The 576716-nt window shown below is 40.1% G+C and overlaps 4 protein-coding genes and 1 long non-coding RNA gene across 6 annotated transcripts; 2 read left to right on the top strand and 3 right to left on the bottom strand.

Annotated features, from left to right (window-relative positions):
* Positions 1 to 59806: 59806 nt before the first annotated feature.
* Positions 59807 to 84313, top strand: LOC126101000 (zinc transporter ZIP9). Its single transcript, XM_049911667.1, has 7 exons — positions 59807 to 60198; positions 60278 to 60389; positions 60523 to 60669; positions 60752 to 60823; positions 61361 to 61446; positions 78996 to 79130; positions 81328 to 84313. Exons 1-7 carry the CDS (start codon positions 60103 to 60105, stop codon positions 81559 to 81561), a joined length of 882 nt encoding a protein of 293 aa, XP_049767624.1. The 5' UTR covers positions 59807 to 60102; the 3' UTR covers positions 81562 to 84313.
* A 50414-nt stretch (positions 84314 to 134727) lies between these two features.
* Positions 134728 to 383520, bottom strand: LOC126100999 (peregrin). Of its 2 annotated transcripts, none has more exons than XM_049911665.1 (21): positions 383127 to 383520; positions 382821 to 383038; positions 367147 to 367280; positions 362107 to 362284; positions 351458 to 351595; positions 347661 to 347849; positions 346583 to 346781; positions 329682 to 329952; positions 315378 to 315561; positions 284427 to 284545; positions 277023 to 277203; positions 275613 to 275906; positions 272152 to 272305; positions 250786 to 251046; positions 238418 to 238483; positions 209794 to 210015; positions 198942 to 199113; positions 185375 to 185712; positions 174166 to 174554; positions 168118 to 168260; positions 134728 to 136420 (listed from the first exon to the last, which is right to left on the bottom strand). In XM_049911665.1, exons 1-21 carry the CDS (start codon positions 383305 to 383307, stop codon positions 136225 to 136227), a joined length of 4227 nt encoding a protein of 1408 aa, XP_049767622.1. In that variant the 5' UTR covers positions 383308 to 383520; the 3' UTR covers positions 134728 to 136224. The 2 variants fall into 2 exon arrangements, with proteins under 2 accessions (XP_049767622.1, XP_049767623.1); XM_049911666.1 differs by having other exon boundaries at positions 315390 to 315561.
* Positions 383521 to 473473: 89953 nt separating this feature from the next.
* On the bottom strand, positions 473474 to 478503 carry LOC126100370 (macrophage migration inhibitory factor homolog). Its single transcript, XM_049910978.1, has 3 exons — positions 478294 to 478503; positions 477984 to 478156; positions 473474 to 473777 (listed from the first exon to the last, which is right to left on the bottom strand). The coding sequence occupies exons 1-3, from the start codon at positions 478399 to 478401 to the stop codon at positions 473693 to 473695; spliced, it is 366 nt and encodes a 121-aa protein (XP_049766935.1). The 5' UTR covers positions 478402 to 478503; the 3' UTR covers positions 473474 to 473692.
* Positions 478504 to 502908: 24405 nt separating this feature from the next.
* Positions 502909 to 503618, top strand: LOC126100401 (uncharacterized). Its single transcript, XR_007522169.1, has 3 exons — positions 502909 to 502993; positions 503147 to 503257; positions 503417 to 503618. It is a non-coding gene; the product is annotated as an uncharacterized LOC126100401 (long non-coding RNA).
* Positions 503619 to 526591: 22973 nt separating this feature from the next.
* LOC126100185 (serine/threonine-protein phosphatase alpha-2 isoform) lies at positions 526592 to 576492 on the bottom strand. The gene is made up of 7 exons (XM_049910744.1): positions 576296 to 576492; positions 549208 to 549339; positions 548798 to 549028; positions 537112 to 537326; positions 536830 to 536943; positions 536605 to 536748; positions 526592 to 528179 (listed from the first exon to the last, which is right to left on the bottom strand). The coding sequence occupies exons 1-7, from the start codon at positions 576348 to 576350 to the stop codon at positions 528084 to 528086; spliced, it is 987 nt and encodes a 328-aa protein (XP_049766701.1). The 5' UTR covers positions 576351 to 576492; the 3' UTR covers positions 526592 to 528083.
* Positions 576493 to 576716: the final 224 nt, after the last annotated feature.

Below are 576716 nucleotides of genomic sequence, written 5' to 3'. Positions count from 1 at the left end.
TATCAGTCCATCATTCTTTCTTAATATATGCCCAACCCAATTCTTTTTCTTCTCTTTATTACATAATGTACACAGTGTTCACATATTTCAAACATACTTTTGGTTTTAATCAATTCCTGTGGTACAATGTCATTGTATCATTTGTCACAGTTCATTATTATTGTACTTACAAAAAGCAATCTTTTTGAACATGCATCTCACTCGCCAGTGCTATGAAAGCGAAATCCTTGATACAAATAGACATGTGCAGGGCTGCAGTGTTTGAGGTTTGAACTTAACAGTGTGATCCTAATATAGTGCTAACATTGAGAACAGAACAGAATGCAACATTAGCTCGCTTGTACATCTCTCACACAATAATTGTCAAATAGATGATTAGAAAAGTGTGTGCATTACATCCTCAAAACAACTAGCATGACTTGGCCCTTGTAGCATGGACACCTGTCATGCAGAAATACAGAACTCAATTCATTATACTGGGCTGCAAATGTCCCACATCACAGTACATAAATGATAGACAGAGACACCAAATATGTCCACAGGTTTTCTAAATAATTTCTGATGAATGCGGGTATGATTCCTTCAATAAGTCTTTTGCTGGTCAGAGTTCTGTATGGTTCATAGAGAGATCTGTTGCTAAGATTTACACTATATTCCACATGCAAGCTTGCAACTGCCAGCAGATCAAGCATGTACACAAATCAGTTATACAACAGTTTTCTGCTGTCATATCTGCCATCATATATTTACACACAACTCCCACAAATTACAGCAGTAGAACTGACATCTAATAGTGCTCCACATGCACTGAGATCAGAAGAATTTGAAGGCTAAGACATCAATGTGACTGCTCTTCAAACCTCTGTATCATTACTGAGTCCTATATGATTTATGTGGAAAGCACTATAGAAGTTCTTAGAGAGGTATGGTATATGTGGCTCTCAGTTGGTAGATTACTAGTTGTTGTTGTAATAGTAAAATCATTCCCTACAATCAAACAATGGGTTCCAAGGTGAATACAGAAAGGTAATAGCAATAGATTCATTGTATGTGTTGCAACTGGTTACCAACAAGCTGTAGTAGCAGACTCATATCCATAGACTCTAAACTGACTGTATCACAGTGACCACACACTCTTTTAATTGGTGACAGTATGACTCTTTAATTAACACTGATTTTCCAATTCAGTTCATTTCAATTTAGTTCATTCCCAGCTAGCTGTACCACAATGCCCAGACTAATGATGGGTGGTAGTATTAGTCTTTAACAAGTATTAATTTTTGCATGCCTTAGTGAGATGGAAGTTTGATATCAATGCAGACCCAACGTTGAACTTCGATATTACTTCCTATAAACATAAAATGATCTAATGTCCAGGCTAACACTGCATTTTAAGTGACATTTAGGTGAGTCCTCACATAAACTGTAAGTGTTCGATGTTATACATAAGACATCTAACATTTCCAGCTGAGCAATCTCAAGATGTGAACGACATGTCAAACATGTTCATAATCAACAGGTAGGGTTGTGGACCCTCTAATGCAAAATTACACACACTTTCATAGGATTTGTAAATAATTTTCTGATGAATGCCTGTACAGTTCCTCCAACAAGAGCACAGTAGGTCTCAGAAGATGTGTTGTGAAATGACTGTGCAATGCTGTACTGAGCAAACTCTGCTAGGCTGTAGTCCATTGAAATAAGTTTGACTGTAGAAAATTAGTGCCAACAGTTGCCAGATTTAGAATTATCGAAGGTTGTGAGGAATTTGATTTTATGAAAGCTAATCTGAAACATTTTGGACTTTAAGAATTCCATAAAAGTGGGCATATGAAGGCCTCCACACTGTAACAAATTACCTCAAAACTATAAATAATTACCCCAAAACTGTAAACAGGATGACTGATCTTAGGACAGTATGCTGGGTGAGGAATCCAAGGTAGTGGTCCTGACAATACTGGCACAGTCTGCAAGGTTCTAAATTTAAAATTCAAAGTGGAGACTCAGGATGATGAAATCAGAATCTAAGATTGTGATTCAAGGGCCATGAGATATAAGTGTAGCCTGAAGCATTATCTCAATCCAAGATAGTTGTTCCAATTTCCATGGCGTTGCAGTCATCAACCCCCCCCCCCCCCTCCCCCACCAGTCATCCTCAGCACCCATGCATCAGGTGAACTAGGCAGGCATCTTCAGCACACACTACTGAAAGGTTGATCATCATGAAATACCATCAGAGTTCTGACGTCTCCAGACAGAAATTACCAACTCGCACAGTTGATTGCAAGTATTAAACCGTGCTTATCTCTAAATGTTTTTATTATTATTATAATATTATTCATTGTGTGTTTGTGTTTTCATGGTTTTTGTTTATTACTTCTTCAACACAACAGCTCCCTGACATAGCTGATGCAGTGCCTGATAACCTGAGCAGCAGCCAAAACCAATCCAGCATGCAGACAGATGCCATGTAGCACCATCTGATATATCAGAGCAGGTCACATAATTGTTTCCCCAACTTTGAGTTTCAAGTATATCCAAAATATACACAAAGTATCATGCTACTAGCATTGCATACGGCATCTAATGCATTGGAGCAGAAATCACGTCAGCGCACAGAACTGTTTCCAGATTTTGAGTTACCATTATCACCAGTGTCTGCGCCACTCGTCAAGCTGCTATCATAGTATAGTGCAACTCTGGAAGTTGTGTTATTCTTTGCAACATACATGCTGAATGCAAGTAACTGTAAATGCATTGTTGTATGCATGTCTAGCATAGTGGTAATGTCTGAAAATCCACAATCTATGAGGTGCATTCAAGTTCTAAGGTCTCCGATTTTTTTCTAACTAACTACTCACCCAAAATCGATGAAACTGGCGTTACTTCTCGACGTAATCGCCCTGCAGACATACACATTTTTCACAATGCTGACGCCATGATTCCATGGCAGCGCGAAGGCTTCTTTAGGAGTCTGTTTTGACCACTGGAAAATTGCTGAGGCAATAGCAGTGCGGCTGGTGAATGTGCGGCCACGGAGAGCGTCTTTCATTGTTGGAAAAAGCCAAAAGTCACTAGGAGCCAGGTCAGGTGAGTAGGGAGCATGAGGAATCACTTCAAAGTTGTTATCACAAAGAAACTGTTGCGTAATGTTAGCTCGATGTGCGGGTGCATTGTCTTGGTGAAACAGCACACGCGCAGCCCTTCCCGGACGTTTTTGTTGCAGTGCAGGAAGGAATTTGTTCTTCAAAACATTTTCGTAGGATGCACCTGTTACCGTAGTGCCCTTTGGAACGCAATGGGTAAGGATTACGCCCTCGCTGTCCCAGAACATGGACACCATCACTTTTTCAGCACTGGTGGTTACCCGAAATTTTTTTGGTGGCGGTGAATCTGTGTGCTTCCATTGAGCTGACTGGCGCTTTGTTTCTGGATTGAAAAATGGCATCCATGTCTCATCCATTGTCACAACTGATGAAAAGAAAGTCCCATTCATGCTGTCGTTGCGCGTCAACATTGCTTGGCAACATGCCACACGGGCAGCCATGTGGTCATCCGTCAGCATTCGTGGCACCCACCTGGATGACACTTTTCGCATTTTCAGGTCGTCATGCAGGATTGTGTGCACAGAACCCACAGAAATGCCAACTCTGGAGGCAATCTGTTCAACAGTCATTCAGCGATCCCCCAAAACAATTCTCTCCACTTTCTCGATCATGTCGTCAGACCGGCTTGTACGAGCCCAAGGTTGTTTCGGTTTGTTGTCACACGATGTTCTGCCTTCATTAAACTGTCGCACCCACGAACGCACTTTCGACACATCCATAACTCCATCACCACATGTCTCCTTCAACTGTCGATGAATTTCAATTGGTTTCACACCACACGAATTCAGAAAAGGAATGATTGCACGCTGTTCAAGTAAGGAAAACGTCGCCATTTTAAGTATTTAAAACAGTTCTCATTCTCGCCGCTGGCGGTAAAATTCCATCTGCCATACGATGCTGCCATCTCTGGGATGTGTTGACAATGAACGCGGCCTCATTTTAAAACAATGCACATGTTTCTATCTCTTTCCAGTCAAAAAAAAAAAAAAAAAAAAAAAAAAAAAAAAAAAAAAAAACGGAGTCCTTAGAACTTGAATGCACCTCGTAGTTACATGAAAGTAGTGCTTTGTGACTATGAATTATATCAGTTATGTCGACTGCAAAATTCAACAGTCATATTATTCTCATTCAATGTGTGTTGGGAACTATACAATAATAGTGAAAATACACAATAATGTGATATCACACAGTGCACTCACTTTCAGAAGACTACATTCTGAAATTTGATGGGTCAGAGCTAAGCCATCCAGTGTGCTGTTTATGGGCCACTGGGTGGTGGGAGTGTGTGTATGGATGTTTTGGATATGTATGGCATGTTCTTACAAAACCTACCTGTCAGAACATGTCAGAGGAGGTCTTTGCTACTGATTTTGATGTATGTTGTGCATCAGTTCGCAGTTAGTATGGTGCATCGGCATCATCACTACTTGACATTGCTAGAGAATTACAAGCATATTTGAACTTGTTTGTATGCCCTACAAAGATAGTTCAATTTAAAAAAGTGAAAATAAATGATTTTTTTATTTCATCAAAAACTGTATGGATATAGCGTTGTAGGGTTGCCGAATCCAATGATGCACGCTACACCATGTGTAATAAACACTATTTTTATTTCTTGTTAGCACACATATACAGTTGTTTACATTCTGAATTCTCGGTACACGTCCGTACACTTTCACGCGCGACCACAGACTGGTTCAAAGAGCTTGCCAAAAACAAAGATATTACCCGCGACTTGGTCGATAGTCGCCACATTAGCCCCCCCCCCTAGAGTGTGGAGCACAAACATAAATATTGGGGCATACATGTAAAGGGAACACCCAGGGGGGAGGGAGAGGGTGTTTAATCAGAAACCATACCTTACATTACATTGCATTAGTAATTGAAGTCTTCGAGCCAGCGAGGGGGGCGGATGGTCCTGCCTGACCGGGTGAATCCTCGTACAGCAGTTGAGGGATCTGGGGAGGGGATGGTGGGTTGTGAGGGGCCAGGATAGCGGATCTGAATGCCTGTGGCGGTACGTAGGACTTTGACCGTTGATGGGTCAGTACCAACAGGCAAGGGGACAGACTGGAGGAGATGAATGTGAGTTAAGTTGTCACTGGGGAAGCTGGCTTGTTCGTAGAAGATGTACACATTACCCGGCTGCATAACAAAAAACACATTAGAGCTGCAAATAAGATCTGTGTTGACATTCACTACCACTTCCTTATACGGGTTGACAGAATCTCCACACGAGTCGTCATCGGTGACATCACACGCTCTGAAGCTGGTCCCTGATACATCACTGAATCCTAACAGGGGAGAGGCGAGGGGCTGCCTGTAGGAGGGTAAGTCATCACACGCATCACTCTGCATAGGAATGTCACACGCACCTGTAGCACTGTCACACGACTGGGAGTGGGGAACGTCACACGTGTGGGAATGGGCGTCGCTCATCCATGGACTGTCGGTAGATGCCTCATGCGAGGTGGGTGCAGCAGGGGATGGGGTCTGACTGGGTGGGGTATCGGGCAGTTCTCCCAGAGTCCATGCAGATTTGAGGCGGCAGACGGATACCGTTTGAGGCGTGCTGTTAATGAGCACTTCGAACGTGTTGGTACGCCGTGATGTGACTCTGTGCGGGCCCGTATATGGAGGTCTGAGTGCCGGTCGGATGGTGTCATCACGCACCATGACATGAGTGCACGACGCCAAGTCCTTATGCAGAAATACGGGAGGGGGCGTGTGTGGTCGAGGAGGCGGCACGCGGATGTTAGCAATTAGCTCCTTGACCTGCCCGACGAATGTCGAGTCGCAGATTTGATCTGGAGGAAGTGAAGGCTCGACTAACTCTGCTGGGAGTGTGAGGGGTTCTCCATACAGTACCTCTGCCAGGGATGCGCCAAGGTCCTCTTTGTACGCGGCCCGAACGCCTAACATTACCCATGGTAAGGCATCGGCCCACTCACCTCCGTGGCACATCAGGGAAGCTTTAAGCGTTCGGTGCCAGCGTTCCACAAGCCCATTGCTCTGGGGGTGGTATGCTGTAGTCCTAAATCGTTTCACCCCACACAGTTCACAAAGCTGTCGGAAGAGGGCAGACTCGAACTGGCGGTCCTGGTCGGTGGTGACAGAGACTGGGCAGCCGAAGCGCGAGATCCACATTAACAGCAGGGCTCGGCCACTGCATCGGCTGTGATAGTAGTGAGAGGAATTACCTCTACCCAGCGGGTAAACCTGTCAATTGCGGACAGTATGTAACGGAAGGGGCCTGAGGGGGGTAAGGGCCCGACGATATCGATGTGTATGTGCTGGAATCTTCTTTTTGCCACATCGAACGTACCCATGGGGGGCTGTGCATGACGTCCTACTTTTGTGCGCTGACAAGCCACACATGCTCGTGCCCAACTGCGACACTGTTTTATCACCCCGGGCCAAACAAAACGTTCAGATACCAGACGTGCGGAGGCGCGAATGCCAGGGTGTGCCAAGTCGTGGATACTATTAAATATGTCCCGGCGGAGAGGTGCAGGAATCACCGGGCGTATGCGTCCTGTTGAAATGTCACACCAGATGGGTGATGAAAACCCAGGAAGTGTCCGTAACTCTAGTTTGAGTCCTGTTTTGATATCGGAACGCAATGCTGCGAGTTCAGTATCCTCTGTCTGCAATTTAGGGAGCTCACTGAGGTCCAGTTGTGAAGATAAAACCGACACCTGAGACAGAAAATCAGCGACGACATTGTCTGTGCCTCTGACGTAACGTATGTCATTCATAAACTGACATATAAGGTCCATATGCCTAAAACGTCTTGGGGATGAGTCCTTGCCTGGGTTACGGAAAGCGTAAACCAATGGCTTGTGGTCGGTAAATACCACGAGATGGCGACCTTCGATATCGTCTTGGAAATATTTGATAGCAGCGTAAATAGCAAACAGTTCCCGGTCGAAGGTCGACCATTTACGTTGGGAAGCGGTCAGTTTGTGGGAGAAAAATCTGAGCGGCTGTACAACAGAACCCACGGATTGCTGAAGTACTGCCCCCACTGCTGTATCACTTGCGTCTGTAGTAAGCGAGATGGGAGCATCAGGAATGGGGTGAGCAAGCGTAACAGCTGTCTGTAAGGCTGACTTTAGATTATCAAATGCGCGACGCATATCTGGAGTCCACGTGACCGCCCGAGACCCTGATGTGTTTTTTCCTGCGAGGGCATCCGTCAGTGGGGCTTGTATGTCGGCGGCGCGGGGAATATGTTTACGGTAGTAATTTACCGTTCCAAGGAAGCGGCGGAGGCCCTGAAAATCTTTGGGCAAAGGCACCGTACTAATGGCCTCCACCCGTTCAGTTAGGGGGCGGATGCCGTCGCCAGAAACTCTGTGGCCCAGAAAAGTGACACTGGTGCGGCGGAGTTGTGACTTAGTATTGTTCACTGCAATACCGTTTGCTTTTAATAGTTGGAACACTGTATTTAAATGTTGTTCATGTTCCTCGAGGGAGGAAGAAAAAATTAACAAGTCGTCCAGGTACGCATATGCAAAGTCCAGTTTTCCAACCAGCGAGTCGATGAACCGTTGCCACGTCTGTGCAGCATTTTTAAGGCCGAATGGCATAAACAAATACTCGAACAACCCGAACGGGGTGATGATAGCGGTCTTTTCAACATCCTCAGGTGCCATTGGCAGTTGGTGGTACGCCTTATGACAATCGACTACACTGAAAATTTGTGCCCCATGCAGCTGGGAAGCAAAGTCTTGAATATTTGGGACGGGATAATTATCTAAAATTGTTCTGGCGTTAAGCGCCCGATAGTCACCACAGAGGCGGAAAGTGTCATCTTTCTTGGGCACCAAATGAATGGGTGACGACCAACAACTAGAAGAAGGGCGGATAGTCTTATTATCTAAAAGTTCCTGAACAATAGCTTTAGCGTGTTTAAGTTTTTCCGGATTTAAACGCCTAGCCTTTGCACGTACCGGTGGGCCTTCTGTGGTATTTATTCTGTGGACAGTACCGTTATTGATCGCGAACACCGATGGGGATGCTGGACCAGCACCCGTTGCACTGTGACTAACCTGTAATGTACACGTGTGTGTGTCCAAGGCCGGCAGTTCAGCAGCAGTGGCGGTGATCCACTGGTAGTCCTTGTCGAAGAGCTCGGTGGGGTACCTGGTAGCGTCGCGGGTACAGCTTCCGTCCGGCAGTAGAAATGTCACGCGGCGTCGGCTGCAGGTGCGAGGAAGTGGTGCGGGGGTTGGGGGCGTGGCCGTGTGCGACAGCTGGGCGGTCTGCTTACGTGCGTCCGTGAGCTTGGCTTGCACGGCGGCGATGCGTAAGCGGAGGGCCCCATTGCTGTCCCGAAGGTCGTCGTTGTGTGATCTAAGAGAAAGCACTGCAACAGCAGTTTCTGCTAGCTCACACAGCAGAATGGCGCTTTCGGATGAGAGGGGTAAGATATCTGAACCGGTGGTACGGTCTCCCGAGTTAAAGGTTAGTGTACCTCGTTGTAGGTTGGGTGACAGTGCGTGGGCTAAGAGAAAATCTACCCCAAGCACGGGTTCATCCACATCCGCGATAACGAAAGTCCACTGTAAGGGCGTATTAATGCCCTGCAGTTTAAGGCTTAAATTCGTTATTCCATGAGAGCGGATCAGGGAATTATTGGCGGCTCAAAGCGGGGGGCAAGGCTGAAGCTCGAATTTAATACCTGCGGACAAAGGTATCACACTAACCTCGGCCCCCGTGTCGACTAGAAATGAAAGGCAAGACACTGCATCTTTCACGTACAAGCGTCCTGGCGTGTGAGGAGAAGAAGTATTTAGTGATAGGCGTCTGTGCAATGCAACGCGGCCCGTAGCGCCTGAATTGGGTCGCGTTATTAGTTTGGGAACGCGCATGGAGAACGACATTTCTTAGCCGCGTCGCCAAAGCGGGAGTGGAAATAACACCAAGCGGGGCGGCGCGTGGCATCGCCCGTCGCGCTGGTTGAGGTCGAAGCGGCAGTGGAGAGGGACTTGTTTGTAGTTCCCTCCGATGGCGACGCTGCAGTAGTGCTGGTAGGAGAGGAGTTACTGCAGCGGTTGCCAGGCGGCGTTGGCTCCGCGCGCATGCGTGGAGCGAGTCGTGCGCACTCTGTACTGCAGGATAGGAACTGCCGCGCAGGTGTGCCAACCCCTGAGGCCTGAGGGCACCCTGGGGGGGTATGGGGGGGGGGGCAGAATGTTGTAAACCTGGTCTGCGATCTTCAGTTTGGCATCTAGTGGGGCCGAAGTTACATGTAGAAGGTGAAGTTGAACTTGCGGGGGAAGTTTCAGCAACCAGATGGTCCAAAGTGTAATGTCCGGCATGTGATGCGTGTCAATCATAGCGCGGAGATGACGCCAGTGTTGCGACGGGGACCTGGATCCCAGCGATTCCTGACTGATGAGGCGGATAGCTTCCTCTGTCGATGTGGATAGTCGCTCGAGGATGGTGCGTCGAGCGAACGCATATTTGTCCGTAGCGGGGGCCGAAGCCACAATGTCGCAGATCAGATCCAGTTCGTCATGGAGGTGACACAGTAAGCATAGGAACTTCGAATTGTCGTCGGCGACGCCGTGTAGCTGCAGGACGTGGTCGACCAAGGCAAACCATGTGCGTGGGTGATCCTTGCGAAGGGGTGGTAGCTTCGGCCAACGGGTGGGAAAGTCTTGACATAAATGTTTATCAGAAACTGTCTCTCCCTGTCCATAGTTCTGCAACGTAATTGTCTCGGGTGCAGTAGCGGTGCACCAGCTTCCGCCACTGGCACGCGGCACGGTAGGCGCGGCTGGCTCGACCTTGGTCGAGAAATCAACGAATCGAGCGGTCAACGGAGTAACGCCGACAGGCGTAGAGTGGACCGGCGTGGTAGAATCGACCGTAGTCGACCAATGTGCGGCGAACGACGGAATACAGTTTCCGGGCCCCTCCCCTACAGGTGCATTAAAATAGTTAAAATCACCTAATGTTTGTGGAACACACGCGGCAGGAACGGCGTGTGCCGTCGGAAACACTCGTAAAGCGGACGCTGGTGGTGTAGGGGGGGTTGGTGCAAAATCCGGAGTTCCGGCAGAAATATGAACTCTCCTGTCTTGAGCGTCCGGCTCGATTTGTACAGTCACTGATTCAGGTGGAAAATTCACACTTGCACTTGGGAAACCTGTAAACATAGTCACTGGGGTTTGAGCACATTGTGTCGGCTGTTGAGCACTCGGAACACGTGGCTGTGGAATTGTATAAACACTGTCCTGTTGAGTACAGCTAGTCGATGTGTTCGGAAACTGCGTAGAACTATTGTGGACGCCCGGTGGATAATTGTAAAACCATGCCGAAGCGTCCGTTGGAACACTTAGTTGGCACGTGTTCGGTGTAGCAGGCGGCAAGCGATCCATTGTGTACTGCTCGACGGTATAAGATTTCGTTGTAGCACTCGCGAACAAAATTCGGGGTCACCAGTATGGATATAGCGTTGTAGGGTTGCCGAATCCAATGACGCACGCTGCACCATGTGTAATAAACACTATTTTTATTTCTCGTAAGCACACATATACAGTTGTTTACATTCTGAATTCTCGGTACACGTCCGTACACTTTCACGCGCGACCACAGACTGGTTCAAAGAGCTTGCCAAAAACAAAGATATTACCCGCGACTTGGTCGATAGTCGCCACAACTGCAAACATGTTGAATAAACTATGCAGTTAAGAGTACTGAAGTACAGATTACAACTAGAATGATTTACACGTTCAGTAATCTAGATAAAGTCACAGTCCAAATATATTTATCAGGTAGGAACTGGAAACATTTTCCTGCAGAAATGAAGATTTAACAGAATTGCAGCTAAAGCTAATAGAACAGTTCTTGATTTGAGAGCCACTACTTCACAGTCCATTTATGGGTATATCCAAGAGACTTAGCACCCTTTTACACGAGATGAAGTACAATGGCTCATCTGTTCCAATGTCAACAAGTGAGAGAGAGAGAGAGAGAGAGAGAGAGAGAGAGAGAGAGAGAGAGAGAGAGAGACTTAACAGTTGTTGCAAAAAATACCCTATATTACAGTAGAGGTGTAGCAGAATCCTCCATGTTACATCAGAAATTGCAACTAAACATATCTCAGTATACATAAACGTTATATGCATGATCCATTCATACTATGTGACCACAACCAATATTCAACATCAACGTGCAATAACAACTGACAGACTGCAGATGGCAGCACAAACAGTGGAGAGTATACAAAGTGTGCCAGGAGGATACAGGAAATAGTGCAGTCCTTGCCATAAAGAGGAAACAGATCAATTTAACTGATATCTAAATGGGCACAATCATTAACTATTGAGTCAAGGGTGGAAGCATTTTTGAAATGGCTAAGTTTGTAAACTGTGTGCATGATGCCACGGTTAAAATATACAGTGCATGGCAAAATGGTGCTATCCAAAACCAGCACTAAGGTAACTGTAGTACATCCCAGGCCATAGATAACAGGGCAAATGATGGCTGCAGAGATGTGTATGGACAAATTGACATGCAGACAGTGAGCAGCTGACTGCCCAAATGAACCGAGGGACTACCAACAGTGTTTCTTCAACAACCATTCAGCGAACACTGCTGTGTGTGGGCTTGTGCAGCAGGTGCCTAGTTCGTGTATGCCTGCTAGCTGCTGTTCATTGGTGTTGAAGACAGAAATCTGTATACCAGTACTACAACAGGACATCCACTAGGTGATGATCAGTGGCCTTTTCAGATGAACACATTTTGTGCTCCATCAGTCACATAGCTGTTGCCATGTGCGGCATGAAACTTATGAAAGCAAGCACCCTGCAATAATCGTGAGGAGATCCAGGCTGGAATAGGGAGTTTTATGGTCTGGGGAATGTTTTGCAGCATTCCCTGGATGATTATTTTGGAACACACACTGGATCCACTTAAGTTTGCGTCTACCCTTGGGATTTGTCAACCCTTACATGCAGTTTGTTTTTCATCGGTATGATGGCATCTACCAGCAGGACAAAGCAATGTGTCACACAGCTCACAATGTACGTATCTGGTTCAAAGAGCACCAGCATAAGTTTACCATACTCCCCAGATTAAAACCCAATTGAGAATCTGCGGAACAACCTCAGTCAGACCATTTGTACCACAGATCCTCAACCGAGAAACTTAGCACCATTGGTAATGCCACTGGAGTTGGCATGGCTTCACATCCCTGTTAGTGCCTTCCAGAACCTCACTGACTCACTTTCTGCGTGTCTCACCCTGCAGAAGGTCGTTATTCAAACTTTTGACAGGTGGGCACATTAATGTGACTGGACAGTCAAAACTGACAACCTTAGATATCCACTGCATAAATGGTGTACAGGCATATGACCTAGAGAGTCAAAGTTGTTGCTGTGTTGACAGGACTTAGCACATTTTCTATGAGATGAAACTTAACAATTCTGCTGTTGCAATGTCAGAGAGACTTAACAGTTCATATATTTTCAGTTGTTGTCACTATGTTATAGAGTAACTTACCAGTTCATGGATTTTCAGTAGTTGCTGGATGTTTCAGGTCTTTGTTACAAGAGACAAAATGTGTGTGAAATGTGGCTACTCAAAAATTAAAATATGTGCAAATGAGAAACACGCAAAATGTCTTTGGGGGGATCCTTACAGACTGGATGGTATGGCGTGATACCCAGAAGGTTACTAAATTCATCAAGAGGCCTACTGTTTGCATCTGTGGAATGAATGTACTTCTACAACAATCACTAGCACTCTATCAAGTGAGCCACATTGACTATGCATCTTTAAGAACTTCTGTAGCTCTTTTTCCCTCATAAGCACTATTATAATTGACTGTGATATAAGACTTGGTCATTGTGTAGTGGTCTGCATTGATGTCTTAGCCTTCAAATTCATCTGATCTGAGATCATCTGGAACATTATTGGATGTCAGTTTTATAACCATAATTCATGGGTGTTGTGTGTAAACCTCAGGAAGAAACCACTGTAGAACAGATTTGTCAATGTCGATGGTAGTCAACCTGGCCCGTACTGCCCACTAGTTGGCCTTAGAGCTTTCATGGTGAGCAGTAGGCAATATGGGTTTTAAAAACATTTCCGTTGGGTTTTCATAAAATTTTGACATCAAGTATTTGGTAAGTAATTACTATTATATGATTTAATTTGCAGTAACTTTGCTTAAAAAACTTTGTAAATGAAGTTACTTTCCTTCTTTATAAATCACCATTACTGAGAAAGCATTAGGTGTTTGGAAAATTTTACTGCTAACAGAGATGCAAAAGTGGGTGATATGTAAAAAAGTTTGACTAGACTGGACTAGACAATTGATCTGCCGGCAATTGTAAGCTTACATGTGGAATGTAGTGTAAATGAAACCTCAGGCCTCTCTATCATGGCTATCTGCAGCACCAGCATGTTGCTGAAGGAATCATACCTGCATTCATTAGAAATGAATTAGAAATTATGTGGAAACATTTGATGTCTATGTCTGTTGTTGATGTATACTGAGTTAGTTTATGGGTATAATGCACACATTTCTCTAACCATCTGCTTCACAATTATTGTGGGAGAGAGACTGTTTGTGATGTCAGTACAACATCAGCAGCTTGCTTTTAAGTTTAAGCCTCAAATACTGCAGCCCTGCACATGTCTATTTCTATCAAGAAATTCGCTCTCATTGTATAGTGGTCTGGTTGCCGAGATCGTGCCGAGTGGGAGCATAGTGAAGAGGATCTGTTTGCACTTGAGAGCACCAAGATAACATTGTTCACAGCGATATGTTTATTAATCTGAAACACAGAATTGTCTTTCCATGATACTGGCAGCAGAGTGCACACTATGTCAGCAGTAGCAGGCAGATATCTGCAAGGCAGTACTGTTACGTGGAGGATGGTTTGGGTGACAACTGTGAGACCATGCCCAGCCTGTGCCCCCAGGACTCATAGATGGCATGGAAGATAGTGACAGACAGCAGCTCTGTGAGCTGATCTCTGAATGATTCTCATTGACAGTGAAGATGTATTCTCAGGTGACTCTACCTCCGTCCCGAGCAGGAGTACTCATTCTCATGTAGAGTTCAACCCATTGCCTCCAGTTATAGGACAGACACCAGCAGCTTTAGTGTCAGCTGCAGGAATGGGGTAAGCAGCTATAGTGGCTCCCCCTGATGATGGCGGATGGCAAAGAGCTTCTTGGCCCCACTAGTCAGTCTTCCAGTATGCCAGTAGGTTGTGGCAGTCTCTGCACCCCATCAGTGATGACCTGAAAGTTAGCACTGCAGAGGATGGTGGCAGAGCCTCTGCAGCAAGACCTGTAACTTCATAGAAGATTATAGATGATTGGGCCCAAAAGATAAGCTGACAGCCTGCTCTGAATCACAAGACTTCTGCAACTGACATTGTTGATTAACAAAGGCATTGCATGTATGCTGGCTATTTCCATGTGCTGTGCTTGGAGGGAGCAGCAATGGCATAACGTGTACTAGTTTTCTCCAGTGGTTAGCTCTCTTAGTGGCTTCAGGTTTTCACAATTTCAGCTTTCACCCTGTAAAGCTGCATCAGCGGCTGAGTATCAGGTGATTGTAATTCAAGTGCAGCTACTCATGGAGGTCCAGTGTGAGTTGTAATTATTGTATGGCAGCGAAACGTGGGAGATAAGCTAATGTGTTAATGCAGAATTGATTTAGGCTGGAAAAAAATGATAGCAGTTTTGGCCACCAGGTGCACATCTGTCACTATATACCAACTCGTTGGCATCTCCAGTGCTCATATAAAACAAATTGTGAAAATGGTGGTTAATAGCAAAATCGAGATTATGACTGCCTCATGCTTGACCTATTCTGCCCACACCTGGCTCCTAACCCATTACATACAGAAGCATTTCTGTACATCTTTCCTGCATCACACTCGCACATTCATCCATGTTGGTGCATGATTTTTGCGCAAAAAACAGAATCACTATGCTGCCTCATTCTCCGTGCTCTCCAGATCTGACCCCTGCATACTGTTTTTCATTTCCTAAGTTGAAAACCCCATTGAAAGGGCAAATATTTGCAACAATAGATGAGATGAATGAAAATTCACAGACAGCAATTTGAGTGATCCAGTAAGAGGTGTACCAAGACTGGTCCCAGCATCTGGAGTGGTGTATCAATTGTGGAGGAGAGTATTTCGAAGGAGACCGTGCACAATAAGTACAATGTAAGTGTAGAAAAATTTTGTGAACAAAGTTCTGCAATTTTTTGAACAGACCTCATATAGCATTGTCCCCAGAACCAATTTGGACCCAAGTGGAAAGCTTACATTAGAGGCCCAGACAATTATGTGATAATTTTGAACTCGGAATTCTGGGACTCTATCATTGGGAGGAGAATATGTCAGTCATTCGCTACACAAGAAATGCAACTACTAGGGCAGCAGAGTATGTGTAGTATTGACATGTCATTTTCAGAATATCAGTTCCATTAATTAAACAGAGAGTAGCAATTCTCTCTGCAGGCTAGAGAAAGAAAATGTTGATACAGTTTCATTGCAGAAGTGTCCATGGAAATGCTACAGAATGAGTCTCACTGTAGTTGGAGCCATGAACATAAGCGGTCGAGTTTAGTTTAGTTCAGTGTGCCTACATAACGCGTGCTCTGACAGTCTATGAATTGAGCCGTGTTCTGAGCACTGTGCTATGAATTTCGTAACCCCTGAGAACATTAAATGTATTCGTAGTGAGTTATTTAGTGAATTTTTATTCCATGCGTTGCGAGCTGTCATCGTCGATGGTGGTAGCAAGTGATAACTTCTTCATAAGCAAGTGAAAGACATAATTTGTAGGATACATGCTTTCTTCAAGAGCAGAGCATGTCTATGTGCACACTGGAACTGGAACTTGGAACCAGCACAAGTGCAACCTCCATCTGTCCCTTCACTTGTGTGAACTGCCATCGTTCATAATAATAGTGCCCTATAGCACTAGGAACAATAACACTAACTGAAACTGAAAGTGAATTGTAACAAAATTTTAGATTCTGATTGGACTGCTGATTCTATTGAAACATGATTTATAAACTGAAGCAGTAACGGCTAATTCACAATCGAAATAATAGAATGTAATGTTATATCAAAATATTTTGCAATGCATTTCGAGTGGCAGAATTCACACAGGTTGTAAAGGGCATGGAATGGAAGAAAATGGAACATGATGTTAGCATCAAGGTCTTCAGGAAGAAAGTTAAGTTCTGATGTTGAAACTGGTTGAGCAAACTGTATCAGGTCTGTTAACATTGGAATTTAATGTATTTCCTTCATTATCACCAATGTTTTAATAGCAGAGTTCGTGCTTTTCCATCTTCTTAATCTAAATTTTATTTTTTTGCTTTGGTTTCATGACAAATTGCAAATGTTCCATGAAGACTTGGATATTTTTTTCCATTGAACGTTTTTCATTCAATGCTAGATATCCGAAACTGAAAAATGATTCAATTTTACAATACAGGCCAATTAATTCTGGCCATCACGTCATATCACAGTATGTCAAAATATTCCACAACGCATTCCTCAATCATGTTACTTCATGGCATGGCATTCTCATGGTTTCTCGGGGACAAAGTTTTGATGGGTAACATCATCAGCCATTGTTGATCACATGATCCCCAAACTCATTTCTTCTTGATACCCAGCCATGCTTCTGTCCTCCATACTTTGCTTTGTCATGCTTTCATTAGGTCATGGTTTCCATAGTTGATATCAGTTGTTATTCTGTGTCTGAGGACAGCCGTGAGATCTGAGGTCACGTGACTGGAATTGACTTGATGCGATGTGACGTGACAGTGTGCCTACACCCTGCCGTGATGATACTGTAATGTGATGGTGCTGTGATGGCCAGTGTGAATTGACCTTAACTGGGCAGAGCTGATGCCTACACTGTGCATAAATAAGAACAGAAATTAATGAAGCAGTTTTCCTTAAATAACCTTTTATTAAGTGAAACAGTTCTATTGATTGAGAAAGATACAGTTGTTTATTATGTTACTTGCTAAGAACAATGGGCAAGGTAAACAAAGATAAACAGCCTTCATGTATTCCCTTAGAAATATTGTTTGATGTGCTAGTGTGTATATATTTTTTCCAGAAAATAAATACTGTTGTCTTGAAATGTCGTTTCACTTCTTAGCAATTTACCATACAAAACTGTTAAGGCATTCATGGTCACTTCTTGACAAACTGCCTGTTGGCTTCTGTCTCAGGTCCTCCAGCCAACATTTATTTGATGATTTTTCTGATATTTTGCCCACAAGTGGCTGGTATTGTCAAAGTTTCACTCTCCATTGCTGGTGGTGGGCTGGAGTCGAACTCGTGGCCTCACATTATATGTACCTGGCAAGCCAACGCCCAAGGCTTTTCCGTGGGCATTTCCAGAGTGATTCTCCTCTTGCTATCTGCAACAGTCATTCGCTGCAGCACAAGAATGTGAGATCCATTCACTTTGAAGCTTCCTTCTTTCTTGTAGAAACTATTCTCATGTTTGTGTATTTCTATAGTTTCTCTGAATAAGTGGGTGTGATAGCATATCTACAGCCAGAACTTCCATGTAAGCCAATTTTACTATGTTTCTTTGTTAACCAAGGTACCACTCAGTGACTCTCAGGAGCACATTAGTTCCATTTTCCCACAAGACACCACCAGGCTCTTTTGTGCATGCCTCACCATGAGCTATTTCACGTGGAATGGCAACTTGTACCAACAGCTGGAAGGTATTGCCATGGGTAGTCCTCTTAGTCCAGTGATGGGCAACTTCTTCATGGAACATTTTGAAGCTCAGGCACTGGACTTGGCATCTTGCAAACATACGTCAATGATATCTAAACTGTGTGGAGCCATGGTAAGGAACAGCTTGGTAACTTCTTAATACACTTGAACAGCCTCCATGCCAACAGAAAATTTATCATGGAAGTAGAAAAGGACTAACAGGTACCCTTTATAGATGTACTGGTCACAGGGGATGGTGAAAACCTGGGACACAGCATGTATCGAAAACCAACACACATGGACCGATACCTGCGCAAACTGTCAAATCATCACCCAACCCAGAAAAGAGGCATAATGAATATTAGCAAGATGAATATGTGTGCCACAGCACCTCAGATGCAAGATGCAACATCTGCAAAGTGTTCTGAGGAGAAATAAGTACTCCACCGGTTATATGAGAAGTATAACAGAGTTAAACACTCAGTGAAGTGAAACAACGGAAAAAGAAATGTCAGGTACAGCTTTTCTGCCTCACATTCCCAAAGTGGCAAACAGAATTGGCTGTATATTTCACAAACACAATGAAGATCAAAGAGTCTCTCATATCGGCAAAGTAGAAAAGGGACCCACTTGCAATGTCAGGAATTTACCGCATACCATGCACATGCAGAAAAGTTTATGTTGGAATGACTCGACACTCAATCAACACCGGAATCACAGAACAGAAGTGACAGTACAGGGTGGGGCATGTGGAGAAATCAACGATGGCAGAGTACACGCTGTGTGAGGCCAACCACATAGTAAAATTCGCCAACGTGGAAGGTTTAGCTGTTCAGAGAAGCTATAGAAATAAACAATCATGGGAATAGTTTCAACAAGAAAGAAGAAAGCTTCAAGGTGAACATATTCTAGATTTCTATGCTGCAACAAATGAACATTCCAGGTTGTTGTTGTTTGTTGTGTTCTTAAGCCCTGAGACTGGTTTGATGCAGCTCTCCATGCTACTCTATCCTGTGCAAGCTTCTTCATCTCCCAGTACTCATTGTGTTGTGGTTGGCAGGAGAGCCAACACCGTGTTACTAGAGGAGGCCGAAATGCACGCGTTTGAGCTCACGCAGGCTGGCGTGAGGTCTGAAACAGGACAAGGAAATTAGAATTTAGAAAAATGGACGTAGCTGGTGGAATACTTAACTTTAATCCATTAATGATGAACGTCACTCTTGACGGTACATGATTCACAATATCAATACTAACTGAATATGGCGCCTTGCTAGGTCGTAGCAAATGACGTAGCTGAAGGCTACGCTGAACTATCATCTCGGCAAATGAGAGCGTATTTTGTCAGTGAACCATCGCAAGCAAAGTCGGTTGTACAACTGGGGCGAGTGCTAGGAAGTCTCTCTAGACCTGCCGTGTGGCGGCGCTCGGTCTGCAATCACTGATAGTGGTGACACACGGGTCCGACATATACTAACGGACCGCGGCTGATTTAAAGGCTACCACCTAGCAAGTGTGGTGTCTGGCAACCTACATCCTTCTGAATCTGCTTAGTGTATTCATCTCTTGGTCTCCCTCTATGATTTTTACCCTCCACGCTGCCCTCCAATGCTAAATTTGTGATCCCTTGATGCCTCAGAACATGTCCTACCAACCGGTCCCTTCTTCTTGTCAAGTTGTCCCACAAACACCTCCCCATTCCGTTCAATACCTCCTCATTAGTTATGTGATATACCCATCTAATCTTCAGCATTTTTCTGTAGCACCACATTTTGAAATCTTCTATTCTCTTCTTGTCTAAACTATTTATCGTCCATGTTTCACTTCCATACATGGCTATACTCCATACAAATACTTTCAGAAACGACTTCCTGAAACTTAAATCAATACTCAATGTTAACAAATTTCTCTTCTTCAGAAACCATTTCCTTGCCATTCCCAGTCTACATTTTATATCCTCTCTACTTTGACCATCATCAGTTATTTTGCTCCCCAAATAGCAAAACTCCTTTATTACTTTAAGTGTCTCATTTCCTAATCTAATTCCCTCAGCATCACCTGACTTAATTCGACTACATTCCATTATCCTCATTTTGCATTTGTTGATGTTCATCTTATATCCTCCTTTTAAGACACTGTCCATTCCGTTCAACTGCTCTTCCAAGTCATTTGCTCTCTCTGACAGAAATACAATGTCATCGACGTACCTAAAAGTTTTTATTTCTTCTCCATGGATTTTAATACCTACTCCGAATTTTTCTTTTGTTTCCTTTACTGCTTGCTCTGTATACAGATTGAATAACATCGGGGAGAGGCTACAACCCTGTCTCACGCCCTTCCCAACTGCTGCTTCCCATTCATGCCCCTCGACTCTTATAACTGCCATCTGGTTTCTGTACAAATTGTAAATAGCTTTTTGCACCCTGTATTTTACCCCTGCCATGTTTAGAATTTGAAAGAGAATATTCCAGTCAACATTGTTAAAAGCTTTATCTAAGACTACAAATGCTAGAAACATAAGTTTGCCTTTCCTTAATCTATTTTCTAAGATAAGTCGTAGGGTCAGTATTGCCTCACGTGCTCCAACATTTCTACGGAAACCAAACTGATCTTCCCCGAGGTAGGATTCTACCAGTTTTTCCATTCGTTTCACATCTGTCAGCACCTGCTTTCTTTGGGATTGGAATTATTATATTTTTCTTGAAGTCTGAGGATATTTCGCCTGTCTCATACATCTTGCTCACCAGATGGTAGAGTTTTGTCAGGACTGGCTCTCCCAAGGCCGTCAGTAGTTCCAATGGAATGTTGTCTACTCCTGGGGCCTTGTTTCAACTCAGGTCTTTCAGTGCTCTGTCAAACTCTTCACGCAGTATCGTATATCCCATTTCATCTTCATCTACATCCTCTTCAATTTCCATAATATTGTCCTCAAGTACATCGCCTAGGCCCTCTATATTCTCCTTCCACCTTTCTGCTTTCCCTTCTTTGCTTAGAACCGCGTTTCCATCTGAGCTCTTGATATTCATACAAGTAGTTCTCTTTTCTCCAAAGGTCTCTTTAATTTTCCTGTAGGCAGTATCTATCTATCTTACCCCTAGTGAGATAAGCCTCTACATCCTTACATTTGTCCTCTAGTCATCCCTGCTTAGCCATGTTGAACTTCCTGTTGATCTCATTTTTGAGGCATTTGCATTCCTTTTTGCCTGCTTCATTTACTGTGTTTTTATATTTTCTCCTTTCATCAATGAAATTCAATATTTGTTCTGTTATCCAAGGATTTCTACTAGCTCTCGTCTTTTTACCTACTTGACCCTCTGCTGCCTTCACTACTTCATCCCTCAGAGCTACCCATTCTTCTTCTACTGTATTTCTTTCCCCCATTCCTGTCAATTGTTCCCTTATGCTCTCCCTGAAACTCTGTACAACCTCTGGTTTAGTCAGTTTATCCAGGTCCCATCTCCTTAAATTTCCACCTTTTTGCAGTTTCTTCAGTTTTAATCTACAGTGCATAACCAATAGATTGTGGTCAGAGTCCACATCTGCCCCTGGAAATGTCTTACAATTTATGTTAAGTTATGCTTCCTCTTTCATTTCTCACCCCCAATCCGTATTCACCCACTATGTTTCCTTCTCTCCCTTTTCCTACTCTCGAATTCCAGTCACCCGTGACTATTAAATTTTCATCTCCCTTCACTACCTGAATATTTTCTTTTATCTCATCATACATTTCAACAATTTCTTCATCATCTGCAGAGCTAGTTGGCATATAAACTTGTACTACTGTAGTAGGCATGGGCTTCGTGTCTATCTTGGCCACAATAATGCGTTCACTATGCTGTTTGTAGTAGCTTACCTGCACTCCTATTTTTTTATTCATTATTAAACCTACTCCTGCATTACCCCTATTTGATTTTGTATTTATAACCCTGCATTCATCTGACCAAAAGTCGTGTTCCTCCTGCCACTGAACTTCACTAATTCCCACTATATCTAACTTTAACCTATCCATTACCCTTTTTAAATTTTCTAACCTACCTGCCCGATTAAGGGATCTGACAATCCACACTCCGATCCGTAGAACGCCAGTTTTCTTTCTCCTAATAACGACATCCTCTTGAGTAGTCCCCACCTGGAGATCCGAATGGGGGACTATTTTACCTCCGGAATATTTTACCCAAGAGGACGCCATCATCATTCAACCATACAGTAAAGCTGCATGCCCTTGGGAAAAATTACGGCTGTAGTTTCCCCTTGCTTTCAGCCGTTCACAGTACCAGCACAGCAAAGCTGTTTTGGTTAGTGTTACAAGGCCAGATCAGTCAATCATCCAGACTGTTGACCCTGCAACTACTGAAAAGGCTGCTGCCCCTCTTCAGGAACCACACGTTTGTCTGGCCTCTCAACAGATACCCCTCCATTGTGGTTGTACCTACGGTGCGGCCATCTGTATCGCTGATGCACGCAAACCTCCCCACCACCAACGGCAAGGTCCATGGTTCCTGGAATGGTGGGGGGTGGGGGGGGGGGGGGGGGGTGTAGCAAGAGGAATATTCCACCGAAAATGACCACAGAAAATTCCTTGGACATTGGCACACCAGGCACATAAAATGTGAGGTCACGAGCCATCCAGCTCTTGTTGAAACTATTCTAGTCCACCACCAGCAATGGTGGGTGAAGCTTTGACAATGACAGCCACTCATTCTGGTGAATTGTCAGAAAAATCATCAAACAAACATTGGATAAATAGTGTAAGACATAAGCTGATGGGCAGTTTGTCAGAAAGTGGCCACGCAACCCTTATCAATTTTGTTCAATAGCTCTAGTTGGAGGATGGGAGGAGATTTTCAGATTGTACTGACACCCCACCCCCCCAATGAACCATGGACCTTGCCGTTGGTGGGGAGGCTTGCACGGCTCAGTGATACAGATAGCCATACCATAGGTCAAACCACAACAGAGGGGTATCTGTTGACAGGTGAGACAAACATGTGGTTCCGATTGACTGATCTGGCCTTGTAACATTAACCAAAATGGCCTTGCTGTGCTGGTAGTGTGAACGGCTGAAAGCAAGGGGAAACTACAGCTGTAATTTTTCACAAGGGCATATAGCCTTCCTGTATGGTTAAATGATGATAGCGTCCTTCTGGGGAAAACATTCAGGAAGTAAAATAGTCCCCCATTTTGACCTCCGGGCGGGCACTACTCAGGTGGACACCATTATCAGGAGGAAGAAAACTGGCATTCTACGGATCGGGGCATGGAACATCAGAACCCTTAATTGGGTAGGTAGGCTAGAAAATTTAAAAAGTGAAATGGATACGTTAGAGTTAGATATAGTGGGAATTAGTGAAGTTCGGTGGCAGGAGGAACAAGACTTCTGGTCGGGTGTATACAGGGTTACAAATTATACAAAATCAAATAGGGATAATGCAGGAATAGGTTTAGTAATGAATAAAAAAAATAGGAGTGTGGGTAAGCTACTACAAACAGTGTAGGAATGAATTATTGTCGCCAAGATAGACACACAGGCCACACCTACCACAGTAGTACAAGTTTAAATGCCAACTAGCTCCACAGATGATGAAGAGATTGAAAAAAGGTATGATGAGATAAAAGAAATTATTCAGATCGTGAAAGGAGACGAAAATTTAATAGTCATAGGGGACTGGAATTCGGTAGTAGGAAAAGGAACAGAAGGAAAAGAAGTAGGTCAATAAGGAATGGAGGTAAGGAATGAAAGAGGAAGTCGCCTGGTAGAATTTTGCACAGAGCATAACTTAATCATAGCTAACACCTGGTTTAAGAATCAGGAAAGAAGGTTGTATATGGGGAAGAGGCCTGGAGACACAAGAAGGTTTATATATTGGTAAGACAGAGACTTAAGAAACAGGTTTTAAATTGTAAGACATTTCCGGGGGTAGATGTGGACTCTGACCTTAATCTAATGATTATGAACTGTGAATTAAAACTGAAGAAACTGCAAAAAGGTGGGAATTTAAGGAGATGGGATCTGGATAAACTGAAAGAACCCAACGTTGGAGAGAGTTTCAGAGAGAGCATTAGGGAACAATTGTCAAGAATGGGAGAAAGAAATACAGTAGAAGAAGAATGGGTAGCTTTGAAAGATGAAATAGTAAAGGCAACAAAGGATCATGTAGATAAAAAGACGAGGGCTAGTAGAATTCCTTGGGTAATGGAAGAAATAATTAATTTAATTGATGAAAGAAGAAAATATAAAAATGCACTAAAGAAAGGAGGCAAAAAGGAATATAAACATCTGAAAAATGAGATTGACAGGAAGAGAAAAATGGCTAAGCAGGGATGGCTAGAGGACAAATGTAATGATGTAGAGGCAAATATCGATAGGGGTAAGATAGATACTGCCTACAGGAAAATTAAAGAGACTTTTGGAGAAAAGAGAACTACTTGTATGAATATCAAGAGCTCAGATGGAGAACCAGAGTTAAGCAAAGAAGGGAAAGCAGAAAGGTGGGAGTATATAGAGAGTCTATACAATGGTGATGTACTTGAAGGCAATATTATGGAAATGGAACAGGATGTAGATGAAGATGAAATGGGAGATATCACACTGTGTGAAGAGTTAGACAGAGCACTGATAGACCTAGGCAAGATTCGATTAGAGCTACTGATAGCCTTGGGAGAGCCAGCCCTGACAAAACTCTACCATCCGGTGAGCAAGATGTATGAGACAGGCGAAATACCCTCAGACTTCAAGAAGAATATAATAATTCCAATCCCGAATAAAACAGGTGTTGACAGATGTGAAAATTACCAAACTATCAGTTTAATAAGTCACAGCTGCAAGATACTAACACAAATTCTTTACAGGCGAATGGAAAAACTGGTAGAAGCCGACCTCAGGGAGAATCAGTTTGGATTCCATAGAAATGTTGGAAAACATGAGGAAATACTGCCCCTATGACTTATTTTAGGAGGTAGATTAAGGAAAGGCAAACCCACATTTCTAGCATTTGTAGACTTAGAGAAGGCTTTTGATAATGTTGATTGGAATAGTCTCTTTCAAATTCCGAAGGTAGCAGGGACCAAATGCAGGGAGCAAAAGGATATTTACAATTTGTACAGAAACCAGATGGCAGTTATAAGAGTCAAGGGGCATGAAAGGGAGACAGTGATTGGGAAGGGAGTGAGACAGGGTTGTTGCCTATCCCTGATGTTATTCAGTCTGTATATTGAGCAAGCAGTAAAGGAAACAAAAGAAAAAGAAGCAAAACGAGGTTAATGGAATGCAGTCTAATTAAATCAGGTGATGCAGACGGAATTAGATTAGGAAATGAGACACTTAAAGTAGTAGATGACTTTTGCTATTTTGGGAGCAAAATAATTGATGATGGTCAAAGTAGAGAGGATATAAAATGTAGACTGGCAATGGCAAGAAATGCATTTCTGAAGAAGAGATATTTGCTAACATCGAGTATAGATTTAAGTGTCAGGAAGTCTTTTCTGAAAGTATTTGTATGGAGTGTAACCATTTATGAAAGTGCAACATGGACAATAACTAGTTTGTAGAAGAAGAGAATAGAGGCTTTTGAAGTGTGGTGCTACAGAAGAATGCTGAAGATTAGATGGGTAGATCAGGTAACTAATGAGGAGGTACTGAATATAATCAGGGAGAAGAGGAATCTGTGGCACAATTTCACTAGAAGAAGGGATTAGTTGGTAGGTCACTTTCTGAGGCATCAAGGGATCATTAATTTAGTACTGGAGGGCAGCGTGGAGGGTAAACATCATAGAGGGATACCAAGAGATGTATACACTAAGGAGATTCAGAAGGATGTAGGTTGCAATAGTTACTTGGTAATGAAGAAGCATGTGCAGGATAGAGTAGCATGGAGAGCTGCATCAAACTAGTCTCTGGACTGAAGACCACAATATCAACGCTGACACATTCAACAATGATTGAAGAAGAAAGTGTGACTGATTTCCTCTCTTGCCGTTTTGTCGTGGTGCTGGGATGGTGGAGCTACACTGAAGTTCTTGAAATGTAAGTGCCTGTTCACCACAACACAAACACATCATATCTATGACAGCATGGGATGAGCTTTTCTTTGTGAATGAATTCATGCAACACGGGGATACTTGGCAAGAAAGGATGAGGAAAAATCATCAAACAAATGTCAGCCAAAGACCTGAGACAAAAGCCAATAGGCATTTTGTTACCATACAAAATTGATCAAGAGCATCTATTACAAAATTTTCTTTGGCCATTAATAAAATTTATCATCACTAGTTCCCTAATTCTGATAATATACTTCAAATTCTTCTATCACAGATGGTGTCTCATTACCCTACTTTCACTGTTAAGTACTTAGCTTTCTTTCCGTTTACATCTTGTCTGATTCGGCCTTAATACCAGCTTCTATTATATCAAAAGAGAAAACCTGAGATATAATTTAGTGGTTTCCTGAAGCTAATTGGAATTTTGACTAACGAATTTTGGTTTTGTCAAGGTTATACTCACTAACAAATCCAAAAACAGTGATTTTTGACAAATCTAGTCAATATACATTGCTGTTGAAAAAATAAACATGACAGCAACAATACAGCATATCACACATTTTTATGCCATAGCAGTTGACTTGGCAGGAGTTACATTTAGGTCATCATCAGGTGCTTTCAAAAATTTCCTTACAACAAACTGATCGCTTAGCAGGAAAAAGTGAAAATACAACCATAATTATTTAAGTTCCCTCACTGAAATTAAGGGGAAACAATGTTCCAAACTAAAATAGGTAAAACTAATAGCGCCCCTGCCCACAATTCTTTAACGAATCAAACTCCCACATATAAAAAGCTTTGTCTTAATAAAAAGTTAGTTTCTCCTTTTTCAATCACCTTAGTGATTGTTACATCATTCTTCCTGAACTATAAGTCACACAATGATATAATTTTGCAGGTAGGCTACATTTGATGGCATATGTGTATACTGTCTGCAAAGTATGTTGTGAATAGAGTTACTAGTAATCAAGACATAAATTAAAACATCATGCTTGATGCCAATGTTTTACTGCACGAACAGTGAAATTGTAGGAAGTTATGAACTCTCTTCTTTGATTATTTTGTTGGTAGTGTCAGAGAGAAAAAAATATTGAAAAATTTAGAAATTACACTGATCAGCGAGAACATTATGACCACTGACCTGCTATCGATATAAATCCACCTAAGCGATAGCGGCGACACCAGTTGAGGAAAGAATGCTAGTCAGACACACACATGGCACATGTGGTATCAGTGAGCATGCTCTCTGTGTGAAGAATGGGGAAGACAAGTGATTTATCTAAGTTTTAACAATGGCAGACTGTGAGGGCCCAGAGGCTTGACATGACTTTTTTACTGTTCAACGAGTACTGTGGTGAGTGTCTTTAACATGTGGCGAAACCAAGGTGAAACCACATTCAGATGGCATCAAGTTGGGCGGCTACCCCTCATTAAAGATGTCACATGTCGTAGGCTGGACAGACTGGTAAAATAGGACGGGCAGCAAACTGTGGCAGAACTAACATCAGACTGTAATGATAGATGGATTACAAATGTATCTGAACACACTGCTAACTATGAGCCTCTGCAGCCAATGAACCTTGCATGTGCTAATGTTAATACCATGACATAAGCAACTAGGACTGAAATGGGTATGTGACCATTGGCACTGGACATTGGCAGAGCGTTGCATGGTCTGTTAAATCCTGCCATCTTTTTCATCATGCCGATGGGAGGGTGTTAATCTGTTGTCTTCCAGAGGAACAGCTCCTTCTTATCTGTACTGCGGGACAGAGAAAAGCTGATGGTGGCTCCATTGTGGTCTGGGTAACATTCATGTTGGCATCCATGGATACAGTGGAGCTCATGCAAGGCACCATGATGGGCAAGAAATATTGTACACTAGTTGCAGACCATGTACATCCCTTCATGACAATCATGTTTTCCAACAGCAGTGGGATTTTTCAACAAGATAATGCACCATGTCACAAGGCCAGGAGTGTGATGGAGTGGTTTGAGGAACACAGTGGTGAGTTCCAGTTAAAGGGCTAGCGCCCCAGTTCACCAGATATGAACCTGATCGACCACATCTGGGATGTGATTGAACATGGCATCAGAGCTCATCGTCCCTCCCCAGAATTTACGTGAATTTGGTGACTTGATGTGCTTATGTGGTGCCTGCTCCATTCAGCAACCGACCAATATCTTATTGTTTCCATGCCACAACACTTTGACACTGTTATCCGTGCCAAAAATGGTCATACCAGCTATTAGGTAGGTGGTCATAATGTTCTGGCCGATCAGTGTATGTGTACAGTTTGTTGGAATTAGCTTATTATTCATTTTTTCAATACTTCAGTATTCAGTATTCAGTTTATTCACCATTGACCACTTACAGCGGAATAGGTCTGAACATTAAATATACAATTAACAATAACTTTACAGTAAAGTTTTTTACAATTTAATTCCTTTTCTCTTAGGAGTATCCTTATATACTAATGTCAATGCTTATTTCAAAATATTCTGTTATCTTATAAAATGGGTGTTTGAGAAGCCAGTCATAAACCTTACGTTTGAAAATATTATTGGTCAGTGACCGAGCAGATGCTGGAAGTTTATTGAAGAGTTTTAAACTCATTATTTTGTGTGAGTTTGTAGTCTTTGTGAGTCTGTGTCTTGGTATGTCAAAGTCCAGTTTGCCTCTGGTGTTGTGGGGATGTATGTTCTCTCTGGTCTCGAACTCATTTAAGTTGCTTTTGACATAAAGCAGTGCTGTGTAGATGTATAGATTCACCACAGTTAATATCATGTGCTTGATAAAGAGGGGACGGCAGTGTTCCTTGGGCTTAGCTTTGCTTATTATTCTGATTACTTTTTTTTGAATTTTCAGAATTTCACTGACAAAGCAAGAATGTCCCCATAACAATATGCCGTAGGAAATGTGTGACTGAAAGAGGCCAAAATATACCACCTTTAGATACTCATCAGTGACTACATCTGTCAGTCTCCAGATGAGATAACACACTCGTGCTATTCTTTTGCAGATATGGCTAATGTGTTCCCCCCAGTTTAATTTTGAGTCAATGTGGAATCCTAACAATTTTATTGATTTGCTTTCAACAGCTGTAGTTAAACCCAGAATTAGTTCTTGTGTTTTGTCAGGATTACACAGGAGCTCATTAGAAGAAAACCAATCCATTACTAGTTCTAGTTTTTCCTGTGTTGCCTGATGCAGTTCTGTTGTGTCATGGTGTGTATTGAGCAACGTTGTATCATCTGCATAACAGACAACTGAATTTGCTCCTACATGGTAAGGCAAGTCATTAATTGCAATGATAAACAGAAAAGGACCTAGGACCGAGCCCTGAGGCACTCCAGTCCGAACTTCCTTCAGTGAGGAGCATCTATTTTTAATTGATACATACTGTCTCCTGTTACTTAAGTATGATTCGATTACATCCAAAGATGGTTTGTGTATGCCATAAAATTCCAGTTTTGCAAGTAGGGTGTTAGATGGTATGCAGTCGAAGGCTTTGCTAAGATCGCACAGTACGACTGATACTAGATCCTTATTTTCGAATGCTGTTAACACCTGGTTAACAACTTCAGTGACAGCAGTAGTGGTGTTTTTACCATGCTGATATGCAAACTGTCTGTTGGAGAGGAGATCATGCTTATCAAAATAGTTATTTAGTTGACTGTACATTACATATTCAAAAACTTTAGAGAAAATTGGGACAACAGAAACTGGTCGATCGTTTTGGGGCAGATGCTTATCTCCCTTTTTAAAGACTGGTATTACTTTAGCAGTTTTGAGTGCATCTGGGAAAACTCCAGATTCTAAACACATATTAAAAATGAAAGAAAGAGGTTGACAGATAAGGTGTATTATTTTTTTCATTACATAGTTAGAAAACCAATAACAGTCCATACTTTTGGAGTTGGTGAACCTTGCCACAGCTTTTACAATATCCTCTGGGGTGACAACCTTCCAGTGGAAAGTATACATACTATGGGGCACAGCACTAAGATGATCTAGTGCACAAGTGCCATTTTGCTTGATTTTGTTTTTCTGCTCACTCACTGAGGTTAGGAAGTAATTATTTACTTCTTCTGGGACCAGCATTGCATCTTGTGTATGGGTTTGTGAATTATATTGGTTGATGATATCCCATGCTGCTTTACATTTGTTGGGAGCACTTTCGATGTAATGTTCACATGCTTGTTTTTTGGCCAAGGACAGTTTATCTTTGTAGATTTTTTTACATTTTAGATAAGCTCTGTAAGAAGTATTATCTAGCTCAGGTCCTTGTTTACAAGAATTTTTATATATTCTGTACAGTCTGAGCGTCTCCTCCCTAGTGAGAGCTAGCTCATCTGTATACCATTTTAGCTGTTTGTTTTTCTGTTTATGCTTAGGGCTACTTTTGACTAATGGTGAGCAGGAGTACCATAACTCTATGAGTATTTCCAGGAATTTGTTAAACACCATTTCACCAGCACCCTTTCCAGGTTGTGTGTTGTATACGAAGTCCCAGTTAACATAAGATATTCTGTCAATCAATAAATTAATATATTCATCTTTCTGCCCTCTTACCCATGTGACATTAGACTTGATTCTTACTGATTTAGGCAACTGATCACAGGAGAATGTCAAAATCAATGGTTCATGATCAGCTAGGGCTCCACTGGCAAGTCTGACGTCGTACATATCTCTAGAAAAATTTACTATAATATTATCTAAGCACGCCTTATCCCGTGTTGGTGTGTAATTTGTACATTGTAAATTTAGTGATCTTAAGATATTAAAAAACGTTCTAGTAACATGTTCATCACTGTTGGCCATTTCAATGTTGAAATCGCCACAGATAATTAGTTTTATGTTAGATTTTAGTATTTTCCTCATAAGCAGCTCAAATCTTTCGAAAAATGTGTTTACATCTCCTCTTGGTGATCTATATAAGCTAACAATTATAGTATTCTCTACGTTTAGTTTTATACAGCTAAATTCTCCATCTAGTTCTGCACAGTAAGAGCTAACATCTATTTTAGTAAACATTATACTATCTTTAACAAATATTAGGGTACCTCCATTCTTTCTTTCACTTCTACACATAATGTCTCCAACAGCATACCCCTGAGGAACAAAATATTGTACTTGATCGCATGTCAGCCAATGTTCTGAGATACAAACAACATCAACGTTTTCAATACTGCAAAAATGTTCTAATTGTAATACTTTGTTCCTAATGCAGCGAATGTTCGTTTGCATCACAGTAACAGATTTATCTTTATTGTTTATTGACTGAGAACACTCTCTCATTCGAATGTCGCTTTTAGCACCTAGTTCAAGTACAGGAGGTTTATTACCCGCCGATTCAGAGACTTTTATACTAAAAAATGACGTACATTCCAGGTATTACTCAAACCGCTACTTTCGTAGATCGTTTTATTCCGTGTGAGTCTTTCTTTAATTATTTCATTGACACGTTCGCACACAAACTTTTTCCCTTCATAATTTAGGTGGTGCCCGTGTCTGGTGTGAAGGTTACGCTTAAGTTTACTTATATCGACCACAGCACAATTTGCGTATTCAGAGCACAGTTTCTTTATTTTAATATTCGTTCTTCGAATTTCTTTATTAACGCACGAACTATAGATTAGATCGTGCCTATGAGGCACTGTAGCAACAACTGTATTCCTTGATTTATTTTGTTCTAGAAAGTTCTGAAGCACTTTTACGCAGACATCTGCTTCATTTTTCGCAACATCATTCGATCCCGTTATGCATACGACAAAGTCATTTTCTTGCGTGGATTTTGTTTGAATGCAAGCGTCTAAAACGTGTTTAGTTCCCGCTCCAGGTTTAACAACACTGGTCACTGCTAAGTCTCGATTTATTTCTCGAAACATACTTGATAAATTCCTGCCATGGCTATCTGTTAGAAAAAGCACACTGTTCCTTTTACCTGTTGTTTCCCGTTTATCAACATTTTTCCCAGAGTGACCATTTGTTTTCAGCGCATTGTCTTTTGAATGGTCTGGATAATTTACACTGTCTCTAACACCGTCACTGGACTGCAGAACACCGTATTTGTTTTTATCCGTAAATGTAACTGCTGTTGCAAAGTTCGTTTTTATTTTTCCAGCTAAAGTTCTACCTTTGTGTCTCACTTCTGTCCACTCGGACGATTTGTGCCTTTCGTCAGGTGCCACTTCGGATGATTTGTTCTTCGACCGTAGTTCCCGATTTTCATTCTTGAGTGTGGTGATTTCGCTTCTTAAAGTGTTGACTAAGAATTGTAGACCTGAAACTCGTTCTCTTAAATTTGTTATTTCGACGTTACAATTCTCGCACACTGCCTTTTTTAGTACATAACTGTAACTTTTACTCGTCTTAGGGTTACACACTTCTACACTCGCGGCCATATGCCACTGTATTAATTTAGTTGGTTATATTTGTGCCATGAGTTTTGCTCCCTCAAGACTGCACACAGTTTCTAACTGTAATACTTGTTAAACCTTTAAGATAAGATTATACCTCCCAATGAGTAGATTACAACAAAATTTTCAATTTATCAGTGCAGTCAATAATTACATAAAATACTGAAAACCAAATTTTGTTTGCTCCCGGAAGTCATTAGATAGGCAACCAGTAAACGGTATCATGTGACCATTTTAGCCATTTAATAATATAGACATGCATCTGTAGCTCACAACTCCTGATAAATTGTGTGTGACATTCATAAACTTCCACATATAATCAAACAGATGACTTTATTCACATACACCACATGACAAAAAAGTGAAGCACTCAGGAAACATGGTCAGATGTCAATGAAACTTTGTACACGTACATACCATTAGCATGTGTGTAGGTGATTAGATCTTTAATCCTCTGCGACAGGTAGGACAACCATCAAGAGTGCTTTAGTATAGTTACCAGGCTTGGTAGGATGTGTAAGCTATGTTGAGAGTGTCAGACATTGAGTGATAAACTTGTGTGAAACAGTGATATCAGTGACTGACAAAGTTTGAAACAGACCTCGTTCAGGGTCTCCAATTTATGACAGAACACAGGAATAGCTCGGAGTGCAGTTCACTGCTGAAGACTGATGCAGGGGCTGCAGAAGAAAGTCACAGTGAGGTCACAATAATCTCTTCGTTACTCTTTATTTATAATCATGGGATTCGGAAACTGCAAGTGACAATGGCAAATGAAGTGAATACTCCATCCTCCAGTATGATAGCCTCTGGCTGGTGACTGTTTCATATAACTGCCCCAGCTGTTCGATGATGATGAGCTGGTTCAGTCAGATTTAAATGCTTCACTTCTCTGCTGCTGTGGTATATATGTATGTCACACCAAACAAACTCAAATAGAGGTAATGATTGGCTGTTGTAACCAGCAGTGGATCAGACTATAGTAATTCCTGAAGACTGGCCTGGCAATGGGATGCATGGACTCATGATATGAGTGGTCACTTCTGCTGCTCACACATTTATATGACCAGTGCAAGTTGACTCTGGCTGTGGTCTGATTTCCATCCTGGGCTCAATCTTTGGCTCCTTGTACTGCAGTAATTTATCCCAATCCAATCTGTCTCACCTGAGAAAAAATCTACTCTTGGATTTCATGTTTCAAAATTTTTCTGTGACATAGGCACCAGTTTATTTACAAGTATTTTTAACATTGCCTATGACGTCATTTTGTCCCTTTTCACTATTTACACTTCTTTTGACATTGCTAGCAGTTGGCTCATTCACAGAGTATTTGTTCACAATTAATTCTGTCCTTATCCGACTATGTCTCGTTGGTGAGCAGCTCTTGGCTTCACTACATGGGAGGGAGCAGATATAAGGATGCATTCCTAACACTATGATCTGACTTTGTCCCCATATCATCTTCTACAAGTTTACTCTAATACTTACTACATACTGTTAATGACTAACAAGAGGAACACATGTACTGTGGGCTAAATCCTGCCTCACTCTATGGGGAACAGAACTGACTTATGCAAACAGAGTCATATGTGCAATCATACTGTTTGACAATAGTGGCCTACATGAACCCTGCAGTTTGCGCACTGTTCTTCTGTTGTATATTCTTATACCTTAGTGATTCAAAAAAGTTTATTTACAACAGTAATCTCAATTTAGTCACATTTTCAGAATGATGTGTCTGGCTAATCTATACAAAATCCTATAACCTATTACTCTTTTCACTCTTTATTAATTTCTTTCACTCTGAGAGATTTATCCAGTGATAACACTGACCTATGTACTATTTACAATTTGTACAGAAACCAGATGGCAGTTATAAGAGTTGAGGGGCATGAAAGGGAAGCAGTGGTTGGGAAGGGGGTAAGGCAGGGTTGTAGCCTCTCCCCGATGTTATTCAATCTGTATATTGAGCAAGCAGTAAAGGAAACAAAAGAAAAATTTGGAGTAGGTATTAAAATCCATGGAGAAGAAATAAAAACTTTGAGGTTCGCCGATGACATTGTAATTCTGTCAGAGACAGCAAAGGACTTGGAAGAGCTGTTGAACATAATGGCTGGAGTCTTGAAGGAAGGATATAAGATGAACATTAACAAAAGCAAAACGAGGATAATGGAATGTAGTCGAATTAAGTCGGGCGATGTTGAGGGTATTAGATTAGGAAATGAGACACTGAAAGTAGTAAAGGAGGTTTGCTATTTGGGGAGCAAAATAACTGATGATGGTCGAAGTAGAGAGGATATAAAATGCAGACTGGCAATGGCAAGGAAAGCGTTTCTGAAGAAGAGAAATTTGTTAACATCGAGTATAGATTTAAGTGTCAGGAAGTCATTTCTGAAAGTATTTGTATGGAGTGTAGCCATGTATGGAAGTGAAACATGGACGATAAATAGTTTGGACAAGAAGCGAATAGAAGGTTTTGAAATGTGGTGCTACAGAAGAATGCTGAAGATTAGAAGGGTAGATCACGTAACTAATGAGGAAGTATTGAATAGGATTGGGGAGAAGAGAAGTTTGTGGCACAACTTGACCAGAAGAAGGGATCGGTTGGTAGGACATGTTCTAAGGCATCAAGGGATCACCAATTTAGTGTTGGAGGTCAGCGTGGAGGGTAAAAATCGTAGGGGGAGACCAAGAGATGAATACACTAAGCAGATTCAAAAGGATGTAGGTTGCAGTAGGTACTGGGAGATAAAGAAGCTTGCACAGGATAGAGTAGCATGGAGAGCTGCATCAAACCAGTCTCAGGACTGAAGGCCACAACAACAACAACAACAACACTGACCTAGCTACAGTCACTATACCAGCCTAACCTGTGCTGTAATCCTACCATTTTCCCAGCTACAGGTACTATACCAGCCTCACCTGTACTGTCGTTAAGTCTCTCCTGACAACAGGTACTGTATCAGCCCCACTTGTGTTGCATATTAAAAAAGAGTTCCTTTACTTCCATATATCTTGCAAGAGCTGATAGGCTTAACTGTTATGTCACTTCTTTCACTTTGTCTGCTATTGTTGGTGGATCCACCACTATCATAAACATTGCTTCTCAAGAGACCTTGAAACATCTAATGTCCATCTCACATCCATATGGTATATCAGTGCTTTTGTGGTTTTGAGACTATGCTGCATGATGTGAAGACATTAAATTCTAACCAAGCAGTACCATTGTGCTTTTTCTAATTTATTAGCATTGTATCATGACTTAAATCTGTTGTAATGAAGTAACTAGTATCTTTTTAACTATTTTCCCTGGGAGTCACAATTTCCCAGATTATCACTCCCAGTATTTTTACTTTGTGATGGCCTTAAATCCAACAAGATGCTTATCTTTAATCATTAATATGCATGTTACTCCTATCATTTTTAGCCATCCTAAAGCATCTAATCTATGCAATTCTCGTGCATCCTGAAAACCTTATGTATATTATGGTCCATCTTTAAGAAATTACAGAAGTTTTCTGGGTACACAAATTTCACACATCTGAGCTAGACACACTCTCAGCACTGACTTGTATAATTCCCTTTCCATCAACATGTCAACAGATATGGGATGTGTGATCAACTTAAGAAGTAGAGTGCTCAGGTAAACTGCCCCATGTACCAGTTACAGGACTTATTGGTCCATCCCTTGGTCCCATACCGAACACTATAATGGTATCTAACCCTGACATTATGGGAAAAGGAAGGAAAGGTCAAATCCAAGGATACAAGGAAATCCATGAGTAAAACTTAAAGTTCAGGTTGTTACTTACATATCTTGCTGTCCCAGATGAATCTTCAGCACTCTGTCTTCCATCCATCCACTCCCCTTTTCCCTTCAGGCTGCTTGCTATGGAACCATGGACCTAGCTCCTTTCTTCTGGTTGTCTATCTCCATTTTTACCAGTCCTTTTGCCACCAGTCATAACAGGATGTGGATATTGATAGGTGTGGATGGCAGTTCTCTGCCAAAATGAATGCAGATGCAACAGAAGAAGGTACTGGCGAGGTTATAATAATAACTTTATTATTGTCTGTTTACAATTGTGGGACATGGAAACTGCAAGTGACGATGGCAAACAAAGTGAATACTCTGTCATCCAGTATGATGTTCCCTGTCTGCTGACTGTGTGCCCCATTGCTGCTGCTACATTACAAGAAGTGAATATTCTGCAGTGAAATATGGACTGTCTGGCACTCATAGATGCATACAATACAATGCTCCAGAGTGTAGAAGTCCTCCGTTGGCACCTCTCCAGAAATGTGCATGACTGGGCCCTTGCATCCGGGTGCTCAGATGACAGGCAGGGGTACAAGGCCTAGTAGCAGTATATACGGTTGCGTCGCTTGCACGTCGCTGTCCGACAGTGAATGGGCATCACATAACTGCCCCATTTTTGATGACGACAAGCTGGTTTGGTCTGGTTTAAATGCTGCTGCTCTCAGCTGATTTTGAAGTAATAGTTGAGTATATATGTCACATTAAATGATCTGGAACAGAGGCAATGACAAGCTGTCATAACTGATAGCAGTTTGGGCTGTGGTACTTCCTGAATGCTGGCCAGATAACAGTACATCTACATCTGCATCTATACTCTGCAAATCACATTTAAGTGCCTGGCAGAGGGTTCATCGAACCACCTTCACAATTCTCTATTATTCCAATCTTGTCTAGGGCGCGGAAAGAATGAACACCTATATCTTTCCCTTATTTTATCGTGGTGATCGTTCCGCCCTATGTAGGTCACTGTGAACAAAATATTTTTTGCATTCGGAGGAGAAAGTTGGTGATTGGAATTTCATGAGAAGATTCCATCGCAATGAGAAACGCCTTTGTTTTAATGATGTCGAGCCCAAATCATGTATCATTTCTGTGTCACTCTCTCCCATATTTCGTGATAATACAAAACGTGTTGCCTTTCTTTGAACATTTTCGATGTACTCCATCAGTCCTACCTGGTAAGGATCCCACACCATGCAGCAGTATTCTAAAAGAGGACGGACATGTGGAGTGTAGGCAGTCTCCTTAGTAGGTCTGTTACATTTTCTAAGTGTCCTGCCAATAAAACATTTTGTGTACCAAGGAGGATCAGCTCCGTTGTTTGTTAGCTTATTTAGTATAAACCTCTCAATTGCTGCCGATACTATTTCTTTGAATTTAAGCCACATGTGATCTACACTTATTAATTTGGAATGAGTGGAGATTGTCTCTCAGTAAAGCGTCAAGTGAATTTTTATCTGCTTTTTTGAATAGGTATATTTTTCGCTTATTTTTTGAGGATTTGGGGATTGCAATATTCAATCTCGCTATGACAACCCTGTGTTCACTAATCCCTATATCGGTTTCAATGCTGGTTATTAACTCAGGATTATTTGTTGCTAAGAAGTCAAGTGTGTTTTCACAACCATTTACTATTTGCGTGGGGTCATGAACTAATTGCTCAAAATAATTTTTAGAGAATGTATTTAGCACAATTTTGGATGATATTTTATGCATACCTCCAGAATTAAACATGTATTTTCGCCAACATATTGAGGGTAAATTAAAGTCACCACCAACTATTATCGTATGAGTCAGGTAAGTGTTTGAAATCAAACTCAAGTTTTCTTTGAACCTTTCAGCATCTGTATCATCTGAACTGTGAGGTCGGTAAAAGGATCCAATTATTATTTTATTCCGGTTGCCAACAATGCCCTCTGCCCATACTAACTCACAGGAAGTATCTACTTCAATTTTGCGACAAGTTAAACTACTTCTAACAGCAACAAACACACCACCACCAACTGTGTTCAGCCCATCTTTTTGGAACACCATTAGGTTCTTTGCAAAAATGTTGGCTGAGCTTATACCCGGCTTTAGCCAGCTTTCAGTGCCTATAACGATTCGAGCATCAGTGCTTTCTGTTAGCGCTTGAAGCTCTGGTACTTTCCCAACACAGCTATGACAATTTACAACTGTTATACTAATGGCCTCTGCATCAATATTCTTCCTGTGTTCAGCTGTACCCTTTGTGACTGAAGCCCATCTTGTGTTTTCCCAAGACCCTGTAACCTAAAAAACCACCTAGTCCACGCCACACAGCCCCTGCTACCTGTGTAGCCGCCTCCTGCATGTATTGGACACCTGACCTATTCAGTGGAACGCGAAACCCAACCACCCTTTGGCGCAAGTCGACGAATCTGCAGCCTACACGGTTGCAGAACCGCCTGAGCCCCTGATTCAGACCCTCCACTCGGCTCTGTACCAGAGGTCCGCAATCGGTCCTGTCGACTATGCTGCAAATGGTCAGCTCTGCTTTCATCTTGCAAGCAAGACTGGCAGCCTTTACCACTTCTGTTAGCTGCTCGAAACCAGAGAGAATCTCTTCGGATCCAAAGCGACACACATCATTGGTACTGACATGAGCAACCACCTGCAGTTGGCTGCACGCTGTGCTCTTCATGGCATCCGGAATGACTCCACCCAGTATGCACATGGAGTGCACATTGGTTTTCTTACCCTCCTTGTTAGCCAAGTCCCTAAGGGACCCCATAACGCACCTAACGTTGGAGCTCCCAACTACCAATAGTCCCACCCTGCACAGATCTTGCAGGTTGAGTGGTTTCCTCTGAAACAGGACAGGCAACAGCATCCAGCTCAGTGACAGTACATGTAGTATGATCATGCACGTCAATGGCCAGTGCCAGCTGACAATGGCTATTGCTGTATTACCATTCTGGGCTCCATCTTCAGCTCCAAGTACTGCAATAATTTAGATAATTACAATTTTGCTGACAGGTAGAATGGTGCAATAGCCAGGTCTGTGGGGCATTTGGATGTGACAGTAACCCTGTGTTCAACTGCTTGGGAATGTAAGAGAAGGCATACTCATTGTCAAGGATCTGGTCAACCATGTCTGACCCCCACAATGGAGGACCGCCATTCTGCACTTCAAGCACACCACAAACTCTTGGTCTGGCACCCAGTTTTAATCTGCCAGGAAGTTTCATGCCTGTGCTTGCTATCCAAAAACAAGAAATGGACTGCTTGCAACATTCAGTGTCATTCTGCACTACTGGTTGGAGACTAGCAGCAGACAGACTTAGGAAATTATGTCCCATATATAGGCTACCATTACATCAAACACAAACAGTTGCACCGCGCAGGGTAGCCGCGTGATCTGAGCGCCTCGTCACAGTGTAGTGTTTCGAGAATTTCTGCATAAATTCTAGAACCACTCGACCTTCTACCATCTCAAACCCACAACATTTTAAATATAAGTGTGAGAGAGCCTATTTACTGTGCATCACCTGTCTGTATGTGCAGGTTTGAAGTTTATTGTGTGACGACTATAGACATGTCGGTGGAATGGCACCGACAAGTGTTTGCCAGTCGTGCCGTGGAAGCCGTAGCGAAAGAACAAGGAATGTTCATGTATTATGTGCTGTTTTATAACTTTGACTACTGTAGTGAAAAAGAAAAAGAAGGACCGTTGAAATATTGTTAATTACTCTTCATTTTGGACATGGAGAGGATAAGACTTGTATTGAAATTCATAATAAGAAGAGGAATGGTTATTAAACCAACTCTCTCATAAATTTTATTTAATTGATTTCTGGCAGTCATTTGTCTATATTATGCAGAAAATTCTGTTTGGTTTCGAGACAAATACATTGTTAATCGACGAGTACGGTGACACTAAAGTTTGTATATGTTATCATCACATTACGAACATAAGAAAATATTATTTTTCTGACTCGTACATTGCAAAGCATTAGAAAGTGGCGACCTGTGTGAAAGGATCGAAGAAAACAGGAATTTTGAGACAAAATCGAGATAAGAAGATATTAGACGTTGCCATAGCAACCGACCATAACAAGACGAGAGAACCATTACAAAAAACTGGACTAAGCCTAAAAATTCAAATGGTGAAAATTAAAAAATGCAAAAAATGGGAAGACGTAAGAAAGTCATAATCTTAAAAGAACAGAGAGAAGACCTCGATGTATTAGACTAAGAAGAGATATGCGGAGAACAATTCGACTGAGAAGACCTGGTGTGGGGAGTATACAGCTCTCACACGTCGTGGGTACGCATACGCAGAAAACAACATCCGACACCGCCGGCACCAGTCGCTGTTCATCGGTGCTGACCTGCTCCCACATCCACTCACCAACGTCAATGCGGAAATCTACATTCGATGCCACTGGCACCAGTTGCTGCTCACCGTGCTGATTCCACATCCGCTCACCGAAGCAGCCTAAACTCTATGCTGGGTGAGCGTAAAACAGTACTTTATTGTTTGAGCGTAAAGTTGGATAAACTGTTGAGTGAAGTGTACTTGTGTAGTTGTTACACTTAGAATGAAGTTTTTAAATGTTTACTAGATCTACAACGCATAAGAATGTGGATAACGTGAAACAAGTAGAAGAAAGTCAGCAACCAGCTATGGCTATGAGAATCAGGATAAAAATACCATACTGGACTGAGTTAGTAAATTTAATTAAAGACCAGAGTCTTAAATTAGACTCAATAAATGCTCAGTTAAATTCTAAACTGGGAGTCCAGAGTTTACAATTAAATGAAACTTTAATTTCTAGATTAAATGCTCAGAATGAAACTCTAAGGTAAGAAATAGGTTTGGTACATTCTAGTTTAAATGCTCAGAGTGAAGTTCTAAATGACCAGAGTGAAACCTCGAATTGTCAAGTAACAAATGTAGGTTAACTAAAGACTGAATTTCACACACTAAATAGTAAAGTTAGATTTAAAGAAAGAGTTAATGAGTTCTTTGAAGATTCATGTAAACCAGCTGTTCACTGACCTTAGCAACAAGCAGAATTATACTTTCCAAGATTAAGCAAACAGGTTAGAATTTGATATTGAAGAAAAATGTAATACGGTAGGAACCGAAATCAATGAAAAATTAGGTTTGTATGGAAATGTATGTAATGTTAAGTTCAATGCTGTAAAGCAGAGATACATACTGTAAGAGAAAGCATTCATAAGCAAGAGAAGTTAATACCAATTATCCAGCCGCAAAATACGGGCGTGAATACACGAGTACACACTGTAGAAAGAAATTTCAGGGAGAAACTAGCGAACTCCGACATTATAAATAGTTGGGAGGAACAGGTGGAAGAACTTATAGATCAAAAGGTTTCTGAGAAAGTAACATCCGGGAACATATCACCTATTTTATCTTCTGAACTTAGTGATACCAAGAGAGGTATGGATGACCTATGGAGAAAATTCGAACTTATCCAAGATAAAGTAGACAAGAGAGTCACTCGTCCTAATGTGGTGTTACCTAGTGAAGTGGTGATTGCTTTGCAGTGGGAAAAATGTCCAAAGAAATGTAAAGAGAAGTATTGGTCTGCAATTGCTCAAGTGAAGTCAATATCAGTTCAATGGGACCTGGGCGGAGTCATCTCTCCCCCAGGGACGTTAACATTCTGAGTTAACGGACGGAGTGATGACCGTCGGATCCCAAGCTGTTTTCAGTGTTTCTTCCATAATAGTTTTCCTGCACTGAATGCCCTTCAAATATTAAACTATTCTGTCATCTATTTCTGAATTCATAAACTATCCTATAATCTGATTACCTACGAAATTGGATATGACCATAACCTAAGGACTGGATTAAGTGTATCACAGATAAAGGTGATCTCTAGACGAAATAAACTGAATGGACTATTATATTTGTGGAAAACATGATAATATGTGGCTAATTTAAATAATTATTGTAGGCTACTATAGTGGTTAGACTTTCTGTTTTGCATAGAATATTTTATAGATTTTAAGATTTGATGTAGATGGGAGGGTTTGTATCAATTTTGAAAGGGGTGGGTATTGCAGATAAAAGCGTGATTTACACCAACACATAAATCATGACTAACACAAAATGCACATCACATGATACGTTTCAAACAACCCTCGCAACCAGCCGGAGCGGCCGTGCAGTTCTAGGCGCTACAGTCTGGAACCGCGAGATCGTTACGGTCGCAGGTTCGAATCCTGCTTCGGGCATGGATGTGTGTGATGTCCTTAGGTTAGTTAGGTTTAAGTAGTTCTAAGTTCTAGGGGACTGATGACCTCAGAAGTTGAGTCCCATAGTGCTCAGAGCCATTTGAACCAACCCTCGCAAATAAGTGTGCCTTATTCTTCACCATTTGCCGTTTCAATAAGGTTGCTAAGATTTCATTTGGGAACCTCAAGAGTGAAGGTGGGAATGTCCGTTCTGTAAGAGACAATTTAACACCAACCTCCTCCGGCTTCTCACTCAAGCATTGGCGGCCACATACACACAAACATTAAAATTACCGATTAGAAACCTGATGCAACGTGAGAACTGCCAGATGTGGTAAGGGGAAAGAAATGGGTACATCGGGAAATATGCACACGAAGTTTCTTTATTATGACAGTTCTACATCCCCTATATATATGAACTATGATGATTGTCCTACCCCATGAACCATGGACCTTGCCGTTGGTGGGGAGGCTTGCGTGCCTCAGCAATACAGATGGCCGTAGGTGCAACCACAACGGAGGGGTATCTGTTGAGAGGCCAGACAAACGTGTGGTTCCTGAAGAGGGGCAGCAGCCTTTTCAGTAGTTGCAGGGTCAACAGTCTGGATGATTGACTGATCTAGCCTTGTAACACTAACCGAAACGGCCTTGCTGTGCTGGTACTGCGTACGGCTGAAAGCAAGGGGGAAACTACAGCCGTAATTTTTCCCGAGGGCATGCAGCTTTACTGTATGGTTAAATGATGATGGCATCCTCTTGGGTAAAATATTCCGGAGGTAAAATAGTCCCCCAATCGGATCTCCAGGCGGGGACTACTCAAGACGATGTCGTTATCACAAGAAAGAAAACTGGCGTTCTACGGATCGGAGCGTGGAATGTCAGATCCCTTAATCAGGCAGGTAGGTTAGAAAATTTAAAAAGGGAAATGGATAGGTTAAAGTTAGATATAGTGGGAATTGGTGAAGTTCGGTGGCAGGAGGAACAAGATTTCTGGTCAGTGACTACAGGGTTATAAACACAAAATCAAATAGGGGTAATGCAGGAGTAGGTTTGATAATGAATAGGAAAATAGGAATGCAGGTAAGCTACTACAAACAGCATAGTGATTGCATTATTGTGGCCAAGATAGATACAAAGCCCACCCCTACCACAGTAGTACAAGTTTATATGCCAACCAGTGCTGCAGATGACGAAGAAATTGAAGAAATGTATGACGAAATAAAAGAAATTATTCAGATAGTGAAGGGAGACGAAAATTTAATAGTCATGGGTGACTGGAATTCATCAGTAGGAAAAGGGAGAGAAGGAAATGTAGTAGGTGAATATGGATTGGGGCTAAGAAATGAAAGAGGAAGCCGCCTGGTAGAATTTTGCACAGAGCACAACTTAATCATAGCTAACACTTGGTTCAAGAATCATAAAAGAAGGTTGTATACATGGAAGAACCCTGGAGATACTAAAAGGTTTCAGATAGATTATATAATGGTAAGACAAGAGATTTAGGAACCAGGTTTTAAATTGTAAGACATTTCCAGCGGCAGATGTGGACTCTGGCCACAATCTATTGGTTATGAACTGTAGATTAAAACTGAAGAAACTACAAAAAGGTGGTAATTTAAGGAGAGGGACCTTGATAAACTGACTAAACCAGAGGTCGTACAGAGTTTCAGGAAGAGCATAAGGGAACAATTGACAAAAATGGGGGAAAGAAATAAAGTAGAAGAAGAATGGGTAGCTTCGAGGGATGAAGCAATGAAGGCAGCAGAGGATCGTGTGGGTATAAAGATGAGGGCTAGTAGAAATCCTTGGGTAACAGAAGAAATATTGAATTTCATTGATGAAAGGAGAAAATATAAAAATGCAGTGAATGAAGCAGGCAAAAAGGAATACAAGCGTCTCAAAAATGAGATCGACAGGAAGTGCAAAATGGCTAAGCAGGGATGGCTAGAGGACAAATGTGTGGATATAGAGGCTTATCTCACTAGGGGGAAGATAGATACTGCCTACAGGAGAAATTAAAGAAACCTTTGGAGAAAAGAGAGCCACTTGTATGAATATCAAGAGCTCAGATGGAAACCCAGTTCTAAGCAAAGAAGGGAAAGCAGAAAGGTGGAAGGAGTATATAGAGGGTCTATACAAGGGCGATGTACTTGAGGACAATATTATGTAAATGGAAGAGGATGTAGATGAAGATGAAATGGCAGATCCGATACTGCGTGAAGAGTTTGACAGAGCACTGAAAGACCTGAGTCGAAACAAGGCCCCGGGAGTAGACAACATTCCATTAGAACTACTGACAGCCTTGGGAGAGCCAGTCCTGACAAAACTCTACCATCTGGTGAGCAAGATGTATGAGACAGGCGAAATACCCTCAGACTTCAAGAAGAATATAATAATTCCAATCCCAAAGAAAGCAGGTATTTACAGATGTGAAAATTACCGAACAATCAGTTTAATAAGTCACGGCTGCAAAATACTAACGCGAATTCTTTACAGACGAATGGAAAAACTAGTAGAAGCCAACCTCGGGGAAGATCAGTTTGGATTCTGTAGAAGTATCAGAACACGTGAGGCAATACTGACCCTACGACTTATCTTAAAAGCTAGATTAAGGAAAGGCAAACCTATGTTTCTAGCATTTGTAGACCTAGATAAAGCTTTTGACAATGTTGACTGGAATACTCTCTTTCAAATTCTGAAGGTGGCAGGGGTAAAATACAGGGAGCGAAAAGCTATTTACAATTTGTACAGAAACCAGATGGCAGTTATAAGTCGAGGGATATCAGAGGGAAGCAGTGGTTGGGAAGGGCGTGAGACAGGGGTGTAGCCTCTCCCTAATTTTATTCAATCTCTATATTGAGCAAGCAGTGAAGGAAACAAAAGAAAAATTTGGAGTAGGTATTAAAATCCATGGAGAAGAAATAAAAACTTTGAGGTTCGCTGATGACATTGTAATTCTGTCAGAGACAGCAAAGGACTTGGAAGAGCAGTTGAACGGAATGGATAGTGTCTTGAAAGGAGGATATAAGATGAACATCAACTAAAGCAAAATGAGGATAATGGAATGTAGTTGAATTAAGTCAGGTGATGCTGAGGGAATTAGATTAGGAAATGAGACACTTAAAGTAGTAAAGGAGTTTTGCTATTTGGGGGGCAAAATAACTGATGATGGTCAAAGTAGAGAGGATATAAAATGTAGACTGGCAATGGCAATGAAAGCATTTCTGAAGAAGAGAAATTTGTTGACATCGAGACTGGAATAGAAGGGAGAACCGATAGAGGTACTCAGGGTACCCTCCGCCACACATCGTCAGGTGGCTTGCAGAGTATGGATGTAGATGTATAGATTTAAGTGTCAGGAAGTCATTTCTGAAAGTATTTGTATGGAGTGTAGCCATGCATGGAAGTGAAACATGGACGATAAATAGTTTAGACAAGAAGAGAATAGAAGCTTTCGAAATGTGGTGCTAAAGATGAATGCTGAAGATTAGATGGGTAGATCACATAACTAATGAGGAAGTATTGAATAGGATTGGGGAGAAGAGAAGTTTGTGGCACAACTTGACTAGAAGAAGGGCTCGGTTGGTAGGACATGTTCTGAGGCATCAAGGGATCATCAATTTAGTATTGGAGGGCAACATGGAGAGTAAAAATCGTAGAGGTAGACCAAGAGATGAATACACCAAGCAGATTCAGAAGGATGTAGGTTGCAGTAGGTACTGGGAGATGAAGGAGCTTGCACAGGATATAGTAGCATGGAGAGTTGCATGAAACCAGTCTCAGGACTGAAGACCACAACAACAACAACATGATGATTGTACAATTAATGTACATAAGAAGGATGCATGAGTAATGAAAGCGACCGTAAGCCAAAGAGGAGTTAATTGTGATAGTCATTAAGGAATGTCAGTCAAACAAATATTCTGATGAATTGTAGGATAGTGGGACTCATATAGCCTAAGTAAACATATTATCTACTGAATACTACATCCAGACATGGTATCTATTACAGGTACAGAAGTTTATGAGTAGAGGAGGACTCTAGCGAGTGGATGATGTATTAAAAAAATGAATGTGAATTGTAGATAATAGAGGGAAACATTCCACGTGGGAAAAATATATCTAAAAAGAAAGATGATGAAACTTACCAAACAAAAGCGCTGGCAGGTCGATAGACACACAAACAAACACAAACATACACACAAAATTCTAGCTTTCGCAACCAATGGTTGCCTCGTCAGGAAAGAGGGAAGGAGAAGGAAAGACAAAAGAATATGGGTTTTAAGGGAGAGGGTAAGGAGTCATTCCAATCCCGGGAGCGGAAAGACTTACCTTAGGGGGAAAAAAGGACAGGTATACACTCGCACACACACACATATCCATCCACACATACACAGACACAAGCAGACATTTGTAAAGGCAAAGAGTTTGGGCAGAGATGTCAGTCGGGGCGGATGTACAGAGGCAAAGATGAAGTTGAAAGACAGGTGAGGTATGAGCCAGGACTGACTGACAGAATCTGATCCGGGACTGGATCAGATTCTGAATGTGGCTCTCCAGCAGGGATACGACTTCCTCAAATCCTGCCCTGAAATGAGATCCATCCTTCATGAAATCCTCCCCACTCCACCAAGAGTGTCTTTCCGCCGTCCACCTAACCTTCGCAACCTCTTAGTTCATCCCTATGAAATCCCCAAACCACCTTCCCTACCCTCTGGCTCCTACCCCTGTAACCGCCCCCGGTGTAAAACCTGTCCCATGCACCCTCCCACCACCACCTATTCCAGTCCTGTAACCCGGAAGGTGTACACAATCAAAGGCAGAGCCACGTGTGAAAGCACCCACGTGATTTACCAACTGACCTGCCTACACTGTGAAGCGTTCTATGTGGGAATGACCAGCAACAAACTGTCCATTCGCATGAATGGACACAGGCAGACAGTGTTTGTTGGTAATGAGGATCACCCTGTGGCTAAACATGCCTTGGTGCACAGCCAGCACATCTTGGCACAGTGTTACACCGTCCGGGTTATCTGGATACTTCCCACTAACACCAACCTGTCAGAACTCCGGAGATGGGAACTTGCCCTTCAGCATATCCTTTCTTCTCGCTATCCGCCAGGCCTCAATCTCCGCTAATTTCTAATTTCAATTTGCCGCGGCTCATACCTCACCTGTCTTTCAACTTCATCTTTGCCTCTGTACATCCGCCCCGACTGACATCTCTGCCCAAACTCTTTGCCTTTACAAATGTCTGCTTGTGTCTGTGTATGTGTGGATGGATATGTGTGTGTGTGCGAGTGTATACCTGTCCTTTTTTCCCCCTAAGGTAAGTCTTTCCGCTCCCGGGATTGGAATGACTCCTTACCCTCTCCCTTAAAACCCATATCCTTTTGTCTTTCCTTCTCCTTCCCTCTTTCCTGACGAGGCAACCATTGGTTGCGAAAGCTAGAATTTTGTGTGTATGTTTGTGTTTGTTTGTGTGTCTATCGACCTGCCAGCACTTTTGTTTGGTAAGTTTCATCATCTTTCTTTTTAGATATAATGTGAATTGTAGAATAGATTTGTAGCTTTACCAGTAAATACTTAATTATAGTATACATAGGAATGTATACTGGGGGTAATGAACCATGAGGCCTACTCAGATAGGATAAGGGTGGTATACCCAGCATTTACTGAATATATAGGGATATTGCATAAAGGGGCATACCTGCCAGAATGGAAAGAGGAGGACACCCATATGGTCAACCCACAAGTAAGGTATAGGTCCTGATCCTATCAGAAGGGACAGTATCGTGACAGAAGTCACATGTTTTATAGGATTATTCTGGTAAGTTTGAATTCTATGTAACACTAGATTTATTATGTTTCATGTCAGTTTACAAGGGTCAAAAAGAACACTTTCATTTGCCTAGAGTTCCTCCAGACTACAGACTACAATAAATAATGAGAATGTTACATACTAAAGTAGTAGTACAAAGAATTAGAATAAAGTATTCAAGTGTAATGAGCACCTGAAGTTTGCGATTGGGGTTAAAGAAAGAGTCCTCAAAATCCGTAAGTAATAATAATGAGGACTGAAATTATAAATTAATGCTTATGTTTTAAAAAAAACATAGAGTAAGGAGTCAGTAGAAAGACAACAAGCGGAAGCTTGCTCTATAGAGTACAAAGATTTATGGGTGAAAAAAAAAGTATATAAACCCATAAATAAATGTCGTGTGACTAGGACCTCCCGTTGGGTAGACCGTTCGCCGGGTGAAAGTCTTTCGATTTGATGCCATTTCGGTGACTTGTGCGTCGATATAATCCTATGTAATAAATGAATACTTTTAAAATGTGAATTGTTATTATGTACAATATTAATGTACGTAATGATTATGTATAAAATATCGTGTGTTCGATCTGAGGAGGGGGATATATAGTGTTTCGACGAAGTATTGTTAATTAATGTTTGTTTTGGACATGGAGAGGATACGACGTGTATGGAAATTCATATTGGGAAAGGGCAAGGTTATCAAGCCAACCTTACCTTATATGTAAATCTACTTTGTTTCTAACATTTGGAGAAGTTAAGAGACTTCCTTGATAGTATTTGTTTATGTGGTGACTGAAATTTGTAAAAAGTTTGATGTTCAAATATACGTCGTTAAGTGAAGCAAAAGAAACGGCATACACCTGCTTATTTTTATAAGTAGAAAGAGTCTTGAGAAATTACTGTTCCTAGCAAATATATTTCGGAGAAGAAGAGAAAAGGAGGTTGGAGCAGCAAGCTAACCAGCAAGGAAAGTTGGCTGACAATTCCAAGTAAGTCGTATTGTTAAAGAAGTGGGAGTTTACACACATACTTCACCACTTTAAGTCATCCAAAGCATTAGAATGGTCTGCATGCCCCCCACCCCCGTTGGAGGTTCAAGTCCTCCCTCAGGCATGGGTGTGTGTGTTGTCCTTAGCGTAAGTTAGCTAAGTTAGATTACATAGTGCGTTAGCTTAGGGACCGATGACCTCAGCAGTTTGGTCCCATAAGACCTTACCACAAACAGCTGCATTTGGAGTGATACTGTGATGGGGAAGCATGGACACTGATGAACGGCATTGCATTGTGATCAGCTGTGAATCACATCTATGCACTACCACAGATCACCATTGTCGGCAAATATAGTGGTGGCTTGAGGAGAAAATCCGTTCTTCCAATATTTTGGAGAAGCACAGTGGTGTCACTTTTGATGTTGTGGGGTGAGGAGCTACCATGTATGGCTGCAGGACAAGACCGGTAGTGATTGAGGGAACTCTGATGGCACAACATTATGTCACAGGTATACTGCATTCTCATGTGTTATCTCCCAGGCAACAGTATTGTTGTACCCTTTTCCATAGCGACAATACACAGGACATGTGTCTCCATGAAATGTGTGCGTGATGTTGAGGCTCTTCCATAGTCAGCAAGATTCCCAGATCTGTCCCCAGTAGACACATACGGGACCAGTTCAGATGTTAACTCCATTCCAATACCAGAATCCAGGATATCAAGGACCAGTTGTGTCAGTTATGGCTCAGATTGCCTCTGGAGATGATACAACAGCTTTATGAAACCCTTCCCAACTGAATCAATGCATGCCCCCAGGCCTGAGGGGTGCAAGTTCATAGTGATAAGTGGGCTCATACTGCCAAGCTCTTTGAAAATATGACCTGTTTTTGTATCCACTGAAAACAACAAACACCCTCTGCAGTGTATGCCAGGCTGGCCCCAGCATAAATGGCTGTTACTGACGTGGACTCCAGGCCAGGTTAAGCCCACACTTTACTTCTGGAAATCACTTGTAAATAGAGGATTCCACAGTGCTGTTTTACTACAAGTCTCCCACAGCTGCCACAGCATAAGGTACCACGAGCTGCACCAATATGCAGTGCTATCAATGTGAACTGCTGTTATCTATGAAGCAAGGCCCACACCTAATTAGGGCAGTGCCACAAATATGATAATGTCAATAGAGCAATGCCTGGTTTGCCACATCATTATCAATGACATTTTAAAGTTGTGACTTTATCGCAACAGCCGCATTAGCCCACCTCAGCCATCTATTACCGTCACTTGACCCCCCGGCAGCTGCATTTCAGAACAACTCACGGCCTCCTAGCTAAGGGAGACTGTGAATGTCTTCTGTCTTATTATGTTTTCTCAAGTGGGTCAACGAACATGTGAAAGAATAATTTACTGAGGAGTAGTCTACTGTTGAAGCGCTTATTTTATAATTCTACATAGCGAATACACAGTACTTTCAGATTATGCTAATGTCACTCCCCTTTTTGTATGTGTATTAGAAAAAAATGCATGTTAAAAAATAAAACAAACTGATTGAAATAAAACATTTATTTTGTTCATCAGAGGTAGAACAAATAACCACATGGGGTCTCGGTCAGACAACAAATGATGTTGGGGTAACAACCATGTACTTATCATAGTTCAGGAGATAGACGTCATTAACACTGAAATGCGTGAAATAATACTGCATCGCGCAAGAAGTTTTAACCCTAAATTGCATGAATTTTTATTTTAGTACAAAAAATATATATATTGTAGAAAATGTTCTCCAATGAAGGGGAAAAATACTGAAAAAATCATATAACTCATTTAACAATGTGAAAGTCATTATTTATTACTTGTTGCCATTTGGCAACATCATGCGTTTAGATGTAACACACTCTCCAGTTGCCAAAACTGTTACAACAGCAAATCAAACAGGAAAATTAAGTAATAAATACATTTTATGGAACAAAGATTTTATGAGATATTTGAGTTAGAATTTAAATTTCATATTATTGATCTCAGTGGAATTTAAAGCAGGAGAGTGCTGTGAAATAAATCTGAAAACTTTAAAATCACAGTACATGATATTTAGTGAAACAGTTACCTTTCTTGTTAAGACACAGCTCCGCATTACATTTTTCGCATTTAATAATGGTATAAACTTCGCAATTTTCATTTTTGCACCTTCGTTTTTTATCTAAATAAACAGGCCAGTGTCCGACCTGATCGAATCTGACATTTTTAGTTGGATGGTGTGAAGCTGTCTTCTTTTTCTTTGCTGGTTGTTTCTCTATAAAACTTGGCCTTCCTCTCTTTGTTGTAGAACTGAAACCAATTTTGAGCAAAGTTTCAGCCAGTTCAATCCTAAAATTTGCTAACTGGAGCTCCTCAGCTTGAGACACTGGGTTGCGGATGCTGTTAACTCTGTGGTACAAAATCCAGCTGTTGATTGTGGCTACATCAACAAGATGGTAAAATACTCGAAAGTACCACTTCTTACTCCGCATTATGATTCTGTACCTGCCAGTGAGACTGTCTAGAAGATCCACTCCCCCCATATGCTTGTTATAAGTTTGCACAATTTTTGGGCAAGATACAAAAATATGATTCTTCTTCCTACTTCTATCGTATGTCTTTACATTGCTTACAGGGTCACTTCCTACAAACATGGATAACAACATGACTGTCTTGTTGTACTTCCAGAGTACATTTGAGATCTCTGTTCCTTCATAATTTCCAATAAACTCCAGTAGTTTATCCCTTTCCTCTGGGACTTGTCGTCTGAGAGTTTCTTATTGTGAAATCTACTTCTTCTAACAGCTCCTAGAGATAAAATGCCTCTTCCCTTCAAATAACGCATTTGTGGTATTGATGTGTAATAGTTATCAAAGTAAATTTTCTCATTTACATTCTGTGGTACATTCCTGCATAATCTAACAACCACATTTCTGCTGGCACCAAGATCCGGCTCTGCATCAATCTTGTCCCATTCATGTTCGGGTCCTGTATACATCTCCATTTTGTAAACATACCCAGATACACCACACAGTAAAAACAGTTTATAGCCATATTTATATCTGGAATGTACATTTTGAGACGGTGCCTGGCTTTGGTAGCACACATCTGTTCATCTACAGTTAATGACTCCTCCATTGGAACTGAACCAAATTTTTCATTCAGGTGCTTATAAATAGGTCTTAGCTTTCTGAGCTTGTCTTCTCCATTAGTATTTGCTAAATTGTCTTGAAAGTGTAAGAAGCGCCTCACTTGCTCAAATTTATTGACAGTAATATTGTCCTGTACAACTGATGGGCCACAATGTTATTCCAATACATCCTCACATTCTTCAGTGTTACAACAGAAGAGAGGATACAATCACCTAAAAACTTTTGAATGTCTTCTACGGTAACATTGCTGGGCTTACACAAATTCATCTGGGTACTATAAAGCGTAGATCCGTGTCAAATCAACTCCAAAATATTTTCATTGAAAAAAATACGAAAAGAAGTCATATGAAGTTTCCTTTGCTAATAGCTCATCTGGTAAAGCTTCCTTTCCAAGAAAAGGTTGCTCTACATACTTCATCTCTCCTTTCTTCCACAAGATATCTCGTATTTTCTTTATCTGTGATGTATTGTTCTTACCTTGCGCAGATATTGCAGCAGAACCGCCTCTGGTACTTGTAGTTCCTACTGCAACTACCGAGGTGTCTGCATTGATTGACTGCCCAGCACAATCACAATCATTTAAACTCACATTGGATTCAATAAGATTAACAGTTGCACTGTGTGATTTCACGGATTTATTGCTGGTGTCACATATTTTATCTTCATCACCATCTTCACTTTCATTCGGAACTGGTATTGAAAACCAAATTTCTTCTGTCAACTCTTTTAATCGTCCATCGTCATCCACAAATTAACTTTTTCAAGATTCATGATACCTAATTTTATAAAAGAAAGAGCATCAATTCACTGAAACTGCAGAAATTTCGTCAGCGCTGCGTGCAAGCTTCTAAGCAAGTACGCGACAATCCTATGACTGAATGAATAGTGTTGCCGTTACACAGAAACTTACTTTTAAGTAAAAAATTAGTGTTTAACATGTTTTCTACTCCTATTAGATCTCTGTAACATGACAAATTATTTTTTACTTGACTGAAGTTGTGTCAGTTTATAATTACATTACATCACTTAATGCTCAACAGTGAGTAATATTCACTGTAGCGCTCTTTGTTGCATTTCTCCTCAATTCAATACTGTGATGCCTTCTGTGGAGGAAAAGATCAACTAAATCCTTAGAATATCCTCTGATGTGTACATGCATGGTGTTGCCATCTGGCAACAAGAAGTACGAAAAAAAAAAAAAAAAAAAAAAAAAAAAAAAAAAAAAAAAAAATTTAACCACTAAGGCACTCTTACAGGCAAATGACCTATGACCTGCCTTTTCCCCAGATTTTACGCCTGTAGACTTTTTTCTGTGGCGAAAGCTAAAAGACACTGTCTACAAGGACATCTCAACTACACATCTGATGATATGCAACATAATGTATTACTGCAGCTTGCTCCGACAACTCCGCTGAAATGTTAGCATATGTGCATCACTCGTTTCACACCAGACTGGAAGTGTTTATTCCTGCTACCAGTGGTCATTTTGAAGACAACTTGTGATGGTCAGTTGTCTCATTATTGGTCAGCATCCAAATAACTATTGTATGCATTTGTGTTCTTTAGTGTGTGCTACCACAGGTATTGTACAAGAGTCGGTGTTTAAATTTTTCAAAGTACTATATCTCGTAAACAACTCACACTAGAATCCTGCCACAAACACCACTGACATTCTAATTTACCCTAATTTTAGTTTGTTAATGTCGATAGGCGTTATCCCATTTAAAAAGTGTATGTTTGTATGAAAAATACACTTTATAAGTATTATTACAATCTGTTTATTGACTAAAAATATGAGCCCATGACTACCAATCCATTCTGTGAAAACTACACACCACTAGCACTTTCCATTTCCACAATATTTGCAGTCCAAGTTTTAGAAGATTCACGATGTATACATTGTCCGACGAAACAATGAACCACCCAGGAGGAGGGGGCAAGGAGGGGAGAGGGCTGGAATGAAACAAATATTGACTGTTAAGAGATGGTTTTATGTCCATTGCCAAGTGGTGCAACCAGGCAGAATTGAAATGCACAAGTAGAACTAATAACAGTTTGTTTCAAAAATGGCTCTAAACATTGTTGGACTTGAGGTCATTTATTTATATACTTGTTCCATAGATCTGTACACGTGAGCAAGTCACTCAGATGTGGAACGTGTCAATGTACATAATAAAATACATAGAATAAAGACATTGTTATAGTATTAATAACAGTGCACAAAAGTCATACTTATTAGCTTACAAACTAGTCAACATAAATGTGAAGGTAGCAGTTTCATATTTAGGGCATTATTGCATCTATTTTAACCTTGAACAGTAATCACAACTTCCCACTTTGGGTTTAAAAGTGACCCAAAAATGGAAATGAGAAAAACAGGAATTTTTACATTAGGGCATTATTACATTAGTTTAACAGTAAACAGTGTCAAAAAATTTAACAACATCTTTCCAATCTGGGTTTTACTTATTTCTCTGAAAGAATTCCTCTAGTGAATAAAGTGAGGTCTCAAGTAAATAATTTTTCAAGCTACGTTTAAATACTGATGTACTACTCCTTATACTTTTGATGCTGTTGGGTAGGGAATTAAAAATTTTCGTTCCAGCGTACTTTACCCCTTTCTGAATAAGTGTCAAGTTCTTTAACTCACAGTGGAAATCCTCTTTTCTTCTGGTGTTATGTTCATGATGTAGGCAATTCGTTTCATACAGAGTGGGGTTATTTATTATGAAGCACATCAGTGAATATATGTACTGAGATGTTGCTGTCAGTATTTCAAGTCGTTTAAAAAGATTTCGACATGAGGTTCGTGGGGGTACACCACAAATGATTCTTATTGCTCTTTTTTGTGCTGTGAGGATTTTCTTTGCGGCAGGTGTATTGCCCCAGAAGATGATGCCATAACACATGACTGAATGAAAATAGCCAAAGTAAGCTGACTTTGAGATGGTACTGTCATTGAAGCGCGACAAAATTCGTAAAGCAAATGTTGCCGACGTCAGCCGTTTCAGTGTTTGTAGAACGCTATGTTCCCAGTTCAGCTTACTGCCCACGTATATGCTTAGGAATTTGATAAGTACACTTGCTTTATCATCTGATCATTCTGTGTGATAACTATTTCTTTTGGGTTTTTGTGGGTTGTCTGGAACTGGATAAAGTTGGTTTTTTTCAGGTTTATTGAAAGGGAGTTAATACTAAACCAATCCAGAACTTCTTTAAGGATATCATTGACCTCGGATTCTAAGTCAGTAGTTGACACATTATCCACCACAATGCTTGTATCATCAGCGAACATTGTAAATTTACACTTCTTATTGATGGATAAAGGCAGGTCATTAACATATATGAGGAACAGCAAGGGTCCAAGCACTGATCCCTGTGGCACTCCATGCTGCACAATTCCCCACTCAGAGTCCACTATATATTGTGATACACTATCTGAAACATCTAGAATAATCTTCTGCTTCCTATTTTCGAGGTACGATTTTAACCAGTTCCCTACAGGTCCTGTAATTCCATAATGACAGGCCTTCTTGAAGAGTATCTGGCGATCTACACAGTCGAACGCCTTTGATAGGTCGCATAAGACACCAATTGGCAGCCTCTTGCTGTTTATAGACTCTAGAACATCATTTGTGAATGAGAAAATTGTGTTATCTATTGAAACTCCCTTTTGAAAACCAAACTGCTGATTGTTAATGATGTTCAGGTCACCAAGGTGTGCCACAATCCTGTTGTACAGAGCTTTTTCTAGGACTTTTGAAAATGTTGTTAATAGAGAGATAGGGCGATAGTTTGACACATTTGTAGCATCCCCTGCTTTGTACAGGTGCCTCACAACAGAGTATTTCATTCTGTCTGGAAACACTCCTTGTTGCATGGATGTGTTGCAGATGTGTGAGAAAACTTTGGTCACTTCACTACAGCAAGCCTTCAACAGCTTGCTTGAAATATCGTCGATACCAGCAGAATGTTTATTTTTCAAAGACTGTATGATTTTTTTGATTTCATTGGCAGTAATGGGAAGCACGCTTATTTGACTGAAAGGTTCTGGAAAATTATTTTTCATTATACAGGCAGCTTTATCTACATAACCATGGCAACCTATCTGTGTTGGGACAGTTAAAAAATGTTGGTTAAAGATTTCAGCAATTTCCTCACTATTAGTTATCTCCGAGTTGTCAACAGTTAAAACAATATTTTTGTCTTTGGTGTAGTTTACAGTTCCTGTTTCTCTCTTTATCACATTCCAGATTGTTTTAATTTTATTTTCAGAATTAGTAATTTCAGATGCTATACACATACTTTTAGAGTTTTTAATTACTTTGGCAAGAATTTTACAGTAGAGTTTATAATGTTTTAGCTGAGCAGGGTTGTTAGAAGTCTTTGATGCTATGTAGAGTTGTCTTTTTCTCTGACAGGAAGCTATGATGCCCTTAGTGAGCCATGGTTTTTTTGCAGACCTAGCAGGTTGGACTCTGTATGACTTTTTTGGAAATACACTTTCAGAGATACCTGCTATCTCATTTGTGAATAAATTGTATTTTGAATTAGCAGTTTTTGCTAGATAAACAGGTGTCCAGTCAGTATGCTGAAGACATGATCTGAATGTTTGAATAGCTTCCTCACTTATTTTCCTTACTGTTTTCCATCTAAGTGAGGTGTCACTCAGAGGAATTCCCAAGCTGTTGAAAGTAACTCGTTGTCCGTCATGGTCAGACAGACCATTTATAACCATTTCAATATTAATATGGTTGACTTTATTCTGATCAACAAAAACGTTATCAATGAGAGTACTGGAAGAGGTTGTGGTTCTGGTGGGCGAGCTAACCACGGGAACAAGGTTGTACGTGCACATGAGATTTTCAAACTCCACCTTGCAGGGAGAATTAACCACGAAATCTATGTTAAAATCCCCAACAACTACCATGCCCCTATTTTTTCTACTTATATACAACAAAAGAGTATCTAATTGTTTAACAAACACTTTAAAATTTCCAGATGGTGCCCTGTAAACTGCCACAACTGTTAATCTGGAGACAGTGTCTGGCACCTCTATAGCACATACTTCAAAATGTAGCTCAAAGCAGAATCTTTGTACATCTATTGCCGTGAACAAGACATTGTTTTTTACATATACAGCTACTCCTCCTTTGTCCATTTCCTGCAATAAGACGTTGCCAAAACATAGTTGGGAATAGGGACCACTTCAATATCAGCAGTGATGTGGTGTTCTGTTAGACACAGAATGTGGGCACTGTTTATACCTTTTGTGTCTTCTATATTTGCTGTGAACTGATCCAGCTTGCAGTATAGGCCTCTTATGTTCTGATGAAACACTGTTAACTTTCGTTTGTTATTAATTGTATTGCTGTTTGAGTGAACTTTCGTTTGTGTATTAATTACTTGTTGCTGGACCAAATCCTGCTAGAGTTGGCCCAGCTCACTAGTTTCCCTCGTTAGTTAGGGCTATGACTGGTCTGCTTTCATGATCGTTACTGTTTAGGCCTATTATTTCATGAAAAGCTTTTCCAATGTCTGCTGCTAGTTTATTTTTGCCAAACTGATTTAGATGTAGTCCATGCTTTGTGAAGCAGTGTGTCTCATACCTGTCTGTATCCAGTAATGTCACATTCGTAAACTTAGTGCAAAAGTGTTTCAGTTTACTATTCGTTAGGCGAATTTCTCTGTTCACACAAGACCAGTCTGCCAGGTCATATCCCGTGGGCACAGTTGTTAGTATTATAAGCCGACGGGTTGTATCCCCTGCTGCACTAGACCCTTATGTTTGTATGCTGTAATAACTGCAGCAATACGGGTAGCTTTTTAATGAAAGTGCTGGCCTCGTTGCAATAAACATCGTTTGCTCCTGCGATTATCGCAACAGTCTTTTTCCGTGAATTTAGCACATTCTGTGTGTATGTCTTCTACCACATTCACGAATTTTGCTACTGATTTAACAATTGCTGATATACACGAACCATCTTGAGCAGAGTTCGACATGCATGTCGAAATATTGCGAGCATCACTGTCTCCAAATATTTTTACGTTATTTTTTCGTTGTGTTTGTTTACGTACGCGATCGGAATTTTTTTTTTACGCAACCACGCGTGTTTTGTGTACACGTGTTGCCGTCTACAATTTTAGACGCACTGTTTTTGTTATTTGAATTATCACTGTTTATCAAACACTGAACTTTGTCCACTGTTGAGGCTTCTTTATTCACTTGTGGGTTTCCTTTCTTGTATATAAATGTGGCGTCGTCGACGGTTGCGTTTTCACGACGTACATAACACTGATCTACACACACTGACGAAGCACTACTGTTTTGTAGAGCTGTATATCGGTCTTGGAGGACAGCGTATTTCACTTCTAGCACTTCAATATCGGTTTGTAGCATTCTGATTATTTCGTCCTTATTTTTGATAATGTTTGAAAATTAACTATCACACGCGGCTGCTATGCACGGCTCACAGGTCCACAAATAGTCATCAGTTACGAGTTTTAAGTTGATCTTACAGCAATTATCATAAAACCAGTACTTGCAGGTTCTACACTGAATTCCTTTACGAACTTTTCTGATACACAATTTACGATTTCTATTACTTTTATCTTCATAACTGGGAGCTGAACCTACACGTACTTTCTCTATCGGCGCCATCTTGTACCGTAGATTTAGAACTACTTAAACGTAACTAACATAAGGACATCACACACATCCATGACCGAGGCAGGTTTCGAACCTGCGATCTTAAGCAGCAGCGCTTTTCCAGACTGAAGTGCGTAGACCCGCTCGGCCAAAACGGTCGGCAACTGTTTATTTATTATCCATGAACAGAGTGCAATACAGGTTCTGGAGAGGAATGTCCACACTACTTAATTGCAACTGAACTATCAATTCCTAAAATTGCTTTGAATGGTCCACCGATAACAAGTTCTATGAAAGCTGTAATGGGCAATGAACAGACAGACGCTAAGAATGAGCAGTGACTCGATTCCACAAGGTTGTAGCTCATGGGTGGTCAACCAGTGAGCATCAAGTCGCCGTGGAAGAGTAGTGACATGCTCCCAGGAGCCTATGAGCTCGTGGGAAAATCAAGATACAAGTCCAACGAAGTGGTGCCCTAGCGAGCAGCTAACAGAAGTCCAGTGTTGTACCGTGCTAACGGCAAGGGCGAGATGACTTCCTATTTGCCTATGTGTCCATCTCCACTTGTCAGACTGTCATGCGGATGGACGGGTAGCAATTCCCGGTACTACGTTGGATTTTCCCTTGTTGAGATAATTCGAATGACGAATGGAATGCATTCAGCATCGTGAAACTATTTAGACGCTACTTGAATGATAACTGTGAGGTAGCCACTCGAAGGTCTCGAAAGTTTTGACAGATTACTAGGTGGCGAATCGGCATCGATCACATGGTGGGATTGATTACAGAGTTATTTCTTCTTTGGTATCGACGTGAGAAAAGGAACCAGCAGCACATTGCTATGTAAACCCATTCATCGTGTCCACGATTTTTAAGTTAAGTTAACCGATGATATTTTTTATTTATTTGATCTTCAACGTTACCATGCAACACTGATAGTTAAACTTGTGGCTGTAAAGCAGTGATTTTCATACTGCTGTCAAACGTCGCCGGTGAATACATGTGATAAGAACGTCTTTGGTACAGAGTGTTTTGTAAATACAGCTATGTTGGCAAAATATTGCTTGTAAAGAACGCGTGGCGCTTGTGTACAGCACCAGCTGGCAAGACTATTTATCCAAAATGAACGAAACACTAATGTTAATCTTACTTGCGCTGCTGATGTTAGTTGGTAGTTACATCGCGGGGTCAATACCATTAATAATGCCGATGTCGGAAGTAAGGCAAAAATTTGGCACTGAGATAAGCCTTGCTGTCAGTTTTTGCTATATGCCTGTGAACAAATGTATTTTTCCAGGAAAAACTACAGATTGTTTCCGTACTCGGCGCAGGTTTGCTTGTTGGAACTGCGTTAGCTGTCATCATTCCGGAAGGAGTAAGATCTCTCGACTCTGCGGCCACAATTCACAGTAAGATAACCAGGTTTAAACCCTTTACTGGGGTATTTGAGTCTTTTTCACGTAAGGTACATGCATGTTTTACTGTATCGAAGAGGTTTAAGAAGTGTCTACATTATTAAAGAGTTTTGCTTTGTAATTTCAGCCGCTCAAACCAGCAAAGATAGTTCAGGTATACACGTCGAACATGCAGTAAATCCTACCGATATTCACTCACTAATTGCGGTTTCACTTGTTCTGGGATTTGTGTTCATGCTGTTAGTGGATCAGTGCTCTTCATCCAGGAGTAGAGGTAATGTGTATAACGAAAACATTGGCTACCTCAGTGTTTTGTGACTTTGTCGAGCTTAATGTTTCGTTCTGTAATTCCATAGATCTTGAGAGTGGACTAAAATCTGCAGAGAAAAACATCACAGCAACGCTAGGACTCGTGGTACATGCAGCAGGTATGGGTTATTTATTTTCTTTCTAGCAATTTATTTGCAAGTACATTATTAGATCTACAATGAATGACCGGTCAGCATTATGTTCGTTGTTGATTTGCCTTTCCATTTCATTGTTAGAGATTAAGAACCATACAGTTTTTACAAATACTGCCTTATACGTTATATGTCAATAAACGCAATTTGATTGGGATAGTGCTACTGCTGCACTAACTTTATTAAATAACAGGGTCCTTTTATTAGTAGTTAGCTTATAGTAATAAATCAGCATGTATTGGTTGTAGTAGACAGAATACAGACGCTTTGTGAACCACTATACCCTCTGCCATGCACCTTACGGGTGCTTTGCAGAGTATAGATGTAGACAAGGTTACTGTTCACTGCTATAAAAAGAATGTTTATCAGTCATTCTAGTACAGACTGTGTTGAAGAATTCATTGTTAGCCTACACTTTGATAATTTATGTGTGTGTATAAATAGTGGCCAGTGACTACTAGTATTGTCATCTTTTTTAATTGTAAACTTGTTTCTTCTGTACAGCTGATGGTATTGCACTTGGTGCTGCTGCAACAACTGCACATGCTGATGTTGAAATGATAGTATTTTTGGCAATAATGTTACACAAGGTAAGGAAAAAGAGGTCCATGTAACTGAGTAACATTAACATTTGGATGAAAAAATTAAAACATAACACTGACTGAAATAAAATTTTATTAATGTGTTCTCACTTTCTGTATTAGATGTTGTGATAACAGAGGATCATTTGTTTGTGATATGTTAATTTCTTGTGGCTGTATGGATTTCATACAAATTGCTGCGTGTAAGGTGCATATTTAAATGGCATGATTGGAAGTTTACTGTAAATTTTCAGGTTCTACATCTACATAGATATTCCGCAAGCCACTGTACGGTGCATGGTGGGGGGCACCATGTACCACTACTAGTCATTCCCTCCCCTGTTCCAGTCGCAAATAGAGTGAGGGAAAAACGACTGTCTGAATGCCTCTGTATGAACCCCAATTTATCGTATCTTATCTGACGGTCCTTAAAACCAACGTATGTTGGCAGCAGTAGAAGCATTCGACATTCAGCTTCAGGTGCCAGTTCTCTAAATTTTTTTGATAGTGTTCCTTGAAAAGAAAATCACCATCCCTCCAGGGATTCTCATTTGAGTTTCTGAAGTTCTCCGTAACACTTATGTGGTGTTTGAACTTACTGGTATCAAATCTAGCAGCCTGCCTCTGAACTATGTTGATGTACTTCAATCCAACTTGGTAAGGATCCCAAACACTCATGCAGTACTCAAGAATGGGTTGCACCAACACCCTATAAGTGGTCTCCTTTACATGTGAACCATACTTTCCTAAAATTCTCCCAGTAAACTGAAGTTGACCATTCACCCTCCTTACCACAGTTCTCACATGTTCGTTCCACCTTCTATTGCTTTACAATGTTATGCCCAGATATTTAAATGACTTCACTGTGTCAAGCAGGCCCTACTAGTACTAAATCCAAACATTACAGGTTTGTTCTTCCTAACCATCCACATTAACTGTAATAAACATAATTAACTGCAGCTAACATGTTGATATTGTTCAGTGAAACTGATATATATTTTTTAGGATTCATACTTCAGTCAGTAACATGAAATGCTTATAGGATCCGTTTGTTGTCCATCTGTTTTGTCGGTCTATGAAAACCCATTGTTCTCAGGAATGGGTAGAGGTATCAAGTTGAAATTTATCACATTCTAGAACCTACAGTGCCTTGAAACTGAAAAATTTGACCCAAAACACCCCAGATAGAGTCTCACAGACCACTAGCATTTATGTTACTCTGTTGCTAATGCATAGGATGGGGGTAGGAAATTACAGAATTACCTAGTTGTTGTTTCCTGAAGGTGCAGTGATTTCCTTTGTCAGTAGCCACTTTAGTGTGACACGAACCCATACTATTACTGCTTCTTTCATGCTCGCAGTCTCTGAGACCACACCTGGGACTTTGCAGTTTGGATTCAATAACCAAGTATTCATCTGCTGTTCACGTTACGCACCCTGACTTTGAGGGTACCATTTTAAAATGGTTTGAGGAAAGTTAAGGAAGTGATGGGGTCGACAGAAGCGTCCAATCCCACGCGTCAGCTTTGACCCGTGACGTAAGGGTGTTGTCGTGTGTGACGTCATGACGGCATGGAGTTTGGTTTGTGAGTGTGGCGTGTTTGTAGTTGTCGTCGTGTTGTGGTTGGTTGTGCTCTCTGGTGGTATGTTCAGGGTTTTCGTTTGTGTGGTGTATTGGGCACAGTTTGCTTTTGCTCATTATCCAGAACTGTTTGAGTGTCGGCTGTGTTTGTAGTGGAATTCGTTTCAGTGAGTTAACGATTTTGTGTGAAGGTTAATTTAGTGTCGTTCGCTGTACATCATATGGTAATTTTAATAAAATTAATCGGTTGTTGTTTTTGTTCAGGAATGGATATGATGGATAAAATTAACAGTGCGCAGGTCAAGGGAAGTGCTCAATCCCAATGTGTGGCTGTGTATTTTGGTATTGGTATCAAGAGATGTTTTTGAGCTATATAGGCCAAGGGAAGTGTTTGATCCTAATTTATGGGATCGGGAGCTGCTGTTGAGCTATATAGGTCAAGGGATGTGTCCAATTCCAGATGATACAGTGTTTAGTGGTATTTGGGGAGTTTTGTGATGGTTTTTTCGTTGTTTTGTGTGGTTTTGTATGGGGGTGGGTGTCTAAATTTGTTTATATTTCCTTTGCCCCCCACCCAAAAACACCCCATTTCCCGCACTTGTCCCGTTAGTGTCATTAGGCTTTTTGTGGAAAGTGTGTTTGTTTGTTTTTTGATGTATTTTCGTCCTCATAATGTGTACGTAACGACTTTATATGCGCCATATTGGAATCGTGGTTTATGGTCGTTTCCGCCATATTTGTGACATCATGGGTCAAAGCAGATGGGCGGGATCGGACACTTCCGTATTTACAAGTGATGCTGGATTAGATAGTGTCAACAACATTTAAAGTGAATGTAATTCAGAATAGGAACAGTGTGAAAGTGAAGACCAATTTGTTTTGTCACCTGTGGAATCTTCGAATGAAACAAGTGAGAATTGTAGAGAATGAACCTTTAGCTACAGGTTCTGCTAGAAATATATTTGATTGAAACAAATATTGCTGATTGTTGAAAACTCTTCCAATGATGGCCAATGACATTATTTTTCTGCGTGTTGGACATAAGTGGGCTGAATGAGTTTGCCCTTCACAGTTCGTGCAAAGATGACACTGAAGTGAGCTGTTTTATTTTTTTGAAGAATCTTGCAAACTCGTTGGTGACACAACAGATAGAGAGCGAGTCAACAACTATCACGCAGCCTGTGAGCTTCATGTATCAATTCACTGTGTTTGTTGTATGTAGCGACCCTTTTTTCTATCCCAACTTCCATATCTCGCTTGAAAATAGGATTGTTAATTTATCTGTACATTGACTGGTATTGAGGGGTTTTGTTTTATCCCGGCTAGTTCTTAAATTAACCCCAGTGAGTCACTACATGTATAGTCTTCACAGTTTTGAAGGAAAAAACTATAAGTAAATTAATACTAGTGTTTTCAATAGATTCTCGTTCACTTGTTTCAGTTACTAGTCTGCAGTTTATTCGTGGTGAAAATCACGTAACCTAATTATTTATGAACCTAAATCGAAGTAAAGTTCAAGACGAATAGTCAGTTTCAAATTAACACGTTATTTTATTTAACAATAATTATTAATAAATCAGTTCATTCACACAATCGCATTCAAAGGGGTTTTTTGAATAAGTATCTATTCTGAAATCCCATCAATGTCGGAGATACTAAACAGTGTTCTGTCACGTTCGATAAAAAGATTGTTCCTGTTTAATATCCATAAATTGTCCCGAACTATGATTACTAGTTGCGTGAAGTAAAGCTTTTCCACTATCACAATACAAAGTCCGAATCTGTCCAAAAATCGTTAATTCCGTAAAATATTTAAATCTTCACACAAAGTGACGTTAAAGTCAGAGAGATTATTGATCACCTCCCCGTTCCTCTAATATGACAAAAGTTCTAATTCTGATGTGAAATTAATGCTTCCCAAAAAACAATCTCATCGTGATTTATTCTTGCGCCCTGGTTTAATAAAGCTCCTATTGTTGCTTCCTAAAGCTGTACGTCCTAATTGACATCGAACAGGCTAGAGGATAGAGACTGGAGTATAATAATTGCGTTGTATGTCTATTTACACTTTAGTAAACGCTATCTTTGGTGTTCAAGACCTACGTCCTGTGACTATAATATTGATTTTCTCATATATAAGAATAACTAATAATTGAACCATTTCTATCGTTTCCCCCCCTCCCATGCTTCCAAAATTTATGATTAAAATTCTTTTCTTTTTCTATTATTTTTCTACTATAGATTTACCTCTATTTGTCTCTTATTTCTATTTCATAATTACTACTTGTGGAGGGGCTTGGGACATTTTCTGAATTTATATTTCGAGGGCATGGGAGCAGAAGTCATTGTGCAATGATTGGAAAAGCACAAAACATGCTCCACCTGTTACACAAAAAAGAAGAGAAAGATGTCATATATTTTTCAGTTTTGCAAGAAGCCAATCTAGCTTCATTTCTCTACAAAAATTTCCAACAGGTGCTAAGAAAACCTCTGAGAAGAAAACTAAAAAGCTGAAAATTAATCATGTTTGAGTTTTCACAGCATTAACATTATCATGCAATATTATGTTCATTTTGTGCAGTTTTTTGTTTAAATGTTTATTTTTTTTAAATAAACTTAAAAATTTGTTTGAATTTTTTTTTTTTTTTTTTTTTTTTTTTTTTTTTTTGTAGTATTAATGTAACCTTTTACATAAAAAACTGAACTGTTTTGCTGAAACTGCCGAATGCAATTTTTATGGCTACTTTAACATGGTATTCTGTCAGACCGCACCTAGACAGTGTGTGACTTTAAAAAAAATGACAGGAAGCTGAAGGTTAACCATCTAACTTGGTGTAATCAAAAGTTATAGCTATTAATGTCCCTCCTTCTAACAGCCGTGTACCGCAAGTCTCTAGAGGAACGGAAGGTTCCAAATGATTGGAAAAGAGCACAGGTAGCCCCAGTCTTCAAGAAGGGTCGTCGAGCAGATGCGCAAAACTATAGACCTATATCTCTGACGTCGATCTGTTGTAGAATTTTAGAACATGTTTTTTGCTCGAGTATCATGTCGTTTTTGGAAACCCAGAATCTACTCTGTAGGAATCAACATGGATTCCAGAAACAGCGATCATGTGAGACCCAACTCGCTTTATTTGTTCATGAGACCCAGAAAATATTAGATACAGGCTCCCAGGTAGATGCTATTTTCCTTGACTTCCGGAAGGCGTTCGATACAGTTCCGCACTGTCGCTTGATAAACAAAGTAAGAGCCTACAGAATATCAGACCAGCTGTGTGGCTGGATTGAAGAGTTTTAGCAAACAGAACACAGCATTTTGTTATCAATGGAGAGACGTCTACAGACGTTAAAGTAACATCTGGCGTACCACAGGGGAGTGTTACGGGACCATTGCTTTTCACAATATATATAAATGACCTAGTAGATAGTGTCGGAAGTTCCATGCGGCTTTTCGTGGATGATGCTGTAGTGTACAGAGAAGTTGCAGCATTAGAAAATTGTAGTGAAATGCAGGAAGATCTGCAGCGGATAGGCACTTGGTGCAGGGAGTGGCAACTGACCCTTAACACAGACAAATGTAATGTATTGTGAATACATAGAAAGAAGGATCCTTTATTGTATGATTACGTGATAGTGGAACAAACACTGGTAGCAGTTACTTCTGTAAAATATCTGGGAGTATGCGTGCAGAACGATTTGAAGTGGAATGATCATATAAAATTAATTGTTGGTAAGGCGGGTACCAGGTTGAGATTCATTGGGAGAGTCCTTAGAAAATGTAGTCCATCAACAAAGGAGGTGGCTTACAAAACGCTCGTTCGACCTATACTTGAGTATTGCTAATCAGTGTGGGATCTGTACCAGATCGGGTTGATGGAGGAGATAGAGAAGATCCAAAGAAGAGCGGCGCGTTTCGTCACAGGGTTATTTGATAACCGTGATAGCGTTACGGAGATGTTTAGCAAACTCAAGTGGCAGATTCTGCAAGAGAGGCGCTCTGCATCGCGGTGTAGCTTGCTCGCCAGGTTTCGAGAGGGTGCGTTTCTGGATGAGGTATCGAATGTATTGCTTCCCCCTACTTATACCTCCCGAGGAGATCACGAATGTAAAATTAGAGAGATTCGAGCGCGCATGGAGGCTTTCAGACAGTCGTTCTTCCCGCAAACCATACGGACTGGAACAGGAAAAAGGGATAATGACAGTGGCACGTAAAGTGCCCTCCGCCACACACCGTTGGGTGGCTTGCGGAGTATAAATGTAGAATGTAGATGTAGATATTTTGATATTCCGAAACTCACTTGTCAGAAGATGTAGGGTATTTCCCATTGATCTTGAATCATGAAATTTGGCAAGAAGGGAGGTTTTTCTGCAAAAGAAAAGGAAGAAATCCAAAAACTGTTAATTTCTAATTAATCACGTGAAAAATATTATTTTGCCGTTATACACTTTCATTGCGTTCGTAATATGCCAAAAGTCTCGGGCACCTTGATCTGTTTTTTCTGTAATAGGTATAGTTATTCAGAAGGAAAGATTGTGTATACAGTTTACAAATATTTGTACTAGTTGGTTGAGTTACGATAAAATTAAGCCCCCTGCCACTGTGAAAACGATGCCTCAGTTATCTAGCAGTGTGAAAACGTCCCCTCAGCCATTTAGCAGGGGTACATGTATGGGTCTGACTACTGCACTGACAGTAATTGATCCAAGTTTGCACATACATTGTTTGAGATGAGATTCTGATATCCCATTAAATATCCATTGGAGTGTACCACATAACAATTCGACATTTGCATGACAACAAAAGCCCTTTGGCTGGCTGTACTAGTTTCTTCTTTGGAGACTTCCATTGAATCGTACTAGTAATCGCAACAGGCTGAGGGCAGATGAAGTGAACGCATCTCCGATTGCCAGTTAGCATAGCATGTTAATATAACTCCAAAATTAATAAAGTAAATGAAAAATTACGCTTGATAATGTTAAATTATGTAAAAAGTTTATAATTTTGGAATTCCCAGGATTGACATCTTGTCAGTATTGAGACTGATAACACAAAAATTGTCAATATACTCAATTCCCGAGATGAATGACCTATATGTATATGAAGTTAATTATATTTGTTTGGAACCCCCAGTGTGCGAATCCTATAATCTTACTACACTTATCGGGACTGTTTAAATTATATGTACATTATAAAATTTATATTAAAAAATATAAATTTATACAAACATTTTGATGGTAGGAAAAGGAAGAGAAGGAAAAATTGTAGGTGAATATGGACTAGGGGAAAGGAATGAAAGAGGAAACCACATGGTAGAATTTTTCACAGAGCGTAATTCAACCATTGCTAACACTTGGTTTAAGCATCATAAAAGGAGATTGTATACATGGAAGAGACCTGGAGACATCATAATGTTTCAGATTGATTATGTAGTTATAAGACATAGATTTAGGAACAAGATTTTAAGTTGTAAGACATTTCCATGGGGAAATGTGGACTCTTGACCACAATGTTGAGGGTTGTTAGATGAAATCATCTAGGTGTACAGTGGCTTACTGATGTACAGTAATTTTCAGTGGTTGAGCCGCAGCAATGTAGTTCAAAGATTTGTGGATTGTTTGAATAAAATCAGGCTGTTTTTACAAAATGAGCAATATTCACAGTTAATAGGTGTTACATGGCTTACAAAATTGACATTTCAACACTTCAGTGATATGAACATAAAGCTTCAGGGCACAAACAAAACAGTTATTGTTACAGTAGATCTTATTTGCGCTTTTATGGCTAACCTGCAAGTTTTTAATATCAATATTGTTTTAAAAAATGACAAGTATTTCCCAAATTTGAAAAAAGTTACCAGTAATTTGGATTTACATGGGAAGTTAGACCAAGAAAATGTCACTGAGGAATTTTCTTCGCTAATATGTACCTCTGTCGAAGAATTTTTCATTCAGATTTTCTCAGTTCAAAGAGCTGTCAGAAACACTAAAATTTATTGTATATCCAGATGTGACTTCAGTGGATAAACTGAATTGTCTAAATTTGATTGGTTGGAAACTGAATAAATTGAAATGCGGCCGATTGTTTTCCATTCTAGTTTAGCATGGACTCAAAACTTTGTTGAAACAAACCCCTCTCTTATTCACCAATGCACCCAAACTGTCTCTCATTCTCTCGCTATCTGCGTAAATACTAACGTACTCCTATCTTCAGCATCTTGTCCTGATCCTTTTTTCTCCTCTTTCTGAACCATCATGCACCCACCCCTCCATATAGCAAACCCTATGTTTTTTAATTTGTTGGTAGTGGCAGGAAAATTCAACAGGTGCTCATTATAACCTAAAAAAAAATTTTAAAACCACTTGTAACACTCCCAGCCTCCAAACTAGGTAGACCATATTCAGAGGGTACCACAGAAAGACAACGGTAGTGTCTAAAACGTGAATTCTGAGGATTACTCGGTTAATTAACAACTGAGGCACTGCAAAACAACTTATTGTTTTTATTATTTGCCTTTTGTCACGCAATTCCACATCATGTGCCACTGAGTGCAACATAACTTGTCTACAAATATTCACAGAGAGCATGCTAGAGAGGGGGATACAAACATTAAAAGCAAATGTGTATCGGATCAAGATAACTGTCCTTGAAAGTTCAAAAGGAGAACCCAAATAGAAGAGACATTGCCATGCAGAAACAGTTGCTACCCGTATTGTCGTTGTAATGGTTTTCAGTCTGAAGACTGGTTTGATGCCTCTCCATGCGCTACTCCATGTTGTGCTAGCCTCTTTGCCTCAGAATAATTACTGCAACCTACATTCTTTCGAATCTGTTTAATGTATTTATCTCTTGGTCTCTCTCTACAACTTTTGTGCCTCACACTTCACTCCAAAACTAAGTTGGTGATTCCTTGACACCTCAGAACATGGCCTTTTTAACTGATCCCTATTTTAATTCAAGTTGTGGCACAGAATTCTTTTCTCTCCAGTTCTTTTCATTGCCTCCTCATTGGTTACATGATCTTCCCATCTAATCTTCAGCATTCCTTCTGTAGCACTACATTTGAAAAGCTTGTATTCTATTTGTGTCTGAACTGTTACTTGTCCACATTTCATTTCCATACAAGGGAACACTACAGACAAAAACTTGCAGAAAAGACTTCCTAATACTTAAACCTGTATTTGATGTTAACAAATTTCTCTACTTCAGAAAAATATTTCTTGCAATTGCCAGTCTACATTTTATACCCTCTTTATTTTGGCCATCCAGCTATAGTACTACCCAAATAGCAGAATCCACTGGCTACTTTCAGTGTCTCATTTCTTAATGTAATTCCTTCAGCATCGCCTGATTTAATTCAACTATTTTCTGTTACCCTTATTTGCTTTTGTTGATGTTTATCTTATATTCTCCTTTCAAGACACAGGCCATTCCATTCGACTGTTCTTCCAGCTCCTTTGCTGCCTCTGGTAGAAGTACAATTTCATCGGCAAACATCCAACTTTTTATTTCTTTTTCCTAAACTTTAATTCCTACTCCATATTTTTCTTTGGCTTCCTGTGGTGCTTGCTCATTGTGCAGACTGAATAACAACAAGCATAGGCTACAACATTTCCTCACTCCCATCTCAACCACTGCTTAAGTTAAATGCCCCTCAATCATTATAATTGCCATCAGGTTTCTGTGCAAGTAATATATAATCTTTTGCTTCCTATATTTTACTCCTACTATCTCAGATTTTCAAAGAGTGTTTCTAGTCAACATTGTCAAAAGCTTCTCCAAATCTACAAAAGGTGTAAACATAGGCTTGCTGCCTTTCCCAAAACTATCTTCTAAGATAAGTATTGCCTTGCATGTTCCTTCATTTTTCAGAACCAAACTTATTTTCTCTATGGTTGGCTTCTGTCAGTTTTCCCATTCTTCTGTAAATAATTTGTGTTAGTATTTTGCAACCATGTCTTATTACACTGATAGTTCTGTAATAGTGACACCTGTCAGCACCTACTTTCTTTGGAATTGCAATTATTATGTTCGTCTCGAAGCGTGAAGGCATTTCGCCTGTCACATGCACCTTGCATACCAAGTGGAATAGTTTTGTTGTGGCTGTCTCTCCCAAGGATATCAGTAGTTCTGAGGAAATGTCGTCTACTCTGGGAGCCCTGTTTTAACTTAGGTCTTTCAGTGATCTGTCAAATTCTTCGTGCAGCATCGTATCTCATATTTCATTTTCATCTATGTCCTCTTCTCTTTTTTCAGTATTGTCTTCAAGGTCATTTCCCCTCTAAACATTCTATTCTATATATTTTTCTTTCCTTCTATATATATTTGCACTCTATATGTATTTATTCCACCTTTCGGCTTTGCCATCTTTTTTTAGCACTGGTCTTCCATCTGAGCTCTTGATTTTCATACGGCTGTATTTTGACACAGCTACAATTACTTTCTACATTGTTGATGCAAATGAATGTGATCCCCTGATCTATATTACAATTATGATGATGTCTTACACATTGCAAAATTTCAGCTGGGACACTAGTCCTGCTTATCAGTGAGGTCCTGGGGAAGCTTTCTCATTAGGAACTATTGGTAAAAAAACACCCATGTCACTTCATTTACACTTCTCACTAGTTGTTCCCTTTCATATTCTAATGGCACTTGTTATGTCATCTTCCATCTAGTAAATGAGGTTTTACACCTGGTCTGGAACAGCTGGAGTGCAGCTACTGCTGTGGGTTTCATCATGACCAGAAATAAGAAATGTCACTCTGAAAATCCTTGTCAGCGTTCACATAGTGGTATTCTGCCACCCACACAACCCTCATTGCAACTGCATATCATCTTGTGTCACTCCTCCTTCCAACCGTTGGCACATGTGTTACATCTGTGTGAAAAACACGGGTGAAGCACCTGTCCCATATGTCCAGCAAGAATGTCCTCTCCCAGTCCTATCTCAGGCACACCGTACCACATCTGAAACGAGCTTAGGCATGTGCTGCTTCTGCTGCAACTTTTGCACAGCTTTTTGTATAATCATGTAGATGAAAGATCACTGTTCTGTTAACTTTTGCCAAGAGTAAGTTTGAACATGCTTCTGCACTCAACATGGTTGGTTTCAATGGCTGCTTCACAAATATTGTCATCTGGACACCCCTCCCCCCCCCCCCCCCCCCCAAAAAAAAGAAGAAAAAATATCAGCTTCTTTGAATGGCATGTGGGTTAGCAGTCCCTTTTAACACATTCTTCAGCCTCCACATTCCCACTGATGTCTGTTTCCACTAGTTTTGATCCTTTACTGGTTTTTCCTGTTTCTATACCTTTCCCTCATCCATCTCTTCCCCAGTAACTTTACAACACCTCACAACTTTGTTCTGATCCCCCTCACTTTAAGTTTATTCGTTGATCTCTGAATGTTCCTCCTTGTTGTTCTCCTAACAGTCTCCCATGCTTTTTCCCACCCCGTTCTCTCTTTCTCAGTTCCAACCCTAACTTCTTTTTTAATGTCAACTCCTATTTCACCATGTGCAACACACTACTGCCTCTGCTTCTCCCGAACACTCTCTAATGCCCTATTCATATCCTCTTCCCTTGTTGCTCGTCCCTCTTACACCCGTTGCTGCCACCCCTCTCAATTATATCATCTGCTGTACAAGAGTCCACCCCTCGCCTCAATTGGGTCATATCACCAGGATGATGTGTCGCATATTTATAATCTGAACTGCTGCTATTCCTTCTTTATGTGGCAGTCAGTGGTGCAGTGCCTCCAATATGTGATGGGAAATTATATTTACTCATTCCATTATATTCTGTTCTGGATAATAGGTAAATGGTCCTCAATGCATTTGCTTCATTTAATCACAATCAGGAATTCAGCATTTTGTTGAAAATTTCATCTGCAACAAACTACCAATATGTTTGAACTTAAGAAACGTTGCCTAACATCTTGCAGTTGAATTTCCTTGATTGCTGTAACAAATCACAACCTTGGGAAGTTAATGCTCATTGTTACCATAATATAAAGGACATCTGTGTCCTGAAACACAGACACTCTTATGATTTCAGTGACTATATGTATCGTAAGGTAATAAATATCATGCACCATAGGAAACAGGGCAGCTTGGAGGTCCCTTTAGAACCAGGCACACTGCACAAAGCAACTGACCATCATCTTGGTATCTGGTGTCAGCTGAAGTTGCTGTAATGAGTTCTGAAGTAAAGGAAATGCTGAGTCCCAGACAGGCACAAAAAAACACTGCTATACGTACATGTATGGAAACTTCTTGTTGAAAATTATGAATTACAGTAGAGTGTCGATTATCTGAATGTCAGTCAACCGAATGACCACTTAACCGAACTGTGTACTCGCTCGCACCTGTTACTCTCCCACCCTACCGTCCATCATCCCCCTCTCTCCCAAACCAAGTTTCCCACAATAGTCGGCGCACTGGGCCACCGCTGGCGGAACATTGCTTCTAATGGGGCCTTCACAAGGCGCTGCTGACCGGCCAAGTCGCCAGTCGCTGTGTATCAACAATCAGCACACTTCTGTGGGCTTGGCACTGGCAGTAGAAGTAGCGGCAGTATCAAAGCTGTTCACAGCAACAGCTGCGCCAGCTTAGAGTTGAGGCGTGCCACTCCGCGCAGTTTGAAGGATTGCACGCCCCCAAGAAGAGCTGCTCACGGTGCAGCCACCTTCTGTTCTCTGTTACGACCACTTGTGTGCTGCTGCGTGAAGAAGTGAACTGGACGATACAAAATGCTTAAATGTAAACGTGCTGTCCTTTCTATGAGGGACAAGTACGAGATTATTAAAAGGTTAGAAGAAGGTGAATCTGCAACCACTTCATCCAATGAGTACAAGGTGGGGAAGTCGACAATTACGGATATAAAAAAACAAAAGGCGAGCATAGCAAATTTTATAGCTATGCTTGATTCTACTGATGGATCAACAAGCCGTGAAACTATGAAGCTCACCACTAACACAGATCTAGATGATGCTGTTTACAAGTGGTTTACACAAAAGACATCGGAAGGAGAACCTATCTCAGGTCCCATTCTGTGTGAGATGGCAATGTAGTTCAACGAAAAAGTTGGAGGGCCTTCAAACTTTAAAGCGAGCATGGGCTGGTTAAAACACTTCAAGTCTAGACACGGCATTCGTGAGCTTACAATACAGGGAGAAAAACTGTCGGCTGATTCTTTCAAAGTCAAACTAAGGAACGTATTAAGCGAAGAAGATTCTGCTCTCGAAAACGTTTACAATGCTGATGAAACTGGACTTAACTTGAAAGCTTTACTGAGAAAAACTCTTGTTTCACATCATGAATTAGCAGCACCTGGTCCTAAAACAAGCAAGGACCGTATTACAGCTTTGGCTTGTTCTAATGCTACTGGAAGTCACCGACTGCCTATGTTCGTCATTGGTAAAAGTAAAAAACCGCGTTGTTTCAAGCACGTTAATATCTCAGCCTTGCCTGTTGTGTACACCTCACAAAAGAGTGCCTGGATGGATAGTACGATTTTTATGAAGTGGTTTCTGGACGTTTTTGTACCCTCTGTAAAAGCTCATCAGCTAAAGAATGGGAAGAGGGAGAAAATACTACTTCTCCTTGACAATTCACCAACTCATCCATCATGTGATATTTTAAACGAAAAAGACGAGTTCATAAAGGTAATATTTCTTCCACCTAACGTAACCTCCTTATTACAGCCATGGATCAAGGCATTATTGAGACTTTCAAACGATATTACAGGAAAGAATTGTTGCGTAGGTTATTGTTAGAAAGAGAAGAGGATGGAGAAGAAAGTCTCTTAAGAAATCATAAGAATATTGACTTGAAAGACGCGTCCTACATGATCAGCGCAGCATGGAATAGTGTAAAGGAAGAGAATTTGAAGAAAGCCTGGAATAAAATTTTGGACACAGAAGAAAATTCACAAGGTATGATTGAAAATGACGAACAGAATGATATGTCCGAAATTCTTGGTATGCTGAAAGAAATAGATTGCCACGAATGGGATGAAGACGACGTTCATGAATGGATGAATATCGATGATGCAGATCCAGGACACCAAATCGTGCAGGACAGGGAGATTGTAAACGTCGTCACTGATAAAGATGACGCCGCCAGCATCTCATCAATCAGTGCTCCAGAAAGTGAAGATGAAAGTATACCAACAGCTTCTGAGGCGTTCACTTGTTTAGATACTGCCTTGCGATGGTTTGTAGCCCAAGATGAAAGTGACCAGTTTCAGATATCTGTAATGAAAAAAGTACGTGACTTAGCTGCTTGTAAGCGTGTAGGCTTGCTTAGACAGACCAAAATAAAAGATTTTATTAACATTAATTTTGTATACTGTGTGTATTGTTCATGCAAAATGCGTATGTAATTTGTATATATTTTTCTTTAATAAACTGTGCCACATACTATATATTCCTACTGAAGTTGCCTTTGTATGTTACTTTGTAATACTAAAAGAGATGCCTGTTTCTATGAGTAAATTTACTGTACAGTACTTCTTTTTGGCAAATAAACATGTACAGATCGATTATCCAAACAAACTAGTTTTCCAAACACCCATGTCCCCCAATTACTTTGGATAATCGACGCTCTACTGTATTTTTAAATGCAGGAGACTACTCACTGAAAGACAGAAGTGCTGTGTCCACACAGACAAAAGGTATGGAATGCATTTTATTTTTCTAGCAGTAGGAAAAACATGTGTGCGCACACACGCGCGCACACACACACACACACACACGCGCGCGCAGATGCCTGGCGCCCTACATTGTGTTCAGTAGACTGGCAGCTCTTTACTGGTCCACAGTAAGTGTACTGAGCTGAGGTGGGGATGCGGGGTGGGGTCATGTGAGGTGAGGGATGGCGAGAGGCGGGAGGCAGGGGGGGGGATTGGGGGGAAGCGTCACAGCTTGTGGGGTGGGGAGGCATCTGTGAGCTTGCTAGGGGTGCAGATAGAAGGGGTTGATGTGAGGACACAAACTGGATCAGGGGATGATGTGTACACACACACACACACACACACACACACACACACACACACACACACACACACACACACACCCTCTCGGTCGGGTGGAGGGTGGGTGGGCAGCGGGTTAGGCCAGGAAGGTTATGAGGACGATAGATGTGCTGTAAGGATAGCTCCCAACTGTGCATCTCAAAAAAGCTGATGGTGATGGGGGGTGGATCCAGATGGCATCTGGATCCTCCCCACTACCACCACCTTTTCTGAGCTGCACAGATCAGAGCTATCCTTACATCATATCCTTTATTCCTCGCCTAAACCTAAGGTAACTCCCCTCCCCTCCCCCCCGCCCTCACCGCCAGATACTTTTTCATGCCGTAGTCTATGAAATCGTGTGCCTAACTGTCTGCCACTTGCCCCCTCTACCTGCACACCTAGCTAGCCCTCAGGCAGTTCCCTACTCTCCCATGAGCTGTTAGGCGTTTCTTCCCAACCCCTTCCCCACCTCCCCCCTTCTCCCCACCCCACACCCCCACCTAATCCTAGTACATTCACCATGGGCTGGTAAAGATCTGCCAGTTGACTGAGCACAATGTAGGGACTCAAGGGTGTGTGTGTGTGTGTGTGTGTGTGTGTGTGTGTGTGTGTGTGTGTGTTTTCCTACTGCTAGAAAAAGAAAGTGCATTCCGAAAGCTAGTCAAGTGGCGTACCTTTCGTTTGTGTGCCTATTGATGACACAGTGCTTCCACCTTTTGGTGAGTCATCTCCTTTATTTCTAAATAATTCGTAGACCACAAAACATTTAAGTTTTTGGTCTAAAAGCCTTCTTCTTAAGTAGGAAACACACAGACATGCATGCAAGCACAACTCAAGCACACATGACTAGTTTCTGGCCACTGGCCGGACTGTGAACTACTACACCTGATGGGAGAAGCAATCCATGGGTGTCGGTGGCAAGGAGAGGGTTGGGGCAGGGAGGGGGCGGGGGATAACAGGGTAGAGGGGGGAAAGGTGTGGTGCTGCTTATGGGAGCATGCAAGGATGTGGTGGAATTAGGGCAGGGCTGCTAGGTGCAGTCAGGAGGGTTTTGGGGGGTGGGGGTGGAAAAGGAGAGAGAGAGGAGGAGAAAAAGACTAGTAGGTGTGTTGGTGGAACAGAAGGCTGTGTAGTGCTGGAATGTGGGCAGGGAAGGGGAGAGGTGGGCGAAAGTCAGGGACAAATATAAAGGTTGAGGCCGGGGGGGGGGGGGGGTGTTGTTTACGGGATTGTACCCACCTACACACTTCAGAAAAACTGGTGGTGGTAGGAAGGATTCAGATGGTGCAGGCTGAGAAGCAGTCATGGAAGTCAAGCACATTGCTTTGGGTAGCATGTTCAGCAACTGGTTGGTCCAGTTGTTTCTTGGCCACGGTTTATCGGTGGCCATTCGTGCAGACACACCGCTTGTTGGTTGTCGTGCCCACATAGAATGCAGTACATTGATTGCACCTTGGTTTGTGGATCACATAATTGCTTTGATTGATGGGATAGGAGATGCATTGACTGGACTGGAGCAAGTGGTGGTGGGGAGATACATAGGACAGGTCTTGAAGAGATGTCTTCTGCAGACCTATGAGTCATGAGGCAACAGGTTGGGAGCAGGGGTGGAGTAGGTATGGACAAGAAGGTTTTGTGGTGCGTGGAATACCAACAGAGAATGTGATTTAGATGCTCCAGACCTGAGTGGTACTAAGTCTCGAGGGAGTGCTGCTCTGTGTTGGATGGTGGGGATGTGGGAGATGGTAGGTGACTGGAGAGACAAGGCATGGGAAATCTATATGTGTATGAGGTTGGGAGGGTAATTTCAATCTGTGAAGACCTCAGTGAGACCCTAGGCATATTCAGAGAGGGACTGCTCATTGCTACAGATGCGACTGATGTGGGTGGCCAGGCTGTATTGAAGGAACTTCATGGTATCGAATGGGTGGGAGGAAGTGGAGGTATTGCTGGTGGCTGGTAGATTTGATATGGGCAGAGGTACTGGTAAACATAGAGGAAGATGGCTTGCAGGCTTGAGGAAGACCAGGTGAAGCTAATGTGGGAAAAAGAGTTGAGGTTCTGGAAAAATGTGCATAGGGTGTCCACACCATCAGACAAGATCACACCGTCAATGAATCTGAAGCAGGTCGTGGTTCCACCCTGGATTTTCCATTGTTTGATTCAACCGTGAGATTATTTTTCATTGGTAATCTGTTGTGCCAGTGTTATTGTTTGTCGTATAGCTGAAGATTGGATAACAGTGAAGAGTATTGAAGTGGCTGTTGGTGGTTATAAAAGTGGGCAGCCACATGAAACAGCAATGAAATGTTACAGAAGATTGGCGAAATCGGTGTTTCATCATATTCATATGCTGAACAACTTTCCACAGTTTGCTTTGAATAATTTGTGCATCCGGAATAAACAATTAGGGCTCATGGTTCTGTATTTGTTGGGTTCCAAAATTCCCAGCCTAGAAGAGATTTTTATGCATAGGGAATATGTCATCTCTTGAGAGATTTGAGAAATGATGTATATGAATCGTGATTATCTAGAAAAGTAATACAAACATGTAGTTTCCAGACTTTTTAAATAAATTTACTTAAACTATTCCAGTATTGCATTCATACACATTATATTAATTATGCATTAAGCTGAATGAATTAGGAGTAAAATGTGATGTGAAAGTTTCCCAAACAATTGCTGATATTTGTGACTGGTGGTTTCAACTGTGGACGTATTAGCATTGCGGATATTGAAAAGTAGTAGTCTTTGATAATACTGTTTACTGACATCAGTAAATTTACCTCACCTAATAACTTGCAGAACCAGCTTTACTTAACAAAACATAAGATGATTGTGAATGATCAAATAATTTACAAACTTTTTCATATTTTTACTGATTTGTAACCAAATTTTGTGTTAAATAACTTCTGTGTTAATTTGAGTTAATCATGAGAAACTGCTTGTTGTTTTCAGGCACCAGCAGCATTTGGTCTTGTTACTTTCCTCATGCATGAAGGCTTGGAAAGGAATAGAATTCGGAAGCATCTCATTGTTTTCTCTTTGTCAGCACCAGTCCTAGCAATGGTTACTTATTTTGGAATTGGCCAGGTATTCAAGTTTTTCTTCAATTTATAATTTGAAATTAATCTCAGGGTGTATACATAACTCTTTCATTGGTCATTGGGTTTATAAATATTGTATGATGATAATTATAGAAAATATCTCTTACATTTAACACAAGTTAATTTCGTCAAATTCAAGAGGGCATTGATAGAGATAGTATTTGTTTTGTTGCATTGTAAAAATTGAATTTTGGATATTATGTGGTACTGGTGTTCAGAATTTTAACACCAAGTTTCTAGAAGGTACATGTATCAAGGCCAACAGAAGAAGGAAAGAGAAAAAAAAAATGTTTTTATGTACAGTTTGAAGAATAGCTCCCAGCCTCCCCCCTCCCCCCCCCCCCTCTCTCTCTCTCTCTTTCTCTATCACACACACACACACACACACACACACACACACACACACACACACACAGAGAGAGAGAGAGAGAGAGAGAGAGAGAGAGAGAGAGAGAGAGAGAGAGAGAGAGAGACTCTCTTTAAAGAAACAACCATGAGTTTTTATAATAATGCACTCCTGTAAGCAAAACATTATTTTTCCAGGTACAGTGAGAATGTAGAAGGTAAGAAAGCATGAAAGGAAGAGAAGAGCAAAAGTTGGGAGTAAAAGACAGTGGTTGTGTACACATTGCTAGTAGGTGATCCTCAGGAATCACTGATGTTAATAATGATCAAAAATATCAGTGAATAGAGTTCACAGTTGATAAAGAACAGTGACATTTCCATGTCTTTCTTCTGCATCTCTCATTGCATTGGTGTAGCCATGAGAGATTACGGGCAAGGAGACTACTGGCAATTGATCTAGTGCAGCACCAAGTGCACAATAGTTGTTCATTACTTTTTTCTGAGTGATTAATTAATTGTGAAATTTCTGCTGTGTTGAAGCTATGATCAGTTCTGAATTGTGGTGGTGTTAGTCCACACTTTATAGAATGACGAAGTGCAGACTTTTCAGCTGTATAGGGATATTCCATGTATCTTGTTGTACTCTTTCTGAAGTGGAATTAGGTTTAAATTTTAAGTATATTTCAGTTCTGTTAGAGATTACTGTTTCATAACGTCTGATTTGAGCTTTATATGAACTGTGTGCTATTGTCCTTATACTGTGTTGTCATGATATAGTCACCACCATCTCCATCACCTCTTTGTAGTCTGCTTCCCAAAATGCAAACTTTAGTGACAGACTCTAGTACACAGGTTGTGGGTGATGTGTATGAGCATGTTGTGGAGGATAAAAAATTAGAAATGATATATATTTTCATATCATGAAAGTTCTGCCATAATTTTTTCTTGGGTGGTGTGTATGAGCACATTGCAGAGGATAAAAAAAAATAGAAATGATATATAATATTTTTTTAACATAGAAATTCAGCCATCCTTTTTTTGTTGAGATATTGACACTTAATGCTCTCACTTTCATAATCTATTTGTAATTTAGTACTTTGAATATTCATGACTTGTTTTACAGGGGATCTGCTCTATTTCCTGCCCATTTTTGTTTTTCATGGCTGTCAGAATTTATTGAATGGTTTTTTCCCCTCTTATAATGAACTAAACACACGACTCTCCTATCCACTTCAAATATTTTTTGAGACCAGTCACTAGTGTGCTGAATATTTTAAAAGCCAGCCAGAACTTTGTCCCGACTTCATTACACAGTAATTATTGCCCAGTCTCTTACCAATTAATTCCCCGTGTCCTTTGTTTCTTCCTTCCAGCATCTGGGTGTACTCTCCCTCCATTGTAATTGTTGTAATGAGGGAGTTTATAAATATCCCGATCAAACTATAAATCGACACTTATGCATCTGGTAGTATGCTCTATTTGTTCTGTTTTAGTGTACAATAAGTATGGTAAGTATATCCTTGTATCCTAAACCATATAAGTGTGTAATAGTATGTACTGATTTTGTTGCCTATACTTCCTGAAGAAATCTATCATGCTTACGTAGCAAATTGGCCCACCACTTAAATAAAAGTTACATATGTCCAAGCACCTAGCTCGTACTTCCTCTGGAGCTAGAAGTACAGCTCTTGCACTGTAACCACTGATTCATCCGTGGATAAGCATTTCATTTGTCTACACTATTATTTAATGTAGCTCAGTGTTTTATTTTCTCTGTAGCTGTCAGAAAATTAACTTGGACCACACATTGTCTTATGTCATTTGGAAATTGTTTGCAGGAAGGGAAAGAAACACTGTCATCTGTAAATGCGACGGGTTTGGCAATGTTGTTCAGTGCAGGCACTTTCCTCTATGTGGCAACAGTTCATGTCCTGCCTGAACTGATGGTGAGGAGTAGAGCGGCTGAGGGAGGTGTAGTAGAACAACATAAAGGTCTCAGGACAATGGAACTGTTGGCACTGGTGGTCGGAGCTCTCCTGCCACTCTTTCTCACTCTCAGTCATCATCATTAATTACTCTGCATAAATTTCTACAAGTCATTTCAGATGGCCTGCCAGCAGCAGGAGAAGAACAGAGTGTGTGATTTGTCACTCGATGTTGTTAGGCACTGCCTTGGTAGCTGGTGCCGAAGTGAACGTTTTCATTGCCACGTTAAAATAAATTATACCACATAATGACGGTTGCTGTTGTGCCTGTGGTGGGGCACAACATGAACTTTTTATGTACCTGCATAAGTGTGAATTTGGACTGTATGCCATACAGTTGAAAAGTGGGTACGGGGCCTAAGCAAGAAGATGATGAATTGAAATGAATGTTTGCAAAATAAGTAATTTTATTTCTGATTATTCCCTTTTCATGTGTACAGCAAAGCACAGTTAATAAGCAAAAAAGTCTTTTTAAATATGTGTCTCAAACTAAAGAGATAACACTGTTGTAGACTAAAAGCTGCATGTTATTGAGCCACCAGATGAAGTTTTCTATTTGTAATGATCTTCGTTACTCAAAATGTTATTTAAAGATTGAGACAAAACTGGTGTTTAAGTTCATGGGTATTTTGTTAGTTTGATTCATAGTTGGGATTTCATTAGAAAATTTCAGGTTCTGGGAAAATTTAATTAAACCTAGTGCAAACAGTGATTCCAGCTGATTAGTCTGAAGTAAAAAAAAAAAATCGTTCTGTTTCATATTTTATGATTGTTGCTAAATCCAGTTGGTTGTCAGTGACTTTCTTTCAGTTTTTTTCCCAGAATTTTGTTAGCATTAATGTACATTTTTATGTGGGGAATACCTTCATTGTTGCATGTGCAATTACACCTGTATCATTGGAAGTCTGGCAACAATCTTGGCACATTGCTGAGTCTTAGTGTGTGAAACATTCCTGTTAAAGCTTTTGGTTGCTTTTCACTTTATTGTTCCTGGGTGATGTATCTTGTTTCATTTCTACAATCAGCCAATGTGTATATTTTGTGGACATACTCACCTTTGAGATGAAGTTCTCGTGTGTGTGTGTGTGTGTGTGTGTGTGTGTGTGTGTGTGTGTTTTATACTATACGCAGTTAAATGTATTCTTTGTGCTTGCCCACTTTATTTTAAAGGTGAACTGTGTTCTGCTTTTTTGGCAATTGGTTTTTACAGCCCTGGTCTCCCATTACTGTGATAATTATGTAATTTTGTGATTTATTTGATATATTTACAATTTTAGTTTTCATATTATTGTGGTTACTATATTTTTGAAAATAGCCAATATCTTTTTTCCAATTTGTCATACTTGGCACAACCACCATCTGCCTTTCAATGTTATGTTGTAATGAGCAGCAAGTGTACATAGTATTGTGAAAATACTGTGCTGTACGTGGCTGTAAGATAAATTCTTACTGCATTTATTTCTCTCAAAAAATGATTTTTAATTTGTTTTCTCTTAATGGAAAACTGATTAGCTTTGGATACATTCTGTCTTTCTCAAGGCCAAATACATATGACTGAATTAAAACACATCAGCAGTCATGAAGTTCTGTTTATGTTGTAATTTTTTTCTCCCAGGTATGCAGTATTGTAAGACAAAATATCGCAAATTTCTGAAGATTATTTAATGATGAACAAACAACATAGTTTTTTATTTTGTAATGAAATCAGTTTGTGAAGTAGTATCTTTGTGTGTTTTGCAGGAACATTAAGTTTATTACAATAATGTACATGTCTTAAATTTGAGTAAGAGGTGGCACATCTCGTGTGACCCTGGCACTATCAGTGCAAATACTGTTCAACATTGGTTGTCATTTTGTGAAAAGTATTGAGTGCACATGCAGTGTGACATGCGCACAAATCAGCACAGCTATCCTTAAAACATACCACAGTTTATATGAATGGTTGTTGGTTTGTAAGACACAGGGTGAACAGTAGTGAACTGTCCAGTATTTTTTTCATTTCAACTGTGTGTGTGTGTGTGTGTGTGTGTGTGTGTGTGTGTGTGTGTGTGTGTGTGTGTGTGTAAAACATGTCATTATGTTATTGTATATTTCGAGTTTTAAGTGGAATGATACAAAAATCTGCAATCACTATTATGAAAGGGGGCTATACTGATGTATATAAGGGTGCCAGCTCTGAACTTTGCTTATACTGTGTTTTTGTGTCAGTCCTTTGTCACAGTTGTGTACTGAAAAAAAATGTATGTTAGAGCAATTTTAAATGGTTTTTAAATACATCTGTGTTCCATTGTGAGTATTTGACAGGTTGCCATGTGTTTATATTCTTTCTTTAAAACTTTGTTAGTTGGTATAATTTGGCATATCAATAATTTAATTTATTGATTATTTTTCTGTTGTACTGTCATGAATATAAAATGATGAAAATTCCTTCATTGCTTGATATGGTGTAACATATTTCATTCTCTTAGAAATATCTCTTGCTTAATGTTACTCATTTATTTAGGGATATTTCTGAATGTTATTGGTCCTTTTTGCCATAATCAATGGTAAATAGGTACTAAAGATGTCAAAAATACCAACAGTAGGGGTAACTGCTGTACTAAACAATGTTTCAGTATCTGACTTTTAGTATTGTTCAGCTGAGTGTGTTTTCATGCTTCAAGACAGAAAAGAGAATTACATAAAGTTATTAGTTTGGTGTGTTAGTCGTCACTGAATCTGATGAGTAAGTGTGTTAGATTACCTTCTGCAGCTGTTCCCATATGGTATTTGTGGAATCCTTTCAGTTTCTTTGCTGATATATGTTGAAATTTATTAAATATTACATTTTATTTATTTACACATTATGCAGAATTTGTTATTGCAAAATATGCTGTACATAGAAACTGAAGTTTCTTAAATTTGTACCTTGTGTCTCTGTAATGTACAGAGAGATTAACTTTTACAGAAGTATGTAAATATACAGGGTAATTTATAAAGAAATAACTTTTATTATCAATTTACCAGTGATGAATTTAACTTTTGTCTGTCGCTGGTCTCCTCAACACTTAAAATAAATAGTACATGTGTTTTAGTAAGCACAAGGATTAGTCTTTAAACATTTTGTCTTAAAATGCCAGTAATGTGGTAAGTTTCACAGGTGTATGTAAGATACTTTGCTTCTTATTTTGTTTTTAACATCCTTCACTCCCCACCCTATCTTTAGGTGGCCGTTAAACATTTTATCGTTCCATACAGTAACATAAAATTGCTGATTCTGTGTCTCAGTTTCCTGATTCCTCATTTGTTTTCATACAAACAAGAGATTTCTGATATCTTTTTTGAACTGCCTTCTTCCTCTGAACTGCAACTGCTTTCCTGCTGTTATTATCTACTTTTCACACAAGCACTTTCAGTGGTGTTACTGTTTGGCTCCAGGAAAAAGACTCTGAGAAAAGTCTCTCTTGAGACGTGGTATTTATTTTTAGCACCTTTGCTCTCTGAAGTGAGTATGTTTTCAGTTATTAATTTCATAGCAGTATACCAAAAATAAGTTATTATTCAACAATGTAGGAAAAGATAGATTGCTACTAACCATAAAGATGATGCATTAAGTTGCAGACAGGTACAATTACAAGGCACTTACGCATAAGCTTTCAGCCACAGCCTTCATCAGAAAAAGAAACAGAAACACACACCATTCATTCACACAAGGAAGCTCATCTCATGCACAAAACTGCCAGCTCCAGCAGCTTGGACCAGAATGCAGCTGTAACATGAACTGTAAGCAGCAATGTGGAGGTTGTAGGGAGGGTGAAGGAGTAGCAGTGTTACGGGGGTGGTGGTGGGGGTAGCAAAGAGTAGTGCTGTTTGGTCGGGTGTGCAGGGAATAGACTGCCAACAGGTGCAACATCAGGAAGTTGTGGGGCAGGGAGGTGGAGAAAACTGAGCGGAAAAGGAGAGGAACAAGTGCATTGGCAGAGGACAGCAAAGGAGTGTGGGAGACGAGAATGGGGCGGAGGTGATAGGACAGAGGTGGTGGAGAGTGTGGGTACAGCATGTTACCATATGTTTAGGCCGGGATAATTACAGGAGCAGAGAATATGTTGTAAGGATAATTCCAATCTGTGCAGTTCAAGAAACCTGGTGGTGGAAGGGAGGATCCAGATGGCTCGGTTAGTAAAGCAACCATTGAAATCAAGCATATTATGTTCAGCTGCATGTTGTGCCACAAAGTGGTCTACTTTGGTCTAGTTTGGCTGTGGCCTCTCATCCTGGTGGACAGCCGGTTGTTAATCATACCAATATTAAAAGCTGTGCAATGATTGCAGCAGGATGTTACATGACATGGCTGCTCTCAATCCCTGCAATGGAAACACTTTGCCACCAATCCCTCAAGCCAAAGCCAACCTAATTCCAACATTTACCCTGCCTCTTCCAGTTATACTACCATCCAATCATGATCATTTTCCCTCCCACGTAACCACCCACTGGCCATCTTCCATGAATTCTTTACCTTCTATTGGCCTCACCACACTTCCTCACACACCAACCTTTCAGCAGAGGAAAGAATAGCCATACACAACCTTAAATTAAATTCTGACCTAACCATCTCAGCTGCAGACAAAAGTCCCGCCTCTGTTGTTGTGAATTGGAGTGACTACCTGATGGAAGGCCTCTGCCAATTACTGACTACTCCACCTATAAACTCTGCTAGAGGTACATCATCCCCAGAAGTCCAACACAACCTCCAATCCCTGCTTAAGGCCTTCCTAGATCATCTTCTCTGAATCCATTACCCTGCTCACCCCCAATACATCCTGCACACCCTCCTTGTATATGCACCCCAAAATCTACAAGCCAACAATGCTTGATACTCCATTGTGGGTGATGGTTGTGCTCCCACTCAAAGAATTTTGGCTCTCATTACCAACACCTCCAACCCCCACCCCCAGTCCTCCTAGCATGCCCCCCCCCCCCCCTCCTCCCAAGAACCAGCCACAAAAAGAGTGCCCCCTTCTTCACTCACTACTGCCCCAGCATGGAACATCTGAATCATATCTGTCGCCAGAGCTTTGATTACCCATCATAATACCCTGAAATGGACGTCCTACTCGAGATACTTTCCAACCCTCCTAAAGTGGTGTTCCGTTGCCCACACACTTCCACTTCCTAGTCCATCCCTACGCCACTCCCAACCCCATGCCACAATGAACATATCCCTGTGGAAGAGGTGCAAGACCTGCCAAATCCGTGTACCCAACTTTTCTTGTTCCAGTCCTGTTACAGGTTTATTCTACTGCATCAGGGGTCAGTCCACCTGTGAAACCACCCATGTCATATACAGTTGTGTGGCAATCATTGCATAGCTTTTTATATTTATATGACTACCAAACAACTGTCCAACAGGGTGAATGACCAGTGCCAAAATGTGTAAAGAACAAAGTAGACCAACCTGTGGCACAACATGCCGGCTGAACATAACATGCTTGATTTCAGTGGCTGAATCACACAACCTGAGCCATCTAGATCCTCCTGTCCACCACCAGCTTTCCTGAACTATGCAAATGAGTTATCCTCACCACACATTCTCCACTTCCATAGTTATCCCAGCCTCAATCTACAGTAACATACTGTTGTCACACCCTCCACCCAACAGCTTCCTTCACGACTTTTGTCCTATCACCTCCTCCACATTCTCGTCTCTCACACTCCTCATTTGCTGCCCTCTGCCAATGCAACTGCCCATTTTACCTGCTCCTCTCCTTTTGTTGCTCCATTTTCCCCACCTCCTTACCCTCACCCGTTGCCAGTCTAATTCCTGCTCACTCTGCCAGAGAGCGCTTCTCTCCCCCCACCCATACACTACCATGGCTGACCTTACCCCATCCCCTCCAGACTGCTGCTTCCATTCCATGTGACAATTACATTCTGGTCCAAGCTCCCAGAGTTGGTGGTCGTGTGTGAGACGAGCTTGCTTGTGTGAATGAGTGGTGTGTATTTCTCTTTCTTTTTCTTATGAAGCTCGTGGCCAAAAGCTTATGTGCAAGTGTCTTTTAATTGTGCCTGTCTGCCGCTTAACGAGTCATCTTTATGGTAAGTAGCAATCTATCTTTTATTACAGTGTTGATATTCCAACCTGGGGCAGCTATTATTCTTTATCACATATTGTGTGCATAGAGTAGGAATGTTATGGAGTGGAGCATTCAGATGCACAGAACAGAATTTTTGTCATTGATACACATTGCCTCCAGTGTCGTGATGCAATATGGCATAAGGTTTGACCTTAAGCACTCTACAGATTTTTAAAGTGTCTGCATGATTACTGCATATAGATCCCATTCAAAGTACTGTGGATTTTGCTCATTCATTTCATAGGCATCTTAACAATTTTCATTGGATATCTGGAAAGAACTTTATAAGTAAAGTTTTGAACAGATAAACGCAAAAGCATTTTTCTTATTTGTGGCAAGTGTCACAGCTCTGATATAATGCATATTATTGCTTTGTGTTTTTCCATTATTTCTTACTGACTTATCTTTTTGATTTTTCTCTCTGTAATAATGAAGCCCACGGTAATATTTTACATTTTGCCATAAATATTTGGTACATTTTACATATGAACATCAGCAATCAACATACATGAATAGCTACAGTAAAACTCTAGCAATATGTCTGTAGTATTCATAAAATAAAATGAAACAAAAAAGCATTAGTTCAAGGTTCCTTGTCTTACATTAAGATTGTTCATATCTGTCTTTAATTGCACCCACTGTCCACAACCAAGCACATGACCATGTCTTCATTAGCTGTCTGCACCAGGAGGGCACTCTTGGTGTGTGGTTGCTGATTGTGGTGGGACACTTAAAGACAAAAATGGACAGTTTTAAAATAAGATGAGGACCCATAGCCCAGCATATTTTTATTTTATTTGGGTTCATTCACAGCACTTTTTACAAGGTGAAGTGGTTGACATTACAGGTGATGTTTTTTTCCAATCCAGCAGATTCTTCCTTAGTATTTCAATGATATGGAAAGGACCAGATGGGAAAACTAGCATCAGGAGTGTATCAGCCCTCATGTGTTGCAAGTACATCATCGTGAAACATTGTTTCACAAGCTTATGAATATTCTACCAACTAATTTATAGCACATCCTATAAGAAACACTTTATCGTAATATTCCCTGGCCTACATAACACGACCTAGATCTGACAAGAAAAAAAAAGAAAAACACACACACAGAGGGGAGATGCTTGAGTCGCAGTTAGGCACAACAAAAAAACTCTCACAATTACAGCTTTCGGCCATTAAGGTTCAAAAATGGTTCAAATGGCTCTGAGCACTATGAGGTTGTCACCCCCCTAGAACTTACAAGTATTTAAACCTAACTAACCTAATGACATCACACACATCCATGCCCGAGGCAGCAACCGAACCTGCGACCGTAGCGGTTCCAGAATAGCGCCTAGAACCGCTCGGCCACCCCGGCTGGCGGCCGTTAAGGCCTTCATCAACCGTAGACACACACACACACACACACCCACGCACGCGCGCGAGTGCCGTCTCAGACAGAAAAAAATTGATGTCACATAATTAGTCAAGGGGTGTTGGCTTTGTTAATCCAACATTTTACTTGTGTGGTTTCATTGATCAGTCACTTTCTTTTCATTTTAATTCCAGACACAGTCTTCCCTCTACTCTTAAATTTTGCTTTTAACAGTTTGCATCAGCACCACTTCAATAATTCAGGCAGGCTGTGTGTGCGTAACCACATATTGTTTAAATGTTAGTACTTACTGCATTTCATATTCTTCCTCTTAGTGAGGGTCTATGAAATATTTGTTAACCGGCCTCCTGATAAAGCACCAGTGTGCACCATTTCTTCACATTGGTAAGTACATAATATTATTTTAACTTTCATTGTGTAACTCTGCTCAGTGTGCAAATAGAAGTTTACTTTTCATCATTACTCATGTGGTGGCACCTCTAATCAACCACTACTGCTTGCTGAATTCTCCTAAACAGAGCAGCACATCCTATAGCTGGAATACTTACAAACTAATAAGTAAAGTATCACTTTAAAAAATTTGAATTGCCTAAACGCTTCATGCGCACAATTGTACAACCAAGCCACATACAATGAGTTTTAAAGCCTTTGCATCAAAGTCTAAGGGTTGATAAATAATGCCATGGGATTCATAGAGACGTAAAATTTGTTGTCTCTTTCCGACTACACTAGATGTCGCTTAACACCCTGTATACAGGATCAAGCGAAATTCGCACATTCGGGCTTTGCAGCACAACTCCTCACATTCCAGCTATAAAAGAATGTCTCACAAAATTTCATCCGGCGAGTACTGGCAGAAAAAGGATATTAAAGAGTGGCAATCTAGCAACATTGTAACCACATTATGGTAACTACTTCTGTCAGCATATATTAGTTGCACTGTACTGTTAGTGCAGTGGATAGAGTTTTGGGTTAGCGTGCAGGAGGCCAATGGATTGATCTTGGGTTGAGGCAGATGTTTTTTATTTGGTAAATGTAGTCCAGGTGGTACGGTATCTGGCATCTTAATCATCAACAGCAACTCTACAAAACATTTGCACTTACATACTACAATCGTAGAAATGGAAGACTGGTCAGCTTTGAAAGAAGCCCTTCCCATGTCCCCCCCATCCCTGCAGCTCCGGGTATAAGAATAAGCCCGAGGTATTCCTGCCTGTCTTAAGAGGCGACTAAAAGGAGTCTCATGTGTTTCGGCCTTTATGTGATGGTCCCCTGTAGCGTTTGACCTCCATCCTTCAAAATTTTTCCAAAGAGCGAGCCAATTGAGGAAGAGTGCCTTACATGGTGCATCGTGTCCATTGTGCCTTGAGATTTGTAGCCCGCTTTCTTGTCACATTGCAGTCCTGCTCATCCTCCATCTCTTGCGTCAGGACACCTTCCTGGGTGCGTTTTACACCATGCACTATGCAGTGTCGCTTTCTGCGCTGATGATGACCATGGTCTTGTTTGCATCTGATATCCAGCACGGTAGCCAGTCCATTGTCGTGGGGCCGCCATGTACCCTGTTGGTTGTAGGCCCCTGACAACACAGGGATTGCTCTACTGATGCCTGCGCTGTTAACTCCCCACGTATGCCAAGGAGTAGATGCCTGTCACCCTGGGGCATCGGGACTCCTGGCAATGGCCATCCTGCCAGGTGGCCTTTGCTGCGGCTGGGTGGTGCCCCTGCGGAGGGCCCCTGGTTGGAGTGGGTGGCATTGGGGTGGATAACGCGCGATGAAGCGTACCACGTCGTCACTTGCTGGTGATCAAACACCAGCAGTCTCTAAGCATTCTAAGTCTCAGTACAATGCAAGGAAGTATGACCCTAAATCATTCCACTCCCTGGGAGGAACACCAGGCTAAGGATGGCAGTGAACCTTATTCACCCTGGTACCTCATATGTACGAAAACTGATGGGAACTCCTTTGTTTCAATGAAGCCACAGTTTTTTTGTAGAGCATTTAGAGGACAAGTTTGGGGAGGTGGAGGGCTTGTCCAAAATGTGCTCTGGGTCAATCTTGATAAAAACAGCTTCCTCTGTCCAGTCATGGGCTTTACACACTTGTAACAAGTTCGGGAATGTTTCTGTTACCATCACGCCACATAAAAGCTTAAATATGGTCCAGGGTCAACTGCAGAGAGTATCATTCACCTTGCTTGCCAGACTGCAGAATTTTACAGAAAGAGAGGAAACTCATGGAATACAAGACCCTGGACCAACTGACCTACACTGAGGCTAAGAGAAAATATGAGCACCTACATTCTGTGCGTATGACCTCCTCATATGCCGCCGCTACAAGTATCATTCACCTTGCTTGCCAGACTGCAGAATTTTACAGAAAGAGAGGAAACTCATGGAATACAAGACCCTGGACCAACTGACCTACACTGAGGCTAAGAGAAAATATGAGCACCTACATTCTGTGCGTATGACCTCCTCATATGCCGCCGCTACAAGAACAGTTGTGGCCCCATCAGTTCCGCGAATTCCAGTCGGCTCTCGGAATCAGAAGGCTACACCTGCTCCCTTGATGGTGTGGGGCAATTCCCCTCCTGTTGCTCCCACACCACCTATATCGGGAGCACTGTCCCCTCCCCCAACCATCGGGGACACCAGTCCCCACTTCCCAGCCGGAGAAGTGGCTTCTTCGGCTCCTTGCCAGGAAGGGATGCCTTGGGTCACTCCCTTCCCAGGTTTCTGCTAGTGGGAAAGATGACGCCCTCCAGTGGCAGACATGCCCAAAAGCAGATGGTCGTAGGGCTTCACGATCCTCCTCATTCCTGGAGACTGAATCAGTGAAGCCCTCTCAGCGAGAGAAACCCAAGGAAAAGTCCAAAAAGAAGACCCCTAAGGCTAAGGAAATTGCGGTGGCACCCACACCACCGCTACCTACAAGCTCTACGTCTGGGGATGAGGTGGAGATTCTGGCGTCTGCTGAGGGCCTAGATCTCGCCGGACCCTCAGACAAAATGGATATAGACTGCTCAGGCAAAAGGTTGGTGGCAGCAGGTGACCCTGAGGCGTAAACTGCCTCACTGAATGTTCCATGCCTTCCCAGTCTCATGAGGTCATCCTCCAGTGGAATTGTGGCAGTTTTTTCCACCATCTGGCTGACCTATGGCAACTGCTATGCTTTACACCTGCTTTCTGCATTGCCCTCGGAAACCTGGTTCCCGACAATGCAGACCCCTTCCTTCCACCGCTATAAGGGATATTACAGGAACTGTAGCGACTATAATCAAGTGTCAGGTGGAGTTTGCATTTATGTCCTAAACTCAATCTATAGTGAACCTGTGCCCCCTCTTAAAGCTATGGCTGTCGGAATAAGGACAACGCAGAAAATAACTGTCTGCAATGTATATCTTCCTCCAGATGGTGCAGTACCCCTTCATGTATTAGCTGCACTGATCAATCAACTCCCTAAACCTTTCCTCCTTTTGGGAGACTTTAATGCCTGTAATCCCTTGTGGGGTGGCACTGCGCTTACTGGCCAAGGCAGAGATGTTGAAACTTTACTGTCTCGGTTTGACCTCTGCCTCTTAAATACTGGGGCTGCCACACATTTCAGTGTGGCTCCTGGTAGCTACTCAGCCATTGATTTATCCATTTGCAGCCCAGGTCTTCTCCCACCTATCCACTGGAGAGCACGTGACGACCAGTTTGGTAGTGACCACTTCCCCATCTTCCTGTCACTGTCCCGGCGTCAGGCCCATGGACGCTTGCCCAGATGGGCTTTAAATAAGGCAGACTGGGAAACTTTCACCTCTGCAGTCACTGTTGACTCTCCCCCACACGGTAACATCGATGTGATGGTTGAGGAAGTGACTACAATAATTGTTTCTGCGGCGGAAAACGTGATCCCTCTCTCTTTAGTGTGCCCCCCAGCGAAAGGCGGTCCCATGGTAGTCGCTGAGGCAATTAAGTAGCGTCTGCAAACTCTACAGTGGCACCCTTTCCTGGAGCACCTCATAGCCTTTAAGTGGCTCTGTGCCCGTGTTCTCTAGCTTCTCAAAAGACGGAAGCAGGAGTGTTGGGAGAGATACGTCTTGACCATTGGATGCCATAAGTCAGTTTCCCAAGTCTGGACAAGTTCAGACGTCTTTTTGGGTACCAGACCCCAACAGGTGTCCCTGGCATTAACATCAATGGCGTGTTATCTATCGATGAAAATGTGACTGCTGAGCACTATGCTCGAGTCTCTGCGTTGGAGAACTCCCCAGTCTTTCACACCCTCAACCGGTGGATGGAAAGGAAAATCCTCTCATTTGCCACATGCCACAGTGAACCCTATAACGCCCCATTTACAGAGTGGGAGCTCCTCAGTGCCCTAGCACATTGCCCTGACACAGCTCCTGGGCCAGAATCGGATCCACGGTCAGATGATGAAACATCTCTCATCTGACTACAAGCGATATCTCCTTGTCTCTTCAACCGGATCTGGTGTGATGGCGCAATGGTGGGGCAGTATCATCATTCCGGTGCTTAAACTCACTAAAAACCTGCTTGACGTGGATAGCTGTCGGCCCATCAGCCTCGCCAACATTCTTTTTAAGCTGCTGGAACATACGGTGTGTCGGCTGTTGGGCTGGGTCCTGGAGACACGTGGCCTACTGGCTCCATGTCAGGGTGGCTTCTGCCAGGGTTGCTCTACCACTGATAATCTCGTGTCCCTCGAGTCTGCCATCCAAACAGCCTATTCCAAACGACAACACCTGGTTGCCGTCTTTTTTGATTTACGAAAAGCATATCACAACACCTGGCAACATCATATCCTTGCCACATTATATGAGTGGAGTTTCCAAGGCCTGCTCCCAATTTTTATGCAAAATTTCCTGTCGCTTTGTAGTTGCCGTGTCCAAGTTGGTGCTTCCCATAGTTCGCCCCATATCCAGGAGAATAGGGTCCCGCAAGGCTCCGTATTGAGTGTATCTCTATTTTTAGTGGCCATTAATAGTATAGCAGCAGCTGTAGGGCTGTCGGTCTCCCCTTCTCTGTATGCGGATGACTTGTGCATTTCATATTGTTCCTCAGTACTGGTGTCACTGAGCAGCACTTACAGCGAGCCATTCACAAGGCGCGGTCATGGGCTCTAGCCCATGGATTTCAATTTTCAGCTGCGAAGTTGTGTGTCATGCACTTCTGTTGGCATTGTACCATTCATCTGGATCTTGAACTTTATCTTCATGACAATGCACTCACTGTGGAGATGTATCGATTCTTAGGACGCCCGATTGACTTGGCTACCTCACCTTTGTCAGCTTAAGTGCTGGTGGCACGTCAATGCACTCCGCTGCCTGAACAACACCAACAGGGGTGCAGATCACTCTATGCTGCTGCAGCTCTATGGAGTCTTTGCTCATTCCCGCCTTGACTATGGGAGTCTGGTTTATGGTTCGGCAGCACCCTCAGCATTGCATTTACTCAACCCAGTGCACCACTGTGGTTCGCCTAGCAACAGGAGCTTTTAGGACAGTCCTGTGACCATCGCCCTGGTGGAGGCCGGAGGAGGAGGAGATTACTGTTTAACGTCTCGTCGACAACGAGGTCATTAGAGACGAAACACAAGCTCAGATTAGGGAAGGATGGGGAAGGAGATCGGCCGTGCCCTTTCTAAGGAACCATCCCGGCATTTTCCTGAAGCGATTTAGGGAAATCACGGAAAACCTAAATCAGGATTGCCGGATGCAGGATTGAACCGTCGTCCTCCCGAATGTGAGCCCAGTGTGCTAACCACTGCGCCACCTCGCTCGGTGGAGGCCGGAGTCCTTCCATTGCAGGTTAAGCATGTGCAATTGCTATCCAGTTACGTTGCACATGTTTGTAGTTTTCCTGCTCATCCGAATTACCATCTCCTTTTCCCGTCCACAGCGGTTCATCTCCCGCATCGGCGGCCCAGGTCAGGGCTCCCAATTGCAGTTTGTGTGCGATCCCTTCTCTCCGAACTGGAGTCCTTGCCTTTACCATCTATACTTAAGGTTCATTCATGAACACCTCCATGGTGTACACCTAGCGCGCTGCTTCCCCTGGACCTTTCACATGGCCCTAAGGATTCAGTTAACCCTGCGACTCTCCTCTGTCACTTCCTGCCGATTCTCGACATGTACCAGGGCCATGAAGTAGTTTACATTGATGGCTCCACGGCTGATGGTCATGCTGGCTTTGCCTATGTTCATGGAGAATATATTGAACAGCACTCCTTGCCAGATGACTGCAATGTTTTCATTGCAGAGCTGGCGACCATATCTCGTGCTCTTGAGCACATCTGCTCTTGCCCAGGCGAATCATTTCTCCTGTGTACTCACTTCTTGAGCAGCCTACAAGCTATCGACCAGTGCTACGCTCGTCATCCTTTGGTAGCGACCATCCAGGAGTCCATCTATGCCCTGGAACGGTCCAGTTGTTCAGTGGTGTTTGTCTGGACCCCAGGTCATGTCGGTATCCGAAGCAACGAACTTGCCGACAGGCTGGCCAAACAGGCTACACAGAAACGGCTTATGGAGATCAGTTTCTCTGAAACTGTCCTGTGTTCAGTATTACACCGCAAGGTTTTGCCGCTTTTGGAGACGGAATGGTATAATCTCAGTACATACAACAAGCAGCGTGATATTAAGGAAACTATGAATGTATGGAAGACCTATGTGCGCGCCTCTCATAGGGACTCTGTGGTTCTCTGTCGGTAGGGTGCTGGGAAGGTTAAAAGTCCGCCGCAGAGCTCGAAGTGGGCAGTCCAGCAAGAGATGGACGACTGTCTCCATGAGCCACAGCGACACCAAGATGGGTCCTCGTGACAGAGGAGGTAACCATGCGTCAGCCATCTATGGCCAATCATACATGGCTGACGCATGGTTACCTCCTCTGTCACGAGGACCCATGTTGGTGTCGCTGTGGCTCACAGAGACAATCGTCCATCTCTTGCTGGACTGCCCTCTCCGAGCTCTGCAGCGGACTTTTAACCTTCCCAGCACCTTACCTTTGGTGTTGAGTGACAATGCCTCAACAGCATCTTTAGTTTTACATTTTAGTTGTGAGGGTGAGTTTTATTGTTTGCTCTAAGTTTTTGCTCATGTCCTTTGTCCTTGTGTGTCCTCCACCCTAGTGCTTTCAGGGTGGGGGTTTTAATGTGTTGCAGGGTGACGGGCTTTTCCTTTTTATTCTCATGGTCAGCCAACCATGGTAACCTGCTTTCTTGTTTTAACCTCTACTGTTTCTTGTGTCTTTGTGATTTTCTTGTCCCCTTTTGTCCACTGATGTGTTTGTTGTCCTTCAGTCATTGTTGTGGTTTTTCCTTTCATTCTGTTTTGTGTTTTCTCACTGTCTTATTCTCACCCTTGTGCCATTGTTTCCTTGAAAGCTTGGCGGTGACAACCACCAAGTCTGTGTCTGGGGGCACAGTGGAGAGCACTATGAAGAGCAGTATATGGTGTCCCATCACACATCCCACCAGCCTGTGTGGGGAGCACTATCCTGTAGTGCCCATTACGTGTTGGTGTTCCTAATGGCGTACATGACAGCCACACTGGTATGGATGAGGTCCTGCAAGTGGTTTGTAAAAGCCCACTCCCATGCCTATGTCAACACAGCAACTCTCACCCTCATACTGCTGCCACCTTTTGAGCATGCCTTCCAGCATTGGATACTTGGCTATGGCCAGGTGCACTGCCAAATCTCTCTCTGATTGAGAGTATGTGGGATGTCATCGAGTCCATCAGGATACCACCTCCACACACCAGTCTGTAGTATCTGTGGGCTCAGTGCAGATGGCATGGGATGAAGTATCTCAGGACTACATCCAAGACCTGTACAACTTTGTGCTACATGTCTTGACAATACATATTGACAGTCCTTCCAATTTGAAAGTGTAACCATTTCATGTGTGGTACAATCTACCTGCCAGCCGACAATGATTGCAATCTGCCTTGCCCTTCTGGGTATGGCCATTTTTATGGCAATGAGTGTAGTTTGGTGCTGTTAGTCCCAGTGATAGTGGTGTACAGATAGAAATAATTCTTCCATGCTGTCCAGTTATTTTGAGCAGGGATTGTTGAGAAATACTTGAAATAGTTAAAATTGAACTAAGCTCCTGGGACCAATGGAATCCCTATCAGATTCTATACTGAACTTGCAGCTGAGTTAGCCCCTCTTCTAACTATAATCTTATCATAGATCCTTCAAATAAAAAGCCATGCTCCATAGTTGGAAGGAAGCACAGGTCACACACATTTACAAGAGGGGTAGTAGAGATGATCCACAAAACTACCATCCAGTATCCTTGACATCAATTTGTCATAGAATCTTAGAATATATTCTGAGCTCAAACATAATGAGGTATCTCCAACAGAATCACCTCCTCCATGCCAATCAGCATGGATTCCAAAATCATTGATAATGCGAAACCCAACTCGCACTTTTCTCCCATGACATACTGAAAGCTCTGGATCGAGAGAGTGAGGTAGATGTAATGTTTCTTGATTTTCAAAAATCATTTGACTCATGAGCACATTCACATTTGTTGTCAAAAGTATGGTCATATGAGGTATCAAGCAAAATTTTTGGCTAGATTGAGTAATTTTTGCAAGGGAGGGTGCAGCATGTTATCTTGGGTGGAAAGTCTTTTGTCAGATGTAGAAGGAGCTTCTTGTTTGCATCAGGGAAGTGCGTTGGGACCCTTGCTGTTTATGTTGTACATTAATGACCTTGCAGATGATATTAATAGTACCTTCAGACTTTTTGCAGAAGAAGCGGCATAAATATTCATTCAGATATTGATAAGATTACAAAGTGGTGCGAAGATTGATAATTTGCTTTAAATGTTCAAAAATGTAAAATTGTGCAGTTTAAAAAATGAAATACATATTGTCCTATGACTATAATATCAATGAGTCACAGTTGGAATCGACCAACTCCTACAAATACTTGGGTGTAACTACAAATACTTGGGTGTAACACTTTGTAGGGATATGAAGTGGAATCATCACAGGGGCTCAGTCATGGGTAAAGCAGGTGGTAGACTTTGGTTTATGCAGGCAGTCTACAAAGGAGATTTCTTACAAAGCACTCTAGGATATTGCTCAAGTGTGTGGGACCCGTTCCAAATAGGACTAACAGAGGTTATTGAATGTGTATGAAGGAGGACAGCATGAATGGTCACAGGTTTGTTTGACCCATGGGAGAGTGTCACAGAGATGCTGAAGTGGCAGGCTCTTGAAGATAGACATAAACTGTTCTGAGAAAGCTACTTACAATATTTCAAGAACAGGCTTTAAATGATGGTTCTAGGAATATACAATAATTCACTACTTATCGCTCCCAAGGGATCATGAGGACAAGATTAGAGTTGAGACATTTAAATAGTTGTCCTTCCTGCACTTGAGGCATGAATGGAATGGGAAAAAAACCCTAATAACTGGTACAATGGGATGCACCCTCTACCACACATTTCACAGTGGTTTGAAGAGTATTGATATACACTCCTGGAAATTGAAATAAGAACACCGTGAATTCATTGTCCCAGGAAGGGGAAACTTTATTGACACATTCCTGGGGTCAGATACATCACATGATCACACTGACAGAACCACAGGCACATAGACACAGGCAACAGAGCATGCACAATGTTGGCACTAGTATAGTGTATATCCACCTTTCGCAGCAATGCAGGCTGCTATTCTCCCATGGAGACGATCGTAGAGATGCTGGATGTAGTCCTGTGGAACGGCTTGCCATGCCATTTCCACCTGGCGCCTCAGTTGGACCAGCGTTCGTGCTGGACGTGCAGACCGCGTGAGACGACGCTTCATCCAGTCCCAAACATGCTCAATGGGGGACAGATCCGGAGATCTTGCTGGCCATGGTAGTTGACTTACACCTTCTAGAGCACATTGGGTGGCACGGGATACATGCGGACGTTCATTGTCCTGTTGGAACAGCAAGTTCCCTTGCCGGTCTAGGAATGGTAGAACGATGGGTTCGATGACGGTTTGGATGTACCGTGCACTATTCAGTGTCCCCTCGACGATCACCAGTGGTGTACGGCCAGTGTAGGAGATCGCTCCCCACACCATGATGCCGGGTGTTGGCCCTGTGTGTCTCGGTCGTATGCAGTCCTGATTGTGGCGCTCACCTGCACGGCGCCAAACACGCATACGACCATCATTGGCACCAAGGCAGAAGCGACTCTCATCGCTGAAGACGACACGTCTCCATTCGTCCCTCCATTCACGCCTGTCGCGACACCACTGGAGGCGGGCTGCACGATATTGGGGCGTGAGCGGAAGACGGCCTAATGGTGTGCGGGACCGTAGCCCAGCTTCATGGAGACGGTTGCGAATGGTCCTCGCCGATACCCCAGGAGCAACAGTGTCCCTAATTTGCTGGGAAGTGGCGGTGCGGTCCCCTACGGCACTGCGTAGGATCCTACGGTCTTGGCGTGCATCCGTGCGTCGCTGCGGTCCGGTCCCAGGTCGATGGGCACGTGCACCTTCCGCCGACCACTGGCGACAGCATCGATGTACTGTGGAGACCTCACGCCCCACGTGTTGAGCAATTCGGCGGTACGTCCACCCGGCCTCCCGCATGCCCACTATACGCCCTCGCTCAAAGTCCGTCAACTGCACATATGGTTCACGTCCACGCTGTCGCGGCATGCTACCAGTGTTAAAGACTGCGATGGAGCTCTATATGCCACTGGCTGACACTGACGGCGGCGGTGCACAAATGCTGCGCAGCTAGCGCCATTCGACGGCCAACACCGCGGTTCCTGGTGTGTCCGCTGTGCCGTGCGTGTGATCATTGCTTGTACAGCCCTCTCGCAGTGTCCGGAGCAAGTATGGTGGGTCTGACACACCGGTGTCAATGTGTTCTTTTTTCCATTTCCAGGAGTGTAGATAAATTGGTTCAGGGAAGCAAGAAGGTGGTGCTTAAGTGTGTATGATTTCACAATCAACATCTTCATACATTTGTGGTGTCATGCACTGAAACCTTAATGCTGGTGGAAGAGCATGTGTGTGTATGTAGTTCCTGGGGGAATTTGCTCACTTCACTGTATAATTCTTCTTCTCACCAGCACTTTCTTCCTCCCCTTTGGTGTGCTGTCGGCACCAGTGGGAGAGCTTCTGGGGCATCACTCAATATGTACCACGGAGCATGTAGTGAGAATGTGTAGTTTTACATTAAATGGATATATCATTTTAACTACCCTGATATTGCATGGAAACTTGATTGATTAGCAGGAATGTAGGGATGAGTTAGAACTACCCATTGACTGATTTGGAATTTTGGTACAGTGGATTTTCTTTGTTGCACCCATTCTAGAACTTAAGCACTCACCTTCTGAACATGGTATCACACTACTTTTAACCTTTTTGCGAGCTCATGTATATTTGAAACATCATCTCCGGGAATGGATTATTTAACTTAAAAGGTGAAATCATTTTTTGCCCATAGACTACTTCATATTACAAGAGTCAAATGCTCTCAGGTATCTTAGTGTTGTATGTCGTATGGTAATGAGGTTTCACAACGATTAAGGTGATCATTCACTGAATGATTTAGCATCTTGCTTATGCATTTGTACATCTACTCCATTCTTTCACTGGTTTGTGGATGTCATGCCAAATATGCAGGAGCCAATGCAACCATTGAGCACCAACATAAAATTGGTGCTGTGATTTATTAGTAAGAAACTCCAAATGTTCTGAATTTCAATAGCCAGTTGACAATCATAGTGTGTGACAGTTTCACCTTACAGGTTAGGAATGGCAATCATTGTCAAGACATAGCGATTCCTGACTGGTGTTTGCCTGAAGGGTCTGAGAATATCAATGCTAATCATTCGGAAAGATTGACTAGCCTTTGGTGACCTTTGCCAGTTCTGCCCTTTGCACACAAGGTACACAGTTCTTCACGTATTGCTCTACATTTCGCTTGTAGATATGTTGCCAATAATTTTTAACAACCTTTCATACTGTAGCACACAGTCCTCCATGCCTTGCCAAGAAAGATTCGTGGGCTGCCCCCACACTATAAGTGACTCCCTGTTAGACTGAACTGGATAGCAACACTAAAAGTGTCAGCTATGATAAGACTCTTGTGCTGTTGCTGTCCAGTTCTGTCTAACAAAAGAGCCACTTATAGTGTTCCTGCTATTTAAATTAATTGTTAATAGTGACAGCAGATTTTTTTTCCCCCAACATGAAAGAGAAAAGTTTGTAGAAACAGTGCAGGGATGCCAACAATAATCGACTTCTTCAATATATGCTGTCATCTGCATCTGATTGGCTCAGACTGAATACATGTAACATCTTCTGAAAATTCTCAGTAGTATTAAAAGCTTCTCTTCAAATAAAGACATAAGCTGATACTTTACCAGATGATCACTCTCCACCTCCAGTCAAAATACTCCACAAACTCTCCTGAGTGTGAAGTTGATAAAAATATAAGTAAATCACTCATAATTTTCCTGTGAAATATTTAATTAGACAGGAAAACAATATTTCCAACTTTCTATTAACTTCAACATTTATTAAAATTGACAAAACTCCTGAACATCTCAACTATATTACATCAAATAAAATAAAAACCATTTTTGTTAACAGATGAATCCCAGATAACAGCTTTTCAATTCACAGAATCTCTCACGGCAGTGCTTCTGCACTTCTCCATGAAGCAATGGCCATTGGCACAGCACATAATAAACCTTTCTTGTTTTTCGTATGGAATGTAAAAAAGAATCCCAAAAGATATGTTTGCCTCTCTCTAACTAATATTCTGTGTAGGAAGGAATACTACTCTCTCCTACCAAAAATTATGAAAAATGCTGTTTTGTGTCCTCATGTGTCTTCTTTCATATAATGTTTTTTGTATCTTGGCTGCTATGTATGACTTTAACTTCCAAATTGTTGGGTTTGCTGTCTTGATTTTTATACTTAAGCTCTTTTGGATGGCTCTGGACTAAAACCTGATCTATCCTAAATATTCTCTCTCCTTCATAGAATATTTTTCTCCACTCTTTTCCTGCTTTCATCAACCTACCACTTACATGCAATCCATTATCCTCTGCAACTGCCTTCTCCTTCTGTGGCCACTCACAGAATTTTAGCGCGATCTAACCTTCAACTCATCGAATATACTTAAGTATTATAATTTTAACAAATAATGCACATTTCACATCTTCAATGTGTAATAAGGCATGCCTCTAGAGCCATAGAATGAGAGTAAATAATTAAATTACAACAAAGAATTGTCTCCTCTCATGATTTTCTGTCAAATAATCCAGCTAGGGCTGCCTTAGTCTGCAGTTCTGAAATGAAAATAGCTCAATTTTCAATGACATTATTTACTACACATTGCAGAGTGATAAATGTATGATATAACTGGTAAAAGGTTTGTATGAATGTTATTGGCATTAAATGCAGATGTGGATGTTAGAAATGTCATGTTGATAGGAGGAGGAAAGGAAGGAAATTTCCCACATCTTGAGTGACGAAATGAACATATCCCTTTCCTCATTCAAGGTGTATATCTTCCTTCATCGTTTGGTGTCTGTGTTCTTCTTTTCTTGGGTTCTAACATTTCTAATCTTGTCTTTCCTTTCTTACTTACTCACCAGGAGTACCATTCTAACCTCTCTTTTTCCACATTCAGTAGTTTGGCAAAGACTATATGATAGCTGACAGTACTTCTGGTGTCACTGATAGTTTCTACAGAGGTAGAATACTGCAAATTTTGAGGCTTACTGCAAAGTTACTAACAGAGAAACAAGAGTCTGAGTGTTCAGCTGTGCATAATATGAGCAGTAACGATTAAACAATTATAGTACATGAAGCTAAAAAGTTACTAGTTACTCAAAAATGTAACTTCTTCTGTTTGGGTGTGAGGGCCAAAAAGGAATAAAGCTATCATGAAATATGTGCTATTCTATGGAATAAAATATCAGTAGTGTAACATGATATAGAATAATGATTTTGCCCTTTCACACATTGTGGATGTATATTTTGTAAGTATGCCTTAGTGTATTTTATGAGGGAACTGAACTGTATATTTAATTTACTAAAGGAGTAAAACTGGTGAGGATTTGTACACTTTTCTGCTGGATGGTAGTAATAATAATTAGTTTGGGTTTTTTGCAGCGGGATTGTACCTGTCCTATTTTGATACAGATGGGCGTTATACATTTTCTACATGTACATTTACATCTTCACTTATATACATACTTCGCAAGCCACCATATGGTGCATGGCGGAAGGTACCCTGTACCACTACATCTACAACTATATCGTACCCCACAAGCTACCTAATAGTGTGTGTAGGAGGGTACTTTTTGTACCACTAACTGAGCCCTCCAACACTATTCCACTTGTGAACAGCACATGGTAAGAATGATTATCAGTAAGCCTCTGTACTAGCTCTCATTTCCTTTCCTTTTCTGTTCCACTCGCAAATAGAGTGAGAAGGAAACAACTGTCTACATGCCTCCATAAAAACCCCTATTACTTTAATCATATCTTCATGGTCCTTACTCGAAATGTGTGTTGGCAGCAGTAGAGTTGCTCTGCAGTCTGCCTCAAATGTCTCTAAATTTTCCCAATAGTGCTCTTCAAAAAGAATGTCACCTTCCCTCTAGTAATTCTCCTTTACGTTCCTGAAGTCTCTGTAATAGTTGTGCGTTGTTCGAATCTACCAGTAATGAATCTAGCAGCCCGCCTCTTGAACTACTTCATTGTCTTCCTTTAATCCAATCTGGTGTGGATCCCAAACTCAAACAGTGCTCAACAATGGGTTGGGTTAAAATTCTCCCAATAAACAAAGCCCTTTCCTGTTACAGTCCTTAATTGCTCATTCCATTTCATATTGTTTTGAATTGTTATGCCTAGATATTTGATCAATGTGGCTGTGTACTTGAACATTATGAGCTAGCTGCCATTCATCATGTCAACTAGAAATTTTGCCCAAGTCATCGTGTATCCTCCTACAGTCACTCAATGACAACATCTCCCGCACACTGCAGCATCATCAGCAAAGAGCCAGAGACTGCTGCTTGCCTTGTCCACCAGATCATTTACATTTATAGAAAAAAAAGTAGCGGTCATATTACACTGCCCTGGGGCACTCCTGATGACACCCTTGTCTCTAATGAACACTCGCCGTCAAGGACAACATACAGGGTTCTGTTTTATTAAGGGAGGTTAGCTTAACTTAGTACAAGCAATCAAGCTCATCTCTTACCTACATTCAACTAGTGATCAAGCTGGTGATTATACATCCACATGGCAAATTAGTCAAGCTCCTATCCTCATTTAAGTCTCTCACCATGACATCAGTCACGTAAGGAAAAGGTAGAAATTCGAACTAGCATTTCGCAGTTACAGATGAAACTTTCCACTTTGCCAGAGCAGCTAAATTCTGAATACTGAAACAGTGTGACTGAGTTCAAAATGAAGTGATGAAGAAATTTGGAGGTGTTGGCAAAGATCTGAAACAGTTAAAAGAATCAATGGAGCAGGAATTTAACACAATACATGACCAAATCTCAGGCACACAAGTAGGGTTGAGAATGTTGCAACTAAGCAAAGATTTGGATGTAGCCACTATTTCAGGCTCTGCCCTTACTAGTTTGGAGGTGTGAGTAGTTGGCTTAGTTGATTATAAAGTACAAGAAAGGAATGAATCATCTGTAGATACACCTCATTATAATGCAGAAACAGACAGAACATAGTGAACTACAGAAGATTTGGGATGAATTAACTAAGGCTAAGAAATCTATGGAAAAGATATATAATCTGTAATGGATGGGTGCCAGGAGGTGTCGTATTAAAACTCGGCGAGAACTTTCCAAACGATTTATTTTTTTCCACTACAGTGCTCCGTTCACCTCAGTCTGCATCACAGGGTCCCGCAATGCTGAGGAAGCACCCCTGCGGCCTGTGCAATGCAATGCTGTGTCGTGCGTGCCTTAGTTGGCCTGCTGAATTCCGATGATGTCAGGATGGCTGCGCCAGCAGCCGACGCAGTGCTGCTCGGTGTGAGCTGCAGGCGGCCAGCTGTATCCTCCTCCTCGCCGGCAAGGCTGAGATCGCGGCAATGAACTAGCGCTGCTATTTTCAGCATCCAAATCTGCGGCCCTCGCCTCAGGAACCCTCCGGCGTGTGTCGGGAGCCGAGACGACTGCCCGTGGTAGCGAGCCGAAGAGTGGCCCATCACTGGCTGGCTGTGGACCCTGCGTCGATCTCAGGGCGTCGAACCAACGACCCACTGTGGACTGGGACGCTGTTGCCCCATCAGTTGCTGCTTGTAGCCCGGTGGTGTGATACGCCCCGTTGTCCAGGAGAGCTGACACACTTGAATGCCCCGACACACTTGAATGCTCCATGTTGGTCTAGTGCTCCTAAGCACGACACGAGGAGAAAAACAAAAAAAAGTTATTAATGGATGACCACTTCGCTGAACGCTCGTTCAATCCCTTACCTATACCCTCGGTCTCCAATCTACTGGGACTTGGACCACTCCCGGATCCCTCTGGGAACTGGCTTTCTACCTGATCAGAAAGAAAACAACACATAATAAAGTTACGGCTGTGACGACACTTGGCACAGAGGTGCTCAAAATGATCGTTATTTGCCGTTGCCTTTACCTATACTTAGCAACATGTTGAGACAGCTGTTCGGGTGATATATGCTCCTCTTGCTCTAAAATGAACTGGTTTACGAATCTCAACAGACCTGGCTCCAGAGTTTGATTTGACAAGGTCAGATTTTGCCTTGGCAATAACTCTAAATTGGTTCCTGGCCAGTACAGTTGTGGCTGCGTAACATTCAATTGCGTGACTCCTGAAATTGACACTGGCAGATGATGGAAGGTTGGTACTATTATGTTACACTTAGTTCCATTGATTAAAATTCTGCTTCCTTCGAGCTCTACACATTTTGCTTCCGTAAACACTCCTTGCTCAAAACAACTTGCTACTGCTACCAAATTCTCGTAGGTGGAGAAGATCCAATGCATCCCGACCTGTTGCAAGCCCAATTTTGGCTCTATGATGTCCCTTGGACAGTCTATTCCTTTCCCCCAAGCTAAAAATAACTGCACTTCCTTTCCCCCAAGCTAAAAATAACTGCACCGTGCACATGTCCCATATTTGTAGCTTCATGGATCTCCTCCAACATTCACTATTTTTTATCTAAACCCAATACCGATTGTGTGACTACTTTCATCCTTAAATTTACATTACATGAACTGGTGCAATAAACACGACTTTCCTGACCCAGCACTGTCGATAAATAAAAAGTTAAAAAAGAAATCGTACTACTCTGACATCGTTCAACACACATTTATCACGGCTTTGCTGCAAAATTTACCCCGACGCATTTATTTCTCCAGAACTGCGTTTGATTTCTCCTCCAACAACACTTCACATACGTCAGATACTACACTTTCCTTTTCAGTGACCCGAGGACACGGATCACCATCACCCTTTCTCCCTCTTCAAAAGGACTGCTGTCCCTAGCAGGCTCACACTACTCGAAAACACATATAAAATACAATGCCTACTTACTCTACACCAACCCAATGATACATGACACGGAAAAAAAAAAAAACTACAAGTACTATACTACTTTCTAGATTGCAAAGCATATGGTACTTCATGTTGTGCTCTATCTTCCTGGTTTTCTCTGTGCTTAGCACCTCTCTTCACTCTCTCTTTCTTCCTCTTTCCTTCCTGTGACACGCCTGGAATCACATCCAGGCAACCCTTAAATGGCTGTAACCGTCCAATGTGTACTATCGTTGTTCTAGTTGGCAGCTGAAGCTTGACATTAATGGGAGATGTGATTTCAACAACTTGATATGGCTCTTGATACCTCGTGAGGAACTTCTTCGTTTTCCCTTTTTGCATGTAGGGGCTGGACAGCATTACCCATTGCCCCATTCTATACTGCGGTAAACTTCCTTTCCGCTTTACTGTGTCTTCCTGCCTTTCCAAAGCCTTCGTATTCGCCTTTTGTACCCATTTCCAAACATCCTGAATTGTTCTTGCGAACTGACATACCGATTCACCAGTCCTTCCGTAGCTTCACTAAATCAAACGGTGACGACATTTTTCGCCTGTATACTACCTCATATGAAGACAAACCAGTATTTGTATGGACTTTTGCATTGTACGTGCATACAATATGTCTCAAATACTTGTCCCATTGATGTTGATGAGAATCCACATAAAAACTCAGCATCTTACCGATTGTTCTGTGTACCCGTTCTGTCCTTCTGTTGGCCTGTGGATGCAATGTGCTTGTCCTCAACTTCTTTAAGTTCAACAATTTATACAGCTCCTTCATTAAATCTGACATGAAGTTGGTCCCTTGGTCAGTAATTGTTGTCTCCGGTACACCAAACTTGAAAATCCAGCTACTAACACTTGCGCGACCATTGCTGCCTGTTGATATGGCATAGCCACCATCTCCACATACCTTGAAATATGGTCTATTATTGTCAGGATAAATCTGTTGTCCGATGGTGTTCGCCTAAAAGGTACTAAGACATCAATCCCCAGCAAAGAGAATGGACATGTTGCTTCCAGTAATTGTTGTAGCTGTATCTGTTTCTGGCTCAAATCTGCTCTCTGTGCACATGGTAAACAATCCTTGACATACTGATCCACATCTACTTTCCTACCTCTCCACGAATACCTCTCTGCCACTCTCCTATTTGTCGCTCTACACCCTCCATGACCAGATAACACATGATCATGTGCTTCCTTTAAAGCCTCATCCCTCAACTTCGCTGGCACTACTATCCTTGACCCTAACTTCGTTTCCCTGCACAGAAGACCATTGTACACATTAAACTGCGGCTGTGTGCGATACAGTTTACAATTATTGTCAGTGTCCTGTAATTTTGCCATACTGCTAGGTCATAACCTGTGACTTCTACTTTTGCCACCTTCCTACTTAGTGCATCCGCATTACCGTGCTTCTTCCGAGGCTTGTGTACCACTAGTCGAATTTTCTAAGCCTCACAGCCCATCTAGCGAGTCTAGTGGACGGATTCTTCAACCCCAACAACCACTTTGCAGCATGATCTGTCACTATCCGAAATCTTCTCCCACATAAATAACATTTAAAATATGTGATTCTATAGATTACGCTAAGCATCTCCCTCTATATTGCTGTGTAATTCTTCTCTGCTGCATTCAACTGCCTAGACGCATAGGCTACAGGATGTTCTTTCCCATCAATTTCCTTAATAAGAATACACCCTAATGCTTGATTCAATGCATCACATGCTAGTATACATTCCTTTTGAAAATCTGGAAACACAAGAACCAGACTTGATATTAATACTTCTTTCTGTTTGTCAAACGCTTTCTGACACTCTTCTGTCCACTCAAATTTCACACCCTTCCATAACAATCGCATCAACGGCTGTGCTAAATCTGCAAAACTCTTCACGAACTTTCGATAGTAATTGCAAATTCCGATGAATGACTGCACTTTCTTGACTGTTTTCGGTTCCCGAAAATCCCTTACAGCCTGTACCAACCTCGGATCTGTTCGCACTCCATCCTTACTGATAATATTACCCAAACATTTTACTTCTTCTAATGCAAAATTAAACTTCTCCAGGCTCAATGTCAAACGAACCGCTCTTAACCTCATAAAGACTTCCCTTAACCATTGTCTATGTTGCTCCATGCTACTTGAAAACACTATAATGTCATCCAAATAGCCAAGACACTGCTGTGGTTTCAAACCCCTCAAGACACTGTCTAGCAACCTCTGAAACTTTGCCGAAGCGTTTTTCAAACCGAATGGCATTCTGATGTACTGGTAATGGCCTCCAGGAGTAGAGAACACAGTTTTTGGATGATCCTCTGGAGCCACCTCTAACTGATGATAACCACTTGTCAAATCCATCATAGAAAAGTACTGGCACTGTCCTGAGAGATCCAAAGTCTCCAATATGAATGGAATGAGGTATGCGCCCGTTACTGTCTTATTATTGAGGTACTGGTAGACACAACAGAACCTGTGTTTTCTAGTTCCATCCGTAAATTTTTTAGGCACGACGACAGTGCCCGCTCCCCAACAATTATTACTATGTTCTATAATACCGTCCGTAAGCTGCTGAGCAATGAAATCCTCCACATTCAGCTGCAAATACCTCGGTATTCTGTGTGGTTTAGGGTAAACAGGTGCTTCATTCCCTGTTGGTATTAGTTCAGCAACTAATGGAGTTGGGTGTAACAGCCCTTGTGGAAAAAACAAATCCTTAAATTCCCACAATAATTCTTCGATATGCTCTCTTTCACCTCCTTTCAAATGCTTAATTTTGTCACGCAATGCAGTTCTATCGGCAGTTAGTGATGATTGCTTCGCCTACCTCTTGAACACCAGTCTTCGTCATTTGGCACATCCAGTGTCTACAGAACTAAAATTATCCATGTTCACTACTACTCGCCTGTCATTCCCCTCCTGTACGCATACAACACTACATTTCACAAAACAACCCAGTGGACCAAAACTTTATTATCCTTCAATGGTGCAATAACATACTGTACCCACAGTAGATTCGACTCCACACTTACCCAAAGCGACTTCCTGGTGCCACTAGCCACACACTCATGTGAATTAAGCCTTAATGCTAATGTATGCGGTTCAATTGGTGTGTTCATGCTCCTCCCATCAGCTCTGCATTGGCAACAGTTTCACCTAGCGGAAAAAACATTCCACCAAGTTCCACAGTTCGTTGTCCAAGGTCAATTTTGTCATGATGTTGCTGCAAGAATCTACTCCTTGGATCATGTGGTAGCCCTAGCTTAACCATGGTACTACCTCCATGCATGCATTAAATCAGACTTTCTCTATTCGAAAGTCAACTGTCACTGACCCCAAAGGCGTGACCTCCTTATCCCCCCACTCCGTGCAACCTATAACGTGGTGGGTCTAACTTCCTTCGTCCCATTATATTCTTAGTAGCCACTGACAATTGTGCCCCTGTGTCCAACAAAATCTTAAACTTTTTAGTTCCTACATATCATACCACTGTACATTCCACCTTTGCATACATCTTCGTAGCATTGAAATTAAATGGGAGCTCCCTTAGGTGGGTCTTGGGCCCCCTCTGTCATTTAACGACTGTCCACCTCTCCTATCTCCACTTCCCCATCTTCCATGCTGCTGATTTCCACCCCTTCCTCTACTCTTTGGTGACTGGGTACATTGCCTCTGCACATGTCCCTCATACGACCATACTTAAAACATTTCACACCCACCGTAAACACTGTTTGCCTCTCGCGTGCCCCTGTCGCCACGTCTATTTCCTCACATTCAATTGCCAGCTGAATGGCTGAATACAAATCCTTCAGAGTTCCTTCACGTACTTTCCGTGACATATGCGCTGGTAACCTTCTCCAAAATACATCCTTTGCTCGGCCTCCTGCAACAGAACACTATTCGCTTCATTGCTCTGCCCCAACTCGTAAGTATACTCATTAATTTCCCGCTATTCTGTTTCTTATACCTTTGTGAAAGCCCTTACTTTAATTGCTGAAACTGTCCTGCCTTCCTTGACTTAATTCCTTTGGCCCCTATGGGGGCATAGGGCATCCAGGAGAACTCGCCATCCGTCTCTTTCTTTGGCCATTTGCCTCAATTCTGCCCAGGTCTTGCCAACTCTTTTTGCTTCCCCTTCCACTGTCCTCTTCCATGTGCCCCTTGGTCTTCTTCTCTTCCTTGTTCCCTGGGGATTCCATTCCAATGTTTTTTTCTTGATGGCTCCATCTGGTTTTGTCAAGGTACGCCCCAACCAACCCCACTTTCTCTCTCGTATCTGGTCTTCTATAGGTATCTGGTTTGTTATTCGCCAGAGCTCCTCATTCCATATTTTTTCTGGCCACCAGATATTCATGATGTGTCAGAGACATCTATTTATGAAGCTTTGTAACTGGGATGTTGTCTTTTTTATCCATTTTCCAGCTTTCACTGGTGTACAGCACAGCCTTCACATTTGTATTAAAAATACAGATTTTTGTTTTGTACATGATACTTCTATTTTTCCATATTGGATGCAATTGTATGAAGGCAGCATTTGTCTTTTTAATGCAGTTTTTCACGTCACCTCTGGCTCCACCATCTTCCGTCACTATACTACCCAGATACAGGAATGAGTTGACAGTCTCCACCTGCTGCTCACCTATTAACAGTGGCACCTCCATGTTCCCTGAGTTTTCTCTCATTTCCTTTGTTTTGCCTGTATTTATCTTGAGGCCAGCAGTCTCTGCTTCTTCTTTCAGCAAGTTTAATTTAGCTTGCATATCAGCCAGCCTTTGAGCTAATAAAACTATGTCGTCTGCAAAATCCAAATCCTCCAGATGTTCATGGATACCCCACTGGATTTCTCATCTCCTGCCTGCTGTGACTCTTCTCATAACAGAGTCTAGAACAAGTAGAAAAAGTGTTGGTGATAAAATGAAACTCCAGTTGTTACTTTTATGGGCTCTGTCATATTTCCCTTGTGGAGTACACAACATTTGTAGCCATCATATAGATCTTTTATGATGTTTAAGATATTCTGTGGTATGCCATACTTCCACAACACCTGCCAGAGCACTTTATGTTTCACGGAATCGAAGGCCTTTTGAAAATCAATGAATGCCAGGTACATGGTTGCTTGGAATTCTTTGCTTTGCTCTAAAATGATCCTAAGAGTGTTAATAAGATCAACACAACTGTGTTGTGGCCTAAAACTGGCCTGTTCTTTACGCAGTTGCTTTTCAAGGGATTCTTTAACTCTGTTTAAAATAATTCTTGAGAGGATCTTACTGGGCACTGACAACAATGTAACACCACGCCAGTTGTTGCAGTCTGACAAATTTCCCTTTTTTGGGAGCTTTACCACCAAACCATTTTTCCACTCCTTTGGAGATTTCTCTTCAAGTCAAATATGCTTCAGCAAAGGATGGAGCATTTTAACAGTACTTTCAATATCGGATTTTAAGAGCTCCAGTGCTATGTTGTCTAGGCCTGGAGCCTTTGTTTTTTTTTTTTAGTGTTTTCAAGGCAATCCTAATTTCGTCCATTGTGGGGCACTGAAAATTTATATCTTGATCTTCTTCGACTTCCTCTGGAACATCTCTTACCTGTTGCTCTTGGTTGTCTTCACAATTTAATAGTTCCCTGAAGTGCTCCTCCCATCTCTGTAGCTGTGCCTGTTGAGTTGTAAGCATCACCCCATCCTTGTTCTTAACTGGTCCTTCATGACTGAAGTTTTTAATTGACAACCGTTTGGTAATATCGTAGAGCTCTTTCATATTTCCTCGTCTTGCTGCCTCTTCTGCTAATTTTGCTTGCTCATCTATCCATTTCCTTTTATCTCGACGTAGCCATATTTTCACTTTTTTGTTCACCTCCATGTATTCTTTATGCGCTTCGCTCTTCTGCGCTCGTCTTACAAAAATTTAACTTAAGTTTTAGTTCTTTCCTGTGTCTGATTTCATTCCATGTAGCATCAGAGATCCATTCCTTTCTTTGATGTGCCTTAAATCCTAAGATTTTTTCTCCCACATTTAAATAACTGTCTTTGATTTTTTGCCAACATGTTTCAATTCCCTCTTCCATAAAGTTTTCTTCAGAGAGGACCTGGAATCTGTTTTGTAGTTCAAGGGCAAATGTTTCTTTGATTTGTTGGTCTTTTAGCCTTGCCACATCTATTTTCTTGCACCTGTGATTGAGCTTGGTTCTATTTGCCACTATCTTCAGTCTGAATTCCGCCACAACTAGGTGGTGGTCACTTCCAACGTCTGCTCCTCTTCTATTTCTGACATCTAACAGAGAGTGTCAGAACTTGCGGCTTATGACTATGTCGTCTATTTGATTTTCGGTAATGTGCTATGGAGAAACCCATGTTATCTTATCCTGCCTTTCTTAAGGCCTTAGAACACCTTACATATGTTTTTGCTTTACCCGTTAATGTAATCTTAGCTATATGTAACAACTGCTCATCAGACCAACCATTCATCAACGCTGAAGTCTCCAAGTCCCCCACAAATGCACGCATATGCTCAGACTGTTTTGCCAGAAAACAGAATAATCAATCTTGTGGCAGCTGGATCAATCTCCTGCACCCTAGGCAACAATGACTGATCAAATATGGTTTCCTGCTCACTTCTAGATGTTTGTGCAATTGTGCTATTTTTTCCAACAAAATCTGCACCGCTTCTGGTTCTGACGCACCTTGCGTCCTTGACTCTGCCACTGTGTTGCTTTCATTCCCAGATAGTCCCGAAACAAAACGATTAAGTACAAGAATAATCTGACTTCCTACAGCTCCCGTATCATCATACTCAGTATCACCATAAACCAATACAAAAATAGTGCTCGAATGTCATACTGGACAGACGACGTCCACTATTCTGACACCAAATGTAATGGGTGGGTGCCAGGAGGTGCCGTATTAAAACTCTGTGAGAAATTTCCAAATGATTTATTTGTTTCCAGTACAGTGCTCTGTTCACCTCGGTCTGCGTCACATCACATTCATAGTTACAAGACCTTCAAAACTCGGCGAGAACTTTCCAAATGATTTATTTGTTTCCACTACAGTGCTCCGTTCTCCTTGGTATGTGTCACATCACTTTCATAGTTACAAGACCAGTTTCCTCATCAAACACCTTTAGCATTCATAAACCACCACTGGACCAAAGGATTTACATATTTTGAACAATTTTTTGACAGGCATTCCATAATCAGTTACCTATCGTCCCAAACCTAGAGAATAGCACACAAAACTCAGAAACTTGAGTCTTTATTAAGTCATCTGTCAAACAGATTAACAAACTAAGGCAGATTCACCTACCGGAGGAACCGCGAAACTAACAGCACCAACTGTCAAGCTACACCTCTTTCCCCAGAACGATTATTTCCACACTATCATTTAATTATCCACAGCGATAATGACCCTAGTTATGTATCCTCCTTTTTCTCTAATGTATAGGTCATCTTTTCCTCTAGGTTCACCTATCCTTATCCTTTTCCTAGGTCCACATATGCTTTACATCACTCAGTATATACAGGCTAGTGTGGAATATCCTGTTAAAAGAATTTACAAATCTAGCTGCTCCTTTTATTCGTATGTATTGAGGTAGCCTGCTCCTACCATAATCTGTATTCATACCCAGCTTTTAATGTCTTCTGTGCTGTATTTATCTTACTTCTCTGTATGTGCTCACTTACCACTGTAACTCTGAATGCCCTCTTATATAGTGCAGAAATCATACTTGGGTGCTAGCCCATCATCTTACACTTCATGGCTGAAGGTATATTCTCCTTGATTCTACATGTCAAAAGCGATGGAGATAACATCCAGCTCCAGTTAGTAAAAGAAATAACTCATCTAGGTTCTGCAGTCTATTTGCTGGCTACAGTTTGTTTTTATTGTTTTCCACCTACTGATGTATAACTTTGTTGGTTGTAAAGGGGTGTTTTTTATGACACACTGCTTCTGATTGCATCTGTAGTACAGAGACCTTTTTCTTTTCCACTCAAAAGGGTGTACCAAGAAAACAGCCTCCGAATGTGGAATACCTATGATTTTGTATGGAAAAAGGAAAAACTTGCTATTTCTTTAATTGTGATCTGGTACAAAAGGCTCACTAGTACCCAAATTAAGGATGCTTGCATTTAAATTATGTTTTTGCACTTGACATTATCTGTGAGTGTGTCCACTTAAATTCCTCTCTATCTTTCCTTGTGAATCACTAGTTTATACCTGTTCAATTTCAGGCGAAGAAAAAAGTTTTAACAGTGGTTCTCATATTAACTTTTGATTCAACACATCTACTAAGGAAAGTTCATTTGACAAGTGAGGTAATTCATTAAGGGTAACTTGAATCTCCAGAATCATCTGTACCCAGGCCGTGTGTTTCTTGAACAATACGTATGACACAATCTTCATACCTCTTTGTCTAGGCTTCTGACTCTTTCACTGAACAGTACACTAAACATTTCCATAAAGTAGCATGCTTGAAATTACTCACACGCTACTAATAATCCTGACTGCTTACACAGATAATAAATTGCATAAAAGTTTAACCCTGTGGTGCATCAATTTCAATGCTGTGGACAACTTTTAATGGTCAATTCTCTGGCGTTTTCAGTCAGTCATGAGGCTGAAAATGCATGCAGGACACAACACCAGTAGGGAGTGCCTACTGCAGTGAACTGCGTGCATTTGCAGCCTCAGGACTTATTGAAAATGCCAAAGAAACAACCATTAACAGCTGTCCACTGTAGTGGACACTATGCGCCAGAGGGTTAAGTGAAACACTTTTACAGAATAATGCTCCATTCAAATACATATTTCTACTCAAATACTTCTCACAATAACAATAAAAACCACAATATACTTTAGATACGCCCATTCATATCCTGCTTCCACTGACACATTGTGCTCAAGGCTTAAATCTTCAAAAGCATACTCATTACAGATTAAGTACCTTTCAATGGTAGGTTTCTGAGTTGGAATACTTTAGTACACTCCCAAGATACATAAATGTTTGCTTAAAATATATTTCATAGGAATTTATTACTTCAGAAACTTCCCATCATTAAGCTACCAAACAGCCACCTCCTGTTCGTTGCTCAGCCTCTCTATCTGTGACAAGGTATCAACGCATAGATTTGTAGCGGCACCACAGTTTAGGAAAGGGAAAGTTAGTTTTTTGTGATATTCAGAGCACGAGTTACAGCCTGGTGCAGGCCGGATTGCAGTAAAGTTACGCCTACCAGCAATAGCGAAGGCAAATAGAGGCCACAGGGGCGTAAAACTGCCGGAGAGGGTGCACACAGAAGTTTCCTTGGCGCAAGTCACAGACAGAAGAGGGCCACTGGCCAACCTAAGTGTTATGCATACATTACATGAAGCGGCACACCTGGTAAAACAGAGGCGCACAGCCGAGTATAAATAGGTGCCGTTTCTAATGAGATTCATTCAAGTGTGGCATCTCTCCTGGATGGCGGAGAGTGTCGCACCACTGGCTACACATAGAACAGATGGGGCACCAGCATTCCATTCCACGGCGGGTCACTGGTTTGACCCTCTGAGGCTAACGCGGGGCATTCAAGTGTGGTAGGATGGTGGGCCGTATCACACCACCAGGCTAAATGCAGCAACTGATGGGGTGACAGCGTCCCAGTCCACTGTGAGTCATTGGTTCGACCCTCTGAAGCCGACACGAGGTCTGCAGCCAACCAGCGGTGGGTCACTCTTCGGCTCGCTACCGTGGGCAGTCGTCTTGGCTCCCAACACACGCTGGAGACTTCCCGAGACAAGGGCCGCAGATTCGGACACCGGATAGCACGCGCTTGTTCGTCGCCACATTCTCAGCCACGCTGGCGAGGAGAAGGATGCAACTGGCCGCCCGTGGCTCACACTGAGCAGCGTTGAGTCGCCTGCTGGTGCAGCCATCCTGACTGACATCATCGGAACTCAGCGGGCCGTGTGCTATTCTCTAGGTTTGGGAAGATAGGTAACTGATTATGGAATGCCTGTCAAAAAATGTTCAAAAATGTGTTTGATGAGGAAACTGGTCTTGTAACTATGAATGTGATGATCCCTGTAACAATTACACAGTATATCTCTGTGAGTTTTGTAGACTCTCAAATGCTCCTGCTAGAGGGATCTCAATTTATTGAAATTTTTATTGGATATGATGGTTTAGCAGAAGTCCAGTGATTTCCAAAAATTTTATGGGCATAGCTACAAAAGGCTGAGTTCAGGAACCAATGTATTTGATTGGATGAAATAGGGACGTTTAGACTAAATAGCCAGTGGACTGTATGTTTTGGTAATGAGTAGTTCACGTGGGAAAACAAAGAAATATTGTAAATCTGCTTTTATGATCCATATGGATGATATGATTTGTCATCCAAGGTCCCATATACATAGTAAAAGAATGTTACCTGGTCGAAATGGTAAGGAACTTAACCAAAGTGAAGTTGAGGCAAATACATGCCTACAACTTATGGTTTACAATTCGTTGTGGAGCATTCCAATAAAAAACACGAATAAATATATTTATTACACATGAGATACAAGTACAACTGTGACTATACATCAAAGAGAAACATGATATTAATGCTGGTAGTGAGAAGGTTAAAACTAGATTTGAACTTTGAATACTTACTGTTAGATGTCCTCACTACTGTCAAACATTAACCAATAGGCTAAGGGGAGGAATACATTCTGTAATATATCACTTTGGTGACGTAATATGGTGCACAAGCATTTTTCAAACTGACCAATGATGATCTGTGCTATGAAAAGTTTATTTGCATAATGAATTAAGTAATCTACTGGATATATGTTTTATTTACGTACATGTATCCTGAAATAGATGGAAGAAGTGTATTTGCAAGCCAGCATGATAAATAGTGTACCACGTTCACGGTATCTGTTGGTTGGGCAGTATATTCCATGTCATTGGGTGCTGCTTTGGAGACTTGGTATGAGCCAGAGAGGAAGAGTGACTGTGACAATGGCTGTGATGTCATGGGCACAACAGAAAACTTGTTACAAATTCACTCAGTTGTAATCTGCTAATAAGAGACTGTGTGTAGACATAGTCCCTCTCAATGTAACTGTGATATGACCCGCTTTTATATTGCATGGGTATTGAAAACAAGAGTTAAATATCTGATATGCTATTTAAAAGAAGCATTGTATTTATTTTGAAATTGGATGTTGGACTTTTACCCTTAACTTTCAGCAGTAGCTGCAGCACATCAAAGAACAAAGTTCTATCAGAAGAGATGAGAGAATGTGTTGAAATAATGTGAGGAAGATTGAATAGTACAGTCTGAGCTCTTGATCAAGCTTTACTTCGCCACCCGATATCATGGTAAAGAACCAGTGGAATGTTGTGAGAGACTCTGCCAGGTGTCAAATTTGTTCAACTACAAACTCTGCCACAGTGGTCCCATTCCAGATATCTGATGGACTGTCCTGAAGATTTTGTTGGATGACATGCCATTTTTGGTGATTGTGGGACTGTCTGTACACATGCCAGGTGTCCTTGTGTGTTTTTACCTGGTGAGTTTGTCTTTGGTTATGCTCTTTTCACAACTCAGGTCATGGTTTCACTCATAAATTTGTACAGAGGGAACTTGCTTTCCCCCCAGACATCTGATGATGTTCATGTGAGAGTGAAACATGTCACAAATAAATTAAATAAAAGACCACTTGGCAACTGAGACTGCCTATTCTTTCTTGAACAGTTTAAGAGATTGCTGTACCATTAGCTGAAAGATGGAGAGATGTGATTTTGATAAACCCAACGGGATCTCCAGTCCCTAATCAAATCCTTAGGCTCAATCTCACCCCACACTCCTACCTTCTACATTCTTTCTCAAAGCCATAAACTCAACCACCCAAGGTTTCTGATTATGGTTGGGTACTTTGCCACTACCTGCTGTAGTGAAACAACAGTTTTGACTATTAGTCTTAACCTCTCCTATATAAAACACACCATCCGTTTCCTCCACCAACTCTCCACAATTCCAGTTCCTTTACCGTATGGCACCCTGCTCATCACTGTTGATGCCATCTGGCTCTACACTGACATTCCCAATCTCATAGCCTTACTACTATAGAACACTAACTTTTCCATTGCTGGACTGATCACTAACCTATCATCCCCTTCCTGCTAACCATGACCAAATATAGTCTCATCCACAATGACTTCACATTTGAAGGCATCACCTAAAAACAAATCCATGGTACAGCAATGAGCATCTGCATGGTACCATCCTATGCCAACCAGTTCATGGGCCACCTGTAGGAATCATTCCTAACCACCCAGAATCTCAAACCTCTCACCGGGTTCAGATTTATTGATGACATATTCGTTATCTGGACCAAGGGTGAGCACATCCTGTCTACATTTCTTCAGAGCCTCATGACTTTCTCCACCATTCACTTTGCCTGATCCTACTCAACCCAACAAGCCATATTGCTCAATGTTGAGCTCCACCTCAACAATGGCTACGTCAGTACCTCTGCCCATATGAAACCTACCAACCAACAGTACCTCCACTTTAGCATGTGTCACCCATGACATACCAAGATGTCCCTTCTGTATCATCTAGCCATTGGTGGTCATCACATCTGAAATGACAAATAGTCCCTGTCTAAATATACCAAGGATCTCTGAAGCCTACATAGATCAAAATTACCCTCTCAACCTTGTACAGAAAGAGATCTGCCACCCGGCCACAAAGGAGCACTACTGTCATGACTCAGTACCAACCAGGACTGAGCAAATGAATCACATTCTCCGCCAGGGTTCCAAATACCTCTTATCATGCCCTGAAATGTGCAATATTCTACCCATTATCCTTCACACCCCTCCCACAATGGCATTCCACCAACCATCAAACCTACGCAACACTTGCTCATCCCTACTCCACAGCTGAACCCAACCCCAAGCCTCACAGTTCATATCCCCACACTAGCCCTAGATACAAGACTTGTCCCATACATCCTCCCGCCACTGCCTACTTCAGACCAGTCATGGCATCTCCTATCCTATCAAAGGTAGGACTACCTATGAAAGAAGGATGTAATCTACAAACCAAGCTGCAGCCATGGTGCTTCTTTCTATGTGGGCATGACAGCTACCAAGCTGCCTGTCTGCATAAATGACAACTGACGAACTGTGGTCAAGAGAGAGCTGGACCACCCATTTGCAGAACATGTTGCCGAACACAATGCTTCAAAGTCTGTGCCATCTGATCCTACCTACCAACACTAACTTTTCTGGATTATGCAGGTATTAACTCTCCCTGCAGCATATCCTATGTCCTCCCCCCCCCCCCCCCCAACCTTCGCTATTTCTCTGCCCTCACTGTCCTCAACCTACCCTGCTCCTATTCCAGCAATTAGCAACTTTCTATTCCGCCGGTGTGCCTACTAATCTTTTTCCTTTTCTCTACTTTTCCAACCTCCTGACTGCACATAGCAGTCCTCCCCTATCCTCTCCATGCTCCCACAAGCAGCACTACACCTTCTCCATCCTTGCGCCTCCTCCTTACCATACCACCTATGCCAGATTGCTGCTCCCGTCAGGCGCAGTTGCTATCCACAGTCCGGCCACATTGGTTAGACACAGTGGTCATGTGTGTGCGATTTCTGTTCCTGAAGAAAGCCTTTTGTCAGAAAGTGTAAATGTATAGCAGTCTCTTCATTGTGCCTCTCTGCGACTTCTCTATGTCATGAGTAACATCCTATCCTTTTCACAATATTATTGAGTCTAAACTATAATGTTTATGCCGTCTGAGGAAATTTTTTATGAGGACAATGCACGAATGTGGATCTGAATAGCGTTGCAAGAAACAGACAGTTCGAATTCGTAGTTAAATAGTCTAAGTACACAGGTTGCAAATACATAATTGGAATTCAGTCAACAGACTGACAGTCTAAGAATACAAGCTGTAGATACAAAAACAGAAGTGAATCAACAGTTTGCTAAATTACGCGCATTGATAGATAATATGCATATTTGTGAATCAAGGGAGAAAAATGCTCAAACGACACAGGATATATTAATGTTAAGCAGACAGATAGCGAATTTAAAATTACACATGAAAGATGAAATTGACAAAAACAAACAATGTTATAACAAGGAAAGAGGTTATTGATCAAACTTATTTACTTAATAAAGATAGTCGCCCAAGGAGTATCTTCAGATGGTAGAGGGGAGTCGGAATAACAGAATGTGAAATTTACAACCATATTTATTCATATCGAAGAGGGGGACAAAAAATTAAAAATTTAAAATCTAAGGTGCAAGAAAAACGCTACACATTGCCTTACAGACCAGTATGAGCAAAGTGTGTTCATACTGTGGGGAAGAACATGAGTTAGAAAACGCCTGTTTGTATGCAAGAGGTGTGCAAATGGGACTCTTGAGTTTTCAATACAGAAAATGAGCCATGGAATAGGGAGCCACTGGAACATGAAACAAATAAAATGGTTCACGCTGTTTCCATCATATAAGTGAGAATAAACCACACTCACTGAGTGAAAGATGGGAAAGGTTTAGTTTTCAAATGTAATGATATAGTAAGTTGTTTCTCAAGTTTTAAGCCAGAAGATAAGTGACACCCAATTATATTTTTGAGAACCTTTGAGTGAGCTTCATCTTTTACTTGGGATAATAAAAAAGAAGGTTCAGTTTGTGACAGGACATTTACAGGCAGAAGTCACAAAATGAGCTGTCCTTCACAAACAGGACTTCAAAAACAGCAAATTTCTCACAGAAAGAGAAACATTGGTCAGAAGACGAACAACAGAAGTTAATTTTAGAATTACTAGATTCTGGCCCTTATACTAAAAGATGGGAAGGATTTAAAAAATAGTGTTTGTCGCACTTGAATCGAAGTAAATTTGTATGCGAACCTATAAGTGAAAATCACCTTATGAGAGTACATGTTAGAATTCCCACGTATGTAGAGAAAAAAATATTAGAAGGGAGTGGTCAATGGCTAGTGCTATACTCAACTACTTGGAGCAAATACATATCTTGAATAAAGTCTAGGAAGATGACACATTTAGGAACGATATGGAAGAGTATGGCAAGGAAAATATTTTAGAAAATAGGAGGAATAATGATAAGAACAATCAATATTATCACATTATGAACCCTGATATCTCAGCAAAAGGAGCTAACAGGAATGGTTGGAAAATGCATAAGATATATGGGAACTACATCATAATGGAAAATCCACATCCCATTGGGGAAGTGATACTGAGAATTTGGAAAACTATTTACATCCTGAGGTAATACCCAAACAGATAATAACAAATGCTGTATAGTTATAAATTTTGTGGGATACGATGATAGGAGAAGCTTACAGGAAAGACTTGTTAACTGAAGACAATGAAACCTATAATCCAAGGAAATATTTATGACCCATGGGTGAACATTATTCTAGATTGTATTTTTGCCAAAGAACTTTCCAGAAATAGAATCAAGAATGGCTGCTAACATGAGTAACTCTGCAGTAGATATCCTCAGAGTAGTGCAGCAACTTATATCACTTAATACAAGTAAGTATTCCAGTCCAGATCATATACCAATTAGGCTCCTTTCAGATTATGCTGATGCAATGACTCTGTACTTAACAATCATATGTAACCGCTCGCTCGACAAAAGACCCATACCCAAAGACTGGAAGGTTCCACAGGTCACACAATTATTCAAGAAAAGCAATAGGAGAAACCACTAAATTGCAGGCCCACATAATTAATGTTTACATGTAGCAGGAGTTTGGAACACAGATTGTGTTTGAACATTACGAAACAACTTGAAGAGAACGGTCTATTGATACATAGTCAAAACGGATTTAGAAAACATCGTTCTTGTGGAACACTACTAGCTTTTTACTCACACAAAGTGCTGAGTGCTGTCTTACAAAGAATTTCAAATTAGTTGCATATTTTTAGATTTCCAAAAGGCTTTTGACACCACACCTACAAGCAACTTGTAATCAAACTGCATGCTTATGGAATATCATCTCAGTTATAAAACGGGACTTGTGATTTCCTGTCAGAGAGGTCACAATTCAGGTTAACTGATGGAAAGCACAGAGTAAAACAAAAGTGATTTCTGGTGTTCCTTATCTTTATAAAAGATTTAGGAGACAATTTGAGCAGCCATCTTAGGCTGTTTGCAGATTATACTGTCATTTACCATCTAGGAAAATCATCAAAATATCAGAACCAGTTGCAAAACGATTTACAAATGACGTCTGTATGGTGTGGAAACTGGCTACTGACCCTAAGTAATTAAAAGTGAGTGGTCATGCACATGAGTGCTAAAAGTAATCTGTTAAATTTCACTTACATGATAAATCAATCAAATCTAAAGGCTGTAAGTTCACCTATGAATTACGATTATGAACAACTGAAGTTGGAAAGAACACACAGAAAATGTTGTGGGGAAGAAGAACCAAAGACTGGATTTTATTGGCAGAAAACTTAGAAGATGCAACAGATCTACTAAAGAGACTACCTACACTAAGCTTGTTCGTCCTCTTTTGGAGTACTGCTGCGTGGTGTGGGATCCTTACCAGATAGGGTTGATGGAGTACATCGAGAGAGTTCAAAAAAGGGCAGCACGCTTTGTCTTATAGCAAAATAGGGGAGCGAGTGTTGCAGACATGATACAGGGTTTGGGATGGACATAATTAAAATGAAGGCATTTCTCAATGTGGCTGGACCTTCTCACATAATTTCAAACACTAACTTTCTTCTCTGAATGTGAAAATATTTTTCTGACACTGACCTACACAGGGAGAAACAATCATCATAATAAAATAAAGGAAATCAGTGCTCCAATGGAAAGATATAAGTGTTTGTTTTTTCTGCATACTGTTCAAGAGTGGAATAACAGAGAATTATGGTGAAGGTGGTTTGACGAATCCTCTGTCAGGCACTTAAGTGTAATTTGCAGAGTAAATGTGTAGATGTAGATAGAGATGTACCAAATTTAAATCTTTCTGTATTACTGGGTATTGACTGACTTCCAAAATGAAAAGCTGTGTTCGATTTCAGTAACCTTTCTGTGAGCCTACAAAATTAGGACAAAGATATGATTGTTTCATTTGCGGATTCAGAAGATGTGACACAGGTTACACTACATACTCAAGTTCAAGGGTCTGTTTCTATGACCTTGTTTTTGAAACCAGAAATTAATAGGTCATTTCAATACTATCAAGCAGGAGATAGAAAACAAATATAATGAGGGTAGTCCATTAAATGAGGTGGACAGGAAATTATTAAAATAATTGTTATTATAATGTAGCACCATATTTTCTGAACCTAGAGTTATCGAGGGATATGAGTGTAAATTAAAAGTAAAGAACATTTCTTTAAACTTCTAGTGTCACAAGAAGCAGCTGTGAGTACTCATAGTATGGATCTTAGGAAGGCTACTGGCAAGTTCCTTTGTATGCCGATCTACAGAAATGGAATTAAATACATTAAAGAACGCTGCGGCATAGGGAGTAATTCTGAATTTAACTCACGACTACTTTGTGTGTTGGCAAGTGCTTAAAGGATTGCTGTCTGATAACAGCAGTAGATTTTTAAGTAAGCGGTTCAAACAGGTGTTACATTATTATGATATTAAACACATACTGCTATCCAAACATCGTTCCCGCTTCATATGGGGAGAGAGTGAACATCTATTAAAAATAATATAATAGGAAAAAAAACACTTACTCACCAAGTGGCAGCAGGAGAAAACACACAAAGGTATGGAAATGTGCAAGCTTTTGGATAAAATGACTCCTTCTTCTGCTGCAAGCGTTGAATGAGAAGAAAGAGAGATGAAGGAAAAGTACTGGCAAACATTTAGGAAATGGAGAGGGTGTCCTGTACCTACCTATCAGTTACATATGTCCTCCTAGAATAACACACAATTTTTTGAGTCAATTTGTTTGCTATTATCTTCTGGATACTACAGTCGTTTATAACTTTATCCTGTACGGTTGGTCCTGCTATTTAGTCCCAGTTAGTAATCTTCTTCACCATGCTTGTGTCTTCTTCCCTGAAGATTCCATGCATTAGCTGGAAAAAGAGCTCATTTCTCTCCTCAGAAAACGTAAGGCACTCATAACCAGAGTTCCGTAAGTTCAAGGATATATTATCAAACTAACCGTTAATACAATATACTTTTCAATGAGCACCAGGCTCCACCTCCTCTCTGGTCTGTATATACTAGCGTAAGTAAAATACATTAAATTTTATTCCTTGATAGGCCGCCATAACAGCTACCATCAGCAGCTGCATGGAATAACACGCCCACCACAGCAAGTGATGACATGCATTCACCACTCATGCCCCTGGGAGTTGTAACTCATGGTTCTGCATAAACTGAAGCCTAGTGACAGTGTTTTGCTCCACTGTAGCTCATTTATTTTAAAATAATAGTTTTTCTATCTATATTCACATAAATATCGTCCATTTCTCAAAGAGCCTAAGAATGTATAGATCAATGAAAATGATGAGATGAGATGAGATGGTTTACTACCAGCAAGATGGCACATCACCTCATTTCCTCATGGAAGTTCTACATTTCCTCAATAATAGCTTCCCAGGGTGTTGATTAGCCATGAAGGGCCAACTGCATAGCCACCTCGTTCCCCAGACTTGATACCAGTGGGTTTATTTCTCAAGCATTTCATTAAAAACTGTGTGTATTATGCTTATCCATTATGGATTTTTTTTTTTTTTTTTTTGTTGCAGTTGTGTATAATTTATTTACTGTGTGTATGTTCCTCCCCCACCAAACAATTCATCTGATCTGAAAAATTGAATCTACACAGCTGTTACACAAGTTATGCCCAATTTTCTATAACGAGTGTGGGAAGAAATTTATTACCAGTGAGATGTTTGTTACATCACAAATGTTAGTCATGCTGAACTAGAATGACACTTACCACTTTTATGTGAAACTTGAAATTCCTTGCTACAAAATAACAAATCTACTGATTCTGTGAGTTAGACCAAAAAACTTCTATATCATTCCAAAGTTGTAAGATCCTTTTTGATACACCCTGTACAATTAATTGTGTTGGGGACCACGGGCATCTGGCCACAGTGATCAATTGGAGGTAGTGTTAGCCATCATTACGCTCAGCAATGAAGCAAATCCATGATTAAGTATTATTCAGATGCTTCTGTACTAGGAGCTACTAGGGGAAGGTACTCTGAGCCTGGCTGTACAACATGTGCTTGTCTTAATCTAGTATGTTGCATCGTACAAACATTATAGATCATGCAAATTCAGAGAGAATAGTTTTTATAGGGCACTAGTACATTCAGAACGTTGGTTGTACGTTGTTACCCACTGACCACGTACATAATTAGTTATTACTTTTAAAAGGTGGAGTCTAAATATCATTGGCATCATGTACACCTATAACAAGGATATTTAGAAGTATACACCGTGTTAAAATTATTATTCAAATGGTGATTTTATATCTATTCCCCTCATGGGGAACATGAAGTTATGCATGAAGCATTGTTAAAGAAGTGCTTTGCTTTGGTGGTGTATAATACACGGTGTATCTAACAGAATCATCCGATTTGGCACATCTATATTTTTGAAACTAATAAATATATACAATGAATTGTGTTTTTTGATGAACGAGAAACTCAAAGTTTTTTCATACCTTTTCATAGGTGTTCAGTATGCCTCTTTGAGACGCAATGGTGTACATCAATGTGGTATTTAAATTGTTCCCATACTGCAGCGAACATGTCTTAAGTTACAGCTTGCATAGCTGCTGTTATGTAATGTCTCACTTCATTCACTGTTGTGGGTAATGGAGGCATATAAACATAGTCTTTTACAAACCCACAGAAGAAATAACGACATACAGTCAGGTCGTGTAATCTTGGAGGCCAGTACTGTAATGCTGAAACATTTGGTCCAGTGCAACTGATCCATCGTTTAGTAATCCTTTGATTTAAAAATTCCCGAAGTTCCAAATGCCAGTGTGCTACCTAGCGGGAACCATGTAAAACTTGAGAGTTTGCTCTTTCCAACGCATATATATCAAATAACGTAATATATTTAAAAAGAAAGATGATGAGACTTACCAAACAAAAGCGCTGGCAGGTCGATAGACACACAAACAAACACAAACATACACACAAAATTCTAGCTTTCGCAACCAACGGTTGCCTCGTCAGGAAAGAGGGAAGGAGAAGGAAAATGTCTGCTTGTGTCTGTGTATATGCGGATGGATATGTGTGTGTGTGCGAGTGTATACCTGTCCTTTTTTCCCCCTAAGGTAAGTCTTTCCGCTCCCGGGATTGGAATGACTCCTTACCCTCTCCCTTAAAACCCATATCCTTTTGTCTTTCCTTCTCCTTCCCTCTTTCCTGACGAGGCAACCGTTGGTTGCGAAAGCTAGAATTTTGTGTGTATGTTTGTGTTTGTTTGTGTGTCTATCGACCTGCCAGCGCTTTTGTTTGGTATGTCTCATCATCTTTCTTTTTAAATATATTTTTCCCACGTGGAATGTTTCCCTCTATTATATTCATATCATTAATTTAAATAACGTAATAGTTATGATTTTTAAAAAATTGGATGATTATTTTTGATACACCCTGTATATGCCATTTATCTAAGGCTTGAGAAAATAAATAGTTACATAACCCATAACCATTACTAGCATATGACCACTAGCTTAACATAAGCTATCATTAAGTTATACAAGCACATGAAAATAATTCCCTGACAGTATGTAAATAAGTGTATAAATGCAAGTAATAAAAATCTCACCCAGAAGTTGTTTTATTGGTTCTGGTCAACAGAACTATATATGAACATTCTGCCTAATAGGGATACAGTATTAAAATTTCACCAAGTGGCATACCAAGAATTAATATTGTGAGACTGTTATTTGTGATGTTTGTCTAACAAGAATAAATTGGGCATAGGCTAGGCTTGTAATCATGAACGATTTCACCTTGATGTTGAGACGTGTACTATTACAATTATATGTCACAGACTTATTTTGCCCAGTAGGCATAAATAATACATGTGAGAATATAAGAATTTTTATTGTGTACTCAACTTAGAAGACATGAAATAATGAGACAATGTTATACTGTAGGTGAATTGGCACAAAAGCCTAATATTACAAATTCTGTGCTCCGTAATAGAATTAACATCCACTCAAGGTTATAAAATTTGTTAATGGTTGAAGTAGATAAAAATCAAACAATGGAAAATCCAGGACGGAATGTAACGATACTATGAGAAGGAAAGTTGCTACTCACCATATAGCAGAGATGCTGAGCTGCAGATAGATACAACAAAAAGATTTTCACACTTAAAGCTTTCGGCCAATGGCATTTGTCAACAATACACACGCATACACACTCACACAAAACGCAGCTCATACACATGACTGTAATCTCAGGCAATTGAAATCACACTGCGAGCAGCAGTGCCAGTGCATGATGGGAGTGGCGATTGGGTGGGGGAGAAGGAGGAGGCTGGGGCAGGAAGGGGGGTGGGACACTATGGTGGGAACGTCGGACGGTGAAGTGCTGCAGGTAGGGTGGTGGCAGGGGAGAGGTGGAGGGGGGGAGAAGTAGCGGAAAAGGAAAGAAATAGAGAGAAATAAATAAAATAAAATAAATACATAAAAAAAACTGGGTGTGGTGGTGGAATGATGGCTGTGTAGTGCTGGAATGGGGACAAGGAAGGGGCTGTATGAGTGAGGACAGCGACTAATGGACTAATGAAGGTTGAGGCCAGGAGGGTTACACGAACGTAGGATGTATTGCAGGGAAAGTTCCCACCTGCATAATTCAGAAAAGCTGGTGTTGGTGGGAAGGAGCCACATGGCACAGGCTGTGAAGCAGTCATTGCAATGAAGGATATCATGTTTGACTGCGTGTTCAGCAACAGGGTGGTCCACTTGTTTCTTGGCCACTGTTTGTTGGTGGCCATTCATGTGGACAGACAGCTTGTTGGATGTCATGCCTACATAGAATGGTGCTTAATTTGTAGACCACGTGACTGGTTTCAGAGGTAGCCCTGTCAGTGATGGGATAGGTGATGTTAGTGACCGGACTGGAGTTGGTGGTGGTGGTGGGAGGATGTATGGGACAGGTCTTGCATCTAGGTCTATTACACGGATATGAGCCATGATGCAAGGTGTTGGGGGCAGGGGTTGTTTTAGAGATGGAAGAGGAAACTGTGTAGGTTCGGTGGGCGGCTGAATACCACTGTGGGAGGGGTAGGAAGGATAGTGGGCAGGACATTTCTCATTTCAGGGCACGACGAGAGGTAATTGAAACCCTGGCGGGGAATGTAATACAGTTGCTCCAGTCATGGGTGGTGCTGAATTATGAGGGGAATGCTCCTCTGTGGCCAGACGGTAGGGCTTTGGGAGGTGGTGGGAGACTGGAAAGATAAGGCACAGACTTGTTTTTGAACAAGGTTAGGAGGATAATTATGGTCAGTGAAGGCTTCAGTGAAATCCTCGCTCTTGTGTCATTTCAAGTATTTTTGCGTTTTCACTCCTGCACCTATCCAGTGCCACACGATATTGTATCCCATCCTACGAACCCCTCCCCGCCCCCGACACTTTCTCTGTTCTATCCCAGTTCGCACCCACTAATTCCACTTCTTTACACTTATCCACCCTCAGACCTGCTAACCACAGTAATGCACACGCTCTCTCTCTCTCTCTCTCTCTCTCCCCCCCTCTCGCTGATCCTTGTGACTTCTCACCAATTTAGCGGGTTTTCGCATTTCACTATCATCGACTTGCTCAGATTTCATCTTGTTTCCCCCTTTTGTATTCATTTGATCCATTTCGTATATTTTCACATACAGAAAAGTCTCCGTATCCCTAGCCAGATCCCAGTCCCACATACTGTTCCTGCGTTGTTGCTTGGCTCGTGGAATCCCCCCTAATGGCCTTACCATCAAATTAAGCATCTCTGGCTGCCACCAGTCATTCCACAATGACCTCCAGCTGTTCAAATTCCACCAATCCTTAGCCCTCGCCAATATAGTCCTGCAAAACCATACCAATAAAGCCCAAACCTCCTTGCAGTACCTTCTCTCCATCCGCAAGATTCTCCTGCAATGCAATCCCAAATTCCGGAAACCACTAACACACATTGAAACTCTTGCCCTGCAGGAACTTGAGCAACATGCACGATGCCACTTCAAAAAGCTCTCCATCTTGTTCACTTCCTACTATCGTCTTGAAGTGCCATTGTCCATCACCTCTACAACAACCTCGAAACCTCCCCCACACCCCCTCATAGCTGACAAACCCTGTCTCGCAGACTTACTACACTTACACAGCCTCCAAAACTTCCTCCCACCACCACATAAAATCAAGAACCTAAACAGACCCACAATTCAGTCATGAACCTTTCCTCCAGAAGCCTTAGCTTCACAGAAATATCAGTCCTTTCCAAAGGCCTCACCTTTTGTCCCACTCTCAAATTCAATCATGCAGGACTTGTTAAAGACATTCTCTCTTTCTCCCAGTCCCTACAGCGGAAAAACTTTTTCACCACCATCCCTACCCATCTGAGTCAACCAAAGATCTGCCTGACTCAGTTCACTTCTCCATCCAACCGTGATCCACCCCCACAGCCCCCAAACCACACCCTGTTAACTTTCCAGAGTTTCTTAACCTCAAACCTTGCCTCACCATCATTCCTCAAATCCCTCAACATGCAGACTAACCTTACATCCACAGAAAGAACCACAGTTCACGATCTAAAAACTGATCCCGACATTGTAACCCTACCTGCAGACAAAGGCTCCACCACTGTTGTTTTGAACTGCGAGGGTGCTTGGTGGAAGGACTCTGCCAGCTGTCAGATACTTCCACCTACAAATCTTGCCACAGTGACCCCATTCCAGTAATCCCGCTGGATCTCCAGTCACTACTCAAATCCTTAGGCCCATCCCAGAACCTCTCCTCGGAGTCCATCTCTCTACTCTCCCCTACCACTCCCTGTACTCCTACCTTCTTCATGCTTCCTAAAGCCCATAAACCTAAGAACCCAGGAAGCTCCATGCCTGTCGCCTTACTGCTATTGAACACTACCTTTCCCAATGCCTGATGGATTCCAAACCAACAACCTCCTTCCTAGTTGTTGCCATGACCAACTATATCCTCACTCACAATTACGTCTCCTTTGAAGGCATTACCTACAAATAAATCTGGGGTACAGCTAAGGACAGCCATATGGCACCATCCTATGCCAACCTATTCATGGACCATCTAGAGGAATCCTTCCTAAACACCCAGAATCCTAAACACCTCACCTAGCTCAGATTCACTGATGATATCTTTGCTATCTGTATCGAAGGTGAGGACACCCTATCCACATTCCTCCAGAACCTCAACAACTTCTCCCCCATCTGCTTCACCTGGTCCTACTCAATCCAACAAACCACCTTCCTAGATGTTAACCTCCACCTCAAAGACAGTTACATCATTATCTCTGTCCATATCAAACCTACCAACCACCAGCAATACTTCCACTTCGACAGCTGCCACCCATTCCATAATAAGAAGTTCCTTCCATACAGCCTAGCCACCAGTGGTCATCACATTTGCAGTGACGAGCAGTTCCTCTCGAAATATACCGAGCGTCTCAAGCCTTCACTGACTCTAATTATCCTCCCAAGCTTGTACAAAAACAAATCTTCCATGCCTTATTTTTCCAGTCTCCCACCACCTCCCAAAGCACAACCATCCGGCCACAGAGGAGCATTCCCCTCGTAACTCAGTACCACCCACGACTGGAGCAACTGAATTACATTCCCTGCCAGGGTTTTGATTACCTCTCATCGTGCCCTAAAATGAGAAATGTCCTACCTACTATTCTTCCCACCCCTCCCACAGTGGTATTCTGCCGTCCACTGAACCTACACAATATAAATGTCCATCCTTACACAACCCCTGCTCCAATCCCTTACCTCATGGCTCATACCCCTGTAATAGACCTAGATGTAAGACCTGTCCTATACATCCTCAAACCACCACCACCTACTCCAGTCCAGTCACTAGCGTCACCTATCCCATCAAAGGCAGGGCTACCTCTGAAACCAGTCATGTCGTCTACAAGCTAAGCTGCATTCTATGTAGGCATGACAACCAACAAGCTGTCTGTCTGCATGAATGGGCCCCGACAAACAGTGGCCAAGAAACAAGTGGACCACCCTGTTGCTGAACACGCAGTCAAACATGATATCCTTCATTTCAATGACTGCTTCACAGCCTGTACCATATGGATTCTTCCCATCAACACCAGCTTTTCTGAATTACACAGGTGGGAACTTTCCCTGCACTACATCCTATGTTCCTGTAATCCTCCTGGCCTCAACCTTCATTAGTCGCTGTCCTCACCCATCCAGCCCCTTCCCTGCTCCCATTCCAGCACTACACAGCCGTGATTCTACCACCACACCCAGTCTTTTTTTACGTATTTATTTTATTTTATTTATTTCTCTCTATTTCTTTCCTTTTCCACTACTCCCCCCCCCCCCTCCCTGTCCCCACCTCTCCCCAGCCTGCAGCACTTCACTGTCCGCCATACTCACCATACTGTCGCTCCCCCTCCCTGCCCCAGCCACCTCCTTTCCCCCACCCAGTTGCCACTCCCATCATGCACTGGTGCTGCTGCTCGCAGTGTGGTTTCAATTGCCTGAGACTGCAGTTGTGCGTGTGTGTGTGTGTGTGTGTGTGTGTGTGTGTGTGTGTGTGTGTGTGTGTGTGTGTATTGTTAACAAAGGCCATTGGCCAAAAGCTTTAAGTGTGAAAATCCTTTTGTTGTGCCTATCTGCGACTCAGCATCTCCGCTATATAGTAAGTAGCAACTTTCCTTCTCATAACTATTGAATTAACATAAGTGTTTATGTTATGAGTATCGCGATCTCAGTCTGTGATAGTTGAATTTTGGTACCTATTTCACCAATATACAACACCTTTGACTGGTCGGTGTTGTTTTCAAGAGAGCAAGGGAATTAATTTTTTTCTTCAACCAAGTCTCTTTCTTATACAACAGTTCGGCAAGTGACCGGACTGGAGTTGTTGTTGGTGGTGGGAGGATGTATGGGACAGGTCTTGCATCTAGGTCTATTACACGGATATGAGCCATGAGGCAAGGTGTACGTATGATACTTCAAAACTTCGAGATGGCCCATTCTCTAGTTATATGACATCCAACTACAGTTAAACTGATTAACTTAATGCCAACCAGCCAACACAATTCTTTAGGCTGGAAGTGTTAGTAGTGCACCACATGGCCATGGGGCAGGGATGGTTAAGTGACTCACACATGTGCACAATATGTGTACTAACACCACCTAGCGGGTAAACTATGCATGTCAACATGTGAGATGATGGGCACTCCTGTGCATCTGTGCCCAATGAGACAGTGTAGGAATGGCCACGTTAAGCAATGTACGGGAACCTCAGAAAATATCAATACGGATGGCAGGATGGGGATTTGAATAATCAACCTCGTGAACGTAAATCCAGTGCCTTACCAATCGACTACCTTGTTTAATCACAGAGCTGAATTAAGATCACATCACCAAATAAACTTCTATAAGAATATAAAACAAATCTTTAGTAGTATAATGGAGATTTTAAGGAGAAGGCACCACCTTTGTTTACAAAACTGATGTGCCCACTTATTTTGCTGACTGGCAAAAGTACAAAACTACAGATGAAGTAACTGAATATCAACCATCACATTAAATTCATGGGAAGTCTCTTTTACTTTGCCAATAAAGTTGCAACTATGTTGTCATTCAGTGCAGAGGAGACATGCTCCTTGCAAATAAACTTGCATTTAACCTTCTCACTAAAATTTATTTGTTCATATAACCACATAACTATATTATTTGAAATTTCACACATTATATAACTGTTGTTAATATCAATAAATTTTTTCTAGCACAGGCATTTAATATCATATCATAATTCAATTTTACTCCAAAACAATCAAAGAACAAAAATAAGCATTTGACAATACTAAACATCCGCAATCAAATATGATAGGTGAATGTGACTCCAGATGTACTGTAAATTAATTTATCATTCCAGATGTACTGTAAATTAATTTATCATCATGAATAATTTAAGCACAGAAGCCTTGAGTATAAAAAAATGGTACAGGCAAAAAACAACAACTCACCTTACAGAGGAAGTATTTTGCACATCAATTCGCACAGATCAACAACTGAACTTGGGTTATTCATCAGAGCCCACACAACAATTTCAAATATTTGAATATAACATTTTTCAGCATATTGAAGTAACAGCAGACTGTGGTAGGGGCAGCATTATTCTTTAGAACTAAGAATTTGAAATAGAGAGATTTTTATTAATCTAAATGCTTTAAAAATATTGTTCCTCTGTTACAACAAAGATGAAATGGTTGTATTTTTTTTTAAATTCTTGTAGAGAAGGAAGCATTACGTGACCAAAATAACACATTGCCGCTTATGCCATTTTCACTATAACTAATTCATTCATTCACAGATGTAGTCACATAAGACACTGATAAGTGAGAATGCTTCATTTCCATATTGTAAGCATTTGGTGTTTGCAGGTAGAAACACACTACAAAATTGTTATATCTAGTACATCTTAAATATATCTCTGAAAGCTCAGCCACTTATCATGCACAACATTACTATACTCATACAGAATATAATATCAGTTCAAGTAATCCTTTTCGTAAACTAGGCAATGATAAATTCACTTCGACTATAAAACTGTTACATTCTGGCTGATTACAAACACATTCACTCAGTGCTCATATTTAATAAAACTATTACACATCACAGTGGTCCTTTTGTTTGCAACTTGCTGAGTATCTTAATGACAAACAGTACAAAATGAATTATTCCCCAGATCATACATGTGGCTCTCCAGCATAATTTATTGCTCAGAGTATTTTAATATGTGATTTATTCATTATTGTGAATATGTTAATACATATTCACAACTGTTATAGTCTAAAACTTCGAAGAAACAGTAACGAGTAAATGCCATATAATATGCTAATATTTTAAAGAACCTTATCTAGACATCATAGACATTTGTAGAAAACCTACAAAAGCTGCACATTATAGCAATATGATTGGCACCTTGTGTGTGTGTGTGAGTGTGGGGTGGGGGTGGGGGTGGGGGGGATCATCCAGTTAAGCTCTTTATATGGCTCAACAGATTTATGGTCCACTACACTTTTTCACACGATGCTGCATGTCTTGTCTAGAGTACCTTCAATTCTGAAGAAAGAAATAAACAGTTCACCAAAACACTGAAGAAATACAGAATTTACCAGAAAACTTGTTACTAAAATACAATGAAAGTTTATTATAGTACAGTTACAAATATTACTTTTGCATTCCTTGAGAACATTTGCACAGATTGAAATAAAGAATGAAATGTGCATTCTGCATTAAAACAATTTTATTTGTAAAAATAGTACAATGGCTGCACTGATAATATGGGTAGTTGTCCTTTAGCCACGGAATGCAGTTATCATGTATTATTTCATTAAGCATGTATTTTCTTTGAGATACAAATGTTGAACACAGTGATGTATACATAATGAGGGTATATACTTCTACCATACAAACAGTACAACCTAGCACAAACTGATAGATTTCTATTAAAAGCATTTGGTTCCGACAATAAAAATATACAGCGACTAGACTATTGGTGTTTGTGCATTTTGTTGCATGGTCCATGCTCAGAATAACCTAAGGTACTTGAGCCTCATTGGTAGATTAATATGAAATGGACAGTGACAGCTACAATACTTCACTACATAGCAACATAATCTAAAGCTACATTGCCATTAGACGTGCTCATTATAGAAGTGACTATTTCTGAACAACTGGTTCTGTAAAGAAAATTAATACAACTGGCAGAGAGAGAAGCACATGTGGAAAGACTTAAATGGTTTACCAGGAGGAAAGCATAGAAGTGTTTTGTCTTGAATACAGTCAATGAACAATGTAAATGTTAAAACACACCTCAAGATAGATATGCTGACATGACTAAACCATTATATTTGGTTTAAAAGCCACAGAGTTTCTGAACTTATCAGCTTACGGACAACCTGTTTGATGCGCCATGTTACTACATGACATGACATTACTAAAATTAAACTTCATTTTGTCCATCATGTTAAACTACTGAAAAAATTAAAAGATCAACATATACTATTCTTAGGACTTAAAACTATTACGGACAAAGCTGACACTGAAACAGTAAAACTTACAGAATCCTGATGATGCATCAGAAAGGGGAAAGAAAACTAGGAAAAATATGTACATATCCCCTTTTACAGTTCTCAAATATACGGAGAACAATGAATGCAGATATATGTACTTTAAGAGCAGCTCTACGTGCCTGATTCATTGTGCCATATACAGCCTGTCCAGTGGCAGCACATAAAAATGAATAAGACACATATTCGTTTTTCTACAAAGTTATCACTTAATAAGTTTGAATTGTATTTGTGCTCATCAACATACTTAGGAAGACAAGATCTCTGCCAACTGGCAGTTTTGCTGTTCATCACAACACAGCATCGAAGTCACTAGTGCTGGCTCCAATGATCTAACCAGCAGCTGGTGGCATGTGTCAATTCTCTCGCATGAAGACGCCCTCCTCATTAGGTCCGAGTCCAGAAGCTACCTGTCGACGATGCAGTGTTGCATCATCATAAGCCTTACGTACTGCTTTACGGTCGGCTGGTTTGCGAGATTCTGTTAATTTTGCTTGATCCATTTCAAGTGTTAGACCCAGTGGTTCCAGTTTATTTCTCGGCAACCACTGCCTACAAAAAGAAACCTTTTCAATATTTTCAAACATTATTTATAACACTGATTTAAATTGTTTACAATAAATAATGTAGCTCAAATAATTATTTTTAAACCTACCTGCCAGAGAGAGACTTGCTATATGACTAACTGTAATTATAAATGATAATTGTAACATACATAATTCTTTGCTTTTATTTGGTGTTAATGAACATTGTAGCAAGCAACTTTCATTACTAAAAGTGTTATGAAGAACAGAGTCTATAAAGACAGTTTTCACTTCACATATAATGACAATTCCAATATGAACATATATATGATTTCTAAAAAGAACAGTTTACCTGTCACTGTCCATTTAGTTCACTAATTAATATATGTAGCAGATTTTCAGAACATATTCAGTGTTTATATGCAATGAATGAACTTCCATGCAACAACCAACATGGATTCCAAGAGAACTGGTCATGAGGTCTCCACATAATATTCTCAAAGCTAAGGACTGGGTTAATATTTCAGATTTACTACTCCTAAATTTTAATTGTTTTCTTCCAGGTTGTTGCTGTGATATTTAGAGAACTATAAAGCAGGTAGGGAAATGCTCTGCCCTTAGTAGTTCTCAGTCATGACAGTGCAAACATCAATGGTTTGTTACAAGTTTGGAACATAAAAGAACAAGCAGCTTTAGTATAATTCACTGTATGAGCAAAGAGTGAAACCAGCATACAAATACAGGCAGATGGTGGCATAATACAGACAGGACCAATCAAAGATGCAAAATTTGGACTTAAAAAATTTCGACTAAATACTGGCTCATTAGGAAAGAATGGCCAGGAGCATTTTTTTAAAAACTCTGGTTTCCATTGTCCAGTTAACCAGCCAACTCACACCCATTTATTGCCTTATTATAATAATACTAACATGCTCCTATTTGGCACAGACGTATATATAAAACTAGAAAAAACTTTGAAGTCCAGCTGTGCAGTACCATTTTCAGTGGAAAAAGGGGGGGGGCGGGGAGGGTTGGGGGGGGGGGGGGGGGGAGGAGGCAGAGGCAGAGAGAGAGAGAGAGAGAGAGAGAGAGAGAGAGAGAGAGAGAGAGAGAGAGAGAGAGAGAGGGGGGGGGATACAACTTTTGATTTTTAAAAGTGGTTCATGGTGTGGGTTCCTGTAGTCATGTCCTAGTTCATGAACCACGGGCAACGTATGAGTGGCCAAGTAAGTGGTCCCGACAGTCGGGATACCAGTTACTTCGGAATAAGGCTGGGCATCTCGGACATATTCTGAGTCGTGGTCACCTTTGTGCTCATACGGCAAAGACTACCAAATCCACCGGCTAGTCCCTCAGCCGTTAGGGGTGAAACCCAATGGGACTCGGGGCATGTAAGGCTAGCAACCTGCTTCCCTGGTACTTTAAATATGGTGCTGGCAACAATCACAGCAAAATGCCTCGGACCTTTGGAGGTGACGGAGTCCCACCTCTAACTGACAAACCAGGGACTCCTAAGATACGACTTGGCAAACAAATGGTAATGAGATGGGGGGCTATTAATATCAATGGGGGCTACTCTGGGAAGAAGGTAGAGCTGGCAGAGGCTGCAAGTAAGATGGGGCTGGACGTTTTAGCTGTTAGTGACATTCGGGTAAGGGGTGAGAAAGAAGAGGAAGTGGGAGAATACAAGGTCTACCTGTCAGGGGTCCAAGGAGGAATAACACAATGGGGTATAGGGCTTTACATCAGGAAAGAAATGGAACCCAGCATAGTTGTAATAAGGTATGTAAACGAACGACTGATGTGGATAGATTTGACAGTGTCTAGCAAGAAAATTAGGATTGTGTCAGTATATTCGCATTGTGAAGGGACAGATCAAGATAAGATGGATAGTTTTTCTGAGGCACTCAGTGATGTAGTTGTTAGAGTACTGATCATTATTTAATCTGCAGTGAAATTGGGATTGTGAGGCCGAAAGTGCAGGAGGTCAGGTCCATATGTAGGAGGATAAGAGTGGAGAAACTTCAGGATAAGGAAATCAGGCACAAATACATAACAGCGATCTCAGAAAGGTACCAGTTAGTTGAATGTAGTCAATTACAGTCATTGGAAAAGGAATGGACAAGGTATAGGGACACAGTACTAGAAGTGGCTAAAGAATGTCTTGGAACAGTAGTGTGTAAAAGTAGGATGAAGCAAACAGCTTGGTGGAATGATACAGTCAAGGCAGCCTGTAAAAGGAAAAAGAAGGCGTATCAAAAATGGCTACATACCAGAACCCAGGTAGACAGAGAAAGTTATGTTGAAGAAAGAAACAAAGCCAAACAGATAATTGCAGCATCCAAGAAGAAATCGTGGGAAGACTTTGGAAACAGGTTGGAGACTATGGGTCAAGCTGCTGGAAAACCATTCTGGAGTGTAATTAGCAGTCTTCGAAAGGGAGGTAAGAAGGAAATGACAAGTATTTTGGACAGGTCAGGAAAACTGCTGGTGAATCCTGTGGATGCCTTGGGCAGATGGAGGGAATATTTTGAAGAGTTGCTCAATGTAGGTGAAAATGCGATCAGTAATGTTTCAGATTTCGAGGTAGAATGGGATAGGAATGATGATGGAAATAGGATCACATTTGAGGAAGTGGAAAAAATGGTCAACAGATTGCAGTGCAATAAAGCGGCTGGGGTGGATGAAATTAAGTCGGAACTCATCAAATACAGTGGAATGTCAGGTCTTAAATGGCTACACAGGATAATAGAAATGGCCTGGGAGTCGGGACAGGTTCCATCAGACTGGACAAAAGCAGTAATCACACCAATCTTTAAACATGGAAACAGAAAAGATTGTAACAATTACAGAGGTATCTCTTTAATCAGCATTGTGGGTAAAATATTCTCAGGTATTGTTGAAAGGAAAGTGCGAGTATTAGTTGAGGACCAATTGGATGAAAATCAGTGTGGGTTTAGGCCTCTTAGAGGTTGTCAGGACCAGATCTTTAGCTTACGGCAAATAATGGAGAAGTGTTATGAGTGGAACAGGGAATTGTATCTATGCTTTATAGATCTAGAAAAGGCATATGACCGGGTTCCTAGGAGGAAGTTATTGTCTGTTCTACGGGATTATGGAATAGGAGGCAAGCTTGTGCAAGCAATTAAAGGTCTTTACATGGATAGTCAGGCAGCAGTTAGAGTTGACGGTAAATTGAGTTCATGGTTCAGAGTAGTTTCAGGGGTAAGACAAGGCTGCAACCTGTCTCCACTGTTGTTCATATTATTTATGGATCATATGTTGAAAACAATAGACTGGCTGGGTGAGATTAAGATATGTGAACACAAAACAAGCAGTCTTGCATATGCGGATGACTTAGTTGTGATGGCAGATTCGATTGAAAGTTTGCAAAGTAATATTTCAGAGCTAGATCAGAAATGTAAGGACTATGGTATGAAGATTAGCATCTCCAAAACGAAAGTAATGACAGTGGGAAAGAAATATAAACGGATTGAGTGCCAAATAGGAGGAACAAAGTTAGAACAGGTGGACGGTTTCAAGTACTTAGGATGCATATTCTCACAGGATGGCAACATAGTGAAAGAACTGGAAGCGAGGTGTAGCAAAGCTAATGCAGTGAGCGCTCAGCTACGATCTACTCTCTTCTGCAAGAAGGAAGTCAGTACCAAGACTAAGTTATCTGTGCACCGTTCAATCTTTCGACCAACTTTGTTGTATGGGAGCGAAAGCTGGGTGGATTCAGGCTACCTTATCAACAAGGTTGAGGTTACGGATAGGAAAGTAGCTAGGATGATTGCAGGTACTAGTAGATGGGAACAATGGCAGGAGGGTGTCCACAATAAGGAAATCAAAGAAAAACTGGGAATGAACTCTATAGATGTAGCAGTCAGGGCAAACAGGCTTAGATGGTGGGGTCATGTTACACGCATGGGAGAAGCAAGGTTACCCAAGAGACTCAGCAGTAGAGGGTAGGAGGAGTCGGGGCAGACCGAGGAGAAGGTACCTGGATTCGGTTAAGAATGATTTTGAAGTAATAGGCTTAACATAAGAAGAGGCACCAAAGTTAGCACTGAATAGGGGATAATGGAGGAACTGTATAAGGGGGGCTATGCTCCAGACTGAACGCTGAAAGGCATAATCAGTCTTAAATGATGATGATGATGGGAAAAGCCACCTAGATTTCTTTACAAAATTAGGGCACAGTATTTACTTCTTTGAAAAACACATTTTTATAACAATGCTTCTTCACTTATCAACTGGTTTCTGTACCTTTTCTATATCTTTAATTTTCTTCATTCTTGTTCCCCAATCTTTGTAGCTCTTCAATATTGCTTCAGGCACATCAATTCTCCTATTATTTACTGCTTCTTTTCAACATTTGTTTTCATCATCCAATGATCTGTCAACAGTCAATATTTATTTTTTGTTTTGCAAACATGTTCTTCATACTTGCTACAATTTTTCGTTTCCTGTTCTTCTTGTTATCTCAGTTTTTCCTGGAGATATGATGCGAGGCTTCGAAGAAGATTGGCTGTGACATCCCCAATGACATCATGGTACACGAGGAAAACTCCTATCTGTATATTCAATTGGTATCTAATAACTAAGAGAGACTCTTTTGGACTAGCTCTTAATGACATATTTTTGATGTTTTGAATAATGGGCCAAGCTAGTTATGCATAATATCTGTAACTGAGAGTAGAATATATTACATGTTGTTTATGAGATTTTGGATGTTGGGTTGTACTCTTAGCTTCCAATAATAATTGCAGCACTTCAAGGAACAAAGCTTGACTGAGACGCATTGGTAAATGTGAAGAAATAACAAAGTGAGCAAAATTGGACAACAGGAAATTATACCTATCGGAAATTGTACCTACTGAGCAGACTTTATCTATATCATGTCATCTATATCATGATAAAGAAGCAACAGAACATCTCACGTGGTGGCCAGTGACAATAACCCACAACAAGTACCATGGCGAGTAAATAAAACTGATGAAGAATAAGGATAATAACCAGAAATCTGTACTGCTGAAGAAGACTAGTAACTTTTGTATGCAGGTTTGCTGGTGTTGATACCTGCTGTCCTTAACAATGGAGTCAACAGCCACGATTACACTGCAGTGCAGAAGCAATTGATAGCACTGCTTTGAGTAGTTAATTAACAATTATTACATTCTTCAACTACCAATACAACAGAGAAGAAACTAACTAGTTCACAAGTGGGAAGAATTTCAACTATGACTATGATGGGCTTCAATTTTATTGATCCTGTGATGACTCTACAGCATTCATTGTGGATTTCAGCAGTGACTCGACAACCTACAGCAGTGTCAGCGATGCAGTCCGACCAATGCACTGATCCAGTTACCCGCTGGCATCACGTCGTGGTGAGATTCTAGTGAGCTGTATAATATACGAGTTGACTAGTTTTTTATTTTTGGGGGATAGTATTTGTGTTGTGGAATAAATAGCAACTGGTTTTATAAGCAGAGTTGCGGGTGATCTGCAGTATCATGGTTGGTGTTATTACAGTATTAAACTAGGTTTAATTAAACACGTAATATTGTAGATATTGTATGCCTGAGATGACAAAAAGCATGGAGCAACAGTTTAAGACATTTAGTTGACAATTAAGTACTGGCATAGAAGAGTTAACTTTTAGTATATAGATTAAAAAATCACAAATAAAAATGCAATAAAAGCAACAAACACCACATTTCAGCAAACAAATATCACACTTGAACAGCACTACAATGAATCACTCAAACAAAAACGAGAAATTCAGAGTAAAATATTGGAATTGCACATGACACTTTCCAACTTAACAGGGGAGTTAAACTGTAAGATAATAAAACAGTGCAATTTAGTTCATAATGAAGTGAATGAGCAATTTAGAGATGTGGAAAATAAAAGAATTAACTGAGCAGAAGTTCAATGCAGTGCAAGAACAAATCTCAGGTACACAAGTAAGATTAGGAATATTGGAATAAAACCAAAGGTTCAGATGTAGCTGCTAATTCAGGCTCTACACTTGCTAACTTGGATGAGTGTGTGGTAGATTTAGTCAATCATGAAGAATGGGAAATGACTGAATCATCAGTACATACAAATCACTCTAATCCCGAAAATGATAATAAGGAGAGTCAGCGGTAGAAAGTTATGGGATGAATTAATTAAGACTAGAGACATCTTAAATAAAAGACTGTTTAGTGGAAGTAGTGGACTGTCAGCAGAGTACATAGAGGAGTTGCAAATGGGAAATAGAACTAGCCTATCCAAATAATTGGCTGGCTCTGAGCACTATGGGACTTAACATCTGTGGTCATCAGTCCCCTAGAACTTAGAACTACTTAAACCTAACTAACCTAAGGACATCACACACATCCATGCCCGAGGCAGGATTCGAACCTGCGACCGTAGCAGTCGCGCAGTTCCGGACTGAGCGCCTAGAACCACTAGACCACCACGGGTGTCTCCAAATAATTCCCTAAATTTAAGTCAGATGGGGATGTTCACCCCCCCCCCCCCCCATACTTATAAAAAGTATTGAGTAAATCTTTACCAAAGTGATGGGATGATGCTAGATTATGCACTAAGTTATTTAGAGGGCGATGCAGCTAAGTGGGGAACTGATCACTCCGAAAAATTTACATTTTGGATTTATTTCCAGGAAAACTTTGGGCAGCAGTACTGGTCTCCCTGTATTCATAACAACTGACATTTGAGCTTCTTGATCCATGGTATTATAACAATAGTTGGGGGAACTTGTAATAAATATACAGGACGGCACCTTATAAGGTCTAAATATTTAAGACAGTATGACAGAGAAGAGTCATTAAGTTAAAGTTTTGATGCATACATTACGTTTTCATGTAAGGTGCTGGTTGGTCAATGGTTAATGGCTTTTAATGTTTGTCAATGGTTTGGATATGTTAAATAACGAAAGTGGGGATAAACATTATGAGTTTCAAGCAGATAACAATGAAGGAAATTTTTATCCACCCTGATTCCGATGAAAGAACAAAGGGAAATAATGTAAAATAAGGAAGCACACTAATGATAGGCAAATCAATCCAGTGAGTAACCCCTCAATGATGTTTCCCACAATAACACAAACACTTTATGTACCTATGCGCTGTCCAGCTACTGAAGCTCAGAAGCAGGTGTAGGTAAACCCCGAACATTTTGTAGCTGAGCCTAGGTCCAGAACGTGACAACGGCCTTAACGAACTATAGGTATATGCTTGAGAGGTTGCTGGAGGAAGGAAATCAAGAGGAAGAGGAGCAGATGAAATCTGCTATACTGGGAAACATTTTTGATAGGGAGGTGGATATTCATTGAGACTCTAGGAGTGAGGTCTCTTTGATATCACAAGAGTGAATACACATCACACATATAGCTACCCAACACTACCTGTAACCGGAGTTTATGTGGAGGAATAATTGTGAGCAGAGGAAAGGTTATTAAAGAAGGAATCAGGTTGCCATTAACAATTTTTCATTTCAACAGAGTTTTTAAGTGAACCAAATTTTAATTTAGAGATACTGTTTGGTTTTAATTGGCTACAGAGAAAAAGCCTCACCTATTTAAGTGTGAACAAAATACTATGGCAAAAGACAAGTGTACTATCGAGTATCTTAAATGTAAGGCTGTAGATTTTAAGCAAGAATTGGAAGAATAAAGTCTGTTAATTTGCTAGCTACAGCCAATACAGTAGCAATGGATAAACTTCTCACAACAGATGATGCATAACAGCAAACATGCCCTGAAATTTTTTATACAGAAAGAATACATTAAAATAAAGACACTGTCAACATTTTAGCTGCTATGATGCACTGCAAGTATTAAAAAAAAAAAAAAAAGTTGAAAATTGCTAAATTTGTAGCTTGCCAGGTGGGTGGAGACATGCGCACCCCTACAGGAGCTGCAGCGGACTGCATGTATCCTTGGTTGATGGCATATTGATAAACAGATAACACGACTCAGCATGATTTTGATTGGCAAAGTGAATTTGAGTTTTTGTTGAGTTTCTTTGAAACAACTGTCCACAGTTAACGTTCACTCACATATGCAAGTTATTTAATATCCACCATAATTCCCAGTTGTTTTTGTGGTAGCATAAGTGTTACCAATGGAGATAAAACTGTATTAATATCCACTGTGTGTAACACTTGATGTTAAGCAATGTAAACCCAGTTTTGCATTGTAAAATTAGTCCATGAACTGGAGGAAAGACTTTCACGAAGTAACAAATATGCACTAGAACAAAAGTTGCAAAAGTGTGATAGAAAAACTATCCATAAAATTTACTATGCAGGGCAGCCATAAAGTCCCATTACCCCCTTTGATAACCACCATAAATCTCTAAACTTAAATAAATAATATGAAGAACAGTTCTTTAGAGGAATTTTCTTATGATATGAACAATGTATGGCTGCTCATGAGAGGCAATGCACTGTTATCGTTGTATTGATGAAGATCTATTAGATTGGGCACTCCGAATTACTATATTATGACTAAAAAAAAGTTTACTGCAAAAAATCTTATAACCAACCTATCAAAATCTGTAAAAATAGGAAACAGTAATTTTTAAAAATTCATTTAAAACAGTTTTTTACCAGTTGCAGAAATTAATTCATTGCTTTTGTTGAGCTCTTGGCCTCGACATAACACCACCACTGTCTTTGAGGAGGAGAATGAAAAGACTGTTGATATTTAATTCAGATTCCAAGAACAACCAATGTGACTCTTGATTAAGAATTTTTTTGACTGGAGAAATTATTTTGAAGGAAACTGTCATGCAGTATATTTTCTGATAGCTCTACTTCATTTGAGGTTTGTTAGGAGAACTATTCTTAAATTTCAGTCATTTTGTGCATTATCAGTTTTCATCAGTATGTTTTCTGAATTGCTTCAAGTATGCATGGTGTGCAGAACAAATAGCAGAGCAATAGCCAGAACCATTTTTTACTGCACAACAATTTTGTTTAAATAAAACTAGTAATTACTGTGAAGTGTCTAAAAGTACGAATTTTTCTTTCATCAACTGTGCCTGGTGTAAGGAAACTATTTGTTTTTCAGACAATGAAAACTTCAAGTAGAAATATCAACAACTTAGGAAAAGATAAGATTGCTACTTACTGTTAAGACGACACGTAACCTCCACAACATCCTATTCCATCTCTATGCCACACCCAATCCCACCTGTTGCCACAAGTATTGTATCCCTGTGGAAGAGCAGGGTGCAAGAGCTGCCCGATCCATCCACCCAGCACTTCCTATTCCAGTCCCTTCACAGGTTTATCCTACCCCATTACGGACCCAGCTACCTGTGAAAGCAGCCATGTCATTTACCAGCTCTGCTCCAAGCAGCGCACAGCTTTTTAAACTGGCATGACTACCAGCTAGATGCCCACCAGAATGAATGGCTACCACCAAATTGTGGTCACGAGCAAAGTAGACCAACCTGTGGCACAATGTGCAGGTCAGCACAACATGCTTAATTTCAATGGCTGCTTCACTTTCTGAGCAATCTGGATGTTCCCCTTCACCACCAGCTTTTCTGAACTGCGAAGATGGAAGTTATCCTTACAACATATTCTTCGGTCCTGCAGTTATCCCAGCCCTATCTATGGTAACATACTGCCCCTACACTCTCCACGGAACAGTTTCCACCCCCTCTGTCCTGTCATTTTCTCCCCATTCTCGTCTCCCAGCCTCTTTATTAGCCACCAGCTGCCAACACACCCAGCATCTTTATACACTCCTCTCACATTCGCTCCTTTTTTCCATATCTCCCTGCCCCACAACCTACCAATGTCATGCATGTTGGCATTCTAGATCCTGCACACTCTGCTAGACAGCATTCCTCTGTCCCCTCACTCATATATTACTATCCCTTCTGCTTCTTCTGTCCTGCTCCTTCAGACTGCGGTTGCCATCTCGTGATAGCTGAATTCTGACCTGACCTGCCGGAATTGGTGGTCATGTGTGCATGAGGTGTTCTTGCTTCTGTGTATGAACGGTGTGTGTTTCTCTGTGTCTCTTTTGCTGATGAAGGCCATGGCAAAAAGCTTTGTGTGAGTGCCTTTTATTTGTGTCTGTCTGCAACTAAATGTGTCTTCGTTATGCTAAATATCAATCCATCTTTTCCTACATTGTTGAAAATTTTTGTTTCTGTCATTCAAATCACACTCTGCTTTATTGTGTCAACTCTAGGGTATAAACGAGCAACTGTTTGATTGTTAGTAAAATACATACTATTCAAAAATCATCATAACAACTGTGCTACAGGAATTGTTATAAAAAGTTGTCAAATTGATGGAAGTCATCTGCAATGTAACATCAAACACTTTCTTGATGTATTTTACTCTGCTAGTTAACTTTGCAATAATTACATCTGCAACAGTTAAGCTGTCAATAAAAAACTGCGTCTTATTAAAAAAAAATTATGATATGTGACATTTTCTGTATGGTTTAGCTGCTTCAGATTTGCACATGTCACTCTGTATATTTGCAGTATGCAAATGTGCTACCCTCTCGTGATGGCCCATGGCACGCTAGGAGGAGGGACTGTACAAACTGCTGTCATAAGTGGTTCTTCATGCAACAATTTTTTAAAAATGCTTACAGTGCATATTAGCAGCTAAATTTCTTTCATTCTACTCTTCCTGTATAAAAGATTTCATGGTCGTTTTTGAAATGTCAGATTGGATCATTTCCTTGTTATTTTGTTTCAGAAAATGCTTAGCAATGCATAATAAAAAGATAAGTCAATTACCAAAGAAATTTTGAAGGGCACGATCATGCACGAGCGATGAGGCCATCACAGGAATGTTGCATATTAATACCGGAACAGATAGAAGAACTACATAAAATATTACCAAAGTACTAAGGAGTAATTTCTGATAAACCTAGAGCAGTTGGCGATTATACTTGTAAAGGATGTTTAAGACAAAAGATAATGGGCCTTTCTTCATTTTGCAAACTGAATGCTATTCTTATGAGTCTTCACATGGCAGTACAAAAAGATATACAGAAGATGATTTACAATGGTGCTATAGAATGTCGTCTCAGTGGATATAATAATTCGTTATTGTTAGCAAGTAAACTGAATGGCGGTGTTACGATTGGTACCAGATGCTTGGGCTTTGAATACACATATTGAAACAGAGAACAATAGATGTGTTAGTATGGAAGAATTAGAAAAAGCGAAGTTTTATAGTTTGATGGACTCGGTAGCCAGGTACTAGCAGGTTCCCTTGCTCAAGGACTCTAGACCCTGGACGGCTTTCTTGTTTGAGGGGAAGTCTTACCAGTTTAAGGTATCTCCCTTTGGTTTAAATATGTCTGTAGCTGTTTTCATAAGGGCCAAGACAAAGCTCTGGGTAACAACTTATTACAGGAATTAGTAATGTAGGACAATTGGTTTCTAAAACCTGGAAAGAACATTGCCCCCTGCTGCTTATTAAAACGTTAAACAGATTACAGGACAGCAGCATAACAATAACATTAAGTAAATTTCATTTTGGGAGAGAAGAATTTAAAGTTTTTAAAGCATACTGTAGGAGTAAAAGAGATACAATACAGTCCAGAACAAACTCAGTTCGTGTCATCCTAAACTGAATCAAACCTTTAAACTGACAACAGATGCATCACAATACAGACTTGGGTATGACTTGTTTCAAGAGGAATCAGATTCCGGTGAAGTACAACATTGTACAATAGTTTTTTGGCAGTAGACGTATTAACAACTATGAATTAAATTAGACAGCTACTGAAAAGGAGTTGTCCATTGTTGGAGATTACAAAACTTTCGAACCCTTATTTGGAGTCTGGAGATTGAAATATATGCAGATCATCAGGCCTTATCATTTTTAAGGGAGAGTATATCACTAAACAGTAGATATATATTTCAAGAATTCAAAATAAAAACGAATTATGTGAAAGGCACACAAAACCTAGGGCCAAATGCACTTTCACAACTATCTGCGGGAATGGATACAGAAACTAAAACTGAAAGCCCTGGTATTATAGTTACAGTAAATTTTTATAGTTATAAGTTACATGAACAATGAGGTAAGAATGTTGGCTTGTTGTTGTTGTTGTTGTTGTTGTTGTTGTTGTCTTCAGTCCTGAGACTGGTTTGATGCAGCTCTCCATGCTACTCTATCATGTGCAAGCTTCTTCATCTCCCAGTACCTACTGCAACCTACATCCTTCTGAATCTGCTTCGTGTATTCATCTCTTGGTCTCCCCCTACGATTTTTACCCTCCGCGCTGCCTTCCAATACTAAATTGATGATCCCTTGATGCCTCAGAACATGTCCTACCAACCGATCCCTTCTTCTGGTCAAGTTGTGCCACAAACTTCTCTTCTCCCCAATCCTATTCAATACTTCCTCATTAGTTATGTGATCTACCCATCTAATCTTCAGCATTCTTCTGTAGCACCACATTTCAAAAGCTTCTATTCTCTTCTTGTCCAAACTATTTACCGTCCATGTTTCACTTCCATACATGGCTACACTCCATACAAATACTTTCAGAAATGACTTCCTGACACTCAAATCTATACTCGATGTTAACAAATTTCTCTTCTTCAGAAACGCTTTCCTTGCCATTGCCAGTCTACATTTTATATCCTCTCTACTTCGACCATCATCAGTTATTTTGCTCCCCAAATAGCAAAACTCCTTTACTACTTTAAGTGTCTCATTTCCTAATCTAATACCCTCAGCATCACCCAACTTAATTCGACTACATTCCATTATCCTCGTTTTGCTTTTGTTGATGTTCATCTTATGTTGGCTAAGAAAAAATAAAAGATGAGCTGAAAACTGATGAATATTTTAGGAAAGCAATAGAATTGTGTACAGAAGATACCTTAGTAGGAGAGGATGAGAAAAAATGGTTTATTTAAAGCGGATCTTTTATTTTGGAGACAGCATGAAAAGTCATGTCACTGGAATTTATGTGTACATAAGATCTAATTCACCCAGAATGTAATTTTGTTTATACAAAGGGTATGGACATTTTAGTATACTGACGTGCATCCAACATATGACAAAGCTCTATTATTTTATAAATCTGAGTAGAGAAATAAAAAGAGTATTAAGAAATTGTGATCTTTGTCAGAAGGTTAAACAAAATAATAGACAAATAAATTAGTCATTGTAAGCATTACATGACTTGACAGCTGCAGTTCTTTTTGGCCCTTTCTTACATTTTAATTTTAGCACCATGTTGGTCAAATATGTTAAGCCAATCCCATTAAATTAGCAAACACAGCTTCCATAATCACATGTCTGAGAGATTATTTCAAGGACATAGACAAACTGAATTGTTTACTCACTGATAATGGAAGTCAATTTATACATAACACTTTCAAAGAATTTTTAACAAGTGAAGATGTGAAACATGTACTTATTTCTAAATATCCCAACAATCCAGCCTATCTGAAAGCATAATGAAAGAGATAGGAAGATTACGTCATGCATATTGTTCTGGAAAGCACCCGACCTGGGCACAGATATCAGAGTCTTAGGTTGTTCTTAATGAGTTGCCTCTTTTGTCTACTGGGCTTTCCCCAGTTAAGTGTGGCACAAAAAGCTGATTGGAGAATCATTGTTAAAGTTATTTTCTTGACCAGAAATAAAAGACGTAGCAAATGGTGACTTACAGGGAAAGGCAAAGAGAAATTTAAAACAACAAGCACAATGTTGATTGTGAGAACACAATTTATAAGCAAGTTCCCTGAATTTTATACTGAATGACATGGTGCTAATAAACATTTTTCATCTCAGTTCAAAATTAAAGGAAGAAATGAGCAAGTTTTTATAACAGACACTTCGAGTGATAATGAAAAAAGTCCAGATAATACAAATATTATCAAAAGATGTGTGTCATAAGAAACATGCCTCAGATGAATTCACATTCTGTGTGAATTTTGTGAGCTGATACTCAGAAGGTATTGAGTTGTTTGCTAATTTCTTCAATTTCAGATTTCAGTATAGCACTCTCTTACCCCTTTCCCCATATTCTTTAAAACTGTAATTACTTTAAACTATCCTGTATTTTATGAGCAAAATGACAGAATAACTAATCCATATGAAGTCTGTTCAAAACATTCTACGACGTTCATAATGTCGCACCAATGGTGTATTGTAGTGAAATGCATTGGCATCCCTGCACTCGCCTGTGTTTAACGTGTACCTACCGGAAGTTTCATTGTTGTGTGCCTGAGCAGAACATGGTGTCACATGTCAGCTAATTTCGAGATGGCAATCACACAAGCATTGCGTCTGCATTAAATTTTGCATGAAACTCAAGAAGACTTTTACAGAGACACACCAAATGATGCAGGAAGCCTACAGTGATGAGTGCTGAAGCCGTACTCAGTGTTACAAATAGTTCACATGGTTTAAAAATGGCTTGACAGAAGTTATAAATGACTTTCATTCAGGAGGGCCTTCGACATCTACTGACGACGCTATGTCAGGAACGTCAACGAAATTGTGTGTGCCAATCAAAGACTGATTGTCCCAGAAATTGCAGAAAAATGTAACATTTCAGTTGGATCATGTTATGAAATCTTGACACAGCATCTTGGAATACATCGTGTTTCTGCCAAGTTTGTCCCTAAAGCACCCACACATTCAGCCCTGTTGGTACATAACTATTGCACAAGAAATGAAATCACTGTGCTGCCTCATCCTCCATACTCTCCAGACCTGCCCTCCGCACGGACTTTATTTCAGAAGTAGAAAATACCACTGAATGGATGAAAATTTGCAATGACAGACAAAATAAAAGAAAATTCACAGACAGCATTTTTGCGCGAACCAACAAGAGATGTACCAAGAATGCTTCTGGTAGTGAAATTGCCATTGGGAGTAGTGTATCAATTGTGCAGGAGAGTATTTCAAAGGAGACTATGCACAATAAGTAAAAGGTAAGCACAGAAAAATTTTTTGGACAAAGTTCCAGAATTTTTTGAACAGACCTTGTACACAATCAGATAATTGGGGTTACATTCGTATTTGGCAAACAACAGAACTTATCGAACACTGGCCAGCAGATGGGCTGCAAAACCTAGGTGAGTTGTTTCTACCAAATAGAACTAGCTGTTAGCTCCACCATTTTTTATGGGGAAATTAAGGATATACCCTTAGCTATTAAGTGTAAATATGACGGGCTAACATACACATATGATTGATGAAACAAATAGTAGGGGGCAATCTGAGATATAGTATTATATATATACATAGTGATTATGTACAGAGGAGTACAAAGAATACAGCACTGAAGACAGATCAGAAACCAGATATGAATGTGGGATACAATATGAGTATACTATTGCAATATATATGTATAGATGGAGAAGGTAGCATTGTAAATTATATTAACAGGATATTGTACCCTAACCCGTAAGTACGTATGGAGTCTTTGGGGAGGATGCGTGAATCTAGAGGAAAAGGATGACCTATGTCTGAGAGAAAAAGGAAGACAATAAATAGGGATGCCATTGCTGCGGAGAGTTAGATGATTTTGTAAAGATGATTTTTTCGTGGAAAGTGGTGTATCTTGACAGGTACTATATAAGTAGGTGTCATTAGTTTTAGAGGTTCTTCCAAAGTAGATGAGTTTGCCTAAGTTTGTTACTCTGTTCTATGTGCTAAATTACAGGTGGAACAACAAACAGGCAAGTGTCTTGAGTTTTGTATGCTATTCCCCAGAATTGGAAAGACAGGTACTGATTATAGAATGTCTAACAACAAAGGGTTGTTAGTTGTTCAAAATGTGACTCCTCTGGTTTGTTGGCAATCTCATAAATGCTGAACATGTCTGGTCAGGAAACCTGTTTCATAATATTGGATGTTGTGTATCCATAACAACTTACACAGGTCAATACCTCATTATAGAGTTTTATATACTCTCCCTAGAGGAAGGATGAATTTAGTTTGCTAAAAGAGGAAATTCTCTCTTGCTTGTCACAGATGTAGCACTTGTCCAGCAATTTCCAAAACTGAAATGAGTATGACTAGGAAAGCTTCACTTCTGCAAGAAATACAGTCGGTTAGATGAAATATGGACATTAGGACTAAAAAGTTTACTGGACTACTGGTCCTACTAATGAACATTCCAGGAGTATAAAATAAAGAGACTCTGTAAAACTATTCCCTGATCTGTATTGACAATGAATATCCATTATCCAAGGATTCATATGCATAGTAAGAGAACAACTGCTTGGTAGAAGAGTAAAGAGACTTAAGCAAAGTGACATTAGGACATTCCATACATTTCAATAATTAATGGTTTATAATTCATTGTGGGGCATTCCACATGTAATAAACATGAATAAGTACATTTACTACAAAGGAGGCGCAATTGCACGAAAACAGATAGAAGATGTCAATACTTTTAGAAAAATTGGTTAAAATTAGTTTTCAATTTTAAATGTTCTTTTTTTATCTGAATTTCAAAATAATGGCATCATCATCTGCCAAAGAGGAGGAATCTTAGTTTTCAATTTTAAATGTTGTTTTTTTTTTTTATCTGAATTTCAAAATAATGGCATCATTATCTGCCAAAGAGGAGGAATCTGTAGTGTAATATATCACATAAGTGATGTGTAGCATTTACCGAACTGATGAATGATGATCACCACCATGAAAAGTTTAATTGAGTATTGGATCAGTGTAGCCTACTGTGTGTTTTATTTATGTGCATGTATTCTGGAATGGATGGGACAGACACAGTGTATCTGCAAGCAGGAATGACGACAGAAATCTTACTACATCCATTGTATCTGCTGGTCAGATTATTTATTTCGTGTTGTCTGGTTATGCCTCGGAGATATGCGAGCCATGTGAGAAGAATAGCTGTGACAATCCCCATGACATCACAGGACAAGAGAAAAACTGCTATATCTATATTCAATTGGTAATTGTTAACTACAAAAGATCTTTTCGGGCAAAGTCTGTATTACTGTATTTGTGACGTTCCGAATAATTGGCCAACTTTTTTATGCATAGTTATTGTAAATGATAATAAAATAAACAACATGTTGTTTATGAGAAGCATTTTATTTATTTCAGGAATTTGGATGATGAATTGTACTCATAACTTCCAGCAATCACTGTCGCACTTCACTTCAAGGAATGAAGTCTGTTCAGGACATACTACTGACTGTGAAGGAATAACGAGGTGAGGAAAATTGGAATAATGACAAATTGTAAATCTTGTACAGACTTCACCACACTAGTCAACATCACGGTAAAAAAGCAGCGGAACATCTCAGCTGCCACTTTATTAAATAACACTTACGTGAAATGAAAATATGTTTATGGCCAGTAATATTATGTTTTATATGGTAAATAGACTGAAAAACTAGTAAACGCCACTGAGAAGTCTCCGAGTTATAAACTTGTTAAAAATTTGTAAACTAGAGAGTGACCTTGATTGCTATGTTTGGAATGTTACCTAAGTGATGTGAAATCAATTAAAATTGAAAAATCTCAAGATAACATAAGAGGCGTTGAAAAGAAACAAGACAGAGGCATAATTACAGAAACCAGTACCTGTATGTTAGTAGTATTGACCCTGGCAGTTGAGACACTTGTCCCACAGTGACACAAGACGATGAATGGCTGCCTCATAAAATTCCCGGGGTTGCGATGTTAACCAGTTCCTTACGTACAGCTGTACGTCGTCATCTGAGAAGAATCATTTGCCCCTCAGAGGCGTTTTAAGGGGACCAAAAATTCATTCCTTCTAATTCACTTCCTGCAGCATGGGACAACAGTGGACGCACAGCGTTACTCACACCTTGACCACCCTTCGCCAAGCGATCAAATCAAAACAACCAGGCAATCTCACCTGTGGGGTCATTCTGCTCCACAACAATGCAAAGCCTCATGCCGCCAATGCAGTCACGGCACTCCCGCAGAAATTCAAATTGGAGGTACTCGGTCACCCTCCGTGCAATCCGGACCTCTTTCCCTATGATTACACCATTTTTGGTCCCCTTAAAAAGTCTCTGAGGGGCAAATAATTCACCTCGGACGACGACGTCCAGTTGTACATATGGAACTGGTTAACATCGCAGCCACAGGAATTTTGAGAGTCAGCCATACACCGCCTTGTGTCACAGTAGGATGAGTATGTTAGAAGTATTGATCCTGGCTGGTTTCTGTAATTATGCCTCCGGCTCATTTCTTTTAGAATGCCCCTTACATTGTCAGAAGGAAAGTTGCTACTCACCATATAGCGGAGATGCTAAGTCGTAGATAGGAACTACAAAAAGACACTCTCAATTATAGCTTTCGGTTGTTAAGGCCTTCGTCAACAATAAACAGACATACACGTGGGCATGCGCACGTGCAAAACACACACACACGCGCACACACACACACACACACACACACACACACACACACACACAAGTGGCAGTGTGGTTTCAGTTGCCTGATACTGCAGTTGTGTGTGTGTGTGTGTGTTGCATTTGCGTGAGTGTTTGTGTGCTTATGTCTGTCTGTTGTTGACGAAGACCTTAACGGCTGAAAGCTATAATTGTGTGAGTCTTTTTGCTGTGCCTATCTGCGAGCCGGCATCTCCCCTATATGGTGAGTAGCAACTTTCCGTCTCATAATATTGTTACATTCCATCCTGGGTTTTCCTTTGTTTGAAATCTCAAGATAAGTCAGATACGAAACATCCTGATTATCAGTTTATGAAACATGTTACCTCTAAATGGCTGACATTGAAACCAGCTGGAGAGAGACATTTTTAGAATAATGGTCAGCTGTTGAAAAATACTTTCTTCAGTTCTTAACATAGCAAAAAAACAAGTTGAGTTCTTTGAAATAAAAGAATATTGTTATACTATTAAAAGACTGAACTACCAAAGCAAAATGTATGATAATATTATGAAAAAGATTGCTGTTCACCTCATAGAGGACACACTGAATGGCAGACAGGCGCAACAGAAAGATTACTAGAAATTTGAGTTTTCTGCCAAAGGGCATTCACCTGAATTAGAAAACACACACTCACAGAAATAACCACTGTCTCTGCGTGCTGAGGCCAACCTCTGCAAGTCAGTGCCTCCTCTATATGGTGAGTAGCAGTCTATCCTTTTCACAATATTGTCATTATTCCATCCTGCATTTTCCAATATTTGGTTTTGCAAAGCAGAAAGTAGTTTGCTTGTGCAGCTGCTCATACATGCACAAGATTCACTGGTTTATTTCAGGAGAGAGATCCTTTATTGCATATAATCTACAGTGAGTTCTTAAACCTCACCAGTCTGGCACCTGACATCTGTAGGACAGGAGTCTCAATGAACAACCAGGCCTCGTCCCCTTTGATCCATCTGTGACAAAGACAGTAACATTGGCTGCTATCACGGCCTTAATGATGCATCACACCTGACACGAGTCACGCCAAACATCACAAAACGGCATGGCTTCCTACACGCTCCCAGACATCCGCAATTAAAGAGTTCCTCCTCCAGACTGATGTTCTCTCGCAAAAAAGGAAGGAGCCAGACGCAGCAATGCCACAGCGCCCTCTGGCTAGGGTAAGGAAACAACAGAGCGCGAAGTGGGAATTTCAAAAGTAACGTGCTACAGACAAGGAGGAGATGCAGAGAACCAACTGTGACATTTCGTCATGGCTCAACGTTAACTCTCAAAGAAAAACTGAATGCTTTGAAGCAGATAGACAATGGTGAGAATGTATCAAAACTAGCAACAGAACTGGGTGTTGATAAAGCAACCATTTGTGATAGGAAGAAGAACTGTGTGAAGCTTGAACAGTCCTGTGCAATGCCTTGGGGAAAACACTCGAAAATTTGGCAGACTTTGAAACAGCTCCAGTACGATAAAGTGGATGAAGCTCTTTTCCTTTGGTTTACACAGGAAAGAGAAAGGGGAACTCCTTTGAGTGGAACACTAGTTCAGGAGAAGGCTGTTTACCTGAACAAGTTAATGAATGGTGATGAGTCATTTACTGTACGTACAGGTCAGTTGGACAGATTCAAAAAACGATACAGAATCTGTCAACTAACAATTACTGGAGAGAAGCTTTCTTCTCACCCTGATGCAGCGAAAGAATACTTGGGTGAGTTTGATAAAATGATAAGAGAGGGAAAGTATTCTCCCCGACAAATTTTTAATGCTCATGAGACTGGCCTTAATTTTAGGGCATTGCCAACAAACAGCCTGGCATCAAAAGCAGAAGACCATGCTCCTGGTTTTAAAATGTGCAAAGATCATGTGACTTTATTAGCGTGCAGTAACGCTGCTGGTAATCACAAGCTGCCTTTAATGCTGATCGGCCAATCTGCTAGGCCCAGAGCTTTTAAAAACTGCAACATGAAGTCCCTGCCCGTATATTAGAGCAACCAGAAAAAAGAATGGATGGATGGTAAGCTGTTCGAAGGATGGTTTCACAGCCAGTTTGTTCCCTCTGTTCGATGGTTTTCTAAGGAAAATCATTTGTCTCCCCATGCAGTCCTTTTGATTGATAATGTGCCATCTCACCCCAGCACTGAGGAATTATGTGATGGAGAAATTGTGGCGAAGTTTTTGCCGCCAAAGGTTACACAACTTCTACAGCTGATGGACAAGGGCATACTGAAAACATTAAAACTGATTTACAGAAAACAATTTTACAAATGCTGATCCAAGATGATAGCATTCATTTATTGGACAAAATAAAAAAGACCAATGTCAAGTATGTTGTTTATTGGGCTGCTGAGGCATGGCAGAATATTTCAGAAAATACTCTGAGAAAATTGTGGAGAAAACTGTGGGCATCTCTTGAATTTCAAGACTTCAATTGTGATTTACTTTTCATAGATGAAATGGGTTGCCTGTAATGAAGTGTAAGGGCATTGTTGTTGTTTTGTGGTCTTCAGTCCTGAGACTGGTTTGATGCAGCTCCCCATGCTACTCTATCCTGTACAAGCTTCTTCATCTCCCAGTACCTACTGCAGCCTACGTCCTTCTGAATCTGCTTAGTGTACTCATCTCTTGGTCTCCTCTACGATTTTTACCCTCCACGCTGCCCTCCAGTACTAAATTGGTGATCCCTTGATGCCTCAGAACATGCCCTACCAACTGATCCCTTCCTCTAGTCAAGTTGTGCCACAAACTCCTCTTCTCCCCAATTCTATTCAATAACTCCTCATTAGTTACGTGATCTACCCATCTAATCTTCAGCATTCTTCTGTAGCACCACATTTCGAAAGCTTCTATTCTTTTCTTGTCTAAACTATTTGTCGTCCATGTTTCACTTCCGTACATGGCTACACTCCATACAAATACTTTCAGAAACGACTTCCTGATACTTAAATCAATACTCGATGTTAACAAATTTCTCTTCTTCAGAAACGCTTTCCTTGTCATTGCCAGTCTACATTTTATATCCTCTCTACTTCGACCATCATCAGTTATTTTGCTCCAAACTCCTTTACTACTTTAAGTGTCTCATTTCCTAATCTAATTCCCTCAGCATCACCTGACTTAATTTGACTACATTCCATTTTCCTCGTTTTGCTTTAGTTGATGTTCATCTTATACCCTCCTTTCAAGACGCTGTCCATTCCGTTCAACTGCTCTTCCAAGTCCTCTGCTGTCTCTGACAGACTGCTTGCTCAATATACAGATTGAACAACATCGGGGAGAGGCTACAACCCTGTCTCACTCCTTTCCCAACCACTGCTTCCCTTTCATGCCCCTCGACTCTTATAACTGCCATCTGGTTTCTGTACAAATTGTAACTAGCCTTTCGATGCCTGTATTTTACCCCTGCCACCTTCAGAATTTGAAAGAGAGTATTCCAGTCAACATGGTCAAAAGCTTTCTCTAAGTATACAAATGCTAGAACGTAGGTTTACCTTTTCTTAATCTAGCTTCTAAAATAAGTCGTAGGGTCAGTATTGCCTCACATGTTCCCATATTTCTATGGAATCCAAACTGATCTTCCCCAAGGTCGGCTCCTACCAGTTTTTCCATTCGTCTGTAAAGAATTCGCGTTAGTATTTTGCAGCTGTGACTTATTAAACTAATAGTTCGGTAATTTTCATATCTGTCAACGCCTGATTTCTTTGGGATTGGAATTATTATATTCTTCTTGAAGGCTGAGGGTATTTTGCTCACCAGATTGTAGAGTTTTGTCATGACTGGCTTTCCCAAGGCCGTCTGTAGTTCTAATGGAATGTTGTCTACTCCCGGGGCCTTGTTTCTACTTAGGTCTTCCAGTGCTCTGTCAAACTCTTCACGCAGTATCATATCTCCCATTTCATCTTCATCTACCTCTTCTTCCATTTCCATAATATTGTCCTCAAGAACATTGCACCTGTATAGACCCTCTATATACTCCTTCCACCTTTCTGCTTTCCCTTCTTTGCTTAGAACTGGGTTTCCATCTGAGCTCTTGATATTCATACAAGTAGTTCTCTTTTCTCCAAAGGTCTCTTTAATTTTCCTGTAGGCAGTATCTATCTATCTTACCCCTAGTGAGATAAGCCTCTACATCCTTACATTTGTCCTCTAGTCATCCCTGCTTAGCCATGTTGAACTTCCTGTTGATCTCATTTTTGAGGCATTTGCATTCCTTTTTGCCTGCTTCATTTACTGTGTTTTTATATTTTCTCCTTTCATCAATGAAATTCAATATTTGTTCTGTTATCCAAGGATTTCTACTAGCTCTCGTCTTTTTACCTACTTGACCCTCTGCTGCCTTCACTACTTCATCCCTCAGAGCTACCCATTCTTCTTCTACTGTATTTCTTTCCCCCATTCCTGTCAATTGTTCCCTTACTCTCTCCCTGAAACCCTGTACATCCTCTGGTTCTTTCAGTTTATCCAGCTCCCATCTCCTTAAATTCCTACCTTTTTGCAGTTTCTTCAGTTTTAATTTACAGTTCATAACCAATAAATGGTGGTCAGAGTCCACATCTGCCCCTGGAAATGTCTTACAATTTAAAATCTGGTTCCTAAATCTCTGTCTTACCATTATATAATCATCTAAAACCTTCTAGTATCTCCAGGGTTCTTCCATGTATACAACCTTCTTTCATGATTCTTGAACCAAGCGTTAGCAATGATTAAGTTATGCTCTGTGCAAAATTCTACCAGGTGGCTTCCTCTTTCATTTCTTAGCCCCAATCCATATTCACGTACTACGTTTCCTTCTCTTCCTTTTCCTACTGTCGAATTACAGTCATCCATGGCTATTATATTTTCGTCTCCCTTCACTACCTGAATAATTTCTTTTATCTCATCATACATTTCTTCAATTTCTTCATTCTGCAGAGCTAGTTAGCATATAAACTTGTACTACTGTAGTAGGCGTGGGCTTCGTGTCTATCTTGTAGTAGCTTACCTGCACTCCTATTTTTTTATTCATTATTAATCCTACTCCTGCATTACCCCTATTTGATTTTGTATTTATAACCCTGTATTCACCTGACCAAAAGTCTTGTTCCTCCTGCCACCGAACTTCACTAATTCCCGCTATATGTAACTTTAACCTATCCATTTCCCTTTTTAAATTTTCTAGCCTAACTGCCTGATTAAGGGATCTGACATTCCACCCTCCGATCCATAGAACGCCAGTTTTCTTTCTCCTGATAGGCTATATGAACTTCAAATAAGTTTTTTAAAAAACGGGTATACTTCAACAACAAAACTGATTTATGACATCCACCAAACACAAGGTTGAAACAAAGTGGTGAGGTGGCATGGTCGTGTAGACTCTGTTATAAGTAAAGCAAGTGCAAGGATTCTAGTGAATTGTAGAACTGGTAACTCCAATTTGGTTACAAAAGAGGATGCATCTAATACACTTGTACATCATATATTGAAATGCTGCTGAGGTCCATGGCATCCATATGTCGTTGGCTCAATATGAGTCATTCAGCATTCACAAGGGGATTTATAAGAGTAAGTTAAACATTGTTATGGTAGGCAATTAACTTTTATTGAATGTTGCAACACACGTCAAAGCAGCACAGATACATGATACTATTTTTCAACATAGTCACCCAAGCCTGTGTAAACAATGTGTCAATATGTTCCACCAATCATTCAATTTCTTGTTAACAGAAATCCGCTTCTTGGTCACAGGGCCAGCTAAGAACTGCGGTGTTAACCTCCTCATCACTGGAAAATCTCATTTCTCCCCAGCCACTCTTTCAAGATGCCGAAAAGGTGGAAATTGTTTTGTATGGCACAAGATCTAAACTCCACAATTATCATCATCCATGTCTGTGCAGGTTTGGTCAGCTTTACAGCAGAATTTTACTACCGTTCAAAGCAATATTGCATTTAACCCATATATCGCCAAAATTTCACAGTTAATTTGTGTGTAATTTAGGTGGTTTACCCACAAGCATCATACTGTCCCACATACTTCAACTTTGTAATATGTTTCCAGTTGCTGTGTCCTTTTTACTACTGCACTGTAATGCACCAGTCATCGGTACTGCAGCAGAACTGTGTCTGCAGGAAACCTGGAATACCATATTTACCCAATTATAAGACAAGATTTTTTTCTCAAATCCATTATTCAAAAAGTATGGTGGTGTCTTATATTCGCAGATTAAGCTATTGCTGGTGAGGTAAACATTTTTACAGTGTTTAATAAATAAATACAGGGGGTTTTCTTATATTCACAGATGAAGCTTTAGCTATTGAAGTTCTGTATAAATTTATTTTGAAAAATTCTGATAAGTAGGACTTAGCAAACAATACCTTCATTTGAATAGGATTGAGCTTTTCCAATACGCAGAAGCACTCGATACAGTCGATCAATCTTGCAACATTTGATTTGTGGTGCTAGTGCAATGGATGGATATGTGAAAAACTATGAACTAGGCATTACAACAGTCTAATGATTGTCTTAAAAAATGGACATTTTTGTGAAACACAGGAGGAAATAGCATTAAATTGACTGTGGGGAAATTGTTCACACTCATATAATGGGTGCTTACATAAGCAAGGGAGCCAAAATATTCATTGTTTCAAGACACAATGTATCAAAGATTTCTGCCGCATACAGGGAAAGTGCAAAAACATCATCTGCTATGTCATAACGTGGACGAATGGCATTGAATCTTTTAACCGATAAACTTTCGTTGTATTTGAATAGCTTCGGAATAGAAGTTCTCATACATATATGAAGACTGTACAAGTGAAGTTAACACTCAAAGGCGAAGATCTTGTCCTAAAAAACCATTACATGATTCTGAACCAAAGTCAATACTTTATTTGGGTATGAGAAACTAATGATTTACAAAGTGAATTGCAAATGAAAATTCAGTATTTGTTCATGTATGAGAATACTAGGGGGAAACATTACCAGCTTTTAATTCACCTTAAAATAAGATAATGACATTCAATGAAAAGACAAAGAAAATTGATCCAGAAATGAATGTTTAACAAACAAAACGAATCACATTAAATTGATTGCAAATGTTTCCGCAAGAATAAATGACAGCAGAAAGGCCTGTTGTGGAAAGCACTAGACTGCAGGATGAGTGAAAGTTCGAGAACTGGCTAAATCATAACTGTGATCTTTTATTTGTGTATTAGTTGCTGTTGTTACATGTAACCTGCACCATCCTTGTTTCACCATTGCTCAAGCACAGCACTATGGAAGGCTTGAGGGAGAAAAGTGACACAAGCTTAGCCGAGAATTATAATGAGTGTGGGGAGGGGAGTGGTGAGCAGGCAGCAAATTTGGTCTTGCTGCCAACCACGGGTATCTATACTGAATACTTTGGATTTTTATAAATGTCTGCCATGTTTAAACTGCAGGTTGCCTGAATCAATTTATACTCAGAATTGAATTAACTTTAAACCTGGCCAGGTATTCAACAATAGCATACATTCCTGCAGGAGATGATAAAAGTCTAGACTGGGACCAGCTGCGTACTTACATGTTTCGTGCAGTAAAGTTGTCAACGTTCGCTATAATGTAAGAGGGTCATGATAGGGTGTGTGTGTCAGCTACTGAATCTGCACAGCCAACAAGAGAGCAGCAGGCAGACAACATGTTTGTCTAGCAAAAGACAATGTAACAGTCTCATGTCAGTATAGATGCGAAATCTACTGTGTGTGTAAAAAATAAAAAAGTGACATGTTCGGGAGGATCAGCCAAATATTTGTGACAATAAAGACATCAGTTTCATAGTTGCCCTATTAGGATGACAATAACAATGATGATGATTAAATAATGGTACCACAGACAGGCTAAACAAGAGAGGCAGTGATGATAAAATTAATGTAAACAATTTCTTTTTGTTTATTTTATTTCTCTTTGTATTATCAGTATGTAGGCAACCAATAAATGGCACAAATTTAGAGTAGGTGTAATAGTAACTTTTTACGCAGTTACATTAGGTCAATGAAAGTTTGTAATTTTAACTAGCAAGAATATGTAAAAACATAAATTTTTCTTTAAAAAACAGGGGGTCTTCTTATGCTCGGGTAAATACAGTATGTGCTCTCTTATGACAATACCCTATTCTTAATACAAAATAGTCTTAGCATTGGACGACATGCGTAACTTACTTTTGGAAGTCACTATGTACAAGAACATCCTGAATGGCAGACATCTATAATATTATACCAATTTTGTTTGGAATCTCCATCTAGGGATCACCGTTCAGAGAGTAACATAAAAACATCTGGTAGCTGCCTCCCTGCCCCCCCCCCCCCCCCCCCCCACACACACACACAAGTATGAGATCCACCTTTGGAATGAGCTACAGCAGTGATTCTGGGTAGCAAGGCTTCAGCAAACTGGTATGTTTCTGGAGGTATGTGGCATCAAATGTCTATGCACAGATCACGCTCCAATAAATTATGGGCTGGCATTTTGTGGGCCTGGAGATGGTACCTAATAGTGTTGCAGATGCATTTTATCAGTTTAAAATCATGTTTCTAGACTCTGAGAAGCTCATCTGCAGAAACCAGCACAGTTTTAGGAAACAGCGGTCATGCGAGACTCAGCTGGCCCTCTTTGTGCATGATAGATGCCGGCTCCCAGGTTGATGCCATATTTCTCGACTTTCGAAAGACGTTCGACTCAGTTCCGTACTGATGCTTGCTTCAACAAGTGCGCACTTACGGTCTATCCAATGACATATGCAGTTGGATAGAAAGTTTTCTAACAGACAGAGCAGTATGTCATCCTGAATGGGGTGACTTCAACAGAAACAAGTATAACTTCAGGTGTGCCCAAGGGTAGCATAATAGGTCCACTACTTTTTATGATTTACATACACGATCTGGTTGATGGTACTGACAGCGGCATTAGACTGTCTGCTGATGATGCTGTAGTCTACAGGAAAGTAGTATCACATGAAAGTTGTGAATAAATCAATGAGGATTTGCAGAACATAAATGTGTGATGTAATGACTGCCTGTTATCTCTCAATATTAGTAAGTGTAACCTACTGCATATAACAAGGCAAAAATCCCCATTAATGTACGGGAACAAAATAAATGCCCAGTCTTTGGAAGCAGTAACATCCGTCAAGTATCTGGGTGTGACTATTCGAAATGATCTCATATAGAATGATAAGATTACACAAGTAATGGGCAAGGCGAACTCTAGATTGTAGTTAATTGGTAGAATCCTGAAGCAATGCAGTCCTTCAACAAAGGAAATTGTTTACAATACATTAGTTCGTCCGTGTAGTAGCCACCAGAAAGATCGCGGGAGGCGCACATTGGCACGGCGCGTCATGGACAGTAGTTGTCGCAAGTAGAGTCCCGTCCACCAGAGGGCACGCGAGAATTCGGACGCGCCCTCTGCCGGCGTAACAACAACAACAACTCCGGCAGGACAGGCAGAGCGCAGTCAGTCAACATCGGGCATGCCTAGGACACAGTCCCGGTCTACGCTAAGTGAAGTGCGTGAACAGTGTTACTACACAATTATTCTCGCGTGCCCTCTGGTGGACGGGACTCTACTTGCGGCAACTACTGTCCATGACGCGCCGTGCCAATGTGCGCCTCCCGCGATCTTTCTGGTGGCTACTACAGTCCAGTCTTAGAATATTGTTTGTCTGGGACCCTTAACAGTTGGGTCTCATTCAAGAGATTGGGAAGGTCCAAAGAAGAGCAGCAAGATTCATGATTGGTACATTTAGCCATCGCAAGAGCGTTACAAATCTCATAGAAAGTTTGAAGTGGGATACACTTGCAGATAGACAACGCGCTAAACAGAAGGGGCTGCTCACTAAATTCCAAAATCTGATCTTCGCTGAGGATGTAGAGGATATATTATTATTACCACCAACTTTTAAATTGCGCAATGATCACCACTCAAAGATAAGGGGACATTAGAGATCGTACTGAGGCATTCAGACAGTCGTTTTTCCCTTGTACGATCTGCGAGTGGAACAGAGGGGGAGAAATATGACTTTGATGCGACTTGTGTCCTCTGCCACACATTGCTTGGTGGCTAACGGAGTATATATGTAGATGTAGATGTAGAAATTGGTGGCCAAGACATGAACATGAGTTCGCTATCATGCTTTCAAACCACATAGTGCGATGCTAGCTTTGTGATGTGGTAAGAATCCTGCTGGAATAAGCCAGCGCTTTCGGGGACACAAATACGAAGGGAACCAGTTAATCTGCAATAATTTTCATATAGTTAAGTCTGTCACGCTGCCTTCGATAACTACCACAGGTCCCGTGTAAGCCCATGTGAATGATCACATAGTGTTAATAATGACCCCACCAGGCTGCAATTGTAGTGGTGTGATGGTTTGAGCAGCCATTCACTTGGCTGAGGTCATATCCAGGTACGACTGTTGACTTGATCCCATGCCCAGTTCAATTGTGGTCAACATAGGAACATGGAGGGGCCATCTTCAACAAAGTGCACTGAATGCTGCAATGAAACACATGCCTGCACCAGCTTTGTATTCCGTCATCAAATCTACCACTTACAGCCACCTATGCTGTTTTACAGAGTGTACAAGCCTCTGCCCTCCAAGTTCTATGATGAAACTTCCTGGCAGATTAAAACTGTGTGCTGGACTGAGACTCAAACTCAGGACCTTTGCCTTTTGCAGGCAAGTCTTCTACCGAATGAACTATCTGAGCACAACTCACGACCCATCCTCACAGCTTTACTTCTGCCAGTACCTCATCTCCTACCTTCCAAACGTCACAGAAGTTCTCCTGTTTACTGCGCGAGATGAGCACTCCTGGAAAAAAGGATATTGTGGAGACGTGGCTTTGTCCACACTGAAGGGTTCTTCTCAGAATGAATTTTCACTCTGAAGTGGAATGCACACAGAGCTGAAGCTTCCTGACAAATTAAAACTACGTGTCAGGCCATGCCTCAAACCTAGGACATTTGCCTTTCGCGGGCAGGTGCTCTACCAACCAAGCTACCTAAGCACAGCATATGACCTGCCCTCACACCTTTATTTCAGCCAGTACATCTGATACCTTCCAAACTTCAGTAGAGCACTTGCCTGCGAAAGTCAAAAGTCCCACGTTCAAATCACACACTGTTTTAATCTACCAGGAAGTTTCAAATTAATGTACATTCCACTGCAGAGTGAAAAATCATTCTAGTACATCATCTTGTCAGCTATTTGTGATTTCACCGTCTTTCAAGCACTTTCCATAGAGGCTCACAACAGTAGCATGGGAATAGCCAGCCAGCTTCTGACATGCTTGTTGCCCATTGCTGGGCTATAATGGTCTGCCCTATGTCGAAGTCATAGGATTCCCCCATTACAGCACATATCATTGCTAGAATGATTCCCCATTTGTCCCTACTCCACTTATGTACTTTTCTTACTGTCAAGTGCCCACAACAGCATCAGACAGCTTTTAATCTTGCAATGAGTAGTGGTCATAATGTTTTAACCTGTGTGTGTGTGATCATTTCATTTACAGCATAGCTGCAAAGCACTCAAAGCATTAACAGGGACTTCATGGCAAGGCGATTTAATTAACCCTTTTCACGCCTGAGTAAATAAACTATACATGAAAAGTTGGCAGACTACTCCACATCCTTTTAGTCACACCAATTCTGAAGGCACTAATTGTTATTTTTAAAAATGCCCAATATTTATATGAAAATACAGCTGACCATACAAAATACCAGTATTGTATTACATTGTTTACGTGATCAACTTCCTCACTAATGATAATGGCTGATCTATTTTTCTGGATTGACTGAGTCCACAAGATGAACAATTATTGCATACAACAAAAATAATTTATGATAACACTGAATTACACTATGTAATCAAAAGTAACCGGACATCTGGCTGAAAATGACTTACAAGTTCGTGACCGTCGATAGGTAACGCTGAAATTCAATATGGTGTTGGCCCACCCTTAGCCTCGATGACAGCTTCTACTCGAGCAGGCATACGTTCAATCAGGTGCTGGAAGATTTCTTAGGTAATGGCAGCCAGTTCTTTACGGAGTGCTGCACTGAAGAGGGGTACTGATGTCAGTCGGTGAGGCTTGGCACGAAGTCGGCGTTCCAAAACATTCCAATTTCTATAGGATTCAGGTTAGGACTCTGTCCAGGCCAGTCCATGACAGGGATGTTATTGTCGTGTAACCACTCTGCACATGCCGTGCATTATGAACAGGTGCTTGATTGTGTTGAAAGATGGAATTACCATCCCCAAATTTCTCTTCAACAGTGGGAAGGAAGAAGGTGCTTAAAACATCAAAGTAGGCCTGTGCTGCAATAGTGCCATGCAAAACAACACGGGGTGCAAGCCCCCTTCATGAAAAACATAACTACAGCATAACACCACCGCCTCCGAATTTTACTGTTGGCACTACACACACTGGCAGGTGACATTCACCAGGTATTCGCCATACCCACACCTTGCCATCGGATCGCGACATATGTACCATGATTTGTCACTCCAAACAACGTTTCTCCACTGTTCAATCGTCCAATGTTTACGCTCCTTACACCAAGCGAGGCGTCGTTTGGCATTTACCGACATGATGTGTGGCTTATGGGCAGCCACTTGACCATGAAATCCAAGTTTTCTCATCTCCCGCCTGTCATAGTACTTGCAGTGGATCCTGATGCAATTTGGAATTCCTGTGTGATGGTCTGGATAGATGTCTGCCTATTACACATTAAAACCCTCTTCAACTGTCGGTGGTCTCTGTCAGTCAACAGATGAGGTGGGCCTGTACGCTTTTCTGCTGTCTGTGTCCCTTCATGTTTCCACGTCACTATCACATCGGAAACAGTGGACCTAGGGATGTTTAGGAGTGTGCAAATCGCACGTACAGACATATGACACAAGTGATATCCGATCACCTGACCACGTTCGAAGTCCGTGAGTTCCACGGAGTGCCTCATTCTGCTCTCTCACGATGTCTAATGACTACTGAGGTTGCTGATATGGAGTAACTGGCAGTAGGTGGCAGCACAATTCACCTAATATGAAAAACATATGTTTTTGGGGGTGTCCAGATACTTTTGATCACATAGTGTATATCTATAGTCTTCTGCACACAAACTAAAGGTATTCTGAAAAGATACAACTATTACTCTGCATGAAGACATCTGCTAGAATTAAGCCAGAACCGAGTTTCTACATCTTACACTGCACCTTGCAAACATCCTCTGTCAACTGAGTCACTATGAGTAGTAAGTAACCTATCATGTAATGCACATACACTTACCATGTGCGCTTTGTGTCAAAGAAGAGTACAAGATACACAGGTTCTTCATAGTTTGATGCCAGAGCAAGCACATCAAGCGGTGGTGCAGGTATTGGAACTCCATTGTGCAAGTAACCTGTCCTGGGCATCTTTGGGTTTATAATCTGTGAATAAAAATAAGCTTTCATTAGAAAAGTGAATTTACACTGATAATGCACATGTTTGTGACGACTATAAAATTGTGAACAAATCATCATCACAGATTCACACTTTTTGAAGTTGAACACCAGTCTACAACAGATCACCTGTGATAAGTTAAACACCTGGACTAGAAACTGAAGGCCGTTGAGGTACTAGAGCTGCAGTGTGTTGTCCTAAGCATACGGTCACATTTTGAAGATGAGTCAATACTTCAATTACTGTTTAAAATACCATACAATGGAACTACAGAGGTCATACAGAAAGTACAGAATTTAGGGAAACAAATTCACAACAGTGTCATCTCTGGTGAACACATAGAAGCAGGGACCTGAAAACCCCAACATAAGTCAACAGGGAGATGATGTAGGATTTGATAGGTGAAGTAAAATATTTTTGTTCCATGTCACTCTAATATTGTCCACAAATCTAACTAGAACCTCCCCACAACATTCAAACCTTAACACTATATACTCTGAATCGCAGAAGTTTAAGTCTTGTTTATACTTCTGATAAGTTGCTCTTATGCAGTTCTCACCTAAAGATCTGAAAGTAATACTTGCTTATTTCTAATACTAAAGATCTGAAAGTAGTACTTGCTTATTTCTAATATTTCGGAAGAGAGTGTGTTAAGAGAAGCAGTGAGGATGGGTTGTGTGTCTTTCCTGAATACCACAAGCAGTAAGAGCATTGTTCACAAAAGCCAAGGTTCTGGGTTTGAGTCCTAATCTGGCAGGAAGTTTTAATCTGCCAGGAAGTTTCAAAACAGCACACACTCCACTACACAGTAAAATATTTATTCTAGAAATATTTTATGACTTTAATGTGGTGATTTCCACTGCTTTCTGCATCACCATTTCATTGATGATTACTGGCTTTTTCACATATAAGAGCATTTTCCCAGCCATAAAGTAAAGGGTATCCCCATCTTCTATACATTCCTCCACTATATGTCATTAAAGTTTATACAAGTTGCTGTAGCTGATGTCTTCATTCTGAAAACTGATTTGATGCAGCACAACAAAGCTTGTGCAAGCTTCTCCAGCTCTGCGTAACTTGCAAAATACATTCACTTGAACCCGTTGATTGTAGTCAAGCCTAGATCACACTTTAAAATTGTTAAATATTCCTCTCTGGTTTCACCATTACCAAATTAACTATTCCTTGATGTCTCAGGGTGTGTTCAATCATACTATCCCTTCTTTTAGTTAACATTTGCCAGAAAGTCTTTTGATCCCAACACAAACCAGTATCTCTTCATTAGTTACTCGATCTACCCATCATATCTAAACATTCTTCTGTAACATCATACTTATAAAGCTACTATTCACCCTGGTCTGTATTTTTTATCATCCATGTTTCACTTCCACATTAGGTTACGCTCCAGGAAAACATTTTCAGTAGCAGTACCAGTAAGTAATAAATATCTCAGGGGCTACATTAACTGGCCCCCCATGGCATGTGGAGCCCTGTCTGGAGGTGGTCTTACGCATGGAAATCGGTTACCCGATAAAAAATAAATAAGTTATTGCAATTTGGACAGCCTATTATTAAAAATTTCACAAAAGACTTCCTAAGACTTATTTTACACTCAATGCTAGTAAATTTCTCTCTTTCAGAAATGCATTTCTTGCTATTGTCAGTCTGCATTTTATATCCTTTGTACTTTGGCCATTATAATTTATTTTTTTGTCCAAATATCACAACTTGTTTACTATAAATCTTTCATTTCATAATCTTATTTCTTCAGCATCAACTAATTTAATCTGGCCTCATTCCACTGCTCTCATTAAACTTTTGTTGATGCTCATTTTATAACCTCTCTTCGAGGTACTATCCGTTCTGTTAAACTATTCTTCCAAGTGCTTCGCTATCTTTGACTGAATTACATTACCTTGAAACCACAACATTTTAATTTCTTCTCCATGAAATTTAGCTTCCTGCACAGGTTTATCTAGGGTTTCCTTCAGTTTTCTCAATGTACATATTGAACAAGATTGGGATAGGCTACAACCCCATCTCTCTACTTTTCAATTCAATAAACTTTACCAACAGCTGTATCCTTTATTATTTATTATTATTCGTTACAGTCAACTTTGGACTACGCTAAGCATCAGTCATTTCTTGTGCTTTTTCTTGCGTTCTTCCCAGTACTTCTTCATTTTTTCTGAGTGGGCTTCTTTACGTTCTTGCGACCAGGTTGTTCCCGTCTTCTTTGATTGCGTTCGGTCTTTGAATCCCTGTATTTTGTTGATGGCATTCCTGTATTCCATTCTGTTGTAAACTGTCTCTGGTATAATGTTCATTTCTGCAATGTCTTCTTTTACTTCTTTCAGCCAGTTAATTTGTGTCTTTCTGCTTTCCATGTATTCCAGGATTTTCTTTGCCGTTCTTTCTGGTGCCATTCTTTTGACATGCCCATAGAAACTCAGTCTTCTCTTTTTAAAGGATGTTGTCAGTTTTTCAATTTTCTCGTATAACTCTTTATTGGATCGCAATTTATATTCTTGTCCATCCTTTTTAGGTCCTAAGATCTTTCTCAGTATTTTTCTCTCTTTTATTTCCAATTTCTCCAACAGACGTTTTCTGTTCAGTGGGATGCATTCAATCGCATACAAACTTTCTGGTTTTATTACCGCATTGTAGTGCCTGAGCTTGGCATTGATGGAGATCGACTTTTTATTGTATACATTTCGGCATTGCTGGTATGCCGTTTCCATCTTTATTGCTCTTTCCTGTAGTGAAACATTTGGTAACCCTGTCGGTGTAATCCATTCCCCTAGATACTTAAATTTATGAACTCTCTTAATTATTCCATATTTAGTTTGCAATGTCTGTGTTGGGTCTGTTTTGTCCTGTATCATCAGTTCTGTCTTTTCATACGATATTTGTAGACCTGTCTTCTCAGCGATCTCATGCAGCATTTCTATCTGAATCTTTGCTGTTTCGATGTCATCTGCCAATATTGCCATGTCATCAGCAAATGCCAGACATTCAATTTTTGTTTTATTTCTTCCTAACGTTATCCCATTTTTCACTCCAGCTTCTGCCATCTTCTTTCTCCATTCCCTGACCACTTTTTCAAGGACAATGTTAAACAACAGTGGGGAGAGCCCATCCCCTTGTCTAACACCTGTTCCAATTACAAACGGTTGTGACAATCTACCCAAAAACTTCACTTGCGATTTTGTTCCCGTAAGGGTTTCCTGGATTAGACTTCTGCTTTTATCATCAATCCCAAATTCTTCTAATGTGTTAATCAGAGTTGGTCTATCAATAGAATCATATGCTTTTTTGAAGTCTATGAATGTAATTACTAGATTTTTCGATGTGCGTGCGCGAAGTTGTATTATGGAGAGTAGACTGAATATCTGTTCACTGCATGATCTTCCTTTTCTAAACCCAGCCTGATATTCACCCAGTTCTTTCTCTACCTGATTTTCAATCCTGTTTTGTAGTGCCTTGGATAGGATCTTATAGGCCACTGATAACAATGAGATACCTCTGTAGTTATTTGCATTTGTCTTGGCACCCTTCTTATGTAATGGATGAATCAATGCTGTCTTCCATTCCTCCGGAATCTTCTCTGTATCCTTTAGGTTAATTTATTTTATTTTATTTTATTTTATTTTATTTCAAACGCATCCAGTTTTGACAATTTATTTTGCCATCTTCAGGCCCTATACACATTTTCGAATCAACGAGCTTATCGTATAGCGCCATAAAACTGGATACCGTGAATCCCAATCGTGCAACTGATTCATATGAAAGTGTGACACCAACTGAGCCCACACACAGTCCATGAACCTGTTCATGTACATAGGCTCAGTTGGTGTCACCCTTTCGTATGAATCAAAATATACCTAAAAACAAAGATGATGTGACTTACCAAATGAAAGTGCTGGCAGGTCGACAGACACACAAACGAACACAAACATACACACAAAATTCAAGATTTCGCAACAAACTGTTGCCTCATCAGGAAAGAGGGAAGGAGAGGGAAAGACGAAAGGATGTGGGTTTTAAGGGAGAGGGTAAGGAGTCATTCCAGTCCCGGGAGCGGAAAGACTTACCTTATGGGGAAAAAAGGACGGGTATACACTCGCACACACACACATATCCATCCACACATATACAGACACAAGCAGACATGTGTCTGCAGAAATATGTCTGCTTGTGTCTGTATATGTGTGGATGGATATGTGTGTGTGTGCGAGTGTATACCCGTCCTTTTTTCCCCATAAGGTAAGTCTTTCCGCTCCCGGGACTGGAATGACTCCTTACCCTCTCCCTTAAAACCCACATCCTTTCGTCTTTCCCTCTCCTTCCCTCTTTCCTGATGAGGCAACAGTTTGTTGCGAAAGCTTGAATTTTGTGTGTATGTTTGTGTTCGTTTGTGTGTCTGTCGACCTGCCAGCACTTTCATTTGGTAAGTCACATCATCTTTGTTTTTAGGTATATTTTTCCTTCATGGAATGTTTCGTATGAATCAGTTGCACAACGTTTGGAATTCACGGTATCCAGTTTTATGGTGCTATTTGATAAGCTCGTTGATTCAAAAAAAGCGTACGGGGCCTGAAGATGGCAAAATGAATTGCTAAAACTGGTTGCATTCGAAATAAAATAAATTAACCTAAAGTATACGGCTGTTGGTAAAGTTTATTGAATTGAAAAGTATGTACCAGGCGATGTCCCCTGGCCATAATGGACCAACAGAGACCATCTCTCTACTGTCTCAATTACTGTATACCTTTCATGTTCTTCATCTCTTATGACTGTAGTCTGGTTTCTGTACAAGAGTAGATTCCCTGTATTTTATCCCAGATAACTTACGAATTTCAAAGAGTGTGTTCCAGTCGACAGTGTGAAAAGTTTTTTTTCTAAATCTATGTGTGCTATTAATGAAAGGTGCCTTTCTTCAACCTATAAACTAAGATAAATCATAAGATCAGTATTGCTTTGAGTATTCCTATATTTTTCCAGAACCAAAACTGATCTTGCCCTACGTCACCTTCTGCTGGTGATAAATACAGCAGCATAATTTTGTTTGTGCAAAGAGAGGAAATGATGCTTTATTTAACCGATTAAGCTGTTCTAGCTGAGACTAAAATTAACTATCAGTGTCAAAGTCAGTCCGATACTCATAATTGCCATCTGGGACGATTCAGGAATCCAATAGTGTGGCCTTACGAAGGGCCCTAGAGGACCTGGTTCGCCATTACTTGTCTCCCTATGACCTGTCCCAAAGTATCAAGGGTTTATTTGATAGTATGATTAGTGTTTTGGAGAGTAGTGTTGTGTGTTATGTCAATACTGATGTGGATTATTACTGGGTCAAAAGGAAAAAGGATGAAATCTGGTGGTTGCACATTAACATACTCCTCTTCAATAGCACCAAAATACTACCATCCAGTGAATAAATCACTGTCAATCCCCTCCCTCAATGAGGTATTGTTGAGACATGTAATATTTAATTCAAGATGCTGTTGCAGTGTCTAGTCATCATCAGATACTGTGCACTACCATCTCTCTGCTCACTGTCCACTAACTTCTGGTAACAAGCTTTTCTTTTACCACTAAAATTTGAGCCAGCTTTAACTGGAACAAGAACCGATGCACTAGCACCCATTACCAATCTCTGATACAGGGGTGTGAGAACAACTATATAGACAAATCCTCATTCCACAAAGTAACTAGATAAATTTTTCATTCAAAATGGGCAGATTTTTTAACTCAAAATACAGATTACACTGCACCATAAAATACCATTTACGGCCCGCACACTCTCACACAATTTTGCACGATTCATAATCTGTCTGACTTACGTTTCTAATATTTACTGTGCAGATTAAAGCATTTAAGAATGCTCACCAGAGCTGGATACCAAGGGTAACCACGGCACTTTGCCCACACAAGGTCAAGGGGTTCAAAGCTGGAACCGGTGCTGTTGTCACCAGCATCATCGTCTGCTCCTGATGAGTAAGCAGCCCTCATTGCTCCACCAGAAGCACCGATGCCACTATTTCCACCTACAGCGCTGGGACCACCACTGCCGCCACCACCACGGCTGCCAACACCGCCAGCACTACCGCCACTGACTCCTCCGCCACTGCCACCCCCGGCTCCTCCGCCACCACCACCACCCGAACTGCTGTTTCCTTCCGCATCTTCATCATCGTCATCATCCTCATCATCGGATGATGTGCAGCTCCAACAGCTGGATTCAGACTGTGTCTCATCGTCTGTCTCAGGTGGAATATCTGTTTCAAAAAACAGTTGTTTTTGAGATGGGCCAAGTAAATTTGCAAAGTGATGAGAGACAACAATGTTCAATGCAACAAACTCTCTCTCTCTCTCTCTCTCTCTCTCTCCAGCTCAAGCATGCACATACCCCCCCCCCCCCAACCACACACACACACATGTGCATGCACACAACCAACCAACCAATCAACCCCCCCCCCCCCGACACACACACACACACACACACACACACACACACACACACACACACACACGCGCGCGTGAGTGTGGGCGGGCGTGCGCGCAGCCCCTTTCCTCCTGTCTCATCTCACACACACAATTTCATCCAGCTACTAACACTGACAGATTCAAATATTACTTTAAGAGTCCTATAGTGTAAAAATTATAAAGTTTCTTGTTGATTAGATATAAAATAAAAATCATGAGTGCAATGAACTATTTATGTGAAGTACAAAATAACTGTTGCTTTAGGGAATGGTATTACTGATACAATTATTTTTTTATTTATCTAGATGACACAACCACAGTTTTTAATCGTACAATGACTGGTCTCAATTATAAGCTACAGTCCTCATTAGATAAAATGGTATAGCATCGTGAGCTTTGTAGTCCCCAAGACACACAAGTTTTACTACTCTTGTTTCAAATCTTGGCCATATTTATCTCTTTTTCTTAATACTAAAGCCACCCCGTATTTTTGTTGCAGAGACAGTCCAAATAAAATGTCATAATTAAATGACTGATGTCTTAATTCCACGTCCCTCCTTTCTCCCTGAATGTATTATCATAATCTTATCCCTGAATATTTATTACTACATACATTCACAACAATATATATTACATTTCAACTCTTTGCCTTTTTCTCCAATTTATCTTCTCAACTGGCAACTTAATGAAAGAACAGATCTACTTTAGTCTTTGGTCACACAAATGGTATCACTGCCAATATCGACTTATTACAAAATAATTATCAAATGATCTCTTCAAAAAGAAAGAGCAATGAGAATAGTAAAATACTAGGAGACTATATTATTAATTAAACTAACTTACACATACAACTACACCATCCAGCCTAATTAATGTGCCACCTGCGAAAAGCCTGAATATGGTCCCCAAGGATAGATGTATACTTGTGTTGAACCATTGTATTTTCCAGAATGACGAGATCACTCAGGGAGTGCCGTGAAAACAATCCCCAACTTTTAAAACTTCCACTTCTGGCCTGGACCCTTCTGATAACCGTTATAGCATGTTTACTTTCAGACTTTTCATGCCGTACACGCCAACAGCCATTTGTCTGAAGAACCACAAAACGTGATCCATCTGAAAAGGCCACCTGTTGCCATTCAGTGGACGTACACTTGTGGTATTAATATGAAAATTCCACCTGTCAGCATGCGTGTGTAAACCAGGCACCTGCTGTGGTGGCTTATCCTATCATATGAGACCGATGACTACCTGCGGAAGTAGCCATATCGTACACCAGCTCTCCTATCATTGAGGAGACACTGTTTGTAGCCCTTTGGTTCATCAGGGCAGTCAGTTGCTCAACAGTTGCACATCTATTCGCCCATGCACAACTCTGCAGTCATCACTCACACCTGTCACTTATGGCCAGGGGTGCTCCATAGTTAACTTGGCAACAGGTTTGGATAGCGTCACTTTGCCATACAGTATACTTTGACCACAGTGGCATGCGAACTTCGCCATTTCAGAAATACTTCCACCTTTGGTATGAAAAACAATGATCATACCATTTCGGATGTCAGATAAATCACTATGTTTCCAAGTTGCGTCAATGACTGCTCTGTTCTGCAACCTGACACTTTATATACACTCCACTGCTAGTGTTGCCATTAGACTTCTATGAGTGGTTATTGCATGTTCATGTCAAACAAATGTGGTAGTCACATTAATGTGACTGGACTTTGTACTATATGGACTAAAATCCTTTACATAGTAACTTGTCAACTGAAGAGGACCAAAGGTCTGCTCATAATGCAAACACATCTGCTTTCCGACAGTTAGAACTGAAGGCTATGGTTAACTATGCAACAGCATAAAGTTGGTAACTTTTAAACTGCACATGTAAGATTAAAAATGTCCAACTGATAGAGAGAAACACTAGTACAATATAGCTTAAGTACTGGTGTCGATGACTATACATGCACTACAATCAGGATGCATGACTTCCATCTGTAGACAAGATATGCGAGTAGCAAATTATCAGTTGATGATCTCAAGTGCTCAGTAAACAGCCTGTATGTACAAACTGATAAACACATAAACTATTGTATTAACAGAGATTGTGAGTAGGTGCGGCATAAGGATGGCTTAGGATTTTGTAGATTGAGTGGGCTGTGGCTGCCATTTTGAGAGAGTGGGAAGCATTGAGTAGAATCCTTTGCCACATCTACTCCAAATCCCTAGTTACATGGGTCATACCCTTGTGGAACACACAGGGGCCAGACTTCTCCGATACACCCCCTCAGCACATTCTACTCTGGTCTGATCACAGGCTTATCCTATCATAAGAGACCTATGACTACCTGCGAAAGTAGTCATATCGTATACCAGCTTTGCTTTAATTTTCGGGCAGTATGTTATGTGGGCATGACCACCAAGCAGCTGGCCACTCAAATGAATGGCCATCACCAAACTGTGGCCACAAGCAGAGTTGACCTCCCAGAGGCAGAAAACACTGCCAAATACTGCATGACTGATTTCAATATCTGTACCATCCGTATCCTTCCCCTCAACACCAGCTTCACTGGATTAGTAGATGAGAGTTGTCCTTACAACACATCCTTCAATCTCATAATCCTTCTGGCCTAGGTCTCCATTAACTCCAGCCCCATGACCCTAACTTCACTCACCCTGCACTCACATCCTCTTTGTAACAGTCTCCCTTTTCCTCAATTTATATCCCCATCCCAATCGCAATCCACATTTCCTGTGACATTGTGCGCAGCACAATCCCATGTCTGGGGCTAGAAACAGCTCACTGGCACCACATTCTTATTCTGTGTATGACACCGATTTCCAGTTGTCAGTCACCATACCCCAACCCTCCCTCCCACTCCCCGCCTTTTACCTATGGACGCCCGCTCCACCAGACACAATGTCATGCATCAGTTACCCTGCAGTGCTAGCACAATGTAGTCAACTACTAATGTAGACATACAGGTGATCTGCATATGTGTGTGATGTATATCTCTGAAGATTGATTCATCTGAAAGCTAGCAATATACACAGTCTTGTTTATGTGTCTGTTGAGGACTCAAGGCTCCAATTTTTAGTGAGTTGTTACCTTCATTCATTAAAACGTTGATATTCTTAGATTTGGCAGTGATCAGCTTGTTGAAAACCATGCTACAAATGCAAACATCCATGAAAGACAATATATATAGGGCTGCAACTGGTACTTTATAAATGAACTGGAGTAAGCCTGCATTCAATTTCAAATTTTCAGAAAATACAGATTGTTGAGTTATGCTAAAGTCCCTGGCCTTTTCATATAATCCAGCTCCCCCATATACAATATGCAACATGAATTATGGGAACAACTAGTGATGTTGCTGATAACATTTTTATAAACACAATGAGAATGTGAATCCATTGTGTAAATCTCTCAGATCATGATGTTCAACTAATGACATTTAATATCATAGTTCACTGATAAGTAACAAAATCACAAGAGTAATAAATGAGAAAGGTACCGAGGAATTCAAAAAAATCCTTACAAACTGTAAACCAGCACAACACAGCTGGTACAAATGTAAATAAAATGTATTCTGTAAGATGTTCAAAAGCTACTTTAAAAATTGTGTAAGAAGATTAGCACTTTGAGTCCTAAGCTCAAGCATAGCTCATGTGACAAGCATGCCGTGAGTGTCCCATGACTGAGCTTGTCTTCCACTATTTGTACTGTATTCAATGTTTTCTGTTTTCACACCTGCCCCCCCCCCCCCCCTCCCCCCGACAAGTTGGCTGTATGGCGCTGTCATCATGTGGATTTTTCTGAAACTATTCCAACTTCCTGAAGGACAATCCGCACCTGATCAAAACTACTGAACTGACTCATTTGTGTGGGTCTCTCATTATGCTAGAAGTGTGTTTTTTGATAAATCTGTTGAAGTTTTTGACCTGCACAGAGATAGAGAAGCTACTGAATGGTGAACTATTTGAAGAATCTGTTTGGCAAAGGGGATGTTTTTGAAAGAGAATACAGTAACTTTGCTTCTGAATTAGTCTCAGGTCCAAAAACATCATCATTATTGCAATAGATATTACTGTCCCACTATTCTACATTACTTTGGTTGATAAGTCTACTACATAAGTTATTAGGATGGATCACATTAGACAAGCAACCATTATTGTCTGAATAGAAGAAAGTGAATGTGTGGCAGGAGTGGGTGACAGCAGCAGTCCTTTTGATGTCCCCCCCCCCCCCCCTCCCTCCCTTCTGAATCAATAATAAAGCACATTGGGGCAGAAAGTAACAAGTATATATTTTGTTCCAGAAAATATAAAAGAATTAGGGTAAAAGCTGTCATTCAGCAAATTTTCTTCTTCAATTAGGGTAGGAGTTTGGGAAGAAAGGAAGTCATACTGTTATGTTCCAAAATGTGTGTAGCAATAGACTCCTAGGAAGGCATTTTGCTGATAGAATTCCTTCCACAGAAAAGAAAGTGCATCCCACAAGTATGTGTAAGGTCTGCAAAGAAAATACACAACTATCCAATGGAAAGTCTCCAAGAAGAGATACAGTATGTTGGTACTCTGTCTAAAGCTCCCCCGTACATGCCAATGTGTTTCAAACTGTATGAAATAATGGCAAATTATGGTTAATTAAAGTAATATGAATCCAAGCAGAATTTTTTTTTCCAAATAAACATGTGCCAAAATTTAAATAAAATTTCTGTGCTATATCTGTAGTAAATGTGCTTTACGTTGTAGCTTAATTACAGAAGAACTTTTCTACCTCCAATAAATGTAGCCATATTTGTAAATAAAGTTATAACAATGAAATGGTAGGTACTTAAAGAGATACAGAAAGTACCTGGGATTCTGTGACAAGCATGCTGCAAAGAATCCAGGACTCAAAGTATTAAATGCTCCTAGATCTTATATGACAAATTACGCTGATGGTGAAAGGATATTATAAAATGCTGTGCAGTCATTGGAGCATCATAATGTATGTATTTTCAACAACAAGTAAGCTCCACCAGCAACAACTTAATGATATTTTGGAAATAGCAACAAAATGAGACAGGTAAAGCAAATGTGACATGACGAACTGACCTAGCATTTTTCAAGCAGAAGGTAGACACTGTAATCAAACAAGTAGAATTCCTGTTGGAGACAGCAGATAATTCATTATCAAATAACTCATTTATATTGAAAACACAGAGTACGTGGATACAGATGAAAAAAATCAAGCTGCTAAAAGAAGAAAATGTATGGCTATATCACACAGATGCTTAAGGTCAAGTACTAAGATAAAATTTTCACCCTGAACATCAATGCGAAGACAGCACTCGAAAAAAACATTAGAAACCACATTCAGATTATACTAAAACATTACAGGTCCAAATCCCTATTCTTACCATACCAAATTTGGACACTAATACCACAGTCAAATCTGAAAATTTATGTGCAAAAGAAACAATTGTAGAAAGGGACCAGGGGCCAGAGAGGGAGAGAGAGAGAGAGAGAGAGAGAGAGAGAGAGAGAGAGAGAGAGGATACTTCCAAGGAAGATCGTCGGAAGGAAAAAAGTGACAGCTGATGAGTTTACACAACACTTGTGATAAAACAAGCAATGATTTAGAAATAATTTATAAGTAAATAAGGTACAACTCATTGGGAGACAAGACTGAAAACTATGCTAAAATGCACACACACACACACACACACACACACACACACACAACCTACATGGCTACAATGTGTTAGATGGATGCTCTGTGCCAGGTTGACAACTGTGACCTGGTGGCTGGCGGATTAGGCACACAGTGAGTTCTGCAGTCAAAGCAGTCTCAAATGGTGCTACAGAGTGCTGCACAAGTCCTGCACAACAATGTTGGCTGGAGGCTGGTAATGCATGGGCATCATAAGGGAGAGAAGGAAAACATAGGGAAAGATATGGATGAACAATAAGAGAGATGTAATGCAGATGCAAAATATGATACAATAAAAAGGACAGATGATATGAGGTTTAGAACAAAGGGGAGTTACTTGCTCTTACTGTATCACAATTATATAGAAACTTTAAAAAAATTTTGAACCACAATAAAGAACACTGGCTTTCAAGGATACATTAAGAGAATGAAATTTTAAAGAGTTGTAAAAAACTACTGACTTACCAGCAAAACAGACAGACACAAGTCCCATGGGGGAAAGGAGATCATAATCAAGATTTAGGGAAGTGCGGAATCAGTAAAAAAAAAAAAAGAGAGGTTCAGACCAAAAATAGTGAGTGCGGTAGATGCATCCTATGAGAAACCAATAAGAAAAGAAAGAGTATCCTACAAAGAAAGGTGTCTAACAGAGAGTCATACAATGAAGGAACACTGAGTAAAAAGGAAAGAACTTAGGGACTGAAGGTAATTACGTAATGACAACCCACAGTGTCCTTTTTAACCAGATACTTTAGGACTGAACCATTACTTAGTGAAAGGCCATGGAGGGATCTGCACACACCTGCTGTCAGTGTTCTTTTAAGTTTTAGAAAGAGATGAAAATCAAATTGACGACATCGGGACTGTATGGAAAAAAATTAATGACGATGAACCCAGGCAATGGATTGTTGCAGATTTCGCAGCACTTGTGTGCAGTTTGGCACTGTCATGCTGAAGGAGAGGGTGGTCCATATGTGTATGAAATCTTCACATTAAAAACTTGATTACAGCACACTGTTTCTCACGCACCGAGGAGTATGAGGAGATTAGTAATTAATGTCCCATCAACAACAATATCACTAGAGATACAGCCCAAGCACGTATTAGGGAAGGATGAGAAAGGTAAATGGCTGTGCCCTTTCGAAGGAGCCATCCTGTCATTTGCCTCAAGCAATTTAGGGAAATCACGGAAGACCAAAATCAGGACGGCCGGACACCGGTTTGAACTGCTGTCCTCTGGAATGCAAATACGGTATGCTAACCACTGTGCTACACAGCTTGATTCATCCACCAACAAAGTTACGTTCTACAACTTATGTTATACGCTAAAATTTGGAGCCCTCTAGTGGCATAGGGCTGCAAATAAATATGTAGACATGAAGAATAAATACACTCCTGGAAATTGAAATAAGAACACCGTGAATTCATTGTCCCAGGAAGGGGAAACTTTATTGACACATTCCTGGGGTCAGATACATCACATGATCACACTGACAGAACCACAGGCACATAGACACAGGCAACAGAGCATGCACAATGTCGGCACTAGTACAGTGTATATCCACCTTTCGCAGCAATGCAGGCTGCTATTCTCCCATGGAGAAGATCGTAGAGATGCTTGATGTAGTCCTGTGGAACGGCTTGCCATGCCATTTCCACCTGGCGCCTCAGTTGGACCAGCGTCCGTGCTGGACGTGCAGACCGCGTGAGACGACGCTTCATCCAGTCCCAAACATGCTCAATGGGGGACAGATCCGGAGATCTTGCTGGCCAGGGTAGTTGACTTACACCTTCTAGAGCACGTTGGGTGGCACGGGATACATGCGGACGTGCATTGTCCTGTCGGAACAGCAAGTTCCCTTGCCGGTCTAGGAATGGTAGAACGATGGGTTCGATGACGGTTTGGATGTACCGTGCACTATTCAGTGTCCCCTCGACGATCACCAGTGGTGTACGGCCAGTGTAGGAGATCGTTCCCCACACCATGATGCCGGATGTTGGCCCTGTGTGCCTCGGTCGTATGCAGTCCTGATTGTGGCGCTCACCTGCACGGCGCCAAACACGCATACGACCATCATTGGCACCAAGGCAGAAGCGACTCTCATCGCTGAAGACGACACGTCTCCATTCGTCCCTCCACTCGCGCCTGTCGCGACACCACTGGAGGCGGGCTGCACGATGTTGGGGCGTGAGCGGAAGACGGCCTAACGGTGTGCGGGACCGTAGCCCAGCTTCATGGAGACGGTTGCGAATGGTCCTCGCCGATACCCCAGGAGCAACAGTGTCCCTAATTTGCTGGGAAGTGGCGGTGCGGTCCCCTACGGCACTGCGTAGGATCCTACGGTCTTGGCGTGCATCCGTGCGTCGCTGCGGTCCGGTCCCAGGTCGATGGGCACGTGCACCTTCCGCCGACCACTGGCGACAACATCGATGTACTGTGGAGACCTCACGCCCCACGTGTTGAGCAATTCGGCGGTACGTCCACCCGGCCTCCCTCATGCCCACTATACGCCCTCGCTCAAAGTCCGTCAACTGCACATACGGTTCACGTCCACGCTGTCGCGGCATGCTACCAGTGTTAAAGACTGCGATGGAGCTCCGTATGCCACGGCAAACTGGCTGACACTGACGGCGGCGGTGCACAAATGCTGCGCAGCTAGCGCCATTCGACGGCCAACACCGCGGTTCCTGGTGTGTCCGCTGTGCCGTGCGTGTGATCATTGCTTCTACAGCCCTCTCGCAGTGTTCGGAGCAAGTATGGTGGGTCTGACACACCGGTGTCAATGTGTTCTTTTTTCCATTTCCAGGAGTGTATGTAGAATGGTAACCGAAAAAATCAGAAATTCATCGAATTTACATTCTAACAGTCTGATATCCTAAAAGATGAGTGACAGTAAATGTACAGAGAAAGTGTTGAGCAGTAAACAGGTATATAAACAAGGTGTTGAACAATGTACTTCAGCATTAACAAACAACAACAACCCCCCCCCCCCCCCACCCCAGCCCGCCGACTGATTTGAGAAGTAAATTCCTAAATGTGACACACAGTTAGTTGGTGATATATTGGTGATATAAACTGTTTCCTTACAAAACAAGTGCGTTTGTGAAGAAATACTTGACACAACACTACAATACAATATCATCTCTTTTGTCTGGTTAGAGGCACATAATAAATACGACAGGCCTAGGAACTATTGCTGAGCAGATTAAGAACACATCTGCACCTTCAGATGTCACTAGTTCTGATACATTTTGTTGCCTAACAGTTTTCATGTTTTCAGTTGATATCCCTCACTGAATCAAGGCCAGGTATCTTCTGTTCACAAATATTGCTAGCAACTGAAGTATAATTTTAACAACTGTTAAGGTAGAAAACTACATCACAAATTTTTGTATTTCACATGAAAAAATTTTTTTAGACATTACACAGCCACAAAAAGTGCATCACTCTCAAGGGTAAGGTCATCTTATTGATAAGTGATGTGACATGTAGGAGTGTATGACAACAAATTCAGACCAAATGAAACATACATGTCACAGAAAAGGGTGCCCAAACAGCCACATCAGTACACAGTGTACTACTTTCTGGCAGCAACACGGGATAGTATTCTCGGATGGGAATGATCTTAAAGGTGCCCAACGGCTTTCTGCAACAGAGTGTCTTAAGCAGGTTGTGCCCTTTGTTGCGATTCAGCAATGGTACTTGCAGGCCATTGAGAACAGGTAAGTTCCTTCTTTATCATGCTCCATACATGATTAGCTGGTGAGAGATCTGGTTACTGTACAACAGGAAGAGTATGTAGCACAGTAGCAGCAGCCATATGTGGACTTGCACAGTACTGCTGAAAATTCTCATTACCTTGCCGTCAAAGAAATTACAGTACCATGGAGATAACAGCCTGTGCAATGCAGTGGGCATTGGTTACTTTACTCTGCAGAAATACAAAATGTGACTGTGTGTTGTAACTGCTAGCCCCCTACGAAATGAAGCCAGCAATGGGACCTGTGTGTCATCAGCAAATACACTCTGGAATAGGTAGCTCACCAGGTCTATGCCACACCCATGTACGTCCATCACTTGCATACAAATAAAAACAGCTCTCATCACTCAGGACATTCCAGTCTCCAGTTAACTCTTTCACAACACCGGATTAGCCATTCTTGGCAGTGGCATGATGTCAACAGTAGCCCTAGCCAGAGACACATGTGATCTTAACCCTGCTGCAAGAAAATGGTTGCCTGTGGTCCTTGATCACACAGCAGGTGCATGTGCCCAGATTTTGTCCCTGGATGACATTTAGCTGGCCACTGCTTCTCACAAAATGTGTTGCTATTGATATATGTCTGTACTACAAGGACATTCAGAACTTGATCTGCAGGATACCACCAATAATTTGTGTCCAACATGTGCTTCAATACTTCAATACATCTATCTGGCATCTTGCAGGTCCACAATGAGACCACACTTAAATGGCTGGAGCTGTTCCAAAGGAGTACATACTCACTGGTGGGGCATGGTTGTACTATAGAATGAACATCCAAACACTGATCACCTCTAAACTAAGCACAGTTACCGCCTGCAGAGTCAAAACAGGTGGTGCACAGACATGTCTCCTGAGTCCCATCTGATCATTGACATCTGTGATGAATGACTAATACTACAAACTCTCACAGTATGCACATTTTATACCCTTGTGTCACTGAACACAGTACTTGACAGTATTTCATCCCCCCCCTCCCTCCAAAGGCAGTGTACTTAATCAATAATACACTTCAATAGTCACTAAAACAACAATCAAACGTCATAATGCGTCTGTCTGTCAAACCGGGTACATTTACATTACCCAGCCACAGTAGTTACACAAACATGTATATCAACTAGACCCATATACATAGTGTTAAGGAGTCAACACCTACCTCCACCACTGCGGTATACACGAAAACTTTCTGTTGCAGGCAGAGGTGTTGCAGGTAAAAGTGGTGCGTCACTTGTAGAGGATGCAGCACCCACTCCCAGCAGCAGGCCAGACACTGAAGATGCAATGTCTGAACGGTTGCTACTGGATGGCTGTTGATTATTCTGCTGCTGCTGGCTGCCAATGGACGAGGATGTGCTAGCAGGTGTCATCACGGCTGGTGCACTGTTGCTCCCTGACGGACCACCAGAAGTACCAGGCAATGCATGTTTTCGAGGACGTCCCACCCTCCTCTTTGCAGGTACTGGAGCTGGGGTATTAGAGCTGTCACTCCCACTCCTGCAACAATAATACTGTCAATACTGATGTGAACAATTATGTTACAGAAAATATATTCTTGTGTGTTAAGCCATGCTGAAAATTCTTTTCTTGTGCACAATATTGTAATGACTGGCCACATTATAAGATAATACTTTTCCTCTCTTTGCATTGCATATGCTGTATTGCATATATGTAGGTGAGGTATTTGAACTATGATGCCAGGATGTGAGAGAAATAGGCTAGCAGCTGTGTCACCTGAGCATAGCTCATAAAATGAATAAGGATAACATTGAATCTTTTGAGTCAGTCAGTGAGGCACAATCAAAATGATTCAATTGACAGTGCACTGCCTATAAAACATAGGCATCTGGGTTTGAGTTCTTGCCTGGAAAGTAATTTTAACATTACATTTAACCAATGTAACATATACTTAAGAGTACATGGATTTCTCAAGAACAACACTGAGGGTGCGGAGATGCCAAATTCCTTGCCACACCCATTCTCCTCGCAGCTACAAGGCCCACTAGGAACCCTGTCTGTCTGTAACCTGGAGAGCAAGAAGAGTTCTTGCTGTGGAAAGTGGTCTTCTCTGAGAGACACTACAACTGCTGTACAAGCACACTAAGTTTCTTACCAATCTATCAGTGAAGTGCAGTGTGTAGTGATACATGTTGCATCTGTTTGGTAGTAATTGTTGCCTAACTTTAGATTAGCTACTGTCTTCAGATTTATGTAAATCTCTGCTGACTTGATAGCTCCACTGATTTTATGCACAAATTGTTCTCATTTCATGTCAGTAAATGCTGTGCACTCCTGTGTCCAGTAACAAAATTTATGGATTTATCAGAGGCAATAAGGAAACAAAACCACTTGTGCTAACATTGGTTTCCAATCCATTACCATTATGGAGAAATTCTGGCAGTTGTGGAAATGACAACTGGATGGCCAGCAAATGGCAAATAGGATAACAACAACAACAGTTCTAGTAACAGCTTAAAGGACAATGTGCACAACAACAGATCCTTGAACAATTAATGAAGAAGGCGGGAATGTTCCAACAGCTGCAGCCTTTCCTGCTGGACAAGGAAGAATGGGAATGTTCCCATCATCAATTGTTGCTGCATTTAACAGCATGTAAGGTTGTGATGCTGCTCCACAGCAAACATGCCATCTATCTACTAACCCAAAAACCACGTCACTCCTTAGCCACTAATCCATCCTGAAACTTTATCTTTCTGAAATTTGTACTATTTCGTCACATTACTGTGAAGAAAAATGTAAGTTTAACATTTTTTCAATAAATACAAGCACAAAAATCATACTTATGCTGCCTGGTTGGCAGAACTTAATGTGTTGCCTCGTAAATATAATTCCAAGTGTGAAAATACGCACTCACTCGTCAGATCTACAGTAATGTTTTTCTCCAGACTCTGAGCTGTTTAGAAGTGGTGCAGCCAGACAAATCTAGAATTAATTAGGTTCTTAGGATAGCAAAAGTACATGGAGTCTTCAGGGTAGCAAGAAATTTGTACCTTGAACAGGAATGGCCTTCATGAAACTCAGTCTCCATTCTTGTAAGTATTCATGAGACTGGAAGTCAGGCACTTCTAGCCAACAATGGTCAACTTTGGTAAAATCTTTTCTGGAGAAACTTGCCAGGTTAGGGGTTAAACAACTCCACATAACTGTTGGATTCAGAAACTAAAACTTGAAAATGACATGCACGAAAACCCTGTTAGCTCATCATCAACAGATTCCACCCTCACATCAATGGCAGGTGACCTCTACTATAGTGTAATAATGAATTAGTCATGATCCACATTCTCAATGCACACTCCAGGAAACACGATGTTCATATCGTAGACTACGGTTCTGTTGAATGCAACAAACCGGCATCACACTGGTCACAAACATATACTTTATACCATGACCTGAGAGAAGGTTAAAGTAGCCAGTGATCAAATTTTTTTGTGATACACATGTCAGAAGCAAATGGTGGTAAGGAACACAACAGAAGACAAATGGATTGCCTTGAGAGAACAAATGGGAAAAGCAGAAGGAGGACAAGCAGGATGTGGCAGAAATCCTCGGATAACACACGAGATGTTAAATCTAATTGAGGAAAGGAGAAAATATGAAAATGCAGGAAATCTAGAAGCCAAAAGGGAGTAAAAGATGTTTAAAAATTGACAGTGACAGGAAGGGAAAACTGGTAAGGTAGAAATAGCTAGACAACAAATGCAAAGCTGAAGAAGCACACACGACTATATAATAGAGAGGTGCTGACTACAGGTAAATTGAAAAGACCTTTGGTGGAGGAGGAGGAGGAGAGAAGATGCTGTATGGATACTAAGAGCTCAGATGGAAAGACCATACCAAGCAAAGAACGGAGGGCTTAAAGGTGGAAGGAATACACAGAAGGTCTATATAAGGAAAATAAATTTGAATACAATATTACAGAAAGGGAAGCAGAAGTAAATGAGGATGAGATGTGAGATACGACACTGCGAGAAAAATTGGACAGAGTTCAGAAAGACCCAAGTCGAAACAAGTCACCCCAAAGAAGGCGATGTTCCTTCAGAATTACTGAAATTTTTGGGAGAGCTAGTCATGGCAAAACTATTTCACTTTGTATTCAAAATATATCAGTCAGGCAAAATGCCCTCAGATTTCAATAAGAATGTAATAATTCCTATGCCAAAGAAGGCAACTGCTGACAGGTGTGAATATTATCAAACTGTAACTATAACAAGTCATGCTTCCAAAATACTGTCTTGAATTATTTACAGAGTAATGGAAAAGCTGGTAGAAGCTGATCTTATGTAAGATCAGTTTGGATTTAAGATAAATGTAGGAACTAGCGAGGCTATAATGATGCCACAATTAATTTTAGAACATAGATAGAAGAAAGGCAAACCTGAGTTTATAGCAGTTGCAAATTGAGAGAAAGCTTTTAACAATGCTACTGTCTACAAGGAATATACTCTTTGAAATTCTGAAGGAAGCACAGTTGAAATACAGAAAGCAAAAAGAAATTTGCTACTTGTAATGAAATCAGACTGCAATTATAAAAGTCAAAAGGTGTGAAAGGGAAACAGTAGTTGAGAATGGGTGAGACAGGGTTGTAGCCTCTCCCTGACATTATTCAACCTGTACACTGAGCAAGCAGTAAATGGAACAAAGTAGAAATTTTGAAAGGGGAATTAATGTTCAGAGAGAAGGAATACAAACTCTGCAGTTTGCTGATGGCACTGTAATTCTCTCAGATACTACCCAACACTTGCAAGAGCAGCTGAACGGAATTGAGGGCCATGGAATGTAGTAAAATCATATCAGGTGTGCTGACAGATTTAGATAAAGAAATGAAACACTAAGAGTAGTTGATGGGTTTTGCTATTTGGGCAGCACAATAGATGACATTGCCTGAAGTAGAGGATATAAAATTGTAGGCTGGCAATAACTACAAAAGGCTCCTGAAAAAAGAAGGAAGAAAGGATGATTAGTGGTTAACATCGCATTGGCAACAAGGTCATTAAAGATGGAACACATGTTTGGTTTAATGAAGGATGGGGAAGGAACTGGCCATATCCTTTCTGAGAAACAATCTAGGCATTTTAAACATAGGGAAATGACGGAAACTGTAAATCTGGATGGTCAGATGGAGAACTGAATTGTTGTCTCTTGAAATGCGAGTCCAGTGTGCTACCCAATGTGCTACCTTCCACTGTTTTTCTAAAAGAGAGAATTTGTTAACATCATATACCAATTTAAGTGTTAGGAGTCTTTTCTGAAAGTGTCTGTATGAAGGGCAGACTTCTATGGAAGTGAAATGTTAATGGCTGTCTGGGAAATGTCGTGATAAAGATGAATATTGAAAATTAGATGGGTATAATGAATAAATCAAGAGAAGTGGGGAAAAAAGAAATTTGTAATACAACTTGACTCAAAGAAGGATTTTGTTGATAAGGCACAGTATTACAACACAGGCATTGTCAATTTGATAATGGAACTGTGAGGGGAGGGGGGGTGTTGCTGTTGTTGTTGGTTGATTTGTGGGTGGGGACAAAACAGTGGGTCATCTGTCCCATCAGATTAGGGAAGGATGGGGAAGGAAGTCGGCTGTGCCCTTTCAAAGGAACCATCCCAGTATTTGCCTAAAGCGATTTAGATAAATCACGGAAAAGTTATCAGGATGGCTGGACGCAGGTTTGAACCGTCATCCTCCCAGATGTGAGTCCTGTGTGCTAACCAATGTGCCACCTCACTCAGTGGGGGAATTGAGGAGGGGGATGATGGGGGTGTAAGTAAAAACTGTAGGAAGAGACCAAGGCTTAAACACAGTAAGCAGGTTCAAGTGGATGTAAACTGCAGCAGTTATGCAGAGATGATGAGCCTTGCACACGATTAACAAGCATGGAGGTCTGCATCGAACATGTCTTCAGACAGAAGACCACCACCACCACCACCACCACCACCACCACCACCACCACAACAGCAACAACAACAACAACAACAACAACCACCAAGAACAACTACTATAGGACATTCCTTGTTGTGTAAATTACTTAAAAGTGTCTATCACAGCTCGCCTGCAGACAGGTGCAGGTTACCCTGCCGATGGGTCAACTGCACTGCATTCATGCCTTGTTTTGCCATATGCGAGAGCCGTTTGGCCATCTCTAATTGGACACTCGGTTGAGGCATTCGGTCATATAGGTTATGGCATGGTTGCCTGATGGCCCATACTTGTGCTGTCTGTTCACCACTGCCCACACGCTTGTGGCCGCCCAAGTAAGGGCAGTTCAGTTGACAGCCTGACTTCAATGATATCACTATTAATTGTATAACTAATGAAGGATACATTTTAATCTTCAGAAATTAATCCTGACATTATGAACCAAAAGTGTGAAGTCTTCAAACCCGACATGGAATGTCCTGGCCACAGAAACGTGGAAGGAATTACTTGGCTACCTCTCTCTATAAATACCAGGAAATAAAATAAAATATCTTTGGCAGAAAGCTAAAAAGTTTGAGTGGATGACAGAATGTCAGCAAACTTTTGAGAAACTCATACTTTACCTACTACAAGCTCACATCTGACTCCAAATGAAAGTTGTTACTAACAATAGATACCTACAAAGATGGAAAGGCTAAGGTTCTATTGCGTAAGACTCCACACGCATCTGAACAGCCTGTCACATTGTCTTCCAAATCACTGACCTCAACTCAAATTAATCCCAACCAGATTGAGAGAGGAGCACTTGTTCATTTTGTGTATCAGAAGTTCCAATCCTCTCTCTATGGTATGAAGGTCCATCATATACCAGATTATCAATCACTACTTGCTTCGCCTGGTAGCATAAACAAGCTTCCCGATAAAACAGCATTGGGCACAATTCCTCAACCATTATCAGTGCTCAATTTACTACTGTCAAACAGTCCAATATGCAAATGTGGATTCCCTCTAGAGATTACTCCAATCATTGGGGTATCACGAGAATGAAGGTGCTTACCCAGCACCATGTCTAATGGTCTGGTGTCTCAGTAGAGATTGAGAGACATGCACATGCAGCAGAACCAGCTGCACCACCACAGGACTTCTTTCCATGGCTGCCTCCACAACACTAGTAGCAGTCCGTCCACATCAGTTAATCACACTACCCACATGTGATGCAAACAAACAGTAGCATCTCAAGTAGGTACCCTATCAGAATCTCACAGAATGTTTCTGCCACTGAAGGTGCCCCACATACCATATATCAGATGATGGTTTGCAATTTGTGTCTGGTCTGTTTCAGGACTGCTGCAAAAAACAGCATCTCACACCTTACCACACAACCATTCCACCTAGCATGCAAATATTTAAAATGCACATAAAAAAAGCAGTGTCATATCTCAACAAAGAGGACACAATAACCTGCTTCTTGCCATCTTACAGAACAATTTCAGTCAAAGGAAAGTCACTGGAGGAGCTTCTCTATGACTAGTGCCATCACACAGTAATGGATTTGATGTACCAGCAGTACATACTTTACTGGTGCCCCCATTACAGCGGCAGAACAGAGGTCTGAACTCATCATTCAGCACTGCTGAGAAACTGCCCTTGCTACTGGCCGCACTTCTACCAAGGAGTGGGATGTTTATGGCAATACTGGCCATTTTGGGGGGTGTGAAGGGAGGATTCTTGAAGCCTGTTAAATGCCGTCAAATGGTAGTTCACAGGATTTCTGGCAAGAAGCATCTAGCCCGAGATACATGCCGCAGTGGATCATTTACTGATACCACTGATATCAAATAGGCTGATCCTATGTTATGAAAGAGACTGATATTGGCAGAACCATCAAACAGAACCAGCTGTTCACAGCTGGATCAGAAGTTTCTGTAACTTCAGTCACAGCGCTACTAGGACAATGGAGTGTTGCAACAGTGTACAAGTGCTGGACTCTCAATTGAACTGTTTATCTGAGTGCTGTCGACGAACTTCGTGATTACAGACTAGAATGGAAACTCCAGTAACTTTTCAGTTCTTTGTCAATAAGTGCTTCATGTTGCTATGTTTATCAAGGGAATCTATGGTTTTATTAATGGTTGTGGCACTATATTTTGAAATACCTGTTGGAAACTACTGTAGGAAATATTCCAAAGCTGAATCTCAATAATCCAAGGGCATCTGGTAAGTACTGTCAGAGAGAAAATCAACATTACAATCTCCACAAACAATTATTCTCCTGCTATGGCTACATAACCTTATTAAAACCATTCTACATGCTTTGTGAAGGTCAAGACCGGCAAACTGTCCTATCATTAGCTTACATATCTCCTGATCTATGATTGTAGCACAGTACTCAAGAAGCAGTTATCAGTATCCATTAGCCTGAAGAGGGCGGGACCTATCTCCATTTTCTATATGTATAGTCATGCGTGCTTTCCTCTTATTGGTTAAACAGTAATATGGTATTAGCTCCTACTGTAGTGTCTCTGAATGATATTCTGATAAGAACACCACAGCTGCTGACATATCACCTGCCCTTCCATTTTCTTGTATGGACATTGGAAGTTCATCCTACTCACTCGTAAGATTTCTGAAATTTTCATGAGTGTTCTTTAAGACCCAGTTTTCTTCAGGATACAGTTACTTATTGAGTTAGTTAGCTCCTTGTTCCACAGAGCATTTGCATGATAAATTGTAATGATGTGGAATGATTCATTTTACAGTATGTAGCTGTGCAAGTAACCTCTTACCATAAACAGTAATATGCAAACCTTGCTGCATATGATGATGCTGCAAAGTGCAGGATGATTAGCCAACCTCACCCACATGAGAACACACCCCCCCCCTTCTCCCCTTTTGAATGAGTCTAAAGATATGCATTAAAAAGTATCACAGAACATTTGATCCTGGGCCTATTGTACAGCACAAAGATTGATACAATCTTCACAATGATGTGAAGAGGGAAGGTAGGTTAGAGGTTAGCTTTTAACACCCCACTGAGGATGAGGTCATTGGAGATGCTGCACAAGCTAGGATTAGAGAAGAATGCGGGAGGAAATCAGTCACACCCTTTCAAAGGAATCATTCTGGCATTTGCCTTAAGTGATTTAATGCGATAATTGAATCCCTAAATCTGTATGGCCAGGCAGGGATTTGAACTGCAGTCCCAGTCCCAGTTTCTTGCCACTATGTCACCTCATTTAGTACTACTGCGAAAAGCATTCTCTGCAGTGCTCCTAATCTAATTCTTAACTGTGAAAGAGCTTGCTGAAAAGTAATGCCACCGAATTTTTTATGAGAAAACTCTTAAAGCTTTTTGTATAAAACAAACATTATTAACATTCTACATCTTTATTATTCATGCCTGTATATTTGCAGCCCTCTTCCACTAGAGGAATCCAAATTGTAGTATGTAACGTTGCAGTATGTAATGTAACTATGTCAGTGCTTGTGTAACAGCATGCTGTAATCAAGTTTCGAGTTCTAAGAGTTCGTCCACACATGGAGCACTCTCTCCTTCAGCATAACAATGCCAGAATACACATAAGAACCATGACATCTGCAACAATCTGATGTTTTCTGTTCACTGTCATCAATCATCCTCCAGACAGTCTGAACATCTTCTTCCTCCTCCTCCTCCTCTTCTTCTTCTTCAGTAGTGGTAGAGCTCTTGGCTTCAACAATCTTTCTCCACATTTCTTAGTTGTTTGCTGCTCTTTTCCACCCCAAGACTCCCATACTGGTGAGATCCACTATCATCAATTCATCTTCTTCTAAATCTCCATTTTCGCCTAGCTGAATGGATTACACCTTTCATAATTTTCTTTGGAATTTTATCCTCTACCATTCTCTCCACATGTACTGTATTCACTGTGATTTCACAAATTTTACTATGTCCCTATCTTGCATTAGCACTTCTCATTTGGCATTGTAGCGTATTCTCCAGCTTTCTTCATCCCTTATGCACCATAGATTTTGTGTCGTACTTTCCGCTCAAAGGTTCTTAGTGCATTTTTATCATGTTCTGTCAACATCCGTACCTCCGACCCATATGTGTAACTGGGCGGCCCCATCCAATTTTCATCTGTTTCCAAAATTTACAGAGCACCTTCAAGGACTTCACTTTGATAGTGATAAAGCGGCGCAAGCATATGTGAGGTTGCGGCTCCATCAACAAAGTCCGACATTCTACCATGATGGTAGCACCAAACTGGTCTCTTGTTGGGAGAAACATGTTCGTCACCAGGGTGACTTATGTTGAGAAATAAATATGTGGGGATAAAGTATAAAGATGTACAATGTTAATAATGTTTGTGTTATTTGAAAAGCTGTAAGAGTTTTCACATACAAAATTTGGAGTCATTCCTTTTCAGGATGCCCTTATATAATTGAGGCTTGAGTACACTCCGTAGTGTACACAACCTACTGAATCATAGGTAACATTACTGATCTCTGCAATTGGTTTAAAAATACCAGTTACAAAAGCTCTGTACCAGTTCTGATGTTCCCTTTGTAAGTCTAGTACCTAGTAATAAGAAAGAGCTTAGGTCTTCTAAAAACTTTCCTTTTCAGCCTATGTTTGCACATTACGCTCTGTACTATAAGACTTTTTAAATGCAGAGCACAAATAAACAGAGTGTTAGGAAGAAACAGACTCACCAGGTAGCAAGTAAGCAATATATGTTATGAGAATTTACTTAAGAATTGAGAGTCATTCCAGAGTAAATTAAACAACAAATTCAACACGAGGAGTATACAAAAATAAGACAAAAGGGCCAATTATTTAACAAAGGCACATACTGCAGATGATTAGGTTTCAAAGTGGTGTAAACATTGGCAACTTGGTTTAAATGGTCAGAAATGTAAAACAATGCCCTTCACAAGTTTTCCTTAAAAAAAAAAAAAAAAAAAAACACCTAAGTGTTGTATTCTTTGATCTAAATACCAATGAGACACAACTGCAGCCAACCAGCTCATACAAATTCCTGCTTGTAACACTTTGTAGGGAAATGAAATGGAATAATCACATAGGGTCAGTCATAGGTAAAGCAGGTGGTAGACTTCAGTTTATGGGTAGAATATGTGGGAAGTGCAATGAGTCTACAAAGGAGATTGCTTAAAAATCACTTGTGCGACTCATTCTAGAGTATTGTGTGGGATCCTTACCAAATAGGACTAACAGGGGATATAAAATGTATAAAGAGAAGGAACGCTTGAATGGTCACGGAGGAGAGTCGCAGAGACTGTTACAGACATGCTGAAGAAACTGAACTGGTAGACTCTTAAAAATAGACATAAATAATCCCGAGAAAGTCTACTAATAAAGTTTGAAGAAAAGGCTTTCAATTATGATTCTACAAATACACTGCAACCTACTACGTATTGCTCACTTAGGGACCATGAGGATAAAATTAAACAATTACAACATGCACAAAGGCTTTCAAACAATCATTCTTCCTCTGCTCCATACATGAACGGAATGAGAAGAGACTAATAATGGATACAATGGCATGCACACTCTGCCATGCACGTCAAAGTGGTTTGCAGAGTATACATACAAATGTAGATATGTACAAAGTAAAAAATCATCTAAGTCAAAGAAAGCAAAAGAAAAGAAATTATTGAAAGAAATAAGGAAACTATTGACGAATTACAGAAACTATCTGGAAATGTACAGGAGACATTGTGAGAAAATACAATATATAGAAAGCAGCATTAATTCTTTTTGCAGATGACACTAGTATTGTAATCAATTCAAAAATATAGCAACAGAAGAAATGGTCAATAATGTCGTTAATCGTGATGTATTGAGTTGTTTTCTGAAAATGATCTCACTCTCAATTGACACAGCATATTCAGTTCTGTAAATCTAGAGGTACTACACCAATGACAAGTGTAACTCTTGGTGAGGAAATAATAACTAGACAAAAACTCCAAAATTATTAAATGCTTATATTAATGAGACTTTAAACTGGAAATAATACACTTTCAAACTTCTCACATAACTTAGTTGAACCACGTTTGCATTCTCAAGCACTGCAGATCTTGGGGAGCAACAAATCAGTAAGCTGACATATTTTGAGTATTTACATTCAACAATGTGATATACTGGGGTAACTCATCTTTCGAAAAAAGTCTTCATTGCTCAAAAATGTACAGTAAGAATAACTTGTGGTGCTCACTTATGATCATCTTGCTTAAGGAGTTGGGGATTCTGACTACTGCTTCACAGTTTATTTACTCCCTCATGTAGTCTGTTGTAAATAAACGACTGGAGAGCAAACGGAACAACGATGTGCATAATTACAATACCAGAAGAAGAAATGACTTTCATAACTCCACATTACAGTTGTTCTCTTCAACACAAAATGGGGTTCATAATGCAGTAACCAAGATTTATGATCACATATCCAGTGACATAAAATGTCTAGCAGACAGCAAAATGTGGATGTAAAATGACTCATTCTACATCACTGCAATTAATTGTACAAATTATCTATTGAACATGAAACTAACTAATTAGCAGACTAACTAACAAGGAAAATATGGTAAGAGAAGCAACTGAAAACAATAAGAATACAAAGATAACAAAATAAACTTTACTTGGGTAGACATCAGATTCATGTCAGGATGGCAGACGGCATAGTAACTACCAACAGAGAGAGAACTATAAAAACATTTTATGATTTCTATAATGTTTGTATAGTTCTTAAGATGAATCCACAAGATAGAGATATATGACATTTAGAAAGTAATCAGTTGAAATGTGGCATAGTAATGAAGGTACAATCAGTTGAAATGTGGCATACTGAAATCTGGACATCACAAGCAATGTATCACACCACTATTCAACAAATGCAATGGCAAATGAAGCAATGATGTCTTATATAGTAGAGTGTCAATCATCCGAACTAATTGGGGGGACCAGAGATGTTCGGATAACTGGTTTATTCAGACAATAAAACCATACACTTTATTTACCAATAAACACTAAATACATTTATAACACGAATCTCTTTTATTATTACAAGGGCAAGTACAATAAGAATGTATGTAGTACAGACAAATACACAAAAAATATGTAATACATATGCAATTTGTATCTACAGTACATATGTACAGAATTAACACTTAAAAAAAGAAAACCCTAATTTTGGTCTGTCTAAACACGTATCTGATACTGACTGCTTTTATCTTGAGCTTCCATCATCACAGCAGTAAATGATTCAGAGGCAGCAAGTATATTTGCATCTTCATTTTCTGGACCAGACCTGACATGACATGCTGACACGCGGCAGCTTCATCAGTGACGAGGTTTACAATCGCTATGACAATTTTGAGCACTTCACTTCAGACGTATCCCATCACACTCAAATTTTATCCCAGGCTTTCTTAAACTTCTGTTTCTTTTACACTATTCCACACTGCTCTGATCAAATTATTATTTTTATGATTTATTAACAAACTTTCTTCTCCCTCCTCTTTTACTAATACTGTGCATAATAATTCTTCCATACAATCATTTTAGGTCTCAGTAACAATAACACCTTGGTTCATAGGATGGAATGATGGGGTTATGCTACATGGAAAAAGAACCTGTTCTTTTCATTTAAGATGTCACATGATGGATGAGTTGGTGCATTGTCAAGAAGCAGTGATGTTTTCTCCCTTTTGTCATTCTTTAACTGATGAGCATTCATGGGAGGTGCATGAACTTCCATAAACCATTATGTGAAAGTTGTACTACCCATCTAGGTGCTCTTTTGTTAGGTGTAAACAATGAGCACTGACAATCGGTGGCATTAGTATAAGATGAATCAGTAACATAATTCTTGCTTATTTTAGGACCGGGTGTTGCTAATTCAAAACATGATGCAAAAGTTTTCCTTGCCAAAGCTTTCTAATTGAGCCCAATTTCATCAGCATGCTAAGTATTTTCGAGAACATAATGTTCTTCTTTCAATACATCTCCAAGTTTAGTTTTGAAAGAGTCGGCTGCTGAAGAATCAGCAGACAGTTTTTCTCCTTTATTTGATGCTTGAAAATGCCGTTTGTTGACTTATAATGCTTTAATTGTACTTGCTTTCAAATTCAATGGCCCTCTAAGGTTTCCATGAGTTTGAATGGGACTAGAGACCAGAGACAGCTTCTCCTTGTGAGGTGTTTTATGTAAACCACTTGTAAACAGCATCATCCAGATTCATGTTCGAACAAACTTCATAGTTACACGGCTTGTCGATCCATCGATACATGTAATATCTGTGATGCTTGTCCTTTGTTTTTCATATCCATAAATATTGACTTACAAAGATTTTAGCTGTAAGATAGCATGGATTTGGATTTATCTTCCTCTAACCTTTTATTAATCTCATACTTATTTCTCATATATAGGCCAACACATTTATGTTTACACATTTTATATCACAGGTTTAGTTTACATGGTAAAGTGGACACAATGATCATGACAGAGGGCAAACAGTTACTACTGTCTGCAACTCAGCATTTTTGCAGGGCAGATGGGGGGTGGTGGTAGTGAGGGCAGCAAGACTGAAGCGGAGGAGAAGGGCAGCACACATGAGTGAGTAACAGGAAGTTCAGTTAAGTGGTTGTTCAGATAACTGAAACCCTACGGTACTTTTAAAGCAGCTATACTGGCACAGGTGATAAAATAGATGAAATACATAGATACATAACAATATACGAATAAATTCTTGTCATATATGGTATTACAATTGTGATGTCTATTTTTACGTACATGCTAATGCTTCCCCCTGGAGGGTCTGGTTTCCTGAAGGCAGCTGCTGCAGCTTTTCTGGTGAACAGTACAGCAGTACGGCGATTCACGCCAGAAGGTGATGCACTCATCTGCGACTGGTCTGATGTAGACATCTTCACAGGAGTTACTGGAGGAGTGTTGTTTGATGTGTCTGTTAGGACAATATAAGTACATCTGAGCACAAACGTACAATCAGTGGTTCACATCCTCACTTGGCTCAACACTAAGCAAATAAACAAATTTCTAGGTACAAATTTTCTTCTCTTTGTTTCTTGGAAAAACACTGGTGCAACTTTGCAAGTGTCACTATCTGATTTATTTACTATGTTGGCTGGGAGTAACAAGCTACAAATGCCAAGAGAAAGTATAACTGGAAAGTGGAAGGAAGGAAGGAAGCAAGATTATGGTTTAATATCTGTCAAAGACAAAGCACAAGCTCGTATCTTATAGTGATGGGAAAGGACATTGGGCAAATCCTTTTCAAAGGAACTACCCCAGCATTTGTCTTGGGCATTTTAGGGAAACAATGGAAAACCTAAGGTCTTGAGGGTGAGATGATGGACTGAACCTGCCTTGTCAAATGTGAGTCCAGTTCCTTTATCTACTTCAACCTGGTGAGTGGAAATTTGTATGGTGACTGAAGAATATAAGGAACATTTGCAAAAACATTCTTGAACAAGCTGACAACTTTGAAAGACTGTCACAAATAAAGCTTTCGGCCAGTAAGGCCTTCATCAAAAATGGATCTCTCTCTCTCACACACACACACACACACACACACACACACACACACACACACACACACACACACACACACAAAAGCGTGCACACGTGCCTGGAAATGCAACTCACACACACGACTCCAATCTCAGGCAACTGAAGCCACACTGCGAGCAGCAGCATCAGTGCATGATGGGAGTGGTGACTAGGTGGGGGTAAGGAGGAGGCTGGGGAGGGGGAGGGATAGTAGGGTAGGGGTGGTAGACAATGAAGCACTGTTGGGAAGCATGCGGGGACAATGTGGAGAAAAGATAGGGCAGCTATGTGCAGCCAGGAGGTTAGATGGAGGGCAGAAGAGAGGTGGGTAGGGGGTAGCAAAAAAAGAGATAAGTAAAAAGACAAGATGCAATGTTGGAATGACGGCTGTGTAGTGCTGGAAGGGGGAACAGGCAAGGGTCTGGATGGGTAAGGACTATGACTAATGAAGGTTGAGGCCAGGAGGGTTATGGGAACGTAAGATATATTGCAGGAAAGTTCCCACCTGCACAATTCAGAAAGGAAAGGTGGGAAGGATCTATGTGGCACAGGCTGTGAAGCAGTCGTTCAAATGAAGGATGTCATGTTTGGCAGCATGCTCAGCAACAGGGTGGTCTACTTGTTTCTTGGCCACAGTTCGTCAGTGGTCATTCATGCTGACAGACAGCTTGTTGGTTGTCATGGCCACATTAAATGCGGCTTAGTGGTTGCAGCTTAGCTTGTTGATCACATGACTGGTTTCACAGGTTGCCCTGCTTTGATGGGATAGATGATGTTCATACCACAATGCGTTGCTGCTGCTCTCCACACCAAAGGTGCACATGCCAGCTATTAGGTATGTGGTCAAATGTTCTGGCTGTTCAGTGCATATACTCATGAGAATGTTGATGAATTTGTAGAATAGACAAAAATATCAGGTATTATAAAAATGATGTAGGAATGTTTGATGAAACTGATGTCAACACTTGGTTCAGAATTACTGAACTGTACACCTATATGGACACTGATTCTCTAATAAGTTTTTGGAAGGAAAAAAATGCAATGTGAGTAATGAATATTGTTTACAAAATTGACATCAGCCCAGCCACAAGAATAATGCAGAATTTTTGTTTAAAGATTCAGATTTAAAAATTTATCTTCAGGATGACTCCTTCAGGCTTTTTCGTTGGGATCACATTTTGTGGTGTGATTATGTGGCATCGAAAAACCTACATTTGGATGGTCAGATGGGGATAGGAATCACTGTCCACTCAAATGTGAGTCCAGTGTTTTAACCACCTTGCTCAGTAACATTTTAATACTATTTAATAGTATAAACAGGCAGATGAAATTGTCATGTAACAATAATTTGATTTTTTTACCTTATTGCTCATTTGTGCTTATTTGATTCCAGAAATGTACTCTCATCTCAGGTAACAATTAACAGCTAAAAAATACTTTTTCTGTAAGAAGAAACAGAGAAAAGGCGGGAAGAAGCTGAATTTGAAGTTAACTACTAATTATACGAGGCGCATTTTTTAAGTAAGTAAAAAAAGACATGCTAAGATATCTCAATAATTTTATTTTTACATGAAAGCCTGTACCTTAATCTCCTTTTCTACATAATTTCCGTCAATATTGAGGCACTTGTCATAATGTTGTACCAGTTTTTGAATACCCTCCTTATAGAAGTCTGCCGCCTGACTTGTTTTGATGAGTGAGTTTGCAATTATAAAATATGTGACATACATGGGTGTATCTTTTGACTGCACTGCCTTAGAAATTTCAATGTTTTACACCGCCAAGGGACCATAGACCTCAGTATGTGACATAAATTTCAACTTGATATGTCAACTTGTTCATGAGAAAATGGGTTTCTAACAGTTGGACAGACGGACAACAAAGTGATCCTATAGGAGTCCAGTTTTTACAGTTTGAGGTACACAATCCTCAAAAAAGAATACCGACACACACAAACACATGGGGAGCCAACAGAAAACTTAAATCCCCCCCCCCCCCCCCACACACACACACATACACAGAGGTAGTTTGTTAAAGAAAGTGAAAACAGAAATTAAATAAACATATATAGTAAACAGTTCAGACATGTTTGATTCAGAAAAATCACAGGAGCAAATTTAAATACAGGCCTCCAATTTATACAGTCCTGCACACACCAACACTTATTTCATACACAGGACATATGTCTTAAGCATATCTTCAATGAGACCATATAGCACCTTCCATTACTTTTGCTCATTTTGTTTTACATCTTGCCACTGTGACTTCGTATGCCTCTCTATGCCCCTTCAATAAACACATTTTACAGCTAATGAAAATAATATTTCCTCCCAACACTGATAAAAACAACTTTAACAAGAACTAATAGCAAATATCTGCTGAAATAACGGGCAGATAGAGGAACAAGATCAATGGAAAAACTTTCAGTTATTGTTGCATTAGACAAGAAATTAGTGTCTTCCTTTTTTTGCATTTGCATTTTTAGACAGTTGGTTTACACTTTTCTGACAGTTAGTTTATACCATTATCTGCAGACAATACAAATCAAAAGATTTTTCTAATGACTAGACATGGAAATCAGATTTAGTGTATTTCTGTATTGTTACATAGTGCACTGAAATTAATAAAATGTCCAAGTGAATCTTCTACACAGAGCTGCCCAACATAGAAGGAACAACATTAACAGTGCACTGACACACGAACTAAACTGAAAATTTCATGTAAATGACAGATACTCAACAACTGAAATGAAAATGACAGCATAATCTCTGTAACAGTTATACGGTTAACAGTAAATGTAAATTAAATGGTTGCTCAATGAGATATAAGGTTCCTATATCTCTGACATGTCCACAACATATTAAAAAAGGATATTTACTTTTAAAAAGATACAAAGAAGAACTGCAGGATACCAATCATGTGAGGGATGATGCACACAGTGATAAATATATCACCATGAAAGGCCCAAAAAGCCTGTAAATTGTTGTTGCTGAAGTGTAAGATATACATATCAATCATTGTTTTATCTGTAACGGGAGTGGTATCCTGAGCCTCCTCCTTAGCCTGAGCAATTTCAAAATTTAAAATTAATACTTTTAACAACTGCTCAGAATAAACAAAAGTTGTTATAAAAGCATAAAGACTAAACTCATTGTCAACTGTTGCTAAATATGATGATATGTTTTATTACGAATGAGGTGATGGACATATGGCGGAATGAGCAAAGGAAAATGGAGCACCTGGAGAGAATTTGTCCCAACTCCGTAAAGTGCAGCACGAACTCCACATGGAGTCACCAGGGTTTGAACAGGGGACCTCTGCTGTGGAGGTCGAGCACTCTAGGCACTACACTGCAGAGCAGCCCAAGAGACAAAAATGTTAGATATATTGAAACATAATAATGCAAAAGTCAGGCCATAAACAGTATTGTGAGGGTATTCTCTAGTTTCACTCTGCTGACACACACAAAACTATCAGATCAGTTCTGTACATAGTATCAATCAGCATTCAGCACATTTCTGTATAATTTTCATATGAAAAGACACACTTTTATCACATACTGTGCCCCTAGATGATCAGCAACTCTACAGGAGTTAAAACTGGACAACGTTAAATAACGCATGGTGAAAGAAGCAGAGACTTTATACAAAATCTGCATTAAAATCGACAAAGTGGAACTTATAATTATAATCGCTTAAAAAGCACTTTCAGGTAACTGCAAATTTCCTCTTAATTACAAACTGCAATATTAAAAACATAATAAGTATGATTATTATAATCATATACAGTGACTTAATAATGAGTTAATCGTGAAAGCGAAACATGTTACAACTGAATTAACAAATACATACATTGCCTTGGTTCTATTTCTCTACATTTTTTGCACCATGTGCAAACACGTGCATCCACACACACACACACACACACACACACACACACACACACACACACACACACACACTTTTGTTTACACCACCACCATCACCATTTAACAGGATTATTCCTATTTATTTTTGACTTTTGAAGTTCTCTTACAGTTGAATCATAAAAAGAGGTATGCAAGCCAAATTCACAAATTTAGATTAATAACTGAAAGGAATTTACTACAGTTGTATTTATATTTAACTGCATGTATTGCATATAGCAGAAGATCATTCAGTGTATGTAAATAACGAAAGCCCTGTGTTATACTTTCTGAGCAGAAGCTATAGAATATGTAATACAAAGTACCGATACGCAAATTTTAAACAACTGAAATCCCAGGATGGATGAACAGTTATATGATGAAAAGGACAGATTGCTACTCACCACACAGAGGAGATGCTGAGGTGTAGACACGGACAGCAAAAAGACTGCTATACATTTGAGCTTTCGGTCAAAAGGCCTTCTTCTAAAGTAGAAAACACACACACATTTACACAAGCACCCCCCTCCCCCTCTGACACACACACACACACACACAAGCAGTTTCTCTGGCTGCAAGTCAGTCTGGCCTCAGCAGCTATGTGTGTATGAGTTGTGTTTATGTGAAAGTATGTGTGTTTTCTACTTTAGAAGAAGGCCATTTGGCCAAAAGCTCAAATGTATAGCAGTCTTCTTGTTAGGCCTGCCAGCGACTCCAATCCTCCTCTATATGGTGAATATCAAGTCATCCTTTCATAATACTGTCGCCATACACAAAATTAACAAATTTCATACTATGTAGGAACTAGTTTTTATAACAACAGGCAGATGTGCTTCCACTGCTGACAATGATTAATGGACCTCAAATTATTTCTAACTGCATAGCTGGCTTTCTGAAAGGTTTTCGTGATATGCTGGACTGCTTTAGTAATTGCTTTCTGTGCTATGTGTCAGAGCATTTTCCAGGACATCATTGGATTTTTAAAATTTGTGATGTAATTGTATTGAAAGATCCTGCCAGGATGCAGCACCAAAAGGAGAAATGTAGCTAGTGAGAGGGGGCAAATCAATGGGAATGTACATTACTGGAGAACCATCCAATAAACCCAATGCTTACCAGTTGGGATGTTAAATGTTGAACAGTCTAAGGAGAATATTTGAATACAGACTCAGCAGAGTGAAGCTGTGCAGGATGTTGACTGATGACAATAGTTTGTAGTTCTTGTTTTTGGAAGGTTAGGGTTTTTAATTCAGAGAGTTCAATGAAATTAAGATACAGGAAGTGGGAAATAAGCAAAAATGTAAAAATACTATGCTGTATTGTTGATATGATGTTTACGGACAGTTGACACAACAGGGTGCAGAAAAATATACAAAACAGACATGTATTCCAGATACGATACATAATCAAAACTTTCGTGCAGTCCAAGAACCTAATACCTGAAAAGACAGTGGTGACAATAACTTTGTAGTATTTTTCTGTGTAGGCATCCATATACAGGGTTATTACAAATGATTGAAGCGATTTCACAGCTCTACAATAACTTTATTATTTGAGATATTTTCACAATGCTTTGCACACACATACAAAAACTCAAAAAGTTTTTTTAGGCATTCACATATGTTCGATATGTGCCCCTTTAGTGATTCGGCAGACATCAAGCCGATAATCAAGTTCCTCCCACACTCGGCGCAGCATGTCCCCATCAATGAGTTCGAAAGCATCGTTGATGCGAGCTCGCAGTTCTGGCAAGTTTCTTGGTAGAGGAGGTTTAAACACTGAATCTTTCACATAACCCCACAGAAAGAAATCACATGGGGTTAAGTCGGGAGAGTGTGGAGGCCATGACGTGAATTGTTGATCACGATCTCCACCACGACCGATCCATCGGTTTTCCAATCTCCTGTTTAAGAAATGCTTCTGCTTTAGCCTTTTCTGTAAGATTTTCCAAACCATCGGCTGTGGTACGTTTAGCTCCCTGCTTCCTTCATTCGTCGACTTCCGCGGGCTACGCGTGAAACTTGCCCGCACGCGTTCAACCGTTTCTTCGCTCACTGCAGGCCGACCCGTTGATTTCCCCTTACAGAGGCATCCAGAAGCTTTAAACTGCGCATACCATCGCCGAATGGAGTTAGCACTTGGTGGATCTTTGTTGAACTTCGTCCTGAAGTGTCGTTGCACTGTTATGACTGACTGATGTGAGTGCATTTCAAGCACGACATACGCTTTCTCGGCTCCTGTCGCTATTTTGTCTCACTGCGCTCTCGAGCGCTCTGGCGGCAGAAACCTGAAGTGCGGCTTCAGCCGAACAAAACTTTATGAGTTTTTCTACGTATCTGTAGTGTGTCGTGACAATGAATGGAGCTACAGTGAATTTATGAAATCGCTTCAATCATTTGTAATAGCCCTGTACAAAAAATACAGAGATATGACTAAAGGAAGAAGGCACATAAAGACCAAGAAATAAGCATAATTTCAGGATAACCTGGAGACTTTATGGCAATAATTCAATGTAAGAATTCACACAGGAGACAATATAATTATTGGAAAGCTATGTCGATTTAAATGTGCGTAGATACAAGACAACAATGAGAGTTCATCTCAGCTTGGCAGCAACTGCTCCTCACCAATATTAAATCCCAGGTGATAATTGCCACTACCACCATATGAACAATTACACATATGAAAATATTCACATTAACATGGAGCTAGGAATTAGTGAAATAGCTGTTGTGAACATCTAGAAGCCATTAGGCATGTACATGTATTAAAAACTCACGACCATTCTACGGTGTTCTTAGAAGAATTCACCAACCATGATCGACTATGGAAATACAAATGTAAACACTGAAAATGGGAACACATTGGTTAACTGGTCTGAAAAACACAATTTCCATCTAGTTCTTAGTACTGAAGATCAGTGTACATTCTGTTTTGGAGCCTGGAAAACAGATCACAACACTGATTTATGTTTTGTGTTCTCCAATAGTTGGTGCTAGTCATTACCAATACCAAGGAATGTCCTGTAAACTTCTTGTACAATCAACATCATCCAGTGCTTTTCAAAATAGGCACAAGCATACTTGTCGTAAGATCATTTCCCAGATCTCAATGGACCTTTAAAAGAGCTGACAGATTCACTGGAGCTGTGCTGTGCATAACAAAGGAATGTATCCTACGAGGCTTCCATAAGGAATACACACCTAGACGGTTGGAATAGTGCGACATTCTACACAAAAGTTTTGTGACAAAAGTAACTGAAATAGCTGACGAACTCCAGAAGAGCATCAATGCAGCTCACCATATACAATGGACTGAAACTGATGAGGCCTCAGATATCTGCACTTCAAGCAGAAATGCCTGTCTTTTCTGAGAAATCTTATATGTGCCAAGCCACAAGACTGCACAAATCATTACAAAATCATTACAATTGATTCTTGAGTCTATTTTGGAACCTGTGTATTTCATTAAAGGTGTGTAAAGTTTCTTGTACATTCTCAACAAGTTCTGCAGTAATTCTGCTTTTGGTGTGAGGAAAATTTTTTTGATATCTTTTTTTATAGCCACAATGTTGTACCTCTTTTTTCTTGACCTTGTCGCTTAGAATTTGAAATAATGGTCTCTTCTTCTCAGCACTGCTTAATGACAAGGACCAAACTTAATTTTCTTTAATTTGCAACTGTATTCTTGCTATAAGTACTGCTGCAATATATTACAGTAACATCTGTCATTTTCATGATAAAATAACTTTTGTATACCACTCAGAAATGATTTTTGGAATAGCAACTCCACTAATGCTCTCAAAAATAACTCAAATAGTGTAATATAGAAGCCATGAGACTTCATCTACAAATACACCTTTAATGAATAGGTCTCTACAATATAATATAAGTAATGTACTATCTCCATAACTATTCTTAGATACGGAACATTTATGTTCAAGGCACAGCAAATTTTATATTCTATAAAAGTGAAAGTTTGTGTCTCATTCCAGTTCTTTTTTTTTTTAAAGCATTTGTTAGGATTAATTCCATAATTTTAGACATCAACCTAAGTAGGCATTGTATATTTAAATGATACATTATAGCATCCATTCAGAATTCCTAATCCACAGTGGGAAGTACGTAAGGAAGTGTGTAAGAAAGGCTAACGGCATTCTTTATTGATGTTCTCCAAACTGGTAACATGGCACACGATTTGAAAAAGAGGAAAATTATAGCCATCATAAAACAAGGTCAACCAAATAACAAATGGCAAAGCTACAAACCCACTGCTTTCCTTAGCACAGTATACAAACTTTTGGAAAGAATACTGTGTAATAGAATCAGTCACAAATTTTTTCAAAACCTGTCAGCTGAAAAGGCAGGATTGTATCTGAACCACAGCTGCACCAACAATGTTTTCTCAATAACAACTTTTTACTAAAGTGGAATATTGAAACAAACAAATGACCTCAAATTTGTTTATAGATCCAACAGTGACATGATACTGTGTGGAGGGAAGGGGTAATATTCTAAACTTTTATGAGTCATACCACTGGAAATTTCATCAGTGCTACATTAAGCAATGAAAACTACTAAGTTCTAATGGGCAGTCACATGAGCCATTGAACAGGTCTTAATAATGGCTTTCCACAAGAATCAGTGCTATCCCCTTTTCTGTTTTTGTTGTATATAGCAGACATGTCTAAGACATCAAGGTAATTTGGATGGTCCGATGACTGGGGACAAACTGTGAGCTACAAAGACCTGGGAGTCACTGAGTCTGTCAAGACCAAAGGCACACAAACTGTCGGAAAACACTTCTACAACTGGAGATTACAGCCAAGGACGCCAAAACAGAAGTCACCAGTTTCTACCTTTCTATGTTATCTAGGCGTCACTCTTGTAGGACACTCATCTTTAAAGAGCACTTGCTGTAAAATTGCACTAAGATAAAGACAAGAAATAACATCTTGTAGATACTTTGTTGTATGAAGTGGGCTTTTCAGCTCCAACACTAACAACTTCTGCTCTTGGATTGATGGATCCTGTGGCAGAATACTTTGCTGCAGTCCAGATCGACAGCGCATACATCAGACTTGTTGACATGCAATTCAATCAGAATATGTGCATCATCAAAGCATAATCACAAACACTCCAGCTTTCTGGTTACCCATTGTCAGTCATGTAGCTCCCCCATTTTTATGGCGAGACTCTGCTTGAAGCAAGAGTTCGCAAAAATAACTGGTGATTCTCATCTCCCTGTACATGAGGATATTCCTGCACTCAATACAAACAGACTCTGCTCCCGTCACACGCATCTACAAGATGCAAAATTTCTGATAAGCAACGTAGTAACAACAACAGAATAATGGACAAAAATATGGCACAACAATGCTACCCCAGAACAGCTTAAGGTGCCTGTCATCTTGTTCAGGCCACCAGGTTTTGGAGAGCACCGCAAGATCTGATCTGTGATAAAGAGAACAAGGACAAATCATGGAAGATATACTGACTCAGTGTACAAATAGGAATTAATAGTGCCCAGCTGTGACTCATGGCAACAAAGATATCAATTCAATACATTTAGCAGTTGAATATATATTTGTGAGTTTCTGTGCTTTGTTAATACTCGAAGTTGAATTAACTTGTAATTATGCCTTTTTCTGTGTATTACATATATTTATAATTTTTTGGTGTGTGGTGTGATACTAGTTGTAAGCTAAATAAATAATAAAGAAATTGTGAGTTGTATTAAATGACAGTAAATAAATTTTTGGTTGCTTCAGCCCATACATCAATTTTGGTTTGCATCCTGCATTGTAAGTAACTTTCTTGACAGAAATAACGATTTAGTGTTCTGCTTCAGAGAGTAAGTTTTGTGCTTTACTAGTTATTGCTTTTAGTTGGGAGATTCAGTAGTTCTCTTATCAGGTTTAACATTGCTATTTTAACACCATTTAATAAAACTAAGGTGCACTGCTCACTAATAATGAGGCCACAGACCTTAAATTGGCTACCAAGTTTCCTCAGATCCTTCCTCATACATTTTAAAAAAAAGAGTACTTGCATTATGGCCACAACATAAAACATTGCTCCATAAAATGTACTTCTCTCTGTATGGAGGCAACATGTAAAGTAATAAATATGTTATAAGAGAAGCATTATTACCTACAGGTACATATTTTACCTTTGACAGGCTGTGTGTCTGTTACCACAGACTGCACCTGCTGCTGTGTCTGGCTCGCAGCCTTTGCTGTTGTTGCAGTGGTAGCCCCAGCTGCCACACCTCCACTACTACCGCCTTCCTGTGGCCTAAAGTTTCCTTCCAATCCAGCGTGTCGTTCACGATTAGGGCGGCGGCCAGGCCTTCTCCTGCGTCGACCCCGTCTCGCAGGTTGTGGTAAGGAAACTGTGAACCACACGGTGTGTCAGCACAGAATGTCTGTCCAATAATTTATTCTCTCTACACACACCAACGCAACAAAACTTTCAAGTGTGGATGAAGAAAGGTCACCTTCACACAACAGAGGAAGTTTGACATAACAATAAATATTATTAAATTGAATGACCAGTATTCTGGAGGAGTGCACTTTCTTGTTCTTAGCACTACTAGATGGAAATAAAAAAATACAGGATTTATGAAATAAAGGAAGGAGAAGGTATCAGAGTGATTATGGCTATTTTAGCAACCAGCATTCAGTCCCAAAGGAACAAGTAATAAAGCCAAACAGGAGACACAGGTAACCCCCCTATTCTTCTTCTTCTTCTTCTTCTTTCAAGAGGCTAAGCCCTGCCTCTTTAGCCATAGCTTCCTCTCTTCAGCAGTCCTCTTCATGTTCATGTATGTAGAACATCCCATCTCTCTGCTCGTATTTTTTAAATAGGATGTTCTAGGTTGTCCCCTCATTTTCTTACATATGATCTTGTCCTCGAAAATGTTTTGCAGAAGAATAATATGTCTAATTAGGAGTCCAATCAGTTTTGCTTGGTGCTGGTCTGTAGCTTTCCATTATCAAGACTGGTTTAGGTACTTCCTAAATCCAGGTCCAACAGCGATCACAAACAATGACCTGATAAAAAGAAAAGTAAGAGCTGGAGGGCAAGACAAATGCATGAAAGATGAAATTTAAACACTGCCAACTAAAAAGTATAAAGAATGCTTGAAAATTTCAGAATAAAATTAATGGGTGGAATAATACGCAATAGGCATGATTGTAAGGTATTTGAAGTATGAGGACAAATCCATACCAAAGTTTTCAACTCATACCAACTGAGTTAAAACTCACAGGTTTCCAACAGCTATCACGATCACCAACAGAAGTTACAACCTTTCTTTGCTGAGAATGGTAAAGGCTCCTCACAGGTACAAAATACAAAAGTTCAGAATCTCCCGAAGGTGGGACAGATTTACATATACATGGGAAGTAGGGTCCATTACTGCGTGACAGATCTGGCCTGCTGCAGGATGGCATAATTTCAACAAGCATGAGGAGCCAGTGCTGCTTCAGAAGGCACTGGCCCCTCACAAGTTGTGACATTATGTGGTTCCACGGTGGGGCAGACCTGCCACTTTCTGCTGGACTTGCCTTCCCACACATGACGGAATACAGAGCATCTCTGGAAGATTCTAGAGTTCGCTACTTCATGAACATAACCATACCTTGTCACTTCTGTCAGTCAGCAGATATAATTCCTGATGACAATTGTGATGAAAACTTTCATTTGAATTCAAATGATGCAGCTAAAAACTGAGAATAATTTATGTGATCTAAGGGTTCATGGCAATGTGAAGAGTATCATATAAGAGCACAACATACAAATAATATGTCTTTGAGGCTGAGAAAATGGCGAATCCAATAGACTAAGTGTTATGGTTAATGTGAATACCTTCTTTCATTATTTGTGTTTCAGAAGTCTGTAGATGATAACAGTAACTTTGCTTCTCCCATTTGCTTATAACAATTCCTCGTTAATCATACAAATCACTGATTCTTGAGCTTTCCTGTCATGCATCACCTCCTCCTCAGCTACATGTTGCATCTTTTTAACTCTTGAGCCGGCCGCGGTGGTCTAGCGGTTCTGGTGCTGCAGTCCGGAACCGCGGGACTGCTACGGTCGCAGGTTCGAATCCTGCCTCGGGCATGGGTGTGTGTGATGTCCTTAGGTTAGTTAGGTTTAAGTAGTTCTAAGTTCTAGGGGACTTATGACCTAAGATGTTGAGTTCCATAGTGCTCAGAGCCATTTGAACCATTTTTTTTTAAACTCTTGAGCAGGCGTTCTGTTGATATAGACTGCACCATGTTTAGTTTTCTGTTAGTGGCAACACTGCTTTCTGTCAGAGATTACTGGCGCACTAGCTATTCCTCTGTTGTTGTCTCTACTACAATCTGTTGTAGTTAGTTTCACTCTGTCACTTTCTGTGTGCCTATTGTTCTGTGAATCTGTTGGCAGAGCGCTACTGGTGTAGAAAGAATCCCTTGTGCCTTGTCCTCAAGTAAATACGTATTTGGTACATATGTGAAAACATGCATATTTATATCAGATCAGTGCTTTGAAAAAACTAATTATTCTGTTACTTATTCAGAAAAATGGTGCCCGAAGAAATAGTCAAAATTCTGCTGGAGTTGTCGGATATGTCAGATCATGAACTGTGCAGCAGTGGCAGTGGGGAATCAGACGAGGAGGTGGAAGTAATGCTAGAAAGTGAGCATGACAGTGATTCTGAACAAGACATATCGTCTGTTATTGAAGTTGACAACAGTGATTTGAGTGAAAATGTGGAATTTTTTATTGGCGGAGATGACTTTACAAGGTGGAGAGGAATGGAATACTTAACCAGAGTAAAGTTAGAAATAAGAATGTAGTGAAAGTGTTTCCTGGTCCTAGAAGCAATGCAGATGACCTGAGTACTGAAATTTCTGCTTTTCAAAAAATAATAGACAACAGCATGATAGGTAATACGGTCACTGACACATATCTATATAGGAACTGACATACTTGCTTTACTGGGATGTTTATATCCGACTGGAATAAAGAAAGAGCATCACACTAACATACTCGAGCTATGGCACTCAGATATAACAGGAATGCAAGTTCTAAAAGCACGTATAAGTTATTACAAGAGATTTTTGTTTTTACTCCGCTGTATGTGATTTGATCACAAGGACACACAAGCTGAAAGAAGAAAAACATACAAACTAGCTGCTATTCATCCTTTCTTGCAGCTGCTTGTTCTCAACTGCAGAAAATTTGTACAACCTCGGGCCCTTTGTGACTAATTATGAGAAACTGGAGGCTTTCTGTTGATGTTGCAGTTTCATAGAGATTTTTTTATATCCTAAATAAGCCTGCAAAATACACAGTCAAGGTCTTTTGTTATGTCAGACTCAAAAACATTTTTTACAAGTAATTAGAAAGTATACTGCAAGAAACAAGAGGATGGCCCATATCTGATCTCAAACAAGCCAGGCAACATAGGAATGCACCTGTTCCTAACATCGAAAGTTGCAATAGAAACACCACATTTGACAACTGATACACCATTTACCCTTTGGCGACATTTTTCCTAAAGAAGCAGCTGACTTATATTGGCACGCTGAAGAAGGACAAAGGAGAAATACCTGACGAATTTCAGGCAAGTAAAATATGAAAAATTGGGCATTCAATCTTTAGATTTCAAAAAGACATAGTTCTCACATCATATGTACCAAAGAAAAACAAATCAGTGATACTGTTATCAATGATGCGAGAACTATCAAACCTTGATGATAAGACAAATATGCCTGAAATAATAATGGACTACAACATGAAAAAAGGAGAGTTGACATCGTGGATCAATTATGTAATGTGTACAATGCCTCGTGCATAAAAGACAATGGCCAATGTGTGTCTTTTCTCTCTCGTGAATGTATCAGAAATAAATGCACAGATTTTGTATTCCTCAAATCTAAAAACCACATTATGTACGAAGAATTTTTTTGAAAATTTATCAATGGCACTGATGAAGCCCCATTGACTGAAAGATCCAAAATAACGTGTCTGCCCGGTAACATTTCGGTTTTCTTGATTAAATATCTAGAACCCTTGAGGAAGAAAGACATATGTCCATCTGCTTCCCAAAAATCAGCAAACAAGAAACGTGAGAGGTGTGTAATTTGTGGCCGAGAAAAGATGTATCAATAACAATTACATGTGATATATGCTAAAAGTTTGTTTATAAGAAACATGTGACAGTTGCTTGCACTTACAACAGTAATGAGTAAGCCCTTTTTTAAACAGTGGATTCCATTCATAAGGCTTAAATTGTAAGGGGCATGTACAATGCTGAAAAAATAAAGTAAGTAAACCTTAGTCAAAACACTTTGTATTAAAATGGTCAGTAACAATATTTACAAAATAAATATCACTTTCCCAAAGTTTAAGACTGTGTTATGTTAATGATGTACTGCAGCACAAAATATCCGGTGCGCCTGCTCAACTAATGAAAATGTGGTGCACATGCTCGAGGGTTAATGGCTCTGGGTTTACACAGTCATTTCGCTTCAGCCTCCCCAACCCTGCCCTCTTTTCCATTTGTTTCATGTTACTGTACCACCTTTTTTAAAATTAATACTCAAAACATTTTTTTTTTTTTTTTAGGTGTTGCTAACATCTATATTTACTGTTCTATTTCTTTACAAACTTTATTTTCACACAGTCTTTTTTTCTCTAAGTTTTAAGTGGAAATATTTCACATACTGACAGTAATTTTTTCTCAATCATAAAAAATGAATCTTTGCTAAAGCAGTCTACAATCTATTTTGTCCTCACTACCTGTATTTCATGTATGCCACTGAAGAGCCTGTTCTCTGTGATACTCTTGCATTTTTCATCTCTTAACAAATGCAGTTGTCTTCCCCCTCCCTGAGTTCCTCTTTCTTCCTTTCTTTCCTGTAATATCTTTTTCCCATAAACCACATTTACCTGCATCTGTAAGATTATGGGGCTACTGACAGTAAAAACTATTATTTGTTACCAGGAGACGAGATACTGGCAGAAGTAAAGCTGTGAGGACTGGGCGTGAGTCGTGCTTCGGTAGCTCAGATGGTACAGCACTTGCCTGCGAAACGCAAAGGTCCCGAGTTCGAGTCTCGGTCGGGCACACAGTTTTAATCTGCTAGGAAGTTTTATTATTTGTTACATTGAAAATGCGAGTTTTCAACACTTGACCCTAGACAGTCAAATTATTTCTATGACAGATTATCAAGACATGTCTTAAAATTTGACAATATTTCACTTTATGTCCGCTGAAGGTATGTTAAAGATCTTTTTAACAAACATAGAACCCATTCTGAAGGCTAGACAAGGAGGCAAAATATAAGGGAAAATTATTTGTGTGTATCCTGTACTGTGATTGCTATGTGCTCTGTGACACTATTATTACTGGCCACAAATACTTGAGGCTTACAAAGTACGAAGTTTCTCCAGAAGTTCACATAATTATTAAAGTTGATTTAGATTATATCAGAGATTTTAACCAAGTTAGGTGTTGAGCTGAACCTTCTGTATTCTTTTGTGGAACCTATCAACAATTTTCAGCCACTTACCTAGTTTTTGAACATGTTAAATGTTCTTGATAAGCTGCACATTTCCAATCTGGGATGGGATCGTGCTTCATGAGAATGTTCCAACCCACACATCTGCCTAAACTTCACAAAACATTCAGGTATTGTTCTGGACCACACTAGAATACCTTCTGTACAGGTCAGACTTACTGCTCTGCAGTTTTCATTTGTTTGGACCACTAAAGGAAGCAGTTGGATGAGACAGATTTGGTGATGATGGCATTGATGAAATGTTTCGTGTGCAGCTGGTTGCTGTCAAAGCCATGTTTGTTTCATGAAAACAGGACCAAGAAATTGTCTATCCACTGGGAAAAATGTGTTTCCCATTCAGGAGACTAAATAAAAAAATAAATTTGGCTGCATGCATTTTTCTGAAGCTTAACTTACAAAAAAATTCATTTTATATTTGTAGTTGTGATCGAAGGTTTAATGTTGTGGTAAATACATTATACATTAATGTATATTAGCAATATTACAAATGAAGTAAATTGCTGGATTCTTGATTCATGTTGGCAGAAATACTTATTTACCATTGGAAAAGCAAACATGATGACTGAACTATGTCTCTTGTGACATTTTGTTTATTTGCTTAATTACAGGTATAGGACAGCTGGGTTTGAAATACAAGCCACTGGAAATCTGTATTTTGTAATGCAACCCAAGATTTTGGACGTCATGTTTTTTCTTACATCAGTAATAGGTGTTTCTGCCACCATGAAATGGGATTTGTAAACTTTGCACAGTTGTATTGCTAATGTATTCCAAAATATACTTGAAAAAGAATAATAGCTGAAATTACGGTTGCAATTAATAAGTATTGTGACATCCGTAAACAGTATTCAACAAATTAAAAAAAATTATTAAAGGATGTCGAGTCTTTTTCCATCAACATTCTACCACCCCCACCCCCCTCCCTTTCCCGAGTCCTCCTTGCTCTCTTGCAACGTATGCTTGAGGGTGACAGACTGTTGAAATTGTTTTTTCAGTTGATAAATATGCTGACATCAATAAACAGTATGCAACATATTCAAAATTTTCATTAAGACTTTGGAGCCTTGTTCTACCAAACTTGCCTCTCTCTCTATCTCTCTCTAGCTCCTCTTTTCAAGAGATGGAGAGGAATCATTCAGGTTTGAAAGTCAATGCCCAATTTATAAATGAAGCCTCACATTAAGTTAGTGAAGGAATCATATGTGCATATGTTATATGCCTTTTCACCATAGCTAGATGTGCACTAGCGATGTGTGACAGAGAAAAATGAGATGTTCAGTTTTCAGAGGAATTCTATAAAGAAAAACATATTTTTATGATCAAAAGATAATAAGAAAATTTTCAATTGGATTCAAAACATATTTCATAGCCTCAGACAGAAAAGACAGGAGGAAGTTTAAGATAAAAAAATCTTTGTATTTTCTCTAACCTTCGTAACATTTTTGCAATTGGAAGATGCAACAGGCTGTGGGTGCATCAAGATATTGGCTTAAGCATGTCATGCCAGCACTGTTGTGATTCATGCAGGAAATCAATCCTTGGATGTCACTAAAGCCTGATAATATTTCATTCAGAATAGTGGAAATGATTGTGAATATTCTGGAACAAGCATAAAATGGAGAAGAAACTAATAACGATATTATATTATAAACATTCCACATGGGAAAAATATATTAAAAACAAAGATTCCATGACTTACCAGACGGGAAAGCACTGGTAGATAGACACAATAAAAAAACACACACACAAAATTTCAAGCTTTCGCAACCAACGGTTGCTTCTTCAGGAAAGAGGGAAGGAGAGGGAAAGACGAAAGGATGTGCGTTTTAAGGGAGAGGGTACCGGGATTGGAATGACTCCTTAGCCTCTCCCTTAAAACCCACATCCTTTTGTCTTTCCCTCTCCTTCCCTCTTTCCTGACGAAGCAACTGTTGGTTGCGAAAGCTTGAAATTTTGTGTGTTTTTTTATTGTGTCTATCTACCAGCGCTTTCCCGTTTGGTAAGTCATGGAATCTTTGTTTTTAATATATTTTTCCCGTGTGGAATGTTTGTTTCTATTTTATTTATATCATTAATAACGATATTACCTACACTCAGACTATGGAAATGCTAAGTAAATGTTGTGAAAGCAATGAAGTCACAATATAACAGGGTAAAAAAATTAAACAACTGGATCATAATTGAAAAAACCAAAAACAGTGAGTTAGAACTAAAAAGAAGCTATGGGAAGTATATCTCTACTAACCCCCCCCCCCCCACACACACACACCTGTGTGTGCAAAGAGAGGAAGGGAGATGTCAGCATTTGAGAGAGGACGTGTAGTTGGGTTCAAAGAAGCTGCTTGGAGAAATCAGTGAATCACTCGACATTTGAATAGGAACGATGCCACTATTCGACAATATTGGCAGTTATGGGTGACAGCGTTCAGAAGGAAGTAGTCGACCTAGAGAAACGACAGACACAACAATCATCAGAGAGGCACTCGGACCCCCAAATTCATCACTATCATCAATCCGATGTGCAAATAGTGTTTCAGTGACCACAAAGACCATTAATAAGTGGCTCACAGAAAGGGGGCTGAGCCCACAGCGCCCCTTGCACTGAGTACCATTGACCTCTGAAACCAACAGGCCTGTTTGCAGTGGCGTTGGGCACATTCGGCCTGGAATAGAATTGTTTTCAGTGATAAGTCCTGCTTTGAACTGAGCTCTACGATGAATGAAGGTGCGTGTGGATACGCCCCAGACAACGGTAAGATACTGACCTGACTGTCACCTGCCACATGGCCAAACAACCAGGAGTTACCTTTTGCGGTACCATCTCATTTCATAGCAGCACATTGACAATATTATATGCCTATTGTTGTCCGTCATGGCAGGGCATCCTGGGTTGACATTTCACCAACATAAGGCCCATCCACACATGGTGAGAGTTTTTACCGCTTGTCTCCCTATCTTGGCCACAAAGTCACCCGATCTCTCCCCAATTGAGAACATTTGGAGCATTATGGGCAGGGTTCTTCAACTCGCTCAGGATTTTGACAATCTAATGCCACTACCTTTAATGTTTCATTTCCTAATATTCTATTAGCATCACCTAATTTAATTAGACTACATTTCATCACTCTTGTTGCTCAAATATTTGAGCATAATGAAAACAAGACTCCATATAAATAACACAATGGGCTTTTGTCTGAATACTCATAGCCAAATACAGCTAGGGAAAAGGACAAATTGGGTATAAAATTGATCAGTGTGAGGTCTAATTTCGGAAAAAGAATATGTAGTGGCTTTAAAATAGTCATAGTAATGAAGAAAAGGGTCAATCCATATGAAGTGGTCCAGTAATGGTTGCTTGACCATTTTTAAATATTTTAATTTTTTTAATATGTGATTGTCCTATATTCGAGAAGTTCAGAACAGTTTTTTAAAATAATTTATCTTGCACCTTTACTGGACGGAAACCACTTTTATATGTAGGTGGCCGACGATTTTTCAGTCTGGAGACATTAGTGAAAATTTGAATATCTCTGCACTCTGTTGAGTTACAACATTGCAATTGACATTATTGTTTTTAGAAAAGTGTTCACTACAACATTGTCTATTACACAAAATACCCTGAATTCAAAAATAACCTGTCAAAATGACCTACAAAGTTTGGTATCCAAATTTTCAAAAATACACTTTTTAGGCCCAAAAATAACAAACAAGGAGTGATTTATGAGAGTATTTTTCCCTATAGTTAGATATCATACACTACTAGCCTCATATAGAGCAAGAACACTTACAAATGTTTTCTTAATATTTTATGAATTTTTGAAATTTGAAAATTTTCATTTTTCGTAAAGCTTGGGGTTAGTTATTTCACGTGGGACTGAATATAACAATATGATTTTTGCACAGTTTGTACACCTATATGATAGCAACGTAACGTGAAAATTTCAACATTGATATCTGACTGTGAATAAAGATATAAAACTTTGAAAAGGAGGAAATAATTCACATTACTCTACAACTAATCTTATAGCTGTTGCCTATTTAAATGGTTTATTGTTTCATTGTAATAAAATTTAATTGTGACACGTATTTAGTTAACACTATCACCCAATATTCATTTAGTTTATTTATTTTTAATAATGCAATATTAAACAATAGGAGCTTTCGCTTTTGTTCTATGGCAATAAAAATGCTAATTTACCTTTAGGTTTATTGTCAATAAATAAGTACATTATTGCTGGTGTGGCAGTGTAGAAGTATATTATTGCTGGGTGTAGCATTGTTGTAGTCAGTCTGTTCTGAAACCTCTATTAGAGAGGATGTACATACTTCATCCAGAGTGTAGAATGTGTTATGTGCTTTGTTCTGTGTGTAATTTGTAATTAATTTTGAGAGATTAACTGGAATGCAATAACATGGAAGAACAGATAGCAAGTGATGTGTGTCACAAACAGTTTACGGTTCAGTTTCCAAAAATTTGAAAAATGCCAATGACTTTGATGAAGTTAAACAAACTTTGTTTAAATTTCGAGTAAGTTCTTCTGTAACATCAGTGTGTGAGTATCAAGAGAAGAAATATATTCTGAAGTATTTTTGGAAGAAAGTGCTGTGATCCACTTAAAGTTCATAAAATGCCTATTACTAAAGGTTTGAGGGAAATAAAACCTGAACATTTGTCCTTGTTATATCAGAGTGAAACAGCTTCCCAAGTGAAACATAATGTGATTCCCAGAAATTCTCTGTGCCCAAATTGTTACTCAAACTATTTGTCGAGAATACAGAACCAGAATCATGTAACCTTGTTAATGACATTTACATTCCTAATGAGGAAGCTGTTAGCATATTGGATTTTGCTTGTTCTAAGTTAGATGTATCTCCTGCTTCAAAAATAATAAAATTAAGTAGCAGAAAAAGAAAAGCAGCTATTGAAAATAAGGTACAACAAATTTCAGACAAAATTAGAAAAGACTTGGAATCATGTTTTAATAATACAGATACCAACATTATTTCTAAGAGGAAGAAAACCTACCACCAGCATCATCTGACACTGAATATTTGAGCTTAATAGAGAAATTAAAAATTAAATGTTCAGTGACATCTAAAGAGGAAAAAGTTAAAATGTTAAGTTAGCTACCTGACTCATGGTCAAGAGAAAAAATAGTTCTAGAATTCAACATTTCTCATCTTTTGGTTAAACTAAATTGAAAATTAGTGAAAGAGCAAGGCATTCTTCCAGTTTTAGGAAAGAAGAAAGAAGTAGGTGTAAGTGAAAAAACAATTTTAAAAATCCAGTAGTTTTTTGGAAGATGATAAAAACAGTAGAATATGCCCAGGTTGCAAAGATAGCAAAAAGAGTTGTTATAAATGGAGTTAATGTAACAAAGCAGAAACAACTAGTGCTGTCAAATTTAAATGAACTTTATGTAGCTTTCAAAAATTCTCACCCTGAATGCAAAATTTGGAGGTCAAAATTTTGTGACCTCCGCCATAAGTGGTGTATTTTGGATGGATACTCAGGGACACACTCCATATGTGTTTGTTTATATCATCAAAATGTCAAACTGATGATTGCAGGTGATCTTAACTTCAAAGATTTACTAGATTTAATGGTCTGTGGCAGTAACAGTTATGACTGAATGATGAGTTTGTGTAATAAATGCCACGGTAAGGAAACCGTTATTGAATTGTGTCACAAATATGATGAAGAAATGCCAGACAGTATTACGTTCAAACAGTGGGTCACAACTGACAGGGCAGAAATGATAACAATGGTTAAATCTCAGGAAGAGTACTTGGAATATTTAATTGATAACTTACAAAAACTCAAGTTACCACTATGTTCCTAAAATCCGAAGTAAGTTTTTGAAGGACAAAAAAGCACAACTTCATGAAACTGAATGCATAGTGCTAACTGATTTTGCAGAAAATTTTATATTTGTGATTCAGGATGCAATACAAGGGCATCACTGGATCAATGAACAGGCAACAGTGCATCCATTTATTCTCTACTTTAAAAATGAGAAAGATGAAGTTTGCAGATCTTCAATTTGCATTCTAAGCACAACACTTTGGCTGTATATGTGTTTCAAAACTACGTAATAAATTACATAAAGAAAATTTCCCAAGGTTGAGAAGCTGATATACTTTTCAAATGGAAGTGGGAGTCAGTATAAGAGCAAAAAGAATTTTTCAAATCTGCGCAACCAAAAAGTAGACTTTGGGTTGGAGGCTGAATGGCACTTTTTTGCATCTTGCCATGGTAAAAATGCATATTATGGAGTAGGAGGTACAACAGAATTTGAAGTAAGTAAAGCCAGCCTACAAAGACCAACCACTTACCAAATTCTCACAGTATAGGACATGTATGTCTTTTGCAAGGATAATATCAAAGTCATTACCTATTTTCTGATCAAGAAAGAAGAAGTGGTTCTGTATCTGAAAACAGCACCTCAAACCAGATTTGAAAACTGTATAGCAATAAAACGAACAAGGAATTTCCACAAATTCCTTGGCATTGCAGAAAACTTAGTTCAATGTATGTAACAACAGAAACCGAAATTTATGAAGATAATTGTGTCAGTAAAATTACATCTCCGTCTTTAACGTTGAATGACATAGTGGCATGTGTGTATGATGGGCAGTGGTGGCTTGCAGAGGTTGAAAGAATAAGTTTGGAAAACAATGATGTTTTTGTGCATTTTTACCACCATGCTGGTCCAAGATCATCATCCAAGAAATCTACCAGTGACAAAGATTGGATACCAATGATAAATGTTTCAAGGAAACTTTCAGTGCTTGAACTTACCACAGCAACTGGGAGGTCTTATTCTATATCACAGAAGCTGTATGAAGAAATAAGTGTTCTTAACATTCAGCACCAGGTTTTGGAACAGTCACATCTCGAAGGATGTTAATTGAAAATATTTATTTTAAGTATGTCAAAATAAAATAAATGTTAATTTCAGTGATGTTTCCACTTTTTGTATGTAATTCAGTACCTTTCTTCAACAATAATTGATTATATCCCGCAAACATCACACACGAACAGGCAACAGCCATAAGATCAGTTGTAGAGTAATGTGAATTATCTCCTCATTTCCAAAAATTTATATCTTTGTTCACAGTCAGATATCAATGTTGAAATTTTTACAGTACGTTGCTATTACATAGGTGTGCAAACTGTGCAAAAATCATATTTTTATATTCAATCCCATTTGAGATAACTAACCCCAAACTTTAAAAATAATGAAAATTTTCAAATTTCAAAAATTCATAAACAATTAAGGAAACATTTAAAAAAAAAGAAAACTGTTTTGAACTTCTCAATTATAGGGTAATCACACATAAAAAAATTAAAATATTTAAAAATGGCCAAGCAACCAACTTTTATTGGACCACTTCATTTGGACTGACCCAAAAACCTAATTAGTGATTTGAGGGAAAACTGTAACATATGACAAACAGTTGCTTTTAACTACAGAAATGAAGTGTCAAAAAGTTCAGCCCTTCAGGGCCTACCTATTTTGTGTAAAAAAGGTGGCATAGGTATGAAACTTGACTTTAAAAACAGTCTTCTTCAAATATGAAATTTTGGACATTTTGAGAACAGCAGACAATAGGAAGACAAAGCAGATGTCAAAAAGTTTATCTTTCCAGTGCCTAATTATTTTGCACGTAAAAAGTTACATTGGTGTGATATTTGACACTGCTGATTAAGGTGAGTTCTATCAATTTGATTCATTCTGTATGGAGCCCAAAATTTCTTAAGATTTTTAACATTGTACGTCTGTGGATACAGTCTGATGCAATTTTTAAAGTCCACGAAGGTTATTACAAGAGGTTTATTTCATTTCTTTTAATATGCTATGGCTAATTTTAAAGTGATGATCTGTTCTGCACAGCTTCTCCAAGGTCTGAAGCCTCCTTGGCATTCACCTAATTCTTCCTCTAGTTGCTCTTTGATCCTCTCTTATAGGATTCTGGAGAAAATTTTGTATGTGCAGTCTAAGAGAGATTCCCTATATTTTACCCCCGTTACATTCACAATGTTGATAGACGTGAAAATTACCGAACTATCAGTTTCATAAGCCATGGCTGCAAAATGCTAACACAAATTCTTTACAGATGAATAGAAAAACTGGTAGAAGCCGACCTCGGTGAAGATCAGTGTGGATTCCGCAGAAATGTCGGAACACGTGAGGCAATACTGACCCTACCACATATCTTAGAAAATAGATTAAGGAAAGGCAAACCTACATTTCTAGCATTTGTAGACTTGGAGAAAGCTTTTGACAATGTTGACTGGAATACTCTCTTTCAAACTCTAAAGGTGGCATGGACCAAATACAGGGAGCGAAAGGCTCTTTACAATTTGCACAGCAACCAGATGGCAGTTATAAGAGTCGAGGAGCATGAAATGGGAGGCAGTGGTTGGGAAGGGAGGGAGACAGGGTTGTAGCCTATCCCCGATGTTATTTAATCTGTATATTGAGCAAGCAGTAAAGGAAACAAAAGAAAAATTTGGAGTAGGAATTAAAATCCATAGAGAAGAAATAAAAACTTTGAGGTTTGCCAATGACACTGTAATTCTGTCAGAGACAGCAAAGGACCTGGAAGAGCAGCTGAATGGAATGGACATGGTCTTGAAAGAAGGATATAAGATGAACATCAACAAAAGCAAAATGAGGATAATGGAATGTAGTCGAATTAAATTGGATGATGCTGCGGGAATTAGATTAGGAATGAGACACTTAAAGTAGTGAAGGAGTTTTGCTATTTGGGGAGCAAAATAACTGATGATGGTCAAAGTAGAGAGGGTATAAAAGGTTTGACTGGCAATGGCAAGGAAAGTGTTTCTGAAGAAGAGAAATTTGTTAACATCGAATATAGATTTAAGTGTCAGGAAGTTGTTTCTGAAAGTATTTGTATGGAGTGTAGCCGTGTATGGAAGTGAAACGTGGAGGATAAATAGTTTAGACAAGAAGAGAATAGAAGCTTTCAAAATGTGGTGCTACAGAAGAATGCCGAAGATTAGATGGATAGAACACATAACTAATGAGGAGGTATTGAATAGAATTGGGGAGAAGAGAAATTTGTGGCACAACTTGGCTAGAAGAAGGGATCGGTTGGTAGGGCATATTCTGAGGCATCAAGGGGTCACCAATTTAGCATTGGAGGGCAGCGTGGAGGGTAAAAATCATAGAGGGAGACCAAGAGATGAATACACTAAACAGATTCAGGAGGATGTAGGTTGCAGTAGCTACTGGGAGATGAAGAAGCTTGCACAGGATAGAGTAGCATGGAGAGCTGCATCAAACCAGTCTTTGGACTGAAGACCACAACAACAACAACATTCAGAATGTCAAAGACTGCATTCCAGTTAACATTCTCAAAAGCTTTCTTTGAATCTAAAAATGCTACAAATGTAGGGGTTCCATTTCTTCAGTCAATATTATAATATTGTACTATCAGTATAGCTTCATATGTTCCTATATTTCTCCACCCAAACTGATCTTTTCCAAGGTCAGTTTCTGCCAGTTTTTCCATTTTTCTTGAAGTCTGAGAGTATTTTGTTCAGTTAATATATCTTATGATATTTCTACAGTGTATCTTACCTTCAGGTGATACTTGTAGAATGAGCGTATTCGCTAGATTACACCTGCTTTATATTCTTATTGTTCTCTTTCTTGCTACCCAATCACACACCCCACTCAACATGAGCTCAACAGCTTGTGACTGAGAGGGAAGAGATGGGGAGTGATGAGAGTATACATGAGGTGTGCAGTAACGAAGACACTTATTCTACAACTATTACCTGAAGATTATGGCAAGGTATGCTGCCAAAATATGTTATGGAAACAACTGTACCTGCCTGGACACGCGAGAGCAGTATGAACAAAACCTATACTGCTGTTGAGGTGCAGAATCTTCATGACAATTTGGTAAGGGCATGTTAAAACAATTTTGATAATAAACAACCCTCTTCTGATTTGTGTGGCTCCTTTAACTGTGTTTTTAGAACTAATGGGAAGTTAACAGTACTTTTTTTTTCACAGCAGTAGACGGACACCAGAAACTTCAAAATACATTGCGTAATGGTAAGACACAGAATATTTAAAATGCTTAACATTTCCAGTGTCAGAAAAGGACTTTGACCATAATTTATTAGTTATGAACAGCAGATTAAAACTAAAAAATTGCAGAATGCAGGAAATTAAGGAGACAGGAGATGGATAAGTTTAAATAACCTGGAGCTGTTGAGAGTTTCAATGAAAAAATTCAGACAACTATTGCCTGAAATGGAAGACAAATGGATAGCCTTGAGAGATGAAGGATCTAAAGAGGCAAGGCCGAATGGAAACCCTTAGATAACAAATGAGACACTGAATCAAATTGACAAAAGAAAAAAAAATCTAAGAATAAACAGACAAGAAAGAATACAAACGTCTAAAACAAAAATTGAGACTGACAGTAAGTAAAAACTGGTGAAGCAGGATTGGTTGGACAAAAATGAAAGGCTTTAGAAGCATACTTGACTATAGGACACACTTGAAGATAATACTATAAAAGAGAAGAGGAAATAAATGGAGATATAGGAAGGGCGATATGATAAGCCCCGAAAACAATTTTGGCAGATCTCTGAAAGACTGCATCCGGCTGGACATCCAAGATCAATACAAACAGCTGATTGCCCAGGAAAGCTTAAGATCATGCAGTACAGATTTTCTTACTGGGCCTCACTCAGTCTCTTGTTTATTTCTGCAAACTTGGCACATTACTGACAACATACAGCTTAATTTGTATACAGGAGCCATTAACAATAATTTTTACTATTATATGAAAGCACTGAATATAAAACAATTATATTTACTAACATAAACCAGTAAGTACAAAATTGTAGAAATATGACACAGAATTTCTGGCCAGAACTTAACTTCAGAAGTGAAAATTTTAGTCTCCTTAGCAAGGAGAGAAATAGTCTTGGTAATGTTATAATGGAAGAGTGTATCACTCAAACACCAGGGCAAAAGTGACCACCTAAGTACAAGATTAGCTATAATATTTCACGAGCATGAAAAATTTGATTTCTCTTCCTGTAGAACCCATATTTTGGAAATGATAAACTATAATCTTTACCTTCTTCAAGTCTGAGGGTATTTCACCTGTCTCATATACCTTTGACACCAGATGGAATAGTTTTTCATGGCTGGCTCCCCCAAGAAAGCAATTGCTGACAAATGTGAAAATTACCAAATTATCAGTTTAATAAGTCATAGTTGCAAAATGCTAACACAAATTCTTTACAGAAGAATGGAAAGATTGGTGAAAGCTGACCTTGGCGAATATCAGTTGTATTTCAAAGAAATGAAGGAACACGTGAGGCAATACTGACCCTACAATTTATCTTAGACAATAGGTTAAGGAAAGGCACCTATGTTTACAACATTTGTAAACTTACGGAAAACTTTTGACAATGTTAACTAGTATGCTAGTCAAGGGGCACGAAAGAGAAGCAGCGGTGGAGAAGGAAGTGAGACAGGGTTGCAGCCAATCCGCAAAGTTATTCAATCTGTACATGGAACAAACAGTAAAGGAGACCAAAGAAAAATTTGGAGTAGGAATTAAAATACAGGGAGAAAAAATAAAACCTTTCAGGTCCGTCAATGAAATTGTAATTCTGTCAGAGGCAGTAACATACACGGAAGAGCAGTCGAATGGAATGGACAGTGTCCTGAAAGGATGATATCAACAAGAGCAAAACATGGATAATGGAATGTAGTTGAATTAAATCAGGTAATGCTAAGAGAATTAGATCACAAAACGAGACACTTACAGCAGTAGATGAGCTTTGCTGTTTTGGCAGCAAAAAACTGATGGTCAAAGAACAGAGGATATAAAATGCAGATTGGCAATGATAAGAAAGGCATTTCTGAAGGAGAGAAAATTGTTAACATCAAATATACAGCATTAGGAAGTCTTTCCTGAAGGTATTTGTTTGAAGTGTTGCCATATATGCAAGTGATACATGCACAATAAACAGCTTTGACAAAAAGAGAAGGAAGCTTTCAAAATACGATGCTACAGAAGAATTTTGAAGATTAGGTGGGTCAATCACATAATGTATGAGTAGGTATTGAATAGAATTGGGAAGAAAAGAAATTTGTAGCACAATTTGACCAAAAGTAGGGATTAATTGAAAAGGCACATTCTGAGACATCAAGGAATCACCTGTTTAATACTGTAGGGAAGAGGGGGGGAGGGGGGGTGAAGCAGCTTGCACAGGATAGAGTAGCATGGAAAGCTGCATCAAATCAGTCTTCGGACTGAAGACCAAAACAACAACAATTTTTACTTATAAATAAAATATGTATTGTAAATGGCAATCAAACATGTCAAATCCTTTCTAGATCTTATATCGTAAGGTATTAGCTGTAGTTCACATAGTCAATGAGGAATCATTTGTGTTCAAAGAAAGATTTCAGATGCAAGTACAAAACATTTTGCAGAACTCCACAATAAACGGATATAAGCAAAACAGTTTTTTTAGTTCTGTATGTCAGACCTGACAGACTTTAATTTTATTCCAACCACAGGACATTCGATGTTGCTCCAAGGACCTGCGGTAAACACCAGTTTGAAGAGAAACCTACTTTTTGTTTTTATCAAAAGACTTCAGTTACTTTTCAGTTCTGCATATAACTATATCTGTCTTTTATTAGCAAATTATTGCATTGTCTTTAACAATTTAAATTTAGTTTGGTTTTCTTCAGTTTCAACTTCAAAAGACAGGATTTGTAATTTCGGTCTCTGGTTTGCCACAATACATCCAGGCAGCAAATGTATAAAGAGATGTTAACAATCATTTTTTTTATTAATTTCTTTACAAAAGTCAAAGCTAAATGTTCTCCAATAGATCAATGCACAGAATGTCGATTCTTGCAAACATATTCTTATAATAATTTTATTTTGTTTAACATGAGTTTGTGATGTAACTATGAGGGCAAGGTGAAAGATTCTTAGTGAAATATACTTTTTGTTGTTGTCAGATATAAATATATTTTTCAACATAGCTAACTTTTAGGTTGATATAGGCTCTCCAAAAACTATCAGTGTGGGAACTGGCGAAAAATGGAGGGTGTCAAATCTGATGAAAAGAGCTGATATTCCAAAAATTCATTAATGAAATGTAAGTAAATTTTCCAGTATTACTAAGTCAAATTTCTTGATGTTTTCATCTGTGGTTGCAGCTGTGGGAGATCCTCCGCAAGGATCACCTTCAACAGAAATATGGCCACAGTTAAATTTTGATACCTTTCTTTTAACTATTGAAAATATAGGTGAAATCTTCACCAACTTTAAATTAATTTCCATTCCATTGGCAATAAATCATCCATTACAAATTTATCACGAGGGAGCAGTTTTCAGTTTATCTATTTATACACACATGAATACTTTAAATCACTGAATAAAGAAAACTAATCCAGATGTCAAGTGTTAGTTGTGTGTGAGTTTTTGGACAAAATGTACCAGTATGACGAAGAAGAGAGTAGTAGAAAAAAAGAACTGATTCATCAGTTCAAGTGGGACCTAAGTTCTGCTGTACAGTCCTGGTTTGTCTCCAAGTGACTTCCATGCACATGAAGAAGGCTTGGGTACAATTCTGTGACTGACAAATAACTTCAAGATGCTAGTCTCATGCTGGCTGCAATCTCAGGTGGCAAATTTTATGCAAAGGGAATTTTCCAATACATTAAAGATAATATAAATACTTAAATCCGAATGATGACTATGCAGCAAAGTAATACAAATCTGAAATTTAAGGTTTTTCTAATAAAACAGCTTTAATTATTTCAAGATTCTTTAATTATTTCAGGATTTTATTTAAAGGGATATTACTTTTTGGATAGTGTGATATTCCTGGCTGTGGCCACCAGTACTTTATTTTGCTAGAAGCTAGCCTTGTTACAGCTTGATACATATGAAGTAACCTATGGTACAAAAGTGGAATGAGGTACAAGCGACAGATGGTACAGAATGTACCAGTCCCATGGGAGAGTCCGCCAGTTGTACTGAATTTGCTTGTGATTGGTCAGCACATTTGGGTGCTAGGTGCCAAAATGCCTAACTTCTCTTATTAATTACTCATATAATTTTCATTGCATTTACCCAGTTTTTAGTATGACAATACCTCATGGTTACCTTACGAGTCTATCGTTTCTGTTTAATAAATTTCACTTATTTTGAGAAACATAAGAGCAACGATATTGCAACCGAAGTGCTTCAGACACCTTCGGGTCGCTTTGGCACACCTGGGAGATGAAGTACTTCGGCTGCACTAGTCATGCTGTTTTGGGTATTCTGGAGGCCCGGACAAGTAACTCTGTTTCGGACATCCTGGAGGTTCGGACACGTATTTCAGTATTGTTCATTACTTACATGTCAATAGAAATAGTCCCTCTGTTGTGGGTGTTCTTCAGAGCCGGACATGTTATACTCTTTATCAGGCATAACTTAGTTGTGAGTACTCACTCTGTCTAGTGCGTACTGAAGAGCCATGTTGAGCGTTGTAAGACTGTGTACGAGTGTGAATATTTGAATAATATTCCAACTGGATACATTAATGAACCATCATTGTCAATACTACAGATCTTGCACTCTGTAGATTCAGAGACTAACTTGGGCAACTGGCATCCCGCAAAAAGTACAATCACAGGTTTTAATTGACAGTGTAGCAGCCTCTGCCAAAGAAGATCCCATGACCAACGAGCTGTCTTCTGTGATGGGGACACAATTTTGGAAGATAGCAGGTAGGTTTAAACAATGGTCAGGAACTCTTGTTGAATCACTCCATATCTTTCCAGCTTCCAGATCTGACTTCCAAAGGGACTCATAATTTATAACAGTCCATGATATTCTATCACATGCCATTCTCTTTACACATTCATACCTCTTGAGACTTTCTGATTCTATCTGTTCTCGTAAGGTCATTTTCTTTACTATCTCCTTCATCTCTACAATTATTATTGTGTCTATTCTTGTTACTCCAAATCTGCTTCTGCAAAATTTCATTTCACATGCTTGAATCTTACTTCAACCAGTTTTCGTCATTGTTTAGTTTACAAAAGCATTTGTAACGATAGCAACATAGTGGGATAAATAGTATTCCATTGATCTGCCATGGGTCATCTTTCTTGCACACCAAACTCCTGGACATTTCTCAGAAATGATACTGTTGTGTTGTTCTCTTACTGACTTTCTCACAATTTCTTCTACTTATTTCCACTACACATCCAATATATTTGAAGCCATCAGCATTATTTTTCAGCTGTTCCGCTATCAATGCAAGGCCTGTGCTAATCCTCTACATCTTTCTACTCACAACCATGAATTCATTCTTCCTTATTATTCCAACCACCTCTTCGCATTCATCTTACTCCACCTGAATTTCATATTTCTTGTTGTTGTTGTGGTATTCAGCCCTGAGACTGGTTTGATGCAGCTCTCCATGCTACTCTATCCTGTGCAAGCTTCTTCATCTCCCAGTACCTACTGCAACCTACATCCTTCTGAATCTGCTTAGTGTATTTATCTCTTGGTCTCCCTCTACGAATTTTACCTTCCACACTGTCCTCCAATGCTAAATGTGTGATCCATTGATGCCTCAGAAGATGTCCTACCAACCGATCCCTTCTTCTAGTCAAGTTGTACCACAAACTTCTCTTCTCCCCAATCCTATTCAATACATCCTCATTAGTTATGTGATCTACCCACCTAATCTTCAACACTCTTCTGTAGCACCACATTTCGAAAGCTTGTATTATCTTCTTGTCCAAACTATTTGTTGTCCATGTTTCACTTCCATACATGGCTACACTCCATACAAATACTTTCAGAAACAACTTCCTGACACTTAAATCTATACTCGATGTTAACAAATTTCTCTTCTTCAGAAACGCTTTCCTTGCCATTGCCAGTCTATATTTTATATCCTCTCTACTTCGATCATCATCAGTTATTTTGCTCCCCAAATAGCAAAACTCCTTCACTACTTTAAGTGTCTCATTTCCTAATCTAATTCCCTCAGCATCACCAGACTTAATTCGGCTACACTCCATTATCCTCGTTTTGCTTTTGTTGATGTTCATCTTATATCTTCCTTTCAAGACAATATCCATTCCATTCACCTGCTCTTCCAAGTCCTTTGCTGTCTCTGACAGAATTACAATGTCATCGGTGAACCTCAAAGTTTTTATTTCTTCTCCCTGGATTTTAATACCTACTCCAAATTTTTCTTTTGTTTCCTTTACTGCTTGCTCAATATACAGATTGAATAACATCGGGGAGAGGCTACAACCCTGTCTCCCTCCCTTCCCAACCACTGCTTTCCTTTCATGCCCCTCAACTCTTATAACTGCCATCTGGTTTCTGTACAAATTGTAAATAGCCTTTCGCTCCCTGTATTTTACCCCTGCCACATTTAGAATTTGAAAGAGAGTATTCCAGTCAACATTGTCAAAAGCTTTCTCTAAGTCTACAAATGCTAGAAATGTAGGTTTGCCTTTCCTTAATCTTTCTTCTAAGATAAGTCATAAGGTCAGTATTGCCTCACATGTTCCAGCATTTCTACGGAATCCAAACTGATCTTCCCCGAGGTCGGCTTCTACCAGTTTTTCGATTTGTCTGTAAATAATTCGCATTAGTATTTTGCAGCTGTGACTTATTAAACTGATAGTTCGGTAATTTTCACATCTGTCAATACCTGCTTTCTTTGGGATTGGAATTATTATATTCTTCTTGAAGTCTGAGGGTATTTCGCCTGTCTCGTACATCTTGCTCATCAGATGGCAGAGTTTTGTCAGGACTGGCTCTCCCAAAGCCGTCAGTAGTTCTAATGGATATTTCTTATTTCACCAATTTGTAGCTATGAAGGCTATCCAGAAAATAACCATTGTTTTGAAATAAAACATCAACAATATGGAAAAACCAAATTTTATTACATACATTTTAAAGGTACAGTCTTCAGGTATTTTTCTATGTACCTGCCATTCAAACGGAGGCACTTATATCGTGGCACAAGTTTTTCAATACCACCTATGTAGAAATCTGCCACCTGCAATTGCTACCATTGGTTTATATCGGCATGCAGTTGCACGTCAGTATCAAAGTGTTGTGTAGTGAGCCATGTCTTCATTGCTGGGAGGAGGCGACAGTTGCTTGGCACCAAATACAGGCTGTATGGTGGGTGATCAAACATCTCCCATGTCTAAGGCCATAGGAGCTCTCGGGTACAACTAGTCGATAATGTGGACGTGCGTTGTTATGAAAAAACAAAATTTTTGTGCTAAATTTTCCCTGATGCTTGTTTTGTATCACCAGGCCTTAACTTCATCAGTGTCATAATCATGAAATGATGATTTTCACAAATTTTATTGTTGATTTTTCTCAACAGTTCATCAGTCAGAAAGCTAGGCCTACCACTTCAGTCCTCATAGTGATAACTGATATCGCCATTTTTAAAATCAATTTTCCCATTGCCTCACTTGACTTTCACTAATTATTCCTTTTCCATCCTCATCACACAGATTGTGATACATTTCAATTGGTTTGCAGTTTTTTGCCAACAAGAACCTAAACAGAGAAGGCACCTCACAAGTGGTGGAACATTCTATAGCAGCACATATTTTAACACATCACAGAAAGCAAATCAGCAGAGATGCAGACCGCACGCTACCATTGCCGGATGTATACTGAGTGTTGGAAAGTTATGGCACCAGGATGGCAGCTGTGGCCCTGCCAACTGCTGCAACAGACTAAAAATGTCTGTTGCTTTCTGGATAGTTCTCATATTTTGTAACTTGATCTGATTTTATGTACTGATCTGATTCCAGTACCCACAATAACTGCGTCAAAAAGACTAGAACTGCTTGTTTCCAATAGATTACAGATGTTATAAATTTCTATGCATACTCAAGACTAGTAATTTCACAGAAATGAACCTTAAACAATTTTGTATGTCTACTTACCAAAGCCCATTACAACAAATAACATTTCTATCACTGGTGATGAAGCCCCATGTTTGCAATGTACACTTCTGTGGATGGTACAAAGCTTGCATTTTAATGATATCACATTTCTGATAGCAATGAGGTTCTACATTTGCAATGTTCCATTGTCTGTCATTAGCATCGAGGTTGTCAGACAATTTGAACAGAACTTTACGCAGTTACACACGTAGACATTGCTTTTTTTCCATCATTCTTTCCATATTCTTGATGCACTAATGTGTGACTCTCATTACAATATGTCTGTCATACCTCCAACACAGCATCCCTTGTTCAGGTTTTATTGCTATGCCTGCACCATGCACAGTTAACCATACAATGGAAAACCTTTCCGGCAAGTCACGTCCTATGCCGCCTCCGCCTGGATGGCTCTCCAGAACTCATCAAGCAAGTGGCACCATATGTTATCGCTGGGGCACCTGTAGGGTCAGCCTCTTCCAGACACCACTGCTGCAGTTCTCTAACTCTGGAAAGGCTTGGGTGTAGACTTCTCTCACGGTCTCTGCCAGCCTCCCTGGCTCTCTAAAGGAACATCTATTCCTCATCCCTTAACCAAGTTCCAACTCTATGCTTCTTTTCTTTCTGCTCAATCGCACATTTTGGCAGGTTGAAGCACAGCGGACTCTTGTGGTGCTCCAGCCTCTTCTTTCCATGCTCCTCCATATAGGCTCCTCTGGTGGCTTTGCACATAATGGTATTTTCTGGGGCTGTACTCCCTTGCTTCCACGCTCCTATATGTTGGATCTTCTGCCAGCTTTGCACACAATGGATTCCTGTGGTGCTCACCCTATTCCATCTGTGCTCCTCCCTTGCTGCCCCTCTCTCACTTTCAATGGCTCTACGCCATCAGCCCTGCTGCGATGAGCTACCCTGTATCTGCTTTTTCTTTTCAATCTTGCTCTGCCCACTCCAGGACACACCTGGACAGTCCACGATCTCATCAGTCGCCGAGTCCTGCATGACAGGGACCAGACTGCAGCTACCATGAGCTCCCTGCGCCTTGGGATACTCCTGCGTCTGCCTGGGGGATGCACTTCTACCATGTGGACACCTGTCAGTGCTGCAGTACCCAGCATCATGTGAGCACGGCTCTCTCTCCATAGGGGTGCGGGGGCAGGTTCTATGTACTAGTTCCACAATGCAACACAGTCACAACATGCCAGTGCAAAGACGTACCACCGTCACAACATGCCACTACAAAGACATACCACCGACACAACATGCCACGGCAATGATGTGCCACTGTCACAATGATTCCACCATCTTTTTCCATTATGGAGAAAGGGATGCAAGATCTTCAGCTTTCATCAAGATGGCTCTGCATCTCTCATTTTCAAGGAGAAAGATATGCCGCTTCTGTGGCCATTTGCTGACCACTTATGCAACCCGACATACACCCGCCTCTGGTTGGTTGAGGGCTCCAGTGTTCCGCTGGAACTTTACTAACTTAATTGAAAATGTGTTGCACTGTGAAGTTAACATTAGGGAAAATTATTGTTTTTTCAACTACATCTCAATTATTCGGTAGTTCGTTTGTTTTACCAGTAGACCGTCTAATTTTGTAAGATGATTCCGCAGATCGCTGGTTCAAATCTGACCCTAAAGAACATTTTAACTTACTTGTAAAAAGACTCAATAGTCCTCTCATATAAAAATCTAATCGCAATTACAAAACTGCACCACACTGGTCAGAAACAGAATATCATTGTTCTTCCCTTGCTATTTACAAGTAATTACATTTGCAATTGCTATTCACACACCTCACATTCAAATAGATATTTTCTAGTTAATGTGGCCATACACTTTATACTTTATTAGAAATAATGTTTTTTTATCTTTATACTATCAAGCTAAAGTACTTATTGTTTCAACTTTCACAGTTTTATCATCTTACATAAAGATGAAGTAAGTCTACTTCAGACACCAACGTTAGTTTACACTCACAAACATCACAGCCCTTAATGTTTATGTTACCTGTATGCTGTATATGCTTTATATCTCTCAGTATAACCTTATCATCGTACACCTCATTGTACTGTGGGTGTATGGTGATATCTTCACTATTAGCAATGGTTTCCAAAAAAAGAGAATTGTTTGTTCACATAGTAAATGCATTTAACTTCTGTTGTCCATTTCTCAGACTAAGACTAAAGTAAAGCTAAATATAATATATCCCACAACTGAAACAACTGCTACAAACAGTTCTTGCTAACTCTATTTCTGTATTATGTGCAAAACTATTAAAAATATATGACCCATCCAGGAAGCAGTATCTCTGCTGAGTGTCTTCTATAGAGGAAATCAGCACTACGTTTTGCCAAGAATAATTTTGTTGTGCTTTGGGTCATAGCGCATGACTGATAGTCGACAATCTAGTTACAATACAAGGCGATCCATTTGCAAAAGTTCTACAATTCCTTAGCTTTGACCGAGTTTCATAATATTGCAGGGAGCAGGGAAAAGAATGTCCATCGTCGCAGATATCGTTGCTCTAAACAGGTGTAACATAAGCGCATCAACTTTTTCAAGGCTTGCACTATCAGCGTTCACAGAATTCCTTTCTACTATTACTTAAAAGTTGTAATTGTTTTTTCCGTTGTATAGCTTCATCTTACTCCTAATCTAAGACGACTCTAGAGCATCCACCAATAAAGGAGCATTTTCGATCATGTGACCAGATCTTGATATTTAATTATTTTCAAATTTTAATTACATAAAAATAACAGATATTTTGTGAGAATACTGACTGTAAATGCTATTTAAATGTTGTAATCAAACGATCCAAACCATATTTTTAACATAGGAAAATAGCATATTGTTCACAGCATCATCATCAGTAACCCCCGTTCTTTGTGTACTTGGGAGCCAGCACTTCTTCACGCACCAAACACCAATCACCCCAGAAATGGTTCGTGTGAGTTACAACACTGCAGACCTCAAATCCCTCCTGCACAACAAAGCAGTGACACGGTGTTGGTATTAATTATCTCTTACAACATAGAAAAAACCAACATCACTTCAGCAAAGGATAAAATTATGTGTGGAGATATAACCTCTCATAAATGTTAAATGTGAATACTTGGAGTCATTAGTGCCAGGCTTATTCCTCTAAGTAAAGGTTTTCCTACAGCTGAATAGTGTTCCGAAATGAAGTGTCATATTTATAAAAATATACCATTATTCATTTTTCTATTAGGTCATAAGGTTTATCTGATTGCTGTGTGCAGCACATAACCAAAATAATGTATTTATGGATATTATGCCACTTATCTCAGAAGTCACACTACCAAATGAGATGTCAAAAAATGATAAAAACACTTAAGCTAACCATTCAATATAATTTTCTTTTTAACTCGTTTGGGCCATCTGTGGATCATAAGTGCTTGCGTTTTTGTTGTGCTGTTGTCACCTGCCATTTCTGGTGTTCTAGGTGAAATTTAGTAGTTGTTTTTTCGTTAGCATCTTGTGCTCAGTATTCCTTCATTTTCCTGCTTAATTCTGTCTTTGTGTTCCTTGGAGCATTTCCTGTTTCATTGTGGCTAACTTCCATTAGGAACGTTAGAAAGGGTTCAGTTTTAATAGCTAAATGGTAGATAACCCTGTTAGTCATTAAGTTTTGCCTAATATTAAGTTCTGCAAGGTTTTTCTCTATTTGCTTGATTTACAGGGATACAATGATTTTACCACTGTTGGCTACTTTGAAGATCTTATAGGACAGCCGATGAATGTCCATTCTGCACAGATGATCACAGAAAGCCAGTAATATTCTTCTGACGACATTGGTAAGGTTTTCTTTGAGTTTGTGGAGTTCATGATTAGATTTGTACCATCGTCTCCCATCTGGTAGGGTCCTTGGCTCCACTACCCTTTGTAGGAACTCTTTTTCATATAACTTAATTCTTATTGGGATCTTCTTGGTTAGGAATAAGTACTCTGCCACACAGAGGACTGACAGTCTGACTACTGTGTTACAGTGTATTAGTTTGATATTTGTTGACAGATGTTTAGAGGCGTGCATTTTTCTGCAAGCATAAGATGCCCTATATATTTTGATTTTTCTTTGTTAGAGAATTACAATTTTACTGAGGTAATCTGAAGTCCATTCTCCAGAGTACGTTTTGGTTTCGGCTCTCTTGATATGCTTGATAGCACTGGTTCTCATTATTCTACAGTAATGAATCCACTCTTTCCAATGTTGATCAACAGATCTATTTTCTCTGTTATTAAATGCAGTGCTTGGAGTTACAGGGCAGCCCCTAGCATCTCGTTTGTTAGATAAATCAGGTTGCGGACTCCTTATGAGAGAAGAACATTTTGGAGCTGAGCAGAACACATTACTAGTACTACCATTTGATCAAATAAGGTGGAGGATTGCCACTAAAACCCTTTTCTGATTTACTCTTTTGGGTGTCAATTAATTCAAAACACAACATATTCTACACGTTTGTGTGATAATGGGAAATATTGTCAGAGGTTTGTCTGGCCATGTGTAGGACATCAAATGAAGTACAGCAATAGGGAGGAACATGCAATAGTGAAGAGAATAATTTCTAACAACTGAAAATACAGAAAAAATGCAAGTTAAAAAAGCAATGAAATGTGTATTAGTTACTTTACACTCTCAAGAAATTTTTTGCATTAGTGTTTCCCACTCTTTGTTCAAACTGCCTAGTATGCTTGTCTCATACTAAGTATTCATAAAAAATGCTAAATTTTAAATCATGCACACTAACCAAAACTAATAAAATGTTTACAAAATCAAATGTTAAAAGAGCAAGTTGGCCATTTTGAAAGGAAACAAGGTTTTCCTTTCAATAATATTGCGCTAATCTATATCTCATTAAACTTCCTGTGTAATAATTGGCATAAGCAGCATGAAACACTGGAAACTGCGATAATTTTTTACCTATGAAGGTCATGCACTTAACTAAGCAATAATGTGAGTTAGTGGCATGCATGGTTAACTATGTAACACAAATTAATTTCATATCAAATTTTAAATAAACAGAAGTGGGAAAATTAGAGTTGTAAAGCATATGGTGGTGGCAGTTATACTGAATATTTAGAAGATTCATTAGGTGAGAAGCAATGAAGGGATCAAGAGCATTATATCCATGCTATTAGACAAGCAAGATCACAGTATGGAACTGTTACTAACCAGCAGGTTGAATAGGTTCATCACTTGATTCTGCATCTCCGGCCTGAGTGTTGGAGGTAGACAAAACTGAAAGTACCATGCTTAATGTTACCTTCAATCTTCAGTGAAATTACAGAAGCTATTTATAATATGAATATTTCATGAAATATGTATCTCTTGTCTTATGGGAGTAACACAAATTTATAGTATATAATAAGCACTGTCCCACAGTAAGATTAAGAATATAAAATAAAAACTTTAGGACTTCACTGATGTGTGCCACAGCAAGGGCTGTCAGTATGTATATTTAATATGTTCATTGATTTCAAAGAGAAGGTATATGATTAGAAACATAATCTTGTTTTAGGGAATGATTAATATATAACACAGCAACAACACTGACAACCCATGCACCTGATTTTACGAAATAAATTGAACCTAAAGAACATCTCTACAGAAATTTGAGCATAATAGACGCCAGAATGACATAAGATGATACCAGATAACCATAACTACAAGCAATATCAATTACACTCATACTGTATGATTATAACATTAACATATAAAATGCTCACTCAGTGTTACTAATCTAACAAAAGACTATCAGTCAAAATTACTTTCTTGAATTCAACTACAGCAAAAATACAAATACAATTTACACCAAATTACAGCCCAGTTATCCCACAAATACAGTAGAACAACAAGAAAAAAATACAGTCATCTATTTATACTCCTTCATTCCACACAATAGCTAAAAAAAGAGAATAGTGCAAACACATGTAAGTAAAAATCAGAGAAATATTACATACAAAAGTCTTCTGACCACAATCTAAAATAAAAGAGTTCCTGAACATACCAGGGATATACAATGAATGTGGCCACCAATATATCAGACAAATGCAGCACTGTATCTCAAAATACTGTGGAGAACACATCAGGTGAGTGATGAACACATCAGGGCTGGGACATACAGAGAAATCAGCAGTGGCAGAGCAAACTTTTGACTTTGAGAATGCCACATTGCTATGGTGAGCAACAGTACTAGGGCACCATTATTAACGAATCCTTAGAAGTACAGATTCCAGCAATGTCCAGCATGCAAGGTGCATCTGGAATGCCCATGCAGAAATTGAAGCACAGCCTCCAGCCGACCTGCCATTCCAAATTACTGCACCCCACCCTCTCCAAGTGGACCGGCAACAAAGGACGCTGCTGCTCACACCCATATGGAAGAGGCACACCACTAGTAAAAATACTGGAACCTATGCAAATCTTGACAGTTCACCAGAAGATGGTGAGTGTGATAATCATCAAAATGTTATGGTATCTTAACAGTATTACCCGGCTGGAAAACGGAGCATGTGATCTGTAGCATACAACAGGGAAAGTCAGTATTCACACTATTCTCAATGCTCATCTGAAATATCTGAAGCATTTGAAAACATTTCACATGATGAGGATTATTACATGCACACAACTTTAAATTATTTGAGTGCTGTGTATATCCTGTTTCTAAAAGTGCTTTTGTCATCCTGTGTCAGCATTCAGTGATACATGTATAAATTGAGGCAGTGCAACAGTAAAATTTTGAATAAGATGGAGCACACTTTGAATAAGTTGGAACACACTTATTTGCACTTCTTTTACTTCTGTATCCTACTGTAACACTCTAAAAATCTATAGAACAATGGAAAATCCAGGATGGAATGTAACAGGATAGTTGCTACTCACCACAAAGCGGAGATGCTGAGTCGCAGAAAGGCACAACAAAAAGACTGTCGGAAAGTCAGCTTTCGGCCTACAAGGCCTTTGTCAAAAAAAGACAACACACACACACACACACACACACACACACACATGCATGCACACGTGGGTGCACCTAAGCAAACGCAACTCTCACGCACTGGGTTGCGTTTGTGTGTGTGTGTGTGTGTGTGTGTGTGTGTGTGTGTGTGTGTGTGTGTGTGTAATTTTGACAAAGTCCTTAGAGTCTTTTTGTTGTGCCTTTCTGCGACTCAGCATCTCCGCTATATGGTGACTAGCAACTCACCTTTTCATTATACTGTTAAAACTAGAGACATTTCTTTCTGGTTTACTCTACTTAAAAAATAAATAAATAAAAAAATGCAAGGAGTTGGAAGAACTTTGTTCCACAACAGTCAAACTGATTTATTTCTGAGGTCACTGTACAGGTTCCGTGTTATTGCCTGAGTCATACTTTTTTATATCCTGTATAACTACTGCACATTTCATGGTATGAGAGATTTGTGATAAATTCCAGTGGTCCCCGAATAATGAAGTTTGTCTACAGTCCAATGCAAAAAGATAAGCAATGTTGAAAACTAAGCAGAATTTTATGTACTGTGGAGCACTTTCATGTACAAGCTTCAATTAGCCATATATTCAGTCACTTTATCCAAATATAGTATCTTGTTCCTGCACTACATAGCCATTATACATACTATTGTTTTTTCCCCTTTTAGTTCTCTCTCATTAACTCTTCACTCATGATACTCTTTTGGGATTTTATGTAAATTAACAAACATTTATTTAGAACATACGAAACCAAATCCCTTTTGAGAAAATAGTGAGGAAAAACATTTATTTCTGTACATGAAAATAATCTTGGCCATCAGAATGTAGTATTCATGCTGCTTCAATGAGCCTCTAGGCACATTTCTCCTCAAATGGCGACTAAATCAGCAGATTTCAATCAAATATTTGTACCAGCAATAACCCATTTTTGTTGTAAAACAATACTCTTGTGCAGAAGCACCCTTTATCAGAGCATGAAGTTTTTATCTACTTAAAGGTTGGTTTCAACAGCCACAGTTCTTTAATACACACTTTCCTATTGGAGGTAATATGCTGTTGCCTTCTTCTGAACTTTAAGCTGATATATGCAGTCAGTTATATGAAGGCCTACAGCTTAATGCTAACTACGAATCCCAGTGGAATTTCACATTTTGGTGTGATAAGTGACAGACTGAGGACTGAATAGATATTACCTGTGATCAAACATTCCTGTAAAGTGCCAGAACGTAAGCAATCTGCTCTCTTGTACAACAGATTAGCACAATTTAAAAGCAATCTCCATTTAGCTTCTCCCAATAAGTCCACTGACAGGTGGTGATGTATCGAAATAACACAATTATAGAAATAATATAATGACGCTTTTCTATTCCTTTGTCACAAAAGGACACCTGTTAATTTGGATTTATCTCTTTGTATTGTTCACACTGACATCAATGTTTGTGTGAGACTGATTCCTTCCACATATTTTCATTTTTATTTATGAATTAAATATTGTCTTCATTGAACTGATGATGTTTTGATACATATATGATGATGCTCAAGTATCTACACATTATTCAGCCATTTTGGTATTACGTGCTGCTGGGAACCTCACGAACATCGACTCTGTTGATGTATTTGCCAATTGCATATTAATGTCTTTAAGTTATGTTCTGGCCATACGCTGTCCTTACTTAGCTGTAGAAAAGGACCAGTGATACTTTCTATGCAGCGTCCACCATCAATTGCTGGGACATCCATTTTCTTTCTCCAATTGTGGTACATATACATAGCTGTAAAATACATGAACAACATCCAGCCTCAAATACTACAAGTCTCTATGTAGCACAACTTAATCACAATAGTAGTTTACTTTTTGTCCATGGACAAACTAAACTTGCAACAGCTTGCTGAGACTACATTCAGCTTTATATATAACTTGAAGGCTTTGTAGTAGACTCTGAAAAAGTGGCTATGTTATACTGCAGGTGTCAGCAGAAAGAGAAAATGTCATTTTCTGCACTGGAAAAGAGAAATAAAGGTTTGAAATTTCAAATCCAAAAAGACGTCCTTTCCAGAAGCTGAAACATTCTTGACCTCTATGTGATGCAATAGAGTGAAACATGTAGTCCCAGAGTTACGAATTCAGCAAGTCATGGCATGGACACATAATAAGATGTCAAGCTGGAAGGTCAGGACCTGTTCAATGCTAGCCTGTTAAAATTCAGTTCTACAGTACAATTTGAAGGTAATTTCAGGAGGTTTCCCATTTTAATTTAGTCGAGTGTTGGGTCTGGTGTATAATTTATAGAAAGTATTCAAAATGTAGCTGTGAAGACATAGTTGGTTTGTTGAATTTAAAAAAATTTGAGACATATAGGGTGGCGAGCACCAAACTAGTATAAATTACTCTTGTAGTAACTCTTCTTTAGTGTGAACTACTTTAGTATATTACTTCTGTAGTAATATACTCTTTTAGTAACTGTTGTAGAGCTCAATTTCTATTTACTTCTTTAATCGTAACTAAAGTAGTAACGCCTTTTTACTAAAGAAGTTAGCCATTTCTGCACACTGCTGGCACGTGACTTTACATTCCCTCTCGGAAAATATTGATTGTTGGCAGACATTACTGCATCACCTTTTGCGTCATTTATGTTCATTTCTATAATTTTAGAAGCTAGAAAGAATTATTAAATTGAATTATTAAAATTGAAAAATCTAAATGATATTGCACTAATCAATGATAATATCTGCGTGTTGTGAAAAAGAAAAGTACTATTAATAGTTGAATCTATTGTTAACCCCACCATCTACAGTTAGCATCGTCCATTGTTGGTTGGTGACACGTATTAATTTAAGTGCCAGTTTGAGATATGAGCTAGCAGCAACATGGAGGTAGCCAAGAAACATTCAAGAAACATACTAGAAAATGAGAAAGGGCAGTTTGCTGAAATAATGAAAAAATGCCAAACAACAACTGAATTTAAAAAGCATGATGTCAACAATCTAAAAAGGATGCTTGGGAAAAAATACATGTTGAATACAATGCAGAAGCTCTTACACAAAGATCACAAGAGCAGCTTAGAGTAATTTGGAAGGATAATAAAGCAAAAGCAAAGAAAATGAATGCTAAATGTAATCAAGAATAATTTCAAACTGGTGGTGGGGTAGGTGAGATGAGGATCAACAATGTAAGCCAAATGGTTGACGACATGATCCCACAGTTTTCGAGGGGATAGCTGGAGTTAACAACAATGACACATCTGAAGATAATGTGATACTTTCAAGCAACTTCAATGATGATAACTGCCCTGAAGGTAGCAATGAAACTGCTGAAGGTGGAACTTTATCCCATTGTCACGAACCTCGGCCTGCATTCCCTGGTGGGAGCTTATCAGAAAATGCACCCAGCAAAGGAGGGAGAGAACATGTGGTTGTAGTGAAGAACTGAGAGTTGTTGAAAAAAGCAGACGAGCTTCAGTCCATAGAAATCCCTTTCATATGAGAGGAATACAATGCAAAAATGTTATTAACAGAAAGACAAAGAGGAATCATGGAAGAAGGGCATCTTAAGAGATGGAAATTATGAATAAGTTCAAGCACATAATGGAGCGAACTTCAGGTTCCAGTTCTTCAGCCAATGTGCTCGAGAAATTTGGGTTTTTGTGAACAAATAAGAAAATATTCATATTTATACAACATCTTTTATTTCTTTGATACTTTTTCAGATGGTTAATATGTACTTATTTCTTGTATGGCATAATATTTGTGTTTATCATTTCAGCATCGATATTAATTTTTCTTGATAAATTCTTAAATTCTAATATTTATTTGAATTTGCAATATTATTTTATAAGTTTTTATTTTTGTAAATAATCGAAACACTGTGTGACTTTTTTTTACACCCAATTAAGAAATAAAATGAGAATGTTAAACCCCGTAGCAAAAAAATTAAGGAAGGAGGAAAAGAAGAACATAACTATAAATTTACACATAAATAAAATGAGCAACTTTTCACTGCAGTAGTGACAGTCCGGTGGCTTATTTATTCATTAAGAAGGAAAAGTCTTTACACTAACTTCTAATTTTACTAGCAAACTAGGTACAATTTTAATTAAAGTAAGTATCATAGACCTTCTGACAGCTTGGCCTGCAGCATCTACTTCTGGCTGAAATGCATATTGTTCGATGTCATTCACCTCCACAGCTTCAGAGTGAAACACATCTCTAACTTCTATTCCAAAGTTGTGTAGAACTGCAGCAGCCACAATAACATTCCCACACTTTTTTGGTTTAAATCACATTGTTTTAGTGAGAATTTGGAAACGTTTCTTCCAAACAATGAACACTCACTCTATTACACATATGGTAGCAATATGGGCTCTATTGTAGCCCTTTCAGCTCCTGTGTGGGCTCGGAACACACGCGTCATAAGATGTTTGAAGAGAGCATATCCGCTATGTCCAACAAGCAACCCATTATATTGTCCATTTTCAAATTCTGTAGCAACTCTACTGTTGTCCCAAATGCATGCATCATGTGTGGAACCCGGACAACGGCTTACCACATTCAAAATCTTCACATTGGCATCACAGATGATTTGTATATTGATAGAAAACAAATTCTTGCGATTTCTGTGTAGTTCTGTTTGTGCTCCAGAAGGACAAAGTAAGTGTAAATGTACACAATCTATGGCCCCTATGACATTTAGTCATCCACCAGTTCGACAGAATTCCCCTTTTGTTCTTCAATATATTTTCTTGGCTCTGTGGCGTGGATACACACAGTGGCTTTAAGGCAATTAAACGGTTTATCACACTGTTACAAGCTCTTCCAGCAGTAGTACAATGGGTATTAATGAGATCCCCTGCTACAATTTGATAAGTATCTGTGTGAAAACTTCGCAGTCCACAAAGAAGTTGCAGCCTAGGAGACAAAGCACAGTTCCTGTCAGAATTATGCTGCAGTAACGGCTCCCGCATACCCATCAGCAACTCAAAAGATTCCTTACGAAACCTAAAATACCCTTTGAAATCACTGTCGCTATACATCACAAATGGGTCTCTTCTGTCCATTACGACCCTCATTCTTGGGATGTTCACCTCTTCCCTCACCTCCAGATATTCTTCGTATTCCAGGTAATCCATAGAATTTGAAACTTAAAACACAGAACTCAAAGATCGCACCTTACTCTCTTACTTTACTCCTACTACTGCCTACGCGTAAACTTTGGCCTTAATTCCTCCTGAAGTTAATAACGTAGTAACGTGCTCTTCAATGGTAATTAAATTTACTTTGGAAGTAAATGAAAAATTTACTCCTGGAGTAATTTATTCCTTTAGTTCAATACCATCAACTGGAAGTCACTAATTTCCTTCCCTCTTAGTAACTTACTACTTTAGTTTCACTTACTCCTGGTTGGTACTCGCCCGACCCTGTCCCTGCACACCCCCACAAGGAGCACTTTACCGTCCCCCACCCCTCCCCTGCTATTCCTTCCTCTCCCTGTCCCAGCCTCCTCCTCACCCCCACCACCTGGGTGCCTCTCCTACCATGCACTGCTACTCGCAGTCTAGCTTCAGCTGCCAGAGGCTGTGGTCGTGTGTGTGCGTGGGGGTGGGGGAGCCATGTGCACACTTTTTCTATTTTCGACAAAGGATTTGCTGGCCAAACGGTCACTTTCAGACAGAATTTTTGTTGTGCCTATCTGTGACTCAGTATCTCTGCTATACTGTGAGTAGCAATCATCCTTTTTATAATATTGTTACATTCTATCCTGGATTTTCCACTGTTTCATTTTGGCTTAAACTATAGACAGATTGTTGACAATTCCTGAAGTACACTGGCTACTCACACTGTCAAAATTAACAATTTTCGTACTAACAATGCAATGTTGCTCATTTCTGGGACTCTTTAGTGTAGCTTCTTGGCTCCTGCTGACAACTCTCTGCTTCTTAATTTTTACCCAAGGCTTTTCCAACTCTGGCCTTTGGGGCATGGGCACCTGCGAGGACCCGTCAGCTCACCTGCACGCTGGCATAGGTAGTATAGGCTACCCACAGGTCGTACCACTGCATGGCATTCACATCTTGTTCTGTTGAATATGTAAGTCATTTGTGTACCCCATCCGTGGACAAAAGGCCAAGGTACATAATCGCGTAATCTACGGCACGACTGTGATTGTATCAGCTTTTTGCCCATTCCTACTCACCCTCTGGCCATGGGCACCCAGATTCCCTAGCATATGCACTCAGGCTAGAACAGCCTGCTTTAAGCCATACTGCAACTAGTTGCAACAGAATACTTAAATCAAAATTTGACACAGGAACCTTTTGTAATATCGGAACTGCAGACTAGTTTCAGAAATGAATAGGTTGTTAAAGAAACAAGATTCAAAGGATAAGAGAATACTCGAAAGGCAATCCTGTGGAACTGTTTATCAATTTTTGGTGAAATCACTTTTCCAACATTTTGAACAGACATCTTTTTCTATTTTTCAACTTGTAAGAAAATCTTTTTAAGGTAAGCAATATTTACAAACATAGTAAAAGTGTCAAACAGCATCAACCAAAACCAAATATGTCTAATTTCAAATTTCATCACTGGTGTGTTATTGGCATCCTTAACCATTTTAAATGATGCAATATAGATATTCAGACAGTTTGTCAAATGTGTACTGTAACTGTCTGATATGTATATCCCAAATTTACATACAAATGTCAACGGCAGCCAATTAAAGCTTGTTAGCATGGTAAGCATAAAAATACATATCAAAATATAGCTAAGAGATAAAACAACTCCATGAATGTGATATTTTACAAATTTTAAACTGATTCATCCACAGTTTAAATGGACTGTCTCCCAGTAAATCATCAACACTTTTCAAGCATGGATAGCATTCAACGCTTCAGCTTACTTTTAATAAATATCTGTATCCACCGGTACATCTTCCAGTGCAGTCTCACAATATAGCCCTACACTCTTTTTGTACATATCTTGAAAATATCCTGATTATGAATATACAGTTTGATGAACAATGCCATGTTGTCAGTTTCAGTTAAAACAGGATACTGTGAAATGTTGTTTTGTGGTACTGGTGGGCTAAACAACCACTACAGAAGAAATTTACTGGATACTGTATCAACTGAAATCAAGACTGTATCTGCGTATACTGATTGACATTGACAATTAAGGAACACGAATAATAACAAAGTGAAAAGGGGTTACTTACGACATTTGAAGTTACTCAGCGTCGTACAATATGTATAAAAAGAAGTTTATTTTGGTGTAGAAGTGAAGCTAGCCTGGAAGTCCCAGAACAGGTCTCATCTACTGAAATTGATTTCTATTATTCCACTCTTATCTCTGAATAAATTGCCTTATACACACACTAAAAAAAGTTTTGCATCACCCCGGTTCCCAGAAGTCCTGAACATAGATGTTGACCGTGGATATTGTATCACAGACACAGTCCCTTTTACTGTTCAGAGATGTCACAAAACCCGTCCAAAGATGTAAACCACCATGCATGAGCAGCACCTATTAGACAGACGGGGTCCCCAGATCAGTCCCGGTCATTCCACCAGGAAGGAGTTACACGGCTCGTGTTGTCTGTAGTTCAACCATGCCTAGACAGTGAATACCACAGTTCGATAGTGTTCACATTGTTACTCTGTGCCAGGAAGGCCTCTCAACAACGGAAGTGTCTAGGTGTCTCTGAGACTGACAGCAACACCACTATGTTGAATAATGCTTTTCGTGCAGCCACAGGATGTCATGTTACGACTCAAACTGTGTGCAACAGGCTGCATGATGCTCAACTTCACTCCCGACATCCATGGCAATGTCTGTCTTTGCAACCATGACACCATGCAGCACTGTACAGATGGGCTCAACAACATGCCAAATGGACCGCTCTTGACTGGCATCACATTCTTTTCACCAATGAGTGTCGCATATGCCTTCAACCAGACAATCATTGGAGACGTGTTTGGAGGCAACCCAGTCAGGCTGAAAACTTTAGATACACTGTCCAGTGAGTGCAGCAAGGTGGAGGTTCCCTGCCGTTTTGGGGTTGCATTTTGTGTGGCTGACATACACCATTGGTGGTCATGGAAGGTGCTGTAACGGCTGTACAATACATGAATGCCGCCCTCCGACTGACAGTGCAACCATATCGGCAGTATACTGGCAATGCATTTGTCTTCATGGACGACAATTCGTGCCCCAATTGTGCAGTATGGTGGTACAACATGCAATGTGTGGTTTTCATGAGCAATAAAAAGGGCGGAAAAGATGTTTATGTTGATCTCTATTGCAATTTTCTGCACAGGTTCTGGAACTCTCGGAACCGAGGTGATGCAAAACTTTATTTGATGTGTGTATTTGTTTGTAAGTAGCTTCACACTGGTTCACTAGCTGAACCACTGTTGAACTGCGTTTTGATTATGTACCGTTTATTTGCATTCAGTTCTATTGTTTCATTGTTATTCTGATGACTTCCTTACCACCTTGTGTTTACCATAATAGAATGCCTGGTGAAACTTATCTTTGCCCTCCTGCATCTGCATATCTTACTCTTTCTTTTCCCCTGTCCTTACTTCTTCCTTACTGTTGTCAAAATTATCTCTTGTAGTTTAAAAAATGTGCAAGTCCAATGTTTCTTTACTTCTTTGTCTGTGTGTCTCTCAAGCTTAAGTTGTTCCTACTACGGTAGTTGGCAAATTTTTAAGATGAAGATTTTCAGGCCTTAACAAGTACTTCACTCTTCACAATGTTATCCACCATTATGCTCCAATAGGTTTTACCAACTTTCTTCACCATTAAGAGCCTCTAATGAAATCTCAGCATAACTATCTAAGAAACCCTTGTGTTTTCTGCTAAGTCCCACATAAATAGTAATATTTTTGGTAGACTTCAATGCACATACAGCACTGTACTCAGCACTCTTCAATAACCTGGATGTCTTCTAAGAAACATCTGAATACTTTTGATGATCCAGTACTACAGTTTCATTTCTGAACAACACAATGTATGTCCATACTATTTCTTTGTAACAATTCACATAACCAAACATAAGACTTGAATTAAATTGTGGGTTAACTTTGTGAATTCAGTCATTTGCACGCACTGTAAATTCTTCAGGCATGCAGAATATAATCTCATACAGAAGCATTTCACTTCCTGCTGAAGTCACATACAAGAATAATTTTAACTGATGTGAAGTCACATATCTTTTGGCAATTCAGACAAGTGTTTCTGACACTTTTATCATTGTCATTCACTTCATACACGAGTGAAATCCATTTACATTTGCTGCAACAAATAAAATACAGGTTAAACATAAGAGTCTCCTTGCACAGCCAAAATAGCTACTATCATCTTAGAGATCAATGTTTAAAAGTGCTGACTGAAGATTACATACACCATCCCTCACAGAGAGAATGTCTTGAGAAGCACACATGAGTGTTATGAGCCATTCACTGTTTTTACAATATCAATTACTGTAGTCACATAATGTTTAAATCCTGCAATTGTAATGCTATTTCCTCTACATGCTAGTCTAATCAATCTTTGTCATTTACAGCTATGAGATTAGAGATATTACTGTCTTTGAAGATGTAAGGTCCTATGAAGAACAACATGTGTCCACCAAATGAACACAGTCACCTTGAATGGTTGTACATACTTCATCATTTTGTTTCAGTGTGGCTCGAACACAGACTGAAAACTATGGTACGGCTGTACAAGTTACAACAGAACTCCTACTTGCTCGACATTAATAAGTACGTATGGTTCCATGTGTAACACATCCTGGATTTACAGGCACTGTAAAAGTACATTTGCACCCCCATATGTGTTTCCATTCATCAGTAACATAGCTTTTGGGTCCCCCCTCCTCGAATTCACCTGTATTACAAAAGGTCTTGTAGTAACAGCTCCTGCACTATGGCTGCAGTAGTGTGGCTTCTGTCATATTGTTTTGATTAAGCTGTTCTCTAAATGCATATTAAGCTCATCAGTCACTTTCTGTGACAATGATCACCTTACTAGATGTAATTATCAACTTTAATTCCTTCTAGTCATTGTCAATTATTATGATTTTTCTCCGTAACTGAGTTTTTCATATTCAGTTTTATTATAAAGCTTGAGTTGTTTTCATCACAATAGATGTAGCAGTTCTAGAAATCTTTACCATATCTGTAACTCTTGTTGCAACTGCACCAATTTCTCTGACACTGACAACCTGTCCTCAAGTCTGTACTGTCTGACATGACAGTATACAAGATGAAAGGACGCGACACAACACCACAATGATCACTAATATAGTGGTAGTTGGAGTCACTTCCAGAGATGTTTGAGTAGAAGGTTAGACAAAAGACAGCCCTTTATAGAAATTTCAGATAAGCTTGTTTATCTCAGGGTGCACAAGTAACAATGTCCAATATCTGGGCAATCTCTAATGTTCCAACTTTCCTTGTTTCATTGAGTTTATGCAAACTTTCTGTCTCAAATGCATTTATGTACATGACTATGGAATTAAATGGAAGCAAACAACTCAAGTACCTCTGCTTTTGCAAGTGCATACTAAGTACCTGGTGTTGCAGACGCTGCAGGGGTGGAGGCAGTGGAAGCAGATGGTCTTGCAGCAGGTGCTGGTGCAGGTGCTTGCTCTGCAGCCTGATGACTTCCACTCTGCTGTGATATAGAGCGGCGAGTCGAAGGTCGCGTCTGCTGTATGGGCTGGGGTCGCACTTGCGAAGGATTTGTTTCCTTATTTTTCTTTGCAACATCTTCCACTTCCTCCTCCGTCGTATCCTCGTGTTCCGAGTCTGATTCAAAACCATCTTCTCCTTCTACACATAACAATAAATCTACAAAGTTTCACAGAGAAAGATGATACAAGACACGTCTTTAACTCTACACACCATGTAGGTCTTCCAGCTAAAGCATGCATTTTTATAAATAGTTCCCATGAAAATTTAGCAGTTGACAGACACTGTTAAAATAGAAGTATTGTTACCTTAATATTGTGGTGCTTCACAAAAAGGCACAACAAAGACACACAGCTACATCAGATACCTCTGAGATTATCATTCCATTGCTTTTTAAACCAACAAGCTACAAAACAATTACAATAAAATAATTCTACGTGTTTTTAAATGCGAAAACTACAAAAAATTACTTAAAAGTAAATTTTTTCTTATTACAGACAACATTTTCTGTCATACTGATACACGTTCTGGAGAGTTGCCTATGGAAGGAAATACCACGTGAATATTTATTAAGTGTGATTAATTTTAAAAATGAATATGCCCTACAGTGTCTTTCAACAGTCACCAGCAAAATTAAATACACCATTCTGTAATGCGTATGCAAAAAGTCAATTAGTGATACAAATGAAAGCAACACACAGTAAGACGCACACTAAAGGAATATGACTTCTCTGACGAGTGCAAGTGTTGCACTGGAATACAGGTAATATATCAGGAGGACTTGGGTTGATTTCTTCAAAGTACTTTTTGTATTTAAAAAATATGATGGATAGTTCATTAAAAGGACTCTGTAATGAAAAGAGATGGACAATGATTTACAGTGTTAACATTACCTAGAATTTGCAGGAATATTACACAGTCAGTTAACTGTGTTTCTTGAGAACTGCACTTTGCAGGCTTACTAGCCATTAGAGTCAGTGGATTAAGCACTTCACTATAAATTAAGATATAACCCAGTCCGTTTCTAAATAGTGGCCACAGTAACAGCCCACATGTAACGCATGCAAAATCTGAAAAGACCTTCTGAGAATCACCTACTAGAATCAGTCACCGCTACCAAATACTTAAAGGTGTCCATGTGGATTGATTTAAGACAGAACCACCACATAAATTTAGTTGTGGGGAAAGAAGGTACTATACTGAAATTCACTAGAAGCAGCTTGCAGAAATATAATGCTTGCAAAAAATGTATGTTCAAGAGATTCTTAACTACTTTGCTAGTCTGGAATACTTATCAAGTATGATACACAGAAGGGATAGAAGAGCTGCATGGCCCATCGTGCATTTGTATAGTCGAACAAGAGTGTCACAGAAGTGGGGAATTAAGGTTATTCTGAGATAAGTCAAGACAATTTCCCCCTTAGATACATCTCCCATTATCACTCCTCCTAGATACACCTCCCACAATGATAATAAAGTTAAAGACATTTGAGATTACATCTAAGAAAACAGTCGATCATTTTCACTGTGCACCTTCAATAAATAAAGGACATTGACAGCAGGAGTAAGGGGGTGGGGTGATGGCTAATGGTACTGGTACATTATGTATTCGGTGACACATATCATGTGGTGACTTCTAAATGTATATGCAGATCATGAAATACAATCAAACAACCTGGCATTTCATACCATTATGTTGCTTGTAAATGAGCAAATAAAGGAGCTCTGAATGATGGTTATGCTATGGATATTAAAAACACTTGTAAATACTCAGTCTATAGCCATATTTACAAACTACTGTGTGATGTGAATGTAAAATAACTCATTCCATGTCATTAACATTTATTGTACAAATGATCCACTAGCTATTTAACTGACTACCTCCCTGATTGTCAAACTGTACTAGTCCAAGCCCTGAGTGCAGCTCAGATGGATCATACAATGAAAGTTGTCTGAAGTGGAACTCAAGTTCACAAGCTGCATTACTATGTACTATGTTCCAGTTATGTTTATGAAGTTTTTTACAGCTCAGTGCCTCTGCTGTATGGTGAATTTTACTGTTAGGACCAAAACAAGAGAAGAAAATCCATAAAGAAGAGAAATACAGTTTTTCATGGAACTGAAATTTCCTTGTGAACAAGGTATTCATGAATGGCATGAAAGAGCTTCAAACAATTTGAGAGGACAATAGCAGACGGTGGTTTTGATCTGTTTATGAAGTGTGCTTGGGCAGCTCAGTTGGAGTGTTGCCCCAAAATGCAAGAAACGTGAATTTCCTCTATGTGGTACGCAGTTCCATGTGTCAAGACATTCCACAATAGTATACACTGTACTATATAGTAAATTCATTCAACGAACAAGGAAGGGGTGCTAGATTTTAATGTCCCTTTGATGTCTATGTCAAGATCTCTGGATATGAGGCACTACAACATTTCAGCAACGCTAGAGAAGGCAATATACTGAGCTCAATTTGGAGACACTATTCCAATACTAAGCTTCCAGGAACAATTTATAGGTTGTGGATATACCTTCCTGTGCAGTTATTAGTCCAGTTAGGCATGAAAAAGTGTCTCTTTAGACAATGAAACCATTGGAGAGAAAGGTACAGATATAGCAAAGCTTTGTACAAGGCCATGAGGTCTGTGCCTAGATGGCTCAATTTAGTTAGTTCACAGCCAATCTATATAAAAAAAATCTGAGCTCGAGTCCTTATCCAGTGTACAAAGTTAACCTGTCAGAAAGGTACATTACCAGACTTCATTACATTGCAGAGTGAAAATTTCCTTCATTTAAAAGTTAATTCCTTACAAGATGAGGCCATGGGTTTGGGATTACGGATTTATTTTAGTAGGCCATGAAAACAACGTGATGTGCAAATAGTAAGGTGTACTACTCCAGCAATTCCAAGAAAATCGCAAGAGAAGTTTTACGCGTCTATTATGTGGCTTATGTATCTGTGCGTAGGTGACAAACGTTAGAGTTCATGGTGGCTAAGTGATTAGTGTTTGATGTTTGTAAGACAAGAGTGTATCACGCAACAGTTTGACTCATTTTTTAACTATTTTTTTGCATCGCTGGCCATATTATTTAATTTATATGACATCTGAGAGGTAATACAATGAAAAAACGAAGTGTACTTGCTTGAAGTGTCAATTTATGTTTTCTGACAAGTACTATCCTACAACGTGTGATGTCGAGAGCACATCTGACAAGTAATAGTACATTACTGTTGTGGTCTGGCTTATTGTGATCTAATACATTACTGATAATGAATAATGTCATTCCCATCATTACTTAGTGAGGATTGACTTGGACTTTCCAAGCCTGTCCTCATCCTTGAAAATTCAATTACAAATAGTAAGTAGCCAAATAACATGCGAAATTCACTACAACTTCATGAAAATGCATTTTTTTTTCACTATATTACCTCTCAAAAGCCATATAAATTACATAATGTGACCAATGAAAAAAAATTATACATTAAAAAGTAAGAGTTAGTGGGTTTTGAACTGTAGCCCGGTACACAACCCTCTTGCAAAGAACTAAAGCTAACTACTTAATTACAATGACCTCTTAGGCCTGGTACCTTCGCAAAAATACATCAGTTACATAATAGTCATGTAAACTTCTATTGCAATTTTCTTGGAACTGCCAGAGTAGTGCACCTTACTGCTTGCACATTATGTTGTTTTAATTATCATTAATGACGTACAAAGTTTGAAGTAAATCCTTGATCCCATCATCTTAGTCTCTCCTTGTTAGACTAGAAGAATCACACATAATACTCAAAAATTCCAGTGGCAGATGATACAAGAAAGGTACTCCACTCTAATGTGAAATGGACACAGACATAAAGGCAGTAGTTGTTTCCATAGAACATGGCTGAATTGTATAGTAAGGGGGATTAGTGGTACACTAATCGTCTGCTTCTGGATGTTCTCCTGAATTGTTGTTTCCATTTTATGCACAATAATTCAACGACTGAAACAGCCATCGTCTTCAGGTGCTGTAAGTTTTGTTGTACGCATCACTTAAATAGTATATGAGAAAAATTTTAACGCATTTGCCAGGAAATAAGAGATTCATCCTATGAAATCCCCAAACCACCTTCCCTACCCTCTGGCTCCTACCCTTGTAACCGCCCCCAGTACAAAACCTGTCCCATGCACCCTCCCACCACCACCTACTCCAGTCCTGTAACCCAGAAGGTGTACATGATCAAAGGCAGAGCCACGTGTGAAAGCACCCTCGTGATTTACCAACTGACCTGCCTACACTGTGAAGCTTTCTATGTGGGAATGACCAGCAACAAACTGTCCATTCGTATGAATGTGTTTGTTGGTAATGAGGATCATCCTGTGGCTAAACATGCCTTGGTGCACGGCCAGCACATCTTGGCACAGTGTTACACCGTCCGGGTTATCTGGATACTTCCCACTAACACCAACCTACCAGAACTCTGGAGATGGGAACTTGCCCTTCAATATATCCCCTCTTCCCGTTACCATCCAGGCCTCAACCTCCGCTAATTTCAAGTTGCCGCCGCTCATACCTCACCTGTCATTCAAAAACATCTCTGCCTCTGTACTTCCACCTCGACTGACATCTCTGCCCAAACTCTTTGCCTTTACATATGTCTGCTTGTGTCTGTATATGAGTGGATGGATATGTGTGTGTGTGTGCAAGTGTATACCTGTCCTTTTTTCCCCCAAGGTAAGTCTTTCCGCTCCCAGGATTGGAATGACTCCTTACCCTCTACCTTAAAACCCACATCCTTTCGTCTTTCCCTCTTTCCTGATGAAGCAACTGTGGGTTGCGAAAGCTTGAATTTTGTGTGTGTGTTTGTTTGTTTGTCTATCAACATACCAACGATTTCGTTTAGTAAGTTACATCATCTGTGTTCGTATGAGTGTGTGTGTGTGTGTCAACAAACACATCTGCATACAGTACACTCAATATATATTGCCAGACAAGAAGCCAATTCTTCATTCAGACAATTCTTTAATCCAAAAAGGTAAATGTCACTTCTTCTTTTCCTTGTGCCTTTGTTCTGCACTGGTGCATAGTTAGCATGGTTATTAATGGATTTAGCACAGTTAATTTAAGGAGTGACCTCCACGTCACCCCCGTTAACTCCCTAGGATGGAATATGTGTATCCCAAACATCTGTGTGTAGTCTTAGTCATGTGAAAGTCAACAAAGCGTTCTAAATATCTGAGAATTACATAACTGAGGCGGGACTTGTGTACTGCCCCGTTATTCATCTAGTGGGATGTGGGAAACCACCTAAAAACCCACAAGCTGGCTGGGACACCAAATCTCATTGTTAATCTCCTGGAAACATTCAATTTGGGGCTGGCACACCTCCCCATCCCAGAAGTGGTGCTTTAACATACATGGCTACTTGGGCGGGGAAGCAAAGGTAAATGTCATCTGTAGATTTTTAATTATTATTACTGCCATAAATGTAACAGTTTTTCCGTCTGCCTATGCCATCCACTGACTTTGTAATGGTATTCAAACAATAAGAAAACTAACAATATTGGAATAAAGAAACTAAAACCTGCACTTGCAAGATATGGCACCACAAATGGCGTAACTAGTGAATAATCATCTCATAAACAAATATACAGCATCTTAATACTTTGGAAACTAAAGCATGTAAATTAAGATCCAACAATGTAGGAAAGAATAGCTACTTATTGTAAAGAAGAAAAGTCAAGTTGCAGACAGACACTCACTTGTAACTTTCGGCCACAGTCTTCGTCAGAAAACACACACACACACACACACACACACACACACACACACACACACACAAAAGCAAGCACACCTCATGCACACATGACAGCTAACTCCAGCATCATGGGCCAGAATGCCTCTGGCCTGAGATGTTGGAGTTGGCAGATGTGTATGCATGAGGGGTGTGTGTGTGTGTGTGTGTGTGTGTGTGTGTGTGTGTGTTTTCTTTTTATTAACGAAGGCTGTGGCCGAAAGATATAAGTGAGTGTCTTTTAATCGTGCCTGTCTGCAACCTGACATGTCTTCTTTACAATCTATTTTTTTCCTACACTGTTGATATTCCTACCTGGAGTATCTATCAAAATACCATCTGTTGTATCTGGAGTTATACAGGTTAATGTGAAATGTGTCAGTACCACAAACTTATATTCTGTCTGAAAGAGTGAAAGGAGCAATGTGTGAGTTTTAGTAGGGTATCTCTCTTATAATTACAAAGGTCCATAAGCAAATGCACTTCACTTAAGATTTTGTTGAAGTTTACACGTGCTCAGTTCAATCAATAGTAATGTTATTCGAACCACTGTGATAGAATTAACTCTAAATCACTGCTTCAGTACATCTAGGAAATAAACTGATAGGTACAGCCAAAATATGACTTGTTTGGTTTGAAACAATAATTACACACCTTCATCAACTGTTGCAGAGGATTTCTGTTACAACTCAGGAAGAGATATCAGTGACTACATTATCCACCTAGGGGCAATTTATGACACAGATCTCTGATGGGCATGTATGATTAAGGAGGATGCCTGAAATTTGATATTTACCTGAGCGGATTGTGGCATCAGGAGGATTCAATGGAGATTATGTGACGAAGTGATTTCTTTTAGTTCAGGCTCAGATAATTGGTTCTGATTGACAGTAAAATCAGTGTAAATATGGTAAGAACATCATGGGTCAAATATACATAAGGAATAAAAGTAGCAACACATCAAACAGCTGAGGTACCAAGCTACTAACACAAACATAAACAAGACGGAGAACTTTGTTAGCTTTCAAACAAAGACTTTTTAAAGAGATTACTGTATAGATATGTGTGATGTTGGCAAATAACCAATGCTGATTTCAATTTCATCAAATACTGATAGCCAATATAATCAACCCCAAAACATCAATGTTAAATGATGAATGATAACCATCACGAGAGCGTTACAAATCTCATAGAAAGTTTGAAGTGGGACACACTTGCAGATAGACAACGGGTTAAACAGAAGGGGCTGCTCACTAAATTCCGAAATCTTCACCGAGAATGTAGAGCATATATTATTACCACCAACTTTCAAATCACATAATGATCATCATTCAAAGATAAGGGAAATAAGAGCTCGTACTGAGGCATTCAGACAGACGTTTTTCCCTCGTGCGATCCGCGAGTGGAACAGAGGGGGTGAAATATGACTTTGGCGCGAATTGAGCCCTCCACCACACACCGCTTGGTGGCTAGCAGAGTATATGTAGATGTAGATGTGGGTGATGAATTATGAAAAGAACAGTTGCTACTCACCATATAGTGGACATGCTGAATCACAGACATGCACAACAAAAAGACCTGTCAGAAAGTGCGCTTTCGGCCAGCGAGGCCTTCATCGAAAAGAGACAACATACACACACATTCATGCAAACGCAACTCACACATCCAACCACAGTCTTGTCTGTTGAATCCAGACTGTGAGCAGCAGTGCACGATGGGAAAGGCAACTGCGTGGGGCGGTAATGAGGAGGTTGGAGTGGGGATGGGGAAGGATAGCAGGGCAGGGTAGAGGTGGGGGCCAGTAAAATACTCTTGTAGGAGTGTACAGGGACGAAGTGGAGAGAGGATAGGGCAGCTAGGAGCAGTTGAGAGGTTTGACGAAGAAGAGGGAATGGATGTGGGGTAGCGGAAAAGGAGAGAAGTAAAATGAGTGAGAGTATGTTTTGGAACAGAGAGCTCTGTAGTGCTGGAATGGGAAGAGGAAAGGGGCTAGATAGGTAAGAGCAATGACTAATGATGGTTGCGGCCAAGGGGGTTACGGGAACTTAGGATATATTGCAGGGAGAGTTCCCACCCGCACAGCTAAGAAAAGCTGGTGTTTGTGAGAAGGATCCATATGGCACAGGCTGTGAAGCACTCACTGAAATGAGGAACATCTTGTTGGATGGTGTGCTCGGCAACAGGGTGGTTCAGCTGTTTATTGGCCAGTTTGTCAGTGGCCATTCATGCGGACTGACAGATCCTGTTGGTTGTCATACCCATGTAGAGTGCAGCACAGTGGTTGCAGCTTAGCTTGTAGATCACGACTGGTTTCACATGTAGCCCTGCCTTTGATGGGATAGGTGATGCCCGTGACCGGAATGGAGTAGGTGATGGTGGGAGGATGTATGGGACAGCTCTTACATCAAGGTCTATTACAGGGATATGAGCCATAATGCAAGGTGTTGGGAGCAGGGGTTGTTTTAGAGATGGAAGAGGATACCGTGTAGATTCGGTGGGTGGATGAATACCACTGTGGGAGGGGTGGTAAGGATGGTGGCTAAAACATTCCTCATTTCAGGGTCCGATGAGAGGTAGTTGAAATCCTGGTGGGGAATGTGATTCAGTTGCTCTGGTCCTAGGTGGTACTGAGTCATAATGGGAATGCTCATCTGTGGCCAGATGGTGGGACTTCGGGATATGGTGGTTGACTGGAGAGCACAGGAGATCTCTTTCGTACAAGGTTGGGAGAATAATCAAAGTCTGTGAAGGCCTCAGTGAGACCCTTGATATGTTTAAAGAGTGACCGCTCATCACTACAGATGCAATGGCCACGGGTGGGTAGGCTATACGGCTTGATATGGACAGAGGTATTGATGTAGCCATTTTGAGGTGGAGGTCAACATCGGGAAAGGTAGCTTGTGGGGCTGGGTAAAACCAGGTGAAGCGAATGAGAGAATGTTGAGGTTCTGTAGAAATGTGGATAGTGTGCCCTCACCCTTGATCCACGTCACAAAGACATCATCAATGAATCCGAAGCAGGTGAGAGGTTCGAAATTCTGGCTGTTAGGAAGGAGTCCTCTAGGTGGCTCATGAATACGTTGGCATAGAATGGTGCCATGTCGGTGTCCATAGCCATACGCCGGATTTGTTTGCAGGTAATGGCTTCAAAGGAGAAGTAATTGTGGGTGAGGATATAGTCGGTCATGGCAACTAGGAAGGGGGGGGTTTGGAATCCATCAGGAGAAGGAAAAGGTTTAATAGCAGCAAGGCCATGGGCATTAGGGATGTAAGTGTAAAAGGAGGTGCCATCAATGGTGATGAGCACGACACCATGTGGTAAAGGCACAGGAACTGTGGGGAGTTGTTGGAGGAATTGGTTGGCATCTTTTGCATAGGAGGATAAGCTGAGGATAATATGCTGAAGGTGTTGGTCTTTGAGAACAGAGATTCTCCAAGTGGGGGCATTGTAACCAGCCACAATGGGGCCTCCTGGGTGATTGGGTTTATGGACCTTAGAAGGCATGCAGAGGTTAAGAGTGTGGGGAATGGTAGGGGTGACGAGAGAGATGGACACCGGGGAGAGGATTTGAGGAGATACTGGAGATCCTGCTGGATTTCTGAAATAAGGTCACTGTGACAGGTAGATGAATCTGACAGCTGGCAGAGTTCTCCTGCCAGGTAATCGTTGCAGTTCAGAACAACAGTGATGGAGCCTTGTCAGCGTGTAGGACTATAAGGTCGGGATCTGTTTCTAGGTGGTGGGCTGTGGTTCTTTCTGTGGATGTAATGTTAGTTTACATGTTTAGAGATTTGGGGAATGATGGTGAGGCAAGGTTTGAGGTTAAGTAATTCTGAAAAGTTAAGTGGGGGTGATCTGGGGGTAGTGGGGTGGATCACGGTTGGATGGAAGAGTGAACGGAGTCAGCCAGATGTTTGGTTGAGTCAGATGGGTAGGGTTGGTGGTGAAAAAGTGTTTCCACTGTAGGGACCGGGAGAAAGAGAGAAGGTCTTTAACAAGTCCTGCATGACTGAATTTGGGAGTAAGCCAAAAGGTGAGGCCTTTGGAAAGGACAGAAACTTCTGCAGGGCTAAGGCTTTTGGAGGAAACATTCACGACTGTGTTTCGGATCTGTTTGGGTTCTGGATTCTGTGTGGTGGTGGTGGAAGGGAGTATTTGAGGGCGGAGTAAATGTGTAAACGTAGTAGGTTTGTGAGACAGGATTTGTCAGCTATGAGGGGATGTGGGGGAGGTTTGGAGATTATTGTAAAGATGGTGGATAGGGGTAGTCCAAGGCCGGAGTAGGAAGTGAACAGAGTGGAAAGTTTTTTTTAAGATAACGTTGAGCGTGTTGCTCTAGTTCCTCGAGGACAAGAGATTCTATGTGCGATATGGAATCGAGGAATTTGGGATTGCTTAGCAGGAGCATCTTGCAGCTGGAGAGAAGGTACTGCAGTCAGGCTTCAGCACCCAGAAACTGTGGTCACGTGTGTGTGCGCGCGAGCGTGTGTACATACATGTCTATTTCCGACAGAGGCCTTCAGCCTTGCTGATCAAAAACTGTCACTTTCAGACAGTTTATTTATTTATTTATTTATTTTTACCTATCCACTTTTCAGCATCTCTTCTATATGATGAGTGGCAGCTACCCTCTTCATAATACTGTTACATTCGATCCTGGATTTTCCATTAAGTAAATGATGAATTCACAGAATTGTATAAAAAGCAACATATAAGTATGTTTAATATCACAACTGAATCAATAAATACAGCAATAATTAACATCCTGTCTACAGACTGTAAAAATAAAACAATGGAAAATCTGGGACGAGATAACAGCAATATGAAAAGGCTAGATTGTTGCTCACCACAAAGAGGAGGCACTGAGTGGAAAGTGGAAGTCACACGGGATTACACACACACACACACGCACACACACACACACACACACACACACACACACACAACCACTGGACACTGTCATCTATGGGCACTTATGCTTGACGTCATCCAATAGCTAAAATCTTTTTTTCAATGTGCCTGTCTATCACTCAAGCAAGCAGTAAAAATAACATTTTGGAGAGACTTTTCCCTTTCAGTCTATTTCATTGCTGACAAAGAGCATACCTGCTTTTGAGAACAGACTTTCAGAAGTTGTCGTCTACAAAACTGGAGATAAATATCATTTTTATTCTGTAATACTGCAATTTCCCGAAAAAGGCTCTACAGTCTTGTCTAAGACCGTTGTTAAATATGTTCAAATTCCAACAGTTTGGGCCATTTCTAATATCAAGATGCAACGACTGGAAAATTTGGCAGCGTCATCCACTGTGCAACACACTCTGCAGGAAATGGGCGCAACAAGCAAAACATAAATATAATATTTTCCAAAAGAAAAAAAAAAATGTTTTTCTGAATTGATGGCGAAGTGTGCTCCTATACCTGAATCAGCATAAACTGTACAAACAGAAAATACAGGGTGTGTGCATGTTCTACTGACAAACTTAATAGCTTAAACAGATTATTTGCTGCGAGTTTTATGTTAAGAATCCTCAGTTCCCACTTGCTCATTATGGAATAATTCATCTGTTTGCTATCCCAACTAGCTGTGTGACTTAACTGTGCTGATAATTAGAAAATTTCCATATTGGCACATCTTGTGTAAGGAATCGTCATGAGGATATACAATAATTAGGACCTATTTTTAGATAAGGACAATGAAAATGAAAACACAAAAACATAAAACAAAAATAGGACATTTAGAAGTGAACAGTTACAGTTACGCTTTACTGTGAGTGTTATTGATATTGATTGAAAGAGCAAGTTTCCTGGGGTTTTAAATTCCCATCATCAAGTGAATTTATGTGAATTCCTGTTCCATGTATGTGATGTTACCCAAAATCATATACATGTTGTAATAATTCACATAAATCCATCTGATGATGAAGTTTTAAAACTCTGTAATGCACAGTGGAAATAAAATGAACTGACACTCATAAAAGTCAACTTGCAGTTTCTATTGTAAAGAGAACACCTCAGTTCAACAGTAGATAGATTTATCATATCCTGTATGAGCATGTTGTATTAACCATGATTTTTATGATATGACATGAAGCCCGTGGTCATGGACAGTAATTCTGTTCTTTCAATTTTAGCTTCTAAAGTCTGTTCTTCTTTCATGTTTTTTTTTTTTTTTTTTTTCTTTAGCAGAACAAAGTCAGACCAATTTTGGTCTTTTCCTTCTCCACAGAGAGGATCATAGGAGGGAGAGGGGAGGATGAACATAGTTACATCTCTACTCCCAACCATGGTCTGTGATTCACATGTACAGGGTGTAATAGAAAAACTCCATCATTTGGTAAACTAACAAATACCAACTGCAGCAAGATATACAAAATTAGTTGTGAACAGTAGTTTATGATGCTGCTTATTCCATACAACTTACATCCCTCAAATAGTCATCTTCATTATTGACATGATAGAAGAACATTTCCCAGAACAGTGAAGTGGGAGAGTAATATATATTTGCGCCCTGTCCACAAGAGTTCCATTTATTGGTCATTACACTACAGCACCTACTACCACCAAGGCACTCTGCTCTTTTGTAAGATTAAGAAACTACAAAATTCTCATCACTGTGTCACAGTGAGTAATTTTTAAATGATATCTAGTACTGCAGATTTCTTTTGAAGTCTGAATGGGAGACAAAAGGAACAAACAACATTTTTATTTTATTACTTGGTAGTTCCAGTAATGACCCAGGTATAACTGATTTGTACTGTTCACTCCATATTCCCCATAACAATCGAATTCTATGCCATTTTTGTATTGCTTTTTGTTTCTGCAGCCAGCAACTGGAACAGATAGACTATTTCCTTGCTCACGCAACTGGCAGCAGCACAGACATGTAGCAGGCAGCAAGCACACTGCAAGTGACTAGAAACGTTCCCACCTCTGCCTCATCACAACATGTGGTGAGATCCCTTAGTCTCCTGAGTAGGATAAAGCTGTCTGCACAGCAAGAAGCCAGTGTCGCATTTAATATATATGCTTACAACATATGCAATGGCTACGCTCTTGTTGAAAAACTAACATTCGCAACCATGTTTATTGTTCATATAATAATGATCTAAAAGAGCAAACTTATTCAAGAACTGACAGAAAACAAATATCTCAGAAATACTCATTGATAATATGTTGGTTTCCTTTAAGTAAGTATTTGTATTTACATGGATGAAATGTTTATGTAAGTATTTGCATTTACATGGATGAAATGCAATCTTACATACAATATTTAGCAGAGTACAAGATGGCTCTGAATATAAGATAAACACCCCCACCCCCCTCCCTTTTGTTGTTCCCTTGGGCAAATCTTATTTTTAACACAATACGACTATGGAAAATTACGAACTGTTTTATTGATACAAAGTTACTCACTAAAAAGTTAATATTATACCTATTCTAAACTTACATCATTATTGATTGTCTACATTTTGATAATCAAAGGAGAACAGAGTTCATGAATTTATTGCCCATCAGGAAATTTCTTGCATACAAATTATTCTTGGGACTGAGAGCTGGCTGAAGCCCAATGTAGAAAGCTCTGAGATATTTAGCAATTCATGGAACAAGTACCACGACGCTTATGAGGAAGAAAGTAATATGTTGTCCAACTCTTCCCAGAAAGTGCTTTCATGGAATTTCAGCAGTAAACTTCTCTGTGATCAACAATACAGCAGGCATTCAAGTTTGTTGAGCACCTCTTTAACAATCTCACACAGACTAAATGATACCGTGACAAAACACTCCGCTCTTCGTTGTACCTTCTCTATCCCTTCTATCGGTCCTACCTGGTAAGGGTCCAAAATTGACAAACAATACTCAAGAATCAGTTGAACAAGTGTCCTGTAAGCCACTTCTTTAGTGTATGAATTACATTTCCTTTAGATTCTTCTCACAAATCTCAGTTTGGAATGCGTTTTTCTACTATTTGTTTTATGTGGTGGGTCGCTCTGGGTAAATATGCCTAGATGTTTTACGGTACTTCCCGTTTCCAACAATTTGTCATCATACCATAGTGGATATCTTTTCGTATGTATGCGGAATATGTTACATTTATTTATGTTCAGGGTCAACAGCCAGTCCCTGCGCCAATTATGAATCCTCTGTAGGTCCTTCTGCCATTGCTACCTTATAGACAACTGCACCATCTGCGAACAGCCTTAAAGAGTTTCTGAAACTTTCTGCTACATCATTTATAAGCTTTGTAAACAATAATGGTCCTATCACACTTCCCTGGAGTACTCCTGAAATTATCTTTACTTCCATCAATTTTGTTCGGCTAGGAGCAATGTGCTTTGATTTATCTGCAAGGAAGTCTTGAATCCAGCCATGAATCTGATCTGATACTTAGTAAGCTCTCTTCTTTTTTAATACTAATCGGCAGTGAGGAACAGTGTCAAATTTCTTCCTGAAGCTATCAGATCCTTAAATTTCCTGGGAGAGGTCTCCCCTGACAAAATCTTGCACCAATGTTTTCCTTCTGTTAACCAAAGAGCCTGATATTCTGTTCCAAATAACCTACAATCAATCGAACATCATATCATTTGTCATCTATTCCCTCTCAATAAAGATAAGGCCTGAAGTAAGTTTTTCTTTCAGTATTATCTTCCTGTGAAGAATCACATTTGGGGGAGCTTCCTTCTATCTGTTACTGCACCCAGCACTACTGTTATTCTGGCCTTTTCAATGTCACAAGTCCTTACAGGAACACTTTTAATGCTCTTCACATAGACAGCAACATTTGACAGCATATGAAAATAAAATGGTGCCTCATCATTGTTGCCCATATGACCTAGCAAATAGAGGTGTCGTTTCCTAAGATTGATTATATGGCGCTGATATGTAAGTAACTTTTTGTCATGTACCTCTGGCAGTAGCTAAGCTAGCATAGTTCTGCATCGTTATGCCGACCGGGGTGGCCGAGCGGTTCTAGGCGCTACAGTCTGGAACCGCGAGACCGTTACGGTCGCAGGTTCAAATCCTGCCTCAGGCATGGATGTGTGTGTGATGTCCTTAGGTTAGTTAGGCTTAAGTTCTAGGGGCCAGATGACCTCAGAAGTTAAGTCCCATAGTGCTCAGAGCCATTTGAACCATTTTTTCTGCATCGTTATGAAAACCTTGCCTTCTTCATCATCCTCAGGCACTCGTCTGTACAGTTCTGTGATGCATGTAGTTGAAAAATACTTCATTTCCTTCATATAGACAGTTTCACGAGTAATCAGGAAGTATTAATTGCATATTTCTTGCATCCACTGAACAACTTGGTGCTCCAAATTGTGCTGCTTTGGTCCTCTGAAGGTTTGGAATGTTGAACTGGCATTTGTTCATTTATTCTTCATCTGATGCCACATACGAACATTTACGTTGAAAATTAACAGTACTTTAGAGCAGTGGCAGCTTTAAGAGCCCCATATGTGAATGCTGGAAATCATGACATTCGGAAATAAACCACGAGATATTTTCGACGAGCAAGAATATAAATGTCATTGTTCCTCATAAGCTGTGTTATTAGGTTTCTGCCAAACAATAGTTTGTGATGGCCTAGCTTTGCTTTTTACAATACTCTTTATATATTAATTCACGACATTAACTTCTTCAGTGTGGCCGTATTGTCTATAGGTAGTATATAAATATCGAAGATATTTTAAAGCCCATCTTTGCAACTATTAGAAAATGTGTCTTCGTCATAAATAGATTCCGTTTTATTGAAACTAAACATCACCAGTGGTCTGTAATGAAAGCTATTTATAATGTGGCTTTCTTTCTGGATAAAAACAATGTTTTTTATGAAAGATATAGATATTTACTTATGGTATTTTATGTTCAATAATCATGCACATCAGGGAACACTGTTGATTCAGGTCTACTCCCACACTGCTTCGTGGTGCTGCATTGTGTTGTGGTTTATACCAAGAAATGCAATGTTTCATGTGCCCTGTCCTGTGACTGGCTGACATAAGCAAATCGGGCAGGTGCCATCTCGATTTCAGTGTTTATGGAGCTAACATATGTCTTACTTGAAGGTTTTCGTATTTATACTTGCTTATTATAGAAGCATTAAGTCTCAATGATAGACCTCTCCAAAACATATCTTTTTAGTATGGTTTGTTGGCAGAAACAGCTGGTGCATGGGATAAAAATGAAGCACCAATGAGAACAGGAGACAGAACAGAGGAAGAGGGAGACTATGGAAAAGCGTTTCTGTATGTCCATCCTTGTGACTGATGGCCTGCGAGACTTCAGCCATTCACTTCCATAAAAAATGAAACACCTGCAGCCATCGTTTAGACATTATTTTATTATACTGCAACCAGTTACAGTGACTCAATACATCATCTTCAGGCCTGTATGAATAAACAGTAATGAGAGGATCATCAACTTACCAACCATGCAAATACAAAGGCAGATTAAAAACAGAATAAAAATCACGGACAATATTATACAAGAGCATTTACAGTAACAATTTGATAAAAACCAACTGATACCTCAATTCTCACATACCTAAAATAGAATTATTTATAGTATAACAGAATGAATATCCACTCTATACCTTGTGCAAATGTAATATTTATTAATAAAATTATTAATTAAATATTCCACAATTAAAATTTGGTCACTTAGATTACACACTAAACTGCAAAAACCTGAAATAACCTACTAACTACCGAAGTAACTGTAGAAAATGATAGATATATGAAAGAAATTCCAACATCAGAAATAAGTAAATAAAAAAGAAACATATATGTACATGTAGTCTCTGCAAGGAGAGCATCAACAACATTTAATTGTCAATATCGGTAAAGCTATCAAAATGACAGTCAATAGGTCATGTCAAAGTTATAAAATACTGAGGTGAAAACTGTATATGTCATATGCATAAATGAGTGTCCAAGAATGAGTCAAAAGACAAATGTAGAAAACCACCTATGTCATACCACACACAGAATATACAAAACCCAATGAAAAACATATACACATCTACGTGTAAGTAATCCTTGGAAAAGACATCCTCTTACACCAACCCATATTCTACCAGGTACAATTAGTACAGTGTAGCAATCTTAATATTTGCATGTCCATCCACTATCCTATTAGCCTTGCAATCTTAATGCCTATGACATTTGCTGACATTATATTATCAAATGCTTCCAGGCCGTACTTGACCATATTTGATGAAGATTTTTTATATATATGGTATTGTTTGTAATTGTTGACTGCTTTGCCTGATTAGGACCAATTAGTGGATTACATACACAATATCAGATATAATATGATTTTTCACCTGTATCTAATCCTTCAGCACAATATTGGATGCATATGAAGACCCCCCTCCAACAACAACTCACCTTTGTTATTACTGTTAACTTATCAGTTGTATGATCTACAGAGGCCACATGTTCTGCGGATGTACATGATAAGTTACTGACATTTACACAAGTTAGATTGTGGTTCTCATTTGATATTTGTATTATAGCAGTACATCAGTACATGGATGCATTCACACAAAATGTTGTTCACCTTGAATAGTATCTTGTGGGAGTTTTTCATATATTCTGTAGAAGTTACGATCTAGGTGGTTTTCTACATTTGATCTTTTGACACATTTTGGACACTCATTTCATGCATATGACATAAGTATACCCCAATACAGTTTTTTTTTATTTTATATCTTTGACATGACATATAAATATATTTATATTGTCATTTTGATAGCTTTATCTATATTGACACTTGGATATTGTCGATGCTGTTCTTGCAAGGACTACATGCTCATAGAAGCATACATCTTTGGTTTACCTACTTCTCTGATGATGTAGTTTCTTTTGTAGATTTATCATTTTATACAGTTATTTCTGTACATTAGTAGGCTACTTCAGGATTTTGTAATTCAGTGTATCATCTAACTGACCAGTTTTTAATTATGAAACATTAAATCACTGATTTTATTAATAAGCAGTACATTTGTACAACGTTTACAGCGGAAGTCTGTCATGATATACTATATAAGATTCTATTTTAGGTATGTGACAACAGATGTATGTATTCTGGGACCATTATGCTTCAAAAAGAATGTCCATAAATTCTGCCTTCAGTGTATCACTACTTAATAATTTCAATACTTAGCAGAAAACTTTCACCAATGATTAATTTGTACTACGTTTATAGTTGAAATCCGTCATGAAATACTATAAGATTCTATTTTAGGTATGTGACAATGGATGTATCTGTTGGTTTTTATCAGATGATTACTGTAAATTCATTTATATAGTAATGTCCTCGGTTTTTATCCCGTTTTTAATCTGTCTTTGTATTTGCATGGATGGTAAGCTGATGAGGCTGTAATTACAAATTATGCACACAGGCTTGAAGATGGTGTACTGAGTCACCGAAGGTGGTTGCTATACAATAAAATCACATCCACACCATGCCTGCAAGTGTTTTATTTTTTACATATGGAGAAGAGGTTATGGGTGCAGGATCACTGAGGTTCGGGCTGCGCAGCAGGGGCGGTCATGGAGATTGAGGCCCCCCCCCCCCCCCCCCCCAATCCCGTGTCACAGCGTGCTTCACAGTTTCCCCTGCCCAAAGCCACACTGAGCTCACTGGTGCCACATTCTTATGCTGTATTTCTGCTGCCTCTTCCTTCCATCCTTCCTCCTGCTTCCTGCCTCCTTCCCCTTCCCCCGCCACACTCACTCCAACCTATATGAACACTCCCCACTGTCTAGTATGAGCCAGACAGGGTAGCATGGTCATACAGGGATTCGTACGTGCACTCTGTAGCTCTGAAGAAAGATTCATGCAAAAGCTAGCACAGTCCTCTTTCTCATTTATGTGCCTACCGATGACTCAGTGCCATACCTACTAAAATGAATGCTAACTTCTCTTTTTAAATTATTTATAAAAATGAATTTACATGTTTACAGAAACATTCAAGTAACATTGTGCTTTCCACACTGTGACAAGAGTTCGGATATGAATCACTTCTGTATCATCACAGTTATGCTCTGATACCGAAGGAAAGACCACCACATCAACATTTACACGTCAAGACAGCAAAAATTGTGAGAACATCTATTCATTATGCTTCAAAAAGAATGTACATAAATTCTGCCTTTGTGTATCACAACTTAATAGTATCAGTTTAGTAGAAAACCTTCACCAACGTTTAATTCTGTAATAGTAACAGCAGTGGGTGTTTAGAGACCTTTGGAATTTACTGGCTTTGTTTAGATGACATTATCCTTGGAAACTTCTACAGAATGGCCAGACTTTATACTGGCAGTTACTGAGCTCACATAGCTGCAAAAAATAAAAATCTTGCTTCATATGGTATCGGAAAGTCCTTGGTAGAATATAAATAATTTAATTAGTGAGGTAACAATTCATAAATATTAGAGACACTGAGTTATTCCTTCAACAGACACAGACTTTCTATGCATGACCCCACCCCCTCCCTCCCTCTCTATCACGCATGTACACGCACACGTGCACACACACGCACACGTCCGCGCACACACTTACACTCACTCACTCACTCACTCACACACACACACACACACACACACACACACACACACAAAACTGGTTCACTTCTTACTTTAAGAACAAATGGCAAAAGGTCATTCTCCACAGTTTTGAAAATAGCTAAGATGTGGGTTCAAATGGGGGGCCCCTGGGGATCAGTGATGTGGCCACTCCTGCTCCTTATTTATATAAATTATATGCCTTCTAGTATTATAGATGCTTCTAAAATATTTCTGTTTGCTCATGACACTAGCTCAGTAGTAAAGGATGTTGTGAGCAATGTTGGCACTGTTTCAAGTACTGCAGTTCAAGGAGGATGTTCATGGCTTGTAGAAAATAAATGCTATATCACAGTAAGATAAGTTTTTACAGTTTCTAACACACAATTGAACAAACCCCGACATTTTAATTACAAAGAATGGGCACATGATTAGTGAGACTGAACAGTTCAAATTTCTAGGTGTTTAGATCAATGGTAAACTGTAGTGGAAAGCCCATGTTTAGGATCTTGTTCAAAGACTTAATGCTCACATTTTTACTATCAGAACAGTATCTGGAATAAGTGATAATTCAACATGAAGAGCGTGATAATTCAACATGAAGAGCAGTCTACTTTGCTTATTTTCATTTGGTTATGATGTATGGTATTGTATTTCGGGGTACCTCTTCCCATTCTCAAAGGGTATTTTTGGCTCAGGAACGGATGGTTTAGGAACGGATGGTTTCGGCAATATGTGGTTCGCAAACCTCTTGTTGATCCCTGTTCATTAGCCTGGGTATTCTGACATCGGTCTCTCAATCTATATATTATTTAATGTCATTTTTTGTTAACAGTATCAGCTTATTCCAAAGAATTAGCAGCTTTCTCTCAGATAATACTAGGCAGAAGTCCAATCTGCATTTGGATTGCACCTCCTTGACTCTTGTGCAAAAAGAGGTGCAGTATTTTGCTGCAACTATTTACAATAAGCTACCACAAGAATTCAAAAAGTCATAGCAAAAATCCAGGTTATTTCAAATCCAAACTGATGAGTTTCCTTGTGGGTCACTCCTCCTATCCTGTTGATTAGTTCCTTGAAAAATTATGCTGATTCCTGCATTATTTTGTTGACTGCATTTTTATAAACTTATAGTTTGTTGTCTCTTAGGATTCATGAACACTTTATTATTATATCTATTATTACTTTTCTATTGTAACAGTTTGTCGTCTCTTAGGATTCATGAACACTTTATTATTATATCTATTATTACTTTTCTATTGTAATTTCATGTAGTGACATATTCCATGACCACGTAGATTTACTCCTCAAATTCGCCTTATGGAACAAGATGTGTAAAATAAAACACACACATATACACAAATCTACTGACAGTGCAATGTAGTCAGTTTTGACTATAGAGTTGTTTTCTCTCTCTCTCTCTCTCTCTCTCTCTCTCTCTCTCTAGTCAGTTTTGACTATAGAGTTGTTTTCTCTCTCTCTCTCTCTCTCTCTCTCTCTCTCTCTCTCTGTGTGTGTGTGTGTGTGTGTGTGTGTGTGTCACAGAGAGAGAGAGAGAGGGGGGGGGCGGGGGTGGGGGGGGGCGGGGGTGGGGGGGGGGGAGGCATGCACGTATGTGCATCGTCTATAATTCTGGACAATTCTTCGAAAAGCTAGTAATATTTCAGCCCTTCACCCTACTTATGTGCCAACTGACAACTCAGCATCTAGACGATTTGGTCAGATGTTACATTTACTACTTAAATTGTCTTTAAATTTTTATTTTAATAAATATGTCATTTTATGTTAAAAGTACAATAGAATAAACACCAAAGTACATAAAAGCAATTTTAAAAAAATAAGAAAAAATGTAACGTTAATTAATTTTCTGTTGCTTATATAATAAGTCTCATTTGGTCATTTACCAGAACGAGCAGTCACTGCTGATGCATTGATACGCCGCCGTAACTTTGTAATAGCAGAACGAATGAGACGTAATCGTTTTGCACGAGCTGGACCAAGTTTTAAATCCTGGCATCGAACTTGAAGTTCCAGTAAACGTGCTAAAGCTTCTCGGCCCTGTAAACAAATTATCAAACAACTTAATGAGTCATAAAATTACAATACAACTTAAGAGGAACCCTAAAATAAAGTGGCATGGTTCTCAAATCCATATAACCATTTGGTTTTAGCAACTGCTACAAATGGTAAAAATCTACTAAAAACAAAAATCAAAGATAAACACTTCAAATATCTATGACAGAAGAAGAGTGTTTACTTAGCACCAGATAAACAGAGACAATTGATGTACAATTAATAAACATTTACAAATAAAGTTCAGTTTCGAAATTTTAGATTCCTTCACACACCAGAGAATAGAGAAAGTGTATATTTGGACATTAAAGAAAAAGAACAGTCACTTAAAAACATGAGAGGCAAAAAGTACAATGAATGAGAAGTAACATAAATTGACATCCCACATTCAAATTTGAATTTGCGTGTGTGTGTGTGTGTGAGAGAGTGCGCACTTGCATGCAAGTGTGTGTCAAGTCAAAAATTAATTGACGGGCTCTGAACAGAATACACTAACACTTTGAATTAATTATATATACAAGTTGGCCAGCCATTTTCACTGCTTCTGTTTAGGCACTTCTGTCATAAATATTAAGTAACATTTTACTTATTATGATCCTTTGTACTAATCCAAGTACATGCTGCTGCACTGACAATCCAATTTATAAGTTAGGAAATCAGGAAAAATCAAAATGAATTACAAGGAACACTACAAATTTTCCAGAAATGAAGGCATTAAGAGTGATGCCCTCAAACACTGTCTCAGGTAGTTGAAAGAATTTTGCACTGATATCTTAAGTTATGTTGTTAAAAGGGAGACATGATACGTGTTATTAATAGGGACGGAAAAAATTCACATTTTGTAACAAATGTGAAATACAGTAGATGCAAATCCTGGCTCAAAACACGAAACACCTTAATAGGTGCTATTTCATAGCAAACAGTATCCATATCCATATGAACTGTTTTATTAGAGATGAAATAGCTTTATTTTCTGCTTATAGATATTGAAAATGTAACCAATTTTCAGTTACTGGTGTTGTACTTCATCTGGTGATGCACAGTTTGAAAATATAGTGTGCATAAGAATCTTTTTCTGCATATAAATATTGAAAATGTAACTAATTTTCAGTTACTAGTGTTGTACCCCATTTGGTGATGACCAATTTGGAAAGATAATGTGCTTAACAATCTGTCTGCAAAATAAAAAATGTATGCTGCAATGCACTCAATGATCTGGAGCCATGTGAACTGTGGTTGGTTGAATGGTCTATTTAAGATGCACGTCGTGTAATACAATGTAGTACTCAGGCGTGGGACCTAGAATTTTATAACAAAGAAAGGCGTACAGTTTTTTGTTAGTTAAAGCTCAACAGACGGTACAATGGCTCAAAACATGGTAAAATATGAACAGTTTTAACATGGCAAGTTAGATGGTGGATATTTTGAAATAAGGTTGCATCGAATACAGCTAGAGGTCGGGCTTGAACTACGTCATTACCAATACCTTGATAAACTCAGCAAGCAACACTTTGTGTTGTGTGTTGTTCATTGTTTTATTTTCTTATTTTGAAACAAGTGAAGCAACCAATCATGGTCTATCATGGATTTCGATTACGACCCTTAAAACACCAGATGAGATCAGCGTTCTCTGTGACAATGTGTCACCTGTACTGTACGCTGATGCCCTGTGAAACGGAGGCTGGGCTTCTTTCCCTGCACCACTCCTCTCCCCTCTGGCAGTCAAAATTCTAGTTTGTTTATGCTTATGGCTGTCTGTCGCTATACCATATAGTGACTGTAAAACAAAATTTGAAACTTTTTCAACTGCGCCAAAATTCTTCTCCTAATCTTAAACTAGAGTTATAGTACATTTGGTTCTACTTCTATGCTAAGTGCCTTGTCACTTCTGTATCATTGCCAAGCATGAGTTACATGGTTCTAAATGCCCACAAAAGGTCAAAGTTAACAATCTGCATACTTTGTAACCATAAAATTGGTTGTGAAAAGACAAATGATGTCCAGGAACACCTTAAATTGGAAACACATTCAGTTCACTGGCAGGAAAATACTGCTGCTTTTCAAGAGAACAATTATTTTTGAAAGCTTGAGTACAGCCAGATGAAATAACAAAGGCCATTTCCAAAGAAAAAGGTGTTGGAAGTTTTACCAAAAGTTAACATTCCAGTCAAAAAGGTCCCATTCAGTACTTTTACAAAGACCAAATTGATTCTAATTTTGACAAAAATAGGTGTAAATTTTTAAAAACATGTGAATTTTGCCAAAAATAGATGCTACATTTTCCAGTCACTAGTCATGAGTCATATGCCTTGATCATACATGTATGAAAAGGAACTGCAACACTGACAGAAGTCTGTGTGGATTGATGATAAAATCCAAAACAAAAAGAATATCAACACACAAATTGAGAAGCATAATGATACTTGTCAGTTAGGTTTCATATGGGCTGTAACTTTTGACTGAGAAACATCATCAAGAAAATTCACACAGAGAAAGAGGAATTCTATTTTATATTGCCTGATTTAAGATACTGTATGGCACTAAGGCAAAGAAAGCAAATAGAACTAAACCTGTTGTACACAGTTTATTTTTGTAAAATTTAGAAACAGAATACGTAAAGAAACTCTAAAGCACATGAAGGGGAAAATAAGGAGGGCCAAGGAGGGAAATACATTGCAAAGTCTAGAGTTGGATGAGGTGAGTAGAAGCTGCAATGTGTTACTACTAAAATACATACCTAATCAACATAGTTAAAAAAGAAAGACTGGAAAGCTCTAGAGGAAGCTATGGGCAGTAGAAGTTTGTCAATACACAAACTCAAATTGCAGGTTACTATATAGAACAAAAAGAAGATCCTGTGTATATATGTTATTACCTATCAAATATTAAAAATAGTTACAAAAATAATGTAAAACATAATAAAATCTGAAAAATGTAACAGACTGAGTATTTACAATATTTTTTTTCCTGTAAATCCAAACAACAAGTCATTTTTTCACAAGAAAAACCATCAAATATTTTAGTACAGTGTATGTGCCACATACTTGAATGAAGTGTCGTCATGGGTACTTCAGAGACTTCTTAACTAAGCAAACATCTGCCAATTTCTGTTAGTGACTGTTTTTTATTTTAATACATTTTTATTGTTTGCACCCAAGGAAAAAATTCTGGATCTCTATATTTTAAATCTGGAAATGCTGCACACGAACTTGGAAACCACAACAAAAACAATCATAAAGTGAGAACTGCAAAAAAAAATTCAGATTAAAATTAATTCAATATGTTTACATACCCCAACTTCCACTTTGCTTGTGATGTCAGCAAGTTCACGATCAATATCAGATTCAGCATGCTGAGTCTTTACAGGAGATTCATCTGGTGGTATAAGCAATCCTGTGACTGGATCAAATTTTAGCACCTCCATATCATAGCGGGCCTGCCTTATAAGTGCTCCACCTTGCTCTCGCATACGGAGTGCAGCCCGATAAAATACGGTGTCACGAGCATTATATGCCATGCAGTTGTTTATCATCAGTAGGAAGTCCGCTTCTAGTGAATCAAGGTCTTGATATTCAAAGTTTGCTGCCTAACATAAAAAAGGTAACATTTGATAGACGACAACTATGTTACCACTCTGCATAAATCAGATAAGCAACCTAAAATTATCAAATCAAAACATGAAATTACATAAAAATGTTGTATGCATAATACACTGACCACAACAGTTTTGGAATCAGTAAATATGTCACATTTTGTGTTAACGTACACGTTCATTTCACTCCGCTTTCATAAATTGGAAGATTGGCCTTTTACATAAACTAAAATCACCGCAATTGCTTATCAATGATTTTGTCATGACCATTTTCCAATACTTGCAGCTGTTTAAAACAGGTTCAAAGTCCAAATAACTTATGGGAATGCAGCCGGGTGACATTGACAACTGCCGATATTTTGAAAAGTTTACATTCTTGCACAGTACTTGCATGCTGCAGTTTAGCCTTGAAAATAACAGGATGTGCACCTCTGAAATATCACCTCTTGTTGACGGCATCATCCTGATACATTTCCACAAGTTAGTTGAACGTTGTACAAGCTGGGAGAACCTCAGGCCTCACTAGTCCAAAGTTACACAACTGAAATTTGACACACTCCAATATCTGAGAAATTAGCCATTTCTCAATCACAGGTCTAGCTAAGATGTCTTTACTTTCTCTTCCTGTAATGACAACAAGTGTCTTAACTCCAAGGTGTAGCTGTGCTAGACATAACATTTTTCCAAGATGCGTCAGTATATGTTGACTAATCCTGTAATTTTTTGACAAATGTATATGCATTTTGTCACCACATTAAGTCAGCTTATAGAAATGAAATCTTCATATTTTGAGCTTGAAACTAACACAAAAAAGCCAATTTTTAATAAATACATTGAGACCTTGTGCTAATAAGACCAGCCATATAAAACTACTGGTTAAACTAACAAAATGGCTATAAATATTGGTCTTAAAAGACACAAAAACCATTCTTAAAACTGTGCGACAGATTGTTTGCATTGGTATAGCATTCTAAATGAAACCATAAAACATATATCTGAGTTTGAGTTCTGGTCCACCATGAAATTTTAACTTGTTTATTAAAGTCATTATAATGGAACATGGTGATGAAAGTGCTGAGCCCAACAGATGTAAAAGTTGAAAATTAATACCTTGACACGCATTGTTGATAAATCCATCGGCTGCTTAACAACGTCACTGTAGTCCACAACTTCTGTCTGGTCAACAGGCTCGGAGAATATTTCACCAGTGTCTTTCGTCTGTAATAGATCTATAAGACCTATCATGAAGCATTCCCGAGGACATAGTTCCATCCGCAGACAGTGTTCCTTCCTAGCAGGGTGGTAAAAGGTAAGAGAATGAATTAGATTTGTAATTTGAACACAGTTTTGATATTAAAATTGTTACAGAACACACTAGTCATTAATTACTAAGGAAAGACATGTAAGAATTTTTCCCTCACACCTCTCTCCACCCCACACCCTACAACATTGAGAGAGGGGGGGAGAAGGAGTGAGGAAGGGGGGGGGGTTGAGGGAGAGAAGGGGGGGAGAGGGGAAGCGGAGAGGGGGAGGCGGGAGGGGGATGGGGAGAGGAGAGAGGGATGGGGGAGGGAGGGAAGGAGAGAGAAAAAGAGAGAGAGAGAGAGAGAGAGAGAGAGAGAGAGAGAGAGAGAGGGGGGGGGAGGGAGGTTTTGGCATTTCATGTGCTAACCTATTTAGTTTAATAAGTATACAACTTTTTTTTTTTTAGACTCTGGGATCTTTCTTTTTCTACATTACTAGCACAAAAGTGAGTAAAACAGAATGACGTACAGGGTGAGCACAAAGTCTTGCCCTGATTATAACAATTTATTAAATTTATTACAGAATAACTGTTTGATATAATAATTTAGATTTGATGCCATTACACAGGTTAGTGTTACTAGCTTTTCTTAAGACCTTACGTTAGTAAACCTCAACGTGTGTTCCATTGATAGCTTGGAGAATGTCGAGGCCGTATTCCAGTTCCCGCCAGGTGTTTCGTAACATGTGTTCTGTCACAGTACCCACAGCAGCTTGTATCCTAGCCTTAGTTCGTTGACGTCAGCAACCGATGTGATGAAGACTCTGTCCTTGATATAGCCCCAGAAATAAAATTCAAGGGGTGTAATATATGGAGAGCGGGGTGGCCAGGGTGTTGGACTGTTCCTCCCAATCCACTGATCCGGAAATGTTTCATCCATGAAATCACACACTATCAAAGCCCAGTGGGGGTGGGGGTGTTCTTCCATCTTGCTGGATAATTATCCGTGGTTGGCATTCTTCTAACTGTGGCGTAATGAACTGTTGCAAAATGTCTAAGTAAATATTAGCAGTAAAGGATTTTTCCACGAATAAAAATGGTCCAAAAACCCTGTTATGCATAGGCCGCACCAAACATTCACTTTTTCACTGTCTCACTGTAATTGTACAGTAGTACGTGGAGACTCTGAATCCCATATACGGACATTATGCCTATTTACTATTCCACTGACATGAAAGGTGGATTCATCAGTACAGCATATGCGATTTAAGTAATCGTTAGCGCCATTACTCCTGTTGAGAATATCAGTTGCAAATTCAGCACGTGTCAGCAAATCATCCACTTGTAAGACCTGCATCATTTGCACTTTGTAAGCACGCAACCTAAGCCTTTCATGAGGAATTTTCACCACACTTGCTTGCGGTATTTGGAGTTCACGTGATGCTTGAAGAGTTGATTTAGACGGACTCTGTTGAAATAATTACCAAACACGATCAACAGTTGCATCACTCACACGAGGCCTGCCACTTCAAGGACGATATTCAATGCTGCCTATTTTGTTAAACTTTGCATACCATCGCTTTATTGATTAACGTCAGGTGGGCTGTGTCCATAAGAAGCCTGAAATTTATGCTGAACACTGATGGGTGATTCTGTTTTGTGAAACCAAAGCACACACTGCACTTTCTCCTGCTTCGACACCATTTTGCCAGCACCTAACATGACCTAACAGACCGCGTCAGTTTTGTGGAGCACTAGCACCATCTATTAGTCACAATAACTAGTAACACTAACCTATGTAACAAGATGAAATGTACTTATTATGGCAAACAGTTGTTCTGTTACAAATTTTTATAATCAGGGCAAGACTTTGTGCTCACCCTGTATATACTGTCTTAGAGCAGTTCATGACATGTTAATTGGAGCCCATAGTAAAACATCACAACATATGTGAATTTTAAAATTTTCTCAGCGAATTGATTGTTCAAACAAATTTCAGGCTTGCAGCCGGTTGTCGTTCAATACTTCGCACGATATTTCAGCTGGGCACCTGCCAGTCATCTTCAGGTGAGCCGTCGCAGACTGGCGAAAACGTTCTCCGTTCCACAATATATAGCGTACTGTAACTATTCTGCGCAAGCGTCGAAAACTTGATAGATGAAACACACTGCCCGCCGGCAACGCCCTCGCTGGTGGAATAGCGGAACTCAGTTGCCCTCTGCGTTGCTGTTTGCCACGGTCGTGGACGCACTCTGTCATCTTCGATTTGAGCAAATCGTGGAGATGATGGGATTCCATGCACTGTCTAGCTGGTAGCCACTGTCACAGTTTAACAGATTTTCCACCAGTCGTATTTCTACAGATTCTTTAATAATGGAGTCCCAGAAAGACGTTGCTGTGGACAAAATCATTGTTTTCTCATACTCCATTGAATGTCCAGTAGAAATACAATGTTCAGCAATAGCAGACTTGCTTGGCTGCAAAAGGCGGGTGACTACCCTAGCCTCATCCTAGATTACAAGTGGTCAAAGATTCATATAAGATTCACAGCAAACACAGATATAATACAAGAAAGAAGCAGACTCATCAGGCTGTAGGTCCGCTGTTGCTGAACATTGTATTTCTACTAGACATTCAATGGAGTATGAGAAAACAATGATTATGTCCACAGCAATGTCTTTCTAGGACTCCATTATTAAAGAATCTGTAGAAATACGGCTGGCGGAAAATCTGTTAAACCATGACAGCGGCTACCAGCTGGACAGTGCATGGAATCCCATCATCTCCACGATTTGCTCAAATCGAAGATGACAGAGAGCGTAGATGGCCGTGGCAAACAGCAACACAGAGGGCGACTGAGTTCCGCCATTCCACCAGCGAGGGTGCTGCCGGGAGGGCAATCTGGTTCATCTATCAAGTTTTCAATGCATGCGCAGAATAGTTACAGTACGCTATATATTGCGGAACGGAGGACATTTTCACCAGTCTGCGACGGCTCACCTGAAGATGACTGGCAGGTGCCCTGTTGAAATATCGTGCGAAGTATTGAACGATGACCAGCTGCAAGCCTGAAATTTGTTTGAACAGTCAATTCACCAGGAAAATTTTAAAATTCACATCAGAAGCCTTTACGGGGAGGACATGGCCTCACATATCCGAAGTTTCGAGAAGCTACGTGGTAAAAGAGCAAATCTTTTAAGTTCTTTAACCTTTTTATTGAGATGTCGGGACCATGGCATTATATCAAAATTTCCTAAAGTGATTCATTTCATTAAGACCGCTGCTACACGGAAGATTACTGAGAAGGCTAGTCATGCTATTGACAAAGAGAGGATTTGCTATACAAGACGAAGGTTAGATGCTATTTCAGCAGAACTTTACCAGTTACATCTGAAGGTTGCAAGGTATCTTTCTCCTGTCTCATGGGACCAGGTTGATGGAGTGACTTCGGCCAAGTTTGAGTGGATCCACAAGGATGCTAATTGTCAGCAGATATCAAAATTTGATCGCCTGTTACCACAGAAGCTGTCATCAGAAGGGATAATGGTACAACATTCCGTTGTGAATCTCACGGAGAAGAATTTGGACGACACGAAACTGTCTGTATTAAGCAAGGGACTCAACTTTGCACCTACACCTACAGCACCGCCATTAATAAGTATTTTGAGTTGTGTTGAAGAAGCTGTACGACGTCTTCCTTTGGATGCTGCAGACAAAATAAGAAAGGAAACTTGCCGTGCTCTGTTGAAGGCTCCTACTCAACGCAGTAATTTAACCTCTGCAGAAAGGGCTGCATTACGAAATCTGAGAGAGGACCCTGACGTAGTGGTATTGAAAGCTGACAAAGGTAATGCAACTGTTTTGTTACCTCGTAGTGTGTATAAAGATAAGATGTATGGTCTGCTAAGTGACTCTACCTATAGGAGGATTGATTACGATCCTACAGGGCGTGTGCAACGGAAAACTTCAGCACTATTAAATTCCTCCTCCTTACTGCAAGAGACCATTAAGAGGTTAAGACCACATGGTTGTGTACCTCCAAGACTGTACGGCCTTCCAAAGATTCATAAAGAGGGTCTTCCTCTGCGTCCAATAGTGAGCAACATTGGAGCTCCTACATATGATTTAGCTAAACATCTCGCTTCCTTACTGAGACCTTTCGTAGGCAAGTGCTCACATCACATACGTAATTCAGCTGATTTTATCAATAGACTGGGGGCTCTTCGTCTTAGCAGTGTAGACCTTCTAGTAAGTTTTGATGTGGTCTCACTTTTTACAAAAGTTCCTCTTGCAGATTCTTTGACACTGATTGGTAACATGTTTCCTGTAGATATCACTGTTTTGTTCAGGCACGCTCTTTCCTCAACTTATTTTGTGTTTAATCAAGAATATTTTGAACAGACTGACGGTGTCGCCATGGGTAGCCTCCTGTCTCCTTTGGTGGCCAACCTTTTTATGGAGGATTTTGAAGAGAGAGTGCTTGAACCAGCTGCCCTGAAACCAACAGTTTTTTGGCGGTATGTGGATGTACTTTCATAGTGTGGCCTCATGGAGAAGATAAATTAATGGAGTTTCAACATCACCTCAACTCCATTCATAGCAACATCCAGTTCGCCATGGAAATAGAGAAAGATGGTTGTTTGCCTTTCTTGGATGTCCTGGTTCGAAGGAAGAATGATGGTTCTCTAGGACATTCAGTTTACCGGAAACCCACTCATACTGATTTGTACCTGCAAGCATCGAGTTGCCATCACCCATCGTAAACCATGAGTTTGCTTAAAACACTTGTTCATAGAGCTCATACTGTCTCAGATCTAGATAGCTTACCTCAAGAACTCGCCCATCTAAAGACAGTATTAAGTGAAAATGGGTATTCCATCCGGCAGATTAACAGGGCACTAACAGTTAAAACTAAGAAGCAGGAAGTGAATAAAGAGGAGAACATGCTGGAACAATCTTTAGCTTTTCTTCCTTTTGTTGGCAACACTTCATTTAAAATAGCAAGAATCCTCAGAAAATTTCAGGTAAAAGTGCTTTTCCGCTCACCATCGAAGATTGCGGACCTTGTGGGATCAGTTAAGGACAATCTGTTACTATGAAAGGCCGGAATTTACAAGATACCGTGCCAATGTGGTATGGCTTACATAGGTCAAACCACAAGCACCGTGAAAGAACGCTGCACTGAACATCAACGTTACACCCGTCTTTTGCAGCCAAGCAAGTCCGCTATTGCTGAACATTGTATTTCTACTGGACATTCAATGGAGTGTGAGAAAACAATGATTTTGTCCACAGCAACGTCTTTCTGGGAGTCCATTATTAAAGAATCTGTAGTAACACGACTGGCAGAAAATCTGTTAAACCGTGACAGCGGCTACCAGCTGGACAGTGCATGGAATCTCATCATCTCCATGATTTGCTCAAATCGAAGACGACAGAGTGCGTCCACAGCCGTGGCAAACAGCAACGCAGAGGGCGACTGAGTTCCGCTATTCCACCAGCGAGGGCGCTGCTGGCGGGCAGTGTGGTTCATCTATCAAGTTTCCGATGCATGCGCAAAATAGTTACAGTACGCTATATATTGCGGAAGGTCGTTTTCGCCAGTCTGCGACAGCTCACCTGAAGATGACTGGCAGGTGCCCAGTTGAAATATCGTGCAAAGTATTGAACGACGACCGGCTGCAAGCCCGAAATTTGTTTGAACAATCACAACATAGCTGACAAAGTGCCTAACATTGGATGCTATGAAATGCAAGGGCTCTCTGCAACAACTTTGATTATATTCTGCTCCTCTCTCCATTACACTCTTGGTATTACCATTTACACTCTTGGTATTACCATTTAATAAGTTCAAATGCAATTATATCATTGCATGACATATAGTTTAGGACATTTGATGTCATAAACATTGAGCTGTATGAAAATGAAACAGCAGGGTGAAAGTCACTAGAGATACAGCTGAAATTTGTATACAAACCTGTCCAAAATATGTTAAATGTATGTGACGTGCATATTTGGAAACAGCCATTGACAAAAAACTTCTCCTAAACCCGTTGGATTGATTTCAACCAAACATGGTACACTTACTAATATCTGGAAAGAAATACTGTGGGGGTAGGAAGCAGCACCCTCCTACTGAGGTAGTGATAACATGAAGTGAGAATGAGGAGAAGAGGTGATTGACAGACAGGTAGCGGGAAAGAGGAGATGGTCACAGATATAGGGGAGGGGAAATGGACAGAGGGAGGGGGAGGAGAAATGGACAGAGGGAGGGGGAGGAGAAATGGACAGAGTGGGAAGAGGAGGAGGTGGATGGAGGGAGGGGGGAGGAGGAGGAGGTGGATGGAGGGAGGGGGGAGGAGGAGGAGACTGATGGAGGGAGGGGGGAGGAGGAGAATGATGGAGAGTGGGGGGAGGAGGAGATGACAGAAGGAGGAAAGAGGGGATGGAAAAGGACATTAGTGTTTAATGTCCCATTGGCAATAAGATCATTAAGAGACAGCATAAGCCCGGATTGGGGAAGGATGGAGAAGGAAATTGGCCATGCCCTTTCAAAGGATCTGTCCCAGAATTTGTCATAAGCAATTTAGTGAAATCACGGGAAACCTAAATCTGGATGGCCAGATGTGAGCTTGAAGTGTAGTCCTCTTAGATGCAAGTCCAGTGTGCTAACCACTGTGCTACCTTGCTCAATGCAGGGAATGAACAGAGAGGGTGGGGCAGGAGAAGAAGGACTGAGAGAGACAGTAGGAGGAGATGGACAGAGAGAGAGAGAGAGAGAGAGAGAGAGAGAGAGAGAGAGAGAGAGATGGGAGGAGCAGACAGGCTGAGAGAGAGAGAGAGAGAGAGAGAGAGAGAGAGAGAGATGGGAGGAGCAGACAGGCTGAGAGAGAATGAGGAGGATGTGGATAGAGAGAGAGGGAAGAAGAGATGGGCTGAAATAATCTTCGATATACTTGCTCTAACTGACCACATTCCCATTATCTGCTCTTACTGAAGACAAAAGTTCTGTCATTCACCTTTAATCTTCATGTAGTGAATTCTATACATTAACAATTAGTTTATGACTACGTATTTCAAATTAACATCCTTTAATGTAATAACGAACAACTATAACAATAATGAATAGTAACAGCTCTCAAAAGAATCATGTTTAGGAACATATTATTGCCTCCAGTAATTCAGTAACTACTTATACATTTCTCAGCTATGAATTCTGATACTAATGAATACTTTAAAAATTAAATTTGATACCCATAACAGAAACTTACAATTTGCATAGTTCTTTTTTGAGCTTCTCTCGTTTGCGCACCAGTTCACAGAGGAGACGAGCTCGTTCCAAATCTTGGCGAAGGCACTGCCAAAACTTCAGTTGTCGATAAAGTTCACCCTGCAACAATATAGTAATGTATTTCAATTGCAGACTTGTCAAAACATTCAATGAGATATTGTATGATATGCTCCTACCTTGCACTAGCAACCCGTATACAGCTGCATTATGTTCGAGAGAAAATCTTACTACAACTGTTCCTTTTTACCATCTATCACAACTGTGGAACTTATTTGTTTTAGTAAATTAAACAGTCTTCACTTTTGTAACACAGTTTCTGATTTAACAATGACGTACAGATTTAAAATATTTAACAAGGGTTGCTGTCAATCATCCTTCTTGTATATAACTCTATATAAGGCTCCTAGCTTTAAAACCACTGTATAATTTTTGTCATGACCTAGTGTTAATGTTTATTTCCTACATTTGTAATGTGCTGTCTTATACACTATTGTTCAGCTTCATCTTGGTCAAAGAGTGTTCTGCTCGATTTCTTCTTGTACACTGAGGTGGTACAATGTCCCTAATAAGAGTTTAAAAAAAACTTCATGTAAACACCACTACAAAATCATCTTTACTGCGAAAGTAGGACAAAATTAAAGAATGACTCTTCTGAGGAAATAATCTCGATCATCTCAAGCACCACAGCCGATTCTTATTAATATTAATAAGACACCACAAAAGTTATATTCTTCAGAGTGATATTTTGAATACGATATCAGATATGACAGGATTTGTAGACAACAACATGTTTGTTTTGACCAATTCTTCCAAGGAAAACAAATTTAAAAAAGGGGGATTGACAAAGACCAAATAAAATTAAACATGAAATCAGCTGCATTTTACTACATAATTTAAAAAATTTACTGTGACTACCCTAGCCTCATCCTAGATTACAAGCGCTCAAAGACTCATATAAGATTCACAGCAAACACAGATATAATACAAGAAAGAAGCAGACTCATCAGGCTGTAGGTCAGACATGTAGATAACAAGAATTTATTCCAAAATGTCTTCAGGGGGACGTGTAGATACTATGAAAATTTTGGAAGGGAAACAATTGAAGTCAATAAAAGTAAGCAGAAAATGAAAGGGAAACATGTTGGACAGGCATTTCATTTCAAAAGTGTTAAGATCTCAGATGGCTAGTAACTAAGAACATACGTAAAATTGGACAAGAATTCAAATTAGTCTTTAAATGTTTATATAACGTAAATGATTGTTCAGAAAAAAGAGAGTAATGAATATAATGACACTGTAGAAGAAATGCCAGATGATGTTTTACAAAGGCACATAAAGAAGATAGTTTTTCCATATGAACAGTTTAAACTAGTCAAAAGAAATAAAGCAAACTGTCACTGATCTGGACTTCATGATAATTCAGATTGGTCTAGATTCTATGAACCCACAGACAAAGTGGTAATTCAAACTCATTAACAAATTTTAAAATTTCGTTCTTGATTTGCATATGGTCCATTGAGCTAAGCTATGCAGTTGACAACAATTTTAGTGAATATCTTGTACATTATGTAGAGGAGGCTGATAAGTCTCAAGTTTTTTTATGCCTTGTGCATCTCCTTGTTTGTGAAGTACAGTTACTGTATTGTCCTGGTTTTGTGAGAGATGGTTCAAAATGGTTCAAATGGCTCTGAGCACTATGGGACTTAACATCTACGGTCATCAGTCCCCTAGAACTTAGAACTACTGAAACCTAACTAACCTAAGGACAGCACACAACACCCAGTCATCACGAGGCAGAGAAAATCCCTGACCCCGCCGGGAATCGAACCCAGGAACCCGGGTGTGGGAAGCAAGAACGCTACCACACGACCACGAGCTGCGGACTGTGAGAGATGTTCTCCTCCACTGACATTCAGTAAATCTGGACTACTTGGGGCGAGTCCCACTCCAAATTACTGGAAACCCCTATTATAGAAATGTTTTCTAAATTAATCATCTAAAGCTATAATTAGAAATATAATATACACTATGGTTAGATTAAAACTAGATGAATTGTAATATACAGTACAGCATATTAATCACATAGAACAATAGGGTTAAACAAATTAAAAGTTTCAACATATATTCAAAGGTTTCATTAAATTAGCTCGAATAACAAGAGCCCATGCCGTCTAGATTCTTCCCATCAACACCAGCATTTTTGAAATATAGAGGTGAGAACTCAGCCTGCTTTGAGGTTGAAATATGCTGTATTTAATGATCTGTGATCCACAATTGAGATACCTCAAGCATTCTAACCTGGTCAGCTCCTCAAAAAATATGATAATCAGAAAGAGTTTTTCAAATCTTCACTTAGGAACATATCATCATCCGCAAAGTGTAGGTGGTTCATATCTGAGCAATCCCTATAAATTATTCTACATGAGTATTTTATTATTAATAGTTATGATAAACTATCCTCATACAAATCCTATGGACACCATTAGATTACCTGCCACTTGTCTGAGAATGCACCAACAACTCTTGACAAAAAAAGTGAATAAAGGAAATAAATAAAGAGGGGAAGAAATCCTCAGAAATATGAAAAACAGAGATACTTTACACTAATAATGAAAGATTTTCCAGTTGAAAGATATTGATTCTGAAACTGTACAGAAGCATGCTGTGCTGCTCAATACAGAAGACCCATACTAACAAGTATGCCATCTCATAAGCTCATACTGTAAAACCGCCATCTCATAAGCTCATACTGTAAAACCAAAAAAAAAACAGTTAGAAAATGTTTGGAATGATATCTTCAGACTATCTGTTTTGCAAAATAATAAAACAGACTGCAGTGAACCTCAAGGTAGTCAGTGGTTGTCGTGATCTGTGATTTAAAAAGGCATTCAATAAAAGCATTCTGTCTTCAGGCCACGAGTGGCCTACCGGGACCATCCGACCGCCGTGTAATCCTCAGTGGAGGATGCGGATAGGAGGGGCGTGGGGTCAGCACACTGTGGGGGCATTAAAGGTATTTTTTCTAGTATTTTTATACTTTATGTTTCCCAGTACAAAACTAAATTTCCTACAAAAACAGCCCTACTCACTTTTACTCTATGACTAATACTTCCCACACTGCACAGGATGGAAAAATTGCAGAATATCATTCTTTCCTTTTTTTTTTTTTTCATCAGTCTACTGACTGGTTTGATGCGGCCCGCCACAAATTCCTTTCCTGTGCTAACCTCTTCATCTCAGAGTAGCACTTGCAACCTACGTCCTCAATTATTTGCTTGATGTATTCCAATCTATGTCTTCCTCTACAGTTTTTGCCCTCTACAGCTCCCTCTAGTACCATGGAAGTCATTCCCTCATGTCTTAGCAGATGTCCTATCATCCTGTCCCTTCTCCTTATCATTGTTTTCCACATATTCCTTTCCTCTCCGATTCTGTGTAGAACCTCCTCATTCCTTACCTTATCAGTCCACCTAATTTTCAACATTCGTCTATAGCACCACATCTCAAATGCTTCGATTCTCTTCTGTTCCGGTTTTCCCACAGTCCATGTTTCACTACGTTGTACTCCAGACGTACATCCTCAAAAATTTCTTCCTCAAATTAAGGCTGGTATTTGATATTAGTAGACTTCTCTTGGCCAGAAATGCCTTTTTTGCCATAGCGAGTCTGCTTTTGATGTCCTCCTTGCTCCGTCCATCATTGGTTATTTTACTGCCTACGTAGCAGAATTTCTTAACTTCATTGACTTCGTGACCATCAATCCTGATGTTAAGTTTCTCGCTGTTCTCATTTCTACTACTTCTCATTACCTTCGTCTTTCTCCGATTTACTCTCAAACCATACTGTGTCTCATTAGACTGTTCATTCCGTTCAGCAGATCATTTAATTCTTCTTCACTTTCACTCAGGATAGCAATGTCATCAGCGAATCGTATCACTGATATCCTTTCACCTTGTATTTTAATTCCACTCCTGAACCTTTCTTTTATTTCCATCATTGCTTCCTCGATGTACAGATTGAAGAGTAGGGGCGAAAGGCTACAGCCTTGTCTTACACCCTTCTTAATACGAACACTTCGTTCTTGATCGTCCACTCTTATTATTCCCTCTTGGTTGTTGTACATATTGTATATGACCCGTCTCTCCCTATAGCTTACCCCTACTTTTTTCAGAATCTCCAACAGCTTGCACCATTTTATATAGTCGAACGCTTTTTCCAGGTCGACAAATCCTATGAAAGTGTCTTGATTTTTCTTTAGCCTTGCTTCCATTATTAGCCATAACGTCAGAATTGCCTCTCTCGTCCCTTTATTTTTCCTAAAGCCAAACTGATTGTCACCTAGCGCATTCTCAATTTTCTTTTCCATTCTTCTGTATATTATTCTTGTAAGCAGCTTCGATGCATGAGCTGTTAAGCTGATTGTGCGATAATTCTCGCACTTGTCAGCTCTTGCAGTCTTCAGAATTGTGTGGATGATGCTTTTCCGAAAGTCAGATGGTATATTGCCAGACTCATATATTCTACACACCGCCGTGAAAGGTCGTTTTGTTGCCACTTCCCCCAATGATTTTAGAAATTCTGATGGAATGTTATCTATCCCTTCTGCCTTATTTGACCGTAAGTCCTCCAAAGCTCTTTTAAATTCCGATTCTAATACTGGATCCCCTATCTCTTCTAAATCGACTCCTGTTTCTTCTTCTATCACATCAGACAAATCTTCACCCTCATAGAGGCTTTCAATGTATTCTTTCCACCTATCTGCTCTCTCCTCTGCATTTAACAGTGGAATTCCCATTGCACTCTTAATGTTACCACCGTTGCTTTTAATGTCACCAAAGGTTGTTTTGACTTTCCTGTATGCTGAGTCTGTCCTTCCGACAATCATATCTTTTTTGAAGTCTTCACATTTTTCCTGCAGCCATTTCGTCTTAGCTTCCCTGCACTTCCTATTTCTTTCATTCCTCAGCGACTTGTATTTCTGTATTCCTGATTTTCCCAGAACATGTTTGTACTTCCTCCTTTCATCAATCAACTGAAGTATTTCTTCCGTTACCCATGGTTTCTTCGCAGCTACCTTCTTTGTACTTATGTTTTCCTTCCCAACTTCTGTGATGGCCCTTTTTAGAGATGTCCATTCCTCTTCAACTGTACTGCCTACTGTGCTATTCCTTATTGCTGTATCTATAGCGTTAGAGAACTTCAAACGTATCTCGTCATTCCTTAGTACTTCCGTATCCCACTTCTTTGCGTATTGATTCTTCCTGGCTAATGTCTTGAACTTCAGCCTACTCTTCATCACTACTATATTGTGATCTGAGTCTGTATCTGCTCCTGGGTACGCCTTACAATCCAGTATCTGATTTCGGAATGTGATATCATTCTAACAATATAAAATTACTGTTAAATGAAGTGGGATACAACACATATTAAATATGTGTACCATGTCTAGGTGCAGTAGAGCTGTATTAAGGAATAAATAATTGTGTTCTCGGGGTGTAACAGGGTGAAGGCGTGGGGATTGAGGGTAGAAGTACAAGGCAAATCAGGTTGTTGGATTGTGGTCATGCACTCCACCTTCTTAAACCTGCAAACTGTATAGTGAGCAGGTGATCACCCACTCTTATCTGCCCCGCTACAACAGAAATGGCAACTACAGGATGTTTCACGAAGTTATACCTACCCCTACAGTATGCCTTATGAAACACTGGTGACCCAGTGTGCAGGCATGGTGAGGTGTTTTATTTTTCACAAACTGCATTAACACTATATGGAATACAGTTGTGTGTTACTAATAATACTGACACAACTAACAAATAACACAAGTAACAAACAGGGACAGAATATATCTAAATCTCTGCACACTGTTCTACACTGCTAGAGGTGAAATTGATTCTTAGTCATCTCAATGGAAACTGTAGAGTTCTTCAGGAACGGCGATGTTCCCCCCACCATGCGCACTGCTCAATTTCATTTTGCAGACAGATTATACTTCCACAGCATTTCCTGTCCAGTTCTCTTATGTAAATAGACAAAAAACTTCACTGCACTTGTGTTTATGTAGTGGAGTTATTTTCAGTTTGTTAAATGAGTTCTTATTTGCAGTTGGGAAGAGAGTTTTTTGGTATAATATGTTCCTACAGACAACGGCTGAGAAGTAAATAATTTTTAAGTCTGATTTTGTCAGTGATTGGATTGGTAAATGTTGCACCTTGCTGCTAACTATGAGACATGTTCTAAAAGTAAATGTGCTGTGACTATAACAGGCTGTGGTTTTCTTGAGGTTTGGCAACAATGAGTGGTTGAGGGGTATCCCATGAACAGAGGGAGTATCTCAGGAACGCGGCAGTACATAAACCCATGTTACAATGCCCAGTTTCATGAATGATGTTGGTAAGAAATTCCACCAAGAGCGAGTCACATACTGTGATCTACTTCCTACTTCATGGAAGGAGTAACATCTACCAACATTTTTTCATGGATCTAAACAGTTATGGTGAAGGTGTTAGGAACATGATGAGTGTGCTCATGTGGTGTAGGGTGTTTAGTAGAGGCAGAACAAATGTTTGTGACAAATAGAGGATCAGTAAATCTTCAATTTTGACTGATGAGTTGATGCAAAAAATCAAGGAAACCGTTCGTGAGGACTGTCGATTAACAGAGGATGAAATTTCTGCAATGTTTCCACAATTCTCCAGAACTCTCTTGTAAGAGACTCTCAGAGAAATGCAGGAATACCAGAAACTGTGCACAAAATGGGTCTCAAAACACCTGACAGAGCAGTAAAAGAAAAATGCTGTGTGCAAGATGGACCCCAAAACACCTAACAGAGCAGCACAAGAAAAATCAGATCAATAGCGGCCATGAGTTTCTTGAGCAACTTGAATTGGAAGGTGAGGATTTTCTGAGCTCTGCTAGACTGGACATGAAACATGGGTGACTCATAACATGCCTGAGACAAAAAGACGGTCATAACTGTGGTGTCAAATCATTTCCCCATGTCTGCCAAAAAACTCAAAACTACAAGTTTGGCAAAAAGTCTAGGTCTCAGCATTTTGGGACAGAAAAGGCATAATTCTGGTTGAATTTCTGCCTCAGGGGGAGACCATTAATGCACAATGATATTGTAAAAAAAAAAAAAAAACACCAAAGGAGTATTCAAAATAAATGGAGGGGAATGCTGATAACAGGAGTTTGTTTGTTGCACGACAATGACTGTTTTCACACAGCCTTGGTCACCAAATCACTCTTAGACTCATTTGGTTGGTATGTTTTGAACACATTCCCCTAACTTGCGCCTTGAGATTATCATCTTTTCAACTCCTTGAAGACACATATGAGTGGAATTAAATTTTCAACCAATGACCAGATGCAGAAAGGAACTCTGAAGTGGCGAAAGAAGCTGGCAGGAGGGTTCTTAAAGGAGGGCATGAAGAAGCTAGTGCCACAGCTCACCTCATGCACTGAATGGAATGGCAACAATTTGGAAAAACAATAAGTGTGTCAATAATATCCCGTAATCTTTTTTCAAATGCACTTTTACTAAAAAATGAAAAAATCTAGTACACTTACTTTCTGAACATGCCTTGTATCATTGACAGCCTGTTGTAAATCTGTATGATCGTGCTGTAGTCACTTTGTGTTGAATTAAGGAATGACCAGAAAATTACTACACAGCTCTCACCATTGTGTTACTGGCAGACTGCGTAAATCTCTTCCATTCAGGACTTGCTGACACTTGTGGAAGGGCTGCAATGAGTAGAGCCACTTACCACACATCCACAGTACATCTTGTAAGGTAGGTATCAATATATCTGATGGAACAGGATTGATCAAGTTTAAATCTAGAACCGTAATATGCTATAAAGCATTGCTTGCATGTTGAAATACCTGAAGTTCTTATTTAACACCTAGGTGACCTACCTCTCTTGGAGAGGAAGAAATTAAAGCCTCTGGCACTCTTCCAATAGGACAAATGTGACTGCGATGAAGCATTTGATACCCCTCATGCTGTGAAAAATATTCCAGCCAGTGACAGTGAGACAATAAATTGACAGTGTCAAATACGTATTAATAGTGTGTTACATTTGGGACAGGATTTCCTGAGTGGTAGACAGCTGACAGCTCCAGTTGCTGAACTTTTTTTACACAATAGCTCACTTAACAGCTGAAAACAAGTACACATTTAATAAAATGGGAAATAAGCTCACTATATAATCGTGAGGGACATCACATCCACCATTGATTTTAGACACTGTTTATTTGACAATTGCAATTTCGGCCTTTCAGCCATTTTCATGTGGTATGGCAAAAGATTTGCTTCACCATATTTCAGACTTTAAAATCCTCTGACATGTATACATGACATTGTCAAACCTAAGGATTTTTCACTATAGAAATACAGTAACATCAAATAAATGTGAAGCTCAGTATATAGATGTAGTCAATTTGTTTGATGATGACTGTATCATGTCAGAGGATTTTAAAGTTTGGCATGTGCTGAAGAAAAATCTTCTGCATTACCATTTGAAAATAACTCAAAGGCCAACACTGCAATTGTGAATGATTTCTACACTCAAAGTATGAAAATCAATCTCCCCAGTACCGGTGTAGAAAAGTGTGCAGAGATTTATGTAGATTCTATCCATATGCATTTAGTCTGATCCACGAACAACGGGAGTTCATGCACGTCAAGGCATGGACGGCGGTTGCATTGTTGAAGATTCCAAGCAAAAGCTGCAGTAAGTGCATTTTTCCGCTTGAAGAAAGCGTGTATCCTGCAAATTATGTCTCCTGCTTACTTACGCATAACTTATCACTTAACACCATAATCAGCGATGACAACTCGCAACAAATGGAATTGAAATTCACTAAACAACTCACTAAGATCGTATTTAATGCTCGTATTAGCTATGGCATTCACAGCAGAGCACTCAGAACATACTGGACACTCATTGGCTGTCGAAGTATATGTGACGTAGGTGAATAGAACAAGCCTAAACTCAACCCCATCAGTCGTGACTCCAACTATAGTATTATTAGTAACACATCTGTATTTCATGAAGTGTTAATGCACTTTGTAGATATTAAAAATGCCTGTGCAAGTCTGTTCAGTGTGTTGCTAGTGATTCATAATGCATGCTGTGGATTGTTGGTGCAACTTGGTGTAATACCCTGCCGTTGCTTGCTGTGTTATAGTGAGTTAGGTGGAGTGGAGACCAGCCCTATCTCCTCCACCCTATTAAACCACCAGAACACAATTTATTCCTTAATACTATCTACTGCACTTAGATGTGGTACATAAATTTAATATTTGCTCTTAACCCACTCCACTTAACAGTAAATAGTAATTTTATTTCTTAAAGCACTGTTTTTAATAACCTACAATTTTTCGTCCATCTGTAACACAGAAACAGTCATAGAGAAAAATAAATGAGGCTTTTTCATAGGAAATTTAATGTAGTTTAATTTTGTAATGGGTAACATTTTTGCTAGAAGGCATGGTCTTTTAGTTATTCAAGAAAACATAAAGTTACCTCCAAATACCCCCACCCCCACAGGTGGGGATTTTTAGTATGTGGTTCATGACACTCACTCCTACCACTGTACAATTTTTGACTGGATGATTTTTTTCCACAGTTCGATCTTTCTGGGTCTTTGTTGACTGTGCTAACAGACAGGACTGATCTGAGATCAAGTCATAAGCAAGAGAAAGCAGCTGATTCAAATATATGACCAGCACTTTTCAAATTTACTCACTTCAGAAGGTCATTAGCAGCTTGTCCAAACTTAACTATTTCGTCATCGTTGTAGTCACCACCACCACCACCACAGTACATATGACTTACACACTTGATAAAAAGCCACCTCTGGACTTTTACAGGCATTACAGTCTTCAACTACAGACACATCCACACAGGTTAGTTATCTACCAGCCATCCAAAGATCACTGTCTTGTATTTTCTCATCTCTTGGGAAGGAGGGAAGATCAGTGTTTAATGTGCCATCAATGATGAAATCATTAGAGATGGAGAGAAGATTGTACTGGGGAAAGGAAACCATACATGTCCTTTCAAAGGGATCATCTAGGTATTTACCTTAAGTGATTTACGGGATAGTGGAAAACATAAATTTGGATGAACACACAGGGTTCTGAAATGCTATCCATGTGGATGTGAGTCTAGTGAGGGTCATATCACGGTACCACCTTGGTCAGCTTCTTGCTTGAAATTAAGCAAAGAACTCCCCTGGTCCAACTATCACCCATTCACCAGGCTAATGTCCTACCCATCTCCATTTCTTTCTCACTAATCATAAAATAGCATCTTCCATTCTAGTCTGTTCCTTGATCAGAGAGAGAGAGAGAGAGAGAGAGAGAGAGAGAGAGAGAGAGGTGTGTGTGTTGGGGGTGGGGTTCTGGAGAAAGAGAGGAGGAGGGAGAGGCGATGGAGAAAGAGAGAAAGGAGAGGGAAAGAGAGACGAGAAAAAAAGACGGAAGGAAGGTAAATGAGAGAGGAGGGAAAATGAGAGAGGAAGGAAAAATGACAGAAGGAGGGAAAATGACAGGGGAAGGGGAACAGGACAGTAAATGTGGCCTAAGTGTACAATTCAGAGGAATTGATGCTCTGGGAGTGTATTCTGTATCGAAGTAGCTATTTAAGTCACAGTGTTCATCAAATAGGATGGTTCAGTTTATGGTCAGCCCACTTATGACAGTTGAAAGGTAGTTGGTTAGTTTTCATTTCAGGAACTGTGTCCATGGCTGCAACTGTGGTATCATTGCTCTTGTAGGAACATAAACAACTCAGTGAATTTCTCGGTCTTGTCCGCATTTACTGCTCACTTCTAAACACCAATAAGATCACAGCTGTTGTCCTGGCTGAAGCTGTTCTCGCACCTTCCAAACACCTACCAATTTTACTGCTTTTTTTATACTAAGGTCATCGACTGTAGATGCAGAACTGTAGTACGCTGTTTTAATTTCATCAGTCATTATTCTGTGCATATTTGTGAGACTGTACTCAGCACTGCTGATTTCTCAAGTTTTGTAGAGCAGTTGATGATGATACAGAAAGTATGAGCAATGTAGTTGCTTCCAGACTCTCAAGAAATTATAAATTTATGAGACTGAGACTGTACTTAACTGGTTGCAACATCTCTTATATTTTCTTAGGTGGTCAGAAAAGAGGTCTTGTACCTCTTCATCCCATAATCATACCTATTTTGTTAGCTGTAGTCCTGCAGAAAGGAAGAAGCAGCGCAAATTAGTGTGTGAGAACACTTCAACCAGGACAGCGGCTATAATCTTAGTGGTGAATGAAGGACAGTTCTCAACCTGAGAAGATACAGAAAAATGTGCCAAATAGTTTACATTTCCATAAGAGTGGTGACACCTTCCACTGACACATCATCTGGCAGCGTGATGTAATGACATATGACGACCAATCAAAAGTAATCTATGGGCTATGAATGTTTGCCACAACAGGAGTCACAACACTAAGTTAATCCCGATAAAGAGGATGGAAGGTTTCATAGAAAGATTGAATAATTGTTTCACTTGGCAGTAAAGATAGGGCATATTATTGTGTCTGTCTACTTAGCTGACTGTCGGCACAGTTGCCGATGGGAGCTCCCATTAGCCACCATGCCTAGTTGCTATTTAGTTTGCACGGGCAGTACTAAATTGTGTTTGTTGACAATAGCGCAGCGCTCGTAATGCGGCCAAGGGATTCTATACCTACTGGTTCACATCAACGATTTGCCTTGGACAATGGATTCAAAGGAAACGTACATGGGCTATGGAACAGGAATTTGCGAGATATAAACAAGAAACACTGCTTCACATTTGAGACATGGAACGTTCGTAGTCTTAATAAACCAGCTGCAGCAGCGACTTTGATATCTGAACTAAAAACATACAAGACAGATATTGTAGCTCTACAGGAAGTTAGGTGGCTTGGAGAAGGGACACACACGCAGGATAATTGTGTCATTTTTTATAGGGGAGATGGAAAACATCATGAATCTGGTACTGGTTTTGCTGTTAAAAACAGGATTGTTAATCTGGTTAAGCAACTCCACTCCATTAACAAAAGAATGTCGCACATAACAATCAAACACCAGTTGTAAGATATAACATTCACAAATGTCCATGCACCGACTGAAGATTCAACTGAGGATAGAAAGATGAGTACTATGAAGAATTAGAGAGAGTAGTCGATATATTCCAACAAGAAATATGAGAATTATCTTAGGGAACTTTAATGGAAAAATAGGTAAAGAGGATACGTTCATCCCCACAACAGGAAAACATAGCAAGCACTCGACCACAAACGAAAATGGATCAAAAATAATCAACTTTGCACTGTCAAAGAATATGAGAATTTGCTCGACGATGTTCCCTCACAAAGATATACACAAAGGTATATGATGCTCTCCAGATGGCAAAACAGTAAATCAGATTGACCGTGTTATGACAGATCAATGTTTCACTTCATTTATAAGAGATATCAGAATGTATAGAGGAGCTGAAATTGGCTCAGATCATTTCCTAGTGGCAGGAAAGATGAAAATCAAGATGATTTGGAATCACCAACCAAAAGCCACACCAAAACCTAATTTAGACATTGAACGACTGAAGGAACTGTCTGTTAAAGAAGCCTATGTGATTGAAATAAATAACGATTTACAGCATTGCAAGAAGCTGAGGAGGAAAATAGTGTCGAGAAGGCTTGGGAAAGAATAAAGGCTGTAGTAACAGATGCAGCAGAAAAAACACTGGGCAAGAAAAAGAAAACAAAGAAACAGAAACGGTTCAACAAAAAGTGTCAGACAGCAGTGGAAAGGAGGAAAGACGCCAGGATGCTATGGCAGCATAATGAGGAGAGTGAGGACAGGAGGGAGATGTTCAATGCGCTTAGAAGAGAAACAGCACGGTTTTTCGGACAGAGAAAAGGAAGTATCTAACTGGAGTCCTAGAATCTATAGAAGTGGAAAGCAGGAATGGAAACTCGAAGAAGTTGTTTCAGTATACAAAGAAAAGTAAGAGAGGTTATCAAAGTGAAAACCTATTCATAAAAGATAAAAATCAAAATATGCTAAGGCAGCTGGAAGGTATCCTAGAAAGATGTAAAGAGTATCTCTCAGAAATGTTAAATTGCACTGATCCGCACGTAACCTTCAATTACACAATGTCTGAGAGTGACAGCATTAATAATGACGAATGTAGAATCACAGAACAGGAAGTGATCCACTCCATTCAAAAGCTCAAAAACAACAAGGCAGCAGGCGAGGACCAGATATCAGCAGAGATGTTAAAAGAGGGCGGAAGAAAACTACACAAAGAAATTTATAAAATTATCACAATGATCTGGAGAACTGAAACACTGCCTGAAGATTGGAAAACTGCAATAATTAGTCCCATACACAAGAAAGGAAACAGAATGGAATGTGGAAATTACAGAGGAATCAGTTTGCTGACCATAACATACAAAATCCTGTCAATGACCATTCTGGAAAAACTTAAACCTTACGCAGAAAACATTACTCAATATTACCAGGCTGGATTTCGAACAAACCACTCCACAACTGATAATTTGTTTACTATACGACAGATCTTTGAGAACTACTGGGAATTTAACAAAAACATCCACTGTCTCTTCATTGACTTCCAGCAAGCCTACGACAGCATCCACAGCAGTAGCCTCTACAACACCTTACAAGAATTTAGTATACCCAGTAAAATCATTAGGATGATACAATTGTGCACGGATGGCTCCCAAGCAGCAATGAAGTTCAGAGGATCCATATCCCCAACCTTTCCAATTAAAACAGGCTTACAACAGGGAGACACTCGTTCACGTGTCCTTTTCAACCTTGCATTAGAGAAAATGGTTCGGGAGAGTAATTTACATCTATACAATGGTCTCCGATTCGAACACAGTGAAGTAAAACTCCTGGCTTATGCAGATGATATAGTGTTGCTGAGTGAAACTGAAGAAAAACTGAAATACATGTACAGATCTCTCAGGCACAGTGCCAGCAAAATCGGGCTTTTGATTAACCTAGAGAAAACCGAATATATGGAAATAGGTCGAGTCATAAACCCAAATCTTTACTTTGAAATTGAGCAACATTCTAAATTCAGAAAAGTTCTCCAGTTTAAATACCTTGGATCACGTTTCAACAGTAAATATATCATAGCAATGGATATAAATGAAAGAATAGCCTCAGAGTCAAGATGTCTGTACTCACAAATCAACCCACTCAAAAGTAAAGCTTTGTCAATCACCACAAAGATGAAGATATACAACACTATTATCTGCCCCATAGTACTGTACGGTTCAGAAAGCTGGATGCTTACAAAGAATGAAAGAGAAAAACTGAATGTTTTTGAAAGAAAAGTAATGAGAAAAATCTGGGGACCTGTGTTGGAGAATGGCGTATGGAGAATTCGAAAGAACAATGAAATTTATCAGTTAATGAAGCAAACCACTATCACCCAGAAATTAAAAAGTAGGAGACTGCAATGGGCTGGACATGTCGCCAGAATGGAAAACAACAGAATCACCAAGAAAGCATTTGAAGGAACTCTCCAGGCAACAAGACCATTGGGCCGACCTTGTACAAGGTGGAAAGATGACGTAGAGAAGGACTTCGCAGCATTAGGAATTTCCACAAGGTGGAGAGAGGCTGCGAGGGATAGAAGCGGTGGAAGCAGATCGCTGATGCAGCGCGTGGTCTACAGGGCCTATGATTGCCGAGGAGGGAGAGGGAGAGAGAGAGAGAGAGAGAGAGAGAGAGAGAGAGAGAGAGAATAGCTGTTATACAAGTTGGTCACCAGTTACCGTCATTTTGTAGAAATTAAGTGTAGAAGACTAGACACATGTTAAATAGCGAATGTGGAAGGTGATGGTGAATATAATATTCCTGTGAGTGAAACACATGGTGGGGATAAAAGAGGAGCATTGAAGCTGTCAAACATCTCCAAAGCAAAATCATATCGGTATTCAAGGCAAAATGCAGCACCTGATATTGAATGCAGGCATGCTGAAAGGAGTGAACAAAGCAACCATGGAGGGAAAGACTGTCAAGCAAGCAAATTCTCTTATGCTAAAATATTTCAATGATCTATTACATTCTTCAGGAGCTAAGACCAAACAAGATGCATTCCTTCTGCCATAAATGGATATCTCAGGAATAGCTTGATAAGTTGTAGAGTCCACTGATGCTAAGGCTTCTAAATCACTGTCTATCAAGTATAACATAAAACTTTGAGATGGATCCTAAGTACCAGTTTTTGCTGCAACATTTAAAAAAATAACAGGGTTGCTGGCTTGGATTGTTCGGCACTACCAAGAACATGGGACTGCTCTATATGTATGAAGCAGTGGCTCAATAACAACTCAAGCTGACGTAGTTATGGCCCAACAAATGAAATAGCACATTTTGAAGTACAGTCAGTTCCACAAGAAAGTGTATGGCATAATTTTAAATGTAACATCCGCAGCAACATCTCTGGTAGTGGTTTCGAATCCGTGATCAATGTGCTTTTGCACAGTGTATAGACACACAGTGTGAGAGTTGAATGTTTTGTTTCATCGGTTGCAGTTTAAAATGAGTACAAAATATCTGAAGCGTCACGAGGCAGTGGTCCTTGTAAATCATCCAAAGGGACCAAAGCTTTCATAAGGAGCTACTGCTAAAAATCTTAGAACTCAAAGGCATTTGTTGTGAAGTGGGTTAAATGATATTTACAGATTGGAAACCCAGATCATTTACTGGAGGGCTAAGGTGCAAAGTCATAATCAATAATGGTGGTGACTGGATTGACAATATTAATAATAGGGTCTTTTATTTCACACAGATAGCATCATATACTTTTTTTGTGTAACTGACTGTATATGTGTAGTGTGTGTCATTATGGCAGAAGGAAACTGAGTAGGTCATATATGCCCTCACATTAAATGTAAATATAATGTGGGAAACTTTTTGCAAAGAACAAAGACAAGCAGGCACTAAAAGCTATTCTGTGTCAAAATTTGAGACAGTGTTTTGTAAGAATTTTAATCTTGGCTTTAGTAACCCTCACAATGACTCACATTCAACATGCAAGGAGCTTGAACTGAAAATAACATCGCAGGAATAAAACAATGGCAAGAAAAGTGTAAAACTAGCCTCCGCCTGCATAAAGCATGTGAAAAGAAGTTCCATAGCATTATGAACAAATACTTGAACACACTGTAAAAGTCAACATGTAACGAAATCAACCTCTGTGAAACCTCTCTGTTCAAGAAGCCTTTTATGCAAGACAGATTTGCTTCTATAAACTGACTGTGGTGACACATGAACCAAAACAAGGTACTGATAATATTTTTCAGTATACTTGATGTGAAACAAGCTTGAAACAGAAGCTGGAAGAAGTCCAAATGAATATTTGGAAGAGAGGACCAGAGGTATTCGTAAGAGAGGATTGAAACTTGAGCTTTCTTGAGACTCATGCATCACAACTCTCTGTATGGTGGGGCATTTTATGGAATACACTACAGTGTTTTCTAAACTTACCCACTATTTTCCTATTCGTGGAGATAGTTTCATGCCACCGGATCATGTATTTGTTAGAGCTGAGAAGGAATATCTGAAGAAAGATGTAATATCACTTTCTGTATGAATGAATATTCTGGCATAGTTGGGAAAGGTGCTGGTGCGGGAAGAAGACTGGTTTTGCTTTCTTAAGCCTGCCTTGCCTTTCAAAATGATGTACTTATGAGAAGTAACTTATGGACAAACCAATGGCAAGATTCAATGTACTGTTAAAATGATGTATTTCTGTGGATCAGAAGTATGATGTCAGGTTTTGAAGAACATTCTTACGTTCAAAGTAATGAAACGTGCCGCAATTGTTCCAGATAAACCAAATGAGTGCAGAAACGAAGAAGGATGCAATGAGGCTAATGTGTTTCCTTATCATAATATTCAGGGATCACTGTTCTAGCTTAAGCATAAAGCGAGTTTTGAAAAAGAAAACTCTTTTTCTACTCCCAGTAGTTGACAAATATTTAAAAATTTTATGTATATACAAAGCATCTTAAAATATATTCAAAACCGTACAAAACATGTTAACCACAAAGAATTTTTATCTCTAAACTTCCTTGTTAATTAAACAAATGTATCTTGTGTAAAATTTTATTTTTAGCATAAAGCGAGTTTTGCAAATGTGGTCCTTAATTAGCCTTAGTGAATATGAGTGATCGAAAATATTACGAATAAATCTAGCGTGACAAGCTTCCAAAGACTCTTGAGATAATAATGAACATTTACTGGTTCCAGAATATTACTACAAAACTATCAACATAAAATATTATTAACATGAAAAAAAAACTTACAACTTTTGAAAAAAGCAGTGTAATTAACATAATAGATCTTATGATCAGCATTAGATTCCATTTACTGGATCAGTTCTCCATGACGTGCAATTTCATATGACATTTGCAGAGACTCTCAGTCCCGTAGCTTCCTATGGTCAAACCAACTTTCTCCTGTAAGATGGTCCCACTTATTTAGATCACCATCCAATTTCCAAAGCCTTTCCAGAAACTTAGTATACAATATTTATGGGACCAGATGAAAGTTTCCCTTTGACCATCAAGGGCTGCATTATCCCACAGTGTTATTTGGTAGATGGTTGGTTGTGATAGTACTGGTTCATATATTTGAGTGTCTTTTTTGCCGTACAGAATACTTTTTCATTTTCAGAAATCAAAGTTTTTGGTACAAAAGTAGACATGTTCAATGCTTCCTTGCCAAAATTTGTCTAGGGTACATTTACTAGAACAGTTGGGAAAAGGCAAGACATATTTCATATCCTGATATTTTCCACAATCATATCTGTCATTGTGTTCATCTATACACAGCCACCCTCCGACTGGCCAGGTTTGCTTTCAGTGGTGTTATGACTGATCTGATGCAGTTCACTTCAGTCACAAGTTTGCAATACTGGGCATCTCCTGTTGTGATAGTCTTTTAGAGGCTCGGTAAGTTCTCTGCTAGGGAAACTCTTGCAGATGACTCTTTGAGAGTCCATAAATTCTGCAACTTTGCACAGTTTATTGAGCAGTGTGGGTTTGATGCAACTGGTTATTAGTTATTACATTTCATTTAAGTTAAACAGATTTACACCACAGTTGGTAAGCACAGTCCGTCATAGAGAAGCACAATGGCTGGGCTGCGGTTTTTAGCACCTCTCTCTCGCTATCAATCTGCCATTGCCAGCCATTTTTCTCAGTGTGTTATTTCCTGCCGTGACGTTATGATGGGTCTTTTCGCAGGTATATCTGGACTACACATTTCAATCACTGAAGTCTGTCGTAAAAATACACTGTTTCACTTAGTGCCGCCAAAATTATGTGGCATATTCCCTTGCTAAAAAAGTCTCAGTTCTCAAACGTTATTTTCAATATTTACTTTCAGTTTGGACCTGATAGTACACTTTGAAAGACATGCTACATTCTGTTTTCACTTCCAAATATTTCAGAACTGATGAGGGTCTTTATCATTTGACATCCTATCTTTCATGATCATTTTTAAAACACGTGGAAAGAAGAGGCTAGTATCTTGCTGTGGTTTGGTCTCTGCTGGTTGCTGCCAATAGCAGCTTCTCGGTTGTTATGTGACAGTGATATCACCATTTCCTTAGAAGAGTTACAATGTGTGACTGATGCAGGATCTTTAGTTTAAATAATCTTTGACACACTGATCTTTCATACGACTGTTATAACTCATTGGAGATAGTACAATACTATATGGCAGTCCATTTTCCTGTATAAATAATGGCTATTTCTGTACTGTAATGTAACACAGAAATATATTTTGCAGAAGGCAGTAGATACACTCTATCAGACGGTCCTCTTCCTTTATTAGTGAAAATTTCAGATGAGCTCTTGTGGTTGATTGTGTCAAAAGCAAATCCCAGTTAAAGTAAGTTACTAGCCCACCACAGCACATTATTTATGTGGAGGGTCAATATTCTTCTCAAAACCAACAACAGTACTAGGAAAAACTCCTGGGAAGAAAAATGGGAGTTTGTCTTGCAATGTGGTGCAGTGAAGAAACTGGGCGTCACTATTTCGAATTCTTTGTCGGTGTATAAGAGTTATATTTGGCACTCAATCACAGCACGACCTTACACAAAACAAGGCTTATTCTTTAACAAGTGGGTGGCCCACAAGGTCAGATGTTGATAGTTATTCTCTCCTTGGTCTCATAGACAAAATACTGAAAATCCTTGAAAATCTTTTATGGGAGTCTGGTCTTTGCTTGGTACTGGTACTGCAGTGACTGTGGTTTCCTATCAGACCTTGAGTATCTGCAGTCCATTGATGTTAGCACCATATGTTACTAAATCCACTATTTGTTTCATTCTACTGTCATAATGGACCATGGTGTCCTCATATTTGGTTGGAAGAATGCCACCAACTGCCAAGTGGTTCACACAAAAGACTTTTGCTGCCTACTTTTTTAAACATTTTGATACATTTCTGAGAGTTTCTCAGTGTTTCTGTTGAGCAATTGCTGAAGGATAATCTGGTAAGTAAAGGGTGATTCAAAATGGGACAATAAGCAAGTATTCCTGTGACTACGGTAATGCCTGTTTTTCAGAAATACAGATATACAATAAAAGGCCAATTCTCACAGTTGCTATACGCATTCACAGATGTTTGATGAGGCTCCATTTGTTACATGACAGATGTTTATCCATTCCTGCCACACCCGCTCCAGCATAGCCTGATCAATGGAGTTAACCAAGCTGGTTTTCTAATACTTTACATGTAAATCCTGTGGAAACAGGGGTGCATAAACCATGTCCTTCACACATCCACAAAAGAAAGAAAAATCCATTGGTTTAGGGGTACGTGGCATGGTGGGACACATTATGAATGGCACATTGTTCAACCCAATAGGAATAAACCAGCATTGTTGGAGACCCTCATTGAAGTGACTACATATGAAGTTATGTCAAGGTGGTGGGGATCCATCTCACTGCAAAATGAAGTATGATACCTCTTCTGTCAACTGAGGCACTAACCAAAGAGAAAAAATATTCATCTCTATTTGGGCTTGAAAATCAATGCAAAATTGCCTCTGTTTTGGTTTTTCGGCTGGTTTCTGTGCCCGCAACATTTGAATTCTGTATGCCTTGGAATGGTAGACGCTTGTGCAACATATGCCACACTGTTAATTGCAACACATTCACTTCTCTGCTGACATGACACGTGGATTTTCTGGGGCCTCTTTTGTAAATCGTACAAATTTTTTCTAACACTTTGTTCTCGACAGACCTTTTGCATTTGCATCTCGTCTCCACGGATTGCTTTGCCCAACTAGCAATGTTGTGACAGTGTGATGTCACTTTACCAAACATGGTCCCAAAATATCTTTGAACAATTACTGATGATGTTTTTGCATATTCTGCCACATAATATGCCTCTCCTATCGTGGAAGCTACCATTTACAGGAGTTAAGACTTTCAACCTACATGTGTATTTCTGAAATAAAGGCATTACTGTAGTCACAGCAATACTTCCTTTTTGTCCCATTCATTTTGAATCATGTGTATTAATCTGCTAAATCTGGGGGAGAGGGGAAAGCTGCAGTACTGTTGTTGGCAAGGTCCTTAAAAAACTTCCAAGTATGCCAACTGGTCACAAACAACTACTGACCTGCTTATTTTCCTCTGTAACAGATAGGTGACAACTTTTAGCTGATGTTTATCCAACCTTCAAATAACTCGTGTAGAGTAGTGTAATTGCGGGAATAAATCTGTCTAGGTAACGTATTTAAGTGATTAACATAGCAAGATTGCAGCTTAATGTAAATGCGAGATAAGCCATTGCAGATGTGAATTGCTGGTACATTAAAATCCAGTGTAACTGTCACAATATTGAATGCACGCAATGAAATGTGCATGCATTTTATTTTATTGTACGGGTACTGGACGTCATTCTTTGGGAAGGAGTTCCATGCTGTTGCACTTGGTCAGTCAATACAGGGATAGTTAATGCCATTTGTGGATGACACTGGAGTTGTCATCTGATGATGATCCGTACGTGATCGACTGGAGACAGATCTGGTGAACGAGCAGGCCGAGGCAACATGTTTAGATCGTCGAGCATATTGGGCTACAATAAAAGTATGTGGCTGACTGTTATCTTGCACCAAACACCCCTTCGAATGCTGTTCATGAATGACAAACAACAGGTCAAATCTAAATCTGCAGCTTCATGGATACTCTGCAAATCACACCCAACACCTTGCCGCAACGAGAAATGCCTTTGTTTTAATGATGTCCACTCCAAATCCTATATCATGTCCGCAACACTCTCTCCCCTATTTCTTGATCATACAAAACTTACCGCCCTTCTTCAAACTTTCTCAATGTACTCCATTAACCACATATGGTAAGGATCCCACACGACGCACCAGTACTCCAATAGAGGATGGACGAGCATACTGTAGGCAGTCTCTTTTGTAGATCAGTTGCATCTTCTAAGTGTTCTGCCAATAAAACAGAAGTCTTTGGTTCGCCTTCCCCACAACATTTTTTGTGTGCTTTTTCCAACTGAAGTTGCCCATAATTGTAATTTCTAGGTACTCAGTTGGATTTACAGCCGTTAGATTTGATTTATTTATCTTGTAACCGAAGTTTAACACATTCCTATTAGCACTCATGGATGACCTCACATTTTTCATTATTTAGAGTTAATTGCCTATTTTTGCACCAAACATACAACTTTTCTAAATCATTTTGCAATTTTTTTATCTTCTGATGACTTTACTAGGTAGTAAACAACAGTGTCACCTGCAAACAACCTAAGACTACTGCTCAGATTGTCTCATAAATCGTTTATATAGGTAAGGAACAGCAGAAGGCCTACAACACTATACTGGGGAACACAGGAAACCATTGTTGTTTTACTCAATGACTTTCCGTCAATTATAAGAACTGTGACCTCTCTGACAGGAAATCACAAATCCAGTCGAATACCTCAGATGATATTCTATAAGCATGCAGTTATCACAAGCCGATGGTGAGGTAGTGTCAAAAGCCTTCTGGAAATCTATAAATACAGGCACAAATTGAAAGCCCTTTTTGATAGCACTCAACACTTCGTGTGAGTAAAGAGTTAGTTGTGTTTCACAAGAATTATGATTACTAACCAGCCTGACATTAGCAGTCAGGATGCGTGGGATAACTACGAGTGTGCTCCTGCTGTCATACAACATCGCTCCCCAGATCATAACTCCAGGTGTAGGCCCAATGTGTGTAGCACACAGACAGATTGGTTGCATGCACTCAACTGGACTCTTCGTAACCAACACATGGCCACCACTGGCACAAGGCAGAACCAGCTTTCATCAGAAAATACAACAGACCTCCACCCTGCCCTCCAATTAGCTCTCACTTGACACCACTAAAATCACAAATGGTGGTGGTTTGGGATCAGTGGAATGCATGCTACAGGCGTCTGGTTCGGAGCTGTCCTTGAAGTAACGAAAGTGTAACAGTTTGCAGTGTCATTGTGGTGCTAACTGCTGCTCAAAATGCTGCTGCAGATGCAGTATGATGTGCCAGAACCATATGCCGAACATAATGTCTTCTCTCTAGGTAGTGCCATCTGGCCATCTAGAGCCAGGTCTTCTTGCAACCGTACATTCTCACGAGCACCATAGACAGCAATCATTTACAATGACAACATTCCTGCCACATCTTTCTGCAATATTGCAGAAAGAACATCCAGCTTCTCGTAGCCCTATTACATGATGATGTTCAAACTTAGTAAGATGCTGATAATGGCCTCTTTTGTCACTTTAAAGGCATTCTTGACTAACATCAACTTACCACATCCAATAACAAAGGTAACTGACATTCACAATCATTCCAGCATGTATTTAAAGTTTTGTATCCTCATAATGACACCACTAGAACCACTCTTGAGCAACTGGGGTGAAATCTGATGTAGAGACATGCCTACCAACTTTATTTTTCTTGGTGTTGCAATTTTTTTCTCTCTGTGTACTTGTTTTATTAATAGGGAGAACACCACTGGGCAAAGTACAGTAAGAAAATAGTTCTGTCATACCAAAGGGACTCAGATGTAGTCGCTAACCACATGCATACACTGCAAGATAATTCCTTTGAAGATAAAACAGTAAAACATTTAAACTGAATTTAACTGTATGCAAAGTGAAAGTTAAGTTGGTTGGGTGTCAGATAAATTATCAAAATATTTTATTTTCAACACCACGATTAAAAATCATTTAATGGGACAATCTACAAGTTGACTGAAAAAAGTGTGTATTATCTTCAGCAGAACCATGTCTGATACAACACAAACTACTCAAATAGAATCTCAAATGAGTTTTAACTTTTTTTTAAAACTTGAAGCAAGTCTTGGTAGTGTTATACTGACCTTAACTACCCTGCTGCATTCTCTCCACTGTGAACTACATGTCAACTTCTGTTGGATAGTCTCTGCATAGTTGTAATAACAACCTAACTGAATTTTTTGTTTCCACAAATATATTTTTTGTTGACTCTATATCCTCGTGTTTTGTTTTCTTTTTCCTATCTACCACCACACACAAAATTTACACTTTATTTTAAACATCCAGCACCTATTTCATAAACTGTATATTATATAATTTAAAAAAAATTATGCTGTATTGTCACTTAAAATATTTTTGTTAACAGAGCTACACAGCTTTAATTATCTAAAAGTATGGCATCACAAAACCAACAAAACCTGTTGTAATATATATTCCTTTATCAACACCCAGTTTCAATCAAGTGACAATCTTCAAGTCATTAATATCATTGCATAAGGTGAAAGGAAGGTTCCTTGAAGTTAAGTAAATTTTCATTATCAGTTGCAGCACCTGTCACTTGCACATGTGTCAACTACTATATATAATAATTAATGTCAAACAACGTTCCTTTAACCTAATGTAATGATATTAGTGACTCTACAATAATCACTTGATTAAAAGTGGGCATCAATAAATAAATAAACATAATGGCAGAATTTGGTGGTTTCATGATGCTCTTCTTCAAAAATATTATCATTCCTTCATTTTCTACTTCTAGTATGTGAACAAAATTATTGTTTCCTTTGATAATCACTGTGGCGATATTGTAAAATGAATATGCAGTTGATTATGCAAAATTTCCATAGTAGTTTTAAGGGCTGAATGGCACCAGAAATGATAATTAGCTTGACTTTCATTAAAGAGACTGGGAAAGAACATTTTGCAAAAGTAAGAGTGGTGTGAACAGTCGAAGAGAAAAATAAGGGAGGGAACTTGGAAATAAATATTTGTAGTTATATTTCACACATATCAATAGGAGAATGTTGTTAAGTACTCACGTTCAATGACTTTTGGCATCCAAAAATTGTCCCCCCCCCCCCCCCTCCCTCCCACCCAGCCCTCTTCTCAACAATAACTGGCTCTACCCAAACAGCTTACGAAAATCTTTTATCCAAGCAATGTAAAATTTAAGGACTATAAGATCTTACAAAGTACATACACTTGCTCCTGACAGTCCACTTCTTCAGATTAAACAGCGTAGCTCAGGCATAAAATCAGAAAGGTAAAGGAAAGAACTGAGCAAACAGGCAGAGCCTTTAACTGTAAGTATGAAGACTGAAAGCACTATGTTTGGTTTTTAATAGAAGACTAGCACGGGTCACAGGTATTTGTTGTAGTTATTTTATCTCATTCCTACAGACACACATAGTTATCAATTTCCCACTATTCAATAAGATGTCTAACAGGTCATAAGAAATAAATCAAGCACACTGTTGACATGAGCTTGTTGTCTTTTTAACATGTATCATTACAATCAAATTTCCTGCAGCAAAATTAAAAATTATATTGAAGATATGATGATTGATGTTATGTGAAGCACGAAGCTGTACTGACATTTCACTACGTCATAAGATATTCAAGATACAAGAAAAAGTAAAATGTTTGGAATCTGGTTTAATACTAATGATTTCTGTAATTTTAGACAAATGAGCAATCTTAAAAGGACAGTTGTAAATGCACTTTCTTTAACTGTAATAAAAACTCAAGTTTTAAAGAAGTTCTTACAAAAATTTGTGTTGACTTACTTTATTATAAATTAAACAAATGAAACAAAATATGTGAGAAGTAAAATACCAGATCTAAAACCAAGTAAAAAGCAGACACTATTTGTTTGTGTGTGAACATGTATACAACAAAACAAATTTAAATTCAAGTGCACTTCCACACAATCAATAAAATGTACAGAAATAAATTTTTACTAATATAAGACAAAAATCATAAACAAAAAATAACTAGTATACAAGGTGAGCTGCAGATTGCTTACTGTTTCATGATATTACTACAGAAGAAGAAATTTTTGTATGAAAAAAAGGTTATCCGTCAGAGTACACATAACTCTGTGACCCCAGTATCAGCCTACTTGCCACATGAAGATTATTAACTCAATTTCCCAATATCATCCATTCTGCTTTGCAGGAATAATATACATTTGATGGGAAAACATTATCTACCTTTCTGTTTTGTGTGGGTGTGTGTTGGGGAGGGGGCAGGAAGGGGGGGGGGCATAGGTGGCATGTTCTTTGAAAGTCTTATACTCTCTCTTTAAAATAAATAAATAAATAAATAAATAATAAAAATAAAAATAAATTAAAATGAGCAAAAATGCAATTCTACGATGTCTCAGGTTCTGGCTCAAAATTAATGTGATTTATTGTCCTTGTGACAGTGAGGAAACTGCTATACACTTCCCTGCCAGCCATAAGTAATAAAGTTAGTACTGGTCCTGTGAAACAATTTCCTCCCCACAGAACGGATGTGTTAGGAAGGATAATCACATTTGTCGCCACACGTAATTTTCACATGTCATTGTCACTGAAGAACGATAACAATCATGAGTCTGCTGTCCCCATCTTGCCCTTCTCTTCATCCCATTTCAAATGCTGCATATTTCATATTTTAAAAACTCAACAAAATTGGGGGAAGACCAGATAATACCATATGAATACTGTACTTTAAGAAATTTTAATTGATCCCGTATGTTACAATTTGCATGACTTTAGTTTTCTGGTATTCTGTGAGGTGATGAAATGGTCGAATCACCACAAATCAAATTACAAGCCCAGAGGTCACTGTGGAATGTGGAACATGAGGGAAGCAGTGTGGTGTAGTGTAGTTAGTGGAGAGTAATTCTTGAAGTGCAAATGATGATTATTATTATTATTATTATTATTATTATTATTATTTTGAGATTTGATGGTACAGGTAGATGTAAACAGTTAAAATTACCTATCATATTGCAATTATATCAATTTCTAGGATAAATACTTTCAAATTAAACACATCACAATATATTTTTATGAACAGCGTAAGATGATGTCAACAAAAGAATCATAACAAAAACACATCAACTAGAAAAGAAAAGGAGCATGAAGAGTAAAAGTCTCAAGGAATCACTGCACATTTACAAACAGTGAGCCTTGAGAATCACAAAATAGGGACAGTACTTGAGTGTAGAAGCCCCCCCCCTCCCCCCATACACTAAAAAAGGAGGGAACTTTGTGTATTTGCTAACTAACAAATCAATTATACATACATGCATCTCAGTTCAAAGGATGCTGCATGTGAAGACAGAAGCATTACTAAGTAGAATTAAATAACATTTCTGGCTAAAACAGACTGACACGAAAATGAATTAAATGTATCAATCGTGTCATGTCTAGCACTAGACCACAAAACCTGTAAAGCAGATTTGAACACTGATAGCTATAGCACTGCAGAAGTGAAGTAGCAGGAATCTCTCTGTGTTCCGAACAGACTCATAACAAAAGTAATACGATGTTGAATTTTCACATATCTTAAATTACATAAAGTTGAAAAAGTTCAGAATTATTGTCCTCAACATTGATTGGTGTTGTGTGCAATGTGATGAACCTGTATCTGATTAGGAGAGATGAATTCTTTATAACTGTGGTACACATGTGATGGTTCATCGGGGTACTGAGTACAGAGCTAGTACTGGATACAAGCACAAAGCAAGACACTCAAGATATGCAAGAAGAAAGGTCACTATTGCCAATTAAATCAACAGAGACTCTCATGATACAAATGAAGCAGAAAACTCTAATAGAACTACAAAGTTCCGATAAGAGAAAACACTTTAAGATTAAAATCTTCAATTCGACACAATGTACATTAGTTGAGCTAATAATGCTATTATGAACTAATAAAAAAGATAAATACAGTTATACTATTGTTTCTTAATCACTTTTTTCTCCTTATTCAGTACTTAACATAACATCATTTACAGCCCATTCATCCAAGCAATCATAATTCTTTTAACAAAGCCTGTTCCTATTAATGGAAAGGCATTCATAATCATTAAGTACAATTAGAATTTGCACAATTTACTTTTTTCTGTAATAGAAACAGACACTGTTCAATGAATGCTCATAGCACATTGGGATAGTGATTCAAACCAGCATCACTACTTAATTGCAAAATTGTAAAAGTATCTCACATCATAAAATTTTATAAAACTGAGAACGATAATGAGAAAGAAAAAATGAAGGAAATGAAACAGACAATCAGTACTACTATTTTTTCTCCCTGACTGATTTGTTAATAATTCTGTACTTTCTCCAGTCAACTGGACAAAATAACAAACTTTTGTCAATGCATCGAAAGATTTTTCATATCCACTGCAGTCAAATGTCTTTGATGTTCAGAACATGTAAAAGGAAATTGACAGAAAGAAAGTGAAACCTTGTTCCATGAGAATAACAATTTCAGTAGTTAGGTAGATGTAGAAATAATATAAAAGACAGCCATGCCTAAATGTAAGAGAATAGAAATACGGATAATATACTTTTTATCCAAGAAATATATGACACATGAAAGTGTGATTTCTGAACAGTTACTTGCTGCATAATAAATGGAACTGATTCATGGACAATACTAGTTTCCTACAGTATCATAACTTGAAAATGTTTATGAGCAGAATGTAAGATTTTATTACATTCATAAAACAAAGTACAGAAAACCACAATGAAATTGGAGAATGAAATACATCATCAGTGCAGGAGCAGGAGGGGTGAGGGACATAGGGGGGATAACTTGTTGGTCAACTACGGTACTGGTCAGTAATCATCTCCTGCTCAACAATTCCGAAATTACGTAATTAAATAATATTTCTAAACAAAGAACTATCCACTCTCACTTTCACACTCTTTTTTTACACTCCTGGATTCTCCTTTCTCCCATTTTGTTCATACATTTGTTCTGAATTTAATTAATTTGTCTAAGATTCCAAATTGATCAACTGCACAACTTTCTTATTATCTAATTATTCCGAAACCCACTTACAGATGTACTAATATGAATGCAAATTATTTCCAAAATTATTGTTTTCACTGTGTCAAAACACACACACACACACACACACACACACACACACACACACACACACAAATTACAGATGTCACACACACACACACACAAACACACACACACACACACACACACACACACACACACACACACACAATCTTCTGGACTAAAAATAAGACTGTCTAGTGAACACTTTGTAAAATAAAATAGAAAAGGACAGTAGCCGAAATTATAGAATGTAAGGGAAGTGGTTATAGGTTTCAATCTGCCAAAAAACTCATGAAAAGAAATCTGTTATTACAGATGCTGTGATAAATATTAAGAGTCCTCAGTGGAAAGGTTACGTTAAAATATGACATAACCTACACTAATTCATACATTTATTTCCACAGTTTCATATTGACAATGACAAAAATACAAATATTATAACTTTACAGCAATCAATAAAACACTACAAAAATATTGTTTAAGGAGAAAAAAAGAATGTATGGTATACAGAACATTATCACATCCAAAATTCACAAATATGCTATAGGCCAAATGCCTACTAACTGTTTCTCAAATACCAACTAAAAGCTTTAATACACTGTAAGCAGGTCATATTCCAAAAGTTTAACAGAGTATCTCACTGATACATTCAATCTAGTTTGTAACTGACAACACATATCCTGTTCAAAAGACATTAATTAATGACTAGAATGAAATTACAACAGTAATAAACGTCACACAACATTTCTCAATACGATCTACAAATCTGTGTTTGCCTCAGCATACAAATACATATTAGTATTCAAAAGACTGTCATCATTCCTCAATCACTTTCAAACACTCATAAATAAGGGCTTTAAATATTTAATCTTCACATTAAACAATTCTTCTCAGTTTAAACATGTCACGAGACAACAATGGACACAAATTTGAGTCAGAAACAAGCATTTGTTCATCTTCCGAATACATCATATCCACAAAGTTCCTGTCCAAATACATTCATTTGATTTGAAATAAATTCTGACAACATGTCATTATCAGGGATTTTTAAAAAAGTTCTCTCTTCATTTGTGACTTTCACTTTGAAGGTATATCAGCATCTTCTATCATACTTTACATATCTATACAAGTAACTTTCAGTCAACATTGTATTACTAGGCAAAGACATCAAGTACATAAACAAAGACATTTACAAATATCACAGATTCAAAAGAAGTCAACAGGGGATGAGCACACTCTTTAAATAGGCAAACAATGTACAATATTTTACATCTTTACAAGGTTAGTTAGAGAGTGTGTTCACAGCACAGGTACTTGTAACCATTAACCAACACAACAGCTCAGAATTTACCTACAGACCTTTAATTTTTATACGATTTTCACTTACACGAAAAATATGACTTTTATTATTATTATTATTATTATTATTATTATTATTAACTATCTGGAAGAGAATGGGCGATACTAATGCTGAACTGCAGTTGCTGAGTAGATCAACAGTAATTTTACATTATCATTCTTTGTAAGCAAACAAATATTCTCTCCTATTGCAAAAACTGTCATTGTGGTACTTCATTTAGTATGCCATGGTACTGTCGCAAACTAAGACTTCAGCATTTTAGATGTGGCACATAGAGGAGAGTTTTGCAGACTGGTTTGGCACTGTTTCACTGCAAACAATTTGAACAGTTTCTTATAAAAGCTGCCACTGACACACACACACACACACACACACACACACACACACACACACACACACACACACAATGTCCGCGCAAATTGCCATCAAAAAGTTTAAATCCTTTTATCTACATGTGAAATTCTTATCAACAAACAAATGTCTATACAAAAAAATTGCAGTTACATGCTAGCATTCATAGAAACAGAATCTGTTTACAAAACTTTGCCACCTTGGAGACACATTCTGAATGCCAAGCGTCAATTTCTATGATAGTTATTAATCAGAAAGTGAGTTGAAACAATGAGCTGGATTATCAATAAATATCAGCCAGTAATTTATTAAATGACTGATGTAGACCAGTGATCTATTAATTATACATTACAATTGTGACTAAGTAGGTTTTTCAGGATGGCTTTTCAAGAATTGGTTGTCAGAAAAGTTACTGGTAATATACAATTTGTGCCTCAGCAATTCAATCATATTTATGTGTGCAAGAATCCTGTTTAACAAACATTTGTAAGTTGAATAATGTTACTAATTCTCCGGTTTGCAACAGTCAGTTACAAATTCAGATGAACATCAGAAAGAAGTAGCTGGATTCCAGTGTCCCTACTGATGACAATTACTCACAAACATAAACTTGTTCAGCACTTCACTCACAAGACATGACGACATGAGTGGCATCAACTCTGTGGCTCGGAAGCTGATCCTGCAGTCAAATTAGCACAAAATTCGCATACAGTGCAATCTGAGCTCACCCATTTCTGTGTATATGTGTAGATGTGTGCAACTTACGGCATCACTCACCACCTCCTGCAAGGGACGAGGATCGTCTCGTCGTGCTAGGTGTGAACTCTGCAGTCGCCGCAGTAGCGGTACACCATTGCGGTACTGCCGTTTGAGCGTCCAATACGCTATTAGACGCTGTATCAACTGGTTCTTTTTTGGTATGTTGACCAGTGATGCTATCTCCTGTATCCTGCATATATGGTCATGCTGTCATTAACGTCGTCATAAATTTTACAATACTAAAATCTGACTCCACACATTCAATAAACAAGGCAGCATAATTTTACGATTTCACATTTTAAATTAAGTACAAGCCATTTTCAATATCTGTATCACAGCTTACAATCAGCAAATTTAAATATAACAAGACACAATAATCAATTCAGAAACTTCAGCATACATAGTAGATTTAGTAGCATCACATCATAGTCAGGTGCAACAAAACTGAGCATTTGTACAGGATGTATATGCGGACAACGAAAAAAAATTCCCGGTTAAAAAAACACTTTCTCCCGGGTGAAAATACACTTTTACTGTGTTAAGTGACAGTATACTTTTCCTCAGAACTGTAAAACTTATCAATCCTTGTAATGGTTATAGCTTTATACACTGGCATAGAATCTCTCAGCCCTTTAGAAAACGAAACTCAGAAAAAAAAGCCCATGTACACAGTATATTTTCGTATTATGAAAGTATAAATTCGAATTCCACCAAACACTGCATGTTACTTTCCAAAGCATCGAAATTGAGATTGCGATGCACTTTTGTAAGCCAGTCATAGCTCATGTCACGTGATCGCACCAGCCAATACAGTAGATATTCAGGCCTTAGGACACATGATGTAGTCAGCCAATAGCATTATCACTGTTAAGTAGCACTTACACACAAATAGGAAAAGTTAATGGTGTAAATTAATATGGATAGTGTTGCTACAAGAAAAGCAGAGCTTTCACATACAATATTGGTCTCGATGATTAATAAGCTGCAAGAGAAGCTAAACTTTCACGTATAATGTTGATCTTTTTTGCGAGTGTTACACTTTAAGATACATCACACAAATGTGGCAGTAAAATTTTTGATACTGACATAAATGTCTGAACTCCCGGGCTCGAAATATTTTCTGAATGTTTGTCCTCAAACAGCTGATTTTTAAATGAGAGTCAAACACTCTGTGATTTAAGAAATTCATCACACATTCTCGCACTTAGTTCATCTTGCGTAAAAAGAAATTTACTTTGAAAGTAATGCTTTTCAATCAATCATTCGCAATATTTTCCCACGACCTGATAGAAAGAGGTTTATTTCAGCAGTTGCCAGAAAGCGCCAGATAACAGGCCTCACCGCGCTTGCGCAGCTACGATGACGCAGGAATCCTATACGTCCGTACGTGTTAAACATTAAAAGATCTTGCATTATGTCATAAAAGAAACAAGACATCAGAGGAATTTCGTGAACCATACTAAAATGCATAATTCAGCTTAAAGTGCACATTCTTATATCCAGATTCGATCGTAAACTTTCTTGGAGTACCAGTACTGTACTATCTCATTTTTGGTTCTTTATTATGGCATAATGCTATACGTGCTAGAAGATGAAAACGTGCTCTTTTGAAATGCAGTGAACAGTTGAAGCCAGCTAATAGTGTGGGATTAAGCACTTTTTTTTTTTCAAATAAATTGACTGCCTCAGTGGAAAAGATTAATAAAGCCATATTTCTTTAGCAAACTGAAAAAAATATCTTCATTGTTTCGCAAGGCGATTAATGCTGGACTGAAATTGCCGCCCGGGGCAGATACCCAGGTTTGCTCCCAGTGAATATGGCAACTTGCACATGCCAGTACAATTTTTCCAGCTAGCATCTTGCTACTTGCTTATACAGCTAACAGCCCCACTTCTGTAGCCAGAAGTAGGAGAAGGTACATGCGCGACTCAACTGCACATGCACATGGGCTCACTCGCAACTGCTCACACGAATCTAATGTAAACAGTTGTGATTTCATGCTCATCAGAGGCGATTTGTTGTTATGAAGCATTGCATAGTCTTCCTAAAGCGTTTGACAGATTTTGCTACTGGCAGACGTTTGTTTGAGCACTGTGTTATGGCCCATTTCCTTTGCAACTTAAGTTTTATTTTAGTTTTTTTCTCTCGTTCATGTTTTATTGCTGCAGTCCTTTGTTAAAGTATTATTTCTTACCAGTCAAAATCACACAAATTTAACTGAAAACTGAAAAAAATATCCTGGAATTCTAAAAAGTTTCCAGGTTTTTCCCAGTTTTCTCCCGGATGAAAAAATTTCCGGGTTTTTCCTGGATCTCCCACTTGTCCCGAGTCGTATACACCCTGTTGTAGTACTTTAATTAACACATGCATACAAAAACAATATGCAAGCAAAGTTAGCACCGCCATGATTCAAGGTATACGGTGAGACGTAAAAGCAGTGCTGACAGTTCTTTATACACCACGAGGAGCTTTCTGTGTGCTATAATTTGAATTTCTAGAAAAATCTGATGGTGTTCGTACAACTGCTTTAGTGAGCTAATTCAAAACACTGGAGAAGGTAAGTGGATACTGCTTCTAGCAAGGTGTTGCACTGTACAGAACTGCAATGGTCAAATGAGCCTTAAGGTATTTTTATGGTTCAAATGACTACCAATACACTAACGGGGGAAAAGAAAAAACCACCACCATCAAGCAGGACTTACGTGAAGTAAACAAAAGTTGGCAGGCATGTTTTTACATCTGAAGGATGATGCCTACACTATTAAAGTGCAAATCAGATTTGCTTTAAATACGTACTGTAACAGTCATGAGCATTAGTTACATTTGAGACTGCACGTGGTGAGTTGACGTTAGTCAAGACGCCTTTAAGGCAACAAAGACGTCATTATCAACACCTCACTAAGTGTGAATGGGACCTGTAATAAGGCAACAAGAAGTTGGGTGTTCCTTTTGCAATATTGCAAAAAGACTTGGCAGGAACGTTGCCACTGTAGATGATTGCTGGCAGTGATGTTTACGAGAATGTACGATGCCATTTCGTATGACAGCACTCTCGTGGTCATTCATGTACCCTGACTGTCAATTTGTATGTCAATATGGTGATTTGAGCTGTTGTGCTACCATTCATGAAGAGAAGCCCATGGGGTGTTATCCAACAAGATAATGCTTGCTCACACACCACTGTTGTAATCCCGCATACTCTCTACAGAGTGTCAACATGTTGCCTCGGCCTAGTTGATCGCCAGATATGGCTCCAATTGAGCACATTTGGGATATCATCAGATGACAACTACAGTGTCATTCACAAAAAGCATTTGCTCTCTCTGTATTGACCAACCAAGTGCAAGAGGCATGGAACTCTATTCCACAACTGACTTCCACCATCTGTACAACGCAATGCATGCGCATTTGGTTGCATTCAACAGTCTGGTATTTACAACTGTCATTAATGTATCAGCATGGCACATTTGAAATGGCTTATCTTGTACTTAAATTAACCTGTGATTTGTCAATATTAATCACTTAAATATGTTACCTAGACAAATGTATTTCAGCAAGTTCATTACTCTAAATTAATCACTTTTTCATGTCGCAATCTTTTTTCTCGTGAGTATACTATCTTTCTATGTAAATGAATATATTACATTCTAGAGCAAGTTACACCTCCTACTCAAACATGTCTCTCTTTCTGCAGTAAGAGCTACCAAGTCATTGCATATGATCTATTGCAAATTGCCACACAATAATGTGCTGACAAAACAATGCAAAAGTGAATCAAATATGGCTCATTCTTTATAAATTTAAATGACCTGCAAATATTTACATCATATAGGATTTGGAGCAGACAGAATTTAAAATACAAAAATAAAAATTTTCAGTGCTCACCCAACAATAAGAATCATGTAAATGGTACTTGGTTGTGAAACAGGTGGACAAAAACTGAGTGGTTATAACTAAACTGACGCTGTTTCGAGTGCTACAGTATAGGCTATATACATTGTGGGACACTGAAACTTTGTAGGTATGTGCATTAATTGGCGTGCCCCCCCCCCCCCCCCCCCATGAACCATGGACCTTGCCATTGGTGGGGAGGCCTGCATGCCTCAGCGATACAGGTGGCCATACCGTAAGTTCAACCACAACGGAGGGGTATCTGTTGAGAGGCCAGACAAACATGTGGTTCCTGAAGAGGGGCAGCAGCCTTTTCAGTAGTTGCATGGGCAACAGTCTGGATGATTGACTGATCTAGCCTTGTAACACTAACCAAAACGGCCTTGCTGTGCTGGTACTGCGAACGGCTGAAAGCAAGGGGAAACTACAGCCGTAATTTTTCCCGAGGGCATGCAGCTTTACTGTATGGTTAAATGATGATGGCATCCTCTTGGGTAAAATATTCCGGAGGTAAAATAGTGCCCCATTCAGATCTCCGGGCGGAGACTACTCAAGAGGACGTCGTTATCAGGAGAAAGAAAACTGGTGTTCTACAGATCGGAGCATGGAATGTCAGATCCCTTAATCGAGCAGGTAGGTTAGAAAATTTAAAAAGGGAAATTAATAGGTTAAAGCTAGATATAGTGGGAATTAGTGAAGTTCGGTGGCAGGAGGAACAAGACTTTTGGTCAGGTGAATACCGGGTTATAAATACAAATCAAATAGGGGTAATGCAGGAGTAGGTTTAATAATGAATAAAAAAAATAGGAGTGCGGGTAAGCTACTACAAACAGCATAGTGAACGCATTATTGTGGCCAAGATAGACACGAAGCTCATGCCTACTGCAGTAGTACAAGTTTATATGCCAGATAGCTCTGCAGATGATGAAGAAATTGGTGAAATGAATGATGAGATAAAAGAAATTATTAGGTACTGAAGGGAGACGAAAATTTAATAGTCACGGGTGACTGTAATTCGACAGTAGGAAAAGGAAGATAATGAAACGTAGTAGGTGAATATGGATTGGGGCTAAGAAATGAAAGAGGAAGCCGTCTGGTAGAATTTTGCACAGAGCATAACTTAATCATAGCTAACACTTGGTTCAAGAATCATGAAAGAAGGTTGTATACATGGAAGAACCCTGGATATACTAGAAGGTTTTAGATAGATTATATAATGGTAAGACAGAGATTTAGGAACCAGGTTTCAAACTGTAAGACATTTCCAGGGGCAGATGTGGACTCTGGCCACAATCTATTGGTTACGAACTTTAGATTAAAACTGAAGAAACTGTAAAAAGATGGGAATTTAAGGAGATGGGACCTGGAGAAACTGACTAAACCAGAGGTTGTACAGAGTTTCAGGGAGAGTATGAGGGAACAATTGTCACGAATGGGGGAAAGAAATACAGTAGAAGAAGAATGGGTAGCTCTGAGGGACGAAGTAGTGAAGGCAGAAGAGGATAAAGTAGGTAAAAAAGACGAGGGCTAGTAGAAATCCTTGGGTAACAGAAGAAATATTGAATTTAACTGATGAAAGGAGAAAATATAAAAATGCAGTAAATGAAGCAGGCAAAGGGAAATACAAATGTCTCAAAAATGAGATCGACAGGAAGTGCAAAATGGCTAAGCAGGGATGGCTGGAGGACAAATGTAAGGTTGTAGAGGCTTATCTCACTAGGGGTAAGATAGATACTGCCTACAGGAAAATTGAAGAGACGTTTGGAGAAAAGAGAACCACTTGTATGAATATCACAAGCTCAGATGGAAACCCAGCCCTAAGCAAAGAAGGAAAAACAGAAAGGTGGAAGGAGTATATAGAGGGTCTATACAAGGGTGGTGTAAAGCACTCCGTCTTCCGGCCACGAGTGGCCTACGGGGACCATCCGACCGCCGTGTCGTGGTGTACTTGAGGAAAATATTATGGAAATGGAAGAGGATGTAGATGAAGATGAAATGGGAGATACAATACTTCGTGAAGAGTTTGACAGAGCACTGAAAGACCTGAGTCGAAACAAAGCCCCAGGAGTGGACAACATTCCTTTAGAACTACTGACGGCCTTGTGAGAGCCAGTCCTGACAAACTCTACCATCTGGTGAGCAAGATGCATGACACAGGCGATATACCCTCAGACTTCAAGAAGAATATAATAATTCCAATCCCAAAAAAAGCAGGTGTTGACAAATGTGAAAATTACCAAACTATCAGTTTAATAAGTCACAGCTGCAAAATACTAATGTGAATTCTTTACAGACTAATGGAAAAACTGGTAGAAGCTGGTCTCAGAGAAGATCAGCTTGGATTCCGTAGAAATATTGGAACATGTGAGGCAATACTGACTCTACGACTTATCTTAGAAAATAGATAAAGGAAAGGCAAACCTACATTTCTAGCTTTTGTAGACTTAGAGAAAGCTTTTGACAATATTGACTGGTATACTCTCTTTCAAATTATGAAGGTGGCAGGAGTAAAATACAGGGAGCGAAAGGCTATTTACAATTTGTACAGAAACCAGATGGCAGTTATAAGAGTCGAGGGGCATGAAAGGGAAGCAGTGGTTGGGAAAGGAGTGAGACAGGGTTGTAGCCTCTCCCCGATGTTATTCAATCTGTATATTGAGCAAGCAGTAAAGGAAACAAAAGAAATATTCGGAGTAGGTATTAAAATCCATGGAGAAGAAATAAAATCTTTGAGGTTCGCCGATGACATTGTAATTCTGTCAGAGACAGCAAAGGACTTGGAAGAGCAGTTGAACGGAATGGACAGTGTCTTGAAAGGAGGATATAAGATGAACATCAACAAAAGCAAAACGAGAATAATGGAATGTAGTCTAATTAAGTCGAGTGATGCTGAGGGATTAGATTAGGAAATGAGACACTTAAAGTAGTAAAGGAGTTTTGCTATTTGGGGAGCAAAATAACTGATGATGGTCGAAGTAGAGAGGATATAAAATGTAGACTGGCAATGGCAAGGAAAGCATTGCTGAAGAAGAGAAATCTGTTAACATCGACTATAAATTTAAGTGTCAGGAAGTCGTTTCTGAAAGTATTTGTATGGACTGTAGCAATGTATGGAAGTGAAACATGGGCCGATAAATAGTTTGGACAAGAAGAGAATAGAAGCTTTTGAAATGTAGTGCTACAAAATAATGCTGAAGATTAGATGGGTAGATCACATAACTAATGAGGAGGTATTGAATAGAAATGAGGAGAAGAGGAGTTTGTGGCACAACTTGACAAGAAGAAGGGACTGGTTAGTAGGACATGTTCTGAGGCATCAAGGGGTCACAAATTTAGCATTGGAGGGCAGCATGGAGGGTAAAAATCGTAGAGGGAGACCAAGAGACGAATACACTAAGCAGATTCAGAAGGATGTGGGTTGCAGTAAGTACTGGGAGATGAAGAAGCTTGCACAGGATAGAGTAGTGTGGAGAGCTGCATCACACCAGTCTCAGGACTGAAGACCACAACAACAACAACATGGAGCATGATGGGGGAAAAAAATTAGTCCCATTTACTGCAACTGGGTGAAAATATGGCGATGTAGGCAGCCAGAAAGTGAAATGTTTAGTTTTTTATGTAAGTATGATGTTTGTCATTTGGCAACATGTGTTGATTCCTTCCGTGAAGTGAATGTTGGTGTAATAGCTATTGAGAAAAAAAGACTGTACACTGCAGGTAAAACTTTTTTATCAGGACGGCAGCAATATTAGCACTGCACTGAGATATGATGTTGACAGAAACAACAGTAAAGTCAATAAATGAGCTAAAGAATATGATCATTAAATCTGAAGAAACAGTTGAATAAGGTGGGGCAGCAAGTACATGGAGGTGACCCACAACCATGGCACTTGTTGAAGTTGCTGTAACTACACTTTATGCTCAAAAGTATCCGGACACCTGGCAGAAAATGACTTACAAGTTCGTGCCGCTCTCCATTGGTAATGCTACAATTCAATAAGGTGTTGGCCTACCCTTAGCCTTGATGACACCTTCCACTCTCGTAGGTACACGTTCAATCAGGTGCTGGAAAGTTTCTTGGGGAACGGCAACCCATTCTTCATGGAGTGCTGCACTCAGCAGAGGTATCGATGTCGATTGGTGAGGCCTGGCACGAAGCCGGCATTCCAAAACATCCCAAATGAGTTCTTTAGGGTTCAGGTCAGGACTCTGTGCAGGCCAGTCCATTACGGGGATGATATCATGTAACCACTCTGCCACAGATCGTGCATTATGAACAGGTGCTCAATTGTATCAAAAGATGCAATTGCCATGCCCAAATTGCTCTTCAACAGTCAGAAGCAAGAAGGTGCTTAAGACATCAGTGTAGGCCTGTGCTGTGACAGTGCCATGCAAAACAACAAGGGGTGCAAGCCCCCTCCATGAAAAATACTACCACACCACAACATGACCGCTGCCGAATTTTACTCTTGGCACCACACACACTGGCAGAGGACGTTCACCAGGCATTCGCCACACTCACACCCTCCTATCGCATTGCCACATTATGTACCATGATTTGTCACTCAACAGAACATTTTTCCACTGATCAATGGTCCAATGTTTACACTCCTTAGACCAAACAAGGCGTCATTTGGTATTTAATGGCTTGACGTGTGGCTAATGAGGAGCTGCTCACAGTACTTGCAGGGGATCCTGATGCAGTTTAGAATTCCTGTGCGATGGTCTGGATAGATGTCTGTCTATTACACATTACGATCCTCTTCAACTGTTGGCGGTCTCTGTCAGTCAACGGATGAGGTCGGTCTGTATGCTTTTGTGCTGTATGTGTCCCTTCACATTTCAATTTCACTATCACATGGAAACACTGGACCTAGGGATGTTTAGGAGTGTGGAAATCTCACGTACATACATATGATGCAAGTGACACCCAATCACCTGACCATGTTTGCAGTCCATGAGTTCCGTGGAGTGCCCCATTCTGCTCTCTCACAATGTCTAATGGCAGCACAACGCATCTAATATAAAAACGTATGTTTTTGGGAGTATCGGAATACTTTTGATCACATAGTGTATAGCTCACCATGTAGCACTTGCCTCAGATTCTGGAGCCAGTGCTTGAGTGCTAGAGCTGTCAGATGAAACCCCCCTCCCAGTTAACAGTTCAAAAGATTTTGCAGTGCATTTTACAATGGTATCCCTATAAGATTCAGAACATACACCAAATAAGGCACCGTGATAGGCTACAACATCGTAAGTTTGACCTTAATTTTTTGGCATGCATGGAAACTGATGCATGTGGTCTTTGGTTTAGATGTGGCACATTTTACTCTGCATGGTGTCATGAATGCACAGAACTGTCACATATGGGGTTCTATTCTGCTAAATAGGAACATCCACTGCTATCAGCTTACGTAACTGCATGGTGTGGGTTCACAAGCTCCTTCATTATTGGTCCACTTTTCTTCAAGGAGAAGGTCTGTAAGGTGTATTGTGACATCTCCACATTATAAGGACCTCCTCGTGTAACATGTGATTCCAGTTCTGCCAGTACTCAACTGTTTCCTAACCACTATTTTCATGCAAGATGACACGGTAAGTCGCTTGCCACTTGAAAGATTTGCTTAGAGAAACCTTTGGTAATAACAACGTCATCTCTAGGTAATTTCAAGATTTGTGGCCTTTCAGATTCCCCACCCAAAATCTATGTGGCATCTGGTTGTAGAGATATCTGAAAGACCATGTCTGTCAGGGATGCATCCAGAATCATCCTGATCTGACGGATAGGATACAACATATCACTCTAATTACACTGGATATGCTGCGAGCAACTGTTGACCATGCCATGTTACGGATGCGGCAAGTTGCCATGTTGGGAGACCACACTGAACACCTGTTGTTACTTATGACTGTATCCTAATAAACATGTCAGAGCCTCCATTATTATGTGTGTGATTTTTCCTGCCCTTTTCCTGCACCCACACCACCTTCTAACTACTTGCAGTGCCTTATTTTCAACTGGTGGCAGGAAGTGGAACTCTTGTTCTTTTTTTCAGCATACTCCCTGAGTGCACCAATTAATGAACATACCTACTATGTTTCAGTATCCTGTGATGTATACAAGCTGCAATGCAGCATCCCAAACACCGTCTGTTTAATTACAACCACCTAGTATTAGGTGGCATCCCCAGTGACAAATAGGAAGTGTAGAAACTCAAGGAGCAGAACAAATGAGATGTTTGAACACAAAGAACAGTCATAAATATTTTAGAGATTCTTCACATGGAATGAAGGCATTTTGTTTGTATGCAGTGATGAAAATGCGACACCTTACAACATAGGGTAATGAAGCACCAAAACACTTCTGGAAACAAACATCTAACTCCAGCAAAATAATCATGGAGACCACTAACATCATTTGTTCATAAATCTGGTGAAGGAATAAATACTTGGAACAACTGCAACAAGGTGGATTAAATGCATAGTCAGTTACAATTAAGACACCAATTAAACTGATTAATTTTTCCGTTTTAAATTTCAGTCACACAAAGCATCCTGTGATGATAACAGCATATCTGAAAATATGTAGTTTGCAATTGAGAGGTTCCCAACAGTTGAATCAGCTTAGCCAATTTTTTATAGAGTGAAATTTCATAATAAATCAACAACAGCAGAGTTTCTTCTTTGAAAAACTGTTATCCTAGAAAATCACTTTAACATAAAACAGTGCATAACTGGAACAGAGATGAATGGAGAATGATTTTAGCAATGATATGGGATGCAAATGGGGAAATACACTGACATAAGTGACTCTTAGAAAAAGACATAACAATGGAAAGTCCAGGATGAAATAACTACCATATGGAAAAGATTGGTACTCACCACACAGAGGAGGCACTGAGTAGCAGACAGATATAACGAAAAAGAATGCAGAAAATTTTCCGCTCCACCAGAAGCAGAAACATGCAAGAAAGAGAGTGCGCACATGCACAGATGTGGTGGGAAAATGATAGGGCTCCTAGGTTCAATTCAAGGTACTGTGTTGGGGATGGGGGAGAGGGAGTCCTCTCCAAATATGCCAAGAGTCTCACTGCCCCCCCCCCCCCTTCCCCACAGACCAAAATTAGCATTCCAAACTTGACCACAAACACATCTCTCATGCCTTATCACCCCAGTCACCTACCAGTCTCCGACATACCCTCTGTCTGGCCCCTTATGACTCAGAACCACCTGGGACTGGAGCAATTAAATCTTGTTCTCCCTCAAGGTTTTTAATCTCTCTCACGGTGCCCTGCAATGAAAAATATTCTCTACACTATCCACCCACCACTCCTACCATGGTAATCCACCACACACCCCACTTACACAATACCAATGTCCTTCCTTATTCCAGCCCTGCTCCCATGCTCTTCCCCAGTGGCTCATATCCCCGCAACAGACAGAGATACAACGGCAGAGCCACGTGTGAAAGCAGCCATGTGATCTTCCAGCTTAGCTAAAACAGCTGTGCCACATTCTATGTGGGCATGACAACCAACAATCTGTCTATCTGCATGAATGGCCACAACCTAACTGTGGCCAAGAGACAGCTGGACCACCCTACTGCTGAGCATGCCACCCAACAGCATGTGCTCCACTTTTATGAGTGCTGCATCTGGATTCCCCCAACAACACCTGCTTTTCTGAAGCGTGCAGTCACTTCCCTGGTTAAAAGCTTCATTGCTCCCTGCTCTCCACCTGACCATCCCTTTTGCTGCTCCCACACCAGTAATGCACGAACATTCTATCCTGTCAACACACCTAGATGGTACCTTCACCCCCCCCCTCCCCCTACCCCTCACACACACACACACACACACACACACACACACACACACACACACACACACACAATAATAATCCAGTGAAGCTGCGTCTAGCAGCCCTATCCTGTCACCATTACGTTCTCACAAACAGCACTAGTATCTTCCCCCACCCTACCCTGATATCCTCACTCTCACTGCCTCACAGCTTTTCCATACCCCCACCACCTACCCCAACTAGACTGCACCTCACCTTACATGCAGTCGCAGTCAGACCTTAGCAGCCAGAGATGACAGTGGCCGTGTGTGTGTGTGTGTGTGTGTGTGTGTGTGTGTGTGTGTGTGTGTGTGTGTGTTTGTTTGTGTGTGTGTGTGAACTGTCTCTCTGTGTTAATGTGTGTGAATTTTCTACTTCTGGTGAAGGACTCTGCCTGAAAGCTGAATGTTCCTAGCATTCTTTTTCACTGTGCCTGACTGTGACTCAACAACTCCTCTATGTGGTGAGTAGCAATCTATCCTCTCCATATTATTTGACAGAGAGCAGCATATTAAAGCCTGGCATCTGGGAACAGCATCTGGAAACTACAAAGGCGGTCAGTGTCCGCATGCTACCGCCATGAGCATCTATGAAAAGTGGTGAAATCACAAACAGGTGACAAGGTGTTGGTAATACAGGCACCACAGAACTTGGGGATGGAGGTTTGCCCACTCTGTAAAGCAGAATAGATGACAACCTGTGGCATATCTGGTGACAGAATACAATGGTGATGCAGGCACAAGTGTTTCAGGGCAAATCATTCAGCACTCATTCTTGAATGTGTGGCTTCGCAGATGACTGCCAAGTGTTCCCATGTTGACCCAATGATGTCCTCAATTACAACTGCAGTGGGCACAGGATCATCAACTCCACGAATCAATGAAAATGTGTTTCCTCATCAGATGAATCAAAGTTCTTGTAACACCAAGTTGACAGTGATGGGACTATACTGAAGAACACTTCCACCTGGTCTTTGATGGGACCTGATGTAGTAATTGAAGGCACCGTGGAGCTGTGGGCTACATGAAAAAAACTGCATCCTTTCATGCTTGATTTCTTCTTCAATGGCAACAGCATCTTCCATCATGATAAAAAACTGTGTCATAAGGGCAGTCTTGGACACCAAATTCCTCTCATTTAAACCCGATGTAACATATCTAGAACACTACTGGATACTATCTCCACAACCACAAATTATAGGCCCATAATTTACGGGCTGTCTGCAGACCTCTGGTGCCATACACCTCCACAAGCCCACTAAGGACTTGCAAAATCCATCCCATGCAGAATCACTGCTGTGCTGTGGTTCAAAGGTGGAACAACACACTATTTAGCAGGTGGCGTAAAGTTTTGGCTCATCAGTGTAGCATCTTAAAGAAAGAAGTGTATAGAATCCAATGACACCTCTTTGAATGAACAAGTTTCCTGTCCTGAAACCAATACCTCATATGCAATAACTTGACACATGAAATGGAATACCAATGGAAAGTACCTCTGTCATTCTGCCCAGGATGCAACTATTTACAAACGACAAATTCACCTGCATGATCATCTTTATGAGCTTTCTGCATCTACACTTTCACTCTTGAAACTTTTTTCCCCTAAACCACAACACAGGTCTTTATATACAAACCATCGCCAGAATGCTGACAATATTATTAATTTACTATCAAAAAATTACACCCTGAAATTTAAAGAAGACTTTTGCACAGCATATTACAGCAATTGCCTTCTTGTCTATTATTGTATGGAGTCAAATTAATGATATGAATATAATAGAGGGAAACATTCCACGTGGGAAAAATATATTTAAAAAGAAAGATGATGAGACTTACCAAACAAAAGCGCTGGCAGGTCGATAGACACACAAACAAACACAAACATACACACAAAATCTAGCTTTCGCAACCAATGGTTGCCTCGTCAGGAAAGAGGGAAGGAGAGGGAAAGACAAAAGGATTTGGGTTTTAAGGGAGAGGGTAAGGAGTCATTCCAATCCCGGGAGCGGAAAGACTTACCTTAGGGGGAAAAAAGGAGGAAAAAAGGACAGGTATACACTCGCACACACACACATATCCATCCTCATATATGAGGATGGATATGTGTGTGTGTGCGAGTGTATACCTGTCCTTTTTTCCTCCTTTTTTCCCCCTAAGGTAAGTCTTTCCGCTCCCGGGATTGGAATGACTCCTTACCCTCTCCCTTAAAACCCAAATCCTTTTGTCTTTCCCTCTCCTTCCCTCTTTCCTGACGAGGCAACCATTGGTTGCGAAAGCTAGATTTTGTGTGTATGTTTGTGTTTGTTTGTGTGTCTATCGACCTGCCAGCGCTTTTGTTTGGTAAGTCTCATCATCTTTCTTTTTAAATATATTGTATGGAGTCAGTGTGACATGGTTAAATTAACCCCAGCAAATATATAACTTGTACCTCATTACTCTCTTTCTCATCACCACCGTAGAATTATACTAAAATCTCAAAACTCATCACTTCTTCTACATTTGAATGAGGCAAAGACTAAGACTGACAGTAAGGAATCCAGCTGACTATTCATCAGATATTAAAAGCTATATTTGACTTACCTCTCAGGAGGTATTGTTGGAATTGAAATAACAGGAACAGAGCTCCGCTTCTTGGCAAGCATTCTTCGTGCCTTTTTCATTTTCTGATTTTCATCGTCATCACCACCACCACCAGTGCCACCACCACCACTGGCACCACCACTACCACCACCATTGGTACTTTGAGGTGTAGATGATGCAGCTTGACTGCGAGGTCTTTCAGCTTCTGCTGGTGTATGTGCATCACAATAGGCTGTCTTTTGTACCAGCACAGGACCAGGTTCAATAGCACCTTTAAACAGAATATATCTTTAAGTCAAATGATGCACAAAGAATATGTAACACAAGCAAAAGCAAGCGAGCACGGGGGGAAAGAGGGGGGGGGGGGGGGGGGAGATTGCAAAGCTATAGCGGTTGGATATGTTAAAATGAACATGTGAATGTGAATGAAGTCTCACCTCTAGCATTGAAAACAACTTGAATCAACCTGGGATCAATGAATATCAATCCTCAATGGTGGTCAATAACATTTTACACCACTCCTCACAAAGAAAAACTGTTCCTATTCCTTGAAAGGTGCCACAGAACAATAATATGGACTTTACTGCTATTTTAATACAAAGAACAACATTCAAATCTAGGAAGTATGAAAGAGAATAATAGTTATTTAATTTTCATCAAGTCAACACCAGACTTTTAGAATTACGTTAAGAGTGGATATTATCTAGAACAATGCAGCCACCTGCTGGAAATTATGCATATCCACTGACTGAACATGATAACCTACAAGTCATTGCATGAACATTAACAAATACCTTCTCCTTCAGAAATACTCTAGAATCAATACAAACCTGCAACACAACTGTCCAAAACACATCTACCATGATTTACAGCTGGAAGATAACACTGTGTATTGTATGTCCCTTGGAACACTGAAGCCTCTATTTTCCATTCACCAAGTTTGTGAGGGTTTGGTGACAACACAAATATGTTACTGCAATCCCCATCAGAATGCATCCACTAACAGTGTTCTCTAAAACTATATTAAACTTAGCAGTTACTTCCATGGCAATGGCCTCCTTATTATAGGTTACAGTTCTCTTTAGCAATACAAATTTCTATCAGCCATATCAATGTTATATAAGGACAAATCCAGAAACATTATACTACAACGGGAAAACAAAAGACGTCAGTATGTTACAGGTAAATCAGAAAAGAAGATACAGAAATTAGGTGTTTGTACTAGGATGCTGCAAAATTAATAACTTTTTGGCAAACACAACCATGACCTTATTGCCTGAAAAACAAAACATACACAAGAAAAGTCGCAAGTCACTGATTGATAAAAAAAAAAAAAACAACAGAGGAACAGCCTTTTATGAAGTGCGGGTGGCATAGCCTCGAGTAGTTAGTAGAACATTTAATTTACTGAAGGTTTTCAAACACAACTGCGACCAGTGGCCTTTCTGGATGGTGCAGTTCTCATTTTACCGTGTTTGCTTTCAAGTTATCCAGCAACTGAGTTTTAGCGATTGTTTGAAACAGTGTGAGGGTAGTTGTGCAGCTGTGGCTATACAGAAAAATTGAAACAAATAAGTACTAAATGCAGTGATGTATCTAGAATTATTTACATCATAAAGTTGACTTCAAAGTATAACATATAAATGAAAGTCGACTGGTCAGAATATGTCACTCAATGAAACTTCAGGGACATCATTTTGTGACACACTTAATGACTTTGCTTTCAAATGTGAGTAAAAAACATAATTCACAATGAAATAGCAACTGTGAAGTGCAGTTGCTGCTATCCAACTGAAAACAACTGAATTAGCGTAGCCAGACACCATCAGGCTGTGGACCGATGACCACACACTTTGGGCCCTTTAACAACCATCAGGCTGCAGCACTTACAATACAGTATAAATTCCTTAACAGCTCTCTGTCATGAACATGAATAAAGGTTGAATAATCAATATTACATGCTTCTTTTCAATTCATGATCCAAGAATTAGTTGTTTAGCTTTGAGACATTTCCACTGCTGTATGTTCGGGGGTTGCTCGGTGCCTTACAGCTAGCAGCTAAAACATTTGATAATTCAACAATAACATAGAAACTAATTCAATGAGGCAAGTTTGCTGATTTTGCAAAGCATGGACCAAATTTCAAAATAATCTTGTGTCAATGATCTTGTCCTTTCATTCTTAATAGACGACTGTGCATCACAATGGCACAGTACATTCGCATATTTGGTGAATTGTAGTTATTGTTCTAAAAATGACTTACACCTCACATGTGTTAGGTAACATTTGCACACGCGCGAAGAAAATGTCTGTTCTTCAGTTCACACACTCTCAGAATAGGTGACTGATCATCTCTCCCCCTTCTCCCTACTTCCTCATTTTACTTCTAGTAGTAGTATTTTCCACAATATGACACAGAAACTGAAAACCATTTGTTACAGTTATTAAGCATAGTATGCACTTATCAAATACAAGGGTCATCCACAAAGTAAGTTCTGCTTCTACTTCTATCCGTGGCAGCATTACAATTGCAGTTCCGAGCATGTGCGGCAGTTACTCTGACTCAAGGAGAAGATATGTATGCCATTTTCAGATCACTGCTGCCGATGTGTACTTCGTAGTGCTTCTTTATAATGTCAGCCATAATTGAAAATGCCGCCGCATGTGAAATCAGATCTGTGATTTGTTTTCTAAATGCAAAGAAAGTTAAACCAAAAGAAATTCATCGGCAAATCTGCAAGGTTTACGAACAAAATGCTGTAAGTGATTCAGTGGTTAGAAGATGGGTCAGATTGTTCGATGAAGGACATGATCAAGTGCAGGATGAAGAACGAAGTGGACGCCCGTCTGTGGTTATTGATGAACTGGTTCACACAACTGAAGAGAAGATTAAGCACAATCATAAGTTTACACTTAGTTCTCTTGCTATGGAAGTTCCGCCAATCTCACTATCACTAATTCATGAAATTCTTACTGAAAAACTGAAATTTCGAAAACTTTGCTCACATTTGGTACCCAAACTTTTTGCACAAAAAGCAACCACCAGATGGGCAGTGCACTTCAGTTTTTGACAAGTTACAATGAAGAAGGCGATGGTATTCTTTCTCGGATAGTCATGGGGGATGAAACTTGGGTATCATACAACACCCTGAAACAAAACGGCAATAAATGGAATGGAGGCACACTTCATCCCCAACGAAGGTTAAGCCTAAGCAAATCTTGACACTTCGAACAGTCATGTGAACTGTTTTTTGGGACAGAAAAGGCATTTTGCTGATTGATTTCTTACCACTAGGCCAATCAATGCACATGGTTACTGCGAGACAATTAAGAAATTGTAATGCCAATATCTAACAAGGGCTGAGGATTGGTTGTTTTTTCTCACAATAATGCCCGACCTCACACGGCAAATATGACCAAACAACTATTATGAGAATTTCACTGGGACTCATTTGATCATCCTCCGTACAGCCCGGACATCGCTCCTAGCGACTTTCATCTCTTCTTACACTTAAAATCTGCCCTTGGTGGTCAACACTTCAATGATGATGATGAGCTGAAAGACCATGTTACTACATGGTTGAATACATAGGCAGCAACCTTCTATGAATGAGGCATACAAAACCTGTGCCACGCTATGACAAGTGCCTACAAAATTTCGGAAGCTATGTAGAAATGTAGTTTCACAGTTATAGATTTTTGTACAATAAATATTTTTTCTGTATCTGTACACATTTGTTTTATATAACCAAACGGAACTTACTTTGAGGACATACCTTGTATAATCACAGCTACAATTTTACTTCACTTGATACCTTTACAAGATTTTCTCTCTTTCAGTAGTAAATGTTTAAAGATGACTATGAATTTTGCTGACTGGAGATCAATTTTACCTTAGTTCAAAAAAAGAAACCAGTTCATGAACTTAATATATTGTGTAACATTAAACTTGGATGGAACAAATGGGTTCAGTGTTGATCTAAATTAGAAGGAAATATACCTGGAATCACTGATATATCTGCTATTAACAAAATTACCACATTTCAACTACAGATAAATGTACACTGCAGATACACAGTATTTATTACTGAAGGTGTCGTGTTTTAAAGATGAAGGAAAATTAATCTTCGAACTTCCTCACAGCCAAAAGATCTGTAGTCGGAAATGGCACTGTGCAAATGTAAGGAAATAAATTATAATACATAAACTGACATAGTAACTACAACCAACAATGAAAAGATTGTAAAGAGGTCACCATAAATATCAATTCACGAAATGTGTATGCAAATCATGACGAGAAACGTTGTGCACAATAAGATACAAGGAATGCAGATTCTGCAGCTAATTTTACTTTGAACATAAACTGAAGCTGACCATGTTGGCCACAGATTACGTATCTTTCTGTGATCTTAAGCTGCAACACTTCACAGGATTTGAAGCCACTGTTATTCAAAAATCCAGAAACTATCTGCTCTGAGAGTAGCAGACAATTGCACTGTATGTTTACTGGCTGATAAATATTTAATTGCTGACTGATCTTCATCTATGCACTATTCTGATCCATAAATGTGCATTTTTTGCACAATGTCAGCATTTGTTAGTTAATTCTCACCACCTTGTGAACACCAGGTTGCGTAGAATCTAATATGAAGTGTGTAGTTGCTGCTACTCAAGCCCAGGGAGCATCTCTGTAAGAGATGTTCAACCATTGTTGGTTGCTGTCAAACTCCATATACATACTGATAACCGCAAATAGTTTGAATTTCTCTTTCTTATTCTGCTATGCATTGCCTATGAAATGCCCTTGAGCTTGCACACATTAATGATGTGTTGTCTTCCAGAATTCTTAGGGGAGCAATTATTATTCTCATTCATTACTCACATTGTCAATATTTTACTTAACTTAACCTTAAATATTGGGGAGGGGAGAGTTAAATTTCAGAAACCTGCAAGTTGCACATTCACATATTTACTCCACTAAAACTTCTGTATTATTTCTTTTCAACTCAAGTTTGTACAAAATGAAAGCTATTCTTTCATAGTATTGCTAGGCTGTGAAACGATGACTGCAACTGAACATTTTCTACGAAATGTTTCAAGTCAAAGTCAATCCCACTTCATGGCCAAAAAATTGTGATTAATTTCTGCACAATGCAGGTTTCTAAATTCAGCTTGTGTTAACCTATTATGGGCAGAGGTACTGACTGCAATAAAAAAAAAAAAAAAGATAAGGTACCTACACAGGTAGCACGCACAATTTTTTCATAGCACACCAGCACTCACGAGTAACAGCTGCTGCCAAAAAATAGATCACCCAGAATTTCACTGTATATCAATGCAAATAAATGTACATTTTTGTGAATTTTCAGAAGTTACCACTTTCCTGTGGATAAATTAATTCATCGTATTAAAGTGGCATTTACAATTTAGTTAACCCTTTGACTGCTGTTGACGAGTTCACTTATCATGCTGCCTGCTGCTCCCTAGGTGCTGATGATGAGTATAGTCGCGACTGCCAGTTTTCCCCAGAGCGTTGTCGACAAGTTAAGTTGCACCCGTTTGCGGGCCCCTGAGCACGAGTATAGATGTGCCGCTACCTGAGTGCTGATGACGAGATAAGTCGCACAGGGTACTTCCCGCTCCATGCCTCAGTAGCACTTCACAGTTCTGGCCACTTGCTTGCCATCCGATTCACCATCTGTTGTGAGCCTAGGCTTCACACTAAAATTTTCTGTTCGGTGTTCTTCGGGTCTTGTATTTTACAACGAAAATGGCAAGGTGTTGTGAGTGCACCGAGGAAGAAATCACAGAGATTCTTACAAGGAGCGACGGTGAGGATGAACTACTTGATCTTGACGGAACTGACAGCTCTTCTACAGAATCAGAAAGCTATAGTCATAAACTGTAAACATCAGCAGGGGTGTCAATACAGTCTCGTGTTTCAACAAGAGATGTTAGTTGTTCTGAATATCAAGACTCAAAAAGTGATAGTGAAATGCCTACGAAGAAATCACGCCTTAGCAATAAATTTAACTGGAAAGAAAATGATTTTCGGCCAATTAATCAAGCATTTGATGATACGCTATACGGACATGTGTCAAATAGGGAATGAGGCAAGTATTCTGTCAGTTTCCATGTTAATCTTTACAGAAGAACTGATAAAATACATAGCTGATGAAACGAATCTGTTTTATTTATTCACCAAGGAGAATACTCCATAATCAGTGCATTCTCGAACATCAAAGTGGAAAGATACTGGATGTGAAGAAATGTATATTTTCATAGCTGTTTGTCTTCTGATGCCTCGCATGAAAAAACTAAAAATTAGCAAATACTGGATCAGAGATGTTCTTCTCAAGATTCTGTTTTTTGGTGAACTGGTGTGAAGAGACCGCTTTTTGTTACTTATGAGAAAGTTACATTTCAGTGACAACTCTGCCACTAATGGAGGAGACAGACTGTTCAAAATTAGGAACACTGTCGATAAAGTTCATACAGCTTCCCATTGTGTGTTCATTCCACATCAGAAACTCTACAGTGATGAAAGTTTGTTATTATTCAAAGGATGCTTATCTTTCAGACAATTCATTTCATCAAAACGGAGTAGATTCAGAATAAAAACATTTGTGTTATGTGATTGTAAGACATGTTATGTCTTAGATTTTATTGTTTATAGAGGGACTCAACAGAAACTGAATTCCACAATTTGGGGAAAAGTGGTGACGTAGTAGCTGCACTAATAAAGCCCTGTTTAGAATGTGGACATACCTTCTACCTCAACAATTGGTACCCAAGACGAGACTTATTTTCCTGGCTTCACAGTCATGGGACAAATGCATGTGGTACTGCCCATAAGAATAGATGCAACATGCCAGTCGAAACTTCAGAAGAAACTGGAACAAGGAGATTTTCAATTTATGTGCACAAATACAATGCATGCTATAAAGTGGTGTGACAAAATGGAAGTGTGGATGCTGACCACATGTAACACCACAAGAGACGGTTGACATGGAAAAGACTGGCAGGAATACTGGAGAGAAAACAAAGAACAATTAGCTTATACAGAAGTTCCCTAGTCATTCTAAAATCATTGGTGGAGGCTTCAACCATCTAACAATCAAGTGGGAAAATTACAGTTTTGTTAATAGTGGGTGTGACAAGACATCCTGTAAAACATTATTAAATGCCTTCTCTGAAAATTTCCTAAAACAGATAGTTTGGAAGCTCATGCATGATGGAAATATATTAGATCTAATGCCAATAAAAACAGACCTGACCTCTTTGAGGACGTACCCATCGAAACTAATATTAATGATCATGATGTGGTTGTGGTAACAATGATTACCAATGTACAATGACAACTAACACATGTAGGAAGATTTATATATTCAGTAAACTAGATAAAAAAGCAGTAGTGCCATGTCTCAGTGAGGAACTTGAAACTTTCAGCACACAACAGGAGCACATAGATAAACTATGGTGTAAGTTTAAAAGAATAGTTGATCATGCACTGGATTGGTATGTACCCAAGAGAATAGTTTATAATGGAAGGAGTAGCCATATTGTACTGAGGTAAGCTACATACTTGTTTGGTTTTCTATATTATGGTGTATGTGGTATGAATATAAGCTGTTTCAAACTATCAGCAAATTGAGGATCTCTCGAAAATGCATAATTTTAGCTACGATTTGTTATAATGAAGTGATATATAACAATTGATAATTTTATTTGATGTTTTTAGTGTTATAAGCTGCGTGCTGTGAAAGTATATTTGTTCAATAATACAACACAATGGATCTACCAAAAGCACATCATTTTGATACAATTTGCCATAGTAAAATATCAAATAATGACAGTTGTAGATACAGTCTTTTGACAGTGTATGCCTTATGGGGAGAACTGGCCACCATGTTGAAGCTGTAGCTGCATTGACAGAATCACGAGCTGTGAAGTTCATGTCCTTCACTTCTCAATTTTTTTTCAGCTTTTTTCTAAAAGATTCAGAGCTTTTCTTATTAATTCAATAAAAATATTACCTGCAACCATCAATGTTATTTATCCAAGTAATGTAGTTGCAGTAATTCTTGTTGAAGAGACCAACAACTGGAGTGTTTCCCCAGTGGCCAGAAATCATAATGAAACAGCCAGTCAAAGTCAGAAGATAAACACAAGTTACACACTGCTGTTACGAAACTTTGTGTAAAATATGCAGACTTATCCCTTGGCTTTACAGTAAACATCTTTTTCAATGATGGTGAGCAGCTTAGAAAAAAATCTGATCCATTCAAACAAAATTACAAAATGAATCTTGGTCTTGATGTCCATGTAATGAAGGATGTTATTTTTGAGTGATGGCAGTCAATGCTACATTGAGAATATGGATATTACGGATGTGCAAACTGGCGTGAAGACACTATACTTCAACTACAATCAACTTAACCCAAAAATAGGTTGAACATTTAATTGAGTTAATGAATAACTTCATAACATAGTTAACACACATATTTTATGTGCATCCATATTCATAAAGAAACTGTGTGATTTGTGTGGCAGATGCTGCAGGAGATTGTCAAAATTGCAAATCACAATGAGGAGCATGTCCCGTGAGACATAGCAGGCTGTTTCAGTGTGTGTAGCAAGCATGATTGACCCATATCTGGCATGCTTCGTAATGGGAAACATGTTCCTTGTGAGGATGGCTTTAGTGTCAGGGGTGTTCAGGAACAGTTGAGATCAATAAAACTGAATAAAGCTCTAGTGCCCAATGGAATCCCTATCAGATTCCACACTGAATTTTCAGCGAGTGAGCCCCTCTTCTAATGATAAGCTATCATAGGTATCTTGAAAAAAAAACTGTCCCCAGTAGTTGGAAGACAGCAAAAGTCACAGCCATTTACAAGGAAGGTGACAGAAGTGATCAACCGAACAGCTATCCTACCTCCTTGACAGTGATTTGTTGTAGAATATCAGGACATATTCTGAGCTCAAACATAAAGAGGTATCTCAAACAGAATGACCTACCCCATGCCAGCCAGCAAGAATTGCGAAAACATTGATCATCCAAAGCTCAACTCACACTTTTCTCAAGCTTTTTCTGAAAGTTTTGGATCAAGTAGATGCAGTATTTCTTGATTCCTGAAAAGTGTTTGGCTCCCATCTATACTTATTTACAAAAGTATGATCATATAGGGTATCAAGTGAAGTTTGTGACCAGATTGAGAATTTTTTGCTTGGCAGGATGCAGCATCATGTTATTTTGGATGGAGAGTCATCACCAGATGCAGAAGTAACTTTGATTTTGCCCAATGAGAAAGTGTTGGGACCCTCGTTGTTCATGTTGTAAATTAATGACCTCAAGGATAATATTAATCGCAGCATCAGACATTTTGCATATGACACTGTTATCTATAGTGAAGTAATGTCTGAAAATAAGTGTACAAATATTCAATCATACCTTGACAAGATTTCAAAGTGATACCTAGATTGGCGACTTGCTTTAAATGTTCAGACATGTAAAACTGTGTACATCACAAAAAACATAGTATCGTATCCTGTGACTTAATATCAATCGGTAAACTCACACGTACACCTCTGTGTAACGTTTTGTGCAGATATGAAATGGAATGATCACACAGGTGCAGTTGTGCGTAAAGCAGGTGGTGGACTTTGGATTATTAGTAGAATACTGGGAAAATGCAATTAATCTTCAAAGGAGATTTCTTACAAACCACTTGCAAAACTCATTCTGGAACACTGCTCACATGCATGGGACACGTATCAAATAGGACTCAAGCAGGATACTTAATGTATATGGAGAAAGGCGGCACAAATGGTCACAGGTTTGTTTGACCAATTGGAGAGAGTCACGGAAACTGAACCGGCAGACTCCCGAAGATAGATGTACGCTATCCCGAGAAAGTCTACTTACAAAGTTTCAAGAACCAACTTTAAATGATGACTTTAGGAATATAGTACGACCCTCTGCTTATTGCTCACAAAGGGATCGTGAGGAGATCATCAGATTAATTACAGCACACACACAGGCACTGGTACAATCACTCTTCTCACACACTGTATTTGAATGGAATGAGAAGAAACCCTAATAACTGGTACAATGGGATGTGCCCTCTGCCATGCACTTCACAGTGGTTTGCAGGGTATAGATGTAGATGTATATGCAGAATATTACCACAGAAACAATTGGAGTGGATAAAATACAAACTTTAACAGCAGTATAATGATAAAATATGGCGCCATTTATTTTGTGAAAACTACATGGGCAGTATTTAAGAGAATGGGGAAATGCTGGAGGTATGTGTTCTGTATTAGTTATCTCTGAAGGTCACTGTCCAGGAACTTAGCAATATTGCCAGTCTTGTTTGGCCACACAATGCTTCAACTATGTGTTAGTGGTTACCTTCACTCTGTGTGTTATTTAAATCAATATTTTATTTATTCAAAAATTAAACAAGTATGATGCCTTAACACAGAAGTACAAAAACTGTGTAACAACGTCATTAAGGGAGTGAAAAAGGCCAGAAGTAAACATATTTCATGCCATTTCCTATAAGTGAGTAGTGCCCGTTTTTCTTCAAGAGAACTATGATTGGTCATACACATTCGGATGTGATAATTAATGCCACAACTCATATTACACTAGAAGGAACTGTAGAAAAGGGAAGGAATTAAAATTCCCTGTAGAAAAGGGGAAAAATACTAAAATTTTTCTGAAGTTCACGCAAACACAGTCACAGGTAACAACAGGCAGAGGTGGTGACATAGCTATGCAGCAGAAAGAAACAAACAACATTGCAAGTTGGTTGCATACATGAGCACACATTGCTACATCAGCACCAATTGCTAGGCACACGTTACACATACAGGAAAATGTCAGCCATTAGCTCTTGTTACATGAAGCAACAAGCATTACCTCGGACGCAATAACATGTTTTAGAGACCTGACACTGAAGTTAAAGAGCCACATACAAATTGTTAAGCAAACACAGTGGTATGAGAACCACTGACCTCTAGTACAGAACTGGGCTATATTTGGTGATAGTGTACAGAACCTCACGCCAGTACCTCCATCTCCATAAATACTTCAGATCTGAATTAGGATCAACTTTGTTTGAACCGAAGCACTCAATTCAATAACTGTTACAGTGCAGTAACATTCATATGTTAAATGTTCCAGCACTTCTCATGAATAAGCTGCTTGCCATCCCCCGAGATGACAACTTTCAAGTAACCATAACCTCCACTTATGAGACTTCACACTGGTTGCTGCCTACCACATCGTTGACGGGGAGACTGAAGGTCTTCCAACACTAGTACATCTCATGGTGCTTATCACACTGACATCATCATCTAGAAATACAGAATCAATTTGAAATCAACAGTGGATTTCAAACTGATTTCGTATTTCTATATTTCCCAAATGCTGTTGACACCGTACCTCACAAGTGGCTTGTAATCAAATTGCGTGCTTATGGAATATTGTCTCAGGTATGCGACTGGATTCATTGTTTCCCATCACAGCATACTTCATAGTAACTGACAGAAAGTCATTGAGTAAAACAGCAGTGATTTCTGGCATTAGCGTAAGTGCTAAAGGAATCCGTTAAACTTTGGTTGCACAAAAAATCAATCAAATCTAAAAGCATCTACATTACATTTATATTCTGCAAACCACCATGAGGCACATGGCAGAGAGTACGTGCTATTGTACCGGTTGCTAGGGATTTTTCCTGTTCCATTCATGTATGGAGCATGGAACAAATGATCATTTGAATGCCTCTGTGTGTGCAGTAATTATTCTAATCTTATTCGCAGTCACCCCTATGTGAGTAATATGTAGGGGGTTGTGGTATATTCCTACAGTAATCATTTAAAGCCCATTCTCAAAACTTTGTTAATAGACTTTCTCGGGATAGTCTGCCTCTATCTTCGATAGGTTTCCGGTTCAGTTCCTTCAGTATCTCTGTGACTCTCTGATGGATTAAACAAACCTGTGACCATTCGTGCTGCCCTTCTCTGTCTACATTTAATATCCCCTGTTAGTCCTATATGGTAGGGGTGTATACGTGGTAAGGTATGGGTGTATACGTGGACAAAGAAAAAAAATTCCCAGGTTTTTCATGGATTTCCCAGTTAAAAAATAAACTTTCTCCCATGTGAAAATACGCTTTTTCAGTGTTATGTGACAGTATACTTTCCCTTGGGGTCGTACAACTTATCAGTCCTTCAAATGGTTAAGATTTTATACACCGGCGTAGAGCCTCCCACCACTTTAGGAAGCAAATCCCCACAAAAAAAATGCGTTTTGGAAGATCTTTGATTTGCAGCAACATGTACGCTGCATATTTTTGTATTACGAAAGTACAGGGTGTACATAAAGTCCGGAACACTTTCAATTATTTATTGCACAAGAACCAAACATTGTACAGATATCACATATATGTCTTTTTGAATAGAATCCATGAAAGTTTGTTTTCATGTATACCACCACAGTGTAGTTTGGTAAGTTCGTGGGTACCTGAACACGAAGCTACCGTATCAATGGATCGGCCATGCTACAGAAGGGGACAGTTGTTTCATGAAATGACCACCCCGATCCCCAGATCTCACTCTGTGTGACTTTTTTTCTGTGGGGAAACATTACAAGTCTGGTTTATGTACCACCTCTACCACGCGATGTAGCAGAGCTCTGGGAGAGAATACGGTAAGCGACTGCCACAGTCGACGATGCCGTGCTGGGACGGGTATGGCAAGAATTTGATTACCGTATTGACGTCTGCCAGGTCACTCATGGTTTGCATAATGAATTAAAAAAAAAATCAGAGTTTCTCTTCAAAATGCAATATGTATGACATCTGTACAACATTTAGTTCTTGTGCAATAAATAATTGAAAGTGTTCCCGGACTTTATGTACACACTGTATATAGTCAACTTTCTTCAAACACAGAACGTTAATTTCCGAAGCATTGAAATCGAGATTGCCATGCACTTTTGTAAACCCACCATAGCTCATGTCACATGATCTCGCCAGCCGATGATAGCAATTATTCACTGCGTTTACATGGGGCTCCCAAAACCTGATTTTGCAAATCGATCGCCCAATACCGCTCCTGGGTAGTCATATAATCACTTCAAAATCGATTTTGGGAATCTGCTTCTGTTTGTCTTTTTTTCAGTTTCACAATCGGTATTGAAGCATGCCTGGGCTGTCAGGTTTCGTCTTGTTTTTAAAAATTTCGGCTAATATTGACGGAGTGGCTTTTCATAGAATGAAGGATAAGTAGAAATATTAGACTGAAGCTGTTTAAACCTCATCTAATTGAAAAGACATAGTGACTGTCCTGACTGAATCATAAACTACATGTGCTGTTTTCCAGGTGCCATAATTAACTGGGCTAGCAAATCCGCTTCAGACCTTAACATGTAAACACGACAGCAAAAAACTGTTTCTGAAACTCAGTTTTCGTCTTACAGAAGATGTGTCGCATGTAAAAGTAGTGATTCAGAGCATAGGACACATGATGTAGTCAGCCTGTAGCAACATCACTGTTAAGCAGTGTGAACACACAAGGAAAAGTTAATGGTTTAAATTAATGTACATAGAGTACCTACAAGAAAAGTTAAGGGTCAACATATAATATTTGTCTTTTTAGCAGGTGTTACACTTCGATATATATCACACAAAAACGCCAGTAAAATTTTAAGTAATGATGTAAATGTCTGGTCTTCTGGGCTCTAAATTCTTCTGAGTGGCTGGCCCTCAAAGTGTTAAGCTTTAAATGAAAACCAAACGCTCTGTGATTTAAGAAACTCAAAGCATGTTCACACACGAAAATAACTCATATTGCATAAAATTAAATGTATTTTGAAAGTAACACTTTTCAAACAACTAATTGCAATATTTTCCGGCGACCTGTTGAGATTTCGTTTCAGCAGTAGAGCGGCAGAAAATGGCTTACCGTGCCTGCGAAGCCACGATGACACAGGTATCCCGTATGTTTGTCCTAAAGCCTTCCACACATTTTGCTGTTGGCAGATGCTTGTGTGTGCAGTGTGTTTTGTTGCTGTAAATGACGCATTTCCTTTCCAACTTAAGTTTTATTTTTTTTCTCATTTATGTTTTATTGCTGCGGTATTATATTGCAGTAACAAGGTAAAGTAAAATTCTTTGTTAAAGTATCAGTTCTTACCAGTCAAAACAAAAAAGAATTAACTGAAAACTAAAACAACAAAAAATTCCCGGAATTCTTTAAAATTCCCATATTTTTCCCGATTTTCTCCCGGATGAAAAAATTCCGGGGTTTTCCCCAGATTTACCAGAGCGTATACATCCTGTAATAATATTGTCTGCAAGGTCATTAATATACATCATGAACAGCAAGGGTCCCAACACACTTCCCCGGGGACACACGAAGTTACTACTACATCTGATAATGCCTCTCCATCCTAAATAACGTGTCCTCCCTACCAAAAATGTCCTCCATCCCATTAGAAATTTCAATTGATACCCCATATGATAATACTTTTGACAATAAGCATAGGTGCGGTATTTAGTCAAATGTTCTTTGGAAATCAAGAAATACTGAATCTACCTGTTTGTCCTGACCCAAAGCTTTCAGTATATCATGTGAGAAAAGTGTGATTTGGTTTTCACAAGATCGATGTTTTGGAAATCCATGCTGGATGGCATTTGGAAGGTCATTCGGTTCAAGATATCTCATTATGTTTGAGCTCAGAATATGTCCTAAGATTCTACGACCAATCAAGGATACTGGATAGTTGTGTTTGGATCACTTCTACTATCCCTCTTGTAGACGGGCATGACATGTGCCTTTTTCCAAGAACTGAGCATGGTTTTTTGTCCGAGGGTTCAATGATAGATTATAGTTTGAAGAGGGGACTAACTCAGCCACAAATTCAAAACAATATCTGACAGGTATTCCATCAGGGCATGGAGCTTTGTTCAATTTTAACGATTTCAGCTGTTTCTCAACACCACAGACACCAATACTTATTTCAGTCATGTTTTCAGTGGTATGAGGGTTAAACTGGGGCAATTCTCGTGGGTTTTCCCTTGTAAAAAAACATTTCAAAATGGAGTTAGGCATTTCAGCTTTTGCTAGAAATTACAATTACCAACAACTTAAATTGGAAAGAAAACATAGAAAAAGTTATGGGGGAAGGTGAACCAAAGAACATGTTTTATTGGCAGAACACTTGGAGGATGCAACAGATCTCTTAAAGTGACTGCCTACACTATGCTTGTCTGTCCTCTTTTGGTGTACTGCTGCACAGTGTGGGGTCATTATCAGGTAGCATTAACAAAGTACACCATGAAAGTTCAAAGAAGGGCAGCATGTTTTTTATTACTGAGAAATAGGGGAGAGAGTGTCAAGGTCACGATACAGGATTTGGGGTGTACACCACTAAAACAAAGGCATTTCACGCAGCGGTGAGATCTTCTCCTGAAACTTCAATCACCAGGTTTCTCCTCTGAATGCGAAAATAGTTTGTTGACACCAGCCTAGACAAGGAGAAACAAATGATCATCATAATAAAATAGGGGAAATCAGAGCTCACACAGAAAGATATAGGTCTTTAATTTTTTTCTTGCACATTTCGAGTGTGGAAAAACAGAGAATTATTGTGAAAGTGGTCCAATGAACCTTCTGCCAGGCACTTGAATTGCAGAGTAGCGTTTTATATGTAGATGCACTTGCACTCACTGCTGGGTGAGGGAGCCATCTGGTGCCTCAGTTTCTGCTCATCACTGCTGGCACTTTCTCGTGTCAAGAGCCTACCTGTCCAGCGAGGGCAGGATCAGCTGACTACACGGTTTCCGACAACATGGTACAGATCAATGAGTCATCGTGGTCCGGAGTGGGATCAACAATGCTCTAGCAGTATGGGGGCATAATACACACTATAGCTTTGTCTGCAAATCGCCACACATTAGCCTGCGAAACCTTAGCCAAATTGCTGTTGTAGCGGCCTTGGCAACCAGCTAGTCAAGCCAACAACAGTAGTCAATGGAATTCCATCGTGCACTGGATGTTTTATTAGTGCCGAGAGATACTTTACAGGTCCACAACACAATCCTGTCAACATAGAGATGTCTCCACATGGCACCCCTAAAGAAGTAAGATTTTTTATCCAATGTGACAGGGACGTATTTCACTGGCTTACGAAACACCTGTGAGTACACAAATAGACATCATATAGTTCAACTGAAATGTTGCATACTGTCACAGATTCCACTTACATGCAATTACTCCACTTGACTGATACGTCAGTTGGTGACCTCTTCCAATGAAGCAAGAGAAGTATTACATTCTTCAATCTCCAGTAAAGCTGACACACTTCTGGATGTGTGTTACAAACAGTCTTGGCAAGTTAAACCACACCACATAGAGGTGGTGTTAAACACACACAGCCACTGTCTCCAGATGCAAAGGTCCAACTATCCTAGACTTTTCACTGTTTGATTTAGTCAGTCGGTTTCAGATGTGAGTTTGTAACTTCTACCTATCTACTATCTCTTACAGATTACAAAAATAGAAATTATTCTATGGAATAGAAGGAATTGTCAAGGAGTAACTTTTTCAGTTTGTTGTAAGAATGGAGGCTGCATAGAGTGCAGCAAAGCTTTAATTGTTATTATCTGAGATAGTGGTATGACCATACATTTGTGTGTTGAGTAATGGTGAGAATATAATCCTATGTTACCACCAAATAACAGGTGACTAGACTACATAAAACTGACAACTGCATATTTATATTACATTCTTCACAGTCTTCATTAAAAAAAAATTAAAAAAAAGAGTACACATATTCCTCAAATGATCTCCATTGTAAATGAGCATACAACATAAAAGTTAAATACCTGTGTTAGAGTCACGTACTGTGTCCATTTTCATAAAAAGGCCTGCCTGTTGAGCACAGGTTACATGAAATGCTGCATAGCAATTTGTTTTGTGGCACTGGATGCATGCACCAACACCACGCTGCTTGCAGATATAACAAGTTAATTTCCATCGTGCAGGTGGAATTGTTTCAATGCTGTCAATTGGTTCCAGGAAAACCTATAACCAAAATACATTGTGTACAGGATACAAATATAATTTACACTAGATAAATTTCCTTCCTACTGTTGAAAAGGCAGAAAAATCAACGCTGAATAGTTTGTGAATGGTATGAGTCATTTATCTCGAAGACATGGGAATCCTTGCACCCAAAATATTATAATAGTCACCTCTCTCACCATAGCTATAAATTTCAGTACTAAGTAATAAGGACGACAGCGGTATTGTTCTGCCTGCACAAACAACTCATTTCAGGCTTTCTGTAGGAGATTTTTCATGATGACACTTTTTAGTGCTGTTTGACCATCCCATCTTAAATTTAAATCCTTCTGCTAAATGAAAGTGCAGAGAATGATAGACACAACACCCAAATTTGGAGGCTGTTACATGATCAGAAATTTCTGCCAGATGCAGCAACATCAAAGCACTAAGAATTCAGAAAGGGTAAGTACACTTACTGAAACTCACATAACGATTTGTTAATTGGGTACCCTACGGCACAAGTTTAACATCAATATTGGTCATTTCACGTCGCGACCGACATATCTGTTTCACTGGGCTGAACAACACTATGATTTTTCTAACAGTGCCTCATAGATAAAAGATTGGAATTCTGCTGTTTAAGCAAGCACACAAGCATTCACCCACATGTAAGTACACATTCACATTCACATGCACATGCAAAATCTCACCCACACGCATGCCTCCTCCCTGACCACACTCACAAAGAAGCCATAAATAATAACACGTTGCATAAGGTAAGAGAATGTAAAGAATGGCAAATGCCATGAAATAACAATGTTTCCTATTACATAAACCAAAATAACTGGAAGCAATAAAATAACACCTCTTTGTAAACCATAAAAAACAAATAATTACCGTGTTTGCAAATCGAACTTCAGGAATCCACAGTGCACAGACAACATGTGCCCAGTGTCCACGATCTGTCTGCTTAAATGCTCCCCCATTGTTAGGGCATAGCACACAATCGACAGCTCGCGATGGAGATTGCAAACACCGTCTGCAGAGCCACTGTCCTTCTGGAATGTATGGTACTCCATAACAATCCTAAAATAAATGAGAAAATAAAATATTTTAGTCACTTTTTTTTCAGTGCCACACACAAAAATACTAACAACAGGATTGTACTTAATGTGAGAAAAGCTGCTAGTATGGTTTATTTGGAATGTCTGAATGTATACAGATATTTATTTCTCCCATTATTATTATTATTATTATTATTATTATTATTTTAAAGAAGGGAAACTTTTGTCTTTCAAAACCAAACGTTAATGATATGGTTATAATAGAAGGAAACATTCCACGTAGGAAAAATATACCTAATAACAAAGATGATGTGACTTACCAAATGAAAGTGCTGGCAGGTCGACAGACACACAAACGAACACAAACATACACACAAAATTCAAGCTTTCGCAACAAACTGTTGCCTCATCAGGAAAGAGGGAAGGAGAGGGAAAGACGAAAGGATGTGGGTTTTAAGGGAGAGGGTAAGGAGTCATTCCAGTCCCGGGAGCGGAAAGACTTACCTTAGGGGGAAAAAAGGACGGGTATACACTCGCACACACACACACATATCCATCCATATCCATCGGATATGCGAGTGTATACCCGTCCTTTTTTCCCCCTAAGGTAAGTCTTTCCGCTCCCGGGACTGGAATGACTCCTGTGACTGTGTGACACACACACATATCCATCCATATCCATCGGATGGGTGTGTGTGTGTGCGCGAGTGTATACCCGTCCTTTTTTCCCCCTAAGGTAAGTCTTTCCGCTCCCGGGACTGGGATGACTCCTTACCCTCTCCCTTAAAACCCACATCCTTTTGTCTTTCCCTCTCCTTCCCTCTTTCCTGATGAGGCAACAGTTTGTTGCGAAAGCTTGAATTTTGTGTGTATGTTTGTGTTCGTTTGTGTGTCTGTCGACCTGCCAGCACTTTCATTTGGTAAGTCACATAATCTTTGTTATTAGGTATAAAACCAAAAGTTATTTCTACAAAACTACAGAGAAACAAAACATTGAAAATAGAAGAAGAAGAGGGCCAGAAAGTATTGTCCAACTAAATTAAGAGAACTACGTCTAATCCACACCAAATTTTTGCAGGGTGCTACTATCATCATTTTAGAAGCACAGTTTCAAGAGACTCAAACGTCTATCCCTCACCACCAATATAACTGGACATCATTTTACGTAGTTTATTGTACTATATGCTTTTTTAGTTTTATACATTCTTTGCACAGGAAGAAACCCCTTCCCTCTTATGGTTGAGTGGGCAAGTGCCAACTACAACACAAAGTTTTGTTATAAAGCTTGAACCTCTTTGGATGAATTTCTGGTGACAATAAATTGTCAAAAACAAGAGAAATTTAGGATGACATGATATTCCAGTTCATATTCATTTAAACCAGTCCAACTCTATGTGGCTACCATACAATACAACATGAAGAAAACTATTGCATAGATAAAGTTGACACTTTAATTGTACTATTGCACAGAAAATACTAACGTGAATAATAAAATGTTACGATAACAACATCATGACTGTGCCAGGCCAAGAAATTTGCTTCTGGTCATCATATGAAATATCCTGGTCAATCCTCTTACTAACCTTGCTATCAACAGATTGCCACATGGTCTATTATCCAAATGCAAAACATGTCCCAAATATCCATGGAGGGCTTACTATTCCAGTCCTTTCATTGAAACATCGTAAACATCTTGTCTTGTCAGACACACACACACACACACACACACACACACAGAGAGAGAGAGAGAGAGAGAGAGAGAGAGAGAGAGAGAGAGAGAGAGCAACTTGGACAGCAAACCATCAATTTCACAGCAAGAACTAAAACTGTGATACTGCAGTGCCCGTGTTATTCCAAATTACAATGTAAAGTTCTTTCATGCTTGTATTACTTTGTAATAGGGAATAACACAGGCACTGCAACATTGTATTTATCGCCTACACTGGGCTAGTAACTTTCAAGTAAAATGTCTCCCCCGTACAGGAATATACATAAGGGGTGTACGAGTATAGGATGTAGACACATAGTTCACGACATGTGGAAGTTTGGGTCTGGCCATGAATTGGCACAGATAGGCAAATGGTAGGGCAACTGCTCATGATAAGTGGGAAATTCGGGTTCAGGTCCCGTTCGAGCACAAAAGTTTTCATTGTCGTCATTCCATTATACGGCGTATGGCAGTTCGTACTCTTAATTGCGAATAAATTTCATGAACTACAACTGCCTTTTAACTGGTCACTGAAAAACTGTAATTGGAGACACACTGACAACTAACATTCACTTCACACTATTCAGCTCACTGTCATCTGGTTTACAACCTATGACAGCTGTATCTGCCTCCACCCCCTCAAAAAAGGGTGGGGGTGGAAGGGGGTGAAGCGTAACCCCCATCCTGGCAGTTGGGAACTTCCCTCCAAAAACTCGTTGATCACACTATCTTCCAGGGCTCAAAGTGAGTTAGAGCTCATCCTTCATACAAAGTCGACATTTCTGTGGCCTCCTGGTCCTCTGTCCTCATTTCCATTCAATTTCATAATTCCACCAAGTCTCTCAGTTTCAAACTTCTCGAAGTCTATATCACACCCCCCATACAGTTTTCTCAAGGGTCTTATTTATCTTGCCCCCCCCCCCCCCAACCCCTAAATATCTTCAATAAATGGCTGATTAAGAGAAGATGATGGTAGCTTAGGAAAACTGATGATGGTAGCTTCCAATTTATATAGAGGGGGAAAAAAAAGAAGAAATGGGCTTCTGAATCAAATCACTTCCCAAAAACAATAAAAGTTTTAAAATGGAAAGTAAGGGAAAGACATATCACTCACCTATAGCATATCACTCACCTATAGCATATCAGTGCTTGGAAAACAGTAAAACATAACAGAAAACAGCATTCACACTACCTTTTGAGCACTAGCTCTTTTTCCAGCAATAGCATGCATAACCTCACAGTCAACAAAATACAAACACTGTGTCTGCTTGTGTCTGTGGTTATGTGTATGCTATTGCTGCAAAAAGAGCTAATGGTCAAAAGCTGGTGTCAATGCTGTTTTCCATTATATGTGTTACTGTGCTCCATGCATTGATCCATTACAGGTTAAGTGGTCACCTTTCCCTTATTTTGCATATTGCTCCATTTAGAAATTTCCGTTATTGGTACCAATAATTGTTTCATCTATTAACATGCAAATTATGTTTTTCTGTTGTCTAAGTGCATGCTAGAATACAAATCCAAAGATGTGTGATTAAATTCTGGCAAGTCACAACTTTTTTCCATCATTCTGGCAAAGCTTTGTACTGTTGCATAGCGGCCTGGACACCAATGATGAACTGTAACTACTTATACAGTATGTCATTGAGGGCAATCTCTAATGTGATCACACCAAGTGGTGTTCCAGTTAATGTAGAGGCTGCTGGTCAATTTAGTTCGCTCGTGCAGTAATCAGTTGAGAAAGTCAGTAGCTGAGGTAACACCTGGGCAAACTAGTAAAGTGAAAATTCACTGCTTTAGGTTACCAAATAAAGAAAATCACAGATGTAGATCATTTATGCTGAGTAACATGGGTGTGACATGTGCTATTAGGAAAAAAATCAGAGTTAAACAATGCATAAAAAAATTAACTTGTATTTTACCTGATGGACAGCGAGGTTACACATATCACAGAACAGTATCACATTGGAGTTCTGGCATTCACCATCCATACATATGCAACAGACAGCGTCGTCATCAATGACTACAGGTGGTGCACCTTCTCCAGTTTTTCCATTGCTCTGCATCAAGCATAACAGTGATGATCAATTTAGATATTATACTCCACAATTCCTAAATTTCTCCAAACAATATTAAAATAAATAAAACTGGGAAAGAAATACACCGCAGTACAAAATTACACTCATCACAGGGTGTACAGCAATAAATACAAAAGACAGCAACAGCAACCACTTACTTACAATAATAATTATTTATTTTGCAATATTCGTTTTTGGATTTACAACAGTACACACCTTGTTTCATCCTGTCAACAAAATTAGCACAGAACATCTCATGTAAGGAAAAGTATTCTTCCTTCAAATAAATACTTAGTATTGATTACCAAAGAAGCAGGGCGATGTTGACCCAGGTGCAAATGTGACAAACACTGATGATCTGCAGAAGTGACCCTAAAAGAGCGTAAGTAGCGACCACATCCAGGCTTGTTTAAGGTAGCAAACATAGAGGAAAAACTCCAAGAGGACTGCCTATACTGATACAAGCATGTCATATGTCCTGAACCTAACCCTATGACAAGAATAGTTGCCATGGATTTCTGTTCAGAGAGAGGTTTGATGCAGCTCTCCACTCTACTCTATCCGATTCAAGCCTCTTCATTTCCGAATACCTATTGCAACCTACATTCCTTTGGATCTGCTTACTGTATTCATCTCTCGACATTGCTCTACAATTTTTACAACCCCCCCCCCCCCCCCCACTTCCCTCAAATGCTAATCTGTGAAACCTTGACGTCTCAGGATGTGCTCCATCAACCGGTTCCTTCTTTTAGTCAAGTTATACCACAAATTTCCTTTCTCCCTAATTCTATGCAATACTTCCTCATTAGTTATGCAATCTATCCATCTAAGCTCCAGCATTCTTCTGTAGCACCACATATCGAAAGCTTCCACTGTATTTGCACAAATATAGGCTACATTTCTTTTTCCCCTAGATTTTGGCTTAAAAGACCCTGCTGCTGTCTATAGCTGGGATTTCCTCTCCTCAAATCATAAATCATCAATTTCAAAATGACATGTACACGTATCTTGTGGGTTGATATTAATACAATTATGAGTTACTGAAATTACTTTTGTAAACCATCAGAGACTTACAAAGAAAATAACAGAAAAATTTATACTTCCTTCACAAATACAGTAGCCGTTCTTGGGTAAGGAGAATATAGTGCACCACTGCTTTTCAGTACCACATGTACATATTTGCAGACTAAGTCCCCCTACATTATTTACTGTAGTGCTATTCCGCATATCAAAACAGACTGATGTTTCATCTGCATTAGACCAGTGTTTCACCTGCACTCTCTATTTGAATATGTAAATAAAAATTTTTGTGTTGAAGCTGGATCACATAATGCTGGAAATATACCACCTTTTTCTTTTTTCATAAGCTTGAGGCATTTTTGCACAACTGTAGTTCTGTGATGAACAGATAGATTATTTTGTTGTATAAATCACTGAGCCCACCCATACGTAACTTTAAATTCCATTATAAAAATATTTCTTTTATGTGCTACTTTACAGCATTCGATTTGGATCATTTCAGTTGCAGCGGCATATCCATATTTCCTATTTTGAACTAAAAAATCAAGCAAGTCTTTTTCTGCATCTGAATATTTACACTTTTGCCTTCGACATGAAAACAGACTTTTGAACTATTTAGAGTTTCTCATCACTTGCACACCACTGACAAATGTTTTTTTCATCTAAATAAAAATACATCCAGCTTCCCACTTTCTATACTTCTGTGTATAATGCATAGCTGACAACTTGACATTGTTCAATTGTTATGTAGGGCTGCCAGCATGATTTAGTGTATGAATCATGTATGAGGTCTGTTCAAAAAATTCCAGGACTTTATCCACAAAATTTTTCTACACTTACCTTTTACTTATCGTATATGGTCTCCTGTATTCTCCTCCACAATTGATATACCACTCTCAATGCCATTTCCACTTCTGGAGGCAGTCTTGGTACACCTCTTGCTAGATAGCGAGAAGCATTGTCTGTGAATTTTCTTTCATCTCGTCTATTGTTGGAAATCTTTGTCCTTTCAATGGGTTTTCAACTTTGGAAATACATTAAAAGAAAAAAAGTCCACTGTGTCCAGGTTTGGAGAATATGGAGGATGAGGCAGCACAGAGATTTTCCTTTTTTGTGCAATAGTCACACGCCAACAGGGATGAATGTGTGGGTGGGTTATCGTGATGCTAGAGCCGTGTGTTATCTCAGCACATTTCAGGCCAAGATGCTGTGTCACAATTTCATGACATTATCCAACTGAAATGTTACATTCTTCTGCAATCTCTCTGACAGTCAGTCTTCGATTGGCATGCACAATTTCATGTCATACCTGACATGACCGTCATTGCTAGATGCCAAAGGGGGCCTTGAAAGGGGTCATCTTTAACTTCCGTCCAGCCATTGCTCCTCTAACACTGCCATCTCGAAATTCGCAAACTGGGCGGCACAATGTTCTACTCAATACAGCACTGAACAATAACTAACAGACACAGCACACTGAATCTTCCAGCAGTTACACATTAAACACATATGTGTGTGCAGGGATGCCAACCACATTTTTCTGCAATCTCTCTGACAGCATCATTGGCACGAAATTATGAATGTTCTGGAATTTTTTAAACAGACCTCTTACTTAGTAGTAGTAGTAGTAGTAGTAGTAGTAGTAGTACTCCATAATCAGACTTAATTTAGTAGTGTGTTCTGTATTTGAGATTTACTTTTACTATAATCTTGTGCCAAAAGTTTAGTTGTGGCCTATATTTGTGCGAACAGGATATGCTGAACAGGATATGCTCTTCTTATCTGACTACTTATTGTCTACGCTTCACTTCTGTACAAGGCTACACTACAGGAAAATACCTTCAGGTAAGATTTCCTGACACTTAAATTTAGATTCAATGTTACCAAACTTCTCTTCTTCAGAAATGGTTTTTTGTCACTGCAGTGTACATTTTATATCTTGCGTAATTCAGCCATCATCAATTCTTTTACTGCCCAAATAGTATATGTCATCCTATTTAGTGTCTCATTTCCTGATGTAATTCCATCCAGCATCATTTGATTTAACCTGCCAAATTTTATCCTCGTTTTGTTTCTGTTGATGTTCACTGGGAGACACTGTCCATTCCGTTCAACTGCTCTTCAATGTGCTTTGCTATTTCTGACAGACTTACAATGTCATCAGCAAACCTCAAAGACGAGCAGTACTTGACATCAAAAAAATCAAAATATGTGGTGAAGGACTCTAAAAATGACCTGAAAATGATGGGACTGCACTCTGAAATGACACTAATACGTTAAGAATGGCTCAACAAGAATAAGAGGGGCAATCCCAAGAGACATGAGAAATAAGTACGGAATAAGAAGAATTACCAGAGGAGTAGGGGGATGGGGTTGTGTCACATGTTCATACTCTTAAGAATTAACCTAAACTGAAGTTAACTATGTGCTGTGTTGTGTTGTTATTTGACAACCAGTCACTGAATACTATAGAAAACTAAATGAAAAAAAAAGTAGCAGAATTTACTCCAATCACGTGGATAAAACAAAACTAACGATACCAAAATATTTCTTTTTTATTTACTTGAATATCACAACACAACACGAAACACCCTATCAACATTACTACTGGCAGGCATCAGTTACGAGTCTCATCTTACTGCTTCAGGGTATTTTAGTCTCATTTTTCTTCTTCTGTTATTCACATCTTTATTTTTCACCAATTTTAAAAAAAAGACAAAATATTTCCAAGTCAATACTGATACAAAAACTTTGTGCCCACAAATGCCAGAAATGATCCCAACTAGAGAGGAAATGTTACTATGTCCTTCACACATAAACTGAGACCATGGTTACCACAAGTTTCCCCAAGTGAAATTCCCTGATGTTTCTCTGATTTCCAAACAAGTTTTAGAATTTTTCCCTGACAAGTTTGGAGATTTCAAGGGTAAGTAAATACATAAGTTGACAAGGACTTCCATATTTCTAAGCATGTGAGCAAAAATCTTAAGTACTAACATCAACATCTTTTGTAATGAGCTGTTTTTAGATGGAGAAAGCAATAAAAATGGTATATATGTTTCATTTCATGTTATTTTATTTCAATAAAGTGAAATACATTTGGCGGCAAAAATACGCATTTTGTTGGAGTTGCAAGACAGATTTAAAATATCTTTTCTTTCAGAAATAATCTCAGAAAAAAGTAGGCCTCTTGAAAGAAATGTATAAGGTGGGGAAGAGTTGTGGAAACCAACACTATAGGTGACAGCCAATAAAATGTTGGTTCTACTATGTCTTTATTGTTGGTTAGGTCTATTATTCTACAAGTATTTTGTGATTTTTATTTAAAAAAAAAAAAAAAACAGGAGTACATAGCGTACAAATTGCCATCGACTGCCACAATTTTCTTCTTCTTGTCCATACTTTCAAATATATAAACTACTTTCGAAGTGCCAAAATGTACTAGAATAAATAAAATGTCTATAAAACGCCGCACTGTACGTAGTGCTTGCAGTGAGATAGTTGCAATTCATGAAATCCATCATCCGCGGCTTCTGGGCTGCCGAGGAGCACCACAGTCCTGGATGCAAGTATAAACCAAAAAAATCCACCACAATGTGCCACACACAGACAGATCTAGCCTGCGCAGTTCCACTAGGTCCAACACACAGGGCCTGCACATTATTGGGAAACTATGGGCTTCAGATCAGCAGGCCCGATCTGTTAAGAGATACAGGCAAAAATGGCCTGCAGTTGTGGCCCATTGTGGAGGTCCACTCATGTGGCCAGCTATTCACGTGTCACAAACATCATGTCGATGAAACGAGACTGCGGTGATCATCCATGCAACAGGTAACTTGCGCAAATACTCTGATGATCAGTACTAATGAGGACAGGTACCAACTCACTGTAAAGATGATTGCTGAGCCACAGACAGGCACGCAGAAAAGACTATCATACTCTCACAAATACATTTTTGACCACAGCCTTTGTCAGAAAACAAGAGCACACACACATTCACACAATCACTCAGACATAACTCATGCACACTTGAATGTTGTCTCCAGCCACTTTGTCAACAAGCTATGAGAATGAGATCTAAACAAACCACTCCTTACGCCCCCTGCCTGTCATCGGCAGCTACTAGGCTAGCAGCAAGTAGTGGTGGCAACACTGACTGCAAGCTGAGGGGAGGGTTGGGAAGGGGAGAAACAGTAAGAATGAGAGAGTAGGGAAGCAGCGCATGTACTCAGCTGTGCCTGCCAGCGATGATGCATAGCATCTCAGTAATCAAACAATTTCATGCTACTGAGACAAAAATGAGATTTTTCCAGTGTTATGTTTTTTCAAATATCCCTGATACATTTGAAATCCCCTGATTTTCCCTGATTTCCAGAACCTGTGGCAATGCTGGAGACAGATGGAAAAATGGAAAATTAAAATTGGCATGCTTGATGGTTCAGTCAAAGATTTACTGGTAGCCGCAAATGGAAAGATACACCATGCAATTACTATGACACGTATGAAGCAACTTGCCCTACTGCATTATTTTCTCTCCCAACCAGGGATTCATCTGTTTCCACAATTACATCCTTCTCACAAAGTTTATTTTCTCTAAATACATACACATACAAACTTCTATACAATACTACTTTTAATCAACTATGCACTGACTGTCATGTTGCAACTCATAAGAAATATATTTGCTGTTAAGTTTAAACACCAAAAAGTACATCAGTTGTAAAATGGTGATTACTGATAGTTTGCTACGTGCAAACTAGGAACCTTTCCTTACTGAGCATTGATTCTATTACGATTCTCTCCTTTCATGTAAGAGCACCATATAAAACTGTCGCTCACATTCTTCTTCAGCACCAGCTTCATTAGTGATTTACACAAATCACACATTCTCTCTTTTGCAATAAAACCACTAGCCATGCACCAATTTAGAATTTGCTTCTCGACTTTCAAACTGAAGAAAAATTCCAAATGAATTCACTGTCTCATTTTAGCAACTTAGTATGAAAACTCACAACAGGTTAGAAACCTATCATTATACAAACAGCTCCAAACTATTTACTTCTCAATGTAGCCAAAGAGGACACAAGTGACATCAGACAGAAAGCAAATATTAAATGTTTATTGGCTGTAGCTCCACTTACAAACTGTACAATATAAAGTGTACATTATTATATCCATAGCAGACCATAGTCAAGATACAGCATAATTTTACAGATAGAAATTACAAAACAAGCAATATGCAATGACATATGTGTAATAAAAATATAGTGCTCCCTTACTAACATGTCAGTTCCCATTTAGGGGAAATTTTATACTGTGAAGTATGTCTAGACATGACTAATGATGTATAAAAATCAATACTTCAGGACAAATACTTGAAACATGTTTCAAATGGTGTAGTTATTGTTTAACACCTAAATGTTGAAATGTTACCTTCCAACCTAACCTAGTCCTCACGGTATGACACAGACTGGTCCATCAACACAACCAGATTTTTTGCTTTCATGCATGTTGGGTTTGCCAACTCACAATCACACTGTTACCTTCCAACCTAAACTTACCTTGGGCTAAGCAGCAGATGGGCCTGTCACCACAGTCAGGTTTTTAACATTCATCTCTGCATTAACAATTCCATGCTACTTAACCAATCAGCGAGGTAACCACAGGGTCATAAATCTACATCTGCATTGAAACTCTGCAAAACACTAAGTGCGCGACAGAAGGTATAACGCATTTTACCACTTACTGGGGTTTCTTTGCATTCCGTTCACTTACGGAAGGTGGGTATAACGACTGCTTGAATTCTTCTGTGCACTCTATCTAATCCATTCCTCACTATGCCTTCAGAAGCAATTGGTAGGGAGCTGTACTATATTCCTAGATTCATCATTTAGAGTTAGTTCTTCAAACTTTGTTTCTAGGCTTTTTAGGGGTAGTTTCTGTCTGTCTACTGCAAATATTTTAATAACTATAATACACAGTGTTTACAATAACCAGTATCTTCTTAAATATCAAATTCGGGAAATCCCATGTTTTCCGATGTATGAAAGGTAACCCATGAAAAAGGGTATAGCAGTTTGGCCATAATTGTCATTTTAGCTAACACACCATTTGTAAGGCTAATTACCACAATGAAATATATGTAACATGATAAAGACTCTATTAGTATTCGTCTAAAGTGTTTTCTAATTTTTTTAGGTCCAGACAATGTGAAATTATTTCATTTGGCAATGAGCCACATGTCGATCCACTATAGGTGAGTAGTTGACTTTTCCTTACTTTACAAATTATTTTGTTTGGAATATACAGCAGATGACAATCTTTTTAAGTACAAAATTATTCCACTGGACACAAACTGTAAAAATTTTGTCTGCATCTCTCTTCACCAGAGGCACTGCAACCACCAAGAGCTTTTCAAGGTCACATTTATCGGGCTAGAGATACTGGAGTAAAATGCCGGGGCATTTATAAGCTGGAGTAAATGGCCAGGATAAATGTCTGGGCAAATATCCAAAACTCAAAAATGCCTGGGCATTTGTGAATTTTTAAGGATCAACTGATAAGTCGCAATAAACTATGATCTGCCTCAAATGTCGTAACATCTCACAATAAAGCCCCCCCAGCCCCCACTGAAAACAGTTTAACATTTAAGAGCACATTTATCATCAAGAAACACATACCAGCTATTTAATACACCTGCATCAAAACTCTGCAAACTACTGTGAAGTGCGTGACAGTGCATTTTACCACTTATTAGGGTTTCTTTCCATTCCATTCACTTATGGCATGTGAGTATAATGACTGTTTAAATTCTTCTGTGCGATCTATAATTAATCTAATCCAGCTCTCACTATCCCTTCAGAAGCAGTTGGTAGGCAGTTGTAATATACTCCTAGATTCATCATTTAAAGCTAGTTCTTGAAACTTGTTTCTAGGCTTACTTGGGATAGTTTCTGTCCATCTACTGCAAAATTTTTAATAACTGTAATACATAGTATTTTCAACAATCCGTATAATTTTGTTATCAATAAGCATTCTTCAATAATATTCAGAGAATTGACACACATTATAAAGTGTGTTACGTTACAAAGTGATGACCTAAGAATAATTTTTTTTATACCAACTATCACTACACAGCTGTTCTACACTGTGTGTGTGTGTGTGTGTGTGTGTGTGTGAGAGAGAGAGAGAGAGAGAGAGAGAGAGAGAGAGAGGGAGAGAGAGGGGGGGGGGGAGGGGAGGGGTGCTGTATGAGTGCAAGAGAGAGGAACTGAGAGTGAAGAGTAGAAGTGGCAAAAAGAAAAAGAACATTATAAATCCCATCTCATATTTTAATTGGTAAATTATACATTTTAGCAGTAAAAACTCTGCAAGTACTTGGGCATTTGCCCAGCCCACATACATTTTGTTGTCTCTAAGTTTGGCTTTTCCTCCAGCAGAGGCTAAAACAGTCAAACAGGATGGAGAATTAATACTACCTTTCGTCCTTCAACTGCCAGCAACTAAACAATATTCTATGTTATTAAATGAAATGAGCAGCAACCATCAGAGGCCCGGCATGTGTAACAGTCTAAGTATTGCCTAATGTACTACAATGATGCAATTGCAACCTGACTGTTCATATTGCTAAGAATACATTTGTCATGACACGCCAAAATACTGTATTGCACTAATACAGCAACATAAACAGTTCCTTAGTAATAGAAAAATGGAAACTCCAAGTAGGAATGCCAAAAATGTAGGAAAAGACAGATTGGTACTTACCATAAAGAAGATATGCCAAGCTGCAGATAGGCATAATTAAAAGACACTCACATACAGCTTTTGGCCACAGCCTTCGTCAGTAAGAGAGACACACCATTCACATACATGAGCATGCACACGTCATGCACACACGACCCTCAACTAGAGCATCTCGGGCTGGAATGCACCTATCACATTGGATGCAAGCAGCAATCTGTAAAGGCCAGGGAAGGGGACGGGATAGTAGTATATGGGTGGGGAGCTGCTACACAGACGCCAACGATGGACGCACCTCCACCTGCAGCGTCAGACGCTGCGTCTGCAGGCTCCACAATGCTTATAGCCGAGTGTGCCCGTCTGGAAAACTGGGCCCCTGACATCATCAAGCATTGCTGGGGGCCAGCACCTGTGCATTGTCTGCACCCTACACAGGGAGATGACTTGTCACTTGGACTAATTAAGGTCATGCATGGTGCAATCTGTTCTGCATGGTCCACTGTCTACTGCACCCCTGCCAATGCTTGTTCCCGAGTCACAGGTGGTCCGGTTCACAATGCAGGAGGGTTGTTGCCTGTAGATCGCTGTCCTTGGTTCCTGTCTCTGCCCCTCTCCTTGACTGCCACTGCCGGTGCATCCCTCACTGCAACTGACATCACTGCTGCTGCCTCCACTGCTGGGTCTCGTGCGCCCATCATCTCAGATGCCACCACTAACCTCAAACAAGGACGTTGTTACGGGGATGCTACCCCCGTCCTGTCCTGTGGCTTCTCACGAGGGGGAAGATGGCATGCCAAATCCCCCCCCCCCCAATCCTCCCCGCCCCTACTCACCAGCTCCTGTCCATCACATGCTGCCACATGCTGCAGCAGCCACTGTCATCAGGTGATGAAATGGACATCAGCACCGTCATTGGTGTTTTCCATGATTCGTAATCTCAGTGCCTTGTGAGATCAGTGATTTTTCACAGAACCACTTCTTTTTTGGTCACAGTGCCTTTTTTCGGTACCAAACATTTTTTCCTGTACCATGCAATTTTTCTGTGCTTAAGTGTTTGTACGAATCTATGTAGTTGTCCCCCCCCCCCCCCCCCAAAGGGAGGAGTGATGTACCTTCACTCATGACACACGCAATTTCAGAGGTTGCTTATCCATACAGTTCAGGGCCACATAGGTTGGTCCCCTGGCACGCTCTGGTGAGCCGCCAAGGAAACAGGATTATTTAAGCGATTTCAAACAAGTGCTCGGCCTATCCTGTACCCTATATTACTGTTGTCCAGTCAAAGTGTACAGTGCTACGCACAAACTGTGTCTTACATATTGCTCTATACAGTACTATATTCCATAAATTGTGTTTGTTCTTGCTATAGCAAATATCATCGTGTTGGAGAGTTTGTCCCAAGGTGTGACTGCGTTATTGTCAAGTCCAAGAAATGTTCTAGTTTAATTTGTTTCAAACAATGTGACTAAATATTTTACACGATGCTGATGGTGTAAAAATGGTGATACATCAATACGTGGCATGCAGAAAATGTACGGCTACAGCCATAAAAATTTTAAAGAAGCAAAAGAAAATGCTAGTAGAAAAGCAAAACTGGTAACTGACATTTTCTCTGTATGTAATGAATATATCATGACAATTTTCACCAGAAATTATTTATATTAACAGAAAAAGATCTTCATTTATACTATAATGCAAAACCAAATCTAAAACTATTGCATTACAAAACTCACTTGGAAATAGGATTCCTTTTCTAAACGATCCATTAGCAACTCAAATGTATCAACAGGCACATCTGTAAGCCCAGCAGCTGCTCGTCTCTCATTAATGATACTAAGCCATGCACAGTCTTCTTCATCCATGTCATACTCTACTTCTGCATCCATCTCTTCTGCTGATCGCTCAATGAATCTGTAATTCAGGAAAACATAGTGTTGCATGTTTTCTTTACTGGATAAAATAGTTCTCTACAAAAAAAAAGTTAATGGGCACTCAGTGATAAATAACTCATACTAAAATTCCCTCCTCAGGGGACACCGCCTTAACGTAGCACTGTCCGTGAGGGCGAGGTGGTTTGTGCGCTCTGGATCCAGAGGGCTATGCCGGTGATAGCGTAGCTACCAGCAGGGCCACCCATGCCGGCAGGCCAATGGGGAGGAGCCAGATGAAGTGCGTCCCACAACGACCTATCTCCTGTCTTCTGTCCGATCCTATCCAAAGCCTATCCCTCTCCCTTATCATTCTTAACATCCTACACCATAGGGCAGGGAGGGTTCTAGAGGTGTGGTGAAGCCAGTCTCCCTAAGGGAGTAAACCCAATACAAATCACCTGCTGCCTTGCAGTTGGTAGAGGTATCTAGAAAGGCTAAGGATGCTCCCCTGAACATGCAGCCAGCTACCCTGCGAGCTGTATGGGGCAACCCCCCAAATGGTTGGGTGGAAGATTAAAAATCTCCCCCGTAAAACATTAATTGTTGCGAATGCTAGCGAAGGAATAAGCCAGACGGATATTTTGATGACGACCCCAGCAAACAAAAAAAGGATAAGAGATATGTACATAGGAACATGGAATGTGCGGAGCCTATACCAAGCTGGAGCCCTACGTCAGCTGCTAACACAAGTAAACAACTACAATATATAAATAATGGCTCTCCAAGAAATTAGGTGGAAGGGGAGTGATATAACGGATGCAGGAAATTTCACTATCTTCTATAATGGTGGGAGGATGAATACCTGTGTAACAAGTTTTGTGGTCGCTAAAGAACTGAAACATGCGGTGATTTGCTTCCAACCAATCAATGAACGGATGTCCATATTAAGATTAAGGGGAAAATTTTTCAACATTACAATGTTAAATGTACATGCACCCACAGAGGAGGCAGATGAACAACAAAAGGACGAGTTTTACGGCAAGGTAGAACAACGGTATGATCAGGCTCCCAAACATGATGTCAAGATATTAAGAGGAGACCTGAATGCAAAAATAGGAAAAGAAGAGGCCTTTCAGCCGACCACAGGAAGACATAGCCTCCATGAAATATCAAACGACAATGGACTTAGGGCTGTAGATTTTGCTATAAGCAAAAACATGATGTCGGCAGTACATGTTTCCCACATAAAAAATACACAAAGGAACATGGATTTCACCAGATGGACAAATCAGAAATCAGATAGACCATATATTGATTGATCGGAGACACGGATCAGGCATAATGGATGTTAGGAGCCAACATGGAGCTGACTGCAATTCAGACCACCATCTAGTGAGAATTAAATATAGACAAAGGATCTCACTATTCAGTAAACAAAAAGGCCACAAAAAAAAGAAGTTTGACATTAAGAAACTGAAGTTAGAAGAAATACGGAGAGCATATCAGATGAAAATAGAAGAGAGGATTAAGAATGAGACCGACACATCAAATGAACATATAGAAGTAATGTGGAAACAATGTAAGACTGCAATCCTTGAGGAAGCTGGAGAGGTTTTAGGACATGAACGGGCTCAAAGAAAGGAAGATTGGCTTGATGAGGAATGTATGAGAAGAATTGAGGAACGTAATATAGCACGAATGAAATTATTGCAGAGAACAACTCGAGCAAATCTGAATGAATATAATGAAAAGTGCCGTGTAGCAAAGAGGGTCTGCAGAAAGAAGGAAAGAGCACTAGAAAAGAAAAAACTGGAAGAAATTGAACAGCTAGGAGAAGAGAAGCAAAGTCGTGAAATGAACCAAAAGATTAAAGAAGGAAAGACCAGGTCCCAAGCCAGAACAAATGTGTAGGAACAAAGAAGGGGATTTGATAGGGGAGAGTAATAAAATACTTGACAGGTGGGCAGAATACTTCCAAGAGTTACTGAACCCAGAAGTAGAAGGGTTAGAATGAGAAGAACAGGTGGAACTAACTAACTATGGACCAGAGGTTTTAACACCAGAACCTACACTGGGGGAAGTGATGCAAGCCATTAAGACCTTAAAAAACAATAAGGCACCTGGAGAAGATCAGATCCAGGTCAAACTTCTCAAGTATGGTGGGGAAACGTTGTGGAAAACAGTTCATAAAATAATACTGAATATCTGGCAAGAGGAGAGCATGCCAAAGGAGTGGAAAACAGCTATAATGTGCCCCATACATAAAAAAGGAGATAAATTAAACTGCCAGAACTATCGAGGAATCTCCCTACTAAATACTACATGTAAAGTTTTCTCCAAAATTCTAACCAGCAGGCTTACTCCATATGTGGAAGAGAGAGTTGGAGACTATCAGAGTGGCTTTAGAAGAAATAGGTCAACAACTGACCAGATATTCACATTGCGCATACTATTTGAAAAAGGTTACGAATATCAAATTAACATACACCAGCTTTATATCGACTTTCAACAAGCCTATGATAGCATCTCAAGAGTGGCATTGAAGAATGTAATGGAAGAGACTGGAATACCTAAGAAGCTCATTAAACTTTCTATGGTGACCCTCAGCGAAACCAACTGTAAAGTAAAAATACAGGGCGAAACCTCCAGAGAAGTGGAAGTGAAGAAGGGACTTATACAGCGTGACAATATCTCCTCTTTGCTATTCAACCTTTGCCCAGAAAAAGTCATAAGTCAGATAGAGTTAAATAAAGGAGGAACCTTCTTAAATCGTTCACTGCAGTACCTGGCCTATGCTGACGATGCGGCATTACTCGCACGAAACACTGCTGTGCTAGGCAAAGCCTATCAACAACTGGAGAAAGGTACAAGGGAACTTGGCCTGACAGTCAACATCGAAAAGACCAAGTATATGGCAATGACCAACCAACAAAACCTACCAAATCTCAGGATAGCCAACAGGGAGTTCGAAAGGGTGGGAGACTTCAAGTACCTTGGGTCGACTATCACTGAGACAAATGACATTGGCAGTGAGGTGAAAGCGAGAATAGCAGAAGGTAACAGATGCTACTTTGCCCCATTACCCATTCTTAGGAGTTCGCTTCTATCACATAAATCCAAAATCCTCATTTACAAAACAATTATAAGACCAGTTGTTATGTATGGTGCCGAAATGTGGACCACGACTGTAAATGAGGAAAGGGTCCTTAGCATATCGGAGAGAAAGGGGCTACATAAAATATATGGCCCAGTATATGAGCAAGAATGTTGGTGCATTCATACGAATGCAGAACTACAACACCTTTTTGAAGAACCTGACATTGTTACTACCATTAAAATAAGAAGACTGTGGTGGGCAGGGCACATGGTCAGAATGGAAGAAGACAGAGCATGTAAGAGGATTTTTGATGGCAAGGCTCGAGGCAGACGGAAGAGGGGACGCCCCAGAAAGAGATGGGTGGATGGAGTTGAAAACGACATGAAAAAGCTGGATGTCAGAAGATGGAGACGGAAAGCCATGGATCAGATAGAATGGCAGGATATTGTGATGCAGGCCAAGGCCCTCCAAAGGCTGTAGAGCCGAGGAGTAGTAGTAATTACTAAAATTCCATAATTATTGTGTTTAATCAAATGAGGCCGCAGTTTAAAGTTGTGTGACAGTAATGCCACATCATTACACATGTTCAATATAAAAATATGGTATCTGCGTGCAGAATGTGTAATGAAAATGTTGCTGCTGTTCGAGAAGAATAACACAGACTGTCTTCTAAACAGTGACTACCAGAATCTCAAGTATTCACTACACAAGCATTTTCAACAAATTATGAGAGAATGTTCAATTGTCATTAAATAGTGTACTTCTGAAAATGGAACTAAAAAAAAATCTGTCTGTGGAAGGTATTCTTTGGTAGTCAAAACACAGAGCAACAACCACAAGAGTAAATACAACTACTGCCATTAAAAGTGCAGTGAACACCATTGCCATTTTCATCTCCAGGGAGAGTAAATGACAACTTTACAAGGTGATGAAGCCCAACAAACTTAGAAGTTATTAGAACAGAAATCATTACTATTCAGTGGCATATATCTTATTCATGAATGGGTAAAAGTTATATTTGGACCCTCCCCCCTGCATTTTTCCAATGAGGAATTGATGTAATCATCAGGCTTCACTATCTGTCAATTTGTTATCACACTCAGATTTTATGATATTACATTCATTGTCTTTGCCAAATCGCAACCAAATTGTCACCCTCTTACCGTAACTTAGACCTTGGGCTGCATTACAGATCAGACCATCACTACAACCAAGATTTTAGGGGTGGTGTATCAATACCATACTTTAATCTATGAATGTCATTCTTGAGAGTAATTGGAGAATTGTGAGAACTCACTGTCACAGTTGGGCTTATGAACTTTTAACAGCCATGGCATAGAAGCAAATAAATGAACTTGAAGCATGGTCAGATGGCAGCACTGTCAGCATTACCATGGTGTTACATGGACATTGAAAAATATTATTCTTACAGGTGTGCCTGATGTTCAGAGATAACTTGCTTTCTGACTGCTTGGAGGAATACATGTGCTCCTGCTGTAAGTCGGCAACTTTCAAGACAGCAAGTGCACTCACTTGATGTTTTAGACTGGGGTACCAATGTGATAAAAGCACAGAATACATCGAACATAAACATAAGGAGACATTATTGAATAACATACCAAAAGATTCCTATACGGTCACTTCCACATCAATCATTAGCAGTCTACATTTGATTCCATTTATCGGACAGCTTCTAGGGACAGCATTGTAGTCAAAAGAAAAAATGAAAAAAAGGGGAAGGGGGCAATGTAGTAGAAAGACAGATTCAGTATATGATAGCATTACTGAAATAATTTCTCACTTACCTGATGTACGAATTTGGTCGTGGTGGTGCGTCACTTATGTTGTAGTTATCAAGAACTGTGAAACATGGTTCTGGTAGTTTTACTTTTTCTTCTGCAGCGCTAGTTCTCCCATCATTTGTGCCATGGGTGCCACACTAAGAAAACATACCAAGTAACTGAGCAACACAAAATCTTCCTGCTGCAACTAATATATCTGTACATACACTTTAAGCCTTAGCAAACAGATAATTTACATCAAAGAAAGAAAGTTGAATAATTAACACATGAAACACTACAAACAGAAAAGACGATAAATTGTCATCAATCACAAAGAAAACTGGAATGTGTAATTAAATTTCTTGTTTTGATTAGTTTTATTTTTCAACAAGTCAAATCTAACTGCCAATGACAGAATGATACACAATACTGAACACTGAGAAATAAATAAATCAAAACTGCTCTACAATATATTGCTACAACATAAGAGACATAAAAAGAGTATCAACAAACTCAAATGGAATACATTAAAAGAATCTACATCTACTTACATATTCCACAAGCCACTGTACAGCACATGGTGGACAGTATCCAGTACCACTACTACATTCTAGACAGTATAAGATGATCCCCAACAGCTCACAGCCCTGTTGCCAGCTTTCAACTGTGAAGCACTGACAGCTGCAAGCGCAAATAGCAGTATCTGTCTACAGAGATCTGACAACACTGAGGCATTGCCATAGAGACGTTTACAAAGTTGTATTACAGTATCAGTTGACGTCGGTCCGTGAAGCTGCCATCTCCAACTGTCAGGGATCAACTTACGCTGACTCGGATCTAGTCATTTCATTTCCTGTTCCACTCGCAAATAGGGCAAGGGAAGAATGACTGTTTATATGCCTCCACACAAGCTCTAAACTCTCTAATCTTTCCTTCACGGTCCTTACGCAGAATGTATGTTAGCGGTAGAAGAATTGTTCTGCAGTCAGCCTCAAATGCTGGTTCTCTACATTTTCTTAATAGTGCTCCTCGAAAAGAAAGTTGCCTTCCCTCCCATGACTCCCATTTGAGTTCCTAAAGCACTTCTGTAATACTTGCATGTTGTTCAAACCTACCAGTAACAAATCTAGCAGGTTGCCTCTGAATTCCTTTGGTATCTTCCTTTAATCTGACGTCGTGTGGATCCTAAACATTCAAACAGACTCCAACAAAGGGTCACACTAGTGTCCTAAGTGCAGCCTCCTTTACAGATGAATCGTATTTTGCTAAAATTCTCCCAATAAACTAAAGTCAAATATTTGTTATCCCTATTACAATTCTTACATGCTCATTCTATTTCATATTGCTTTGCAATGTTATGCCTCTATATTTAATTGAAGTGACTGTGTCAAGCAGCACACTGCTAATTTTGTACTTTTTGTTTCTCCTACTCACCTGCATTACCTTACATTTCTCTAAATTTAGAGCTGGCTGCCGTTCATCACACCAACTAGAAATTTTGTCCAACTCATCTCGTAGCTTCCTACACTCACTCAATTACGACACCTTCCCATACACCATAACATCTTCAGTAAACAGCCGCATCCTGCTATTTACCTAGTTTGCCAGATCATTTACATACATAGAAAAAATAGCCGTCCTATCACACTTCCCTGGGGCACCCCTGACAATACCCTTGTCTCTGATAAACACTCACTGTCAAGAAAAATATATTGTGTTCTATGAAGTCTTCGGGACAGTCAAAAACCTGAGAATCTATTTTGTAAGCTTGTACCTTTGTTAACAGTTGGCAGTAATGCACTGTGTCAAATTCTTTATGGAAATCCAGGAATATGGAATCTGCCTGTTGCTCTTCACCCATAGTTTGCAGGATTTTATGTGAGAAAACGGCAAACTGAGTTTCACATGGGCAATGCTTTATAAAAACCTGCTGATTTGGTGCCAGAAGCATTTCCCTCTTGAGGGAATTTATTATATTCAAACTGACAATATGTTCAAGGATTGTGCAACAAGCCGATGTTAAAAATTTCATCATCATTTATCACATAAATGGACTTTCTGAATACTTCAAAGGTGCATTTTCACTGACAATTCTATAAATATATGATGGTACCAGTTAACAGCATGATAATGCAGCTGTAGACCTATGGCATCATTAACATGGTAAAGGTATGAGCCTTAACAAACAACCAACAACTGCTGTCAGCAATAACACGAAAACATTAGTAGAATAAAATCCAATAAAGTAACAAGACCCCCCACAGGAATATGGGTTTTTGGGTAGGCAATGTTCTTGGTATTAATATCTTCAAACATATTAAAAACTTGAATATGCTACCTTCAATGTTTTTATTGTGTGTTTCAGTTGTACATGTCATGTTCTATTTAAAATATGTTGTTTAGTTCTTATGAGTGATAGCTTAGATTGTGTGTTTGCCTACATAGGTCTAGTGGAGACAGGGAGTGTATTGAAGATGGCCAATTTCATCTGCAATCAAACAGGTCACCACTGAATGTGTCACATCAGTATTTCAGTATTTGGAAAAAAAGTGTATGTTGAAGTTCCACATGACATATATAAAAAATTAAAATATTTTCGTTGTCTGTTGATTGGTTAAAATGTTATATACTTATTTAAATGATGGTATTCATGGAAATTTCTTAACGAAAGGGAAAATAAGAACATGTAATTAAAAATCTACAAGCAATAGAGATCTGAAATTATTTTTAATTAAAACTTTGTCCACAATACCATAAGACATGAATAACACATGCACCTTTCTGAACTATATTTTCATATTAATATAACTCGAAAACAACATATCACCTTTAATTTGGAAAAATAAAATACAAAATTTGTAACTTTTTGCAAACTTCAATATTGTGTTTTGAAAATATCAATTATCATAGGATGTTAACTGTCTTTATAAATAATAATGTGGATTCTTGACTATAGTTTGAAGTCGCAAACGATGGCGGTCGAGTTTAGGCTTGTTCTGTGCACCTATTTCGCTCATACTGCGGCAGCCAATGAGTGCTCTGTAGTGTTCTGAGTGCTCTGTTCTGAATGCTGTAGCTAATGCAAGAATTAAACACGATCATAGCAAGTTGTGTAATGAATTTCTATTTCGTTTGTTGCAAGTTGTTATCGTTGATGGTGATGGTAAGTGGTAAATTCTGCATAAGCAAGCGAGAGACATAATTTGTAGTATATACGCTTCCTTGAAGTCAAAAGCACGTGTTTGCACATACCCCAACTGTCACTTGGAATCATCAATAATACCATTCCTGTCTGTGACTTGGTATGCACGAACCTCCATCATTTGTGGATGAGACTATAACTTTCGGCAATGACATTAATACCTTAACTTCTTAACTTGTCTAAATATTTCTTAACATAAATGAATCTGAAATTTTTTGATTCTTTAGAAATTATTTTCGCTAAAACTCTCCTCCTGAATAATATACAAGGTGTGATTGGAAAGTTTTAAGAATGGATCCACTAATGCTTACTGGTTTGACGGACAGGTACACAGAGGGTGGGGAGTGAGTCATTGCCTTGTCCTTGATCGCCCTCTGACAGTAAACTATGTTTCCTTTATTCAGTTCGTTGTGGCAGATGGTTGAGTGTGTGTCTGTTAGGGCTTGTTGCTGGATTCTGTCTGCGTGAAAATGAACGTAAAAATAAAGCAACGAGTTTGTGTGAAATTTTGTTTTAAAACCAGGAAATCAACTTCTGAGACTTATGAACTACTAAAAACAGCTTTTGGAGATAATTGTATGAGCCAGTCAAATGTTTTTATCAGGTTCAACAGATTTAAAAATGGCCGCGAATCATTTGGAGATGAACCACGGTCCAGCCGTCCTTCCACCTTAGAAGCGAATGAAAATGTTATGAAGGCTTGCGACTTAAGTGCGCTCTAATCGAAGACTTACAATTAGGGAGATGGCTGATGAGCTTAATTTAAGTTTCTATGCAGTTCAGTCAATTTTAACTGAAGGTCTGAAAATGCGTTGAGTGTCCGCAAAATTCATTCCAAAAGTGTTTTCCAGTGATCAGAGACAATACTGACTTGAAGTGTGCCAAGAATTGATTAATCACACAAAAACAGATCCAGATTTGTTAAATAGGGTAATTTCAGAAGACGAATCATGGGTATATGGATATTATCCTGAAACCAGGTTCACCATGACCAAAAAAAGCGCGGTAAAGTCGGTCAAAGGTGAAGACAATGTTGGTGACTTTTTTCGATTCTACCATTATTGTGCTTCGTAAATTTACCCCTGGGCGACAGACAATTAACCAGGAATACTACAAATATATCCTTGAAAGTTTGCACGAGAAGGTGTTGAAGAAAAGGCCTGCATAGTGAAAAGACAGGAGTTGGGTGCTACACCATGACAATGCTCCAGCTAATCGTACCTTCTCCATCGTTTATTTTGGCCAAATTCATAATCCCTGTGCTTCCACAGCCGACACATTCCCGATTTGGCCTCTGCAGACTACTACCTGTTTCCTAAACTGAAATTTTCACAGAAAGGGAAGCGATTTGACTCGACTGAAGACAACCAGGCAAATACGGAGAGCGTCCAAACCACACTCCAGAAAAAAATTCCAGGAATGTTTTCAAAAGTGGAAACACCGTTGGATTCGGTGTGTTCAGTCAGAAAGGGACTATTTTGAAGGAGATGCATCACAGTAGCATGTATGTAACACCATTGTACAATTACAAGCCCATTCTTAAAACTTTCCAATCACACCTTTTAAACTGTTTGGTATATTATTTGGTCATTGTACTTATGAAAGATGCAATCAGAATGGGCAATATTTTCCTGTGCAATTTTTTTTAAGTTAGGCTTATCCACACTCCAAGTAAAAAAAATTGACACTTAAATATTTACAATGTTTGCTGCCATTGAGTAAATGTAATGCACTATCGATATTTCTGAGTCAAAGTAATTATGTTTTATAGCAAGTGGGAAAACAATTTTTGATTTTGTTCAAGAATTTTATAACACATTTAGATATAGAAATGCATGCTCGCTTATGCACTTTTCTGTTTGTTAATTCTCACAAATTTGTGCTTTGTTCGTCTTGACTTTATTTCTTTTGAGTGTTCTGTGAATTGGTATTTCCTACATGAGTTCAGGGTTTGAAATGTAAGGCAAAGAGTTTCTAAACTTTGCTAGACAATTGATTTATTGTCCAGTGCTTTTTTTTACCTGGGTTTATATTTCAACTACTTGAAGCTGCAGCTCTTGGCTGATACAGATCAACACGGCGGCTAGTTACCATAGATGTTTTATCTTTTCCTGTGATTTTCCTTGTAGTATAGTCAGCAGTGCTGCAGACAAGTGTGATGGGACCGCTATTGTTCTCTACGCACATAAATGATTTCGCGGACAGGATGGGCAACAATCAGTGGTTGTTTGCTGTGATGTACAGTAAAGCTTCAAATCTGAGTAGTTGGAGAAGGATACAAGATGACTTAGGCATCACCTGTAAAGGAGACTTGTGACCTATTCTTGAGTACTGCTTGAGTCTTTGGGCTCCACAGCATGCCAGAGTAAAGGAAGACATTGATGCAATTCAGACGTGATCTGCTAGATTTGTTACTGGTAGGTTCAAAAAACATGCAGCTTTGGGAACTCATATGGGAATCCCTGGAGCAAAGGCAGCATTCTTTTTAAGAAACATTGCTGAGAAAATTTAGAGAACAGGCGTTTGAAGCAGACTGCAGAACGATTCTGTTGCCTCCAACATACACTGTGTGTAAGGACAACAACGATACGAGAAGCTGGGGCTCTTACAGAGGGATATAAAAAGACGTTTTTCCCTCACTCTATTTGCAAGTGGAACAGGAAAGAAATTGACCAGTAGTGGTAAAAAACACTCTCCACAATGCGCCGTACAGTGGCTGACAGAGTATCTACCAGGTGTACCGGTATGAAATGAGCGTTTTTTTTTGTTGTTGTGAAAATGAAACACTAATTTTGAATTGAAAAGTAAAAACATTTTATACAAAGTACTGACCACTGCTTTCTATACATTTTGACCACCTTTCTGGCAATTTGTGGACACCACACCAATGTTGGTCTTTTGAAGTAAACCAATCAGACACCCAATTTTCGACTTCTTCGTAGGAATCGAAGTGTTCCTCAGCCAATGTGTGTCCCATTGATGAAAACAAATGGTAGTCGGAAGGGGCCAAGTCTGGTGAATACGGCGGGTGGGGAAGCAGCTCCCAGCCAAGTATTTTGATTGTATCCTGAACCAGTTTTGCTTTGTGTGCAGGTGCATTGTCGTATAAAAAAATTACTTTGCCATGTCTTCTGGCCCATTCTGGTCTTTCTTCGATCAATGCATAGTTCAAATTGATCATTTGTTGTCTGTAGCAATTAATATTTACAGTTTCACCGGGTTTTAGAAGCTCATGATACACCACACCTTTCTGATCCCATCAAACACAGAGCATTGTCTTCTTGTCGAATCTATCTGGTTTTGCAGTCGATGTTGATGGTTGTCGCGGATTAACCCATGATTTTTCCCGTTTAGGATTTTTAAAATAAATCCATTTTTCATCACTAGTAACAATTTGAAGCAAAATTGATTTTCTTTCATTTCTTTGAATCAAAATTTGACAAATGGTTTTTCAGTTTTCCATCTCTCTTTCATTCAATTCATGTGGCACCCATTTTCCACACTTTTGGATTTTTCCCATAGCTTTCAAACGGTCAGAAATTGTTTGTTGTGCAACATTTAACATTGCTGCCATTTGCTTCTGACTCAAAGTATCATCTTCATCCAATATTGCTTGCAATTTGGCGTCTTCGAACATTTTTGGTGGTCTTCCATGTTCATCATTTCTTACATCAAAATCATTATTTCTGAACCGTTGAAACCATGCTTCTGATAGAGCATGATCACCTTATGCCTCGACAAGCATTCAATGCGACTCTGCAGCACTTTTTTTTTTTTTCCAAATGAAAACGAAAAATTAATGCTTTCTGCAAATCATCACTTTCTGGTACAAAATTCAACATTGTTAACACAATGAAAACATATGATGATGTTTGTTCCATGACTTGATGTATACTAAATATCTTTGACAGATGTCATACCAACCAAACAAAAAAAATTAATGCTTGTTCACAACAAATGTCCCCTATCGACACATTTGTATCTTAACGCTCATTTCATACTGGTACACCTGGTATATGGATGTACTCTACAGCAAGTCTACTGAAAAAGATTCACACTGTAAGCCTACAATGCATTTCTGAAAAGAGATTATTTGTTTTGCCACTTGCTTCTCAATGAACTTGGGTAGCCAGGATGAATTTGCATGTCAACAAGGACGATCCAACAACAGCAGCACTTAGGAAATAGGAACTGCACACCAATCAACTGATGATGGCCATTTGAAAGTGTATGACTGACCAAGAGGTGTCAAAGGAACTGTTTCACCTAGCAGTCATGAGACACACACACACACACACACACACACACACACACACACACACACACACCACTGAGTGTCATACATCCTAGAGTATAGCTCCTTTGCAATGAATGTGATGTACCACAGCTACTCGAGGACCAAGATATTTCTGCAGTAACTCAGCTAGATTTCTAACAATCGTGAAGGCTTTTTCCACTTTTCTTAAACACAATCTTCTTGTCTGTTTTTCTAGTCCATTCATCCGATCCTTTCACTACTGTATTCCCTCACTTACACTGTATATAATAAAATCTTCAAGCCACACACAGAACCCCAAGCAGGATGATTTATGAGCAAGTTCAGGTGTGTTAATAATAAACGAAAGAGAGCTGAAAACAGTGTTGCCAACATGCTCAGATTACACTAGAAATCAAATGGTAAATATGGCACACACTTTACACACAAAAAATTGACCACTGTAATTGCATCAATGAAGAACACAATAACCAAATAATATACTGTAAAATAGTCATAAAATTTGTGATGAAGAAGCCATGTAAATAATGTGTAAAAACTCTTAAAAATGTGATTTTTAAAATTTTTATTGATCAATACTTACAAAACCAGTTGTACATGGTGATGTAAAAGAAAAATTTGCATTCTGTGTGTGTGTGTGTGTGTGTGTGTGTGTGTGTGTGTGTGTGCGCGCGCGCGCGCTCGCGCCTATATACAGGGTGAAGCGAAATTCGCGCACTTGGGCTTCACAGTGCAACTCCTCACATGCCAGCGATAAAAGAATGTCTCTCACAAAATTTCGCCCGGCAAGTGCATCTGGCAGAAAAAGCATGTTAAAGAGTGGAAATCTGGCAACACTGTAACCACATGTATGGTAACTTCCTGTCAGCACATATTAGTCATGATGTACAGTTGGTGCAGTGGATCGAGTTTTGGGTTGGCATGCAGGAGGTCGATGGTTTGATGGCATATGTTTTTTATTTGATAAATGTAGTCCAGGTGGTATGGTATCTGGCACCTTAATCATCAGCAGCGATTGCAGTGGATCCTCTAGAAAACATTTGCACTTACATACTATAATCATAGAAATGGAAAATTGGTCAGCTTTGAAAGAAGCCCTTTCCACATTGTGGGCGTGAATTTATTCGCACCACTTCCCCCACTAGATGCGAAACCTGTCTCCTTTGTACCCTCCTCCAACGGTCTCATTCATTAATACGAACTATTATTCTTGCCTTGTACAGGTCCATTACATTTTGTTAGGCCCTTACGTTACCAGCAGGACTAGCAATGTGCTTTGCGATTAACGTCCAAATTTGAGTCCTATTTATACTAATTATGCCTTTCAACACTGAGTCTGGTAACCGCATACTGCCTAATACGTACACTATGTAATCAAAAGTATCCAGACACCCCCGAAAACAAACATATTTCACATTAGGTGCATTGTGCTGCCACCTACTGCCATGTACACCATATCAGCAACCTCAGTAGTCATTAGACATAGTTGGGGCACTCCACGGAACTCACCGACTTCGAATGTGTTCAGGTGATTGGGTGTCACTTGTGTCATACATGTGTATGCAAGATTTCAACACTCCTAAACATCCCTAGGTCCACTATTTCTATGTGATAGTGAAGTTGAAACGTGAAGGGACACGTACAGCACAAAAGCATACAGGCTGACCTCGTCTGTTAACTGGCAGAGACCCCCAACAGTTAAAGTGGGTCGTAACGTGTAATAGGCAGACATCTATCCAGAACATCACACAGGAATTCCAAACTGCATCAGTATCCACTGCAAGTACTATGACAGTTAGGCGGGAGATGAGGAAACTTGAATTTCGTGGTCGAGCGACGGCTTATAAGCCACACATCATGCCGGTAAATGCCAAACGACACCTTGCTTGGTCAAGGTGCATAAACATTGGGCAATTGAACAGTGGAAAAACATTGTATGCAGTGGCGAATCACAGTACACAATGTGATGATCTGATGGCAGGGTGTCGGTATGGTGAATGCCAGGTGAACGTAAGTCATCTACCAGTGTGTGTGGTGCCCAGTAAAATTTGGAGGCGGTGGAGTTATGGTGTGGTCGTGTTTTTCATGGAGGGGGCTTGTACCCCTTGTTGTTTTGTGTGGCACTATCACAGCACAGGCCTATGTTGATGTTTTAAGCACCTTCTTGCTTCCCGCTGTTGAAGAGCAATTCAGGGATAGTGATTGCATCTTTCAACATGATCGAGCACCTGTTCATAATGCACGGCCCGTGGCTGAGTGATTACATGACAGTAACATCCCTGTAATGGACTGGCCTGCACAGAGTCCTGACCTGGATCCTACAGAACACCTTTGGGATGGGACTTCGTGCCAGGCCGCGGTCACAGACTATACCTCTGCTGAGTGCAGCATTCCATGAAGAATGGGCTGCCATTCCCCAAGAAACCTTCCAGAAACTAATTGAATGCATGCCTGTGAGGGTGGAAGCTGTCATCAAGGCTAAGGGTGGGCCAAAACCATATTGAATTCCAGCATTACCAATGGAGAGTGCCACAAACTTGTACGTCATTTTCACCCAGGTGCCCGGATACTTTTGATCACACAGTGTATATTATTCTGTCGATGAGATTGTGGAAACATCATGCCTATTACCATAAGGGAAAAAGTGTAATTTGAAACCAAACATTCCACAATTAGCGGTGTTGGGATAAATCATGCAGAACAATATCTGTCAAAGGGATAATGCGTGTTAGGTGAAACAGTGCACAGGACTGATGGCGTGTTTATACTGTATGCGTTGTCCACCAGACAGGGACTAGTTGCAAGTGGAGTAACGCGCCGGTGACTGACTCCAACGTACATGTGTACACGTTTCTAATTTTCTCATTATAAACCTCTAAACCAGTGCGGCAGATGTATGGCATACAGAAATGACAAATATATGGATATGCTTCTGGTCCTTGGTGCATCTGACAACCAGGCTGGTGTTGCCGCTCATGAATATGGTGCTAGATATCCTTGGCAATGCCATCCAGGTAAAAATGTGTTTCGTAATATGGAGCTGCATCTTTGGGAGTCAGGTTCTCTCTTTCCATCATCGTATGACAGAGGTCGCCCATGGACTCGCTGCACTCAAGCTACTGAGTAAGCTATTCTTGAGGTCATACACCAAGAAGAAGCTCAGCAAATTACATGTAGCGTAGTAAGGCAGCTGCGTTTCTTGCAACACACAGTTGTTAATGTGCTGCACGAGCATAGGCTGCACCCCTATCATCATGCTTTCACGCAACACTTGCATCCTGCAGATCGCTATCAGTCGATGCAATTCTGTGAATGGTTCCAACAACAGGAAACCAACGATGACTTCAAACAACAACAGGAAACCAACGATGACTTCACAAACACCGTAATATGGTTGAATGAAGCAGCATTTACTCGTGAGGGTGTCTTAAATATGCACAATGTCCACCATTGGTGTGAGGTTAATCCACACATCACCTGCGACCGTGGATATCAAGTTCACTTTGGTATAAACATCTGGGCTGGAATTTGGGCGACAGGTGTTTGCACTCCTACATGTTGCCTGACTGGTTGACTGCACAACGGCATCATACATTCCTCTCAAACTACCTGCCGTGTCTCTGGAAGATGTTCCACTACATGTTTGGTGGAGGATATGGTTCCAATATAATGGTGCACCTCCACGCTCTGGAATTAATGTGCAACAGTATTTGGATAGAACATTCCAGGGAAATGGCTCGGATGTGGAGGCCCAGTTGTATACCACATTCACCTGACCTAAATTGCCTGGATTTCTTCCTGTTGGGACACCTGAAGGAGCACACGTAGTCTACTCCGCCCATGGATGTGGAAGAATTGGTTGCACATGTTCACGCTGCTCTTGTTACTGTGGACGCAGCTTTGCTGCGAAGGATCCAGAGCTGTATGATCTGGTGGGTTGTGCAATGCTTGGAGTACAGGGATGTCACTTTGAGCATCAGTTCTTCTGAGGGTAACATAATCTGTTCTGAAGGTCATTAATATGGACATTATTATTGTCACTGATTTGTAATGTGCGGCATCTGAGCGCTTATTTTACATGTAGTATAATTTAAATAACAAGTACGTGTTGTGTTACTATCATCTTTAGCAACTCGAAATTGACATTGTCTTTGTAATTATTCTGTCCTATGACAGGTCATTCATTTCAACCGTCTATTTCTTATTTGCCTAACCACGTGTTTGTTATGTTAAGTGTTAAATGTGTGTTATGTTAAATTTAAGATATGTGCGACCTAAGAAATATTGTATATTACAGTATGAAATGTCAGATCGAACTCAGCACATAAAAGAAATGTGTCCCAAACCAGGATCGAACCCTTGACCTCCTGCATGCTAACCCAAAACTCTATCCATGGCACCAACTGTATAGCATGACTAATACATGGTGACAGACGTATTACCATACATGTGGTTACAGTGTTGCCAAACTGCCACTCTTTAACATCCTTTTTCTGCTGGATGTACTCACCAGACGAAATTTTGTGAGAGAGACTTTTTTATTGTTGGTGTGTGAGTCGTCGCGCTGTGAAGCCCGAGTGTGCGAATTTCGCTTCACCCTGTATATATAGGCGCGCGCTCACGCCTGCACACACACACACACACACACACACACACACACACACACACACACACACCTGCACTGCCTCGTCTTCCTTTAATCAGACATAGTGGGGATTTCAAACGACCAAAGCAGTACTCAAGAATGGATCACACTTGTGTTTTACACTCAAGTTTCCTTTATAGATGAGCTACTGTTTCCATTAATCAATATGATTGTGTCAAGCATCACACAACTAATGCTGTATTCAAACATTACAGGATTGTTTGGAAATACAGAAGCATCCGATCTTACCCGTCGGCTTTGACCCATGACGTCACAAATATGGCGGAAACGAGCATAAACGACAATTCCAATATGGCGGATATAAAAACATCGCATACGTATCATAAAAACTGAAACACACAGGTTTCACAAAAAGCCTAATGACTCTAACGGGACAAGCGTGGGAAATTGGGGGTTTTTGGGTGGGGAGAAACTAAATATACACAAATGTAGCCACTGACCGCCATACAAAACCACGCAAAATGACGAAAAAAATCAACATCACGAAACTGACCAAATACCAAAAAACACATTCTTATCCGGAATCAGACACTTCCCTTGACCTACATAGGTGTACAGTAACTCCCGATCGCATAAATTAGGATCGAACACTTCCCTTGACCTATATAGCTCAACAGAACCTCCCGATCACATCGCCCAATACAAAACTCGAAAAACAGTTCCCTTAAACCTACATACATCTACAACAGCTCCACACAAAACCGTTAACTCACTAATACAAATTCCGCTTCAAAACCACGAACACAGCACTCACCACTGAGCAACAGCAAACTGACCCCAACACACCAAACAAACGAAAACCATGAACACACCACCAGAGGGCACGACAAACACCCACACGACATCTACAAACACGCCACAATCACAAACCAAACTCCGCGCCGTAATGACGTCACACACCACAACACGCTTACGTCACGGGTCAAAGCCGACGAGTAAGATCTGAGGTTTCTGTTGACCCGATTGTTTCTCCTACTCATTTGCATTAACTTACATTTCATACATTTAGAGCGAGCAGCCATTTATCACACCAAAGAAAAGTTCTATATAAATCACTCTGTAACCTTCTACAGTCATTCAACAATGATACTTTCCTGTATATCACTGTGCAATCGGCAATCACAGATTCCAGTTCCCCTATCTGTCAGAGCATTTATCACAACAGTGGTCCTACCATCCTTCCCTGGAGCACTCCTGATTATACACTTGTCTCTTGATCAACACATGCCATCACGAACAAAATACTGGGTTCAATTACTTAAGAAATCTTCAAGAGACTCACATATCTGAGAACCGATTCTGTATGTTTTCTCCTTCACTAACAGTTTGCAATGTATCAAATGCTTTCCAGAAACCTAGGAATATGGGTGCCAGTTGCCTTCATTCATGGTTTGCTGGATACCTTGTGAGAACAGGACAAACTCAGATTCACACAAGCATTGCTTTCCAGACCTGTGCTGGTTTGTGGGTATAAGCTTTTCTGTAATTTATTGCATCCAAACTGTGAATGTATTCAAGAATTCTGAAGCATACTTATGTAAAGGATATTGGCCTGTTATTTTGAAGGTCCGTACTTCTACCCCTCATTTATACAGGAGTCACCTGTGCTTTTTTCCAGATAGGTGTAATGTAGGTTGAGGTGACAGACAGAAGTACAGCACAGACTGACTGCTAGGTTAGATTGGAAGGTTATACTTTGGTTGTGATTTGGAGAAGTATTCTTTGGCTTTAATATGTGTATGTCATCAGTTTGTGAGTACAGAATTGCGTTGTTTATTAATTCCAGAAATATCTGTAAGTAGGGATATTGGCCATGGACATAAATATATGCACAGAATGTGCAATGTACGGAAATCTAAATAGGCCTAATGATAATAAATAGTAATGATCTATTCACTGGCTTTGCCAACTCACAAGCAAAATATAACTTTTCAACCAAACCTAGGCATAGGTCTACACATAAGTCTATAACCCACAATTCCATTAAGAAAAGTATAAGTCTATCATAAAACACACTCTACACTACAGTTCCTGCCAATTGATCACCGTCTTTAATGACCCATGTAGTCTAGCAAACAACACAATCAAAGTCAACACTGATGACATATTATTAAAAAATATAGAACATACACACAAAACAAAAAGCTCTCCAACAGACCATCTATGTAACATAGGTCACACTTCAAAGAATTATGCCTACCAATGGCCTGTGTTGTTTAATAGACCCAATATTACTTGAACTATATTTGCATACAACACAAGAATCACAACATAAAATTAGGAGTCAGCTGAACCTACTAATAGTGGCATTAGTTGTGGGTAATGATGCCTTGAGAGAGGAAGAGGAGGGGGGGGGGGGGGGATGGAGGGTTGGGGAAACCACTGAATGTTATATCACAGAAAGCTATACTTCTTGTTACAATGTGTATTTTACACATATTGGGTTTTAATGAGTGGTTCATGTCTGCCATTTTGATGACATCATTAATCAATATTTAAAAATCAGTTATCTTAAGAAATGGCACAGCAGCAAACCAGAAACGATTCTTGAAATCTCACTTTACATGCTGAATGCAAAAAAAAAAAAAAAAAAAAAAAAAAAAAAAAATACTGCATCAATTTTGATTTGTCACATAGGCCTATTATACACTTCTTAGTGTCTATTTACTTCTGTACCCCACAAATCACAGTGTGGTGTGTGACAGGACATCATTTTACCTCCTCGATATTCTACACACGAATGATGTGTACGAAGAATGACCGCTGAACTTTGCACCCCTGGCCAGGCCTAACATTTTTCCTCGCTGTTTTCTATAGCATTACGACACATGTAAAATAACCTCTTTGACCTCAAATGAATGCTTCCGAACCTCATTCGGTCTCCAGTGTGTTATAGCATTTACCAACTGCCAATGTGTTAAGATATGTACAACATGTATTGTGGTGACAACAGAGTTGCAAATACTTACATTCAGCTGGAATCTTGTGATTTCTTCCTGTCCCATATTAATAAATAAAAGTTAATAGGCGACCATCCATGCCACTTCTCTTTGCTACAGTGAATCAAATGGCAATAACTTACAGAAGTCATACATGAAGCCAGAATTCATTAGGCCCTACATAAGCACTGAACAATGTATGAGGACCAGAATAAAATGCTGCTGTTTTAGAATATTTTCTGTACTGTGAACCAAATACGAGTTAAAACTGCTCAAGACAAAATTATTTCATTTTAGATTCAATTTCTCCAATCTGATGTCATATTAAAGGTTAACTTGGGCAGCCGACTTCTATCTAACACTGGTTACAAACTGCACCACTGGGAATATTGCCCAAGTGTAAAAAAAAAATGAAAATACGGCAAACGTAATCGACGATAATGAAAGCTCATTAATCGCTTTCCAACTGCAAACGACAATGAACAGCTTCATGTCTCCTTTTGGAAGTTGACATCTTAGGGTGGTTCAATGACAATGAGATGGCTCAACCTCCCTCATTGTGCATTCTATAGCAATGGTTTAAACAATGCTTGGCAGAATGTAAAAACTTCTCACCATATCTTCATTATTTCCAAATGTTTCTTCGTATTCCTCCTTCGATAAAATCGGCAGTGGTTCATGGATACTAACTCTACTAATTTTTCCGTCGACCTCAAATTCAACCATTTTTTGAGCTTCTGCATATGTGAGGCCCTCTCTTGTTGGAGTGGTGAGCAAATCCGACGTTGCTGTTGGAGTACGAGTGATATGAGATCCCCGGCTTTTTTTCCTTCCTGCAACAAAAACGAACTTCATTACCAGCTCAAAAAAAAACAAAAAAAAACCGTAATTTCTGTTTAAGTTTTGATAAAACTGAATTACCAGGAGTAGGTATGGAAGTCTGCGGTGATGAAGCATTATGGTCGAAATTCACCAAATGGTACTGCAAACCACAAAGACTTTTGTAAACTCTACCACATTCAGGAAGAGGACATTCATAAGGTGGTTGTTTGGAAGTTCGTAACTTCCTACAAAATTCCAACACATCGAAATCGAGACCCATGGTACTGACATATAACAAACAAACAAAATAAAAGAAAGCACCAAATTCCACTCCCGCTGCGGTGAAATGATTATCGATTAGAACAATACGTCTTTATCTTCGTTTGTCATTACTGTTTTTAAATCTCTAACGAACAAATAACATAAACAAACAACTCATTGCTATCAAAATTCCCGTCTCCCATCACAGCCACCAACACCCCGCCATGTTTTGTTTTAGCATCAAACAAAATCGATAACCATTCCCAAAGATTTCGAGGGAAAAGCTACTTTACATCTTACCAGTTCACACAAGAACTAAAAATTGTACATGCATCCTCGCACGAGTATTCCAGTGATCAGTTTCTGTTTTCTGACTTGTTCTGCAATCCTTCTTAGATCATATGCTTACATTTTAACGAATTTCTACTGGCACGCGTTTCAACGTTGCCTCAAATGCAATGTATTTATTTCTTTCTTACTCCGCCGATAAATCTTTGATAAGGTCACAAGCATACAGAGACTATCAATTCATTTTTTTTTTCTTTATTTATATTTTATATGACAATTCGAGTGATCTTTCTAAACAAATCAGTGCATAGCTACCAATATTACATAAAAAAACAATAGTAATAGTAGTCCATGTTTTCATCAGATATACTTCGACATAGCAAATTAAAATAAGAAATGAGTATCTGCATAGCTGTCCAATCTTACATTATATTAAGAAAGTTTTTTCATCGTGACTAAGAAACTCATCCAACATTTATTCATATAGAAGTTGCCTCAGAAGCTCCCTAAATGTGGGATTGTTAACAAACTTGCATTTAATATCTGGAGTGAGAGCATTATAAACTCTTGTTCCAGAGAATTGTACACCCTTCTGCACCATTATCAGATTTTTACAATCATTGTATTGCATTCATAATAACAAATAGCCTATATATATATATATATATATATATATATATATATATATATATATATATAGGCTTATAATCTTTTTAGGCTGTTTGATAACAGTCACTATTTCTTTTATACAGCCAGTATTTCTACTGATGAAAAGTAAAAGTGAAAAGATATATTGACGAGCAGTAAAAAGAATTTTCAGTTTCTGGAAAAGGTTACTACAACTATATCCAAAGTCTACATCACTCATTATTCTTACAACACTTTTTTAGGCTAAGAATACTTTCTTTGCTAGTGATAGGTTTCCCCAAAATACCTCTCACCGATAATACTCAGGTATATGGAAAAAACCTATGACCTGAGTTTCTTATGAAGATTTTTTTATATGATGAGACTAGTTTACTATGCAGTCAGTCATTACACCTAGGATATTCGTTGTTTCAGTTCTTTCTATTCTTTCTATGGTCTGTGTGACACACTTAACAGTTATCTCTTACTCAGGTTTGGCAGTTGCAGAGAACTCGATATAGTTAATTTTTTAAAAATTTAACAAAAGTCAATTGATAGCTTGAAGATTTTCAGACATATGAGAATCAGTCATAATGTCACTAAAAAATGACAACATTTCACTGTAGCTTTGTACACTGTGGTAGGTCATTTATAAATACCCAGAATCGCAAAGGACCAAAAATGGATCCTTGTGGCACTCCAGATTTTCTATTATGATGAAGCAACACCGTTACAAAAGCGTTTATACTGTCTAACACTACTTTCATCTCCCTATCTTTGAGGTATGACTGAAACTACTTGTTTGACACAACACTTATTCATAAAAGGTTAGCTTCCCATAATAATATTTGACGATTTATAGTTTCAAAGGCTTTTAATAAATCACAAAACAATCCTGTTGTCTCCAATATTTGTCATTTAGATGCTCCAGAACTTCATTTATAAAAGTGTAGATTGCTTGTTTGGTTGACAGACCCTTTCTGAAACCAGATTGTCTTTTGTGAGAGTATTAAATCTATATAAATGTTCCAAAATTCTTTTATATGTGGGCTTTTCCAGCATTTAAAAAAGTCAGGGGAGAAACTGGCCTGTAATTTACAATTTCTGTTTCTTCACCTTTCATAAAGAGGGGTTTCTCAACAGCACATTGGAGTCTATCTGACACAGTTTCTTGTTATAAGAATGCATTGAAAAACTGATTAAGTACATCACATATTGAACCATAGCAGTGTTTCAGCATATTGTTAGTGATATTATCTACTGCAGTGGAATTCTTGTACTCCAGATAGGTGAGTTGTTCTTTGAAAGGTTCTGTGACAGAGCTAATATGAATTTTATTGATATTTCTGGGAATAGTATTTTGCATTAGACTCAAGGCTTATTTACCAGAGCCCTGGCAACCTATTTGTTCTGACACTGACAAGAACTGTTTGTTGAAAATATTAGCTATGCTTTCAGGATTTAATACAAGATTTCCTTCATGTTTGATTTTGAAGTCTTCTAAAGTTCTGTTGTTTTTCCCCATCTCTCATCTACCGACATGCCACATAGCATTCATTTTATTATTAGAATCAGCAAGTTCGTCTTCATAATATAACGCTTTTGATTTTTGTACAACTTCCTTAGGATCTTACAGTACATTTTATAATGAGCAATTTTTGTGTACTTAGGCACTCCAACTGCACTGAAAAGTTCCTTTTTTGTTTTGTACCACTGCTTAGTTTCCTTTGTAGCCAGGATTTGTTCAGGGACGTGCTAATATTATTTCTAACAAATATTTTTGGGGAAACCTTTTCAAAGAGGGATGAGAATTCAATTATGAACTTGTTAAATTTAGTGTTCACCTCAGTGGACCGCTAAAGATTTGAAGTTGGGCATTGCTTTCTGGAGAGGTGTTCTGCCATGCGCCGGCCGGAGTGGCTGTGCAGTTCTAGGCGCTACAGTCTGGAGCCGCGAGGCCACTACGGTCGCAGGTTCGAATCCTGCCTTGGGCCATGGATGTGTGCGATGTCCTTAGGTTAGTTAGGTTTATGTAGTTCTAAGTTCTAGGGGATTGATGATCTCAGAAGCAGTCCCATAGTGCTCAAAGTCATTTGAACCATTTTTTTTGTTCTGCCATGCAGATTGAGAAGCTGTCCAGTCTGTCCAGTCCAACATGGTCAGGTAGCCCATTCAAGACATGGCGACAGCGAAGCTAGGGCATATATATATATATATATATATATATATATATATATATATATATATATACAGAGAGAGAGAGAGAGAGAGAGAGAGAGAACACACACACATATATATACATATATATATTGTCTATCAAAGCCTTAAGCCAGATTCATAGCTGCAACAAAAGTGTGGCCACAGCTAGCGGCATATTGCAGTTGCAATGCAGATGAGAACTCCTAGTTTTTAGTGGCACAACTTAAGAGATGCAACTTCTGTCATGCCAGAAAAAGTTCAAATTGGTTTTAACTCGCTGTGCTGCTTACCTTTTACCACTGCTCCTTGGTAGCAGTACTTCAAAACATGAGTATTCTGTTGCAGTTATCGTGGAGCAATTGCTGCTGTGCTCCCTTTGATTTCAGTGTGGTCTGGTACACTTTCACAGCTTCTTGAACTACTAGAATAGCATCCTATGTTTGACTTTCTGCAGCAGTGTGTGTGTGTGTGTGTGTGTGTGTGTGTGTGTGTCTGTGTGTGTGTGTGTGTGAGTGTGTGCAGGTGGGTGGGTGAGTGCGTGGGTGGGTGGGAACTGAGCAATATCAGCAAACCAATGTCTTTTCTCACAATCTTAAAAGATTTTTGGATAAATAAATAAATAAACTTCATACATGTAACCAAAAAAGCGAGTCATATAAAATTGGTGATTTGTGAGACCAAGAATTGTATAAATTGTGGATGACATGCAGGAAGTAGCTCCCGAGTGCGACGTGGCAATTATTAAATTAAAAATTAGTTATTCGAAATCAACATATACAATAAGATTCTAAAATCTTCGAAGGTTGAAGTGTCTGCAGACGATATTTAAATGCCAGCTGATGGCTATTTCGCTGCTGCAGGCGCTGTTTTCGTCTCCAAGTGTTATTTCTTTTATAATTGTGTTTCCGGTCCCTGATTTATCGCTGTACAAAATCTGCGTTTAGTCTTCATTGTATTTACCTTTTGTCACAGCTCTAATACCATAACTTGCACTGTAACATCCATACTCGGCCATGTGATTTCCACTGACGCCATATTAAAAGCTGTGCAACTACATAAAATTTGTAGCACCCTGTGTGAATAGGAGCTCACGATGCCACTACAGATATCAACAAGCTGTGGAGCCATATTAGTTCCATGTGTGAACCTGTCTTTACTTTCAGATGTTACCCTAGTGGGAAATCAGCTACTTATATTGGATGATAGTATGAATTCATGATATATTGAAGTTCGATTTTGTTGTTGTTTTCAGTTTAAAAGTTATGTTATAATCCCCAATTATGACAATTTCATTATTTTTATGAAATAAAGCAGACTACAATAATATTATTTGAACCACAAAGATCATGAAGTTAGACCCAAGTGCCCTGCAGATTGTCACTACTATTATTATTACTGCTGGGACACCTACTGTGACTACCTCTGCACAGGCTTAAAACTGTTCCCCTAAACATTATTTTCTTACATCTATGGATCTAAATATTACACTATTTTTATTAACTGTAGCTAAACCACCTCTTTCCCTACACCACCTATATCCCTGTAATAGTGGATAGCTATGTTGTAGTTACCTAAATGTAACAAGTCCATGTTATTTATGATATGGATTTCTGAAAAGCATAATATTTGAGCAATGGTTATGCAATTTCTTTCACTTATGTTTACTGATAACTGATCTAAATGGATCTTGTTTTGGTGGATGTAAGAAAACTTATACTTTTTCATAATTTGTAAGTGTGTTACTGTAACTGCATAGATTTCAGTCAAAGAACTTAGACAAAGAGTACATAAAACTGAAAATGGACTCCCAAATCTCATACATGGACGTGTATCCATGTAGAAACTAATGATAGGTGTCAAACACACCAATGAAATAATTATCAGTAATAAAATTATAATCAAAAACGAGGAAAAATTTATGGTGAATTTATTTTGAGATATAGTTCTTCCTCTGTATGAAAATCAGATTCAATATGCAAGATGACATGCCAGCTGATATTCAGTTACAAGTAACAACAGTACATCCATATCTACATACTGAGACCACTGAAGGACCTTCTCAGTATGGATCTACTGGAACGAATCGTACATCAAAATATTCAGTGTCAAAAAGGTGGGACGTCTATATCAAGGTTTTCTGGTATTGTAAACATTTGTATTATGTTTGACCAACATAGCTCCACTTATGTACGATTTACTCACAGGATACAAACTGTTCAATAACAAAAGGAATTATTAAGAGTTTTTATAAAAATCAAATGTACTTCAGTCAACCCTCAAACATTTTTCCTTTTATTACAATATGTCCTCCAAAAGGAAAAGTCAACCACATAAATAATAAAGAATTACTATTTAGTTCCTACACGCCAGTCTCTACTCATAGCAAATTAAGCTGAACACAAAAGAAATCGCTTCATCAGAAGATCAGCCAAATGGTTCTTTTCATCTATATGTCCCAACATATTTTCATCATTCATAAATCTTTCTTGAACATTTGTTTTGTACAATTTTATTGGTTTACAATAATAGCTCCATCTTCATTTTGCTTTATTTTTATATCAAATAAGCTGTCAAAGGTGCCTGTTGTTATGTCAACCTTTCACAGTAATATATTCCTGCCCATTGGTTAAGTGTATCACATACTTCCTTTTTGTATTTTGGAAAATAAATTCGGCTGAATTCGCTGAAATATCTTTAAAACATACATAACATGTAGCACATACAAACGACTTTATACTCACTTGTCGACTGACATCTACTTTCTCTTGAATCCTAACACTTTTATAATCGAACATTATGATGTAGTCATTACATGTAGCTGTTCTGGCTGAAAAGAAACGAGCACTTGCATCACATATGTATAAAACATTGTCCAGTCTAGCACTCTACGATTAATTCTTATCTAATTTTGATATCTACTGTTCCTTCACCAAATATTAGTACCTCTTTTCCAATGAAATTACTACAGGAACGTCAAATAACTGTATGAAACGAAGTATTGGGTATACAGAGCAACACATCTCATAGCACCACCGCCACAATAGCATTCATTTGCATCAATGTAGTGTGCAGTAGACACACACATGATGCAAAGTGTTAGTGTGATAGCTATCGTTCTGTGGATACTAACCTGCCTAGTGACCCACATCCGTAGATAGAACTTACTGACTGGAAATTTGTTCTTTGCTAGCTGTTTTAACAACTTCACTTGACTGTTATTTTGTTCCCCCATTTCGTGTATTAGAAACGACATGTGCAATTTTTTCCATTGTATTTTGTTAATGCAACTCAGTGACTCAGACTTTTTCAGTAACTACATTCAAACTCTGATTTTACAAAGTTAATGTATCCCAGACATCTTTAAAATTATCATATTAATTTTTCAGCATAGATAAAGTTCGACCATTTGATAGTCTGACAATATATTCTCTTCACATTTCTTTAAATTCATCTTTTTCTTTCGGCATGAGTGACACAAAGAATTATTTCAAATTACATGTTGAAATGTGAGATGTTTCTTTATAAAATATACATGTTTTTTTACTGATAGTAGGGGTAGAACCTATCTCTAGAGTTGCCATAATGAAATTAGACACGACAAGGTCACATCCACTCTTGCAGTCCACTAGTGCTAAACTCAGAGATTTGCCCACTTCATAACTTTCTTGCCACATGTATACCGTTGACAATGGCTTAAGCCAGCGCCAGCTGTGTTCTGTGTTTTCATGCGATATCGTGTTTCCACAATGTAGTTTCAATCTTCTGTGGAACAGTGAACTAAAATGTGTTCAGTAGTGAGCAGAATGCAAGTGTAAGGGTCCATGAATAGTACTATTCTTGTTAGTGTGTGTAAAGGGCGAAACGATATGTCGACAGTACTGAATATTTTCTTTACATACATGGCTAACATTGAAGAAGCCTGCAATAATATAAATTTTGCACAAGTACTTAAAATGACAGAATACCTTGTGGTATTTCCAAATCGACTGTCTTCTGTACTAACAGTGTAGTAACATCGACAGAAATTCTAGATGTGAACATGTCTTTTGATTCTCCAAGAAAGGGATATAAATTATGGAAATCCACAATTTTGACAAAAAGTTAGTGCATAGAAGTGTATTTCAGTACCATGATAGAGGAGAATATCGAACAGCCAGAAAAATATAGAGTGAACACTGTGAAAAATTAATCATTCTTTCTCAGAGACCTCTGTTCTTTGTGTTCTCCACTCACTTACTTTTGATTCAGAAAGTTTAATGATGGTCAAAAATTTTTAATGGATTGCAGAGACATTGCAGCAGGAGGAACAAAGTTTTGTGTAAAGTGCACTTACTGTGTGCTGAGGACAGTGGTGTTGTAGTTAACTTCGATAAAACTTTGGTTTCACAAAACCACATGCAAAAACACGTTTTGCTCGACTGCAACAGAAATATTGACCTAAGGTTTTGTTAGTGTGCATCAGCGAGCTGGATAATGGCTGCTGTGACAGAGGTCAGTAAGAGCTACAAATAAATTTTCATGAGGTAGGATGTTTTCTTGGTCCTATGAAGGCAAGCTGTCAGAACTAAAATCTTGGTGGCAACACACAAGTACTTGCATACTGTTGTGAACAGAGTCTGTAGTAAGTAAAATGTGTTCATACATGACATGATACTATAATGATGTCTCAGATGTTACCAAAATTAATTTTGTAGTTTTCTGGATGTTCGTACAAGGTCTAACAAAATGCAAATTCATCAGCAATGACATTTTCCACTACACAGGTGGAACAACTTTACTGTTGTTATGATATGTTATTTTTTATTTTGGGATAATTCTATCTTTTCAGGATAAAATATGTATCACATACATCTATAAACTTTGAGAATGTTCTTACATTATTTCCAGTCCAGATATGTCATTGGTTCTGTTTTTTTTTTTTTTTTGACAAACTTAAGTAAAAAAATATTTTCTTCAAAATTTTTTATAATAGTTTCTATTTTTTCAAAGAAGCTGGCAAGAATAGTCTTTTGAAAGTACTCCATCATATTCTAGACTAAAACTAGAGAGTATAATATTTTTTCAGAATTTTTATTACCATTTGAAATTATCACTAACTGGGAATGCTGTAGGACAGTAAGGTGACCTTGAGGTGACTATTTTTGTGATGGCTGCTATGGTGCTTTTCTGCACCTTCCTTATTTAATTATGTATATACAGATTTCGTATAAATCTACATATTAAATTACAGATATCCTATGAAAGATACCAGCAATCTGTATTTCAAGTCGCACCTTCTAGAAAGTCAGAGATAGGCTATATTCATTTGCTAAAAGAAGCAAATGTAAATTTTTCAGTTTTATTATTATTACTATTATTTTGAGTGCTAGCTCACTTCGATCTTGTCTACTGTCTCTGTCACAGCTGAGTGAAGTAATTCTGTAGGTGTCTGCCTGTCTATATACTGTTTCTTTTTCCTGGCTTTAAATAAGATTAAACTAGTGTGTAGGGCCAATTATACTGTTATCATTCATAGAATATTTTCCTTCCCTTGAACTTTGGCATAAACATTTATTCATTCACTATTTATCAGGATATTTATCAGGATATTCAACATACCATGTTCAGTCATTAATTTTTAATTTGAACGAAGTACAAAATAGTTCTGAGATACATTACCAGTCATTTAAAATATCTTGCATTAATTTTGTGCAAGCTATGGTGAGAATGAATCAGTCATTGGTCTCTCAAAAATGATGTTGTTCATCTTCAATACTAGCCAGACACAAGCCCCACTGTACTATTTTTAATCGATGGTAGTAAAATAAAGGGTTAAGTATTCTCATACAGCACCCTGTATGTATGTACTTTCTTTTCGAAATACAGGCCACAAGTGATAAAAAAGAATCACTAACCCCCATCAAATGAAATGTTTTTCTCTCAGGCTGTTATTCTCTGCTTCTGTTAGATATCTGTCTTTTAAGTTAATTCTACAAAAACTGCCACTACTTCAAAAGGGGGAGGGAGGGAACACTTCTTTGTGGCAACTAACATAAGGTAACGAAAATGTGTTTTTATATGTATTATAAATTATCTAATTTCTGTTTCAAGCAAAATCTTCAAGGACAAACCAGGAAATCAATAACTGCAAAAGGAAAAAAAAGTGAAGATATTTATCTTGAAGTAAGTTTGTTATAAGCTGTACTGGATACTGGAGAAGGAAAAATTTTGTTGTTGATAAGGTGTAGTTTACATGTTTGACTACTCAAACATTCAAAAAATAGCTCATGATCCAGTTTTAATTTCAATGGCATTAATAATGCTGTATATTATTAATTAAAGTTCTGAAATATTGTCATTTCAAGGCTGCTCATTGGCAAGATGAAATAGTTTGAGCTACTTACGTTTTGTTACATTGGCATCCATTTTGCCTCTTTGATTGCACATGACTATAGAAAGTATTTGTATGTGACTGTGTAAGAGAGGAAACACTTCTTTCTGTCGCCTTACATGGGGTAACGGTAATGTGTTTTTATATGTATTATAAATTATCTTATTTCTGTTTCAAGTGAAATCTTCAAGAACAATTCAGGAAATCAATAACTGCAAAAGAAAAAAAAGTGAAGATATTTGTCCTGAAGTAAGTTTGTTATAAGCTTTAATGGATACTGAAAAAGGAAAAATGTTTTTGTTAATAAGGTGTAGTTTACATGTTTGACAACTTCTCAAACATTTAAAAATAACTCATAATACAGTTTTATTTTTAATGGCGTTAATAATGCATTAATAATGCAGTATATTATTAATAAAAGTTGTCAAGTGTGGTCACTTCGAGACTGCTCATTGGCAAGATGAAATTATTTGAGATTCTTATGTTTTGATACATTGGCATCCAACTTGCCTCTTGGCTTGTGTGTAATTATAGAAAATATTTGTGGGTGACTTTGTAAATAACTTTTTTCTTTGACTATTACAATATGCTCATACACTGAATGATGATAAAACTTTGGAAACTCCAAAACATGGACACAGAACTTGAAAAGGAAAATCAGGCCAATGTTGGTGGCAGCAACATTGCTGATCTAACGATGGATAATGCAGACTCTGATATGAATGTATCGGAAACTGTGATTGCAAATGTTGGCAATTTGTTTGAGGAGTTGCAGGTCACTGTGGAACTTATGCAAAACAGTCAATCTATGACTTCATTCAAAGATTTATAGGAAAAATTAGCCACAATAGTGAATGCTCATGATACTGAATAAACGAATAAAACTGACAACATGATGAAAGAACAGTCTACAAGGGTGGACAGAAAATTAGATCATGCTGTGGAGAAGGAAACTGCTGAGATGAAGGAGATGGATAAAAAATTTGATCGTACTGTAGAGATGCACACTTCTGAGATGAAGGAGATGGAAAGAAAATTTGGTTGTATTGTGGATAAGCAAACTGCTGAGATGAAAGAAAATTTTTGTATGATCACAAAACAGCAATCCAATAGAGTGGTTGAAAAGTTCGACAGCATTATTAAGGACATTAATAATCAAATAGCTACAAATCTTGAAGCAATCAAAAAAGAAATATCAAGCCTCACAGACGCTTACTGCGAAATGTTGGATGCAGCAAACAAACTGTCTGAGGATTTTCAGGATCTGAATCACAACTGATAATAACATGTCGAAAGTCACACAGGAAGTTAGCAACCTGACACTTGAGCAAAAGCAGAAGATACAACAAAACTTCACTGCTCAAGGAAACTCCAAAGTTTACAAAAGCTTTAACGATTGGTTTCGGAAAAGAACACTGATATTAGAGACAGCAGAAAAAGGGATTCCTGTGGCGGTGCAGTCCGTTTGCGCGGAAGTTACGTCTGAAGCAGAAATCTCAGAAAAACACATTCACAATGAGCTCAGTCAATGAAGACGAATACTGACATCACAGCACAGGTCACTGACGTGGAATGAGAAGCAGGAATGATTAAAAGTTCGTTATGTGAGACTACATCTACGTGTGTACGAACCAAAATTACGCAACAGCTAGTCCGTGTAACCTAACTTTTTCGCACCACACAGGGCCTACTGGCCCACAAGCAGAATGCTGATGCAGATTGTTGGAGCAACACCAGCATCAACAGCCGTGCTTCTGGAAGGAAGGTTACTTATGTAGCGGCAGTTTCACGTCTTTACACCTGAAAAGAAATTTCCCCATCTGATAGTATGAATTCGGAGTTTTAGAGGACTTTTGCCTAAAACTGGGAGTGAGCACCAAAAGATTCAATTTGCAGTAGCTTATACGCAAGGGGAATCCGCACTGAGGGGTGTGGAAAAGTCTGAAACATGTTTAGCCTATGAACAGTTTGAACAGGATTTACTTGCACCTAAGGCACGACATGTTCAATCCTCAGATATAACCCAAAGAAAGGCAGTCCCAGTAAGGATGTTATCGGAATATTGAAAGGTAAATTACAGATCAGTATTCGGGAAAAGTTGATATGTGTACCAGAGGACAACTTGGAAAATTTTTTTCCGTAGTGGATTTAGAGATGGGTCGTTTGCGAACAAACGGGTCCAGAGGAGCGGTTCACCAAGATGAATGGAACGAGCGAGGGGCGAATTCTAAGGAATGGTCTTTCATAGTTCACTTCGGTCGCGGCTTTCGACTTACAGTTCCCGGGAAAGGGAAACAGTCGGTCTCGTTCCCGCAACAACACGTCGGCCGGTCTCCTTCCATCCTCGGTTCCGTTTCCGTCTGTCTCGTTCCGGTCTCCCTCGGCCGGACTGGTCTTTCTTCGTGTGGCCGGTCGCCGCAGTTCCACTGCCGACTGCTCCTAGTTCGTCCGAACTGTGCCCCTGGGGCGCTAGCGCCAGCGCCCCGGGCGAATTCGTATGTTGTTGCAGTGGCCGAGCCCTGTCGCTTAGCTCACCGCGCTTCGCTATGCCGCTGTACGCGCGCTTCTTCCGGAAGATAGACTGTCGCGCCAGCAGCTGTCGAAAGCATTGATACCACACAAAGTCGTTACTCAACAGACGCGAGGCTACAGTGGATCGAGATGGACAGTGAACAGCAACAGACAAGAAATAGGTGCGACGCGACCGCACTATTTAAACATGAGTGGGAAATTAATTTCTTTTGTACCTGCTGCTGAAAACCATTCCAAATGTTTAGTATGTCATCGGAACGTAATTTATTTTAAAAAAGTACTAGATTGAATGGCACTTTAATACCTGTCACAAACATCAGTGTACGAAAATATGTCCGAAAAGGAACGCCAGTCGAAGCTTGAAGAACTGAAAGGAAATTTGAAGCAGCATTACAGTGAAGTAAGTGTTTCATATCGTATGACTCTTTATTATTTATAAAGATGAAAACACAACTACATTTTATAATCTGTCACTTAGCAATATGCCAGTTATCGAATATCAGATTGTCAGCAACAAGGAACATTTTTTTCGGGTTAACTTTTATATTTGGGTTGCATTAAATCGCGTCGCAGAGGCGGAAGAAAAAGTTTCAGGTGCGTTATTTTTTGCCACTTTCTGAAAAGCCGTCACTAACGCTCTCTCAGACAGCAAAGTGTCGATAAGAATCATTCTTTGTTTATGTGTATTTGTGTTTTAATGGACAGGGAAAACATATGTTGTAGTTTCATCTATGTTTGCAATTAATTAAAACGCAAATATTCTAGTAGATAAAAATTTATTTCGCGACCACATTTCGCTGTCCTTGCTAGCGTCTATGATCGCTTTTCAGCGGAAGCGGGGAAAAACGCACCTAAAACCAATCTTTTTTTGTTAGCTTTTTATTTGGGTTGCAATGAATGAAACTTAGTCGTTAAAATGATAAAAGTGTTTTAAAAGCAGAATTGAACTTTTTTTGCTGTGGTAGGAGCAGAAAACAGGTGGGCAAACCTTGCGCGTCAGTTAGAAATGCCCGCTGAGAATTGCGAAAACAGGGAAACCCTTTGCGGCTGGGAATCTAATCAAGGATTGCCTGATCGACTCGGTGGTTTCTATTTGTCCAGATGACCTCACGGAAAAATTTGAAAAAATAGCTCTTTCGCCTCAAACTGTTGCTCGCTGAGTAGAAGGTATGGTCTCATATATGGAGCAACAATTAAAGGAGAAAGCAGAAAACTTAGTTTCATTTTCCATCGCTTTTGACGAGTGCACGGATGTGCGGACATATCTCAACTCGTCATATTCATTCGGGGTGTCGATGACAATCTGCGCGTCACCGAAGAATTTCTCGACCTTAGACCACTGAAAGACACAACCACGAGTTTGGATATTTTTCTAGCCGCGGAAAACGTGCTCGAGTCAATGCGTTTCAAATGGGAACTCCTGACCAGTGTAAAGCCCGGTCCACACGCAACGATCTGTCTGCGCAGACATCAGCGCAGATCTCTGTACATGCAAAAGATCGCTGCAAATGTGGTGTGTTCACACGACACAAACCCCAATCTACTACTCGCCCGCCATCTGCCGGTGTAGAAAAGAAATATCAGTGGCAAGCGAGTACGCTCCCCGTAAACGTCAAAAATTTAATTCAGTTATTTTGAAATATAGAAATGGAGGAAGTTCTGTTGTGGTCTGTGTTCGCAACTTGTGTTGCAAAAAACATTCAGACCAATCGCAGGAAACAGAGAAAGCGGGCAAAATGGTGTAGACAGTGGCTGCTAAAGCGAAAGCAGTTTTCTCACGTAAATTTACTGCGAGAGTTGCAGGGCGAACCTAACGACTGGCGAAATTATTTGCGGAACGATGTCGAAACTTATAATTATCTCTTAATGCTTGTTACCCTTCATATTATGAGAAAAAATACTTGTATGAGAAGGGCAATTTCCCCTCATGAACGGCTGGCGGTAACATTGATACCCCAATTTCATCTTCAATTGTACTCCTGCTTGGTCTTGGCGTTTCTTGATCGCTAAGAAAGCCAAGCAGATCAAAATACCATAACATTGGCTGGTATACTTGATCTATTCCTACACCAGATCTTCTAGATTTCTGAACTTTGGATAACTGTTTTCGGTAAACAGTTCGCAAGGATTTTTTTTTATTACTGCTTCTCTATTTGCTGAGGCGTCAACTGCACGCAATTTTTTCAATTAGAGCATTGTGTGCTGCTGTCTTTTTGTCTCGGTCACCGGTCACTATATTCTTTACTTTTAATCTTCCACAAACATGGGTGGTTTCTACATACACTCCTGGAAATGGAAAAAAGAACACATTGACACCGGTGTGTCAGACCCACCATACTTGCTCCGGATACTGCGAGAGGGCTGTACAAGCAATGATCACACGCACGGCACAGCGGACACACCAGGAACCGCGGTGTTGGCCGTCGAATGGCGCTAGCTGCGCAGCATTTGTGCACCGCCGCCGTCAGTGTCAGCCAGTTTGCCGTGGCATACGGAGCTCCATCGCAGTCTTTAACACTGGTAGCATGCCGCGACAGCGTGGACGTGAACCGTATGTGCAGTTGACGGACTTTGAGCGAGGGCGTATAGTGGGCATGCGGGAGGCCGGGTGGACGTACCGCCGAATTGCTCAACACGTGGGGCGTGAGGTCTCCACAGTACATCGATGTTGTCGCCAGTGGTCGGCGGAAGGTGCACGTGCCCGTCGACCTGGGACCGGACCGCAGCGACGCACGGATGCACGCCAAGACCGTAGGATCCTACGCAGTGCCGTAGGGGACCGCACCGCCACTTCCCAGCAAATTAGGGACACTGTTGCTCCTGGGGTATCGGCGAGGACCATTCGCAACCGTCTCCATGAAGCTGGGCTGCGGTCCCGCTCATCGTTAGGCCGTCTTCCGCTCACGCCCCAACATCGTGCAGCCCGCCTCCAGTGGTGTCGCGACAGGCGTGAATGGAGGGACGAATGGAGACGTGTCGTCTTCAGCGATGAGAGTCGCTTCTGCCTTGGTGCCAATGATGGTCGTATGCGTGTTTGGCACCGTGCAGGTGAGCGCCACAATCAGGACTGCATACGACCGAGGCACACAGGGCCAACACCCGGCATCATGGTGTGGGGAGCGATCTCCTACACTGGCCGTACACCACTGGTGATCGTCGAGGGGACACTGAATAGTGCACGGTACATCCAAACCGTCATCGAACCCATCGTTCTACCATTCCTAGACCGGCAAGGGAACTTGCTGTTCCAACAGGACAATGCACGTCCGCATGTATCCCGTGCCACCCAACGTGCTCTAGAAGGTGTAAGTCAACTACCCTGGCCAGCAAGATCTCCGGATCTGTCCCCCATTGAGCATGTTTGGGACTGGATGAAGCCTCGTCTCACGCGGTCTGCACGTCCAGCACGAACGCTGGTCCAACTGAGGCGCCAGGTGGAAATGGCATGGCAAGCCGTTCCACAGGACTACATCCAGCATCTCTACGATCGTCTCCATGGGAGAATAGCAGCCTGCATTGCTGCGAAAGGTGGATATACACTGTACTAGTGCCGACATTGTGCATGCTCTGTTGCCTGTGTCTATGTGCCTGTGGTTCTGTCAGTGTGATCATATGATGTATCTGACCCCAGGAATGTGTCAATAAAGTTTCCCCTTCCTGGGACAATGAATTCACGGTGTTCTTATTTCAATTTCCAGGAGCGTATTTCAATGAATTCACTTACAATCTCTCGAGAACACTGACGAGTATCAGCCATTTTAATGCCCTGTGTGCACAAATACAAACACTAGACTGAGCAAATAGCTGTTTCGCGCCAGATTTGCGGCGATCTCCTGTCCACACGCTCCAACTTGTCTGCGCAGATGTGGTTTGAACTCACAGATTTGAGAGGTTTCGCTCAAACCTCCAACTCCAACTTCCAGGTTTGCACACACCTCAGGTTGGTGCAAATCTTCCGTCCACACGCAACGATCTGTCTGCGCAGATGTGATGTGCGCAGACATTTGCGCAGACAGATCGTTGCGTGACGACGGGCCTTAATAACGGATGGAGCCCCTGCGCTACGAGGGATGCGCGCTGGATTCCTGTGTTACGTCAGGTCAGAAGTGGCGGAAGTAGGCTGTTCCTTATTCGCGGCAGTCCATTGTCTGATACACCAGGAGGCACTTTGTGTGATGATCGTCAGCATAAAAAATGTTATGAACACAGTTATTCGAATGGTTAATTATCTTCGCTCGCATGGACTCACACATCGGCAATTTAAAGAAATTTTATGTGATGTCCAAACGAGCGGAGTACTCGGACATCCCCTACCATGCCGAAGCAAGATGGCTGAGCAGAGGGAAGGTGCTTCATCGGTTTTTCTCCTTGAAAGCCGAAATGAACACCTTTTTAGAAATGAAAGGACGTCCAGAAGAATTAGTTCGTGATCCTAAGAGGGTAGTGAATTTGGCTTTTTTTGAGTGACCTAACTGGTCATTTAAATACTTTGAACATTTCACTCCAAGGCGAAAATCACTCTGTTATTGCAATATTGCAGACGATTCAAGCATTTAAAAAAATATTTTGTCGGAAAAACAGTTGCGCGAGGAGAATTGTGAACACATCCTGCATTAGACGGCCTTAAAGAAGATGCAGATTTTTCATATTACACTACTGTCCACTAAAATTGCTACACCACGAAGATGACGTGCTACAGACACGAAATTTAACCGACAGGAAGATGATGCTGTGATATGCAAATGATTCGCTTTTCAGAGCATTCACACAGGGTTGGCGCCGGTGGTGACACCTACAACGTGCTCACATGAGGAAAGTTTCCAACCGACTTCTCATACAAAAACAGCAGTTGACCGACGTTGCCTCGTGAAACGTTGTTGTGATGCCTCGTGTAAGGACGAGAAATGCGTACCATCACGTTTCCGACTTTGATAAAGGTCGGATTGTAGCCTATCGCGATTGCGGTTTATCGTATCGCGACATTGCTGCTCGCGTTGGTCGAGATCCAATGACTGTTAGCAGAATAGGGAATCGGTGGGTTCAGGAGGGTAATACGGAACGCCGTGCTGAATCCCATCGGCCTCGTATCACTAGCAGTCGAGATGACAGGCATGTTATCCTCATGGCTGTAACGGATCGTGCAGCCACGTCTCTGTCGCTGAGTCAACAGATGGGGACGTAAGCAAGACAACAACCATCTGCACGAACAGTTCGACGACGTTTGCAGCAGCATGGACTATCAGCTCGGAGACGCTGCATCACAGACAGGAGCGACTGCAATGGTGTACTCAACGACGAACCTGGGTGCACGAATGGCAAAACGTCACTTTTTCGGATGAATCCATGTTCTTTTTACAACATTATGATGGTCGCAACCTGTGTTTGGCGACATCGCGGTGAACTCACATTGGAAGCGTGCATTCGTCTTCGCCATGCTGGCGTATCACCCCGCGTGATGGGGTGGGGTGCCATTGGTTACACGTCTCGGTCACCACTTGTTCGCACTGACGGCACTTTGAACGTTACATTTCAGATGCGTTACGACCCGTGGCTCTACCCTTCATTCGATCCCTGCGAAACCCTACATTTCAGCTGGATAATGCACGACCACATGGTGCAGGTCCTGTACGGGCCTTTCTGGGTACAGAAAATGTTCGACTGCTGCCCTGGCCAGCACATTCTCCAGATCTCTCAGCAATTGAAAACGTCTGGTCAATGGTGGCCGAGCAACTGGCTCGTCACAATACGCCAGTCACTACTCTTGATGTACTGTGGTATCGTGTTGAAGCTGCATAGGCAGCTGTAGCTGTACACGCCATCCAAGCTCTGTTTGACTCAATGTCCAGGCGTATCAAGGCCGTTATTACGTCCAGAGATGGTTGTTCTGGGTACTAATTTCTCAGGATCTATGCACCCAAGTTGCGTGGAAATGTAATCATATGTCAGTTCTAGTATAATATATTTGTCCAATGAATACCCGTTTATCATCTGCATTTCTTCTTGGTGGAGCAATTTTAATGGCCAATAGAGTATGTTCAAATCGTTTGCGAATTACCAGAAGAGTTTGAAAACAGATTTTTGGAGATACGTGAGCATCAACCGGCCTTGGACGACGTCTCACAAGTTTTTCAACTAGAACTGATTGACCTGCAGTGCGATATCTGCCTGAAGGACCGCTTTCTTATGTGTAAAACTTTGGATTAGTTCTACAGCTGTTTTCCACGAGAGAAGTATCCTCTTTTGCACAAGCACGCGCTGCCAAAATTCTCTCAATATTTGGTTCCACATATATTTGTAAGCGCTTTTTCTCCCTTTTAAAGCTTCCTGAAACTAAGAACCGTTCACTGCTTAGCGATCAAAATTTGACTAATTCTTTGAGGTTAGCAGTCTCTCGGAATATTGTACCAAACCTAGACAAAATCATTTCCTCAAAAGAAAAACGTGTAAAATGTTAATGGTCTTCTTTAACAATGTTGGTTGTAAGGATTAAAGGTCTTGATAACCTTATTTCTATTTTTTAATACGTTTTCAAACTCGGTGAATTAAAATTATTGCGTACAAACAGCAAACTAAGGACCCGATGTCTAAACTCTGAAGGGCTACAAAAAGCTGCAGCATGAAGTTCAGCAAAAGCTATTTAATTGTAACTACTAACAGTAAGACTGAGACTCTGTATCCCTCACGTAAAATTATTTCTAAAATAGAATATTTATGACACTAGTTCATTTGAGAAATTGATATATCTTTCAGAAGACACCTACTGTCCAAAGGACGAGTGTGCATGTGCAGTACTAATAGAATCGACCTGGGTGTCAGAAAACTGCTAAGTTGTTCTTCGATTCTTGTTTTGGATATTGCTAACAGCTTTGCGTAGTAATTCTGCCACACGAACACTAATTGTTACCGAAACAGTAAATGTTTTGCTTGTTTTACCGCTCATCGGTCACTTTTACAGAGTTGGGCTTCCTCTGTTGTTCTGTTTACGTTGGGCCTGACCGCGGGACAGTCCAGCGCAGAACAGTGCTGTGCGGTCTCTCTCGCTCCGCAACTGTCTCTCTCGCTCCTATGCCGACACTAGCGACACACGGTCGCGTGCGGGGCGCTGAACTACACTGCCTTATACGCCCGCCGCGCGCAAGTCTTGGATGAGCCTGACCAAGTTAGTTCAGTATCGACTTGTTCGTTTCGTTCGCCGCGTACGCCCATTCTAGATCTGTTTCAAACCATTTTTGAACTCTAGACTTTGGTTCTTTTCGTAATTTACATAAAAATTACGTGTTATGTAATACATCCATTTTTTCAGGTAACAAAAGGGCATATCAGCTTACTTCAGTATTTCGATAAACAGCATAAAACATAAAAAAGCACGACTTTTTGTTATTACACAAGTAAAGGAAGTCGGCACAGCACACACGAGTGGCCGTTTTCTACCTTTTTTTGATCCAAGATAAAACAGTACGTTCATTGTTATGGAAGGCAGACCGACTTACAACCGAATGAAGCCCGCACTCCATAATAGAATGTCTGGTGTCACGTTTTGTGAAGAGAATACGGTAACTTCTACAACATTATTTCAGTGGTACAGCGTGGCACACGAAAAATCGGCCCTGAGTACTAGACTTCTCACTGTCGCCCAGCAATTGTCATCTATTGTTTCGAAGTTGTTGTTTGCATTAAATTATTTGTTATTTCTTTACTGCCTAATTATTACATGTTTATCTATTCTGCTCACAGCGGCCAACAAATCGTGCGTAACTGGCGAGCAGCCTGTACTCGCGGCGCGTTTTTCGTGCGCCACCTTACATTATTTCACTGCGATCAGCCACATAACACTACAGTTGACTAAACGAGATGTTCTGTAGAACCACGAAAATTACTTCTACAAGTGTGTGAGAATTCTATTATGAAAAAAACTCTGTATTCCAGAGGGGAGGCAAGTGCCCCCTCTTGGAGCCTTCCATCTTCAGTCACCTATGCTACTAATTTTCAGTTTTTCATACGAACCATATATCATGCACAAATGAACAGTGCACGAGTAAAAATTTACTGTTCCCAAAAAAGAGCGATCACCAGTGAACTAGTTACCAAAGATGAACGAGTCTGCCCATTTCTAATGGATACATTAGATTTGATTCAGAAAGACACCAAGCATAGCAGCGACGATGGTGGTGCGGCAACACTACACACCAATCCGACAATACCTGGAATAATATCGCTCGTGTCAATGGCTGTCCGCCTCCATGTGAACATGAAAATGTAAACAGAAAAGAACACATGCAAAACGCTGCAGGTATTACAAGACAAAAATGAGACTTAACATCTGAGGTCATCAGTCCCCTAGACTTAGAACTGCTTAAACCTAACTAACCTAAGGACATCACACACATCCATGCCCGAGGCAGGATTCGAACCTGGAACCACTCGCCACAGCGGCCGGCTAGACAAAAATAATCGCAACTGATGCAAGCCTCGTTATCAATTGAGCAGAAATGGATTACAAACAGGAAACGGCGTACCAATTCATAACAGCAGTCAGCAGCTGTCTAATTTTCACAGGCCAACCCCCGGAACAGAAAGTGAATGACAACCGAAACCAAGCAAAGTGGCGTATTGGTTAGGTCATCGGACTCGCATTCGGGAGGACGACGGTTCAAACCCAAATTCGGCCATCCCAATTTAGGTTTTCCGTGATTTCCCTAAGTCGCTTCAGGCAAATGCCAGGATGGTTCCTTTGAAAGCGCACAGCCAATTTCCTTCCCCATCATTCCCTAATCCGAGATTGAGCTCCGTCTCTAATGACCTCGTTGCCGATGGGACGTTAAACACTAATCACTAATCAGTGACTACCGAAATAGGCCGGTGCAAATTTGAGACCACCTCCCGGTTAGTCACAGCCGAAGTAGGAACCAGTAGGGATAGTTGATATCGTTGAAGAGTGACTATCAACCTGAAATGAGATGACAGACTAAAGGCAGTCTCATCGCACTCCCTGACAGTGACCGTGGGATGTAATGGGGGATAGGGGGCTTTTGTTATAGCGAATCACTAAACAAGCTTCGTTATAACGACGTTACCGACATAAAAAAGAGTTTTTTTACGACGCTGTATCGTACAAAGGGCAGTGTTAGGAACAAGTTCAGGTCACTGTCCATGGTATTGTCAGAAGAGTCCCGACTACTATAGAGACTGGCACATTGCCTAACATGAATGTTTTAGGTAGCAACTTTCTAAAGAAGATTGGCGAAGTGAATAAGAATCCGGTGTTGTCAGTACAGAATTGCGTAGTGTCGGGAGCTACTGGTGCCTGCACACAAAGATTAAAGAAGAAGACACAAATGATAGAAATCGAAAACTGAGCAAAACTCGTAGTAAAATGGTTGTATGTGCCGTGCTTGTCAGGCATGGAATTCCTGTGATAGGGAAACATGAAGGTCGACCTCCCAAGTGGATGATAGTTTTTAGAAATAGGAGGAAATGTGATGACTTTAGCTTTAATTTGTTCTGAGGAAAGTAATGGCAGATTATGCTCCCTTAAACTGAAGGTAGTGGGTATTGAGGTAATATGCACAGACAGTTGCCTTGTTGACCAACTTTGTAAACAACTACAGACAATGAACTACCCAATTAGAGCATAACCCACGACAAGGCTCAGGAATTTCAGTCCCTTTGGGAAGACCAGAAGGTTGGACTGGCGAACTTGTTGTTGCCATATTTTCAAGTATTCTCTGGCAGGCCTGGAGTAATTAAAGAATACGAGTATCACATAAATGTCATTCTCCACCGTCCTTTCCATCACCAAACTTATTTCATGCCATGGGCCAAGACAGTGGCTGTGAAATATGATATTCAGTAGAAAAACTATAATTTGATGTGAAATTTGCTATATAATGATAATTTTGTAACTTTGTTTTATACATGCATGTGTATATTGTCTTTAATTTAAATGTTTTAACAGTGGCGAAGCTAACAGATAAATTGTGGGTAGGCTTGCCTTATACAGAAGATTCATGCGTCGATTCTTCCTGGTAGCAAAGTAATTAATCACATTATCATTAAATTTCTGATCACTTGAAAGCTGTTTAACTAGATTTTTTTGCTGTAGCAGTTTTGCAGAGAAAATTAAATCCATTATTTGTCAATGAATTGTGAAGATGATCTTTAATTCATTTGAGGGTGCTCATACTTTTTTCAGAAGAAGCTGTAGTGACAGGAAATGTTATAATCAATTTGAATAGCTTTGTTACTTGGTTGTAAATATTTTGAGGATGATTGTCCATTATGAATGTAAGAAGGACTGCAGGAGGTAAATTTTTATGTTTGCCCTGAAGGTCTCCAAGATGCATTTCCATTTGTACTACTACGAGGAGCGATTGGAAAGTTTTACAAATGGGTTTGTAATTGTACATTGGTGGTACTTACATGCTACTGTGATGCAACTCCTTCAGAATAGTCCCCTTCTGACTGAACACACCGCCTCCAACGGTGTTTCCACTTCTGGAAACATTCCTGAAAATTTTTTTCCTGAAGTGTGTTAAGGACGCTCTCCATATTTGCCTGGATGTCTTCAATCAAGTCAAATCGCTTCCTTTTCATTGAAAATTTCTGTTTAGGAAACAGGTAGAATTCCTCAGGGGCCAAAGCAGGGGAATATGTCGGTTGTGGAAGCACAGGAATTATGAAGGGGTGTATGTGATCTGCAACCAGTGTACAACACTCCTTGGCTGTGATGGTGCCTTGCATGAGCTACATTGGATCCATGGATGCCCATGTGAATGTTCCCTTAAGTGTAATGGAGCCGCCACCAGATTGTCTCCCTCCTGCAGTATAGGTGTCAGGGAGCTGTTCCCCTAGAAGATGACTTATTCGCACCCTCCCATCAGCATGATGAAGAAGGTATTTAGACGCATCAGACTACGCTGTACTCCGCCACTGTGCCTACGCCCAGAGCCATGGTCACGCACCCATTTCAGTCGTATTTGCCGATGTTAACATTGGCATATGCATTGGTTGTCTACTGTGGATACCCATCGTTTGAAGTGTTCAGTTCACTGTGTGTTCAGACACACTTGTACACTGCCCAGATTTGAAGTCTGCTATGAGTTCCTTTGCAGTTCGCTGCCTGTGCTGTTTTACCAGTCTGTCCAGCCTATGACCTGCAACATACATAATGAGGGATGGCCGTCCAATCCCATGATATCTGGATGTGGTTTCACGTTGGTACAGGTCAGGTTTCACCATGGGTTGAAGACACTCACCATAGCTCTCCTCAAACACCCGACAAGTCGTGCAGTTTGCGAAATGTTCATGCCAAGTCTCTGGGCCACTGCAGTCTGCTCTCCATCAAACTCAGATAGATACATAATGTGTCCTCCCCATTCTACACACAGACAGCATGTCCACTGATATTAGATGCACCGTGCGAGTGTCTGTCTAGCAGTTATTCCTCGCCAGACGACGCTGCCAAGGCCGATAGCAAGTCTGTGTTCGCAACGTTCTGGCTAATAAGTGTACTTCCGAATATGTCTTCTGCCGCTTTCGATACATTTTCTTTTTTTGTTGCAGGTAAGACAGAACTGTCTGGTGGCCTTGTAGACTTCGTAGTTGTCTTCCGGCTTCATGGCTTCTGACGATTGCTGCGGCATGTTAAAAGCAGCGTATATGTGAGTTCGCTAAATCATGCTGCAGTATGCCCGTCAGTGATAAATCTTGCTTTGGATAGCAGTGCAGATATCCATGAGGCTGGTGTGTCTCCTGAAATGTACAAAAACGACGATAAGATTATGTGCTATTTTTAATATGCTGTGCATATCACTAAAGAGAAACTCTGTAATTTAGGAAACTGAGAACGACATGATTTCTGCTGTGTTGTAATTGGATGCAGAGCTCTCAGCTCCTATCTGAGGGGGAGTAGATATTAGCGTTTGTCAATATGTCTAAATTTTGTTGCTTGGCATTGTTTCTGCAAATTATATAATTTGTGTTGTTAATTATGACAAAGCCATACTTATCACCTGTAGTGTGAATTGAAATTCCAGGGTGTAGTACATGTTTGAGGCAATCTGAACCCTTAATTTTCTAACAGTTCTGTTGTCTTTGAGGACTTGGTAAAAATGAATGGAATACTACAAAACTGTAGATGAAAAACCCAACTGATTTGATATTTTTAGAACAATGTAACAACAGTAGATAAAGTTTGTGAACATAACAGTGCAAAAATGTAGCATGAAGTGATTTTGGACATCTCCATGTTTACCTACTTTTACTGAGGCTCCATCACATGTTTAGTTGCCGGCCGGTGTGGCCGTGCGGTTCTAGGCGCTTCAGTCTGGAACCGCGTGACTGCTACGCTCGCAGGTCCGAATCCTGCCTAGGGCATGGATGTGTGTGATGTCCTCAGGTAAGTTAGGTTTAATTAGTTCTAAGTTCTAGACGACTGGTGACCTCAGAAGTTAAGTCGCATAGTGCTCAGAGCCATTTGTACCATTTTTTGAACATGTTTAGTTCACTATTTTGTCAATAATTCCCCATACATCAAATGCATTAAGTACAATTTCGATTAAACACTGAGAACTTTCTATGGCACATCTTGCCTACAAAACCTAAGAAGAATACTCATTAGCGATTTACAAGAATCATCCAGAGTTTAATCTGCTTGCTTTCCAATAAATTCACATGACTGTAATTGTTCTTTAATGCAATCAGTAGTGATATTGGTAACTGATTCAACTAATTCGTTTTGAATTGTGTTTGAAGCTCCTTTGAACCTAGAAGTGCTCTGAAACTGACCACTAATAAACTGTTCCTGATTAGATAAAAGTTCCAATAAGGCAAGATAATTCCATTTGTTGTCGGAACTTTCATCTTCAAAGTGTCCTCCGAATGCAAGCTATTGCTTGCCCAAGAAAGAAACATCAATAAGTCCCTCCATTACAAATCGATTTTACTTCACAATCGCATTATTTTGTGTGGCTAGACGTTTGGTGTCTTGAGAAACTGAATGTTCAATTTGTCCATGAACCAAAAACTGAAAACTGAAGATGCCTTTTTGAATTCTGGTGTTTGTCAGCTTTTCTGTCAAAATCTTTCATCTCATATACTCCAAGAGATGCTGATGTCCATGTCCCTTCAAATCCAGACTCACCAAATAAAATACTAACAATACCCTTCATTGTTACAGAGCAATCTGTAAGCTCAGGATACTTTTTATATGAAGAAAATAGGAATTTCTCGTTTTATTACCTATAACCTATTTTAGTGTCTAATGGAGGAGTGAATTGCTTATCACTAAAAGCGCAATTTGATTCGTAAGTCCACTTTGAAAGTAGTTTGTGAGCTAATCTGCAAAAATAAAGACACAAGTTTTCCCTCTATGCAAGCCACAATGTAATCAGTTACTCACATGAACTCACGATTAATACTACTATAATAAGTTTTGTTGAACCAGCATTGAACAGTACATGAAATAATGCACAATTTCACAGCTGAGGCAAGCCTCATTGCCACACTCCTACGACACATGTGACTGCCTGCCGCAATGATGGCTGCTGTGCGAAAACAAAAGGTTGTTTCTAGAAACTTCTTTCTAGTGAATTGTTAAGCTTGATAGTATGCATAAGGCAGTGAACTCTGAACTCATGCATGGATCAAATGAAACTGTTGTAGCATACAAAACAAACTTACACTGTTTTCAATTCATTGTTTTATTCTAATTGTAAATTATCTTCAAATATTTGGGTAGGCTAAGCAGCAAAAGTCTCTGAACAGCTTCTCCACTAATGTATACAGTGTTAATCACGTAAACCTCGCACCGAAAATATTTCGGAATTGGAAAGTGCTAGTGATGCCTCATTTTCACATTTTGGATTAGTAATCAGTGTCTCATATTGTTAGCCAGTAAACAGAATTTAATACTACTTAGAAAGTGTATTTTTAGTGCAAATATACATTTTTAAAGGGAACAATGCCTATTAACATTAACAAACTGAAAGTAGGGTAAATTAGAAAGTCAGGGGTGTTTGTTGCAGAATTCTAGTGCGAGTCGTTTACCAGATATCATACTTTGAGAAGTTCCCACACTGACACTTGTACAATACCTAGGTAACACACACTACAGAACAAAATTAGTGCATATACTAGCTATGTGGATTCTGTCCAGTAACGGTGCACTTGACCATCACTGGTTAACTTTAATACACGCTTTAGTATGGACAGACTGCTGCACAAGTGTTGGCATTTTAGCAGAGATATTTGTGCAGGCTGCAGTAATACGTCTTTGCACATCATCAGGTGTCGTTGGTATTTCCTTGTAGACAGCGTCTATCAGCTTTCCCCATAGAAAAAAATCTACAGGTGACAACCTGGAGAATAGGTCGGCCAAGGTGCAGGTTCTCTGTGTACATCAATTTGAAAAACAATTCGAAAAGACATGCTGTAGTACTTCGTGAACTATGACTTGGACAGCCATCATGTTGCTGCCACAAATTCCTCCTAGTCTGCAGAGGAACGTCTTCTAAAATCCGTGGAAGATGGTCTGTTCCGGGGCTGTGAGACTTGTTCGTGTTCAGTGATCCATCTATGAGAAACGGGCCTATGGGCTGATGGTTCACTATTCCATATTCCATGGATGCTGACGTTCCACCTGACGAAGTCAACAGGGATTGTTAACAGACAAGTAGTGTAAGCTTCAGTGTTTTATCTGGCCATGATTGAAAAATTGGGTTCATTACTGAACAAGAACACTGTACATCTGGAGTATCCTGTCTTAATGCCCAGGTACAGAAGTTAACACGATTCTCATAATCGTTTCCATGCAGCTCTTGATTGAGAGAGATATGATAAGAATGGAATATATGTCGGTGGAGAGTGCTAGGACAGCTGCCTGAATCATGACACTTCCTTCTGCGATTGTGTGAGAGTTAACGTGCAGATATACTGCAACAGCAGCAAGAGCATTATTTTCCCCCTCTTCTGTTGTCATTAGTTTCCTTCTGTTTAATTGTCTAAGTGTTACATTTTCACTTAACTGCTTGAAGAGTTGATAAAAAATTGCCGAGATGATTGACATCTATTGGCATATTCCATCGTATACACTGAACAAGAATTAACTGCATTCATCCTGATATTCCATACGCCATGATCATGTTGGCTTTCTCTGCATTCGTAAATCCCATCGTCCACTCACGAAGTACTGCTTGGACAGTCACACACTAACTGACTAGCAAGTAGCAGTGCACTCAAGAAACAAGCAGGCATACTGTAAGCAAACGTAACAACATCGATCTAGCGACTATGCAGGATGAATGTCACAAACAAGTGTCAGTGTGGAAACTTTTCCAAATAGATGTCTCGCAAACAACTCGCACTAGAATTCTGCAACAAGCACCCCTGACATCCTAATTTACTTTACTTATAGTTTGTTAATGTCAATAGGCATTGTTCCATTAAAAAATGTATATTTGCACTAAAAATACACTTTCTAAGTATTATTACAATCTGTTTGTTGACTAACAGTACGAGCCCCTGACTACCAATTCAGTCTGTGTAAATCGGACATCAATAGCACTTTCCATTTCTGCAATACTGCGGTAAATGTTTTAGGTGTATCACCTTGTACATTGTCTTGTAATTTAAATGTTTTAAATGTTCAATGAAATCTTAAGAACTATTTCATGAATGAGAGATTAAATTCACTCCATGAAATTAAAATGTGAATGAATGTGTCTGCATTATTTATATTGTTTCTTAGCGTATGTGTCTATGATTATTTGACGATTGCTCCTAAGGACTGGATAATCAGTATGTAAGGAGATGTGAAGACCATCTTTAGTTGTATAACGAACATCTATATAGCAAATAGACAAGATAATATTTTCTTTTGTGAATGTAATATGTTGTAAGTATCAGTATAGAATTTAGTAACAAAAAGAAGTGATGCTTTTGGGAGCTGAAACAGCTGCCAAACTTTTAAATAATCTGATGAGTCCTATCGTTAGGTAATAAATACCTATTCAGGAAGGAACTTACTAAGTGTAAAGGCTAGAAGCCTTTTGTGTAGCACATAGTGATTTGCATGCCACATGAGGACTGAATGCTAAGCAGTATTAAAATTAATGTAGAACTAAAAGCATTCTGCAAGGAGCAAAATTTCTGTACATATGTAGTACTTTAAGTGGTACACCAGGAGAAATAGGCTATTTGCTATTAGATAACTGTAGTATAATTTTCATGATCTTCAGTTAGATTTAAGAGAATGATTTCTTCTTCTTCCTTTAAGTATTTATGATTCAATCATTAATTTCTTTATGTTTCCTCTCATTGCACAAAAATCCGAAGTGAGCCATGAGTTATTTCATAAGCATTTGAGAATGCGATAGATGAGGAAGTTTTTTTCATGCATTAAAACATGTGTCACAGGTGTATGCATGGTCAATTGCTTTCTCTATCACGTTTCAAAATGTTTAGATGCTTGGGACGTCTCTATGTATGGGTCAAGGAAACATGGTGTCCTAACCTTTTCTGTATTCGTATTTCTATGGTTAAAACCATTGGGCCAGAATATTAGTTTGTGACTGATAGTTTCCAAAACTGAGAATAGAATTCCCAACTAGCATTTTGAGGAAGGAAACCTACATTAAACTTATCAAAATACTTTGTAAAGAAAGCTTGTATAATTTAAAAAACCTTTTTAAAAGTAATTACACAATCTGGAGAGTAGGGTAAAAGGTATGATAGTTCTTAGAAGGGGAATCTCAGATTACTGGACATACAGTGTGTTTCAGTGTAACACTAATGGTGAGTTAAATGGACTAGCTAGGATAATTGTATGAAGGAAACTGTCTCACTAGAGTGAAACAATATGTGAGTGAAACAGACAGATGTACACTGTGGCAATTTAATCTATGCCCAGCTGCAAACCGGATGGAGACATCTAAAATATCCAAAATCTCTGAATATCCTGTGAATCTGCAAGAAGTTAGCAACATGAACACTTTTAGAAACACCTGTGTGAAGGAACTGTGTAGTGCAGTGCTTCCCAACCTGGGTGTTATTACCTTCTGAGAGGTGAAATTAGATTTTCTAAGGGGTAAAAAATCAAAAGGATTGATTGTGCTTCAGTCATGAAACTAAATTATTTTTAAAACATCGTTACTATTGTCATAATTTTGTAATACTTTAGTACTGATTAAATTATTATCAATAATTACTTTTTCCTCAGTAACTAGTATTCAAGCATGACACTATGCGCTAGAGGGCACATAGACTACCGATTACACATTTACTTTGTGCTTTGAACTGTATATCTATGAAAGTAACATTAAAACATACATAACAAACGCTAAATATCTCGTGAAAAATTCGTCTGCAAGTTCTAGATAGTTCCTGCAATAGACTAGAAATTGCTTCATTACTTTGAAACAGGTATATGAACTAACTGGCAGCACAACACTACAGCGCTATACACAGAATTATTATCATTACTGTTGTTATTTTAGTGGTCAGACACAAAACGTTAATAGCCCGAAGACTTGCAATGTCTACCACTTCAGAAGTAAGGGGTACAGCAGTGATGTGATTTACAAACAATGCACACACTGCACATATTTTAACTAGGTGTATTTGAAATGGGGATGCATAGTGTGGGCAAAGAAAATGCCACCAGGGAGACAAGTAGTGCAGAAAAAGCACGTTTTGTGTCTACCCACACTGTGGATTGTTAGGTTTTGTTACTGAGTTGTTTTTTTTTCACTCGAAAGCTTAGTTAGGTGTTGAAGTTGATTGTATCTGATTGCACTAGGGGGTAATGGTCTAAGAGAGGTTTGGAAACAATGATGTAATGATTGCCATGAAGAGTCGCCTGTCAATATGGAAGCTGACAACATTAGGCTCTTTTATGGACCCAACTGTCGATACATATAGTTGCGTGAACAAAATTTAAAATTTCTTGCTGTGCATGGCATATGGCTAAGTGTCATGAGTAGACACTCCAGTAGTGTATACCGAAATTACTAGTAAAATAAGGGAACTGTGAACTGTAAACTCTGCTAAGAGTAACTCGAATCAGTTTACTTTTAAATATAGTATAGTCGTTAAATATAGTATAGTAAATACACTACCTGCCCAAAAACGGTGAAAAATAGAAGCCGCTAGGGTTATTGATCATGAACATGTTACTTAACAAAGAGTTATATTAACAAAATACGCAATTTATTCAGGCTCATCTCACTGTCAGCTTCATGAGTCTTAATCTCCTATGTGACACTGATGCTGCCTTCTCACATGTTCCTTAATCACTGCCACCTGCTGATGGGAAAAGTTGACAACAGTATCACAGTTCCAAGCAAACACGCATGCGATCGCCAACTGTCTTATGCCACTTGCTGCAGATAGATTGATCTCACTGTGCAGCTTGGCTGAAGCCTGTGTAGGGAGCGCACCATCTCCCCACGCCCATCATCACCAACATTAATAAATCGAGACTACATAGTACTGTGTCGAATCAAAATTTTACAATCTATTCACCATCATCCACATCATGAAGACGTAAAGTCTACATTGAATTTCATAAAGTTAAAGTTATTAGAATCCATTCACAGTTGATCACAACATAAAGACATTGAATTTACATAGTACTGTGCCAAGTCAAAATTATTAATCATCATCAACCAACCAAAAGAATTCTTTGAATCTACCTCACAGTCAAAAAAGCTTGCACGATTGGTAAAAAGCTCCATCAGAGATAATGGGCAGTGGTTGTTCTCTGCTCATGTTACATACATGTCAGTTAACTTATTTCAACTAAAACATCTCTATGAAAACTTTCACTGCTTCAGAGAAAGCAAAGGGAGGCAACACTTCAAACATTAAACTTTATGAAGTTCAGATGATGCATGTAATTTGCCCCATATTTCTTTAGCATTGTTGCACAACAAAAGATGTTTTGTAACTGGCTTACGTACTGCTCTTACTATCAAACTTGCATTTTTCCACAACATCCGTTTGCTATCCTACATATGTTGCCTTCTCTTCAGTTTTCAGTGGCAATGCTGTATGTTCATATTGACTGTTAATAATGTTTTCGAAATCATATGAACGAATCACCATAGAGATCTGCTATTTCGTTTTCAGGTTTATCAATATTCACTTACAATCGCCAATGCCCCACATGTTCCTATGAAAGATTCCCACTAACTCGTTAAAAATTATTTTAAAATCATTCACTGCATATTTCGTCTTCTTTAAAGTCATATTTGTTCATTCTGTTGTAGCTTGTGTCGATAACTTGCTATAAAAGTGTTAAATCTGACCAACACAGTTTCATTTAAGAATGATTTGTTCACTGGACACAGGATATGAGCCATTCAGTAACAAAATGAGTTACTCTTAGTTTTTTATAAAAATTAACGACAATTTGAAATGCCATGGATTAGCAGTTTACAGTGAACCCTCATTTTTTTCTTTTCATTACGACTCTCACAAATAACGTTTTTACATTGAGGCTCTGGGCATGAAGACAGGTTCATCCTAATTATGCTTGACTTCATATTAGCTTCAGTATTATCAGAGCTGATAATACAAATTACCAACATATGATGGCAAATCCAACAAAAAAAATGACTAATGTCTCTGTGGTGGAGCTGTTCAAGGTTATCACCATAAACAAAGAAAACAATATTTTGTCCAGAATAGAACATCCTTTTATTTCTACATCTGTCCTTAAGTGAATGACATCATCTCTAGCTAATGAGTTGACCATGGACGGCCTTATCCTTAATAATAGGGAGATAAAAAGTAAGTAAAATGAAGTACTTTTAGAAATACTTTGTGGATTTTTCAAATATTATAAAGAAATTATTTGGGAAGGAGATTTATCCATAATTTTTATGTGGAGCTCTAGTGCAAACGATCCCATTTTTCAGTGGCCTGACTATAACCAAGCTGGTGTTGAAGATGTGACCGCACCTCCTAAGAAAGGCAAAATTGTTATGGAATCAATGGAAATTCGAGTTCCCATGGTTAGATATGAATCAGAATATTCTCTTCAGCTACAACAAGAAAGACTAAAACATCCAAAGATTCCTATATCTATCTTTGAACAACAAACCATAGAGATTGCAGGATCAAACAGAAAGAGAAATTTTGAACTAGATATCACTAGTTACTATAATTCTGTAGAATTTGACATGCCTTATTTTATTTTTGTTGTTTTCCAAACAAATCGAAAAAATAATCAGAAAATATATCATTCTAACAAATGTCTCATTATGAATTGCTGCCCGTCGTGTGAACTTTCAGTTAGCCACAGGTGCTTCAGTAACTTCTCTTAATCGTGCCATATACGAATAGTTAGGCCCACCACGCCTTTCTAAATCTAGCAAGCACCTCACTGCTTACAGGGGACATGAATTTCCAGTGCTTGGACAGCGTAGTTTGCCTGCCACTTACAAATTCACACTAGGACAGGAATTTTACTGTGTTGAAAACAAGAGACAGTGATACCTTTGCATTGTTTGACCTTAGTGTCCAAGATAATGCACTTTCAGTGACTGCTATAAATCCAAAATACAGTGTCGCTAGCTTGCTTAAAGAATTTCCTGAACTATTTTCAGAAGCTAATAAGTCTGTAGCGCATGTTAAGTTGGAAGACAATGTGTAGTCTAAGATTTTTCGGGCACACCCCTTTCCAGTAGCTTTAAGAGACAAGTTAGCCTGTGAATTGAAAGAATTGCATGATAATGTACTGGCGTAATTGCTCCTATTTAAGCTAGTCAATAGGCAAGTCTTCTCGTTTTGTTGCCTAAGCCTTCTGGTCGCATTTGCATTTGTGTTGACTACAAGTCTACAGTAACCTACAGACAATAGTTGACACTTATCTGTTACCTCGCCATGAGGAACTCATGGACAGGCTTGGTACAGGACATTGCTTTTATAAATTAGATTTGCGTGGTGCCTACCTGCAGTTTCCACTGGATGAAGAACCACAGAAAGCGTTTGTTGTAAATGCACATTTAGGACTGTTGAAGTATTTAAGTTTGCCCTTCAGCAGTGCTTCCACACCCGCCATTTTTCAATGTCACTTGGAACAGCTGACATCAAAACTGCCATTTTGTTCAAACTAACTTGACGATATTATCGTCTCGGGTCGTACACCAGTGGAACGCGTTGCCAATTTGCGTACTAGGCGAGATTACATACCACATTCGGTTGATAGCGAATGCCACTCAGATCGCGGCTGCACTGCATCGCTTGCGTCGCAAAAAGTATCTTTTGTGTGGACTAAAGGTTGTCAAGGCGCATATCAAAAACTCAAAAACGTTTCGCTTAGTGACAAATGTTTAGTTAATTTTGACCCTGCCAAGCTGGTAGTTTTGCAAGTCAGACGCTTCTTCCTATGGAATCGGATCTGTGCTCTCACATATAACTGGTGCACATGACAGACCTATTGCTTTTGCCTCAAAGTTGTTGACTCAAACAAAGTGCAATTATTCACAAACAGAAAAAGACGCTCTCGCTATTGCGTATGGTGTGACAAAATTCCATGACTATATTTCTGGTCGCAAGTTCTATTTAGTGACATATCACAGGCGTTTGCAATCCTTGTTTCGTTCGTCAAAGCCGGTTCCTACACGCACTGCTCAAAAATTGCAGCGATGGGCTTTGCTGCTTTCGCAGTATCAGTACGACCTACGGCAAAGCATGGCAATGCAGTCACACTATCTCGCCTTCCGATTAGCCCAGACTCTGGTTTTGATGCATTTGCTGCATCTTGTTGCCAAACCGATACGCAGGACTCTGAATTGCTGGAATCATCCCTTGCGCTATAGAAAAATTGCACAGGCTATAGAAGCCGACCCCAAGATATTGTTGCATTACATTCGAACGTCTTGGCCTCGTTCATTGAACAGTATCCAGAATTCAGTTGTGTGCCGATGTTTTGCACGTCGGCATAACCCTTCAGTTCAATAGGGTGTGATTCTAGTTCCAAATGACAGTGAACAATCGCGTGTGCTTTTTCCCAAAGTGTTGCAAAAGGGTGTGCTGCGATTGCTCCGTCAAGGACATTGGGGAATTGTTCGCACTAAACAGTAAGCGCGACAGCACTGTACATGGCAGAGCATGGACGCCCACATTGAAGAGATGACGTCACAGTGTCGTGTATGAGCGGAAAACTAATCCGCTCCGACACAGACCTTCTCAGCTTGGCCTAAGACTCAATCCCCATGGCAACGGGTACACATAGACTTTGCAGGGTCATTTTGGAACACTCGTTGGCTCATTGTGGTAGACTCTTTTAACAAGTTCCCATTTTCGTTGTCTATGCCACCTACCAAATCAGGTAGCACCTGTCAAGCGTTTTCCTCCATATTTTGCATAGAACGTGTGCCAGAAGTCCTTGTGTGAAACAACGGACCACAGTCCACTTCAGGTGATTTTAAATAGTTTTGTGAACGAAATGGCATTCGTTAGCTAACAAGTGCTCCGCTTCACCCGCAGTTCAACGGAGAACCAGAGCGCTTCGTACGCGCTTTTAAACAACAGATGGCCAAGCTCCGAACCACCCACACACGGGAACAGGTGCTGCAACTCTTTCTCGTTTCCTAGCGCTCCCATTGACGAGACGGAGCGAAACTTCTGCATGGCCGCCGCCATCGGGCACTGCTACACTTGTTACGAGCACAGCAGCATCTGGCACCCCCAATGGTCCGCAAGTATCGCTTTGCGCCGCGCGATCCTGTTCTTTTCAGGCTTTATGGCAACCGTGGGCGCTGGGTAAGAGGCGTGATCCAGGAACGCGTTGGCTCTTTTATGCACTTGTTTGCTGGTCCCGATGGTTTGCAGCGCCGCCGCCAGAACCAAATACGTGCGTGTCATTTGAGCTGTGATTCTGCTTCTTTCCTTCTTCCAGATTCATGGCGTCACTGGACCGCTCGGCCTTCGGAGTCGCCCACTGGTGCCGCCAGGTTACCCCAGGAGAAGCGGTTGGACAATGCGCCCTCACCCCCGCCGTCCCCGCTCGCCGATCCAATGGACCTGAACCTGTCATGGCCGTGTCCGCCGCCGTCGTCGCCCCAGGACACATCCTCAGGCCTGGACTTGTACCCTGACAGCAGTTTTCTGAAGGATGTTCTGTTGCCTCGCAAGCCAACTGACGAGGTACAGCCGGGAGTATGCCGTCCTCCACAGTCACGGAACCCAACTTATGTCTACCTCCAGCATCCTGCCTCCCTCCCTGTTGTTGTTCGTATCTTCACTACACGACAATAGTGCGGCATTTTGTGGCGGAGGAATGTGCTGCTGTAAGCTGTCGCCAGTGCAGCAGTTGGCAAAGATGTAGGAGTTGGATCAAGCGCACCTATCAGGAGAGAGGCCGAAGACAGACTCACAATGCGCTACCAACGCCCTTTCGAACGCAAGTATTTGGATCGCTGCCGCTGACCCGAACTATCAGTGTCAGTCAGTCTCAGTCTCAGGTACTAGCTCAGTCTCGCTGATGCACCAACTGGCACTCCATTTTGGCATCTGTCATTCATCGCATAGTGGGATTTGTACTTCACCAACAGTGACGCTAATGTGCACTATTAGTGAAGAGCTTGTACCACAACACGTGGACTCTTAAAATTAAGAAGATACCTGTTTATGTAAATAAAGACCCTTGTACCACATGTGTGAAGTTGTACTGTAGAAAGAGGATACCAGCCACTAAAAAACGTTGTTTCCCTTGCTTCCCATGGTACAAGACTCCACAGTGTCGACGAAGACAGAACAGCTACCATAGCATAATCTTTTAACCAGACCTCTCCCAAAACCCAAAGAAACCCTGATCTGACATAAAGTCTTCCAGAGCTGCCAACTTAATGTCTAGATACACTTTGATGACAAAGGGTCAGATAGAATCGCCATTTGATTATGTACATGACTAGCAAATCTGGCACTGCTTTACCATTACTAAATATGTAAAGGAAATTGGATATATGTCCCAATCTCATTCTACCCCACCCTGCTCATGTCTACCCCAACCTTCTCTTTGTCCATATTCTCTTTCTCCACCCTCTCTCTCTCCTTCTTATCTGTAGCTTCAGTGACATTATTTCATATAGAAGTTTTATTCTGCCAACTGGCAGGATTACAAAGTTTTGCATGATTCAGATTCCATAGTAGTATCATAATTATAAATTGAACAACGATTTTCTATTAAAACAAACTGCAAGTACGGAAACACAACAGTACGTTGTTGTGTGTGCAGTTTTTTTTATAAACTGTATATGATGAGAAAGAATATATAATGGGGGAAAGAGTTTGTGTCATGTTTCAAACGACCTGCTATGCTAATTAAAATTGAGTGCGAGAAAGAAAATAAAACCACACATTCTCACAGCATTTTTACTCTTGCAGTCGGTTTTAAAAGAATATTTGTACACTGTTATTTTAAAAAATATATAGGCTTTGTCTGTCCAGACCTCTATTAGAGTTTTGTGAAAAAATTTGAAGTAAATTGGTCAACTACTTTTCGAGATTTATATATAGATATATAGTTTCTACTGCTTCTCTTCATGATGGCCAAACCCTACCTTGGCCAGCAAGGTCGCTGGGTGTCTTGTCAACTGAGAAGGTTTGGAGCATTCTGAGAAGGGCTCGCAAACCATCTTGTGATTTGCCTTCAGTTCAATTCCATTTCATTGGATGCCTTGTGACACAGAATTCGAAATATAGTATTAGAATTAAAGAACGGGAAATGATAAAGTTTATTATGGCCAAAGGGAACTTTGTAATGTCTGTTGTTTATAAATTTTGTATAGTTCACTGTTGAGAAATGAAATAACAGGAAAGGCTTCGTCTAAACATTCCAAACATCGACACTTGTTTGCTGTCGAAAATATTTACGTGCAAACACTTCACACAGTACTTATAAGGCCCTGTTCATCTCACCCACTGTGCTTGTTCCTTTCTAAGTCCCACATTGAAGTAACGACTGTATTTTTCTCCTTCAATAGAGCTGACTTTTCACTGTTAGAAAAGTCATTTAATCAGTTTATGTTCTTATTAATCCATAGTGTAGTAATACCTTCAGCCTATGTATTGTAAAACGCAAATCGTTTTCCGCTTACAGATCTATAGCCTCTCTTGTGGAAGAAGACTTGTGGGAGAAAAGAGAGAAATCGTGATGGAAAAAAATCCAGCATGTCATGAAAACAAAGTAAAATAATAATAAATGGACTAGGAACATAGAAGAGAGCAAAATTCACTAATCTGATATTAGCAGGCAACCACAGCATCTGCTTGTGAACTTATTTATATATACGTCATAAGGAGAATAACTTTCAAAGATATACTTTGGCTCTCTTGAAGGCATCGATTGACATCTCTGCTGTCGAGGTATTATCGTGACTGCGGCATCCGTTTTAGTAGACGAATTAAAGTGCAGCCCTTCATATGTTCAGCTGGAGTATTCATTGCAAATTTTGGAACACTGGCTACCTTTCCTTCCTTTGAAAGTGAGAACTTGCTACTTTGTGCTCGTTATTTAGATAGTGGTGTGTGTTACGAAAAGTACTTAACAAATGTGCTGATTGTATGAAGGGTGTTCTAGTTCGTGCAAAACGTAAAACTATTGCTGTATTTCCTTTCTTTGGAAGTGAGAACTTCTCAGCTACACTCTCATCCGATATGTAGTGATAATTACATAGTTGTACTTAAGGAGAAGATTCCCATTTTTAAGTAAATCTGGAGATTGTGTGAAGAATGCTTTAATTGGTGCAAAAAATTATAATTCACCACCAGAAAAGTAAACTTCTTGCTTTGCTATCGAAAGTAGCTAAAGCAATGAGAAAAATACCAGCAGCAATATGCCTGAACCAGATTCTGAATGTGTATCGTCAGTATACGTGCTTTATCTGAAGATGTTCTTGTTTGGAAAAGAAGTGCCCTATAATAACTAGCTCATAAACTTTTTTAATACTTTATAGGCAGCTGAGAGTGATACTACATCACCTGTTAATTTTTTCTAACATGTGTCAGTCTTTTTATGTTTTTGTTGTTTTGAGTGGTTGTTTGTTTTTCCAGATAATCAACATGTTTTGAATAATCATTCATATTTCCATGTTTAATGCTTAATTTATAATATTATTGACAATAACAAGACCCATAAGCTCTTAGAAACGTTAATATGAATAATAAAATTTTCGCTGAAATAGAGACATGAATCGAAATTATTATGTTAGCAATTCCACCCCTTCATTCATTACTGATGGAGCTACCCACTACACAACAGTATGATTGAGTTAAAACTTTGTCCTGTGTCATATGTCTGCTGAAATCCTTAAACACCAATTAGTCATTACCTGACATTTTATACCAATATACTGTACTTTTTCATGAGATCCTTAATGTACTAGTATTTTGGAATAAAATTTATTTATATGACACAAATTATAAGCTAGAGCTTGTAGCTCAATGAAGTCCAATATGGCTTCACCCAAGGTCTCCAGCCAAAGTATATCTTTGAGAGGAGCTCAGTACCTCTTGTAATATATATATATATATATATATATATATATATATATATATATATATATATATATATATATATATATATATATATATATATATATATATATATATATATCTAAAGGCACATGTCATGCACCAATGTGCCTGCCCAGAGCCTCAATGTAAAAACGTTATTTATGATAGTTGTAATGAAAAGAAAAAAATGATGGTTCACTGTAAACTGCTAATGCATGGTATTTCGAAATGTCGTTAATTTTTGTAAAAAACTAAGAGTAATTCATTTTGTTACTGAATGGCTCATATTCTGTGTCCAGTGAACAAATCATTCTTAAATGAACCTGTGTCAGTCAGACTTAACACTTTTATAGCAAGTCATCGACAAGAGCTATAACAGAATGAGCGAATATGATTCTAAAGAAGGTGAGTAATGTAGTGAATGATTGCAAAATAATTTTTTAACGAATTATATGTTAGTGGGAATCTTTCATAAGAACTTGTCGCGCAATGGCAATTGTAAAGTGGATATTGATAAACCTATTAACGAAATAGCAGATCTCTGTGAGTTCGAAAACATTATTAACAGTCAATATGAACACACAGTGATGCCGCTGAAAACTGAAGGGAAGGTAACATGTATAGGATGGCAAATGAATGATGTGAAAAAAATCAAGTCTGATAGTAAATGTATTATGTAAGGCAGGTACCAAACATGTGTTGCTGTGCAACAATGCTAAAGAAATATGGGCAAATTACATGCGTCATCTGAACATCATAAAGTGCAATGTTTGTAGTGTTTCCCCCCTTTGCTTTCTCTGAAACAGTGAAAGTTTTCATAGAGATGATTTAGTTGAATTAAGTTAACTGACTTGTATGTAACATGAGGAGAGAATAACCACCAATGATTATCACTGATGGAGCTTTTTACCAATGGTACAAGCTGATTTTCAGATGTAAGTTATTTACTTTTTTGACTGTGAGGTCCACTCAAAGAATTCTTTTGGTTTGTTGATGATGAATTAATAATTTTGACTCAGCACAGTACTTTGTAAATTCAATGTCTTTATGTTGTGGTCAACTGTGAATGAATTCTAATAACTTTATGAAATTCAATGTAGACTATGTCTTCATGACGTGGATGATGGTGAGTAGATTGTAAAATTTTGACTCGACACAGTAATATGTAGTCGCAATGTCTTAGTGTTGTAGATGATGGGCGTGGGGAGGTAGTGCGCTGTCTTGCACAGGCTGTTGACTTCAGTGGTTCCAAACCTCTCTTGGACCAGTGCCCCCGAGTGCAATCAGATACCGTCAACTTCAACACCTAACTAAACTTTCGAGTGAAAAAACCAAAAACCTTTGTTTTGAAAATAATAAAATATGAATGATACTTAGTATGTGTGTGTGTGTGTGTGTGTGTGTGTGTGTGTGTGTGTGTGTGTGTGTGTGTGTGTGTGTGTGTGTGTCCAACTCCACTCCCTGGCTGCATTTGCTTTGCCCACACTACACATCCCCATTTACAATACACCTAGTTAAAATGTGTGCACTGTAGTTACTGTTTGCAAGTCACTTCACTGCTGGATCCCTTACTTCTGAAGTGGCAGACACTGCCAGTCTTCAGGGTATCTACGTATTGTGTCTGACCACTAAAATAACAACAGTAACGATAATAATTCTGTGTACAGCGCTGTAGTGTTGTGCTGCCAGTTACTTCATATATCTGTCTCAAAGTAATGAAGCAATTTCTAGTCTATTGCAGGAACTATCTACAACTTGCAGACGACGTTTTCACGAGATATTTAGCGTTTGTTATGTACGTTATACTTTTACATTCACAGATATACAGTTCAAAGTACAAATTAAGTGTGTAATCGGTAGTCTATGTGACCTCCACCGCATAGTGTCATGCTTAACTACTAGCTATTGAGGAAAAAGTAATTATTGATAATTATTTAATCAGTACTAATGTATTACAAAATTATGACAGTAGTAACGATGTTTTAAAAATAATTTAGGTTTATGACTGAAACACAATAATTCCTTTTGATTTTTTACCCCTTTAGAAAATCTTATTTCACCACTCAGAAGGTAATAACCCCCAGGTTGGGAAGCACTGCACTACACAGTTCCTTCACACAGGTGTTTCTAAAAGTGCTCATGTTGCTAACTTCTTGCAGATTCACAGGATATTCAGAGTTTTTTTGGATTTTTTTAGATGTCTCCATCTGGTTTGCAGCTGGGCATAGATTACATTGCCACTGTGTACATTCGTCTGTTTCACACACATATTGTTTCACTCTGGTGAGACAGTTTCCTTTATACAATTATCCTAGCTCATCCATATAATTCACTATTAGTGTTACACTAAAATACACTGTATGTCCAGTAATCTGAGATTCTCGTTGCAAGAAGTATCATACCTTTTACCCTAGTCTCCAGATTGTGTAATTACTCTTAAATAGTTTTTTAAATTATACAAGCTTTCTTTACAAAATATTTTGATAAATTTAACATAGGTTTCCTTCGTCAAAATACTACTTGGTAGCTTTATTCTCAGTTTTGGAAACTATCAGTCACACACTAATATTCTGGCCAAATGATTTAAGCCATAGAAATATGAATATAGAAAAGGTTAGGACACCATGTTTCCTTGACCCATACATAGGGATATCCCAGGCATCTAAACATTTTGAAATGTGATAGAGAAAGCAATTGACCATGCATGTACATATGACACATCTTAATGCACGAAAAAAAGTTCCTCATCTATCGCATTCTCAAACGCTTACCACATAACTCATCGCTCTATTTGGATGTTTGGACTATGACAGGATACATAAAGAAATTAATGATTGAGTCATAAATACTTACAGGAAGAAGAAGAAATAATTCTCTTAAATCTAATTGAAGATCATGAAAATCATAGTACAGTTATCTAATAGCAAATAATCTATTTCTCCTGGTATGCAACTTAAAGTGCTACATATGTACATAAATTTTGCTCCTTGCAGAATGATTTTAGTTCTACATTAATTTTAATACTGCTTAGCATTCAGTCCTTATGTGGCATGCAAATCACTATGTGCAACACAAAACCTTCTAGCCTTTACACTTAGTAAGTTCCTTCCTGAACAGATATTTATTGCTTAAAGATAGGACTCATCAGTTTATTTAAACGTTTGGCAGCTGTTTCAGCTCCCAAAAGCATCACTTTTCTTATGTCACTAAATTCTAGACTGATATTTACAACATATGACATTCACAAAAGAAAATATTATCTTGTTTATTGGCTATATAGTTGTACATTACATAACTAAAGATCGTCTTCGTGTGGAACACATTTCCTTACATACTGATCCTCCAGTCTTTAGGAGTAATCGTCAAAGAATCATAGGGACCTACATAAAGACACAATATAAATAATGCATATTTTTTTTCAGACATTCAACATTGGTGACACATTCATTCACATTTTATTTGGTTGGAGTGAATTTATTCTCTCATTCATCAAATAATTCTTAAGATTTCATTGAACATTTAAAACGTTTAAATTACAAGACAATGTACATATACAGCGTGAATCACCTAAAACTTGCACTGCAGTATTGTAGAAATGGAAAGTGCTATTGATGTACGATTTACACAGAATGAAATGGTGGTTGTAATAATACTTAGAAAGGGTATTTTTATTGAAAATATACATTTTTAAATGGAATAATGCTTATTGAAATTAACAAAAGTAAAGTAAATTAGTATGTCAGGGGTGCTTGTTGCAGAATTCTAGTGGGACACGTTTGCGATATATGTCTCGAAAAGTTTCCACACTGACGCTTGTTTGTGCCATTCATCCTGCATAGTCACTAGATCGATGTTGTTACGTTTCCTTACAGTATTCCTGTGTGTTTCTTGAGTGCACTGCTACTTGCTAGTCAGTTAGTATGTTACTGTCCAAGCAGTAGACCGTGAGTGGACGATGGGATCTACGTATGCAGAGGAAGCTGACATGCTCTTGGTGTATGGAATATGCAGGATGAATGTAGTTCATTATTGTACAGATATGCCAATAAATGTAAATCATCTCAGCAATTATTTATCAACTATTCAACCAGTTACGTGAAAGTGTAATGCCTAGAAAGAGTGCAGTTCATTCTCGTACAGCTGTATGCGCCGAGATGTGCCAATAGATATCAATCATCTCAGCAATTATTTATGAACTCTTCAACCAGTTACGTGAAACTGTAACAACTAGAAAGAGTACAGTTCATTCTTGTACAGTGTATGCTCCATGATGGGCCAATAGACGTCAATCATCTCTGCAATTATTTATCAACTCTTCAACCAGTTACGTGAAAGTGTAACACTTACACAGTGTAACAGAAGGGAACTAATGACGACAGAAGAGGGGGAAAATAATGCCTTTGCTGTTGATCTGCACATTAACTCCCACACAATCGCAGAAGGGAGTGTCATAATTCAGGCAGCTGTCCTAGCATTCTCCATCGACATAGATTCCACTCTTATCATATCTCTGTCTATCAAGAGCTGCATGGAAACGATTATGAGAATCGTGTTAACTTAGTGTCCAGGGCACTAAGATAGGATACACCAGATGTATAGTGTTCTTGTTCAGTAATGAAGCCAATTTTCCAATTATGGCCAGATAAAACGCCGAAACTTACACTATTTGTCTGTTGTCAATCCCTGTTGGCTTCATTAGATGGAACGTCAGCGTCCATGGAATGAGGGATAATGAACCATCAGTCCATAGGCCCGTTTCTCATAGATGGATCACTGAACACACACACAAGTATCGCAGCCTCCTAACAGACCATTTTCCACGGATTTTAGGAGACATTCCTCTGCAGACTAGGAGGAATTTGTGGCATCGACATGGTGGCTGTTCAGGTCATAGTGCACAAAGTACTACAGCCTGTCTTTTCGAATTGTTTCCAAATCGTTGGATTGTTCACAGAGGACCTATAACTTGGCTGGCCCATTCTCCAGATTTGACACCTGTAGATTTTTTCCTCTGGGGAAAACTGAAAGACGCTGCCTACAATAAAATACCAACGACACCTGATGATATGCAGAGACATATTACTACAGCCTGCTCAGACATCTTTGCTGAAATGCCAACACATGTGCAGCAGTAGGTCCATACTAGACTAGAAGCGTGTATTGAAGTTAATCAGTAAGGTCAAGTGTCTCATTACTGGTCAGAATCCACATAACTAGTGTATGCACTATTTTTCTTATGTAGTGAGTGTTACCTAGGTATTGTACAAGTGTCAGTGTGTGGACTTTTCAAAATATGATATCTCGTTAACGACTTGCACTAGAATCCTACAACAAACACCCTTGACATTCTAATTTACGTTACTTTCAATTTTTTAATGTCAATTGGAATTTTTCCTTTTAAGAAATGTATATCTGCACCGAAAAAGTACACTTTCCAAGTAGTATTAAATTCTGTTTACTGGCTAACAATGTGAAACCCTGACTACCAATCTAAAATGTGAAAATGGGACATCAATAACACTTTCCATTTCCGCGATATTTTTGGTGCATGTTTTATGTGACTAACGCTGTATATGTTAGTGGAGAAGCTCTTCAGAGGCTTTTGATGCTTAGCCTAGCCGAATATTTGAAAAATTTTACAATTAGAATAAAACAATGAATTGAAAACTGTGTAAGTTTGTTTTGTATGCTACAACAGTTTCATTCGATCCATGCATGAGTTGAGAGTTCACTGCCTTATGCATACTTTTAAGTTTAACAATTCACTAGAAGCTTCTAGAAACAGCCTCTTGTTTTTGCACAGCAGCCATCATTGCGGCAGGCAGTCACATGCGTTGCAGGTGCGTGACAATGAGGCTTGCCTCAGCTGTGGAACTGTGCATTATTTCTTGTACTTTTCAATGCTGGTTCAACAAAACTTATTATAGGAGTATTAATCGTGAGTTCATGTGAGTAACTGATTACATTGTGTCTTACATAGAGGGAAACTTGTGTCTTTATTTTGTAGATTAGCTGACAAACTATTTTCAAAGTGGACTTACGAATCAAAGTGCATTCACTCCTTTGTTAGACACAATAATATTTTATGGGAAACAAAACCATAAATTGCTATTTTCTTCATATAAAAAGTATCCTTGACTTACAGATCGATCTGTAACAATGAAGGGTATTGTTACATATGTATTTTATTTGGTGAGTCTGGAACTGAAGAGACATGGACGTCAGCTTCTTTTGGAGTATATGTGACAAAAGATTTTGACAGAAAAGCCGACAAACACCAGAATTCAAGAAGGCATCTTCAGTTTTGTTTTTGGTTCATGGGCAAATTGAACATCCAGTTTCTCAAGACACCATACTGCTAGCCACACAACATAATGCGATTGTGAAGTAAAATAAATTTGTAATGTAGAGAGTTATTGATGTTTCTTCCTTGGGCAAGCAATAGCTTGCATTCGGAGGACACTTCTTAGATTTTGTATACAAGATGTTCCATAGTAAGTTCTCAGTGTTTATTCAAAATGGTACTTAATGCACTAGATCTTTGGGGAATTATTGACAAAATAGCAAGCCAAACATATGATGGAGCCCCAGTAAAGGCAAGTAAACGTGAAGGTGTTCAAAATTTGTTACACAAAAATCACTACATGCTATATTTTTGCAGTGTTATGCTCATAAACTTCATCTAGTGTTGTTACATTGTTCTAAAAATATCAAACCTGTTGGGCTTTTCATTTACAGACTTGTAGTATTCCATTCATTTTTTACCAAGTCCTCAAAGACAACATAACTGTCAGAAAATAAAGGATTCAGATTGCCTCAAACGTGTACTAAATACTGGGATTTCAATTCACACAACAGGTGATAAGTATCACTTTGTCATAATTAACAATACAAATTATGTAATTTACATAAACTATGCCAAGCAACAAAATTGAGACATGTTGACAAATGCTAATATCTACTCCCCCTCAGAATGCAGATTAGAGCTCTGCATTGAATTAAAACACAGCAGCAATCATGTCGTTCTCAGTTTCCTAAAATACAGGGTTTCTCTTTAGTGATATGTACAACACATTAAAAATAGCACATAATCTCATCCTCGTTTTTGTACATTTCACGAGACACAGCAGCCTCATGCGTATCTGCACTGCTATCCAAAGCAATATTTATAACTGACGGGCATACTGCAGCGTGCTTTAGTGAACTCACATGAACACTGCTCTTAACATGCCATAGCAGTCGTCAGGTGCCGTGAAGTTAGCCAATCATGCCATTGTGCATGCAAATTCAAGATACCTAATAGGTACAATTAGAGGCAGTTGTTCTCATAGAATAGATGATACCAAGTGAGACTACTCGCACTTTGGCTCGGTTTCGATCTTTACTAGTGTCTTGTGTCCAATTTTTGTATCGCTTGTTTGGTTGGTTTTACGAAACCAAATGAAGAATACATTTGGTGACATCATATCTGGGTGGCCAAAATGTCCTGATTGTCTAACTTGAATGCTAATTAACTCTGAAACGATGCAACATATCAAATTTTTTTCTTAACAGTTGTTTCTCAACACAACCTACACTGCAACATCCTTACATACGTATCTCCAGCAATAGAGTCAAGAAGCCATAGGCATACTCTTAAAAAAAAAAAGAGAAAAGAAAGATCGTTGCATACAGAGAGAGCGAGAGCTGCAGTTTGCTTTGACGACGACATAGGAACTAGCATGAGATATTTCATTCCTCCATGGATTCTGAACTGCCCCAGCCTTCCTGGTGCATTTCATAAACTGATTCCAGAGTTATTGAATCTGATGCAGAATATCACATCTGAAAGATGTCGCAAATGTTAATTCAGAAGATATGCCACAGAAAATATTAATTAAATCGTTAATATAGGCTTTTAGGCAATTTGTTTCACACAGCTTAAAACTACTCGAATTATAAAAAAAAACAGACACTGCACAGTATTTTGCATGCACAAACAACAATATTATGTTTTTCGACGAGATTTCATTAAATAATCCAAAACCTATTATTGCCTGAAATTGCGAATGCAAGCAGTGATGTATGAAATGATAGAATTTCAAATTTCGACGTGAATTTATATCATCATGGTTCTAGAGTTCCTGACCACTACAGGTCTTTTTCTTTTTTAAAAGTACTATAGAATACCTAAGTTGACTGATTCTCTCACCTACATTCGAAAGGACGGAGGAAAGGGTGTCCCACGTGATAGGATAGTAATAACAACATATTCCGCTGCAGTGTATTGAGAAACATGATCTATTCATAGCTATATGCTTGATATTGCTGAAAACACTCTTACAGCCCACATACTCACCTTCTGGACATGCACATGCAACACATCAGTGCCACAGTCATGCTCCAACGTTCAGGAGACCAGAGAAAACTACTGCTATGAACGCGGCCCGTGGTGTGTCAGTCACAGTGTGACTCACCAACTGGGGAGGGTCGTTCCCACAAGGAGCTGTGTGGTAGGAATTCGAATGCTATCAATTTTCCCACAGCTAACACTCGTCATATTGAATCTTCCCATATTTCCACGCAGTATGCTTGCAACACACGTGGTTCCCAAGTGGGTATTAACTCTTTATTCTCCCATCCAGGGGGAGCCATGAGTCAAATCGTCATAAGCTGCAGCAGACCAGAAGCTTTATCGAACTCCCCAGACTGGTATACAAAAGATGGGCCAGCCTCAGTCCAGAACAAAGTCATCTGCTGAGATACTGTTTCTGGCCCCAACCTGCTTGGTTGCTGCTATGCTTTCTGCGGCCATCTCCAGACTCACAAAAATATTGGGAACCAGTTACATGTATTATCTGTGTAATTACGATTAAATATTACGATTGCTCCTGGAGTCTGACACCTAGCACTGTATTGGAAATGCCCTCATCTCGTGGTCGTGCGGTAGCGTTCTCGCTTCCCACGCCCGGGTTCCCGGGTTCGATTCCCGGCGGGGTCAGGGATTTTCTCTGCCTCGTGATGGCTGGGTGTTGTGTGCTGTCCTTAGGTTAGTTAGGTTTAAGTAGTTCTAAGTTCTAGGGGACTGATGACCATAGATGTTAAGTCCCATAGTGCTCAGAGCCATTTTTTGTATTGGAAATGTCTCCTCTTGATAGCTGTGGTTGTGAAAGGGATCACACACACAATTTTCCACGTAAAAATCTCTCTCATACCCTCAGTGCTATCGATGCGTTGAATCTATACTTCCCTTACAACAGGACAAAGCTGTTTTGTTCGTACTTTACACTGCAACATAGATTTCAGACAAGCAGAACAGTTATCGTTTACATGTGTACAGCGTCCTGAAAAAAATTATGGTACGCCAATACTCACACCAGCTAGGTGTCTCGATTCTCCCCAGTTCTAGGAAATTATTTGACATTTAAGTCTTCCAGTTAGCACTTCCGGAAGGTTCTGCATCCTGCCAAGACTGTCTCAAACAAGTATTGTGAAGCACAGGTGTCCGGCACTGTGTGATAATCAACAGCGCTCTCACTGACGAAAGGGTTGGAAAGGCATCACTAATATGGGTTGGTGTATTGTAATCAACATTGCAGTCGACAGTACAACAAGGAAAACGTGAGGATATGCTTAGGGGAGCCACTGAGGGGACGTTCTATGTTTCTATATTGCCCGTCCTGTTTCTATGCTGTAGCAGATCCAGTTGAACCCTAGCAGTGCTATATTGTACAGTTGTTTATGAAATGAATCTATCACCCATTATGTTCGGGCATACTCCTCAATTGATTGAAATCACAATTCACTATGTCAAATCTTCCTCCCCTTACGACTACACATATGTATTCTCTTTTATTCTTTTTACATGAAGAATAGTCAGGTTACTTCCCACAAATGGCTCGTGATTTGTCGGAACTTAAGGCACAGTGTCCTAACGTTCAAGCAGCAGCATTACATTTCTGACTATCATTTGTAGGTGAATAAAAAGAAAACTATAGTATGTCCACAATTACACAAGCTGGGTGTCGTTTTCGTACCGCCTCTTAGCAGAAAAGCCTCCTGCCATCACATATATTAATAAGATGTAATTACAGTTTAAAAAAGCCCTAGTGTCTCTTTTTCATTTTAGCGATTTCGCCAGTTCCACGAAAACTTTTCTTATTTTTGATGCTTGTAAATCCAGCCAACAGACAGTGGCATCTTATATATATTCAGACCAACGAGTCTGGGTTTATGTCAGTGCATTCCCTGCATAGATACCATAGACCTATCTACCACCACCTAGATCATACAGATTTCCCCTGACTAAGAAGTCGTTGCAAGTGCAATATGTACTACAGTATGTCCACTCAGAGTTAATTTCCGAGGACCGGGCAGATGGGTGGAGAAACCTCGAAACTGTTCTAGTCTAAGCACACTTTTAAGTTCCTGTTTGGAACAGGACGAGGATCACCAAGAGAAGGATCAATTGTTGCAGCTGGCAAAATTTAGTTTGCTATGTAAAAACGAAAGAGGGCATTAGAGCGTCATACAAAGGTTTTGTTTGTTACAAGCACGAGAAACGCCGACTTAATGATTAATACCTGTTTATATCCCATAACATGTGTGCGTGGAATCTGAATTTTCAGAAACGAGTACCATGTTATGTAGAAACCTCCTTTTGGGAAAGAATGCAAACAATGCTTTATCCCATGCATATAGTAGGCTTCTGTTTGTCCCTATCAGCGCACCAGCTGCATGTAACTGAATAGTCGCTATGAATACATCGTCATTCAGTTATTCAACTTCAAGTGTGTGAAGGATGCATATGAATAAGATAATGCCATAATTCTAATAGTGAATTTGAGGAGTGGTAGCGAGTGTATTGCGCAAATGATGATCATGCTTTCGTTATCGCTATTTAAGGGGGATAGTGACTGCACAACTATGCTTATTCAACAACGGAGTTGTAGCCACACATTAGAAAAAATATTCTAGAGCTCTTACTTCCTCAATACGTTACAACAATTAGCCTTGAGGGCTACGGATTTGCTTGAAAAAAAAAGAATGTTATTGCTTACAACGTGTTTCAGTGGGTGAAATCAAAAAATGTATGTAATGTTCTCTCAGATATTTGTATGAAACCGATTAAGAGTCATCGCCATATTGGTGCTTTTGATTATTACATGTTCCCTATACAGCTTGTACCATTACTAAGTCATATACATCACACAGATTCTATTTGCTGCTTGATGTGTTTAAAAGGGATGAACTCATTTCAATGTATAACCCCTGCTTTAAGCATTATGACTCGAATGTGCAATGCCACGTTAGTGGAACACCATCAGTTAAGATGTATGTATTGGGTTTGTAGCTGGAAATATGGATGATAATAATAATAACGTCCGTTTCACATTCAAGTAAGATGCTACTAGTTTTGTAGAGACCTATTTTTTTATTTCATGGTTTCTATGATGAGCGTAGACAGTTCATATTTAAAGATGCGGTATTTGTGGCATACACAGAAGATGCCAGAATAATAGAGACATTCTCAGCAAACACTACATCACCGAAGTCTTTCAAGGATATGAAGTGCGATAAAGTTTTCCCAGATATACAAATCTACACTAAAAACTAATGCGGAGATACTTTTACCACAAATAAATTCCACAGTCCCAGTAGTATAGCTTTTACAATTCTGATGGACTGTGTACACTTAGAAACTAATTTCTACAGCAAAGGTTTTTACAATATTAATTCTGCTGGACTGTCATGTATATGGATATACTGTATACACTTAAAAACAAATCTGACTTAGATTGCTAGTGATAGGTGAAAACTTAAAAATTATTCTATTTACAGGATGAACATGATGTGGATATATATATGCAAATTTGCAGGCTGTGCATATCTTGTGTGTGAATAAATAAATATACAAACTTTTTTTTATTAATGCTTTTTTAATAAATATAAATATATTGTTCTCAAGAATTCTTTTTTAACTTTTTTTACATATAGTGTGTGCATACATTTTTACTTGTTTTTTAACCTTCTTTTACACACAAAGTATGTGTACATACACATGTACATGGTACACATAAACAAATAAATATTTACACGACACGCATACACACACAGACACACATACATCTACACATACACACACACACACACACACACACACACACACATACACACACATACACACACACACACACACTCTCTCACACATACACACACATTACTTACACTGTGATACTCTCACACTCATTCTCTCCTTCTCACTCAGAGACCCCCCACACCTTCTTTTGCTACAAGGGCAAGTGAGTAGTGTCAGTATGGGAGAGTTTTAATCCCGTTATCACAAATGACCCTGTTATTGTAATAAGGCGACAGGCCGATTTTAGATGCAGTTGAGTGTACATCTCGTGCCTCTCTATCGTAAATTAGTTTGCTGTATCATTGCAGTGGCTGTGGTGCAGCACTGTGAGCACCGCTGTACAGGCACCACAAATAGTCTTCACTAGAGAGGGCTCTCCATGCCATATGACACACACTCTTAGCCCGCCTCTGGGTGGCACCTTCCAATGTGCGGTATGCATACATTTTTGATCACAGACCCACAAACTCCACAATCAGCAATCCATTTGTGTCGCCCTTCATAAGGATTATCGACTGTGTATGAGGAGCTGACGAATTCATTACTGTGGTACCTCATTACTTCATATGGATCACAGTTCTTCACCAAATAGATGAAGCTCTTTGTAGCCATATAAAGTAACTTAGGAGCTATGAAATGATTTGTCGCAAATGCATAATAAAAGCGGTAGATGTGGAGTTTGGATAAGTCTAGTATGCACATCCCCACATAAATAGGTTTTGTAAACTCTCCTCAGCAACGAAGTTGTTATTGAATATGGTGATCTGCTTAAAATTTGGTCTGGCAATCCATTTTCTTAAGCCATAACGCCCCTCCCGTTCAGTTCTAATCAAAATTTCATGTCGTTCCCTTAAATTTTCCATTGCTCTGCCGAAAATTATTCATCGATTTATAAAAATCTTTCTCAAAGTCACATGTCGTGGAAGCTCTCTGTCTCGTGTTCAAATCAATATACTCCTTCAACAAGGGGAACTGCTTCAAGGAGACAGTCCAACAAGCTTCATTCTCAAGCTGAGACACTGCTGGAGGTTACGATAATGAATAATGTATCTCCACTAATTCCCCTGCGTTTTCATCACTTTTTGGGTGGAGCCTCCTCACGTAACTATTTGCACTGGACACAGCAGCAAATCAGCGTGCACATCATGCAAACTAATAGCGTATGTGAGTTCTGTATCCACTACATATCCTACATCAGAATCAGCGGCCATATCTCCCATGATTTTTCCACCTAATCCATTTGATTCGTCTTCAGACACACATTGAAACTAACCAATCGGCACCGATTAGTGCATGGCATGCCCACATTACGTTATTTACATCCAAGTACATTATGTAACTCGAATCAAGGAATGTGTTGAACCTGTCACCCATCCATGGGTTATTTGCCTTCACATGCCTATGGACACAATGGCAAAGTCCCCCACATATCCCTTGCTCAAAGAAAAGAAGTGTGTCAGCATCGGTCAATAATTCGATGCTGCGATTCGTTTTCGTGAATTTTGCATCCCAAGAGAATCCAGGTGTTGTGCAATAAAAGGTGGCATGCAGAGAAATGTGGCCATACAAAGACTCTAGATTTTCTCAAAAACGTCTGGAAGCAAGTGCATGTGTGTGTCCATGTAAAGCTGTGCATACTCTCCTAAAGTGGAGATGTTGACTTCCTACCAGACATTCACGGTACACTCATACTCTGCTTTCATTAAGGTATTGCCTGTAAGATTGCTGGAGAGTACAGTTATGTCAAGTAGCCTGGTTTTGCTGAGTTTGGCCATACTATCTACATACTCATATGGGAAAATTCCCTTCCGAGTCGCAAGTTGAAACTTCTCCTCGTCGGGAAATGCAGCTCGAGTGATATGCACATCCTCCTGAGGCAGAGTTTGAACGAGTTTCTTGAGAGGCGCCTGCATAAAACGTAACGCGTCGAGGAAGCAGAGCATAATTCTCAGCGTCATTCGTTTGGAGAACAAAATGTATTTCTCGACGCTCTCAGGTAGAACACTGCCTGATCTTTCTCCATGCCGAAATCAGCCAAGTGCTCAACAAGAGAGTGAGTGTCACACACACTTAAATTATGGAAGAAAACGGGTATGTGCCTTGCTAGCTGATACTTCAAATTGCACAAATTGTGAGCTGCGGCACGGATTTCGCCGTAAGATGACAGTAGTCCCTACGAGGATTTTCCGCGTTTCTATGTAACAGCAGCCCACAAATACGACAGTAAACCGTATTATTGTACAAATCTTCATTCTCCTTCGATTTGGTTATGGGAACATTGTCGCTATAAAGCGTATCAACCTCCCAAACCGCCAAATCCCCAGGTTATCCCTGACATAAGATTTGTAGCGGTTAAGAGTAGAATCATATGACGATACAATTTGGTATGCTGCCACATATGGTACTTGCTTTTCTGTAAAGATAGTATGTGAAGCTGTAGCGTCACCTACACAGCGGGTCACAGGAGTGAGGAGACATTCGAAGTCGGTGTACACTACAAGCAGGCAACACTCCTGTTGATGAGCATTTTTAAACTTTATGAATTTGTTTTCCTCAATAGGCATAAAAACACGTATCGGGATCTTGGAATCGCAGTCTACTAGATGTGCCGCCAACAACTTGTCTGAGGAAAATGCCGCCAACAACTTGTCTGAGGAAAACTAATTGAGGCTCCTTAAGAAAATATGCTGTTTCCCATTATGCCTACTCAGTTGGGTGTAAAGGAGCCGGGATATGTCTTTGATCCAAATGTAGTGATAATTATTACCTTCAGAGAAGAGTAGCATGTTTACTTGCATCTTACGCTCACCGGCAGATTATTAGAAATGGAGGGGGCCGACAACAATGTACCTTCTCTGCTCATCTGGTTTGCTTTTCTTCTCCAGGACATAAGCATGAACCGATATTCCGGTGTTCTGTGCCTCAAATATAGGTATGTCCTGGATCTTGATGGGGAACATGATACTATCAAAATGAATGTCAAGATATCTGCTGTATTGAGCGGATCTTTCGTGTAATTTGTCTCGCAAGCAAGGATTGACCATGCAAAACAAGCTAGGTCCTTTCCATTTTCGACCTTAATACATGCCCTCTTATCACCTATATCCTTAGGAGCTTGATGATATAGCTAGACCTTCCATTTTCCGGATCATAGACATCTGTGTGGATGTCCGGGTGTAGTATACGGCAGAGTGCTTTAACTGAGCCTTTAACTTCCATCTTGGAAAACCAGGCCTGTACAGCACTCAAGGTGGATTTACAAAACCACTCGGTGGTTGACATGCTCCACGTTATCACGCCATTTTCGCCCCAAAGATAATGAAGACTAGTCCATCAATGCCAGAGGCAACTTTGGGAGGGGGGTGGGGATGGGTGCGATAGTTCTATGCAGAGCACTGCACTGCGTTCAATGGCGGAATAATGCACATCGTTGACTACTTTGAGGAGCTCTGTTTCCTTGACAGGAAGGCATGCTCTTCGAAACCGGACAGGGCTGCAGTGCCCCCGTGCCAGATTCTCGATCCTTCTGAATGAGATTCGCTCCTCACAGACGCCTGCAATCACTGAGTCACTATGAGGATGGGAGAGGAAACTGTTGCAAGTCACAGGATCAGCTCTGTTACTAATACTATAACTACAAGTAGATGACGAACCTATTGGTGGTGATGTGTTGACGGGTATGTGCTGTACCTTGCGAAATCGTCGAGGACGTGATGGTGGTGGAGGAGGAGGAGTAGGAGGAGGAGATGCTGCCGAATTAGGCCAGTGCGAGCAGTCCTGGTGCTGCAGCCCTGACCCGCTTGCCAGAGAGAGGATGGTCCCTGGACGCCAGTGCGGAGCTGATTTGAAGGCAGCTTCTCGCGCGGCGACTACCTGCGCCTTTACTGGCAGAGAGTGTCGCACAGGACATGTTACGGGCTTCGCAGCCCCCAGTACCAGAGCCACACCGTTTTGCTTGAATTTTCCCGCGGACGTGGACGCTGTAGAACAACGAAAGAAAAAAAAAATTCAACGTTCTAGACATCGCCTTCTGCCGCTGCTGCTGCAAGAAAAGAAGGAACACTGATTATTTGTAAGCAGAGTGAGTATGTATTTACCTATTTCGCTCTGGCTCCTTGGCATCTCCCTTATCTCCTAATGACAACGGCAGTCTCTCTCCATCTCCTCAACCCACTGTGGCAATTCGCTCTCCCCTGAATTGAGGAGCACCTATAGATACATCTCATTGATATCACGTATCCGGACATCACAAAAAACATACGTTTTTCATATTAGGTGCACTGTGCTCCCACCTACTGCCAGGTACTCCATATCAGCGACCTCAGTAATCATTATACATCGCAAGAGAGCAGAATGGGGCTCCCTGCAGAACTCACGGATTTCGAACATGGTCAGGTGATTGGGTTTCATTTATGTCATATATCTGTATGGAAAATTTCCACACTCCTAAAGAACCCTACATCCGCTGTTTCCGATGTGATAGTGAAGTGGAAACGTGAAGGTATACCTACAGCACAAAAACGTACAGGCTGATCTTGTCTCTTGACTGACAGACTACCGACAGTTGAAGAGGATGGTAATGTGTAATAGGCAGACATCTATCCAGACCATCACACAGGAATTCCAAACAGCATCAGGATCCGATGCAAGTACTATGACAGTTAGGCGGGAGGTGAGAATTCATGGTCGAGCGGCTGCTCATAAGCCACACATCACACCGGTAAACACCACTGACATCTCGCTTGGTGTAAATACAGAACGTAGGTACGTTTGAACATTTTATTTCGGTTGTTCCAATGTGATACATGTAACTTTGTGAACTTATCATTCCTGAGAACGCATGCTGTTACAGTGTGATTACCCGTAAATACCACATTAATGCAATAACTGCTCAGAATGATGCCCGTCAACCTCAATGCATTTGGCAATACGTGTAACGACATTCCTCTCAACAGCGAGTAGTTTGCCTTCCGTAATGTTCGCACATGCATTGACAATTCGCTGGCGCACGTTGTCAGGCGATGTCGGTGGATCACGATAGCAAATATCCTTCAACTTCCCCCACAGAAAGAAGTCCGGGGACGTCAGATCCGGTGAACGTGCGGGCCATGGAATGGTGCTTCGACGACCAATCCACCTGTCATGAAATATGCTATTCAATACGGCTTCAACTGCACGCGAGCTATGTGCCGGACATCCATCATGTTGGAAGTACATCGCCATTCTGTTATGCAGTGAAACATCTTCTAATAACATCGGTAACACATTACGTAGGAAATCAGCACACATTGCACCATTTAGATTGCCATCGATAAAATGGGGGCCAATTGTCCTTCCTCCCATAATGAAGCCAAGGTCGCTGATGGTCTACTTGTCCCAGACATCGTGGATTTTCTGTTGCCCAATAGTGCATGTTATGCCGGTTTACGTTACCGCTGTTGGTGAATGATGCTTCGTCGCTAAATAGAACGCGTGCAAGAAATCTGTCATCGTCCAGTAATTTCTCTTGAGCCTATTGGCAGAACTGTACACGACGTTCAAAGTCGTCGCCATGCTTTCCTGGTGCATAGAAATGTGGTATGGGTGCAATCGATGTTGAACTAGCATTCTCAACACCGACGTTTTTGAGATTCCCGACTCTCGCGCAATTTGTCTGCTACTGATATGCGGATTAGCTGCGACAGCAGCTAAAACACCTACTTGGGCATCATCATTTGTTGCAGGTCGTGGTTGACGTTTCACATGTTCCTCAAATAACGTAACTATCCGGCCAACGGTCCAGACACTTGGATGATGTCGTCCAGGATGCCGAGCAGCATACATAACACACACCCATTGGGCATTTTTATCACAATAGCCATACATCAACACGATATCGACCTTTTCCGCAATTGGTAAATGGTCCATTTTAACATGGGTAAGGTATCACGAAGCAAATACCGTCCGCACTGGCGGAATGTTACGTGATACCACTTACTTACACGTTTGTGACATTTACAGCGCCATCTATCACAAAGCGAAAAAAGTGGTCCAACCAAAACATTCATATTTCTTTACGTACTACACGAATACGTAATAAAAAATGGGGGGTCCTATTTTAAAAAACACAGTTGATATCCGTTTGACCTATGGCAGCGCCATCTAGCGGGCCAACCATAGCGCCATCAGGTTTCCCCCTTCAAGCTAGACGAGTTTTGTTCTTTGTAGTTCTTTCGTTTGATGCTTATTTCATGAGATATTTGGCCCGGTCACGATCAATGGATCACCCTGTGTGTGTGTGTGTGTGTGTGTCTATATATATATATATATATATATATATATATATGTGTGTGTATGTATGTATATGTATATATATGTATATATATATATATACAGGGTGTTTCAAAAATGACCGGTATATTTGAAACGGCAATAAAAACTAAACGAGCAGCGATAGACATACACCGTTTGTTGCAATATGCTTGGGACAACAGTACATTTTCAGGCAGACAAACTTTCGAAATTACAGTAGTTACAATTTTCAACAACAGATGGCGCTGCGGTCTGGGAAACTCTATAGTACGATATTTTCCACATATCCACCATGCGTAGCAATAATATGGCGTAGTCTCTGAATGAAATTACCCGAAACCTTTGACAACGTGTCTGGCGGAATGGCTTCACATGCAGATGAGATGTACTGCTTCAGCTGTTCAATTGTTTCTGGATTCTGGCGGTACACCTGGTCTTTCAAGTGTCCCCGCAGAAAGAAGTCACAGGGGTTCATGTCTGGCGAATAGGGAGGCCAATCCACGCCGCCTCCTGTATGTTTCGGATAGCCCAAAGCAATCACACGATCATCGAAATATTCATTCAGGAAATTAAAGACGTCGGCCGTGCGATGTGGCCGGGCACCATCTTGCATAAACCACGAGGTGTTCGCAGTGTCGTCTAAGGCAGTTTGTACCGCCACAAATTCACGAAGAATGTCCAGATAGCGTGATGCAGTAATCGTTTCGGATCTGAAAAATGGGCCAATGATTCCTTTGGAAAAAATGGCGGCCCAGACCAGTACTTTTTGAGGATGCAGGGACGATGGGACTGCAACATGGGACTTTTCGGTTCCCCATATGCGCCAGTTCTGTTTATTGACGAAGCCGTCCAGGTAAAAATAAGCTTCGTCAGTAAACCAAATGCTGCCCACATGCATATCGCCGTCATCAATCCTGTGCACTATATCGTTAGCGAATGTCTCTCGTGCAGCAATGGTAGCGGCGCTGAGAGGTTGCCACGTTTGAATTTTGTATGGATAGAGGTGTAAACTCTGGCGCATGAGAAGATACGTGGACGTTGGCGTCATTTGGACCGCAGCTGCAACACGGCGAACGGAAACCCGAGGCCGCTGTTGGATCACCTGCTGCACTAGCTGCGCGTGGCCCTCTGTGGTTGCCGTACGCGGTCGCCCTACCTTTCCAGTACGTTCATCCGTCACGTTCCCAGTCCGTTGAAATTTTTCAAACAGATCCTTTATTGTATCGCTTTTCGGTCCTTTGGTTACATTAAACGTCCGTTGAAAACTTCGTCTTGTTGCAACAACACTGTGTTCTAGGCGGTGGAATTCCAACACCAGAAAAATCCTCTGTTCTAAGGAATAAACCATGTTGTCTACAGCACACTTGCACGTTGTGAACAGCACACGCTTACAGCAGAAAGACGATGTACAGAATGGCGTACCCACAGACTGCATTGTCTTCTATATCTTTCACATCACTTGCAGCGCCATCTGTTGTTGAAAATTGTAACTACTGTAATTTCGAAAGTTTGTCCGCCTGAAAATGTACTGTTGTCCCAAGCATATTGCAACAAACTGTGTATTTCTATCGCTGCTCATTTAGTTTTTATTGCCGTTTCAAATATACCGGTCATTTTTGAAACACCCTATATATATATATATATATATATATATATATATATATATATATATATATATATATATATATGTTCTCGTAATCCACAACTTTATGCCAAATAAATCAATAAGAGAGGGATCAGATCAGCCATTGTTCACAAAACAGGTCATAACACTGTTGCAGAAGTATCGAAAATAGCATGTCAGATTTAAAAGAATGTAAAATCACCCAGATTAGCGATGATTCACAGAAGCTCGAAATTTAGCGCCGACTGTTTTTCCCTTCATTGTATTTCAATTCCCCATCGGGGCCGGCTGGCAGCAGCATATGCGCTGCTCTTCAGCCGAAAGACATAGAACAAACAATAGAAGACATTTAAAAACAATCAAAGGATCTGCCAGGCGCAAGGAGATGAGGGAGACCGGAAGAAGGGAGGGTGGGAGGGGAAGAGAGGGGGGAGATGGGCGGGGGGCGCGCCGAAGAGGGCCAGGTAGGGCAGGATGTGGGAAGGAAAGAGGCAAGGATGGAGTGCAGGGTTTCTGGGGGGGAAGGAGCAAAATCCGTTCTGGAAGAAGGAGGGGAGAGGAAAAAGGGGGCCCTTTGGAGGGGGGGATCAAGGCCAGGTTCTAATTGGAAGGAAGGGTAGATGCCACGGCGAAGTTCATCATCCAGGAGGGGGAGACACTGGAAATTCCCCTGATGAAGGAGATGGTGGGTGCGGAGGTGGAGGGAGGGAGGGATACAGCGATAGAGGGGCGGCAATGGGCGGGGGCTGAGAGGAAGGAGGAAACCAGAGGGTGGGGGGGATCAAGCCTGCAGACAATGTAAAGGATGCGGAGATGTTGGAGGAACAGGAGGAGGTGGGGGAAGGGGATGAGTGTGGGGGAAGGAAGGCAGATACAGAAGGCAAGGCGGAGTGCACGGCATTTGAAGATTTGGAGGGCCTTCTAAAAGCGGGTTGGTGCAGAGATCCAGGCAACGCTGGCATAACAGAGGATAGGACGGATGAGGGATTTGTAGGTGTGGAGGATGGTAGAAGGATGCAATCCCCATGTCCGGCCAGGCAGGAGTTTCAGAAGGCGGAGGCAGGAATGGGCTTTCTGCTGGATGGTCTGGAGGTGAGGGGTCCAGGGGAGGTGATGGTCGAGGGTGAGGCCAAGGTATCTCAGGGTGGGGGTGAGCTGGATGGGACGACCATAAAGGGTGAGGCAGAAATCATGGAGACGAAAGGAGCGAGTAGTGCAGCCTATGCTGATTGCCTGGGTTTTGGAGGGGTTGCGATGGAGGAACCACTGGTTACACCAAGCGGTCAACTGGTTAAGGTGAGTTTGGAGGGTATGTTGGGACCATTGAAGGGTAGGATAGAGAGCCAGGAAGGCAGTGTCATCAGCATACTGAAGAAGGTGGACAGGTGGGGGTGGCTTGGGCATATCAGCCGTATACAGGAGATAAAGGAGAGGGGAGAGGACAGAGATCTGGGGGACGCCAGCAGTGGGATAAAAGATACGGGAGTTGGTGTTGTGGAGGGTGACATAGGAAGGATGGTGCGAGAGGAAGGAAGTGACCAGATGGGCAAAATTGATAGGCAGGGCGTAGGTTTGGAGTTTAAAGAGGAGACCGGGATGCCATACACGGTCATAAGCATTTTGGAGGTCAAGGGAAACAAAAATGACGGAGCGACAGGAGTTGAGCTGGAGGGACAGATGGTGAACAAGGTTAAGGAGTTGCTCATCAGTGGACACGGAGGGTCAGAAGCCACACTGGGTTAGGGGGAGGCGGTGGTGTTAAGCAAGGTGCTGATGGATACGGTGGGAGAGGATGGATTTGAAAACCTTACTGAAGACGGAGGTGAGGCAAATGGGATGATAGGAAGAGGCGGCAGAAGGGGGTTTGTTGGGTTTGAGGAATAAGAGGACACAGGAGGTCTTCCACAGGTCAGGGTAGAAACCGGTAGAGAGGATGACGTTATAGAGATGGGGAACGACAGTGAGGAAGGAATAGGGGCTTTCTCAAAGGTGGTGGTAGGTGACACAGTCGTGACCAGGGGATGAGTTGCGTTTGGACTGGAGGATAAGTTTAATGTCTTGTGCTGTGATGGGAATGTTTATGTCGGAGGGGGTCAACTGCCCCAAGCACTGGAGACTAGGAGTAAGTGGAGCGACCGAGGTATCAGCACGCTCCATGACGGTGGGGAAAAGAGAATAATCAAAGTGGGCATCATCTGTGATGGAGAAGACCTCAAAAAGGGGGGAAGCGAAGTGGTTGGCCTTACTGAGGTTGTCAGGAAGGTGGCGATCATTATGGTGAAGGGGGTAGTGGGGAGCGGAAAGGGAACCAGTAAGGCGATGGAAGGCGGACCAGTACTTGGAGGAGTTGATAGGAAGGGGGGCGTTGAGTCATGTGCAGGTCTGGCGCAAGTCGCGGCATTTTGTTGCTGTAATAAGGTTACGTACATGTCGCTGTATTTGCCGGTGGCATTGCAATGTATCCCTCTCAGGAGTGCACAGGAAGGAGCGATAGAGGCGGCGGGATTCACGGAGGAGAAGGATGGTTTTAGTAGGAACATGGGCCTCCACAGCGTCAGTAATTACCTTCTGAAGGAAGGACGAGCCATGGATGATGTCGTCAGGGTGGCGATAGGCAAGAGGGTGGCTTTCGACCTGGGTGGTGATGGATTCCCGGTAGGCATCCCAGTTGGAACGGTGGTAGTCATGGACGACCTAGGGAGGGGGTGCAGGGTGGGGAGCCGGAGGGGGATGGTGAGCATGGTGAGCAGACGTTATGGTGAGAAGGATGGGGAGGTGATCGCTACCTGTGGGGTCAAGGATGGCGACAGCGATATGCCCGAGGAGGTTGGCGGAGGCAATGACAGCTTCTTGGGTGGTGTCACTTTCGGATCGGGTGTGCTGGGGAAGGGGAACAAGGTCACCTTGAATAATGGAGGGGAACTGATGCCACCGCCAAAGGCCGGCAGGAGTGCGGCTATGGATGTTGAGGTCAGGGGCAATCACATAGGTGGAGAAGGTGTGGTCAGTGTGCGAGATGAAGTCATAAGGAAGAGGAGCAGAGCGCCTAATTCAATGCGAGATACTTTTAATAGTTTCTACAATGAAACTCTTTCTCAAAATCTGTCATAAAATCCAAAGAGATTCTGGTCACATGTAATGTGCAGTTGTGGAGAAAATCCATGAAACCAATAGCCTTTCCATTATGCTGAAAGGCATGGTTTTACTGTCTGTTGCACAGCTTTACTGTCTTTTGCACAAACAAGGAAACGAACTACTACAAATGTACGACAGGCGTTTGAGAAGTCCGTGCAGAGTCCAAGAGATAGCACCATCGCCGCCTATTGAGGTCAAGTTTAGTTAGTAGCATCTTTGGAAAGAATGCACACCAAGTTTCAGCCATATTGGTCTATTTCTTTGCGTTTGGCATTCGTGTGACTCAAGGAAGTCGAGTGATTGTCAAAAAAATGGATGAAAAAGAATTTCATGAAGTGATTAAACATTACTTTATGAAAAGTAAAACGCCTCAGGAGACTAAAGAGAAGCTTGATAAACAATACGGTGACTCTGTACCTTCGATTAGAACAGTTTATAAGTGGTTTCAAAATTTTCGGAGTGGCCATAAGGGCACTAGTGATGCTGAACGTTCTGGACGACCTGTGGAGGTTATGACTCCAGAAATCATTGATAAAATCCATGATATGGTGAGGGATGACAGAAGAGTTAAGATGCGTGATATTGCTAGTGTTGTAGGCATCTCGAATGAACAGGTACATAATATTTTGCATAAACATTTGGACATACGAAAGCTATCCGCAAGATGGGTTCTGCGATTGCTCACGCTTGAACAAAAACAGAATCGTGCGAAGTGTTGTAAGGATGGTTTGCAGCTGTTCAGGAAGAATCCGCAGGACTTTAAGTGTCGTTTCGTCACTGTGGATGAAACATGGATACATTACTATACTCCTGAGACCAAAGAACAATCTAAACAATGGGTTACCAATGGAGAATGTGCACCAAAAAAGGCAAAGACCATTCCTTCAGCTGGATAGGTTATGGCGACTGTCTTTGGGATTTGCAAGGGATAACCCTCATCGACTATCTGGAAAAGAGTAAAACTATTACAGGTGAATCTTATTCATCTTTACTGGACCGTTTGAAAACCCAGGAAAAACGCCGGCGATTGCACCGCAAAAATGTCCTTTACCATCACGACAATGCACCAGCACACACCTCAGCAGTTGTGGTCGCAAAATTAATGGAAATAGGATGCCAACTCGTTTCACATCCCCCCTAGTCTCCAGACTTGTCTCTCTCGGACTACTATTTGTTCACCACTTTGAAGAAATGGCTGGCGGGACAAAGATTTTATTCAAATGAAGAGGTGATTGCAGCAACTAATAGCTATTTTGCAGACTTGGGCAATTCCTATTATGCAGAAGAGATCAACAAATTAGAAGAGCGTTGGACGAAGTGTATAAGTCTAAAAGGGGACTATGTCGAAAAATTAAAAATGTTTACCCCAAACACGTAAGTAACTTTTATTTTTGCATGGACTTTTCAAACGCCCCTCATACTGTCTACAGGCGTGAAGTCGAAAAACTATATGTGCACTGTCAGACTGTCGTAGATCATGTGGGAGCCTATATTGCTACTGTTTAAATTTATCTCTTAAATTTATCTGTTTTATTAAATAGACTAACAAAAAAAGTCTGTTACTTATGCACTGTTTTAATACAAATGAATTACTTCTTAATGGTAGCATACGGAAAAGATCTTTTTAATAAAACGAAGTGTCCCAAATCACCACAGATTAGTAAGATACTACACTCTTTCGAGCGCAAAACGGTCTGTGTCTGCATTCAGTCCACAGTCAGACTGAGCAGCGTTATAGGACTACCAGAAAAGTATGGAAATGTGGCAGCAGACGTGGCCACATAATGAAATCCAATGACTATGTTATTCATTACCACAATTAAGTCAATACAACTAACAGAAGCAGAGAAACCAGGCACCAATAAAGGGTGCAAATTTTGCAAAGTTTCCACATTTTAGATTGTGAATGAACATGGCGATAGTAATAGTCGATTTTCCTTCTAGTAACTATTTCACAGAGGAGATAAAATACCTGTCTCCAGCAAGATTACAGTCGAATACTAATACAGTCTGCCGTTTGAAGAGCGAACACTTTTCTACTAGGCCAGTAGACAACTGTAGTAGACATCACTCCCTTGTTGTCCCAGTGATGGCTAAGGCGATTCGCAATGTAAATGGCAAAATCAGCTGCAGTTTCTGTTGGAAAGCGTGTCCTGGTCTCAAAAACATAAATATCCTACGTCTGCCGTTCGATAACTGAGAAACATTCAGAATATTTATTGCAAATGACAAATATAAGTTTCCTATTATTTCCTTATATTGACTAAGGCAAAAGCTGAGATGTTTTCTTTGGAGGTCCACACTTATCTTGCTTCCCCATCCTTCCCAGTCGTAACCTCTGCTACATTTCTAATGACCTAGTAGCCTCCATAGCCTTTACCCTCTTTTAAACCGAAGTGAACATTATTGACTACTCTTAGATGTGTTTCTACTTGTGCCCGTATTTCATAACACTTAATGTTCATAAGTTTCAGGTATGCAAAATCCAATATGTACCTGCAAGACCAGAACTTATTTGCAATACGAAAATAGAATATTCGAAACTCACAATTCGTAATAAATTAATTTCAGACACTGACTGAGTTTCTTTAGATCTTAGTGGCGGTTGAATGAACCACGATTAATTGTGTGAGTTATTTTTAGAAAACCCTTTAAGTTCCAAAGTACATCAAATTATAAATTCCACAGTGACTAAGCACTGAAACTTTATAAGTGCGGCTTGTATCACACCACTCATCAACTAAAACTTTCTCTTAACACGGACTAACACAGCCCGACCGCGTCCAAAGGCATCCAAACCTAGACTCCATTCAATTGCCACTGTTCACCCAGGAAAACTCAGTCAAGCGCCACTGAAGTCTGTTAAACTACTGAACATGAAAATTGCTGAAATTCTTAATTTTAATCTTTTATACACATATCATACGTCAAATCACATGGAAATTCTCCGAGAAATATTGCGTTGTCATCAGTTTTCTTTTGTCTGCCGTACTTTATTTATGAACAATAATATCTATGGTTTTTCTCCGTTTATACATGTAAACATTAATAAACAATTTAAATTATGGATTAAATGATTTGCTGAGTATCTAATGTTTGGTACTTCCGCTATTTTTAATGTTTCTGTATTTATTTAGTAAGAAAAGCTGTTTTTAATTGCGCAAAAGTCCACTTTACCGCATCTCATTTATATATCTGAATAATTTCAGTGAACTGACTATCACAGTTTGCACCTCGTTTTTTGTATTCGCATAATGTATTGCCGAGATATTCACTTTTATAGGTAACGAATTATTTATAAAATTTAACTTACAATAATTTATAAACTAACACAGATATCGAAAACGCGTCTTCACATGCGTAATTGCCTATATTTTCCTCTTCAAATGAGCGTACTGGCTCTTCAGTTACACATATGGTTCAATATTTATTAATTTTTGGATAAGCTTTAATTTTGCACTGGATGTGAAAGCAGCCCAGAGAAACGAGCAGCCATTGTGCTCCCCAACTGAAGGATTTTCCTGGTCACGTGGTCATCTTAGCGGCCAGTGAAGTCGAGAGACAACCCCATCTGTGTAGCATAGTGTGAAACTGGTCCTCCAACTGATACCATCAAGGTGATTTCAGCCATCAACACGAATAGGACCCGGTCTTAGCCGCCACCTGTGCATCCGTGATCGCGTGTTTGTGATTGAATAAAGTGTCTCTTCCCTTTACAATAGGCTGTCGTGTTACACTGTTCAGAGTGCTGTTGAGCATGCTGCACTAACGCCTGGGCAAAACACTGCCAACCGAGTCGCGCCATGCAGCTGGAACAATGACTGACTGCGCTGCACCTGATCAGAACTGTTTCTAAAGGCCTCATGCAACACACATCACCATCGACACTCAGCACAATGGTCTCCAGCCACCCAAAACAAACTACTGGTTGCCAAGCAACTATGCCCCATGCATTGCCACTTCCACACAGGAGCAATTCGACAACACTGCATGTGACTGTCGCTTGTCTTGTGACTAATCAATAGTGTCCGTAACTTCCTTACTATTACTTCCAACAGGATTGTGCTACAGCTTCACTATAGTGCCTGCATCCCCGTCAAATGTAACTTATCTCACAATTTGATGTGTTGTGTGAGACATCCGCACATTCCGCACCATGCATGGTGATTGGACTTCCGCCCATTCTGAACATGTTCTTGCAAGTGGTCATGCAATGTGCACTTCCAAGAACCACGTTTCCAACCACGCAGCCTGCCTGGACTGCACTTCTATCTAGTCATTCAACACTCTGCACTCCTGCACGTTGTCATGGGCTGCAGCATCCCAGTACCTTTCGCCCTGGCACTTACACCACAACTTGTACATCTACTGTTCAAGACAAACAACAGGAAGACAATCATATATCTGATGACACACCCAAGGAGTGTCCCTTCTCACTCAGCTGACGAGCTCTTGATGGTTCACCAACGCCATGTCAACTGCCAGATGCACTCTGTATGAAGAACACATTGCTTCCTCAATCCAATAACAAGATATCTGCAGTCCCTGCCAGGTGCACAAGCTGCTCATAGCATTCACACAAAACCGTCATGACAAATGGATGGGAGCATATGCCTGGCCCTACCTCCACTGACTCACCACATCCTAACAACACCTGAATACACCAACAATCACACATCCGCCACAGGTTGCCGCTGCTCTACAACGCAACTTTCCAGACAGACCAGAAGATTTTAAGACAGCACAACATCTTTCTGACCAGCTTCAATTGCACAATTCATCTTCAACCAAATCTGACAACTTCAGCACCTCTTTCCAGCCCTCGTTCAACACAACAATGCTGCCTCTGCAATAGCATCTACGTCTACACCAACTTCCAGCACAACTAAAAACTGATGCCCACCACACAGACCATGCCCATTGAAGTTCACGCTGGAAAATAAATTACTGGCTCGCATTAACTGCATTGTCCCCTCAACATACACCATTACTTTCATCAGATCAAAGTCCCCCTTCCGTACTGGCCTTCACATGCCAACATCCTTGTCACTGACACCCCAGCCTGTCTCTCTGGTCCTGCTGCTGTCGTCCTTTGTGTATGCAGTGGATGCTTCATCCAGCAGCTACAACTCTACTACCACCTATTCAGTGCCCATGCCACACCCACCATGACATTGAGAAATGATACAGTAAATTCTCTCAAAACTGCCAAGCACAGCAGGATTTGTCACATAAATCTGCACAGCATCAATTGAAGAAACAGCCTGGTCACGTGACATGAAAGTGCCAGCCAAGCCACGACTTGTCATACACATCTGTAACCATCACTTCAGCAGCCACTGACCCACTTTTGTCTGTCCTTCAGTGCTCTGCACTCTGGGGGCATGATGCTTCATGGCAACTCCCACTGTGATACACATAAGTTACACACTGTAAGTGGAGTTTCTGTGACTCAGCCAAAGACAGCAATGTGTTCTGAGTTATGTCTAGTTTAAGATATCTCTCTGTACCTCAGTATTCAAAAATATATAACTAGCTCTAACAACCTTACATACGTTATTGGGACACTCCCTGTTATCCATCTAGGGGCATTGTACACAGACACAAGGGTATGCTCATGTGTCCATAGGATCTATGGGCCTTCAACACTATCAGTGGATAATTGATTATTAGGCTTTCACAAGAACTAATTGGTTTTGGTACCTAATATGATAGACTGAATGCACAAAGACTTTGCCTGCTACAAGAAGTGTCTCGACATATAGCAGGTATAACCAACGAAGTGAGAAATGATTTCTTGCCTGATGTAATGGAACCCATTGACCAGATTGAGTGTGCTGTGAGATGTGATCTTTGGGCTGACTACATTATCTTACTGTCACATCCCAAGTTATTGTAGACTCTGCAGACAAGTGTTAACTAAGAAACAATGTGGTCCTCACAACAAAGTTTCCAGATGTTACAAAAACCAGTGAAATAATTATACAGAGTTACATCACAAAGTATTCTCTGGAACTAAATAAAGAAACTGATCAAGGGCTGACAATAAAAAATGCTCTTCAATACCACGAACATCTATCATGTGCAGTGCAGTGCACAAGCACAAAAATTAGCAACCTTTGGCTGAAAAGTTCCTTAATGATCAATTGCCAGATGTTTATAAATCCATCTAGACAGCGCACAGAACAGAAAAACATATGAAAGCTTTGATTTCATGGAATTATTAGAAAAAATTGCATAAAGATGTAGAAACTAGATAGAACAGCATCTGCATCATACTGAACTCATTTCATTCAGAAAAAAATTACATTGAGAGTTTAGTGTTGAAGAAAAACTAGAAGGAAATGATATCTTCATATCTGCGTGATGGAATGGATGGTACAATTAAATTCCTGAAATCTTTTAAAGGAGGTTCAAATGACCTGGAGGATGTAACAGAATCGATCGTGCCTTTTGTAGTGCCTTGGGCATTTAGTTTACTAGATCTGTGCCAAAATGAAGATGATAATGCAGTATTTAAATTGTTGAAAATAAGTGCAGGTATCTTCCTAAAAGAGGAATTTATCAACAAAATACAGGGTTCTCATTATGTTCCTGTTTCAAGGAACTCTTAGTCCTGTGTGAGGAAAACAAAGAAGCTGTATGTCAAATTGCTCATCGCGAGTCAAATAGCACAGTCATGGGAGAAATGTTAGAGCTGACATTCATCAACTTCTAAACGTAAAGATATACCTAAGAGATACACTCCTGGAAATGGAAAAAAGAACACATTGACACCGGTGTGTCAGACCCACCATACTTGCTCCGGACACTGCGAGAGGGCTGTACAAGCAATGATCACACGCACGGCACAGCGGACACACCAGGAACCGCGGTGTTGGCTGTCGAATGGCGCTAGCTGCGCAGCATTTGTGCACCGCCGCCGTCAGTGTCAGCCAGTTTGCCGTGGCATACGGAGCTCCATCGCAGTCTTTAACACTGGTAGCATGCCGCGACTGCGTGGACGTGAACCGTATGTGCAGTTGACGAACTTTGAGCGAGGGCTTATAGTGGGCATGCGGGAGGAGGGGTGGACGTACCGCCAAATTGCTCAACACGTGGGACGTGAGGTCTCCACAGTACATCGATGTTGTCGCCAGTGGTTGGCGGAAGGTGCACGTGCCCGTCGACCTGGGACCGGACCGCAGCGACACACGGATGCACGCCAAGACCGTAGGATCCTACGCAGTGCGGTAGGGGACCGCACCGCCACTTCCCAGCCAATTAGGGACACTGTTGCTCCTGGGGTATCAGCGAGGACCATTCGCAACCGTCTCCATGAAGCTGGGCTACGGTCCCGCACACCGTTAGGCCGTCTTCCGCTCACGCCCCAACATCGTGCAGCCCACCTCCAGTGGTGTCGCGACAGGCGTGAATGGAGGGACGAATGGAGACGTGTCGTCTTCAGCGATGAGAGTTGCTTCTGCCTTGGTGCCAATGATGGTCGTATGCGTGTTTGGCGCCGTGCAGGTGAGCGCCACAATCAGGACTGCATACGACCGAGGCACACAGGGCCAACACCCGGCGTCATGGTGTGGGGAGCGATCTCCTACACTGGCCGTACACCACTGGTGATCGTCGAGGGGAGACTGAATAGTGCACGGTACATCCAAACCGTCATCGAATCCATCGTTCTACCATTCCTAGACTGGCAAGGGAACTTGCTGTTCCAACAGGACAATGCACGTCCGCATGTATCCCGTACCACCCAACGTTCTCTAGAAGGTGTAAGTCAACTACCCTGGCCAGCAAGATCTCCGGATCTGTCCCCCATTGAGCATGTTTGGGACTGGATGAAGCGTTGTCTCACACGGTCTGCACGTCCAGCACGAACGCTGGTCCAACTGAGGCGCCAGGTGGAAATGGCATGGCAAGCCGTTCCACGGGACTACATCCAGCATCTCTACGATCGTCTCCACGGGAGAATAGCAGCCTGCATTGCTGAGAAAGGTGGATATACACTGTACTAGTGCCGACATTGTGCATGCTCTGTTGCCTGTGTCTATGTGCCTGTGGTTCTGTTAGTGTGATCATGTGATGTATCTGACCCCAGGAATGTGTCAATAAAGTTTCCCCTTCCTGGGACAATGAATTCACGGTGTTCTTATTTCAATTTCCAGGAGTGTATTTCAATATGGATGGTCCAGGTGATGACTTCAAGAACATGTTCTGGTGGAAATCCGGCACATGTGCCTTATTAGAACTTTCCACAGTGCAAAAATAAGTTTTATGCACTTCTGCCAGTAACACTGTAAATGAAAGAAATTTTAACAGGCTAAGATTAGTCATATCACAGAAGTGTTGCTGTATTACTCCAGATCATATCAGTGACCGCTGTTCATTCATAACAATAAGAGGGACAAGTTAGTTATTTAATGAATAAAATCACATCTTAGGAGATGACGCAATGAATCTGTGTAAATACCCTTTAACAAACTGTTTTGTATTCCGTAGTTACTGTTACAATTAAATTTTTTGTGTTCTAGACGTAGCTGTAACATACTTTTAGCCGACTACAGGTTATCTCCATCTGTGAAAGATATACGATGTAGTAGTCATGCAATAACTTTTTATTTTCTAAAGCTCGAACACCAGTAAACTGAAAATCTAAGTCAATACAAAGATTACTAATAAAAATCAAACAGTAAAGCAGATTGTCTGTGTGCTTGTCACCACAGAATAATGCTGCATTTCACTGCCCCCCCCCCCCCCCATGATAGAGCGGAGCTCTGGGAATGTAGGGTGGCCTCGTCGAGTGTGGATACGTCATTTTGACGTCACGTCTGGCTTTACCGGTGTGCAGCCAGACTCATCCAGGAATGTAGGGGTATTTATATTTCACGCAACGTCCAGCTCTCGTGTGTACTGAAGGCATTGCTTGAGCTTGTTCAGCCTCCAGTGCTGGCAGTGACTGTGCTGCTTCCTCTTTTACCACTGAGACAGTGTCATCTGTGTCCAGTAGTGTGGAAGGTGTCGGTAATATATGTGCAGGTTTGATGCGTTCCAGCAATATCACATGAGTCTTTACATTTTGATCTATATGTATGGTATGTTCGTCCTGGGAGAGAACTCTGTAGGGCCCAGAATATGGGGGCTGCAGCGGTGACTTGACAGCGTATGTCCGTAGCATCACATGTGTACATAACCACAGATCTTTGTGCGCAAATGTAGTTACCACCCCATGTCTCGAGACAGTGGATGGGCGAAGTCTGGCTATATGCTGGCGCACTGCTTGCAACACATAAGGCAATTCCGTCTGTTGTGTCCCAATTTGATCAGTGAAGAATTGTGCAGACAGTCTTAAGTGTTCACCATAAACCAATTCTGCAATGGACAGCCCTAAATCTGCCTTTAATGCTGTACGAAGGTCCAACAAAACCAGTGGCAAAGCTGATGACCAAGACTGTGCATGGCACATTAAAGTGCCTTTTAACATTCTGTGCCAGCACTCCACCATTCCATTGCTTGTTGGGTGATAAGCCATGATGGTAGAAACTGCTGAGGTTGGCATGTAAAGGGCAGCCAAACATGCGATCCACGATGAAAGAAATACCTGTGGCGCCATTTCTGCGGAAATGACCAATAATGGAACCGCCTCCACCCGTCTCGTGAAGCAGTCTACTGCAGTGCAACAGCAATAGAGATCCTACAATGTCCAGGTGTACACGTGTGAAACATTGCATCGTAAGTGGGAAGTCTCCTACTGCTTTGTGCACGTGTCGTCCAGCCTTGGTCCTCTGACAACCTAAGCACGTTTTTGCCCACCTACGGGAGTCCTTCTTTATATTGGGCCACACGAATCTGTCCGTCATCATTTTGATGCTGGCGTTTATTCCCAGATGAGCCAGCCCATGGATGCTGTCAAATAATTGCCATTGCAATTTCTTGGGTGCAAAAGGTCTCAGTTTTCCCTGTGACACATCGCACCAAACACGCAAATGTTCACCAGCAGGTTATATTTGCTGTAGACGTAACCTGGATGTACTGTCACAACAAAATTCGGGGAGTTGTTGGTCCATCTCTTGCGCAGCCACGAATTCATTGTAATCAACAGCCCGAGAGATTGATTCCAACCGAGACAGGAAATCCACCACGACTTTCTCATCTCCTTTTATATGCTGCAGGTCTGTCGTGAATTGGGCTATGAAGTAAAGTTTCGTTGTGAGCAGCCATCCTTGTTCCTACTGAAGGCGAAAATAATCAACTTGTGGTCTGTAAAATCCGTAAATTACCTGGCTTCCACTTCTGACTGGAAATATCTAACAGCTTCATAAATTGCCAGCAATTCACTATCATGAGCACTCCATTTAACGTGTGACGATGTAAGCATATGGGAGAAGAAACCCAGGGGCTGCCAGTGGCCTTCGACGTGCTGGTGTAGAGCTACGACAATGGCTTGCTGGCTAGGATCCGCAACAATTGCCAGTCGCGCCTGAGGAACTGGATGTGCCAAAATGATTGCCCCTGACATAGTTATGCCTTGGTCTTGTTGAATGCCACGAACATCTCTGGTGTTCATAGCAAAGGTCGTTTGCCCACTGTGTCCTTGCTGGCTAGTGGTGATGTCAAGGGTGCCTGGGTGTTCGCTGCATTAGGCATATGTTGTCTGTAGAAATAACTGCTCCAAGAAACCAGCATAGTCAGTAATAATCGAGGGTGCGAGCCATCTCCTCAATAATGGCAAATTTATCTTGCAGTGGGCTGATGCCGGCTGCTGTCACTGAGTATCCCAAGAACAGCATTTGACCTCATCGAAGTAAACACATTGATTCATTGACTTAAATGCCATATGCATCAATATGTTGGTAAACAGTCTGTAGATGGAGTTCATGCAATTTCTCAGACACCGAAAAGACCAAGATATCATCGAGGTTTGTGAAGCAGTACGGTAAATCTCTTATTACTTCATCGACAAACCGTTACCAAGTTTGTGCCGCATTTTTCAAATCAAACTGCATACAGAGGTATTCGAATAACCCGAATGATGATGTGACAGACATCTTCGATATAACAGCAGGCGCTATCAGTATCTGGTGATATGCTTTCTGGCAAACAAAGACACAAAAAATTACCACGCCTGTCAGAGCATGGGTAAAATCCCTAATTTGTGATATCAGATAGTGATCGGGAATAGTACGGGTACTGAGTGCTCGGTAGTCTCCACATGGTCTCCAGGTCTCGTCTTTCTTCTCTACTAGATGAAATGGTGATGACCACAGGCTGTCAGATCTACGGACGATTCCCGAGTGCAAGAGTTCTTCGAACTCTATCTTCGCTGCGGCAAAACGATCAGGAGCTAACCAGTGCAGTAGCTGAGATACTGGTTGACTGGGTGTAGACCTGATGTGATGGACCATATTGTGCCTAACTGTCTGTGCACATGGCATGGATTCGCAGTTTGCTACGCGTGGCGTCACTCCTTGTCTGGCATCGAATGTAGGGAGAGAACCTCATCCTAGGGTGCCTTTAATGCTCTGCTTACCCCAGCGGATGCTCGACGAGCCAATATCTACTTCAACTGCATAATGAAACAAGAAATCCACCTACAATACTGCATCCGACACATCGGCAATCACGAAACTCCATAGTAAACAATCTTGGAAGCCGAGGTCTATGTATATCCAGAATTTTCCATAAGTCATTATTGAAGTCTGGTTTGCTGCTGTGAGCATAGATTGAGATGGAGGAAGTTTCACATCGAAACTTCTAACAGGTAATGAACTGACGTCCGAGCCTGAGTCGATTAGATAAGCGCGGCCAGATTTAGCCTCTGTGGCAAAAAGTCGGTGGGACAGCGTGGGTAAAGAAGAAAGGTTAATCACCAGCAGTTTCCTGTCAACACTCTCATCTCGCAGGGTAGGCGCTGGTGCTCGAACTCGCAACCGGTGGCGCCTATCGGCGGCCGCTGTCGCCATTTGGGTGAGTGCAGGGTGATGTGCATTGCTTCTCCTTGTTTCCGAAGCGACGGTGGCACCAGCGGATACGCTCCTTAGCCCCGTTGCCATATACCTCGCTCTTCTTGTATGTGGCTGCTTTGCATGCGAATAACGTCGATATTTGTCACCCCAAGTCGTCAATGTGATTTCGTAGCTCGTCCAGTTGTTGAGTAACGTCTGTTCGTTGGGGTCATTGTATCGCTGCAGCTTCCTGAAGGTCCGTACTGATGCGTTTGAACGTCACAGACGACGTATCCCCTGCATCTAACGAGGCATAGACTTCGTTGGCTAGTGAGAGCAACAATGAATTATCGCGTGTGTCGGAAAGCAGCACAGTCGTCCTAACTGACTCTGGGAACTGTACGCGCCATACATGTTGCAGTCGTATCTGTTAACTCGGTGACGTCGACTAAGCTTCGCAGGTGCCGCCAAAATTCCGAAGGCGACTTATCTACTCTCTTTTCACTATGTGTGCTTTGTTGTTCCACTGGCCAATGCAGTCGCTCAAGGAGTAACTGTTTAAAATGCGTATACTTCTGCGTGGCGGGAGGGTAGAGTATTGTATCTGTGCTGATCATTGCTATTTTCCTTCGAGCATACTAACAGTGATCATACATTTGGTGTCTTGGTTTGCAATGCCGTTGTGCTGGAGAGTCAGATCGAGCATTGCAAGCCATAATTCCGTCCTATCAGGAATGAACTGCAGTGGGCATCTTGCTAGCGTTATCCACCGAACAGCCGTTCCTTGATGCAGGAGAAAAGTTCAAGGCAGCATTTTCCTGGTTTTCAATTTCGCGAGGTAAATCTTCGATGTGTTTCAACAAAGTGTCGCGCCGATTCATAGTAGGCATACATATTGTGTCACGCGGACGCGGCAACTGTGTGGTAGACGATACTGAACAGTGCTTCATTTGCACGTCTAAAAATGGAATTCAATATATGGGGTTACCACATTTACCAACTACAGATTATCTCCGTCTGCTAAAGAGATACAACATAGTAGTCAGGCAATAACGTTCTATTTCCTAAAGATGTTCTTCTGGCGGCTCCCACATACTGTATTACATGTTCTTCAGCCTCATCTGCATTAACATAACTGATTCATTTTTAATTTTATTCTTCGTTTAAATACCATAAAGAATATTAGTTAGTTAGTCCATTCAACAGCCATTAAAAGGCTTCATAAATAGAGTACAGTTATAAGATACAAAAGTTTTGCATCTAGTCACTTGCTATTTCCTGATACTACAGAGTTTCTAAACAACAGAGCAAGAAAATACAAAAAGCAAAGTAGTATTGTGCTGTAATAAAGTATTCATTAAATGTGTACCTATCATGTGTGCATTTTTTAATCACTGGTTATTTATCATCACACATCGCTGATTTCCGTTTCGCAATAAGTATGACCGAGACACCTTAATTGTGAGTGCCTGTGCTAGAGTTATGACGTGCCGGCCGGAGTGGCCGTGCGGTTCTAGGCGCTACAATCTGGGGCCGAGCGACCGCTACGGTAGCAGGTTCGAATCCTGTCTCGGGCATGGATGTGTGTGATGTCCTTAGGTTCGTTAGGTTTAATTAGTTCTAAGTTCTAAGCGACTGATGACCTCAGAAGTTAAGTCGCATAGTGCTCAGAGCCATTTTTGAGTTATGACAAACTTACTGCACCACACCTGAGCAGTTGCCAAGCTCACAATTACAGAGGATCCAATGTAATATGGCAGTACAATGTGTTCAAGCCTACAACTGAAAGATAGTATACACCATAGAAGATTTCTAGTTGTTCTTCTAGTGTTTCCAGGTGTATTTTCAAGAGAATTGTTATCCCACCTATTGCACAAGTGTTGAGAACCAACCTAATGCCATCCCCAGGTTTATACACTAAAAATATAGAGCTGTTATACAGGCTCTCAGACAACTCATTGTATCCTAGTAAAGCATTCGTTAAATTACTTTACCGATTGCTGATTATTTAGCTAATGGTATTGTGTAGGGCAGTAAACAAAACTGCTCATGGAGCTTCACTTGCAATATGCAAATGAATTTTTTATGATTCTGGCTGTTTCTTCATATACATCAGTATACTGCAGCAATACGGATATTAACTCTGCACAGTTTGATAGCTTAAGCTATTTTTTCCTCTCTCTTATTATAAATTGTTGGCATCAAATTAGCAGAACTTGTACGACCTGTCTCTTTTGGTGGCCCATACATGGTACCTGTTGTGCGTACTGTTACTTCCTGATAAAATTTATCATGGTGTCTTAGTTATGTTTGCCGTCACCTTGTGGCTTCCTACCTATATAATCAATCTAGTTTTGGGGAAGCTGATTATTCTCTCCCTAGCCCACAGAAAATCAATCCCTTGATATAGTATTCTACTAGCCCCAGTACCACAATAACAGCATGCTCTATTACAGTATTGCCCATTGCCATTTCTGTGTAAACATGCTTCTTCACAGGCTTGCTTCAGCCTCCAGCAATGAGTAATATGTACTGCCATAACCCAACATGAACCACAACATACTTACTTATAAGCTCAAGTCAGATCAGAGGCAAAGTGGGATTTTGAGACCATCCATTTCTTGGTACATGAGCAGCTGCATACAGGAGTAAATCTGTGACAGGGTAAGGATAAAATTTTTCATGTCTTTGCAGCCAGTGTCAGAACAGAGAGACTTGGATTTTAGGGTGAGGAGACAGACAGGGAGATATTGGGGGAATTGACTCTAGGTTGGTTTACTGATCTGCTTATTATTGCTTCTTCACGTGTTTGCAGTGAACATGCTTCTAAGTGTACAAGATTAATAGACTTTAATACTCAATCACATCGTGTCTGCATTAGGCTCATTTGCTGAATGCTGCTGTCACTGGATCTCTTCCGTTTGGCGGAACTCTTGAACTCAAACTCTCGAACTCTTAACCCTATCTTGCTTGGTGTTTGAGGACCTCTATATACAGTATTTGACCTGTTTGCTTACAGGTGGAATGTGAGTGCGTCTGTTTTCATCTCTTATTCGAGACAGTGGTTGCCCAATGTGTATGACTTCTTAATGGGCTGTCAAAAGCGACTTGCACTGTATGTGTCTAATTTTTCCAACCCATGCTCACCTATGTTTGAGGGGAATTCACTGTTGATAATACAACACTAAATCAGTTCTTTACATTTCATTTCGTATTACCTTTTATCATTGCAGCTATGGCCGCAATCCATTTATTCTGTTCTACGAACAGGATCTAATAACTCTCTACGATTAAATGGAGATATTGAAAAAATTCCATTACACCCATACTTCACTTTTAAGGAGTCTGTCACAGTTGTATTAATAAAATCACTATTAATTATACTATGTCTAATTAAACCTTATCTTCTAGGAGATCCAAACAACTTTGTGCCTGCCTATTCACTAGTAACACCAGTTCATATTCAACCAGAATGTTACTTCCTATTTGCTTATGCAATTCTACAATCAATTCCCAATAAATTTGGAGGTGTTATTGCACTATTTCTATCAATTAGAACCCCGGTAATTTTATCATTTTATAATAAAACACCATTCTGAGGTATTCAATTCTATCCCATCAATCAAATCCTATTTTCAACCATAGTAGTTGTATGTTTACTAACATGAATTGGTAAATGACCAGATGAAGAACCATATAACAGGAGAAACCCTAAAAATTATTTGCTTTACATACTTCTTAATTAATGTACACATTGCAAACGCTTGAGACAAGCTAATTAAGGAATAACAATAAATAAGTTAATTAGCTTAGCAAAAGCATATGTTTTGAAAACATAAAACTAGAAACGCAGCGCTGCATCTGTAAAAGGTGCGAGGAACACACCAGGCATGTTCGACTTAGACAGATAGAGAAATGTGCTATAGCTGAACATAGCATCAAAGAAAACCACACCTTTGATTTCGAAAACACCAGAGTGCTGTGCCGAGCCGGGAGCTATTGGGATAGCGTCATTAAAGAATCAATAGAAATACGGGACCACGAGAATCCTGTGAACAGGGACGAAGGCTATCAACTGAGCGCGGCCTGGAATCCAGCATTAGCCGCAATACGCCAGGAACGCACCAAGAACCGTCCAGCTCACGAGACGCGATCAGAATGCTCTGACGGAGACACGAACGGCGCACCCGCTTCCCCCTCCACCCCGCCCGCCGGCTCCTCTGGACCCAGCCTCCCGCGGCCAGGTGGTGGGGGGCACACCGCAGGTATAAAGGGACCGGCACCCGCAAAGTCTCGGCACTTCGCCAGAAGATGATGAGTATGTCACTCGTCGAAACGTCGCAGTTTGAAGACACCGCCACCCGGCTGGAAGCCCGAGAACTCTTCGCCAGCTGTATACGCCGGTAAAGAATACATTCACATAAAACTAGAAGTTTAACACTTGTATTAACTTTTGTTAAAAAATTTCATTAAGTAAATGAAATAAATAAAATCTTTAAACCAATAAAGAAAATAATAAATTTAAAGACAAAGGTAAAGAACACTTTCAAGCTTAATATATTAATTTATCATAATGAAAGTGAGGTAAAGTACCTCAAACCCAAATAAATCCAAAAGATACAATAGTGAGCTTAATAAAAAAAAAATATAAAAGAGTAAAAATCACACACCCCCAAAAATTAAAGCCAACAACATACTTATAAAAACAATTCTAGTATATTTAGCCAAAAAATTAAAGTAAAACCACTGGCACCATATTCAATATTAAACCCTGAAACTAATTCAGACTCACCTTCAGAAAATCAAAAGGAGTTCAGTTAGTTTCAGCTAAGCAAGAAGCAAAACGAGCTAAAGCTAAAGGAACAGAAATAATGATAATTCAACAATAAAGTTGATAATTCATAAAATCAGATATATTAAAACTACCAATTAAAATAATCAAAGACAATAAAATTAAAGCTAATCTAATTTCATATTAAACTGTTTGGGCAACAGAACGTAAAAAGCCTAATAAAGAACAATTTGAATTAGAAGATCAACCAGCAATTGTCACAGTATAAACACCTAATCTAGTACATCATAAAAAAAATAAAAACCCATAAGAAAAAGAACACATGTAAGATAAATAAGGAAAGATTACACAAACAGCCAAAGAAATTATGAAATTAAAAGTAGGGAAAAATAATAAAGTAAATAATTAGATATAAAACGTTGACTGCTCCTTACAAATTAATTTAATAGCATCACTAAAAGGCTGAGGAATCCCTACAAACCCTACTGTATTTGGACCTTTGTGAATTAGCATATAACCTAAAACCTTTTGTTCTAATAAAGTTAAAAAAGCCACACTAATTAAAACACAAATAACCAACAAAAGAAAATTCACAATAAACATATATAAACCATAAAGTATCAATACTATTTGAAGAAAAAATCTACATTAATGAACTGTAAATTCAACACATTTATCTGTCAAAATAGTAATTAATTAATATTAATAAATAATATAAAAAATATTTTAACCATGTGGTCCTTTCGTACATATATTGTCATGTACAAGATGGTGTAATTAGATAAATGATGAACACTAACGTCACTTAACGAAAGTTTATTCAGCATTTGCACATACAAGAGCAGGGAGCGAACTGCCTCCAGCCAGAACACTTCAATATATATACAGCTACAGAACATTTCAGTACAATGATTCTTGACATTTGTGGTTACTTCTAGAATGTACTCAAACCAAATATACAAATGAGTTTCGAACTTCATGCAACAGTACAGCATCATAACCACTACACCACAGAGCTACTCAGCTTCTGCTGCGACATTGCTCCCTCCTTAAGAGAACAGCATCTCGGTGTTACATACTCCTATTCCAGGAACGAGTCATCGGTCCTGCGTATTCCGACTCCTGATGACTGATTCTCGCCCTGGCGGTGATCTTCTTAGAACTTCTTTCGCCACTGCACTCTTCGTCACCTTTCTGCTTGTTGCATGTCGCTGGAGCTTCGAATTTACCCTTGGTTGCAGGATCCTTATAGGGCTTCAACAAAAATCTATATAAATGTAAAATATTAAGTTCTATAGGGTTTCTCGTCCTAAAGATAAATTTAAGCCTTTTGACTTAAAAAGTTAAATTCAAAAATTTATTAAGAGAGAGATGATTTCTCATCAAGCCATTCATTCCAGCCACTAATTAAGAGACTAATGATTATGTTACCTTTGCACAGTCAAAATACCATGGCTCTTTACAAACTTACTCAGTGAGCAGGTCAGAACTCAAAATATTTTCAAGAAGACACGCTTTTGCTAACAGGTGGAAATCAATTATACCTAGTTCCTTATAATAAGTTAACAAAAGTAAACTTTTCATACAAATAAATATACTAATTCCATAATTATTACAAAGATTGATAAATTTAATAAAGGATCTTAATACAAAACCTAAAATGATTACAAAATCAAAATATAACATAATGAACTTTAATGTCATCTTGAAGATAGCTGGTTTAAAGCCTACTATTATATTTAAAACAAGCAAATTATAGGTTAATAATTTTAAAGTTTATCTCTTAAAGAGTAAATAAGTTAATATTTATATTTAAAAAATTATGTACAAACAGTAAACTTTAAGAAATTAAATTTTTTCTTAAGAAACTAGATATCTTAGGAAACGATTAACATTTCATTTCTATAAGTAACTTAACAATAATTATGACACATTAACTATAAATTATTTATAGATCAACCTAAATCAAGAAAGTAAAATAACTACTAAAATTTTGATATACCCTGATACAAAATGTACAACAAATAAAATCTACTTTAAAAAATTTAATATTTCATAACACACTTACATTACCAATATACTATAAAATAAAAAATCAATTCTATAAAATATACTATGACAACAAAATTATTTTTATTGAACAATTATACACTGCAGCTCACAATACTCCCCACATATGTGGTCTGATTGCCCATAGCAGTAAAAATTGACTTCCACAGAAAAAATTCCTCTTCAGTCACAGACTCAGGTCACCACATCTCTTTCTTCCAACACTGTTACAATTCCTACAGATTCAATTAAATTTTTAGGGGACTCTGCCTGTTCTTTCCTTGGCAACCCCCACAAAAATATATCCAGTGCCCTCTGTTCTACCTCTTGCAGAAGGATCCTCCAGGTTTCATTGCTCTCTGTCAACTTGTAAGTGCTGACCTACAATTTCCTCATCCTGTCCATAAAGTTCACAATGGACTATACCTGCTTCTGCAATATGTTGTTCAACTTTTCCCTAAAATGCCTACAGCTGTTTTTCCTTCTGCACTGCCTAAATAAAAAAAATTAAAAAAAACGCCATTAGAGTCTCATTATCCATGAATGCCACCACATCCTCCCCTGATTTACCATAAAAAAAAGTCTCTCTCAGCTTGTGGAACTGCCGTTTAGGGTGGTTGTCAATGTAATGGATGAGGATTGTTCCCTCCTATCTTCCCTCAATGCATCTAACTGTGGCTGTAATTCCATGTTGTCTACCTGCATCTGTTCTACTTAATTTAGTAATGTTTCTTTCCATAAACAATGCTTAAATCACTTCAACGTGTGCACCCCTGGTAACATGCAAAATATCAAGTCAGTATTCAACCTCTTGCCGCACATTCTGCAACGTAAGGGGGAAGATTATGCCAGTCGTGTCTCTGATGTGTTGCAGCAATGCCAAAATATCAGGAACTGTTGCTTTGTACACAGTACCTTTCACATGCCTCTGAAGAAAGGAATCTAAGGGGCTAATGTCAGGTGATCTGGCAGACCAAGGACTGAAGCGTGTCTGCCAGTCTACTTGTTGGGGAAGGTTTCATTATGAAAATCATGGACTTCTAGAGCCCAATGAGGGGGAGCATCTTCTTGCTGGAGGATGATAGTGTCTTGCATATGTTGCAGCTGGGTAATAACATAATACACCAACATGTCTAGGTAAAAATATTCACTTACTTTGTTTTCAAGGAAGAAAAATGAGCCAATCATTTGATCACATGATCACCCACACCACATATTAACCTTTGTACTGTCCTGAATGTGTTCTCATACAACATGAGCATTTTCTGATTCCCCAATCCAGACATTACGGCAACTACTGAGCCACGAACATGAAATGCAGCCTCATTGGAAAAACATACAAACTTCAAGAAATCATTGTCCCCATACAAATGGTTCAGTATACCCACTGCAAATTGTCCATGTTTTGAGTGGTCATCTGGTTGTAATGCCTGAACAACTTGGACCTTGTGCACATACAATCTAAGATGTTTGCAAAGTACTTTATGCACTACTGTACTCTTTGGCACTTGAAGCTCTTATGAAGCTTGTCTAATTGATTTCTGTGGAGACCTATTGAATGTGGTTTGAACCGCATGCACAGTCTCCTCCAAAATAGACAGCCTGCCACTGCTTGTTCATTTCTGAACCAACCCCATCACTAAATAAGTTTCCGCCCATGTTCTGATTAACTTTCCATAATGGGACACAAACTTCCACTGGGGGTGGGGGGTAGGAAGCCATTTTTATGATATAGCTCACACAGCGCTCTTTGTTATGAAGAAGTTGAATGATAGGCATAGAAATTTGATGAATTCCCTAATTGACATGTAACAAAAATCAAATGTTATGATCATAAATATAATTAATATTTAATCCTGAAATCTGAGTAAGTTTTATGGCCACGCTGTATGTCTGCTGGTGATCAGATATGAACTGACGACCAACAGCACACCAGCCAATCATGTTAACCACTATCCTACATTGTATGTAGCACAGCTCAAGTCAGTATTACATTCAGGAATGCTTCGACTGAGTAGTAGAACTTTTGGTCCAGCATGCTGTACAATTTTCTCTTCTGCAAACAACTCTTGGCCTGATTTATATCTTTGTTTCCTTTAATTTGTTATAAATCTTCATTCTCATGTGTTGTTGAGTTTGGGAAAAGAACTGTAGGCAGTAAGTAGGAAGTATGATTTTTTTCTTTATTCCTAGTAGTGTCTGATCAAAAGTATCTGGAAACACCTATGTAGTGTGAAGTTTACAAGTAAATGTCATGAGAAGAGAACCCACCTGTAACAAAGGAGGTGGGAGTATTGTGTTGTCAGTACAAAAGCAGCAATATAGAATGCGTTGGTCAGGAGAACTCACTGACTTCGAATGTGGACTATTCTTCAGATGTCATCTGAGCAACAAATTCATCAGCAAGATATCATCATTCAAAAGCTGCCCCAGTCAACTGTTGGCCATGTGACAGTGAAGCAGAAGTGTGGAGGACCAACCACAGCTCAGCAAAACCAGGCAGACCTTACATAATGACAGACCGGGACTGTAGACCATTCCTCTTGCTCTTTTTCTAATAGAAGTATACACACACAATGGTGCACTCCTATCAGAAAAAGACCAAGATCTCAAAAGCTAGTGTTAACTGTTTTATATTACACATTTCTGTGGACCATGCACCAATCCTCCACAGGTAAGTGGTTGCCTTATCCTATTTTAACATATTTTTCCCTCCTGAAATTGCCACTATTGTTGTAGCATTTGTCTTTAGTGATTCAAGAAAACTTCCAAAATCCTAAATGGAAACTTTGTGACAGTTCACACTGAATAAGTACAGTCAGGCCCTGGCACTGGTCAATGACTATCCTGCAAAGTCTCAAAAATCTTCTTGTGATGGTTTCCAGGCTACTGATAGAAAGCCCGTGTACTGTATAATGGCTTCATTTACTATCCATGGCTGAGTCAGTTTCAAGTAAGAACTGTTTTACATCGAATCTTTGACACATTTCAATTGTTGAGAAGTCCATCGCAAAGAGCTCTGTCATGAGGTGCTCCATGGCACTGCACACGGCAATGCAGACTCGGATGACAGACTGTATGATGTAACAACATCTTACGGAGACCTAGTGTCACTGCAATGAGACCCAGGAGCACCTCAAACACAAATATTACCACAAACATAAACAGCATCACGCTAACATCTTGACTAAAAAAAAACACAGATTACATTTTGGCCAAACCTAGTTTGAAATATCTGTGCTTGCTCAATCATACAAGACTGTTGAGGATAGAAATGCTATTTTATAGAAATGCTAATCTACGATTAAAAAAAACACCTGCACAGTCATATTAAAATTCAGTCTTGCACATCCCTTATAAGGCTTATATGCATCCACTGTCTTAAGCACTGTGTCACCTTACCCAACAGCACATTTAGTGACACTGTGCAGAAATGCAAATGTAAACCTGCTTGACTAGTGTTGGTCAGCGGATACTGTTAACCAGCGAGTAACTCAAGAGTCTCGAGTAGGGTGTTCTCTCCAGTGCTGCCATAAGAACCAGCAAACAACCAGAACCTGCCCCGAGTAAACAGAGGGGACCGAAGCATAGCTGCTACTTGTGCAATTCAAGCTGACACTCAGCACAGAGGTTGATGGGTGTGACTGTTTCATGTATGCTCTCATCAGCCATCATGGGGTGTCAGCTTGGACTGTGCAAACTGTGGCTAGCGGCTCCGGTTAAGAGGCACATAAATCTGAGATTCTCGCTAGTGTGCTCCTTAGCGCCAACCTGCAGAGAAGCAGGTACACTGAAGTTTATTGTAGGCTTGTGCTTGATCTTATAAAACGTGTTTATACAATAATATAATTATATTTGTAATTGGAAAAGTACTATCTTGTCTGATGTGTCAAAGTGGAGATAGATATGCAGCAGTTTTTTTTGAAAGGGAGGTGAAACTGAAGTAAGCTATATACAGTACATGTGAGCAGCCCCAGATCTATGATATTTCCAAACCACTACACCCCCCCCCCCTTTCCTGAGCACTTCAGATAGGATGTTAAAAAAAAGACAATTTTTCAAAAATGTCATTTTGTAGCACACATATTTTGAAGTGTTTGATATATAAAACATATATGTTCAATGTTTTAAGTGTGCCGAAGAGCACTGTATTTCACTTTGTGGAATCCTAACACATATTTTGTAATGAAAGCCATCAAACCTATATTCAGGACAGCGGAAATTAAAATGTCCTGTAATGCCTCTCCTGCTTCTAGTCAGGTGGTTTGACATCCTACCCCACCCCTAAAAAAAACTCACAATTAATATTTGATGGGAGAATAAGAACTCTTCAGAAAATTTGCAATCTTTATTGTCTATTAGCTAATAACTTTCTCTTATGTGTGACATTAAATTAAATACAGGGAACACAAAACCAGTGAAGACAAGAGACAAGCAGCACAGTATGGTACACATTTCTTCAATCCTTATGCCTCAGCATCTCTTCTCTCTATCTTGCTACAGCCTTACATGGTGTGCTTCCCTTTCTGTAAAAGAATCTATTACCTCACCAAAGTTCATCAAATGTTGTGCTACATGAAAAATCAAAATGTCAGTGTCTGATACTGAAAAAGCTGTTAATACGTATAGTACCAAAGAGTTGTGTGGTTTCTCAATTTCATTATGTCTGTTTTGTCACTGTCTGCTAGATAAAATGAAACAGGCTTTCCTACTTATAATATTGCAGTAATTGCCAAATATAAGACTTTTTTGGCACAAAAAGTCATTTTTATGTACTTAATTTACATAAACAACATGACAGAATATAATTCACGAAGTACCAACATCAAATGCTGATTAGGCCCACTACAAGCAAAAAGTTTTATGTTAGGAAATAGTTTCACATTTAATTAATATGCTCCAGTTTCTCGAGCACGAGATGGAAAAGTAGTAGTACAAAATTTTCTACAGAAATTTGGAATCATCACATTCTTCCACATAATTTGTGTGATGTCTACATTTCTTCTCCTACCTTGATCTAACACTAAATCTTATCATCACTAATTCTGTATTCCCGCCATTATCAAAATTTATTCTCCAGCTAACTTCACTAAGCCTGCCAGAATCACCGGTTCAGTTATCCTGCAATTATTCTCCAGTTAGGCATTAATGTGTGTTCATACAATGTGTTTTCCCCACTATTCTGAGAACAGAACTTAAGCAGCTGCTAACCGAGGACTGTAAAACTAGCCCTTAAGGCTGCAGTTGCAGTGGTCAATTGCGCTGACAACCGAAATTGGCTAGATTTGCCGATGTTTTCAAATCAATATGCCATTAAGTGCGCAGTCACACTGTAGCCAATTTTATCCCCTGAACTTACAGACTTCGGATGACAAGCAATGAAATTCAAATCAGTTTGTTTTCTTCAGTCAAATTGACTGAAGTTCTCACACACAAAATACGGAACGTAAGAAACTGATAAGATTAGTCCAAGAAAGGGTGAGTTTGTGGCGTCCTGAGAATGAAAATCTCATGATCAGGATATAGTTCAGAATCAATGGACTGCTATTGCAGATTTCTTCAAAACCTCAAATAGGCAAACTCTTTACCGGAAATTTTAGGCATAGATTAAATCTCAAAAAAGGATTTGTTCAAGTGAAAGGGGTGATTTATGCTATATGCTTATAGCTGTTGTACTGATCTCTTTTGTGATAGCTTGTCATTAGTTGTCTACAGATTATTACTACTGCTTACTGGCATTTTATGCCAATAGGATAGTGATTCTGTTAATATGAAGTGGTTTACAAATGTGGTGTATGGTATGTAGTTCAACTTTTAAGCGCTTTAGGTATTCAGAGTATCTTATGCTACACTTCACACTTTGCTTTCACTTGTGTGCTAAATGACAGTCATTGAAGACTAATTGACATACATCTACACAACTTTAAATAACTACAGTGAAACAGTGTTTATAACTTGCTTTTCAAGGTTATCATGAATTATATCGAGTATGTAACGGAACGATTCTTCCGCCATCTCATATGTTCGTAAAACTTGTCTGGTTATTCTGATAACTGAGGACAGAGTGTATAGTATTCACCACATTCTTTATGAGACAGGAAAGTTCATTCAAATGCATTCGGCATCTCTCTAATAGCAAAAGCAGCTATGCAGCCCTCTTATCCAAGCACAGAGGTGTTGCAATGTCCACACCACTGTAAGAGGTTAATATCTAACCTACTTCAAACACAGAATAGATTCTAACCTAACCTAATCTACTTGATCTTGCCAGAAATGATGTAGATCAGATTCACTATGACCACACTGTCGGCCAATGTTATTGGGCAATCTCTGGTGACTGTTGGATGACCGTTGTCTATGCCACTGTGAATGCAGCCTTTGGTAGTGTAGCGATCTGGCAAAAATTTTCTGTTCAAATTTCATTTTCTTGGATACACCGAGGAGATAATATGTAATCTTTTTTACCAGTTATTCCTGTAATTAGTCTATTTCCACTGTGGTAGTCTGAATCTACGCACTTCGCTAATAATTATAACAATGCTGACCATTTGCACACCAAATCAACCACATAAACAGCGATTGCCACTCACCCGTTTGGGTTTATTTAGTTCAGCTCGTATAGCCCCATCCCCTTTCGTTTTCGGGAAAGTTTTTTTATTTCTAGATGCAATGGGGAGACCCCTAATGGAGACCTCATATACACTATGTTCGCATTCAAAAATCAACTTAAGATTTGTTCAGAAACCAACTTAGAATGTGTTCAAAAACCAACAGAGATGTGTTTCAAAATCATATGAATAATCAATAGACCAATGTGTGCTGGATGCTAGGCACTTTGTGAAACAAGTTTTTTTTCCTTCAAGAATATGATGCACCCTAAAATTGGCAACCACGCAGATACCCCTGTTTGCCCCCTCCCCCTAGATCTGGGCCTACATGTGGGTGGTCCTCTGATGAGGGTGGAGGAATGCCTAAAGTCCCCAATTGTTTAAAATGATGCCACCAAGATTGCAGTGAAGGTGAGGGGTCCCAAAATAATGAATGTTGAGGCATGAAAAGGACAGCATGAACATGTAAAGTTTTAGGATAATGGTATGGAAATGTTGAATTCAACCTGGAACTTTAAGTTTCTCTCAAAGACAAAATGCTTCACCAAAATGCTCTTGCCCCTGTCATTTGTAAATGATAACATTATTGTTGAAGTATCATACATGCTGAAAATTGTACTATTATGAAATTATATTTCATAATTTAACTGACTTATTTTAAATGCTCTGTGTAATTTTTATACGTATATTGCACAGAACAACATTTAAGTACACCATAAACTACGGTCATTTATTGCTGACAAGTTTACCTGGGCAAACTACTGAGCTGAATGGGGAGGTTGCTTTGGCACCTGAATTACTGTACATCGACAGTTACGTTTGATTTTGAAGTTTTAATCAGGGTACATGAGGTCTCACCCCATATGTACATTACTTCTCATTTTTTGTATTGCTTTTATTGTTAATCGAAGTGTAGAAAAAGCTGAAACATTTAAATTATTAAGTGAATCTGGCATTATTATTTATGAGCATAATTGTGATCATAAATTGGTATCAGGATATTTTTTCCTTTTACAAATAACAACAACAACCTGCATAAGCAAAATGGTTCAATGAGTAGTTTGAGAATAAAAATGTACAGGAAGACTACTTGGAATTATGTTCTAAGTATGTAAGCAACCATAACTTGCAGAGAACAAGGAGGAAAAAGTTCAGCCATTTTTTATGGAAAAGTATGCTAACTGAATGAAAAGATATATTGTTCCAAAGAAACATTTTGACTATTTCACCAACTGAACTATCACACAAGATAATCTCAGAGCCCATTTACTCCACTTTTGCTTTTCTCAAAACTGTATGTGAGTGCAGGGACAGTAAGTCAAATTCCTTCGCCCTCTTCTGACTGTTCAGTGAGTCTCTTGAGAGTGGTACAATGAACAATGTGGTTAATTTCACAAACAGAGTATAAAAATGTCTCATGATGTGCACAAATCATCCATATTTGTCACTTTCAACATAAGCAGAAGAAAGTATGCAAATACAAGTACCAGTGAGATACAGCTTTTCATTCTCCACTGCAGTGTTCATTCTTAATAGAAAAACATATGTGTAAATAAATGCTATGTAAAACGGTAAAGTGTTTCCAAAGTTGACATGCTGTAATGCTAAACAAACAAAATTGTAACAAGCCATTCTTCTGCTCCAGTCCCTGAAGCTTACACTGTGGTTCTTTATGATGTGGCTATCTGTCAGTGCCATAAGGATTTGATATTGTCTAATACTAGCTTTATAGTTATATTGTGTTCTACTGTTTCGAAATTACAGCATGTTTACAGGCATCGTTATTGGAGGTTACTAAGTGTTTTACAGCTTTGATGGTCACTTATTTGTATTACTTAGAATTTTAGTGGTTTGGTCAGAGCTGCCGTGAGCGATGTTCCATAAAAATCTTTCATTGTGCTTTTCTTTATTGTTTGGCTATTCTTAATGTGATCAATAGTACTCTTAACTTAGGTGCTTCTGTTACGATTGCTGGCAGGCTGTGCATACCTTATAGGTTTCCTTCCACTTCTGTTAGCTATTCCACAACTTTGTACATCTACCAATGAGTGACAATTTCAGACTATGCTCTTTGCATGCTGTATCAATTCTTAAGAGGCAGTGCAGGAATTCTGTCAGTTTACTTTGGTTCGACCCTACTGGTTGGTTTGTAAGGTTGTCGCGTGCAAATGTGGTAATGTGTAATCAGTGTCTCACTGGTTCATAAGTTAGCTTACATGGCAGCGGATGACAGTTTGTGGTTTTTTAGACTGGTTGTTGGTGGGCTACATTAATCTAGATTTTGACCATCAGATGGCATGAGCTATGCACTCACTAACATTACAGGTATGAGACCACTCCTGCTAACATTTCAACTTTGTGTTGTGCTTCGTACTGGTCTGATTGTGTGTGCGGCACTGTGTGAGACACTGCCTATCTGTCTTCATGTGGATCCATGTGTGGCGTACCCTTCAGCCAGTATCATTATCTTCCTCAGAGGTTGTCTAGAAGACCTAGGATTGAAGAGGATATTCTCTTGCAACCACGTACTAAGGATGCACGATTTCAACTTATTTTCACCTTAGTTATGCACTCTTTGTGGACTCTGCTTGAATGCATGTATAGGGGTTTTTTCTAAGAATTTCTGTTGATTCTGTTTGTCCTTGATTGCCTTAACCATGTGCCTAGATATTATCATTCATTTAAAATTTTGCAGATGTGTCTAAAGATTGGACATCAGTCATAAAGCTGGGCAGTGCTTTCCTTTTTAGAGATACATAATTTTTACAACTGTACTGGATTTTATTATTGACATGCATCATATGGTTTGTTAATCATTTTCTTTAAACTGCTTGAAATTTTAACCTGTATTCAAGACTGAACAAGGCAAAACGTTATACAAAGTTTGATAGCAATGTTGTCTTTCATAAAATTCAACCATGAATGTGTTTCCCCTACAGTTACGTGAAGAGAAAATGAATGAATTAAGCAGTACAGTATTTGTCAATCATTCTGCAAGGTGCTGAATTTTGAAGCACGACAGTAATGGAGGCTTTTAATCTACAAATAAGAACAACTACATTTACTGTTTGGCTTCTTCTATTAAAACACACAGTCGAACAGTTTTGTTTATTGATCCCCAAGTAATAAGCACATATTAGTACTTAGTTATAATCAATCATAACATATATCATACACAAAAATTATCACAATATAGTTTCCATCAAACTAGTTCAATTGTACATAACTGAACATACATTTCTGTTACCAATCTACTACTCAGGAAATATATACGCACATGTGTGTACCCAAACTCTGTAACTTCATAACATCACATCACTTTCCACCAAATATGGCATGGAATGTAGTTCCATCGTGGCCAACATCAGCGGGTTTTGCATCTATGAAATTGATGTACAACCTAGAACAAAACAGAAAATTGCATAAGTATTATAGCAACAAATTTGTTATTTCTAAATATTAACACAGACATCAACACAATAAAAACATAATAGGAAACCTGAGCTCTTGACATGAAGTATAATTGGTGGGTCTACTTTAAGCTATCCTTGTAAGGCAATCAACAGCTCATGGCACATTCCCTGACATATTTAAATATGCTGCAGTGGCCCTGTTCTGTAAAACTAGAGAAAAACAAATCACCTCTGATTGCAGAACCATTTCAGCCTATCCAATTTGTTCAAATATTTTTGAGACAATGGCGTAATATATACTTTTACAAATTCATTGTTCTGAGCAAAACGATGCTAACTGCCTCTCAGTCTGACCCTTACATAATATCTCTGCAAAGAGGGGCATGCAGGATCTCACAAATGAAGCCCTGTCAGAGTAAGACAACAAAAATTATCCTGTTGGTGTTTTGTGACTTCACCCAGACCTTCGATTGCATGGTTCACTAATTTCTTCTGAGTAAACTGAAGTTTTGCCATGCTGATGGCATCCCTGTTGCATAGATAAAGTCCAACTACCATCAATGATAGCAGACTTAATTATGGACTGTGTCACAGACATGAAGATGATCTAAGAATTGGCAGACAATAGTGGAGGTCAAACAAAGAGCGATATTAGACACACTCTTCAGGAATTTGTGACTGTGGGTCAACAAATCTCTAACAATCAGAGCTGTCCCTTTTTGCTAATGTTTAATAGTTCTTGTGAGTCCTGTTTGTTATGGATACCAAAAACTTGAGGAATATTTTAGAATGGGTTATACAGGTGTTCTGTATGCAGTCTTCTTTGCAGACTGGCAGCATTTTCCCAGTATGCTACCAACAAACTGAAGTCACCTGTTTTACCAGAGACTGAGTCAGTGAGATCATTCCATTTCATATCCTCACAAACTGTTACAACCATGTTTATCTGTGTAGTGCAGGTGACTACGATGGTATGCTAGAGCAATGTCTATCTGTAATGTGGGTAACTCTCTGTGTGTGTGTGTGTGTGTGTGTGTGTGTGTGTGTGTGTGTGTGTGTGTGTGTGTGTGTATGTGTGTGTCACCAGGCTGTCTGCTGAATTTAGGGTCTCCATTCAATAGTGTCACATGCCTTGCCTTCACTTCACTAGACAATGAGGTTTGTTAGTTAATCATGTGAAAGCTTGAATCTAATAGCTCTCTCACCATAGCCAGCCAAATATTGACAGTGAAAATATTTTCCACCATCAGTACTTCAATCAGGTTCCTACATGTCCAATACCTCCAGCCACGTGTGCCCTAGTGACATCTGCTCCTATGGCAGGCAGCTGTACCATATTTTTAAAGCAAGTTAGCAACCTTGCATAAGCAGATGGTCCTAATTTTCAATATGTTGCAGTGGAACTGATCTGTAAAACTAGAGAAAAACAAACCACCACTTATGATCAGCTCTCACAAAGGGCTGCAATGCATACATAAAATGACCAGGTACAGCACTGTTACAACTCCATCTCAAACTGTAGGCACAGCTTGATATGCTATGAATTATTACAACTGGTGTACAATTACACAATGTACCCTTTATTACAAAACACTGCTGAATGTCAAGAGTTAAAGAACTGTTTCAGAAAGTTATTTGGTGATCATTCTGATGATGACAGTTCCAGAAGTTTGTCATCCTCAGATCATTCGGAGCCTTTCAACTTCTTAAAACTCATCTCAGATCAACAATAATACAGCCAACACTCACCAAGCTACTCTTCCTTCATGTTCATCATAACAGGGCGGTGAAAAGTTATGTTCGACATTAGAAAGGAAAGATATGTGCAGGAATTGTATGTAACATTTTTGGAGTAAAACTAATGTCTATCTTTCCACGGAAACCATAATTTTCTCTTTTCCATTAAGATGCAATGCGGAATTTTTAAAATAGCAGTAGCAATAGTAATAATAACAATAAATTTATCAATGGCCATCTGAGCAACTGCTCATAAGTGATCTGGGAGAGAAGTGGAATTAATATCTAGGCAACATCTTTATCAAAATTAAAGAAATGAAATTGTCTCTAAAAAGTAAGACTTGTAAAACTGGTCTTCTTGTTACAACTTAGAGTAGAGGGTTGGGAAAAAAATGTGACACAAAAATTAACAGCAATAATAAAACATCTATCATTTCACATAACAGTTTCACACTGGTTTTCCTAGTTTCTCTACCCCTGAAAATACCAGAAAAGCCATGCAATACAACAATTTACCCTCCAACAGACAGACACCACCTCAGTTTTTCAGGCTAGCAAATGGGAAGTTAGGCAAACAAAATTAAAACCAAACATCATCACTATAGTCTTGACATCTGCTGACTGTGTGTGTGTGTGTGTGTGTGTGTGTGTGTGTGTGTGTGTGGTGGTGCTGGGAGTGAGAAATGAATAAGCAGTGTAGCATTAGCCTTTTACATTATTAAAAAATTTCTTCGTAAAACAGTACACATATAGCGTAATGTTTGATACAAGTAATCAGCTTTGACTCGTTCCATAGGAAACGTGGGCAGAAAATGTCAAACCAGGAAAAAAGGCACAATGTTGATTTTCATTATTAACTGCTGCTTAAACAATTCATTCAATACATGCACCGAAGATGTCGATGAGATGCTGAATCCATAAAATGACATGATCAACAGTTGTTCGCAGATGTTCAAGTGAAATCTGAGCAATGTATTCCTGTAAACTGGCCTCCAGTAACCTTACTGTGACTGTCCTATGATTTTATTGGCAGTTGTTTCAAACAGGCAAAGCTGCAGATCAGTCATCACCACAACCAGGTATTTTTAGTTACACATTTGTTGGTTCACCAACCCATAATCAAACAGTTACCTTCCAAACTAACTTGAGCTAAGCTACAGATCCATGTGTCACCACAACCAGTGTTTTCTGCTTTCAGTTTTGTTGTCTTCACCAGTTAACAAGAAAACAATACATGCACCAAAAGGTGATTATACAGCAGCCATGACCATTACATCACTAGCGAAAGCCAATGATGTGTCTGACATTTCTGTTGTCCCAAAAGTTATTATACACTAGGGCACTGTTTTAACAACACTGTCCTTGCAGTCAGGAAGGGAGCTTCCAACCTTCATTTGGACATCCTAATGTGGGTTTTTCATGGTTTCCCTAATGTACTGGGTGACTCAAAAACAACAGATTTCAATTGTTTATTACAGACTATGAGAAATAAAACACACATTGCATGTCACTGGACAACGAAAAATTCAGTTTTATGTCCACACAGATGCTATACCATACACTCAACACGAGCACCATGAGTTGCTTGAGGAAGATCTGAGTGGTAAGTCTATTTCGTTCCACACACTGGTCTCTGTTTACTGAATTGACAGTTTCCACAATTCTGTTTTTCAGCTCTTTAAGAATAGCTGCAATAGGTGGGAAAAAGACTTATGTAACCACGCAAAAAAAAAAAAAAAAATTATGTACGAGGTGTGGTGACCAGGGAGGCAATAAAACAATGAATTGACTTCCTGCAAATTCTAATACACAAAATGACTTCTCTTATGGTGTAGTTGCCATGCTGCTACAAAACAATACCACAGCTGTGTCACAACTTTGAACCTTCCTCTATACAATGATCGGCACAATTTGTTTCCATGTTTTATAGTTTGTAATAGAAAATAAATCTATGATTCTTTTCTTTTGAATCACCCACTACTTTGAGCAGGACGATCCCTACTATTAGACATGGCCATTTATCTGTCCCACCCTTGTCAAAATACACCTTTTCAATAAGTAAAATCTTGTGTATATGAATTATCTTATTTTTTTGTCCTTGAATTTCAATAGCAAGACATGCCAACATCCATGTAGCATAAAATTGATTTACAGGTGAATAAAACAACTACTACTACTAACTGGCATGAAATATGTGAATAGAACTGCTTGCCGCATATCTCTCTCTCTCTCTCTCTCTCACACACACACACACACACACACACACACACACACACACACACACACACTCGCGCGCGCACGCTTAAAAAATTATGGAACACCACTGAACTTTGATGTTCAAACTAACCTTCAGAATTATTACTACTCTCTCATGCAACATACTATAAATGCGGCAACCCAACTATAGCATCAAGTACCACAATATTTCTGCCTGTGCATATACCTGACAGCCTTACCTGTTTTTTGGGATACCAAGATGTTTTTCTAAATGACTGGATATTGCAGCTGAATGCTTTTTATTTGCTTCGGTTCCGAGCTGACCGATACTCATTAATGTGGCAACTCCACAAGGGTCAGTTGAACCTCCCCATGCCATCGGCAAATCAGCTTCCACTGACACGACGCAATACTGAAATTTAATACTTTCATTACTTCTCGCAGTATAAATACGTCACAGATTTAACACAAAATCATTTTATTGCAATTATAGCGAATGATTGGTAACAAATAGCGAATATTCTCATTTCATTCTCCGCTGTTACTTACGCTGTCCGGTTTTGAAAGTGTGTTGGCAATAACTTTAGTCGTTTCTTTCAAGAAGTCTTGTGATATCTTGCTTTTAGGAACGTTAGTTTGTAAACTGAGGTGCGGCATTTTCTTTGAAGTTCCTCCACAAATCACAACTAACACCGCAGGTGTACACTGTGCTCAACGCAGCTCGAACATTCAAGGGCAACCAATAGATAAAAGAAAAAAGATAAAAGTACACTGATATGATCGGATTTTATCATGGTAGACTTGTACATCAAGGAATATATTATTTTTTAATCTTAACAAACGGGTTTTTTTTATAAATATCTAGTATTTTCAGTGAAACCATTCGAGATTGGTAATGAAATTTACCAAAAATAAAATGCAAACAAGTATTAAGTCCTACCTAAAATATGAAATATAATAAAATATTGGTAAGAGCATTATCTGCTCTCATAAAAGATTTGCATAATATTGTGTTTAATAGTAACTGTACTGTTACAAGTGCCACTGCAATGCAGAAAGGCATGTTTGCACTTTGCGCCAATACTTATGCACCAGTGTCTTGTGCAGACAAATATTAGCCTGTTGACAGCAACATAACCCAAAGCCGGAATTTGGAGTTACAGGTTTGAACATAACTGCTCATTTTTGTTGCCGCAGATCACACCTACCAGACAAATCTTAACGTGTCGACAGAAAATCAGCACCAACATGGCAAGTGAAACGTGTTTGAATCCACAGTTTGTAAAGTCTAGTGTTTCTCGTCTTCGTGAACATACTGCGTTCTTAGATGGGAGATACATGTCTTTGCGCTGGAGGGCCAATTCCTGACTTAATTGAAATATATAAGAGTCACACATGTTTGGGGAATCTTAAAGACCAGCCCAAATACAACGATCTGCCTGCATATATGTCTGTGCATGCAATAAACAGCACGCACATATATCTGTGCATGCAATTAATAGCCGCAAAACTATATGAAAACTCTCTAATTCACATTTAAGAGCCTGGCATTTTCCTACTATTGCTCTCCTTCTCCACTCTCGAACAGCGCGCTGGAAAGCGAACATATACATCTTCCCGTGCGAGCTCTGTTCTCTCTTATTTTATTACGACGATCATTTCTCTCTTGGTAAGTGGGCGTCAACAAAATACTTTCGCATACGGAGAAGAACCTTTCGGAAAAGATCTCGCCATAACGAAAGCGCCTTTATTTTAATGACTGCCACCCTCACTCGTGTTTTCTCCTCTGTTTCACGCTAATACTAAAATGTACGCAAGCTGGTGCACAGCGTGTGTGTGTGTGTGTGTGTGTGTGTGTGTGTGTGTGTGTGTGTGTCTGTATGGTGTAGTGCTACGCGCAAGTGAAGGTCCTTGCAGGATCAGGTTTGGCTCAGCCTATGAGCTACGTTTTTTCTTTGTTTTTCCTGCTATATTATTCTATTGTTTTGTACGCTCTGTCAGTTGAATGTTATTTTGTGTTACAGGTTATTTTAAAGCTAATTAAGTGAGTTTTGCTAATGCACAACAGTTGGTGACCCCAACGTGATGTACGACGGTGACGGGCGTATAATTCGATACACGTTTGCGCTTCATGGCGCCGTAGCGTGCAACTACAGCCGCGTCAACTGCATCGCCCTTCTTTCGTGTTCAACGCCAGCCGTGCCGCACGCCTGTAGCCTACTGATTCTGCAGTATTCTACGATGGTAGATCAAATTCCTGTGTGAGCTGCAGACGCATCTGTTGGTGCGATGATAAACAGTGTCGAAGTAAAATCACCACCGTTCTGGAAGAAAATTCCTATGCTATGATTTGCGTAGGTGGAACACCAGTTTGTCATAGCGCAAGTGACTGCGGACCATACAAAATACAGTTATGTTATGGCAGCACTCGTCAAGAAACGGAGTCGGAAGTACAGGATATTGTATCGCCACCGCCGAACGTGGATTGATATCTGGCGATTAAAAAAGCCTTAATCACACGAATTTCGCAGTCTGAGGCGAAGAGACAGAAACTACTTCGAACTGAAGAGTTGGGCGGCCGCACGTCGTCGCACCTGCTGCGCCGATTACATACGTTAGTTAAGCAACGCAGTAGGCGACGATATAGTGGGAAGCATTCGGGTATCACACATACTGCCTGACACGACCTAGAGACACCAGCATCCGTCGGTGTGTGTGGGAGCAGTTAACCGACAACCGCAGACAGACAGCAAGCCCAGATCAGTGAACTTAACCACACAAATCGCTGCACTGCGAACTTGGAACAACAGTTGCCATCTCATCGCTATCACTCGTCCAAGAAACACAGCTGCTCACCTTTGGCTACGAAAGTAAGTTGCTCCCACCGTCGATTTGCGTAAGAGGCGTTCAAACCCAGGTTCAGCCATCCTGAATGAAGTTTTCTGTGATTTGCCTAAATTACTTCAGGCAAAAGCCGAGATGGTTCCTTTGAAAGGGCACAGCCAATTTCCTTCCCCATCTTTCCCTCATTCAATGGGACCAATGACCTCGCTGTTTGGACACCTTCCTGAACCAGCCAACCAACCAACGGAAGTATAGCCCACCTTGTGAACAGGAAAACACAACAGGAGCCCAGTGATGATGGCCATTGACGCTCCGACCGGCAGCCGTCGATTTTTTATCACAAACAAAGAAACGAAATTTTAATTCTTAATAGACATGGGTACAGATGAAACAGTCTACCCATCTGCCCATCTGCCAACTCATAAACGTGATGGTTACCACCTCCATGCAGCCAATAGCTCTACAATAGCTACATATGATGGTACTACATTAGCATTAAGCCTAAGCCTACGACGCAGGCTCGAGTGGCAGTTTATTGTGGCAGACATCACACATTCTACACTGGGAGCAGATTTTCTACCATTTTATGGACTTGTGCCAACCTCTGGCATCGACGCCTGCTGGACACTAGCACTAATTTTACATTTATTTACATTTACATTTACATTTATACTCCGCAAGCCACCCAACGGTGTGTGGCGGAGGGCACTTTACGTGCCACTGTCTTTACCTCCCTTTCCTGTTCCAGTCGCGTATGGTTCGCGGGAAGAACGACTGTCTGAAAGCCTCTGTGCGCGCTCTAATCTCTCTAATTTTACATTCGTGATCTCCTCGGGAGGTATAAGTAGGGGGAAGCAATATATTCGATACCTCATCCAGAAACGCACCCTCTCGAAACCTGGCGAGCAAGCTACACCGCGAAGCAGAGCGCCTCTCTTGCAGAGTCCGCCACTTGAGTTTGTTAAACATCTGCGTAACGCTATCACGGTTACCAAATAACCCTGTGACGAAACGCGCCGCTCTTCTTTGAATCTTCTCTATCTCCTCCGTCAACCCGATCTGGTACGGATCCCACACTGATGAGCAATACTCAAGTATAGGTCGAACGAGTGTTTTGTAAGCCACCTCCTTTGTTGATGGACTACATTTTCTAAGGACTCTCCCAATGAATCTCAACCTGGTACCCGCCTTACCAACAATTAATTTTATATGATCATTCCACTTCAAATCGTTCCGCACGCATACTCCCAGATATTTTACAGAAGTAACTGCTACCAGTGTTTGTTCCGCTATCATATAATCATACAATAAAGGATCCTTCTTTCTATGTATTCGCAATACATTACATTTGTCTATGTTAAGGGTCAGTTGCCACTCCCTGCACCAAGTGCCTATCCGCTGCAGATCTTCCTGCATTTCGCTACAATTTTCTAATGCTGCAACTTCTCTGTATACTACAGCATCATCCGCGAAAAGCCGCATGGAACTTCCGACACTATCTACTAGGTCATTTATATATATTGTGAAAAGCAATGGTCCCATAACACTCCCCTGTGGCACACCAGAGGTTACTTTAACGTCTGTAGACGTCTCTCCGTTGATAACAACATGCTGCGTTCTGTTTGCTAAAAACTCTTCAATCCAGCCACACAGCTGGTCTGATATTCCGTAGGCTCTTACTTTGTTTATCAGGCGACAGTGCGGAACTGTATCGAACGCCTTCCGGAAGTCAAGAAAAATAGCATCTACCTGGGAGCCTGTATCTAATATTTTCTGGGTCTCATGAACAAATAAAGCGAGTTGGGTCTCACACGATCGCTGTTTCCGGAATCCATGTTGATTCCTACATAGTAGATTCTGAGTTTCCAAAAACGACATGATATTCGAGCAAAAAACATGTTCTAAAGACTACTATTCATGTGGAAAATGATGGTGTCTGGGTGGTAACTGGAGATTCTCCACTAATAAAGTTTTTGAAACGCGTTAAATCACGTGTAAACCTCCCATGTCAGCTCCTGTACGACATTCCACGGTGCATTGTGTTATGACCATGCCTGGGCCACTTCTTCATGCTCGACCACGTCGTTACAAAGTGAAAATAGTTAAACAGGAACTCACATCCATGCTCACACAGTGGATCAGCCATCCATCAAGTAGTAACTGGGCTTCTCCCCTCCATGTGGTACTGAAAAGGAACGCCAGATGGCGTCCTTGTGGGGACTATAGACAGCATAATTCCAGACTGATAGCCTATATCAAACATCGAGGATTTCACCTCCAGCGCCTATGGTAAAAGCAAATTCTTTACGCTGGATCTCGTCAGGGATGTTTACCAGATATCCATGGCACCAGAAAATGTTCCCAAGACAGCTGTATGAATGCCTTACAGTTTGCTGGAGCTCACCTGTAGGCCTTTCAGGTTATGTAAAGCTGTTCAGGCGTTCCAAAGACTTATGGACAAGATTACACACGACTTGGATTATTTTATGTATATATAAACGATGTCTTGGTCATGTCGCCCTCAGGAACTGAGCATCTGTCACATCTATGACAACTGTTTAGCCATTTATGTGGACATGGCCTCTCCGTCCAAACGCGTCCTTGGGACAGCAGATATTCAATTTCTTGACTATACCATTAACGATGAAGAAATTCGGTCATCAAAAGAGAAGATGGACGCAGGACTTGATTTTCCGCGACCTATAACAATCATGGAACTATGACGCTTTCTTGGTGTCAGAAACAACTGTCATCGTTTTGTCTGTAACCACACCCTCATAGCTGCGCCACTGAACAAGTTCATTCAAGGCAAACCAAGACCAAAGGATAATATTCAGTTGATTTCAGAAGCTGAAATGACATTTTCTGATTTGAAGACACTTTCAGTCCACCTGGTACCACAGGTGCAACTTGCACTGATGGTTGATGCGTCTGTCTCTGTGATCGGTGCTGCACAACAACAACAAATCGATGAACACTGGCAACGACTAGCCTTCTTAATAAAAAATTGTCACCTTCACAGCAAAATTGGTTAACATGTGACTGCAAGCTGTAAGCTGCCTATGCATCCAGCAAAAAGTTCCAAGACCTATTGGAGCGACAGCAATTTCTTTTGGTAACACACCACTAATACAAGTTTTCCAACAGCGCCCACAGAAAGCTTCACCACAACAGCTTCAATATCATGATTTCGTCGATCATATTACTACCAACATCATCCACGTTGAAGGCGAACTGAATCTACTAGCTGACACGCTCTCACATATAGAATCTATTTCTGAAGCAATTGCCTTTAAAGCTCTCGTGGTGGCGTAATAATTGGACGATGAATTACATGATGTTTCAACGCAATGATCAGGGGCGCAAACTTGCTGTATCGCGCTAAAACCGTCACCACTCCATCTATGTTGTGACATTGCCAATAACAGCCCATGGCCGTTTCTGAATGTCGAGTTCCACCAAAAGGTAATTGCCTCGCTGCACAACATGTCGCACCCAGATGTTAGAACTATAACAAACAAGGTGAAGCGAGCGTTCGTCTAGCGGCATATAGCCAGGGATTGTATGAAATTTGTACGACAATGCGTGGCCTGTTAACAGAGTAAAATTAGCAGAAATGTCAGGTCACCGCTGGGGAGTTCCATCTCTCCTAATCTACTATCTGAATACGTCCATATAGATCTCATAGGACCTCTTTCACCATCAGAAGGATGCACCTACTGTCTCATAGCTATAGAGCATTGTACACACTGGCCTAAAGTATTCCCAATAATTGACATAACCTCTGAAACTTTCTTTCGTGGGTCGGTCGCCCATTTTGTGTATCCCTTCTGATCACAAATAACTGCAGGAGACAGTTTGAATACTATTTCTTTAAAGCACTTGCTGTCTTGCTTGGTACAAAGCGAATCGAGACTACAGAATACCATTCCGCAGCAAACGGTTTAGTTGAGTGTATGCATGGGCAACTCAAAACATCGCTGTGATGCCATGATTCGCAGTGGTGGACATAGATGCTGCCTATCGTTCTCTTAGGCCTACATGCGTCCCTGAATGAATACCTCCAAGCAACTACAGCATAACTTGTGTATGGTCACCCTATATGTCTTCCTAGCGACTTATTCGCCTGTGTACAAAATGAATCCATTGACCAGTCAGAATTACTTAAGCCACCTTTTCGTGTAACCACCACAGATCATGACCCCATCATGGACGTGACAAGTACATCTGTCACCCCACTATACAGGGTAGAGCAGATACAATTGTCTTCAGAGACCACCACCAGGAAACAGCAGCAACCAATATGTGACCTATTGTCACTTGACCCCAGTGATGCATCAAGTTCAACAAGAAGTATCAGTAATACTAAGGGGGCATGGTGAAGTGTATGCAAACTAGTGTACAGTGTGTGCATGCATGGTATATTGCTATGCACAAATGAAGGTTTGTGCAATATTATCTTTGGCTCGGTGTATGGCCTGTGTTAACTCTTTGTTAATCCTGGTGTTTGTTTTGTTCACTCTGTCACTTGACTGTCATATTGTGTTACGGGTTATTTTAAAGCTAATTAAGTCGGCCGTCGTAATTTATTATTTACTACAGCAATTGATTGGTAGTGGTGACTTTTGCCGACTTACGTGGTGGGCTTTAATCAAAATGATATTTCATTCAGTTTTGATTAACAGTTAAATACTTTTGTGAAGTTGTCTCATTTTTAACAATATTAATCTTCAGTGAAAATTATTTGTTAAATTAAAGATGTAAGACTCACTGCATCTTAAAACATGGGCATATAAGTTGAACAATGAAATAAACTTTTCATATTAATTTCCTCGGCTAGTCAGTTCACTTTAAAGCAAAAAATCTTTAGTTATTAATTACAATTGCGGCCCACACACGAACGAGAGTAATTTCTCTTACCTCCGTTAACCATTGCATTGTAGTCGGAGTACTGGCTCTGGCTTTCGGCTGTTGTACTGAAAATACGAATCTTTAAGCTACTTATTTTCTGCAACGTCGGGCGGCTGTGGAGAAAAATGTATCTTATATTAATAGCGGGCGAGTTTTTCGCTTCCGCTCATTTTTATAAGTTAATATCGCCACGTAATGGCGTCGTTGGCGGCATCGGCCGCTGCGATTGTTGCACTGGAAATTACTGGAATGCAGGTTAATTCAAGGAAGGCCGACATGAAATCGGGATCACCTCTTACAAATTAAAAGTGAACAATAATATTAAATCAATATATTACCTGCTTAATTAGAACAAATATGCTTACATTTGCCAGCACTCGCAAGATATCAGTCAACACGCAACCAAGACAAGGGAAGAAGTGAAGACAACTAAAAAATTAACAAAAGAGTGCATCTTGTCGTCTCTTTAGTTCATTTTGTTTCAAGGGCATCTTTATATTTCTTTGTCCTCGAAACTTACGTAGAGAAATTATTGTAATACGGATTCATGAGAAAAATGCATTTTCGCCTGAGCAGCTAGTGTCCACTTATTATTCAATTTTTAAATGTCTCTTCTTTATAAATACGGTTTTAATCTTTTCTTAGTCTTTCACTGGTGACGGTATAAGGTTTATTTCAATATTATGTTTCACAACAGCAGGGCTTACGTATTCCCCACCTGTTGAGCATTTATTTTCTAAACAACAGTGTAGTATTTCTGTTTATATTCGTTACGTACGTGTAATACAGCCGCCCGCGGTGGCCGAGCGGTTCTAGGCGCTTCGGTCCGGAACCGCGCGAATGCTACGGTCGAAGGTTCGAATCTGCTTCGGGCATGGATGTGTGTGATGTCCTTAGGTTAGCTAGGTTTAAGTAGTTCTAAGTTCTAGGTGCTGTTTAGTCCCATAGTGCTCAGAGTCATTTGAACCATTTGAACTTGTAATACAGGTCTGTACAAACACGTTGCAGTTATTGTAATGTCGAATAATTGACGGTATTAACTGTGTGCACAGTTTTATCTGTAAATGAAAATTCAGATGACTGTGAAAGTAGCGAACATGTACTAAATAAGTGAGTTATTAAAAGCACCATTTGGCGACATGACTCTCAGTGAAAAAATTTTAGATAAAAACACTAGGTAGGCCACTCCCGAACCTGAATCTGCAGCAGCAAACAAAATGTCGATGCCGTAAGTTCAGTCCAGAAATTTAACAAAAAACAAATGGATTCGTGGCTGTGAAGACAACAACGCTGTTTTTTGTTTTCCTTGGGTGTTACGTGGGGGAGATGTCCATTGATGTTAAGACCAGAATAGCTGATATTAGCCATAAATGATCTAAAATGAAAGTACATGAAATGTCAAAGCAACACATGAGTAATGTACTTCGTCTTTCATTTCTAGGCAAAACCAACATTCAGCAGAAATTAGATTCGCAATATAGGCAAACAATGGGCAGTCATATATTCGGCTCTGTGGCGCTTTGGAACTGGCTGTCACAGGGGGTGACTATGAATCTAATGCCTCTGAAAATAAGAGGGTTTTTCGTGAGCTAATTCAGTTCAGTGCAGAACTGGATAAAGATCTTCAAGTTCATCTCAGTCAAGTATCAGTGTTCAGAGGCACTAAGACTGTTCAGAACGAACTCCTGCAATGTATGTTGGAAATTTACTATGAAGAAGTTCGTAAAGAGATAAAAGGTGCCGATTAATTTGCAATAATCGAGGATAAAACCACAGATGTGTCTTGCGAATTTCTATTGGTTGTTGTTTGATTCCCGGCGGGGTCAGGGATTTTCTCTGCCTCGTGATGGCTGGGTGTTGTGTGCTGTCCTTAGGTTAGTTAGGTTTAAGTAGTTCTAAGTTCTAGGGGACTGATGACCATAGATGTTAAGTCCCGTAGTGCTCAGAGCCATTTGAACCATTTGTTGTTTGGCGTTATGTTATTGAGGGAAAACTTGTTGAAAGATTTTGGAACTTTATCAATCCAGAAAGTCAGAATGCTCATACTATATCTGAGAGTATTCTGAAAGAAATTGAACCATTAATTGGCGATGACAGAGCATAACTAATAGCTCAGAGCTACGACAGTGCACACGTTATAGGTGGCAAGTCGAATGGCGTTCAGAAATCAGTTAAACACAAATACCCAAATGCAAACTACATACATTGTTATGAGCATCAGTTCATCCTTATTATGTCTACGGCAGCCTCTGTTAATCGCAAAGCCTGCATATTTTTGCACATCTTTCAGCCATATCTTCTTTCTTTTCTAACTCGCCACACAGATAGAAGGATTGTACAGCAATTTTCAAAAAAAGCTTGCCCCATGTGCGTATCACGAGATGGAATTACCATTCGCTAGTGGTAAAATATGTTTATGAAAACAGGGAAGATCTTATTAGTGGACGTCACTGGAACAAGCGAGAGCATAAAACTATCTTCTACTATTGGGAAAGCTGGTTCATACAAACAAAGACTGCGAGATAACGGAATTTTCTGGCTATAATTTTTCTATAAGATACTGACTCATGCAGACGCACTTTTTAATCGGCTTCAGAAGAAGATAACCGAACCGACTAAAGCAAAACAGGACATCCAGAGCTTTGAAGCGGTAATGCATAATATCGGAGATGACATTGACTTCATCTTTAACGAGATTAGTTTCGAAAATGACGAAACAGTTCCTGCCAAGAAACCACCGATTCTTGATGAATATAAGAAAAGAAATATTTTGGAAGTGTGCGATGCCACGCTTTCTGAAATAAAATTACGTTTTCAGTTCACTGGAAACATTGCAGCCAACTTATTTGACGTAAATCCGTTTGACAAATACATCACGAATTTTCCAGACAAATGCCTTAAAATTACAGACACATACACATTTCTGAAAAAAAAAGAAAGTTGAAGGGTGAGCTTCAAGTGTTCTGTGGCAGGCCTGAGTTTCTGGCGCAGTTCCGTTTCTTTCGCTGATTCCTCTGATTCTAGAGGATGAGCTTTGTGATACTTTCGAAGAGACTGTTAAAGTTTTGAAACTGCTAATCACGATGCCTATCTCGACATCGGAACCTGAATGGTGTTTTTCAATGCACAAGAGAATTAAAACGTTTCTACGAAACACCATGGAAGAAAAACGACCGATTGCCTTACGGATGCTATTCTGTGAAAAGTCATTCGTGTGTAACTGAAGATTTCAGTTCAAGAGTGATATATTTATTTTCCAAGAAGAAGTGGCGAATGGATTTCCAATACCGTTCCTCCTAATTATTTTGAAGCTGCCTTCCCAACGTCATGGTTCAAAAATGGCTCTGAACACTATGGGACTTAACATCTGAGGTCATCAGTCCCCTAGAACTTAGAACTACTTAAATCTAAGTAACCTAAGGACATCACACACATCCATGCCCGAGGCAGGATTCGAACCTGCGACCGTAGCGGTCGTGCTGTTCCAGAGTGAAGCGCCTAGAACCGCTAGGCCACTCCAGCCGGCTAATCTTGCTGGTTCAAATGTATGTGAAATCTTATGGGACTTAACTGCTAAGGTCATCAGTCCCTAAGCTTACACAATACTTAACCTAAATTATCCTAAGTACAAACACACACACCCATGCCCGAAGGAGGACTCGAACCTCCTCCGGGACCAGCCGCACAGTCCATGACTGCAGCGCCCCAGACCGTTCGGCTAATCCCGCGCGGCCGAAAGTCATGGAGTTGCTGCTTTTGGTGCGTACAATGCTTGTAGTTTTAAATGTTGGTAATTTGATTAAATTTGGTTCCCAAAATTCAGATAACAGTTTAGAATAATTTATGCATGCTCTATTATTTCTCGTACTGGACTCATGTTGTAACCAACACTTTTCTGGCAGTCGGCCGCGAACGTAAACAAACGAGTTCGGGCTTTCTAGGGGATACAAGAGTGCAGGGAGACAAGACACGTCTTTTTCTCACAGGGCTGGCAGCCTACGTCCGTGTTCTGACTTCTGTGCTGCTGGGAAGGCAGAACCGACGTAATATGGACGTATGGATCGCTGTTTCTATCAGATTTTGTGAGAGTCGTATTCAAACCCTGTGACAGAGCAAGACTGCTCTCTGCACTCATTCCAAAACAAGAGAAGGAAACAACCAGCAAGTGCAACTCAAAGCGAAGTGAAGTACACAAATCATATGGTAACGGCTAGAGCCCAATTGTTACCTGAGGTTGGCAGCGTAGTTTTAACGTATTAACGTGGTAGTTCAGGCCCGAACTCTCACCAGTATCTTACACAACATACATCACCCCCCTCCCCTAAACACATACCATGTGAGCAGGGAAGAATTGCACTGTTGATACGTGTGCGCGCGTGTACATTTGTATGTGCCAGACACATCTTCGGAGTTTATGCTGCGATTTATATCTCATGCAGACGTGCGAAAAAGATAGCTAAAGCAACCTCACCCCTTCACTCTCTCTTTCTCTAAATCTTATCCAAACGCTTGCTATCATGGTCTCCAGGAATACATCAAACTCCTACTGTGCGTAAGAAGGCCGCTGTTGTAACAAGTGTTCAGGTTCCCTATGTGTTTTGTTTGATATGATACCTTAGTAAATGTACGAATTATTGACAAAATTTCGTAATATGTCAGTGCTACCAAACGGCGGCCGCCACTGCCCCATGCGCTAAGAAAATGCCTTTGATGAATGATATGAGTTACTCAAGACAGCCTTAGCCCATGCTGTCACTATTGCTCACCTGGTGCCCAACGCTGACATCTCAGTTAATCGCAGATGCAAGCGACATGTTGATTGGCATAGTATTGCAGCAGTATATTGGTGACACAACTGAGTTTTTCCTAAGAAACTTTCAGCCTCTCAGCACAAATGGTCAATATTCGACTGCAAACTTCTCGCAATCTACTAAGCAATCAAACACTTCCGTGATGGTATCGATTGATGCGAATTCACCATCTTCTGGCTACCATCCGCTGGCTGAAGCCATCCATAACCCCAGAAAGTACGTTCCTGCTCAATACCTCCGGCACATGGACCTCATCTACCAGTTTTCCATGGATGCACGGTATATACACGAGTTCAATAACATCGTCAAAGACTGTTTGCCCCATATAAACGTTATATCAACTACCCTTAACATGAATGTGTTGGCATACCTACAGACAGGTGATCCCAACCTAGCCAAAATATTGACAGACACAAAACGCTGTTTAATGCCTGAGCATCACCTCCTCCTGTGTTCCCACACACCCATCATGTGAGACAGCTCAACATGCATGCTCTAACTGGCTGTGCCTGCCCCTCTTCACCAGACGATCTTTGCATCCCTGAATGGATTAGCCCACCTGGTTATCAGTGCTACCACAGAATTAATCACTGAATGTTTCGTTTGTTCAGGCATAAAAAATGCACTTGGACATGCACATGTATTCTGTGTCAAAGGAGTAAGGTCAGATTGCATGCGCAGCCCTCGCTTGGACAATTCAACATTACCAAGGGTCACATACGCCGAGTCCATATTGACAGTGTGGATGCACTGGCGCCCTCAGGTGATTTTTGCTATGTTCTGTCAGTGACCGAGTCATGAGGTTTGTTGAAGCCTTTCATAACTCCAACATTATGGATGAAACAGTTGCCCATGCTTTTATAAACTCCTGTATTGCCTGCTTCGCCTGCCTATCCTCAATTACAACCGCCAGGGCTGCCAATTTGAGTCCTCAGTCCTCGCTTTTCTCAAAACTTCGCAAGCTGTGCAGTGTCAACAAATTTCACACCACCACTTACCACTCACAGAGCAATGGCCTCATGGAATATTGTCACTGAACACTTAAGATGGCACTCATGAGCCAAGTTGGCTCCTGGTCAGAAGTGCTACTGTGGATCCTTTTAGGGATACATGTTGCTTACAAAGTAGATCTCCAGGCTTCACTCGCAGACATCTTGTATGGTGAGCCCCTGTCCTACCTGCCAAATTCGTTGATCCTCTTACTCCTCCACAGGACGATAAACTTTAGGCATTGGTTGACAGCATACACACACTTTGTGCACATTAGTATGCCACCTCCACAGCCATATTCTCTACACAATGTTTTTGTCCATAGGGAACAGTTTATTTGAGATTACGTCATGCTCCACAATGACTCTACTCTTGTGTCACTTCAGCCTCCTTATTCAGCCTCTCACTAAGTACTAATTCGCAGACACAACACATTCAACATCATACTTAATGTCAAGCATAGCAAATCACTCTGCCTCAAGGTTTCCACCTACCCCCCCCCCCTCCCCCAAGTGTTTCGAGTGATGTGTGTGAAAATAGTGAAGTGTGTTACCCCCACTGCCACCTCTGCACTGCGTTCAGTGTCGATGTCACATATGTCAATGTTGGCTACCTCTCTATCGAAGTTGGGAATAGAACGGCTGTCGTCTTCATTGTCTCACCACCACCTCAATTTGACGCCTCCACCATGCACATCCAGCTCCTGAACTCTTTCAGTTTCCTCCTAATGCCAACCATGATCTTATTTTGGTGAAGATTTCCTCCAATGGCAGACTCTCTATCATAATCCACCCAGGAAGCTCACTATGTCCACCTGAGTGGACACCACGTTTTGTCGTTGATGGTACCATCTGCTGTGCATCTCCCCTGTGCTCTACACTTCCCCAGGAGGGGGGGGTGGTTATTCTGGGGCGACCATCAACCACTACAACACTATCATGATCTTTGATGTTATGATATTTGACTCTGCTCTCTTGGTCTTTGTGTTTACATGTCATTACAAGTTGTTCAGTTGTATTGTGCTTCTATGTTTCATTAAAGGTTTTGATAACGATTTGCTTATTGATGATTTCCACAACATTGTCCGGTTTGTAATTACCACATATATATTATGTGAAGAAATTATGTTCATTACATGTGCATGGTGTAAAAGGTTAAGTTCTAAGCATTTCTTTACAGATTATCATTACTGTGAAGATTTTGTATATTAATAATGAGTTACTTATTATTTTCAATTAACAAAATAAACTTATGTGAAACAGCAAACTAAAAGAACAAATAATATGAATATACACTATGTGATCAAATATATCTAGACACCCACAAAAATATACGTTTTTCATATTAGGTGCATTGTGCTACCACCTACTGCCAGGTACTCCATATCAGCGACCTCAGTAGTCATGAGACATCGTGAGAGAGCAGAATGGGGCGCTCCACAGAACTCATGGACTTCAAATGTGGTCAGGTGATTGGGTGTCACTTGTGTTATATATCTGTACACGAGATTTCCTCAACCCTACACATCCCTAGGTCCACTGTTTCCGATGTGATAATGAAGTGGAAACGTGAAGGGACACATACAGCACAAAAGCGTACAGGCCAACCACGTCTGTTGATTGACACAGACTGCCGACTGTTGAAGAGGGTCACAATGTGTACTAGGCAGACATCTATCCAGACCATCACACAGGAATTCCAAATTGCATCAGGATCCACTGCAAGTACTACGACAGTTAGGCAGGAGGTGAGAAAACACGGATGTCATGGTCGAGCAGCTGCTCATAAGCCACACATCACGCCAGTAAACGCCAGACGACGCCTCGCTTGGTGTAAGGAGTGTATACATTGGACGATTGTACAGTGGAAAGACGTTGTGTGGAGTGGCGGTCCGATGGCAGTGCGTGGATATGGTGAATGCCCGGTGAACGTCATCTGCCAGTGTGTGTAGTGCCAATTCGGAGGCGCTGGTGTTATGGAGTGGTTGTGTTTTCAATGGAGGGGCTTACACCCCTTATTCTTTTGCATGGCACTATCACAGCACCGGCCTACATTGATGTTTTAAGCACCTTCTTGCTTCCCACTGTTGAAGAGCAGTTTAGGGATGGCGATTGCCTCTTTCAACATGATCGAGCACCTGCTCATAATGCACGGTCTGTGATGGAGTGGTTACACTACAATAACATCCCTGCAATGGACTGGCCTGCACAGAGTCCTGACCTCAGTGCTATAGAACACCTTTGGAATGTTTTGGAACGCCGACTTCGTGCCAGGCCTCACCGATCGACATTGATACCTCTCCTCAGTGCAGCACTAAATGAAGAATGGGCTGTCATCCCCCATGAAACCTTCCAGCACCTGATTGAACGTTGCCTGCTCGAATGGAAGCTGTCATCAAGGCGAAGGGTGGGCCAACACCATACTGAATTCCAGCATTACCGATGGAGGGCGCCATGAACTTGTAAGTCATTTTCAGCCAAGTGTCCGGATAATTTTGACCACATAGTGTAAAACATAAAGTAACAATTCAAAACATAAAGCAAATGTAAAAAGAAAAAAATAATAAAATAGTAATGAATGTTTAGATATTTTGATTAGATTTGTTGAAAATACTATGGTAGTACATTGAGTACAGCTCAATTTTCCAAAAACGTTATTTTAGAAATCACACTGAGGCCAATGAAACCTTGCACTCAACGTATGCATTTCAGGTTGGGAGTGTAACAGGTTAGCAAGTGAAGAATGGCAAGTGTGAGGTGCCAGGCATGTGGTTCGAACCAATCCCAGAACAGTCATCGCTTCCAGCCATGACGTCAAAGCACCCGCATTGCTGGCTTTCTTTTGTGCGCACATAAAAACGTTCATTGTGACTGGTTTCTACCTTGAGTTTGCATTGTTCTGTGCTTTAGAAAACTGTGATACGTGAAAAATGCCACGGAAAAGAATTCGTTCACCAAGTGACAATCCGTTGTGTTGAGGTGTGTCGCTAAACTGCCAGGCACTGGAGTTATTTTGGAGAACTCATTAGTTTTACGAGCAGGAGAAAGAAGACGTAAGTATTCACGGACAGCCGTCGGTTCCTGCCAATAAAGTAGTGGAACGCACATCGGAAACTCTTGGACTTAGTGCAACAACAGTAGTAAGTGATTGTTACTGCAAAAGGTGAGAGATGTAGATGTGAACCCCAATGATTCCGAGGTGTCTGAATCAGATAATGTGTTTTTAGCAACTCCTGGACAGATGAAAAAGCAGCCTCACTGTGTCTCCGACTTAGATTCTTTCCAGACTGGTGCTATTTGCTGGCATATTTATGTTTGCTACAGCAGCAAAGAGTATCCTTTCTGTAGTAAAGTTGCTAGTGTGGTTAAAAGAAAGTGAACTTTCAGGGGTGGGAAAACACTGAAAATTGTACTGGAAAGTACAGGTTTCCGTTACAAAGCGCTAGACGGACAGAGTCCTGTTAGAAAAGGCACATACTGTAAAGCCGGGTTCGCACACGCAACGAATGTATCGCCACAAGTCAAGTCATTCTGGAGTGGCGCTGTGAGCTACCGTTCACACAGGACGCCACAAATTCTTCGTAATTGCGCAGTTTGCAAAATGGCGTCACCTGTCTCAGCTGATTAAACGGCTGTACATGTTACTAAATAAGATGTTTAGGAAACATAATAAATGACAAATATAACTTACCAAAGTGTTTCTCGTCTCTCTTGTCTCGACTAAATGTTTTAAGAACCGGTCTGCAGCTTCAAACCAAGCAAGGCTGGGTTTATAAATACCGTAAGTGATTTCAGTGCTTTTTTTATGTTCATTCATGTAAGCATTTCGAATGCTTCGAATTTTAATTTTGTTGTAGCTACATCAATTCCAGGTACATATTCACATATACTGTTTACTATTTCAATTAATGCAGCATCTCTCAAATTTCTGTCTTTGTATGATTCGCTTTTGTGGTTCCAAAGGCATTCTCGTTCTTGATACACCTCAAAGAATCTCATAATTGTCGCTGTTGACCGCTTTTTTGACATATTAATATCAAACGCAGAAACAAAAGCGCTATCTGCGAACGAATACGCACTAGAAAAGTTTGAATCCAGCTGCGAGGTAGTAACCGAAGAAGGAGAAGGCAAAATGGCGCAACAAAGTAGAACCAAGTTCAACTTTTTGTGGCGTGACAAAACTTGCGCTTTTTAAATGGCGCCACCGACACCTAGGAGTTGACACATGCAACTACAAAGCAACTGCAGTTCACCATTAGCAGTGGCGATACTTTTGTTGCCTGTGTGAACCCAGCTTAACGGCTCGAAGCATATTCTTGCACAAAATTGTGGGCAAAGAGTCATTCCATAATATGATTAGAAGAAACGTGGGTTAATGTGGGGGAAGCTGTCAGTAAATTCTGGATGGATGGCACTCCAAGCAGTAGTGGTCATCAGCTGACAGGAAGAGGAGCAAGATTAACTGTCATCCATGCAGGCTCCTCCAGTGTTTTTGTTCCTGATGCACTTCAAGTTTTTCGGTTGAAAAGACAGGTGATTACCATGAACCACACACCATTTGTTGAGTTGTTCAGGAACCTTTTAAAACAGTTTTCTGTCCCTACAACGATTGTAATGGACAGTGCTCCATAACATTCAGTGATGCTGAACAAAGCCCCAACAACAAATGACCGCAAAGAAGTTATGGTGCAGTGGTTACATGCACGAAGTATTGCTGTGGATATGATCACGACAAAGCTTTTGTTACATTTGCTTGTTAAATAATATAAGCCTGTGACGCCTACTTATGTAATAGACAAAATCGTCAAGGAGCAGCAACATACTGTAATAAGACTGTCACCATATTACTGTCATTTCAGCCCCATTGAGTCAATATGGAGTGATGTGAAGACATACTTAAGTAATAAGTCCTTTACAGTAACAGAGGTGGAAAGGCTGTTGTGTGAAGCTCTTGCAACAGTAGTTGTAGCATCATGGAGGAAAACGGTCGAGCACTTTGAAAATCTTATGCAAGCAGCAAAGACAATGGAAGGTATCATAAGTGACCATGAACAGCTAATTATCTGCCTTGGTGATGACGACGATGAAGAAAGTTTCAGTGCTGACTAAGACGACAGGGAAGATGGGGAGCTGGATGGAATTTCGTCATCATCGCCGTAAATTGGTGAGTGAAAATCTATGAATATCAATTATTTATTGCATCACTCTCATACTAAAACCTAGAGCGACAAGTTACTACCCCGGTTATTATTTATGGCCCTTGTGCATGTGGAAAAAAGAAAGAAAAAGAAGATATATAAAACTTATCACCAAATATTAACTGTTGAATACACTCAGGTACATATGGTAATTCTTGTAGCCACACATTATTAAATAAGATAATATAAAATAAATATTTTACAGCACTTGCTTACAATGATTGTGTTATTCTGCAAAATTTATACAGAAGTCAGATTGTACACATTATTCACACTATCTGATATTTATTAATTACAAGAAATTCATCGACGGAGTAGGATGAGATGGTCACCAATAAACTCTTTAGACCCTTCTCAAACTGAAATTTATTGTTAGTTAAACTTTTTATGACCTCTGGCATGTTACTAAAAATGTGTGTTGTCGAATAGTAGGTACTTTTCTGAACCAAAGTAAGTGGCTTTACATCTGTGCATCATCGTCCCAAGTTGGAGTAGCATCGCAAGCCTCAATACATGCCCAGTGTAGCAATGTTGGGAACAATTCATGAAAAGACACCAGAAGATTGTAAAAATTTACTTATGTCATTCTTATGTGACATCTTGATATAACAGATGTAATGTTCCTATGTTGCCGGGCGGTGTGGCCGAGCGGTTCTAGGCGCTACAGTCTGTAACTGCGCGACCGCTACGGTCGCAGGTTCGAATCCTGTCTCGGGCATGGATGTGTGTGATGTCCTTAGGTTAGCTAGGTTTAAGTAGTTCTAAGTTCTAGGGGACTGATGACCACTGCAGTTGAGTCCCATAGTGCTCAGAGCCAATTTTTGTTCCTATGTTAACACTGGCTCCAAGAGGCAAAGCTTATTTTCCCAGCAGCAAAATCTTTCTGGGCAAAGATACTCGCTATTGCTATAGTGCAAAGAGTTAAAACCATTGCCTACTGATGTTTTTCACAGCCAAAGGTACTCATTAAGAAGAATCATTTTTACGACCTGATGCAGTGCTACTGACAACACTCTTCTGAGTATATGAGACAGTTTGGCCTGATAGTGGAAACGACAATTTATGCTTTCGAAAATGTTTAATTTTTCAACATAATCTCTTCTAATATCACTACGTTTCATCCAGCAGTGTTCCAATACCATTACCCCCCTTGCAAACAGGGTGGATTTAAAGCACTTCATAGTGCAAATTCCTCAGTTTCCCCACTGCCAAGACACTTCTGTGGGCAGGTGCATTGTCCTGATGAAAAATTATTTTTCTTCAAGCTCGCGCTCAGTTTCCATGAATGCTTGCGTCCAGTTTCATTAGAATTTGAGAGAAGTATTCTTCAGTTATGGTTTTACATCTTTTACAGTAGTCAAGCAACAAAATTCCTTTGGCATTTCTTGATCTTTCCCACCGATGTCCCCATACTTGCCTACTTTGGAGCTGAAGAAAAGTATTGTAACACCAAAAAATAACTAACATACTGTTATCAAATTTTGTCTAGCTAACATACATAAGTTATAAACATTGCAGGATCACAGGTTAATGTAAGTGCGAGATAAGCCATTGCAAATGTGACATGCTGGTACATTACTAACTATGTAGCTATCATAATGTTGAACGCAAACAAGCAAAAGTGAATGCATTGTGTTTGACAGGCACCGGTTGTCAGTTTGTGGTAAAGTTCCATGCCTGTTGCATTTGGGTCGGTCACTATAGGGATGGTGAACGCCGTTTGTGGATGACACTCAAGTTGCCCTCCAATGACGTCCCATATCTCCTCGACTGGGGGCAGATCTGGTGATTGAGTACAGCAAGGAAACATGTTAACACAATGTAGAGCATGTTGTGTTACAAGAGCAGTATGTGGGTGAGCACTATCCTGTTGCAAAACACCCCCTGGAATGCTGTTAACAAATGACAGCACAACAGGTCAAATCACCAGACTGATGGTCAAATTTGCAGTCAGGGTCCATGGTATAAGCACGAGAGTGCTTCTGCTGGCATACGAAATCACACTTCAGGTCATAACTCCAGGTGTAGGTCTAGTGTGTCTAGGACACAGATGCGTTGGTTGCAGATGCTCACATAGCTTCCTCCTAACAAACATACAGATATCATTGGCATTGTGACAGAATCATCTTTCATCAGAAAACACAACAGACCTCCACTACGCCCTCCAATGAGCTCTTGCTTGACAAAAGCTAAGCCGCAAATGACAGCAGTGGTCCAGGGTCATTGAAATGCTCACTACAGAGCGTCTGGCTTGGAGCTATCCTCGAAGTAACCAATTTGTAACAGTTCATTGTGTTACTGTGATGCCAACTACTGCTGCAGATGCAGTACGATGCACCAGAGCCATTCGTTGAACATGGTCTTCCCTCTCGGTAGTGACACGTGGCCGTCAGGAACCCAGTCTTCTCACGACCACAGATTCTCTGACCATCGCTGCCAGGAATCGTGTACAGTGGCTACATTCCTGCCAGGTCTTTTTGTAATGTCACAGAAGGAACATCTAGCTCCTTATACCGCTATTACGTAACTTCATTCAAACTCTGTGAGGTCTTTCTCACGTTAAAATCATTCTTGATTAATATCAACTCACAACATCCAATCTCAAAGGTAGCTAACGCTCACGACCATGTGTATTTAAAGCAAACCCGATTTTCATCCTGATAAGACGCTACTAGCGCCACTCTTATGCGACTGGTGCAAAATTTAAATAGAAATCATCTTTCAAATGCAGAAACACACCTACCAACTTTTGTGTCACTCAACTCCTCTTTGGAGTTATTTTTTTCCTCATCAGTATATAAGAAGTCGAGGTGAGTGTTATGTTTCTATGATAAATCTTCAATGTACCACTGCATTGAAACGGCATACTGCATGTTATAATACCGAAACTGAGAAATACGACAAACCAATATGGCATGTGTCACATGGATGCATCGAATGATACCATTTGACGCCACTTCCTAGTAATTCTAACATGGTGTTAGCTTCTCCCACTAAAGAAGCTGCTCAACAACAACAACAACAATAATAGTCGACTTCACACAGCCAAGGTCAAGAATCTAAAAGATTCAACTCTTATTCAGTAATCAGAGCTCATCTTTAATGAAAATTAAAACATTCCACGTAGAAAGGGGGGAGAGGCGTCTACATTATCAGAAATGTTGTCTTGTGGAACTCCAAATCTACTAGAGTAATAGAGCTGTTCAGTGTAGCACTTGCCGAGATCTATGACCTTTTCGTGTATATCTAGTTAACTGCCCCACATATTACACCTATAGTAATGTTGTAGTAATTTGTGTCCATATAGGTGCAGCTGACTAATTTTCATGGCTTCTAAAACTCGTCATGCAATACAGTTCTGTAGAAATACCTTGAAACTCTAAATGTTCTACAATAATTAGGTATTTTATTGTGATCTCTCGGGTTCTCTCAATGTGATTAATAATGTTTCCAGAAGTTGTGTTGAGTTCATCAGAACGCCCAGAAACATATTAATACATTTTCTTATTTGTCAAGCTGCTTCTTTTGATGAAAAGTTCCACAGACTTGCTACAATGCACATAGTTATTTGGCACCTCTGCATCAGTCCAACGAATATCCTGACGGACTTTGCTACAGTTCCACTAAGTGCTCCTGGAAATTGGTCACGCAGGTAGCTTCTTACCGCAAATGTTCTCATTTAAGCTGTGCCCTGTGTGGTGGTGACATCAGTTGCATCCATTTCATCACCACATTCCGTGGAGCGATTCAAGAGGGTCTGCTCATACAAATAATACGTTCAGCACAACATTTACTCCAGGGCTGCCCTATCAGACACACAACTTCGCATTTGCATAGTTGAGATATGGTCCAGACTATTCCCATCACCCACAATAGCCACCTACCTTTCCCCAGATGGACGAATAAAACCAGAAGATTGGATTGAACATATGAGATTAGTGTTAACTCATGACCCAAAGATGCCACCATCCTTCAACAGTGATACGTGGTGTGGTAGATATAATCCTGATAATGTTTTTGACAGTGAGCATCTTGTCCAGTGAATAAAGAAGAATGTGACAGAGTCAGTCCCATGGAGGTAAGAATAGAGGGAGACGCCGTGACGTCACAGCTGTGAAGCTATGTGAAGCCGAGGGTAGCCATCTCAATCCGACCAAAACATTGCTGCTGTAAGCTTGTGTGCATAGGCTTTTCGCTCGCTTTTGGAAGGATTTTGCGCTATTATGGTGACTTGTGTGGTGTTCGGATGTACGAATCGTTCTAATTGTGATGCGAAATCGAAGGGAATAACAGTTCATGTGTAAGTTGTCTCGTTAAGTGTGATTTTGCAACCTCATTGTGAATGAACGTGTGCTACATCGGTACTTGTACTACAGCGTGTTTTTCTCCTGTATGATTTTTGGTTTTGCTAAAAATGAAAGTCGGAAAGCTCTGTGGGAGAATGCCGTGAGGAGGAAGAATTGGCGTGCGTCTAAATGGAGCATTATATGTTCTCAGCATTTCCGAGAAGAGGACATAGACTGAACTTCCCTTTCAACAGTAAGGCTCCGAGAAAATGCTGTACCATCAGTTTTCCCTACACACCCAAAACATTTGCAAAAGGTATGTTAATTCAAAGAATTAAATTCTTAGTTTTCAAGTTCACGTTTCAGTATAACACGTACGTATCGTCGATAATCGAAGTGTTGAGTAACTCACTTTGTCTTCGTCATGTACCAAATTAAAAGCTAACACTACATTAACTGGCGTAAAGTATAGGCCTAAACAGGACACTGTGTAGATTTGCCATTCTATGTACCGTATTTCAGTAAATATTGGTGGTAATGAACAGTGTTTCCCAGTAGTGTGACGTAACTGAAATGTCCCAGTACGTATTACAAACAAGATGTATTTATGGGGCTTTGGAGGAAGGGTATAGCTAACTTATTTTTCAGAGTCTATTATTTAGTTTGTGATACACGTTTATTACTGAATTAACAAAATTGTATCGTTTACATTCAAGGCTAGCTATTCGTAATATTACATTAAAAACTATTTTTAATCAGAAGAAACGCGGAATTTTGCCTTTACGAGATTTTATTTTAAACAAAACTTTGAAACAACCAATCTGATGACGTTACATGCGTATATGGTGCAATTAGCGTGTAATACACGCAGCGCTATAGCACACTGGCAATGTTTTGGTCAGAGTGCCATGGCAGCGAGCCACGCCCCCAAGGCTTCAAAACGTAGTACGGCTGGGATACGTAGCGCCATCTCCCCTTATTCTTACAGAAGCGTCTCGCGGGCCCCGAGGAATCATGACGTCACATCATGACATGACGTCGTCTCTCACGCTAGCCAATATAGAAGCGTCTCGCGGGCCCCGAGGAATCATGACGTCACGTCATGACATGACGTCGTCTCTCACGCTAGCCAATATCGCTGGTAGTTTTCGAAACGCGGATATTCTTTGAACATGACATGCTAATACCTTGTGGTGTGTGTGTATAATGGCGGGTTTTGTGATTTGTGTGCGTTAAAGCTTTTCAGTCATGGAAAAAAATTGATAATACTTACTGCAAAAGCAGATGTTTGCAGAGGAGAAAGGATAGTTTATATTCCAGACAATGGACGGTAAGTAACTTCCGTTAGTAATCTTATAATGGTCAAGAAAAGTAGTGTATGGTAAATTACAGAAATTTCATTCTTTGTACCTGTAGTGTTCTGATGCATTATGTTACCCAGTAAAGTTTCTTTCAATGCTACTATGTGGATTATTTGTAGTAACGGTGTATTCTCATAACAAATGGCTTCGGTATTTAAGTTGCAATCATCGTAACTTTTTTCTGATCAAAAATTGTGTAGTAACTGTATTCTAACGTCAGTAACATACACATTTGAAAACTTTTGAATGTTCAAAATTACATCGTTCATCATAGTCGGTATTTTTTACAGTAAAATAGGTATGAATTGCAGTGACTGAATCCAGATTTGTGAGTGATGTAATCTGTTTTTGTAATGTATGTTTCAGTTTCTGAAGTGAAAATCCAAAGAAGAGAAGACAGCGAGAAGTAGCTTTTTGTCTGTTTCATGGTTTATAGGCCTACTGGGGAAACTCGCCATGTAAAAAAATGAGTAACGCATCAAGCTTGGTACCTCTATGGTAGTGATGGGCTAAACTGCGATTTTCTGATATCAGTGATTTCTGTGAATGCTACTTTTCAGTATCTGTTATTCTTAACTGTGATTTGTCGCAGTTAAGAGTCGCAGTTAAGGAACATAGTTCGTGTATCCCTCTGCCACTGCTATTTCTGCGATTTCTGCTACTTCCGCGATTTCTGCTACTTCTGCGATTTCTGTGACTTCAGCTACTTCTGCGATTTCTGCTACTTCTGCGATTTCTGTGACTTCTGCTACTTCTGCGATTTCTGTGATTCCTGCGACTTACCACCGTATGAAAAAGTTACATCTGTCAACACAGAAAATTGCATCTCAACAAACATGTCATTGGCAAGTATATTTTACGTTTTTTCTTCCGTTGGCTTTAATTTTGTGTTAAAGAAACAACTGTGAAAATATTAATAGTGTAATTAATATGTAAGTAGCGTACAGTACCGTAATAGTTCGTATTTAGAAAATGAATTCTAACATATTGTTATGTTCACAGGTACCTGAACTACATTTCAGTCACTCAGTAAAGTGATAACTCAAAATATCATTGTCAGCAGATCTGAAGAAATTGCCACAGCGTCTTTAGACCGTTTTCGTCAGACGAGAGGTTAGTTTCTAAGCGTTTCGATGGACTTAATTACTTCAGTGAGATCGTTCTTGCAAATGTGATATTCATTATAGCAAATATTAGCAATCTACTCTGTCAATTATATTGTTAGTAATTAATGACAGCAAAAATTGTTTAATAATCCTTGTGTTTTTGCAGACACAGTTCTGACTCTGATTACTGGTTGCTGTACGTATCTATCCACATCAAGGCTGTTTTTGAGAGAGACTCTTGAAGATTCAAGGCAGCTCTTAGACGATTTGCAGTTTAAAAGTGAAATAATTGTGAAATAAGTGTGTGAATGATTAAACTGTGTTTTATTGAAGTTGTTGTGCGATTTTAAAGGAATAATAAATGTCAAATACAGTGAGTGAATTATAAAAATCTCATTTTCCACATGTTTAAGCCGTCCTATACCCATAATTTTCCGCCACTTACTTATTGGTAAACACTTGTTGGAGAGTGACATGCCGCCCCCCCCCCCCCCTTTCTCCACAATCTTGGTGTGACACTGACCTGTTACATATCCCGAAGTCTACAATATGCATTTTGAGGCTGTTGATATGAAAGTGGGAAGTACAGATCTTCCAGTTAAATCGGGAATAGCTTAAGTGCATTACTTGAAAGTAACACAGGAAAAGCTTACTTATGTAGGTGGTAGTAGTGTCGGCAAAAAGCTCTTGTGTGTGAAGTTGCCATGTAGAACACCAGGTGTAAAACTTTTCTCCCGAGTCTTGAACTGTATTGGAACAAAAGTGAGGCATTCATATGACTGTTTTCATTTCTCTACACTTATACAGATGTCTGAGTTGTGCTGTGTTAACATTGCAAAGTCCTGTAGGCATGTGGAGTATTAACCAAAACTGTCATATTGGAAGCAGAATCAAACACATTTGTTACGTTACTTGATATTTTCAGGAGAAAAAGGCAATGTTGCTTCTTATTAATATAATACATTCAGAGTCACAGCAGTATTTGACCAATCATAACTAATGCTGAATGTGCATGTCGTCATATAATATGAAGGGCTTATTTCAATAGTGGTACAAGTCCATTAGCTCCACTTTTCTGTCTATAATGCTTCTGAAATTAGTGATCCAAACAAACATAAATAAAGGTTCATCTCTGGCAAGAAGCCATATGCTTGAATATTTCTGGTATCTCAAATGCCGATTTGTCAGCGCTCATTTAACTTTACGACTCTGTAACTCAAAATGAACGAAAATGGACTTGTACCACTATTGAAATAAGCCCTTCATATGCACACACAGCACATCGAACTCGTGAGCCACAAGGCTCTCATAACGAAGTACGTACGTCGGTCAAGAGATGACACTAGGAAAAGTATGTTAACTGCGCTTTTTAGTTGCTACTTGCGACTCTTAGTTGCGATTTGTCACAGAAATCGCAGTTTGACTCGGTAGCGAATAGCGTAGTATGAACTTTGCTCAACAGATGGCAGTGCTAACTGCGCTTTTTAGTTGCTACTTGCGACTCTTAGTTGCGACTTGTCACGGAAATTGCAGTTAGACTTGATACCGCATCGCAGAGATGGACGTAGTACGAACTTTGGCCAACAGATGGCACTGTTAACCGCGCTTTCTAGTTGCTACTTGCGACTCTTAGTTGCGACTTGTCACGGAAATCGCAGTTAGACCCGATATCGTATCGCAGAGATGGACGTAGTACGAACTTTGGCCAACAGATGGCACTGTTAACCGCGCTTTCTAGTTGCTACTTGCGACTCTTAGTTGCGACTTGTCACGGAAATCGCAGTTAGACCCGATACCATATCGCAGAGATGGACGTAGTACGAACTTTGGCCAACAGATGCCACTGTTAACCGCGCTTTTTAGTTGCTACTTGCGACTCTTAGTTGCGACTTGTCACTGAAATCGCAGAAAGCAGTGCTAAATTCGACCAATAGATGGCTCACGTCTTTGAATATGAAATACTACTTGCGACTGCTAACTGTGACTGAAATCGCAGTTAGATTCTGTAAAGTTGCTACTGTGATATCTGTGACTTCTCAGTCACTGTGATTTCTAACAGATACGCGATTTCCTGCCCACCACTACTCTATGGTGATGTGGAAATCCGAGCGTTGTTAATAAAGAAATTAATTCAGTGTGTGTGTGTGTGTGTGTGTGTGTGTGTGTGTGTGTGTGTGTGTCTTTTGATTCCTTTATCATGTTGCATGTAGTAGACCAAATTTAATTAAAATACCCAGGTGATAATTTCAACATAATTTGGACTATGTGCATAGCTGTTTCTAATGGTTTTGCTGCTTCTCAGAGGCAAAGTATGAATATTTACCATCCTCTGGCATGTGCGTTCACTAGTCATTTATGGCAAAAGAAATCACTGACTGAAAGCATGATTTGCTTCGTAGACATAACTGGAAATGGCCTTTTTAGTTATTTTACATTTTTAGATTATAGTACTCCCTGAGAGATTATCTTCTGCATTTCTTGACCCTGACATGATTAGTAATGGATGTTTCACCACCAGGTTAGGCATACAGCATTAAGTGTCCTGCTATGCTGTGAGCAGCATGGTAGTCAATGTGTTTAGCAGGCATTTAGGAACTTTGAATGTGAAGTATATGCATCTGTACAGTCGTGGCTAAAAAGAACAGCTAGAATGCTAATTACTGTTTCAGGAATTATCTTTTACACAGTTAAATATGTATCTAAAATGAATCCATGAATAACTTTGTAGTCATTTAATCTTTTGGTTTTGTAAGATATTTAAATAAAAATACTGCAGACCCAAAAATAGTCTGGAAATGGCAAGGAATATCAAATATAAGTAAATATTTTTCCTCAGTAAGATTAAAGTGTAAAATTTCTGATACCTGGTTGTTACCATATCACTGCTGGCCCCAGCAGAGCAGTCTGCTGTGACCACCGGCACCTTTATGCCAGCCAACGGGTTAATATACAAAACAGGGCAGTGCAAGACTTGGTCCGTAATTCTCATTGGTTGAAGCAACTAAAATCAAATTTCTGAGGTGTGCTGGAACTGTGTCATTGGTATATTCCCCAGCATGATTTAAAATTTTTGCATTGAAATGGCACTGACAGTGCGTAATATATTTTGCAACTGAGAATAGATACTAAAAAATTTATGTGGGAATATATTTCAAGAAACCCTTTCATACCAAACCTGACAATTATATTGACACACAAGCAAACCCACCTGAATGGCACACTGGGTTACACAAGCATTAGCTGTAGGTGTAGAATAGGTAATTTACACAGAAAACTTTTCATACAAATTTTATTGTAAAGCACACTAAAGTTAAGGGAAAGGTGCAGTGCCTAGATGAGATAAACATGGACACGCAAGAACTGGTTTTGCTCAGATATAGGGAAAATTAACTGTAGTATTATATGACATACAACACATCTGAGGTGCAAATTTGTGGAGAGGAGAAATTGCATTGAACTGTTGTGTATGGTGCACATTTTGTTACAGTGCTGGGATGATGTCATCCAGATTTCAAAATTAGTGGTCTAGTAATGAAACTCTCATCAGTTTTAATATTTAAAAATAAACATGCCTGAAAAAGGAAGCTGAATTAGGACTTTCAATTAAATTGCAAAAATGTTCTTGTTTTGCACATTCACTGCGGATGACACTTAAAAGCACGGTGTTAGTAGCTCTTATTGTCCTTTGTTTCAGCCACAGTGAACATGTTGAAGGTTTTAAAGTAACAAAGTAGTTGTTGACATTGAGGTATTAATGGATGACAGCAGGAAACAGCAATGAAATAATGTGAATTACTTAAACCAGGAATTAAACCAGTCTACATAGCTTTGAACACATCCAAAAAATGGTTGGTTGAAATGGCTCTGAGTACTATGGGATTTAACTTCTGAGGTCATCAGTCCCCTAGAACTTAGAACTGCGTAAACCTAACTAACCTAAGGACATCACACACATCCATGCCCAAGGCGGGATTCGAACCTACAACCGTAGTGGTCGCGCGATTCCAGACTGTAGCGCCTAGAACCGCTCGGCCACCCCGGCCGGCGAACACAGTCATTTCACACTTCTTATTCACTGCATATTTGTGTGCTATAACTAATACAGCAACCTTTTATTTTCTCATCTTTGATCTGGAACACGTGTCACGTCTTACTTGTTTTCCTAGAGCAACTCTAGGTTTACAAGATCCACATTTCAGAATTCTGGTAATTGCTAGTCCTACCTCATGCTGAAAGCGTGGGTTGATAGCTGTCTCTTCAGATATGATCTCATCAACTGCCATTTCAGAAACTTGAAGCAAAAATGTGATTATTCAATTTTCTGTCAGTGATGAATATATCGCTAATGTATAGGTATATTCATGATGGTATAGAACAGTGCAGGGCCATCATCTGGAACACCTGCTGGGTAGACTAAACTGTGCACTTCACATCCAGTGCATCAATTTCTTCATAGGTAGTATCATAGTACACTACTATCTCAGACTTGATTGTTGCGATGCTCAATGAAACAGCATTATGCCTTGAAGACACTAAACTAACAGCCTTCTTAAGTTTTTGAATGAAGGATATAAGAAGTAATATATCCAAAAACAATTAAGTTTTACATTTTGCTGTCAGGAACTCTTCTGGAATCTTTGCTTTTATTATTGTTTTGTACATGTGTGGCCTTTTTGTTTCCTCTTCCCAGTTTGACAAGCACATCTGATTTGCTTAATGGGGATATTTATGGTTACAAAAATAAATAAATAAATATGTGTGGGTTCCTGTAGTCATGTCCTAGTTCATGAACCAAGGGCAACGTATGAGTGGCCAAGTAAGTGGTCCCGACAGTCGGGGGGATACCAGTTACTTTGGAATAAGGCTGGGCATCTCGAACATACTCTGAGTCGTGGTCACCTTTGTGCTCATACGGCAAAGACTACCAAATCCACCGGTTAGTCCCTCAGCCGTTAGGGGTAAAACCCAATGGGACTCGGGGCAAATAAGGCTAGCAACCTGCTTCCCTGGTACTTTAAATATGGTGCTGGCAATAATCAGAGCATAATGCCTCGGACCTTTGGAGGTGACGGAGTCCCACCTCTAACTGACAAACCAGGGACTCCTAAGATACGACTTGGCAAACAAATGGTAATGAGATGGGGAGCTATTAATATCAATGGGGGCTACTCTGGGAAGAAGGTAGAGCTGGCAGAGGCTGCAAGTAAGATGGGACTGGACGTTTTAGCTGTTAGTGACATTCGGGTAAGGGGTGAGAAAGAAGAGGAAGTGGGAGAATACAAGGTCTACCTGTCAGGCGTCAAAGCAGGAATAGCACAATGGGGTGTAGGGCTCTACATCAGGAAAGAAATGGAACCCAGCGTAGTTGCAATAAGGTATGTAAATGAATGACTGATGTGGATAGATTTGACAGTGTCTAGCAAGAAAATTAGGATTGTGTCAGTATATTCACATTGTGAAGGGACAGATCAAGATAAGATGGATAGTTTTTATGAGGCACTCAGTGATATAGTTGTTAGAGTAAAGGACAAGGACAGTGTTCTGCTCATGGGTGATTTTAACGCCAGGATTGAAAATCGAACAGAAGGGTATGAAGAGGTTATGGGTAAATGTGGAAAGGATATGGAGGCCAACAGGAACGGAAAACAACTCTTGGATTTCTGTGCCAGTATGGGCTTAGTAATCACAAACTCCTTTTTTAAATATAAGAACATTCACCGGTATACTTGGGAAGGCAGGGGAACCAGATCTGTCATTGACTATATAATAACAGATCAGGAATTCAGGAAGGCTGTGAGGGACACACGTGTATTCAGGGGATTCTTTGATGACACTGATCATTATTTAATCTGCAGTGAAATTGGGATTGTGAGGCCGAAAGTGCAGGTCAGGTCCATATGTAGGAGGATAAGAGTGGAGAAACTTCAGGATAAGGAAATCAGGCACAAGTACATAACAGCGATCTCAGAAAGGTACCAGTTAGTTGAATGTAGTCAATTACAGTCATTGGAAAAGGAATGGACAAGGTACAGGGACACAGTACTAGAAGTGGCTAAAGAATGTCTTGGAACAGTAGTGTGTAAAAGTAGGATGAAGCAAACAGCTTGGTGGAATGATACAGTCAAGGCAGCCTGTAAAAGGAAAAAGAAGGCGTATCAAAAATGGCTACATACCAGAACCCAGGTAGACAGAGAAAGTTATGTTGAAGAAAGAAACAAAGCCAAACAGATAATTGTAGCATCCAAGAAGAAATCGTGGGAAGACTTTGGAAACAGGTTGGAGACTATGGGTCAAGCTGCTGGAAAACCATTCTGGAGTGTAATTAGCAGTCTTCAAAAGGGAGGTAAGAAGGAAATGACAAGTATTTTGGACAGGTCAGGAAAACTGCTGGTGAATCCTGTGGATGCCTTGGGCAGATGGAGGGAATATTTTGAAGAGTTGCTCAATGTAGGTGAAAATGCAATCAGTAATGTTTCAGATTTCGAGGTAGAATGGGATAGGAATGATGATGGAAATAGGATCACATTTGAGGAAGTGGAAAAAATGGTCAATAGATTGCAGTGCAATAAAGCGGCTGGGGTGGATGAAATTAAGTCGGAACTCATCAAATACAGTGGAATGTCAGGTCTTAAATGGCTACACAGGATAATTGAAATGGCGTGGGAGTCGGGACAGGTTCCATCAGACTGGACAAAAGCAGTAATCACACCAATCTTTAAACATGGAAACAGAAAAGATTGTAACAACTACAGAGGTATCTCTTTAATCAGCGTTGTGGGTAAAATCTTCTCAGCTATTGTTGAAAGGAAAGTGCGAGTATTAGTTGAGGACCAACTGGATGAAAATCAGTGTGGGTTTAGGCCTCTTAGAGGTTGTCAGGACCAGATCTTTAGCTTACGGCAAATAATGGAGAAGTGTTATGAGTGGAACAGGGAATTGTATCTATGCTTTATAGATCTAGAAAAGGCATATGACCGGGTTCCTAGGAGGAAGTTATTGTCTGTTTTACAAGATTATGGAATAGGAGGCAAACTTTTGCAAGCAATTAAAGGTCTTTACATGGATAGTCAGGCAGCAGTTAGAGTTGACGGTAAATTGAGTTCATGGTTCAGAGTAGTTTCAGGGGTAAGACAAGGCTGCAACCTGTCTCCACTGTTGTTCATATTATTTATGGATCATATGTTGAAAACAATAGACTGGCTGGGTGAGATTAAGATATGTGAACACAAAATAAGCAGTCTTGCATATGCGGATGACTTAGTTGTGATGGCAGATTCGATTGAAAGTTTGCAAAGTAATATTTCAGAGCTACATCAGAAATGTAAGGACTATGGTCTGAAGATTAGCATCTCCAAAACGAAAGTAATGTCAGTGAGAAAGAAATATAAACGGATTGAGTGCCAAATAGGAGGAACAAAGTTAGAACAGGTGGACGGTTTCAAGTACTTAGGATGCATATTCTCACAGGATGGCAACATAGTGAAAGAACTGGAAGCGAGGTATAGCAAAGCTAATGCAGTGAGCGCTCAGCTACGATCTACTCTCTTCTGCAAGAAGGAAGTCAGTACCAAGACTAAGTTATCTGTGCACCGTTCAATCTTTAGACCAACTTTGTTGTATGGGAGCGAAAGCTGGGTGGATTCAGGTTACCTTATCAACAAGGTTGAGGTTACGGATATGAAAGTAGCTAGGATGATTGCAGGTACTAGTAGATGGGAACAATGGCAGGAGGGTGTCCACAATGAGGAAATCAAAGAAAAACTGGGAATGAACTCTATAGATGTAGCAGTCAGGGCGAACAGGCTTAGATGGTGGGGTCATGTTACACGCATGGGAGAAGCAAGGTTACCCAAGAGACTCATGGATTTAGCAGTAGAGGGTAGGAGGAGTCAGGGCAGACCGAGGAGAAGGTACCTGGATTCGGTAAAGAATGATTTTGAAGTAATAGGTTTAACATCAGAAGAGGCACCAATGTTAGCACTGAATAGGGGATCATGGAGGAACTGTATAAGGGGGGCTATGCTCCAGACTGAACGCTGAAAGGCATAATCAGTCTTAAGTGATGATGATGATGATGATGATATGTGGATACAATGCAACCTGCAAACCAAGATCATCCTCCAAAACTTTACGAGCCTAGGAAATAAGCACAATGATTTGGACGTAGTAGCATGTTTTAATAAACCAGATGTTTCAGTTATTACTGAGCATTGGTATACCAAAAAAGAATCTTATTATGCACCCATTAACAAAGAATTTCTGCTCATCTTTTAGTAGGGATATCAAACCTTATGGTGATGTTGCAAAAAGTGGCAATAATTGGTGCTCAAAGATGTAATTCATACGTGTTGAAGGTGTTACTCAACTTTCTGCGATAAGCTATAGATGGGAAAGGAAACATAATTTTAGATATAGACAGACCTCCATCTGAAATTATTGATTTGTTTTAGCTAATCTCTATCAGTTGCTTGTAGAGAGAGATAGTAAATACAACGGGAAAACGGCTGGTAATTATGCTGATAATGTTCACAGTTTAATAAAACCTTATCTAACACAAATCAGTTTTCACTCATAAGGATGGTGAGTGGCACACACAGATCTAACATTACTGATAGGTAATATAGGATACCCAGGACTTTGTACTGGGATACTTTCTTTTGTTGATTTGTGTATAGTTCTGTGTACTGATGCTACACCCATTGCATGCAAGTGTAAAGATTATGAGCAACTACAAAAACTATGAAACTGTATTACAAATGAAATAACTCAGTATTTCTATGAAAGTAATCTCATTGTCAGCACAAGATAGCAGCAGTAACGGATTTTCACCACACAAGACAGATTTTTAAATTCAGTTGTGCACTGGAACTCATATTGTCATGAAAGAAAACTACTGCTTGGTTGCAGTTAAACTTTCTATATTTAACATGTTATAATATGGAAACTAATTAACGTACAAGAACATAACTTGGTAGCATTAATGTCAAGGACATGGGGAAGAGAAATAAAGCAGAATCAATTCAATTGAAACACTTGTAATGTGCTGCTACAGTACACCCTACCATTACATACCAGTACCATTACCGGTGACGGTGATGGAGGCTGTTATGAAAAGCTTGCGATATTATTCAAATATGATATGGCAAGTTAACAGAACTTTTGATCCATGTGAGTAAAATTATTGTGTAAAATCCATAGTGCAGCTTCTTACGGAAGTCTCTTCAGGGCCTTCGGAGTCTTTCACTTACATGTCAACATATTTACTCCTTAATAGTATTTGTTCTTCATAATAGTGGTAATTTTACTCTGTTCAGTGAAATGAACTTGCAAAATACTGGAAGGAAAAACAATATCCATGTAGACTATACACCCCTGCCTACGTTTCACAACGGAATTTCACATTCTGATCTAAAGTCTTTAACAGGTTGCTGCTAGTCATCAGGCAGAAAACTGAAAATCCTAAGATATTAATAAAATACAAAGTAAAAAAATTATTTTATTAACCTCTCCTTCTATAATTATAATTAAACGTAATGTTCTGACTCAAGGATGCATATGATAGTTAACACTAAGGTTCAAATTAACAGGGTGTTAATGTTACCATTATATGTAGGGCTGCCAGTACTCATTGTAAAATTCTGAAATGCTTTGTACGGAGTATGAGAGAAAAACAGTACTTGAATAAAAATACCATTTCTAGCTTTCAGGGTCATTAGTTCCTTCCTCTGGGAAGATGAATACGTTTCGTGACTGGAAATGAGGGGAAGATCACTTAGACCACCCGTATAGAAAACACTTATGTGACACATTCATGAGTACTGCTCCAAAGTTTGAGATCCAGGTCAGACTTAAGCAACTCAGAGGCTGGATGCTAGATAGGTTACCAGTAGTTTCAAACTATGTGCGAGTATTATTTTGTATAACACTATTGAGAAAATTTAGAAAGTATGAGAAATCAGGGCTCGGATGATAGACAGCCTTTCTTCCCTCTCTCTATTTGCGAGTGGAACGGTACCATTTGGTTGTTTGTGTAGTATGTATATACATAAAAATACGGAAGAAAATTGTGACTGCCTACTACATTAAGAAGTAATAGTTGAACTAACCTAAAGCTTCGTGATTTACTTCAAATGTTTTGTACCACTGACACACTCTGACAATCAGTGACTTCCATATATAGCAGCCTTACAATTTGGAGATGTCAGTATTGCTTCGATCTATTAATATTCCCTCATTGAGCTCTTTTTATGTTAAGATCACATAAACTGGATTTTTGAGAAACTACACACAGAAGATGATTGACATATAGCTGTTTGTTTACAGAAAAACAACGATCAAAATTTAAGCATATCGGTAACACACACAGGGCAAGAGCACATATCTGGGCAAGAGCACTATACTGGATTTCGCCCCCTTTTCCCTAGAAACCTTGACTGGAGTAATAACTTTATTTGTAGCATAGTCTGAGGTCTACATTAGGTAGAAAAGCGATAATTTTGTTGACAGTTGTGGAACACAGCGAATGAGAAATAAAGGTTGTGGTAACAGACAGACGTGTGTCTTTGCCTAATATTTGTTTGCGGCATATTTAAATGCACTTTCCCACATTTAACGCATTTCTCATAATAAAAAAATAAATAAAACTACTAGGTCATTCCCAAAAAACATATATTAGAAAATGAACAAGCATCCGACGTGTTTTGATGCATATTACGTACAGATATCGTACACAAACTGGAAAAATGCAATGGGCGTTCCACTACGCATCCTTTACCATATTTGATTCGTTTTTCCGCATTTGCTACTGCTGGTATGGGTTCAAAGACAAATTCGAGCTGCAAACGTCTCAGTGGTAGTTAGCCTACATTAGTAAGCTGCAGTTAATGCGTTAAAAACATTTAGACAAATTTCCGCAATGCGTAATATGTGTTATGCTATAAATCACTCTGCCTTTCGACCAATAATTTGTAATCAGTTGGCTTCAATCAATCACGTACGGCCCTAATATGTAACTTTGACTACGCTGTGGATTTATCATGTCACCATAATACAGATTATTCGCATTTAAACCTTCTTTCTACATTTTATTCTGTTAACGGAAGCTTCATTAAAACAATCTGGATTGATTTGACATTCCAAAACAACAGTCAGTCTGTATAAACACTGTAGCCAACGTGTGACGTCACTTCCGTCGACAGAGTTGTTTACAGGTCTAGTCACCAGGCAGCGCTGTCACGCTTTCAGCCTTTTTTGATGACGTCATGAAGCGATTCCTCAGGGCTCGCGAGACGCACGTCGTGACCATGGTCGTGACTGACTCCCGTACACACAGCACCGACCTATCTCTTTGGTCCAAACAGTTGTGAAACCAGAGACTGTCCAATTCAACAGAAACAAACTTCAAGAAAGCTTGAAATGCATGTACTAAAACTCTACACATCTCCACAGATTTATGATAAATTTGGTAATCAGTCCGAGTCGTGTCACATAAATACATTATAAATCTTCCTTGGAGAGATAGGATCAACTATTTGACAGTCACCCATTCTCTGCGCAAACAATCCAAACAGGCCAAGTCCTTTATGCACCAGCATAGAACTTCCCAGCACTATAGAAAAGAAAACTCAAGAAAAAAAAAAAAAACAGGTTTTGGAAAGATCTTTGATGTGCACCAACATGTACACTGCATGTTTTCGTATTACGAAAGAATAAATTCGAATTCCATCAAACACCGCATGTTACTTTAAGGACTGAAATAGAGATTGCGATGCGCTCTTGTAAACCAGTCATAGTTCATGTCACGTGATCTCACCAGCTGACAGCAGATATTCAGAGCACAGGATAAGAGATGTAGTCAGCCAATAGCAACATCACTGTTAAGTAGCGCAAACACACACCAAAAGTCAATGGTTTAAATTAATATACAGGGTTATTACAAATGATTGAAGCGATTTCACAGCTCTACAATAACTTTGTTATTTGAGATATTTCTACAATGCTTTGCACACACATACAAAAACTCAAAAAGTTTTTTTAGGCATTCACAAATGTTCGATATGTGCCCCTTTAGTGATTCGGCAGACATCAAGCCGATAATCAAGTTCCTCCCACACTCGGCGCAGCATGTCCCCATCAATGCGTTCGAAAGCATCGTTGATGCGAGCTCGCAGTTCTGGCACGTTTCTTGGTAGAGGAGGTTTAAACACTGTGTCTTTCACATAACCCCACAGAAAGAAATCGCATGGCGTTAAGTCGGGAGAGCGTGGAGGCCGTGACATGAATTGCTGATCGTGATCTCCACCACGACCGATCCATCGGTTTTCCAATCTCCTGTTTAAGAAATGCCGAACATCGTGATGGATGTGCGGTGGAGCACCATCCTGTTGAAAGATGAAGTCGGCGCTGTCGGTCTCCAGTTGTGGCATGAGCCAATTTTCCAGCATGTCCAGATACACGTGTCCTGTAACGTTTTTTTTTCGCAGAAGAAAAAGGGGCCGTAAACTTTAAACCATAAGATTGCACAAAACACGTTAACTTTTGGCGAATTGCGAATTTGCTGCACGAATGCGTGAGGATTCTCTACCACCCAGATTCGCACATTGTGTCTGTTCACTTCACCATTAAGAAAAAGTGTTGCTTCATCACTGAAAACAAGTTTCGCACTGAATGCATCCTCTTCCATGAGCTGTTGCAACCGCGCCGAAAATTCAAAGCGTTTGACTTTGTCATCGGGCGTCAGGGCTTGTAGCAATTGTAAACGGTAAGGCTTCTGCTTTAGCCTTTTCCGTAAGATTTTCCAAACTGTCGGCTGTGGTACGTTTAGCTCCCTGCTTGCTATATTCGTCGACTTCCGCAGGCTACGCGTGAAACTTGCCCGCACGCGTTCAACCGTTTCTTCGCTTACTGCAGGCCGACCCGTTGATTTGCCCTTACAGAGGCATCCAGAAGCTTTAAACTGCGCACACCATCGCCGAATGGAGTTAGCAGTTGGTGGATCTTTGTTGAACTTCGTCCTGAAGTGTTGTTGCACTGTTATGACTGACTGACGTGAGGGCATTTCTAGCACGACATACGCTTTCTCGGCTCCTGTCGCCAATTTGTCTCACTGCGCTCTCAAGCGCTCTGGCAGCAGAAACTTGAAGTGCGGCTTCAGCCGAACAAAATTTTATGAGTTTTTTTACGTATCTGTAGTGTGTCGTGACTAGAGATGGGTCGAACTCGTTCATTCCAGTGAACTACTTCATTCATTTCACTCTTTGCCGTGAAGCGTTCAAATGAAGTAGTTCATTCATGAAGTACGGAAGCCTGGCGAAATTGCCCAGTTCGCCGCTCAGCCGCGACTACGCTCGCTTCGCCTCGCTCGTACAATGAAGCTTCGTAATACTTCATAATTTTACCAACAGATGGCCGAACTATGCAGTAACGTGCACGCAACGTTTTACGCTCTTACAGCGTTTGAGTTAACTTAAATAGAGCATGGTCGAAGGGGACAAAGGAAAGATAAACAGAGAAGCCTGTCACATATAAAGAAGGTATTACATTTAATCTTGCTCGAAATTTTCTCATGAAGCGTCCAAAAAAAGTCTTTATCTGCCAAATGAAATATTTGTTGTATTCATGAACTGAAAAATAGGGCTACCAACGAAATGCAGTCCAATTTTAAGTTCCTTGTAAAATTTACTCCAAAATAGAATGAGTATGTTTACAACTGTCACAGTCTATATACCTACGTTAAGTAATTATTCACAAGTTTTCCTGTAGATTTTATTTTTGTTGAGAATAATAACCCTCCAGATTCAAAACGTAAACTGTCACCTGTAGTCATTGGTACGATTTCAGGTAAAATCCCTCTTTCAGTGTTATTAACAAACCTTTTATTTTCATGTTGGCTGTGCGTGCTCACACAGCCAGCCCCTTCGTTTATATCTTTAATATTCATTTGTCTGCAAGCGCTGCCAACGGTAGGCTACCCGTAGACGCGAAGTATAAATACACAAATAGTCACGAGTAATGTCAGCACTGCACGTAGCAGCTGACGCTGCCTTCCCCTCACCCCCCCCCCCCCAACCCATCGTAAACCTATCGTAAACCTATCTTTCCCCACAAACCCCGCGCGATTCGTCAACAGGCAGCAGAGGGAGGACTGAAGTGAAGGGAGAATGAGTGACGTAGCGCCGATGCAGTGGGAGAGGGAGAGGAGAAGAGAGTGAGTGAACTAGAAAAAAGTGTGGAGTGTGCTATCTGTCAAGAGTTTGAAGTACCAGTTCATTGAAATTGAGTGGTTAGTTCACACTTCACTGAAGTGAAGCGTTCATTTGAACGACTCATTCACGAGCTCCCCATCACTAGTCGTGACCATATGTGAATGAATGGAGCTACAGTGAATTTATGAAATCGCTTCAATCATTTGTAATAGCCCTGTACATAGTGTTGCTACAAGAAAGAAAAAAGGTTTCACATATATATTGGTCTGTAAGATTAATAAACTGCAAGAGAAGCTAAGCTTTCACATATAATGCTGATCTTTTTCGCGCGGGTTACACTTTAAGATAAATTACACAAATGTGCCAGTAAAATTTTTAACGACGACATAAATGTCTGATCTGGGCACGAAATTCTTCCAAATGCTCGTACTCAAAGAGTTGATTTGATTTACGAAATTCATTGTACATTCTCGCACATAGTTCATCTTAAGTAAAAGGAAATTTCTTTGAAAGTAACGCTTTCCAAACAATCATTCGCAATATTTTCCCGAGACTTGTTAGAAACTGGTTTGTTTCAGCAGTTGCCAGAGGGCGCCAGGTAATAGGTGTCACCGCACTTGCGCAGCTGCAATGACGCAGAAAGCCCGTATGTCCGTACTTGTAAAACATTGAAAGATCTTACACTATTTCATAAAAGAAACAAGACAGAGTATACTCCAAGAGCATCAGAATTTACTGAAACAATTTAAAATGCATAATTCAGCTTAAAGTGCACATTCTATCTCCAGATTCATATCTCATGTTTGGTTCTTTATTATCGCATAATGTCACACGTGCTAGACGATGAAAACCTGTACTTGAAATGTAGCGAACAGTTGAAACTAGCCAATAGCGTGGAATTAAACACTTTGTATCAATTAAATTGACTGCCTCGGCGGAAAAGATTAATAAAAGCCAAATTTCTTTAGCAAACCGACAAAAATAACTTCATTCTTCTGCAAGGCGATTAATGCTTGACTGTCAGAAAGGTGGAAACAAAAATCTGAAACTAATGACATTTTAGCCTTCCTTAATTACATGAATGTATTTTAATTCAGTTGATAGCTCCCAGCCACAGAAATACATTTTGTTTTCATTTGATGTGAGAGCAATAAATGAAGAGGAAACAGCAAAATCATTAAACAAACATGGATCACTTAGAGACTACCCACTTCCCCACTACAACTCTGACTGCTGTGTGCATCAGCCCCGGATCTATGATATTTCCGGACCAGGGTAATTACTAGATAGTGAGGTTTAATCGCGTCCGCATTGTTACTTTGTGCCAGAAAGAGCTCTCGACAAGGGAAGTGTCCAGGTATCTTGGAGTGAAACAAAGCAATGTTGTTTGGACGTGGAGGAGCTACAGAGAGACAGCAACGGTCGATGACATGCCTCGCTCAGGGCGCCCAAGGGCTACTACTGCAATGGATGACCACTACCTGCCACATGATGAATAATGCTTTTCATGTTGCCACTGGACGTCACGTTATGACTCAAACTGAGTGCAATAGGCTGCATGATGCACAACTTCACTCCCGACATCCATGGTGAGGTCATCTTTGCAACCACACCACCATGCAGCTCAGTACAAATGGGCTAATAACATGCCGAATGGACCACTCAGGACTGGCATCACATTCTCTTCACCGATGAGTGTCACATATGCCTTCAACCAGACTATCGTCGGACACGTGTTTGGAGGCAACCCGGTCAGGCTGAATGCCTTAGATACACCTTCCTGCTGTTTTGAGGTGGCATTATGTAAAGCCGACGTACGTCGTCGGTGGTCACAGAAGGCAGTGTAATGGCTGTATGATACATGAATGCCACCCTCCGACCAATAGTGCAACCATATCGGTAGCATATTGGAGATACATTCATCTTCATGGACGACAATTCACGCCCCCATCATACGCATCTTGAATGACTTCCTTCAGGATAACGACACTGCTGGACTAGAGTGGCCAGCACATTTTCGAGACATGAACCCTATCGAACATACCTGGGATAGATTGGAAAGTGCTGTTTATGGATGACATGACCCACCAACCACCCTGAGGGATCTACTCTGAATTGCCGTTTGGGAGTGGGACAATCTGGACCAACAGTGCCTTGATGAACATGTGGATTGTATGCCACAATGAATACGGTCATGCGTCAATGCAAGAGGACGTGCTACTGGATCTTAGAGGTACCGGTGCGTACAGCAATCTGGACGACGACGACCACCACCACCACCACCACCACCACCACCACCACCACCACAAGTCTCATATGGTGGTACAACATGCAATGTGTTGTTTTCATGAGCAATAAAAAGTGCAGAAATGGTGTTTATGTTGATCTCTATTTCAATTTTCTGTACAGGTTCTGGAACTCTCGGAACAGAGATAATGCAAAACTTTTTTTGATGTGTGTACAAACAGTACTCAAGACTGGTAAGAGTTCTCCATCTGATTATGTGTATTTTGTCACTGTTACATAAAAACAGGCCTCCCTAGTATTGTAGCAGTTATCACACACACCAAATAAACAAAACTTTTGGCACAAATGTTCATTTTTTATAACAGAATATAATTCACAAAGAACCAATATCAAATGCCTACTACAAGCAAAAAGCTTTATGTTAGGAAACAGTTTCACAGTTCATTCATACGCTCCAGCTTCTGAAGCATGAGATCGTGAAGTAGTAGTAGTATTAAGTTTTTATATAAATTTGGAATCATGTTCTTCCACAATTTGTGTGATGTCCTCATGTCATCTCCTTCCTCATTCTAATAAACGATCTTGTCATCACTAATTCTGTAAGTATTCCTTCCAGTGTCCAAACTTATATTCCAGTTAACTTCACAAACCCTGCCACAATCACCGGTTTAGTTAACCCACATTTTATCTCCAGTTAGGCATTACTATGTATTCGTACAACGCATTTTTGCGCTGCCCTCAGAATAGTACTCAAGCAGCTGCTATTTGGGCACTGTACAACTGGCCCTTACTTGTATAGCGGTAGGGACAAAAATTTGTCAAAATTTTATTTTCTTGGATACAGTGAGAAAATACAAATCTTTCTTACCTGTTCGTTGTTCATTTCTGTTTTTGTAGTCTGAATCAATGGATTTCACTAGTAATTATAACAACACTGATTATTCACAAACCCATTCAACCACATAAACAGCAATAGGCATTCACCAGTTCAGCTTTATTTCACTCCGTTCCTTTACCCCATCCCCTTTTGTCTGCAAGAAAGTTTATTTCTAGATGTGACAGGTATTCCCCCGGCAGAGATCACATACACCTTGCATGCATTCAAAAATCAACTTACAGTTCATCCGGAAATCAACTTACAATGTGTTCAAAATATGTTCAAAGTGAAGTGATCGTATGGCATTTATTGGCCAGAATATCCCCTTCGGGGATCAGTCACCGTATTGCAAGTCTTTTTAGTTGACGCCACTTCGGCAACTTGCGTGTGAATGGTGGTGAACACCCACTCCCCTGCAGGGAATTGAACCCGGGTGTGGTAGGTGGTAATGCTACTGCTGCACTACGGAGGCAAACAAAATGTTCAAAAACCAACATGGATGCATTTCAAGATCACATAAATAATCAACAAATGTCGCTGGATGCTGGAGCTTTAGTAAACAGTTTTTCCTTAAGAATATGAACCCAATTTAACTTTCACATATAGGACTAACATTGTTTAGGATTCCAGATAAAACATGCCACATTCAACGAAGTAATCCCTCCGCAGTTAGAGTAACATGCCGTGTCACCTTTCTTATGTATGGACTAGATTGCATGTAAAGGCCATTCTTCTCGATTCCAGATTGAACAGATAAGTTTATAAATCTTAGTCTGAAAGTACAGTAATGGTGCTTTTTTGTTCTTTTTACCACGTTCTGTACTGCCAGAGTATGCTCTTCTATTTAGGGTTCTACTTAATGGTATATCTGTTGCACCATCCTCCAGCATTTCTTTAAAATAACCTCCTGTTCATTTTTTCCCTTTTATATCAGCAGGATTCCATCTTTATCCCTGAAGCCTATTTTAGATATATATAGTGTTACACTTCTAATCTTGTAGGCTTAGAACATAAAATGAGACACTACCATTTTTGCAGCATTCCAACTCCCCTTGAAAAGAACATTACCTCTTCACTTCTTTTAAAACTTTCTACTCTCCATGTTTTTAAGGCTTATCTTTTTTTCTGTGATTTATGTAGCCTTAGCACTTCTAATTATTTTCATTATACATAGTCTGCTTAATTCTATTTCATTGGTGACATTTTAGCCTCACTTTCTTCTGTTGAACCCTCTGTCTACAGTCATAATACTTCTCATTTCTAGGTCTTCTAGATTCGCCTATTTCATTCTTTGCCTTATGATATTCTTAATATATTACCATTCCTTACCTGTCATTACTGTGCTCCAAAGGCTGGTTTGTTTCAATTTATTCCGATATTCAAAAGATTATATCTCCAGACTGTCTACATTTTATTTCAAAATTCACTTGTTTTCCCTGGATGCACCACAGCAATTCTTTGCCTCATTTTTGCAATAAGGTGATAGTCAGCTCCCAAAATATGCACGCATTTTCAACTTTTGGATACCAATATATGGTCTACTATATTCGTATCACTTTTTCCTGCACTTCTCCACACATCCTTTCGAATATTTCAGCTTGGGAAACAAGCTTACTGCTTTAGTATCACTCACAGTCAAACTAGGGAACTCTCAGCCCATTACTAATCTCTCCATGCAAGCTTTCCTTACCAAAATGGACACAGAGGTTCTTTTCCATGCTTTGCATTATAATCATCCCAGGACTATTCCTGAATTATGTGCCTGTATCTTTTGATAGACTTCACACACTTGATTATATAAATGCTATCCACAAGACGCTCATCTCATTCTTTTGTTGGAGCATATGTCATATTGAATATCCCTATTACTCAGAGTGTGCATATTCTGTCACTTGGTGTAAAACCAAGCATAGACTTACACATTTTTGGTACAATGTTGTAAATAATGACCTTGTCTGGCATCTCCCAAAATAACAAAATTTTGCTTCTGTATCTCTCCTTATCCTTTCGTCTGATGGCAACTAATTCCAGTCCACAACCCTTTCAGGTACACTTCATTGCTCCTGGTTGTTGTAAGCATAGTCCATGTTCCAAATTTAAGAGTCCTATGCATATCCTTGTTCCTTAGCTTATTTCGCCTTTTGGGGGTGGGGGCAGCCTGGCTTTGTTTTCACTAAGCCAGGGGTGTTGGCCCTGCTCTCATCTGCTGGCTCTGAGCACTATGGGACTTAACATCTATGGTCATCAGCCCCGTAGAACTTGGAACTACTTAAACCTAACTAACCTAAGGACATCACACAACACCCAGTCATCACTAGGCAGATAAAATCCCTGACCCCGCCGGGAATCGAACCCGGGCGTAGGAAGCGAAAACGCTACCACACGACCACGAGCTGCGGACCTCTCATCTGCCCAGACCTTTTTTCCCCAATGGGGATGGGTACTCCATCTTCCACAATGTTGCTCATTTCCCTGGGTTTGTCAACTTGAAGGCGAGAGACAGCTTTGAGGACAGAATATGTAACTATTTTGCCTAAAGTCTGGTTCTATGTATCAATACCCCATACGAACCTAGTATCATATCCAGATAAACAGAATACCTGAAATGAACAAAAATTATTGAAGACCAACAATAACCCAGCCATCGCTCTTAGTCTAATATCATTTCTAACCAAACTTTCCATCAATTGCAAAGGGGGCCAGCAAATGAAAACAAGATGGAAGAAAGGTAAACAATGAATGTGCCACTTTTTTCCAATCCATCTTGTTTTTCCATTTGGCTGCTCCTTGTGTAGTATGTACTAATAAGGACTTCACAACTTCAGAAACTCATCTTGATTTACCCTACAGGCAGCATTTCTGTGTCATTTTATAGCAAATACATGAAGCTTTTTACTGTTGCCTAAACAGGTTCAAATAACAACAAAAACAATTATTAATGAAATAATTTAACTGGATAGATGAGAAATCTACTCACCAAGTGGCAGCAGAACACACAAGAGTGTTGTGATTTCACTTGCATGTGTGTGCTGCCACTACTTGGTGAGTAGATTTTTCATCTATTGAACTAAATATAACAGGTTTAAAGTAAATCATCTATTATATGGTGCACATCCCATCTGAAGTCTATGCATGCAGAATGCCACAGTTGAGAGTTAGATTCTAACTGACAGAAGCCCATGATTTTCCCAAAAGGAAAAGTCAAAGAGTTGTCAGGTCCAGTGAAAATGGGGCCATGCAACTGGCACACCTCGGCCCATTCACTTTCATGGAGAGCGGACATTTAGGGAATCTTAGATGTTTTTACTGATCTGTCAAAACCATCTACTTCCCTTCAAGGTAACACCAAGACAGTCCAAGTCATAAGAATAAGTTTTACAAATTTTCAGTGTTGTAATATCCTTTTTGATGTATACCTGAATGGTAAGGCTGAAGAAATATCTGAAAACTCCAAGATGAGAAAGATTATGTCAGCACTATTTCCACCTTGAAAGAATCAGATACAGTTTTCAAATCTATGAAGAATAAAAGCTGCAGGCCTTGACAAACTAAGAAGGAATTAAAATGTTCCGACCTGCTACAAATCAATGGATATTGAATCTCACTATACACCAATCACTTTAAATTGCAAATTTCACGACTTGGCACAAAGCATGGGAAAGAACCAACAGACATAAAAATTTGTTTAGTTTCACTTGTGTCATTTATAGAAGGCACTGCCAAGAAAGGCCTTGCTGTGAACATATCCTCAATTTGAGCCAACCTTGAGAATGGTTATGAAAGATGTTAAGTTACAGGTGTGGCTTTCACTGAACAGCGGCTTACTCAACCACATACAAAAATATGGACCATTCCCTTACATTCAAAGCTCAGTCTTAGCTTATTTCTGAAAAGTATCTGCATAGAGCATCGTCCACAACTTACAGGAGCCATCCCAACCAAAAGTGCTTCAAATATCTGCCCAGGCAATATTTCACCACACCAAATATCCTCCACAAACTATACCACATTATACATATACCACCACCATGTATACCCAGGAAAGCAGCTTCAGAAGTGGAAACAGGAAATTTACCCCACATACCTTGTTTGGACACAAATCTTAACAACCAAGACTCAGTATTAAGGAAAGAGCTCCATGCAAAAGACTACAGCAGGACAGTTATCCCCAGGAAATCACCAAGCAGAACTTTGGCGAGATTCTATCCAAAACACTTAACGCCTACAAGGGGCCAATAGCAGGTTCATATTTACCTTGTGTGGCATGGAAGACACGGCAAAAACAGAACTGGACTGTCACAATGTGAAGTCATACTGAGGAATCAGGGCTTCAGAAGTAATGATGAAACTTGCAGGACAATACCTGCTGGTCTGCATGAACCTACTGGATACATGTACCAAAAGCAACCTTGCTGCAATCAAAACTGCTGAATACTGGGTTCTCTTAAATTTTTTGTACACATATTCCTCTATATTACTTCCATATTTTATTTAATTCTCTGCAATTGATTCTTTGTAATTAATGTGTGTGTGTGTGTGTGTGTGTGTGTGTGTGTGTGTGTATGCGCGCGCACACACACTATTAATGTTATTCCAGTAATTTAAAATTTCATGTCCTGGACACACAAAACAAATATTCATCATGGAGCCTAAAAATGTTATTTTTGTGTATGAAAAAAAAACCCCTTGTTCAGCAATTTTCCCTTCATTTCAAGCACAGAGCTGCAGCCCACACTAAAGTTAGGTTGGAATTAGGAAACCATTTCACTAAAGGCCAAAATGACAGGTATTCAGTAATCTCTAAAGCGTTACGGAGATGATAGATAAACTCCAGTGGATGACTCTGCAGGAGAGAGACTCAGTAGCTCGGTACGGGCTTTTGTTGTTTTGAGAACATACCTTCACCGAGGAGTCAAGCAATATATTGCTCCCTCCTACGTATATCTCGCGAAGAGACCATGAGGATAAAATCAGAGATTAAGAGCCCACACAGAGGCATACCAACAATCGTTCTTTCCACGAGCAATACGAGACCGGAATAGAAGGGAGAACCGATAGAGGTACTCAAGGTGTCCTCCGCCACACACAGTCAGGTGGCTTGCGGAGTATGGATGTAGATATCTGAAGATCCATGTCCACAATTGCAAAAAAGCTAATTTATTTCCGGTCTTGAATCTAATACACCAGGAACAATGACAGAGCACCCTCTACCTTTACAACTCTACCTACTGGCCCATACCACTGAAGTCCAAATTTGTTTCTGCCCTCAGCCCTCAGACTCATGGCATCAGATGTGTGCTTCCATTAGTCTCATGAGGCGTGCTTTGTGAGAAATGCAAAAGTTCTGTCCGGAGCCAGTGTATTCCTCTCTGATCACACACAGCCAGCTACCTTCTGAAATTTATCAGCAGCTATTTGATGTGTATTTTGCACACTTCCCTGCAAGCAATAAAAAATTAATGGCTCTTTTCGAAATAAGAGTGTCAGTCATGAACAGCAATGGGAATAAACTTAACATCAGCACTACTTTGCACTCTCAAGACTGTGATACAAGACCATATTAGTGACTGCAGAAAAGACAATATTGTCAAACATGTCATAGGAAGTTTATCAGTTAAATTGCAAACAAGCAAAACTTAGTTATGATTATGCCTAAATAAATCAGACCAAAATGGAAGTGTAACAACTTTCCATCATTGCGTTAATTCCCCTCTAATTCCCATTCTACTACGATACCCAAATGTTAAAATTTTCCTCAACTCCAAACTTCTTGTGCTCTAAAACAATTTTGAACACAAATTCTGACAGTATTCATGCCGGCATCTATTACCCCAAAATACTAGACCACTTGATAGATATAGTATGAAAAGTTTCCCCACCAAAATATAGCATTTTACAGTGTATAACTTTACAAGTGAAGAACTCGCAAAACATACAAAAATTTAAGCATTCATGTTTTGCATACCACTACTCCGAAACCCAAGTTGAAAACTTATCTCCATAAAGCAAATAGTTTAGCAATACAGTACAAAATTTATTTCGCAGATGAATTTGAACATTTTTGCACACCAAGGAGACTACAGCTCCACACATTAAACTAACTGCAACAGATTCGTTTCCTTTGTCATTAAGCAGCTTGGACTTCAATTAGCAAGACAAAATAGTCAGCAATTACAAATAGTGAAATATTACATTTTACCACTAAACTGCAACTGCTTTCTCAGCAATTGCTATCTTTGATTGTAATGTTAACACCAAGTGTCCATGTCAGGATTAGGTTATAAAATCAAACAATCATTTACAAATTGTTTTAAAATTGAGGTTTTGTTTCTTTTTGCTCTCTCCACATTCATTAAAGGGACATTATAAAGACAGTCAAGATGATAAACTGGAGATCCATCAACAATTATATACAATATGAATTTTGTAATGTACATTTAAGTATCCAAAAATGGATGGAAGTTGACCACATTATTAAATATATCTGGTCTCTGAAAAAAATATGCACTTCATCACAAAACATTCTTATAACAAATTCAAAACAATGTGACCACTTGCTATTGTCACAGGATTAATTACAACATAATGGACGATACATTTCATGTTTCAAAACTCCTACACTCAGTGAAATGAAGGACGTTATTCTATGAAGTACTTTGCAAAATTATGCTTAGAAACTATACATAAATACTACTGTCATGCAAGCAGGCCATTAAAATTCTGCTGTGAGAACTGAGGAAAATACAAGAGATGAGGCAAGGTATGAAAGAAGTGGCATAGACTTAACTAACACTACTGGTACTCTCAATCACTGCCAAGAAGGGTGAATACTTTTGTCATGAGAAGCTTTTCCAATCCTTTGTAATTCTACTTAAACGTTTTGGTGGTTCGGATATCTTAACTACAATGTTCAGATTACATGTGAAGGTATTCATGTTTTTTGTTTAATATTAAGCACTACTAGTCACTCATAATGAGTCATCACTGATGTACCTTCTAATACTCTTCAGACTGTGCTACAACACAAACTTGCATCTATATAATTTCACTTATATATGTTAGAAATAAAAACACTGTTATATCTAATAGTGCTTCAATATTCCAAATATTACATATTTGTAAGTTCATTCCACTTTTAACAGCTCTGCATTACAAAAAGTTGACTGCAGAACAGGTAGCTCCACAGTAAACAGATTTTGATAAAATAACTGCAATTGCACTGATACACTGTCACGTATTTAACTTAGTATTAATTTTTGCTGGTAATGAGTACTGAAGAATGTTTGGCATAAAATTATAAAACTACAAATATGTTGTACCACTGGTAAACAGCTTTGTGACAACGTCTGAGTCAGGACTTCAGGCCCAACACAATATTACACAACATTTATATTTTCAGCAGTCTCTCCACAATGCACAATACTCCTGTAGTTCTAGCTGCTACAGTGAATTCAGCATTCAAATTAAGTATATTTAAGCAGCTCAGTTGCTCAACCCAGACACGTTCACTTTTTCTTGTTCTTTGTTGTTGCTCCACGGGGTGGTGTAACAGGTCTTCCAGCATTCAGTCCTCCATAAGCAAACTTCCTCTTATCAGCCGGCTGTAAAAAAAGAAAAATTAGTCATGTGTAGAACAATTTTCCGATACATAAAGTTCTACAAACACAAATTAACTTTAGTTTCATATTAACTTTAACACTACCAGTCTAAGAGTGCACCTAACATGCATGCGATTCTTTTTGACACTTAGTAATCCATAATGTGAAAGTTATCTGGCAAAAAATTCTATGCTTATGAATATGAAAGAGGAACAACAACAGTAACATACACTGTTATCAGAAGTATCTGGACACACATAAAAACATATGTTTTTCATATTAGCTGCATTGTGCTGCCACCTACTGCCAGATACTACATTTCATCGACCTTAGTATTCATTAGACATTGTGAGAGCAGAATGGGGCACTCCACAGGACTCGTGGACTTCGAACATTGTCGAGTGATTGAGTATCACTTGTGTCATGCATCTGTACACTAGATTTCCACACTCCTAAACATCCATGGGTCCAGTGTTTCCAATGTGATAGCGAAGTGGAAACGTGAAGGGACATGTACAGCACAAAAGCATACTGGCCGACCTCTTCTGTTGACTGACAGAGACCACTGACAGTTGAAGACGGTCGTAATGTGTAATAGGCAGACATCCACACCATCACACAGAAAATCCAAACTGCATCAAGATCCACTGCAAATACTATGACAGGTAGGTGAGAAAACTTTGATTTAATGGTCAAGCAGCTCTCATAGGCCACACATCACACTGGTAAATGCCGAATAACGCCTCACTTAGTGTAAGGAGCGTAAACACTGGACAATTGAGCAGTGGAAAATCATTGTGTGGAGTGACAAATCACAGTACACAATGTGGCGGTCCGATGTCAAGGTGTGAGTATGGCGAATGCTCAGTGAATGTCATCTGCCAGCTTGCGTAGTGCCAGCAGTAAAATTCGGAGGCGGGGGTGTTATGGTGTGGTCATGTTTTTCATGGAGGAGGGCTTGCACCCCTTGTTTTGCGTGGCACTATCACAGCACAGGCCTACAATGATGTTTTAAGCACATTCTTGCTTCCCATTATTATAGAGCAATTCAGGGATGGTGATTGCATCTTTCAACATGATTGAGCACCTGTTCATAATGCCCAACCTGTGGCAGAGTGGTTACACGACAATAACATCCCTGTAATGGACTGGCCTGCACAGAGTCCTAACCTGAATCCTATAGAACACCTTTGGAATGTTTTGGAACGTCTACTTCGTGCCAGGCCTCACCGACCAACATCAATACCTCTCCTCAGTGTAGCACTCCATGAAGAATGGGCTGCCATTCCCCAAGAAAGCTTCCAGCATCTGATTAAACATATTCCTGCAAGAGTGGAAGCTGTCATCAGGGCTAAGGGTGGGCCAGCACCATGTTTAATTCCAATATTAGCGATGGAGGGCACCACAAACTGGTCATTTTCAGCCAGGTGTTCGGATACTTTTGATCACACAGTATATGAAGATCAATATCATTAGAGAATTATGGTGAACTTGTGCAAGATCAAGCTGGTGAAATGATTTCAATAATGCCTTGCTAAAGAGACCACCACCACCACCACCACCACCACCACCACCACCACCACCAAGCAAGCAAAAGGACAGAAACTTAATGTTTCTAATATGTGACAATCGCTGAATCCCACTGCCAAAATACGTTAACCTAGTGGAGTTCCTATCTGATCTATACCATGTTGGACACTTACTGAAGAGAAGGAAAAAATTTCTTCTACCAGCAATGAGATGTTTAAATAAGACACTTTTCAGTCAATTCACTGTCCATTTGAGCAAGTACATTCCCTCTTTGAAGTGAAAGTTCGCAAAATGAACATTTTCATGGGCTGTTAAGTTGTCATCTGCTAATAATTTAAGGATGTTGGACAACTTAAAAATTTAACATATTTGTGTTTGGTTGCTAAAGCAGAACATAGCAGCAGATATACACTACTCTTTTAACAATATAAAACCCAGGAATGGGGGAAAGAAATACAGTAGAAGAAGAACGGGTAGCTCTGAGGGATGAAGTAGTGAAGGCAGCAGAGGATAAAGTAGGTAAAAAGACGAGGGCTAGTAGAAATCCTTGGGTAACAGAAGAAATATTGAATTTAATTGATGAAAGGAGAAAATATAAAAATGCAGTAAATGAAGCAGGCAAAAAGGAATACAAACGTCTCAAAAATGATATCGACAGGAAGTGCAAAATGGCTAAGCAGGGATGGCTAGAGGACAAATGTAAGGATGTAGAGGCTTATCTCACTAGGGGTAAGATAGATACTGCCTACAGGAAAATTAAAGAGACCTTTGGAGATAAGAGAACCACTTGTATGAACATCAAGAGCTCAGATGGAAACCCAGTTCTAAGCAAAGAAGGGAAGGCAGAAAGGTGGAAGGGCGATGTACTTGAGGACAATATTATGGAAATGGAAGAGCATGTAGATGAAGATGAAATGGGAGATACGGTACTGCGTGAAGAGTTTGACACAGCACTGAAAGACCTGAGTCGAAACAAGGCCCCCGGAGTAGACAACATTCCATTGGAACTACTGACAGCCTTGGGAGAGCCAGTCTTGACAAAACTCTACCATCTGGTGAGCAAGATGTATGAAACAGGCGAAATACCTTCAGACTTTAAGAAGAATATAATAATTCCAATCCCAAAGAAAGCAGGTGTTGACAGATGTGAAAATTACCGAACAATCAGTTTAATAAGCCACAGCTGCAAAATACTAACACGAATTCTTTAGAGACGAATGGAAAAACTAGTAGAAGCTGACCTCGGGGAAGATCAGTTTGGATTCCGTAGAAATACTGGAACACGTGAGGCAATACTGACCTTACGACTTATCTTAGAAGAAAGATTAAGAAAAGGCAAACCCACGTTTCTAGCATTTGTAGACTTCGAGAAAGCTTTTGACGATGTTGACTGGAATACTCTCTTTCAAATTCTGAAGGTGGCAGGAGTAAAATACAGGGAGCGAAAGGCTATTTACAATTTGTACAGAAACCAGATGGCAGTTATAAGAGTCGAGGGACATGAAAGGGAAGCAGTGGTTGGGAAGGGAGTAAGACAGGGTTGTAGCCTCTCCTCGATGTTATTCAATCTGTATATTGAGCAAGCAGTAAAGGGAACAAAAGAAAAATTTGGAGTAGGTATTAAAATCTATGGAGAAGAAATAAAAACTTTGAGGTTCACTGATGACATTGTAATTCTCTGTCAGAGACAGCAAAGGACTTTGAAGAGCAGTTGAATGGAATGGATGGTGTCTTGAAGGGAGGATATAAGATGAACATCAACAAAAGCAAAACAAGGATAATTGAATGTAGTCAAATTAAGTCGGGTGATGTTGAGGGTATTAGATTAGGAAATGACACACTTAAAGTAGTAAAGGAGTTTTGCTATTTGGGGAGCAAAATAACTGATGATGGTCGAAGTAGAGAGGATATAAAATGTAGACTAGCAATGGCAAGGAAGGCGTTTCTGAAGAAGAGAAATTTGTTAACATCGAGTATAGATTTAAGTGTCAGGAAGTCATTTCTGAAAGTATTTGTATTGAGTGTAGCCATGTATGAAAGTGAAACCTGGACGGTAAATAGTTTGGACAAGAAGAGAATAGAAGCTTTCGGAATGTGGTGCTACGGAAGAATGCTGAAGATTAGATGGGTAGATCACATAACTAATGAGGAGGTATTAAATAGTATTGGGGAGAAGAGAAGTTTGTGGCACAACTTGACCAGAAGAAGGCATCAGTTGATAGGACATGTTCTGAGGCATCAAGGGATCACCAATTTAGTATTGGAGGGCAGCGTGGAGGGTAAAAATCGTAGGGGGAGACCAAGAGATGAATACACTAAGCAGATTCAGAAGGATGTAGGTTGCATTAGGTACTGGGAGATGAAGAAGCTTGCACAGGATAGAGTAGCATGGAGAGCTGCATCAAACCAGTCTCAGGACTGAAGACCACAACAACAACAAAACCATCTGTTCAAGTATGCAGTACTGAGATCACTATTCACTAGACTACAAAGTTAGTAAGTCCTCTAGCTGAATCAGAAAGCATTCTTTCATTGTTTTGTACCTTGCAGATACAGAAGCACTTCGTCTAGTCTGAAAGGAAGTATGGCACTATCCATGTAGTTTACCGCCTTTACCATTTTGCCCTTCACTTCATACCATTCTTCTTCCCATGGACATTACTGTCTTAACAGAAAGGTGATAGAGACGTTGAGCCAACACGATGTTGAGTCCCACAATTTTTAGTATACACTTGCTCTACTGTGGCATCTTGTCAGTTTTCCTGTAATCCCATGTGTACTGGTTCACATAAGAACAACACTTTCACCAATCACAGAAGGGTATCTCGTAATCAGGAGTATCTGCTGGCCACATGACTCTCCAAATAGAATTGTCACAAGCATTTTACATCAAATACAACGGCTGAATGAAAAGTAATGCATCCACTTTCGTTAATTGGGTTTGGATGGGAATATTTTAATAAATCAAACACAGAAAAAACCCTTAGAATGTGATCTTTAATTACTAATATTCACTTTTCCACTTTATCACCGGCTAACTGGATACACTTCTACCAACAATGAACAAGTTTTCTGAAGCCATAACAGTTCTCTCAACGTCTTCATAAGAAGCACGATGATATCCCCACAGATTGTCTTTCATTATTGGAACAGATGGAAGTCAGACTGTGATACGAGGGGCGTTTCGAAAGACCATGCAAAGTCCAAGAGATGGCACTACCAGCACGTGCAGGTCACTTTTAGTTAGTACCGTCTTTGGAAAGAACACACACACCAAGTTTCAGCCATATTGGTCTATTTCTTTGTGTTTGGCATTCACGTGAATCAAGGAAGTCCAGTGATTGTCAACAAATGGACGAAAAAGAATTTCATGGGGTGATTAAACATTACTTTATGAAAGGCAAAACGCCTCTGGAGACTAAAGAGAAGCTTGATAAACACTATGGTGACTCTGCACCTTTGGTTAGAACAGTTTATAAGTGGTTTCAAAATTTTTGGAGTGGCCATTTGGGCACAAGTGATGCTGAATGTTCTGGACACCCTGTGGAGGTTACGACTCCAGAAATCATTGATAAAATCCATGATATGGTGATGGATGACTGAAGAGTTAAGGTGCGTGAGATTGCTAGTGCTGTGGGCATCTTGAATGAACGGGTACATAATATTTTGCATGAACATTTGGACATGAGAATGCTATTCGTAAGATGGGTTCAGCGATTACTCATGCTTGACCAAAAACCGAATCTTGTGAAGTGTTGCAAGGTTGGTTTGCAGCTGTTCAGGAAGAAAACGTCTTTTCGTCACTATGAATGAAACATGGATACATTATTATACTCCTGAGACCAAAGAACAATCTATACAATTCGTTGCCAAGGGAGAGTCTGCACAAAGAAAGGCGAAGACCATTCCTTCGGCCAGAAAGGTTATGGCAACTATATTTTGGGATTCGCAAGGGATAATCCTCATCGACTATCTGGAAAAGTCGAAAACTGTTATAGGTGCATATTATTCATCGTTATTGGACTGTGAAAACGAAGCTGCAGGAAAAACTCCAGCAATTGGACCACAAAAAAGTCCTTTCCCATCACGACAATGCAGTAGCACTCAACTCAGCAGATGTGGTCGCAAAATTAATGGAAATAGGATTTCAACTCGTTTCGCACATCCCCCTATTCTCCAGGCTTGGCTCCCTCAGAATTTGTTCCCCAATTTGAAGAAGTGGCTGGCGGGACAAAGATTTTATTCAAACGAGGAAGTGATTGCAGCAACTAATAGCTATTTTGCAGACTTGGGCATTTCCTATTATTCAGAAGGGAGCAACGAATTAGAACAGTGTTGGACGAAGTGTATAAGCCTAAAAGGAGACCGCCTAAAAATAAAAAAGGTGTACCCCGAACACGTAAGTAGTTTTTATTTTTGCACAGACTTTTAGAACGCCCCTCGTAAATGTGGACTGTGCAGAGGATGCCGTATGGTGGCAAGATTCACTCTCTGAAGTTCTGCTGTGGTGGTACGTTAAGTGTGTGGTCTGGCACTGTCATGCTGCAGGCTGATGGCTGCATCTATAATTTCTTTTTCTGGGGCGAGCGTGTCCATGTTCAATAGACTGATGTTTTGTCTCCGGGTCGTAATGGTGTACCCACTCCTGTCACAATTTAATGGAGAAAGGTGTCACCTTCATTTTTCTTAATGAGAGAGGTGTTCCTGGCTAATTTCAAGTCTGTGCACTTTCATTTTGAAGTCAGCATCCGGGATACCCATCGTACACAGATCTTCTGATAGCCAAGCAAAGCAATAATGTGACCCACATGTTCTTGTGAAATGCCGTTGTGCTTGCAATTTCTCTCTGATTGCTACGATGATCGTCCTGAATCAGTCTGTCAACATTTTGCTTGTTAAACTGATTGCTGTCACAGGACGTCCAACTCACGCAGGTCAGATGTCTCCACCTCGACATCTTTAAACTTACCCGCCCAACGACTATCAACAACACGATCACCATAAACTGCTTTCATTCTCTGATGAATCTCCTTTGCGGTGCTACCTTCTGCTATCAAGAATTCAATGACTGCATGTTGCTTAAATCACACTGACCAATCATCTACGCAGGATTCCATACTTACACTGTAACAACACAACTGTTCAATGCTAAGGCTTCCTGCCAACTGAAGCTGTAGGGAAGAGGCTATGGAACAAGCCAGCACCAGCCACATACCAATGCTGCCTTTTGTAACTCTGCATTTCGTTCAACAGATGTTAGACCTATCTTTAGTACCATCACATCGTCCTGAACCTCATTCCGTTACTAAAGCAGCAAATTTACTCCAATATAGGGTAAGCATTACGTGGCCCACACAGTTGTACTCTTGTGCTTTGTGACCATCCCCAATAGCCGTAACAACCACAGATTTAAGACTCATTCAATTTTAATGCAAACAAAGGTTGGAAATGCAGGTGATTCGGTAACAGTGACAACTTTGCATACTGACAGAACAAGTATTTTGGTAGATGTAACTGATTAATAAAATGTGTGTGCCAGAAAATGTGTCAGACAGCCCAGAATTTGAGTGCAGTGAGACACAAGCAATGGACCATTTAATTTATGAACTGCATTACTATGAGGGTGAAAAGGAAAAACAGACACCAACTCAGCCAGTGATAGAACTGCAAGAATGCTAGCAATTCACCCCAGCTTGGCACAGGCAGCAGTAAGTATCTACAGTTGGGCAACTTCATTGTAATATGCAATGATACACAAATCTTCCTCATGAATCAGTTTATATTTTAAGACCATATCAAAATCTCTACAGTAATTCCAGAGATTCAACCACTATACAAACCATAGAGTATGTAAAAATTTATAATCTAGATTGATTTGTAGGAATATTTTAATTCAATAAATAGCTGTAAGAATTTAGTTAACTCCATGTTCTAAACCTTTAACCAGGGTGATTCCTTTTCTGTGAATGAGTAAATACAATGTAACAGTGAAAAACTTTTATGGTTTGACAATGTCATAAGCTGTCGTCTGGTAGCAAATAGTGGGTCCTGAGATGTTGGTCCTATAGGCAACTTAGGTCAGTGAACAGTGTGTAAGGTCTTCCAAAACCTCTAGAAAATGGAACAGACTGTCTTCCTCAATACCTGTGACTACGGAAATTCAAAACTTTCAACTTCAAGGACCTTATATTAAGGTACCTTATGTGTCATAACTATGACAACTCTTAGTATAGACTGTTTCATATACAGTCAGTCAGAAATCATTCAATATCACATTATGCACTGTTTCCATCAATGCTTTTAGCTCTCTATGTCTTAAGTACTACTGAATACCTGAACTCGAGGTGCTTGGTCAGGAGTAATGGAGCAAATAATTTAACTTTTCACCAACTTCGGTCAAGTTCCGTTTACAGTAATCAATCTAAAACATTTCCTCAAAGAAGCAGTACAAATTAAACTGACAAGTCATCAAGCCAAGGCATTTTCTCCTCTTCTTACCGAGCAAGATGGCGTAGTGGTTAGCACACTTGACTCTCATTCTGGAGGATGATGGTTCAATCCCGCATTCGGCCATCCTGATTTAGGTTTTCCATGACTTCCCTAAATCGCTCCAGGCAAATGCTGGGATGATTCCTTTGAAAGGGCACGGCCGACTCCCCCATCCTTCCCTAATCCGATGAAACCAATGACCTCGCTGTTTGGTCTCTTCCCCCAAACAACCCAACCCCTCTTCTTCCAGTTTTAAGAAAATATAGCTGTATATTGCAATTTAAAGTTTTAATTTTGTATCACACAATTTTACTTTAAAAACTTTACAACTGCTTTTCTGGTATCTACAGATGAAAATACTGAACCACTGCACCACAACTGGAACACAAAATTCAACATAATCACTTGCCTTCAATATTTGGAATGAGCACATGAGTGTTTCATCAACGGACATCATTGCACCTGCATTGTCAAATTCACCACAGTAATTGGGTGCTGAGAAAAGTGTGACCAGCTGTCGTTTCGCAAAAAATTCGTAGCCATCTTCTACAACCTATTCACGAAAGAAAATTATTAGTATAAAAGTATACATATATGAAGATGGAATTATGAAATTCAAGAAAGAATTACTTACCTGATGAGCTCTACAAATGAGGTCAAAGTCATGCTTGTGCAAAAACTTTGCAACTACTTCTGCTCCAAATGTAAAGGACACACCTCTGTCATTCTCACCCCAGCCCATTGTGTCCTGTTAGAAACAGTAACTTTAACCACAGATTTTATAAACACTGCATGGTGTTAATGATGATTTACTCCTCATATTTAAAATTTCATCATTATCTTCAGAAATTGGATCCTAACTTTAATCATAGGAATTTACTTATTATACATGTTACAATTCAAATGACAAATTTACCTTATCAGGGTCAGACCACAACAAATCACAAAGGAGGCCTTGGTCTGGTACATCAGTTGGCCGCATTATACGACGAATCTGTTCCATGCTCTGGAGATCAGGACTGAGCCCACCATGACAACAGAATATTTTTTCATCTACAATGGCAGCCACAGGTAGGCAATTGAAACAGTCCGTGAATGTTTTCCACAGCTTAATGTTATACCGCCGCTTGCCTGAATAATAGCAATTAAATCAACAACAAAAAACTGATTAGCACATAGAAAAGGTTTGACCACACTAGAAAGTCAATACTGATGTAGTAATTTAATGCAAGTACTTAAGTGTGTGTTTACAAAAATCAACTTTTAGCTCTAAATAAATGTGCTGGTCAGAAATCAAACAAATTCAAACTGTTTGTATTCCACATAAGTTTTGGAGTTACACTGATTGAAGCTGCTGCTGCATTCAACATTAATGAAAATGTATCATATGGTACAGTCACAAATAGAACATGTATGTTTTGAGTCTTTCCCAGCACAGCCTGTCTGAAGCAACCTACAGTAATTTTTTAAGCAACGAGGAAAGACTTCAGTAAGGAATTTTTTATACCATTGATATACCATTACTACTGTAAATATGTATTCTGCCTTGTCCACATGTTACCTCAACACTGAAGCAGTTTGCTATACACCCACTTCCCTGCTTGGTGACTTTGGTTTCATTTATTGTGATGACAGAACCAGGAATGAAAACCTAAAAGCATCTATGGGGAAAACAGTATCTGGAGAATATCACGGAACTAGAGAACTTATCTCCCAGACAAGATTTTCTTGATGCAATTGCTGTAGTGGTCAGGTTGGTAATAAAATTTCCCCATGTGACCCATACTAGTTAGCACTATTTGTTTCACATTTCAAACCATAGCAATTCAGTTATGATTACTGTGGAACACACAATGGGTGTTTGTAGTGGTTACACCATTTGTATACATCACTTACACTTTGTTCTCAGGTGATTTGCAAAGAGCAGATTTAGGTGTAGCAGGTCAGATTAAAATCCTTGAATGACAGATTCAAGGATGTCAGAGCCCAAAATCCACCATGTTGGAGGTTGTGTTTTTGAACTTTGTATTTCTTGCAATCTAGGTAAATTTGAAATTTGTCATGCCCTCAACAGTACTATGAAGTTATCAAAACAAATATTCATCACCAGATTTCACATACACTACTTTCATTGTTTTTCTGTTCTTCCCCTTCGAAGAATTCTTTCTTTGCAGCAATGTGACATGAGACTCATTTTTAGTTCCCACCAACTAAAACTGTACTTGGTGCTCACAGCATTGCCATCTCAAAATTTTGTTCGAAAAGTCTTTATAATCTGATTCCCTTTGTAATCATTGGAAACAAGAAAACAACTCTATTTTTTGACAAAATTAGCATCTATTTTCTTCGTAAATGTTTAGACACACAAATTTAAAAGGGTGTCACTCACTATATGAGTGAAGACGTACAAATTATTAGTTCTTTGAAACCGACTCCAAAGTGCTGACTGGGAACTTTTTGACTAGAAAGTTTGGTTCTGCAAAACCTTTTTCTTCCAAAATGGCCTGTTTTGTTTTGCTGCATTTAAGCTGTCAAAAATGATTTTTCTGTTAAAAAGCAACAGCAGTTACCCCACCAGTTAAGTGAATCCGTCTTCAATTTAAGATGTTTCTTGACATTATTCGTATTTCTTAAATGTGAAACTTAAATATGCAATCTACTAATTTCAACTTCTAGTGGGCATTCATAGCCCTACGACCAGTGCTTGACAACACACCTACAGGCAGAACTGACAAGGCACTTCACATAGAAGTAGGACCAAACGTACGGCAACTATTTCAATGTCAGGGGAAGAATTTCTGTACTGTTGAAAATTTTTTACAGATTTTATTTTCCAATCTCTATAGCACAGAGGGCGGATACTATAGGCTATAGTAGCAGAAGACCACAAGTAAATAGGTTAGAATTCTGACCACCACATAGGAAAGCAGTGCACGGAAACAAACACTGCCCACATTTCGCTCGGCAGCAGCCTCTGATTGCCGAACTCTTCCGGTATTGCAACGGTTGTAATGTAAACCAGTGATGGGACCACTTATTTGTAAAGAAAAAATGAGCAATGCACAACAACGCATTTGGAGACGGTTACCACACGATTGCTTTTGACAATAGCTTGGTCTTAATGACTTAGCTTACACCCGACCCAACCTCTAGTGGCCTTTGATGCGATTGCAGTTCGAAGCACTTGCCACCTAATTTGCAATGTTAAGTTTTGTTTCGTGTTATGCTGCAAAAACTAGGGTCATACGTGCCCCTGTCAAAACTGTAGAATACAGAAACAGAGGAGTTAAAAAACGACATCAACCCATATTGAGAGAGAGAGAGAGAGAGAGAGAGAGAGAGAGAGAGAGAGAGAGAGAGAGAGAGAGACAGACAGAGAGACAGAGAGAGAGAGAGAGAGAGAGAGAGACAGACAGAGAGACAGAGAGAGAGAGAGAGAGAGAGAGAGAGAGAGCTCTAAAAAGGATGTCAAGGAAGGTCTATAAAATATGCCACAGAGAAATGGAGGTAACAAACTAAAAATTAGATTGCCTTCGCCACATTGCTATGACACAAAAAGTAAAATGCGGTCGACAGCCCATGTATTGTCCGATAGCCAATAAATGAAGACTGAAAACATGAACGAGAACATAAGCGATTGAAAAGGGCATTCCGTCACGAAATGGCAGACTGTCAAAAGTTGGGCACAAAGTGGTGGGGTAGCACCACTTAAATGGCAAGGGCTACAGGCAAGTGCCCAATACACAACCTAGTTAAAATGATCTCATTACGAGAGGGCCAAGAGGTCATCCAAGCTGCTGGGATAGGCTTAATAACCTAGAGCTTGAATGACACACTCCACTGCAGACTGTAATTGTCATTCTGGAAACATCTCCAAGGCTGTGGATAAGCCAGGTCTCCACAATATCCTTTCTTCCAGGAGTGCTAGTTCTCCAAGTTTCACACAAGAGCTTCTGTGAAGTTTGGAACATAGGAGACGAGGTACTGGCAGAATTTAAGCCGTACGGATGGGTCGTGAGTCGTGCTTGAGTAGCTCAGCCTGCATAGCACTTGCCTGGGAAAGGCGAAGTTTTAATCTGCCAGGAAGTTCCAACCCGGAGCTTGTTCCCATGAAGGGAGGACCAGTGATGATGCCAAACTGACACCACGTGCTGACGGATGGCAACACAAAGATCAGAGAGCCACCATACAAGCAGAGCAAGAATCATATGTTCCATCACCTTGCAAACGCAGTTGGTGAGAGAGATGGGGTGATAGCTAGAAGGAAGGTTTTTGTCCTTACCAGGCTTAGGTATGGGTACGATGGCTTCACACCGGCGTCCAGGAAATGTGCCCTCTGCCTAGATGTGGCTGTATGTGTTAAGCAGCAAGTGCTTGCCCACAAGAGAAAGGTGCTGCAACATCTGAACGTTGACAGCGTCTGGCCCTGGGGTAAAGGATCAGGTTAAAGTCAGTGCATGATGTAGCTCCCCATTCACAATTCAGAGAAGAGAAAGATATCAACCAAGCCTCCTCCGCTCATTTCCGATGGAGGAAGGCAGGGTAATAGTGGGAAGAGCTGGAAACTTCTGTAAAATGGCAGCCCAAGGTATTGGAAATAGCAATACGGTCCACGATGACTTCTCCTACTGTCAGACTGGAAACTGGGGAATGGATGGATCTTGGTCCCAGAGAGCTGTCAGAGGTTGGTCCACACAACATAGTAAGGGATAGCTCTTTTGCTATCTCGAAGAATGCAATGACACTATGTGCAGGTGTTTATAATGAATGCAGTTGGCCATCGTAGGGTGGCCGTTAAAAACACAGAGCACATCTCCATGCACAAATTGCTTCGTGGCATGCCGCAGTCCACAGGGACTGAGACACGATGTGGCGAAGAAGTGCAAGGGATGGAATGTTCTGCAGCAGTAAGGGTAATGTTTGTGAGATCACAACTGGGGAAACTGGGGACATTTTGTTCTTCAAAGGTCGCCAGGAAGGAGTAAAGCAGCCAGACAGCCTTAGTAAGCTGCCATTTGGGTATGCACGCACATGGGGTACGAGTAAGCAAACAGATAGCATGTGTGAAATGGTCGCTCTGGCATGTGTTAGAAAGAACGGACCATTCAGAATATGGGCAAGATGAGCAGTGCATTAGGATAGGTCCAGATAAGAATAGGTATAAGAGGAGTCTTAAAGGAAAGTGCATGCTCCAGTGTTAAGGCAGAAGAGGTTGTTAAAATGGTCAGACAAGAGTGCACCTCTGAAAGGTCCTGGGAGAACCAAAGGGGATGAAGTGCATTGAAGCCATTTAGTAGCAAAAATGGGGGAGGTAACTGCCCAATAAACTGGGGGAAGCCTGCCCTGGTGACATCAAATGACAGAGGCATAAATAGTACAGAGGGAAGAAATCAGGTGGGGAAGAATAAGGTGAACTGCAACAGCTTGAAGATGGGTAGTCATGGAGATGGGTTGACTACGAATGGCATAACATATGAGCAGCATCACACCCCTATGAGATGGAATGCTGACCTAGGGGAAGGTCAAAACGAACTGGTAAGAAATGTGAAAGCTCAAAGCAGTCGTGAGGGTGCAATTTTGTTTCCGGAAGAAAGAGTACAAGGGGACGCTGTGATGCTAAAAGCAGCCATAAATCCTATGTGAGACCGAAGGACACAAACATTCCATTGGAGGTGAGAGTCACTTCTACAGGACACAGAAGCAGGAGGATCCTGCTCGATGAGATCCACATGAGCATCAGCTTACTTGTGCGGTTGGTCTGTGAAGTCCAACACTGAAAACCAGTTGGCGGTGCACACTAGCGACATGGAGGCCGATCAGGCTAAGGCATCACGTGGCGACACCATCGAAGAGGATGTTCAAGTTGGTGAAGGAGAAGACCGTTTGCATTTGATGGACTACTTTGAGCCTTTCTGGTTAGAGGAAGACTGACGTTTGGCTGGAGGGACGGAGGTGGTCTTCGTGGGAGAACTATTCCTGTCCTTTCCGGCCTATCAGTTGATTAGTTGGTGGCTTCACCCCTGGAGGCGAGAGTGACGGCTTGATGGTGATACAACTTTGACACTGGGCAATTTCACAACCTGCTGAATTGGAGGTTGCATGTCTGCGTGGCCATGTCCTTCATGGAGCGAGGGTACCAAGAACAGAACTACAGGTGCCAGGCAGGAGACCATAGGGTTTACGACTAGCCAATAACATGCGAGCGACTGGGTTATCTTGGACAGCCCACTCATCAAGATACATAGGACAATCCCAAGAGGAAGCTGCATGGTTGCCATTGCAGTTGACATAGCGAGGAGGAGGAGGTGGACAATCGCCCTTGTGCACATCCCTACCACAGGTTACACATCTGGCCAGGTGTCAACAAGACGACGTGTGGTTGGAACAATGACACTGGTAGCAGTGCATTGGATTCGGAATGTACGGCCTGACTGTGATAATTTCACAGCCTGCTTTGATCTTTGACGGCAGCACCACTGTATCAAAGGTGAGTAACAGAGTGCAGGTGGGCACTACGAAGGAATCTTACCTTTTTCATTAGAAGATGGACAGCAAGGACACCCTGATCAGACATAAGATTGGATTTCGGCCTCAGACTGTCGAGCAGCCTGGTGTAAATTACGTCACTAGAAGAATTCAAATTTCTATGGGCCTCGACGTGAACAGGGCAGCCATTGAGAAGTGAGGCAGCAAGCTGCTGCTGTGCTTGAGAATCAGAAGTAGTCTCCAAAAGCAAAGTGCCTTTCCATAAACAACAGCAGTACTTCACAGGGCCGGCAATTGCTCAACTAGGCAATATAATAAACGGATTTACTGTGATGAAGAACTGACCATCTTCAGTACTTAAGACCATGAGGAAACTTGGTGCAGTGGCAAGAGTCTTTGAATCATTGGCCTCATTATGTTTACACTTCGTAGATGTTTATTGGAAAGATGATTGACTAATTGCGAGAAAATCCTCCATGATTGCCAGTGTCTCCGATGGCGCGCTCTTTCCAACTGGGGGTCCCTTTCACAAGGGGGCGCACCTGCCTGAGGTGACTTTTCACACCTCAGGTCTCACCTCCCAACCACCTGACAAGAGGGACCAATTGGCAACTTGGGAAGATTACAGCTCAGGCAATCACCCCTCCCTGGGCCTGGGGGTACATGAGAACCCTTTGGACCCAGTGGTGGGAATTATGCGTTACCCGTCACCTGTTATGCGTCAGACATGGGCCAGCCTTCAGGAGGACACAGGGAGAAAGAAGAAAAAGAGAAACGCAGAAGCAAATAAACGAGATAAGGGTAACAAAGAACAGAAAAGGGAGTGAAAAACAAAGGTGAACTTGTTCTTACGTCAGTGACAGACAATGCAGAACATTCCCAATAACACCCCAGACATGTTCCCCTAGGTAGGGGAACAAGAATAACATGAAAATAGACACTCAGCATGGAAAGGAAGAAATGCTGCCAAGGCTGGGGACTCATGGTAGCCAAGCACGAGCCCGCCAAAGAGTGGTGAGCCCACTGGGGGTGGGAGTGCTATTTTGGTAACTGCCAGTGCTATTTCATTTTTATCCTTGATCGTAGTTTCCAAAGTTGTCAAAACTCATTAAATTAAACATATGCAGTGAAACATTGACAGAAGCAAATGTCCGCCATCTTATCAAACTTTCTGCAGTAAAAATTTCTTGCAAACACGACAGACACGATCCATGCTTGACAAACACAAACAGCACCATACACAGGCAAATGTTTGGCAAACATTGAGTCATGTATGGGCACTAACAGTTTGAACTGATTCAGATGTGCAGCTTTTGGACGCAATCTTAGATACTGAGACCTGTAATGTAGGCAACAAAATTTATGGTTATGCTTGTCAATGTGCCCAACTTATAGCATATGAACAAGAAAATGCAGTTACATATGATTAAAGCATAAATGAATCCAGATTTTTGAAGTACAGTAACGTAAATTAAAACTGTGTGTTTTAATCTGCCAGGAAGTTTCATATCAGCGCACACTACGCTGCAGAGTGAAAATCTCTTTCTGGAAACATCCCCCAGGCTGTGGCTAAGCCATGTCTCCGCTATATCCTTTCTTTCAGGAGTGCTAGTTCTGCAAGGTTCGCAGGAGAGCTTCTGTAAAGTTTGGAAGGTAGGAGACGAGATACTGGCAGAAGTAAAGCTGTGAGGACCGGGCGTGAGTCGTGCTTCGGTAGCTGAGATGGTAGAGCACTTGCCCGCGAAAGGCAAAGGTCCCGAGTTCGAGTCTCGGTCGGGCACACAGTTTTAATCTGCCAGGAAGCTTCATATCAGCGCACACTCCGCTGCAGAGTGAAAATCTCATTCTGGATACAGTAATGTACTTTAAAGTATTCATTTTTAGCCTCTGAATGTTTCTGAACTACTTCGTTATCATCTGTTGTCATAAAAGTGATATTTAACCTACAGGACCAATATTTTCATGACTAAACCCCTCTTAATTGTCTTCTGTGCCACAAGAAGATTAGGGTTGTACTTATCCCGTTTCAGCATTTATTTTTATAATTGAAGGACTGTTTGTATTGAATGAGGAAGTAGTGAGAACCAATGCTATTGCACTTTTAACAGTTTTATGTTGTCTTATGTACTTCTATCTGCTTTGATGTGAGCCCTGTTGAAACTAATGTATTTCCTACATAGTTGTAAAAGCCATGTGTATGGTGTTTGTTTGTTGATCTAAGATGTACTTTATAAACCCAAAAACATTTAAAGTGGATGATAAGGTCCCTAATTCATAAATCTGTACAAGAACAGTGCAATGAGAAAAAGGGGAGGGCAGTTTCGAAGAAAAGAATTTCAATCACTATCACCACAGCCAAAAGGATAAACACTTTCTTTGCACACTACATATATTACATAGAACTTTTTTATAATTTTTCCTGTTCCTATCAAGATCCTAGCATATTTAAAAATTTTGAAATTACAGGGTTTAACTTTATTATTAAATTTTTATGTCTTGATTGTTGTTGCGGTCTTCAGTCCTGAGACTGGTTTGATGCAGCTCTCCATGCTACTCTAACCTGTGCATGCTTCTTCATCTCCCAGTACCTACTGCAACCTACATCCTTCTGAATCTGCTTAGTGTATTCATCTCTTTGTCTCCCCCTACGATTTTTACCCTCCACGCTACCCTCCAATACTAAATTGGTGATCCCTTGACGCCTCAGAACATGTCCTACCAGCCGATCCCTTCTTCTGGTCAAGTTGTACCACAAACTTCTCTTCTCCCCAATCCTATTCAATACTTCCTAATTAGTTATGTGATCTACCCATCTAATCTTCAGCATTCTTCTGTAGCACCACATTTCAAAAGCTTCTATTCTCTTCTTGTCCAAACTATTTACCGTCCATGTTTCACTTCCATACATGGCTACACTCCATACAAATACTTTCAGAAATGACTTCCTGACACTTGAATCTATACTCTATGTGAACAAATTTCTCTTCTTCAGAAACGCTTTCCTTGCCATTGCCAGTCTGCATTTTATATCCTCTCTACTTCGACCATCATCAGTTATTTTGCTCCCCAAATAGCAAAACTCCTCCACTACGTTAAGTGTCTCATTTCCTAATCTAATTCCCTCAGCATCACCAGACTTAATTCGGCTACATTCCATTATCCTCGTTTTGCTTCTGTTGATGTTCATCTTATATCTTCCTTTCAAGACACTATCCATTCCATTCACCTGCTCTTGCAAGTCCTTTGCTGTCTCTGACAGAATTACAATGTCATCGGTGAACCTCAAAGTTTTTATTTCTTCTCCATGGATTTTAATGCCTACCCCGAATTTTTCTTTTGCTTCCTTTACTGCTTGCTCAATATACAGATTGAATAACATCGGGGAGAGGCTACAACCCTGTCTTACTCCCTTCCCAACCACTGCTTCCCTTTCATGTCCCTCGACTCTTATAACTGCCATCTGATTTCTGTACAAATTTTAAATAGCCTTTCGCTCCCTGTGTTTTACCCCTGCCACCTTTAGAATTTGAAAGAGTATTCCAGTCAACACTGCCAAAAGCTTTCTCGAAGTCTACAAATGCTAGAAACGTAGGTTTGCCTTTCCTTAATCTTTCTTCTAAGATAAGTCGTAGGGTCAGTATTGCCTCACGTGTTCCAGTATTTCTATGGAATCCAAACTGATCATCCCCGAGGTCGGCTTCTACTAGTTTTTCCATTCGCCTGTAAAGAATTCGTGTTAGTATTTTGCAGCTGTGGCTTATTAAACTGATTGTTCGGTAATTTTCACATCTGTCAACACCTGCTTTCTTTGGGATTGGAATTATTATATTCTTCTTGAAGTCTGAGGGTATTTCGCCTGTTTCATACATCTTGCTCACCAGATGGTAGAGTTTTGTCAGGACTGGCTCTCCCAAGGCCGTCAGTAGTTCCAATGGAATGTTGTTTACTCCGGGGGCCTTGTTTCGACTCAGGTCTTTCAGTGCTCTGTCAAACTCTTCACGCAGTATCGTATCTCCCATTTCATCTTCGTCTACATCCTCTTCCATTTCCATAATACTGTCCTCAAGTGCATCGCCCTTGTATAGACCCTCTATATACTCCTTCCACCTTTCTGCTTTCCCTTCTTTGCTTAGAACTGCGTTTCCATCTGAGCTCTTGATGTTCATACAAGTGGTTCTCTTATCTCCAAAGGTGTCTAATTTTCCTGTAGGCAGTATCTATCTTACCCCTAGTGAGATAAGCTTCTACATCCTTACATTTGTCCTCTAGCCATCCCTGCTTAGCCATTTTGCACTTCCTGTCGATCTCATTTTTGAGACATTTGTATTCCTTTTTGCCTGCTTCATTTACTGCATTTTTATATTTTCTCTTTTCATCAATTAAATTCAATATTTCTTCTGTTACCCAAGGATTTCTACTAGCCCTCGTCTTTTTACCTACTTGATCCTCTGCTGCCTTCACTACTTCATCCCTCAAAGCTACCCATTCTTCTTCTACTGTATTTCTTTCCCCCGTGCCTGTCAATTGTTCCCTTATGCTCTCCCTGAAACTCTGTACAACCTCTGGTTCTTTCAGTTTATCCAGGTCCCATCTCCTTAAGTTCCCACCTTTTTGCAGTTTCTTCAGTTTTAATCTACAGGTCATAACCAATAGATTGTGGTCTGAGTCCACATCTGCCCCTGGAAATGTCTTACAATTTAAAACCTGGTTCCTAAATCTCTGTCTTACCATTATATAATCTATCTGATACCTTTTAGTATCTCCAGGGTTCTTCCATGTATACAACCTTCTATCATGATTCTTAAACCAAGTGCTAGCTATGATTAAGTTGTGCTCTGTGCAAAATTCTACCAGGCAGCTTCCTCTCATTTCTTAGCCCCAATCCATATTCACCTACTATGTTTCCTTCTCTCCTTTTTCCTACACTCTAATTCCAGTCACCCATGACTATTAAATTTTCGTCTCCCTTCACTATCTGAATAATTTCTTTTATTTCATCATACATTTCTTCAATTTCTTCGTCATCTGCAGAGCTAGTTGGCATATAAACTTGTACTACTGTAGTAGGTGTGGGCTTCGTATCCATCTTGGCTACAATAATGCGTTCACTATGCTGTTTGTAGTAGCTTACCCGCATTCCTATTTTCCTATTCATTATTAAACCCACTCCTGCATTACCCCTATTTGATTTTGTGTTTATAACCCTGTAGTCACCTGACCAGAAATCTTGTTCCTCCTGCCACCGAACTTCACCAATTCCCACTATATCTAACTTTAACCTATCCATTTCCCTTTTTAAATTTTCTAACCTACCTGCCTGATTAAGGGATCCGACATTCCACACTCCGATCCGTAGAACGCCAGTTTTCTTTCTGCTAATAACGACATCCTCTTGAGTAGTCCCCGCCCAGAGATCCGAATGGGGCACTATTTTACCTCCGGAATATTTTACCCAAGAGGACGCCATCATCATTTAAACATACAGTAAAGCTGCATGCCCTCGGGAAAAATTATGGCCGTAGTTTCCCCTTGCTTTCAGCCGTTCGCAGTACCAGCACAGCAAGGCCGTTTTGGTTAATGTTACAAGGCCAGATCAGTCAATCATCCAGACTGTTGCCCTTGCAACTACTGAAAAGGCTGCTGCCCCTCTTCACGAACCACACGTTTGTCTGGCCTCTCAACAGATACCCCTCCATTGTGGTTGTACCTACGGTACGGCTATCTGTATCGCTGAGGCACGCAAGCCTCCCCACCAACGGCAAGGTCCATGGTTCATATCTGTTGCCCAGCCCAAATCCATGTTTCAGAATTGTTGTCTGTTCCAAACTTACCAGAACTCAGTTCCACCTGTAACTTTGGAAAGATTTTTGTTCAGAAATTTGACATTAACCATCAATAATTCCATACATTTAATGAAAATGTGATAACTTTCATTTAAGTACTGCTGCTTTGTTCAACAGATGTTTTTCAATGGTCCATGCTCAGTTCTATAAATACACTACTGAAATTCACCTACTATGGTAGTAATTCAATTCATAAGTTACTTAAATAATACTTTAAACCAAAATGTATTTGAATTATGTACTAGACATCAAAATACAATAGTGTCAACTCACATTCATCATAAAATCCATATATCCTATTGATACTGGCACACTCATGATTTCCTCTTAACAGGAAAAAGTTTTCTGGATATTTAATTTTATAAGCCAGTAAAAGGCAGATTGTTTCCAAAGACTGCTTCCCTCTGTCCACATAATCCCCAAGGAAAAGGTAATTAGATTCTGGTGGGAAACCACCATATTCAAATAATCTCAGGAGATCATAATATTGACCATGGATGTCACCTGCAATGAAAAATAACTAGTAAACAACAATTACAAAATTTTCACATAAAATTCCTTTGAAAAGATCTATCAGTCTTGGTGACAACTTATTTCAAACATCAATGCAATATCAGAGTAACTATTCATCATCATGAGTAGACTACAGACAATACTCATGCTTCAGATACCAACACACTCACCGCAAATCTTAAGTGGTGCTTCTAACTCCAGCAAAATTGGTTGAGAAAGAAATATTTCTCGTGATTTTAAACACAGACCTCTTATTTCACTTTCTGTTAGCTGTACATTCTTGCCAGGACGAGCACCACGCACTGCAGAAAGAAATGAAATATGCTAGTAATATTCATTGTTGTATTACATTTAAATTGCATCTTCAAACTGGGCATGAAATAAAATTAGCAGTTTTAACATACTTTGAAGAACAATATTGTGCATTTTTCTAAATACAGAGTTTATGACTTCTTGTTTAAGGAAGTATATTGTTAAGAATAATATACATTGCTTTTACAGAAACTACTGTCAGTATTTCTATGAATTAAAACAGATACAAAAATTGTTCTGGAGGAATAATATCAACACACAGTATTTTTTATTACTTACAATAAATAACTTGCTTTATGTTTTGACTGAAGCTAGCCATGTGAATGGAGTGTTTTTACACTTTAGACTTCCTAAAAATTTGTTGATTACTTGAGACATGTTGGAAGTTTGAGTATAATAATGATCTGTGACTTACTAAAACTTTAATTTTATTCTATCATTGCAATTTTTCTATGTGTTGAGCTTTTTCTAGCATTTAGCACTGAAATTTGAAGTTTACACTCTACTAACATTTCTTCACTTAGAATGTAGGTTGCAATTTTACATTTGTCTACGATGAACTGATCGTGTATGCCCGAGTTATTCTATGCCAATGTATGCACTTCGTTCGACCTACATTTTCTATACATTCACTGTGTAAGGTCATGTGCCTGCCTTGGTAACTTAGTATTTTGTGCACTGACAACCTTTAAACTATAATTACTCATTTTTGACAAGAACTCCCACAGTTGAGAGATTAAATTTTGAATATTAAATAATGCTTATTTTTTCAATAATTTCAGAGGGTTATTTATTTTATAGGAGACACATTCAAAGATTAGTATCCCAAAATTTTAATTGCCTTTCAGTTCTTGGACATACATTTTTGTTTTTAAATGCCTTTTCCTTAATTTTTTTTATATTTCTACTTGGTTTTTAGCCATCATTCCTTTTACACTTTCTACAGTAGTCATAATGGCATTTTATGATGATAAATTCAGTTTCACTATAAGATACACCAGTTATGGAAAAGTAACAGGTCAGCACTCACTGCCAAACTGGCAATGACATGGCATACCCAGTATGACTTAACATTTCTTCAATTGGTACTACATGAATAGACTAATGTGTTTGTTAACAAACATCAAGGTACCTATAACACTGACATTCTCCTACTGTAGAATCTTTGAACATACTTCAAACCTAAGCTTCATGAAGCCTCTAACACTTATGTCACAAATCATGACAGTCATAGACTGATGTTATCACATGGCTGCAGTAGTATTTGTTGACTACAGAAAAGCACTTGACTCGGTACCACACAAATACTTAAAAGTACAGTCACATGCAGTAGCAATTTACAACTTGACTGGACTCTTCTGGGTAGGGAGGAGGATGGTTGTTATCTATTATGGATACTCACCGACAAGAGTATGAGCATACTAATGTATCCCAGAGACCTGTTTCAGACTCCTCATTAGTGTTTTACACAGTAAAACTTCATGAAAACAATGTGTGTAATTCGGGAATCTGGCCAAACCACACAAATGTGTCCAGACAATACACTTTTATACGCTTACTTTCGTACAAATGGGTGAATGCACCTAGCACAAAAGTGGAATGTGAAGTTTCAGACTTAATTCAATGTATAAGGTGGAAAAAATTTACGATACTACACATCTATGTCACCCAACAGCACTGTTAGCTGCAAGAGGTAGAAGTGTTTTGTTGGTGCTGCAAATTTCAGCAATTTTAACTGAGAAACTCACAATGCTGTGTTCTACATGCAATACCCATGTTTATTCATATATGAACAGCAGACTTTGAAGTTTTCCTTTGCATGAGACCACATGTAAAAGATTCGTTTGCCAATTTGAAGTTCTAGTTTCACATATTTTACTCTTCATGTCAATTCTGCACAGTCTTTCACTGTTTGTGTCAATACCTGTTTATATTGTGATACACTGAAATTTCGAACATTCTTAAGTGTCGCAATGAACTCTTAGTGTTATTGTCGAATATATAGTTAAACTTTATTGAGCTCAAATTTTTTTGAGAACAGTGGGCCTAGCCACATTCAAAACACTCATTCTCTAATTTCCTTGTACAATTTCATGAGAAATTGCTTACTTTCGAGAATTTTCTGAACCTCACTAAACTATATTTACATAAGTTACTGGCCCGAACATTTTGGATATGAAACTTTTTCATAGCAAATGAGTGTTTGTGGTTCACAGTTCTGCCACAGAATACATCACCCCCTGAATTATATTGTATAGCAACACAAACATGCATTTTTGAAAATTTTTGGTACCTAGCACTGTCATTTACATAATTTATGAGCAGTTTGTTGTAAAACAGCATTTGTGATTTGATTACTGTAGCAGATATTCTAACATATTGTGTTATATCTAGTTTTCCCTTAAAGAGCAGCAGCCCCATATATATTTTCTGTATTTATCAAAAAGTCTGCTAACAACTGTAAATAACAAAAACATTTTAGAAAACTAGTGTATTTGCTTCAATTCTTATAAAGGAATTAGTAACTTTTTAGCTCAACAGATTAAAATATAATCAGCAGACTTAAAATTATTTGCTCATTGTCTCTTAGTATATTCCGCCAGCCAAAATGCAGCCACACTGTGAATGTTGTTCTCAAACACGGGAAAAGTTGTTGACATTCTTAAGCAGCTGGAAATCATACTGATTACTGTCAAATTATAGGCAGCTGCTGGAACTGGTGTGTTGAAAGAGCTCCCAAGAGTCGTGTAACTATGATAATGGTACCAGAGATACCTCAAATACTATCTTCTCCTGTGGATCCTTTCTTCTCCAGGGACAGCACATAATCTGCCATTACTTGTCCACTTAATAGCATGTGGCACATCAATGCATCCAGTACAGGGTGGATGCAGACTAGTGAGGACCAAGGGTGTTTTAGCAATCCCCTTAAACAAGTGGGGTACCATCTCACTGAAACAGCCAGAGGGACTCAGTTCACCTGTTTTGAGTAAACCTGTTTTGTTTGGTGTCAAGAGCAGACAAACACAAAAACGTAAGGTCTATTAATTGTCAGCAGTTCAAACGTACCACAAATGATGGTACCCCGAGGGAAATGACAGCAAGGGACAGGAAAGGTCACCAGGTGCACTCAGTGTATATGCTTGGGGGTTCCATTCAGCATGTTTAAGAGGCTATTACAGCAGCCATTGAGAGAACAAGGAACAAACAACTGCAGATTGTGGCACACATTGGAACAAATTATGCCTGTCATATTGACACTGAGGTCATACTTTGGACTTTCCAATGACTGGCAGAAAAGGTTGACAAGACAAGCCTTGCACATGGAGTTTCAACGAAGCTCATAATCCCAGAATTGATCACGACACTTTGGTTCTAAATCAAGTGGAAGGACTCAACCAGATACTGCAAAGGTTATGTGGCAAAACAGGCTGCAACTTCCTGGACTTATACCGTAGGTGGACTTTTACCGTAGGGTTGAGAACTGTAGGGTCCTCCAAAATAGGTCAGTTGTACACGACACAGCACATCAGAGGCTGCTACTCAAGTAGCTGACTGTGGCGTGCACACAAAGGTTGTTGAGATTACACAACTTTCCATCCAATCCAGATAGTGATAGCTGTATGAAACCTGGCAGTATCAGCATTAAGATAAAAAGAAATGCCTCTCAAATGTGGGAGCATTAAAATTCCAATGGCTAACTGCCACAGCTTTCACAACACAGGCTTTGTATCAAAGCAGTCACGTAAATGCAGTATTTCTTGATTTTCGAAAACCATTTGAATTGGTACCAAAACGAAGCTTATGGTCAAAATTATGATCAGATGAAATAACATGTGAAATTTGTGACTGGACTGAAGACTTTTTCGCAAGGAGCATGCAGCACGTTAACTTGGAGGGAGAATCAGTTTTAGTAACTTCAGGTGTTTAATAGGGAAGCGTGTTGGGACCCTTGTTCATGTTTATATTAATGACCATGAACACAATATAAATAGTAACCTGAGACACTATGCAGATGATGCAGTTATCTGCTAAGTACTATGTGAAAGCTGCATAAATACCCATTAAGATCTCAATAAGGTTCCAAAGTGGCGTAAAGACTGGCAACTTGCTTTAGATGTTTATATTTTTTAAAGTTGTGCACTTCGCAAAATGAAATCTTAGTAATGCCTGAATATAATATCAATGAGTCACTGCTGGAATCAACCAACTCATACAAATACCTGTATTTAACACTTCATAGGGATATGAAATAGAATGATCACATAAGCTCACTCGTGGGTAAGAGCCCCAACTGTTATGTGAAAGAGGTAACTATTGTTCCATTAATCAATGGTTTTACCTGGCAAGGTGAAGCATTCCATAGAAATGTACTAAGTGCATTATTTTCTGGCAGTTTCAACTCACTTTAAGCACATTGTGTATGAACATGATTAAGTATGTCATTAACATTTAACAAAAAGATTAAGCTAATTGAGGCAAATGAGAAAAAGATACAGGACAAATGTATCAAAGGTAACAGGCAAATGAAATGTGACTAAGATGGGAAATAATGAAATTAACACAACAGCTGTTGCAAATTTATTTATGGAGGTATTTGAACAGTGAGCGTTGCAGACTGCCAGTAAAAAGCCAGCTAAATGGTACCGCTATGTTTATGACACATTTGTAGTGTGGACTTGTGGTGAAGAAGAGCTGGATGTCTCCTCGGTGCATCTGAACAGTATTAACCCGAAAATACAGTTTACGATGGAGAAAGAGAGCAATGGTCAACTCAATTTCCTGAATGTGTCGGTAATTAAATGGGTGGATGGGACACTGGGCCACAAGGTATATAGAAAGAACATTCATACGGATCAATACCCCCCACAAGGAAACAAACCATCATCCTACGCAAAAAAAAGTGGTGTTATGAAATCAGGACAAAATATATGGGGTGCTTTCCAGGGAGTGGAGATGGAGATCCCAACAGAGGGAACAGAGAGAGACATTCCAGCCAGCAATCCCACCCGAGGGTGTGCATCAGGAAGGAGACATCCCTCACTTGCAAAGAGGACAAAATACAAGGGCTGTCAGAGAATTGGCAAATGGCGATTGCGTAAGAACAAAGAGTTGGCTCCATCCATATTTGTGGAGGGGGAATCCCTGTTTCTGTGAGGAGACAGTCAATGAGACTAGCATGTAACGCAATGGCAGCCAGACACACCCAATAGTGTGGACCAAAGTCAAGTAGTATGACTGGAAGGAGCCAATGAGCCATAAAGCTGACAACCATAATCTAGTCTGGACAACATCCGAGCACAGTAAAGATGGAGAAGAGTAGCACAGTCTGCATGCATGTAGTCTTCATGCGATTGATATGGGGTAGCCATGTCAGCTTTTTATAAAAATAAGGCCCATGAAATGGAACTGCATTAGAACGTACAGGCACCAGTGGCCTAAATAAAGTTCTGGGTTGGGCTGTACTGTAGCAGGGTGTCTACGTGGACAAGAAAAAAAAAATTCCCGGATTTCCCAGTTAAAAACACAATTTCTCCCGGATGAAATTGCGTATAAAGCGGGTGAAAATACATCCGGGTTAAGTAACAGTATACTTTGCCTCGGAGCTATAAAACATATCAGTCCTTTGAATCGTAAAGGTCTTATACCGGCGGAGGACGTCCCACCACTTTAGGAAACGAAATCCTGGAAAAACAATGCGTTTGGAAAGTTGTTTGATGAGAGACAATTATTTTCGTATTGCGAAAGTATTTAAACAAATTCCACAAATTACAGTACGGTAGCTTTCGAAACTCTAAAACAGAGATTGCGTTGAGCGATGCACTTTTGTCAGCCAGTCATAGCTCATGTCACGTGACCTCGCTAGCGAATGACGGCAGTTATTCAGAGCACGAGGCCTACGAGAAAGACAGGCCGCGGCGCGTACGTTACGAAGTTACACCGAGCTCGCTCAACTCAGCTAAGTGCGTTTCTACACCGGTTAACTCGTAAGCAGATGTGTATGTACGAACGAGAATTGCATCGTCTATTCGCATCCACTGTTATTAGTCCTACAACGATAGGAAGTCCGTAGGCCTACTAACAGGCTCTAATTTGGCAATTAAAATCGTGCCAAAATGATTATCAGTTGCGTAGAAAAGTCTAAGTGTTCTGGCATGAAGAGACTTGTGACATTGCTCAGTAACACATTATGCACATTTTTTTGAAGGTCAATTACACTTTTTGGCATCGATTGCATAATTTTTTATCTATGAAAGAACAACATTAAATATGAAAACTAACCTGAAGCTCGGTCTTTTTTTAGCGTGTGTTACATGTTAAGTCATATCAAATACAAATGTGCCGGTAAAATTTTAAATAGTGGCATAAATGACTTATCTTTTGGGGCCGACATTTTTCAAATAGCTGATCCTCAAAGTGTTACGTTTTGAATGGGAGTTATAAAGCCCTGTGATTTAAGAAATTCACTGCACATTCTCACACTTAACATAAATCATCTTGCATGGAAATTTACTTTGAAAGTAACGCATCTCAAGCCACTATTCGTAATATTTTCTGTTGATCTGTTAGAAATTTAAACAGTTGTGACATCACGCACATCGAATGCACGTTAGTTGTTACGGACGTGCTGCATAATCTTCAACCTAAGGCCTTTGACACTTTTCGGTGTCGGCAAACTGGTCTGTGCATTGTGTAAATTACCCATTTTCTATCCAACTAAACTTTTATTTTGGTGTTATTCTCTGATTTATGTTTCATTGCTGCAGTATTATTCAGCAGTAGTGGACTAAAGTTCTTTGTCAGCGTATCTGATCTTTCACATCAAACCTACAAAACTGAAATCTAAAACAATGAAAAATCCCGGAATTCTAAAAAATTCCCGGGTTTTTCCCGGATCTCCCAGATGTCCCGGGCCGTATACACCCTGTGTAGGTCTACAGCAAAAATGCGTAACACACATTTTGGAGGTAGAAAATTGGAAGCCGTGGGAAAGAGCCCACACAAAGGCCCATCAGATGGCGCCTTTGAGCTGGTGTTCAGTAGATGTTACCAAGTGGGAGCTGCACCATATGTGAAATTATTCCACATTCAACACTGGCATAACCAGAGGCCCAACAGGAGGTACAAGCCCACTGATTGTGGTGAGGAAGAATTTGACACTTCACACAGAACTCTGTGGGAAACATTCTCAGTCCAATGGGTGCTGATTGAGATATCAATTTTAATCCAGAAGAGGCAGAGGGATAAAAACTAAAAAATCCTAAAGGGGCCACAAAAGCCTGTCATGGAGTGTAACCAAAATGTGACAGTGTCAAGCTGTGCCATATGCCTCATGTAGGTCAAGGAAGACCGCGACAAGGTGTCAGCAGTTAGTAAAAGCTCTTCTCTGATTGCTGTTTCCTATCTGAATAAATGGTCAGTTTTAGATCGCCACATTGATACGGGACAAATAACCCCAGAATTCAAGTACCCAACACAATCTGAAGCTAACCATTCTCTCTAGCAGTTTACAAAGTACGTTGGTCAGCCTAATCTGTCAGTGAAGGGTTTACAACAGGACTAGTGGAGGGCTGAAACAGAGGGGAGGCTTCTTCAACTCATTTCTGCCAGAGGAAGGTAGCAGAATACAAAGATGCCAATGCTGTCGCAAAGTGTGTCACGAGGTGTTCCACAACGACCGATGGATCAGTACAAACAGAGTACCCTGTGGAATAAGACCCAGGGCAGACGACTGTCGCTGGTGGCCCAGGCCACATATCTTGGACCAAACATGAGATGAAAAGACATGACCCCAGGGAGGTAACATAATGCTCCCAACATTTCTTTTTATTTTGCTTAATAAGGTAATGGGTCTTAGCTCCGAGAAGCTTAAAAGTGCATCATTTAAATTGTTGCAGCACCTGTTGGCAGTTCCCGGACAGTGACTGCTACGTCTTCGGTCCACCACAGTATCTGACGATGAGGGGGATATGTGGCTAGGGGGGTCATTAGCGCCCAGACTACGTTAGGAATGCACCGCCAGGCACAAGTTTAAAACAGCAACTAAAAGGGAAAACACGATAAAAGACAGACTGACAGGCATAGGATTAAAAAAAAAAAAAGCATAATCAAAGGTCCTTAGAGAGGTTAGTCAAGTTGATAAAATGAAGAACGCGAGCAGCTGCTCGTGGGTCATCCGCTAAAATGGCATCTAGCCTACAGGGCAGGCCAAGATCAAGACGCAGTGTGTTAAAACCTGGGCAGGACGTTAAAATGTGGCGGACCGTCAGCAATTGCCCACATGGGCAGAACGGCGCCGGCGCAGCCATCAGCAGATGGCGATGGCTGAACCGGCAGTGTCCAATTCGTAACCGGGCCAAAACGAGAAGCGCGGGAGAAGGACGTCCAAGCCACGGGAAGAGGTTTCAAGGCCCGAAGCTTGTTGTCTGTAAGTGCAGCCCAATCGGCATGCCACAGCGATAAAATGCGCCGACAAATGACCCTGCTACAATCTGACGAAGGGACACAACAAGCTGTCCGAGGCTGGAGGACCGCAGCCTTGGCCGCTGCATCTGCAGCTTCGTTCCCAGGGATACCGACATGCCAGGAACCCACATAAAGCTAACCGGAGAACCGACGTCCACCAGCTGCTGAAGAGAGCATTGGATCCGGTGCACGAAAGGGTGAACCGGATACGGATCACTGAGGCTCTGGATGGCGCTCAGGGAATCAGAGCAGATGACATAAGCAGAATGTCGGTGGCGGCAGATGTAAAGAACAGCCTGGTAGAGGACAAAGAGCTCAGCTGTGAAGACCAAACAATGGCCATGGAGCTGGTATTTGAAACTTTGTGCCCCGACAATAAAAGAACACCCGACCCCGTCATTGGTCTTAGAGCCATCTGTATAAATGAAGGTCATATTAATGAACTTCGTTCGAAGTTCGACAAAACGGGAGTGGTAGACCGAACTGGGGGTAACCTCCTTTGGGAGCGAGCTGAGGCAGAGACACCTTGCACAGCTGCATCAGTCCAATCCAAGAGAGGTGACTAAGTGCACGGCAGACATATACAAAGCCCAACTAATTCTGCGTAATGTTGAACGTGGGGGCCTGTGGCTGGTGGTGGCAGGGGAATGACTATCACTGGAAAGTGATCACAATCACAAAGGTGGTCATGTTGTGACCATTCTAGGAAAGCCATGAGAACAAGTGAAGAGAACAAGAGGTTTATAGCAGCAAAGATGCCACGAGCTGCAGTAAAGTAGGTAGGGGAACTTTCATTGAGAGGAGAGAAATTTCTCTTTGTCTGTAATGAGTTGGCCAATTAGAAGACCCCTACTCGTCGAAGTGATACTCCCCTACAGGAGACGGTGTGCATTGAAGACTCAGGAGAAGATGCAGGGGTGGGGGTTGCTTTATTTGGTAGACAATTCAACATCAAGAAATTGCCTACCTGGAGGGAGGTAGACATGGCAAATGGTGATTGTGGGGTCATTCGCACTCTTACCTCTACTGCTTCCAGGTGGGTCTGAAGGGGATCCAGTCACTAATTACATCAGTGAGAACCAAAGTGCACACCCCTCCAGATGCTATACTGGAACCAGCACGGTTCAGATAAAACACTCAAACAAAACTTTGGAGAAAGGTCATAACATAAGTGTTTCTTGAAGAGCAAGACAGAACACAGAGTAAGAGGAAAGGAGTTGTATTTTCAGTAGGTGACAATATATCTGTTGCAATTCCATTGGATTAGTGTGTTGTGGGAATCCAGGTTAGACAAAGAAGCTGAGGGGAGGTCATGTCATTGTCAGTGGTTGCACCAACGAGAATGGTATAACATACATAAATAAGATGCAAGACTCGTTGCGAGGGGGAGATGGAACTCCCAGGGCCTTGTCCAGAGTCTTTAATTTCTTCTTCTTCCAGAGGATGAGAAGGGCAGGGCACAGAGAGAGATCAGGCTTCCACTATTTCTGAGACCGAAAGAGAGAGCACATAGGGCATGCACAGACGGTGCCTCTCATGGCGAAGTTGTGGTAGCAGGCTTCCAGCCTGAGACACACTGAGGAGGGGGGCATCATTGTTGGGTGCCGAAGAACATGGGAACCACAGGGAAGTGGGAGTGGAGAGGGGGACAGAGCTGGGGTAATGAGGAGGGGGAAAGGATGTAACACAGGCAAAAGTTGAAGATAGTGACAATGATGGATGGAGTGTCATTTCTGGCAAGCCTCAGCATAAGATAAGCAATCCAGGGACTTCTACTCTTGGCTCTTACTTTCTCTCTTGAAAGATGGGCAATCTGGCGAGCATGGAGAGTAGCTACACACACACACACACACACACACACACACACACACACACACACACACACAGTGAAACAACCACTCAGAGGGTCTGCCGTACAGCAGGAAGACATGCCTCAAACAATCATCAGAAGCACCACACGGGTGGCGGGACGTGCAGCTTCACAGCACAATGTTAACATGACCTTGACCTTCTCTGGGAAGTTATCTCCCTGGATAGCATGAATAAAGGCGCCAGTATTGCTGCAGTTGTCTTTATAAATCTTCCGCACATGCCGAACAAAATGAACACTGCATCACTCCAAAGTAGCCCGAAGTTCCTTATCAATTCACAGGATGAGGTCTCTATGAAAAATCACTCCCTGGACCATATTCAGTGACTGGGGAGGGGTGTCAGACACCAGGACGTCGCAAAGATGATCACAAGTATGAAGAGCTGCAGTTTGGGCAGCAGAAGCAGCTTTGATCAACTGGGAGCCCAACTGCATCTTACTGAGACACTACTTCAAACTTTTCCTCTATATTCTCCACAAAAAACAACAGCTTTGTGGCAGTGGATGTGTCTCCATCCATCCTACTACAGAGGAAATGGAGAAGTGTTGTATCCCAGGACACTGAGCCTGTGTCTGCTCCCAACGGGTAGCCAGGGAAGGAAAGGCTGCAGGGCCATACAACATAGCATTTAATGAACATTTACCACTCGGAGACGACTGAAAACGGACAAATTTTTGCAGCTTGACACACTTGCAGCTTGATACACTTCACATAAACACATCCACCCTTATACCATCCACTCCGATCAGGGGCTCTCCCCATGGGTGCTAACCAGCCACAGCAAAGTCTACCTGGCTGGGAGGTTCCAATGCTCCAGAATGACAACAAACCACTCCTTGGCATACACAGAGAGGGAACACCTCAAGTATCTGTAGTGTGATCCCTTGTCAGAGGACTCAACTATGAACTACTTCACGTGCTGGTGACCTACTGGAGTGGAGAGGGCTAGGGCAGGGAAGGAGAGGAATCCATGCCATAAGTGCTATGGAGGGAATTCTTCCCCAAATGGCTAACACTAAATACAAAAATTTAGAAGGAGGGGTCAAGTTGAGCCCCGAGGGAGGGGTGGGTGGGTGGGGGGTGGTTTGGCAAAACGTGAAAAAGGATGTAAGAACAGGCAGTAGGAAAAAACTGCAAGGAATACTGGGAACCCGATGGATAGCCAAGTCGACATAAATCAGAAAACCAAGAGAATGAAAGGACAAGGCAGTGGGGAAGAAGCAAGGATGGTGAGAGGGGCACGGTGAAGGAAACAGCTGGGGAAGAAATAGCGTGTTGAAAAACCTCGGGGCCCATGGGCATCACACATGAACTCACGAAAGAATGAGAGCCCCTGGGGATGCCGGGGGTTGGCAGGCGAAAACTTACTACTGTCTGGACCCAGGTTCCTGAGCAAGGCTCTTAAAGTCACTAAACAGCTTGGGAATACGGAATATATTACAATGCATCCACAGTATGATTTGGCAGTTTCAAAGCTAAACATCTGCATGGAATGATTTGTGTGGAAACTATGGATGTGCATGGGCATGTAACAACATAATGGAAGACAACTGCAAATTAGGACACGAAAGACATGTGCAATGCCAACAAACTGGAGCTCACAGAAATTAACAGTCCGATCTACATGAACAACCACAACTTAAATTCATTCCGAAGTGACACTTCACACCCCAAATCTAATTGAAGTGAGACCTCTCCCTAACAGTACAGGATGCAGTGTCACAAAATGAAGCATGAAAATACATAGTCATAGAATGAAGCTAACAGAAAGCTCAGTTTGTATTAGTATTAACTTACATTTTTCTACTGTATATTAAATTTGAATGTAGACTACTGTAGTAGCAACCATAACTGAGTATACTACACTGGTCAAAACAATTAGGGGATCAGTTGAGATATTCAGGTTCTGAAGTATTGTCATCGGCAGAATGAACTAAAATCGTTCAATGTTTTTCTGTTGGTTCTACAGAGTGGAGACAACATTATGGTCACCGAGATGGTGGTAATAGGGAAAGTTGCTGCATAGGGGGTTGGTGTGGACTTGTGTTTACTCTACCAAACAAATTACACAAGCAGTTGGGTTCAGATGGTGTAGTGAACAGGTAGTGCAATGCAATGACGTGACTTACCAGAAGCTATGGCATGGTGGGCCACAGGACGGTTGGAAGCGGGACAGAGTGAGATGGCTGCAGCCACTGGAGTGTCCCAAAGAGTAACTTCCAGGACCTGGACATTATTTCAGACAACAGGAACCATTAAAAGAAAGCAAGGACAAGGTCATCCACAAGTAACATCAGCAAGAGATGACTTATCTCCGATTAACAGCCCACTGAAACAGGAGGCTGAATGCAACTAAGCTGCAACACACCCTCCAGGCAGCAACAGGCTACCCAGTATCAGTACAAAGAGTCAAAAATCAACTTTGGGAATGTGGCCTCTACACACGGAGGCCTATGGTGTGTGTCCCATTAAAACCACAACACCATTTAGCCCACAGAAATTGGGCAGAGGAACATCAGGTTTGGAGCTTAACAAATGGCTCCAAGTGCTGTTCACAGACGAGTCAAGATTTTGTGTTCAGCTGGACAATGGTCATTTCCTCATCTGAAAAGAACACTGAACTCTGAACAATCTTGCTGATGTGCAGGAAACACCACCATATCATAGTAGTGCACAAATGGTGTGGCTGGTTGGTTTAGAGGGGGGCAGCAACCAAACTGCGAGGTCATTGGTCCCTTGGTCCCAGTAAAATAATTACACAAGGGCAAGAAGAAAAGAATGGAGACATTCAGCACAACAGGAGAAAGGAAGAACCAAAAGAAAGAGACAGACAACCAACACTACTATGGACAAAACAGGAAAAGAAAACCACAGAAGAAAAACAGGTAGAAGGGGTAAAAACAAGAGTGTAGATGACCGTGGCTGGCCAACCACACCATTCTAAATTGGCGCACAGCTCATCGTCGGACTGCAAAAGAAGATACCTGTGAAATATGATTCCCTGGTCCATATTTAAGTTCTTATGGGGTGTGATGGTTACAGAAACATCACCCAGCTTGTCATAAGCGAGTAACACCCGTGACTGGGCAGAGGATGCTGTTTTGGTAAAGTGACCCCGATGTCATTTTGGACAAGCCCTCCACCTCCCCAATCTTGTTCTCTACACGCTCAAGGCTTCATCGTCATAAAGATTCCCATCAGCTCTCTAACATATAAGGTACCAGGGCGAATAAAAGCCGCTGACATCCTTAGCCTGATGTTCCTCCCATGGTGTGACCAGGGAGGGGAGTGATTTGAGGTTGTGCTTTTGTGAATTGAATTGAGCCTGTGAACTCTTAGAGACTGCTGGTGTTTGACCGACAGCAAAAGATGATGTACTACATCACTTGTCACCCACCCTGATGCCACCCACTCCGACCAGGGGCCCTCCCCACAGGTGCCACCCAGCTGCCGCACAGGCCAGCTGGCAGGATGGCCATTGCCAGGAGTTCCGATGCTCCACAGGGATGGGCATCTACCCCTTGGCATACGTAGGGAGTTAATGGTGTAGGCATCAGCAGAGCAGTCCCTGTGGGGTCAGGGGCTACAACCAACAGGGTACATGGCAGCACCACCACAACTGACTGGCTAAAGTGCTAGATATCAGGTGCAACCACACAAACAAGTCCATTATCAACATCAGCTTAGAAAACAATACTGCACAGTTGATGGAAAAAACAGGCACCCAGGAGGGTGACCTCATCTAACAGTTGGAGAATGAGCAGAAGTGCAGATCCAAGTTGACGAAAGATGCCATAGGTCTCAGTGTATGATGGACAATGATGCACCATGTAAGGTACCCTTCCCCAATCGGATCTCTCTTTGGGAAAATTTTGAAAAATGGAGGTCAAACCCTACAAGGGACCATCACAAAGGCCGAAACATATGGGACTCCCTTTAGTCACATCTTACAATGGGCAGGAATACCCCGTGCCTATTCTAACCCCCAGACCCGCAGAGGGTAGTGCAGAAGACACCAATAGACAACCCACAATGGTGAACAAGGTCAAGTATTTACAGAGTGGAAGGAGCTGCTGAGCCATAAACCCAACTACCATAATAAGTCTGGACATGTCCAGAGCACAGTAGAGGTGGAGAGCATTAAGATTCTGCATGCAGATAGTCTTTAGTTGGCAAATATGTGGCAGCCACATCAGCTTTTTATAAAAAATAAGGCCCAAGAAACAGGACTGTGCAACAACATCAAGAAGCTGGTCACCTAGAAGTTCTGGATTGGGGTGTACTGTGGGTCGAGTGGGAACTGCAACAGATGCGAACACCATTGACATAAAACACGGGGTAACCACAGGCCCAATAGAAGGTACAAACCCACAGATGGCTATGAGGAAGTGTGACAACACAGAACCCTGTGGATACAGTTCTCTTGAATGTGAAGGGCACAGATTAAGTTCCAACTCACACCCAGAAGAGCTGGTGAGACAAAATCTCTCAGATAATCTGAAGGTCACCATGAAAGCCCCAGCCATGGAGGTTAATTAAAATGTGATGGCACCAAGCCGTGTCAAATGCCTTATGTAGATCGAAGAAGACCACAGCAAGGTGTCAGCAGTTAGCAAAAGCCGTCAGATTGCCGTTTCCAATCTGAGTAAATGGTCAGTTGGACATAGACCTTGCCAAAAAGTGACAAATACGGGGCAAAAGGCCCCAAGATTTGAGTACCCAACAATCAGAAGCTAACAATCCACTCCAGCAGTTTACAAAGTACATTAGTCAAACTAACGGTGGGGGGGGGGGGGGGTGTTAGCTGTAGACACACATTGGGTTCTTCCCAGGCTTAAGGACAGGGATAGCTATACTGTCTCACCACTGAGACAGGAAAGCACCAATGAGCCAAATGTGGCTGAAGACCATGAGCTGATGTTGCCTCTGCAGAAAAGCAAAGTGTTGGATCATGTTGTTGAAGACTGGAATCTGAATCTGGGGTTGTGTCATGTGAAGAGGAAAGAGCCTGCAAGAATTCCCATTTAGTTAAGAATTCATAATACAGTTCAGCATGGTGCAGACCGTAACAGAGGGAGGTTCTGCTGAACTCTGCATTTCTGTCTGAGAAAAATAGCAAGATAGGAAGATGATTATTATGATGATAACGCGAAGTGTGTCACGAGGTGTTCTGCGAAGACCAATGGATCAGAGCACCAAGCACTGTGGATGTTAAGGCCCTGGACAGCTGACTACCAGTAAGTCCAGAAGGCTACGGAGCTTGGACCAAACCTGCAATGAAGAGGCACACATCCCCATGGAGGAAACATCACTCCCAGCATTCCTTTTTACACTGCTTAGTAAGTTAACGAGCCTTAGCACAGAGATGCTTGAAAGTAAGGAGGTTGGTTGTGAAGGGTGTCGCTTAAATCGTTGCAGCCCCCATTGTCGGTCCTGGACAGTGACTGCTACATCCTTGGTCCACCATAGTACTGGTTGATGGGGGACCTGTGGATATGGGGACAGCAGTGCCAGCAACATGGACAGTTGCACAGAAACCCTGCACAACCACATCAACACAATTTGAGAGATAGGTGTAAGTGCACAGCAGACATACATAAATGACAATTGGCCCTGTGGAATGTCCAATATAGTGGGCCCTGTCTACCTGGTGGCAGCAAGGAACAACAGAATCACCAGGAAGTGGTCACTGCCACAAAGATTATCGGGGGTGACCAATGTAAGGAAGCCCTGAGAGCAGGGGAGATGATGATATCAATAGGAGTAAATGTGCCATGAGCAGCACTAAAGTGGATAGGGGAACCATCATTGAGGAGAGAGAAATCTAAGTCTGTAATAAGTGTCAGAAGATCCCTACCCATTGCAGTGGCACTCCACCTCAGTGGGTGGTGGGCATTCAAGCCCTCGAGAGAATGGCGGGAGTTGCTGTATTAAGGTAGACAGTTTAACACAAGGAAGCAGTTACCTGGAGGGATGTAAACATTGCCAACTGTGATTGCCAAGTCATTTGCACTCCAACCACTACTGCTTCCAAGTTGGTACGAAAGGGGATCCAGCTGCTAATAGAGTGAACTAAAGTGCAGAGCCCGCCAGATGCTACACTGGAGCCAGCACAGTTAAGACAGACCAACCAATAACCACAAAATTTTGGAGAGTGGTCATTATGAAAGGACATTTCTTGAAGAGCAAGACATTTCCTGAAGAGCAAGGCATTTCTTGAAGAGCAAGGCAGAATGCATAATAGGAGGAGACAAGACGTTGCAATTCTATTGGATGATCACATGGCGAGAGTCAAGATTAGACAAAGAAGCTGAAAGGGGGTCATGTCCCTGTCAGTGGTAATCACCGACAAGGATGGGGTGACATCCACGAATACGATGCCAGACTCAGGTTGCAAGAGGGGAGATGGCACCTCTGGAGGCACTGGGGGGCCTTTTCTTGGGACTTGCGTTCCTTCTTTTTTGTAAGTGGAGGAGGGTAGGGAACAGAGCGGGCAACATTGGGGCATACAGATGGTGCATCTCGTGGCTGCGTTGTCGCAGTAGGCTTCGGGCCTGAGAGATGTCAGGGAGAAGGGTGCCAAAGAAGGGGTGCAATTCTTTGAGCAGAGAGGGGTAGTGGCTCCCAGAGGCAAAATCATGGAAACTGCAGGGGAAGGGAAGGGGGGAGTGGGACGGGGCTGGGGTAAGGGAGGTGGAGGGGAAAGGATTTAATAGACACAAAAGTTTAAGAAAGTGACCCTGGATGGAGTGTCATTTTTGGCGAGCCTCAGCATAAGACAGGCAATCCATAGATTTCATTTCTCTCTTGTACACTAGACAATATGGCTAGTGAGGGGTGTGGAGATCATGACAACTGACACAGGTGGAGCACAGAGGCTTCTCTCATGGAGTGGGTGTCCACAGTCACCACACAGGTCTGCCATACAGTGGAAAGACCTGCCCAAAATGCAAGCACTGAAAGCACCTCATGGGTGGTGGGACGTATGGCTTCACATCACATCTGTAACACACAACCTTGACCACCTATGGGAGGTTATCCCCCTCAAAATGAATTAAGGCACAGGTATCTGTGTGATTGTATTTGCGACCCTTCTGGATATCTGTGTGATTGTATTTGCGACCCTTTTGCACATGTCTAACAAAATGAATGCAGTGTTGCTCCAGTTTAACCTGGAATTGCGCCATCAGTTAGCAGGATGATGTAAAAAAAAAAACACACTCCCTGGACCATATTCTGAAACACTGCCAAGACAATCACAAGCACTAAGAGCTGCATAATGGGCAGCAGAAGCAGCTTTGATCAACAGGGAGCCCAACCGCATCTTACTGAGAGACTCCACTTCCCCAAGCTTATCCTCAGTAGCCTAAAAAACCAGATTTGTTGAAGTGAATATCTCCCCATTCGTCTAGTACACACGAGGTAGTGGGGAAAGTGTTGTATACCAAGACAGCAAGCCTGGCCCTCCTCCCATGGTGTAGCCAGGAGGGGGAAGGCTGACGGGGGGAGGGGGGGGGGGGAAGAAGGTCATACGAAGTATCACCCAATGATCCTGCACCATTTGAAGAGACAGCCGTTTGAGAATGGCCAGATTTTTAAGACTTTATATGCTTCATGCACCAAGCATCTGAAGGAACAGCTCAGGTATCAGTAGTGTGATCCCTGTAATGTCAGGGGGCTCAGCCAGATAGGTATGTAACATCCCCACCACTGACTGGCTGAAAGTGTTGGTGACCTAGCAAGGTGGAGGGAGGGGCTAGGTGGGGAAGGAAGTGGGAGATTAATCCACCCGGTAGATGCTAAGGAGTGAGTTCCCAAATGGCTCACACTGAAAACAGAAAAATTTAGATTTGTAGGTCAAACCTCAATCATGGACCTAAACATAAAAAAGGATGAAAGAATCGGCAAAAGGAACAGAACTGCAAACAATATAGAGAGCTAGGTGGATAGCCAGGTTGAAAACTGAGAAAGGGGAAGGAGGGGGCAACAGGCAGGAGTGAGAATAGGGAGGGAGGTGCAGGGTGATATAATGTACAATACAATGTGAAGTACCCTCTGCCTTGCACTTCAGTCAACTGTAGAGTTCACATATGACAACCATTAGGGGCCAGTTTGGAGATTTTTACAAATGCATTTTTCAGGATGACTTCACTCCTCGCCATAGAGAAAGGAAGGTGAGTCCAACGACAAATTTATATCAAACACGAAGCAGATTACTTTCTTGGTTAATTATCACGTACTTCTACATTTCAGGTAAAATCTTTCCTTCGACAAAATGGGGTTCAAATATTAGAGTGGCCTGGAAACAGCCCTGATCTCAATCCTATTGAGAACTGTTTGAAGGTTATGGGAAATGCTATCACCAAAAAGGAACCACGGAATAAACCGGAGCTGTTTGAGAACCTTGTGTTTGTGTATGGTTTCATGAACTGAGTGAGGAGTACATTAAGAAGTTAATTATTTCAATGCCTTCACAATGCCAAGCAGTGATTAAGGCACGTGGTGGAGCAATGAAGTATTAAATGCAACAGTGTGTCCATATGAGGCAATACAGACACTAAAATCCATCAGGGTTATGTTACAACATTAAAATGCAGTGATTCTTTCAACATTAGTATTCATATTTCAGAACAGCAAGCAGTATGGCTGACATATCCACTTACACTCATTTTTGAAGAAAGTGTTAAATTATAAAAAAACAAACATTTTTATAGAGACAAAAATTAAGAATAAAAACAAACTGACAAAAATTATTGTATATATTGATTTCTGACAGAAATCAAGAGAAATCAGGCAAATTTAGCTAAGTTATTCAATGACACGAGCAAAAATTGTTAATTGTAAGAGGTGATGCAATAAATATTTCCACCACTATTGTCTAGTTCAGGCATTACCATATAGTAGTTTGTGAGGATATTTCAGGCAGTACAAATACAAGTAAACCAAACATATACTGAAGTAAGAGAATTTTATTTACATTACTTTCTTTTTACAGTACAGTGATAGCAAGAAAAAGTAGCATCACTATAATTTTAAACAGCCTTCTTAGTAAATTGCAAAACATCTTTCAGAAAAAAGCCGAGTAGTTCGCAAGTACTGGACAGTAAGTTTCTCACATTCCTATTCTTACATGTTTTTGAAAGAATGACATAGCTCCTGTAGAAAATTTAGCTCAAGCGTTACACTCTTAGAAATCGTTCAAAAACTGCAGAAACTACTTTCCTGGAGCTTACACAAAATACAACTGGATAAGAAATCTCATCAGGAAAAAGTACAGAAAGAAACAATAAAAAAAAAAAAAATCCTACACTTCAATGGGATCAAACAAAGAATACCCTTCTCTTTTGAAACAAGTAATTGATTTTAGGGCTGCTGTTTACTATTTACATGTATGAAAGTGAGTTCTCCGAGTTGAACATAATACAGGTACTGATCTAGAGCTGAAGACAAAGTTAGTGGTGCTCAACCAAGCCAGACTGACTATAAATAAACAGCACCTTGGTTCCAACTAAAACCTGAATGTTCTTTCATCAGAACCTAAATTTGAAAAACAACTGATTACAGGTTCTGAAGTACAGTTTACTGTCAAAGTTATCTGAATCCAAATTATTTGCTCTCTGACTATTACGTAAACGATGAATATTTTAATGTAAGTCTCCTCTTACATAGTATTAAGTCTAACAGAACAAGCTTAATAAATTTCATTAGTATTTGCTACAATTAAGTGTGTGTGTGTGTGTGTGTGTGTGTGTGTGTGTGTGTGTGTGTGTGTGTGTGTGTGTGTGTGTGTCACCACTAAGCAAAATGGTGAAAATTATCTCCCCCACCAATACCTTTCCTCAGCCTTGTGGCAGTAATCAACCTCACAGTTCATTAAAATGCCAAGAAGCTACTGTATAGTGGTAGGCTAAATTTGTACAACGACAATGAGGTCTGGCCCACAACTTTTTTAACTGGTTATTCATTTCCCAAACACCAACAGTGGAATGGAGCTGATGTATGGGCTGGCCCCACCCATGTTCTATCAGGGGCAGATCTTGGCATATTGCTGGCCACAGACATACAACAACCAACACACAAAAAGTTCATAGAAACAAGTGCCATGAGTAAATGAGGATTCTGTTAAAAATGCACCACATCACTGTCACTGTTCCATCAAAGCTCCACAATCAACACAATCACCTTAAATAACTCATACCTGATGGCTACTGAGACACCTGGAGCTACACCACTGTGTTCACCAGAACACTGGAGAAGAAGCCACCACCCCCACAATTCACCACTATACTCACAGACAACAGTCACCACCAATGGTGCAGAGCCACCACTCATTGCTAACAAAATGTGTGACTGTTCAACAGACCACACTTCGCAGTTGGCACTACTACAACTGCAGCTGTTTTGTGTTAACAGCAATGTACACATGGCACAGTCATTCACTCGTCAGGCTGCTGCTAGTCTCCGGCCAATGTGGGAGGATGACAATCTTGCAGGTATCCCATTAGCTCCTCTCTGATGCCAGGCACAGATGTGAAGGGTTTACAATGTCTCTGGTGTATAACACAGTGCCCTTCCCTTGTGGTGGTCCAAAGTTGTTGACCAGAACTTGACAAGTATGCCTGCCCTCATGATCCTTTCACTCCTACATTCTACCACTGTCACATCTGAATGTGCCACAAATCTGGAATGTGCAGAATTTGTCCAGTTGCCCAAATAGAGACCCACAATGACAGTACTTTCAAAACCTGTCAGGTGCTGACAATGCTGTCATGTACAAGTATGCACCATCATCCAGTGAACACTAACATCTGATGCTGTTCATGCCCCTTATATAACATACCAAGCTCAGTAACAACACTAATGCATTCTTGGCAGCTGTTCTACCTGTCGGAATTTCAACTCTGGTCACTTACACACACACAGATGGTGTGTACACTAACGAAGTTACATTAACAACAGATCAGGTTTTCTGGGCACTTATCAAGCACTGTAGTCACTGTTTAACATACTTTACATTGCTTTACCTACAATTTTGGGAAATTAGTGTAGCAGAAAATATCAATTTCTATTATTGAGGAAAAGGTGGAAAACACTAGGGAAAGGTTTATGTTATACAGTCCTAACAACTATTGTTTGTTCACAACGTCCTCAAAAAGCTCCCTTTATCTAGACTGGCTGAAATCTGTATAAGTTGGCTGATTGACAGTAAGCCACAAGTATTAAGGTCACAACCAAATATCAGGATACTTCTTATTTTTTCCCTAGAACACACTAGCTAATTTGCTTTATACATTTTCATTCTGATGCAGTAGAGGATATGTTACAGTGAAAGTTCAAGCAACAGACTTTATGTTGAAAATCTTATCTTCTGCACCCCAGTGACATGAGAAAGCTAAAAGGTGGAAGGAACATATAGAAGAGTTAAACAAGATAAATGAAGACAATTTTATAGAAAGGGAGGAAGAAAAATGTGAGTGAGCAGAGAATACTTTGAGAAGAATCTGACAGGTCACTTTATCTTTCTATTCACAAGTCAAAAAGAACCTTGGAGTAGACATTCCCTCAATTATTCAGATCCATGGGAGCCAGCCATGACTCAAAGATTCTACAATATGAGACAGCTGAAATACCCTAACACTTCAAGAAAAATCCAGTTATTCCAATTACAAAGAAGACAGGTGAATACTATCGAACCATCAGTTTAACAAGTCATGGTTGTAGCATACTGATACTGTTATGAATTACTTATGGAAGAATGAAAAACTGGTAGATGCTAACCTCAGGGACGATCAGTTTGGGCACCAGAGATATAGGAACACAAAATGACACTGACACTACAGAGTATCTTAAATGATACGTTAAAGGAAAGCACACCTACATTTATAGCATTTGTTGATTTAGAGATAGCTTTTGACAACATTCACTGGAATAAACTCTTTAAAATCGTGAAGGTCGTAATGATAAAAAACAGGGAGTGAAAACTTATTTTAACTTTTGCAGACACCAACTGCCTTTTTAAGAGTAACTGTATCAAACAGAAGCAGTAACTGAGAAGGCAGTGAGACAGGGTCATATGACAGGAGACTGATGTCATTTGATCCTTACACTGAGCAAGCACTAAAGGATATCCAGGAGAACTTTGGAAAGAAAGTTACGAGAGTAAATGAAAACTCTGCCATTTGCTGATGACTGTCATTTTGTCAGACAGCAAAGAACATGAATGAGCATGTTTAACAGAATGGATAGTGTCTCAAAGACTAAGATGAATACTAAAATCAGCCAATTCTGCAGACATTAAGGTACAAAATGCAACACAAAGTAGCAGATGAATTTAGCTACTTTAACAGCCAAAATTACAAATATATAAAATGTAGAATAGCTACAGCAAGAAAAGCATTTCTGAGAAACAAGTTGAAGAGGCTTTCTCATGCTAGAACAGATGGAGAGTTGCATTAAATCAATCTTCTGATAAGACTACAACATTTTGCAAAATTTTAACACAGCTACACAAACTTTCCATTCTTTAAGTGTTTATAGTGACACCAACTGAGAATTCTGGACTTACCTGTCCTAAACACATTCATTTGGGGTCTTTACACAAGTTTTCCTAAATCATACCTCAGATCAAAGAACAGCAGGCCAAAGTCACCACTTTCCACAGCCCCTCACTTTCACATTAATACTTTGAATTTTACACCTTATCGTCACATAATAAGTAAATACATTTAATAGCATTATTCCTTTATATGCAGTGATATATCAAATGTAGTAACAATACCCATATCCTTTGGAATAACAGGAAGGCACATCATAGGTCACTTAACAGGATAACCTGTTCTTAGTTCTAAAATGGGGAAGATACTACTCAATACAATCAAAATAACAAAATCCTTGCTAACATTGGGCATGTTCACAAACCACTCAAAATTGGATACACCTACAAGTGATTTCTGGCCAACTGTAAGGTCTCCATTGTGTGTAAAAATGATCTATAACTTAGTCTGTCTTGCGAACTCCAACTTCTCATGAAGACTGAAATAGGTACACTCCTCTATAGAAGCACTGTTTCACACAGATGAAGTGCTTAACTCCTCAAACATTTTCATCAATATATTTCAGACTGTTGACCTTTAAAATCTCCCCCTGCCTTCACTGCAACACAATGCTTATTTTTCCAGTAACAGTGCTGCACTTTTAGTCCCTCAATGACAACACTTTCCCATGGCCCACAACATTGGCCAACAGCAAACAACCACAGATTGCTTATCACCTTGTCTGTCATTTGCATATATAGATAATAAAAGCAATCTTGACACTTCCCTAAGGCATTCTGGAAAGTACTCTTGTTGGTGAACACTTGCTGTTGAGTACAACACAATGTGCTCTATTACTTGAGCCACTCCCATATATGGGAACATTCCATATGCTTGCATATACCTTCATTAACAGTCTGCAATGGGGCACTGTGTCAAACACTTTCCAGAAATCTCTGCTACAGAATCTAGCCTCAGCCATGCTTTGCTCCTCGTACAAGAAAAGGGGCAAGCCGAATTTCGCATGAGCAATGCTTAATAAATCCATGCTAATTTGTGGACAGAAACTTTTCTGCCTACCTGAAGGAATTTATTATTGTCGAACTCTGAATATGTTTGAGAATTTTGCCACAAACTAATAAGGATATTGGTATGTAATTACACAGGTCCATTCTTTAACCTTCTTATAAATTGGAGTCATCTGCACTTTTTTGCAGTCACTTAGAACTGAGCTGCGTGAGAGATTCTCAACAAATGCAAGCTAAGTACGAGGCCAATGCCACAGAACCACAAGTGAAACAAAATTGGGCTTCCAAAGGCCTCTGACAACTTGTCTAACACCTTTATGTTTGTGCAATGTTTTACAGGGACCTGTGTGAGCAACAGAACGAGACTAGAAAATATTTCTGCTCTACAGATATAGACACTTCATGGCAACTACAAAAATGTATACTTTATGGATGTTTTCATTTTCCATTTGTTCACCAATTTAGTTTTAACGTAATGTTGGACAGGTTCACATCTGTCATTTTAAAGTGCGTCAGAGTAAAGGGGTATTCAAGAATTCTCTGACTAATGGAACTTAAGTACAGGTGTGTCAACAAGGCTGTTGATTAGATGTACCGACCTTATATTTGTTTATTTCTTGTTTTCAGAATTTGAAACCTATGCCTCCGCTATTGCTGTGTTCTGTTTCAGTGGCGTGTGTTCTATTTTAGAAATGCAGAGAATAAAGAAATTTAGCACCAAATAGAGATTTCAAGACCAGTTCAAAACACTGGTTCAAAAGCTGCCTTCAAAAATTTGACATACAGGCATGCAATACACACAAGCATTCCTCTGCATGACAGACAATGAAGGTTAAATAAGGGGATCTGGTAGACAAATTTTCTTAGGAGACATCTCCAGTACCTCTGTCTCCCAGCACCTCTCACAAAATAAGAGGAAATTTGAGGCACAACACTTTCCATAATATTATCTACAGTCAATTTTTCTATGAAGTGCAGTCAGTGGTATGAAAAATTAGACCTCTGTTAAAGTGTTCTGTTTTTAACCTTTTATAAATATTGTTATTCTACAAATTTTGAGTTACCTCTGCCTTGTAGACCAGAAATATTGTACATGCATGGAGAACACTAAAAATGCAGCTCTTTCAAGGACATGTCCCCTTAAACTCTGGAACTTCAGCCTCCTTTTGCTGTCTTCTACTGCTATACGAGACTGGTTGATGAGTGACTGGACTCACTCAGATCCCAGACCCACATGATGATTTCATATAGGAGCAAAATTTTCTCAGCAAGCTCTTTTATTAAGGAATGATTATTGAAGTTTAATGCTGCATACATCTGTCTCCTTGTAGACTCATGAATTTCTATTAACGTTTGTCAGTCGACAATTGCTGGTTTTGCTGGGGAGAGTGCAACAATCTGCTTCTTCAGCTTTTTCTAACTTCATAACGAAGTCATGGTGGGTCTCTTCTGTCCTTAATCCATTCACTCCGCACATACTTATCCATGGCATGATTTACATTCAGTTTAAACTTTGCCCATGTTTTCTCGTCCATCATAATAGATTTAAACATCCATTCATTAATTATGCAGAGTGCTGTCACTTTTGTTAAAATAAGTCATGAAGTTCGCTTTGGAAAAAAAAAAAAAAAAACAAAAAAAAACAAAAAAAAAAAACGCACATATATGTTTCCTTTGGTCAGCACCAACAGAAATGCCCAGCTGTTTACAAGTCTGTTGCAACATTTAACTAACATCGATATTCCCCAGCAACAGAAAGTAACAAAACATTTCAATCACTTAGTAAAAGGTTATTCCAGCATTAACATATTCAAGGAGAGACTAAAATACAATTCATGTTTTAACTTAGCTGCCTGCATATTAATTGATGTGGAATGACAAAACATCTTACTTCAACTGTCTATACTGTGGTATGGCATCACAACACATTGTTTGCAACAGTACAGTCACCAAGATGTACTCAAAACGTTGTAATGCATCGTATTTAAAGTGCTACATACCTGGCACTGCAGATTGGCAAATCAAATAGCCACTGCATTACCAGAAAACAGAATGGATACATACCTTAAGTTCATTCAGAAGTTGCCACTCAAATGGATTTGTTATCAAACTGATCATAATAAGAAAAAAATACAGCACTGCCCGAAATTTTATGACAGTTGTGTGTCTCCTTTTGCTTTTGCAGTGCTGATAGATCAACCTGTACTGAAGCCCGATGTCTAGGTGCACATCATGATGAAATTTGGATGATAGTTGACGCCAAAAAATATAAAAATGGAAGACCTTGTGCTGTCAGATTTCTTTGTAGTGTACCTTGAGGTCTGTTACTTGCAACACTTGCTCCATATATTCTATACCCTTTCAACAACTATCTGCTTCGATTCAGCCAGTACTACTTTCAACAAGAATCCACTAACATTCATTTCTTATCCAATGCCATTCTTTATCATAATGAGAACAGACAAAATACTAAAACACTTTTCCATAACAATTTACAGATCTTTGGTAGAATTATGTAGGTATATACATATATCTCTCTCTCTCTCTCTCTCTCTCTCTCTCTCTCTCTCACACACACACACACACACACACACACACATTTTAACTCAAAACTTAAAGCACTGCCAATTCAAGGACGCTGTCAGGAGCCAAACCAACCACTTTCTAAGCACAATATTTCAACGTTGGAGCAGCATTTAGGTGAAGGAAAGAGTGCAACAGTAACTTTCACATATCTGTAGTTTCATACCCGTTAATGAAGATTTCTAGAACTACAGTACGACACTTGGGTTAGAAACAGTCTACTGGGAAAGTTTACCTCAACCAGTACAGGAAACGACCAATTTTGGCGCAAAGTTAACGGCTTTATTTAAACTTCCAAATATCTAATGGACAATTTTACTTTGTCCTGCAGAAAAATGTGTTGTCTGCAAATGTTGAATATCAAATACTCAACTTGGCTTCAAATATTCAACACGCACAGTTAAATTTGCGAAACAATTTGAAACGTCAGACAACGTAAGCTGAGGAAGTGTGATACTTATTTACCTTCCAATAGCCGTGCTATAATGCTGTCTATATTCAATTTATCCGTTTCAGCCATCAGAACTGGAATGCAAACACAACTCAAGTAGTTCACTTGCACGAATCTTAACGGATGCTCTTGTAACGTACAGCCACGATTCTAACGTTGAACTACCATGAAAATCCTAAGATGGCGGAGAGACCAGATTGTTTCGTGACGTCAAAGCATTGATGCCACCAAGGAGGTTAGATATACTGACTTCCTTCAATCCCACACCGGTAGATATAGCGGTTATAACGACAAAAGGAAATAGCACAACAGATTTAAAAATTTAAATTGTTACTGATGTGTATTGTTTTTAAAGACTGAAAAGGCATTCCAGATAAACCAAGAATTAGTGGTAGTAGTTTAGCATGGAGGTAAGGATAAGAGGAGATGGGCATA

Source organism: Schistocerca cancellata, chromosome 9 (assembly GCF_023864275.1).
Source record: "Schistocerca cancellata isolate TAMUIC-IGC-003103 chromosome 9, iqSchCanc2.1, whole genome shotgun sequence".
NCBI lineage: Eukaryota > Metazoa > Arthropoda > Insecta > Orthoptera > Acrididae > Schistocerca > Schistocerca cancellata.
Note: the sequence above shows the minus strand (reverse complement) of the source record. Positions and strands in the feature narration are given on the sequence as shown.

Coding starts and splice junctions, on each gene's coding strand:
- LOC126101000 (XM_049911667.1), top strand. CDS start 60,103: ATGAACGAAACACTAATGTTAATCTTACTTGCGCTGCTGATGTTAGTT. Junction 60,390..60,522: donor CTCTGCGGCCACAATTCACA/GTAAGATAACCA, acceptor TTGTAATTTCAG/CCGCTCAAACCAGCAAAGAT. Junction 60,670..60,751: donor CTCTTCATCCAGGAGTAGAG/GTAATGTGTATA, acceptor GTAATTCCATAG/ATCTTGAGAGTGGACTAAAA.
- LOC126100999 (XM_049911665.1), bottom strand. CDS start 383,307: ATGGGTCTCGATTTCGATGTGTTGGAATTTTGTAGGAAGTTACGAACT. Junction 346,782..347,660: donor AAGTTCGATTTGCAAACACG/GTAATTATTTGT, acceptor TTTTGGTTATAG/GTTTTCCTGGAACCAATTGA. Junction 275,907..277,022: donor TATCAACAATGCGTGTCAAG/GTATTAATTTTC, acceptor TTTTTATGTTAG/GCAGCAAACTTTGAATATCA.
- LOC126100370 (XM_049910978.1), bottom strand. CDS start 478,401: ATGCCGCACCTCAGTTTACAAACTAACGTTCCTAAAAGCAAGATATCA. Junction 478,157..478,293: donor CACTTTCAAAACCGGACAGC/GTAAGTAACAGC, acceptor ATTAAATTTCAG/TATTGCGTCGTGTCAGTGGA. Junction 473,778..477,983: donor CTTGGTATCCCAAAAAACAG/GTAAGGCTGTCA, acceptor GTTTTGTTCTAG/GTTGTACATCAATTTCATAG.
- LOC126100185 (XM_049910744.1), bottom strand. CDS start 576,350: ATGGCTGAAACGGATAAATTGAATATAGACAGCATTATAGCACGGCTA. Junction 549,340..576,295: donor TATAGCACGGCTATTGGAAG/GTAAATAAGTAT, acceptor TTCTTTCTGCAG/TGCGTGGTGCTCGTCCTGGC. Junction 536,749..536,829: donor TCATTTGTAGAGCTCATCAG/GTAAGTAATTCT, acceptor TTTCGTGAATAG/GTTGTAGAAGATGGCTACGA.